The 444,468-nt window shown below is 52.8% G+C and overlaps 17 protein-coding genes and 1 long non-coding RNA gene across 42 annotated transcripts; 11 read left to right on the forward strand and 7 right to left on the reverse strand.

Annotated features, from left to right (window-relative positions):
* Positions 1–81,990: 81,990 nt before the first annotated feature.
* On the reverse strand, positions 81,991–86,182 carry LOC125684036 (green-sensitive opsin). Its single transcript, XM_048925712.1, has 5 exons — positions 85,822–86,182; positions 84,013–84,181; positions 82,671–82,836; positions 82,305–82,544; positions 81,991–82,122 (listed from the first exon to the last, which is right to left on the reverse strand). Exons 1-5 carry the CDS (start codon positions 86,180–86,182, stop codon positions 81,991–81,993), a joined length of 1,068 nt encoding a protein of 355 aa, XP_048781669.1.
* A 12,215-nt stretch (positions 86,183–98,397) lies between these two features.
* MLN (motilin) lies at positions 98,398–103,750 on the forward strand. The gene is made up of 4 exons (XM_048925729.1): positions 98,398–99,572; positions 101,013–101,123; positions 102,528–102,636; positions 103,399–103,750. The coding sequence occupies exons 1-4, from the start codon at positions 99,456–99,458 to the stop codon at positions 103,404–103,406; spliced, it is 345 nt and encodes a 114-aa protein (XP_048781686.1). The 5' UTR covers positions 98,398–99,455; the 3' UTR covers positions 103,407–103,750.
* Positions 103,751–107,868: 4,118 nt separating this feature from the next.
* Positions 107,869–118,346, forward strand: LEMD2 (LEM domain nuclear envelope protein 2). Its single transcript, XM_048925693.1, has 9 exons — positions 107,869–109,324; positions 110,289–110,329; positions 111,044–111,119; positions 112,329–112,405; positions 113,046–113,125; positions 115,424–115,569; positions 116,571–116,672; positions 116,764–116,866; positions 118,013–118,346. Exons 1-9 carry the CDS (start codon positions 107,956–107,958, stop codon positions 118,161–118,163), a joined length of 2,145 nt encoding a protein of 714 aa, XP_048781650.1. The 5' UTR covers positions 107,869–107,955; the 3' UTR covers positions 118,164–118,346.
* LOC125684050 (uncharacterized) lies at positions 118,317–123,933 on the reverse strand. The gene is made up of 2 exons (XR_007373207.1): positions 123,824–123,933; positions 118,317–122,635 (listed from the first exon to the last, which is right to left on the reverse strand). It is a non-coding gene; the product is annotated as an uncharacterized LOC125684050 (long non-coding RNA).
* Positions 123,851–136,481, forward strand: IP6K3 (inositol hexakisphosphate kinase 3). The gene is made up of 6 exons (XM_048925711.1): positions 123,851–123,957; positions 127,476–127,745; positions 131,595–131,799; positions 132,830–133,002; positions 133,582–133,757; positions 134,968–136,481. Exons 2-6 carry the CDS (start codon positions 127,562–127,564, stop codon positions 135,430–135,432), a joined length of 1,203 nt encoding a protein of 400 aa, XP_048781668.1. The 5' UTR covers positions 123,851–123,957; positions 127,476–127,561; the 3' UTR covers positions 135,433–136,481.
* Positions 136,482–138,392: 1,911 nt separating this feature from the next.
* On the forward strand, positions 138,393–143,392 carry LOC125684104 (ubiquinol-cytochrome-c reductase complex assembly factor 2). The gene is made up of 4 exons (XM_048925917.1): positions 138,393–138,568; positions 142,072–142,146; positions 142,489–142,558; positions 143,281–143,392. The coding sequence occupies exons 1-4, from the start codon at positions 138,431–138,433 to the stop codon at positions 143,373–143,375; spliced, it is 378 nt and encodes a 125-aa protein (XP_048781874.1). The 5' UTR covers positions 138,393–138,430; the 3' UTR covers positions 143,376–143,392.
* A 1,134-nt stretch (positions 143,393–144,526) lies between these two features.
* ITPR3 (inositol 1,4,5-trisphosphate receptor type 3) lies at positions 144,527–419,622 on the reverse strand. 3 transcript variants are annotated; one of them, XM_048926316.1, is made up of 58 exons: positions 183,057–183,140; positions 182,025–182,449; positions 175,714–175,784; positions 172,292–172,413; positions 170,483–170,569; positions 170,174–170,332; positions 169,952–170,050; positions 169,748–169,831; positions 168,717–168,863; positions 168,434–168,529; positions 167,244–167,294; positions 166,550–166,692; positions 166,318–166,417; positions 165,883–166,043; positions 165,043–165,184; positions 164,678–164,839; positions 164,365–164,537; positions 164,121–164,240; positions 163,776–163,958; positions 163,437–163,688; positions 163,138–163,282; positions 162,826–162,973; positions 162,332–162,528; positions 162,080–162,209; positions 161,780–161,837; positions 161,404–161,569; positions 161,123–161,287; positions 160,885–160,953; positions 160,338–160,463; positions 160,081–160,203; positions 159,716–159,916; positions 159,123–159,374; positions 158,903–159,028; positions 158,511–158,636; positions 158,274–158,394; positions 157,367–157,551; positions 157,131–157,279; positions 156,831–156,939; positions 156,618–156,708; positions 156,231–156,400; positions 155,110–155,550; positions 154,583–154,783; positions 154,072–154,182; positions 153,707–153,802; positions 153,393–153,494; positions 153,084–153,170; positions 152,372–152,482; positions 151,777–151,969; positions 150,788–150,913; positions 150,119–150,291; positions 149,838–150,002; positions 149,185–149,377; positions 148,176–148,271; positions 147,644–147,768; positions 147,274–147,439; positions 146,387–146,547; positions 145,739–145,900; positions 144,527–145,392 (listed from the first exon to the last, which is right to left on the reverse strand). In XM_048926316.1, exons 2-58 carry the CDS (start codon positions 182,111–182,113, stop codon positions 145,324–145,326), a joined length of 8,076 nt encoding a protein of 2,691 aa, XP_048782273.1. In that variant the 5' UTR covers positions 182,114–182,449; positions 183,057–183,140; the 3' UTR covers positions 144,527–145,323. The 3 variants fall into 3 exon arrangements, with proteins under 3 accessions (XP_048782273.1, XP_048782274.1, XP_048782276.1); XM_048926317.1 differs by lacking the exon at positions 183,057–183,140 and having other exon boundaries at positions 155,110–155,294; positions 155,376–155,550; positions 182,025–182,473; XM_048926319.1 differs by lacking the exons at positions 170,174–170,332; positions 170,483–170,569; positions 172,292–172,413; ... (1 more) ...; positions 182,025–182,449; positions 183,057–183,140 and adding an exon at positions 419,496–419,622 and having other exon boundaries at positions 169,952–170,049.
* On the forward strand, positions 200,013–211,649 carry BAK1 (BCL2 antagonist/killer 1). Its single transcript, XM_048926343.1, has 6 exons — positions 200,013–200,175; positions 203,379–203,492; positions 207,421–207,556; positions 207,639–207,782; positions 209,400–209,580; positions 209,720–211,649. The coding sequence occupies exons 2-6, from the start codon at positions 203,408–203,410 to the stop codon at positions 209,822–209,824; spliced, it is 651 nt and encodes a 216-aa protein (XP_048782300.1). The 5' UTR covers positions 200,013–200,175; positions 203,379–203,407; the 3' UTR covers positions 209,825–211,649.
* TSPO2 (translocator protein 2) lies at positions 220,680–225,880 on the forward strand. 2 transcript variants are annotated; one of them, XM_048926352.1, is made up of 4 exons: positions 220,680–220,845; positions 222,270–222,473; positions 223,139–223,277; positions 224,309–225,880. In XM_048926352.1, the coding sequence occupies exons 2-4, from the start codon at positions 222,301–222,303 to the stop codon at positions 224,489–224,491; spliced, it is 495 nt and encodes a 164-aa protein (XP_048782309.1). In that variant the 5' UTR covers positions 220,680–220,845; positions 222,270–222,300; the 3' UTR covers positions 224,492–225,880. The 2 variants fall into 2 exon arrangements, with proteins under 2 accessions (XP_048782309.1, XP_048782308.1); XM_048926351.1 differs by having other exon boundaries at positions 220,682–220,845; positions 222,261–222,473.
* Positions 232,230–240,895, forward strand: APOBEC2 (apolipoprotein B mRNA editing enzyme catalytic subunit 2). The gene is made up of 3 exons (XM_048926341.1): positions 232,230–232,584; positions 238,235–238,782; positions 239,325–240,895. The coding sequence occupies exons 1-2, from the start codon at positions 232,457–232,459 to the stop codon at positions 238,773–238,775; spliced, it is 669 nt and encodes a 222-aa protein (XP_048782298.1). The 5' UTR covers positions 232,230–232,456; the 3' UTR covers positions 238,776–238,782; positions 239,325–240,895.
* OARD1 (O-acyl-ADP-ribose deacylase 1) lies at positions 241,644–245,368 on the reverse strand. 7 transcript variants are annotated; one of them, XM_048926346.1, is made up of 6 exons: positions 244,054–244,090; positions 243,471–243,535; positions 242,857–243,001; positions 242,666–242,724; positions 242,193–242,305; positions 241,644–241,887 (listed from the first exon to the last, which is right to left on the reverse strand). In XM_048926346.1, exons 2-6 carry the CDS (start codon positions 243,501–243,503, stop codon positions 241,785–241,787), a joined length of 453 nt encoding a protein of 150 aa, XP_048782303.1. In that variant the 5' UTR covers positions 243,504–243,535; positions 244,054–244,090; the 3' UTR covers positions 241,644–241,784. The 7 variants fall into 7 exon arrangements, with proteins under 7 accessions (XP_048782303.1, XP_048782302.1, XP_048782301.1 ...); XM_048926345.1 differs by lacking the exon at positions 244,054–244,090 and adding an exon at positions 243,923–244,047; XM_048926344.1 differs by lacking the exon at positions 244,054–244,090 and adding an exon at positions 243,818–243,926.
* On the forward strand, positions 244,300–258,470 carry NFYA (nuclear transcription factor Y subunit alpha). 12 transcript variants are annotated; one of them, XM_048926333.1, is made up of 10 exons: positions 244,300–244,441; positions 246,911–247,030; positions 248,544–248,630; positions 250,857–251,003; positions 252,186–252,317; positions 252,922–253,027; positions 253,496–253,644; positions 254,428–254,601; positions 254,966–255,067; positions 255,878–258,470. In XM_048926333.1, exons 2-10 carry the CDS (start codon positions 246,956–246,958, stop codon positions 255,929–255,931), a joined length of 1,026 nt encoding a protein of 341 aa, XP_048782290.1. In that variant the 5' UTR covers positions 244,300–244,441; positions 246,911–246,955; the 3' UTR covers positions 255,932–258,470. The 12 variants fall into 12 exon arrangements, with proteins under 12 accessions (XP_048782290.1, XP_048782292.1, XP_048782284.1 ...); XM_048926327.1 differs by having other exon boundaries at positions 244,302–244,441; positions 253,478–253,644; XM_048926330.1 differs by having other exon boundaries at positions 244,302–244,441; positions 248,544–248,627; positions 253,478–253,644.
* On the reverse strand, positions 262,086–268,670 carry LOC125684291 (uncharacterized). Of its 2 annotated transcripts, XM_048926325.1 has the most exons (8): positions 268,123–268,670; positions 267,247–267,600; positions 266,175–266,495; positions 265,720–265,803; positions 265,118–265,172; positions 264,333–264,433; positions 264,039–264,091; positions 262,088–263,446 (listed from the first exon to the last, which is right to left on the reverse strand). In XM_048926325.1, the coding sequence occupies exons 1-8, from the start codon at positions 268,163–268,165 to the stop codon at positions 263,159–263,161; spliced, it is 1,299 nt and encodes a 432-aa protein (XP_048782282.1). In that variant the 5' UTR covers positions 268,166–268,670; the 3' UTR covers positions 262,088–263,158. The 2 variants fall into 2 exon arrangements, with proteins under 2 accessions (XP_048782281.1, XP_048782282.1); XM_048926324.1 differs by having other exon boundaries at positions 262,086–263,446; positions 267,247–268,670.
* Positions 268,822–274,485, reverse strand: LOC125684298 (triggering receptor expressed on myeloid cells 2-like). Its single transcript, XM_048926342.1, has 4 exons — positions 274,352–274,485; positions 271,087–271,431; positions 270,701–270,755; positions 268,822–270,299 (listed from the first exon to the last, which is right to left on the reverse strand). Exons 1-4 carry the CDS (start codon positions 274,389–274,391, stop codon positions 270,074–270,076), a joined length of 666 nt encoding a protein of 221 aa, XP_048782299.1. The 5' UTR covers positions 274,392–274,485; the 3' UTR covers positions 268,822–270,073.
* On the reverse strand, positions 274,872–281,493 carry LOC125684292 (CMRF35-like molecule 8). Its single transcript, XM_048926326.1, has 7 exons — positions 281,367–281,493; positions 280,837–281,172; positions 280,190–280,522; positions 279,172–279,247; positions 277,843–277,946; positions 277,394–277,443; positions 274,872–276,963 (listed from the first exon to the last, which is right to left on the reverse strand). Exons 1-7 carry the CDS (start codon positions 281,407–281,409, stop codon positions 276,757–276,759), a joined length of 1,149 nt encoding a protein of 382 aa, XP_048782283.1. The 5' UTR covers positions 281,410–281,493; the 3' UTR covers positions 274,872–276,756.
* LOC125684265 (uncharacterized) lies at positions 291,075–314,526 on the forward strand. Its single transcript, XM_048926289.1, has 6 exons — positions 291,075–291,142; positions 293,728–293,847; positions 302,677–302,785; positions 305,496–305,602; positions 311,395–311,482; positions 313,031–314,526. The coding sequence occupies exons 1-6, from the start codon at positions 291,075–291,077 to the stop codon at positions 313,274–313,276; spliced, it is 738 nt and encodes a 245-aa protein (XP_048782246.1). The 3' UTR covers positions 313,277–314,526.
* FOXP4 (forkhead box P4) lies at positions 365,266–402,491 on the forward strand. Of its 4 annotated transcripts, none has more exons than XM_048926320.1 (17): positions 365,266–365,458; positions 377,681–377,879; positions 384,487–384,576; positions 389,653–389,775; positions 391,117–391,203; positions 394,126–394,276; positions 394,460–394,664; positions 394,843–394,947; positions 395,847–395,934; positions 397,260–397,343; positions 397,762–397,963; positions 398,054–398,130; positions 398,273–398,374; positions 401,481–401,602; positions 401,691–401,757; positions 401,961–402,127; positions 402,334–402,491. In XM_048926320.1, the coding sequence occupies exons 2-17, from the start codon at positions 377,697–377,699 to the stop codon at positions 402,479–402,481; spliced, it is 2,001 nt and encodes a 666-aa protein (XP_048782277.1). In that variant the 5' UTR covers positions 365,266–365,458; positions 377,681–377,696; the 3' UTR covers positions 402,482–402,491. The 4 variants fall into 4 exon arrangements, with proteins under 4 accessions (XP_048782277.1, XP_048782278.1, XP_048782279.1 ...); XM_048926321.1 differs by having other exon boundaries at positions 394,129–394,276; XM_048926322.1 differs by lacking the exon at positions 384,487–384,576.
* Positions 412,302–425,577, forward strand: MDFI (MyoD family inhibitor). The gene is made up of 5 exons (XM_048926340.1): positions 412,302–412,365; positions 412,791–412,844; positions 421,420–421,560; positions 423,936–424,181; positions 424,555–425,577. The coding sequence occupies exons 2-5, from the start codon at positions 412,796–412,798 to the stop codon at positions 424,809–424,811; spliced, it is 693 nt and encodes a 230-aa protein (XP_048782297.1). The 5' UTR covers positions 412,302–412,365; positions 412,791–412,795; the 3' UTR covers positions 424,812–425,577.
* Positions 425,578–444,468: the final 18,891 nt, after the last annotated feature.

The following is a 444,468-nucleotide window of genomic DNA, read 5'->3' on the forward strand; positions in this document are numbered from 1 at the left end:
AAATGGCTCAGCATCACATCAGGACACGTGCTCATGGCTTGGGGTGGAATCTGGGGCAGAAAGGGATGAAGTCTCCTTGTTTGCCCTTTCCCAAGGATGGCTCTGTGTGCACAAAGGTATTTCCCCTTTTTTTCCCCTTTTCACAGGTGAGATCAGCTGCACCCCCATCAGGACCCAGCTGGGTTAATTAGGACATCTCTGGCTCATTGCAGCCCTGTCCTGATGCTCCCTGTGTGGAGGATGTGGCCCCAGTGCCAGCCTTGGGAGCAGCGCATTGCACCAGACGTGGTGCCCAGCTTTGGAGGGCTTTGGGTTTGTCGCTTCTTGTGCCTTTGTCTGTCTGCTCTGGGAGGGCACTTGGAAAGGCAAGGTAACGAGTGGTTGCTCCAAGCTCCTCTTTGTTGCTGAGATCAGATGGGAAGTGGGAAAATGAGGCATGGACAGATGCTGCTGCCCCAAAAAGTTGCCTCCAGCTTTGGGGCAGGCCGTTGCTTTGGGTGCTCTGCAGCAGCTGGCTGGAGCATCCCACCCTCAGAGGCAGATTGCTGAAGTGTCCTCCCATCCCTTTAGCTGTATTCCTCCCAGTGAAGTTATCCAGTTTGGGGTGTTTTTAGACCTGATTGCAGCCCCTAGCCCCACTCCTGTGCCTGCATCCCCCAGGGGAGGTCTCAGTGCTGCTCTGAGTGCTGCAGGGACCGTCAGCTGTCAGCACTGCACTGCTCCCTGCCAGTGTGGGGAGGGCAGAACACGGCTGGAAGGCAGGAGGTAGGAGAGAAAAAAGGGATATAATGAAAAGCCTGGAACTTTGATAAGATCACACTTGTCAAAAGAGCTCCTCAGGAGGAAAAATTGCTCCGCTCCTGCTACATCCATCACTGTCTGATCGGATGCGAAATGCTGCTTGGTTCAGAGGGCTCCCAGAAAACCTGAGTTGATGTCTCTGACTCTGTTTCTGTTTCTGAGTTACCAATCTGCTGGTTTTACAAGCAGCTTTCCACCCCAAACTCTGCCTGACAGTGACGGGGATGGCTGATCCCACCTTAATTACAGCACCTCCTTGCTCCTATGAGGGTTGCTCTCCTCCTGTGGGATGCTCTGAGTCCTCCAGGGGAGATGTAAATGGAGAATACCTGCTGGCACCCAGCAGATCCTCGTGCTCATTTGGTCTCTGATGATCTGGGGAGGCTCACAGCACAATGCAGAGCTGGAGACAGCTGGGGAGCAGGAGGAAGATCCAAGCCAGCCCTGTGCCCAGGCAGCTGTTGTAGCAGAAAGGGATCTGAGCTGTACTAAGGGCTGGAGGGATGGTGGGCTCTGGGCTCCAAGGGCCAATCCCAAAGCAGTGCTTCTGATGCTTGAGCAAGGAGTCACTCAGCCAATTTTTGAATGTAGTTTCAAGCAGATTCATGTCCCCCTCTTGCTTCAGGCCTTGTTTGGACACAATAGCTACCCTGATTTCTTGATGGATCTGGTGGAGTGTTAAATCAAAAGAGTCCTCATGTGGGCACTTATTTTGGTGTAAGCATGCTTTGCTGCAATTCAGTCTTACTCCTTACAGACTTGCAGCCTAAAAGATGGAAAGATGCTCTTAAGCAGACACGCAAAATATTTGCTCAAGTCCAACCTCGCTGGTCTTGGAACGGAATTTTAACTGGCCCCATTTTTATCCACTCAAAACCCACCCTTGCTGGCACCATTCCTGCACGCCGCTAAACAGACCTGCGTCCCTCCCAGCGCTGGCAGATGCAGTGACCTCCGAACACGGCTGGTTAATTTTGTGTGGCATTTCATGACACAGTGCCGCTTAATTCTAGATGCTTATTTGATTATGAAAGCTAATTAAAAGGGAGCAGTCTATCAGCAATTGAGATGGATATAGAGCGCTGCAGATCTGGGCTGCGGTGCTGCTATCTGCAGAGGCTGCTGGGGCATTTTCGGGAGCTAGCTGGCATCTCTTAGGGTCTGATTTCAGTTTTGCTTAACATATTGGAAGGCAAGATAGATATTGAGTGTTCTGGTGGGGGGAATTCCTGTTTTTTGACGCTTTATGTACGTATTTTTGGTCCCTGTACTGAAATCTGTGCTGCTGTTCTACTTGCCTCTTTCCCATCTTAAAAGCATTGCTCTGATTTTTCTTTTATTCCTGTGAAGGACTGTTGAATTTAAATAGCACTAATTGCTCGAGTTCCCCCTGGGGTTGGCCTGCACGTTTCTTCACTTCTAATGGAAGCTGAGAAATGGAGGAGGAGCCCACGGCAGCGCTGCCTCCCTGGTCTACCTGCTCAAATCTCATCCTCCACCTGAGCTCCCCCTCAATGCTTTTGGGGTCCCTTTCTGTTGTGTGTTAGGTCCTGGAGTTGTGTGTGCATGCTTCGTGCGAGGCAGCAGCGTGGAGCCCATCATTAACACTGTTCTGCAAGAGGCAAATTACAGACTTCAGTGACGCAATTAGGCCAACTCCATAGGAGATGGAAACACAAAATCATTTCTCTGTAGATTTCTCAGCCTCGTCTCTCGGTTGCCCACCAGCCGGGGCTGGAACCCTCCTGTTGAAGCCATAGCAGAACTCATGTGTAAGCAAATCTGGAAGAAGCAGGTGGATTGGGAAGGTGGAGGATGCAACACCAATGGCGTATCCCTTGCTCCAGGACAGGTCTCCAGTCATCTCCTCTCCCACTGGGAGAACTGCACAGTCCCAGTTGGAGCTCTGAGCTTGGAACAAGGCACAGCTTGCGCTGGGAGCAGAAAGCAGCAGAGTCTGTGTTTGTGCTCTGTTGTGAGCAGGTTGGGCTGATCTCAGCAGCAGGGAGCTTCACTCCCAACGAGAGCCATGCCAACCAAAACCTTTGCCGCAGAGCATCAGGCTCTTGTAGCACCGCTGGGAGCTTTGAAGGCACCAGAAGATAGTCTGAGCACAACTTTCCTTGGCTATGGGAAGGCAGGGAGGAGGCAGGAGAGCTGTGACAAATGCATCGGTGATACTGAGGGGGTGGGCAACGCCTTGGAACCATCAGCAGATGGAAGATGCACAGTGCTGGGAGCAATGGGGCCACAAAGGGAGGTGGGAGCACCCCAGTGCCAATGCTTTGGGTTGCCCTCAGCACAGCATCCATGGCCACGGATGGAGGGTCAGCCCCAGCAGTGATGTTCTCTGTATGGCCAAGAGAGTCAATGGCAGATTGTGTTGAAATCTCACTTCAGCGGCAAAAGCTGCAATTAGCATTTAATGAAGCTTCTTGCTTTTATTTTTAGGTAACCTCCGATTCCCTGACTGTGTAATTTAGTCCTTCATTGCTTGGAGATAATTAAAGTATGTCACTATAATTTGCTTTTTTTAAAAGCCTGTAATTATGTTTTTATTGAGAGTAAAAAAGGAGAGGGGGAGGGGGAGATGAAAACAATGTCGGAGGAGGAGAAGGCTTTGGATGGGCAGAGGGGGTTTCATCTGGCTTCAAGCCTTAGGAGAGCTTTTCAGGGTGCTGGGTAGATCAGTCACAGAGGAAGATCTTCTGTATGAGCATAGGTAACAGCAGATGGGTAAAGGCAAGATGTGGAGTCTCAGGTGGAGATATGAGAGTTCTGGGTGCCTGCAAGACCTGAGTGTTCATGCATTATGTTCATCAGCAGCATAACCACAGCATGTGCAAGGGCTGTGTGTGCAGGACCAGCTGCCTGGTCCTTGGTGCCATTCTCCTTGCAGCACCCTTCTGTCCTGCACTCCAGGCATTGCTCTGCAGGACATGCTCAGCCTGGAGCAGAACAGCTGAGGTCTCACCCTTGCAGCCTCCCAGCCCTGCCAAGCCCAGCAAACATCTGCACACGCTGGGTGCCCACCATTGCAATCTGGTGACAGCAATGCTTTGCTGAGTGCTGACTATATCTAGGGATAGCTGGGTTTGGATTTCAGGTTTTCCCATTCCTTTTGCACCCTTGTGATTAAGGGCAGTAATAAATGCAGCTCCAGGAGGACCATCTACACAAGCTGATTCCTCCCAGCCCTGCTGCCACATCACCAGAACTTCCCCAGCTCCGTCCATGACCTGGGAGGTGCTTTGCTGAAGGGAAAGTCTGCTTCTGCACAATGCAGGGTGGTGTGGCTCACACATTAAGTACTCCCTGCACAATGACCAATGAACAAAGAGGAATTAAATCAATCTTCCCAGGCCTGCCAGGACTGCACAGGCTTTGTTAGATGCTCCTTGCAGTTTGGGCTGTGTTGGCATCTGTAGCTGCTGCTGCTGGATGTCAAACATCCTATGTCCATCCAAACCCTTTGGCACTAGTGCAGAATGTGCCAGCTAGAGCATCCTGCCTTGCTCCAGCCCACGTAATGCTGTGCGTGGCCTTGGGGTGAGCACTTTTCCAGCAAAGCTGCTCCCCTGCAAAGAGCCCTGACAAGAGAGCTTGGCTATAGCAGGGGGAACTACTCACTGACAATTCACAGCCTGCAAATTGGCAGGTGGAAGGGTGTTGAATATGGGAAAAAAATCAGGCTAATTGATTGGCCTGTGGCCAGTTCACAGCCAGAGAGAGATGGAATGAGTGGGATTGTTGGATTTTTTTTTTTTCCTAAGTTATTCTTGCTCAGATTTTTGAGCACTAAGAGGTTACATTTGGTTTAGAATATATTTGATTCATTAAAACGTTGATCTTTTCTGCTGCAGAGTTCAGATCTGATCCCAGGCTTTACTCCTTATCTAAATGCAAAGGTTTCTTGCCAAATATACAAAGCAGGAAAAGCCTTGGTGCTTAGGAAAAATGACATGATGAAGAGAGAATGGTGCTACACTGCATTCCAGTGCAGGAACCCACTGCTACTTCAAGCAACATCCGCACCGGTGCGTGCTCAGCTTCCTTTTGCCCATGCTGTGCTGAAGTTTTTAGGATGCCTTGCCCATTCCCACCACTTGACATGTCTTGGTTCTGCAAACAGCAGCCTGAGGCCCTGCAGCCAGCTCAGGTGTGAGGTGCTGTGTGCTGGGATGCTGTGAAATGTGCTGTGGTGCTCTGAAGGAGGTCCACAGGAAGGAGGTGGCTCTTTGAAGCCATCTGCTCCTCAGGGATGTGGGCTCATGGGATGCTCTGTGGTGGAGCAGCAGCAGCTCAGGGACTTGTGCTATTGTCTACCCTCAGGATGTGCACTCACTGCTCTCCAGGGGTCTGAATGGAGCACAGTGATGGTGATCACCCCCTCCCCACTTTGCTTGCAGAGTGCATTTGCTTCCCTCCTCACTGTGCAGAAATCCCCCTCCCAAGCTCTGTGTCTCACCACCTTCCTCGCAGAGCCTTTGTTATCTGCTGGGGATAACAAAGGGAAGGAACAGCACTTAAAACCCAATAAAACCCACACACCATCATCAGCTTTTGTACTGGTTGCTATGGGAACCCCATACATGCACCGGAAACGCTGGAGTATGCAGATGAGCTTCTTAATTAGTTCTCCTCAGTCTTTCATGCTCCTGGTGCAGCAATTTGATCATTAGATGAACATGCCACTTAATTATCCCTGGCTTAACCAAACACGAGCCAGGGTGACCTTTGGGGAGAACAGAGAGCCTTGGGAGCTGTGGGAGGGGTGATGAAGCTGGGGGCTTCTCCAGCAGCTTTTGGGCTGGGGAGGGGCTGTGCTACTGCCCCCACTGCCCCCACAGTCCAGTTATTTGGGGTTCAGCAGCATGCCAGGGGCTGAATTTGTCTTGAGGAAAAGGACAGAGCTCCTTCCCTTCCTCTGGGGCAGCAATGAGAAGGGTTGGCTGGAAAACCCAAGCCTTGATCCCCTCTGTACCCCAGGGTGGGCTGCAGCTTTATCCTGACACTGCTGGTCCCCAGGGGTTGGGGTTGGACCTGTTGCCTCCAGCTTAGTGTGCCAGTTCTGCTGAACCAGATTCCAGCCCTGTGCATGCGTGAGCTCTGGCTGTAAATGCTATGAGTTTTTCACCAAACAAGCTTCATTAATCGTCTAATAACCGGATTAATTAAGGACACTGAAAGTAAACAGCAAGAGTGTAATTTGCCTCTGATTGCCATGTAATTGCATGAGTATGGTCCTATTTGCATATGCAGAAAGTGGTGTTGACAGAGGTGTTAGGATCAAGAATAACAATTTATGGAGAGCATCCATGTCCTTCTGGTGTCCAGAACCCTTTACCCACTCCCTTCATTGATTTCGGTGCTGGTTCTCAGACTCCTTCCCAATTAGCCATCTCTCCTGCTGTTGGTGGAGTTTTCCAAGCTATTTGCTCTGGCAAACATTGATGCTCCAAGCAGATCTGCTTGGGTACATTCGCCTGTGTTCTGCAAGGAGGTGCAAGGTCTCTTTTTCACCTCTCTTTCTTGGGACTCTGACGAATGGCCATGCTTGGAAGAATTTGCCCTTGCAAGCCTCATAGAGATTCCAGTGCCCCTATGAGAAGACAGAAAAAGAAATGAAATGGGGACACATGGTGAGGAAATCAGATGCTGTGTGGACTGGAAGCAGAGCCAGGGACTGAATAGCAGAGTCTGAGTCCCACACCATCTCTGCCTCTCACGTCCTCCACCCCTCATCAGCTGGTCTTCTTTTTTTCCGGCGCTTCTCTCTTTCCCTGTGAATGCAGACATCTGGATGGTGACTAATCTTCCAATTCTCTGCCTCCCATTAGCCTCGGGTGAGTTTTCTTCTTGTCTTTGACCTTGTCTATGCTGGATCTGGGCTGCTTGAGGAATGGGAGCGCGTGGTGCTTTGCAGAGATGCTTGCACGCTTCTACCATGCATACAGGCATGGACACAAAGGGAGAAGCTCAGAGGACAAATCCCAGCGTGGAGAACCCCCAGGGTAACACAACTTGGTGGAGACCTACGCAGGGCTGTGACCCACATCTGGCAGGATTTCTGGTGTCCCCATTTCCTTTTGCTCAAGGCAGATGCAGCATCTCTGCTCCCCAGGAATTTCAGAGCGCTCTTTGTGCGCTGATGGGCTTGGACCACATCCGTGTGCATTGTTTGCTTGAGAAAGGCACCTGCTGCTCACTTGTGTGCCTCAACACGCAATGAGGATAAGAGGCAGCAAATCGGAGCCTTTGGAGCCATTGTTTTAGAAGAGGGCTTGCTGGCAAAATGGATGGGGGCGAGTTTGCCAGCAGAACACTGCCGACAAAGAGCTGTAAGTGCAAATGGGGACCTGGGACCCCCCTGCCTGCCTGTGGGCATCTTTCCCATCAGCTGTTTGTTTCCTTGCAGCATCTGAAGGTTTTGGGCCAGTTTCCCACAGCTCTAAGTGCCATACCTGTCCCCAACAGCTGCCAAGCTCCATTCATCACAAGACAGCGTTTTGTTTTCCTCTTCTGGAAACTCGGAACATTTAGAAAGAAATCAGGTTTTCCCTTGAAATTCAGTGGGGAGAGAGGTGGAAGGAAGGCAGCCTTCTGTTTGTTTTGCACAGCCTTTCTGTAAGCTGCTATAAACAACCTGTCATCATATCTCCAGCGAGGCAGCTGAACAGGCTCCCCAGGTGCCTGCGCTTGGTTCCTCGCCATGCGAGGTCTTGTTAAAGGTGCTGTTTGTTCGTGGTTCAGCACGGGCTCCCTTCGAGCTTGAAGAGCAAGATGAGGAAATAGCAGCAATTTTGATTAGGGCATTATTGTGAACTTCTGCAGTCTCTGTTTCCTGCGGTGCACGAGGAGCTGCTCCTCCTAGAGCAGCTGGAGGCCGCACCTTGCAAAAGCTCTGCGGTGAAAGTTTCAAAGCAAGAAGCAAAGGAGGCAATGAGCGCCTCCTGAATCCTAAGGGGCTGTGGGTGTTGGCACCTGCTGTGCCTTTGAGACCCGTCCCATTGTCAGCCTGCTCTCTTCAGGGAGGGAGGCCGAGGTGAGGGCGCTGCCATGGCCCACGTTGAGCTGTGTTTGAACGCCTTCAGCCCTTCCCCGAAGCAACGTGGGGTTCCTTCTGGAGTGGAACTATCACTGCCTCTGTTTAGAGTGTTTCTCACCCTTTGCTCCCTCTGCTTGCTGGCTCCTGAAGGGGAAGTATTTGGCCGATCTCTCGAAACCTATGGACGTGAACCCACCACTGAGGTCTGATGTTTTGAAGGCAGCTTCCTCCTCCCCCTTCCTTTCCTGCCCTGTTGCAGTCGATGCGAGGGGTCTGCGGGAATTCAACTTGGTGAACCCAAAGGTTTGGGCATACAGGCTCATACAATATCTTGACTTGAGCAATCTTGGCTTTGAGGATACTGAGGTCTTAATTCAATATCTGCATGCCCTTGGCATGTGCAATTAATCTTTCCCTGATCTCACTCTTGAGTTCCCTCTCCTTCCTAGTGGGCTTTGCATTCTGGTGCCATCTGCCTTTCAAGGCTGATGAGGAAGCTGCCTCCGGTCTGATTATCAGTGCTGCTTCATTTCTATTATATCTCAGATGCCTTGTTGTCTTTTTTTTTGTTGTTGCCTTTTTTTTTTGTTTTTTTTTTTTTGAAGGGGGGGGGGGGGGAAGGAACCCTATTTTGTGATTTTTTTTTCCTCTTCTTCTCTGTAATTAGATGTAGCAGTGATCAAAATATGTTGCATTGCACTGCAAACTTCTCCAGGCAGATGTTTCATGACCGGAGGAGAGATGACTTCATCATCCTCTGCATTTGGGGAAAATTAAAAGAGGGGAAAAAAAAAGAAAAAAAAAAAAAGAAAAAGAAAAAGGAGAGCAATGGATTTCCTGTTGTGTGAATACAGCTCTCCAGGCTTCAGGGGAGGGATGCACACAAAAGGAAGCAGGAATGGGAAAGGGAGGGAGTGCAGCCTGTTTTACAGCAGGGCTTGCAGCACAATGCAGGCTGGCATCTCTGCATTCTGAATTTATGGGCAGCACTGAGCCCCTCAGCTGCTGCCTCACCCCTGCAGCACTTCAATATGGGCTTCCAGAGCAGCGAGGGACAGTGCAAACATCCACTCTACTTCCCTTTGGCATTTGGATGTCTTGGTGTGTTGCATCGTACTGATGGAAAGAATGGGGGAATTCCCCACATTTGACCAGCAGAGGAAGGAAGGCCAAAGGAAGAAATGTGGAAAGGCTGCAAATGGCCTTGAGTTGGGGAATGCTGACATGAACTACCAGCAGCCCTGGAGCAGAGGCGTGGGTTTGGCTGGGGAGTGTGCAGGGATAATACATCCATCTCCAGTACTGGGGACACCCAGCACGATTCCTCAAGTGCAGCTCAATAAGTGAGCCATCAAAAGCAAAAATGACAGCAATTCTGCAGTCAATATAATGTGTCTGCAGGTTAAATAAATAATATTTCAGTGATAATCATTCCAAATGACACTATTTCATCCACCACAAACATGTGGTTAAGCTCTCATTAGTGGAGACTACAAGCTTTGCAGGAAGCACAGGGCTTTTGAAAGCAAGTCTCTTTGGATTGTGCTGCTATAGAAATTCCTAGACTGCTCTTGCAAGTGTTTAATAATGCCTGAGACAATTGGAAAGGCTGGAACCCTGAAACATACCTTTATTTTATTTCTTTTTCTTTTTTATTTTGAGTTCTGTCTTTTTCAGGTTCTTGATTCTAAAACTTGCTCATATTTAATGGTCTATATTATGGCCCTTGGTCTCGGCAGAAAAATCCACATGGCATTTATTTTCAAGGGTTTTTATATCTATACATAGAAATACGTGTATAAAGATCACTTCAGCCACAGATGTTGTAGTTTATGCTGACTTCAGGCTTTCCCAAAATGCTGCTTTTCCCATCCCACCACCTTTCTCCATTGCCACCTCTTAGCCCTTCCAAAGCTGTCCTGGAGCAAGGCTGCCTGTGCCCACCATGCAGGATGCTGTGCTCCCCAACTTGGGAAGTTTGGTGTGCTCAGCACCTCATCAGACTGGGCTGATTTTCAGACTTGGCTGCAATATTGATCCTCGCTTAGCATAGTAATGAGACTCTGCTTCCCTAATCAGTGAAGGAAAACTCTTATTTTCCAGCTGCTAGGAGGACATGAGCTTCAGTGCAGGATATGGGGTGGTGTGGATGTGGGTGATGCTGGTATGGCTTCGCTTTGGTGGTCTCCTTGGTGTGGACAGGAGTGCAATGTCCCATCCCTGGGGGTCCCCAAGGTCGGGGGATCCTGAGCTGGTGGCAGGCATCCAGCCCACAACAGGGGGTTGATGCTTGATGATCATTAATGCCCCTTCCAACCCAAGCCATACTATGTTTTTATGGTACCCTCACACTGTATGGTACCCCTTGTCCTTCTCACATATGTCCTTGTGTTTGGGAAGAACCTCTGCCTTGCTCATCCCAAAGCCAAGAGTGAGGTTGAACATCCACATCACCATCCTTTGAACCTTCCTGGGCCAGGGGGAAAACATCTGAGCCCCATATTGTTACAGAGATGTGGGATCTTCTCTAAGACAGCTCCTCAAGGCCTACCATCTTTCTCACTGAATGAGTTATCGAGGGGGGCAGCCTTATTTCCTCTCAATTTGTGGGTAGGTCCACCCAAAATGTGGCTGAATGGAGCTGCTCCATCCAATGTTGCACAGGCTCACCTCCCCTCTTGGCTCTCCCCAGGCCGGGTGCCTTGATGGACCGTCTGGCTGACGGCAAATTGTTTTTTGATGGCTGACTCGGTATAACTGAACTCAATTTGCCTTTCAAAAGCAGCTAATAGTCGCATTAAAAAATCCATTTTCACTTGTGATTGAATTTGACGGAGGCTCAATCAATAAGCGAATGGAGTGTTTCACACGCTGTACCGAGCGGCGTTACCACGGTAACGGTGTAAAGTGAGCACAGCCCAACAAATCCCCCCTCGAGAGAGAAACATTGGCCCCATCACCCCACAAGGGGCTGCCCTGGCTGGGCACACAGTTGGCAGGGAGCCTTCCTGGTCCTGGTGGTGGTGATGGTGTCAAAATCTTCATTCTTTTCTCCCTTTCTTCCTCATCATGAAGAGGGTTCTATTTCTACTTGACCAGCCTGATGGTGAGTTGGCCATGGCCTCGTGATGGGATGGCAGATGTTGGGTGCTGGTGCTGAGGTGTTCATAGAATCGTGGAATGGTGAGTTGGAAGGGACCTCTGAAGGCCATCAGGTCCCTGCAGGGCACAGGGACGCCCACAGCTCCATCAGTGCTCAGAGCTCCATCCAGCCTGACTCGGTGTGTCACCAGGGATGGGACACCATCACATCTCTAACAGAGGCTTTGCAACACTCCTCAGGGTTGGAATGTGCCTGTTTCTGCAACCTTTTTTTCCCTTATCTCCCCACTCAACATTGCTTGGGAGTGGAGGACTGGAGGAGAGCAGCTCTGGGGCCACGACAGAACTGGCTCTGAGCTTTCCTGAAAATGTGGGTCTTCCATGAGAGGAAATGCAAGTATGTTGCATAGATATATTAAAATAAGGCTCGTTAGCATTTGATGAAAAATGAACATGGCACTTTGATTCATGACAATCAGAATGTTTCCTTTCAGCTATTGTTTGCTTTACTCCTGTTGTAGTATAAGATGAAAATGAAATGGCTCAGTCAGGAGTTTCTCAATTGTTTTCTTCTTCTTTTTTTTTTCTCCTCCTTTTCTTCCCTGTCCAAAACACTTTTCTGGGGGACTTTAATTAGATCCTCTCCCCCTGTTTGCTCCGCAGCAGCTCTGCTCCTTGCTGTGGGTGCAGGGAATCCTACATGATGCTACAGCCGTTCTGTCAGTGTGGGGCAGGTCCCCCACTGGTGTGGTGCCTCCTACAGACCATGTCCATCTCCACTGCTTTCCTACAGCCCTTCTGGATTGCAAAATGAATAAGCCATACAGCACATCTGTGTTTTCTCTGCAGGAAGCTTGCCTGAGGCTCCAGGATGCCTTTATTTGCCTTATATTGCAACTCCAAAGTGCAGGCAAACAATGCAGTGCTGTCTTTGAGTTCATTTCCATAGTTTGATCTGCACTAGAGGAAGAGGGGGTTGGGGAAAGAAGTCTGTGCCAAGTATGAGATAAAAGAAGAGGAAAGCCAGCCACCCTGGGCTCAACTGGAGCAACTGGTGCTTGCTGGGGGCTTAACAGAGCTGAAATATTATGCCCACCTGAGCTGAATCTATGTTTTCCCAGCTCTCTCCTTTGCTGCTACACAAGTTGGTTTCTTAGAGCTGCCCTGACCCAGGGAGGGCTCTTGGCCCACTACAGCACTGCATTTCTCTCCTTTGTGTTGTGCACCATGTCCCACGGGGACCTGCAGAGCTGGAGGTGAAGATGTGGTGCTGGTGTTATCACCACATCTGTCACCTCACCTGGCACGGTGGAGGTCACAGTGCTCTTGCTGAAGGAAGCAGAAGGCTTTCCATATTCCCAGCCTTCCTGCTGATGGCTCCTCTGCTCCTCGCGTGTGAAAGCAGCCACTGCCATTCGTTTCATAAGCTGCTTCCATCATGCCTAAATTTGCTGCTGCTGGTGGTTAGGGATGATTCCTCATTCCCACGTATGCAAGGAGAAACAAAACCTGTAACAGCGGTGCCTGAGCAATCTGCAGAGCTCTGGAGACAGCCTGGAGGGTCAGGCCTTTGTTTCCTGACAGGTATGGGGCTACTTTAAGCTGTAATTTAATTGTCACTGGGAGCTGGCATCTCTTTGTTTCACATTCTGGAAGGAATTTGCAACAGAGCCAGTTTCAGTGTGTGAAGGGGAGCTGCAGCCTCTTCCACCTGAGTGAGCACAGTGCTGCTGCACAGAGGTGATGCTGTGGATGTAACAGGATGGGCTTTGCTCCCAGTGGGCATCGGAGGGACCCAGTCCTGCTTATGTGCCCTCTGCTGAGCTGCCCAACTCAGAATGCTGTGTCTCAGCTTTGCTCTCTGCTCCCCACTGTGGGCACCTCATGCTTGCACCTTCCCAAAGCAGAGTGACCCAAAAGTGTCCGAAAGCAGTTAGGGGAACTGGCAGCAGTTAAAAACAGCAGTTAAAACAGGACTCCCTGTCTGTGCTGCCCTGGGTGAGTGGGATGTGGGCTCCTTTCCTGGGGAGCGTTTGCATGGCCCCCCAAATGCTGCCCGACCTTTCTGCTGTTAATTGGAAATCTCTCAAAGGCACTGTGTTCTCCCTGGGAAAAGTCTAACTGGATGGACCACGGGCAGCACTGGTGAGATGTGTGTAGGGCTCCTGCACTGCTGTCACCTGCACAGACCTCCTGGGGGACACAAAGCAGCCACCCAATCCAGAGCAGTCTGTGATTGTACCTATATGGGATTCTTCTTTCCAAGCCATGCTGAGCCCTGTCAGAGAGCTCAGAGTGAGATGGGTTCTTGGTGCTCCTTTCTCCCAGCTACAAACTGTTGAGGTGTAACAATGCAGAGGAAGGATGTAAGCTATTCGGTCGGCTCCGCATGCTGCAGCAGCACATGTGCTGTCCTTAACCTTGGGAAGACGTTTGTCACGTAAAAGCCACTTGGGAATGAATTGGCTGCTGGTGGTGGAGCTCCTGTGGGGAGGTACTGTTGCATCTTTGGGCTTAGGAGCAGGGGGAGCATCTGCATCACCACAGCAGCAGGACCCTCTCTGCATGGCCAGGGAGCCTCCACGCTTGGCCTAATTAACCTAGGATTAACCTAGGAATGGGATAAATGAGAGAAAGATTCCCCTATAGGAAAGGAAGTACTGAGATGAAATGCCTTCCCTGAGTCGTGCAGAAGATGCAGCAAGGCTTGGGCAGCGTGCTTGAGGCGGTGATGGGAGTCTGGGTTGAGGTTTATAATTTGTGATGAGATTAACAAGCGTTGGCTGGAAGAGTTCAGAGGGAGAAAGCAGCATCACAGAGGGTGCGAGTGCAGAGCCCTGAACTAAATCTAGTCAGACTGGGCAGTGCCACGTTTTGGGCCAGGCCAGAGGCTGTTAAAGCTGAGAACTTAGGCCAGTTTTGCCGAATCCACGTAGGGTAGCTTTGCTCCTGGGGGTTGGTGTTCCCAGCTATGTGCAGAGGATGGGTTTGTGTGACAGGGGATAAATCTTCCCCTGGCGCTTCCTCCATTCAAGTCAGTGGGGAGGAGGGACCGATTCCTCAGTATGGAGCCTCCAGGGACCGTGGCTGTGGGTCCTGACAGCTCCTGCCTATGGTGTCAATAGCACAGCCGACTGATTGGCCTTCTTTTCCATGAGCAGGCTGGCTCAAAGGGGGCTTTAAGACTTGTGAAATGATTTCCTGTCTTACAAGGCTGTGCAATTGCTTCCAGATCCTTCCCCTTCACAATTACGTGGGGGGCAATTCAAGTCGTGAGGCGGAAGTAAAGAAACGAACGTGGATGGGGAGAAAGTTCAGGGCTGAGTTGGCAGTATGATTAATTACAGATCAGCTGTGTGACGGGGAAGTTGCTCTCATTGCAGAGAGCTGTGTGCATGCAGGGAGACCTGGAGAAGGCCTGGCACAAGCCACGAGTGCAATAGGGAGGCACTGACCCTGCAAAGCATTTTCCTTCTGTCTCCCTCACTGCTACCCTTGATTTGGGCTTATTTGTGTGTAGAAGGGCTTCCTGACCACTTACAGAGCTGCTGAGAAAAATGAGGTGTTTCAATTGCATCCTGTCCATCTCCCCCACCCTTTCTACTCCAGTAATTTTTTAACATATTAGCCAGTTTGAACTGCAGTTGAGAAGAGATTTGAGGCCTGGGAGATGCACTGTTCTATAATTTAACTCAGACTTTCTGTTGATTTTTGTTCTTTTTTTTTTCTTTTTTTCAGTGTGTGCTCCACTTGCTCTTTCTTTAGCCCTGGAAAAAAAAATGAAAAAAAAGCAATAGAATAAAAGAGTTGGGCACAGAGGTCACTGGGACAGGGATAGTTGTCCTATTCTGGTGTTGCCCTGCAGTCAGTATGAACGAGTGCTCACTGTGCTGAAATCCACGGCAATATCTCAAAGCAATTGATAACAAGGGATCTAAGAAATAAGATAATCTAGAAATAAGTGTACATCCTTTTCATCCCTTTCCCCTTCTCCTCAGAGAGCCCTTACCTTGAGAATCACCACCATCATCTTTCCAACTAAAAACTGCTGACAATTCCCACTCGAGCAGCCCTTGGCTTCTGCCCTCTTGTTTGTAGGACAAATGCCTCCTTCCCTGGAGCTGCAGCCTGTCCTTCCACCAGCTGGGCCCTCACAAAACCTGGAGAAAAGCACATTTTAGGAACCCCCTTGCAAGGAGGAAGGTGCTCAGGGTGTCCTATTCCTTCCTAGAATGTAATCCTTCAGCAAGAGGTTGGCCAGCCCAGCTATATCTGCCACAGCATCCCTGTTACAGGTAGCAGTGCCAGGAAAGCTCCTGCCTGCTGCTTGTTCTGTTAGGGCTTTTTGCAGGTTTTGTCCCTGGGGGTTTTGTGAGAGCAGAAATGATTCCTTGGGGCAGGGCTGGCTGATGTTCCTGGGCTGATGGGTAGATCACGTTGTCCATCTTCTCTGTTACCAAACTGCCAGCAAACTCAGAGACCTTTACTTCCTCCAATGACGTCTTCCACTGATGGGAGGCTTGCATGCATACGCTTACCAGCTGCATTAAATGAGCACCATAGTGGCTTAACACACAGCCCATTGCAGGGCTGTGCTTTGTGCTGGAGCTTGCTCCATTCGTGCCTTCTGTTTTCCTCCTTTATCACCAGAAGAGAAGCTGAGGGTGTCCTGCCATGTCAGAAGAGGGGGATGGAGGCAGTTTTTGCGTGGGAGACTGGCTGCAGCATGGCTCAGCTCAGCCTCACAGCTCTAACCGTGCAGCTAATGGTAAGTTAAAGCAAACAGAGCTAGAAACCTTTCCATCAAACCAAATATGAGAACTCACCACCACTACGAAATGCATTGGAACACGTCTGGAGGAAGGGTGCTTCCGAGTGGAGGTGCTGGCATGCCACTAACCCCACTGCTTGCTGCTGGCTGGGGGCTGAGCCACCGCTTCAAGACGTTGTTTTGCATTGCAGCCCTGGTTGTGGGAGCTGAATAGCTCAGAGCAACTCATGAAACACCGTAACTGCACATCTTGTAGTGTATAAGCTCTCCCCAGGGGGAGAAGCGTGTATTTGAATGTCTTGTTTTGATAGGGCATCGCTGCTGGTTCTTAGTATGCATGGAGCCACAGTCTGTGGCTGGGATCTGCCTTTATATGGTGATCAACAGAGATGAACCACCCTCTTCTGTGAGCTTCAGAAAAACAGCCTCGTTTCTTCTTTGCCTCTTCTGTATGTGTGGCAGGGGGAGAAATTGCTGTTGTTTTTGTTTACTATCTGGTTAAGCACCAGTCAAAGACCTCGCTCTCTTTTCGTGCATCTAGTCCTAATTACAGCATGGGTACGTCTGCTTTCTTGGAGAGGCCAAGCTCCAAAGCAATTTTAATTTGTGCCTTTGTTTTCATCCCTGCAATGAAACAGATCTGAGCGGCTGTCGTGGGCGCTTTGCTCAAAGTGGAGAACGAGCCCTCATGAGAAGGGTGGCTGGAGGGAGAGATTAATTAACCTGGCCTTCATTGGCTTTGCAAACAGGGGGAGAGAGCTCTCTCTCAAACTGCTTGTTCCTTATTTAGCTTGTAGAAAGCTGCCCAATCTCAACTCAGTCTTAATCGAATCCCACAAGGCTCAATGCCAGTAATTTGCTTCTACATCTGAGAGGCCATCTCTTCCTGGATTGTACTGTGCACCAAGAGATGGAGAAATTCACTCTTCTTCTCAATGGCTGCTGTTGCTTAAATCCAGTTATGTTCACAACCGTAGGAAGCTACTTCCTAAAAGCAGAGAGAGGAATACAGGGCAGAGGTGGTGGTGAAGAGCATCTCTTCTCCTCTCCCAGCGTGTATTTACGATGCGAACTAATTAAATGAAGGCTGGGTAGCTCAACTCCATTGATTTTTGTCAGTGGCAACCTTGATATGTTATCAAAAGTGAGTAATCCCTTCCCTGTAAAGCAGACTTTGATAGATCAATAAGGAGAGAACACGCTGTACCTCCTGGCAGCTCCATCAACCTTTGAGAGAAAGCTCTCAAGGGCACAGACTTTCCTGCTTCCCTGCTTCCAAAGCTCTGTCACCTCTTTCCCCACTCCTGCTGCATTCTGTCTGCACCACCACTGCCTCTCATCACCCTCAGTGTGGGATCTCCCTGGAAGAACTCCTTATACCAAACAGCACACAGCTGCAGTAGTGCAAGTAGAAGGGGCCTGGACAGAAGGCAAAGGCATTGGGGTGGGAATTAAAGAAGAATTAAAGAAGAATTAAAGAAGAATTAAAGAAGAATTAAAAACTATCACTGCTGCCACAACCCCAGTCAGAGCTCTGCTGTTGAGACTTCTGATAACACATTTGGTTGTGCAGATTTACTGCAGTGCTGCTCCTGGTTGGGGAGCAAGAAGATGCTTATGTTGCCTTGATGGAAAGCAGTGGTGCTTTGGCCATGAGCTTCATGAGCAACCGCTTTGTTTTGCTCTGTGATTGCTTTGCCTACACATCATTTGGTGCCCAGCACACCACTACAATACAGTGATTATTCTTAACAGTCAAATACAGCTCGTGTAATTGGAGGGTGAGTGTGGGAGCTGTCAGAAGGAAATGTCTGGCCTGTGAATAGCTGAAGGTCACGTCACTGCACTGGCAACTCTTCCTGATGTTTGCAGTCGGGAACTTGAAAGTGAGTTCACTCTGCCAGGAGGTCTTGATCAGTAGGCAGGAAAAGGGAGAGCTTGCATAGCAGGAGCCCTCACCCATGTTGTGAGTGCTTCCACCAGGCTCTGCTTTGGAGGAGCATGGAGCCTGGTTTCTCCTAGAGGACTTTGGCTGTTGCTTTCTATGGGGTGCTGTTGATCCGTTCGTGCAAGCAGGGATGAAGATGGTGGCTGATGATGAGGTTCTGGCAGAGCAGCTCTCTCTGCAGCATGGCAGCATGTCACGAGTGTGTTGTACCCAAAGCCCTAACTTTGCTGTGGAGGCAGAGAAGCAGTTGTGTGAAGTTCATCTGGATAAATAGCTTTGCCCTCATCTTGGCGTTACAGAGGACAGAGTGTCTCATCATCTGTATGACAATGTGCCTCTCTGTCTCTATTCCCCAGTCTGTATTTTTCTAACTAATTTCTTTTCCTCTGTTCTTGGAGGAGATCAATGAAACGCTGCAATCCAGGGGGTAAAGTCCTCGGAAGCATAAAAAAAGCCAAACCCACAAACCAACAACCCCAAGCGCTTTAACAAATAGCTCATGAGTGGTTCTTGTTTCACACATCTTATCTCCCTGAATTAGACACAGAGTGGCAATCAAAGTCAATGCCACGCTTACTGTAAAGCCCTCGCAGTGTCTGTGTGGCGGTTCCAAGGCGGACATTGAGTCGTTCCCTGGCAAAGCGGATTTTTTCCCTGTCGCTTTGAAGCTTTGAGCCCAGGGCTCTGCAGCCAGGAAGGATCACGGTGCTACCCAAGCAGGGGAAGTGCTGGTTGTGCTCATGTTGCCATCCCAGCATTTCGCTCCTGGCTTCTGTCTCTGAGACATTTGGGAGGGGCAAACCCTTACTAGAAAGCCCGGATTGAAAGGCAGCCTTTTTGCCTTGGTTCAGCCATCGCAGAGCTGTGGTGTGACTGAACCTTCAAAGCGTTTCCCACGACGTGTGCAGGGCGATGAGGAGCAGGAAGCATGGCTGCAGGTTTGCACGTCCTCCCTCCTGCTGTCCCCTCTCCCACATGCGCTCTCTGTGCTGGGTGCTGCTGGGTGCTGCCCCCCTGTGCACCCTCCAGCACCTCGGGATGAGGCAGTGCTCCATCAGCATCAGGAGCACCCAGCCAAGGTGAGATAAGGAAGGATGTATATGGAGACTGAGTAATTGGAGGCCAAGAGGCAAAAGTGTCTGACAGGGCAGGATTGATCTGAAGCTTTTCATTGGAACACTTGCCAAAAAAAAAAAAAAAAAAAATCAATGCTTATTCCCTGGACTCAGGAGTGTGTTTACTGTATTCAGCAGCTAGCATTAGAAGTGAATTCCAGCAATTGCAATTACAGCTTTCTCCTTCTTTGCCATTCCCCTTCTCCCTCCCCCATTCCCACTTCCCCTCTTTCTGGCTGCCTTTTGTCATGTTTTGGAGCCTAAGGCAAAGCTAATGCAGTCAAACTGAAAGTGGTTTTATAAATTGTAAAGCCCACCTTCCCCCTTCCTCTCCTTTCCCTTGGGATTTTCTCTTTTCCTGAGCACTGTCAAACTCGATTCAGCTCAGAGACATGGAGGTGCCTCTCTGAAGTGATGGGAGGCTCCGAGCCCGGCTGGAGCATGGCTCAGCAGCTGGGCAGTGGGCCAGGATGTGTTCATCTTAATGTCCTCTGATAGCACCGTTTGATTTCCTACTGCCTGATGGCAGGAGTCTTAAATGCAGCTTGGGGAGACGTGGGGAGGCGGTGGGTGGGAGACGTGATGCAGTGGTGGGGATGGGAGAGGAAGGAGCCTGGGCAGTGCTTGGGGCGGGTGTGCTGCAGTGGGTTTTGCACCTCTGCTGCTCCAGCCCAGATGCTTCGAGTGCCCGTGAATCCATCCCACCTGCTGGGAGCTGCACAGGGCCCAGCAGCCCCTGTAAGCCCTGTGGACTGATCCCAGCAGAGGGCACTGGTGCCTGCACTCTGCTCCTCATCATTAATCTCTAATTAACGTGCAGTGCCAGAGGCTGTGCCTGCGAGTAAAGCATTGGGTTTTGGGGTCATTCTCACGGTCCCCAGGATTTGCTTCACAGAATCACAGAGTGGCTCAGGTTGGAGGGGACCTTAAAGACCATCCAGTTCCAACCCCCTGCCATGGGCTGGGTGCCACCCACCAGATCAGGCTGCTCCCCATCCGACCCAACCTTGGGCACCTCCAGGAATGGAGCACCCACAACTTACTTCAGGAATCATCCTGCCCAAAGAAGACTGTTTCTCCCCCATCTGCATCACAGACTGCAGCTGTAGAAGAGGGAGACAGAGCCTCTCCAGCACCGTGCTCTAATGAAGTAGCTGCAAACATGGCTTTGATGTGAGGATCTCGTGCTGGTGGGGCTGTGGTGTGTGAAGTGGAAAGAGCTCAGCTTGACTCGCAGACCCCAGCCAGAGCTGCAGGCACAAAGCGCACTTACTGCCGCTGTAGAGTGAGTGGTTTTGATTTGGAGCTTGCTGGTGGGGAAAATAAAGTGTGCAAAATCAAGAATTCATTGTTCCTGCTTTGCTTTTCTGACAGGAATGTTTTCCTTTGCATGTGAACCTGTGTGGAATAAAACAAGGGACTATTGAATGCATTTCACTCATGCTTTCTCTGTGTATTGATCTAGTCTCTTCTGCAGGAGAAGTGCCTCCAAAAGTGCCCAAACCTGCTGCTGTTGGGTGAAACAGAAATGCTCTCTCTTTTTTTTTTTTTTGTTTTTTTTTTTGGATGCTTCTACTCACTTAATCCAAAGCATCAACTGCTCCCAGATACAGCAGTTTCCTGGATGTGCAGCCAAAACCCTGCTCAGCCCTTCATGCCCAGAGTGACGGTCTGCAGCCCTAATCCTGCTGCTGCATGGGATGCTTCTCTCTCCTCTCTGGGCAACGGGGGCTCATCCGTTTCCCAGGGACTGGTGGTGCCTGGCTGCAGTGCTGGGCTCAGGATTTGCTCTGCTCATTGCTTTGGACCTGGCAAAGCCTCTGAAATGGATTTGCCTCTTGTCTGTGACTCCCATCATGAACTCCAGGCAGTACTCAGTGCTTTCTCAGTGCATGCTGTCTCTCACATTGAGTGCCTGGGTTGTTAAGTGCCTATGAGAGGCCCGCTGAACAGTGGCAGTGTTTATCCAACTCGCCTTGATAAACACACTTTAGAAGCTTCCTCCATGCACTCTGGCTGCTCAGCACAGGGCTGACCTCAGCCTTTCAGGTCTGGACCAGGGACAAAGCTGTGGCTCTGCTCCCTTCTTGCTGTGGGCTGCCTGCACCCAGCTGCAATGTTTTGGCTCTGTCTTCCCCCAGCTCCATCTACTGCATGTTTTGGGGAGAGGATTTGTTGCTGTTTGGGCTCAGGTGCACAGAAGTGCAGGGAGGACAAAGTGTGCAGTGGTTTGATGTCTGTAGGCTTTGTCACCCTTTGCTCCTCTCCTGTGCAGCAGTTATGAGAGCAGCATCCTGCCTTCATGGGGGATTGCTGTGAGTCCCGAGTGCTTTGCAAATCTGGCTCCAAAGCCCAAACCCAGAGCCTGAGGGAATAATAGAGTGGCTTGGGTTGGAAGGAACCTTAAAGATTATGGAGCTCCAACCCCCTGCCCTGGGCCAGTTGCTGCCCACTGGATCAGGCTGCCCTGGGTCCCATCTAACCTGGCCTTGAGCACCTGCACGGATTGGGCATCCACAGCTTCTCATGATTTTCCCTTTAATTTTGGGGGACATCAGATTGGGCACTAAGAAATCAAAAAGCTCTGACAGCCTGCTGTGGATGAATTCTGTACTTGTTTTTTTCCGGGTAGCTCTGGAGAAGAAAAATTAATGCTGAGCTTTCAGATGAAGCCATAGTGCCAATTTGCATGTCTAAAGCATTGGGAGGAGTGCTCTAGGGTTGCTGGCTGCAGACCCTTTTGCTCAATCTAAACTGCTGGGGCTGTGCACAGAAACAAACATGATGTTGATCTTACTGACTAAAGTCAATAGAATGCAATTCCCTGGGTTGCTAGTGAGAGCAGCACGTGCTCCAGACCTTTCCACAGCAAGTCAGTGGAGACACTGCTAAGTCAAAACCTCCTTTTTCCAGACAGAACGGTGCACAAGTGTTTGTTTTCTTGAGTACCTAACTAAAGTTGCCACACACAGCAAATGAATATTGACTTAAGCACAGTTGCCAAGGCAAGAGCCGTATGAAGCTGCGGAATTCCTTTTCCAACTGTTCTCAGGAACAGGTGATGAATACAAGGACAGAGGGGCTGCTGGCGCTGCTGTGTGTGCTTTCCTTGTTCCCTGGTATTTTTGGCTGGGGATGCAAGTGACCTCCTGGCTTGTCTGGCTCTTAGGCTATGACTTTCCAACCACCACCTCTTCCCCTCTCCTTCTCCTTCTCCTTCTCCTTCTCCTTCTCCTTCTCCTTCTCCTTCTCCTTCTCCTTCTCCTTCTCCTTCTCCTTCTCCTTCTCCTTCTCCTTCTCCTTCTCCTTCTCCTTCTCCTTCTCCTTCTCCTTCTCCTTCTCCTTCTCTTTCTCCTTCTCCTTCTCCTGCCCCTGCCCTTTCCTCTTTCCTCTCCCCTCCCTTTTACCCTTTCCCTACTCTCTTCCCTTCCCCCTTCCCCCTTCCCCCTTCCCCCTTCCTTCCTTCCTTCCTTCCTTCCTTCCTTCCTTCCTTCCTTCCTTCCTTCCTTCCTTCCTTCCTTCCTTCCTTCCTTCCTTCCTTCCTTCCTTCCTTCCTTCCTTCCTTCCTTCCTTCCTTCCTTCCTTCCTTCCTTCCTTCCTTCCTTCCTTCCTTCCTTCCTTCCTTCCTTCCTTCCTTCCTTCCTTCCTTCCTTCCTTCCTTCCTTCCTTCCTCCCTTCCTCCCTTCCTCCCTTCCTCCCTTCCTCCCTTCCTCCCTCCCTCCCTCCCTCCCTCCCTCCCTCCCTTCCTCCCTCCCTCCCTCCCTCCCTTCCTCCCTCCCTTCCTTCCTCCCTCCCTTCCTTCCTCCCTCCCTTCCTCCCTTCCTCCCTTCCTCCCTTCCTCCCTTCCTTCCTTCCTTCCTTCCTTCCTTCCTTCCTTCCTTCCTTCCTTCCTTCCTTCCTTCCTTCCTTCCTTCCTTCCTTCCTTCCTTCCTTCCTTCCTTCCTTCCTTCCTTCCTTCCTTCCTTCCTTCCTTCCTTCCTACCTTCCTACCTTCCTTCCTTCCTTCCTTCCTACCTTCCTACCTTCCTTCCTTCCTTCCTTCCTTCCTTCCTACCTACCTTCCTACCTACCTTCCTTCCTACCTTCCTTCCTACCTTCCTTCCTACCTTTTCCCTTCCCCTCCCTGTTGGTGCCAGACAGCACGCAGCAGATGATCCCCAGAGGCGTACGCTCAGCACACACAAACATGATGTTTACTGGCTCTGGGATGGATCAAGGAGGGATTTAGAGACTCTGAGCTTGGCTGCACAGCTCAGAGATCGCCCTGCAAGTAAGTTATCCTCTTTGCTGACACTGGCTTTCTCTTCAGGTCATGCTTCTAAACCTCTGGACCCCAAGATAAATCACTTCCTGCTGTAATTACAGAAACTCATTTATGGTGATTAAGTGGTTTGGTGGAAGGTGTTGGAAAGGTGGTAGCTGAGCTCTGCTGGGCTGTGCTGTAATTAGGATAAAAGGGCTTCCTTCTCCTCCTGCAAACCTCCCAGCACCTCCTTCCCTCTCCCTGCAGGTCTGACGAAGGCAGGTCACTGTCGGTCTGACCCATCCCTGACATGAAATGAGTTTGCTCAACGCAGTGTGAGCTTTAGGATGTAAATATGCTTTAATTATCCAGCTCAGTGTTTGCACTGGCGTGACTCCCCTGTCTGTGGGGGCAGCAGCTCTCTGCAGGTCACCTCTCTGAGAATAGAGGAGGGTGTGAAGCAGCAGATGGAAGTGAGGAGATGTCTTCTGAAATGGAGTAAACCCTTCTGCAGGAGCCCTCCGTGGCCTTCCCTGCAAACTGCGAGCAAACAGCTTCACAGGCAAGGAGCAAAACTCTCATTTCCTGCTATCTACAAACCAATCTGAATCAAAGAAGCAATCTGAGTTCCTGTGCTTGCACAGAGCACGTTCCTTTTAATATCCCACACCCCCCGATGGGAGCCCGCAGACGCTAATTGCTTGCGAAGGCTCTCTGAAGTGTTTCACTTGGTGGATGTATTTCATGATCTCCAAGCAGCACTTGTGAGAAGCAGCAACGCGCGTCGCTGACAGACCGCCTGATTCCTCCCCAGCTGCTTTCTGTCACTGCAGCCCCTGATTTTGTCAGAACGGGGAGAGGAGAGCTGTGAGGAGTTGAGACAGAGGGCAAAGCTCTCAGAAATCAATGCTCGAAGAGCTGGGAGAAAGTGTGGCATCACAGCAATCCCTCTGGGACAGCTGACCTTTGTTTCTCTCTTTCCCCTCTCTTTGATGGATGCGACGGCTTGATGCACAAAAGGGCCACCAACCTTGATTTACTATTTATTTTTTTCCAGCAGATCTTCATGAGACTTCTTGGTGGGAAGAGTTCTGTGCAGGCTGGAGGAACTCCAGCTTGGGTAAAACAACACCTGTTCTTTGTGACCTGCTCAGCCATTTCGCAAGGATGTTAGCAGGGGTAGATGGGGTTTGGGTAAGAGCACAGCCCCAGCGCAAATGTCCACAGGACATAGAATCATTAAGGTTGGAAAAGACCTCTAAGATCATCCAGTCCAACTATCAACCCATCTCCACCATGCTCAGTAAGCCGTGCCCCCAAGCACCAAGGTTTGGGCACTAAGTTGGGTAATCTGAACTGAAAGAAGCCACTGGGATGAGCAAAGTAGTGATCCTGTGGCTCCAAGCACCAATAAGTCCCCTTTTCCCCTCTTTCTGATTCTTTTGCATTCAGTACTTCTGTCTGCCAGGACTGAAGTCAGGGCTGAACGTGGCAATGGCTCCTCTTGGTGATCTCTTGAGGTCCCTTCCAACCCTTGCGATTCTATGATTCCACGATACCAGCTTGCATCTGGTCAGTGTGGGCAGATTTCCCTCAACTTCATTCTCCTGCACAACCATTCAATTTTTCCAGCTGCTAAAATCTGTGTGTTTTATTACGCACAGAAGGCAGCATGTCTTACCTCTTCCTGACTCCATCCTTCCCTTCCTCCCTATGCACTGGACAGCAGTGCTTTGCCAACCCACAGGGGTGACCCTACCACCAAGCTCCGTCTGTAACCCAGATGGGGAGGGCTGAAGAGTTTGGGTTTGTACAGGGCTGTGAGCTGCTCCCCTGGTACATCCTCTTCAGCCTGTCATAGGAAGCTACAGCCCTGGGATGTAAAGATGGGAGAGCAGGAGATTGGATGAGCCTCGATCAGCATACCAGGGCAAGGTCTTGTTTGTTGGCACCCAGGGTAATGCTTTAACCTCATTTCTCTTATATTTTCTTTGTCCTACGCACTATATATGAACAGTGCTGCGTGTTAGGGACGGATTCATCCAGCACTTGAAAAGCCCTTGGGACTGCATTCTCTTCTTCTGGGGACAAGAAGGTGACTGTATAAAAACAGACCCTCGTCACTTTGTCAGCTCCCCTGTCCCCGTGCCAGCAGGTCTGGTGCTTCTCTCCCCATGTCCCCACAGCCCCGCTGAGCAGCCCCTGCTGCCTGCTGCAAGCAGCAGAGTGCCTTGGCTTCTCTTGGCAGGATACCCCTTGCAGGCAGTTGATGGAAGCCAGCAGGATCAGCGCTTGGCTGTCAGATCCCAGCAGGAGTGCAGGGCTTGGGCAGCGGGGTTTACAAATGCAGGAGGGGTCTAAAGCAAATCTGATTTGGAATTGCCAAGGCAGAAATGCCCACGGTGGCTCTTGCAAAACCTATCCCCAAGGTTGGGCTGCCTTTGAACACAAATTAGTCAGGACTGAAGTTGCTTACATCCCCTGATGTGGTTTTAACATTTTGTGATTTGCTCCTAATTCATCTAAAGCCAGAAATGCTTCCTGGTGTGCCCTCTGAGTTTTCATCTGAGTCGAGCTGGATTGCCTTGGGCTGTTTCTTCAGGATTGGGAACTTTCTGTTCTCTCCTGGCTGATCACACAGGGTAAAAATCTCTGCAGGAGAGCATGAACTGTGAGCTACTGCACGGGCTGCACGGCTGCTGTGGGTGCGGGGCTCTTGAGGATGGCCAGAAAGCCAGTAGGAACATTGCTCCCCTTCCTCTAAATGTATTTTCTTTTTTATCAGTACTCACAGTTTAAATCCAGCAGCCTCAACAGCAGTGAGTCTTTCTGAACTGGAGCTAGCCATGCAGTGGGAGTGCATTCTTGGTAGATATGTGAGAGGCTCCATTTCATGTGGTCAGGGTGGGGAGGAGATGAGTAGAAGGGAACAACAGATCACTGACAGTCAGAAGGTGACCCCAGGATGTTTCGGACCAGTTCTGCTTCCCCCTACCTGCAGGTGGAATGCAGGATGGCATTCTGCTAATGCCATCCAGATGCCAGGGTGGAGATCTCTTCCTTGCAAGCTCAATCTGATGCTAAGCTTTATTTTCTGCCTGCAATTCTGGCCTCATTCAATCTTGCCCAGAAGAAAAACCCTTTGAATAGTGCATGTGCCTGTGCTGCTGTGGTGTGTTCATGCTGTCAGCGAGGCGAGAGTCCCTTTGGCTCTGGAGTGGAAACAGACCTCATTTTGTGTGGCTGCGTCACTGCTGTCACCCTGAGCACCCTCCTGCCCTGCTGCTGACCCAACCCAAGCAGCTGCTGGGTGAGCAATGGGGCACAGACCTGCCTGGGGGTGTGGGTGCTGGTGCTGCTGCCCTGAGGGTCATTGCTCAGCCAGGGAGACAACAGATAGACACACATTTTCCTGCTGTTCCCTGAGGCTGACTTCATTTACCATCAGAATTTTTCCAAAAACAAAGCTGAACCCTGAAACAAGTGAGCAGCAGAGTAACACAGGACATATGAGGCACTCATAAACCTCCACGCTATGTTTTAATGGTGCAGGATTCTTTTCTGACCCTTCTTTTTCTCCAGTAAGGATTATATCACAGCAGATGGGCAGCATTCAATGGAACATCAGTCATCAGCCACTGGAGAAAGGCAGGGCTGTGATGCATACCTCCAAGTTGAAGTCTGTATCCGAGTAGGTCTGTATTTGCACATTTGCTCATTTTACTTAGGACTTCCTAAGCCAATCCTGGCAGGTTCAAGGGGTTGGAAGAGGAAATCTGCAGTAGGCAAAAGCTCTTGCTGAGGCTGTGGCTGGACCTGGGGCAGTAGGATCCTTGCAGGACTGTGTAGCACTCTCCTGAAGCAGCAGCCTGGTTCATGCGTGCTGCACGCCTGGTTCGTGCTTCCATGTCAGCGTGGTAGGATCTGGGGCAACAAAGATGGGGGGTTTGTCTCTGCTTTTTGGAGATGGCAGCTTTTGGCCAGTCCTGCTGGGTTGGGATGAGCAGAAAGGCTGCAGGAGGTGGAGGTGGTATTCCCTCCCCTGCGTATCCATCACTGCCTCTTTTGCAGGTTCAGCCGCAGGACACAACTGGTGTGAAAGCACACAGCAAATCCCCAGGCCTGGGGCTCTTGTTCCTGTCAGCCCCTTGCCTCTGGCTTCATTTTCCCTTGCAGCTCTTTGGCACTTGCATTGCAGCAGAGGGGAAGATGCTTTGGCAGCCAGGATCCAAGCTCATCCCTGAAACCGCAGGGAGCCACAGCCACAGATTGAAACCACAGCTCGCCAGCAAATGCAAAACAATGTGCAAACATGTTTTAATGTCAGGTTTTTATTAAAAGTGGACTAAGAGATTAAGATGTTCATCTGCCTTGCAGGGAGCAACTTTATAAATCTCAGCTTGCATGCTCTCGCCGAGCGTTGCTAATCACCAGGCTGGATCCACATCACGTGCGCACGGACTGCTTGCTCGTGGAAGGCTCTCTTTATCCAGGCAATGGGAGCTGGAGCTCAGTGAGACCTCCTGGGGCTTAATGAGGTTCCTGCTGACACAGAGTTATTGGGTTCCTTTCCCCCTTTAAGCATTCCGCTCTTCAGGCCTGCTGCGTGTTGGTGACTCTGTGCTTTGAGGACTCTGTGTGGAGCATCATGGCATCAGCAGGGACCCATGGCTGGCATGAGATGCCCTACTGGACACGTTAGAAGGTACTTTGAATGCCACAGAGGTGGCTCTTGTGAGTGACTGGAGGTGTTAAACTCTCTGACACAGCGAGCTGCAGTGGTGGAAGTGATGTAGGAGCACTGGAGCATCTTGTCCTTGACCTCTTCAGCTTGTCACAGCTACAGGATTGGAGCAGCTTTGGCAAGAAATGATTTGGTTCCTGGCTTTTTTTCCTTCCTCTCTGCTTGTTTTATTCTCCTAGAAGCATTCATCCAGAAATTCCCCTTTTCTGTGCTGGATTGATGGCTCTGGGACAATCAGCAGTATTCTGCTGCTGTTAGGAGTTCTAAAGGCAGTAAAGTTGGGTCCTTGAAGTGCTGTCAGTAATCATTTTTATGGTGGTCAGATTGCTCATTAGCACACTTGTTTTCAGATATTTAAGCTGGAAAGAAATCTATAGTCCTTGCATTTTTAACTTGATAACCACTCAATAGAACAAATAGAGTTGGAAATTAGAGCAGAACTGGGCTGGAAGAAATAGTCCTGAATGCTCACCTTTTACCCCAAAGGTCTATGGAGACAATTGCTTTCAGAACACAGCTTGGGGGAGCACATACATTCCCAGCCTACCGAGAGGTAATAACAGCTCAGGTTTACAGCTGTGATTAGCTGGTAGGATGGGACCTGGAGGTAGCCCTAAAATAGGTATATTGAAAGCTTCTGCTCTGAGTCTGGGTGAAAAACAAGGACTGGCTTGGAGCATTTGTTTGCAGGACACAAAGCAAAAGAAACAGCTCAAGAAATCCTTAACGATGGTTCCCAGAACCTGGATGCAACTGGGTGGATTTAGAGCAGTGCTGGCTGGAGGGGCTTTTATTGAAGTCCCATTTCTCCAGGCAGGGCTGAGAATGGCTCTTGTGCACATGATGGGATCTGGGGTCTGGGCAGCTGGTTGAGAACTGCTCTGAGTCCTGGTGCACAATGTGGGAGGTGTCCTGGGGGGGTCTGCATTTCCTGCTGGCAGAAAGAGGGAGGAAAGCCATAGGGAAGAGGAAGAGTTGAAGTAAGCAGCTGTAGTGGGAAAATAATGCTGCCTTCCTGAAACAGTGACCCATTCCTGGACCATGGCCTTTCTGCCCTGGACTACCAGTGATGTGTTTGGGGACATCCATCAGAGAAGCAGCAGCCTGGCACCTGGTGCTCACCTCCATCTCCCAGAGTGTTCCCTTCTGTGCAGAGCACAGATCAGCAGCTGTATCCCCCACCACAACTTTAGTTTAGGAAATAAAGCAGCAAAAGTTTGGAGGGTTGGTTGGGATTTTTTTGTTTTTGTAAAGCATTTTGGGATTCAGTCAAAGGCAAGGTGCTGTGCAGATGTAAGCTCATTAGAAGGTCATTATCATTATTCACCTGCTGTGTCTGTCTGTCTCTCTAAATCGCTTTAGCCATCAGCCTATTAATCCACATTCGCCTCTTACTATTATATGGTAAAACACCAGCTTGCCCCTGCTCCTAGCTGCCCTACACCCCTCCTTCCCCATTTCCCATGCCAGCAGCACTGTGCTTTGTCTGATGGGAGTTCAAGGAGCCCAAAGCCAGACTGCCCCGTGCTCCATCCATCCTGTGCTGCTGGGGAAACTGGAGGTGTTCTTGCAGCCCTGGATGCAAAGCAGGTGCCCAGAGTGTGCTCCCCCCACAGCCAGCCCTCATCTGTCCTGCGTGATCCGGTGCTGCTGTGTAGCAGCGTTGATCAGTGGAGATAATTAATATGAGGAAGTAGAAAATTTTGTCTTGGGCTTATTACAGACTCTAACCCTATTAGGCGGGCCATTTGGAGTCCAGGGAGGGCTGTTTCTTTCCAGAAGAGATTGCAAGTGGATTGAGTTCCATTATGTTCCTAATTAAAAGGAATGAAATAAAAAAAAAAAAAAAGAAGAAATAAAGAAGGGGAGGAAAAGAAGCGGTGGAGCTCTGTGACAGTTTGGAAGGAAATTAAAGCCTCTCAGGTGTTTTCCACTGACGCACTCACGTGCATTGCCTTGGTGCTTTCTGCTTCCCTCTTCCATCGCCACTCCATATGCAGTTAATGTGGCCCAAGAGTCGAGGGCCAGCATAGGGGCTGAGAGTCGGGATGACGCGATTGGAGCTGGGCAGGGATGGATGCTGGGCAGAGGCAGCGAGCTGCAGGCTGGGAGAGCCGTGGTGCACAGCGGGGTGCTGGGTGCATGGCTCTGCAAGGGATTCTACATCAAGGAGAGATCCTACATCAAGGCACTGCCGTCAGGCTCCCATGAGCGCTATCGCTTGCCCAAAGCGCTCGGAGCACTTACTTATTTTGTAACGCGGCCCCGCAGCCTGTGATGTGCCAGACGTGGCGTGTCTAAGAAGCCGAGCTGCTCCTTATCAGCCTCTCGCACTGTCTCAGAACCCTTCTGCTAAGTGTCTTTTGTCCCCCTAATAAACTGATAAGCTGCTGGTAATCCGCTGATCGCTGATAGGCGGGGCGGCCCTGCTCTCCCTCCCTGCACAGATAAGGCAGCTCTTTGCCAGCGGGCAGTGGGTGATGCAGCTCAGCCCACAGCAAGGAGCAGGTGGGCTTTGGGAGTGTGTGCCCCCCACCCCTGGCTCGTGTGAGGAGAGAAAACAGGACAAGGTTGGACTCTCCTGGGGTTTCTGCATCTCTTGGGTGGGCAGATCCCGCATCCATCCTGCAGAGCATGGACACGTCCTGACCCTGCTGTTGGCTGCACACCTGTGCCAGGCTGGGGCAGGGAGTCCAGTGGCTGCCTGTGCTCCCTGAGAGAGACTGGAAAGAAAGGGAAGGTGGGAGGGAAGAGGAAAAAAACATGTGTTTCTTTCTTTTCCCTCTTTGTTGCAGCTCTCTAGCTCTCTGCTGTCAGGAGATGGGCAGGAGGGAGCAGCGTGTCAGGCATTTGGTGTTAATTATCTATGAGGCCATGCAGTTGTGGTGCACACAGCTCCAGTGCCAGGGCTGCTGGCCACCTCTGCATCTGTCCTGTGCTGCGTAGGAGCAAAGCCCTCTCCCACCCCCCTGTATTTAAAGCAGCACAGGGCTGCAATGCAGCACCGCTTCCCTTGGGCTCCCCTTTCCAGCAAACAGCTGTGAGCCTGCAAGAGCCGTGGGTCTGTGGACAGCCCAGCTCCAGAGGAGGATCACTTCTTTCCCAGCACTCACATCACTGCTATTTAATTTGCCAAGTGATACGGTGGAAGGGAATGAAGTGCTGCATTTTGTATTTTTACCTCCTCATCAACGTTCTACCTGGGGGAAGCTGATCTTTGGCCTGTTGCGGCCACAGCCCTTGTTTAGCAAAGTTTGGTTTTGTTCTAACTGTTTCTTGCTGTGGAAAACAACTCATTAGCACGAGGAATGCCAGAGCTCGGGAGACTCTCCTATTTTCCTGCTATTTTTTGCACAGCACAAGGACGGTGTGAGCATCTCCCTCCTGGCTCCAGGCAGCATTTTGGGCTCGCCCCTGTGTCCTTCTCCCCTGATCACGTGTTCTAGTGCTAATACTGCCTACTCTGTAACATAAACTATTGAGCTGGGGGCATAAAATCCAAAGCAGGATCCATTTCTCCTCCCCGTCTTCTCCCCCTAATTGCGTGCATTTATGTATCTGTTTGCTGCTGCTGGAGCAAGCGGGCTCAGCCCAGCAACCTGCTGTGTGTGGGGACTGGAAATGAAGGATCGGGAAGATGCTGACAGCCTGCTCGCGAAGGCTTGATCAATCAGTATGTAATAGAAAAACGGCTCTGGCTCTACAGGGAGAAGGAAGCAAAGGATTTGATTAAAAAGTCAGACTGTGGCTGGTTGGAAAGGACATCTCTTGGAGGCGGATGAATCATCAGGTAGTTACAGCACAGGAGTTTGGCTTGAGAGCAAAGTGGGGGTAACTGCCTTCCTCCCTCTGCTCAGCATCCTGAATTGATACGGAGTGGCCATGGGGTTCTGCTGCTGCCCGTGGGCTGTGTGGGATGGAGCAGTGCCAGGTTCCTTGCTCAGGCAGCACTGTGCCTGCCCCGCTGGCATTTGACATGGGTGAACATGCACTAAATAATCGGCAGCCTATCGATCTGAGGTCACCCATGCCAAAGCGTGATCGATGGAAACAGACAGCTGAGTGGTTCTGTAATGAAGTGCCTTCACCTTAGTGGATTTGGGAGAGAGAAAGGGTATGGGAGATTAAATCCTCCTGCCATCGACAGCTCATCAAGCAAAAGATGTATTAGTGAAGAGAAGTCATGCTTCCTGAGCCCTGATGGGAGGAATGGAACTGCTGGGAGTTGTTTGTGCTCTTTAGGGGAACATCAGCCAGGAGTGCAGCCCTGCTGCCTCCCAGCACCCTGCTCATGGCTGCAGCTGGCAGGGGGTGTCCCAGGCAGCAGTAAAGCTTTGAGGGCTTTGGAGGAATTAGGGAATCGAGCGATGCACTCAGAATACAGTTGGCTTTCTGTGCTGTGAGGGCACAGTGCTGGCTCATGCCCAGCTGCTGCCCGCCAGAACCCCCAGGTCCTTTTCAGCAGGGCTGTGCTCCACCCTTACACCCCCAGCTTGTACTGACAGTGTGGTTGCCACGATCCAGGTGCAGACCTTGCACTTGACTCTGATGAACCTCATGAAGTTCTCCTCACTGCTGTGCCTGTCTAGGTCTCTCTGGATGGTATCCAGAATTTGCCTTGGCTGCTGCAGCCCTGCTGGCTGAAGGGCCGATGTGGATCTGACAACCAGCAGCCACCGGTGGGCTGTGGCTGGCAATGAGGGGCATCAGCTGTGACCTGATGGCACTGAGGAGCCCTGGAGCTGCTGGGAGTTTTGCCATGCTCCCAGACACCATAGCCCTATGTGCAGAGGAAGGCGATGGGAGCTCAGGTGGGACCTATCTGCTGCCACGTGAAGTGTACTGAAGCTGTGGAGTGGAGAAAAGAAAGGCAGGGGCTTGGATCCTGCATCTCCAGCCAACCCCATTGCCTGGCAAGCAGCACAGAAAGTGAATAACACTTAAACCCATGCAGGCCTGGGGTGACAGCAGTGCTCCGACATCCCCTCCACCCATTTTTCAAGACAAACTTTCCTCTGTGATCCACACGCAGCTTTATTGAGCTCTATTTCCTCCAGTCTAACTACAGAAAGAAATTGGCAGCAAGCGCTCTCACGGGCAGCATGGAACGGCAGCAGCGGCTGTCAGGGCTCCGGGGGCTTTATTGCCCTGCCAAACACCTACATCATGGTGACACTTACATAATTACATATCGGACCGGCGAGGATGAAGCGCCCGGCACCTCCTAAACGTGTCAACATGATTTGAGAGGTTTGGGTTCGGCTGGACTTCGTAGGCATTAGATTTCAGACTCCAATCACACGGGCATCCGGAGGATCAATAGCTGAGCACCGCGTGGCAGCTGGCTGCAAGGTGAGGGGGAGCAGCTCCGCGCGTCAGCGTGGCCGGTTAAGATGATGGATGAGTTGGGTTTGGGTTTGGTCTCTCCGCCTCCTGCTGGGTCTTGTTCTGCCCTGCTGCAAAAAGGAAATCTCACGGGCAGACTCTGCATCCTTGCTCCGTGCTGGTGGTGCAGTTTGATCGTGGATGCTCCATGGCCTTCATTATGCAGCAGAGCACTTCCCAGCTTTACCAGTAATCCCACTCTCGGCTCCAGCCACGTCACTCCGTGCTGACAGCAAATAGGTTTTGGGAGGAGAAAGCCGCTGTGACGCAGGTGTCTGCGGGCTGAGCTCCCTCTGACAGCACACGTGGAGGCTCTGACGGTGCTGCACCACTGTTGGTGTGGGAATGGGATTTGGGGCCCTTCTGTGGGTTCTCACTGACATTGCATGGGATGGAGATGCTCTGCTCTGGGCAAATCTGCCCTTGCTACGTTCTGTATGAGTGCCCTTGAAAAATGTGGGGGAAATCACAGCAATTTGGACGATTGAGGTTGGGTGGGTCAGGAAAGAACATCGGAATGCCTCAGACCAAAGCAGAAATTGGGGATTTTCTTGCAGACTCATTGATTTGAACTCCTCCTGTGAAGAGCTGAGGTTGCTGCACTTGTTGGCACCCTCAGCTCTATCCAGTGCCATGTGACGCATGGGACTTTCTAGTAACTGCATTTAATTAAGTCAATTTAATTTAGTTAATTAAAACATCCACCGGTTCTTATTAACCCTGCACACTCAGCTCCTGGACAGCCCTGCTGCCAGCTCCTTTGGCCCTGTCTGTCATTGGAGCTTTGTCCTCTCCTGTCCCTCAGATGATGACATCCAGCCCTGACTTTGCCATCATGAGTCTCCTCCTTGCAGCCTCCAAAGGGCCGTGGTCCCTTTTTCCATTGGGAAAGCAGTGTGTGCACACAGGTGACCCAGCTCTGTCCTAGCCACATCTCACCCAGCTCTTTCAAATTAATTTCCATGATGGAGAAGCTCATCATCACGCTGTCATGTCTTTCAATTCACACTCATATCAGCACAGTGCTGGACCCACTTTGCAGCACCAGCCCGCATTACCCAGTGTAACTTAAGGGGAAAACACCTGCAAACAAATTGAACGTTCCTAAGTGCAAATTGGTTTTACAATTGCTCGAGATTTAAAGTGCCACTGCAGCAAAATAATGTTATTTTTTTTCGGGCGGGTGTTTTTGGAATACAGATTGGTTGGATTTGTCCTGTTGGAAGAGTTGGGTTCACTCCACGTCTTGGTGGGTTGGGTTCATTAGGATGTGCTGGGCTGCGGCACATGGGCTGACCCCAGAACTGACCCCAGTGGAGATAATCTGATGGCAGCGACGCTGCAGCTCTGTGCGAGGCTCTGTGCAGAGTTCAGCACTGCTCCAAACTTCCCCTTCTACTCCGCCTGCTCTCTGCAGTCTTCATTTCCACTAAATCACCTCAATTGGTTTCACTCAGCGGTCGGAAAGCCATGCTTGGAATATAATGGTTGATCTTTTATGACATTTACCGCCACTCATGTCAGCACACGCGCCTGTTTAATTCACTTGTTGCTGTGCCATCCATCAATCACCGTAAATGTTATAACAGCAACCTGTCACCGGGGGGGCACGCGTGGGGAGGTGTGCGGGGTGCATTGGATGGGGCTTGGGAAATGAGTGACCCTTCCATCTACTGGGGGGGAGTTGCCTGGATCTGAGCAATGCTGCGTGCTGCCTGCCCCAGTGCTGGGGCGGTGGGTTTGTGCTGCAGCACAGAGCTCTTGCAGCTCATTTTGCTGCTTGTCCCCTCACCCAATAAGCTGTCCCTCTTTTTTGGGGGGCAGGGGCTTTGTATGAGACTTCAGATGGTGAAAGTCAACGTGGCTTAGTGGCAGTTTGCATTCCCAACAGCCCATGTAACAGCAGCCATCAACAGCTACGAGCCCGGCAGCAAAGCAGATGAAGACAAAGTAGCCTCAGGTCTCACTTGTTGCCCTTTGCAAGTAATTATATTAATTCACCTGTGAGCTCATGTAATAACAGAGATGAGATCTCCTGTTTGGGTGAAGGCGGGCTTGCGGGAGATGTCTGAGATTGCTTTCCCTGTGAAGAAACAGCATTTTGATTGATCTCTCAGCAAAGATATGAAAACGCCCCGACTCGGTGCCACGTTTCGCTGTGACATTTTGCAGGAAGGAACGAATGGCACGCAGCCATTCCCACGGTCAGGGTGACATTACCAAGAGCTGTGTGCAGCTCAGCATCTCCTGCAGCACCAGCCGTGCTGGAGGGCAGATCCCCAATGGATGCTGGGCAGGGATGGACCTGGCTGTGGGTGATGGCAGGTGAGCTGCTGGAGATGGGTCAAAGCTTGCGTCAGAGCACAGCATGGCAGGTAACCCCCTGTGTCTGCTCCTCGTGACTTCAACACGGAAAGTGTTTTAGATGCTCCCTGCATGGAGTGGATGGCAACTCTGGTTAAAAGCTGAGATGCTCATGAAATACTTATTGCCCCAAAGCTGTGTCTGCACTGCAGGTGAAGGGATGGGATCTCTTTGGGCGCTGTGCTCTGGGAGTCAGCAGGCGCTCTCCTTCCTCCACCAACCCATGCGTGTGATTTTGGCCTCAATGGATCCCAAATTCCACGTCTGTAAAATGGAGTGACATTTTCCTCCCATGTGCTGAGGCTGTGCTTGCCCCTCTGGTCCCACTTGGCTTTTGTTCTCCTCCCTATAGAAGTGCTCAAAGGTGCTGGCCCACATCAGGAGCTAATGGGCAGCATGTTCTTCCTTTTAAACCACAACCATGTAGGCAGCTCTCCACTCCCCCATTCCTCCCCCATAATCCCTCCTCCTCACTTCCCTGTCTGCCATCCCAAGTAATGCTCAGCTCCAAACACCATCACAGCTGTGAGCAAAAGAAGCAGCAGTGCTGGGAATCCCAGATCCCACGAGAGCTCAGCCCCATGTTCCCACTCTGCACCCCTACACTGCCTTCGCAAGCTGGGCAGCTGGGATTTGAGCATTGCCCTGGGAGATACTGGTTGGGCCCTAAGTATAGACATGCAGCTTTGGGGCAGGATGAGGTGCTGTGTGCACTGCAGGTGTTCAAAGCAAATCTGCAGCGCTCGCATCTGAGCAATTGTCATCTGGTGAGAGAGAGGTGGTGGTGGGCTCCAATCTGGGGACTCCATCTGGGGCTGGTTGCCCAAAGCCCCCACCATGAAGATTTGTAGCAGAAAGGCTGCTGGAGCAGGAGCCTAGAGCAGAGTGAATGGAGCTGCTCTAATGGATATTAAGTGATTTGCGAGCCGCTGCCTGCAAACACAGCCGTAAATAGAACAAAGGGAGGGGGTAGCAGATGAAAGAGGCTCAGGCTCTTTAGCGGAGCAGTGTGAAAAATGGGGAAAGGTTCCCGTGCAGGGCTCGGGCAGCGAGAGAAACAAAAGCCCCGGCATCTATTTTCATATCTTTTATGTCTTCCTTGCACTTAATCTTGTTTAGCTCTGCAATTAAATTTTAAGACGCATAAGAGTGTTCGCTTACACACTTGGATTCTTCGCAGATTGAATTATTTAATAGAGTGTGGAGCGGCTCCATGATCTCGGAGCTATGGCACCAAAGGCAGCCAAGCAGAAAATTAATAAACACTGACTGCCGTCTCCGCGCCTCCCGCGTTCCCTTCTCCATCCTCCCTCTTCCTCTCCTGCTGCAGCCACCCCTCTGCTCCCATCCCTCTCTGTTGGGGTTTCCTCTTTCCATCCCACTGCCGTCTCCTCCATCAGTTTTGCCACCCGCCCTCCCGCTGCTGTGGGATCAATGCTGTGTGCATCTCATCCATGCAGCTCAATTCCTGTGCACATGTTCACTGTGATTTGGGTCACGTTGGGGAACACCCCTTGCCAGCACGGGGTTGGGTGGGACTGGGTTGTGCCATTTTGTAATTGCATCCCTCGGCCCAGAATGAATTGCATCTCAAATGCTGCTGAAATTCTCTCTATCCTCCTTCATTCTCCAGCCACCAAAGTTGATCTTCTTTCCCCTCCTTTTTTTTTTTTCTTCTTTTTTTTTTTCTTTTTTTTTTTCTTCTTTTTTTCTGGTAACCTTTCCAGGCAACAAATCGCAGGGGGCAACTACACTGTTTGCTAAAGAGAGCATTAAGCCAGCCACAATTTCCATAGAGGATATTGTGCAGCAAACAGCGATACAAAGGCAGTCTATGAAATTCATCAAATTGCCTGTTGGATAAAGGCATGCATTTACAATGCACTCGGAGCCCTTGTGAATTATCTGAAGAGAAATCCGTTTGTTATTTTTCTTCCTCTAAAGAATCCCCATTTTAAGGGGAACCAAATAAAAAGGCTGGAAAATTACTGCTAAAGGAAAAGATCGGCCACTCCTTTGTGGGAGGTGATGGTGGTTTTCCCCCGTTGATTATTGGAGGTAATGTGCTTTGAGTTTGATGGTTTTCAGTGCAAGTCTCCATTGGTATCTGTGTAGACTCATAGAATCATAGAATGTTTGGGTTGGAAGGGTCCTTAAAGATCATAGCTGCATGGAGTGGTTGGGTTGGAAAGGGAGATCACAGACCTTAGAGATCACAGAACCATGGGATGGTTGGGTTGGAAGTGACCTTAAAGATCATAGAACCATGGGATGGTTGGGTTGGAAGGGACCTTAAAGATCATAGAACCATGGGATGGTTGGGTTGGAAGGGACCTTAAAGATCACAGAACCATGGGATGGTTGGGTTGGAAGGGACCTTAAAGCCCAACCAGCCCCACCTCTGCTGTAAAATGGGTGCCCTCCCAACCAATCAGGCTGTCCAGGGTCCGACCCAGCCTGGCCTCAGGTACCTCCAGGGATGGGACACCCACAGCTTCTCTGGGTAATCTGTTCCACAGAGGCTCCTCTCCTGGTTGCTGCTCTTCATGCTGTGTGGGACGGCTGTTGATATGGCACTTATGGGGCAAACCAAAGCTCTGGCTGTTAAACACTGTGAATTGAGCAGACTCCTACATCCACCTCCTCCTGCCTCAAATCAAGATTATTTTTCATCCTTTTCAGGGTTTTCTATTTTTTCCAAATCTGGACCCCCGCTCCACCCCAAAGCTTTTAGCAGCAGAGAGTGTTTGGAGCTGTGGGGTTGGGCAATGATTCTCGCCTGGCTCCGCTGCAGGATGGAAATAGTACTCATGGAATTGAAATTCTGGAGGGAATGACAGGGACACAGCAGAGAAGCAGCTAAAACACCTCTCTAATTGCTAATCAATACCTTAAAGAAATGTTGCCCTAGCTGAAACCTGCTCCCAGGGAAAAAAATAAAAATCTACACGATTTGTTCCGTGATTGGAATGAGATATTATTTGTCTGGTTTCTGCTGATTTTTTTGGGCTCTTTTTTTTTTCTTCTTCTTTTTTTGTTTGTTTTTCTTGTCCCTCCACCCCACTATGCTCAGGTTTTATGAAGTCGTCACCCATTCCTCGGTTCAAAACCTCCATGAGAAACTTTTGGCTCCGCACACAGACCAACACTAATCTTCTGTGTAATTGAATCATCATTGTGGATATTATTTGGCTGCTTCGAAACAGTTCTGTTTCTCGAGTAATGCTTTTATTAGCTTTTGGTGCTGTTGTGTGTTGTGTTTTTTTTTTTTTCTTTCCTGTAGTAATATTATTTTCTTGCTTTCAAATGCTGTCTACAGCGTGGCTCTTTATTGATGTGTTATGAGGATTTCTGTCTCACTTTAAAAAAGAAAACAAAAAATCCAGCACAGGCGCACAGAGCAGAGGTTGCTGTCTCTCCAAGGATGAACAATTAAGGAACATGACCAAAGGGAATTTTCTTGGGCTTGGCTGTTCTCAATCTCTTCAACCACACATTTGCAGTTCAGCTGGTCGATGACCATTCCTTGGGCTTCACCCCTCCGTGATGGGAAGGAGAACACATGGCTGCCCTCTTGTGAAGGGTCTTTGACGTGGTCTGACACCTCACCTTGAGTTGGAGAGACATGGATTTGAAGGCTGGACTCTTGACTGGAGAAGGAGTTGGTTGGATGGTCATAACCAGAGAGTTGTTGTCAGTTGTTCTATGTGTGGATGGAGGTTGTTGAGCAGAGGTGTCCCCCAGGGGTCCATCCTGGGACTTGTGCTCTTCAATGACATAACAGGGGGATCAAGTCCACCCACAGCAACTTTCTGATGACACCAAGCTGAGTGGTGCAGTTGATACAACAGAGGGAAGGGATGCCATCCAAAAGGACCTGGACAGGCTTGAGAAGTGGGTCTTGGAAAGAGTCCAGCGGAGGGCCACAAAGATGATGAAGGGCCTGGAGCATCTCTGCTATGAGGAAAGGCTGAGTGAACTGGGTCTGTTCAGCCTGGAGAAAAGACAACTAAGAGGGGACCTGATCCAGGTCTATAAATATCTGAGGTGTGGGAGCCATAGTGGTGAGGCCAGTCTCTTTTAAGTGGTACGTGGAAACAGGACAAGGGGGAACGGACACAAGCTGCAGCATAGGAAGTTTTGCATGAATGTGTGTAAGAACTTCTTTACAGTGAGGTGACGGAGCACTGGAACAGGCTGCCCAGGGAGGTGGTGGAGTCTCCTTCTCTGGAGATGTTCCAGACCTGCCTGGATGCCGACCTGTGCGACCTGCTGTAGGGAACTGCTTTGGCAGGGGGTTGGACTCAATGATCTCTGGAGGTTCCTTCCAACCCCTACAATTCTGTGATTCTGTGAAGGTGTTGCACTGGGTTGGGGCAATCCCAGATGTCTTTAGGTGCTAGGAAAAAAAATCTTTACTCAGAGGGGTTGAGGTGCTGGCACTGCTGCCCAGAGAAGCTGTGGGTTCCCCATCCCTGGAAGTGCACAAGGGCATCCGTGGGCTGATGTTGTGAGGGGCATCCAGCAGGGGCTTGAAACTCAATGGTTGTAGAGGTTCCTTCCAACCCACACCATTCCACGATTCTACGATTCCCACCCCTGTGATTCCCATAAACCTCTGCTAAAACACAGCTGCAACCCAAAGCAGGGCTTGTCCAGGACTGGGTGATGCCAACACCAATGCTCCTGCTGCTGGGACAGCTTCTGTGTGAGAAGGAAGCCAAGATCCCTGTGATGTGCTGGGGCACACAGATGGTTTGTGACGGCTTGGAGAGAAGAGTGAGGAAAGGGCAGGGGGGTCGGGCTGAGCTGGGGCCCCAGGAGGTATTTGTGGGATCCTGCAATTGCCTGAATTCATTTCAATTATTGTCGCTGCTTCTCTACAGCACTAAATAAAGTAAAATAAATACAGAAAGCAGAAGGCAATATAAAGCAGTTAGAGAGGATCAGTGGTGAATTGAATAATTCATTCAGGAGAGAAAAAGAGCTATTTGCTATGTCAGTCTTATCTTGATTGTATTTATAGACAAGAACTTTTGACAAGGAAATTACCTGTAAATTCTCCTTCTTTTATTTATTTTTTTATCCATCTATCCATCCATCCCAGCAAATAACCAGTGGTGAGACTTATTGCAGGTTTTATTCTTTTTTCTTCCCAAGGCGGTTTGATGGATTTCTGTGAAGAACACAAAATCTCGTGACCTCACTGTGAGCCCAGGGGAAGCTGCTGCTCTGATAGAAAGCGAGATAACATTGGATGGAAACTCAGCAGGGAGAGCAGCAGCGTTCCTCAGTGCCTCCAAGCGGGGATGGAAGACACGCATTTGTGTTTCCTAAGCTGTTGTGTACTGTGTTCAGAGCAAAGGTTGAAACTACGATGCTGCTCTGAGCTTCTGCCTCTCACCAGTGTTGATTTTGGGTCTGTCCTTGCAAATGGGTGTTCTGCAGCTTTGGGGATGATGAGCGACAGGAGGAGGACACACTGACTGCCCCTGTAAGCACGGCTTCAGCGCCTGCCAGAAGTGTCACTTTATTCCTCAAGACTTTATTTGGAGTGAAAGATGGCTCAAGAAAAATATATCCCTACTGAGTTTATTTGGCAGAGGGACACCCGGGGGCTATAGAAGTTTATTTACTGCTCTCACGCTGCCTATTTGCTCTTTGTTCTATTGATGGGGAGAGAGAGGGGGCCGCAGGAGAGGGCTTTGCCCCCCAGTCCTTCCCAGAGCGGGGTAAGGGGAGTCAGCCCCCCAAGAACTGCCCACGTGCTGAGATCTGCTCCTGCTGCTGGTGCTTCAATAGCATCCATCAAACCCACGGTGCAGTGGGCTGAGTTCTGTGTGGAGCAGCAGGGTTGGCTCCGCTGTCCTGGAGACTCTTTGGGGTCACTCTCTGCTTTCTCACCCTACAGCACAACCCTGGAGAGAGCTCAGAGAAATCCACCCTGGGGCAGCCACTGTTCCTACAGAAGCCCTGCTTCTGCTTCCTAATAGACATCGATGTAATTTGTTTTCGAGCAGCACTGGGGAAATGTGCGCTGCTCGCCGAACCTCCCATTTGCATTGAAGGAAGTCATAATTTGAGCGAAGCGTGAAATACTCACGGCAAACTTCTTGTCTCTGTGAGCGCACTGGAGCTCAGCCTCGTGTATAATTGAGTTGTTATAATGAAGTCTGGGTTTGGTTCTTCAAGAAGGAATTTGTTTAGAAAAGAGACTCTCAACTTAATTTAGATTTCACGCTGTTTCTGAGCTGTTGCTATCAGCTCTGTAGGTCTGGTGGGCCAATTTGTCCCTGGGGTAATTTTGGGCATGTTGAGTGGTGCTGGGTTGGGATGTGGCTCTCTGAGGAGCTTTAATATCCAGAATTGGTCCCTGTGCAGCAATCACAGTGCTGCGGATGATCCAAGTGGAGATGGCATCAGCCCCGAGCAGCGGTACACCGGGCTCTGACCCTGCCAAGCGCCAGGACCTTGGTGATCTGCTGCAAACACCGCACAGCAACAGCCCTGGGGCTGTTCTGCATGATGGACACAGGGCTGGGGAAGGGCAAATCCATCCCTGTTGGGCTAATTCTGAGGTTCATGGGAGAAATATAGGGGCAGAAGACTCTATCTCATCACCTTCATCCTATCACATCAGTCCCATTATATCTATCTATCTATCTATCTATCTATCTATCTATCTATCTATCTATCTATCTATCCCATCACCACCATCTCAACATCTCCATCCCATCATGTGCATCCCAACACCTTCATCCTATCACCTCCATCCCAACACCTTCATCCTATCACCTCCATCCCAACACCTCCATCCCATCACCTTCATCCCATCACCTTCATCCTATCACCTCCATCCCATCACCTTCATCCTATCACCTCCATCCCATCACCTTCATCCTATCACCTCCATCCCAACACCTCCATCCCATCACCTTCATCCCATCACCTTCATCCTATCACCTCCATCCCATCACCTTCATCCTATCACCTTCATCCCATCACATGCATCCCAACATCTCCATCCCACCACCTCTGTCCCAACTCGTCCATCTCATCACCTGCATCCCATCACCTCCATCCCATCATCTCCAATCCATCACCTCCGCTCTACCGCATCAGTCCCATCATCTCTGTCCCATCCTCTCTGTCCCATCGCCTCCATCCCATCATCTCCATCCTATCACCTTTTTTTGCTTTTTTTGCTCTGCTCCATTCTAAGGCAGTCTCCACTCCCCACCCCCCTGAAGAGCTGCTGGTAAATACCTTATGGGCTCCAGAACTCATTAACATCTCTGAGCAAATATAAGAGCAACAAGCAAACAAGATCCTTTTCCTTCGTCTGTGCGTTTTGGTTTTAAATATTACGTTTCCAGGGATAAACGTTGGCAACACTTGAAATAAGACGTATTAATTAATGAACGAAGCACTTAATTTAATAGGATAATCCTTTGCTGCATGTAACATAAATAGTAATTGAATATTAAGAATGCATTGAGTGAGAATTAACAACAGTGGGAGAGAGAGCTGTGTTTCATTGCGCTCTTGTTAAACGCGTGGCCCAGCCTGGGTCCCTGGTGTAGGAGAGCTGGATTCAAAGGCTCTGAAAGTCAATGGAGAAACTGCTCTGAAATGGGTTTGCAAAGCAGGGTGAGAAAATCAGGATTAGGCTTTTGTTCTTGACATATCCACTGCCTGACCTGGAGCTCAGCTGAACAGAGGGACCTGCTTGCATCGACTTCCAGAGCAGCTGGATCATTCAGCAGCTGAAATCTAGCCATCATCCTAAACACAGCTTTAGGAGAAATATAATAATCACCAGTGTGGGGAACTGGCAGGTCGGGAGGCAAGGGGCTGCTTTGTTCCTTACCCAGGCAGCGCTGAGTATTCTGTTCCCTCTCTGCTGCTGGGAGATAGCAGAGCTCTGGCTGGCTGCAGGACGTGGACAGCCAGGCAGGGAGGTGCTGGGGGCTGTGCTGCAAAAAGGAAAAATAAAGAAAAAAGAGTGAGAAAAAGTGGACTTTTAACCCATCTGGAGTCTTTGCAACAAGCTATGGGGCTCTCTGTTATGCTAGGTTTGGAGAGCAGCAGACCAAGCAAGGAGCCACCAGCACTGCGCAGGAGGGGATGCTGGCATCTCAGCTGTGCAGCGGAGCTGGAGTAGCACTCCCTGGGCTGTAAGTCCCCCCAGACCACCCCTTCTCCTGTACCCCTGGCTGTGACAGCTGCAAGCAGTGCAGTCTTGCACCCTGGCTCATGCTCTGAGTTGAATCTGCCACCTTTCTTTCATTCTGGGATTTATTTGTTGCTGCTCGCTCAATTACATTATTGCAAATTGTGAGTGATAAAACCCTTAAATTACTTATAGCTCATCCTTGTTTAAGAGAATAATTAGTGTATTTCTAAACAGGGAGCAATTCTTCTCAATGGGAAACTTAGACTTAAAGGATGCTTTCCCTGTAACTTACGCTACATAAATAATTGATCATTGATTACACAAGAGCTTTATGCTGTCTAGCCCAAAGACTCTCCCTCCTTCTCACGCTAAGCTGCAGCTCTCCTCGTGCTGAGGATCTCTGCAGGCTGGAATTGCTGCAGATTCCATCTGGGGGTCTGCTCAGGGCTGTCCCCATGGCAGGGCAGAGAGCAACATAGTGTCCTCTACATTCTGGTTCCTAAACGCTGGCAGCAAACCTGGGATGCTCCCACCATGTTCCTGTGCTGTGACCCACCTGCATGGAAACCCTGAGCCCATGTTCCCCCAACCAAATCCCAGCCTGGCAGCCTCATTGGAATTCTGGAGTTGATCACAGAGTTTCTCTAGCTCTTATTTTAATTATTTTTTCCCCTGGCCAGAAAAACTGCCTCAAACCTCCACCGTTTGCCCGTGTCACTGAAACCCATACGAGTGATTTATGCAGCCGGCAGCAGGGAGGTTATTTAGCTATTGTTTTAAAAGCAGGTGCAAGGGAGCAGGAATGGAGACATATTTCATCCGTGCATCAGCCCCTGCCACCTGGGAGAGGCTGGGAGACACGTAGGGAGAGCTGCTCCCATCCATCTCCTGGGCTGGGAAGAGCTGACAGCAAATCTCATGGCAGGGTTTGGACCATCTCTGTGGCACTGGGGATGATGTGCTGCACAAGGGTTTGGGTGGGAGGGAGCTGAGGGCCCCACAGCTGTGGGTCCCAGCAGGAGGAGCCTCTGCCCCTACCCTCGCAGGAAACCCAAGGCTGCTTTCCATGCTGTGTTGTGAGGCAGAGAGCTGTGATTTCCAGCGCAACCCAGTTCTCCCTCTATGTTAATTAAACAGGACAGGAACATGGACCTGGCTTCTCTAAACAAGAAATCAACTGGAAGGTGGCTCCTTTCCCAAGCACTGCTGCTTCAGCAACCCGAGCGGGGGAGACAGGAGGAGGAGAAGATCCCTGGATTAAATATAATGAAAATAAATACATCAGCTCTGCTGGCAGCAGACGGGGCCCTGTTTAGGGGACAGCGAGTCCGGCTCATTCTTCAGGAGCTGTAACTCCGTGCTGGCTCAGAGCCCGATCAGTGGCTTTGCACAAAGTGCTTCTGGAGGTTTGGGGAAGATGCCCGGGAGGTGAGACAGCCCACAGGACAGTGATAGATGGAGTAATGCTTCACCAAGCTGGCATGTCGTGCTGGATGTTAAATACCAAATGGAGATTAAACGGTGGTGGTACGGTAGGGCGGAGGGTGGAGAGTTCGACCTCTCTGCTCCCGAAGGTTTTGCTCAGCAGAACTTGCTTCAGAGTTACACAGAGGTGTGGGGGCTTCGGGGGGTCAGTTTGTTCTTTGGTTTTTCTATAAGTGTATTTTTGAACTGCCCCCTCCCCCACTGCTGCCCCAAACCAGGTGTTTCCACTAGTAAGTGATGTGCTCCCCTGCTGAGCTCTCACAGGTTTGGTTTCCTTTGCATCCCGTAGCACTTCTGGCACAGATTCCTGCCCGTGGTGTGGATATCAGCTTGTATCTGCCTTCTTCCTCCAAAAACTGCTTCTACACAACACAATCATGGAGTATCTCGGAGCCTCTTGCCACACATGCTTAAAATCAGCCCGCAGCTCCTGGAGTCCCCAGGAAGACGGGGACCCAACAGAGGGGCAGGCAGCAAAGAGAGCTGCATAACTGCATTCAGTCCCATTTCCTTGGGAAATCGGGCTGGAAAGGGTGAGCCAGCACCTCAGCAGCAGGGAAGGACGGGGTGGGATGTGGGAAGAGGAATGGCTGCTGTCAGAGGCAGAGCTGTGAGAGGGGCTGGGGGCTGATGATCACCCCCAGCATGGAGTGAGCTGTGCCCAGCTCCCAGGGCTGTCCCTTCTTGGCAATGTTAATGAGAGGTTTGCTTGTGTCCTGTAGTGATCTGCAGGGCTTTGTTTGCTTAGCTGAGCTTCTCCAAAGCTCTGGGCTGTTTGTGTTCAGGGATTAGATTTCAGGTCCATCTCGAACCCTCGCCGTGCCTTGTGGTGACATTTCACTTGCTAAAATATCAGAATGAGGATATCTGAAAGCCAGAGCGAGGAAGGGCAGAGCGAGAGATGCGGGATGAAGGACAGCAAAGGGCTGGAGGAGAGGATTAGGGCTACAGTAATAGGAAGTGAAAGGCAAACAAAGTCCAAATCAGGCCCCGTGGAGGAGTAAACACCAGGATGGTTGGGTGGGCAGGCATGGCTCCTGCAGAGGCTGTGGGATCATTCAAAAAGCAATTAAATGCTTTCCTGGGGGAACCAGCTTATGGGAAAGAAGGAGACAGCTTGGACCTTCTCCAGTCCCTGCTATCTTTAATAATCTTCCAGCAACTCGAGCCAGCTGGTGGCTAAAGGCAACAGCCAGGAGTCTGTAGGGGAGGTGGACCAAGGTGAAGTGTGGGGCTGCAGCCGAGCAGTTTGGTTGCATTGCTCTGCAGTGCCGTGGTGCTGCATGGGAGGAGTCCTTTGTAGTCCTCTGCTCCGGTTCTCAAGTGCCCCAAACCCCTGACACTGCAAGGCCTCGGGGAAAGCGATGGGCTTTCCCACTGCTCTACAGCCCCAGTGAGCCAAATCCACAAGATCCTGGTCCTGAAGGCTTTGTTGCAACCCTGCTGTGGCACGTCAGTGTGTCTACTATTCCATGGCACCTGCCTTGGTCATTTTTCTCTTGAATTTAATTGTTTTGTTCCTATTGGAAGAAAATAATCATCTTTTCAAATGTCACCCTGCTATGGCTGCACCCCGAGGCTCCTCTGGGTGCTTCTCCCCCCCCACCCCAGCAGTGGGGTGATGGCACAAGGCCATCAGAATGTGGGATTCTCAGGGCTGCAATGCAGCCGACGACGTGCGGGAGGCAGCCGGCTTGACATGCAATTTGCATTTTAATCAAGAAAGTCGTATTTTTCCATCATTTGCATTTAAATCAAGCGTGTTTCATAACTGAGCATCCCTCTTAAAGGCGTGCTCAGTGCTTTGGCTAAATCTGAGGAGGTCAGGGGAGGCTCTGCTCTGCTCCTGGGGCAGACGGTGCCATGCTTTTCTCACAGGTGGTTCCTGCTGTCCCCTGGGTCAGCTGCTGGAGCATCCCAGAGCCTTGCACGGTGCATGGCACCAGCAGGCAGAGGGGAGGCAGAGGTGTGCACAGGCATAAGGGAGGGTGTAAACATTTGTAAGTGCAGAGATGCAAGGCAGTTATACTTTTTTCAAACTGTTTGGGATAAACTCAAGTGCTGCTTTTTTGAATGTGCTTTTTTCCTGTTTGGTTTTTATTTTTTTATTTTTTAAACAAATATGAAGCTTTTCTGCTTTTGACTCCTTTTTGTCCTAAAACCATTCATGCTCCAGCACAAAGTGCAGCATCTTGATGAGAAATGCCACCAACAAGATGCTGTATTTCGAGCAGCATGCCGATAAGCTCCTCCCCTTCCCAGTGCAATCAACATTTGTTGCTATTGAGAGCTTCCTATAAGAAAGGTCATTTTCTAAGGGGAAAAACCTTTGCTTTAATGGGGCTGTTTGATGGGCTCTCCAGGCACTGGGGCTGGGATGCCCAGCTGCTGCCTGCTCTGCCTGCAGGATCACTCCCCTTCTCCATAGCAGATGAAGATGGGCTGCACACACATCTCACTTCAGGGTCAAGCCTGCCTGGGACTAAATCCCATCCAATAACTCCCATACATAGCCCTGCATCCCTTCAGGAGCCCAAAGAGCTGCGGATCTCTGTCCCAGAGCCACCACCCTGCTGTCCCCAACCCATTGCTGAGCATTTGGCACCCAGATGCCAACACAGGGCTGTGCCACTGCTGCTCCTTTGGGGAAGCATCAGAGGGGGACGAGGCGGAGGCTGAGTAACAGTGGGAATAATTCAGGTTGATTTCTTCCCAGACTCCTCATTTGCTGAACGTGTCACCAGCCGTGTTGTATGCAGGGAGTTTCGTATCAATTTTCTGCGATGCCAGGCCATAAATAAAGAAAACAAATGTCGTGTTGTTAATCAGCGGCTGCTCACCCAAATGAGTTCCCTGCACATTTCCCTGTTCTATAATTACTTGTCTCCTGCTGCTAGTTTGTAACTTCTCAGGCTGTGGCTCAGTTCCGTGGCTTTTCCCCTTTCCTTTGACAGGATTAATCTGTTGGTTGTTGGGTTGGTTGTAGGTTTGCTTTTTTTTCTTCCCTATTTATTCCAGGCAGGGGGAAGTTAAGAACCTATTGATTTGTGGTGGAGGTTTCTCACAGGGAAAACACTCCCCAGTCTGAGCGTGGTTCACAGTGCTGTAAGGCCCTGGGTGGATTTCAGCCATCGCTGGGAGGGGGCTGCAGTGGGGTTAGGAAATGCAGGGCTGAGTGCTGTCTCCTTATTCTGCTTCCTGCAGTTCTCAGAGCACTGTCAGTTCTCTCTGTCAGTTCTCCTTCTCCTCCGAGCCCAGCTGGATTTGGGGTTGGTTGCCTCATTTTTCAGGTGGGGAAACTGAGACAAGGAGCTGTGCAGCAATTCATTCTCCAGGAGCAGAACCTGAGCTCACCACCCAGCACAGCAGGGCAGGAGCTGGAAGAAATACTCCTTTTATTTCTAGGGAGGAAAGCTTCAAGAAGATAAGATTAGCAGACGAGGAACAGCTGCGAAAACACAATGTAATTTCCCAGCCCAGCCCTCCAAACTGATCTAACTTCATCTTCCTTCCCCTTGCACTGAAAATAATTGTAATTTACACACCGAGGGGACAGACAACACTCATGGCAGGAAAAGCATTCACTGCAGCCATCATGTGGATCTGCTCCTGGGGAATGGTGCATGAGGAGGGAGGCTGAGAGATGGGTTTTTTGGGAGCAGCAGAAAAAATGCATCCCTCGTGCCTCCCTGGGCTGCCTGCTGCACGCAGCAATGCTGTGTGCTTAATGTCCATTGAAGCTTTCCTGGATGCTCATTTCCCCGGCAGCCTCTGCTTTGAAGGAAGAATAAAGGACTTGCTTTCTAATGCAGCAAAAGAGAAAGCACACTGGGGAAGCTGGTCTGCTCTATGGGAGGAATAATAGGTCTATTAGGTGAATACATTTGCCGTGCACCCAGCCAAAACGTTTCATTAAAACAACGGGGCTCCTCCCTCCCCTGCTAATAAATTAACCTCTGCACAGGGGATGGAGCTGCAGAAAGGAGTTATTTATTGGAGCCAAGCTCTGCAGCTCCTGCTGGAGCCCCATAGCCAACAACAGGTGATGGAAGAGATTCCTTCTTGGCCTCCTGGCACCACCCAGGGGGCTGCAGGCCCCCCTGAGCCTGCCAGCTCACCTCATGGGGATGTCAGCCTTCCTCTGCCACTTTATAACCTCACAGGGTTTGGGGATGACAGCGTGGATTTGGGGCCTCCCGTGAGGTTTGGGAGGACAGAGGCCAACGTCCATCTGGCTGTGAGCTCAGTGCCGTCACACAGCCCTCTGAACGCCTCTGGGCCTTGGCACCTCTGAAAGGACAGCATGCTGTGTTGGGTGAGAAGTGGTTGTTTGCGTTGTTGTGTGCTGCAGATCAGATGCTCTGAGCCATGAAGCTGCCTCAGTGCATGGGCACTGCAGAAGCATCTGCTGAAAGCACCCAGAAAGCTCTCGTGGCCGTGGAGCTTCGTGGTGGGTATGGCAGGGCTACACCAAGCAGCTCACCCGACCCCAGAGGAACCAATAAAGGAGGGCTGTGCTAACACTCCAAGCTCCCTGCACTCACGTGTCCCTTTTGGGGGGCATGAGGGACCGAGTGCTTCAGCATCACACGTCAGTCAGAGACCTTGTGTTCCTCCCCAGGTTATTTATTGGGATAAATAATGGTAGGTTAGGAGCGTGGTGGATGCAAATGATATAATTAATAATATGCCCTTCAAGAGTAATTTGCAATTTAAAGTGCTGTATGAAAGCCTGGTATTAGCAATACTTATTTTTATTTATTAATTGCTGTCTCTCAAAACCTCCACGGTGAATAATTTCCCATCTTTTCCATTTTTTCATCTATTTCTGTGGCTTTGGGAGAGAAAAGGTGGTGACCTGTTCAGGAGGGAGAGGCCCTGGCACATCCTTGGCTGTAGCTTTGGTGTTTGATCTTTGTTTCTGAACACTACTGCTTCTGTGGGTTGGGGTCTGTGATCACATTTGTAGGTTCTGTTCTCTTTTTTGGCTTGTATCTGTCACCTGGGGGCACCTTGCTGCTTTTTGGAGCTGAGCATTTGGCCAATGCTTGGTGAAAAGTGTTTCCAAAAGAGGTATGTGGTTCTTGTGCTAATTCCTTCAGCACAACAAAACTGACCCCTGCATGGGATTTATGGACTCCTGATGTCTCACAAGAAGAAAAACATCTCTGCTTTTCCCTTAAGTGAATGTCTCCAAGACACAGAGACCACAAACCTAAACTCCAAACTTTCCTGCTCTGGGAAGTTCACCCTTCTCCCAGTATTACATCTCCCTTTGCAACTGAAAAGGGCTGAACTGGTTTCCTTACGGAAGAACAGAGGGATGACAGTTCCCTTTGCAACACAGGCAAGGCTGTGCTGAGCATTCAAATGCTCATCAAATAGCTCAGGGGAAAATCCATGGTGAAATATTTTCCTTTTGCTCACCGCTTCCCTACAAACCCTTGGGCAATGCAATGGAGATGCATCCCTGCCCTCATTCCTGCAGCGCTGAGTGCCTGAAATGAAGTTATCCCCATCCGCCTTCCCCTGGGTGAGAAATACAGCACACTGCAGCCTCAGAAATGTGAGCAGATCTCCTCCTGCCTGTCAAAGTGTGAACCCAGCGAGCAGAGCAGATGAGGAGGAGGAGGGGAGGAAGGAGAGCGTGGCCATGTGCATGCAGGAAGCCGGCACCGTGCACCCCAAGGAGACGCGCGCCGGCTTCGCCCACTCTCTGCTGTCGAAGCACTCGGTGCAATGTGTTCATCCTGACACTTCGCTGCCTGTTTCTCGAAACCCGTCAGAACCGGGTGGGTGCTCAGATGGGTGGCATATGGTCTGAGTCGCTCTGAGCTCACCCAGCGAAAACAGGAGCGGGAAATGGGTCGGGGAGAGTGGGAGGGAGGAAGCGCTGCCATTGAGGAGCCGTCCTGCTGGCAGCTGCCTCGAAGTGAGCGTAGCGGTGATCCGGCTGCGCGGGGAGGCTGTGGGGAGCTGCTCAGTGAGGCTGTCCTGCGGGGTGGAACAGCCTGTCTGTGCTGTTCTGTGAGTTTCAGGTGTGGGAATGCACACTGGGTGCCATCCTGATGCTGGTGGGGCTCTGCAGTTAGCACCTGGGGTTGAGGATGAGTCTGCACATCCTGCCCCAGTGTGAGCTGACATTGCAAGCAGAGCGGTGAGCATGCAACTGAAAGCCAAAAAAAGCCAGATCTGGGCACTTGCTGTGCCTCCAAGCCCTATGGGCTCTGAGCAGCCATCTCTGCAGGAGCTGTAGCTGCAGTGGTGCTGAGGTTTGGTGCTGAGGGAGCCCAGCAGGACAGGGACACCAGCGGGTCCGTGCTGAGTGTGGCGGGGACACATCTGCCGGCCCATCTGGCACAGCAGCTGCTGGTGGGAGCTGGGGCTGTGTGTGCTGAGTGCGGGCAGCTGGAAATAACTACTGGGAGAGAGGAGCAACCTGCAGCGTGAGGTTGGTGTGGGAGCAGCGGAACAGAGGGCTGCATCTGGGTTGAATGCTGATGTGCGCTGGTGGGAGCTGTGTGACACCAAGGAAAGCAATAGCGAAACTCTCCTAGGGTTTGGCAGAGCACAGTGCAACCCATTTGTTGGCTTTGTGGTCCCCCTTTGCATCCCATAGCACTGTGGTCTCTGGTGCAGTGTGGGAGGGGACAATGCTCTGTGCAGGATCATGAGAAGTGGGTGGTGTGGACCTGGGGCACAACTCCATTTGGCACGGGGTTTGGGGGGGAGCTGGACCATGCAAGGAGGACATGGAGGGCTTAATGAACCTGATCTGTGGGCAAGGGCATCAGCACCTGAAGCATGGTGTTGTCTTGCACATGATGTTTGGTCTTGTTGATGGAGCCCATAGGGACAGGTTGGTCCGAAACCCACTGAGAGCTCCAAGAATCCTGAGTCCATCCCCAGCCACCTGTGGTACAACGCAGAACATGATTCACCTCCAGGTGCTCTACGGAAGCTGGAGATCGAGAAGAGTTTCTCTTTAAAAGCAAGCTGGCTTTGCCCATCCCACTTTTTCAAAGCCAGATTTCTGCAGAGATTTGTCTTCTGGGCTCTGGGTTCTCCTGGTTGGATCCTTCTGGCAATTCATCATCACGAGTATCACCCTCCAACGTCATGTTTTGCTTTTAATCAGCCTCCACCATTCAGGCACGCTGCAGCTCCCTCGACAGCAAGGCATTATCCTTCATAATGAACAGGACTTGGGGGACACGGGGGAGCAGAGAGCCCATTGCTCTTCATCAGTGCCAATGGATCAGAGCAGATCACTTTTGCAACAACTTTAATAAATTGATTCAATTTGGCAAGCATAAAAAGATAAAAATAAGAGAGAGAGATTAAAAAGTAAAGGAGGGAATAATGCAAGATGCTCTCAGCAATTGTGGTGGATGGTAAATCTCTTTTTTATTACTCCTTTATTATTTCCAGAATCTGAAGTTTAAATAATTAAGCAGAATAAATGGTGGATGAATATTATTTTCAAGTTTTATTTATTGATTCTCAAAGGACAGATGTGCACAGAGACCCAGGCATAGAGGAAACTAATTTCTCCACTGGTGTAAATCAGCATAGCATCATTAGCATGAATGCCATTTAAAGGAGATTTACACAAGCTGAGAATCCAGCCTCCTAATTTTGGAAAGAAAATATGAAAGACTACGTAGGGTTTAATATTTTTTTTTGTTCTGTCCCCTGTGTGATTCATTTATTTTCCAATTTAAAAGCACACTGGGTATATTTCCTTGTGTAATTTAAACACGCTTCTTGACAGCGCTGCTCACTCCAAAGGTCCTTTTTGGAGCTGGAGATGGGTGCATTGTGTGCTCACAGCTTGCTGAGGCCGCTGGTAGCTGGGAGGGGATGGTGTGAATGGTGGAAACGCTGAGGCTGCTGCAGGGAGGTCTGGGCTGGGAGCACTGTGGGCATTCACAGCCCCTGGGTGAGGGTGTCCCAGTGCCAAAGGCTGAGCTCCCGCCGTGCACCCTGCCCTCGGTCATAGCCCCCTGAGCAGCAGGTTTAGAACACGTGCAAGCTGTTGGGAGTGCGCCCTCTGAGCGCCCCGGGTGCCTGGCTCTCCCCACACCGCGTTGCGATATGGGATGGACACCTCAATCCTTGGCTGCTCCTCGTGGCAGCTCTCATCTCCCGCCGGCGCCCCAGGGCTCCCATCTTCCAGAGGAAAACTCCAGTGCTGTGATATTTTCGGCACTGCGGAGGAGAGCGAAGCGGCGGCTGCTGCAATGAGGGCAACAGAGGCCATGGAAAAGGAGAGGAATGCGATCTGATATTAGCAGTGGGGCCAATTAAGGACGCCAGGAATTAAGGACATCCGACACCTGTAAGTAAATTAACCCAAAGGCAGTGCACTGGTAGACGAATTTCTGCTACACAGGGAGTGACATACAGAGGAAGCAGCCCTGTGAACAGACAAAGAGGTGGTTCCCTTTGTTATACAACCTTGCCTGTGTGCTAAAACCAATTAGGGCACATCATCCGTGCTGCCGGAGCTGATGGTGATGGCACGGGGGCTGGAAGCACTGACAGGTTTCAGGAGTCCTGAACTCCGCTCGTCATGCAAAGACAAAGCGAAAAGGAGTCATAAGGAGGAGTTTCTGGTACTTGAGTCGATCCTGAAATGCAAATATGGGGAACACGGGGCTGGGTGGGAGATTCTGACTTGTACGGTGTCATTCTGCACTGATGAGCTTGGATGTGGCTGCGGGAAATTGGTCTGATGTGAAGTCTGGGGCGGCGGGAGCTTGCGTCCCTCTTATCCATTACCAACCTGGAAATGAGAAATCTGACTGAGATTTGTAGCGGTTGTGGGTGTGCAGAAAAGCTGTTGACGCCTCAGATCCATCAAAATCTCTTTTTTTCTGTGCTCCATGATAGGATGGCAATTGGTGATTGGGAAGAGAGCTGTGCTGGTGTCACTCCCAGCTCTCCAGCAGCACTCCCGCCGTGGCATTCCATGATGTTTGCAAGGACTTCGTGCAGCCTGAAGGAAAATTGGGGAATTTCAAAGGTGTTCCACTGGAAAAAGCACAATGACACCAAATACCCCCGTGGGCTCCTGCCTTAGCAGGGTGATCCTTACAGCTATCCTGGCTCTGTCGGGGCAGAAGGCCCAGAATTGTCCTTGGAGATCTTATCTCGCTCTTGGAAAGCCATGAGGCTGGGCTGTGTTCCTGCCTCTGCCAAAATGCGTTGTGCTCCTCCACTTATCCAGCATCTTTCCCACAAAGCACGTCTGCCTGGCTCTGACAATGGGGCAGCCATCACCTGCCTGTGCATGTGCCTGGGAGGAACCATGCGTGGGACTGAGCTCTGGCTCCCACGCTCTCAGCAGGAGCGAGATTTGGTCCTTCAAAATGTCATTTGCTAAACAACAAGTAATGATAAACACTTATTGTTATTCTCCTATTTTTTTTTCTCCCTCCTCTGTGGGAGTAGATGCTATTGCTAAGTGACCGAACACTCACTTGACCCTTGAAAATGCAAGAGTCATGTTTAATTCATGTCTTTTATTTATAGGTTTGGGGCTCCTCTGGTTGCTGTCCTGATCTGTGCTCTCTCCAGGAACAGCCAACAGGACTGCGCTGCAGCAGCGCTGGGCTCAGCCGCTGTGTCAGCTCCATTCACGCTGATGAGAGCTTGGGAAGAAAAAAAAATACAAAAATCGAGGGGAAAAAAAAAAAAAAAAGGAAGTTTTGCAGTCAGAGCACATGGATGGATGTTTTCAGAGCAGCTGCAGCTCACTGCCCACCTGCCCGCCATCACATCAAGGGTTTTCCAGTGGTATCAGCATCAAGCAAGCTCCTGCAAGAGAGCAGCCTGGCAGAGTAGGGGAGGAGGAAGCTATGTCTGTGTGTTGCTTGTCCCCAGCCCCACCGTGCCCCCTGAGCCCCAGGGTTGGAGCGGGCAGTGTTGGGAGGAAGCTCTGCCCCATGGCACGGTGCAGCCATGCATTATATGAACAAGGGTATGACCCAGGATTGAGTGAGTGGTGCTGGGTAAAAAGAATGCAGTAACATGACCTCCAGGATGAACTCCTGTTTGCAGGTAAGTGCAGTCCTGGGATGTGTGACCAAACGGAAGGACAGGGACATCATCCTTTGTCCCGGTGCAGGGCTGGTTAAACCACTTGTAACACAGAATGCTTTGGGCAAAGCATCACAGAAAGGAAACCGAGGAGCAGCAAAGGGATGGAATTGCAGTCTGGAGTAAGATAAAGGTTTTAGAGAGGATGGCTGTGAAGAAAGCAATTAGAGGAAATTAAACATGGGCAGGCTGGAGATGGAGGCTGGGGAGGGAGGGAGCATCTGGTGCTGCTGGTGTGAGGGTACTTTGCAGAGCAGGGAAACTGTGCTCAGCACTGAGCGGTGCTGGAGAGGGGAAGAAAGAGTGGCCTCAACCACAGCAGGAGGTTTATGTGCATCGATGGCCAGCCAGGCAGTCCTGGTGCCAAGGCCAGTTCTGGACTGCAACCAAGCAGCACAAAACGGGAGGGTTGGATGTGGCAGGAAGATGTTCATTCCCACCCAGTGAATCCCTCATGCAGAGTTTGCGAACCCAAAGGAGCTTTTGGTAGAATTCTGCCTTTGTTTTTATCAATCTAGTGATCAAATGGCCAGCATGGGGATGGCCCTTCTCTTGCCCCTTGCAAGGGTCAGACAACCAGAGGTTGAGCTTGTTGGCTTCTGCTGGGAGGTGCCATGGCAGATGGACGTGCTGTCCCTGGGATTTTGGTGCATTGGCTTTTGAAGATGCTGGAGAACAATCCTTGTGGTGCAAGCACTGAGGGCAAGACCAGGATCTGGGAATACATGTCTCAGTGCTGCTGTCAAATGCACTGATGTTGAGAAGCTCTCCATGAGCCTTATCCAAAAAGGATGCTGCTGGGTCATGGTTTGGACCCGCGGTTTTCCTCTCCCACTGCCCCTTTTCTTCTTAAAGAATAGGAAGGAATTATATCCCATCAGTGGCTTTTAAAAGCCAACTGAAAATGTCCTTTATTAAATTACCACCCTATTGATCTAGCAGTCATCCGAAAGGGGATTGATTGAGGACTTAAACAGACGCGCAGCCGGGCCAGACGCTCAATTAATGTGCATAAACGGGCAGTGAAGAAGCAATTTTCAGAGTAAGTCAAGCAAAAGATCAATCCTGTTTTGCCTCCTATGCCAAAGTTGCTTGTGTATTTATTTTTACATTATTCCATCTTGGGGGTTTTTGGTCCCTCTTAAGATGAGCACGCTGTTGAGAGGCGGCACTCAGAGCCATCGCTCCTTTCCTGCAGGCCTTGGAGTGCACACCTTCCCAGGAGGGCTGGGGAAAGCCTTGTCATCTCAGTGAACCCACACCTGAGGGTGCTTTTAGCAGTGCAATTCCTGGGTTCTGCACTGAAGTTCCCTGCGTCTGTTGAGCCTTGGGTTGCTCTTCCAAGCTTGGGGAAGATTTGGGGGAATAAAACATCCTCTTTTCTGGCTCTACTCCGTGATGATAACTCCAGGTGATAAAGCAGCCATGATAGCCCTGCAGCTGTTTAGCTTTGCTCTAGATTTTCTTACAGATGCAGACCCTGTGAAAATGGCTGAAAAATGAGCCAGAGGAAAGCATTTGAAGGCAAATCACCACTGCATGTCTGCTTGTTCTGCTTGTGAGCAAACTGCATGAAACACTGTTTTCCTTCTTTTTCCTTCTTCATTTTTCTTTAGACATAAAAAGAATCCTGGTAAGAAATTCTGGTCTCTGAAGGCTGCCAGCCCAGCTCTACTGGCTTGGAGGCTTTCCTCTCAGTCTCTCTGAAGCCAGATGTAGGTGGCTTCATCCTATTCATGTAAAGGGGTCACTCATGGTTTGCAGTGGCTGGAGAAGAGTGCAGAGACAGGCTGCTGAGCTAAGGGGGAGGGCTGAGCTAAGTAATGTGTTGGCACAGTCTGCCAAGGGAGGTGGTGGGGTCACTGTCCCTGGAGGTGTTCAAAACAGTGGAGATGAGGCACTTAGGGACCATGGGCAGTGGGCATGGTGGGTTGGGGTTGGTCTTGAGGATCTCAGAGGTCTTTTCCAGCCTGAATGTTTCTATGACTCAATGATTCGGTGTCATTTCACGGCCTCAGGCAGCTCAGCCACAGAGCCAGTGAGCTGGAGAAGCCATACCCACCTCTGGTGCAAATCCACCAGGTCTTTACTGAGGGGCCGACATGACTGCACAGCAGAGACACTGCGGGCTCTGTGCTCCTGAGTATGCACAACTGGACCCAACTCCCTGATTTTCTCCTCATTCAGCATCTTCTAAACAACAGCCAAATCCCCTTCACCTCCTCCAAGGGGTAAAATGAGAATTTTCTGAGGTGAAGGACCCCTGTTCTGCCACGCTTATGGAATATGGGCTCAAAAACACCCGTTTGAGCTCTTCCATCTCCCCTTCTGTCTTGTTGTCCTTGTGGGTGTAAGATCCATTTTGGGGCACATGGAGAAGAACTCCTGCCCAATGCTTAGCCACCTCCTTCTGTCCCACCAACCTCAGGCGTCCCTTCATGCTGCTGCTTCGTGGACAAACATGGATTTGTGCATCTCCTGCCTGAACACGGAGCCCACATTCTGACCTGGCATCACTGCTGAGTCACTGCAGCAGGCAGCCTCTTCTTCTCACAACAGCAGGCAGGAGGCAACATGCTTGGAGCTACAGCAATAATTAGCAGGAGATCATTGCAAAGGCTGAGGCTGAGGGCTTTCCCTGCCTGTTACATCTCAAGAAACCTGTCATTATGTGGATGGAGAAGCTTTATTCCTCTTTCACTTTGCACAGCAAGGGAGTTCCTCTCCCATATAGGCTGTGCTGCTAGGAGGGCTGGGATGTGCTGGGGGTGAGGGTGGCCTGGGTTTAGCTGGGAAAAAGGGGCTGGAGCTGCTTGGGGAGGGGGACAGGAGGAAGGGATGAGAGGAATCGTGGGATGGGGGAGAGCTGGAGGGGTTTGTTCAATTTGCAGTTGTTCAGTCCAGTGCCTTAGGAGACAAAGCCAGGGATGTTGGGAGGGAGGAGTGCAGCCCCTCTCACAGATTTTGGGAGTAGGGTCTTGGGGGGTCCTGACCCACCTCCTCTCTGAGCCCATTAAATCCATTGGGAGTGACAGAGAAGAACAGAAGCCAGAGGCTCCTTTCCCCTCTCTCATCTTTGTGATGCAGTCGCTTTTAAGGAGAATAAATTATTGAATGGGTGAAATCTTCTGTGCAGAGTAATAAAAATGAATCTTCAATTAGAATGGGCTGAGGCTTTTTTTTTTTACAGCACCTGAATGGGGGCTGCTCCTGCAGCAGATAGAGACCTCTCACCTCTTTTCCTTTGTTTTTTTAACCTGAGGTCGTTGTTTCTTCCCTGCCCAAGGTTGGCTGTGCTGGAAAGGGTGTGCAGCCCAGCAGCAGGGTCGTGTCAGCAGGAGGGATCTCGTGATCTCCTCTAGTCCAAGAGCTGGTCAACAATGAAAGGGAATCTTTGTTTGTTTGTTTGTAAATTTTTAATAGCGCTGCTCTTTGAGTTTCAGAGACAATATTTCATTTCTGCACGTTCCTTTGCCCCTGGTAGTACAAGCTGTAATTTAATGTGGTCTGTGTTAATAAAGGAACGTTCCTTCTTTTCTCTCTCGTTCCTCCTTGAGTTGCAGTCGAATAAGTGGTGCATGGCATTAATGGGCTGTGAGCATCAGGGTGTGCCTGGGTGCAATGGGGTGCATGGGGCAGGGGGGGAAGGGAGCCCCATAGCATTAGGGCAATTGGGACAAAGGCAGAGGAGCACCAAGCAAAGCCACTGCCATGAGCAAACCCCTCTGGTGGGTCTCCCTGGGGTGCTGAGATCTCCCAGCTGCTCCTACAGTGGAAAACAACCAAAGTGCTTTTGCCTTTCCTGAGGGCAAGTCACTGAAACTCATATAGAGCATCGCCACAGCTGTAAATGGCTGTAAATTTGGGGGGCTGGGGGAAGGAGTGATTTATATGTATAGTTGGGATTTTATTTGCATTTTAAATCACATTTTTCGGCTAAACTAATGGACCCCCTATTTATAGATGACTTCAACATAAAGTGACTGCTAATTACTACAATTAATATAGCGTTAAAGGCTTGCCAGCCAACTCCGCTGCAACTTGTATCGCCTACTCATTTTCAATTAAGGCACATTGACAAGTAAAATACGCAGTTATTAAGAGCAGAGCCCTGTTGTGTAATTACATTTTTCTAAGGTCATTTATCTCCTGCAATATACAGCTGTGTGCCCAGTGGCTGCAGTGGGGCAGTTTGGAGGGACAGCCCATGGGAGGGACGGTGGCAGCGCTCAGGGAAGGCGAGTGAGATGAGATTCTTCCCATTGTGCCCCCAGTCTGTGGATGCACTTCCCATGCACTCCCATCCAAGGGCATGCTCACTGTCACATAAAAACTCTGTGTTTACCTTAATCAAGTTTTCATCGTTCATCTGACAGTCCTTATGGGTCCCTTCCTACCTGGAATATTACATGATTCTATCCCTAGATTTATTATTATTTCTCAAGCTCTTTGAGCACATCCAGGCTGGGCTGCCCACTGAACAGGGCTTTTTCCTCCCCCATGACCAAAAGAGGGCAGAAAATGGAAAGGGCTCTGGGCTGTGCACTTTTTGGGACCAGAGGGAGAGCAGAAGATCTGGGGAGATGAAGACCCCCTCTGCTTCCCACACTGAGTTAATGGAGCAGGGATGGAAACAGCCCCTGCATACCAAGGCTGGGGAGGGGATTATGGACAGTGCTAATAACAAGGCTGAAAACTCTCACTACGCCTGTGCACGTTAACTCAGCAGAACCCTGAGTCATCCTCTCCCTGGGCCCAAGCTTTGCTTGTCTGATGCTCTGAGCATTTTTTGGTTGAGTGTTGGTGAAGGTGCTCCCAGGCATGGAGGGAAGGGGGGACAGCCGCTCTGTAAAGCAGAAGGAAATAAAGAGAAGCAAGTGTAAAGAGAGGCTCAACTGCAAGCAAGCACACAAACACCTGGAGCAGAGAAAGAGCATCAGCTCCCTAATGCCTGTAGCAGCAGCTGGTGAAATCATGCGCAAAACATTGCAGCGTTAGGGCACGCGTGGTGACAAGGTGTAGTGCTGTGATTATAATAAAGACAGACACGGGCCTTTAACACGTTCAAGCTGATGCTTTGATTGACTGCCTGAGCGCTGGTGCTGGCAAAGGGGCTGAAGCCTGTCCACTCCTCCAGGGCTTGAGCACCCAGCGTGGCCCTAAGCACTGAGCTGTGCTAAATCTGCAGGTCCTTGATGCCTACTGACCAGGTGCAAGGGCTGAAGGAGTTTGAGGAGCTCTGTGCAGAGGGATGGCCACCAATACATGCTTTGCTGCTCCGTGGGACACCCTCCACAGAAAGGAACGGCTTTTGCCTCTGGACCACGGCTGCAGGAGGAAGGCCTCACTCAGCCCTGGCACGTAGATGGGTGGTCTGGGTTTGGATTTGCAGTTTAAGGGCTGATCCCTGCCAAAGAACGCAGCACACTGCTCCCAGCCACTGTCACTCTGACCACTGGGAGCTGTTGTGAGTTATGGATGAGCAGAATTGAGGAGCAGGCGTTCATCATGGCTGGTCAGGCTCCTGGCTTGTTGATTCCCTTGGCAGTAATCCCCTTGATGCCCTGTACTGTGCCTTCACACATCAGCAATCCATGCTCTTCCCCAGGTGAGAGCAGAGTCCCTGTACAGGCAGCAGCACCTGCACAGGGTGTAGCAGCCCATGGGTTCTATCACCCTGCACCAGCAGCCAGCAGTACCCTGATGGCAGTGGCAATGCAGAGTGAGGTGTGATGAGGTGCCCCATCCATCTCCTCCCTCCTGTCTCCTTCCTTTCTCCTTGCTTTGTGGTTATGAATTAGGTTTACTCAGATTTAAGGTGCTTCTGAGGAGGTTTCTAGGAAGAGATGCCTTCTGCCCACTAAATTACCAGCACTGTTCTCTCTGCTCACCCCAGAGATCAGATCCGTGCCTTGACTGCCATGAAAACTTCCCAGCATTGGCGACTGAAAGAGACAAATGAGCAATTTGCCAAGAAATTATCCTCTGGGTTTCCTCCTCCCTGCGCTCTGTTTAATTGGGTGAGCTCAGGGTGGCTTTAATTGCCATATGCAGTGCACAGCTTCAGTCCCTCCTCTGAATTTCTGGCTCCAGCCTTCCTCCTTTCCTCCTCCTCCTCGTCTTTCCCAGCACCATTTATCTTCCCCTTCTTACAACATCTCCCCTTAATTTTTCCCCTGTCTCTTTTGGAAACAGTGACAAGCCAAAGCACAAAGCCTGGAGGATGCTCCCTTATCCCTGCTCCTGCTTCTCATTTCCAAAAGGTTGGAGACCACACTGGGTTCGTGGTCATTGCATTTGCATACGGCAGCTGTGGTGCAAACCTTACTCCCACCTCATTTCTTTTGTCTTTTGCTCGGCCTTATCCCAGAGTTAGCATTTCTGAGTTATGTCATCAGTGCTGTGAATCACAAGCAGGGTGTTGTGCTCCCAGAGAGGTGCCTGGTACCCAGGGGTGGTCCCACAAATGGCTCTGAGAGGCTCTCAGAGGGCTACAAGAAATGAGGGATGTTCAAAGCCCACCTCCACCTGGCTTGGGTTACTCCATCCTTATAATGTCTCCTTCCTCTCTCCCCCTTTCCAGAAGAGCTCTGTGGTGTATTTCATGCTGAATTTTATTTCCATGTCTCATGAAAACATGAGAGAATGCATAAGTCCTCTCCTTGGCCGGCAATGACAGATTTGTGGCTTGGTTGTGGTCCCCAAGGACACAGCACAGGCACGTGCAGAGCTGTGATGAATGAGGGATAATTTAAAATGGCACCCGCCGTCCAAATTCTGTTTGTAATAAATACATGAACCAGTTAAAAATAAATTGATTAGCCAAGGATATCCTCTTAACACTCTTTAAACTCTAACATCTGTTTGTAATAAATAATTCAGGCGGTAGGTATTAATGAGGAGGCCAGGCACGCTGGGAGGGGAGGCTGTTCAGAAGCTCTGCAGAGATGCAGCCTGCCAAGAAGCAAGAGATGGAGAAGCATGGCAGTTACCTTGAGCCCACTCCTGCACACAGACCACTGCACAGTGGAGAAGCTTCAAAATGACGTGCATGCAAGCGGGGTGCACCAGTCAGCTGCACGCTCACAGCCTGTGCGTGGTGGAACCTGCAGCCTTGCTGTGTGCCTGTAAGTATAACTGCATGTACAGCCACACATCATTACACTATGGAACCTGTTGCATTTGCTGCATGCACACTGTGACCTCATGCAGACACTATGCAACAGAATATGCTGCATTTGCTGTATACACACCGCGGCCACATGCAGGCTCTATGCAATAGAACCTGTTGCATTTGCTGCATGCACACTGTGATCACATGCATGAAGGGTGGAGTGCCATCCATGCACATGTGTTCTGTGTATTGGCATCCCAGGGAGGAAGCAGGAGGATGGAGGTGGGTGCACAGCCTGGGCTTGGGCAGCAGATCTGGCTGTCACAGACTGATAATTGTTGGGTTTCTCCTTTTTTAATCAGCGCTAACAGCTGCTGTGCCCAATCCACGAGGGGCTGCTTCTGGCACTTGTACTGAGCCATGAAGCCCAGGATTTTCTCCCTGCTCAGATGCCAGAGCCAGCTGGAATCAGACCAAAGTTGAGGGTGAGTAATGAGCCATGGGGATGTGGGGGCCACCCAGCAGCTCCAGGCGGGGAATGGGGACAAGGGATGTGTCTGCTGGTACCCAGCCAGGCTGCTTGCAGTCCTCCAGCATCATCACTCTGTCTGAATCACAGAATCACAGGATGGCCCAGGTTGGAAGGGACCTCAAGGATCACAAAGCTCCAACCCCCTGCCACAGGCAGGGCCACCAACCTCCCCATTTCATAGCAGCCAAGGCTGCCCAGGGCCCCATGCAACCTGGCCTTCAACACCTCCAGGGATGCACGGGGCATCCACAGCTCTCTGGGCAGCTGTTCCAGCACCTCACCACTTTCATAGCAAAGAACTTCCCCCTGACATCCAACCTCAATCTTCCCTCCCTCAACTTCAAACCATTTCCCCTTGTCCTGCTGTTATGTCTCCTTTCAAAGAGCTGACTCCCCTCCTGTCTGTAGGCTCCCTTTAGGTACCAAAAGGCTGCAATGAGGTCACCCCGCAGCCTTCTTTTCTCCATGCTGAACAAGCCCAGCTCCCTCAGCCTGTCTCTGCAGGGAGGTGCTGTAGCCCCCTGATCATCTCTGTGGCTCCTCTGGACCCTCTCCAACAGCTCCCTGTCTTTCTTGTACTGGGGGCTCCAGACCTGGACTCAGCACTGCAGATGGGGCCTCACAAGAGCAGAGTAGAGGGGGACGATCACCTCCCTGTCCCTGCTGGCCACCTCTCTGCTGATGGAGCCCAGGATCCCATTTGCTTTCCAAGCTGCAAAAGCAGACTGCTAAATAGCACAGCATCAGCCCAGGTGAGGAGTCATGCATGAGAGGGCAGTGATAGGGTGTCTGGCACAACCCATCCTGCTGCAGCTTTGTCAGGGAGGTGGTCAGAGGGACTGAGAGTTCAGGAGGGGTTTGGATGTGTGTGGCTGTCATCTTGTGTCCCCAGCTGCAAGGACAGGCCCTAACTCAGCTCCAAGTCTGCACCTGCGAGCACCGCTCCCTGCTGCTTCATCCTGTGCCAAAACAGCTCACTGTGCACCCGAGGCCACGCCGAGGTGCTCTTCCCATTAATCACCCCCTCCGATTGGTGTCTGCTGAGGAATTAAATCCATTTGTCATTTCTGCTCTGTTCCCACCCACCCCTATCCTACTGCTCTTGCCTTGCAGAACTGGCAGCTCGTGGCTGCCCCAACACTGTGCCTCCATGGCTTCGGGCACCACAGGGCTGGTCCTGTATTCATCAGTTTGCAAAGATCCCAGGTGTGCCTGGGTGAACCCTCTGGCCCTCCTCTCTGCAGCCCCATCACAAGTTGGGACCCCTCTGACATGGCTGCAAGTGGGGCTCAATGGTGCCAGAGCCCCAGAGAAACGTCCCCACTGGGACCCATTTACTCCACCAAAAAGCAAAGCATCTACCATCCTCCCTTTCCCCCAGCGACCAGCAGCAATTTGGCTGAGTTGCTCTGGGCAACTCAGCTCCTTGCAGCACCAGGAACACTGCTGGTAGAGCAACAGGTTCATCCCAACCCTCCTCCATCCCCAGTGCTGCGCTGCCTCGACACGCTTCCTAAAACCCGCTCTGGCTGCCAGCACAGCCCCTGGGATCATTCCCCTGGCAGCAAGCAGGAGCTGCTCATTAATTAGCCTCCCGTTCCTCCCAAGCATCCCCTGCAATAACATGCAGCTCCTGCTTTTTAACTACCTACAAGTAATCGCTCAGCCTCCAATAAAGAAAGAAGGAACAAGCCCCTGGTTGTGCTGTTAGCAATCGTTTTCCTGGCTGTTAACCTGCTCCTGTACTCTCGTTTTTCCCTGAGTAGCCCCAGTTGTGGTGGGGAAGGACAGCAGCACCAACCCTACCACCCTCAGCCCCACACTTACAGGGTGTTGTGCCTCTCCCAACCTCTCCTGCTTGCCCCCTGTGCTGGTTTAATGAATGGGGGATGCACCCTTATGGTTCAAGCCTTCCCCTGCTGGGTGCTTATCTGTCTTCTGGCAGTTAGCTTGGAGAACTGTAAATTGTTGTGGCACTTCATGGCTGTAGGAAGTTTGAGATTTAAGTCAGGGCAGCTGCAGGAATGGTTGCAGGGAAAGGCATAGGGGGCAGGATAGGGAAAGGGAGGTAGGGGGATTGGGGAAAGGCTACAGATCTGCGAGAAAACAGGCTAAAAATGTGAAGGACTGTAACTGGGGGGGTTTGCATTCATCCCAGCAGCCCTGTGTCAGCCTTGGGAAGGCAGCCTGCCCCTCAGCACCTTCCAGCAGCAGTGAAATACGGCCCTGTCTGAGACGCCAGCCTTGCAGGGCTATTCCCAAGGAGCCGCCTGTTTTCTTCTCTTGTTGCCCGTAAATCCCCGACACACTTAAAGCCTTTGTGCTGATAGGGAGCCTAACGCTGAGCCCTGAATAAACCTGCTGAAACTCTCTGGCTTAGCATGCTGAATGTAATGTTCTTAGCCAGCCTCATCATGGCAAATCTCCATATTTCTCAGGGATAAACACTCACCTCTCCTCCCTCTGTCTTTTGCTTTATGACCGAGTTCCCACTGTAATTGCTACAGGGATGCCCCCTGTTCCCTGCTCCTTGCCAGGACAGTGGTGCTTTCTGCTCCCCAGCCCCTTTCTCAGTGCAGTGCATGAGTGGATGAGGGAGGAAAGAGGTTGGGGAGCTGATGGGAGGAGGAGAGAGTCAGTCAGGGATGGCTCCTACGGCACTGGGGGGAAATGAGGATGTAGATCACCAGAATTGGCCGGGGACAGGCTATAAAACAAAAATAAAAAGGTATTATAATTTATGATGCACAGTAAAAATATCCTAGGAACTGGGTTATGAAGAATAATTCATTCTCTCGCCAACTCCACGTATTTTTAAAGATGATAAATGACATTATGTGGCTTGTTGGTATCTGCGAGGGCTGGAACATTCAGCCCTGTCCACGTCCCCCAACAGCACGCATTAGCCCCCACCATGCAACACTGCAGGAACCCAGCATCATCTTGGCTCTGCTCTGCTGGCGCAGATCCTCCTGCCCATCTCGAGCAGCTTTTGTCCTCTGCATGGTGCCTGAGCACCTCAGGATGCTGCGGCAGAGCTGGAGGGATGAACCCCTGGATTGCAGCTCCAGGCAGGGTGTGTGGTTCGTTGGAATGGCAGAAATTCCTGAGGGATGGAATTTCTTGGGTGCATGCTGGGCTGACCCCTCGTGCTGGCGCTGCTGGAGGAGCTGGGCTTCACCCAGCTGAGTGCTGCAGAGCGCTGTATAAATGGGGATTAGTTGTTCACAAGGTGGATTTGAAGCGTTAGGAAAGGAGAATGGAGCCAAAACTTTCTTTAAACCTGCACGGAGCCTTGGCATCTTTTCCCTCCCCTCTGCACAAAGCCAGCCCGCTGGGTTTCTTCTTTGATGAGAGTCCTTGATGCCTTCGTGCCTTCAGGCGCCGAATAAAAGGCTTTAATTACCCACTGCCAGGCACGGCAGTGCTGTTGACAACAGGGAGATGCCTCCTGCCCGCACCTCGGGGAGGAAAAGCTTCCTGCAGGAACAGCCGCTCCCTGTTTGTGTGCTCCTCCAGCCCATGGGCAGAGTGCAGGACTTGTTCCCAGGGAGGGGCGCTTACCTTCGTGCTGCATTGCTTCCTGCATCTGCGTGGATGATTTTGGGGCAGGATGAAGTGTGATGGAGCCTGCACCCAGGGATTGCATCACCCCAATGCTCCCAATGCCCAGGCTTAGGGAACAGAGAGTTGTGCGTGGCAGTGAATATACCAGAGCTTGGGGACTCCCATCTTTCACCAACATTTGCATTAAGAATGAGATAACAAGCCTGAATTTTGTTACTTCAGCCAACCGCTGCAAAGGGCACGAGCTGCGAGCTGCCAGCCGGCCAATTGCACCCATTGCACGGGCAGCACGGTGGGTGTTGGTGCCTGGAAGCTTCCAGCACAGTAAGCTCTCCTGGGAGCTCCAGCTCCAGTTGTGCTGCTGCTGCGGTCCCATCCTCACAGGGTGAGGCATCTGCTCCAAGCAGCAAATCCTACAGGGAACCGGCTGCTTCCCAGCACCTGCTCCCTGCCCGGTCCCCTCCTCTGCATATACAAAACCTATTAAGCACAGACAAGCCTCAAGTATTCCCCAAATGAGTCATTAACCAGGTCCTGGTAACAGGTGTTCCTTTAAAAAGCCCTCTGAAGCCTTCAGAAACAAGGGAAGCGGGAGTGCTTGGCTTTCATCATGCACCAAAAGCAGATTTATTTTCGCAGCAGGATGGCAGGCTGCCGCGTCCGATAAAAGCACGCGGTGCCGCCGGGAGAGGCGCGCAGCCCCAGCTGCAGGGGGACCGCGCCGTGCCCAGCGCTGCCTTCCACACTTGTAATTTCTTAATCTGGTTTGGAATATTTTATTACTCCCGGCTCTCATCTGCTTTTTGTTCGGCGCGGCGCTCCTCGTTGCCTCCTCCCTTCTTGCTCCAATTAAATTATGCGCTGCAACCGATTGCTTTCACCCGGGGCTGCTCCACCTTCTGCTCCGCTGTTTGCCGTCTCGGCACGCGATGCTGAGCGGTGCGGCTGAGTGCTCAGAACAAGAGGCGGTGCTGTTCCCTCCGGGCCGTGGTCCCTTACAGGGATGCTCTTTGCATGCGTTTAAAGCCAGGAGCGCTGCGGTGCTGCGCATGCATCCCTGTATCCCAGTGCCTGCTCTGCTGGGTGCCTGCACAAACCTCTGTGCTCCCTGTGCCTGAGCTCAGCCCTTACAAAGGAGAAATGTGGGACTCCAAGAGTAGAATTGGTGTTTTCTAAGAGGATCTGCTCTTTCTTTGTGTTTTCCACTGAAGAAGCCTTGCATTCCAGGCAAGTGATGGATGTGACAGCAGGGTGCCCCCTCCTCGCTGCCCAGCTCTGCCTTCCCTGCCCCAAGGCTTCTGTGTGCCTTTTGTCCATCTGTTCTCCCGAGGACACTGCTGGGGAAGCCCATGATGCTGCAGTGCTGGGGCTTGGCTGTGCATCCAGAGCTCAGGACTGTGGCACACAGAGCACCGTGGGCCGAGCTGTGCCGGCACTGAATGCACATCGCAGAAACGCCTGAGAAACCAGTGCTGTGAGGACAGGTTTAGGAAGAGCAGGTGGAGAAGGGAGTGAGTCGCTTGGGCAGATTTGAGGGATTCATCCCTCTGCAAGGAGCTGGTGGAACCGAGCTGTGCCCTGAGCCATTTGGGGCTGTGCTGGACCCATGGGAGCTGCCCCCTCCTGCCCCCTGCCAGCCCCATTGCTCTCGGCTCAGCTTTGTTTCCACTTGGCTTCTCTCTTTGTTTACGTGCATGTCGATGTAGCCATCGATTTATTGACGGCCGTGCATCACTCACAGCCCTGCTCGCTCCAGCTGCAAGGAGCGCAGTGTTCCCATGCAGCTGAGGTGGAGGAGCCCTTGTGAGCACCTCTGCGATCCCCTGCCTCCCTTTGCTGCCCTGGGGTGCAACTCATGGGGGCTGATTTAAAAACCCCGGGGCTGGAAGCTATGGAAGTTATGAAGGAGCTGCCCAAAGCCACACATCTGCAGCACGCCAGCTGGTGCCTGTCCCAGATTTGGGTGCCCCATTCCAGGGGCGGTGGAGGATCTCAGGAGCATGGAGGGCAGCTGAAATCCATGTTTATGGCAGCACAACAGCAGAGGGAGGGAGGAGGGGGAGGATTTTGTGCTGCACTGGTTGGTTTGGGGAATAGGTTGCATTTCTGCAACCATGCGGTCCTGGGCAGCAACAAAAGGGATGTGGCTGCTATCTAAAAACAAACACAGTGAAACCTGAGAGAATTTAGGGGAAAATTGTATGGTTTTACAAAATTGAATGTTAACTTAAGGAATGAGAGGAGGGCAGGCAGTGAGGATGCTTGGCAGCTGAGCGTCCACCCCTTCCCACCTCCTGATGGCTTCGCAGCCACGGGGATGTGAGTGCATGATTTCATGTTGCTGCCACCAATAGAACTGGTGTCAAAGGGATGGAGAGAGGGAGGGGATCATCTCGGGATGGGAACAGGTGTGAAAAGAAGGGGGGGATCAGGTCCTATCAGTGATGGTTAAAGGGGGAGTGAATAGCAAACAGAGGTGGTGTGTATTTGGCAAGATAAACGGCACCCAGAAAATATGCTCCTTGCAAACTTTGTGGGGATAAAAATGATTTAAAGAGGCACTGTCAAGATAAAAATCATATCTATTCAAGGAAAACTCCTCACAAGTGTTATTAATAGTACCCAAGATTGTTACGCTTGGAAGTGCCTTGAAATATTACATTTGCTTTTCGCTGTTGATGCTGCCCAGTTTAATTTCTGCAGGGTGCTCAGCCAAAGGGCACAAAAGGAGTCAAGCCTCAGAGCTGCACAAAGCCTGGCTGCTCTCACTCTGGCTCCTCAGCATCCATGGGGACAGAATTTTGGGGTGTGTTTCTCCACCACATGCCCAGAATGGGAGCATCACCCTGCATTGCTGTTGTGCTGAAGGCAGGAGGGAGCAGTTGGTGCTGCTGGATGCCTGCACTGAGCTCATGTTTGTGCCCCATAACCAGAGGCATGATCAGGTGAGGCTTCAGCAATGCTGCCTTGCCTGTGTCCCTTGGGAAGCTTTGACTGCAAGATTAAAGGCTTCTGTGGCATCACAGACCTCCTCCCTGGGTGTTTAATTACAGGCTGTAATCCACTTGTCTCCTAATCTTCTCTTCGCTCACATCAAGGCACCACTGGTCCCCATGGATGGGGCTATTTCCATGGAGAGATATCACTTCCCTCTCCAGGCTCATTGTTGGGAATGAAGTTTCCCAGTTTTCCTTTCCCATTTCTTTTTCCTCTCCCTTCCCTTCCCTTCCCTTCCCTTCCCTTCCCTTCCCTTCCCTTCCCTTCCCTTCCCTTCCCTTCCCTTCCCTTCCCTTCCCTTCCCTTCCCTTCCCTTCCCTTCCCTTCCCTTCCCTTCCCTTCCCTTCCCTTCCCTTCCCTTCCCTTCCCTTCCCTTCCCTTCCCTTCCCTTCCCTTCCCTTCCCTTCCCTTCCCTTCCCTTCCCCCCTTTCCTCTTTCCTCCTCTCTCAACCCAATCTCAGGGTTAGGAGCAAGCATCCATCTCATCATGCTCAGTCCCTCTGCCACCCTCAATGGCCACAGCTTTGCTATTTCTTTCCTTCCCTCTCACTTTCCAGCCCCTAACCACCTCTCTTGCTCTCTCTGGGCTCTTTCCAAGCACTTGACATCTTTCAGCCTCATGAAGATTCATTTTGCTGCCTGGCCTGCAGGTACATTGGGAAGAACGGGGCTGCTGCTGTATTTTAAGCCGCCTGGTTTGAAAGCTGTGAAAGCAGAACGGAGGATTTAATGGCACGTTAAATATACGGCTGATTGTTAGGTCCAATTCTGATTCCAAGGCAAATATGGCTCTGGGAATTAAGGATGAAGATGAGTTTCACTATGAGGTAAATAAAAATTAACTGATGTTGGTATAAACATACCTGCATATTAGAAATGGGAACGCATCTTTGAAATACGCTCAATTAGAGAAGTGAGAGATGTTTGGTGATTTTTTTATTATTAAAACCTTCATAAACATGGCAGAATTTCAGTGCCTTACAAACAATAAAACGACCCCCATCTCCAGCTCTGCCTCCAGAGCTTTACAGCTGCTGAGTGCTCCTCGCCTACCACAAAAGCACCACCACAAATTACAGCATTTCCTCCACATTGGGTGTCCAGGACCCGTGTCCATGGGGTGGTGGCAAGGAGTGACGTCCCCAGGGCTGGTGGCTGGTTCCACTGGATCATTTTCCCTTTGGTTTTGGGAATGTTGGCTCTTGGAGGTGATGGAGGGAGACCTGCCTCAGCTTTCGGTACCACAGTGGGAGTTGAGTCCTCCAAACGTGGCCCCAGCGGTTTGGTTTGAGGCTCATGGGGTGTTGTTGAAAGCCCTCTCCAGAAGAAATCCCTAATGTGAAGCAGGAGAGAAGGAGAGAAAAAGAAAAACCCCTGTTTCAGGCAGGGGTTGCCTCCAATGGTTACAAAACTTTTTGCAAACACAGAACAACAAAGAAGCGAAACGCGGGAATAATTAAGGATGTAATTGTACACAGGCAACTGCTTAATTAAGCTTTTCCACTTTAAACCTGACAGGATCCACGTGCAAAGGGCGGCTGCCCATCTGTAGGGCCATCTGTGGAGCCAGCGGGGCGAATGATGGAGCAGGCACTGAGCCTGGAGGAGGAGGACAACCTGCACTGGATTTGGGGGTGGGACAGACGGAGGAGAGGAGCTCAGAGAAGCATGGAGCCATGCCCATGGGTGATGGTTGGACCATGGAACTGCCCCAGCTCCCAGCCCTGCAGCATCCTTCATGGGAGGTGGGTGGTGAGAACAAGCAGAGAGCAAATGCTGCCAAGTGGAAGAAAACAGGAGGGGGACACCCAACACAAACCCCTTCTTTATTCAAATTAAGTCGTAATGTTGCTAAGGATGTGATTCAGCTTGCGAGCACATTGTTTGTGTTTATTTATCCCCACAGCCATCAAGACTTCTTGAAAACAATAAGCATTGACACTGCCAAAGCTGGAGCTCAGTTTTGATGCTACATAACGAAAATCGCACGCGTTGGCTCTGCTTCACCGACGAGTTGCACTGAAGCAAGCAGCCTGCAGCTTGCACAGCACCTTCAGGTCACCCTGCAGCCAGCACAGCGTGTGGCCGTGGCACAGGGTGGCTGAAACCTCAACCCATGCTCATGCTACCCCAGCCCCACTCAGTGCAGGATCTGGCTGTGGCTGTGCCAGACGCTGCTGCCTTTTCTTTCTCTCGTATAGTAGTTATATTAACTCTTTTCTTTATCCTTAACACGGCCTATAACACAACAGAACGCTTTTATAGGTCTAGGAAAATTTATTATGTCCAGGGCCAGGTTACATGGCTCCTGTGCACACACTCTCCTCACTGGGGTGATTTCTGCTGGAAGTGGCCCCCCAGGGACAGCCCCTCTGCCCCTCAGGATGGAGAGGGGCTGAGCTGCTTTCTCCAGCACAGGATACTCTCAATCAAGCTGCTCAGTTTTTATAAAACACCATCCATCAGCAGGGCAAATAGCATTTTTCCAGCTTAGGGCTATCAGTTTCTTTCATCACAGCTTTTAGAAGTGTGCCTCTTGCCACAGCTCAGCCCCTGTGCCTTGTCCCCATGCTTGAGAAGCCCGGCAGAGTGCCCAGGAATGATGCCAGGAGCCAACCTGGGTACCGCAGGGACAGAGCATCACGCGTCACCATGCTGTGCGTGGAGAAGTCGGAGGCATCCAGGGAGAAATTCAATCAGGTGTCCAACAAGGCAAGTATTTCTACTTGACAGGCTGAGGCTGCACTGGGGACACGTTCAGAGAGGCAGAGCCTCTCACAATGGAGCCCAAATCCTGGGAATGGGCATCTTGAGCATTGGTAAGTGACAGTGGAGTGACATGCCTCCATAACTGCATGGAAATGCAGCGTGAAGCTGCCAGGTGGTGGGAAAGAGAGCTGGAAAGGGAATGAGACCCAGCTGGGGATGTGTGCAGCCTCCTTGCCTTTAATAAAGGGCTGCTTGGGCCACGGCAAGGCTCTGTAGGAGTCCTGTGGCTGGTGGGATGTACTCTGGGCTTTAGCAGAGCCAGTTTGGTATCTGTGCTGATCTCTAAGCCGGGGTAGGCACCCAAGCAGCAATGAGGAGTGATCTCAGCTTAAAAGCCACCATCAAAATTTGCAAAGCCAGCATTGGGACAGGCCGTTGTGTTGGATGTTCTGGCGCAAGGTTTTGGGGTGGTATTTTGGAGCTGAGCTCTGCTCCAGAAGTCGGCTTAATTACACGCCCCGCTCGGTGCCATCCCTGCGCACAGCGCTGTCGGCAGAGCCATCGCTCATCTCGCCCAGGTTCGCTGCGTCCCCCTCTTGCTCTGGCTCTTATCTCCCTGTTTATTGCTGTAAATTATTGAAGTCAGAAAGGCTGACTCAGCAACGGAGGCTGGAGGAAATTTCTACCCATCTATCAAAGTGACGAGTCCCACTCCCGTCTGCGCTCAGCGTGAGCTGTGTCACCTTGCGGCACGCTCGCCTTTGGGCTGGCACTGGTGGCAGCACACGCGCCTTGTGCCTGTCTCACCTGCTCAAAACAGACCGTGAGCATGGCACAGAGCTGGTGTCAGGTGCCAGATCCCAGTGTGCTGTGTAGGAGGCTGGGTGTGATGGATCTGGGCAGGTGGTGGTCCCCTGCTGTGCCAGGGGCTACAAGCAGTGATGGGATGGTGAGCTGGGGTCACTGATAAATGCGTTATCTAAACAAGAATGCATCCGTATGCACAGGGAGCTCTGCTGGAGCAACCTGCATGACTTGCTTTGGGGCTGCCCAATTCTTGGAGGTACCCACTGACCTGGGGAGATGGGGCTTGTCCCCTGCCCCATAGTGCCACTCTGTCACCCACCCCAGTGGCCTTCCCATCCCCATGGTGAAAGTGCCATGGTAGCTGAGCACTCAGGGAGGAGAAAGCTTTGTTTGTATGTTTATCCCTCATTAATTTATTGAAGTGGCACAAGGACCTGCTAATGAAGTCTCAAAGATGGATCATGGCTGGGTTGTGTTACGTGGGGCTCGTAGGATAGTTAATTACCTTGGGAAGCTAGAATGCAATGAATACTTCATAAAGCCAAAGCCAACAGTGAATTATTCATTATCCATTTATCAGGGGTGGCTATGATAAACCCTCTGGGGCCAGGGGCTGCACGTGGGCTCTCCTTTCTGGCTCTCAGCAGACGCAGACACCGAATTTCTCCCTGGCTGAGATCCATCCTGATCTCTGAGTCATGCTGATGGAGTGAACCCTGGGGGAAAGGAGCCACGAGATGGAAAACTCACCAGACCGTGGGCAGAACGAAGGACTGGACTGCCGTTAAATACCGCTGCAGTGCGTGGCTCGATGGTGATGGAGCAGCGACGGGGCTGTCACATCCTGGCTGCCGCAAGAAACAGGCTTTGCTGCCATCTACCTCTGCTGGGCTCCCCCGCAGCTGGCTCAGCTCTGTGGGGATGCTGTGTTCTGGGGGCTGCCCCACAGCTCCTGGGAGCCCCAGCACCTCCTGACTGGGGACTGAAGTCTGGATGGAGTCTTGTAATGGCAGCACTTGGGCTTCTTGGTCATCCCCTCTGTTTCTGTTCTTCTGCTCTCCTTTGGTCACCTGGCAGTGGCTCTTGCACCATGGTCATCAGGCAGCACCACCCCAAAGGCTGCCTGCTCCTCTCCAGTGCATGAGGTTGATGCACTCTAACTTCTGTGCCTCAGGGGGGTAAACCATCCCCCAGACATCCTGCTTTACCCAGCATCTGCCACCAAACCAGGTGTTGTTCCAGCAGGGCATCCAAGGGCAGCAGGTTGTTCCCTCTGTGCTCCCCATTTCACTGTTTTTTGGCTGGCAGACCTGGCAGAGCACATCTAGGTTGGTTTTTCTCCTATACCTGCAACCAAACCAGCTCCCAGCTCTCAATCCTGCCCATGGCACAGGGGTTAGAAGTCCTTTAAGATCCCTTCCAACCCAAGCCATTCCCCGGTCCCTGCTGGGTGGCAATACAGCAGCAGTGGGGTGGCCCTGCCCTTTCCCTCCCACAGCTCTGCCCTCCTGCTGCCCCTATCCTACTGCTGTTTTGCAGCCACCAGCTGACAGCAACGCTGAGTTCAGGCCACTTCCCTCCCACCTCATCTGCCCAATTTGCAGTTTTGTGTTATCCCCTGAAATCCGTGCTCCCACCGATGTTCTCTGCACCTTAAGGAATATTTAACCACCTGTTAAATTATTTATCCCTCCGAGGTTCCGTGCACCCAAGGCGGCTCGCAGGGCTCCTGGAGAATTAAAGAGAGCCATAAATCAAAGAGACATTTGAGAAATTTCCCATTGCTCGTGCTGATGGCAACCTGGCCCCCGAAATGCCACTTGCAGGTTGGGAGCTGGGCGCTGCCACTTGCTGCTATTACTTGTTTAGGAGCTTGTTAGATTTAGAAGTTAAATACACTCCAGGAAAAGGATGCAATACGCCAAGGGCTGGAATTGGGTGGCTGCCACCCCCTAATGCTGCTGCTCACAGTGAGGGTTATCAGGCTTTGCAAAGCACTGACATTGATTCAGTCTGAGGGTGACAGCAGCTGAGAGCAGCTCGTGGGTGGCTGTGCTGTGGGACAAGGGGACAGCAGCATTCCTGGCTGCAATGTACTTGGGTCTGAATGGATCTGGAGGTCGATGCTTGCTCCTGCAGCTCCCAAACCACAGTTGGGGCCAGAAGTGATGGTGAGCTCTCCTGCTCCTTTTCCAGTGCATGGGTGAAGAAGAGCGCAGAGCGGGTGATGGTGCTCCCCTGATGTTCCCCAAAGGAGGCTCTGTCCTATGCTGAAAAGACCCGAATAAAGCACAGCAAGCTTGCATCAGAGAACTCGAAGCACCATTTCCTGCTTGCACTTTTCATCTGCATTAGGGTGGCACAAGGAGCAGTGCCAGTAATGAGGATGTGTATTGATCTCTGAGGTCACAGCCAGCCCGAAGCAGTGCTTTACTAAAATCCCCTCTGCAGCCCATGGGCAGCAGCAGCAGCTTTGCCTGGTGTTTGCTGCTCTGACCACATTTGCCTGTTCCCTACAGACCAGCAGGGACAGGGACGGGGTGAGGTGAGGTCTCTGTTCTGCTGCAGTGCTCAGGTCTGCGATGGCAGCAGCTCTCCTGACTTCTCCCCCTGCAGAAGTGGGATCTGTGGGAGCTCGAGGCAGCCCAGCATGGGAGGAGGGTTGCAGAGTGACAAATCCCTGTGCCCTGCACAGTCCAGTGGAGCTGGACATGGCTGCTCCAGTGCAGATCCAGCTCATCATTTGCAGCCCCTATACCAAGAATGCCTCTCCTTTGGGTCCCCCAGTTTTTCCTCATGCTGGGAGCCTTCTGCAGGGGTGGCAGAGGATTCCATCTATCTCAACACACCACGATTTTCTGCCATCAGCCCCTTTTCCAGCAGGAGCCACCCGCACCATGTCTGCTCCCGAGCAGAGAGGCAGCACCAGAAGCCTGCTGCTCGCTGCTGACCGAAGAGCAAATCACTTCAGCGAGGGGTTTCCCACTGCTGCCCAACCTTTCTGCTCCCACTGCAACATCTTGGTGAGGCTGTGCATGGTTTGATTCCCTCCATTAGCTCTTATACCTGCCATAAGGTGTATGGGGTGCTTGGGACAAGAACTACAGCATCAGGGCACCCTCAGACCCAGGTGGATTTCTGGAGAAAGGACAAATCCCAGTCCCATTTTCCATACACATTGAACCACTGGGCTCCCTGCGCTGCAGACACCCAAGGGAAGGGTTTCCTCCTGCCCTGAGCCTTTTGCATCCTTCCTGCTTCCCACCATAGAAATTTGAGTTTCAGTGCATCACGTCTGCCTGGCGGGCAGTGAGCCCATAGCAGCCAGCAGAGAGCTGGGGAAAGCACGAAGTAATAGAGGTATTTATTAAAGGAGGGAGGAAATTTATATGCCATTTTTGCTTCTTCAGCTCTCAGTCATTGCCGAGGGGAGAGGAGGAGTGGGCAGCCTGCTCAGGAAATAGCCAGGAGTCTGTTTTCTGCCCATTTGTCAGTCTGATGAACAAGAAAAATATAGGCGGCCTTGATAAAGGGGAAATAAAGAGTCTGGAGGAGGCTGGCGTGTGTCTGCAGGGCTGCTCAAAGCTGAGAACAGCCCTGGATCCATGGGGAAGGCATTCTGCAGAGGGGCTGGTGCCATCCCATGGGGTCAGGCAGAAGGAGAGCCCAGGGTGGGGATGTGGATGATGATGAGGATGGAGAAGAGGAAAGGGGATGGGGATGAAGAAGGGGATGAGGATGGAGATGGGAATGAAGAAAGGTATAGGGATGGGGATGAGATTGGAGATGACAATGAGGATGAGGACAGGGATGGGGATGAGAAAGGGGATGGGGATGGGGATGGTGAAGGCAATGGGGATAGGGATGAGGATGAGGATGGAGATGGGGATTGTGTTGGTGCCTGGAGCTGTCACTGTGAAGCTGCCACTGCCTCTTTGCAGAGCTGAGCCAGCCTCCCTGCCTGTTAGCTTATCTGAAGTGCCTGGCATCTACCAGAGAAAAGCACTAGGGAGTAAAAAACCCACCAAGTATTAAGTGCTAATAATTCCCTGCTTTTATTTGCGGTTATCCACCTACATGAAAGAGGCTGGATTTTTGCTGACACTTTCTTGCTGGCAATTGAATGCTGCCTGAATCATCCATCCAGGGCCATTTGTTCATAAAAGTAAGGAATTGCTGCTCGAATCCTTTTATTGCTGCTAACGTGACACATGCAGCAGCGATGGATCTGGAGAGGCTTCGTGCAGGCAGGGATGTCCATGCAGGCATGCAGCAGCAATGTGGGTGCTCATGCACCTCCTTTGGGCTCAGCCTTGGGAAGGAGAGGCTGCAGGGCCGTACACAAGCAGAGGGGAATCTGGACCTTACCAAGCTCCACTATCTGCAGCTATTCCAAAAACGCTGTTGGAAGTGGTGTGGCTCCAACTTCTCCCCATGGGGATTGGGGTCTGTGCCACCAGGAGTGGGGTGGGGGTGCGATCTGAACCCCTCTGAATGGGACAGTGCAGAGGGAAGGAGGGATTCTTATTCTTGCAGCCCCCAGAGCTGCTGGCTCATCTGGACAAGGAGATGCTTTCCTCTGGCAGAGACAAATGGATGAGGCCATACCCTCTGACATCCCAGCTTCTGCTTCTGCACTCCGATGTGATAAATCCATCCTGGGAGGAGCCCAAGTCAGCCCTAGGGTAGGATGGGACCTGGATGGGTCCTGCTCTCACACCCCACAGCCTCACGTCTGTCCTCACTGCTGCTGGAACCTCCCTCAGCCATGAGGATGCCTCCAAATTAGGGATGTTATTAACTACAAGCTGCTTCTCCCCTGGCTGCTGCTTGCACAAACGATAACCGATTTCAAATGAATTGAGCCAATTACTGCAGTTTTCCTAAAACAGATGACGGCAATACTCTGGTAAGGAGGAGCAATCCCAGCTGCAGCGTGGATAAGAGTTAAGATGCTGAAATGCCCTTTGGGCCCAAATTTCCAGCTGTCACAGTTTTCTGGTCTGTGTCTGGCTGCTTTTCTCAATTGCGTGTGGATTCAGGCAGCAGTAGCCAGGGGCTGAGCCACCGCGGGCTGCAGGAGGTGCCTGCTCCACAAGCGATTATTTGCTGTCAGTGAGGGAGACTACAACAATCCTTGCTGTTTGCAAGCAAGCAGGGCCTGAAAGTATAGATGAATTTATGGAAAAGGAGAAAGAAATAAATAGTGAGTGATTTTTTGGGGGTTGGGGCTGGCAGCTCCCTGGGACGTGTGGGGAGGAGGCAGCTCCTGCCCCAGCTGTTTAACCACGTGCTGATTCCATGGCTACGCCAGCCCAGTGTGCTGGTTTCAGATACGATCTGCACATGAGCTTCATCAGACTTCAAAGGACAAAAAGTCTGCCACTGGATGCCTTGTCCTTGCAATGGGAGGCACTTCAGTGAAAAGGAAACCTAATGAAGATGAATTAAGCTGAGCTGCGTGAAAATGAGTTAAGGAATCTTGAAATCAGCTTCCCATTTGTCTGCCTTCCCAAATACTCAGAAATACTCATGTACTTACGTCAGTAAACCACAGTTCCAGCATGAGAAGCTCCCATCCAGAGGAATGGGGCCATCCTGCACTGCTGTTCTGCCCCATGCTTGGAGCTGCCTCCAGTTCTCTGGGGCTTTTGCTGGACTCTCAGACCCCAGGATGGTCCCCATCCATGCAACCCATGCACAGCCTCTGGAATTCAGGCTGGAGCTGCTGCACCATCAGTTAGTGACAACCCCCTCAGGGCAATGCATGCAAGTGCACCATTTTGTCATGCTGCCACCTGAGCAGCAAAAATACATAGATACACATCCGAACCAATCTGAAACACGGGGTCAGGAATGTGGGCTACTGCTGCTTCTCCTTATAATCTCCTCTTAAGTGTTACACCTTCTGATTGCTTTTGTCAGCTCTCTAAATTTAATAAGTGAACTAACCATCTTCTCCTATTGTTCACATATAAATAAGTGCTGGATCAATAAAGAACATCTCTAAGAGCCCCTGGATCTGATGAATGAGAGGAGCGTGGCTGCAGGAAAATTATGAGTTCACACCTCCAATGGTGTTTAAAACAAAGTGTGGGGAAGGAGAAATGGAGACCTGCTCTCATTTGGATGCTTTCAGACACTGAGATTGGATCCACGAAGGCTATAGGGGAGGCCTTGCTTTCTTGGGGCAGGCTGTGTGGTTGCTGCACTCCGAGCCAAATTGCCATGCCCTGTGAAAGCAGAGCTGCAGGTTGGATGCTTGGAGTGTTTGCAGGGATTTTCTGAGGGAGAGCTGAGCAGTGAGCTGGGTGCACTAAGGAGGCACAGCTATTGCTAAGGAGATCTGCCACTGCCAAGCACCTCTTTGGTTGCAGGGATGGGCCACGTGCTTGTGACCTCTGCTGGCTTTGCAGGGTTTGAAAACAAAACAGAACTACAAAGTGAAAACCTAACTTTTTGCAAAGCTTTTGCCCATCTGGCAAAGCAGCTGGCGAGAGGAGGCATTGCTGCAAGCATCTGCTGCTGCCCGGCCAGCTGCAGCACCGTGAGCAGAGCCACTGCAGGGTGATCTGTTCTTCCCTTTCTGCACACCCTCAGACCACCACAGCAGTGTCCCTGCTCCATGGGCTGCTCTCCCTCCCCAGTTCCCATCCTCCCAGCATCACTGCACAAAGAAACAGTCACCGATAGATGCAATGTTTTATACAAAGCAAGACATGAGAGCCCAGGAGCAAAGGGCTGTGTGCCTACAGAGGGCTGTGTTACCAAGCACGTTGCTTGCAGAAATCCACAGGTGGGATGATGCCAAGTGGGCTTCCTTTGCATGCCACGTGTAAAACAGTTGCCGTGCTTCTACCCCTCCTCCCTCACCTCACAGAAGAAAATGGCGCTCTGGTGGCGCAATGAAAGAGGGTCCCTGCAGCCAGGACAGAGAGATGAGCCATTCAGCACAGCTATCAGTGCTGAGACCCACTGCTGCAGCGTTTCCTGTGCTGCGTCCTGGATGCTGGGCTGATGCAGACAGGGTCCTGCTGGGTGCAGGGGGAGCTGGGGCTGGGGGCACGGCTGTGCTCAGAGCTTCTATTCCTGCCCAGGGGACAAGCTTTGGGCTTCCCACGGGTTTGGGTTAATTTGGACCAAAGGAATAGGAAAAACACATGGGAAGGGGCATGATGAAAGGAGGGGGTGGATGTGGGCAGCGGGTGCAGTTGGCATCACCCGTGGTTACAAATTCCCTGACAAAGGGAACACTTTCTCCCTGTCTGCCCATATGTTAATGCTGCTGACTCTAAGAGCCCTGAGGAGAGGGGAACTCGAACTCTGCAGAAAGCACCCCAATGAGGCTTTATTTAAAGGCTATGTGGGGGATGCTTAAACACGAAAGGGAAAAAAATGATGGCTGTTGCTGGACTGGGCAGTGAGCAGCTCTGCCCCTAGCTGTGATACAGCTGCTCTCTGTCCTCCCCACACCCCTCATTGCCTTCAACCCTTTTGGTGCTAATAGAACCACTACATTAGTGGGGATGATCACTGGTCTCAGCTCTGTGACCTGGGCTCAGTACCCCACAGATCCCCATTTCCTGGCTTTTGGGAGAGCTCCAGGCTCATCTCCAGCAGCAGCACAGCGACTTGCTGGCCAGACATCAACATCTCATCAGTGCAGCCCAAAGAGAAAAGACGAGGACTGAGCATCTTTATTTTTCTCCGTGCTGCTTCTGTTTATTTCCTATTTTTTTTAATCCCTACTTCTCAGCTGTAGAAGTCCTTGTGCTGACACGATGTTATTTATTTATAAAATATGTACAGGAAAGCAGTTGGGGATTGGTGCCACCCTCCAAGGCTGGCGGTGCGTGTCCAGCTGCAGCCAAGGTGAGAGACAGTTTCTGTGCCTCAGAGCTGGGAGAAGGAAAGGGCCAAGAAAGATAGAGACTTCAAAGGATGCGAGCAAATATTTACAGGTTCCAAGACAAAAATATATATATCTACAGTGTTGTCTTGGGGATACAGGGAGTCGGGCTTGAAGCAGAGCCCTCTCACAGCTCCATTTGTTATATTGATTTATAAAGACCGCGGGTATCGATCGCTGCCGGCGGTGCCGTCAGTGGGATGTGCAGCCCCGCAGGGATGGATCCTCTGGTGCTGGGATGGGGCAGCTGGGAGCACTGTGGGCACAGAGTCGTGCTGCTGGGGTTTGAGGTGGTGCTGTCTTTGTATGCTTTGTATTTTTTGGAAATGAGACTCTCCCTTGGGCACCAGGGGGAGGGGGACGCTAACAGGGGAGCAGGGGGGAGAACATTCAAGTTCAGGTTTTCCCACTGCTGTTGCAGTGTGATGTGAACAAGCAGGGATCTCTGCTGGCACTTGGGGTGGGTAGGGACTATTCTCAAATGCAGAGCAGCTCCCAGGAGCTAGAGAAGGGATCTGGCTGGGTTTTGGTGCTGCAGAGATGTTATAGAGGGTGAAGAACATGGGATGGATGTGGCGCCCTGGTGGGAGAAGTATTGCTCCTCCTTGCTGCCCACCCTGCAGCTCTGCATGTGCGAGTGGGAACCCTGGGAGAGGTGTTTGCATACACAGCCTGGGCCAGAGACTCAGTTCTCCCCTCTGGACCAGCAGGTGCTACAAAGGCACTCCCCGTTCTCCCCATAACAACCTGGGATTTCTCTTTCCCCCCTTCCCATGTTCTTGTGCCAGGATGGGTTTAGCACAGTGTCAATGAGCAGGGTGTGCAGTGCTCAGAGGAAGGGCTGTGGGAGAGCTCAAAGGGCCATGTTTGCACCAGGGGGACAACACAGGTGGGGACAAGAGATGTAGCAGCAGCAGCACATGCACAGCTGCTTTGCCAGGCAGGAGCATGCAGGACAGCGGGGGAGGGCTGCAGCATACAGGGGAGAGACTGAGTGGGACGTGGTTGTGGGTGTGGGGATGTCTCGGTCCCCGAGCTCGGCCGTCACCCAGTTCAAACTGTCCATGGTCTATGCAGGTGAAACTTGGCTGGAGGAGACGGAGGAGACCTCAGTCTTGCTCTGGGATACAGTGGAGGAGACATCTTCGTCACCAAAAGGGTTCTTGCCACAGCAGATGGTGGTGATCATGCAATTACGGAACTGGGAAGATAGAAGGAGAATGTCAGCACTCGAGGATTGTGAGGGTGTGCTGTGGGGCTGAGAACTGCCAGCGGCCCTGAGCTCTGCTGCTCCCCAGGCTGCGATGCAGCTGGTGGGGATCGAGGTGCCCATGGGCACAAGAGCCCAGGGCAGGGGAGGGGCCGTGCCCCAGCACATCTTACCTGCTTGTTCATGAGGACGTAGATGATGGGGTTGTAGAGAGAGGAGCTCTTGGAGAAGAAGGCAGGCACTGCCATCAGCGTGGCGGTGAAGTCTGCTCCCTTGTTGGTGAAGATCCAAAATGCCACTACAGCATAGGGCGTCCAGGCCAGCATGAAGCCCAGCACCATCAGGATCACCATCCGCGTCACCTCCTTCTCTGCCTTCTGGGTGGTGGCTGACTCCTGCTGCTGTGCAGCTGCCTGCAGGTGTGGGGCAGAGAGGGACAGCCCTCCAGTTTACTCCCCCATGGCTCCACACAACCATCCCTGCTCGCTCTGCCCACCCTTTCCCCATCCACCTCTCTGCCCCCCGGCTCCGGGTTTTACCTCTCGGACTTTGCAAATGAGGCGCCCATAGGAGAAGAAGATGACCACGACTGGGATGATGAAGTGGATGACAAACATGTAGATGACGTAGGACTCGTTGTGGTAGTCAGGGTTGTGGGTGTAATAGTCGGGGCCACAGGAGCACTGCATCCCCTCCGGCATGTACCTGCCACCAAGAAATGTTCAGACCATCACCAGGATCCTCCCTGGGGACAACAAAAGGTTTCTACCCTGGGACCACCTGCCCCAGGGATGAGGTTGCTCCCAGAATGGCGCATGTGGGAGCTGCTCCCTGGCTTCTTCTCTGCACCCTGCTCGTTGTCCCATGCTCCTGCCCTTGCTGGCTTTGCAGCACAGATCCCATGGCTTGAACCACGCTGACACACTGCGCTTGGGTGCGCAGCATCGTTTTGTTGTGACACTGCTTCCTCCCACAGGCAGCAGGCTATTTATTTCCTTCCTACGTGGCTGAGCAGTTGCCTGCCAGGAGCCACCTGCTCGCTCCCTCTGCAGATGGAGGGATGCTGAGCAGGGATGGGAGCTGCTGGCTCACTGGGGTGAGCTCTCAGGAGCTCAATCCCTGCAGTTGTGCTGGGCTCATGTCATTGTAGCCCTGGCTTAAGGGTACACTGCAATTCAGCCAAGGACCTGCCTGGCCAGGGATGCCGACCCAAGGCTGGATAGCAGCTGTCTGCCTCTGTCCCATCATAGGCCTGTGGTGGCCGGACTTTGCTGCCCCAAAGCTACCTCCTGACCGTGCCCAAGGAAGTAGAAGGGGCTCACTATGTCCCACAGGGAGCTCTGCTGTAGAGTACTGGTTGGGGCTGGAGCTGCAGCATTAGAGTAATCACCTCCAACTTATTCCTCCCCTGTGCACTGAGTGATACATCCTGGCAGGGGATGTGGGGGCCTGAAGGAGCCAGGTGTGTGCAAGTGTGAGTGAAATTCACTGCAATGCTGGGAGAAGGATGGATGGGATGCAGGGAAAGCACAGCAGAAATAATGAGAAAAGTCCTGTGGAGCTCCCAGCAGCAATGCTGGGGCAGCAGGATGAATCAGGTTTGCTCAGAGCTGTCTTGTCCACTGGGCTGGTCACTCAAACACCCTTTAGGATCCGCATGGAGAAATGGACACTTCATAGCATGGGTGGGATGAGCAGTGCCTAGAGAAGCCCTTCAGGGCAGGGCATGGGGGGCTGCTGCAGCTGGAGATTCCGAGCCCTCATGAGTCTTACATCTGAGCTCACACTTCCCTGTCACACTCCATTGCCGCTTGGGTGAAGCCTGGGGAGTCCATAAGCACACCTCCTGTCCCACCAAGGTGGTTGTGTACCCCGACTCACCTGGACCAGCCAAAGAGGGGTGGAGCAGCACAGGAGAAGGCCATGACCCAGGTGAAAGCGATGCCCATCATGGCATGGGTGGCAGAGAAGCGGAAGTTTCCCATGGGCTTGCAGACAACGATGTAACGCTCTATGGCCAAGACCACCAGGGACCAGAGGGCAACCTGGCCTGCAGGAGAGGTGGAAAGAGAGAGGGCTTGGTGATGGTGAGAGCTCCTCCAGCCTTGGTCTTCCCTTCGCAGGCACAGCAAAGAGAGGAGGAGATTGGGATCAGATAACCAGCATCCTATTAGATAACTGAGAATCTATTGCAAGCGTGCAGAAGGTTGGGAGCTGAGAGGAGTATCTGCTCCTCAGTGGGATGCTGGTGATGGAGGAGGGGATCACTGTGGTGTTTTAATCATTTAAAAAAATCAACAGAGAGAATTCCACCTGGGTGTAAGGAAGTGTAATTTCCGGTAAAGGCACCAGATGTGTCCAAACCTGTTGGTGCCTTTCAATGTGTATTTCATGAGTCTTCCACCAGTGCTGAACCGGGGGGTGGTTGTGTGGGTGGGCATGCATGCACATGTATTTATAAGGGATAATTAAACTTCAGGGGATTGGAAGCGTTTAGTCGGTGCTGTAAGCCTGCTAATGCCCCCAGCTGTGATAATCTGCTGATAACTACACCCTGTGCTAGGATTCGCTGGAGACCTGCTGCTCAGCGACTGCTTCCCATCAAGCTTTCCTCCCTGTGCTCAGGAGCCTCCTCTTTACTAGCTAGGAAAATTGGAAGTGTAAGTAATGCAGGATTTCACAACTGGAGATGGTGCAGACCCATATGGTCTCCTGCATCCAAGACAAACCACTCCCTGGTCCTTGGCTTTGATCTGGATGCCTTGCTTTGTTTTGCCTAACAGAATATCCATCTTTTGTTCAGACCAGCATCGTTGCAGGAAATATCCCATTTAGGGGAAAAAAATGTTAAGTTAAGGCTGTGAGTCTCTGCACAAAGATTTGCAGCTGTCAGATAAATTAGAAGGTGTTGTGTGGGCCCGGATGGCTGTGTGGGCTGGGGGTGCAAAGTGAATCTTTTCTGTTTTGCAGAGGGGCTTTCTGAAGGAAGAAGCTGTAGCTACACTCGTGTCCCTGAGGGAACAAGGAAGCTCCCAAGAGCAACTAAATCAAATGCAAGTGGGGCTGAGCTGAGCAGCTGTTGCTAAACCTGGAATCCTCCTTGCCCTCCGTGCTGCTGCTCTCCTCTTCTGGTAGGGGCTGCCTCAGCTTCTTTTTGCCCTGAGATGAACTGTCACCACTCTCCTTGTCCTGCAGTCCTGCTCTCCACACCCATTCCCTTGTGGTCCCTTTCCCACTCTGGGATATCTCTTTCCCCTTGGAATCCTACCACATGCTTCGCCTTGGAACAAGGCGGTAAAGGTGCACGATGTTGACTCCAGGACATTGGCTGGTCATCCCCAGCAGGTCTTTGCTAGCAACTTAGATCCAAGACCCCTGGATTCATGCTGGGCAGCTTGGCCAAACAACCCCAGGTTTAATCCTGCAAACCAGGACCCCTGCCATTTCCTTGCAGTGATCGTGCCATAGTGGTGAGATGGGTGCTTCTCGACATCAAGATCAAGCTTGCATGAATCTTTTCCATCTTCTAGCCATAGGGAAGAAGCACCTTGCATGAGGAGCTCTGCCCCATGCAGCCAAGGCCATCTCATCAGCCCCACGAGGTACGGGATTGGGTTTCTAAAGCCCTATAAAGAAGCAAGACCACCCTTTGCCCAGCCTCACTCCCACATCCCACTCTGCAGCCATTACCTCCCAGCGTGGCGAAGAAGCCTTCCACAGCACAGCCAATGGGACCGAAGACAAAATATCCATTCCAGGCTGTGTAGAAAGTGACGGTGAAGCCAAAGCAGGCCATGAAGAGGTCGGCCACCGCCAGGTTGACCAGGATGTAGTTGAGAGGCTGCCGGAGCTTCTTGTGTTTGAAGGTGACCAGGAGGGTGAGGAGGTTGATGGGCAGACCGGTGGAGATGAGGAAGAAGATGTAGCAACACACAAGGCGGTATTTCCAGGGCTCGGCAAGGTAATACTGGGGGTACTCAAAGGGGCTTCGCACCACCCCTGTCTTGTTGGACATAGGCACGTAAAAATTGATACCTTCTGTCCCATTCATCCTGCCAGTATTATGGCAGCTGCTTTGCTTTTAAGGGTATTTTTTTAATCAGGTGCTCTATGGTAATGAATTTTGTTTCAACCCCAATTACTGAAAAAAGAAAAAAAGAAAAAAAAAAAGGGAGGGAATCCCCAAACTAATGGTAACAAATAAATAAATAAACGCCCCACCAAAAGATCCCTCCCCGAGCTCCGAAATTTAATTAATGACTAAGAACACCAGTAAATCCCAGGGGAAGGAGAGGTGGTGCGTTGGCCCCGCGCCGTGCTGAGGGTCGTTGGTGCCGCGTGCCCAGGGAGGTTTTATACCTTTGGGCCTCCTCAAGGGAGGAGGGGGGAGGCCGGATTAGGGGCTAGGCTAAGTTTGTATGACAAGGGCAACGGGATTGAGAGGGGCTGATGGTTTAAGCACCCTCTAAGTAGCCAGTTGGCCCCAAAACCTGCATTAAAGCGTATTAATTGGCAATAAGTGTTTAACGTTGTTTAAGGAGTTGTGGGGAGGAAGGGAAGGGCTTGGGGAGACCTTTGGAAGAGGGGCAATGTCAGGAGGAGAGGTGGCGAGTTGGGGAGCAGGTCCTTTGGATGACTGATGGGAGAAATGGATCTCTGCTTGAGTCCATGTTGGATCACAGCCTTTGGGGCATCCCTGGGTGGCTGAAGGACTCCATAGAAGTGTTTGGGGCCTGAGGGGTACCCAGCTCTGCTTCACTGCCCTTGGGAAAGTTGCTGGGGGGAAGAGCAGAGAGAGATTGGCCACACTGTGCTTCAGGTGCCTGGTACAGTGTGAGCACGACGTGGTTTAGGTACGTGTCTCCATCACAACTGGGCTCTGCCTATGTGGGTAAGGGCTCCCTACATGCAAGCAGTGGGCAAAGGCAGGAGGGGAAGCTGTGCCAGCCCAAGGGCTGCCATCTTGGTTAACAGAACATCTGGGGGGCAGTTCAGCTGTGCTGCACCCTGATTGCAATAGAGTGCAAAGGGCTGGATATCCTCTTCTTTCTTCCTCCTCGTCCTGAGGAGGTGGTAATGATCATCTCCCACCTGCACCTCCTCCCCACCCCAGGTAGCTGGGCAGCTGTCTTACTTGGATTGGCAGAGCTTGGGAAGGGTTGGCCACAACACTAGAAGCAGCCTGGCAAGGTACTGCAGTTTGCTGGAGAAGCAGAGTATGAATGCAGTGGAGGAAGGAAAGGAAACCTTGGCGATGTCCTGAATTCCTTCCAGAGATGGTGCAGAGAGAGCAGCACCAGCTTGTAGGCGCATTGGGGTGGAAATAAACTTCTCCTGGTCTCTAAGCACTCATCTTATAGTGTGGGATTCCCATTCCAGAGCACACAGGATCATGAAACCTTCTCAGCAGGGTCAGCCGTAGCTTAGAGCACCAATGCTCCATCCTGCCCAAGCTCTTCCCCATTTCTTCCTTCTGGGTCATGGGTGCTCCTTCTCCAAGAGACCTGCCTAAGGCGCCTTAGTGAAGCTCTGCCATTAATCTCTGACATCTGGTGGCGTTAATGGCCCTGATCTGTTAATGCGGTAAGCTGCTAGCCTCCTTCCCACTGCTGCCCTCCACCAAGGCAACGTCGATGGAAAAAGTCAACAGTGTCTTGCTGGAGGAATGAGATCTGCAAGACTGGAATGGCTTGGAACCAGAGGGCAGGAGCAGAAGGCTGAGGGGTGTGGGTAGGATGGATGATGCCCTAATCGCTGGCCCACTGATCCATCTGCACGGGTCAGAGGAGCAGAAGTAGGACATGGCAAGAGTAAGTGGGTCACAGCAGCCTCAGGTGCCCTGAGAAAAGTGATCCCATGGGATGTCTGTGCCTCTCAGGAGCATTTCCCTGCTCATCCCATGGAACTGCCAGCCGTGAAATTCCCAGTCTGGGTCTCTTTTAGACTTTCCATGAGATCATCCCCGAGGGAAAGAGGTTTGTGTGGAGCAGTCCTGTGGCTCTACTTCTCAAAGCTTTCACCTCTTTCATGCCTTTCCTGACTCCAGTCAGGATTCTGACTCAGTTGAGCATGTTTTTGCATATAAAAAAGCACGTGCAGATGTGAATCTCAATTCCAGTGCGCCACTCCCAACTTCTATGCTAGAAGGCAACTCTTCAGATAGAAAATATCAGTGATTGTTCATCTTCAAAAGACGTGGACTTTGCTGTCTGTGCCAGGAGCACATGAAAGATCTGTTTTTTTCTCCAAAGCTTTATATAAAAACATGGTTATCTCACAGGGGAGTTCGTTTTCACCTCCCAATGTTTCTTTGTGAGACTTTCTGCCACATTTTATAGTGCCTCATATTCTTCTAAAGGGTAATATAGTTGTACAAAGGAAGCAGGTCTGAGGGAGGAGGAGGTAAAATGAAAGTCTATTTTGGATTGTGAACTGATGCTGTGGGAAAAGATCAGTAGGATTATTATGGGTATAATCGCCATCACCATCATTTATTGATTTCTTTATTTTTTAAGTTCTTTGACCAGAACAAACCTTCTTTCTGCATTCCAGCTAATGCATGGTACGACTTTGGCTTCATGCTTGGCACCCAGACACCGTCCACATGCAGGATTGCCTACAGTGGGACCAAGAGGACTTTTGCTTGGACTTCTCCCACTTTGGGGAGCTGAACACGGAGCAGGTAAGGAGCCACACGTGTCCTGCTGGAGGGTCTGAACGTGGCTCTGTCCCTTCTCAGCCGTCCTCGAGGACCCAGCTTTCTCCCTCACAAGCTGAGGTTGGTGTTTTGGCTGATCCCCCGAGGTCGGTGTCGATGTGGATTTAGAGCTCTCTGCAGGTCAGCGGCCAGCGCAGCAATGCTGAAGGCCTCGAATCAACTCTGCAGAAGAAAATGACACCAGGGAGGTTAGCTGGTTCCTCCAGGACGTGTCCTGAATGCAACCTCGCTTCCTTCGGTGTCCCTGTCACAGAAATGGAAAGTGATGGCTTTAATTTGGTGTCTCTTAGCAGGGAAACTTTACGGGCTGTCTCCCAGAGAGCTCTCAATTGCTTTCTGTGCCGAAATCTATGATAAAGAAAGCAACAGCAAAATCCAGGCCCTGTTTAATGCAGGAGGAGAGGCTTGTTTCTTTGTGTTTGTCCTTAAGAAAAGGAAGGGTTTTCTTCCCTCATGCAGGCTTTTCTGCTTTGCTAAGCTCTTTGAGATGAGATTCTCTTATTCATTGTTTGTCAGCACATTGCGTGAAGGAGCCCTGAGCTTCTCTGGGCTTTCATGTCCCGTGTAAAGCAAGAAATGATAATTATAATCAAATAACTGAGCTGATACGGTTGGTTCATCGGGTTTCAGTAACACAGCCGTGGGAGGGGGTGGCTGGGAGCCCTCTGCTGTCTCTGTCCTTGTGCAAGGCAGCACGCTGCTCGCTGCTGCTTGGGCAAAAGCAAAGGAGCAACTTGCCCAGGGAAACATGCAATGATCTGCAGAGCAAGGGGAATGTGAAAGCAACAGAAGTCAGTCCTGAGGCAAGCAGTTGGGCTTAAATTCCATTGATAAACTAATGCACAGCACTTTAAACCTTGGCCAAGAGCACCAGATACAAACACTGAATACAAAATGATGTGTTTGCTTGTGTGCTTTTGGATGGTTCTGCAGTGCACTGCTCTGCATCGCTCCACTGGAGGGGCTTCTTCCTCCTCATGGGCATTTGCCCCTGGAAGACCTCACCTCCCCATATCAGATAGCAGCCACGTGCAGCCGCTGAGCTGAGCTGCTTACGCCAGGCTGTGAGCTCCCTTACCAGGAAAGGGGTTAAAGCGAGATAAAGCCAGAGTGTTATGGAGACCATATGGAGGGGAAGAAAACCCTTTATCCTGTAATTGGATTCATTCCCAGCAGCTCCTGGTGGAGGTGAGGCTGAGTGGAGCTGACAGGACGTGATGGGTGAGGCGCTGCCAGCTGCCCCGTCCAAAGCAGGATGTGTGCATACAAACTTGGAGATCAATCCAGGAGATCAAATAGATTTAGATGTGTGGCAGAGAGAAGGAGGACAGAGATGCGTTTGCAGTGTGGCTTGGTCGGCTGCTCCTTGCCCAGCATGGGTTAAATCAGCTGTGGCTGCTTGCTGCTCCTTTGGACTTGCACAGCTGCATCCACCCAGGACAAGGACCTAGTGGTGCAGAGAGGCTCTGTGCCATGCCCTCGCTTCCTTCCTCAAAATTAAGAATGCACAGAAGCCTGTCTCTTGCGTTGCTTTCTGCACCAGGAGCTTTGTGCAGAAGGACCCCATCTGCAGGGTTCCATGCAGGTTCCTTTCACACCCCATCTCCAGGCTCTCACCAGTACAGCTGTACAGGGAATGGATGCACCAGGGCTAGAAGACAGCTAGAAAGCAGGGAGAGCTTCATCACAGCCACCCATACCTCATGTGTGCAGTGCTGGCAAGCGAGCAGGGCGCCATCACCTCCCCCTCTTTTCCTCCTGCTGCTGATCCAGGTAACATCCCTGCAAGAACCACAGGATTTCCTTGGAGAGATGGGAATTCCTTGGGCACTGACATTTCCTTGCCAAGGAGCTGAGCAATCCCGGTTCAATTGCAAACCTGCACTACTCAGCATGGTGCTGTCGACACCTTTAACTAAGTGCTAAACAAGGGCTGTAGCAGAGTGGGCAGGTTTTCAAGACAGCCTCACCAGCCCTGCAGCACCAGGATGGGCAGCCAGCACTGCCCAGCAAACCAAAGCAGCACCACCACTGCTCTGCATGTCAGCAGCTGTGCCAGGGAGCAAGCTGCACGCTGATAAGGGTGATGAGCAATGCAAGTGAGAAGTTGCTGCCTGCTGCTGTGAGATCCTTGCCTTGCAAACTGAAAAATAAAAATCAAATCCTTGCTTGGTTTTGTTCTGTTTTATGGGCTCTTCACCACAAGCAGGAGTTAGAGAGGGGTTGCAGGGAAAGCGAGGGCTCTGCTCTTCAGGCTGTTCCAGGGGCAGACACTGAACTGCAATGTCTGAGAGGCAACAGGAAGGTTTTCCGTTTAACACCGAAGGTTTGCAGGAGTGCAGCTCCACCACCTTTGTTCTGCAGCACTTTTCCACGGCTTTGAGAAGGGCTGAGCAGTCAGAAAAATGGGGCTTAGGCAAACAGGAATAATCTTTTATTTTTTAATTTGTAAATCCCATTCGAAGTTGAACTCTGTTATTCCTCGGGGCCTTATTGTGGATGCTTGCAGCCCTCTGCAGCGATGCTTTATACACGCTGTTTTGTTTTGTCATAACTGGGTCATTTTTTATTTTTTTTTCCATTTCCAGTGCACAGCCCTTGGTTCTCTCTGCGGAAACTTGGAGACTGCCGTGAGAGGGCCAGATGGGAGTAATCTTTTGGGGAAAAAGCATGGAGGAAATGTGTGCAGATGGCTAACTTGCTGCTTTTGGAGGAGCCGTTCCTGGTGCTCGGTGGGGCCACCTCTGTGCTCCATCAGCTCTATGGATCCGTGGGCAGCCAGGTGGGTGCACCCAGAAAAGACACTTTAGGTCTTCTGAGGAGAAGCCCTTACACGGCTGCCTTGGCCACCAGCAGAGCCCTATTCCCTGCCTTATGCCCTACTTTGGGGCTCTTATTTCTCTTGGCTGCGATTGAGGCTGGGCACCTCGCACTAGAATTCATTTTTGTCCTCTTCTTGCTTTAAAGCCTTCTAGAGATTTGCTCCAGTCCAAATGTGTCCCTTCCCTCCCTTTGCCCTTCATCCCATAATTGGATTCATCGCTCCCATCCAGCCCAGCCCAGCTCTCCCCATCCCTTTACATAACAGTGCTGGCTCTGGGCTGTGCCTGGCTGAGCTAAGCCTGGTGCTGTGCTTGGCCTCAGGCCATCAAAACCAGCGGAGGGTTTGCACCAATTCCTGTTGCAGGCTGAATCCTGTGCTAGTAAAGCAGCTCTTTTCTTTTACAGTTCCTATTCCCTTCCCATTTATTGCCTCATTTTCCTTCCCACATGCAATCTGTGGTCTCGTGCTGTGGCACATCCCAGTGCTCCCACCAGGACCCAGGGCACGTGCTCAAGAAAGGAGGTGAATGCAGCAGCCCTGCACAGCTGAGCAATGTAACGGCAAGATCACCTGGAAAAAATGATTAATTTCCCACTCCTTTCATTAATATTTATTCTCCTTAATTCTCAATCTTTACTGTTCAGCTCTCTAAAGCTTTTGTGGTTGAGAGGCTTTCACTGAGGTTGCTATTCATCACCTAAGCAAAAGATGCACAGATTAAGCAGGCGGTTCATCAAATCTGAGTCCTGTGCTGGAACCATCACCTGCCCCTGCAGATCATTCTGCTTCTGCCTGACTTTTGCAGAGGGTGTTCCCATGGCCTGCAGTGTTTTGCTAGGCTCTGGGTTTCTCTCAGTGTGCTCAGTGTGCACATTATCTTGCCATGTGCAGCCTTTTTCACCCTGAAGACATCTGACCCTGTTTCCTTGCTGCCTTGCAGAATGAATTGCTGTCGTGAACGTCTGAAAGGAGATAAAGCAGCAGCAAACTCTTCTCCCCTGTTGCAGATAAACCACTATTAACAGCCGAGGGTTTCTGGAATGAAAAGGGTGACTCTCCATTGAAAGCAGCGATAAATCCTGGCCATCCAGCATAATCCAGTCCACCGTATCGGGAAATCTCATGGGAGCTGGCAGCACTGAGAGCAGCAAGGTCTTTTCATGCTACAGTTCTCCCGTGGATGGATAATCTCCATGGCCTACAACTGCAAATGCTGGAGGTTGGATCCTGAATGCCGTTACCTTTGCTTTTACTCCCCTTCCCTCCTCAGCAAAACCACTGCTGCCTTCTGCAGGAAGACAGGGTGTACCTGCAAACTTTGCCTGCAAAGGGGATCACAGGGCTGCATTCTGTATCCTGCGTGAGCAAGAAAATCATACATCATCTTCCTGCTGATCTGGCAGTGCGAGCAGCCCTGCAAAGCAGCGATTTAATGCACTTCTCAGTGCTTGAGCTTTTCGTCTTGCTATGCTTAACCTGATATACTGTTATTTGATGCAGAACAGTAGGGGGAGGTACAAAGAGGTAGCATGAAAATAAAAGGTCAGCGGGTGCCTGGTGCATGTAAAGGCTAAATTGGTCTTTCATCAAATCTAATAAATATTCCTTGCGAGTGGGGTGGGAAACTCCTTTCCTGAAATGCTGAACGGCTTCCCTTCCTCCAGAGCCTCAGGGCTGCTGGATGAATCCAGGATGGGGCTGCTCAGCACAAGGGGACTGCAGAGACAGCCAAGGGAAGAGCCAGGCTCAGCCCCCACTGCGCATGAGGCTGCATTTTCCAATGTTCCTAAAAATATTCCTGAGCCTTTAAGTGCAAAACTGGTGGTTTGGATTTGGAAACCCAAAATGGAAACAGATGAGCTGCATCCCATCTTGTTTTCTCACCTCCTCTCTTTGCTCTCTTCACTCGTTCCAGATTGGGGAGAGGAAGGCAAAGGAATGACCAAAAATGAAGAAAAACAAAACAAGGAATCATTCCCCCCCCCCCCCCCCCCCCCTTTTTTTTTTCCCTGTGTGAGAGGCTATGATGTTTTTATAAGCATAGAAATCTGGGTGTGCTTTATTTCTTTTTCTTAAATGAAATGTAATGATTAGGAAATGGGGTACTTCGGCCCCTGATTCTCCTCTACCTCTCGTGGAGAAGTGAAATCCATCCAGGCTGTGTCCAGAAGCATTTCATGTTATAACCTTTGCAGGTCTGGAGAAGTGGAGGCAGCAGGCAGAACTTCCAGATGCCTCCACTTCTGGGATGTCCATTTCTGATCAGCACAGGCTTGGTTTGCAGAGAGGCTTTGCAGCACAGATGTGCCAGGCTCCAAACGATGGATGAAGGCCCTCAGGGTTGTCTGCGTGTCCAGAGGAACTCAGCAAGGCGCAGGGATGTAAGCCAGGGCCACCCGTGGCTCTGCTGTGGTGGCGCTGCTCCATCTGGAGATGCTGGTGTTGAGCTTTGTGCTTGCAGGTACACGAGTTTGTCACCTCTGGGAGGTGGTGTTGGGATGCTCCTCGTCTGCCACACATCCAAAGCCTCCACTTCCTCCCCTATATCTGCACCTGGCAGCACAAGGAACCTCTGGCCATAGGAACCAGGCAGCAGAGTGAGAGGAGAGAGGAACAACACGAGACAAATTCCCCATTAATTCAAGAGATTATTATTAGCTGCTAGAACCAGGAGGGTGAGCTGTTCTGGGGCATCAGCAGGAGTTAAATCCTTGCTATTGATTCTTTCCCTGCATTACCATGAATTAGGCCACTGAGGAGAAATGGAAGTGGACATGAAGCAAAAGTGGGGACGGGAGGGGAATGTTTGCATGCTTAAAATATTTATGCTGCAAATTAACATGTGTTTTAAGCCTGTGATCCTTCAGACATTTATCCAGCATGAATATTTTGAAAACTGCATTAAAATTTGCCACTGGTGCTTTATTCATTAGGAGTGTTCAGCAGCCACAGACAGCAGTGCCTGCTAAATCTGTAATGCATCCATGCAGAGACAGCAGCTGGAGGATGTTGCCTGGGCTGTGAGAAAGCTTTCTGCTCCTACTTCCAAAGCGGGGAGCCTGGAATGAGTTCCTTACCCACATCGACTTCAGTCGTGACTGCAGATGTCACATTCAGCAGCACATGAGCCTGGTTTTTGACCCAAGCAAAAATAATTTGATGGGAGTGGGGTGAGACCAGCGCTCCCATGGGGAAAGGAGAGTTAGGGATTGGGGGAGGCAGACCCACGCAATCCTGCTGTGGGTCTGGTGGAACTGTGGGAGCAAACCAGGCTCTGCTGAGCACGAAGGTAAGATGTTCCCTCTTGTATATGCCAGCCCCACGCACAGAGGTTCTATAGTGGGGAACAGGGGGCAGCTCACCCCATAGCAGCTATCAGGGCTATTGCTATGGCTTGATATCCAACATTACGGCCTTCATTGGGGGGCACCAAAATCCCTGCCCAGGTGCAGGGCAGAGCAGAATGTGGGATTTCAGCTGCTCACTGCTCTGTGCCCGCTGCTGTTGCCTGGGACTGGAGCTCAGTGCTGGCTCCTAGAGCTGCTTTTCATGCAGCCTCCTTGCCAAAAAACCCCGAGCACACTGCGACTTGGAGGGAAAAGTGCAGGACATGGAGACAAATGCTCGCTGCTGCTGGCACAGGGAACTCACTTTCCCCGGATTCCTTGACATTGCTACTGATACATGGCTTTACAGACTTCGCTGCCACTGCCCGGTTCCTGTTAAATTACTCCCAATTATGGCAGACGTTTAACTTCACAGAACTGCGAGCAACTCCATTTTGCACATCCATTTTTTGTGAAGCTTCTCACCTCTGCTGCAATATTGCTTCATAAAACCGGGAGAGCTTCCAGGAGCCTGAAGACTGCAAGTCGTTAATGGGGCTGCAGTAGGACAGACTTCTCCCGTTACGATGCTGGGGGTCAGAATTCCTGCTGTGACTTTTATTTTCATGTATCCTCGTTCTGCGTCTGCAATGATGTGCCAAGCCTGTCCTTATGGGCAAATGTAAAGGGAAAATGTGGAGGGTGGGAGTCAGGCCCTTATTTTCAGTTCTGTTTCCTTTCCCTTTTGAGCACGCTCGCATAATGAAGAGGCAAACCTGGCCGACAGCACCCAGCTAATTCAGATATAATTAATTCCCATTTTCTCTTTTTATTTTAAAGGCTGCTCTCTCCGATGAAGTGGAGAGCTTCATCACAGATGGGTGGGAAAGCTGCCAGCCAGACACATTTTTGAGGTAAAAGGGGAAAAGACATGGGAAAGTTTAGTGCTTTGCAGAAGTGACCTTTCCTGGTGATTTGTCACTTCCCAACACCATCTGCTGACTCGTCAGCTGCATCCATCATGACTATAAAAGAGATACTGAAAAAAGTCAATTAAAACAGGGACTGGTGTCAAATGGGCATTGCACAAAATCTGTAGCAAAGGTGGGTAAGGAACAAACCGAGTCAACAACTACTGGTCATCCCCTTTTCATCAGCACACATAGCCACGGTCCCAGGGAGAAAAACTATGCTCACCACTCCAGAAGTTTTATCTCCAAGCCTGCTTTGCTGCGATAAGCTGCAATAAATGCACGGGGATCTTAGTGACTGCCATGTGTCTTAAGGAAGAATTTGGCCCAAATTGAGCAGTATTGATTGCAGTGGCAGTTGCAGAGGTCATTGCAAGGCCCAGCGCTTGGTGTGTGTGTACACATCATATCAACCAGCTGCAACCGAAATGGGTGAGAAAAGACATTTTAGAGGCCTGGGCCATAGCTCTTTTCCTCTTGTCTCCAGCAAATGTTGCTCACAGCTCAAGCATCCATGCAGAGCACCGCTGTGCTCCCCTGCCACATGGAGCTGTTTGATGCAGGAGGCTTTCATTGCTTCCCCAGCTCATTTTTTCCTCTTGCATCTCCCCCACTTGAGGCTGTTGGCTCTTGGGATTCCTCATGCAGAGCCGCCGATTTGCAAGCAGCACCTGGACCTGATCCCAAATCCTCCAGCATCAGCATCTGCCTGATGGTTTTGTGGGACCAAAGGCAACCCTATGAGATCTTAGACAAATCTCTGTGCCTCATCTGTACCGAGAGAGGTGCTGGTGGACAGTTGTGTCCCTGAGGGGTGCTGTTGTGTTCAGGACTGTGAGATGCTGTTATTAAGGGAATGGGCCACAGGAGGACTCAGAATGGACAGATAAATCCCTCATACTGCCTTGGCATCTCCCCACTGTTCCACTCATTTTATAAAGCTTTTAGTATAGCTTTAGCATGGATAGCTTTCTTTATTATGTTAATATTTAGATCCTGCAAGGGTGGTTATTCACTGCCTTTAATCAGTGCTTTTGCAATGCCAGGGAGTCAGGCATCATTCTGCCTTGTGCTGATTTTAGTGGCTTTGTTGTTACCTTGATTTGTTAACATTACAGGACAAAGACCATTAAGAATGACATCACTGGACTGCTGACATACCCACACAACAAAAGCTTTATCCTGGGGGGCTCACAATCTAAACAGACAAGTTAGGGGAGGGGAAGTTCTCCAGCTTATAGATGGGGAAACTGAGGCAGAGTGTGATCTGCTCTCAGGGCCTTTTGTGGCTGTGGGCCATACAGAGAATAGATGCCACCAAAAGACAGCAGCCTGGGGAGGCAGGGATGGGGATCACCCTGGAAACTAGAAACCCTTAAAAGCCTGATGCAGATAAAGGTGCTGCCCATCTGGTGCACCCGTTTCCATGCATGCCAGGCAGCTGCTCCGTAGTGCTGGGGAGTGTGGGCGCTGTGCAGGCATGTGATTGTGTGTGGGTATATAAGGGCAGGATCCCAGCCCGTGTGACACGGAACAAGAAGAGGTCTGAGCCGGGCAGCGCTCTCCAGGTGGGTGTTTGTGTCTGTGCTCCATTTCCAGGCTCAGCGGGGTGAGCTGTGTGCTCTCACATAGGTGCTGGTGTTGGTGTTGGCTTCAGCAGCTGCTGCTGAACATGAGAGAGCTCTGACAAGGAGAGGAAACGAAATCAATGTTTAAGCAAGGGGAAAGGTGCCTTCTGCTCTTCTCCCACGGTGGGAGCATTGATTCCATCAACTCCTGCTCACTGTGAGCACCCATCAGGCACAGTGAGACCTGGGTGCCCTCTTGGGAAGCTGCTTTGAACAGTTCGAACTGAAGTCACAGAGTTCCTACAGACAGCAACAGTTCGAATTTTTGGAAGGCATTGCATCAGCTGAGCTCCATCTTGTCACTGTTCTCACACCAGAACCAGGCGGATGTTCACCATCCTGCCTCCCAATAGGCATTTCACCCCAAGTTATGCAGCCATAAGGAGAGCTGGGCACTGGTTCACCCAGCCTCATGTGACAGCAGCACTTTGTTGTGCTGATTCTGAACTTGGGATCCTTCTGCTTTGTGCTTTCTCTTTGTAGCTGTGAAGCAAATTCACAAACAACAAGGTACGTATCTGCCTGGAGAGGCACTGAGCTGATGATCTCAGGTCTGGAAGACATGTCCTGCTTACAAACTAAGGAAGGGACATGCATAAAAGATATTTTTTTGACTAGAGTAATGTGCGGGGGTGTTTCTCTGGGGGAAGAGTGAGAATCAATTCGCAGAGGGCTAGTCAATAAGAGATGAAGGAGGTGACTGAGTTTATCTCTTTGTATATGGCAGTATTTTATTGCAATCTTGGAATAAATGAAGCCACACAAGAGATTGATGACACTGAGATAACACCGTGTTATCAGCACATATGCATATCAACATGTTGTATTACAAGGGGGAGAGCCTGAGAAAATCCCCTTTTGATCACTGCAGCAACTCCTGGTTTGACAGCTGGGATGTTGCAGGCAGGGAGGAGCTGCCCTTGCCTGGTTGCTGCATCCAAACCTGCTCCCATCACCCTCCCTGGCCTGGCACGCAGCGATGGATGGGACTGGGAAGTGAGGCAGAGGGGAATACTTATTAACTTCCACTGCCTTCAGTTCAATACTAGCTGATATTTATGTGAAATCTAATTTAGGGGTCAAATTTGACCTAACGATGTCTTTTTAATGGTGTCCAAACAGAGAGGTTTTTGAAACTAATTAAGGATCAGGTTCCAATCAGGTAGAGTGGTTAAGCTGCAGGACCAGACTTCATTAAATGCATCCAGAGAGAATATTTTAATATTTAAAGAGAGCATTTAATGTTTATATAAGTTCTCTTCCCATCTGAAGTCACTGTTAAATCACTTCAGAAGGTAGCTTTTAAAGCCCTTTATACTTGTCTTTTATGGAGCAAGGCTGGCAAACGCCCTTCGCAGCTCTCTTGGACCCAATGAGGCTTATTAAAAGATTGAGCCCATCAATGCAGGTTTTCAGGGGTGAGAGATACGAAAACAAAATTTAACAACGCAGCTGTAGTACGTTCTTTCTCTCCTGCAGCATCACTCTCTGCCTTGCTGTCAGAGGGATTGACGGGAGTGTTTTGCTCTGGATGTATGCAGGTCTTAAACCACTACAGCTGGAGGGCTAAAGCTTGCAGAACAGAGGAGTCTTTAACAGTACTGAAGGGCTGGGCTTTCAGTCTCTGGAGATATTGCTCAAGAACAAATCTGTTTACAAGAAACGGTTTGAGAGAGAATTGTCAGTCAAGATGCTTCTATTCTCAGCTCAGGAGCATCTGGAAGAGTAAATATACCTTTAGTTAGCCGGTGGCTAAATTAGATTGCAACTGATGAAAAGCCAAAGGGATTTCTCATTAAATGGCCCTCTCTATTATTACCCTGGCATCCTCCTTCCCGTGTTGTGCAGACTCTCGCAATGGTTTCGAAGAAGGCGGCGGCCGCTTTGCTCCTGGTGTACGTGATGTCAGTGCTGGCAGAACAGGCTGAAGGCTTTGTGCCCTTCTTCACCCAGAGCGACATCCAGAAAATGCAGGTAATCCATGAGACAGGCACTGGAGAATGACACAGAGGTTTCTTCCTCCTCAGCTGTGCCACGTGTACCTTGCCACTGCCATTCCCTTCATCCCCCCTTCTGTTGGAACAGGAGATGAGACTTCGGCAGTCCCTCACTTGTTCCAAAGCTGAGGGCTATGGGAGATAGAAGAGACAATTTGTAAGGTGTGAGAGTAGAAAGGAAAATCCGGGACTCCTTTACATAAGAAATAGAAAACCTGTGTAGGATATCATCTGCTGGTAGCAGGTCTCGTTTTTCTTTCTTCTGTGCTAGTGGCTGTAATTTCTGTAAAGGAGCTGCAGCCTCCCATCACCACGTTGATGGGTCTTTTTGTTGTAACAAATAATTAACCATCCTCCAGATGGTTGTCACCTCTGGGATGTGCAGAGAGAATGTTTTCCTTTTGATGTGAAACTAATACTGTTGAAAGCTATCAGGCAGGCAGCCTCAGAGACTGCATCTTCTCCTTAAACACAGCCAAAGGGAGCTTCCCCCGCACTCTGCAATCCATTGATACAGGGCTGAAATCTTTTTTCCAATACCTATTTGCTTGCTGGATAGTGATTTCTTCTCGTGGGAAGCGCAAACATCCTTCAGCCTCCTTGAAGGAGAGGACACGGACCCACGCACAGTCCCCAGATGGTTCATACATCGTTACCCTTTTAGCTATGAGTCTGCTGGTGATTGAGGGGCTTCCAGAGGTACGTGGGTGAAATCAGTCTTAGCTTTCTGAGCACACGTTCGAAACAAAGCGAGAGCACAGCAAGCAGTCATGGCACTGAGCACAGACAGTGATGCATTTTTCGTGTCCTGTCGTGTTGGTCTTATCCCAAAGCAACTTTATTTTGTTCTGTTTGGGTTAGGAAGAAAGGGAGGGTCCTGAAGCAAAGCTTAGCCCCATAAATGTGATAGACCTTGCAGACTTCTAAGAAAGGCTGGCAATATGTAATGTATCCACAGAACTCTCCATTTGCAATGAGGGTGTGCAGGCTTTCATTAAACTTCATGCCACTGCGACAGAAGAGAACCAGAAGTGGGCCAGCGGAATAGCTCTGTAAGATCAGTAAATCTCTTCCTGCTGGCAGCGTTGTCCTGCACAGATCAAAGCAGTCATCCAGTACTGTCATGTTTGCTACAGATCACTGCCTGCAATCCTGTAACTCATTCTTTGAGTACTGCAGCCCTTCCTGCATAACAGAATTACGGTCCCCAAAGCTGTGATGACTGCAGCTGATGGGTCTGTTCCCAGACACCCACCCAGGGAACCACGCTGCTCCAGGCAGCAGCTCGACCACCAGCTGTTTGGGTTTTGTGTCCTGTTCAAGGCACACGGCATCACTGGGATGCCATAGAGCGTGCTTGGTGCTCCCACGATGCTGTGTATCACTGCCTTGTTTGCTCTCTGCTGTGGGGTTGCAGGAAAAGGAGAGGAACAAAGGGCAGAAGAAATCCCTGACCTCTCTGCAGCAGCTGGAAGAGGAAGGCTTCTCTGAGCAATCTGCAGATATTGAAGGAATGAAGACTATCCAGGTATGTCGAATCGTGTGGCTCTAAGGATCCTTTGAGGACATGCAGTGGGGACAAACAGCCCAAGAGATGTCCTGTGGGTCCTGGTTGCAATGAGCACTTGGAGGTGCCACATGAGAAGACAGTGGGTGGTGTTATGGAGCTCACAGTCATGGAAAGCAATATCACCCATTTCCTACCAGTTCTGCCAGGCAACCCAGCAAGATTTCATCAAAGAAGAACTTTACCTCCATACCATAAATTATCTTAGACACTGAGCAGCCTGGACACCCCTCAGACCCACCTAGCCTCTACCTTCGCACAGGAAGATGGAAACAACATGAGGTCTTTCTTTGCCATTCAGGGAATGCCAGCCAACTGCAAGGCAGTAATTTGTAGCTCAGCAGGTCTGATTTTAACTTGTCACTCTTTCAGGCAGCTCTGCATCAGCTGTCTGGTGTCGCTCACCTCCTATCTCACAGCCCTCTGCACTGGCAGGATCTTACTTATAAACTGGGGCTCATACAGCTGCACCCCCCAAAGGCTGTATACAGAGCAGAAAATTGCCAATTTTAGGGATTTAAGTGCCAGTCTAAGCCCTGAAAGGCATGCTTACTTGGTTAGCTAAGTCTGAAAATTGTGCTTTTCCACTTGAATGCAGGGAGCTCTTTGTCCGGTCAGTGCAGCCGTTCCTGTGGTCAGCACAACTGGCCTCTGCCAACAAAAGGAGTGTGAAGGTCCAGCCCAAACCACAGGACAGGCAGAGAGGCCACGGAATTCAGCCAACATGCAGGTCAATGTGCAACTGCTCTCCCAAACATGGTGCACCAGCAGTCAATAATAGGATTTAAACAGCAAGGATTCACAGCTCAAAGCATTAAATAACTGGCACTTCCCAGTACCCAGCGCTCATGCAGCCACGAGCCCTCCTGTGCCTCCAGCCATGACTGGAACAACTCTATTTACTGTGGGTACATCTGAGCCATGGCTCACAGCTGGTCAGGCTGCAGGCAGGGAGATGTCTCATCCTACACCTTTTCTTATGCAGGGTGCTTCACCAGCATCAGTAAAGCTGATGTTTTGAAGGGTCAAAATGTGAGATAGTGGAGGATTATAAGGTGTAGAAATGATTTTTCTTCTTTACAGTCTCTGTTGCCAGTAGTGCCTTTATCTGTATTTCTGAGTCAGACTAGAGATGATCCAACACACGAAAACTCTGGCACTTTGAACAGAACACAATTGCATCAGCAGTAGATGGGGCTGAGTCCAAAACACTGTTTTTTTTCCCCTGATAAAATGATCATCCTATTCCTCTCACACCAACCCCAAACCCTCAGCTGACGTGAGCAAAGTGGGGTTGAAGCACCCTGACCTGCCTGCCCATGCTCTGCTCTGCTCCTCCTTCTGATGCTCTTCTTTCCTCTGCAGCTAGCTGTTCCTGTCAGAGCTGGGATGCGGCTCATACTGAGGCAGCTGGAAAAATACCAAGGTGTCCTGGAGAAACTGCTCACAGAGGTGTTACAGGACACCCCAAACGGTACTGGCAGGGGGTTGATTTCTGCCTTGGGAATTCTGCCTTTCTCTCCTCTCACCAGCTCATCATCATGGAGATATTTATATTCCTTAGAAGGGCTTTTGTGTCATGTTTGCTCACTTTACAGAGTCCTCAGATACCCCACTCTCATGCACACACTTCTCTTCTGGGAAGGTTATATGCTCTCTTAGAGAGCTGTCTGTGTCCTAGAGCTGATGTTGGCTGTTGGCAGCATTGCAACAATTTCTAGCAGCACCGCTTCCTACCTCCCCACTCCTCCTTCTCAAAAGTCCTCAGTATTTAGGGTGCAATTTCCAGCTGAGCTTATAAGGAAACCTGCACAGGTGAGGCACCTCAGCACCTGCAGCTGTCTATGAGCACCTTGATCCCTACACAGGGGCTTATCATGAGTGAATTAGCTGCAACTAAAGGTGTTGAGTGCTAACAACTCCAGCCCTGGAATCTGCTCCTAGCATATGGGAATTGCAAAAAGAAAAATCCAGGGGCATGATGGATGCAGCTATTCCAGATTTGGAGGGTAATGGGAGCGTTCTTACCTGTGTTCTCTCCAGACCTTGGTCTGATCTGGGCTTAAACGCCCCAGCAAGAAGGTCCTTTCATCTCTGTGGGAGCTGCTGTTCTGCTTTGTGCTGAGTTCAGTTTGCCTCCTTGCTCTTTAGGTGAGGAGCTGAGGAGGAGGAAATGATATATAAAGCATAATGACAAATTTTAAGGACACTTGTTCTTTCCTCTCTTCTCTTTCAGCTGACTGATACCAGCAGCGTCAGAAGAGAAAACGATGCAGCTTGCTGAAACTAAAAGGCTCCACTTATATACACGAAATCTGTAAAAGAGATTAACAACAAAATCTGAGGTGAGATAATAAAATGCGCAGTGTAATTAAACGAAGGATTTGTGCCTTTTTTCAGCCAGATGGCAAGCAGCAAGTGTGGGAAAGATAAGAAGGAGGGTTTCCAATTCTAGAGAAATCATCGTCCTTCTGACAAAGCATGCTGAAGAGCCTGAGTAATTAACCTTTGCAAACTAATAGGTTTTAGGCCTCCCTTTTGGCAAGGAAAGAAACTGAGGCACGGTTACAGGGCTACCAAGGCACACTGGTGCCAGGTTAGGACTGGGAGTGCTGGGAGCCTGGTGGGAGTCCTTACCCGGCTCTGCTCACAGGTCACCCCCACACAGCCAGCAGAAAGCAGCTGTGCTCTTCCTACCTGCAGTCTTAACCCCGTCTTGCTCATCCAGGCTACATGAATCTGAACAGCATCACCAGGAACGTTCATAGCCATGATGTGATCGAGACACAGTGTGAAGCAACACGGAGCTCCAACATGATTTCTGGCTCTCACACAAATCTAGATGTGACATCGTAATTCCGCTTGAACATATTGCTCTCCGTTTAACATACCTTTGGCTTATTTTAGAGCTGCTTCTCTATACTGGCAGCAGGAAATCTAACATATGTAAAGTAAGGACTGATGAGATCAATGGCATGTACTTGAATATATCCAATTTCAATCCAATTTTATCCTCCTGATCTAACACAAATTCTGTTCTTACTGCGGCTCGTTCGAATAGCTGTGTTTGTGCTAGAACAACACAGACACACTTCTACTTCCTCAGTGTGCTCTCTGCTGCAAGCCATCCCTTGGAGAAATGAAATGTCTCAATGTATAATGCAACATCCAGCACAGAATGGATTCCAGTTTTAATATTTGATTCGAAGGCATACTCCTATTGCACAGATAGATCAGCTCAGTGTAACTGGAAGTTTGCAGGGATTACTGCTGAGGCAGGTGGAGCTATGAAATCACTGTAAAAGACTCAGAGCGGGTGGAAAATAATACATTCCATTAGGGTAAAAATGAAAGCAACTGCACGTCCTGCTGGGCTAGGAGCTCAGCCAGTGCAAATCAATCTGTGGTAGACTGATACCCAAGGGAGGTCTGGCAGGGAAAGCGCAGGCAGAGTTGTACCATGCTTACCTTGTCCAGCAAGATCAGAGAGCAAGCTGTTGGCTTCCAAGGGGCACTTAGTATTTCTGAAAGACCCAGGTCCTTACCCCAGGCTTAATGTTGCCTTGCCATAGGAAAACAAGAAGAGTTTCCACCCGCAGTGCAAACTGCAGAAGCTTCACTACAGGCCAGAGCCTTCTCTACTGCATCCCATTTTGCCCTTCGCTTTCACTGAAGAGGATTCTTGGCTGACCTGTGGCATTGAGGAAGGAATACTGCCTAGTGACAGTAAATAGGAAAGTAAACATGAGCCTTTGGGATTTGCTTCTTGGACCATTTCCCACAAGAATGATGTTACAGAACACTTCTATAAGCAGATCCATTAACGTGACTTTACTGAGATGTCTGCCTTTGCTCCCTCACTCCGACCCAGACAAGCCACTCCTGGACTGCAGCAGCACTGTCTGCTTTCAACTCAGTCCTTGGTTGTGTGCTCTTCCCAGTTGGCCCAGCTCTAAATGAACCATGGGATGCATGGCTGGTTGTGACAGCAACCATATGAAGCCCCTTTCTGGAACAGTAACTGAACAGCCCAAATATGCACCAAGTACAAAGGAACCTTCAGCCTTTGGAAGAAAACCCTCTCCAACCTCAGACGTTTGAGTAAAGGGAATGAAGCAGATATTCACCCAATCATCTCATCTCAGGCATGACTGCTGCAGTCAGGGCAACTTCTTTGGTTAACAAGCAGAAAGGACTCTGAGTTACAGGATGCATGTGTACACCCAGTGCTCTAGCAGGCTGCTTTGGTGCAGCTTGTTCAGCAGTACTGAAGTCCATGGCTGCAAGCAGGTGAGGAAGATCTTGCTTGCTCCAAAAACAGATAAATGGTTTCATGGTAGAATGAGCTACTGAACAACTGAGGGAGAGAGGCAGGAAAGGAGGAGGAGGAGGAAGAAAACAGATAGAAAAGACTGAAAGTGGCACCAACTTTCTAACCTAATAAGAGGCTCAGCAGGCTGAGGATATGACATATGATCAAGGGATAAGAATTGGTGTTCTTGGGTCACACCTGTGCAGCGGCTGTGAGTGACAGGGTGTTAAATCAGCACAGTCGGCTCTCAAGAAAGATTTGACACTTCCCCCAGTGACATATGCAGGACTGTCGGCCAAATGCCAGGGGGTAAGCAATGGGGGTGGGATGGTAGTTTCTCTAGCAGCTCTCTGTCAGGGATGGGAAGGTGCATCTGCTGCCATGCTTTTTGGAGGATGCAGCATGCTCCCCTCTTCAGGCACCTTGTGCAGAGCTATTTCTACCCCTCTGCTTATACCAGTCCTGCCTTAGACTTTAGGAAGGAGAAGCAGGCGGCACTGCACGCCTGCTCTTCCCATATGACAGCTGAGTCACTGCCAGCAGGCCTAAGGCAGCTTCCGGGCTAGCAGAAAAGGTGGAGGCTGTCCCCTCTTTGCTGTCCCATCTTCCCACAGCCATCTCAGGGTATTTACAGCCAAGATATTCCAGCCGTGGGCTGGAAACTGGCTTTCCACAGCCAAGGATCTCTGAGCATCACAGCCCATCTGTGGCATCGGCAGGGCTGTGCTCGCCTGGCAGCCTTTGCTGCTGCCCAGGGCTGCGTGGATGATGCCCCTTCTTCTGCACAAAGCAGAAGCTCTGCCATCGGCTTCAACATCAGCACTGTTGGCAAGCTAATGGGAGCAAAAAGATGCTTTTCCATGGGGCTACTGGGCTCTGTCATCTCTGAGAGGCTTTCTGCTTTCTTCTCCATGATAATCAGGTACCTTCAGGGTAGTGATGCTCCCTAAGCTTGTCTTGCTAGGGAGGAAGTGAGAGAGGCAGTAGATTTCTCTCCACAATCTGTTCCAGCTGCCAATCTCCCTCCTGTAAAGGAATCACAGCTTTTCTGCAGTCCTCCAGCCCTCAAATCCCACTCCCATGTTCATCGCAATAAAGGTCATGCAATGGTGCTGCTGGGACAAACTCTGTTTTGGTGCAGCTTCCCTGACCTCCACAAGCAAAAGAAGTTGAAAAGAATCCTTTTTATTTATCCATTCCTTTTTCTTTCTTTCTTTTTTCCCTTTTCGTTGTTACTCGTTTTCTCCTAAGCAAGAAGAGCCGAGGCAGAGCTTCTCCAAACTGTCTGAAAGCCGCGAGTTTACAGAAACTTCTACTAAGAGCACATTTTATGTCTGTATTTACATTCAACACCACTCCAAACTATTAGCTGTCTGTTGTGCCTCCCAGACAGCAAGCAGGGCAGGCTCAGCTTTGCACGTTCACACCTCCATCGGAGCTGAGCATGCCTGGCCTCTCCACAGCGTACATTTGTTGTTGCTAACCAGATTAACAAATCTCGGTATCTGGTCACTCAGGAAGAGTGAGGTGAGCCCTGTCTGCTGCCCTGAATGAAAAGGCCGTGACAGCAAAGCAAGCATGAAAAGAAGGAAAGGTGGAACGAAGCCTGGGTGATTTGCCTTGCGTTAAAGGCAATCTGTCCCTAAGGATGCTGCTGCTCTGGGGGACCAGGCGGAGCTCTGGCACAGCCCCACGGGTCGGCATCGTCCGTCCATCACGGAGATGGCAATGCACGGGCAGCCTGCATGCATCCATCACCACTTTCTCAATTATCTTTAATTAAAGTCTGATACTAAGCCACAGTATTCCAGCCACTTTCATTACTTTCTTTACAGGTGGGAGAAGGGGGGGAAAAAAAGCAATTACTGTACATCACAGCCGTGCCAAAATAAATTTTCTAGTTGACATTTGGTTTTGCCTTTTGAAGCTGCGGGTCTGTAAGGAAGATCCTTCCCCAGATCCCCCCCAGGCCCAGCTCAGTCCTGCCCAGCCCGCAGTGCCACTCACTGGGCAGCGAGGGGGGGATGAGGAAAAGGCCTGCAGCAGGCAGGGAAAGACACTTCCCCAGAAGCGTCAAAAATCTCTTTAGCTTGGAATGAGAGCAGCTCGGCTCCTCGCTTGCTTCTGAGTGCTGTGGCTCCCTGCTGAGGCTGCTTTCGCACTTCGCTTTCTACATTTCTCTCTCTCCTGAGGTGGGCAGCAGCTTGTGCTCGGAGCCCTACCCGCTCTGAGGAGGTTCTCGACCTCCCCAACATGGCGGAGCCACCGACCTGCCTTCACAAGATGTCGGCGCATTCACTCGCCCTTCCCAATATGGCGCCCACTCCGCACTTCCCGTATAAACATGGCACCGGGCGGGGGCAGCGTGCGCCCTTCTCAAGATGGCCGCGAGAAGGTTGCTGCTGGCCCTCCTCAAGATGGCGGCCGCCCTTCCTTGCTGACAGAGTGCTTCCGGTTAGGCCTGGCGTCAGCGCCGCGGCCATGGCGGAGCTGACAGACGCGGAGCTCCGGAAGGAGCTGCTGGCGCTGGGCTACCGACCCGGGCCCATCACCGAGACCACCCGCAAGGTCTACATCAAGAAGCTAAGCTGCCTGCGGGCTGAGGTGGCGGCGGCGAAGCGCAGGGGCCGCGGCGCTCCGCCCAGCCCGGGCCGCAGCTCAGGCAGGCCTCAGCAGGCCTCACCCTCGCGGCCGCGCCTCGGCTTCAGCCTCAGCCCCGGCAGGGCCGGCCGCGACGGAGAGGAGGAGGATGAGGAGGATGAGGAGGACGGGATGGAGGAGGACGAAGAGGAGGAAAGAGGACGAGCGTCCGTGTCCCGCTGGGAGGCCGCTGAGGGAGGCAGGCTGTCCTGGGGAGACCCACGAGGGTCACCGCCCGGGCGCAGCGTGGGGCTCGGCGGTAGGAACGAGGGTGGGACATCCCGGGATGGGCTCCGGGGGCTGAGCGCACCCTCCTCGTGGAGCTCCTCCCTGGAGAGGAGCGGGGGGCTCAGGGCTGGGATGGGCTCGTCTCTGGATGATGGCTATCGGGCCTCGAGCTCCTTTCAGTGGAGCACATCTGCAGAGGGGAGCGAGGGGCTCAGCGGCGGGCCGAGGGCGTCCCTGGATGGGTTTGGGGGGCCGAGCCCGTCCCAGTGGAACACGTCTATAAGTAGAGGTGAGGGGCTCAGTGCAAGGGCTGGGATAGGGTCGTCCGTGGATGGGGTGGGAGGGCTGAGCTCTGTGTCCTCCTGGGGTGCATCTGCGGGCAGAAGTGGAAGGCTCAGCTCCATGCCCTTTTCCAGTGATGAAAGCGAAGGTCTGACATCCAGGGGCCATTGGGACACATCAGTAGGACGGACTGCAGGGCAGAACTCCCCAGCGCAGTGGGAGACAGCAGGGGGAAGGAAGACAGAAAGGAAGGGGCTTTTCTCCAACAGCTGGTGGGGACGGGAGAGCAGGGTGGCACCCAGCACTCATTGGGAAACCTCAGCAGGATGTAGTGGCTTGAGTTACCCATTCGAGAGGAGAGAGGAGAGCTTGGCGCCCAGCATTCGAAGGGAGGCAGACAGAGAGCCAAAAACCAGCAGCTGGGGAGAAGGATTGAGCCGACGGCTGCCGTGGAGGGCTGTGAGTGGCACAGGGCTGGGCTCGGGCAGCCGGTGGGATGCATCTGCTGCAGTGGTGACACCCCGCACTCAGCTCCTGCGGTCAGCCCCCAGGCAGCAGATGGAAGGAAAGCGCAAAGGCCTCGAGTTCTACCTCTCCCAGTTCCTTTTCCTCGCCAGCTTGGTGCTGCTGCTGATTTTTCTGGGTATCCTCATGGTGAAGATGATTGGGTCAGGCTGGCTTGAACAGACAGAGGAGAGCTGTACGTGTACCGGTTTAATTGTGCTTTTTTAACTTTATTTGCTTTTATTTTCTGATTTCCCTCTATTACTTCCATTGCTATCAGATACATCATTCTCTCACTTGGCATCTCCGTCTCCCTCTCCCATTACCTTTGGGAAGTCTCATTCATCACTGAAAATAAGTCAAGTGTGTGTTCTTTTTTATTTTTACTTTTGCCTTCAGTTCTTCAAAACCCTGTTGGGTTTTGCCCATAAAAGGAAGCCAGACCAAGGAGGTGTTTTATGGTTATTGGCTGTGTAGTATAACACCTGTGTAGGTGTCCTGTGTTTTAACATTAGCCTCTGCAAAGCACAGCCCTGCGATGGTCTCTGTGTTGCATTTAAAGCAGATATCCCAGCTAGATGGAATTAATGCCACTTCAGGACTTGGAACTGAAAGAAGAGGTTTGGGTTGGAAGGTACTGGTCCTTAATTTGGGCACACTGCACGTAGATGTATGACCTGTGGCCAGCCTGTATCCAATTGCTGGGACAGGAGTCAGCTCTTAAACCAGAGGCCACAATCTTTGGAACTAACTGTTCATGCTGAAGTATATCCCCTGTGTTTGCCTTCAGAGACTTGATTTAAACTCTTGTTATTGCCATGGTATTTCAGGTGACCATGGTATGCAGCACTTGAGAATGATCAGTGGAAATTTCCATCTCCTGCTGTCTACTTCAGCTGTTAAAACATTCTGGCCACAATTTTTACTTTCCAGCAGAACAGAGTTCATCATTTGCAGCCTGGTACAAAACTAGTTTTGTTTCTTTTGCTGCCTTCCAAGGCAGTGCTTTGAATGTGCTGTTTGTGTAGCAAGGTACCGTGTAGAGTAAGATTAAAAACAGCAGAATCAGACTTGATGGTAGAGTCTTTAAAAAAAAAAAAGTTATTTTCTTGATAAGAGCTCTTGTTTTGCAGCCAGCTAACTCTCTTTCTCTCCCATAGTTAATCTCTTGCCTGTGGATTGTGACAAAAGAACAGATGATGTAAGCATATATTTATTTATCTTTAAATATTGTGGATGGGATTCTCATAGAAGAGTAATTATTCTGGGAAGCTTCCACCAGTATCACATCACTGTGAAATTATTAGTTTTATCTTCGTGATTTGATGAGTTGGAATTAATGAGCTCGATTAAGTTAGGATTGTGTGCAAGACTCCAAAAGATAAAACTTCAAATTCCCATTTATGTGAATCAATTTCTTTAATAGTGGTAACAGAAGTGATAAGGATTTGCTGAAGAGGCTGTACCTGCGTTCAGCTTTAGCAATGCAGGATTTAATCCAGCTCGTTCCCTCAACTCCATTGTAAAGTGTTTGCACAGCCCTGTTATTATTATTATTTTTTAATCATGGTGCATCACTTGGAAAAAGAAAATTTTGGATTTGGAGTTATGGTTGGTCCCTTGTGACACCTGGGACACACAGAGGTGATGGATGCAGCCTGTCTGAGGGGATGGCTGGTGGTGCAGTGTGAGCTGGGCTCTCAGTGGCACTTTCACGTGATGTGCCAGCTCCACTCGGCCTCAGAACCTGTAGCTGTGTTGCAGCTTTGCTGCAGGTGTGTTCAGTTTGAACTGGTGATGCATAGCTGAGCTAAAACCCCTCTGCTGGCATTTTGCTGTGATGGTGTTGGCTAGTCTGACTGCTGCCCCGTAGCTGCTGGGCTGTTCATGTGTGTTACCTGTTTCTGACTTTCAGTTCTGCAAAGCCAAAGAGAAGGACATTGTGATGAACATGCTGCACGAGTTGTATAACTACTTGTCTGTACAAGCTGGTGAGTTCCATTTGTTGTTGTAAAACACTCTCTCAGCTATCTGGACATTTTCAACCTTAATTTGAAGAGAGGGATTTATGGAACAGTCAGTTCCACTCATAGAGCTCTGAGAAAGTCAGGTAACAGCAAAACAGAACGAGGTGTGTTTATTTTTGATCTCAGTAGTGCTTAGCTAATGCTATCACCGTGCTCTTGTGGAGTGGTCCTTCTTTGCACTTGATATATTGGGAACTTGAGGTGCAAATCTTCAGCTTTGTGGTTCTTTTGTAACAGCATCTTGAAATTGTCTTCAAGATGCTCAGAGGCAGGTAAGTGTAAATCAGGACGTCCTTACACATGGAGTCGGAGTGACTTAAGAAGTTGTCATCTCTCTGCTGAAATGTGACAGCGGATTATGGGATTTCTTTTAAGTTTTCTGTGCTGAGCAAGGCAGGCTTACTTGGCTAAGGAGCCAACTGACTGCAGGAGTTGAACGCTCTGTACTACGTGTGTGCCAATCCGATCCATAACAAGTGCTGTTTGACAGAGAAAGCTGCTCTAGCAGCAGTTCAGCAGACAAGTGAGAACTTTTCTTTCAGCAAGATGCATAATAATGTTAATCATAACAGTGCCTAAGTTCCATTTTCAAGATTTCAGACCCCAATGCTTTTGAATCCTTTGGATTCTTGAGTTTCACACGATTTCTGAAGCTTCAGAACCAATTTTGCCTGGTCTCTCAGCACACTTGTGTGGCCAGCTTTGTGAAGGATGACTTAGAAGCCCAAGTTCCTGGCCAGTATTCCTCTGCCTGGGCGAAGGGTAGAGCTGGGATATAGGCTTCTTAGAAGCATTTTGTGTTGATCACACTTCAGCACTGCAGTCTCTGTTGCATAGTGGAAAGCCCCTCTGCCTGCCGTTATGTCAGAGAGGTGGTTATGTATTCTGTGGAAGAGAAATAGTATCTTCCCTCCCTGTCTTTGCTGAGTAGCTCATGCTCTCAAGCATGAGGTTTTCTTGCCCTTCCCCAACCTCTGTCCAGTGGCTGAGCACTTTATTAATAGTCACAATCTTAACCTGCCTACCATATGAATCTCACCTTGCAGTCGTTTTGCCCAGAGCTGTAGCTGCGTTTAAAGGATGTTGTTTCTGGACAGCTGAGTGTATTTCTGAACTGTCAGGGGTTGTTTTTTTCTAAACATTATTTCTGTTTGACTTTCCTTTTTTTACCAGGTAATTTTGAATGCGGAAACCCTGAGAATCTAAAAAGCAAATGCATTTGGGTTAGTGAAGCAAGGGACCACGTGGTGGTGAGTAGGCTGTGAGCAGCTGTTGTTGTAACGTGGTGCTATGCCTCTTACAAGGCAATAAATAATAGATACTAAAGCAATTTGCCATTTGTTTTACTTCCCCATCCTGTTCTGATTCTTTCCCATACCTCTGGTTTCCCCTTTGGTTCTCAGCAGTTCGTTTGAAAATAATCTTCCCCTACATCTCTGATTCAAGCCCTGTAAATCTAACTTAATGGTTTGTTTTTTTGCCATGGCCATCAGTCTTTTGTAACCAGAAATTTCCCAGGATTGAGGCCTGGGCAGAAGAAAAATCTTTCTATACCCCAAAGTGTCAGAAGACAGACTGCCTTGATCCAGCATTCCATTTCTTTCATGGTAAACTGTCAGTAAGATTATGTTGTATTTAGTGGTTAGCCTTAACAGTCTGGGAGAGTGTTATTTTACAGAGTGCTTCACGCATCATCTACCAGAGTCAGAAGATTTCAGTCCAGACTGACTTTCAGATTTAGTTTTCCTCCCTCCAGTTTGCAGAATTACGATAAGAATTAACCTAGGGACAGACTGCTTAGAATAAATTCTCTCATAACTGTTATGAAATAACGTTATTCAGTATTTTAAATGAATGGGAGACTGACATTCTAATGGATTCTTCTCACAGAACATAACTGGTGGTTCCCCACAGAAGTTTGAAGCTGCCCTGAAGTGGATACTGAACAGTAACAAGGATTTAGGAATATGGTAAGTGGAAGCCTGCTGTTCCAAAATGATCTTTCTCGGCGTCGGCTGATGTGTAATTTGACATCCTGTGTGCTGTGCACAAAAAGCTCCATTAGATTTCAAAGATAATCAGAGACACGCTTTGTCAGTGCTTCCAAATAAAACGTATGGTCCTAGAACAGATTGGCAGCTGCAGACGTTCCTTCTCAGTGTGTTTCCCAACCCTTGCAGTGGGGGACATCGTGTTCATGAACACACTGCTCTGCAATGAAGTTCAAGCCTGATGTTGTGCCTGTTCACTGTGACGTTGTGCTTACAGCAGGGCTTAGAAGTGGTCGTTCTGGTGTCTTGGGAGGGCAGCTCGCTTGTTGAACTTGCCTGTTCCCCAGACAACTCTTATTCAGTACTCTTAGCAAAAACAGAGCTTTGGTATTTTGTGGGCACCCTTTCAGCAAAGGGGTTGGGTTGTACAGGTCAGCAGAGCATTGTCTTCAGGAGGTAACAACCCACGTGCCCTGGGATCTCTTGGGGCAAGTAAGTCTGTGAGGAGGGGAGGGAAACAGACTGTTGAATGGTATCTTTTCTTTAGTGTCAGTTCTCTTTCCGGCAGAATGCACAGTAGATGTCAAAACCAACAGACTGTGACTGCATAGCAGCTTGGTCAGTCACCAGTGGGGCTTTTTGTCTTGGGTTTCTTGGCTGCCACTTGTTTCTGTACATGTGGAACGGCACAAGTGCTGGTTTCTTCAGCTGAGAAATACAATGTTCGGGCCGTAATCTGATGAGAGGCTGTTATGCAGTTTCCACAGACATAATTATCTGCCTCTGGGAAGTGTCAGCTGCCTCCACTCCATGTTAACTCTGAAGCCTAACATTTGTTTGCATTTTAATATTGCATAAATTGTATAATATTGCATAATACTGCATAAATAAAATGTATCTCTGATTAAATGAATTGCAACGGTAGTAATACTAGAGCTTCATGGGTATAGTTTGTGTTGATTTCCACTGCTTGATTTCTTGTCCTAAAAAGAATTCTGCAGCTGCTGCTGTGGCTGAATGATCAGACAGTGCCTGCTGCTTTATTCTTGGCGTGTGGCAAATTCCCAGGACAAGACATTGTTTTCTTATTGGCAGGTTTGGATTTGCTTTTTGGGCCGTATTTTTGTACAGGGGCAGTGCTTGTGTCAGGAGCCTTGTAGTGTAATATATTCTCTTTTAATTTTCATAATTAGCAGTTTTCTGGGCTGTTTGCCAAGTGGATCTACTTTCACCAAGTCTGCATGGTGTGCAGAGTGAGTGTTCAGTATGCTTACCAACCTGAGGGTGGCATTTCTACGTGAGATTGGCGTTCTGGGTGCCAATCTGAGAGGCAGAACTGGAAATGAGCTCTGCTCAGTGATTCTGCTGCATGTTTAAAGTATGGAGTGTGGATTGTCAGTAAGATGAGGGGTGGGAAACAGCTGTGTCTGCTGCTGCTGCTGTAGAATCCAGCAACCAAACACAGGCTGTCAGCACTTGGTGAGATCTGCACTAATAAACTGAGAGAATGACATTGTCTAGTAAGTCATTCATTGCAAACCTGGAATGAATTAGCTTGAAAAAAAATGAAATCCTCTTTGGTCTCATTGCTCTGAATCTGATGGCTCTCACTAGGATTGCTTGATGCCTGTTGGCTTAGAGGATCTAACAAGGAAACCACATCAGCGTAGGTCTGTATAGAAAGAAGTGAGCTAAAAGCATCTCGGCTGGCACAGCAGGTGTGTGCAAGTGATTTTGCAGGAGGCTGTGTTATCGATTTTGCTGTGAATGCTTTTGAGGGTGTGTCCATTTCTCACTGCAGACACAGCTGATGTGTTGTCACTTTCCTAGCTAAACTGTTTATGCTCATCAGCACTGAGGGAAACGGCGCAACCTCTACGGACATTTGCAGTCTCCCTCAACTGCTCTCTCTGCAATTGCTGATGAGTGACTCAGTAAACATTTCCATTTCTCTGTGCTGGGAGGTGGGAATCCAATTTAAAGTTTAATCTTCTGCTCGCTGAGAGGTACTGTCAGAGAGTCTGCAGAGGGAGATTTCAGTTTAGCAGTGGGAGTTCCAGCCCTGCTGCCTTTTCTGAAGCCATATCCAGTCCTTGCTAAGCAGCCGGTCCCAAAATGTTCTGGAAAGAGGAGGTGCAAAGATGTTGGTGCATTTTCTGTGTGGCGCATAGAACGAGTTACTGCATCTGCAGTCTGCTTCCTCTCCCTCTTTTGATTAAAGACTGCAGTTGGAGCGTTTGCGTTCTTCAGTGAAGGTTTTCTGCCTCTTCCCATCAGGTTGAAAGGCGGAGACCCCTCCGAACCCGTCAGCAGAGTGGAGGAGGTGGTCTGTCTGGAATCGGCCCACCCTCAGATGGGGCTCAGCTGCCGTTTCCGTCGGGCGGTGATCACTGCTGTCATGAACCTGTTCCTGTTTTTCTGGTGTAAGTTGTCAGTGTTTCTGATCGACTTCTCCCCTTGCTGGCTGTAGAGATGAACACGCGTGCACCCATGTATTTTTCCAGCCATATGAAACTACTGGCAGAGGTGAAATAAATCTGCCAACGAGTTAATTTCTAATTAACCTTTTTCTGGCAGCAGAAAGAGACCTGTAGCCCTGCTCTTGTGCTGAGTGCTTAACACTTACTTTAAATCAGCAAGCTGATTAGCTCCCCGAGTATTCCTCAAGTACCCATTACTGCGGTCTGCAAAATAAGTATGTTAACCTACCTAAAAGATTCATTTGTTCTTTCTTTTCTTGCACTAAACTACAAAATCTTCTGGACTCTCCTGTAATGACTTGTAGCATTTCAAGTATTATAGGTTTTATGGGAAGAGTCTGTCACGCCCCAGCTGAGACAGAGGTCTTACTGAGCGAGGTGATAATGAGCAATGAGTGCTGGCTGGAGGACTTTATAATCTGGCCAGATGAGGTGAGGGTGAAAGGGGATAGTTATGTTTATTGTAGAGACTGAGATGCTAAAGTTAGCTCCTGTCGTAACGGGGACATTTGTCAGTGCTAAACCTTCAATTTAGATCTCCTGAATTTTAGGCTGGCACTGGAGCCCCGGGCTTTATCTCCTTATCAAGTAGCTATCTGCAGAGCAGTGGAGCTTGACAGTCTTCCTAAGTGATTATTGTAGGGGAGGCTTCTAGCAAAGAGGTAGCTCTGGGATTTAGAGAATTAGAGCCCCGTGGTCATGCTGATGTTTTGGGGGGGGGAGGAGGAAGGTCTGTGATGAGGCCTTCTGGCCATCTCTGCTCACATGCACACCTGCTCTTCTGCTGCAGGAACAAAATGTACTCTTTGGATGCAGTTCCAAGCAGGCCTGGGAAACAGGGAGGAGGAAAGCTGCCTCCAGAGAGTTGTAAAAAAAGAAACCTGCTGGCACTGAGGAAGTACATGTATGTCCCTACTGAATTCTGTTTGTTTTTATCCCTCTAGGTCTGGTAACTCTGTGGGGGATCCTGATCTTCCTTCGGTATCGCTGGCGGAAGATGGAGGAAGAGGAGCAAGCCATGTATGATATGGTGAAGAAGATCATAGGTAGTGTCCAGTATCTCTGTAAACCCAATTAACGCTCTCCTGCTCTGTGCAGTGTTGAACTCTCTCCTTGTTTTTCCCTTCTGCCCTGCAGCTGTTGTCCAGGACCACTACAAGGAATGGGAACGGAACCTGGAGCGCTACCCCTACGTGGGCATTCTCCACGTTCGGGACAGCCTCATCCCTCCTCAGAGCAGGTGAGCTTTGCTCTTTTAGAGGGATGTCAGCATGGCATGACTCAACTCAACTCAAAACCGTAGTTACTGGATGACAGACCACGACCAGACAATTGATGGAAAGCAAGCAGAGTCTGTCTGGCCTTTCACTTCATAAAGGATGTTGATAAAACCCAGGCTATATATTAACCTGCTGCAGATTAATGTGACAGTCCAGGGGGCTGATATTTTTTGCAGTCACACTGGTGTATTGTCATTGTTCTATCACACAGTAATTGGATTTTGTTTTTCCTGGGCCTGGAGCATCTTCTTTTTTTTTTTTTTTTCTCCTTTGTCTAATCTATGTAGGATGCCATCCTGTTTCTCAGCCATCGTGCCTTGTTCTCCAGGCAGGTGCTGCAATCTCACAGAACAAACCTTCCCATGAGCTGAATGGGGCTTTGGGGAGGCTCTTCTGAAGGGATTTTATACACTGTCTGCCTGCAAAGTTTCCTGTTCAGATGAGGCAGCTCTGAACGGGAGGCAGAGCGAGCTGTCTGATTCTGATGCCTTTTCAGAACGGAAGCACAGTTGGTTACGCCGCAGTTGGTGGGGCAGGAGGAGCAGCCTGGGTTGTGATGCTTCATCTTTGCAAAACGTTTTTTGTTTTTTTAACATTTTGCTTAGACTCAGCTGCTTTGTTCTCCAGACAGCACAGAACGCTGCACGTGCTGCAAAGTCTTTAACATCCTCCCTCTTTATCAGTCGTGATACAACCAGGAGTTATTTCAGCTGGCTTTGATTGATAGCTGTGTAGTACCTAGAATTACTAGACTGGTGCAAAACTGGATGGAGCTCCAGTTTGTGCTCCCTTGTCTGAGAGTTCCCTGTGCTTTGAAGGTGGGGGCAGTTTGCTGATGGAATCCCTCTGCAATGTGAATTGAGCTTGACATTCAGGGCAGTCATCAATTGTTTGTGCTGCCAGAGGGTCTCCTCTTCCCCACTGCTAGGATTTGTGCTTTCATGTCCTGGGCTTGAAATCACCTCTCAACTTGAATTCTGGTTTAATCTCCTTTACTGTCTGCACGGGAAGCTGGCAGTGGCTTGATCAACAGCTACAATTACTGTAAGCAGGAAGGCACTTTGAGAATATAATTATTTTTCTTTTTCATTGCTGTTTTTTTGCAGGAAAAAAATGAAGCGTGTCTGGAACAGAGCTGTGGAGTTTCTGGCCTCAAATGAGTCACGGATTCAGACAGAGTCACACAGAGTAGCAGGAGAGGACATGCTCGTATGGAGATGGACTCAGCCATCTTATGTCTCAGATTCAGAGCACTAAAGAGGAGCAGAAGCAGAACAACTGTTGAAAAGGACCTCTGCAAGGGAGCAGTCCCTTCTCTGGTGGTGGGAAAGAGCAGGTCACAGTCCCAACCTCCTTGGGTTGGGGATTGCACGCATCTGTTTGCTCTTCTTTCTTAAAATCTTCACGTACAAACAAAAAAAAAAACAACCAGGGCAATAATGTTGGCTTAGAAAGAAGATGGGCTTGAGCTGGTGGGAAGCTAGAATCACACCAAAGTTAACCTTCCAGCAGATATCTGGCTTCTGTAGGCAAGCAAGCCTAAAGCAGCGTGTTAAAATAACGCGTCCTTAAATGTTGAAGGACCTGAGATCTCTCTGACAATGGTTCTTAAAATTTGACCTCAATTCTGCAAAAGCCAACTGGAGGCAGCATCCAGCATGGAACGTGTTTAAAGGAGGTTGGCATTTCCCATGGAAACTTTAGGGTGGCAGCTGAGATGTATTTTGTTAGCGTTTGTTTTTTAGCAGTGCAGAGACAGCAATGAAAGCACTTGCTGCTCCCCAACAGGGAGAATGTTTGTGTCTGTTTCACCCTTCAAAAGTGGGGGGGGAAAAATAATAGGAAAAAAATAAGATAAAATGAGGCAAAGGTAGTCATAGAGGGAGGGCAGTCTGACGTGCCTTGATGGTTTGGGCTGGGCTGGGGGTGTGGAGGGAAACATTTGTGATCCTGTTCCACTTTTTAAGTCTGCAAATTCTGTGCTTTATGTTTTCTTGGGGGGCGGGGGGAATTTGGGTGGGAAGTGAAGGATATAGGAAGCTTCAGGAAGCGCTTTCTTGTGGCTACAAGGGGTTGCTTCGTGGGCTATTGAATAGCAGCTTTGGAATGTCTATTGGGGCTGAATGTACTTGTTTATCTTGGGCAGCTGCAATGTGTGTGCTGTGGGTCAGAGCAGAGGCGTACAATGCATGGGGTCGTGCATTGTCAGGGGGTGCCAAATCCGTGTTCCTGCAGCCTCACGACAGGTGGAAGGAGCAGCAGCCCGTCCTCTGTTGGTGCTGCAGGCGTTGTGTTTTGTATCTGCAGTCATCTAGCTAGTTAAGTTTGTTTCTGTGTCCTGTGTAGGACTGTTGTTGTTTTGGGGGGTGTTGATTTCTTTTGTTTTCTTCAAAGAAAATATCTCCAGAGTGTGGCAGCTTAGACTGGGCAAAAATACTGTTAATCTGTTCTTCCCTGTGTCATCAAACCGCTGACAGGACACTGCTGGGACAGCGAGGACCAAATTCATTTCTGGCCTAAGCTAACAAAACCTGCAGAGAGAAGCCAGTGGCAGCGTGTGTCGGCAGTGGGTTTAGCAGCTCCATGAGCAGAATGTGGATTTTTGCATTCAGCTCTGATGCTGAGTGCATGGAGAGCTTCCCTTCCAGGCTCTGCTGGGCAGCTGGGCTCAGGATGGCAGCCAGAGCCCTCCTGCAAGGTTTGCAGATTGTTGATGCCACCCGCAGGGTGGGCGCCCTGCCCGCATCCCAGGATGAAGTCTGCATCTCCTCCCTCCCCCCCCCCCAGGGTGTTTGGTGGCGCATTCCACCTGTGCCTCCTGCTGCAGAAGGGTGGCAGGGGCTCCTGGCAATACCTGGTGCTGCTCATCAGACAGGGGGAGTGGGGAGAGCAGCTTTCTGCAGGGAGGCCTGATGGGTCACACGAGAGCTGTGCTGTGGGGGGTTCACTCCTAGCCCATAGGTTGCTTTTGGTCGCACATGTAAGGTGTTTGAACAAGAGAGGAGACTCAGGAACGGCCTTCTAGTCGTTTACCACTAAATAGGGAATCAGCTGAAGGCAGCCTTGATTCTTCTAAAACATTGTGGTGAGATCTCCACTGTTGTTACAGAAGCTTTCCCAAACACCAGTGCCTATGTAATTAAGCCTTTTTTAACTGTTTGCAGGTTTTGAGTTACGATTGTTTTTAACCATCCAAACACAGAGTGAGGAGTTAAGCATTGCAGTCATGTTTTTTGTATTAAACTTGTTTTGTAGAACAAATCTCACTGGCTTGGTGCTGTTTATTATCCGTTCAGTTTAGCTCTGTAAACCAATATATAAAATAAATTTATTACGAATGATTTGTTACCTTTTATTTCTGTGGAAGAGTTGCAGGCTGTTCCAATTGCTTTTGCTCACGCAGATCAAATAGATCCTGCTCCAAGGAGACGGTGGGTTCTAAGTATAACCCTGAAAATGGCATGGGACTGCATGACAGCCTAATGAGACAGCATGGATCCTTGTGACGCTCGCTGATCTCAATAGCCAGCAGGCTCAAGTGTTGAGTTGCAAATTCAATCTGTGTTCTGGGAATAGGTGGCATTAAGGAGTGCGTGGAAGGCAGTTGTCTCGTTTAGCTGCATTTTGAAGAGATTGACAGCTTTGAGGATTGGGGTACTGCAATTATTAGCTCAGTGGGTTGGTGGGTTTTCATGTGGTCCTTCGTAAAGCGTTGGTTCAAGATGGGGAATGGCACAGAGCTGTAAGGCTGTGGGAACGGGGAGCATCATGAGTTTCCCACGTTTTTTGCAGGCAGATCTCTTGTGCATTGGCTGTGCAACATCAGCAGCCTCTGCATGAAGTTTGGTTCTCCTCGAAGTTGCTGCAGGTCCTGAGCACTGCTGCATCCTTGGGTCGTGGTCCTGAGGATCCTGAGGTCCTTTTCTGGGGATGTGATGTGAAGTAGCAGGTGTCATATAGGAGAGGTGGAGTGGACACACATCCCTTCCTGCCCTGAGCCCCGGGCTGGTGCCTGTCCCTGGGCACAGCACTTCCCTCCTGGTGTCCCAAGGGCTAAGGCTCTTCAAGCAAAGCCATCACACAGTGCTGTGAAAGGGAGGATTTTGATATCGAGGATGAAGGCTAGAAGTCGTTTCAGATAATTCACCAGATACCCAAGGTTTCCAAGGTTGCCTGGTGAGTGGAGCACACGTGGGCAAACCTTGGCGAGTCCTTGGAGTTGTCCTTGGGCTCTGCTTTCGATTCCTCTCTCACCTGAGTGTCACTGACTCACAATACATGCACTGTGAGCCTCCACTTCTTCAAAGTCCGCCTGTGAGACAGCGACAGAGCTCTGAATCATCACTGTGTGACGGGCAGGGCTGACTCACTGCTGTTGGGTGGAAGAAACGTTAATTAATCTCACCGTGTAGCTCTGGATGATGGAGGGGCAGTTTCCCAGCAGTGAGAGGTGCTGGCTGTGCGACGGCCCTGCTCGTCCAACCTCCTTGCTGGTACTGAGCTGTTGCTAAGGTATGGGACTAAAGGGAGCGTGGGGCTCCAGCTCTCCTCAGTACCTGCTTTCCTCCTTGGTGCTTTCACCCAACACGGGTTGCTAAGTTACAACTGAAACATATTTGAGGTTAGGAAAGAATCTTCTGTTTGGTGTGATGGCACGTGCTGGGGGCTGTTTGCTGTGGCAGCCCACCTCGTGTCCATGGGCAGCAAGGAAGGTGGCTTCGTGCTGCTCTCACTGCCGCATTCCTGCCCGCTCCTTGCAGCCTGTGCTGATAGTTTCTATGGCACCAGCAATTTTCTCAGCCTCCCAATCCACTCAGGGAAGAGGGGACAGTGGGTTCATCCCTTCCCTGCTCTGCTTCCAACCTGCATTCGCTCCCACTTTCTTGCAAAGCGTGAGGGTTCCATAAATAGGTTCTCGAGCAGTGGGCCGATAAAGCCATCGCATCCCCTCACTGTCAGGAAGGAAAATATGTACCAACAAGGAATCTAAAATAAAATTTGCCCTTTATCTTTTCATTTCCTGCTTCCATTTAAAGCCTTTCACATTAAATGTTTTGTCTCCCGCTGACATGACAGCTGATGCTGAGCCTTATTTATGGGATGCAGAGTCGGGGCGCTGTGCCAGTTCTCCTGGAAAGATCAGTGTGGACTGGAGAAGCAGAAGCACAGACAGGGAGCTCTGCCCCAGGGCGCCTCCCTCCAGCCCTGCCCCCATCTCAGGCAATCTCTCCTAGGGCTTGTGCTGGAATCTCCACCGTGGTTTTGTTCAACTTCTCAAGAGCAGCCCTCGTGCTTGGGCTGGATCCAGGTAGCTGTGTGCTCTGCACCTCTGCTGCCCCTGTGTTCCCCGGCTCCTGCAGGCAGGACAACCCCCGGTCTCTGTGACCTCCCCTCTGATGGAGAAGAGCACCTGCCCTGCATTTCTTCACAGCACTCCCTTAAGGCTGGGCTCGTGCTGTTTACGTCGCTGCTCCAAAACAGTTCCAAGTGTCCAAGCTGAAGCAACACAGGAAAACATTCAGCGGGTGGCCGGGTCACGTTGGGCCGAGGTCCTTCTGCAGTGTGGACGTTACCAAGGAACCCACTCCTACGTGAAGCCTGGAATGCATGAGGTTCAGCTGTAGTGGCATCCCAGTGTGAGCTGGGGGGCATTCACTCTTAGGATCACGTCTCCATCTGATGGAGGCTGCAGCTTTCAAGCTGGCCGGGGTAATAATATCCTTGTGTGCCTGTAATTAGTTCCTAATTAGCATAGTTTTAATATGAGGTGGGCTTGCTTTCCCCTTAGAGTGCTCTGTGTTGTACAAGGGGCTGAGTAATTGCCTCTGCAGCTGTGGTGGGGGCACCTCCTGGGATGCAGTAGCCTCGAGCTGTGCTGGTTTGAACAGAGCAGCCACTGCAGTGCTCCTGACATCAAAATGAGATCACTGCAATTAATATAACCATTAAAAATACATATGGCATCCAGCAGGGCAGGCTCTGTACAGGGGAGGTGTGTGTGCCAGCACCATGCAGGGCTCCCAGGGCGAAGTTGGGCTCGGTCCTGTCTGCTCCCCTCCAATTAGCAGCAATTACTGCATCCACTGATTGGTTCCTCAGCAGCAGAGTTCCTTCCCACCCTTCCCAGTGCCATCCCTGTTGCAGGCACTGATTTGTTGATGCCCTTGAATTATCACTGGGACTGATGGGGGACGGGGTGGGGGTGAGCATGGGGTGCTCAGACTGCATGTACCCCAAAATAGCGGTGGGTCTTGTCAGGATGTGCCAGGTTGGCCGCAGCATGCGAGGATCCCACAGGGCTGTTTGGGTTCCTGGCAGGTGCACAGCGTGGGGCACGCGCTGTCCCCGCAGAGCTGGCAGGAAATACTCTGGGACTTTTCCACTCTGCTCCCAGCCTTGGTTTCCTGCATGAGGCTGCTGGCAGGGCCGGGCGCTGTGCCTCAATTCTCTCAGCTGCTGCATTGCATTGGACACAGCACGGCTCACCCCTTCCCAAAAATACCTCTTCCATTCTCAGCCCTATTAGCTCATCGACTCATTTGATCCCCAGCATCCCCGCTCATTCTGCTGCCTCTTCCCTGCGCTCACAGCTCCTTTGCTCCATCGTTCCCTGCACCATCCCAACCCATTTCCCACAGCAAGCAGCTGCAGGTTTGGTTTGCACCTATCCTCATCCCAGCTGCACAGCAGGCTCCAGCCTGCTCCCTTACACCACCATCGCTTCTTTGCATGCACCAGAATAAAGCTGCAGTTATTTCCCTCTGGAGCCATTGCACAAGGGAGGCAGAGTGTGGCCATGCTTCATACAGCCCCACACGTGGCTTTCTCAGCCCCAACCTCACCCCACGGCTTTGTTTTCCTTTAACACCAGGGGCTGTTTTCTCCCCCTCCCAACCTCAGCTGTCAGCTGGACATACCGGAGTGCTGCCAGAAATGTTGCAGTGTCAGCTGATGGCCCAAATGTCTGCAGGCTCCCCCTGCTCCTTCATTTCCCATCCTCGAGCGACACCGAGCAGCACTGAGATCCCAGAGCCAGCGGCTGAGCCAGCAGGTGAGGGATGGGGACGGGGGATGGCGGAACACTTGGAGGCACCAGGAGCGGTGTTAGAAGTGCTCCAAGCATGGCCACAGCTTGTGGGAAGGGATGAGGGAGCGAGGGGAAGGCAGCAAGCTGGGGTGTGTGCAAAGTGAGCGTTGTGGCTTCAGGTTTGGCTGCATTGCATTGCTTTGCTTTGGGTTAGCTACAGGGTTGAGTTAAGGTTTAAGGTTGGCTTTGAGTTCTCCGAAGGGTTCGTGGCATTGCTGGAAAGCACAGGGTGGGTTGGTGGGGGGCAGAAGGGGGTTGGGTGCAAGGCTGAGGCTGGACGGGGCTGTGCTGGAATGGGCTCAACAGTACTGTGGGGCTAAGGAGTGTGGAGGAGTGGAGGGAGGTTCTGAGCCAAGTCTGTGTGCACAGATCGCAGAATTAATGGCTGGAAGGTCAGAGGGGGACAGGCAGGTCAGAGCCCAGAGCTAGGATAGAGTTTGGGTGCTTATGTAGCTCTGATTTGTGCCCGAGCAATTGATTGGTGCAGAATTGTTTCTTGGAAACAACTGATGGTGGTGGAAAGGCTGATTATTTTCAGGGCTCAGGAGCAGCTCGGTGCGTGCATCCCAGAGCTGAGCGGATGTGGGGAGGTGATGTCCCCATCCCACTGCCCATTTGTGGGTACAGTGGGTGCTGCAGACCATGGGGCACTGTGCATCCCCACGCCCAGATCCCAGCATGGGGTTGGGTGCTTTTGCAGCCATTCCATCCAGGATAATTCTGCTCTCATCCCCCCTACCCATGACCCTGCGCTTGGCAGAGCCGCCAAATAAATCCTTTGGTGCAGCAAACTGCATCTTTGCATCTTATTCATGAGGGACGCAGGGATTGGTCATAAAGTTTATGAACGTCATTTTCTTTCAAGGAAGGAAATACAAGATAAAAGAGCTCAGGGTTTCTGCACATCAGGATTTATGGGGTGCTTAGAGCTGGGTTTCATGCCAAGAGCCGAACATTTCGCTGCCGGCACAGTGCTGACTTTGGCTGTGGTTGAGGAGCCCATTGCTGTGAGCCCTGTTTGGGAACACACAGAGCTGGGAGCACTCGGATGTTCCTTGTAGCCAATGCTTCGAGGTGCTCAGAGGCACAAGGCCAGAAACTGGGCAGAAATGGGGTAATTGGGCTTCGCAAAGCGCTCCTGCAGGCTGTGCTGGTGTTGGGTGCAGGAGCTGGACAGGAATCCTGGTCAACCTGAGAGCTGCAGGCATGAGGATCTCCACAAATTAACAGCCAAGTTCATTTCTTGCCTTTTAATTAAAGCAAAATAAAACAAAATAAAAACCATCAACCCAACCCAGCAGCACCGTGCAGTGCACAGAGCCTGACTGTGCAGCACAGCGCCTCGAGGTGCCCTGGAGTGCCGGCACTGAGCTGGGGCTGTGCTGATGGGCACTTGTTTTCATGGTGATTTTCTTCTTTTTTAATATTCCAAAGCCTTTCTGGCAATGGGACCCTGGGGCAGAGCTGCTCCCAGGACCAGGCTGTGCTTCACCCCGTTGTGAGTAGGGTGGGATGGGGCGGACGCTTGGAGAACGCCATCTGCTTGGTTCCATCGGGCTGCATTAAAGCTGTGCTGTAAGTAGAGTTCTTTGCACGGCGCCTTCTGATACCAGGCCCCAGAACAGAGCCTGGCATGCTGTGTCCCCAGGAGCTCTGCCCAGTGAGCACTGCAGACCCCCAAATATTCAGCCCCATCTCCACCCACAACGCCTGCGCGGCTGTCTCGCTTTTGCTAGAGGACAAAATCACCCAGGATTTTGGGTTTTATTGTCAGGGACACAGATTAATCTGCAATTCAGTGTATTTTTAGGGCTGTGGATATCTGTTGGCATTCACGATCACTCGAGCTGTAGATGGGAGCTACTCCCAGTGTCCCATTTCAGCTGGAGGTCTGTGAGGAGCGAGCTGCTTGCTTTCTGCTTTTCTCAACAACAACAACAGAAATCCAGCAAACCTTCATCTTTGAAGGGAGAATCTTCCTTAAAAGCTGCTTCAACTGAACGCAACGCTAAATGCTTTTATTTACTTCTAGAAAGTCTATGAAGTGCTGCTTTCTTCCTGGGCTGCAAAGCATTCATCTGAGCGGGTCGGCTTTGTTCCCTGAGCTGGTGCTGCTAATTGTAGAGCAGAGATTCCACTCTGAGGTGTGCAGTGATGAAAGAATAGAGAAGAGAGGGTGAAAAACCACCTCGGGGGGTGTTGAAGGAGTGAGCTGTGCTGGGAGGAGCGTTCCTTCTCCCCTTGTGCCACCAGCCCACTGCATCCAACTCCTCCAGGTGCAGAACCTTTGCTGTCTGTTAGCTACTGAACTTGGCTATGGAAGGTGGTGATGCTCACGGACAGCCCTGTGAGCTCTGGTGCACGGAAACAAGCTTTCAGAGGTGTCGCATTTACTGCACAGGGCTCCTTCAAGCACAAATAGGATGCCAAGCTCCCCAGGCTGGAGGAGTGGGGGGAAAGCCTCCCATGTCAGCACTCTGCCTTGGGAGGGCTGCAGGAACGCTGAGCTGCCCTCAAAGGAAGGATAATGCACAGTCTTTTTTTTTCCCCATCAGTTACATTTTGGGATCTGGAATGTCTTATTCTGATTTTAGAACATTGATGGCATGGAACCCTCACAAATGTTAGCTCTGCCATCTTTCTGTCTGTCTCAGTGGCTACAGGAGTCCTCTGCAGAGCAAGAGCATCCTCAGCCCCTTGCAAAGAGTAAAGCAAAGAGGGGAGAGGGTTTGCTGGGTGCAAAGCAAAGCTGAGGTGCTGCTGCTCTGCTTCTGTGCCTTTCCCATCTTACTTCTCCCCCTCTTATACCAGCTCCTTTCTCCTGCCACAGCCACGGGAGGATTCCTCCCTGGGGATGAAATTGGGACCCAAATCCATGTGTTCAGATGGGAGCTGTGGGTGCTGCTGTGATGCATCCTCACACCATGCTTGTGCAGGAAGCATTCCCAGTGCAACGGTGTTAATTGGTTGGGAACATCCCCTCCTGATGGTGCTCTCGAAGGTGTAGAGAATGTTGCTGCCCCCCTGGTAGCGTCGAGAGGTGGGGAGCTGTGCAAGGATGGGGGTTTTGCAGAGGCTTTATTAAGAAACCTCATTCACAGGGAATGTTCTGGCTTGGGGAAAGGCTAAGACCATCATTAGCACTGTCTCATCAGGCAAACTGAGGCTGTTTCACAGCAGGGCTGTTATTAATACAGTATATTAATACCCCAGCATTGCTGGCCCAAGGAACGCCCTGATCCAAGCTGGTTTCACAAGGCTGCCGTGTTAATTTGATAGCTCTTCTCAGTCATCCCCTTCTGTTTCCTTTGCCCCCAACGGGACTAAATCGGGGCATTTGGGGACATGTCACACCAGGGCTCCCTGCCAGCACCGTGTTGTACACGAGGCCAGGCTGCTCCCAGCCCACTGCAGGCGGTGGCTTTGCAGTGGTTCATCCCCCCACCCCTGCCTTCACGCTCTCCCATATCCTCTGCTTGCAGACACCACGTCGAGGAGCTGCACGGGCACGGAATGACCCACACTGCGACCTCCCCACACTGCTGACCCACAGCCTTGGCCGAGCAGCATGGTGGGGCAGAGCGAAGGCAGGAGGGCAGTGCTCCTGGAGCCCTTCGTGCACCAGGTGGGCGGCCACATGAGCATGATGAAGTACGACGAGCACACGGTCTGCAAACCCCTGGTCTCACAGGAGCTGAGCTTCTACGAGTCGCTGCCCCTGGCCATGAGGCAGTTCACCCCTCAGTACAAAGGTACGGTGGGGAACAGCTTGGTTGGGCTGGGTCTGAGCTGGGAGCCCCTCGAGGAGAGCAGAGCAGGTTGTGCTTGGTGAGGCTGCTGGCAGGGCGCACAGTGGCTGCCTCCTCCAGCAGGGCTTGCTTTGGGGACCTTGCTGGATGATGCCGCGGGTTTGGGAAGGCTGAAAAGCAACGACACAGAGCGTGGCCAACGCCAAACTGCCCCGTGCTGCTCTGCCAACTCCAAGGGCTGCAGCCAGGCAGACGTGCTGCCTATTTCTGTTATGGCGGGTCAAAGCAGGCTGCATGTGCAGGATACCTTTCATTCCTTTGTGGGTGCTAGCCCTCAAATAGACCTCTTTTTCCATGCCGTTAACATTCCATTAACCCCAATTAGGAAGCCTGCTCCCGCTCAGCACTGTGATGACCTTTTCCTAAGGAGATGCTGTGGGTTCCAGCTCAGGAGCTGCCCGTGCACTTGGGACCACACAGTACAGAGCAGAGCTGCTCTGAAATCGTGGCGTGTGAGAAGGAAGGGCCGGCAGCTGGAGCAGGGCTCAGGGGTGCCTCTGCTTCGTGGCCTTTGGTGTTAGAGGAGGTGAAGGTTTGCGTCAGAAATGAGGAGAGCAAGGGAAGGGGCAGGGCTCACAGCCGGGGTAGAGCCGCTCCTCTGAGCCGGGGTGACATACCAAGGCAAAAATAGCCCGGGGGGACGGAGCATCTCTTAGACGGCTGCTCCACCAGGTGCTGCTTGTGCTCCTGGAAGCACTGATCCTGGAAAAGCAGAGACAAAACTCAAGTCCGTGTGTCTCAGATTTAGCTGCTGAAAAGCAGCGCTTGATGCAAGTGCAGTGCAAGTGGGTCCAAGCGCATTCCTCCTAATTCTTTTTCTTTTAAGATGCCCCCCCTTCCTTCCTCCCTCCCTTTTGCTGCTCCTGACCCTGGGTTTGGTGAGAGTCGAGAAGCTCAGCTGTCACATAAAAGCTTAAAATATCTCTTGGTCCTTCAGCAGTACAGAAAGGAGCTTCGAGTGTTAGCTGAGGTCTCCCATCCAATCTCTCCCTTCCCCACCAAGTCAGGGGCCTCCGTAGATTTATGGGGCAATATTAAAAAGATGCTTAAGAAAGAAAACCAGGCTTCCTCTGAGCGATTTCCTATAGCAGGTGCTGGGGTTCAGTGCCAGAGAGCTGAGTCCTGCTCCGTTCCTGTTATAAAGACATTAAGCAATCCCAGCTTATCAGTTCAGAGCTTATTAATACCTTTTTATCCTCTCTTTCTATTGCAAGTCCCAGCACAATAGGGGTAATTAAACACCAATTCTCCTCCAATTTGGCATCAGGGAGACACACGTTGTTCCCTGCTTCCAGCCGTCCCAGCCCTGAACGCCCGGCACATGAAAGAGGTGGAACGTCTGCCAAGGGCCAACATTTTCCCATGGGGGTGATGAGCATCAGAGGGAACAACCCCGAGGTCTCCACCCCCACCCATAGGCATCCACACTCCTCACCTCTATTCTTAGGCTGGGGGATTGCTCAGGGCTCATTGTGTGATGCTGATGTGACGCACGGCGTTGATCAAATGTCACCATTCAAACCTCACACCCGAGCTGCCCTTGACCCCTTCCAACCCAATGGGATTGCACTGTGGGTGACAATGCAAGCCAAGGACCTACGGACATCTTTGCTCCCAGATAGGTGTTTTCTCCTTGCAACAGAAGAGAAAGTGTTGAGCGTTCATATGCAAAACTGCTCACCCCTTAAGGAAGCACACGGGGAAACAAAGGTCATTTTAAGGCAGAGATGTGGGTTTACAAAGGCAGTTTCCAGGTGGAAGGAGGTGATCGCATTCCCTTGCCTTTGACAACATCCCCATTAATTTTCATGTTAATGTGAGGTATTTAAGAACTTGTTTCATGCTGTATAGAACGTTTTTAGGGCCAGACTGTCAGCACTGCATAAATGAGCACAGCTCCGTTGACTTGCAGGCATGGAACTGGGGCAGATTTTAAGGTTACACACTGCTGTAGTGCACAGTGCTGTGCTTGGAATTGAGGGCTCCGTTCGCTTTTATTCAGGCAAAAAATATATTTCTTCTCTTCATGTCCACCTCCCCTGAAATCCCAAAGCAAGCATCGGAGCGGGCAGGACTTCTGTTTGCTCTTTTAATCTGCAATACGGATTCCTATGAGCAGGGCGCTGCTAGAGACCATGTGGGTGATGCTGGGAGTTGGGAGCACAGCTCCTGAACTCATGATAACTGTGAGCAAAGGACCGAGAGAACTGAAAACATTACTCACCCTCTAATTAAGCTTTCCAGCCCTATAGCTCACGGGCAGAGCAGCCTGCGTGTATTCCTCACTCATTTCAGCTCAGATCTGACCCAACCTCTATGGCACGCCAGTTGGAGTGATGCTGATTTTTACAGTGAGGGAAAGGAATGGCTGTGGGCTGCATGTGGGCTGTGGGGCAGAGGGACCTGCAGGTCTGTGAGGTGTGGGGCTGGGGAAGGAATGGGCGCCCCAAAGAATCTTCCCTCAGTCAGCAAAACCCAGCAGCCATGGCCCTGCAAATCCTCCCATCTGTGTTTGCTCACTGTAATCTCGCTTCAAACGGAGAGAAGGCAGTTTGTGTATTTATTTGCTTTGGCAAATTGGCTCGGGCAAAGAGAGCTGCCTTGTTTGTAAGCTGCAGAGACGCATTTCCCCGCAATGACTAACAGACTGCACGAGGGTACCCTGGGGACAGCTGGACCCAACCCAGCTCCATGTGCTGCAAACGGGGCCTCCTTCCAGCGCTGAGTTCTGTTGGTCCAACATCCCTGACCGTCCTGTCTGGATCTGCCTTGCTGCAGCCAGACCTGAAAGCATTGGGGCGGGATGATTCACGTGGCTGCATCCCCTCTGCGAGCGAAAGGGCGATGTTCTAAAAGTGCCTGCACTGCCTTGAGAGGCTCAGACAGCCCTGACAGAGGCTGCGGGAGCAGCACTGCCCCGAGCAAAGGACTGCTGTTATCAGCCTTTCCCAGAAAGGTCAGAGCCGTCTGTTGCGCCAGACACGGCCATTCCTGTGCTGTCATTTGACACGCGGAGGCAGCGCTTCTGATGCCAGGGATGGGCTGAGATGGGCTAAATACGTGATGGGCTGAGTGGCATTTGTGCCCTGTGATCCTCATTAGAGTCAGGGAAAATCGCGTGGCTAAAATACACAATGGTGTTTTTGAGCACGGAGAGTGGAAATTAATAATCACCAGTCTTGGTCAAGTTCTTCCACGTGCAGATCCAGTCCCTGCCAGCATCCTGGTCTTTGGTGCTGGGGGAAGGACGCATCCATGACAACATATGGCATTGCCTTCATTTGCAGCTTTGCCAGCCCACATGCATACCTCTGCCCTTGCTCCTGTGGGCTCTGCCATTAAGTGAAGCAGTTGGCATGCTGGTTGTCTGTAAAATTCCTGTTCCCCAGCTCTCCCTTTGCTTTCTACTAATGCAAAGCATTTCCAACCTTGCCCTGTGCTCAAAAGTGCAACTTAAATCCCTCGTCATAAATAAGGCAGGAGCTCCTGGTCCAAGGCAGGGGGTCTGTGCTGGGTCAGCTGCTGCATAACGGAGCCTGAAGGAATGGAGAATGAAGGAACACGGTGTTCAGAGCAGGCAGGCTTCACAGAAAGAGGGGAGGGAACATTAGAAAAGCTCATGGCTGTTTTCCAGAGCCTCAGACTGATAGTGTTTATTGGGTCTCAAATCAGCCTGGGCTCAGCGTGAGGCCACTAAAGTACGAGGCAACAGCTGAGCCCAGGAGGACTCATAGCACCCATGGTGTCACAGTGTTAACCCCGTTCCGGTTTGCTTTGCCTCCTTCCCTTCAGGAGTCGTTTCAGTGCACCTCAAGAAGGACAGCTTTGGCAACCTGACCCTGCTCGCCAGCCCCAACCTGCAGCCCGAGGGCTGCGGCCGCCTGGACAACACCAGCAGTGACATATGGCACAAATACAAGTGGGCTGCCAGCACCAGCAGTGGCACCGAGCTCGTCAAGAGGTGCCACACGCAGCTCACCAAGACCTTCAAGGACAGGTGAGGGTGTGCCGAGGGCAGGACGCTCCCTGCTGATCTTCTCCCAGTCCTTGCGTGGAACCGTCCCGGTCCCGGTAGGGTGTGAGCAGGAGGAGTTTGGTGGCACAACTGGTTTAAAGCAAAGTCCAGCCTCGGAGAGCAAAAAGTTGCATCCAGCACGTTGGCCTCATGGCTCACCTCCCCCCTATGGGTAGAGCAGAGAAGATTCAGCTATGGCTGAGATGCTGTCGCTCAAATTTATGTTTCAAACTGCTTTAAAGCTGCTGCCTCCAAACCCAGCAAGCTCCAAAATGAGAGGAGGCCCCATGAGATGAGATGCTGAGCACAGTGGGCACATTGCTGCCAAGCAGGCAGAGCTCAGCCACACAACTGCACATCGAGGGGGATTCCATCCTGTCCCCATCCCTGGCTGGCTCTGATGGGCATCGCAGTGCTTGCAAGCACAGCCCAACCTCAGGCCCTGCGGAGGCTTTCCAGCAGACATCTTTCATCTCAAATTGGTTCAGGAAAAGCTTAGGTCAGCTGTGACTGAAGGGTGCAATATTACTCCTGCGAAAGCACAGCCCCCAGCGTGAGCACTTAGGGATTGTGGATGGGCAAGGCCGACAGATGACCCTGCAAGGAGAGCAGATATCCTGCTTACTCCCCCCCTTCCTTCCCCAAAGCCAGCCCCTCCAAACTGGGAAGCATTCCCATTGTTGGACAATTGCCTGTGTTGTGCCTGTTCGGTAGATAGAGATCCCTGGGCACTGATGCTATGAATGGTGCTTTTCATAGGAGCCAAGCGCACTTTGAAATTATAATGAAAGAAAATATTGGCATCCAGCAATAGCTGCCTTTCCAAAAATTACTTTTACGGAGTAACAAAAGATCTCCGCAGGTTGGACATGATGAATAAGTTCCCTCTGAGAGCCCCAGAAAATTTACCTCGTCAAGTTTGAGGTTCTACAAAAGGGAGGAGGGGGAAGAGAGGGACTATTCTCTTCTGGGGCTCATAAACCAAACACATTCCTTTGTGTGTTCTGCCTAGCTGCCCGGGCAGGATGCGACTGAGGACAGACCTTCAGTACTGCACAGATTCACTTTTGGAAGATGCAAACAGAAACCAGACAGAAAAAAACAGCTCCAACCCCTGGGGACTGCACTGTCACAGACAGCACCTGAACCGCATGTCCTCCAAGTATAATGAGAACAAACTGCATCGTATCCTTTTTCCCCTCTCTCCTCCAGCATTGCCTTGGCTGCAGATAAGAGCTCATAATCGAGGTCTGGTTTATTGCAGCAGCACGCACCCCTCTTTCCCACTGTCTGAATAAGAAGGGGGAAAAAAAGCATTTCCCATAAGAGAGCATCCAAGCTTAAGTCAAAGATACCTTTGGCATACGTTTAAAAAACACAACTATATGGGAATTAGCAGCTGCCTCGCCTTTTATTTTCCTATTACACTTCATTACCCACCAGTCATGTGAGTAATAGTTCAACAACTTCCCCCACACCCATTGGAGTAAGTGCAGTGCTGAGGAGAGGTGCTGGATCGACAGCCCGGGGCTGCGGTGTCACTGGAGAATGGAGCTGTTGCTGCTTTAATTGGTAGGACTGTACTACAGTAAATTAACTGCAATCGGCAGCAAGGGGCCCATAGCAATGACATGTTGGTAAAATTGGCTCAGAAAGTCTCATTACAGTTGTGAGCTATTATGGAGAGCGTCAGCAGTTGCTCTGATTTAAGACCTCTTTCAATTAGAATTTAAAAGTATTGGGTTTCCCTTAACTCATGTTTAGAGTTTCTATTGCTTGAAAACGTGGTGTCGAAATACAGCTACCCCTGCATCCTGGACTTAAAGATGGGAACCCGGCAGCATGGGGACGACGCCTCGGAGGAGAAGAAAGCACGGCACATCAAGAAGTGTGAACAGAGCACCTCTGCATCGCTGGGCGTCCGCATCTGTGGGATGCAGGTGAGGGCAGCCCTGCTCCTCCGGCTGTTCGCACAACGCACAGCTCGAAACCACACTGCAGATCTGAAGGGATTCTCCCCTTTGTTGGTGTAAATTGAACTCGTTTCATTGGTTTCTGCCAACAAACACAGAGTGCGAGAGCCACCCACGTGGTTGTGCATCCCATCCTTAAACAGGATGCTTCAGGGACAGCATAGGATACGGCACAGGGAGGGCAAACCTTTCCCCGCGCTCTGTTTGACTTCTGGAGATGGGATTACTTACACAGGTGGTGGTTGTCTGTAGGAGCAGCTGAGGATCAGCTTGTACACAGCAGCAGCATCTGCTATTGTGTGCTCAGCTCGTGACACGAGGAAAAGCAGCAGGCATCCCTTGCCCCGCACATGCCTTCACTGAGCTGCCTCATCCTATTGCTGCAAGAAGGAAGGGTTTCTTTCCTGCTAAATATTATGGTTCCTCTCGATTAAAATCGCTGCCCTCCCTCCCAGAAACTGAAACCAGAAACTGAAACCACACATTTTTTCCATTCAACAGTTTTCAAACGGGTTTCACAATGTTCTGCTGTGCCTGAAGGATAATTATGACAATGATGATTACAAAGAACATGCACAGCAATGTAAACAGCGTTGAATGCTGTGTCCCTTCCTGGCCTCTGCCATCCTTCTGTTGAGCAGATTATCCTTTAAAATACAACTGGTGTGTGAGCTAATTCTGAATTCATTCTTCCAGTTCTAACTCAGGATTACCAATGCCTCACATACATACAAATTTCTGTCTACATCTTCTTGTCTCTCTGTTTAAGAGAACAGCATTATTGCTGCTTGTACTGAGAGCAGGAACACGGCTGGGGCACTGCTGTACTACTGCAGGCTCCTAACGTAGCCAGAGGGAAAATGCCATAAATCAGTAACGACACGGCAGTGACTTACAGCTCTACAGGTTTCACAGAGGGGTAATTTATTGGAATGCAAAAAGAATCTGCACCAGTGGCTTAAACTGAATAGTTTAAATCTCCAGAAAAGACAGGGGGTGGGATACAGTAAGGAAGGAGCCTGCAGTGCGCTGCCAGCATTGCTCCATCGCAGGGGATCCGTGCCCCATTTCTCAGCCTGGGTCCCAAATGTTTAAATTAGGATGAAATCCAGAGCACGTGAAAAAACTGAACAGCAAGGCAGCCACTGAATCTGCATTGTTGCTCTCTTTCCCCAAGGTTTACCAAGCGGATGCTGGCCATTTTCTCTGCAAGGATAAATACTATGGAAGGAAACTCTCACCCGAGGGATTCAGGCAAACCCTGCAGCAGTTCCTGTGCAATGGAAACCATCTCAGAACGGACGTCCTGGAGCCCCTCATCCAGAAGCTGAAAGCTCTGCTCTCCGTCATTAAGAAGCAGAGCTCCTACAGGTTCTACTCCAGCTCACTTCTCATCATTTACGATGGACTGGAGCACAAGGAGAGCACGGCGCCTTTGGATAATCACCTCCAGGGGCACTTCCAAAAAACAAACTGCATCACGTCGCACTCCAGAGTCGACGTCCGCATGATAGACTTTGCCCACACCACTTTTAAAGGCTCCAAATGTAACCACACCACTTACGACGGGCCGGACCACGGCTATATTTTCGGTTTAGAGAACCTCATCAAAATCCTGCAGAACATTTCAGAAGGAAAATGACACGTCCTGTGAGTTGGCCCTGAGAAGCACCACACTGGGTCCGTAGGATCCTCCCAGCTGCAGAATGTCACGTGCATGGTTTGGAATGAGAGCACGGACAGCTTGCTAGGAAAGTGCAAAAACTGCTACGTGCCATTACTGAACTCAACCGTAAAAAGCAAAGAGCTGAAAGAATCTGTTCTGTCTGCAATCAATCAGAAGATTTATTTTCCTTTCTTGTTTTACTGCTGTCCTTGATTTATTTGTAAGCCAAAAGAAAGCATTACTTGAAAGAGTCTTAATGATAAAATAGGACCTGCTCACCTCCACCACGCTCACAAAGCCGAGCGAGCTGAGAAGATATTGTGCATTTAAGTGAGACTATTAAAATGAGCTGGCAGGTCTTAACAGATGGCAGCATTACTTTCAACTCATGCTCAGCGCTATAGGCTGAGCACAAAGACAGAAGTGGAAGAAAAATGCACACCCTGACATTCACGCTCCACCTGCACAGAGCTGTTCTTGCAAAGCACTTCTCCACACAGCGCAGGTGCACGGTGCTTTGTTCAAGCACAGATATGCCAGATGCTGCAGAGCTCCTGGTTCTGTCCTGCTGAAGGTGTACAAGCAGGTAGATCTCCGACCAAAAGTGGACCCTGCAAAGGGTTTAATACCCCCCGTGGGTCATAACAGAGCATGTTTCCAGAACTTTCTCAGCAAGAAGCTCCTGAGGGGCTGAAGTATGATTCTGTCAGTAGTCAAAAAGTCATTCGCATCAAGGTATTTATGCTTCGAATTCAAGAAAAAAAAATGTCAGGGGCTGGATATTAAAGGTTACCTAAAAATTCTTTGGTACCAATATAATGTGTGTGTTTGGAGGAAACGGTAACAAAAAAAAACCTGATTCAATGTTTACAGCTTTTGTTGACAGACTTTATTATGGAACAAACATAATTCCTTCCTGCATGGTGTGGGAAGCTTGAAGGGGAAGTCCTTACACAAGGAACAGGGGTACAGAACCCAGTTACTGGGGAGTGGGAATACAAATAAAGTTGTCTAAGCAACTCTCACCTGTTGTCCATCTCGTTTTCACTCCCAGAGCATCCTCAAATCATGCTATCTCTTCTTTAGGGCTGCATGTTTTCAAAAGAGCCATTATTCCCACAAGTTTAAATACCAGATCTGAAGGCAGAGCCCTTCACTTGTATTTTACTGCATACAGCTGGAGAATTGCTGCAATTTATAGCTGGAAAATTTAAGTCATCTGGCCCAGCTGCATATTTTACTTGGCCTGAAGTGCATCTGGGAATATCTCATTATTTACTGAATATTTCATAGTATTGCATATTTCTTGCCCACAAGCACTGCTGACTATTAAAAAAGCCACAAACATTGCTTCAGCAGTGAAAAGCCTGCATCACCCACTGCCTTGGCTCACACTCACGTGCTGTGGTCAGTGCTGGTTGTGGCCCACACCTCACAGCTTTTGTGCTCATGCAGACCTACCTCAGCCCTTACACTGCTGCTGAGCCTCTGGGGACATGGGATCTGCAAGCAGGGAAGGATGAGGAAGGCTCTAAGCAAGGTGCCAGCAGCTGGGCTGTGTGTGATCCCCAGCCATCCCTCATTTCTCCTGCAGAAATGGAGGCATCCCAGCTGCTTGCACAGGCATCACCCCACTCCCTTTTTCCTCCCTTACATACCAGCACAGTTTCTGAGTATTTAACCACTGTGAGCAAAACCTCGTGTGCTCCGTGGAGATGGCAGAAAAAGGAATTCCTTACTGTGAGGTGGTGGGGCACTGCACACACTGCCCAGTGAGCCTGTGGGTCACTCAGGGCCAGGCTGGGTTAGGCTGTGAGCAGCCTGGGCAGGAGGAAAACGTCCCTGCCTATAATAAGGAATGGAATGAGGTGACCTAAAAGGTCCCTTCCCCCCCCCCAACCCTAACTCCAACCATCCCATGGCTCTGTGAACACCAGCCAGGTCTCCCTAGGTTGTGAAGCAGGCAGAAACTGTTGGAAATACCCAAATAATGTATCAGGACGGTATCTCTGATAAAGCAGGTTTTATTCACAATTGCAGTGGTGGGCCTCCTGCAGGCAGGAATGCACCCAGAAAACAGCATTCCATCTTTTATGCCCTATTACTCGACGCTTATCTCCTTCTCCCCTGCTTCCTCATTGGTCGAGTGCTTCAGGATCACGATCTTCCTGATGCTCAGCTGAACACACAGATACTGGCAGATTCTACAGATACATCAATTGTTGCAGCTGAGCATGTATTGCTAATTAGTAACTTCTCACATTTGCTCACTCAACACTCGGTCGCTGTTTCTGCACATCTGCTCGTCCTTGCATACAGATAAGCTTGGAAGGAGGACAGAGGGCCTTGATGCCTGCCTGCTGCACCCCAACCTGCCCAGAGCAAGGCAAGCCAGCCAGTGTGCAGCCCTGCCTGCTTTGATGTTTGCTAAGTCTGTTTTTCTTTTGCTGAGGGTCTCTTACCCAAACAGAACAGCCCTACAACATGTTCTCTAGTCCATCACACCATACCTACACTATTTGCAACATTTAGAAACTACTGCATTTTGCAAGCAAGAATTAATCACGTAATCCAGCAGCTGTATTCCTAAAGCATGTTACCAACATAGATGGCATTTCTACCTTTTCACATCACATTTCTAAGGACAAGTTACAAAATACAAACACACTGTGCTCTACTTCAGATCAATCTCCCCCCTTTTTTTATATCTAACGCAGAAACAACATTCCATTCCATTCCATTCCATTCCTACAAAACCAAGCATCAAAGCAGCTATCTCACGCCACGCTGCTGGCCAACGGGCTCCGCGCAGCCCAGCAGCGAGGCGCCTTTTCCGGCCCAATATCGCACACAGACACCGCCGACCCGCACAACACCCACAAACGAACCACGCTGTGCGGCACTGCGCGCACCCATCCTTGGGCGGCACTGCGCATGCGCGGCTCCGCCCCGCCGCCCCGGTCACGTGACCGTCATGGCGGCCACCAGGTACCGGCGCTTCCTGAGGCTCTGCGAGGAGTGGCCGGTGGAGGAGACGAAGCGGCAGCGCGATTTGGGAGTCTTCATTCGGCAACGCGTGGCTCAAGCCTTCCGCGAGGGGGAGAACACGCAGGTGAGAGCGGAGAGATGCGCCGGGAGGGCGGCGAAGGCCTAAGCGGGAACGGGAAGGGGGGAAGCAGAAGGGCGGGGCCGCGCATGCGCATTGCGGCGCTCCTCGCGGTGGGGGCGGGGCGGGGCGTGGTGCAGAACTGGAACTGAAATGAATGGAAATGGAGAGTGGGGCTGCAGTGCTTTACAGCGTGGGAGGTGGTGCTGGGGAACGGCAGGATCGTGGGGCATCCTGAGTTGGAAGGGGACCGGGGGGAATCATAGAGTCCTTAGTGATGGAAAGGGCCTTTAATGAGCACTGCTCTTGTGAGGCCCCATCTGCAGTGCTGTGTCCAGGTCTGGAGCCCCCAGTACCAGAAGGACAGAGGGCTGTTGGAGGGGGTCCAGAGGTGCTGGAACAGCTGCCTAGAGAGGCTGTGGATGCCCCATGCATCCCTGGAGGTGTTCAAGGCCAGGTTGGATGGGGCCCTGGGCAGCCTTGGCTGCTATGAAATGGGGAGGTTGGTGCCCTGCGTGTGGCAGGGGGTTGGAGCTTCGTGATCCTTGAGGTCTCTTTAAAGCTGGGCCATTCTGTGATTCTGTCACCTTACACTGAACAGGGGCATCTACAGCTTGATCAGGCTTCTCTTTGCCAGGTCCATCCTGACGATAAATGTCTCCAGGGATGGGCTTCCACCATCTCTCTGGGCAATCTGTGCCAGTGCTTCACCACCTTCATTCACTGTAAAAGACTTTTTCTTTATATCTACTCTAAATCTTCCCTCTTTGAGTTTGAAGTCATTTCCCCTTGTCTTATCTTCAGTGTCTGCTAAAGAGTCTGTCCCGTTCTTACAGCCCTGCTTTAGTTTCTGAAAGGCTGTTATCACATCTCCCACAAAGCCATCTCTCCTCCACGCTGAATAGCCTCAGCTCTCTCAGTCCACGCTCATAACATCAAGTCCAGATCCACCCAAAAATCAGGGCATGTGCATGTTGTCCAGATGCTACTTGAGCTCTGGCAGGCTCAGAACCATGAACACTGCCCTGGGGAACCTGTGCCATGCCCACCACCCTCTGGTGCAAAACCTTCACCTCACACCCCCTGACCTCCCCCATCACAGCTCCAAGCCGTTCCCTCATGTTCTGATCAGCAGAGCTCAGCACTGTCCATCTGCTCTCTCTGAGGTGTTGCAGGGCTGTGAGGCCTCCCCCCCTCAGCTCATCTGTTGGATAACTCAGGAGACCTCAGCTGCTCCTTATACATCTTTCCTTCCAGACCCTTCACCTTTTGTAGACCTCCTTTGAACGCTCTCTGGTAGCTTTATGTCTTTTTTTGTACTGTGGAGCACACGACAGCCCTCAGTGCTCAAGGTGAGGCCGTATTGATGCAGTGCATGGTGGGGCAGTCCCTTCCCTCAACCAGCTAGCAGTGCTGTGCTCAGTGCACCCAGGGTAGAGTTGACCTTCCTGACCATCTGGCCACACTTCTGGCTCACATTTAACCTGCTTTCAACCAAGACTCCCACGTCCCTTTCAGTAGGGCTGCTCTCCAGAGTCTCATCCCCCTGTGTATGTACAGCCAGGGTTGCCTCTTACCAGGTGCAGAATCCAGCACTTGTCCTCGGTGAACTTCATTTGGTTTTTGATTGCCCACCTCTCTAATTTGCCTGAATCTCTCTGGAAGTCACCTTCAGCTGTGTCATCAGATCCTCCCAGCTCAGTATCATCAGCAAACTTATTCAAAATACCTTCTAGTCCTACATCCAAATCATTTATGAAGGCACTGAAGAGAACTAAACCAAACTAAACTGAAGAGAACCAACTAAAAATGGAGCCCTGGGGGAGTGCCAGTGACCAACCAGCCTGATGTGTCCCCTTTGGGCCCGACCCATCAGCCAAATGCTCACCCACCGCAGGTTGTTCTTGTCTAGCTTTGTGCTGGACATTTTGTCCAGAAGGATACTGTGAGAAACAGTATCAAAAGCTTTACCAAAATCCAAAAAGACAGCATCAGCTGGCTTTCCTTCCTCAACTGGATGGGTGACCTTGTCATAAAAGGAAATGAAGTCAGTTAAACAGAACCTTCCCCTCACGTATCTGATGTGCCCTTTCTTAGCATAAAAGCGCTGTTCCAGATGTGCTGCTTCTACTACAGTGTGCCATTACAGGCTCCTAATTCCATATTGGTCACCAGGATAATCTGCAGCAGACACTGCAGGAAGTGCTTATTGCTTTTCCACACGCTCAGGACAGCTGAATGAGCTGCACCGATTGGTCAAAAGATCCCCAAGCTGCCACCGGTCTTGAAAACCTAAATTGATGCCTGCAGCAGTGATGTCAATTTGTATGTATAAAGACTTAATACAGCGAAAGGAAATGTACTGGCAGTCAGCAGGAGGAATGTATGAGAGAAGCGCTCGAGCCTTACAGGATACTCTGTCAGCCAAATGTCTGTTTTATTCACGTGGAGGAAGACTTGCTGATTTTTTTTTCAGGCAGTACTATTTAATGGCTATTTCTGCTGTCATTACGAAAACATCAGCAGGGTCACTTGAAAAGTGGCTGTAAAATATGCGAAGCTGAAAATCACCTGCAGTTTGGTGGTGCTTGGCAGCCCGTCTGGCCCTTATCCCCTCTTCTCCAGTAGCCATTGCGTGCTATAGCAGGAGAGCCTTTTCCTGGGTTCCAAGCTGGTACAGAGGAGGCATTACCCTTCTTGTGTTGAACCCATGCCAGCACCCCAAGGACAGACGAGCTGTGTCATTTTATCCCGCCTTGTTATGGCTGATGCTATTCTTATTCATGTATCCATTTTAATCGTTGGCGTTTGATGTCATTGGCCAGCAGTGCAGAGTTCTGGTCAAGTTGGTCCCCACTATAAATTAGAAAAACAAGACGACCTGCCATACATGGTGCTGAACAGACTCTGTGAGGCAGAGGCACCTGTCGGATGCACCGAGGAGTGTTTTAGGTATTAGCAAAATCTTTCCAACTTACTGGACCAAAATAGAAATCCTTTTACCCTACGCAAGCTGCTCAGTGCTGCTTTTCCCTAATCAATTATAAACTATTTTTAGCCTGCACCAGGATTTTCTCTACCTTCCATCCTGGTACCTCATCCCGTTTGATCCTCAGAATGAAACAGGAGGCAAAACCTGCCTCTGAGCAGAGAAAGCTCAGATTTTACAATGCTGGCCAATAATCACGAGAGGAAAACCATCCAGCTATCTTCACATTCACTGTGCGCTCGCAGTTGAGCTGCCATATCTTTGTGAGCAGAACTCAAGGTCCCTTCTAGAGCTTACGTGCCTCATTATTCTTGTAGGCCAAGCTGGCCAGAAGTGGAGGAGAAAGAAAATGCTCTGCCTTCGGGAGCAGCATAACAGGGGTCACCAGCATCCAGCATTGCACTGGGAGCTCGCTGAGCTTCTCTTCTGCTGTCCTTCTCACAGACTTTCAGCTCAAATGACATCTTTTGCTCTGCAGGTTTTAAAATAAGACTTGTGTGATATTTCTGTCGCTTTCCAGATTGCTGATCCTGAGACCTGTGACCAAATGTATGAGAGCTTAGTCAGAATCCACAACAACTACTACAAAAACAAGGTAAGGTTTGTTGTTAGCCATTGCCAGCCCTTTAGTGAGCCAGTCACCACCTGCTGCAGTGCATTGCCTCTTCCCAGCAGGGGCTCTGAGCATACAGCAGGCGAATGAGAAGTCAGATGGATGCTGCACTGCCTGTGCCTTTGGTCTCCCTGGTTTTACTGCTGGCCTTCATGGCATGTCTGAACAGTGCTGATGGTTTTTGCTATGGATGAACACAATTCTTAGTTCTTGGCCGAAAATGAGTAGGGCTCTGTTATTTGGTGGCATATTACCTCTTTTGTGCACTGCAAGTAACGCCTTGTTCTGTCTCTCCTTCTCACACCTACTTGCTTGTTTGTGAAGTATCCACGCCTGAAAGACACAAGCTTCACTGGAGTGACAGTGCAAGATTGCAAGATGATCCTAGCAACAGGTACTAATACTGTGACTTGGGAGTAAATCAGGGCAGGAGATAAATTACATTCTGTTCTTTGTGGTGTTCACTTCATCACTTCTACTAAACACTTGTGACTAAAGAACTGATTGGGACTGCCATGCAGGTATATTAGGATGGTTAAAAAGGTGCTAAGTTCAGGCATAATTGAGGAGAGTCTCAGTAATCGATTGGGACAAAAAGTCAATTGTGTTTTTTGCAGTGGGCAGGAATGGCAGAGGGTTTGTGAGGCTCTTTGAGACAGAATGGCAGGAGCTGCATGAAAGCAATCCACGTTTGCTACATGGCTCAAAAAATTCTTGGCTTCCATTTCATCATGTTCAAATTCCCTTCAGTGCTTCTTATCTCGTGTTAGACTTAGAGAAAGCAGGGTACCACAATGCAGAAAGACTCTCAGCCAAATCATTTATTAAGCACGGTGCAGGAAGCCAATGCCGTTTTGTTCTGCTCCACTTCCTAACTTTGACTGTGGTGCGTGGCAACTGAATATTAGTTGTTGGAGATAAGGGACTCCCTGCACAATTGATTGAAAGGGAAAACAAACTTGCCTCAGGCCCTGAAATAGAAATTCATTAAGACAAAAAGTCAAAAAAAGAAAACGTTTGTAAGGCAAAGCTCTTATAAGAGGGCCGTCAGCCCTTTGCTTTCCTGCCTTTCTTCCTCTCTCCCCATCTCTCTCTCTCCCCCTTCTCCTTTTGCAGACATTCTGAAACAGATGGAAGACATGAAAAAAGGGACGTGGAGAAAATTGCGAGAAAGGTTTTACGCCAAGAAATCTGAAGAGGACTCGAAGTGATAGGCTGGCTCCCAGATTCTCCTCTGTATATATTCCTATAGCTCTGTGTTGCCATGATGAATAAAACCATTCATTCCTCTTAGCAACAGCGTTGGTTTTTTTTTTGTTCAGACTTTATACCCTTCATTTGTAATGTCTGCTCTTTTCTTTTTGGAAATGTAGGACCTACCGTAACACATCTGCAATGAAGGCATATGGGATCGGTGTAAAGTTTGAAAGGAAAGAGCTCTGTGTTGTTAGACCAGATCATTTGTATTATAAGACACAGACCATCAGGAAGTGCACAGCAAGGAGGTACAACCATGTAAGCTTTACATCTGCTCGTGAAGACAGCACACAGTAGTGCTGGCAGGTAGCTGTGCTTATCTGTGTTTGCACTGGTAACAGTGAAATGGAGGGAGAGAGAACTTAATGATCACGTTTGTGGTGCTTTTGAGAAGTAGCCTGGGAAGGCACAAGAAAGCACTGAGGTGACTGTTTACCATGGTGACAGCAGAGCAGTGTAAGAAGAGTGCAGATGAGATCTCAGCTCACACCTTGTCTGCAGTGCTGCATTGCTGTGGTGCTGGCTCAGCTAACGATGCAGATTGCCCCCAGCGGGAAGAGGAGGCTCTGTGTCGGTTACTGCAGATCTGAGGGATGAAGATAGGTTGTCATGATGTGTTGCTCTATAGGGCCCTAAATTAATTTCAGGTGTGATTAGTCCATCGCTGTGGCCTATTTTTATTGCTTTTTGAATCTTTGATGCTTGCCTCAACCTCTGTTCTTGGGAGGCAGAGGCGCAGGATTGTAGCTGGGATGGCTGCAGCACTGCTTGGCTGGGGAATGATGAGTGTCTAGAACACAGCTATGCCAGGACTCTGCTTGGCTCCAGGCAGCACGAACAGCTGCTCCTTTCTGTATGTTCAAACTCTGTTTTCCTGGCAAGTAGTGAAAGAATTGGAAACTTTGCAGGATGCTCTGATCGAACGCTTCAGAATGCAAGGCTGGTGTTCCAGGTAGTTCTTCACAGTAATGTTGTTGGCAGTGGGCTGTGGAGTGACTACCTTTGGTAATACAGCCCTGCATTGGTTCACGTATCTGAATTGCTCTTTATTTCTATTCACAACAGCCCCCCTGCGTCCCAGAGGAAGGGAGGTTTCTTTACCATGTTTAAGTTTTTATTATAACTTCATTTTGTCTTTAATTTAGTTAAGGCAATTTACACTTTAGTTCTTAAGTAACAACAACAACAACAAAAGTAAAACATTACACCAGAGATGAATCTAAACCACAGGACACCCCTTCACAGTGAACTCCTGTAAACCTGCAGTTTCCCACTACTACTCCCCAGATATTCTTTGTCCACAGAAGGCAAAAGGCCAGTTCTCACAGTACTACCTTAGATTCTCATCCTCATTTGGTGAGCTAAATTATCAAATCCATCTCCTGAGGTTAGCTCCTCTTTTACTGCACCAAAGTGATGAACAGAATTCTTTAAATGGACAGGAAGCAGCATGGAGCAGGTACAGCAAATATGGCTGGTCTGCAAAGTTCCACATTTACTAGCGATGCTCCTGGAATAAGTTAAATACTGCAGCCCTACAGCTAGTTACACTACACCTGGGTGGAGGCCACCAGATGTAGCACATGGAGATAAAGATACAACCCCCCACATTTGCAAAATAAAGAGTTATTGCAATGAGGAATAAAAGTCTTGTATAATTTATCTTCCTCTAAGGGCATGGAGTAACATCTGGGTCCAGGAATCGTGAGGAATCCTCACCAGCCATTGGTTCCTGAATTGCTTACAAGCCATCTAAGGAGAATATTGACTTGGAAGCCCCTCCACGTGGTCCTGCTTTCTCTGACAGTGATGTCCATGCGTGGGACCCAGGGATAAGCAGCCTCATCATCTGATAGGTGTGTTTAGTCCTTCAGGGGGTGAAGCCGATCCTTTTTCTGTGTCTTAGTGGTTCATGGTATTCTGGACATCCACAAACCCCATCCTTTGTCTGCGCTTCCTCTGCTCTGTCATCTGGAGTTCAAACAAGGACACAAGTGAGGTAGGAAACCAGGCTGTTATTCTGTTCATTAGTGTGCTTCTCGGGTGTGTGACTGACTGGGCTGCTCTAAGCATCTGCCAGAACACGCCATGAGTCGGGCTCCAGCTGATGAGGAGGTATCAAAAAGCACATGACCCGAGTATTCTTATCTCCCTGCAGAAGAGCTAAAAGAGCCCTCTGAATTGTATCCATAGTTAAATAGGAGTGGGCTGGTTCTGCCTCCTGCTCTTGTTGGGTGTCTATTCTGGTAAGGGCAGAGGGTTTTTTGATACAGTGGGGTGTTAATTGGAGCGTTCCTGTTTTTATAACATTTAGTACCTGTTCCTTCAGCTCATTCAGCTGGGAGGTGAGATGGGACACCAGCTTCATCGTTGAGTTGAGTTTGTCTTGAAGATTTCGGATCTCGTTCTGTTCCCCTTCCCCTTCATTGCTGACCAGAGACATGGCTCGCATCCGGGGGAACCAGTCTAGGTTCTTGTTCTGGGACCGTGGAGAATGGGAGAGGGTGAGAAGGAGACAAAAGACCCAGTGGGATTTCCATGGAGATCTGCCTATGCTTAGGGACTAAAGGAATTCTCAAAGGCTTCTCTGCATCTCTGCACATTTCCCACCACCTACCCCTTTAACCTTTTTCCCCCCAGTCTGGGTCCAGGTTCAGAAGGTTTTTTTTCCTAAATTTCCTTGCCTTCCCTTTTTGCCTCGAAATCACCTTGCAGTTCACAGTCCGTACTGCCTGGCACAATCCTTCTATCCACAGCACACAACATCAAACAGACAGCACGTCGTTGGCTGAGGTTGCACAGGGGAATTAACCAGCTAAGAACGAACTACAGAACAGCAACTTTCTTAAATATTTTCCAAAAGTTCCTTCTCAAAACTCGTTGGGTTTTTTTAGCAAACCCAGTGTTCTCTAACATCCCTCTGGGGCAGGCAGGGTGCAACAGGGCTGCTCAGAAAGGACGCTACCTTTATCATCTGAGCCACGTAGCTCTCAGGACCTGTGTAGTCTGTCTTGTTCTTCACTCGCACCAGCACTATGAAGTACAAGTAGTTCCACATGTTGTGCTCGTACTTAATATGCTCCTCAAAGGACACTGTCTTGTTGTCAAACTTGTCCCGTTCGAGTCCTGGGAAAGGCAGTCAAGTGTGGAGAAGGTGGAGAAAGGAGAAAAGGAGGGGAGGCCAAGGTAAGAAGTGAGCAAGCAAACAAATGTGAAAGGAAGTACAGATAATTGCCTCCTGTCCCAGGTGTGACTTTCAAGAAGTGCTTTTAATAATTAGTTGGCATTTAGCACACTACAAGAATCCAAAGCAGAGGGAAAATAACCCAGTTGTGTATTCAGGAGGCTTCTATTTAAAGTTCTACTAGCTATGCTTCCTGCCTATATAATCTAAAAGAACAAAATGCACCCACTGGATCTTACAAGAAAAAAAGAAGCTATATTTATGGTTGGGTTGGTTTTTTGGATGCCTTCCTATGACCGAAAGCATTCTGGAACATTTTCCTCTATTCTATTTCCTTAGCAATATGCTTTTTTTCCAGTTGATAAATGCTGGTCCCAGGAGTGATGCACGGCGACAAGAACACCACAATGCAGCATTCAGTGTAACACCTCATTAACAGAAGGCCAGGAGGAACAGGGATAATTTCCCCCCTCGGTTTGTGTCCTTGTTTAAGCCTCCTCACGCTGTAGTGACCCACTGGTGAACAGACTTCAGTTGTGCTGTTAACCAAATGAAAACTAAAAACTGGTTGAAGTTTCACTTCTTCCCTCGTGTCACAGGCTGACCTTAAAGAGGGGAACAACGTGGGGGCAATTCCTGCACACGCAGAGCCAAGGATCTGCACTCACCACATATGAAACAAGTGGTCTTCAGTATCTCTTCTTTCTTTTGCTTCTCGCTCCTCAGGTCAGCAAAGGTGTCAATAATGACCCCAAAGATGAGGTTCAGGACGATGATAATGACAATGAAGAAAAAGAGGAGGTCGTAGACAACCCGAGCAGGAAACAAGGACTCCTGAGGCGGACAGAAGGAAAAAACACATCTTGCAAACCTCCCCTCCATCCTGCAAGGACCATAGGCTGAGGGTACAAGGTGAGGAGAGGCGTGGGGGTGCGATGGGCAAAAGCACTGAAGGACGGCAGTGGGGGAAAGAGCTGGAAGTGATTTTGAGGGAGGAAGGGCAGCTCTGCAGTGGCAGAAGGAAGGGACCCCACTCACGTCCTTCGATGGCTTGCGCAGAATGTCCCCCACACCCCCTCCATTCCTCAGGCCGTGGTTCAGGACAGTGACAATGCACATGAGCAGCGTGTCACAGGCTCGTTCCCACTGGTCAGTGTCTGCTTCTACAACACCAGAGGGAAGAATAAAAGCACAAAGCCAGAGCACAGAAGGGCAGAAGAACCCCCAGCCCATCCCAAAGAACCCAGAGCTCTGGGATGAGCTGCAGTGATGCAGTGCCCCAGATGGGAGCTCCCAAGCACCCCAGCATCTCCTCCATCTTCCTCCTCGCAATGGAGGTGTTTGGCTGAGCATCCCCAAAGCACTCGATTTCCTTAATTAAACTAAACTAAATCAATATTTCAACATTTTTATGTAAAGGAGTGCAAAATTTTGCTTAATAAGTGCCAAAAAGTGGGCAATTTTTTCCATCTTTCAGTCCTTTGTAGGATTTTTCAGAGCTCGCTGACAAACAAGGCTGTAAGGCTACCCTGCTGCTAACAGCACTGACCTTTCTGATGAGCTCACTTACCTTGCAAAGCAGTGGGCTCAGCGGAGCAGCTAATTTTGTCACCACTGCAGGACTCCATGAAGGTCTCCATGTTCCTATGCATCCCCAAGGGGTCATCTGCAAGTAAAAGAGCCCACAGCCTTGTCAGAGCGTCAGCTCTTTGCTCCTGTCACAAGTGTTCTTCACCTGCATCTCATTGCAGCTTTCTAACAGCTCAAAAAAAATATCTTGATCCCCATTCTCGTAGCCTTTTCTAGGTTTTGAATCATAGAATGGCTTGGATTGAAAGGGACCTTAAAGATTATCTAGTTCCAACCCCCCTGTCATGGGCTGGGTAATCATCGCACTGACATCCCAACTTTGTTCAGAAAGAGCTGCCAGTTTTCCAGGCTAAGATGCATAAAAACCACATTCTCATCCTTTGAAGTTAAGAGTCTTGGATGCAACAACCAACCAGCTGCTTTTTCAAGGGTATTCTCTCTTTAAAACATCCAGATTTTTTGACTCTAATCTCCAAACTACTGTATTGTAGTCCAAGTATATTAAAAACCTGTACTTTATTCAAATAATCTGAGCATATTTTTTCCATGCTAACTTATCTCTGTGATTGTAAAAGCATACCAAAAAGACTTCAGATGCAAAGAGGAGTAAAAGCCTACCCCAAAACCCTGTGTTATGATTGACACACAAGCTGCTTGTTTTTTTAACATCCAGAGCAACAGTTTCATCAGTGCCATCCATCTTCTGCTCGAGTTTCAGTAAGACTTCTGCAGTGCTACAGAACTCATTCCTATCTGCTCACTTCCTTCTCTGCAGTCCCTCCAGCCCCTAGGCCTTGTTTTCTGCAGTGTGAGATCTCTATGTCAGTGCAGGCAGACTCTTCCCTGCCAGCCCCAAAGCCAGCTCTCCCAAGAGTGTGTGACCACCCATCAACAACTGCACCCAGCGATGCAGCCACAGCGAAGGACCCGTGCTCTGCCGGTCCCCTCCAGCCCAAGCACCACAGACACCAGTCCATGGTTTGGCTCACCTTGGGCTTTGCTATCCGGCAGCCGGTCCACCTCCAGGATGAAGTCATCCTTCAGGAACAAGAAGCCCACGATGGAGAAGAGGTAGACAAGGATGAGCGCCAGGAGGGCAGTCAGCAGGATGGAGCGCCCGTTGCGCGTCACGCTCTTGATGACATTAAACAAGGTCTCCTCGCGGTAGATCAAGTCAAACAGCTGAAAGGACCCAGGAGCAAAGAAATGCTGCAGGGTGCTTTTCTGTAACAATGCCTGGCCTACCTACGTCCCTTTTATCCCGAGATCTAGGATCGCTCAGTAGGCACGGACTAACTTTCACATAAAGCACTCAAGTTTTCCATCTTACTGCAGAAGAATGAAATGAACTTAAGCTCAGCAGGAGAGCCAAGAATAGGACGCATGCCCCCTGCCTCTGCCCTCACGTTGTCTCCCTGCTGACCCAGATAAAGTACGCAGCAGAGATTAGAAAAAGAGCGATAGCAAAAGGCTGGGAGAGAGACAGTAATAGATGCTGTCGGAAGGCAGAAAGATCAGCCTACGCAAATATTGAAGCACGGGGCATTGTTCTCACTGCTGTTATCGATCAAGGTGTCACAGGAAACTTCTAGCTCCTAACAGCTCAGCCTGGCTGTGTCTGTGCCCCCAACATTTACTGTACCAGGATGCTGTAGAAGAGTTCGTGCACAAAGAGCCCCAGGACGCTCGTCAGGATGTAGCCAACATGGTAAAGAAACTCCACGTCCATGATCATGGCCTTGTAGCCTCGGATGAAGGTCCCACGGTTACCCACGAAGCTCACCACAAACACAATCTTGTTGGTCAGCTGGAGAGCAAGCAGAAACGGGAGGGAGTGAGGTTTGCTGTGCTTTGTGAGTGCAGAACAGCCTCCTGTGCCATCGGACGCTATGCTGTTTTTCTAGCAGCGCTCTGAGAACTTACATTGAGAGCTCCCAGGATGTTCAGTGTGAGTCCAATCCCCAAGTAATAAATTGATCGCAAGATCAGGGCCACCAGCAGCGGTCTGACACCGTACCGCTTGGTGAACAGGGCCATGATGGAGAAGCAGATCAGAATCCAGAAGAGCAGTGAGATCAATGGGGAATCCAGCACTCCTGGGAAGAGATGATCCACAGCAATTAAATGGCATGAGGTTAAATGCATGTTGCCAATTAGACACCATGTTACTGTCCAAAGCATCCAGAAACCCAATATGCTGATTATCTGAGGGAAGGAAGAAAGAAATTGTGCTTGACTGCAGAGAGATGGTCCTTGCTGATATGCTTTTCTAACATCTTTTATCTGAGATCTCAAAACCACGGTAGATCATTAAGACTTCCAGACAGCTGGTACGTATTCTGTCCTTACTTCCCCCATTTTCCAAATAGGGAAAGTACAGCCCAGGGAGAAGAGCCTGTTCCCTAAGAAGGAAGTCGTGGGAGGGCTGGCAACTGAAACCTCGATTCAGTCCCTTGCCAGGACCAACAGAAAAGGCTTTAGGAGTCAAGAGGAGAAAAAGGCAAGGAGACACAAGCGAGGGGACAGTGCTCCCTGCACACAGGATCCCCTTTTTCCTCTACTTCAAGGAGCAGAAGCTACTGGGGCACTTACCCATGGAAGTGGCTTCAACATAAGGGTAGAAGAAAGCAATGATTATGTTGATGAAGACAGCCAGGTTGAAGGAAATGCTTCCCCAGAGAGTCATTCTGCGGGAGAACCAGTACATCAGCGGCATGCCTGCGGGGAGAGGAGGCAGACACACATCTCAGCCAACCTCGTGCCAGCAGGGAAGGCTGTGACCTCCCAGACACCCAAACTGAGCTCAGCACAGCCAGTGAGGCCCTCGCTTCACGCCATTGATAAAAGCTTCCTCCTCATCTCTTTAACAGGAACACAAGTTCAAAATGTCTCTGCTCACATTTTGTGCTTTCTGGGCCCTTTGACCTCCCTTGGCACCTTGGAATCAGATTGGCTTCACTCATCACTGCACCTTCCTCCCTGTCTCCCACATCTTATATCCTCACGCCTTTCCAAACAACAGTGCCTTTGTGTTTGCAACCTGATTCTCTGTCCCAGAGGAGACACAGCCAGTAATTTCCCATCCATACTGGAAACTTGTTTCCTGCTGAATTCCTAAGATAGTTTTGACTGGATCTGCAAGTGTTTTCAGTGCTGCCATGCTACCTCTGAGCCACAGCACAGTATTTATAGTGTGCCTTCTTACTGTTGACTGAGCTGCTGTTATTTTAAGCCAGGAAGTCCGTCCTGGTGCAGCCCTGAAAGCACCTAAGGAGATCTACATCGTGCAAAGAAAGCACCTTTATCAACAAAACGTAGCTGCTAGATGCTGGCTTGGGAGAAGCCAATTGAAAGCAAACAAAGAGAGGGCTGTCTAGGTGAGCACAGCTGCAGGTGTGGAATGTGTTGGAAGATGCTCTCAGGCTATGAGGAATTACACTAACAGGTGTGGGGGAAATACACCTCCCAAGGGCACAAGGAGATCTCCAGTCTGCCACGGGGGGTCACAGCCCCCTCAAAGCACGGCTGCCCCCCGGCTCACAGCTGCTCTGCTGCAAAGGGAAGGTCTGGCTCGCTCTTACTGCGCAGTTTCTTCTGCCATTCCATCTCATTGTGGAGGAAGGACGACTGGTCGAAGAAATCACTGACTTTGCTGCCCTGCTCGTCCTGCTCCGTCGTGGTGAAGAGTCGGTACTTGGTCTCCTTGGTGAGGAACTCACAGATGCCAGGCACTGGGAAGATTATCTGCTCCATGCTGCGGTCCAGGCGCACAATCTGCAGGAGGAAAGTGCCTTTACATCCTGCCTGTATCACGCTGGGCTTCCTGCTTTTCTACACCCAGCCGTACCTCCCCAAATCCAAATGTCACCACCGCTCATCTAATGCTACGACTCAACCCAGCAAACTTGCATGGCTATGCTGGGAGGAGCAACCAAGGACTGGGCTGCCCCACTGCCTGCATCCCATCTGCTCTGGGGAGAGGGAGGAAGGGCCTGGGGGGGTCCATGCGTACCCCCATCTCCCTATGGGTTCTGCTAATGTCTCCAGCTCTTTGCAGCTGCTTCCTATGGGCAGCGGGCTGGGAAGGTTCCTGGTGCAGAATAACGGGGCACGAGGCAGCCAGAGCACACGTGGGATCCATCAGCTGTGTGTACTAGCAACCCAAACAGGTCTTGCCTCAATCTGGGACGTGTGCTTCTCGTAGTACGCCAGCGGGTCCTCCTCCTCCTCCTGGACTGGGGCCGTCGACTTCAGCATCTGCGTCAGCTGCTTGTTATTGAGGCTGAGCTGGGAGAGGAGAGAGGGTGAGAGCAGGGACAGCCGGGGGGGTTCAAGTCTAACTGCACTGACAACATCGTTCCTCAAATTGTACCGAACCTGATGAGGTTTCAGGAGAAAGCAAATGAATTAAAGCTTCCCAAAGGGGTATGAGTGCTCCCTGAGGTGACAGACATTCGATTCCCTGCAATAATTACATCCAAAAGCTGCTAATCCACAAATTACAAATCAATGCTCCTAAACCCCAGGGAAATCATATTACTGCTGAATCTTGTTCAGGAGCTGAGGTACAGTAGGAAGAAATGTCAGCAGAGGGACTCAGCCCTTCCTTTTCTGAAGGGAAGGGCAGGACAAGGGGAGCAGGGGAAAACCTGGCAAGGCACAGCCCGTCCCTGAAGCACACAGGATGTCAGCTAGTGCTGAGCCTTCCCCAGGGAGCTGTACAAACACAGCTGAGCTAAACAGATGCACGTGCCATTGGGCTTGCTGATTTGGCTACATGGGCATTTATAAACCTCTATTTCTCCAGTTCACCCTGGGAATACCAAAAGCCACCAAATCTTGGCTGATGAGCAGCGGGGCAGCCTCCATGCCCGAGGACTTTCTGTACCATGGATGAGATGCCCTCCTCCTCTTCCTCCTGGATTCGCTTCACCGGCTTCAGGAGCTGCTGCAGAGACTTGTTGTGTCGGGACAGCTGGAAAGGAACAACAAGAGCTGCATTAGCATGGGATGGAGCAGCCTTTGCAGCACTGGAGTGGGATGGCCAATAAGCCACAATGCCAGGTTTTCACGGAAGGCAAAAAGCACATCTCCCAGCCTGGCTGGAGGAAATGTAGATAAATAAGATGTGCAAATGGATGAGTGGGAGCCCAGCCTGGTGGGTCACTGCTGTCACAGCAGATTGCAGCATCAGTACCTGCAGTGCCAGTATATAAATGTTGTGGCCAACTTCCCGAGGGGAGACCTCGGCATTTTCACACTCTTCCTCCTGCAGATAGGCCTTCTTAATCACGTCGACCTGGAAGGCAGCAGAGGGTGGGTGAGCTTGTCCTGGTCCCCTCACCCTGTTTTCCTCCTCAGGAGGGATGCTGGTGCAGAATGGTGTGTGACTGCTAGTAGGGCAGCAGCCAACGTGGGTTTGGGTTGAAACTCCACCAGGACCTGAAAGTGCAGAGGTCCAGCAGCAAGTTCACGGGGGTCCTTCACCCTTCCACCCCGCTCAGCCCTTACCAGTTCCTGCGGGCGGAGGCTGATGAGGATCCGCTCGGCGTTCTCACTGTCATGCCTGCTCTCCATGAGGGCCAAGAGGAGCTTGGAGGCGTTGTCCTGTGGGGACACAGTCCTTGATGAGAGGAGCTATGCATTGCTCTGCCCAGGACCTCAGGATGGGCAGAAATCCCTTGCATTGCAGTCGGTCATAAAAGCCCCTGTGCTAAAGGCATCCAAACCTTCTGTGGTGAGGATGCATTAGCCCTATCCCAGCTCATGTATGTAAGACCTGATGCATGCCCAGTGCCCGCCTCACTCCACAGCTCAGCCCAGCAAGCAGGGAGCTCACACATGTGCCACCCACCCCAGCCCCAGGCTCTGCCCACCTTCAGCTGCAGGACCAGGTCCATCCGGTACTTGCAGAGGGGACTGATGTCGTTGAGGATGAGGGCTGTGATGATGTCAATCCCATTGGACTCATGGGTCACGATGCAGCTCTAGGGAAACAATGCAATGCTTTGTCTCATGGACGCTGCCATCCTTCCCAGCTTCACCATCCAACACAGCCCAGCTCCAAAATGGTGCCTTGCCTACAGCACTGAAACCAGGAGCCCTAAACCCCTTCTCTCTCCAGCAATGGCACCGTTTCCATCATAGCATTATTTAAGCATTATATGCAATGTTATACTGCCCAGCAGTCACTGAAAACCCATGCACCATCCCTGTGCACCATGGTACCCCTTCTCCCCACGCTCTGCTCTCCTTCATGCCCCGAATCCCAAAACTGGCCTTATCCCTGCTGCTGTCCATGCATTACCCCAAAAAACCCCCCTTGGGTACCCCAATGGATGGTGAAATGCTGCAGGAACAATGCAGACCCACAACAACATCACAGACCTGGTTCTCATGGCAGGGCCCTTGGCAATACTCAGTCAGGGTCTCCAGGGTCTGGGTGATGAGGGCCACGTTGTACTCATTGATGTAGAGGCCCAGCAGCCCCAGCCCACCCGTGGTGCTGCCACACATGATGTCAAGGAACTGCAGTGTCTCACACACCAGGTTGTAGTTGGTCTTGTTGTTTTGGCACCGCAGGAAATTCTGTTGTGCAAAGCCTGCAGTTATGAGCCTGAAGCAGGTCCTGACCCCCCTTTCCAGCATCCCCTCCACAGATGGAGAATCAGGCCCAGGGCCGTTCCTATAGTGTGTGCAGACCCTTCAAGGGCAGCACCTGCTCCCATGGACACAGGAGTGCCCCGATTGGCTCCTTCCAGCATACCGAGCAGAGGGAATGGTGGTTATATCCATAGGAAGCTGAGGCACAGAGTGGCCAGTGCCTGTTTGGACCCAATGGAGGCAGAACCCATCCAACCCGCACCCCAGCCGTATGGCTTCTGCCCCAGCCCCTAGCAGCCCCCAGCACCGACCTGAAGGTCTCGGTTGTGGTTCTCACACAGCAGTTGGAGGAATCGCAGGATAGGCTCCATAATCAGGACCGTCACCCCCATCTCATTGTTCTGCCCCTGCTCCCCGGCGTCGTGGCCCTTCCGAAACCCTAAGGCCAGCGGGTATCGGGAGGGGGTGCCAGGCATCATGAAGGTCTCTCCTCGTCCTAGGGGCAAGCCAACCCCATTAGCATCAGGCTGTCCAACGAGGCAGGCATTGGCCTTGCTGGGAGGACACGGCCCCATACCTTTGGTGCCAGGGTCAGGCTCGTCCTTGTCCTCACGAGGTTTGTTCCCAATGTCACTCATGTTCACGGACACCGTCGACTTGGTCTCTTGCTGAGCCTTCTTCATCCGGTCGTGTAAAACTTTGAAGAACTTCTCGGATTTCTTGTCGCTCGTCATCAGGTTGTAAAAGGATTTCTGGGTGGAGGAAGCACAGTTGGAGTCTCCACCCCAGCCCACCCTTCTGGTTTGGTAGCCTGTGGCACTTCAGACCTTGGGATAGCCTACCAGGAAAGTAACCAGGCAACTACCAGCCTCTCCCTAAATCTTACTTTCTATGCCTTTGGTGTTGCAATCTCTTGGATTTACGGGGGTGTAGCATGCCCTGTGCCTATTCTTCTCCTTTACCCACAGCAGGGCTAGGGACAGAGCAAGCAGCAGTTACAGCACCTGCAATCTTGGAACCCCACAGGTTTTTGCACATACAATTTATTGGCTTCCCTATGATAAAGAATTCAAGATAACCTACAAGTTATCAACAGAGAGCTGCAACTCTGAGTCATTTTTGTGATACCCAGCAGAGGGCATCAGCATTACTCCAGAAGCAGTCAGCAACAACCTGCCCCTTTCAGCATCCAGCCCTGAGCTTTAGCCAGTTACCAAGCTGGAAAACTCCAAAACAGAGAAATGTCTGTAGTTCCTCCCCCAGATGGTGAGCAAACATATGCAGTCCAAATGTTGGCAAAGTCGGCTATCCAGAGGCCAACCAGGGACCAGGGACTGCTCTGCACCCGTCCTCCCCATACTGCATATGTCCCCATATGTGCTTCACAATGCACACATAAACCATCCCATGGACTCATGGCCACCACAGGCACCTGGATCTCGGTGTTGCCCCCATCCAGCAGCCGAATGGCAAGCAGGATGCTCTCCTGGAAGATCTTCTCGTTCTTGGTGTTCATGATGAGGTCAGCCACCAGCTTGGTGGCTCCTTCTCGGTCCAGCCGGCACTGGACAGCAGCAATAGCAGACCAGTCCTGGTCCTGGCCTGCAGGAGAGGACACAGATGGATGTGATGCTGCAGTGATGAAGGAAAATAAGCACAGCCAACTCACTACCAGGCCCATCCTTTCTTCTGTCTCCCATGGAGGTGGGAGCACAGAGATCATACACAGGTGTGATCCTACCATGGTTTGGAACCAGGCATTCAAGGTGTGTACGAGCAGCACAGAAAGACACGGAAGGTGCAGGAGAGGGGCACTCACCTCCCCCAGTGGCATCCACGATTTCCCCTTTGGAGCTGGACTTCTTGTTCTGCAGGTAATTGTTCAGGAGCATTTTCCGCAGCAGGTTGCCCTGCCAAGACAAATAAACGTCACAAGGCTCCCAACGCCAGTGTTGGAACAGAACTGCAGTGGGCAGGAAGCTGCCAGCTGAGCAGTGGAGCTGGGGATGTGCCGTAGGGCCGCGATGCTCACCCTCTCACCATACTTGTTCCTCTTCACCAGCATCTGCTGCAGCGTCCGTAACACCTTGATGCACAGCTTCTCCTCCGTCTCCATCAGGTCCTTGGTGTGCTGCACCAACCTGGCCACACACAGCAGAGTCACCATCACGCAGCCAAGAGGACAAGGAGGTCCCCAGGGGCACCATCCCACCGCCCCTCCCCTCTGCAGATGCACATCAGGATGCACAACCCACCAGGACGCACAACCCACAGAGGATGCAGGTCCCCAACCCATCACAAAAACCCCACGGCAAGTGCAAAGCATCCTCACTTGGACAGGAAACCTCCACTCTCGCATCGCTGATACGCCTCCGTGCCCTCCATGAAGAGCAGCTCTGGCCGGTGGAGGACATCCACCAGCACAGAGAGCTCAGCCTCCACAAGCGGTTTCAGGCGGTCCTCCAAGGCATTAATGATGTCCTACAAACCACAGTGCACACCTTTAGGTCGGCGCACGACAGGGACTTTGCAATGCCCACACCTTCCTGCTATCACGCAGCCCCCTACCTGCAGCTTCTCTATGATGTTCTTGTAATCCCACTGGTTGGGGGTGGTGGAGACGCGGGGGAAGGTCCGCGTGGCCGTCTTGTAGCTGGACGTGTTCCTCTGCACGGTGCTGGTGGAGCTGCTGTTGAGCAGGGAGCTGACGTGGGCATCCAGGTCCATGGGCAGCGCGATGGAGCGGCTCTTGGCTGCAGGACAGGGGGAAGGGTTTGGGGAGAGCCATGAATCATCAGCTGCCACATCGGCTACCGCACAGCCCCAGGCTGGGCACCCTTTCACCTGCTCTTCATTTGCAGTAAGGAAGATATGAATAAAATACAAGAGAAAAGCCCTCCAGACTGGTGGCGCCTGTGCTACTTCCACCCTCCACTCCCCAGTGCAGCACCCATTGCCTACAGCCTACTGCCCAGCACGGGGTGGGAAGAGGCACCGCCTCTGGTTTTCAGTTGGAAAAGCCCAGTGCAGAGAGACTGCAATTACAAAGGGGAATCCTACATCTCCGGCCAGTGTCTCCACCCAGCATCTAAGCAATGCTTTCCACATGGTGACTCAGTGCTAACAGCCCTTGTCCTGAGTCAGGCAGCTGCAGGCAGGCTGAGGGCAAAGTCTTGGCGAGAGAAAGCTGCCACATTCTTTCTGGGCTCTGCACCAGCAAGGACACACCAGGAATTCCCCAACCAAGCCCAAGCTTCAGCTCTCCTCTGGCCACACCAGACACAAAACACGGAGCTCAAAAGGCACATCCCAGAGCCACAGCTCCCTGCTCCCAGCAGACAGCCTCCCCAGGGCATCCTGCCATGGCTGCAGTAGGGATGATGGCTGTTGCCTGCTGCTGGAGCAGAAGCAGTTGGAACAGCTGCATCCCTCTAGCAGGCAGGGAGCAGGGCATCCCTCCAGCACAGCTCCTTACCGACCATTGCCAGCGTTCGGATGCAGGCCTCCACTGAGCTCTTGTGCTGCTGCTGCAGCCAGGGGCACTCCAGCAGCCTCATGGTGGACTGGAGAAGCTGCACCACAATGGTCTGGTGGGTCTGAAAGAGAGAATGGGCAGCTCTGTATCAGTACAAGGTGCTCGCAGAGTCCTTTTCCCAAAGGGTGAGCCCTCTGCTCACTCCATGCATGGCCTGGCTATGCAACACCCCGTTACCTGCAGTGAGGTGCTGTTCTCTGAGAAGGGAGAGCTGAAGAATGCATTGATGGTGTCCAGCACCACTGTCAGCACGTACTTCTCCAGAGTGGGGTCTGGCAGGCGCTTCTCTCGCTTTTTGCACATCTGTGAAGAGAAGGGAGGATGCTGACGGCATCGGAACCAGGTGAACAAGCACAGCTGGACACTGCTGGCACCTTGCTGAGCTGGGGACATGGGTGGTGACACAGCTTCTGGGTCTATGCCAGAGTGCTGCCCATAATGTGGCTGAAGAAGCCTCTGTCGTGCCCATGCCCCTTGTTTGTCAAGGGGCTTTGGTGACACCAAGCTCTCCCCATAGAGCGCAGCAGCCATTGCTGCTGTGTCCCTCCTTCCCAGCCTGACCCACGCACCTGGGCCATGTCCAGGGTGAAGTTCTCAAAGAGAGTCCAGATGTGGTTGCTGGTGTAGATCTCTTTCATCTCCACCTCTGTGTCCACGTAGCAGTGATTGACAAAGTTCACATAGGCCATCTTCACCTGCCAGGGAGGGAGGGAGTGGGGTGCAGGCACCGTCAGAGGAATAGAAAACAGAACAAAGCCACCAACACCCTCCTCACTGGGCAGCCCGTACCTCCGTGATGCAGTCCTCATGGGTCACCACCCTCACCACGTCCTCCAAGGGCAGCAGGGATGTACACTTGATCTCAGTGTAGACGTTCTTGCCTTCAGCACACGCAGCCAGGAGGTCCACCAACGAGATGTGGTACATCAGTGGGCTGTTCTCCTCCACCCCATCCCTGGCTGCTGTCATCATCTCCAGCAAGGTGGCCAGCGATGCCTTGTCATTGTAGAAAACAACCACGTCGTCCCCAGCATTGGTGAGCTATTGGGAAGAGTCACCAGTCACTGCTCCAGAGAAGGATGAAAAACCTCACCATGACATCTTCTGCACTGGGGCGATGAGATGGAGCACCCAGGGTGAGGTTAAAGGGTTGTGTATTCGTGGGGAAAATCGGGTGTTTGCAGTGCAATCAAAAATCACAACCTGTAGGATGCCAAAGTGTTTATTGGCTCTCAGACCTTGCATCTCTTAGAGGTATTTCTTCCAACTCCAGGGAGAAATCAACATGTGGTTGGGAAGACTAGTGCCCAAAGGAGAAAATAACCACGCTCCCCCCAGGAGCCCTGTGTTTACAACCCATGGGCAGGAGAAGAGGTGCTCACCTCGGTCATGATCATGTCCTGACACTTCTTGACGTACTTGCCCTCGGCCTTGATGATGGTGTGCAGGAAGTCCAGGTACTGCACATGGCGGCCGTGGGTGGCCACGCAGTGGATGAAGTGCTGTGGCACTGTCTCGTTGATCTCTGAGCAGAGCTGGTAGTTGTTGAGGAAGATGTGCTGCATTGTCTCAGCCTCCAGGAGCTGTGGGACCAGATAGAGGGAGATAGAGTGAGGCTGGGGGCTGCGAGGCACAGCCTCCCCTCCTGTCCTGGTCCTGCCTCCTCTGCGTGTCTTCTTCTGGTTTTTCTATCTCCTGCTCTCAATCCCAGGACTGATACTAAAGTCCTTTGGTCTCCTCTCCTTACCCCCGGGGTCAGGAACAGGTTGAGGTGTTTGTGCAGCAGAGCCTGGTTTTCCTGATTGCCAGCACAAAACTTCTGCAGGAACTGATGGGTGAACTTGAGGATCTCCATCATCTTGGCATCACCCTGAGGAAGGGCAGAGAGGACAAACACTTGGGGTTGGTAATAAACAGAGAGCAGGACCCAGCTATGCAGGATGTCCCCATGTTCCCACCCCTTGCTCCATGCACTTTGAAACCAGCTGGCTCCTGTCCCCCCACCTTCTCATAAGGGATCTGCAGCAGATCCAGCATCACTTTGTGGGCATCCATGTTCTTCAGCAGGCGCTGCTGCTTCTTGCGCACTTGCTCTCCAACTCCGCACATCTTATTCAGCCGCTCCAGGATCTGGGGACAGAAGGACAGTGGCCAAAGGGGAACTGAGCCTGAGAGCCCCAGGCCACCAGCCCTGGGGACCTGCTTGAAACCCAGATGTGCCCATCATTTGCCCAGATGGTTCCTTCAAGCCCAGCTTTGGGTATCGCTCACAGATCGCAGCATTCCACTCAGAAATCTTTCTTGAAGTGTAAAGCAGAGAGTGTTTGTACTCATCACCAACCCCCTACCCTCCACTGTCACCAGGGTGAGCCTCATTTGCAAACCCAGGGACTTAATGGGCTCCTTGTGTGCTGAGCTGGCAGGAATGAGCCCTGGCTTGGATTCATTTCTACTGAACCGCTGAGGAGATCTGAAGTTCCCCTCAGTTTCCCTCTCTCCCTTCTCACTGGTGCACCAGCCAGCTCTGGGGTTAGCTTGTGGTCTTTCTTACCCCCTTGACTATCTGATAGTTCTCGCTGCTCTTCTCTCCTGGAGCAATGACCTCTTCATCAGCAGTGTGCTGCAAGGGACAGAAATGGCTTCAGGGTCCCACCACACCTCCCCAAAGCCTGGAGAGTGACAGGACACTCTCTGCCCTCCTCTTCCCAGAGCACTGGGCATGCTCCATCGAGAGGTCTGTCCCCAGCTCCTCACCCACCCTGGTTCCACATATTGCTCACAGCTCTCACCTCTTTCTTCTCCTTCTTGTTCCCATCCACATTGCTGTCTCCTTTGACACTGCCTTTCTTGTCCACCCACAGCTCCGATTTCTCTACCATGGTGCGCAGTTTGTCCAGCTCTGACTTGATCACCTTGTAGTTCTCCACATCCTGGGCTGAGATCAGGAGCTGAACCTGCAGTGACATTCGCAGGGACTTCCCTGTGCAGCTGCTTGCAGAATGAGCCCCACTCCCCTCCTCACCCAGATGTCCCCCAAAGGGGCCATCAGATGCAGCCTCTCCAGGGTTACCTGCTTGAAGGTGTGCAAGACCTCCTGCCTCTGGCTGAAATGTTTGAAGAGGAGCTGCAAGGAGCCGGAGATGAGCGGTGGGTAGTCGTGCATTGTCAGGTGGATCAGCACCCGCAGGAACATCCTCCCTCCTTCGTCATCCACCTCCAGCATGCTGCTCGTCTTCCTGGAGCCAGGACAAAAATGCTTGTGTTAGCAAGCCACGTGGGAGCTGGCATGCACTCTGTCACCTCTCAGGACAGATGGGACAGCTGCATGGGCCTTCAGAGTTTCATCTTCCTCATCACCTGCAGCTCTGAGCCCCAGCAGCAAGTATGGGCAGGAGAGGGAAGAGCCCTCCAGCCAGGCTAACTGTGCACCAGGGGCAGGGACTCACCCCACACCAAACATGGCCTCTGCATGCTCGCCGATCCGGTCCAAGTTCATTGCAGCAGCTGAAGGGAGAGGAAAGGGAGATAAATGGGGAGACCAACGTGACACCCGTGCACCAACAGAATTCCTGCAGGAGCCAGCCCAGCTCCCTGCAGACCATGGTCCAAGCACTCATGATGGACACAAAACCCCTCATCCACTCTGCACAAACTTCAATCCCCCAATTCCCTGCCAGTGTATGGATTGCTGCTGGAGCTACCCCCTCCATGTCCCTGGCTGTGCCAGGAGCAAAGGGAAGAGTTACTTGTGGAGTCAAAGGCTGGAGCCGTCCCATCAGCCGCACTGTCCTGCATGGGGTAGACTTCCACAAATTCTTTCTTGAAGACAGAAAGCAGGTAGGAAATCCTGTAGTCCAGCCGCACATTCAGGATGAACTGGCAGAAGCAGAGAGAGAAGAAAGCAAAAGTGAGTCCTCTCATCACGCCACCTGCTTCTTTGCATCAGAAAACCATGTCTCCCTGATCCTCTTGCAACTTCACGATGCTTCTCCTCCCACCTGCAAGATCTCCAGGATCTTCAGCTTGGTCTCCATCACCACAATGTTCTCATTTTCAACGCTCCTCCCCCTGTCCACGGGCTCTGGGGCAGAGCCAGCACTGAGGCTCGGAGGGCTGAAGATAGACTGTTTCCTGCTCAGCACCATCGTGGACATCATCTGTCCAACGCCCTGGATTGACCTCCTCACATTCTTCCCTGTAGAGTTAAGGCAGACAGAAAGAGAGGCGGGAGAGGACCAACAGAAAGACCCACTTAGACTGGAAAACACTATGGGTGTTAACCAGAAAATGAGCAGGAAGGACTCGCTTCTTCTCAGCCATGGCCAAGGGCTTGACAGGACTTGCCAATGGGTGACAAAGACTCATTTCAGCCCCAGCCCAAGTTTCCATGTGATCAAATGGGTGGCTTGTTTTCCTGCAGCCCAAACTGGATAGCACTGGGCAGAAACCATTTTGCCCTGGGACCATGCCTGCCTACAGAGCACGGACTCACCTGTCACCTCATCACTGTAGACTGCCTGCATCATCAGCTGGGGGTTTTGGACACAGTCGATGATGCCCAACAGCGTGCGTGTCAGGCGCAGCAGCTCACTGAAGCTGTAGAAGCCAAAGTAGATGAGGTTGTGGGCAAGGCTGACGACCTGGGGAAGGACAAGGCAACTCCAGACCTTGCTGTGCTCAGGGACGAGCGGGAGGAACAAACATGGGATGTCACAGAGGCAGCCACAAGGTCTGGATGAGGCTGATGGCCGCCCCTGCCAACGCCACATCCCACAACACGCCGTGACACCAGCAGCTCTCGCACCTCGAAGGTGAGCTTGTTCTTCTCCTCGTTGGCAAAGGGCACTGCCTCGCTCACCACGTTGTTGAGGTAGTCCTCCACAAACTCCATGGTGCTGGCAAACTTGTTTTTCTTGTCGTCACGTGAGGCGTTGAGGTTGGAGTCGTAGCTGCGTGGGGAGACAGCAGGGTGAGCACAGGGCAGCGAGCAGACAGGAAGGTGCCCCCCTCCCGGTCCCTGCTGGTGCCTATCCAGTCCCTACAGAGGATGGCACCTGCCATCCCATATCCCTCAAAGCTGCAGCGAGACCCGGCGTGTCTCACTCTTTGATAGTGATGGCGGTGGGGATCTCAGTCCAGAGCCGTGCAAACTTCACGGGCATCACCAGCTCCTGAGGGTCCCTGTCCACGTGCACGTGCAGCATGAGGTGGCAGAAGGACGCTCGGAGATCGAAGGGCAGCATTTCATCTGCCATGCAGAGGAAGATCAGGTCCACACCCAGCTGCTGGGAGATCTCCTTGATGGCCAAGTACTGGCGGTCCAGACACATGCGAGCAAAGAGCTTCAGCTGGTACCTGCATGGGGACGAGGAGGAGAGAGTGAGGCTATGCAACTCTTATGTCCTCACCCTGTCTGGGGAGAAGATACCATGGGATTGCCACCTGTAGTAGCTGAGGACATTCTCATCATGGGCATTGCCAGCCCGGGCTTCCTGCGCCAGCTGCCGGATGCTTTTCTCATGGTGGTCGTTGTTTTTGTCTGTCCAGGTGAGCCAGACCTCCTCCTCTGAGTACTCGATGCTCAGGTACTCGTGGGTCTGGGACATCTCCTTCACCGGCCTCAGCCTGCGGTGGGAAAGGAGTAAACCTGGAGGTGTTCCTATGGATGCAGCATCTCAAGAGGTGACGGGGGTACTATGGGATTTATGGGGCCACTGTGAGAGCTGGCAGCAGGCAGGGGCAGGCACTAAACCTCAGCCAAGGAAACCTCTCTGCTGGGCTACTCACTCTGTTTTGATGAGGATGTCACTGTTCTTCGGGTCCAGCACACACTTGCAGATCAGCTCCTGGGTGACGGGGATGGCAATGTGGTTGGACACGCACAGGTCTGAGAGGTAGTCCAAAAACCTGGGAATGAGAGCAAGGCAGAGACAGCTTGCTGTGAAAGGGGGGGGTCCACTTCCAGCCTGCTGCAGCACACCCCACCACCATGCTGCACAAAGCCCTCTGGGCTGGGGCGCAGGACACGCACCGTGGCTCTCGGTTCTTGCGCACCAGGCTGACGAAGGTCTCCACCTCGGTCTTGGTGATGTGCTTCTCCAGCAGCTTGCGGTTGTTGTGCAGCAGGGCTGTGATGGTGTCCTCGGCCAGGATGTCGTAGCCAATCTGGGACTGCATCATGCCGAACTGCTTGGCTATGTGCTCCTGGAGTGAGCAGAGGAGCGGTGAGCACTCAAAGCTGTACATCAGGATCTGTCCATGCCCTCTCCGCCCCAACAAGACCTCTTCAGCTCCCTGGAGCTGTGCAACACATAGGTGGGCTCTTGTTGACAGCCCCAACCCACCTGGTTCTTGCGATAGTCATCCTGGGAGTGCCGGAGCACACGGTAGCACAGCCGGAACATGTACTGGTAGGGAGCATTCTTCTGGTCTGACAGCTCCTCCAGCCGCACCAGGGGCCCTTCCCCACCCTTGTCCTTGAAGGGGGCTTTCAGGATCCCAAAGATCTGTCCAAAAGAAATAAATGCTGCATGCCTTCCACACAGCCTCCCAAGATGGCTTGGCAGAACTCAAGGGCGTGAACTGGAGACCAGTGCCACTTCCTCCATGAGCTTTTTTGGAAATACAGTCTCTATTGTGGTTCAGGGCAGGGCAGCAGACCTCTGAGGACATCAGCCTTCCTTGGGTGCACAGCCCCAGGGCCACTCACCTGCTTCAGGATGTTCTGCTCCCGCATGAGCTTCTGCCTTTCCCGGTTGGGTTTGGTCACCACAATGTCCAGCACGTTCTGGCCGTTGTTTGGGACATCACTGACAAAAAACACCAAGTCCTCCAGCAGCTGGATCACAAACCTGCAAAGGGGCACAGCGTGGTGGTGGGACCCTCCAGCCACTTGCACACCCCACCCACACTCAGCTCCCCACAATGCTGCTGGCACATTGTGTAGGGCCAAAAAGCTCAGGGCCCAGGACGCTGCTGGTTGATCCTCCCCATCTGCGAAAGGCCCACAGCTGCCCTCAACCATGAGATTTTGCAGCCCCTGCGCTTCCTAAGGAAATTATTGTTGTGAGTCAGGTGCCAGGCTAAACACCACAGGCTTCTGCTTGTGATTCACGGCTGGAGTTTTGTGTGCAAGTCTTCTGCCCCTTGAGTCACAATCACAGCAAGCACTGCAAAGCAGTGGGCTGGCAGGGCGGCAGCGGCTCGCTCCGTCCCACAGAGTATCTCTGTTTGTGCAGGAAACACCAAGAACCCACCCACCTAAAAATAACACCGTGACTAACTGGGCTGCCCCTATCACGAGGCCATCTCCCAGCCCCTCGCTTATTTTTCTAGCAGCAAAGGAGGGGCTGGAGTGGGTCTGTGGTGTTATCTGATTTCCTCGCCAGACCCCTGGGAGAAGCAGGCGTGGATTTGGGTTGCAGGCAGGAAAGCAAAGCAGCGCTGGCACCAAGACCCAACCAGGGGCCCCATCCCACAGCAACACTGGAAGACCCTGGCATGGCCCCATTTCCACGGGAAAATGACTTTTATTTTATTTTTTTTTTACCTCCGGTCGTTCTGGCTGAGAAAACCTTCGTTCATCTTCTCCACCACGTTGGCCAGCATTGAGCTGGCATCATTGGCAAAGTCCAGGTCCCGGATCTCAGACACAGGCACAGAGACAATGGCAAATGCTTCTTTGTCTTCTTTGGTGGGACATGTGCCCAGCTGGGAAGGAACAGAGAAGCAGTGTCACACAGGTAGGGCTGCGCTGAGTGTCTCCATCAGCTGCCAACCACACAGATGACATCAGGAACACAGTTTGTCCCTCCTGAAAGGAGGAGGATGGGCTCGAGGTACTGGGGGAGGCTGTGGACTTGGTGCCCATCAGGGTACCTCAGTCCCCAGGTGAAGCCAGGGGAGCCACTGGGTAAAGCCAGGAGGGAAGGAGGATGGAGCAGGGGGATAAATCTGTGCAAGGAAGGAGGGCACAGGGCCGCACCATGAGGCGGATGGGTCTCTCCTCGTCAATGTCAATGGGCACGTTGGTGCTTTGGATCCAGGTGTTGGTGCAGAGGTGGCGAAGCCTCACGTAAGAGTTCCTGCAAACGGCACCACGGCTCGGTGAGCGCACCCAGCAAAGCCCCTCCAGGAGCAGACTGGGCCCCAGCGCAGCACACGATCAACCCTCCCTCTCTATTTCAACCCCTCCATGCTGGCACATGCTCACGTACCGTGGGACAAAGGAATCTGTCTTCTGCAGCGTGGTGGGGTCCAGCTCGAAGAGGGAGGCAATGTCGTTCCCGTGGGGCACGGCCACCAGCCGGTACTTGATCTTCTCCCCTGTGTTCCTGCGGCTGGAGCGGCTGCTCCCCCCCTGCAGCAGGGAAACGGCTCTGAGCCAGGTGTGGGGTGACCACCCCACTGAGCCCGGCCTCCCTGCACACATGGCATTGGAGGACACACAGCAGCAACGCTCAGGGCAGAAGCTTTTGCTCAGATGCTGGGCTGAGCCTTGCAGCGCGGAGACGGAGGGGCTGCAAGAGCACAAGCACGGCAGAAGGCCACCCCTTCTCCAAACCTCACTAAGGGCAATGAGAAAAAACCCCTGCAAGTCCAAATCACTCTTCTACCAGCGCTTCACTTGCACACCCCCGTGGTCTGGTGATCCAACATGCACTGGGACCCCTCCAACAGATGTGGGTGGGGTCCCCTCGCAAGCGGGACATGGGGATGCTACTCTGCGGTGCGGGATGTGGGGTGCTCTGCTGGGCAGCCCTGCGGTGGGGCAGCCACCAAGCAGGACTCGGCAGCATGGCACAGGCTCTCTTTTGGAGCATTTCCCTGTTTTCAGGCAGAATCTAAGAGGCAGCGTGGTTTCAGGCAGCGGCAGCAGCATTTCTGCTAGCGAGGCTGCACACAGCTCACCGTGGGCGCTGCTTTGGGCTCAGCCACGTCTCCTTTATAACTTGGGTTTTCCTGAAAAGTTAAAGAGGGAGATGAAAGACAGCTATCAGCCCTCCCCCTCGGCCCCTCCAAAGCCCCGAGTGTGGGGTGTAGGCCCTGTTCCTGCCTTGCTTCATCACAGTGCGGAGAGGAAACCTGCCCAGATGGGGCTGGAGGACAGGACCCATCCCCAGTGCAGAGTGCTCCAGCCCCATGAGAGAAGAGAGGGAGAGGCTGAGCCCTGGTTCACAGTTGGGGCTCTGCACTGCAGCAGGATGAGCTCCTGCTGGGAATCCCTTGAGGCCCCAGGCTGGGGTCTCGCTGAGCAATGCAAGCCAGGCAGCAGCAGCCTGAGAGGAGATCTTCTTTCCTCCTCCGATGCCACCTGCATGCCTTATGGTTGAAAGTACACCAGTTCAGCAGCCATTTTGGAGGCAGACCTGCCAGTGGCAGAAGGGGCCCTGGGTGACTGCCTTTGGTCATCTTTTGCAGTGCTGGAACACCTTTGGCATGGGATGCACCCAGCACCCTCAGGCACAGCCTTGCTCCCCTGGCAGCAGTCATATAAACCACATTCTTCAAGTGCAGAAACCCCTTTGCATCTTTATCAGGAGGCCTTGAGACAATTAAATGGGAGCAAAAACCACCTGGCAGATGGTGTTTCCAGGCTCAGATTTTGTCCGTGCCTCCTCTAGCATCCCGGCTAGGATACCAGAGGATGAGGAAGGGTAAAACTTGGTCAGGAAGAGTTAAACACAGCCGGATGAGTTATCTCCTGCTTCCATCTCACAAGGTTGTGCTGGGACAGCTTGGCCCAGGGTGAGCAAACAGAGGAAAATCCCAGCCACCCCCCCACATCCCAGTTCTGTGTGCCAGGGTCAGAGGGAGCGGTGATGTTGGCAGTGCATGTAGCACTGCAGGGCAGGGGATTGTGGAGGGGACAAACGGGCAAATCCCAACATCGCTCATGGCCTCGGTGTCAGCATCTCTACCTGCAAGGGCAGAATGCTGCAAAAGCAAATGGGAGCAGAGCCAGGTGCTGTCCTGCAAATGCCCCCATGTCGTGGCATGAGGGGACAAGGCAAGACAGGACATCACTGCTCTAAGGGACGGTGCTTTTGCAGCCTCTCAAGACAGGCCATCTTTCTACACCTCTCTGCTTGCCCCCTTACCTCTGCTGCCAGGTAGTTGCCCGTGGCGAGGTGCTTGAAGCGGTACAAGCCATTCCAGTGCCCAGCCCCTCCTCGGCACGGGTCGTGGTGAACCACCTGGAAGGAGCAGAGGAGGGTTCAGAGTGGGGCTGCCCAAGCAAACACCCCAGCAACGCAGATCTGTCCTACCTCAAAAGTGCCCACAAGTCAATAAACTTGGGCATGGACCCGAGACAGCCACCGAGAGGCTGGAGGGGGGCAGCCTGCACTATGAAATCTGCCCAGATCCCTCAGCCCCACTCACCTCCACCTCCCAGAGGGCATTGGAGCTGGTGGCTGAGGTGGCCGACTGCCGCAGGGTGGTGCGCAGGAAGACGTGCAGCTTGCCCTTGTACTCATCACAGGTCAGGAACTTCTCCTGCTCGGCGTGGAAGAGCCTCACCACGTCCCCCTGGCACCGGGATGTGACAGTGAGGACACAGAGGCAGCATTTGCTCCGTGCCCCAGGGCTGTGGTTCATCTCCTGCAAGCCAGCTCCTCCTCTGGCCCCACAGCCCTGCGAAGGGGCTGGGATCACCCACATGTGGCCCAGAGCAGGGTGCAGCTCCTGGCTGCAGGGCATTGCCAACTCTTGTAGTCCTACCCATCCTATACCCTCTGAACTGAGGGAAAGCACCTTGCACATGTACAGAGTGGTGGGGACATGGGATATCCTTACTCTGCAATGCCATCACTCTGCTTACTTGTGTAAACTGCTTCTCTCTGTTCCTACTCCCCACTTTGCACCTCTGGAGCGGGCAGAGGCTCCGCTCACCAATGCTGTCATGGCATTCATGCCCCAGCAGGAGGATGCAGAGGAAGCCAGGGATAAGCAGGCGCCTGGGGATGGGGATCTGCAAGGTCCTCACAATCAATATCCATCCAGCTGCTTCCTGGAGGACCTGAACAATAGCTCTGCAGGGAAAATTCCTTTCCCAGGCAGCAGCCAGCCCTGCTGCATGGCTTAACAGCTGAAAGCTGTCCCTGTGGCTAGAAACACTGCTGGCACCATGTGTGCCTCAAATTGTCCTCAAGAGACAACTTAATACAAGAAGGCAGATGGAAACCTGATGCCCTCTGGGGTACCTGCTGACAGTGGGTACTAAAATCCCCAATTCCAGCACACTGTTAGGTGCTCCAAGTGATGAATTCTCCTGCAAATCAAGATCCTCGAGGCATCCTGCCTTTGTCTCACTGCCAAGCAGCTATTTGCATGTCCTGCCTGACAAGGGACCAGCGTGGGGTCCTCTGACCCCCTGGTGTCCCCATGGCCGGTGGCCAACCCTCCTTCCTTACCCCCTTCAACACTTCCTCCATGTGGTCACGGAACTGCATGAAGAGGTTGATTTTCCAGCTGGTGTTACAATTGACCGAGTTCACCTAAGGAGCAAGAGAATGAGGTCATGATCCCAGAGAGGGAAATGAAAAAGAAAGAAGAAAAGGGAAAAGGAAAAAGCAGGCAAGCTCTCCAAGCCAGGCCCTTTGCAGGCAGCCCCATACCTCCTTGCAGCCTGCATTATCAGCGAGCTCATAGTTGCTGGCGTGCAGCGGCTGCCCAGCATTCACGGGGTTCAGGATGACTTTGTCTCCCACAACTACCTGGGAAGCAAAATGGGAACAGGGCACAGAGAATGAGATGGGCACCCGACAGGGAGGTGAGCCCTGGCAGGGCCAACACCAAGAACTCATCTGCTTTGGGGGAATTTCCAGCCCTGCGCTCACATTATCTCCATTGCTCCTCAGCTTCCAGAAGGGTTGGATGAAGAGCCAGGAGCCCTCATTGCCGGTGGCATCCAGCGTCACCCGCATGGCGTTCTTCTCCAGCAGGGCTGGCAGCCGCTTGTTCACCGTCAGGTATTTGTTGCTCTTCATGTGCAGGAGCTGAGGAGGCAACCACCAGCATGAGATCCCAGGCCTGGACCCCAGCAGGGACACGATGAGCCCCTTCCCAGCAGCCACCCAACTTGCAGTCGCTGGTCTGAGTGTTTTCCCACCAAAGCACCGACCAGCACAGCCCAGGGCCACCCATACCTGTATGACGCTGCCATATTTCACCACGTCCCCGTGCACCTTCTTGTTCTCCGTCTCGTTCTGCTTCTGCTCCATCTGGGCTGCATGCTGAATGCCAAAAGGAGAAGAGCTCATCATGGTCACAGCCTCCTGTCCCTGGTGTGAACCCTGGGGAACCACCTGCACCCCGAGATATAGGAAGTGCAGGGGACACCTCCTGCTGTCCCCCAGGACCACCATCCAGAGCCATAAGATGGTTCTCAGCATCTGAGGGCTGAGCCCAGCACCTTGCTGTGGCCCTGCACAGCCACATGAAGCCTATGCAAGCTTTAAAATTTGGACAAGCTTCTCCAGAATTCCCCAATATGGGGCAGCATCCCAAAGGGACCTGGGGATGAGCGATGCTTCCACCCAGCAGGGCTGCTGGTACCAGAGACTCCTGGCAGCACCCCAACAAGCATGCAAAAAAAGAAAGCTCCAAGTAGGCAGAGCCATTCCTGGAGCTGGTGGCAGGTCTGTGCCTGCCTTGGTGGATGTGGAGGGGTCCATGCTGGCCAAAACACCCAAGAACTATTGTAATTGCTTGGCCCTGCTTGCAGCAGGCTGAGCCCACCAGCCACTCTCCAAACCACAGGTATTTTCCATGGCAGCTTTGGCAGTGGAAGGGGAGCTGTCAGCATGCACAGAGCAAGGCAGGAATCTGTTTCTGGGGACACAAGGGTGCAGCATCAGCCCTATGCACCTGGGATGGGAAACCACAGTGAGGGATGGGGCTGGGGAAGCATCCATTCCTGTCCATCCTGCTGCAGTCTGCACCCTGCAGGAGGATGGGGTGGGTGTTCTACAAGGACAAATTCTTTTCTCACTGAGTGGGAATGAGCTGCCCTGAGTCTGTAAGGCAGTCTGTCCATGTGGGGACAGAGGCATCAGGGATACGCACTGGGGTTGGCAGCCCCAGAAGCGTCAGGAGAAGGACAAAAGCCTCCATGGAGCTCAAGCCTGCACAGCAGCACAGGTAGCACCTTGCTGAGCCCAAAGCGCAGCACCAGGAGCAGTGGGATGGAGCGAGGAAATCACAGGACCTCTTGAAGACAAATCCAAAGCAAGGTTCAATCAATCAAGCTCAGAAATGAGCCTCTCCGTCCAGCCATGGCCAGTGCAGCTGCCAACATGACAGGCCCAGCAGAGCAGGGATCTGTGTAGCTGTGTGCATGGCAGTGCTGACCCTGTCTTGGTGCCTCCAGCCCTGGCCGGATGCTGCCTCAGCCCTCACTCAGCAAAGGCAAAACTGGGGGAGCACAGAGGCCCGGCTCGGAGCCCAACGAGATGACTTAATGAATCCTGCCTGAGCTTTACTTCTATGAATCATCCTCAGGGCCTCGCCAGCTGTCTGAGGAGATTATGCAATGTTTAAAATGGGCCTTTTCCAAACCTTATGGAAGTCAACAGGAGCCTTTCGCTTCCCCAGCCCTTTGGAGCAGGTCCTGCTCGTAGCAGCTCCCCCCTGTTCCTCTGCTATGGGGCTGAGACAGCACAGGGCTGGGCATGGCCAGACAGATGCCATCCCTCAGCCCAGCATCTCCTCCTCCCCACAGCTCAGTCCCTCTGTGCAGCTCTGCCCTGGGACAAAGATCCACAGCAAGAAGAGGGCAGTGGGACAGCAGACGGACATCTGAATACAGCAAAACCCAGATGGTCCTGGCTGGCCATGCAGCTTTCCAGGAAGCAAAACACCAGGGGGTTTGCACGGTGAGAGGTTTGGAGGCCGACCTCTGCCCAGGGACTGCTCACAACTGGATCCCAATGCTGGTAGCCATGAGCTCCGCTCACCTGGAGCTTCTGCAGCAGCACCACGTCTGCGATCTTCTCCTTATCCTGCTTGGTCTGCTTGGCCTTCCAGTACTGCTTCTGGGCGGAGTAGCGGTTCATGGGGCACACTTTGAAGAGGCAATCTGGGAGGAGAGGAAGGCGAGCATCAGCTGCATGGCCTCACAGGGTCCTCCATGGGACCAGGGAGGAGCAGCACTGCTCCAGGCACTGCTCCCATCCCTGCAGTGCTCTCCATTCCCCCAGCAACAAGGCAGGCTGGCAGAGGGTCACACTGCCCACACATGAGCTGCAGATCAGAGAAAAGTGAAATTCAGCAGTGACTCCACTTCTTGGAGCAGCAATAAAAGCGTTCCCATCGGAAACAGCCTTGTAATTCGGGGAGGAAAGCTTCATGGGGAGAAAATGTATTGATGAGGCACAGCTGGGCTGCACAAGGAGCAGATCCTGCTGGGAGGAGGAGCGCAGGCTGCAGGACTGGGATAGGAGCAGGCCATCCCACAGCCCTGATGTCCCACGTCCCTGCAGGATGCTGTTCCCATGGTGAAGGGCCACCAGGACACACCAGCTCCACAACAGTCCTGTGACTGCTCACAGCTCAGTGGGCAGTGCTGGAAGCTCCAACCAAGGGCTTCACAAATTGGTGCTGCAAACAGCTGCAGGCCCACCCTAAAAGAGACGGTTGGGTGATGCAGAGACACGGGTCTGGGTCCTCCCAAACGCTGGCAGTGTGGATGGAACCTGCAGAGTGCTCCAGTTTGGATGCTTTTCCCCACCATGCTGTGGTCAGGACAGACGTCCAGGACCAGGCTTTGTGAATCAAAGCACAGAGCAGCTCTCTGTGGAAATCAGGAGACTGCAGCTGCACTGTGAGCCCCGATTCGGGTTGGAAGCTGTGTGGGGATGGGGGCAGGAAGGGACCCTCAGCCTGGGTCATCCGAATTACGCCTGAAATAGCAGTGCAGAAACTTCAGACACAAAAGGAAAAATCACTTCCATCTCTGGCCCCGCTCCCGGCCTGCTGGCAAGCACGTATTTATTTACCTGGGAGTGACGAACAAACAAGCCCAGAGCACAGTTCTCACCGGCTCGGGATGCTGGTGAGAAGCCAAGTTTCACATTTCATTTTACAGGTCTGTTTGCTAATGGCATGTCCTGTGCCAAGGAGGCTTTGTGATGCTGGGCTTCTAATCGGGGACTCAGCACAGCTGCTGCAATGCCTGGCTGCATTCTCCCACTGCCTCCCAGCAGCACCACAGGGCCACCTGCAGCACCTTGAGTTGTTTTCATTAAATTGCTAATTAGGTTGCAAAAGGACCTGGTGCAAAAGAGAAACTGAGCAGGGAGGGAAGAGATCTAACGTAGCTATTAAGAGATAGAAGCAAATCAAACCCCTGGCTGCTTGCACTCCCTGCCTGCGGAGCTGCTCGACCTCCCTGTCCCTTAGCAATGTGTTGCAAGGAGGGAAACTGAGGCACGGAGTTGGCTGCACAGAGGAAAGCTCCAAAGAAATTCTTGTTGGAATTTGGAGTTTTGGGACCCTGAAACTGAGTGCCAAGGATCTTTTTCAAGATGGATGGTGGGCTTAAATCCTGCTGAGTGCAGGACTGAGACATGCTATTTGCTTCTTCCTGATGTACCAGAATGTAAGGCTGGGGAAGAAAACAGCAATGAAAGGCTCCTCAGCGGGCTTGGACATTTCCAAAAACCGTGTAGGTCTGTAGGAGAAAGGCCCCATGCCCTTCACCATGCCCCAAACCCACTGAGCAGCGTGGGAGCTGAGCTGGGAAGGGCAGGGTCCAGCCGCAGGACATGGGGACGGCAACAGCCCATTGCAGCCCTCTTAAACCTCTTGCTGCTGCAGCAGGGAAACTGCACCAGCCAGTTGTTTTTACCTCCCTCGCAGTGATAGCTATTGAGAAGGCAAACCGCTCGCTTTCCGGCCATTAAAACAAGCAGCTGGATATCCTGATAGGGTTTGCATGGAGCAGGGCTGAACCCAGAGCAGACCTGAGTCTGGAAAAGAGATTCAGCACCCACCCACATCCAGGAAGGGAGACGCTGTGGCTGCTGGGACCAGGGGAAGGACTGGGGGTTTGTCATGGCTCCCGGCTCTTCCCAGGTGAAAGTCCATCAAGAACAGAGAAGCTGTGGGGCGTGTCAGGGCTGTGGGGCTGGCAGATGTCCTGGGAGCTGGCTCCATGCACAGAGGAGGGGCAAATAGTCCTATGGAGAGGGAGGTCACTGCTCGGCAGAGGGGACAGCACCGGCAGGGCGCTCCGCTGTAGGAAGGTAAAGACGCCCGCGGAAGGGGCTGGGGCAGGATGCAGGGTGGGTAACCAATATTTAAAGAGCTGCTTCTTTTTGAGAAAGAGGGTCTGAAATTATGGTACCTGGTGTAAAATGAATGGCTGCCATAAACCAAACCCCAATCCAGCAGCGTGAGCACTGGCTTGGGGGGTTTCTCAGTGCACAGCAATGTTTCATCCCCTATCTGCCACGCCATCCGCAGGGCGCTCTGGGCACACAGCTCATCCAAGATGCTCTTTGGGACACAACCTTTCTCCTGTGTTTCGCATGGGGCAGCCAGGCACAAGCATAGCAGTTCCCAGGTAGATGCAGCACTCGGTGCAGCAGTTTGCTCCCTGCACAGCCCCAGGGTCACACTGCATCACCACTCAGCCCCAGGGCTTGCAAAGCTGGGGAGGCAGGAGCTGCTCCCTCCAGCAGCCTGTCTTAGCTTCCCATCTGTCCCAGCCCTCCACTGACTCATTCCTTTTCCACCTGGACTGGCCATCACAGCCCACTCCTGCTCAGGGTTGCCAGCACAGGAAGCAGTGAGCACAGCCCCAAGGAGACAGCCCAAAACGTGACCACTGAGGATGGGGAGGGATTCACCATCTCGCCTTGCATGCCTTGTAAAAGAGCGGCTTAATCCCTTGGCTCACTCTGAGGTGCAGCCAAGCACAGCAGATATAATTAGTACTGAGTGAGAACAGACCTGCCTTGCAATAGTTTGTCTGTTTCAACTGCAACTCTCTCTGTTCCCTCCTGGGCCCTTTCTTCCCTCTCTGTCCCCTGCTCGCAGCCAGGTGATGCTGCCAACATCCTTAAGGATGTGTTTAGGCACAGTCAAACCCACCTTTGCAGAGGACAGCCTCCAGCCACCTCTGCTCTTTAGGGCTGTGGGGTCCCAACGACCATCCTACTTGGGAGCAGCTCCAAGAGAAGCATAAACGCTCCCAGAAGCAAAGAGAGGATGGTTAGTGGTTTGGCCAAGTGGTGGCCTACAGAAGCTGCCTGAAGTCCTTTGCAAGCAGCACCTCCCAGCTTTGGCAAGCTGGGGCTGCAGTCCCCATCCCTGGCATGGATGCTCAGTTGTTCCCAAGCAGTGACAGGACTGCCCCAACCTGGCCCCATCTCACCTCGAAACTTCTTGGGAGGGTTGTCCAGGTCCCCAGCTGCCGGCTCCACCACACACCGGTCATCCACCAGCCTGCAGGACAGAGCATGGAGCAGAGCTTGAGAAGAGGCAGCAGCAAGGTTCGAGCAAGCAAAGCAGCAAACACGCATTGGCTCCAAAGCATCCAAACTCATGTCTTCTGTGTTCTACCCCTTTGCACTCTACCAATATTCAGCACGATGCTCAGCTCCAGCAGCCATTCCTCGGCGCCTGCCTTGAATGCATCTCATTGCTCCTTGTTCACCACTGCCCCCCAGGTGATACTGATGGGTTTTTCCTTATGGCCCCTTTGGGCAAACACAGCAGCACAGCACTGAGCTGCGTCCTGGGGCCTTTGCTCAGCGATCCATACTGGAGGCTCTGACACCCTCACTCTGCAGGAGTGGGTCCTGCTGTGCCCAGCAGAGCCAAATTTGCCTTGGGGTGAGGGCACTGTGCACAAGCAGGCTGCTGCCTGGGCCAGGGGTGGGGATGCTGCCCACAGCTTCGTGCTGCCATCAGTCTGGAAATCTGTGATGAGTTCAGCTTTCAGATAATGGTTCTCCTTTCTCAGCTGGGAGCTAACCCTATGGATGCACACGCTGCAAACTGCTGCAGGAGGTGGCACAGCCCCTGAAATTATTATTATCTGATTGGAGGTGCTGGCTCTACCCATCAGACACAAAGAGCTCTGTGCTTCCTCCCTGCCACCCTCCTCATTTCCCCAGACTCCTGCAGGCTCAGCTTTGCACACTGAGGACCTTCCCTGTAACTTCAGGACATCGCTGCAACATCACTGAGACCAGCAAAGCCCAGGCAGACACCAGGCATCCCTCTGCTTGGCCCCAGAGGCCCGAGGGCCAGCAGACGTCGGGTTCTGCAGGAGGTTGAGGCTTTCAAGGGAGCACACTGCAGTGGTGGGACAGGCTGGACCCGCTCGTCTGCTTTCTGCCAACCCCTGGGAAGTAAGGCAAGGAGAGAAACCGCGCTGTGCCTGGGGTGAGGAAATGAGCAGCGTGCCCCCACCTGAGTCTGGGCTGCTGGGAAGGGTGCAGGAATGCAGCAACTACGCAATCAGGGGGGAATGCAGAGCTGGGGACAGGACAGGTGCAGTGGGCATGTGGCACCGCACTGCCCTGGGGACTTGATGCAGCCAACAAACACAGCAAAGTGCAGCTGGAGCTGAGCATGTCGTGCTGCAGAGGGCTTGCAACAAGAAAAATCCCACTTGCAGCTCCAGCTGCTCTCTGGAGGAGGGGAAAATTCCTCTCCTTCGCTCGGCAGAGAGGAATTTGGCCTCAGCGCTGATGGATTGGGACCCCAGGGACCCTGGTGCTGCTGCGTCCTTGGCAGTGGAGCTGGAGAAGCAGCCAATGTCCCAATGCACGGCCCAGAGCACAGCGGGACCTCTGCTTTCACCTTCTATTAGGACCCCAAAATGCAGCCAGGCCTTGTGCTGCAGCACTGGGCGTCGTGGGGCTGCCAGGAGAGAGGTTTGATGAAGCTGCAGCTTCTGGGGCTCGTGGGGGATTCAATTTAGCTTTCAAGTAAAGAAAGAAAATCAATCTCTCGAATATTTTTGGTGGCAGCAGCAGTTTAATAACTATGAGAAAAGATCCAGATTTTGGACAATCAAAACGCATGAGGTTTTGATAAGCGGACATGGGGTGTTTTGCTAGGCAGGGTTTGGCTCACACTTGTGGTGGGGCGCTGGGCTCCCCAGCTGGCCCCTTGCTTCCACAACAACTGGGAAGGAGCTGGGACTGTCCCCATGCTGCTGTGGGCATCTGGGACAGCGAGAAGGGTGGCAAAGAGGGGACAAACCCTCTCACGTATCTCACTGCGCAGGAGATATGCAAAGCCTCAGCCCAGCCCGATGCCAGCTGCAGGCTCTTTTGGTTTCTATTACTCTGCAGTGCTGCCTGGCACACATACTGCCTGAGTCAAATGAGAGCTACGTAGTGCAGCAACAGCTCTCAGTGAGTGCCTGATTCAATTCCACCACCCCCTACAGGAGCAGAAGGGTGCCTTCATTTTTGCTCTTTAAAAAAACATTCAATATCTAAGTTCTCCACCATGTCTAAAGGTCTCCAAGGAAGCATCTGACCCACGCAGCCCATTTTCAACACAGGAGCTTTCTACAGGTGCCAGCTCCATCTCCTGCAGCTTCTGCACCAAGTGCCACCACTGTGCCACGCAGCAGTGCAGACAGCGACCTGCCAAGCTGCAAGTCTTAATTAGTCAATGACCTCAGAGCAGTTTCTGTGTCTTTAATGCTGCAATTACACACTCTGCAGGAATGCAAAGTATTATTTTTCTTTAAGTGATACTCCGGACTAGCATTATTCAGTTAAGAATTGCTGAAAGCAGAAAGGATCCTGACACGGTGGACATGAGTCACCTGGGTTGCTGCTGGGGCTGGGACGTGCTTCCCCCAGCGCCACGCAGAGCTCCCTGTGCTATCAGAACAGTGGGGCTGCTGGCTTTCATTTCCCAGGTGCTAATGAGAGAATGCCATCGGTGTCTGATCCCCTGGAGGAAGACATTGTAGGCTGAGGGCACTGCTGCAAACCTTGTGCTTTGCAGCTTCGAGGCACCCTGGGATGTGATCCTGCAGCCCTGCATGCTGCTGCCCGCAGCGCGTGCGAGCATCTGGTTAGCTTTAAGCCCTGCAGCAGTTCCAGCAGGGCTTTCTGCATGCTTCCAAACCGAGCACAAAGTGATTCCTTGGCCTCCAGCCAGCACGAGGCAGAGCCTTTTGCTGGAGGTCAGGGGAAGCAGCTCTTCCAGCACTGCAATCTGCGGCTGCTGGACACTCCTGACACCCCCGGGGACAGCGGCCGGCTGGGGCTGTCCTGGAGGAGAGGAAGAGGAGGAGAGCAGAGCTTGCCACCAGGCACAGGGCTGGGTCAGCCTCTCAGGCTTGGGATGGGCACAATGCCCACGGGGCAGCCATCCTGGCAGTGCAAATGAAGCAAAAGTAAAGCAAGTGAGCCACAAAAATGCAGCCTTGCCCCCGCTGTCCCAGCACCACAAGGATGCTGCTGTTGGCTTGGCGAGTGTCTCCTCCCCATGTCCTGACCCAGTGTGGCTGCAGTTGCCCTTTCACCAGCTGTGTTTCCCTCAGCTGCTCCACCCTGTACATCCACCTGCAATTGCAATTACAGCTATCAAAGGTGTTGTTTTATGCTAAACAGCCAACTGCCATCCGGGCGGGTTTGCCACCTCTGCCAGTCCCTGAGCTCCTGGGATGGCAGGGACAGGGCAGCTCAATCCTGAGCAGCATCTCACTGCTCCTGGTTGGCTCCTGCCATTCAGTGCTGGCCCAGCAGGGACACAAACCGAGATGGGGACATTGCTGGCTGTGGTTTTCCCAGGGCACACAGCATCACCACATCCACCAATGGAGCAGGAACCAAAGCAAGGTCTCCCAGCCCTCCCCCCTGCATGGCACTGGTTTGCTTGGTATAGATGATGCCCACAGAGCACTCCACCACAGCAGCTGCATCCCCATTCCAGACCCAGTTCCAAAACTTCCTGCTCCCTTAGCACAAAGTCCCCAGGAGGTACCTGTGATTTCCTCTGAGCACAAAGCTGTTGTTTCCTCAGACACGCTCAACCTGCAGCAGCGAAGCCTGGGCAGCCCTGCAGAGCCCTTCCCTGCCTCAAAGCAAGCTGTCCCACTGCCCCCAGCTCTGCAAAACGAACGTGTTGCTCCCAGGGCACTGAACCAAGGGATGCAACCTCAATCAGCTCCTGCCCCGTGCTTCTCAAATAGCCTCCTCCTGTTTGTTCCGTCTTCAACATCTGAGCATGTTTGGGTATTTTGGCTCTGCGTTCCCCCATCTTGCTGTGAGCACACAAGCACTCCCCACCCTGCAGTGTGATGTTTTTCCTCCTTCAGAGCAAACACCCACTGCGGGTGCGGGAGGAGTGCTTTGTGCCCCCACTGTGAGTGGGGCTGGGAGCAGAGGTGAAGGTCAGCCGGGGAGCTGCTCCTGCCCCAACCACTCCAGCAAGTCCCCCTGGATGCGTGGAGAAAGGAAACCACTTCAACAAAACTTAAGGCTTAGTGTTGATAAGCAGCCTGGTTCTGCTTCCCTGCTGCTTTCCAGAGCATCCCACTGACAATGAGAAGCAGGGCTGCTGGCTCCCAATATCCCCCCCTGCCAGGGTACCATCATGGCTCAAAAGGCTGCTAAGAGCCTGGTGAGATCCCACAGATGGTGGGACTGAGTAGTGAGCAGCCTCATGTGCTGGCTGGTCCCATTCTGCAGCAGGGCATTGCCCTGGACTGGTGACAAAAGACTCTCCCACTCACTGCTTCTGACCAGAACCAGCAAAACACTGGGCTTACTGGCCTTAATGCAAGGCACGGGCTGCAGAGATAGATACTGCTTCAGACCGAGTGTTTTGCAGCCATATCCATCCAAGAAGAGCTTGTGGTGGCTCCAAACACTGCTGCATCCCAAACGCAGACAGAGCCCTGTGCATCCTGTAGCAGCACCTGCAAGCACCACTGGGTTTGTATTTAGGTGCCATTTAGACCCACATCATCCAAGAAACCCCAAAGAAATGCACTTGGGAAGAGTTCACCTCCCCACCAGGCTGCTGGCACAGGGAAGCCCCAGCACCAGAACATTGGGTGCACGCCCTAACAAAGCACCTGGAAACTCTACATCATCCCATAAAGATCCCACTACAGACTCCCCCACCCCAAAACCTCTGCCATAGGGGAGGAAAGATGGAGGGAGCCCTTCTGGCAGGATGCTCAGCCGGGCACGCAGCACCCAGCTGGGGCTGGCAGAGCTATTTGCCTTGCAAATGAACCAAATAAGGTCCCAAGCAGGCAGCAGCAGGGTTGGGGAGAAGCACTCTCAGTGAGTCACCCAGTCCATTATCGCAGGAGTGATTTAAGGTGCGGTTGGGTCTCCCAAGTCATGGGGCAAACAGGAAAACAGAGGGTGGGAAATAAACCAGAGAAAACAGAGCCCTGGGAAAAGCGGGTCCAGCACAAGCCACAGAGGGGCCTGGGAGCACAGCCTGCCTTCCAGATGTGTGTAAGCAGGACTAGAGAAGCACCCTGCAGAAAAGTGAGCCAGAGCTACAAAGGGATTGGAGCCTGAAAGTATCTCAACATCTCTTTGTTTGGCTCCTTGCAAGCCATTGGGACATGCTGCGTGGGCTAATAACCAGTGCTGGCTCTGCTGGAGCTCCTCCACCTCCAATCTCACCACCAGGATGGGAAGGCGCTGAGCACCGAGCACACAGACCCCACCACAGAGACCAACCCCAACAGGACCCCGGGCTGAGGGCTGAGCACAGCGCTGCTGCATCCCACACCCGACGTCAGCACCGCACACAGCTGCACGCACAGGGTTTTGTGCCTGCGCCCACCAGCACAGCTTTGGGCAGCCTCCTGCTGCTGGCCAGGGCATGGCTCCAACGGGCATCATCCGAGAGGCTGTGTGTGCCCCACAGTGGGTGTGTGTACACGTGTAGGCGACGTATGAACGTCTCCAGTTCTACACAGGCATGTGGGAGCAAGTGCATTCAGCACAGATTATAGAGCCGGGCAGCTCCTGCCCCAGGAATCCCATCCAAGTCAGCATTCCTGCCTGATCTCAGCCTCTCCTACATGTACTGTGGGGCAAGTACTAGCACAGACTCACGTCCTAGAAGCAGCATCAGGCTTGGTGCTCAGGGATGCAGGAGAGGTTTGGGTCCCTGCTATGTGCAGCCCAGGGGTTTTGCCCCAGTGTTATTTTAACACGAAAGCAGCAGGGACAAGGGACAGGTCCCTGAGGTCGGGTTGCAAGATCCCCTTCTGTTCTAGCGTGCCTGGGGGCTGCAAGGAGACAGCTCTGCCGTGCTCTGCTCCCCCCAGCCCCCAGCCCTCGAGATGAGCAGCAAATTCATCATTGCCTGGTGCCAGGACGGCAGCCTGTGGCCACACAAGGCCAGGCTGGGAACCCTCCTTCTGCCATCCGCACCAAACCATCCCGATCAGCCTTATGCACAGCCCCACGGACCCTCCTGCTGTTCGAGCCCACCTTAACCCTCTAAAGATGGGAAAACAACTTCTGCCAACGGCTGCTGTGAGCTGCAGGGCCAAATCACGCCCTAACAGCAACCAACAAAGGCAAAGGGGATTCCATATCCTGCCCTCCCCTCGTCCAACACCGGTAAAGGGGTTTCAATCCCTTCTTCCCACCCAGTCCAGCCTCGGCACTGCCTTCCCTTCCCCGTTCCCCCCAGAAGCAAACCCACAGTGCCGGGACAGGGCTCACTCACCCCAAAGTGCTGATGAAACCATTGACGGAGCCCTCGGCGTACAGGGAGACGATGTCCCCGATGTGCAGGAAACTCGACATCTCATTCATGGTTGCCCTCGAGTCGGCACCGCGTCTCTTCTTCCCGACGTCACCTCCCCGGGCACGAATGCACCATGGAGCAAGCGGGGCTCAGGATCGTGCCCGGGGGCTCTCCCAGCCCGGCTCTCGCCCTCTGCCCCTCGCCCGTTCCCTGCGAGCAGCGGAGGGGAGCGGGACGCTCTCGCTCAACTTTTACATGTGCCGCGCAGGACTCGAGCCAAAGGAGCCGGGCAGCGGAGGGAGGAGGAGGAGGAGGAAGAGGAGTGTGGGAGGAAGAGGCTCAAGAAGAGCACTGCATAAGATCTGTCCGGCTGTCCGTGCCTCCGTCTCCCCACAGCTTTCTACCTGCAGCCAATAGAGAGCAATCAGGAAGTCCTGCTCGAAAAAGCATGCAAATATTTTTGGCCTGGGAGGAGAACCGGAGCGGCACGGCGAGGGGGGGGGGGGGGCGTTGGTACCCAAAATGAGGCCCCACCCTCTGCTCCCCGCCTCCCAGCTTAGGGGAGCGTGGGCTTGGAGGGGATGGAGGGGGTCGGCACCCCACTGCCGCCGGTCTCCGTGTCGCCGAGCTGGGGACGTGGGGCTCTCGGCAGCCAGGCGGAAGCGCTCTGAGCGTTGCCCGCACCCACCCTGTGCTCACCCCGCCGTGCCGCTCCCGGGGTGCAGAGTTCCCCCCCCCCCTCCTCCCCCTCCGCTCAGCCCCGCTACGGGCTGCGGTTCTCCATCCCGGGCCGGGCTGGGGGGCTGTTTGGAGATGGGGGCCCGCGGGGTGTTGCACAAAAGCGGAGAAAGGCAGCAATGCTCAGGGGAGGAGGCGGCTGCACTTTGCATCCACCGTCGAACTAAGCGCCTGGTGTAGCTGGGATGCGCCCGCTGCCCCCCGACCCATCGTGCCCTCCTGCCCCGCTGCTGTGACCGCCCAGCCCCCCCCCCTCCCAGCCCCATTTCTGACCCCCAGGACCAGCACACGCAGCCTCCAGCCTCGCTCCTAAGGCACAAAGCCGCCTTTGGGGCAGCGCTCCCCCCGAGGTGCAGCACAGCTGTCCCGCACCACCAGCGGAGCCAGGGAAAGCCTCAGGTGAGGACAGGCCGGCTCTGGCTGGATTTTTCTCCCCCAGGCAAGTGCTTGTGGCAGGAAAATCCCTGAAGCCCAGCTGCCAGCAAGCCAGCCCCGTGCTGGAGCAGCTGCACCTCCTGCCACCTCTCCATCCCCCTTCCACCATCAACAAAACCTCCCCTTGTGCAATGCACGAGCTTTCCCCCTTCACCCCCAACTACCAGCCCCGTTCATTATGCCCACCCCCCTCATCTCCACCGGTAGCTGAGAGCAGGAAGGACCATCCCTCCCCCTCGGTCCCCAAAGCCCCCCTTGGTGCCTGCAGCCCATCACCCAATGCACCAGGCTGGGTGAGCAGCTCTGGGCTCCCCGTATAACATCAGTGGAAAAGGAGCATGTCCTCAGAACATCTTCTGGACAGCACAGCTGCCCTAGTTCTACACTTTAATTAAAACTTGACTGCTGTAAAAACAATATTGGAAGGAGAAGGAAAAAAGAACATGATGCATTTTCCTCGTTTATTTCTCTTGTCCTCTTTTTTTTTTTTTTTTTTTCCACAAACAAGCACGCAGGTTTCAGGAGCCTAAACCTTGCCCTAAATAGTGGATTTTATTTTTTTCCACAAGGAAACGGACAGGTCCCCTGGCAGAACAAAGGGGAAAAAAAATTAGTGCAATTCCTCTGGGGGAGATGCGAATCCAGGTCCATCAGGATTAGCTGCGTTTTCAGCACAGGACAAATTTAGAAGCCTTTATCTCAGGGCAACAGAGGGGGAAAAAAGAAGATCATAAGAAAAAAAAAGTGCCGCTGCTAAAAGCAAATGAAGGTTTCAAAACAGGAGCTCAAAGAAAGCCCCAGTGGAATCAGAGGCCCAAACTGTGCACAAATCAGCCGCTCTGATCAAAGGCACAACACACAGCATCTCGGCCAGCAGCGCTGTGCACCCATCCGTGCACACCACATCCTCGCTGGGCACCTCCTCTGCAGGCTCCCGGTGCGCTCATCCTTCCCAGGGGGCTGCTTGTGTTTGTTGAGCACCAAGCGATGAAATCACTAGGAGACGCCAAAAGCTCCTTTGCACTGAACACAAGTTGTGCCTGGCCTGCTTTCTCCTGTCCAGAAGAACACGAGCAGCAAGTCGCAGCCTCTTGCGTTCTCCTTTGCATCTCCTGCTCTGGACCAAACATCTCCAACCAACTCCACCGAGGACAGAGAATAGAAAGCATTTTAGTGGTGCGTCCCTGCCCCGCCACGCAGCCACAACCGCAATGCTGACAAGCTCCTGTGTCCCCTCAGCCCGGTCCCTGGGCTGCTCCCAGCCCGTGCGATGCTCTGCACAGCACAGCCTCAGGTGAGCGGCGCAGCCCCGGCCTTGGGGATGCTCGCAGGCACACACACACTGGGTGGCCGCCTCGCTCCCCACACAGCCCAGGTCCCGGGGAGATAGAGGAGTTAAAAATAAGAGCGTTTCCTTCCTTACCCCCTACTTTAGGCCAAGCGATAAATAAAAACTGGGAGTTTCTGCCTCCCGGAGAGGAAGCGGCTGCGGAGAGGCGGCCGGTGAGTCAGTGCTGCAGCAGCCACCCCTCTCCCAGGCACAGCCTTCATCCCTGGCGGGGCTGAAACCACATTCCTTTCCCATGCTGAAATTGTTCCTTTTGCAGGCAGCTGCTCCAATTGAGGGGCCACATCCCTCCCCCGGCCCTCACTGTCCTGTCCACACGATGCTCCTTTGGCAGAGGTTCCCCTGCAACTACATCTCCTGCTACTCTCCCTGTGATGGCCCTGGGCTGCCGGGCTCCACAGTGAGTGCTCCCAACACTGCAGTGCACTGTGGAGTGGGATTGGCTACACAAACATCCAAAAAGCCCTCCAGAGCCCAACTGGAACTCTTGGCTGGGCAGGGGCTGAGGGAGCAGGTACAGCACTGAGAGTGGGATGGGGATGCTGGGCATTTGGAGCTGGGGAGTCTGATGGGTTGTGGTATCCAAACAGCATCCCCATGCCCTGCCGGGTCCCCAGCTAGTGTTGGCACTGGGAGTCCCAGATCAAGGTTGGGAGTGCAAGGGTGAAGCTGCATGCAGATGGGAGGAGAAAAATATCTGTAGCCTCCTTTGTTCATGGAGGAGGAAGGGAGACACTCGGGCCCTTGTGTGCATTGCAGGAAGGCTCTGCTGGCAGCCATAGAGAACAGGGGAACTCTTTGCCTAGGAGGAGGGTTTGCCCCCCGTGTCAGCGTGCTCTGGGCACACTCTGACCCCAGTGCTGCCCGTGGATGCAGCACAGAGGCTGCCTGGGCTCTGCCTGCCCTCCACACCCCTGTGTGCTCCTCCTGATTCAGCACCCTGCAGTGAGCAGGCAGGACAGCACTGACTGCTCAAATCCCAAGTGCAAATCCCAAACCTCCCCACCAGCAGCCGTCTGAAAGGCAACCCAAGGTCTTCGGGGCTGGGATGAGCCCCCCGTGGGTGACTTAATTAATGGGAGCAGATGAAAGACAGCCCCCTCCCGCCCGTCCCATCTGTACCTCCCCAGCAGCCCCACAGGAGCAGCCACGCTCCCCCAGAATAGCTCTCAGACATCATGACTTTGGCCCACATCCTCAAAGGTGTCAAGGCTTTAGGTTATGCTCACAAACCCCACACACTGCACATGCCATGCCCCTCACACAACCCTGTGCATGCTGGGTTTACGCCAGCAAGGAACAGAGAAGCCGTCAGAAAATAGGACAAAACTGAGCCATACCTCCCAACCCACCTTTGCTCCTTGCCCATCTTCTGTTCCCCGTGTCTGAGGGCACAGATGGGCACACTCTGCCCCAGGGGGAGAAGCAGGAGCTGAGTGGAGGGGAAGGAGCCCCTGCAGCCCCCCAACCTCCCCAGGAAGAGTTAAGCCAAGCTGGTATTGAAGACACTTTGTACTTGGTTTTAAAAATACAGCCAATCCCCCCGTGGCACAGCGCCATGCAAGTCGCAGGTATATTTCCACCGCTGAGCCAATAACCTTCCCCAAGGGAAATTTAGGCTTCTTATGATTAAAAGGGGAAAAAATAATAACGGGGAATTAAATATAGTACGGAGCGAGAGAACAATTAGTAGTTGCCATTAGCGACACCAGGCCGAGTTTGGGACAAATGCTGCTGTTGTCTGGAGAGCAGCAGGGATGGTGACATTGGGGACTGGGGACACCCAGGGCTGAGCTGAACCCCAGCAGCCTGACCCCAAGCACGCAGCAGCCCGCCGGCACCAGCCACACCTCGTGGGCATGATTTTTCTGCCTTCACTTTATCAAGAACAAATGGAAGTGTTTGCACAGGCTTGCAACTTCCCTAATAAGCAAATACGGGTTAATAGTGGGTGGAGCAGGGGCTGGGGCTGGGGCTGTACCCTTGCTGTGGGCACGGAGGGCAGAGGGCAGCAGGGACGGAGCACGCGAGGCAAGAGCCCTCCTCCTTGTTCCCCATTCTGACCCATTTGTTGCCCAAGACCCACAGCGTTGCACAACCCTCCCTTGCAGTGCTGCCTGGTCACTGCCCTGCATGGTGCCTGTCACCTTTTTGTGGCTTCCATGCAAACTTCTGCACAGTTACACAGCAGATTTTTGCTGCACATCAGCTGACTTGTAGCCCACTCCAGTCATGCCCATGTGAGAACAGCACTAGCAGCTCTGCAGGCTCATCCCAAGGGCACACACTGCTTTACCTCCTGACCTCTCCTCCCTGCTCTCCGTGGCCTCAGCGACAGGAGCGTTTTCAAGAGAAACCCCAGGAATATGTGAAACCAGATCAGCTCTGCTCACACGAGCTGAGCAGCCTTTCTGCCTCTCCTTTCTCACACCGGTGTGTGCCATCCAATGGAGAAGCCTGGAGGGATCTGCTGCAAGCTGCTCCAGCCCAGCAGCAGCTGCAGCACAGCCTCCCCTTTCAATCGCTCTTTTGGAGATGGATTGCTGCACCAAGCAGCATTTCCTCTGCCTCCAAGCAGGCCGTGCAGGCCCTGTTCCTGGCCCGTGGTCAGCACACAGCAATGAATGAATGACGTCTTATCGGAGCGTGGAAATGCACTCTGCAGGCACAGTGCCACCCATGTGCAGCACCAGAGGTGGGACAGACTACAGCTCCATCCCCACTGGGATGGGGATGCACAGCCCAGTTGGGATGCACTGCAGCACCAGTCCCTGCTGTGGGACGCTGAGATGTCATAAGGGAGAGGGACACAGCAGAGAAAGACCTGGCATGGCCTGTCCTCCCCCAGCTTCCATTTCCCCCTGTGAAGTTTCGTGTAAAATGGCTGAGCTGAGGTTCTTCCCTCCTGCTTGGCGTTTTGAGACAAGTTGGTGCCGAGAAGCCTAATTACAGTCTTTGCTGAGATAACTACACGCTTCGCTGCTGAAGGAGAGGTTGGGTTACAGCAGGCATGGGGCCAGAGGCAGCTGAACCCAGCTGTGCCACCACCTCCCCATGCTCTGCTCCATCCCACCAAGGGACAGGCAGACACTGCTCCCTTACAGTGAGGCACACCGAGCAGGGGAGCAGTGCTGGAAGGAAGTGTGCTGTGAGGGCACACAGCCACGCTAGTGGCACAGCTCCAGATGGAGGGCGATGCTCAGGGCTGTGCCTCTATCCCAGCGCATGGGGACATGGGTACTCAATGGGGTGAGGTCCCATACACAAATCCCAAAAGTTCCACGCTCATCAGCAGAGGGACAGCAGACAAAAGTATTCACAAGGAGAAAGGATCTGCTGTGCCTCAAGCACGGCATGCAGTCAGATCTAACTCATCCCTGGGCAGCAGAAATCCCTCAGCAATTGGGATGCTGGGAGCAGGCACCCCAGGAGGTGTCCAGCACACCACTTACCATCCTGGGCAGTACAAAGCATCTTTGCTTTTGTTCCAGCAGGACGACATCCCCATATGCATCAGGATTGGGATGCAAATCTGGGAGCAGAGGGCAGCTGTGCAGAGCAGTGCTGCACCCGTGAGCACCTTGCACTGGCTCAGGAGCCCAGCTGTTCCCATGGCTGCAGCTCAGGGTCTGTTCTCAGACCACCTGCACAGAGGTGGGGAAGATTTCCAGGTTCATATCCCAACCTCACGTGCCATAGTACAGCAGATCCCAAGGGCACAAACTGCTTAGGGAAGAGCAGACCCCGCAGGGTGGGTGCTCACAGTTTGGGACCCATGATGTCTTTGTTTGGGGTCAGGCACTCTGGATCACATCACAGAATCACAGAATCACAAAATGGTGCAGGTTGGAAGGGACCTCAAGGATCACGAAGCTCCAACCCCCTGCTGCATGCAGAGCCACCAACCTCCCCATTTCATAGCAGCCCAGGCTGCCCAGGGCCCCATCCAGTCTGGCCTTGAACACCTCCAGAGATGGACGGGGCATCACAGCCTCTCTGGGCAGCTGTTCCAGCACCTCACCACTCTCATAGCAAAGAACTTACTGCATCCCCTGCAGCCCCATAGGAAATGCCCCCACCAGCTCACTCCCCTGTCAAGGCTCCCCATCCATTGCTTAGAGGGCTTGGAGTGGATTCTCTCTCCCCACATCCAGAGTTTGCTGGACCAAAGAAGTTCTCAGCTTCTTCCTGCCCAAAGCTCGTTCAGCAAAGAGAGAGGGGAGGTTCAGGTGTACAGAAATTGTGCCCTATTGGACACGTTTCCACGCTCACTCCCAAATCCATCTCGTCACACTGGGGTGGGTCAAAAAGAGTCCAGAAGCAACTTCCACCAACAGCAGGGAATGCACTGAACAAAGACCTGCCACCCCTGTTTGCAGAAGGGAAGAGTTAGTCACACTGTGCTGAGTGCTGCTGAGTCACCCACAGGCACTGAGCTGTGGGATATGGGATGGGAGAGGCTGCTTGCTGCCTCTCCATGTGAATCAATCGGGGCTGCAAAGCAAGTCAGTGGCAAGCTGAGAGGGAAGAGGAATAGCTGGCAATAGTTTATAAATGCTAACGAGAAGAAAAGGGAACCATAGAGGTGCTTTATTTGCAAGACTGGAACTGGCTTTAAAAATTATAGGTAACATTATATTGGGTTTTATATAGCACTGAGAGCCCCAAAAGCTATTTCACACGCTGCAGCAATGCAGCTCCTGCTTTCCTGGCTCATAGCAGCATCTAGGCTGGGATTTTTGAGAGCGTTGGCCCCTCGGTGGGGCTCACAGTGGGCACACAGTGCCTGGGGAGCTGATGGCTTGAAAACATGCTGTCCCAGCAGCACAGCTGGCTCCGTGTGGATCATTGGAAGCCCATCCAGAGGCAGGACATGATTGCCTCATTGGACTTTCAAACTGGAACACAACGTGTGTTTGTGTTGGTGAAGCAGAGTGTTATTTATTGTGGATCAAGAACACTTCCCATCTGGCATTTTGTTTTAACACCAAATGTTTGGCTCACCAGTAATGAACATTTCCTCTGATCAAAATCACGGCTCTCAGTGAGCAAAATGCTCCAATGCTCTGGGAGGGAACGGCCCAGCCGACAGCACAGCCGTGGGTTCCTCTGATGGGGCCACTTTTTGTTCCTTTTCCCAGCCAGGTGCATCTCCAGCTCAGCTTTCCATACTGGGACATCCCTGGTTCGTGTGTCCCACTGCACAAAGCCAACATGTCCCTATGGGAGGGCTGTGGTTGGGGCAAGCAGGGATAGATGCCCCCACATCCTACATTTGCAAAGGGATTCAAGTCTGCGTGTAAAGCAGCAATTATATCTGCATATAAAAGTGGACATTGCTCCGTCCCGGAGGAGGGAGGGGAGGATTCAGCCCATGAGAAATTCCTGCCCACGGGTGTTACCCCCAGGGCTTGAATCACTTCTCTCATCGGACGCACAAGATGGACGATGTCCTCGAAAATGGGCTCTTTGTTTCTCCAACATTTCTCCCGTCTGGGCCGGGGCTCTGAGCCCTCTTTGTTGGTTAAATGACAATTGCTTTCACAGCGATTCCAGTGGTTGAGAGGGGACTTTTGAGGCTCATCTGAAAGAGCTCAGCAGATGCCCCGTGCAGAGGAAGCGCTGCGCATGCTGGAGCAGCTTTGTTTTTGAAAAATACCAGGCTACATCCTTAGTGGTTTCAGATTTGGGGCACAGATTGTCTACTTGCTCTGTGATTTTAGAGCACCTGAAATAATGGGATCTTAGGCTGGAGGCGATCTCTAGAACCTCTCAGCTGCCATCATCATACAAATGGGTCGTAATAAAAAATAAATTAGTGTGAGTCCACAGCTGCCAGCAGAGCTCCATTCCTTCCTCAGGCTGAGGATCCAGATGAATATTTCATTGAAAATATCCTATTATGTTGGCTCATATCGTTGGAATATCTGCGCATCTCTTGTTCTTAGCTCAACTTTACAACAGCTTTGTGAGACCGGGAAACCTCAGACAGGAAGTTATTTCAGGCACAGGGCCGCCTAATTCACCTCGTGTCGGTGCAGCATCCCATGCAAAGCAGAGCAGGGCTGGGGAGTAAGCAGTGAGAGCACACAGCTCACAGCAGGGCTGCACTGACACACGGGAAGGAGCAGGAAATTGGATGGAGCGCCGGAGTGCTCCCATGGCACATCCATGTCTGCAGCAGCGATAGAACCGCCGCGTTGCAGCAGCTCCCATCAGCGTGAGGAAAGCAGAGAGGCTTGCAGAGGCTCCTGCACGCCGTGCAGGTTGCAGCACTTGCTCTAGCACCGTGTTGGTGTTTGTAAACAGCACCTCTTGAAATACGCTGTGCAGGATGTGGGAGCACCACGTGAGCGTGCAGCTGCTCACCGTGGCGGTGGGCCCAGCTCTGCCCTCATAGAGGAGAGCAGCACGCACCCTGCCCGCTCCCAACACCTCCACACGCAGTGCCAAGCGTGGCTCCATGCAGACCCCTCCAATTCCCACCCACACAGTGGGAATGGCACGGGGATGAGAGCTGCGCTACCCAGGGATGCTTGAACACTGTGGAAATGACTTGGTCAGCTCTAGCAGCCCTCATTTAGCATATGACAGCAGCTGCTTCCCAGGGCAGTGTGTGTAACCCAAGTGACTCAGCAGAGGCAAACCCTTCCTCCTGGCATCTCCTCGCCCGGTGCTGGTGTGTGACACACGACCTGGCAGAGGGGCACCGCTAAGAATACCCACATTTTATACAGTGCTTTTCTACAGGAAATCCCGCAGAAGTTTATTTGGAGCTCAAGGTTTCTAAGGACACATCAAGGACGCAGAGTTCTGCTACCCAGAGAGGTGATGTGGGATGTTTCTATTGACGCAATAGCTCGGCTCAACCCAGAGAAAGTAACAATGGCCCTGGTTAATTTGCCATCGTTAGGGTCCAAAGCAAACACCTGCACGACGAGCAGGGAGGGGATCCCCCTCTCACCACTGTTATTTCAGGTCGGCCAGGAGAGTTTAGATGGCACAGCCCCATTTTGCAGAAGGAGAGCATGTGAGCCATGCTGGGAGCAATGCGCTCCAACCCCGCAGCCAACGCAGGTGGAAGTCTGGGCAGGGAACCCATGCTGGGATAACTCTGAAATAACCCCAAGGCGTGCAGGGAACGCCTGGAGAGCCGGTGCGGACACGGCAGGCTTTGTCTGGGGCAGGTCGGCTGGGTGTGTGCTTCCTGGCATACAATTCCCAGATTAGCAGGAGCCGGGCTGCCAGCAGCTCCTCCAGCCCTGCTCGCATGGTTTCTCCCATGTGCTCAAACAGAAGATGAAGAGCAGAGGGTCTTCTCCTCTACGGGGGTCCTCCAACCCCACTCCAAAACTGCCTGCAAGATTGTCACCTTTAACAGTCAGGGGACCATCGTGGGCCGAAGGATCACACCTCTCCTTTGCCTTTTCTAACCCCCAAATTAAAAAATTAATCCATAAAACACCTTAAAAACTGCAGAGAGGAAATTGGAAGACATGAAAAAATCTGGAAGGTGGAAGGAAAGAAAGAAAGGAGAAAAACGAATTCAGCAGAGAACTGTTTAATAAGGGAACATGAGAGCAAAGAGGGAGAAGCAAGAAGAGCTCATTCACACAAAATGTTCAATTGAAACCAACTCAGGCCAAACTTGTCCACCCCATGGGTGTGGTGAGACACACAGGCCTTCTCCAAGGAACAGGAAAGGGAGAAAGCAGAAAGGAAACGTGTTGTGCACATGAATGATGAACACAAAGGAAAGAAGAGGAGGAAGGCGAAGCACGGGGCTCCTGGGCAGGTTGGGCACAGCAGAGGGGAAGCACTGATGCAGGACAGTGGCGGTGTGGCTCCATGGGGCTGCTCCCACCTCTGCAGGTGCTGCATCTGGGGACAGAGGGAGGATACAGCTGAGCAGCTCTGGGCACCTCCAGCATCTCCCACTGAGAGCCATGGGGTGCTGGAGCTGTGCTGCAATCATCAGCATGAAACCAAGCCTCTTGAAGCCTCCAACACCATTTGGAGACACCAGAAGCATCCCAGCTGACCTCAGGCCTCCAGGCATCCCCCCACCTCACCTGCCCATGGATCGTGTTTGTGCATGGGAACCTGTCTGCAGAGACTCCTTGGAGCTGCTGAGGGCTTGGGGATCAGCCTCACACCCCAGAGCTCCCAGGGGATAGGAGAGGGACAGAGAGAACCTGGCACCCCATAAAACTCCGGGTGCCTTCCTACACACTGAAAACGTGTGCCTGCCCACACACTGCAGCGAGGAGAGGAAGAAAAAGAAAAAAAACAGCAGAGCAAACAACTCGATGAAACTCGCACGGCGTGAAACAAAGAATCCGCCTCTGCACTCAGATCTCCAACAATATTTGGGATTTCCCATCCCCCCAGTGTGGCTGCTGAGGACAAGGACAGAACTTTGGGGGGGGGGGGGGGAGGTGGGAGGCTGCCCCAGGACGGAGTGGAGGAAGCTGTGTTTTTCTCTCTCTCTCTGCCTGTCCAATTGGCACCAACACTCGGGTGATGGGAGAAAAAGCAGCATCTGGGGTTGGAGCGCTGGTACTGCCCTGAGCCCTTATCAGCTCTGTATCAGGGGTATTTAGGAACGTGGCATTGGTCCCTGCAGGGCTGTAGGGAGCAGGAGGTGGCATGCAACCCCTCGTGGAGAGAGGAAACTGAGGCAGGGAGTGCAGAGCCAGGCTGCTCAGAGGCACAGCCTTAAAACCAGGCCCATCTAATACAAAACCTCACCGAAAGGCGCTGCTGTTTCTGCAGAAATGAACAGCTTTATCTAAACAGATCTGTGCTGCTGGCACTGTGCAGCTTTCAGCACACTGGCCTTGACTTGTTGGAGGAGGTGGCGCACAGCCTGACCCCCTCTGACCAGGTGACAACAAGCAATGAGCACAGAGCACCACAGTGGCTCTCAGCTCCCACACCAGGGCACCAATCGTGTTTTTCCCTTCCAGACTGACCTCAGCCTTCTCCAGGCATTCCTGCTCTGTTTGCTCCCAGCTCTGTCTGGCTTCTCCCAAAGCCACCAACAGCTGCTCTGCTTTTGGAAAACCTTGGCAGAAGAAAGAAATGTGTCAAAGATGTGGTCACTGTGCCTGCAAAGCCCTGCCACTCAGGAGGCGATGAGCTTGGCTTTCCCGGGAGATTAGGAAAAAGACAGGAGACCACAGTATGGGAAAGGATGGCAACTCTGTACTGAAATATTCTGGATCTACAGGGAAAATTTGAAGGGATTGTTCTGGGAGCAACAGTTCTGCACTGGGACGAAGATGAGGAGGAGAACGGTTTGGGTCTCACTTCCCATAGGCAGGGGTCTGAGGTGATGATCTCAGCCTGCACACCCCACCATCAGCCCTCTGGTAGGGACACGCAGAACTGCCCTTCCCAGGAGGTGTGTAAAGCAGAAGGTGTATTTTTGAGTTGTTTTGTCCTAAACAAATCACAGCTTGACAGCCCTTCCAACTCCAGAAAGAGACAAGCTGGCATATACCAGGCTTTCTGGACCCAGCTGTCTGATGAGCATAAAACAGCTCCAGTAGCTGCTGTAAGAACAAGGCCTGGATCTTTGTAAAATAATAATAATAATAATAATAATAACTGGATAAATCTGGTGCACACGACAGGTGCTTTGCCTGAATCCTCCAATTCTCTCCATCCAGAGTGCAGTGCCAGCCCAGCTGTGCCGGACCCGCCGTCAGCACATCGGCTGTGTGCTGCATGAGCACCACGGCTCCGTATCCCCCCGCCTTTGGGGGTCGCTGTTCCCATCCTTCCATCCCCGCCGCCCCCCAGCCGGGCGCGGAGACCCGGCGCGGCCCCGCACGCTCCCACGCGCGTCTGCGGCGTTCGGCTGCGTTGTCCCGGCTCGGTTTGAAGTCCGAGAGTGCCACCTGGTGCTGCGAGGGGATCCCTCCGCACGGCTCTGAGGACCCGCAGACCCAGACGGGACGGACCGACGCGGCCCCGGCGGAAAGATGCTCCCATCGCAGGGGGAGGAGCCCACCTGGACACCGGCAGCGCTGCAGAAGGTTCTGCGGGCAGGACGGGGAGCTCGGGGCTCGTAGGGCTGCTCTCATCCGCCCGCAGGAGCGGCTGCTCCTCGCTTTCCAGCTCTATCGAGCTCCTCGAGGCACGAGCCTGCAGCAAAAGGATTAAAGAAAAAAGACATTAGAGTGGGCAAAACGTCTCCGTGCAATTGGATTCTGATGTAATGCTATTTCCAGTGGCTGATCTTGACAAAACAATGCTACGTCTGCCCTCTGCCACCGCCCCAGTTTGCCATCCATAGGTCTCAGAAGTGCTGTGTGCAATGCAGAGGATGTCTTCTGGTCTGGATGGGAAACTGAGGCAGGCAGGGCAGAGGCTGGGCCTGCTCACACAGGGAGTGAATGACAAAGCCCAGCAGGACTGTGGTCTCTGGACTCCCAGAACTGCTCCCTTAGTTCTCATCCCCTCGGTTTTCCCACGCAGAGGTGTGCAGTACAGTTATGCTGGTTGTTGATCTGCTTTAAAAACTTACAAACAGGCTCAGGCAGCTCCTCGAACTGCTGTTAAAACACTGACCCAGAGTCCATCTCTGCTGTCTGGAACAAAGTATCGACCGTTTCTCCAGGAGCTGATTTGGTGCACTGCACCCGCTAGCAGAGAGGGGGCCGGGTTTGCCCGATATCCACACGGTGCTGCTCACAGCCCACACCCATCCTCCAGCTGCATTAAACCACGAACCCTCCCACCACCCCGGCTCCTTCCTGCAGCTCTACCAGGCCCTGCTGCTTTCTCAGCACCTCGCAGAACCCTGGCAGAGCAGCTGGAGGCTCTGCTCACTTCAGGTTCATTGCTCTGCTGCAAACTCGCCCAGGTTTTGTTGTCCGGATTGCAGACACCCATCCCTCTCCTGCTATGGCCTCCTCTGGGCTTGCTCCTTTGGTGCAGATTTTATGGGTAATCATTAGCATCCCTGCTCAGACCCCATTTCACACGAGGATCCACTCTGTGGGGTCATCTCTTGCTTTACTTTGGCTCAGTGTGTCGGGGAAGCCCAGGAGCTATTGCAGTGGGATTGGCAGACAGCAAGCTAACTTTGCACATGCAACTTTCTCCGGAGCTGCTGGGTGACCCCTGGCCCCAGTTAAACAGCCATGGTCACAGTAGGGTCTGTAAGACCAAGAAGGGAACCCCAAAGGCCTGGCTTTTGCCACTGTCTCTACTTCTGTGGGAACATCCATCTCTTCTCAGCAAATACCCCAACACCCCTCCATGTGCTGCCCATCACAGCCCTGAGATCATTGCTTGCTCAGCCAGGAAGGATACAGGGGTAGAAAGGAACCTCAGAAACAACCCCGAAAGCCCCCACCTCTGATGCATTTGTGCCTTGGCAATGCCAGTGGTCATCGTTAGCATCCCCTACACCGATCCATCCCTACACCTTTTCTCAGACCTGAGGGCACTGCACAGCAGTCCTTCCCTTAGCCCCACACTCTGTCTTCTCACCAACCTTACGCAAAGTCCACTGGTGTCTGTTCACACTGATGAACCTGTTCCACAGGGACAGCGCAGCTTTCGGGGATCCTGCACCCTGCTTTGCTGTTTGAAACAAATCCAAAGAAAGCAGTGACTCCCCAGGGCTGCCACCTCCCTTCCTCCGTGCTGTCTGTGGCACAGCAAGCAAACGTCTGACAGAGGACACAGTGCCAGGTCCAGGCCCTCCAGGGATGGGAGAGCAGCCACGTGCCACACGTGGCTCTGGGACTGTGGGAAACAGTCTGCAGTGCCCCATCCCTCCCATTGCTGGATGAGAGGGATGCTCTGTGCTCTCTGCCATGGCCTTTGGGTACCACCCCAGTGAGCTGACTCCCAGGGCAATCCCCTGGCTGATGTCCTCTGACACGCAGCCTCAATGCCAGCATTCAGCCAGCAGCCCCAAGGCTCAGACCCCCGAAAGCAGCATACAGGCAGGTACCATTGCCTGGGCAATCCCGGCAGCCAGGGGTGGGGGAGAAGGGAGTCCTCTCTCTCTCTGAGCCTCTCACCTTTCAAGAGATGCTCTTTCTCCCATTCAGTGTCAAGATCCATTGAAAACATCAGCTCAGGGCTTGCAGAGCAGGTGTCTTTATCAGCAGCACTCAGACCTTGAAGGAACTCATCCCTGGAGGCAAAGCAATTAGGACAATTGAAGGAAGGCAGGAGCAGCACTGCTGTCTGTGACCCAGAATCCAACTGCAACCCTTGTCAGCAGCCTGGAGAGGCCAAGGACTGCAAAGGGCTGCAGTACAGGTTCCTTGGTGCTGCACAGGTTGCTGCTCGATGCTGCAGTCTGCATGGAGCAACCTGGGGAGCTTCAGGGAACACCTGCCTGCTGGGCACAGCCGAAATGCTGCACATTTCCTGGGAATGTTGGACTCATTTCAACGTGCTGCTGGCTGTTCATAGTACCCAAACAGGCAGCCCTCTGCAGAGCACCGCCTGTATGGCACTGAAATGAGTGTAACCCCATGCCATCCCCCCACTCTTACATCACCAGAGCTCTGCCAACGACGGCATCATCTGCAGCCCCTCTCTCCTCTCCAGCCGCCCCATCGCTCTGCAGGACCACGGTGCCACCAGGAGCCTCCATCCCATCGCCCTCCACTGCCATTTCCACATCACTGGTGCCGGTGGTCAGGCAGCTCCTGCTGGTGCTGCTGCCCAGCGATCCCTGCAGGCTGACCTCCCGCAGCTCCCCCAGCAGCATCTCCATGCTGTCCCCCTCCTCATCCTCGCAGTGCTCCTGGATCCCCCCATGGCTGGGTTCAACCTGCTCAGTCTGCCAGCTGCGGGGCCCTACAGCAGCACCCTGCTCCTGCTGCTCTGCTCTGGGCTCCTGTGCCCCCAGCAAGCTCCGTGAGTACCCAAAGAGGCTTCTGAAGAACTGGAGCAGGGAGGGATGGCTGGAGGGCCGGGCAGCCTGAGGGGCATCCATTGGTGCTATGAGTGGGGCTGCAGGGCAGCCAGTGGCCCAACGGCTCAGACTAGGTTCAAATTCAACGGTCCCCAACGGCTCAGAGCACAGAGCTGAGCAGGGCCAGGGCTCTTTCACCCAGTGGGGTGAAACCTGCACACCAAGGGCGGGGATGGGGCCCAAAAAGGGAGGGCTCCCCTCTACCCACAGCCACTCATCTTTGCAGCATCCTCAGCTCTGCCGTGGTTTGGCCTAATCCTGAATGCTTGCACTGCTCGTGGAGCTGGGAGGAAGGTTCACAAAAGGCTCACACACTCTCCAGCTCCATGGCCAACACCAGAAAGCTGCAACACTCTTGCAGGCAGCAGCAGGGTGAAAGGCTTTGAAAGCAGCAGCTGTGTTTGCCATCGCAGTGCCACACATCCATGACAACGGTGGCAGCAAACTGCAGCAAACCCAACTGCCCATCTCACCTTGTCCAGCCCGCCCGTGGGGAGCAGGATGTGGTTCTGATGGGTGTTTTCCTGGGATGGGGTGTTTTCCTGGGGCTGCCATCCGAGGCAGAGCATGGCATCCCTACCACGTCCCTGTGCCCAGCATGGCCGAGCTGCTGCTGCACTGCTGCTGGCACAAAGCTGCTCTCATGGATCACAGAATCACAGAATTGTAGGGGTTGGAAGGGACCTCCAGAGATCACTGAGTCCAACCCCCCCTGTAGGGTGTAGGGCATCACTTGGAGACAAACTGGTAGCAGCTCATTTTTGCTTCTGCACTTGGAGCTTCTCCTGGCTGGCTCAGTCAGTGTCTGCTTGGCTATAGCCCATAAGCTGCTGGCTGCAAGAATGGTTTTCCCCCCCCAAAAAAAAACTCATCTAAAACTGCCATGTCACTGTGACATGTTGAAAGTGAGGCCCTCCCACACCCCAGCTGCATCCTCTTGCTTCCTTCCCTCTTGTTACCTGGGCAGGCAGCACAGGACACTGTTCCCAAAGCACAGGCTGCACCCCTCCTTGCCCCCAAAAAAGCATCTTTGTGCCATAGAAGCAGCTCTTTGCACTTGTAGGAGGAGGGCTGGTAGCGCACAGCTGGCTCAGCCCCTTACCAACAGCAGCACAGGGTTAGACTACATCAAACAAGTGGTGAAACCACTTCCTAAAATGCCAGTGAATCCTGTCACCAAAGGTTCCCTTCTGCGGCTGCTGTTCTATGGCTCTGCACCCACACCAACAACAGGGGCTACTTGTTTCATTTCCATATCCACAACTGCAAAGCTGGATTGGAATTTCTTCCTCATTGCCTCAAGGTCTTAAAAACAAAGTCTTACAAACCAGGCTGTCCATGCAGCAGCACAGCCATGTGTAGGGTCTCTCAAATGCTTACCACCACCATTTCTCTAAGTCACATTTGCCATTGCTATCCAAGGGCTGGAGCTTTCCATCCAGCTCCCCTCTTCTCCCCATTATGGGCCCTGTCTTGAACACTCTCCAGCAGCCGTTGGCAGACATGTGGCAGTTCCTGCATCCCAGCCTGAGCTCAGCCCTGTCTTTGCTGTGGACACAAAGGAGGTGTCCTGTCCCCTACCCCTCCATCACTGCAGGCATCCACTGCTTTGCCCTCCACAGCTCTCCTCTGTTGTCCAGGACACCCCTGGAGCCAGGGCTGTGCCCTCTGCAGTCATTCTGCCAGCAAAGCCTGGCCAGACACATCCGGGATTCAACGAATCTTCCAGCTCAGCTCCCCGAGCATCCCACAGGGCACGCCGTCCCAGGGCACGGGGCAGACAGCTGAATTGATCACAAGCAGTCAAGCGTTCATAGAGGCCCCAAACTTCTTCTCTGGCATTTGCCAGCAAAGGCTCTGGCAGCGTCGCGGATGAGGGCAGCTGGGGCAGCTTGGTGCCAAGCCAACGCCAGCCCTGCTGAGCTATCTCGTTCTCCAGCATGAATCACACCCTCTCCCCCTCTGGCCGCCCGGGTTTTTTCCCAATCTAGGTGGATTTCAGATCTCCTCAGTCACTCTGTGAATCACCACCGCCGCCAACCCTTCTTTACCTGGCGGCTCCACGGGGATGTTCCCCACTGGAAATGGTCCAATGACTCCACGAGGGCACTTTGCCCTCCCGAGGATGCCTGGCAGAGGGGAAACCAACCGCTCTCAAAAGCTGCAGCCTTCCCAGACCGAAGCAGCTCAGGACGCCCCATGAAGAGGCAGGGCGACTCTCAGGGACACGCAGAATCGGGATGCAGAGGTGCGTTGCTCTCCCTTCGCCCGTGCAGGCTCTGCAGAGCGGCGTGCCCCCTGTCGCGCAGCCCGGGGGACCTCGATCCCTCGGACACCCCCGAGCATCCCACGCTCTCGAGCCGCGACGCGCAGCCCCGCAGCCCCTTTCCCACGCTCGGGTCGTGCAAGGCGCCTCTAGAGGGAGCTGAGCCCCGCCCGGCTCCCTTCTACATCTATGGTCTGGGGTTGGGTTTCTGTTTTTTTTTTTTTTTCTCTCTCCTTTTCCCTCCTCCTCCCCGGCCCTGCTCGCTTCCTTCCCCCGCGCCGCGCCGGGAGGAGGCAGGAAGGGAGGCGGCGGGGATGGAGCAGCTCCCCGGGGGGATGCAGTAGCTCGCCGGGATCCCCCCCCCGGCCCGCCTGGTCCCCGCCGGGACACGGTGAGTAGCGGGGAACCCCCGGTGCCCCCCACCCCGAGGTGATGCGCTTTTCCACGCCGCAGGGCCGGGCCGGGCGGTGCCGATCGCTCCGTGAGCCGGAGGAGGGGGAGGTGCGGAGGGGGTCCGGGGGTACAGCGGCATCGGGGGGGGGGGGGTGGGGGGGGGGGGAGGGCAGAGCCGCGGGGGTTACAGCGCACAGAGCTCCGCAGAGAGAGCCGGGCCGGGGGGTATCGCTCCGCGCTGAGTTTTGCCCCGAAGAGCAAATATTGCCCATTTTCGTGATATTTCCTCCAGGTTTTGGGGGTCGTTCTTGTTTTTTCTCCTTCCCTCGTGAGGCCGCAGAGGTGACAGCCCCCCTTCCCTATCCCCCCTTCCCCCCCCCCCCCCCCCACGGCATCCCCGCGGTTGGGGCCGGGCGGCCCGGTGGGGAGAAGGGCACAGCCGTACTGAGCATCGTGGCGATGTCCGTCTGTCCGTCCCCACGTCTGTCCCCGCTCCGGGCCGTGACCACAGCGCGGACATCGCACGTGGGGCTGCGCGCTTCCTGCCCGCAGTGCCGGGACGTCGGAGGCGGGGGGGCGGCTCGAGGGCCGAACCCTGAACCGGGGGAGGGGGGGGGAGGCACAAATCGGGACAAACTCATCTGTTTCGCTCGTCTGGGTCAGGCGGGAGGAGCAGGGTCAGCTCTGGCCGTGCAGGGCCAGTTGGTGGGGCACAGGGGTCCCGTGTGTGCATGCTTTGCATCCCCTGTGTGGCTCCGTGCATGGGCTGGGGACCAGGCCTGTGAAATGCTTCTCCCAGAGGATGCTCCGTGCGTTTCCTCGAACAGGATCTTCCTAGCACATCAAGGCTGGAGGGGGAGTGCTGTGCCCATAACCAGGCCTGTTCACAGGGCCCAGCCCGTTATCCACATTCCCCCCCCCCCCCCCCAGGCTGTTCCCAGCATCTTCCTGGCGCCCAGGAATTCTCCTTTGGAGAAAAGCTGGGAGAAGTTGAGTGATGAGTATGTCATGGGGGCACGCAGGATGTGGAGCACGCAGGATGGGGGCACGCAGCAAAGGGAACGAGGGTAAAATGAGAAACAGTTGAGGCAAAGGTCTTTTTTATGAGGGAAGCCTGCAGGAAGGTTGATTCTTCGCCTGCTATGTGCATGTTAATAAAGATAAGATTCTCGTGCCATGGCAGAAGGATTTCTAAATCCACAGCCTAGGTGCTAGCTGTGTCTTTTAACTCTTTTAACCCTACAAGTGCAAAAAGCTGGGGTGGAGATGAGTCTCTGAGCAGCTGCTGACTTGCATACTGCTGGTAGTGATCTGCAGCTCCCAGCCCTGCATTGCCTTCATTTTGGGCAGCCTTGGGTGTCGTATCCTCCTATACATCCCTTCTGGCATGGCATTCCAATAACAAAAAAGGGAATGGGGCAAACCAAAGGGATGTTGGACCGGGATGCAGGCAAAATAAAAGCTGCAGTGCCTTTGGTACTGGAAGGGCCGAGCTGTGCCCCCAGCAGATGCACAGTGAACTGCCATGGGCATTCCTGTGCTTTGCAAGAGTGCTGGGGATGAGTTTTGGGGATGGGGACACATGGATACGTACAAAAGGGCCCACGGTGCCCCACGGTGCAAGAGAGGAAAGTGCTGCAAGGACCTATCTTGAGAAGGAAACTGAAAATGAAAGTTCCTCTGAAGTGATGGCCTAGTTGCAGCTTGCCACATTTGCTTCCTAAGGGTTTGGCAGACAGCAAGTGAGGAATCACATGAGTCAGCTGCTCACAGGCACTGCATGCCAGCGCTCACCAGACCTCATGCAGGTTGAGCTGTCAGAGGCACCCAGAAATTCCATGCTGGGGAATTCCCCACATTGATGCTGAGCTCTGGGCTGGGGGCAGTGCGCTGAGGTGAAACACATCCAGCTGCATCAATAGGCTGTGCTGTAGGTGTGCTGGGGCAGTTGGGCTCTATGCTGGATGTGTCCACAGCCAGCACTGTGCTCCATGCAGCCTTGGGCTGCGGCAGTGTGAGGCACGGAAGGAATTCATCCCCCTTCGGTTATCCACAAGCTAACAGAACTGCTCCCAGGCTGTTCCTTGCAGCCTTCAGACGAAAGGTGAGCTGTGATTTTAGCCTTGCTGGGCATTGCATCTCGTGGAGCTGCCCTACACAGCCCTTCCCTGAGCAGGGAGCAGCAGGAGAGGGGCGGCCCCAGGACCCAGCTCTGCTCCCACCCCACGGACCCCACTGCTGATCCTCAGCGTGCCCTCAGCTTTTCCTTGGATGGGGATGTTTGAGGTTGGGGAGGAAAAGGGAAATCCTGTCCCTGTAGGCGTGTAGGAAAAAACAGCCCCTCCATCTGTGTGTCAGCAGGGCTCAGAGTCCCTGAATGCAGCAATATGTGAGAGCTTGCTGAGCCGGTTTGCATTTCCAGGCCCCCATCCCCACCCTGGATGCACTTCACACTCTGGTTTATGATCTCAATTTGTTTTTTTGTTTTTTTTTTTTCCTTCTGCATAATCTTTATCTGCGAGCTTGGACTGGGTGTTGCACCTCTGACCTTGCCATAGTTGGTTGTTTTCCTGTAACCAGCACTTAAATTTTGCCAGGGTTTGTTTTGAACTGGGTGCCAATGGGTCTCTGTGAATTTCAAGCTGGTGCAAAGCAGAAAACCCACCAGCTCGGCCCTGTCTGAGCTCTGGCCTCAGAACATGTACTGGCATGCTGAACAAAAGGCGAGCAGCCGCAGGGATCCAGCCCTGACTTAGGCAGGTGGCCCCACTTCCTTCCCTGCAGAAAGCAGGGCTGACGTCAGAGCGAGCAGCGGGCAGCAGAGCAGCAGATGAGCGTTTTGCAGAGCCCTCAGCACAGGTACAGTTTGGGATGGCTGGGGGCAGCTGGAGCCCTGCACTCCGTTTAATTTTCTTGTTCAGAGGGGAGCTCGGAAGGCATAATGACATGGGAAGTTGGAGCCTCTGGATGTAGGGAAGGAGAGACCTCGTTTTTTGTAGGAGCTGTGGAAAGGCAGGCAGAGCTGCCTGCAAGGAGCGATTGCTGCAGCCGCGGGTTGGTTTGCTGTGGAGGAGCAGAGCTCCGCTGCTGAGCTCCGGGTGCCCTGCAGAGCTGCTGCCCCCTGTGCTGGGCTGTGCCTTCATCCCAGCGCGATGCTGGGTGCTGCTGTGCCCTCCTCACGTCCTGCCTCTACCCCTGCAGGTCCCGCTGAGTCCCACAGCATCTCTGCAATGGAAGGGAATGAGGGGGACCCACCCGGGGCCCACGGACGCCAGGGCAGCAATGGGCGCAGGCCGTCACGAGAGACCAATTCAGGTAAAAAAGGGGGACGTGACATTCGTGGGGAGGGAGCGCGCTGAAACCTTCTTGGCACGTGCTTCTTTGTAAAAGGCAGCATTCCGTACCTCCAGGGCTTTTTGTAAGGCTGGCGTGATCAATCAGCTTATGAAGGTCTGCAGAATGGAACACTGAGCTCACGTGCTGGTGGGAGATGCTGGGTGTCATGGATTTGTGCAGGGGGGAGCACAGAGCATGGAGCAAACAGCTTGGGGAGCTGCTGGGAGCTGTGCTGGGAGCTCAGTGCAGCCACACAGGGCTCTCTGTGCCACAGATGCCAGCTGCAATTTACTTTCCCTTCCATGAACACAAGTGAGGGAAAGGTGTTTGAGGGTTCGAGCACGCAGGGGACGTGCGGTGCTGCCTCCAGCAGCTGCTTTCAGTCGTGTTGCATTGGCTGCAGGGTGCAGGAGGTGTGCTGTGCCTTGGGAAGCACTGCAGTGCTGCTGCCCGCCGATGGGTGAAACTGGGAGCAGGGCTGAAAGGAACCAGGCACAAACCTCAGCTCCTTTTTCGTCCCCCGGTGATAAAATGCTGCTGCACAGAGCGCTTTTCGATACGAGTGACTTCTTAACCTGTTCTGCAGGTGGACCTGTAAATAACGTGAGTCACTGCAGCTCTGTCAATAGCAGAGATTAGAAGCCCTCCCTCACTGTTTATGTATCTGAGCTCAGACCTTGCTCAGGGCTGCTTTATTGCCTGATGGGGCTGTTTGTACCCTGGCATGGCCCTCTCCATCGGTAGCTCTGGATCCCACATGAGCACAGTGCAGGAGACAAAGCCGTCCTTCCCTTACCAAGGTCTACGAGGCATAAAAACAAATAAATGAGCAGAGCTGTTTACGTATGCGATTTCCTGTTTGAGGCCAATGAGATGCTGTTGTTAAAACCAGTGAGAGGATCGGGCCCTGAACTCTAACCACACTGCTATGAGCTGTGCTTCCTGTACAGCCCGCTGCCCAAAACGGGGCTGCCAGGACCTGCGGTGGGATCCTGTGCTTGGGCTGCTGTGCACTGGGAATGTGCAGCTCCCACCAGTGCTGTGGGCTTTGGGTGCAAGAAGGCTTTTGTCACCTGGGTGATGCCTTTGGGCTCGCCTGCTTGCCTTGTTTTGTTTGCCTGCGGATGCACGGGGTTTTGTCTGTATGCTGTGTGAGTGTTGTCCTGAGCCCTTGCTGTGCTGGGTGTTGCTGGTAGCAGGACGAAGTGCTGCTGTTTCCAGGCTGGGTGGCAATCTGCACTTCTTGGGGCTGTGAGTGCTGCAGGTGAAGGCAGGGTTTCTGTGCTCCCAGCAGGATGTGATGGAGAGGAGGAGCTCGGCTCATGGGCAGCCCGGTCAAGGGAAGGGAACTCTGCAGAAGGGGATCCAGAACAGTGCTGAGCTGAGCTGGGGAGGTTGGCTTCTGCTTCCGAGAAGCACTCATTCACCTCACCCTGCTTCATTTCCCAGCTGTGAGCTGGGGCTGGCAGTGCTTCCCTGTTCAGCACAGCTCTGGGAATGCTTTGCGTACCAACGCTGAGGCTCAGACCAATGGCACAGCCCATGGGCATGGCTACCCCACATGCAATGCAGTGTGCCTCCCTGCAGGGAGGAAGAATGAGTCCATGTGGTCTCATTTAATATCTCCCTGTGGACCACCTCAGCCAGAATGGCTCAGGGCTTTGTTAAGAGAGGTGGATGTGTTGCTGTGTCTGTTAGTGTTGTGGGATGGAGAAAGATGTGCTGCACATCTCTGCAGGGCTGGCAGGGCTGTGCTTGGAAAGCCCATCCATCCAACACAGCCTGCGGTGCTCAGCTCGTCCTGACATTAACCTGGGCTGTCTCACTGCCTGTGTCTGATGCTCACATACATAGCTGGAGGGCTGTAAGGCTTGGTCCTTCGCTGTTTATCTTTGCTGTGGACTTGGCACTGCGCGTGAAGTCAGTCAGCAGTTGATAAATCCTTGCTCAGGGGGTGTTAGTCACACATCTGTGAGTAATCCGTGTCTTCATCTCCAAAACCACCTGCAAATGGAGCGGGGGAAGGGGGGTCCTGGCTGCTTCGGTTGGGGCTCTCAGATCCACAGAGTGGCTTAAACCACCTGCAGTGCCCATCTGCAGCACCAATAGATGAAGAGCTGTCCTCTCCCCTCGGAGCTGATGTTTCCAGGTTGGGGTACCAATCATTGTGCAAACAGCCGCACCTCTTGCTGCAGTCATGTATCCAAGGTGTCCTTGTACCACTAAAAATAGTGCCCGGGGTGGTTAGAGCAGGGATTTTTGGGTACGCTTATTTCCTCTTTTGCTCCTGCAGGCTGTTTGCTCTGCCTCTCATGAAACTGTGACTCAGTCGGTTTCATTTTCTGCTCACTGCCCTGTGCTGCACTCCTCCGTAAGGTGGGATTCGTTTATCGCCAAACAAACCCTGTCTGAAAACACAGCCACCAGTGCTCGTCATTTCCCTTCACCTTTATTTACACAGCCTAAGCTTGTGCAACCCGAGCTTTGCACGGCAGTCCTCTCCTGTCCCTGCACCCACCCAGGTAGGTCTGTCCCCATGGAGCTGCACATGGGGCAGGACAGTGTCACACTGCAGTGACCAGCATGGCGTGGGCAGGCTGCGGGGTTTGATGGGGCTGCCAGGATGCTGTGCCCCAGTGCTGGGATGTGGCTCAGGAAGGAGCATCTCTATGCTGGAAGCGAAAGCAGACAGAGAACTGTGTGTGCAGCATGGCAGGTGGCTGTGCCGGGTGCTGGGGCAGGGTTCTACTGGGTTTGCTGCTGAGCAGCAGTGCTGGTGCTGGTCTGCTGTGTGCTCCTGGAGAAAGAAAATGGGAAAAGCGTGTTCATGAGACCTGAGAGGTGATTCCTCCAAACCCTGGGCTTATGGCTGCCGGGGATGCAGTGCTGTGAGCACTTTATTTCTCAGTTCAGAGCACATGGCTCTGATCAGAGCCATGCCATGACTCCAGGTACTTTCTGTGTGCTGTGTGAGCACCGCATCCCTTTGGACTCAGACAGCCCTTGGAGCTTCAGCTCCTTCCCACCCCTATGCGGATTGAGTGCTGCCCACAAGATGTGCCCCCCAGCATGCTGGCATCAGCAGCTCAGCTTTCGGTCACCGTGTCACTGCTGGTGCCATGCAGGGGTACTTTTAAATGGTGGCATTTAAAAAGAAGCAGCCCCGTGCTGTTTGCTGAGGGATGCTGCATGCAGCTCTGGCTCCTGGTTGGGGATGGATCTGGGATTCCTGCACTGTGCTGAGCCGTTCTGCACTGAGAAATGCTGGCGTGTGGACAGAGCTCCAAGTACAGCACTGAAGGTCAGCTTTGTGTGGTAACAGTCCTGTTGTCTTGCCAAAAAAAGCATTCAAAATGTGGGTACGTGCCCTCAAGGGTGACTTCAAAATCACCTTTCTGAGAACGAATGTATGTCAGGTTGCTTTTGTTTTACCTTCTGCTTTCCAAACATTTACAGCCATGAACCCAAACCATTTCCTGCAACTGCCAAGGGTAGAAGTGGCATTGAATCGTGGGGTGGTTTGGAGTTGGGAGGGACCATTAAAGGCCATCTGGTCCCACTCCCTACAACAAACAGAGACACCCACGGTTCAATTGGGTGCACAGAGCCCTGAGTTGGGTGTCTCTAGGGATGGGGCACCACTACATCTCATAAACTGATAGGGTTGTAAAACGTAGAACTGTTTGAGTTGGAATTACTGATGTGTGTGGGTGCTCTTGTCACTTGTCCTTGGCTTCTGAGGTGCAGGCTGAATGGGAGAGCCACCAAGGGTGCTTGAGAGATTTAGAGAGAGATTTAGACACGCTGGCACAAATTTAGGCTGGAAAAGCCTGCGTGGCCTCTTTTCAACCTGGGGAAAGCAGCAGCCGAGCTGCCTCTTGACTTCTCTCCCCCTTGCCTCTCTCAGAGGACCAGGTGGCCCAGCAGACCGAGGAGGTGTTCCGGAGCTACACCTTCTACCGCTACCAGCAGGAGAGAGAGGAGGGAGGGGAGGAGGTGCCCATGGACCCGGAGATCATGGAGATCCAGCAGGAGCTGGGCAGGTAAAATCTGCACCCCCAGCCCCGACCCGAGCCCAGCTGCTCAGCAGTCTGTGCCCATGACAGCCCGTCTTCCCTCCGGCAGCACCGGGAGCCAGGTGGGCAGGCGCCTGGCCATCATCGGGGACGACATCAACAAGCGGTACGACGCGGAGTTCCGCCATATGCTGAAGTCATTGCAGCCCACCAAGGAGAATGCCTACGAGTACTTCACCACCATAGCCTCCAGGTGAGACAGCAGGCAGCATACCTCCGGGAGGGAAGGTGGCACTGATGCACTGCGGCTCATTAAAACCTTAAAGCCAGCCCGGAGCAGCTGCCCCCCGCAATGCGTGGGCTCCATCTGTTCCAACTTCATCCACATCGCCACCCTGAGCTCTGACTGAGCTCACCGTTACGGTTCCTGTGTTCTCTGCCTGTCTGCTCTTGTTCCTATTGCACTTTCTTCACTCACCGTCCCCTTGGCAGCCCTTGCATGAGCTGCCTGGGGGCAGAAAGTTCGGGTTGGGAAGCATGGCCAAGTGTGGATGTCCCAGCAACAGTGTGAAGACTGGAGGCAACACCCAGACGACGTTTTGCCCGTACTGCACAAGGCACAGCCTCAGTCTGTGTCCTGGGCTGCTTTGCTCTGCAGCCTCAAAGGCCTCATGCTGGCCCCATCAAGTGGCCTGTGGAAGCTCCAGTTGTGCTTTGAGGGGCTCAGCCCTCGCCCCTCTCCCTGCATTTTGCCCATAGGGCCACCTGGCTCACCCAGGGTCCTGCAGAAGACCCCTGCAGGGGTCCCTGGGTCTGGCACAGCCCCATCCCCGCGCCCCTCTGCTCGGTGTGTGTTGTCTAACTGCCTCTCTTCTGTCCTTTTCCTGCTCCCCTCTCCCTGGGAAGCCATGCTGCGCTGTTTGCCACCCTGAGGCGGTTAACGCACCGCAAACAGGTAAATTAACCTCTGTCCCTTGGTGCTCCTGTGTCCTCGTGCTCCATCCAAGGCTCTGAACTCCCTTTCCCCCTGCGACCGGCGCAGCCCTGCAGGGACAGCCATGACAACACCAGGTTACAACACAGGGCCGGAGCCTCCTATTACTTTTCTTCTTTTTTCCCTTTTATTTTTCTTTTCTTTTCCTTCTTGCTAACCTAGCTGGAAACCAGAAACTCCCAGGTCAGTGCCAAACCTGCACACAGTGATGCAGTTTGTGCACGGCAGCTGACACTGGGAGCAGTAGGCACTGAGTGTATTGTGAACCCCCAGCCCTTGGGAGCATCACTGCAAGTCAGATCAGTTGGTCTTGGAGAGATTTGTCTGTGCAGGAAAAGGGAAAATCCTGCTCTAATACACCTCTGCCCTAGATCTATATAAACGTTCTTGCCTCTGGGTATGGCTGCACAAGCAAGAGATGCTGTGTGCACATGGGTTGCAAACCTGATCCTGGCTGCATGTGTAGCACACTGCAGCCTACAGACTGATGGCTTAAACTGGCACCGGGTGCAGCTCACCCTGTGTAACACAATCCCAAGCACCTCCACAGCTCTGCCCTGTGCTGGGATGCAGCCCTGGGGAAAAGGGCAGGACGTGTGTGTGGGGTGTGCAGAACCCCAGGTTTTCACCTGAGCGTTTCAGAGACCTGGCCAAGCCAAGCAGTGCTGGCCCAGACTTTGGTGGCTGTGCTCCTGAAGCACGTGAGGTGATCAGTGGCCATGCAGTGCATAGCCACAAAACCACTGCTTTCCCTGTGCTGTTGGGATGCTCCTCCAGCAGCGCAGCACTCTCAGCTCTGGGCAGCGCAGGGATGGAGCCAAGCAGGGCGTCCTCCTCTAAGGAGCGGTTGTAACCCGACCATTGGCTTCATTTCAGCTTGTTCGAGAGCGGCATTAACTGGGGCCGGGTGATCGCACTGCTGGGCTTCGGTTACTGCATGGCCATCCACGTCTACCAGCACGGCATCACGGGGTTCCTGCGCCGCATCGCCCGCTACGTCACCGACTTCATGCTGCGCAACCGCATTGCGCGGTGGATCGCCCAGCAGGGAGGATGGGTGAGGAGAGGGCGCTGCGCCCAGGGGACGGGGCCAAGGGGGGTGGGTGGGATCCAGCAGGAGATGGGAGCAGAGCGCAGTGTGGTCCAGGCAGGACGCAGGCACTTCTCACGCGCTCTGCTCTGTTTCCCTCTGTCAGGTGGCTGCACTCGATCTGGACAATGTTTACATGAAGTACATGCTGGCGGTGCTGGCCCTGGTGATGGTGGGGCATTTAGTGGTACGACGCTTCTTCAGGCCCTGATCGCCGTGGGGTGGAGGCGGGGGTCCCGCCGAGCTCTCTCTCAAACCTCTGCTCCACGGTGACATCTCACAGGAGAGGGGCATTCAAGGGACCTCTGAGAGAGAGAGCAGCGCGGACCCTTGAGCCTCCCACTGCAGGACACGGGGCCGTGCCGCCCAGGAGACGCCACTGGGAGCTACAGAGAGGGGCAGCGGGGAGGAGAGGGATCGGCTCTGCTGTCTGCTTGGTGCCTTGCTGGGCTGCTGAGGGCAGAGCGGCGCTGAGACCTCGTGGCACACAGCAGTGAGGCAGCAGATCAGGCTTCTCTGCAGGAACCGACGCGTTGCCGTGAGAGCACCTGTCTGTGTGTGCTGTGTCTGCTCTGTGCTGTTCTTAAGGCGCTCCTGGGGTGGGCGCAAAGCTCCCCGTGGCTGATGGCTCCATCCCACACTGTGCCTGTATTTGAAGAGGGATTCCAACCTCGGTTGTGTTGTCTGCAAATCACTGGAGGGGCGAGCCAGCATTAGAAAGTGTGGGGTTTGCTTTCGTCTTCCCTCTGCTCCTGAGCCCAAGTACTTGAGCCTTCTCTTTCTTTATAACAAGCATCCCTTACCTTCTTTAAGAACCACACTGGGTACCTGATGGTGGGAACATGCCTGGCACCAGCAGGCTGCCCATGCTCAACCCACACTGTAGCTCCCCAGGGCAGGCACAGGTCCTGGGGTGCAGCTGTGCCTCATTGCCTGCTCCCCAGCCCCACTGTGACCCCCAGAGCTGTGTGCCAGCAGGCCTGGGGAGCATCAGTGGTTTTCCAAACACTAAAAAGCTGTGGGGCAGCGTGCAGTGGGTGCAAGCAGCCTGCCCTCCTCCCATTCTGCTGGCTATTTCTATCCAGCACATTTGCATGCTGCCCATTGGGACCAGTGGGTGTCCCTCGCTGCCAGTAGGAGGCACTGGGGTTGCACCACTGTGTCCCTGCTCCCACTGTAGGAGCTGGGCTGGAGGTGCAGGGAGCCCAGGGCACATCTGAGCTGGGCGCAGCACGCAGCCCTGTGCATGCATGGCTTCTTTGGCGAGTTGCCCGACCTTGTTCTGTTCATGGCTGATGCTTGAAGATGAGCTTTAGGGGGGGAGGGCAGCTGGCCCCTCTCGCCCATCTCAGATCTTTCTGACTTATGCAAAATAGGGAGAGCATCCCAGCACATCCCAGCATTGACTGCCTTGCTCAGCTCTGTTCCTTTTACTCCAGGTGACTCTTTAAGGTGTGAAACTGTGATGGCCTTCTCTGAGCCAAACCCACCCTGTACCAGCATCACACACTCCCAGGGCAGCTCAGCAGGAGCCCTATGATGAGCAGTGGGGCTGTGCTGGGGCTCCTCCTGCTGCAGGGGGATCCCTGTGGGGCTGCACCCTTACAGACAGCAGCAGCACACCCTGAGCAGCCTTCATGGGAGCCAGGGGAGAATGGTGAGCCCAGGGCAGCCCTCCTGTCCCCCCAGCAGAGGCATTTCCTAATGGATGCCTGTCTGTCCTGTTTGTAAAACCTTTCATATCACCTCCCTGCATTGATTCCTACCCTTGTCTTCAGATTTGTCCTCAATGTCTTGGGACTGCTCTGCCCCAGCACAGAGGACACCTGGCGGCCTTGCAGGACTGGCCATAATTTTATACCACTGATATTCCTCAGGTTTCTGTGTTTTAATGAAACTTTTCAGCCTCTTTCTGTATCAGGGTCTTCCTGTGCTCATCCCTCCAACCCCATATCTGCAGTATCCCTGCCCCTGGCGGAGTGCCCTGAACTGCACTCACTGGAAGGACATTAAAATATTTGCTATATTCCTCTTTATCTATCGGTCTTGGTTGCTTTCCTTGTAATCCTGAAGTGCTGAGTGTCTGCAGTGCACTGTGCCCAGGTTTTGCAGCCGTGCAGATGCTCTGCAATCGATTTGTCCCCTTTGCAAGTGCACTTCTTTGCATTTAACCATGCAGCTTCATCTGCCAACCTGTCACTGCTTCACTGCCTCGAGCAGAACTTGATATTCCCTGACTGGTGGGAGCACAGACAGCCTGCAGGTCCCCATCCTCACCCTCATTTGTGGGTGAGAGCACCGCCAGATGGAGCTTCTCTGCCGCTGTGAACCACTAATTGCTATTTTCCTTTTCTCTCAATCAGCCCCGTTATCTGCATGCCCCACTGCTCTCGCTGGCTGCTTTGCTTTGGTTCCAGCAGGACTTTTTGCAGAGGACCTCGGGAAGAAAACAGTACATGATCTGCTCATTACGTTGTTCACTACTTTACCAACACACTCTGGGAACTCTAAGGGAGCACATAAACAGCCCTAAGTTATCTTCATCTTCCTAAAGGGCTTCACCTTCTGAACCCAATTCAGTGTAAGGCCAGGGGACGTTAAATAAAGGAGACTTTTCAGCTCTGTGGTAGATGATCAAGCGTTGATGCAGTCTGTGATACCAGAACTGAGAAGGGAGTTTTTAACCTCGGTGCTGAACGAAGGGAAGTTTCCATTCCTAGCCATATATTCTTTTCTCAGGGGATTAAAGGGAGGACTGCCTCACGATGTCAGCACGTTGCCTCCCTCTGCTCTCATCTCTCCTTGCCTTCCTCACCCCTGGCACCCAGCAGGCTTGGACTGGGAGCACTGCTGGGTGCTGCCCTGTAGCCCTGTGTCCTATTGCTGGGTGACAGCAGCGCTGCTGGGTGCTGAGCTGGGAGTCTGACATGCAGCAAAGGCACTGCTGGGCTCCTGCAGGTTCTCAGGATAAGTCCAGGTTCTCCCTGAAAGTCTGGGTCAGCACGTTTAGTGCTGCAGAATTATGGTTTTAGGCAGCATAAGCTGTGTTTAACCAGCCACAGGTGGCATTGTGGACAGTGGATGCTCCTCCTGTCACCTTCCCAGCTGCTGTGGTGCTATGGGGTATGGCTGCCACATTTTGCCTTCCTCCCCTGGTGGGAAACTCTCAGCTGGGAAATGAAAGCAGAAGGTGAGAAGGCTTTGCTGTGGCCTTTCATAAGGAGAAGGTTGTTCACGTGGGCACAGCAGTTGGAAGGAAAGAGTGAGCAAAGTGACTGAATCACTTTGGGGTTTGGTGGGCAGGGATGCTGCTTGTCAACAGCCCATGGTGGGCCTGCATTTCAGGAAGGAGCAGCTCTGATGCTCAGCACTCAGCAGTGCCAATGCATGGTTTGCTTGCCCTGCACTGTGCAGGGGGGGAAGCCAAGTGCTGCATCCCCTCTGCAGACAGACCCTGATCTGTGGGGTCGGATGGCTGCAGTCACTGCAGGAGGAGCTGCACCCCAGGGCTTGCAGAGAGGGGTGCTGAGTCCCTGCATGGGAAGGATTTAGGGAGGAAAAGGAGTTCTTCTGGTGAGGGGCTCTTTGTGCCTAGAAGAGGTGCTAAGGGAGCACAGCCCAGACAGAAGACTGGGTTCAAGCAGAAGGGTGTGTTTGGGGCTGGGATTTCATCCAGATTATAACGGGTCTGTAACAAGGGGGTGAGAGGCTGGAGGAAGAGCTGGAGGAAGAGCTCTGACTGAGCACCTGGAGGCATGGCAGGCTGCCCACCACCCTGGCTTTCCCTGCTGGATGGAGGAGGCTGATTTCAGCTTTGCTGGTCAGCACCCCCCTGCCCTGCACTGAGCCACAACCCCCACCCACCCTCCCACCCCAGAGAGCATCCTTGGTGCTCGTGCCCAGTTCAGCCTCCTGCAGAGCACACCACATACTTGAAGCACACGGTGCTCCTCACAGCTCGCTCCCCAGCTCCTTTCCCCATCCCTGCAGAAAGCCCTGCTCTCTCCCAGCACAGCAGGGCACACCATGGACCAATGAAGCGTGCCTTGCACTGCAGGCATCCCCTCTGGCAGCAGGAGGGGAGGAAGGAGCAGGCAGAGTCTGTGGTGAGCTGGGGAAGGAGCTGCCTGCAGACACAGGGACACGGCGGGTTTGCTTTTACCACAAAATCCTTTCCTTTCACAAATATTCTGTTTTAAAGTGATGTAATATATATATATATATTTGAAAATAAAATGGTACACACAGTGCAAACTCCTTCTGGTGTTCTTTGCTGGGTGCTTGAGGTACCAGTGGGTGCATTGCAGGTTCCCTTGCACAGATCTGCATGAGATGCTCAGCTTCCCCATTGGTTTAGGGAGAGCAAAGCTGCCTCCTCACAGCTTTGCCAGCATGAGGGAAGAAGGATCTGCTGCTGAATCCCGCTTTACCATCCCTGAGAGCTGGTGCTGTAGGGATGCAGGGTGCAGCATGCTGTTGTCTGATCAGCAGCTCTTGTCCTGCCTCAAAATTTAGGACCTGTCCACGCCTCAGGAAACAAGGAGGGCTGGAAATCACGAAAGAGAGATCTGTTGCAGAGGAGGGTGGCGGGGTTCTCAGCTCTCAGTTACAACAGGTCTGTAACACACTCCAGCAAGTAAAGAGGATACGTGTGTTGCTGCCAGAAACATCCAACAGGACGGAGGTGCTGCCCCTGCCCTGTGCTGGGAGGGCTGGCAGACAGCACTGCCTGCTGCTGCTGTGAGGAGAAACCACACTGCTCGTGGTGATGGGATGCATGGCTGCTGTAGCACTGCATGGCGATGGCTTTGCTGTGTCAGCAGGCAGAGCAGCGTGGCTGTTATCTTCCAGCCGGCTTAGCAATGAATCCAAGAGGCTCAGCAGCTCCCATCCGCTGCTCTGCCCCATCCCACATTGCTGTGAATGAGTGTCCATCAGGCAGAGCAGTGACAGTTCCTTTACCCTTGGTACGCCTGGCCTTGCAATCTGTGCCTCTGACCGGTGGTGAGTTACACTGAGAGCTGGGGATGGGGACAGGACGTCTGCCAAGAGGACATGGGACCAGAAGGGGTGCAGGGCCTGAGCCCCAGCCATGCTCATTTCTGCAGAATTAATCCTGGGGAATGCATATGTGAGCACAGGGAGGAGACAAGGGCTTTGGTCATGCACCGCTGCAAAAGGAGTAGGGCTCAGCCTGCGCAGCCAGCCAGCAGCAGGTGAGGCATTGCAGTGTAAATAAACATTTACCCTCCAGTTCCTGCTCTCTGTACATAGCCATATCACACAGTTGCTGCTTGGTGCTTTGCAGTGGGATTCAAGCAGGGCCGGAGCATCCCCGGCCACGCAGCAGGACCTGGCGGCCCTGCAGGCAAAGGTTATACTTTAACAAAGGGTAAATGACCCCAATTAAAGAGCAAACTGCTCCCATAATCCACTTTGTGTCCTGCCCCAAAACCGGATCAAGCTCCTAATTAAATTAGCAGGAAAAAAAATAATAAGGCCACAATATTACTGAGGGATTTGCCTTTGGCCATTCAAATAGAATTGACCAGAATTTGAGCGCTGGTGGCAACCTAAACCCAGATCTGGCATTTGAGGCAGTCCTTGCCTCTAGAATCAGGTCAGGCTCTGGGCAGCCCTGAGCTGTGTCACTGTGCTGACAGGGATGCCCTCCTTCCCTGGGCCTTGTCCCCATCCACTCACCTCCTGTGTTGGTTCATCACCCATCTCTGGCATTGCACACAGGGGGAAGGAAGCAGCTTGGAGCTCCCAGCTGGAACGAGAGCAGGCGATGCACCAAAATGCTGTGATTGAGAAGAACTGGCAGCTCTGACAGCAGCAGTGCAAACTGCTAAGCCAGTATCTATTTTTTCATGCTATCAATTGGCAGCAAGAGAGCTGGGCTCTTCTCATGCTCACTCCTTGTTCCCATATCCTCCCAACTTTCCCTGTGGGTGACCTGAAGTGAGGACAGCTCGAGAGCATGGCAGCGCTTATGGCAGGGCAGAGGTGGGACCGCTCCAGCAGCTGGGATGGTTCTGGCACGGATGTGCTCTGCTCTGCTGGTGCTTGCAGGCTCAGAGCTGGAAATCTGGCACAGTGACTTCACATCTGTGATATACCTCGTCATCATGGGGATTCTGCAGGAACTCAGCTCTCTGGGATGGATATCTGCTGCAGAAGGAGGAATCTCTTCTGTCAAAGTTAGAACTGGTTCAGCACAAAGGGAGCAGGGATTTCAGTTTTTACCTATTCCAGTCATTGGAGGAGAGCGTACCACAGCACTGTGTTCATACAGGTCACTTTCCAAACTCAAAGCTCCCTCTACCCTAAAACACTCTTACGTTTGCTCAAACCTCTCTGCATCATTTTGGCCTCCCAAATTGTCAGGGGAAGGACCCTGGCATGTGAGCTGATTGCACTTGGCTGGGGGTATTTACACCAGAGGGGTTGGTGGGCTGTTATTGCCAAAGGGAGACTGAGGTCAGAAAGCTGAGAGAGGACAGAGCCTGCTGGCCCAGATAACTGCCTTTGAGCTGTGCAGCAGCACGTGAGTAGCACAAGACACTGATAAACTCCTCTTCTTTGCAATCATCTTGCAAGAATTACACACCTGGGGAGGAACAGCCTCACATATCAGTGCAGGTACAGGGCTGAGCTGCTGGAAAGGAGCTCTGCAGAGAAGGACCTGGGGGTCCTGGCGGCGAACCATCGGCTGCCCTGGTGGTTCCTTAGGGCACACGGCACAGAGCGCAGCCAGCAGGGTGAGGAGGCGCTGCTCCCCTCTGCTCTGCCCTGGGCTCCCCAATAAAGGGCAGACGTGGAGTTGGAGGGGCTGCAGGGATGATCAGGTGCTGGTGATCTCCATTGGCTCCGTGCTGCTCCTCCATTCTGTGGTTCTGTGGCACACACGGAGCATTGCCCCCAGCCAAAGCACTGCGCTCCATCCCAGCCCAGCTGGCACCTCACTGCTGCCTGGGATAAGCACAGCTGATGCTGCAGGTTGGTAGGGGCCATCATGCAAGGGAAGAAATGCTCCAGCTGCTCAGGAAGCCACTGAAAAGCCATCAGAGGAGCGGCTCAGGAGAAGTTCTGCCTTTCTCCCACTCTCCAGCTGCCATCCCTCCTATCTTCCAAATGTTTTGATTTCTCTTTCTTAGCAAAGTTTTCTCTTTCTTTACTTGCTGCAGAATCCGTCTCTCTCTTTTCCCTTTGCTATGAGTTCCCTGGGGTCTCTGTGTTCTTTCACCTTTTCTCTTTCTATTTCTGTGAAAGACCGAAGTAATAAAGAGAATAAAGCAGTTGTTCTCCCAAACAAAAGTCTTCTCAAAGCACTGTTTGGATGCATTTTGACGGGTTCATAACGCTCAGCCAAATCATTTTGATCAAGAAGAAGCAGTTGCTGAAGTTTTCTGGCTGGAAACGGCATTTCTGTTAAAACAAGAGATGCTTGGATGCAGTGACTCAGCCAGCTGGATCTTGGCCTTAAGTGAAAAAAAACAAAAACACAAAGCCAATAAATGCAGATTTAGAGGCAGCGCTTCTTCCCAGGTCATGTGGAAGCCTCGAATTAATAAATCAGGATGGAAAATGGCTTCAACTGAAAATTCCAGGCAGCTGTTGCCTTTCCTCTTCATGCATAACCACCAGCAATAAACACTCTGCAGGCTGATTAATGCCCCCAGCAGCTCAGCAGACGCTGCCCCTGGGTTGGTGTTTCTGGCCCGCCGGGCTGCTGCTGCCCTCCCCCAGCTCACTGCTGCTGCTCCCAGCCCTCAGGAAGGTCCCACAAGGAAACCCCCTCCCCAAACTTCTCAGGGGCACAGCAGCACGTGGAGGTGAATTTGATTTAAGTGAGAGCATTGCTCCCAACTGCAGTAGGTTTTCTCAATTAACCCCACGTGCAGGAAGGACCTTGAGATGGGTGTCAAAGTGCATTTCTGGGGCATTACAAAACCCTCTGGATGGGCTTCAAACCCGATATCCGCGACCTGATGCTAATCCCAGGGCTGAGATCATGGCTTAGCGAGATAGAAGGAAGCAGCTGAGTTTGGGAGCTGCTAACCCAGCACCACACAGCAGCCTGCAGTGACTTTGCTGCAGATTCCTGCGGCTTTATTCTTGAGGCTGAGCCCTGGGGGTCTGCACCCCATCCCACCCGCACGCATCGAGGTGGCACCAGGGGTCTGGGGCTGAGCTGTGCAGGTCTCTGCTCTGCAGAGCAGGAATGGCAGCTCAGGGAGGTGAAGGCAGGACGCTGCACGTCGCATTGGTGCTGGGCTCGGCCTGCGGCACGTGGTTAATTAACAAGGCTCAGCTAGAGCGCGCTAATTTGTTAAGCTGCATAGCTTAATTGCTTGCAGTCCTGTGCCTATCCCCACGTTAAGCTCCTCGTAAAACAGACAGGGGCTGAGCTGCGTTTGCTTTTTTGACTGCCGGGTGCAACTTCTGCACGCAGATAAGGCAGAGCCGTTCCCCCGGGGTTATCGCTGTGATGCAGCCCCGTCCAGCAGTTCACTGCCACCACGCTGATGGGTGAGCAGTGCTGAGCCCCCCACCATGGAGAGCCTACCCTGGAACTCGCTCTGGCCTTCTGGCCCACAGGCTGAGAGCCGTTGGGTTTTACACTGCACAAAGCGGCTCCCAGGATGAGCTGTGGGCAGGCACCAGGAGCAGGCAGTGCCCGTGGGCACACAGTGCTTTATGGCACGCTGAAAACCACGCTTCAATGCTAAGAAAACTAGTGGATTATCGCTGTTACCGCTGCTATTTCTAATAGAATATCATTTCAATGTACAAACAGGCACAGAATCAGAGAACGGCTTGGGCTGGCAGGGACCTCGAGCATCATCACGTTCCAACTCCCATGTTTTACTCTGCAGTGCCAGAGCCAGCAGCTCTGAGCTGTTCACAGTGTGGCAATTGTCACAGATGTCCCTGCCCCACTCCGTCCCCACAGTGGCTCTCAGTCTCAGCACAGCAGGCACAGCAGCCCGGCTTTATTGCTGGTGTAAATCAGAGGAGCTCTGCCGACCTGGTGGAGCATTGCAGATTTATGCCAGGAGCTGACCTGGCATCTCTATTTTCAAAACTAGGGCAGATTGAAATATGCTGCTTTTCGATAATATATTCAGGTTAACGGGGCTTTTGTATTTGAGCAATTAATCTTGTGTGGAACGGAAACCTCTTGGGACAACGTGAGAAGGTTGCTAAGAAGAGGAAAACAAATATGGTTGTGTAACTCTGCTCTCCTATGTCCCCTCTCTCATGAAAACATATTGCAGTGATACAACAGTGATCTAAAATCCAATAATAATATTACTTTAATATACAGAAGCATAGCGAGATGTAATATAGCAATGATTTTACTAAGAGGTAATTTTACAGTAATACAGGATGAGGTAATGTGACTCAAAGCAGAATTATTGGGACGTAAATCTGGGTAAGAAAAGAGAAACTCTTCTGTGCCAAAGGAAGGAAGGCTGCCCAGTTCACAGCCAGGCTTGTTCCTCCTGCAGTGCTGTGCACTCATGCTGGGGTCTGTGTGTGCCCAGGCTGCACCAGGTTGCCCAAGGAGGCTGTGGATCCCCCGTGCCTGCAGGCATTCAAGGCCAGGCTGGATGTGGCTCTGGGCAGCCTGGGCTGCTGGTTGGCGACCTGCACACAGCAGGGGGTTGGGACTGGATGAGCACTGTGCTCCTTTGCAACCCAGGCCATTCTATGATCTGAAACCATTGACTTCATCAGCTGATTCACTCCATAGCAGACACTGTTTAGAAGCCCAGAGCAGTGGTACCCCCACCCCAGGCTGTGACATCTCTGCCATGAGCCAGTCTGCCGTGATCCAGGGCAAATCTGTTCATTACCATTACCCTCTTCTTTGCTCTGAAGTTCAGGTAAGGCTGATACATCGCTCACAGGGCTATATTTTCCCTCTTTGCATTTGCTCTTCTACTGTCATAACCTATCATCCCCCAACCTCACAAATTACCAAGACCTTCGTGATTTGTCGCCTAGCTTTTAATAATGCTTTCAGCATAATATACTCCAAAATAACCAGGGGATTCCACTGCCTTGTGCCAAGCAGAAAGGCAATGGAGATCCGTGCTCCAGCCCAGGGAAGGAGAGATGCTTCCAGCTACCAACTGCTCCAGTGTTTGCTGTGACTGTGCTGTCACCACCTCACACCAGCACTGGGAGCACTGGGAGCACTGGGAGCACTGGGGCTGCTCAGGGCTGTGCTGTGGCACACCTGCCTTGCAGCATGGCCTGAGCTCCCACATGAGGTAGCAGCAGCCTGTTGGGATGTGCAGCAGACTTCTGCTTGATGAACGCGTGTTGCATCTGTTCTTTCAGAGCAGTAATGATGCTGTACAAACACTGCCTCAGTAGCACCGGGTTGATTTATGCTGGCTGAAAATCTATCCCCCTACCATGTGGGTTGTTGGGTTTTTTTGTCTTTTCTCCTTCCCTCCCCCTGAAAAAATTCTCTTCGGAGCCCAATAAAACAGCAGCTCTCGGTGGTTCTGTTACAGCAGTAATACTGCATTCTGCCAGTAACCAGCAAAGCTGCTCCTGGCCATGGAATTCAGGTAATGACCCATAACTGAAGTAAATTAGTGTTTAATTCCCCATCTCTCGCAGACAGCTTACTAATGGAAATTGATTTCCAGCTTTTTCCTTTTCCATTTAACATGCTCCTCTCACATCTTTATTTCAGATCCAAGTGTTTCTCGGTGACTTTCAGCCCAAGGGTGACCAGCGAGCTGTGCAGCAGCACCCAGCAGTGGCAAGGGCAGAGGTTCCCTGCAGGCACAGCAGCTCCTCCTGCCCACAGGAGCCCAACCTGAGATCCCCAGTTGAAATACATCGGCGTAGCTCATACCCCTGCAACACCCCCAGACTTCATGCTACCCCAGGCCTGATCCTCATCCTGTCTCTCACGCAGCTCATCAGCACCGCACGCCTTACGCCTTGGCACTGTGCTCTGCCCGCACATCACCCCGAGCATCGCTGCAGCGTCAGCCCAGGGCCAGGCGGTGCACGCAGGGCCCCTCTGGGCTCTGTGTAATCTGACCCACGCAGCGATGCGCACACACCCCTTTTCTCTGCTATTTGGGCAAAACTCAACGGCCGTCCCCCTCCTCGCACAGCAGCAGCAGCGCAGGCAGAAGCTGGCCTCGGATGCCCGACCTTTCTCCTTCGCACGGCACAGACGGGCGGTGAGAGACGGTAAGGCTTTACAGCTCAAGCCCCACGGAGGCAAACTGAGATATCCAAGCAAGGCCGTGCTGCCCGCAGCCCTTCTGCAGCGTGTCGGGCAGCCTGGCTGGTGCTGGTTTACACTCCAAAAGCAGGAGCGACAGCTTGCTTCTGCCTGCTCGGTTCTCTCCCTCCAGAGACACATTAATAGTGCTATAAATTGTCTGGTGAAGGAATTGTTGGTGGCAGACGGCGTCGGGGGCATTTGTTCCTTATTGACATACAGACTGGCTGATGTGAGCTTCTAAAGAGGAAAGCTCTGCAGCGTGATGATGATAATAATAACCATTAGCACAGGCAATAGCAAAGCTTTGGTTGTGAGTTAGAATGCTGCACAGATGAGCAGATCGGTCCTGCCCTTCTGCTCCCTGCATCCCCAGCCTGTGCTCTGAGCACCAGGGCTGTTTGTGTGCCTCCTTCTCTCTCCTTGCACTGCTAAAAGCAATCTCCCCAAGTGCATCTGCTCAGGTGCATTACATGCTTCTGCTGACAGCACCGAGCTGCTGTGCTCCTGGAGAATCCTTTATCTCCAACAAATGCTAATTCAGCTTCAGTTCCTTAATGGAGCAAAGTGGAGGCGAACACAGACAGATGGAGGAAGGGCACGAGGCTGTCGGGTTCACAGCCCTCCTGAGGATAACAGCAGGGGAATGAAATGTTGGATGCCATCCTTCCCAGAGCTGTTTTGTGTTGGAAAGGTAATTGTTAAATATATGTTCCTTTCATGCAAACAGGTCGTGGTTAGACTGGGAGCAAACTAAGAAACCTGTGCCTCAGCTTACCTGTTAATGGAGGCAAGAATTCTGCTTCTGTCTGCTAGGGCTGCAGGGAGGATTAAAAGAGGTTCATTGACAATTTAATTTACTGTTAGGACACTGTCTTGTTGCAGACCTCAATTAAAATACAAATCCATGGCAAAAAGTGAGATGAAGTCAGAATGGATGGGGTTTTCTAGGCATGATCTGTCTGGGTTTTCATATTCAGAATGGCATGCAGAGGAGAGATAACAGCTCTGCTGAGACGTGTAGGCTCCGTGAGCACACACAGTTGTGCGCTGTCTGACTTCAGCATTCAGAGGAGGAATGATAAAAGTAACTGAAGCCTTGTCTGCTAAGAATATAAGCACCTCAGGTGAACCCTGCCACACAGAGCTTGTAAGAGCCCGGAAAATAATGCGGGAGCCACTTTACTCAGCAGATCAAGGGGAAAATGTAACCACGGCAGAAATAATTACCCCTACTTCACAGCCTGGCAGAGGGAAGTCAGTAGCAGTGCTGAATACAAATTAAACACTTACCCACTAAAGCGGAGGGTAGGCAAGGAGCGGAAAAGATCAAAGCAAGAAAAAGCGATTTCCAAACTGATGATCAATTGCTGTTTTTAAGCCCCAATAGGCAAAAGAGCACTGCACGTCGCCAGGGAAGGATGTGGGCTTACACCGTAGGTTTTACCGTCCTGCCGCACGTCGGGGGTTTCCTCGGCTGGTTCATCAATAGGAAAGAAACTCCTGTTTGGTACGAGAAGCTGAAAAAGCCCTCATGGTGCCCACCCCGCAAAATGTTCCCGGTTGCTTGGACCGTCCTGTACACCGGAATGGGGTAAGTGCTGCATTGCCCCCCTGGCTCATCACGCTTCTTCTGGTGCAATATTGCAAACTCTTCAGTTTGCCTTAATGTTCCTTTTCCCTGGGTCAGCAGGGCAGGGCAGGTATGCTGATTCCCAGCAATGGGAATTCCCAGCTGTTAGCCTTGCACTCACGCTGGGGTCTGTGTGCGCCCAGGCTGCACCAAGTTCCCCAGGAGGCTGTGGATGCCCCATCCCTGAGGGATTCAAGGCCAGGCTGGATGTGGCTCTGGGCAGCCTGGGCTGCTGGTTGGTGACCTGCACACAGCAGGGGGTTGAAAGGAGATGATCGTTGTGGTCCTTTTCAACCCAGGCCATTCTGTGATTCTATGAAGCTGAGCTGCCTTCTGAGCTGAGCTCCTCAGCTTTTGCTCCAGGCTGTGCTTCAGGCTGCTCACAGCCCACCCTCAGCACTGTGATAGGACACCAAGAAAAACCGCTGCTCTGGGGAAATCCTGTGAGCCACGCAGGTGTGGGAGATGAGAGGACTGAGAGCAGCGAGGGGCGCAGACGCAGCAGCTGTGCAGATACAGCAGTCGTGCAAACCTCTGCTGCAAATCTTCCGTGTGAGGAGTTTGTCTACATGATGGATTTACTCACTGTGGGACAGCAAAGCACTGACAAGTTTCCCTCTTCACAGCTACGCCTCCTACCTGATTTGGAACGACCTGGGTGGCTGCAGCAGCAAAGCTATCATCCCGCTTGGCCTCTATGGGGCTCAGCTGGCCTTGAACTGGGCTTGGCCTCCCTTCTTCTTTGGTGCTCGTAACCTGAAGATGGTAATGTATCCTGGACACCCTACTGGGTGTTTGGGGCCTCTTTGGAGAGTTTCTACCTGGCATTACGCAACTGTAAAGAAAGCTGCAGGAAGAGTTTTTGCTCTGTTATAATTAATGCTGCACCTGGCTCTAGGCAATGGTATCAGCCCCCTCCACTCCTCACCCTGCTCCTGTCCCTCTGATAGCGGATCCTACCAGAGCAGGGCGGGAGATTCAAAAGTCAATAGCCCAGCTGTTGCATCTCCCTGTTAAGGACTCGGGGTGGCAGATAAGTCCTTCTGAGAGACACACCCTGCCCAGGCAAGCAGCAAAGCAGCATCCCTGGGGGAGGGAACAGCAGCTGTGCTTATCGAGCAGTACAACACAACACAGTGTGCATAGCAGAGCCTTTAGGAGGATATGCGTGAAGGTATGGCAGCGTGGCAGAGCTGGGCACGTGCTGGACTCAAGAAACATTTATCTGAACATCAGAGGCACAGATTGGCATGTTTCCATCTCAGCTTTGTCACCCTGTTGATGAAATGTACATTTAGAAAGTGATAGCAGCCATTGGTACTGATGAGCATGTTTCTGATGCACCCACATAGGCATTATCAGTAGAAGGGCCACTGAGCAGTGTATTAATCTGTGAAACCCAATAACAAACAAAGCAATGGCACTGCTCTCACTCCCGGTTTGGTCTCACTCATTTGAGTCCAGAGCCGAGGTCTTAGGGCTCAGGATCAGCCTAGCTGAATCCACAGCATGAAGTCTCCCTGATTTCTATTCCTTCTCCCAACCTCCATGGCTGTGGATGCTCCCGTTCCTGGAGGTTTTCAAGGCCGGGTTGGATGGGGCCCTGGGCAGCCTGGGCTGCTATGAAATGGGGAGGTTGGTGGCCCTGCATGTGGCAGGGGGTTGGAGCTTCACGATCCTTGAGGTCCATCCCAACCCGGGCCATCCTGTGATGACCTGTAGCAGGAGGGTTTTTCGTCTTGCTGTGTGTTCCCAAGAGGAAGAACAACAATAATGTTCCTCTGTCTGCTCTGCAGGCGCTGATCGACATCCTGTGCTTGGACAGCCTGGCCATCGGCACCGTGTGCTCCTGGTACCGCATCAACAAGGTGGCAGCGCTGCTGATGCTGCCCTACCTGGGCTGGCTGGCCATGGCAACCTGCCTGACCATCCGTATCTGGAAGGACAACCCTGAGCAAAAGACAGGAAAGAGCGAATAAGAGCAGGAGCGAAATGAAGGCGTTTGTGAAACTACGCCAAGATCTGATAATTCCTGGGGTTTACTTTTGGATAGGCAGAACACACCTCCTCCTCCCATCTTCATCGTGGTTGTGCAAGGGAGAGGTGTCCACAGACACCTGTGTGCTTTTGCACAGCAGTCGTGCAGCTTTGGGAGCTTTCTTTCCAGCACTGCTGAGGTTTTGGGGCTGCAGCAGTATGGAGATCTTACTGCTATCAGGCCAAAGTGCACGAGCCAAATTAGGATCTCTTGATACCAGTGAAGTTCAGGGTAGCAGCCCAGGGCCTCCTTCTGTCCTGCTACCATTCCCTCCAAACAGGAACTGTTCACACGTGGTAAATCCCATCTCTTCTGGACCAAATAAAAATGCCCTCCACTGATGCACACCCATTTTTAAGAGCCTGTATTTTTGCTATTCTTGCTGTTGCTTCATTTTCACGTGTCACCTGGTTTGTGCTTTATACCATTAACTTCTTATATATCAGCTCTTGAGCAGGCAGTAATCTGTCTTGCTCTGCTGCAGAAAGAAACTGGGCACTTTGACTTCTATTTGTGGAGCACTGCATTGCTGAGTGTGTTGCTCCAAGATAAAGAAGCAATGATTAGAATGCAAGTGCTTGTCCCAAGAGAAAATACCTCTATTCCACCTCTGTGTGCTATTCCTTACTGAAAGGCTGACATCAGTGCCTTGGGTGGGTGAGAGGACACAAAAACAGACAGAAAGCCCTTAAAATGTTGGTTTGTTCAAGTACAGAAACACAGGATTTTTCTTTAAAATGTAAAAACTTGCTGACAGCGCTCTGAAAGGTGTAATTACAGGTATCTCATCTCACAGAATTTCCATTCCCTGAATATTATTGCTCAGGAAAGGCTAAAATAAGAGCATCCCTAGAGAAACAGCACCAAGCCATGCCACAGAGCCAGGCATGAAAGGAGAACGAACAAGCCCTTGTCCATCCTTTATTCTGGCTCTTGCACTGATCTTCTTCAATCTGAACCTCAAAAATGTTGTGTTCTACACAAAATATTTACTACTATTTTTTCAATCAATAGAAGTAATTTATGGGAAGAAAAGTGTCAGGGAATCTTCTTTCTGGCAGCTGACTGTAGGTTCAGGTGTGTGGGTTTATTTGCAAAGGTTTGGGAATGTAAAATAAATCGTGTTTGCTTGCAATAAAATGGAGAATAAATAAACACAAGTTATTCTTGTTTCACCAGTTTGGCATTAGGTTTGCAAAAGGGATCTGAAAAACTCAAAGGATCCCATCTGGAGCCCATAGGCTGCGCCCAGGCCCTCAAAAGAAGGGGATCAGCAGCAGAGCTGAAGGCAGCCTCATTCCTGAGCGTGTTTTAAGGGCAAATGGGCTGAATGTTCTTGTGCCCAACAACTGCAAGAGGAAGAGCTGGTGCTCAGCATGGCAGGAAGATAAGCCCCAGAGGAACAACAGACAACATTTGTGCTGCTTTTTGGAAATCTGGCCACGGATCTTGTTCTGACAATTTGATCCCATCCATTTCCTCCATTGCAGCTGAAGGACACCTTCATTCAGGGCTGCTGCTGTGAGCGTTCTGCTGTAACCCCTGGAGTAAAAGCTGCGTGAGAGCAGGGCATTGAGCAGATGTGATTGTCAGCAAAAGTAGGGCCATAAAGCACAAAGCAAGCAGCAGCAGAAAGATCATAAGCCAATTACAAACAAACAAGCAAAACAATACCATGCGCTTCTGGGCTTTACCTAACTGCATGCTACTCATCTTATTTACAGCAGTGCATCCTCCACATGCCAAAGGACAGGAGGGCATGCATTATTTCTCCCTAAGAAGAAAGTAATATCTGGGCTGGAGATTCAATTCGGTGGAGTTAGGAACGATTGGGGGCATCTGAGCACCGTTACGCCTCTGCTCTCCTGGTTAGCACGGAGCAGCCTCGAGGAGCAGAGCAGAGCCATCTAGCGCAGCAGGAAGGATAAGGCAAGTCCTCGCGGCGCTCCGGCCCCTGCAGACAGGAGGAACATCACTTAAATTACATGTAAGCTGGTGAATTGCTCTTGAATCGGTACAAAACTGCAATGCTTAATAACACGTCCAAATTCAATACCTGGACACCTATTTGGACACTCTTCAGAATTCCCCCTCTTTTCCCTTCTCCCTAATTTTTATTTCCTGTTAAGGTAAAGCAATACTTTGAATTAAATAGGATGGACTTTTATGAATTTTCATATTTGCCCTCCCCATCTTCACCGCTGGCTTCTTGTCTTTATTGCAGTTCTCCCTTCCAGCCCACCTATACATGCACCAGTAGCTTCTCTGATGATTGCAGTTTCTTGCAGGCAGAAAAGCCAGCAAGTGCTCCTATGTGTAATGCATACGATTACAAGAAATCAATTGACAATCTTAAATTCAGCAAAGCACCCTCTTGTATTAATATTTAAAGCATCATTTAGTGTATTTACCACTTAAACAACTATGCTAAAACCCTCTGCATTAGAATAATGTTAATGATGTTTCAAAGTCAGCCATCCAGAAAATCTCTTCTGTTGTGCAGTGCAGAGCAAAACCAGCCTGTCCTCATGGCCTGGTTTTCTATTACTGCTACCCAGTGGATCTCATGCTGCTGACCACGCGACGGCAGGAAGAAGCACGTGGCAACACAGCATCCTCCTGCAGACCTGGGCTACAGTCAAATCAAAGGGAAGAGGAAAGAGAACCCAGAAAGATGCAAGAAATCCAAACCGTGCCTTGGAGCCTGGCCTGCCAAAACTTGTCAAATTTTGCCTCTAAGAGGGGATTTCACTGGAGGTGCCATGGCGGAGCTCAGGGCCCTCCTCCCTGCCATTCTCTGTCTGAGGGGCTTTTTTTCCCCAGCCCATCTGCAAGGAGCATGGAGGAATTTTGCCTGAGCCAAAACAAACCAAGGCAGCCGGCAGGCTGGATCCATATCGCCTTGGTGGCTATGCAAGGTGCTCATCCAGCCCCTTAAATTAGCCTATGGAACGGATACCATATCCCACCCCAGTGTCAGGGAACATTCATAGCACACCACAGGACATGTCGTGGTCTACATGGCTCAAGCAGTGACTCAGACAAAGGCCATGCATTCGTGGCAGTTTTCACAGGGTCGTGGCATTTAGAGAAGAGCCACCTCTCAGATCTCCATGTCCAGGGATGATCCCCTCTCTCCAGGCTTCAGCCAGTCTGTCCAGAAAGACATTTTCAACAGGAAACCGATTGTACACTTGATCTGAGCCCACAGGGCTCATCCTCTGCCTGCTGGATACACAGTATTTGGCCATAAATAAAATCTTGCTGCGCCTTTCCATCCAGCCCCTTTCTCCAACCCTTCCTCATTCAATAATTTACTAGCTGTTCCAGAAAACACTCTGACTTCAGCAGGGAGGAACTTAAATTGACTTGCTGGTGTCTGGAGCTACGTTAAAATAGAGAGTGAAATGTTAGAAAGAATTTGCTGCTGTGTGTAAACTTCAGTGAGCTGATGACAGGCCAGCAGCCCTCCCACAGCCTCTCGTTAGCGCTGGGAGGAGCAGAGCATCAATTCCCCGGGCTCTGAGCAGCCACGGCTGGGGCTGCTCCCAGGAAAACTGCACCCAGCAGCAAGGAGGTTGTGCTGCCTGGAGTTGGCATTAACTTCCAGTTGGACTTTGAGTTAATTGGGCAGCCAGCAGCGCCTGCCCAGTAACACTCCTCAGCTCTACAGGAGAGCAGTAATAGCTGTGTGTGCTGGGGATCGTAGGCCAGGGACGTCCAGGGTTCGGATGTGAAGAGAAAGTGGGCGAGGAGGTGAGAGCATCCCTTCTCTCTGCTTGCACCACGGCTCGTTTCAGCTGAGGTATTGCTCTTTTCACAGCACTGCCCAGAGGGGCACTGCTCAGGTTGAACCTTGTGGGATTCTGCAGCAGCTGACGTCTGTGTTTTCCTGTCCCTTCTCTTAAAACTTGGCAGTGCAGCCCTGCAGTGCAATGAAAGGGACAGGTGAGGGCCTCCAGGGGCTGAAGGAAGGAAAGCTGCCTCCGCACATCACTGTCAGCGAGTGTTTATTTATTTATCACGTAACGGTAGTTACAGCCGGAAAAAGCAGGAGGGGGATGGCTGCCAGACAATGTATCTAGGGAGATGTTTTGTTACTGCCACCAGCTGTCCCTTTGGAATAGAGAGCACATCTCAGCCATGACTCACACAGCCAGTGTCTTATTTCACTCTCACATCTACCCAGAAACGTTCCTCCAGCCCAAGAATGCAATAAAAGCCTCCTTTTCCTGGCAGGGACTTCTACTGCCAGGTCTCTTCCACTGCCCCTTTGTGATCAGCACAGAGCAGCCATTTCAACAGCAGTAAAGCTGGTCAGGCTGCAATTAAGAGGACAAGCAGATAACCTGCTGGGCAGACAGGTCAAGGGATTACAATACTCTCCTTGTCAGATACTCGTTCAAGATGAGAAAGGGGGAAAAAAAACCCATCAGATTGTTCCCACATGTCTCTAAAATCAGTGGGAAAAGTGCTCTGTATTTGGAGGGACCCATGATCAGATCTTAATACCTGAGACATGAGCCAAGCCAGAGCGCAGCCTCCAGAACAGAGCTCAGCCTTCTCTTGCTGGCTGTCCCCTGCCGGCAGCTTTCCCAGCTCTTCAAGTCCTACTGCAGGGTTGGTGACTTTGAGGTCTATTCCTCCTCTTTATTCACAGCTCTGATCGGGCATTCTGGCCTCGATGCCCCAACATGGGGAAGCACAGGGGGACGGGCTGCCAGATGTTGTAGGACACATCTTTCACAGGATGGAGAATGGGCTGAGGCAGGAAACCACAGCCTGGGTTTGTGCCGCTGAGAGGGAAGCAGCTGAAGGGCCCATCCAGTTCTGCAGGGTCGGGTCCCTCCGCGGGAGCTTTCCCCACAAGCGAAGTGCAGCTGCTGAAGATTTACTGAAGAGGGAACAGCCCTCCCCTACCGGCTGCATCCAGCAGGGAGAGGCACAGGGTTCTGCTGGTGGTGAGCAGGATTTGGCCTCTGCTCTCAGCCTGCCTGTGAGCTTTGAGGTGCATGCAGACCTCCTGCGCTTTGCGGCCACGTAGCCGTTCTGCTGCGCAGGGTTTCTCAGAGCAGCACGAACTTCACAGGCAACAAAATAAAGCATGGAATCAGTGAGGAGAGGAAGGGTGAAGGAAGCCTGGGTAACAACGCCTGTTGGGAAGCGCAGTGATTTGAGCTGAGTGCTGCTGGGAGGTCCTGGAGTGAGGATGGCTGCAACCCGGACCCCCAGCACTCCTGTTCCATAACATCTGATGGGGAAAGAATTCCATCAGTGGCTCCAGCCATCAGCTCCATGCACGGATGCTCCTGAACACACGCACAACTTCAGGGGAATTAGGGTCATTTAAAAACAACCGAATACAACCGATCAAAGCTTTCATTCCTAAGGCTCTAATGCAAAATGTCAGCTCGACAGCAACTCGGTGGTGTCCCTTTATATTTTTGGCACAGGCAGACTCTGCAGGGGGGTGGATCGTGACTATTTAGTGCACTGCCCTAGATGGAGCTGTGAAGCAGCTGGGGAAGGGCTGGATAGAGGTAGAGTCTCGGTGCCACATTCCAGAGATTAGATAGGAGCTCTGCCCTGAGCTCTGCGGAGGGGCCAGGCCAGTGAAAGCTAAGGCTGCAGGAAAGATGGGACCTTAACAGTCAAGAGCTTCCAGAAATAAAAAAAGAAAAGTGGGTCAGAGTGAAGAAGGGTGCGTTTAACATACAGGGGGAAGACAGAGACAAGCTGTCAGTCATTAAGAGAGGATCCCCATCCCCAAAAACACTCCCAAAATGTCAGAGGTGAGAGTAACTGGACAGGGGAGCTGGAATCTGAGCGTAGTTACCAGGCAGAGGAAAAACACTACACTTGCTCTCCAGGAAAGTATTTCCAGCTTAAAAATAAATAAAATTTTGCACCAGGAAAATATATGTTCCACGGATAGGATGTCTTGGAACGTCTCAAATCCTTCACTGCGCTGCTGTCACAAAACTCCATGCCAGCCATCACATAAACAACTTTCTCATCACTAGCAAACAGAGAAGGAGTGAAGGGGTGGGTGGTGTGCCCTGTCCCCAGAACACATTCCAGTGATGCTATTAATGAAGAACTACAAAAGGTATTGTGATTCTCACAGTGCAGAAAGCCAAGCTAGCAAGGGGCTTGATAAAGCAGCCAGAAGGCAAACTATCTGCCCAGCAGCACAAGTTCATCCCTTCGTGGTGGTGCACAGCCTCTAAAGCTGTAGGAGAGCTGGCTATGGGGGAACCACGGGTGTGAGATGAAAGCAGGTGCTCACATCTCTGATTCCTACACAGAGCAGCCTGTCCTCCTCAAAGCAGTTTCCCACTAACGTAGCCTGAACATTCAATCAGATACAGCACAACATTTCATCTTCATCCAAATCATGACAATGGGCTCCTGGGTGCAGAACCCAGGATGCTGGAGCTTTGATTTCCAATGTGCTTTGGCTAAAACTTGAGTTCTGCATCACTACACGCCTCCCATTCACCCCACTTCATGTCACAGAAAAGTTTCCCTGAGAAAGGCATGCTCAGGTTTTCACCAGGCTTGGCTCACATGGGATTGATACAAACTTTGATTAAACCGTGAGAAGAATTTCACATCATTCTGCACTTCTGAAGAGAATCCTCCCAAACTGAACATGCAAACCCCTTTTCACAGCTCACGGGAAGCCCAGACAAACCCTGAGTATTCTTCCAAGCCACCGCAGCCTCTTTGAGAGATCTGCTTGACACACTGCTGAGCAAAGCAAACTCCCGAAGCTTGTGTCAATAAAATCTCTGTAGTCCTTCTCATTTCTTTTATGAAGGACGGGTTCCACACCCACAATAGTTCAGAGCAATCACAATAAGCACTTCACCAGAATGCCTCCAAGTGCTCTGTCCTTGGCACGCAGCTCACACCAGTCCCACTAAGTGCTGCCTCACCTCCAGGTCTGCACACACCTTTATCATCACGGCTCACAGTCTGTCTGATTCTTTGGCTCCTTGCAATCACTCATCCGACATCTGCATCCCCTGCAGAAGCAAAGGGGAAAGAAACAGAGGAACCCTGCAAGAATCTCTAAGGCAACAGACTTTCAAAATCCGTACTCTTATCTAGCAGTGTTATCACTCTTAGAGCACTAAGCATTTTTTAAATATTCAGCCAAAGAAGAGAAAAAATAGAGAACAATGTGCTCAGCACGTGGAATTGGAACTGTCCTGCACCTCAGATACCCACTGTGAATTATCAGCCTGACTTCACAACATCTGGAACAAACTTCTGGCTTCAATTCCCACCGACACCATCTGTAACACTAACTTCAACAAGCTCCAATTTGGGATTTCATTCTCCTGGAAGAGCAGGGGGAAGGAAAGGCAATCTCTTGCTCTGGGCGCTCCAGGTGGCTCTCAGGGACAAATCCACAACAATGGGGATTTTCCAGCAAACCAAAGGGGGTTGCCACTCTCCCCTCTGAGCCAAAACAGTGGTCCTTCAAGGTCAGCAAAATAATAAACTGGCAAATGGAAGGTGAATGGAGAACCTGCCAGCTCTGCACCTTGCCAGCGATCCGTCACAGTCATGGATAAACAGATCCTTACGCTTCCAGGATTTTCCACCCATCTCTTGTCCCGCCCACCACCAAGTCGTCACTTAATTTTAAATTAAAAAGGAGCGCGGGGGATCGTTAAAAAGACGTAGCAAAAGCTGGGGAGGGAAAGCTGAGAGCCTGGGACACCCAACCCCATCCAGCCCCTATCGCTGCTTTGTTCCATATTTAGCCCCCGACAACTGTCTCCAGCGCAGGGACTCCCAGCTCTGTTTTCTCCCTGCCCCCTGCACTCCCCGAGCTCTCAGAAATTGCTCTTTTTCCCGGTGGCTGTAACTGACTGCCCCTACAGCCGAGAAGATGGCAGAAAAGCAGGAGGAGCCCAGCAACACCCAGAATGGTGAACCCGACAACGCAGAGGAGGGCGAGGGGAAGAAGAAGAAGAAGGTGAAGAGGGAAGACCTGCCTCCGTTTGAGATCGTGACAGGGTAAGGGGGTTCACCACGCAGGGGAGCAGGAGACTGACGTGGGCACCTTCAGAGGTTTCTGCCTCAGCTCTGATGTCGGGTAACTGAAGGCAGCATCTGAAGTCGTGCGTTTCTCGGTGTTCTTAAAGGCTTTAAGTCTGGCTTTCATTGCCGCGGGATTTTGTTAAGTTTCGACGTGTTTTGGAGCACAGATTCAGGCCAGGCAGGCAGTCAAATCTATTTGTTTTTATACAAGTAGGGCTGCTTCCCTAGAATTCAGCAGACTTTTGCTTTGCATGGAGTCCTGCTGAGTGCACCGGGATCGCTGCCCGATGGGAGGCACGGCCTTGGTGAGCAGAGATCGATTTCTTGGCGTAATCAATGGCTCTTGTCTGAAAGTTTCTCTATCTGTGCATTAGGAAAAATAGCCCTGCTATGGCTGATTTGCTTTACGTACCTAAGGGACAGATCTTCCAAGAGCTCCACGCTCACATCTGGAATTGGGCACTTGGAGAAGTCCTGCTCGTGGATGGGCACCAAAACAAGAGGTGGCCAGCAAAGCAGCAGGGAGCTTCTTTTGTTGCAGAGAGCCTGGCCCTTGAAAGAGGAGATACAACAGATCTGCTAGGAAGCTGAACTCTTGTCAGACATTGCTGACAACCGCTAAAAAAGCGTAATCTGTTCTCTCTAAGCACTCAGAATTGGTCAGAGCTCTGGTGTAAAGATGCCCTCTGTAGTTCTTCCCTCTGGTCTCCCCTGAAGTCACCAAGGCTCCCAGTGCATAAACCAAACCCGTGATTTCTTCCAGCTGCTGCAATGCAAACCTCAGAGCAGACTGCAGAGCCCCACTAGGAAGGCTGCTGCCTGGGACGTGGCCACCAGTAAGAGATGCTGCAAACTGTGTTGGGTTGGCACTGCTGAAAGCCACGCATGAGGTTTCATCTCACACAGCTGGGTTAAGCAGGGATGAATGCACAGGCTCTGAAAATCGTCGATTGGATTACCTTGGGTAAAGCTTTTTTGGGAATGAGTTTAAATCCACGCTCTGCTATCTGCGTACACGAAGCTGGGAGCAGCCCGTTTTCTTTCTGTATGTTGATACCAAGCAAGACAAGAGCTGAAATCCCTGAAGGACTCAGCTCTTTGGTGAGGGAGCACAGAGCTGTCACTAGGGGTATTCATGCTGTGCTCATTACGATACTATTTGGAAACTGTTTAAAGCTATCTGGAGAATTCCTGCATCGCTCATGGCCCGCTATCCCCTGATTATTAGTTTATGACTGATACACTGGGTGCTAAAGGTGAGGATGAGGAAGCGAAGCAGAAATCCCAGAGGACCCAGAAAGATGTGCAGGAAAATCCAGCAATTTTTGCTCTCGTTCTGGGAAGGACCCTGTCACTGCAGGCTGTGCCTCCACCTGCTCTCATCACTGCTCAGATTTCCCAATTACTTACAATTTTTCAGCCAATAAAGCCAGCTATGCAAGTTATGAGAAAGCAACTGCCACTGTGCAAGCACTTAAATTCAATTACACTGCCTACTATTCAAGAACTTCAGTTTCAGCCCTTGGATGAGGGGCATCTTCTGACACACAGCCAAGTTTTCAAGCTGAGGCTCATAGCAGAGCCTGGCATACACAAAACATGTTGGGAAACTGATCAGTCTGTTTGAGAACATTAACTTCCCCCACCCTCACTTTTTGTCAGCATTTGGCTCAACACAGCCCTGGATAAATGTAAGCTCCTGCTGTGTGTTTTTCATGACATTTAAGTGGATGTATTTATTCACACATTACCTAGAGTGTAAATGAGGCTCCTTCTATCAGGAGGTGATAAATCCTTGGTTTCTGTTACAGCTGGTCATTACAGACTTTCTATCATCAATGAGCATGAGTGTTAATTTGGGAATAGTTGGCAAAAAGCAGCAAAAACTTCAGATCCCACCCCTCCCCTCACCCCTTCCACACACACAGAGCTCACATGCAGCTCCTAAACACCGTGCCCTTATTGGAGATGGACATGGTGAGAAGATGGCTTCTCTATTTGCAAAAATGAAAGAAAGCAGAGCAGCTGTCAGCCCAGTCACCACAATAGTTGGCTCTTGTCTATTTTAATAAATTCACAGTTATAGGCCAGACAACACCATGTTTGCATTTAGCACCTACAGCAATACAGGGTCTGGTGTAAGAAATAGGAGAACTCATCTTGGTACATTCTGTTGGCATTCTGCTTTCCTGATCTTAGAAAACCAAAAAGGGTGAAATAGGGATAATGTTAACGTTTGTACACCACCTGCCATGCGATCCTGGGAAAGCAGGCTTGCCAAGACTTGGTGATTTACTCAGGAACAGACACGAAGCTGGACCTCAGCGTCCAAAGAAGTAGGCTTTGCTTTCACAGCACATGGCAAAGCTTTCTTACGGATGTATTTTGGTTATCAGTCACATGTGGAGCATTTAAACCTATCCAAACAATCATGATACCTTGCTTCATCTCGGGTCATCTGCCAAGCATGCTGTAACTCAGAGGGGAGAGAAAGCAGCAGACAGCATCCAAGCACGCATGCAATCCTATGGCACACGTGGGTGCTCTTCCTGCTCTTTCACTGCTGCACCCCTTGCTGTAGGACTTCCCAGTTGCTCAGGGGACCAGAGACACCTTGCCCAAGTCCCAGCTGCTGGGAAGTCACAGCAAGGACGCAGCTGAGCCTCCTGAGGACTGTTGTTTACAATTCACACTTGTGCTGAAGTGCCCTCCCTCCTCTAGTTTACATGGGATTAAGGAGATTCTTGCTAACTAGCAAACAATCTCCTGGTTGCCTCCGAATCAACCATCAAGTTTTCCAAGCTCTCAGCCAATTACTTAGGCTTGGAAAAAGCCCTTAGCTTTGTTTACATTCTTTATTGGAAACCTATTCATTAAGCAAACGCACATTCCATGCTGCCAGGACAGATTGAGGTGAACATCCCAGATAATCTCAGATGGATGCCAGGATGATAAGCACACAGATCTGTCTAGAAGGTCTGATTAAACACACAGTGAGTCAACGCATCCTGGAACAGATCACTGCTGTTCAAACTGCTCATCACAACATACATGCTTAATTTCATCTCTGATGTCACCACTTTGCAGTCAAGGAGTTAAATCAGGAATTAACTCACACCTGCGACTCCGATGCGACACATCTGAACACACGACGTTACTTCAGAACAGCTTCTTGCACCCACACAAACTTGCCTTTGACACGAGGTGGCCGGCAGCTCGTGGCACTCAGCAGGCTGGGCTTCCAAAGAAAACCTCAATTAAGGAATCATTAAATCGTTATCTGAAGAGTCGTTTATTATTACTAGGACTGAAAGCAGCAGAAGTGCTGTTCTCAGAAGGATGTAAACTTTTCTTAGCTCAAAGACAACAAATGGAGTTTGTGGAATGAGAGGAGCTTTGCTGAAATAGCCTGATGATGCTGTTCAGCGACACCAGAGGAGTCTTATAACACAAAGAAAATGAGACTGGCTCTAACAGGTAACCTTAGCTTCCATTTCTTAATGTTTTCCCTCTGTTCCCTTAATTTAGAGGACTCCAGAAGCTTTTCTAGGTAGTTTAGAACTTGTGCACAAACCAGAGAGCCACAGACCAAATCACAGCAGACCAGCATGATCTGTTTGCTCAGTAACCAAAACAAAAGCCTGTATCCACACTACTGCTGGCCATCCCTCATGAGCACACCTCCAGCTAAGACAATGCTAACACAGAAGGCCCCAGACAGGCTTTGCTATTAAATCCCAGCTTGGATAGACCTCATCTAAACAGCACTGAATAACGTAAGCGTTTAATAATACAGTTCAGAAAGCAGCAGAAAATCTGCTTCTAATAAAACTTCTGAAGCCAGCCTTGCACTCTAACCATGCATTGTTATATAAATCAATGACATGCAAAAAGAATTAGGGTACTCTTTGAGCGACAGCACCAACAGACATTCCTGGTGTGGCTGCTGTTCCACACACGATGCTGTTTCGACTCATCCATCTCACTGCATTCTGAACAATAACAGTCTTCTCCTCCGAGCACAAAGCACTCTGCCAACCTAACCGTATCAACTCTCACACGACTTGGCTTGTGCAGCACACTGCTATTCCAAGGGAAGTCACTCATCTGTAAAATCACACTGTTGGGAAACCCACACCAGAAGTGTGAGCTGTAACTCCAGGCCTTTCGCTGCAAATGTGCACTGCAGGACCAACCAGAGCCTTCACCTGCTGGAGCAGCAGCAAACGTTCTGCAGGGACAGTGCTGTTATGCTCCTGCTTTCTGTAAAGCCAAAAACACCACAGGACTTTGGCAGCAGGGAAACCTCTGGCTGTGTGAGGACAAGTGTGGATATGTGCGTAGCAATGAGAAGTTTCTGGAAGTTTCTAAGTGGAATTAAACAGAGACAGAAAAATGTATTTAAACATTTAGGGTGACGTGGCTAAAGCTTGATAGCAGCTATAATTTACTGTTATGTATTTAGACAGCAGCAATTGCAATCCTTTTCCACACAGAAGTCCTGCAGCCCATGCTCTTGCATCCAGGTATGACGTGATGGACTCTGTTTGCTACACCCTGCTTTCTGTTGAGCTGTTCCCATTCCAACCTGACAAGCAGAGCATCACGCTACTTGGGGCATTTCATGCAGTCCTACCCTCAAAGCGAGGCCTTTTCCATTACAGTCCATAGGAAGACACCTGCTGATTATATATATCAAATTCCAGCCCTTCACAGAACAGTCCTTATTCCTGGATTGCAACCATCCCACATTCTCAGCACGGCCCAGGCCAGGATTCCCCACTAGCAACCTGACAGCGATTCACTTCCTACACACTGAGCACAGCATACTGATTTTGAGGCCATTCATTCTTTTCCATGCCATTTGTTTCCACCATCTCTGGAGATATCTTGTGCCACGATGCATCACAGATTCTTTCCTCTCAGCAGAACAACATTCTGTCGCTGCTCCTGCAGCCTCACTGCTCTCCCCAATTAATATTTCTAGGAGTTTGAGAAGCTGTCCTGACCTTTTCACATTGCACCCCCTGGAGAGATCTGACATTATAACGTAACTGTAGACAAGAGATGAATAAGACACTTAGTGTTTTACAAAGATTGATTATAGCTTCAGTGGGAACAGCAAGGTTACAGGTGCACCTGAAGCTCAGATGAGAGGAGTACAAGACTCTGGAAGATTACTAGCATCTAAGCACTAAAATGTTGTTCTGCTTTTTGTTATTCTGCTTTGGCTACTCCATGCAGCCACCACTCCCACCCTCGCAGGTCGCAGGGCACGTTGTCAGCAGTATCCTTCATCTTTCCAACATTCTTCAAGCACTAATGCTTGTACTACACACTCCAGTTAGGTGTACAGGGAGCAAGCAGGAAAGCTCCGTACTGCCATTTATCAAAGTGAAAAAGACTAAGTGTTGAAAACGGGAAGCCTCACCACACAGTAATTGATCACCCAATGGTGTTTAATGCGTTTTTAGCCTTTCTTGGCAGGGATCTCCTTTTAACAGATAGCAAAAGAGAATCATGGTGGACAGTGCGACCGGTCCACGATCACACAGGATCTAAGCCAACGCTGTAACCTTTCACCACCTGCTTCCTGAGATGCTTCTCTCCTCTCTACTTCCCACAGGGAACGCCTCCCAGCCATATTTTTCAAGTTCCAGTTCAGGAACGTGGAATACAGCTCAGGCAGGAACAAAACCTTCCTGTGTTACGTTGTAGAGACCCAAGGCAAAGAGTCGACGACTTCCCGGGGTTACCTGGAAGATGAGCACGCAGCCTCCCATGCAGAAATCGCTTTCTTTAACACCATTTTGCCAAAGTGTGAATCGAGCCTCCGCTACAACATCACCTGGTACGTCTCCTCCAGCCCCTGCGTGGCCTGCGCCGATCGGATCAGCGAGACCCTGAGGAAGAACAAGAACCTGCGCCTGACCATCATGGTGGGACGCCTCTTCATGTGGGAGGAGCCAGACATGCAGGCTGCCCTGAAAAAAATGAAGTCTGCTGGCTGCAAGCTGAGGATCATGAAGCCTCAAGACTTTGAGTACGTCTGGCAGAACTTTGTGGAACAGGAAGAAGGAGAGGAAGCAAAGGCTTTCGTGCCATGGGAGGACATTCAAGAGAACTTCCAGTACTACGAGGAGAAGTTGGCTGAGATTCTGCAGTGAAGCTCACGTGAGTGAGGACTTCTATTTGTTCACCTGGCTCCCTGTATTACTACCAGACTTCTCTTTTTCTTCAGGTTGTTAAAAACATAGCATGCAATCATTTTCATTTACTATTCCCTATGTGCCCAGCTGCACCTGGCAGTACCCAAATATTATCCTAGGCAGCACCTTCCCCCTCCAGAGGCAGTAAGGACACAATTGTCTCCTTCACAGCAGATGCTGAAGGGACTTAGAGATATTTTTTCCCTCGCAGTGAACACCTCCCAGGGGAAAAAGAATTACAAGGTAGGATCGCAAGATGGAACAAGAACACCTCACTATTCCCTGCCATGTGTGATATTCAAACACATGTGAAAGAAACCAAAGAACATACAGAAAAATGGACTTCCCCCCACAGCCAGAACAAAAACCAAAATAACAACACACCACTAAAAGCAACCAGTTGTGACAGCATGCTCCTTTTTATGGGGTGCAGAAGACTCACCTATTTAAGCAGTAAAACACAAAAGCATTTGAAGCTTCTAACACGTTCCTCTCCCTTCCCTCCAGGCCCATCTCAGGAAAGATCCACACAGAGACACAACTGACTTGGACATTGGGACACCCCTGCCTCCCAGAGCTTTGAATCCAGCAGATGCAGTGCCAGCTTCTGGAATTTTAGGCCCTGATGGATGACAAATATGCGTACAACAGCTATTTAGTGTTTGGAATCTTATGGTACTTTGTTTTGTTGTTCTTCTCCACTCAGCCCGCTCCCCCGAAACAAAACTGTGCTGTCACTGCTGCCAGGAACAGGCACTGAGCTGTGTGGTTAAAGCCTTGAATGAAATGCATTGCAGTGGAGCAACAGGAATGAGCGTAGGCCTCACATACCAGGATTACTTGGAGATAAAAGACTGCAGAACAAAGCTGCCGATGTGATAAACTTACTGACAAACAGCATGCTTCATCAACATCAAAAAGATAAATAAAATTCTATTCCTCTGTCCTCCTCAATAACAGTACCTGCAATTTAAGTTACAGTTAATTTCTTAATTCTACAGTTATGGTGGAGCCCTAAATACTTGATTTTGAATGCATCAGATACAATTTTCCCCTTGTTCAGTATGTCTGTGATATAAACCTGGGCTAAGCAAACGAAATAAAACTGGAGCCCGCTGAAAAAAAGCAGTGTTATCTGTTCTCTATTTCAAAGAGGGCCCCAAATTAACCTGACAGGTAGATGCTGTGGGACACCCACACACGATACGAAATTCGTATCTGGAGCACAGCATGATCAGAAGGGAGAGTTAGCAGTACAGGGAGTTTCAGGAGAATGCACAATCACAGAGATGCACAGACAGAAAACATGGGATTGTACTTTGCATACACAAGGCACAGAACAGATGGAGGCGACAGAGCAGCACACCAACTAGGAAACTGAGTCAGAAAGGCCTCCTTCTTCCAACTGCTGGATGTGGGATGTTGATTGCTGCACTGTCACAAATTTGAAAGGCACTAAACATGCACAAGCACACAAAAAATGCTGCATTACCTTCCAGTGAAAAAAAAAGAAAAGAAACAAAAGCTCCAAGCAGCAGTAAGAGCACCTTTGGGTGCTGCGGCTTTCATTTCTTTGCCACTGGATTTAGAAAACAGATAAAAGCCCAAGGGCCAAATGAAGGAACAGTCCTGATGTTCACCCTTGATCAGCTCAATACTCCGAGTTCCTTTGTCTTGCTCAAGTTTATTTCTCACAGTTCTGTATTTGGCTACAGCAATTATCCACCAAAACCAAGCAGCAGAGGAGTCAAATGGGAAGGAAAACACTGTGCAGTTCTTAAAGACACAAAACAGAATCTGCAGAACTCCACCAAAGAAAACACATAATACAGATTCACCCATAAAGTCAGAACAGGAACGGCTCCATACATTCAATAAGCAGCAAGGAGCAACTCAAAACCTTTCTTTCCACTATCAACTTCTCAGCTGTCCCATCTATTCGGTTTAATCAATATTTCTGGCATTTCTGTGAGCATTCGATGTGACAGAAGTAGAAAGATTTGGTATTACAGGGCAGAGGGTAAAAATCAAACACAAAGGAAATACTTGATGTTAGCTGTTCAGTACCGGAACCAAACTTCCCAAAATCAAGTGTTCAGCAATGGCCCAACAAGCTGGCACTGATTTTCACATTTGGTGACGCCAAACAACGCGTACCAGCCAAACCACAAACACAGTAAAGCAAAACAAACACAGAAAAACCTTAGCTTCCGTGTATTTTTAACACCATGTCAATCATTCATATGCAAGGACTCAGAAAACGGAGGGCTGCATGTGACACCAATCACATCCACAGAACACACAGAACGCACCAGCAGGCGTCTTTGTAAGCCTCCAGCATTCCCTTCCAGAACTCTGCTTTCCTCCCACTGCCTACAGCCACCACACACACAGACATTTGCAAGGACTCTGACCTGACAGCAGAGTACTGAACAGCTGTTACATGCATGTTGACAGCACAATTCTTCTTGTGTACAATTCCATTTTTAAAAAGTGCTCGTGTCCAAAAGATACAAAAACTACTTTTTAATCCTGCAGAGAATACATATGCTATATATGAACACTGCAAATCCTGGAAAATAAAAATAGACGGGGCTCCACAGGTCATCATTATGAACCAGAACAACAAATATCTAAGCATTAGACAGCTCCAATTTCACTGCACAGGAACTGCCAGCTGTAGGAGCTCCAGTGCAGGCAGGTGCTCTGTGGAGGACGAGTGACATCTGGTGGCTTGCTGGGACAGAGTGGGAAACTCCCTGAGAGTCACAATACCCCTGCTTTCAACACAGGTTCCCTGAATACTACATCCCAAATCAGCTGCTCTGAGACTTTTGAGCTTTTTATTTTCTTTTAGAGCCACGGCCACCACCAACACACGAGTGAGCTGTGCTCAGCATGCAGTTTTCCCCCTCCTCAGTTAAGAAGTTGCTGCTGTTGAAAGCCAGGGAAATGAGACTCTTTTGTTCAGAGAGTATAAACAGTGATCTTTATATCTGTGTTTTCGAACACTTCCCCAAGTATTGCTGAAACTTTATCCCAATCCAGGCCGTCCAGTCCACACCCAATTCTGGAAAATAAAACATCAAAATAACTATAATGAGCTCTTTTGGAGTATGCAGTGAACAACAGGCCCTTCAGGCAGTAACCCAACTCACCCTAAGTCAATATAATGCAGTTAGAATACAGAAATAACCAAACCTGAGTGTACTTTTATCACTTAAACCCACAGGGGAACACAAGCTTCATTTATACAACAGATCAGAAGAGTTACAGTCAAGATGATACTGAACTCTCAGAGTAGGAGATCACTTCTCAAAACCATCCTCCTACCCAAGTAACACTGAGTTATTTACACAGTACTAATTTGCTTACTTAGGCATGGAAATATCAGTAACTCCATTGTTTAGACAGTGAGTTTTCATGGCTTCTAAACTCTTCCGCATGTCCTCGTATGTTGGTTTGTGAGAAACTTTCTTCTTCGTAATCTGAATATAAAAGTAAAAAAAGTTATAAATCTGTCGTTATCACTGCAAACTCCCCCCCTCCTCCCTCCAACACTCCTCTACACCCTGAGTCGCTACACCCAGAGTCACCACTGTGAAGGGAAAGAGACTTGGAAAAATAACTGTTTCATAGCTTGAAATAGTATAATTTGGCAGCTAGTGCTGTGAACTTATAAGTATAAATAAACACACACAAGAGAGCTTGGCTTCTCCTCAGTAGGAAGACTTGAGTAATACATCTCACTTACTTAGGAGAAAGTACTCAAAATTATTAAAGCTGTCATCGTAATATTGAATACAATTTTGTTACAGGGGAGCACTTGAGTCATTCTCTACTCTTACCAGGTAGTAAATATACCGGTCATCTCGTTGGAGAACTGCCACCTCCCCAGTCTTCTTTTCTAAAGGGAAGAAGGTGGTATTTTAGGAAGACTTACAGTCTACTATGCAATTGACCCTGGACCCCTGGTAGCAACCTTCAAGCTGGAAATCCATCAGTCCTTAAATTCCCATGATCATGCAGAATTACTCACGTTGCCCTAACAGTTCTTCGACGCCTCCAAACTTTTTCTTAAAAAGAACAGCTATCCCTGCACCCATGCGACAGTCCTCACTGATGCAATGAGCCAACGCGTCCGTCGGGGGGCAGGAAAACAGGTCTCCCTTAACACACTTCATCTAAAAAGCAAGCACAAATGTGAAATCTTGGAGTGCTGGCCACGATAACAGAACACTCTGCACAAACCTGTACAACGGTATCTATATGGTAGCTCGTTTCAGACTTAGATTATAAAGTCAATATGACAATAACATATTTTCTACAGGATCAGATATGAGAAACACGCACCAGCTCATCAGTTCATTTTACACAACCAAAACTCAGAAAGCTAGGATACGTAACACAAAGTACCTTCAGACCAGTGCACATCTACAGCACACCGAGTGCCAGAGCTCCACACTCCCAGGCACTTAACACCCGAGCTCTGTGCTGATGCAAAATAACTGCATCACTAATACAAGCACAGAAGTAGTGAGAAGTAGCTTTATTATCAGCCAATAAAGTCCCAAAGCTGTATGGTGCAATCGGCTGCTGTTATCAGGCAGGAACGCACCGCAAAGCAGCCCACATAACCCGTTTCCTACGCACCCACTCGCCCTGCTCCGGGCCGTGGGTGGCCATGGCAAGGCGGGCTGCGGTGAAGGCTTCAGTGGCTGGAAAGATGACAGAAAGAAGAACAGCGTTAATAGCAACCTCAGAAGGAAACAGGGCAGCGTGGCTGAGGGCCCAAGGCTGAGCCTTCACCCAGCGTGCTTCTGGAGCACAAAGCACCCGCTACGGGGAAAGAACGACAAAGGGCAGCAACGGCCCTGAGCAGAGCGGGGCCGTCCCACAGCAACAGCTGGGCCAGCGCAAGGCGAGCCAGAACCCACAGGCCTCGTGTTCTCCTCCAGGCCACCCCTGCCCGCTTCAGGACACCCCTCAGCAGAGCCCACCCGCGGGCACGACGTGAAGAACGGACTGCCGGGCCCGGACCGGCAACGCTGCGAGTGTAGCGAGCCTGCCCAGCACAGCCCACATCGCTCGGCCCGCTCCGTCACCTCCACTATGGCACTCCCAGCATCACGTGAAAATGGCCGCCGCCGCCCGCTCGCTGGCCAGCCCCTCTAGGCGGGCTGGAGGAACGCCGCCTCTATGGTACCCGCCGAGAACATTCCGAAGGCCGACCTACCGCAGAGAAAGCGCGTGCGCGAGACGCTCAGAGGCGGGACCTACAGAGCACGTGACGGGATGAGGGCGGAACCGCAGCTGCGCGTGCGCATCGCCGGCGTCGGCGGCCCGGCGAGGCGCGCGCGCTCCCTAGGGCGCAGGCGCAGTCGCTGCAGCCGGGCAGGCCGCGGGTGGGCGGTGCCTGGCGCCGAGGGCCGCGCCGAGGCAGGCGGGGACATCCGGAGCGAGAGCCGCCGTGCGCACGCGCCGCCTGCGCCCGCCCACTCTCCTGTCTTTGTTCGGGGTTGGGCGCCATTTTGCGCGGCGGCCGAGTAGAGGCGCTGATTGGGTTTCGGGGGCCGGTAGCGGAGCCAATCAGCGCGGGACCCGAACCGGGGGAGCGAGGCACGGTGAGTGCGAGCAGCCAATATGGAGCCCCCGAGCGCCGGCCCCAGCGCCGGGATTGGCGGGGCCGAGTGACCAGTCAGGAGGCCGATCGCAGGGCCGGGGCCGGCCGGCCGCAGCCGGGGGAGCCGAGGGGACGGGGAGCCGAAGGGACGGGGCGCGGGGGGCGGCCTCGAGAGAAGAGAGGGCCCGGGGCGAGCGGGCCGCGGGAGGAGAGGAGCTTCGGTGGGCGCGCCGGGAAGCGCGAAGCCGAGGGCGGCAGCGATGGAGGGGAAGCTGCGCCGGCCCGAACGCGGCGGGGACGCGGCGCTGCCGGCACGGGGCTGCGGGAACGGCGGCCGGCAGCGCCCCGCCCTCGAGCGGGGGGAGCGGGGCGGGCGAGCGAGCGAGCGAGCGAACCTCCTGCCGCCTCCCCGCCGCCCCGCTGACAGATGGGCCGCGGGCAGCGCTGCCCCTCCTCCTCTCCACCTCCCCCTCCTCCTCCCGCCGCCGCCGCCGCCCCCCCGCCGGCCTCGGGCAGCGGGGCCACAACGCACCTGGACGCCAAATGGCGGCGGCCTCGCGCCGCTGTGCTGCACTTTGAGCCCCGCTGAGGCCGCTGCTGGAGCGCCGAGCTCCCCTGACACGTGGCCGGGCGATGCCGGTGCGTCCCGCCTGGGGCTCCGTGCTGTGCCCGTGCCCCGAGGGCTGCCGGCTCGGGTTGAACGTCAGCGTGCAGCACGCTTTAAAATGGTGCTTTGGAGCTAAGTGGTTCTTGGTGCAGGTAATTGGCTGAGGGAGCAGTTGCTGTAGGTTCAGTACCCTCGTATATGTGTGCACATACCTGGAGGCATTCAGGGCCGGGCTGGATGTGGTTCTGGGCAGCCTGGTCTGGTGGTTGGTGACCCTGCACATAGCAGGGAGTTGAAACTTGATGATCATCGTGGTCCTTTTCAAGTCAGCGCATTCTATGATTCTGTACATGAATGCACGTTAACACTGAGCTCTTAAATCATTTTCTGTGCAGGCAGTTGCTGAGCAGGAGCTGACAAGTGAGATCAGCTGTGGGAGGAGCACCTACTGAAGGCGAAGGCTGAGCTTTAAAATTCAGCTTTGATACAGTAACACTGGTGCTGTTTTGTTTCAATGAAGGAAATGAAGTAATCCCTTGGAGGGCTGTGATCCTGCACGTGGGAAACTTCAGCTCAGGGCCACAGCCTGTGCACCTGAAATAGAACTGCGGTGCTATCTTATGTTATAGAGACAGGCCTGACAGAAGAGATCTGATAGAAAGCATTTTTAAATACACATATCCTTTAATTTCTGATTTGGTGTTAGAAAGCCTGAGATCTTCTTGCAAATAGAACTCAGTGGTGTCCTGTGCTCGTTACTGAGCAGCTTCCCTGCAGAGTGAGCTGCTTCCTGGTAGGCGCACAGGCAGCGAGGGCAGAAATTAAATGTACTGTGCAGAATTCAGATGGAAACTTTGATAGGCAGCGTCATCTGCAGGGGAAAAAAAAAAGGAAAGCATCTTCTCTTCTGGAAGGCAGTGAGAAGCTATTGCTAAACGAGCCACGGATGGAGCTGATATTGCATCAGAGCGCAGGGCCTTTCTGTGCTGTGACTCAGGTTATCGCTGTGATCTCCAGGGTTCGTATCACTGCGTCAAGGTTCTGAACCAAAGTCCCGGTCCTGACATTATTATGGCTGAGTATCAAGTCTCTGGTAATAAGACTTGCCTGTGGCCCATCTTGCTGCACAGTGATGTTAATGCTAAAACAAATCGGTGATAAATGTGGTAAATAATTGTGTGTTTTCTTAGCTTACAGGGATAAGGGGAGCTGCTGGATAAATGACACTGAAGCAGAAAGGGTGTTGTAAAGTGAAAGGGCAGGAAGGTTGAGCAGTGTTGCAGCCATAAGCACAGCAACTCTTCCAGGTAGTGGAAATTGGGACTACAGTCTGTATACATTTTTTTCTTGAAAACTGTTTTGTTTTTTGTTGCTTGTGAAAGTTATGTGCTGCCTTTTCAGCAGTGTAACAATCACGGGTAAATCAGATATCTCATTAAAAGTAAGAGTAAGAATTCCTTTGTGGATGATGTGAGGGAGAAGGAGGTAATGGAACAAAGTATTTTGTTTCAGTGTTCTTCATGTGTCCAGGCAAGGCTCCAAGAAATGAGATCTGCTGTCTTTTCAAAATACACATAAGAAAGAGAGATAAGGAGGGACTGTTGTGTAGCTGGGGAAGGAGAGGCTGTTTCACTTGGTTTTAAGTCTCAATGTCTGGGTCAGTTTTACACCCAGGCCTTGTTTTCTGTTCCAAAGTAAGGCAACATTATGAAAGAGGAAGGTGTGCAGTTAAACCATGGCCTGACTGTGCACAAGGCACCACCTCCACATCAGCAGGTGCTTTGCCGTTCAGCTGCTGTAGGACACAACAACCTTCCAACTTTGGGACAATGATCACCTGTTTTTTTTCTCTTTTCTTGCCAGTTACGCAGACTGCGCTGTGCCTTGGTCGTGTTGAGCTGAAGCACCATGGAGCAGTACACAGCCAACAGCAACAGCTCCACGGAGCAGATCGTGGTGCAGGCGGGGCAGATTCAGCAGCAGGTATGGGGAGCTGGTGTGGTGGGTTACAGACCTTCACAGTTGCACAGAACCAGCGAGATGCTCTGTGGTGCCTGCTGAGTTACCGGGGTTCTGTCACTACGCTGCGGTGTCGTCTTGTTGGAATCACAGTAAATAGGTTTACAAAAAATACCTTTGTTAATGGAATACTAGTTTTAATTCCAGTACAACAGGGAGTTTGAAGTCTGGTGGTGATTTGAGGAAACTAACATCCTCAAAATGGAGGAAACAATATCAAAGAAATATGTATTGAAATCCTTTAGATTTTTACCTCAGATGCATCAAAATGAGCATAAGAATGGTGAAAGAAAAAAAACCAAACCAAGCAACCATGTAACTTTGGTTGAGTTCATCCATTCCAGAAAGAAGATTGTAGTTTATGGATTAGAACATGCAGGCTCTTGGGCTGGTTTTGGTTTGGCTTTAAGGCTTATAGGTTTTCAGTGTTAAGGTTCATCCACGCACATTGAGCAGTGCTCTTACAGAGGAGCTGTGCTGCTGCTGAACTGCTTTGGTTGTGTCTTTGTTCAAGGCAAGAAGTGTGTCTTAGTTTGTCACGTACATGATTGAGATGCTGGATGATGTTTGCAGTGGGACGCACTGCTTTGCCTTCAGCCTGCTGGAGTGCTTGATGGCTGGGAGCAGCTCCTTCCACTGAATTTAGTGGAGTTTGATTTTTTTTTTTCAGTAAGAATAAAATAGGAATTAGAAGATGACAAATTAAGAATTATCAAAAAATACCTGATTCCAGCAGGTAACCAAAGACATATTTGATTTGACTGGTATCTTCTAAGTAATAGAGGTAAAAACATTCACTGACCTCTTTCGTTTTCAGTACATGCTCACCAACACAGTGATTTGCTGCACATGAAATGTTTTTCTAAGTGATTTTTTCTCTTGAAGAAGCCAGTTTCAGCTTTCAGGAGAGAGACTGTCCTTCGTCTCTCAAAATGCTAACGCAGTTAACATTGATTATTTTGGGACTCTTACTAAGGAGGCTAAAGATAGATGAGGCTTTTAGGTTTAACTGCTCTTGCAACATCTCGAGATCATCCTTCAAGGTCAGTGGTGGGAAGGCGCTGATGCAGGGACGACACGGATGAACTCCTAGGCTGCTGTGCTGCTCTTCTGTGCAGAAAGGAATGTATGGCCTTTATTGTAGCTAACAAATCATAATTTTGGAAGCCTTTCACAGGAAGTTTGAGTAGTGGAAGGAAACATTTAGCAGATAGGCAGCAGCCGACAGCAACGATTTTGATTTCTGTAAAATGACCTCTCGTATTCTTTGTGACTGACCTTTGTTTGGAATGTTGAAGCTTACCAGTATGATGCACAGGTTTGCCAGTATTCCATTCTTGGATGTGTTAAATCACATTCCATATGTTCCGAGAGCAGCGTATGTGAATTTTAAAATTCATCCTCTTCAGCAAAGCGTGGTTGTCTCGTGTGAGCTGTGCATTTCCGTGTTTCAAGCTCTTCCTGTTCCTGTTCCCAGCAGCAGGGTGGTGTCACTGCTGTCCAGCTGCAGACTGAGGCCCAGGTGGCATCCGCCTCAGGCCAGCAAGTCCAGACCCTCCAGGTAGTGGTGACCTCTCTAATTGTGTTTGTGAGCACTGCATGACTCTCCCCATCACCACATATCTAATGCTGTGTTTTTTACAGGATTTGGAATAGGCACAGGAAAATTGTTGGCTGATACTGTGTGCTTTATGTGAGGTTTCCCACAAAGAGTGAGGTTGTAGCTTTTCATTGCATCACAGGCGTGTTGATGAATTCCAGCTGTAGTAATTCAGAAAGCAAATAGCGGATGAAATGGGAGTCAAAAGGGAAGAAACCCACCCAGATAATGAAGTCAAGAGACACGACTTAAAAGAGATAAAGCTTAAAGATTTTCTGTACTTCCACGATTACATTTGTGATACTCACTGTGAGTAGTTTGCAGGTTTTTTTCCTACATGAGAGAGAGACACAGAGGTAGGGGGTGACCCACCAGCAAGAAGAGAGAAACTTTTTGTATCTGTAATTGGAAAAGCTGCCTGGAAACAGTATTAGCTGCTGCAACAGTATTAGCTCCTGATCGCTCATTTCCTGCCTGTATTACACATTGCAGGGGAGCTCAGATGTGTGCTTCCTAACAGCACACCTAGCAGAAATTGGAAAGAAGCACATGGTCATTTCAAGCCCTGATTTACTTCAGTGTGAAGTACTGTGGGCCATGCAAATGCATTTGCCATCTCGTTAGCTCACATAGGAAACTTGTGGAGGAGCCCTGGGCAGCTGTAGCAGTTTAGCAGTGCGTTGCTCACTTAGTATTTTGGTTTTGCTTCAGGTCTGAATGGTCTTGCCAGGTGTCAAGTTGAACACAGCATTTTTTATGTTTGGAGTTCAAGTATGAAAAGCTGGCTGACTTGAATTGCTTGGATCACTGTGACCTCCTCCTTCTCCCCACTTTTTTTTTTTCTTTTTCTTTTATTTTTTTTTCCTTTGCTTGCCTTAATGCATTAACAAGAATCCTGGAATGCCCACTTTACTTTCTGCCTGCTGGATGTAGTACTGCTGCTGTGCTTCTCTGGCTGACACGAGCATGCTTTTCTCTCTGGTAACTCAGAACACACACTGCCCATTTTGTCAGCGACTGCTGTGTGATAGCGGCGAGGCTGAGGAAGGAACGGATCAATGTGGCAAGGGGATCAGGTGACCTTTAGAGCTACAGTGTCCTATTTAAGGTGTTGATCCCTGGGATGCAACTGTGGTTGAGTCTGTTTGTGTGTTAACACGTAGTTCAGCAGGGTATTTGAACTATGCAGAGGGAAGTTGGTGGGTTTTTGAAGTGAAATGCGATGGAAATCTGTGCCGATCTCAGTCTGGTGCTCTACAGTGGAAGTGCTTGAAGAGTGAATGTTTGGCACTGCCTACCCTTGAATTTTACTGCTAGGAAACCCAAGAACTCTGATTTTTGTCACGTTGTTCTGGTTTGTAAACAACTCCCAGCTGATTAGGAGTCATTACCCAGTTCAAAAGGCTCCTCTCACATTCCAGCTGAGGCGGTGTGGCTTTCTGTAGGCTTCTCAAAGATACTTAGAAGGTAATAATAAAGTTTATATGGGGAGTTTCTCTCCTTGCCTTTTCTTTCATCAAGTTTTTTCCTAGTGACCAATTGCAGTGACCTTTATGTGCTATTTGGAAATCTGCATTAAGTTTTTTATCCAAGAGATGTCTGCAGCTCATTTGCTGTCACTCTTCCTTACTGAGCTGCGTTTTGTGCTGTTACATTAATAACTTCACTTAATAGCCGTGAAAAAATTCTCTGAGAATATCACAGGCTGTGTATTGGTTAGGAAATGGAAATGTTGTAAGCATGTAATTGGAGAGAGTGAAGCTGCTGCAGAATCTCTCTGCCAGAATGGCTTACTTTGAGCTTTTTCTCATTAGAAGCCTCAGTAAAAGATTAGCAGTGATGTAGTTAATGAAGGTTCTTTTATTACACTTTGCTCTTGGGCTGTGCATGAACATAGTCATAGTGTCTAGAAAACTTCTCCAGCTTTTATGCCTTATTGGATAGAGTGCAGCAGGAAAAGATAATTTACAAAATCCACCAGAGCAGCATGGAGAGTGGTAGAAACCAAAGGTATTTGGTACTGATTACGAGCCCAGCACAGCGACTCCTGCTGTGACTGAAGTGAGTCAGTTGTCTGGTCGCTCATTGAGATGGGTAAGCAGCTAGCCATGAGAGGTGTCCACTTCTGTTCCTGGCTTCACACCACCAGACTTTTTCATTGTTCTGTTTGTTTTTTCTCCTGTTCCTCAGGTCCAGGGGCAGCCGTTAATGGTGCAGGTGAGCGGAGGGCAGCTGATCACATCGACTGGCCAGCCCATCATGGTGCAGGCTGTGCCTGGGGGCCAGGGCCAGACAATCATGCAAGTCCCTGTTTCTGGAACGCAAGGGCTGCAGCAGGTGAGATAACCCTGATTTCATTAGAGGTGAATTGCAGAGCTGTGTTCCTGCCTTGTCAGATAGAGCGGGTTCACCTCAGCGCTGTTAGAATGGCTGGCAGTGATGGCTGTGATCTGCCACACTGAACTGAGCATTCAGAGTGGATCTAAAATGCACTTCATATCGGGCTTTTGTATGTTGAGGGGTAGTGAAAACCTTCCAAGTTCATTAGAATACACTTGAATTCTTCAAAAAAAGAAATCTTGAAAATAATTCTTGTGCTTGAGTTCATCTTACGTGTGATGGCAGAAGGTGGATTTCAACGTTTCTGTTGCAAATAAAGTAATATTGTGGAAGGGTATGTGATGATTTTATTGGAAGCAATTGCTTTGAATTATTGAAAAGACAGTTTTTAAATTTCAGCAGGCACTCAAAGCGTGTTCCTCAGAAATAAGAGAGGAACTGCTAAGAGCAGCATGTTGGAAGTGTTGCAGTGATTAGAGAATGAGGTTTGGGAACGAAGTTCTGCACCGTCCAGGGAGGTGGTGGTGGTGGTGGTGTCCTGAGAGGTTGGTTTAGTTACTGAATTCAAACTCCTTGGCTGAAAGACAGTATTTTTTGTCTTAGGTTCTTTATGCTGTGGTTGTTGAGGAAGGTCTGTAACTGGGTTCTAAAGCAGAAGCTGCAAACCATATCCCAGTTTCTCTTTTTTTTTTATCTCACAAAAGTGCTCCAAATTGGCGGAAGGATTTCACAAAGCTGATGACATTTTTATTTGTGTCCTGAGTACTGCTGTATGCTGGATAATTAACGCTCTGCAGATATCTTCAATCTTACTCCTCGTTTCTTTGACCTGAGTAGTATTCCTAGTTCTGTGTGAATTTATTTCTTCTGATTGTTTTACTGTGTAAGCAGAGGAGATCTGCTAGAACATGATGACGCTGGCATGTTACGTGTTACGTTTCCTCTATTCTGTACGTTCCTGACTGTTGTTCTATCAGTGACTGCTGCGTCACAAGGAAGAGTAATTTAAAGCTCTTCATTATAAAATAGAAAAAGAGAAGTATCAGTGGTTTTTTTTTTTTGTTTTTGTGTTTTTCTTTGCAGCAATAAATCATCCTCAGATGATCTGGTAATGCTGAGGCCAAGGAGGGGGAAATAAGAGGCATAGTTAATGTTCCTTTCTGACTCTTTCTTCCACAGATTCAGTTGGTCCAGCCAGGTCAGATTCAGATTCAAGGTGGGCAGGCTGTACAGGTACAGGGGCAGCAGGGCCAGACCCAGCAGATCATTATACAGCAGCCACAGACTGCAGTTACTGCTGGCCAGACACAGGTAACTGCACCAGCATGAAAGGGTTTTCTTGAGAGGAACAGGAAGAGAAACTTGGCGAATGACTTAAGATACGGTTAAGTAAAAAGGGAAAAAAATATTAATGTGGAGGAGAACTTGAGAATAAAATTAATATCGTTGTAGTGTTTCATTTACAGAGTAAATAGACTGCATGTTCTTATCCATCGTGTTTCTGTATATTGGTTCATGGCTGTTTTTGTCTATCTGTTGCAATTTGAAAACATAAGTACTGCTAATGCCATCCTCGCGCCATGTTGTGCAGTAGTCCAGTCATACCTGGGTTTTCTGCTGTTTGTTTTTTTTGTTTGTTAGGACCAGAATTTAATGTACTGATAATGAGATAGGACACTGGAACTTGTTTCTCTGACTGTTAAATACTGCAGTATTAGAAAAAGTTTATTATACGTGCTTCAGGTGCTTTACCTTCAGTTCAGTTGGTTTGTACTCCATTCTATTTCTTTATGCTAGTAATAAAGCAAAAGAAATACACGCCTGAAGTGCCGTAAGCACTGTGTATTAATTCAGGAACTGTGAAACTTGAGAAGGAAGCAATTTCTGAAGTTCCTATGTTCTCTGTTTTGTTTAGACTCAGCAGCAAATAGCAGTTCAAGGACAACAAGTAGCACAAACGGCTGAAGGGCAGACCATAGTCTATCAGCCCGTTAACGCGGATGGAACCATTCTCCAACAAGGTACGAGTTCTGGTGCAAAAAGCTGGGACTTCACAAAGCCCATTTTATAGGTTTTCATTGCCTTGCCATGGCTGTCGGTGCAAACCGTGCGTTGCAGTGCTGGTTGGTAGTGCTGTGCCTGCTGTGGTGTGATGGCACAGCAAATGGAAGAAGACATGTTTGTATCGTTACACAGGAAAACTGCAACATCCTTTTTTTCCATGGTAAGAACTGTTAGAGTAGGAATGCTCGTTTCCTTCTGCACTTTCAAATGCCTGCTCTCTTACCTGAGGCTGGGATTACAGTGCAGGTACAGAAAATACAAAGTATGTTTTAGTTGATATCTTGTAATGCATTTCTAAATCTTATGGAAGGGTGAATGAGTGAAAAACAGAAGTGGGACTAATGGTGTTCCCTTCTTTCTGTGTGCGTGTTTTTGTTTGTTTTCTTTTGTGTTTTATTTTCTTAAAGTTACAGTCCCTGTTACAGGCATGATCACCATTCCAGCAGCCAGTCTGGCTGGAGCACAAATTGTGCAAGCAGGAGCCAACACCAATACCACCAGCAGCGGACAAGGGACTGTCACAGTGACACTGCCAGTTGCTGGAAATGTTGTCAATTCAGGTGGAATGGTTATGGTACGTGTTTAAGTTGAAGGTAGAGCTGTAAGGTGTCAGTGCTTAAGTTGTCTGAGATCCACGTCAGCTTAATGAGGTCAGTCTTCTCAGTAGGAACAGGAGTTAGAAGTTTAAAGGATGAAAGCTTTCAGTTTTAATGGCCACTGTCCTGTTGTGATCTGTGTATTCTGTACTTGCTTTCAGCTACAGCAGATTGAGTTAAAAAAATACAGGAGCTGAAACTCAAGATAAGCTGTTAGCTGATAAGCAGGCGTTTAAAAAGATTGAATCGACTATCGCATGTCTCGAGGATTCCTTGGTATTTGTTTTTCTGATTCTTAGGGCTTTTTTCTGCCAGTTCTTATGTCTTTGTAGTTGGATGCCTTTCAACTTGAACTTTATTGTTCATCTCCACTAGATGTCAGCAGCTCTATGAGTAATAATTGCTTAAGAAATGCTCTGAAATTATCATATAAATTAAATAACTCATAGCCTAAAAGAAGGGGAAGTGATGGGCATGTCCTGCATGCAAATTAGACAAGATGCAATAACATAGTCATAGAATTGTGTATTGTATTGAAATTTTAACCATTATCACGAAGAAAGGAAGCACAAATGGTGTCATTGATGTGTTTAAATTTGTCCTGCAGTTTGAGAAGGACTTTATTACTCCTTTCAGTTTAAATTGGCGCATTAACTGCAGAAAAAACAAGCCCATTCCATTGCAAACACTTCCAAAAGTGTATCTCTGCATTCCTTTTTCATTCCAAACTAAAAGTTGTAAAACCATTCTTCTCTGTACAGATGGTGCCTGGAGCTGGATCAGTACCAGCTATCCAGCGGATACCTTTGCCCGGAGCAGAGATGCTTGAAGAAGAGCCCCTCTACGTAAATGCTAAGCAGTACCATCGGATCCTGAAGAGGAGGCAGGCACGTGCAAAGCTTGAAGCGGAGGGGAAAATTCCCAAAGAAAGAAGGGTGAGAATATAACACAAATCCAATACAGGGCTGCTGCGTGAGGAAGGCACAGAAAATCATCTCTGCCAGAAAAATGATGGTTGGAATCTTAGTATTTTTTCCTTTTTTTTTCGCTTGTTCATAAACTACTTCTGAGTAATCTCCAAGTCCCTTGGTGGTAGTAAGTCCTCCCTTTCCAAACGTTTAATAGTTCATTTAATGTCTCTATTTCAAACAGGTCTTTACCATAAACGTCTTAGTTCAGGGGTGGGGGGAAAGAATGGAGTCTGCATCAGGTTTTTCTGCCGAGTTCTCAATTACTGTAAGTACTGAACTGAGGAGGAATAGGCCGCTCTCATTGCTCTTCTCTTCTGTGTTGTGACAGAAATACTTGCATGAGTCTCGGCATCGTCACGCCATGGCCAGGAAGAGAGGGGAAGGGGGGCGTTTCTTCTCACCAAAGGAGAAAGACAGTCCCCATATGCAGGTAAGTAGAATTTTGTCTGTTCTTTGAGCAGCGCAGGCTTTGAGTTCTCCAGGTTACAGTTTAGAGGAGTGTTGCTACTGTTTCCTGTTCTTTTTTTGGGTTAGGCTGCTGACCTTTGGCTCTTCCTGCCTACAGATTTTTGTTTGGAGCTTTGTAAAGAAATCCTCCCTCTCACGCTGTTCACTTTGGAGAGCAAGCACTCATTTACCTTGAGTAATTAATTCATAGTAATGTTGATAGAAATGTATTCATTTGTTTTACAAACAGAGAATGCCTGTATTTATTGTTCTAAGAAATGCAATCTGTGCAGCTGTTGTGATTGCATACCAGAAGTTTCCTTATTAGGACGTGTATTAAGGGACATGCTTTGTCTCACACGTGTTGGAAAGTTCAAAAATGTTTGTCTGATTCTTAGTTGTCCACTAAGATACGTAAATAAAATGCAAGAGAGGTTTCAAGGGAGGGAATATCGTAGGGTAGAAGTAGCAAATTCTGTTGTTGACCAGCGCTTTAAAGTCGTCGTGTGACTTCAGTGGAATGATATTTCTCATTCTAAAGTGGAATCCTGTCCAAACGCTAGACCTGTACCTTCCATTAATACCAGAAACAATCTGTTGCTAGGAGTTATTAATAGATGTGTATCACAGTTACCCTGAGGTGGCTTGTAAAACCCAGTAGAAATGTGGTATGTCTGAAGATCGTGGGCAGAGGGGGGTAGAGGAGTATCTGCTCCTGAAAAAGGCAGTTGTGAGTGACTCTGTTATGGAAAATTTTTGAAATTACAATATGACATTTATTTTGTATCTCTAGGATCCACCTCAGAACAATGAAGAAGCAATGACACAGATGATCAGAGTCTCCTAATCACTGCTAACATAAAAATGTAACTGAATTCCTGTCCCTTCTGCAAGTCTGTCCTACCTTACCAGTGTATCAAGCAAGTCTTTCAATGGGACAATCACCACATCACAGCCTATCCTTTTCTACAGACAAACACCACTTTTTCAGCGTGTGGTAAAGATTTTAACTGCAGTTGACTCAACTAATAGAAACTGAATGACTGTCTTGGTATACTCTTCTGATTCAGTGCAGGGATTTCAGTCTGACAGCTCATGCCTTTTTTTTTTTTTTCCTTTTTTTCTCCTTTATAACATCTCTCGCATTAAGATTGGCCATGGTGAGTGTACCACTGACTGACCAGCAATAACTGGCGTGCTGAAGGAGGGCCAGTAGAGGCTTCTTGGAGTTATGACCCTTCTGCGCAGCGACATAATCCAGTTGATAGCAACCAGCACTGATGTGGCTATACCACAGTACTTCGTTTTCCCAGTAGAGAACTGTTAGTTACATCCACTATTTGCATCTTTGGATTTACTGTCTACTGAACTGTTCTCTGCTGTTGCATTTGCACCTGCAAAGCTGACAGAAACTGAAGGGGGTTCTCTTAAGCTCCACTCTGTAAAATATGTAAACAGCAAACTCTTCTCTGGGAAAAGTTCAGCCATCAAGTCAAAGTGATCAAAACAGTTCAAGATTATTACAGGACTTGATTTATTGTGTATCTCTTCCAGGAAGTAAGAGTGGAGAGGGTTATTGATGTGAGGATAAGGATTTAGTTAGTAAATGCAATTTGTTGGTGTTTTTTGGTATGCTTACTGCCAGCAGTTAGTGCTTTGGAAGAAGAGTGGATGCCAATATTAAAGTATTGAAGCTTCTAAGTGAGTCTCTTCCAAAGGATTACTTTTAAAATCTTTATTTCCAACCTAACCAGTCCGATGCATGGTTCTCCAAAAGAAATACAATCTGCAACATCTGAGTGATAACACTTGACCATCTTTTTGACAGTATTTCTTGATGTGTGCTGTAAATCAGTTCTACAGTTCTCATTCTACATAGAGTGAGGGACGTTTTATGATGGCAGAAGCGCAGGGCCACTCAACCAGGTGCATACTGATGTTTTGAAGGACTGTTGAATGAAGGCATGTACTGGTTAACTGTTCAGGCTTCTAACAGACTATCCACTTAAAAAAGAAGAGTTTTTAAAATGTGGCACTCAAGAAGTAGCTGCATTCAAAAAGTAATAATAACAATGTCGTGGATTTTTCATTATTACAACTGGTTTCTGGCTGCATACCTTAACAACACAACTTCTTGTTCGTTATGGGTTTTTAAACTTGTCCCATTTTTACTGATGTAAAATATGATGGAATTCATGAACAAGCAACCTGTGATGCAGAGTGCCTACCTAGGTACTAACACAAGTGTCCAGATCAGCCACCTGCAAAAACACTTAGCCAGTATAGGTACAAAGAGGAGGAGCAGATTTGGCATTCGCAGTAAGGCAGCTGGATTTTCTAAATGAAGTTCCATTTATTCTCTTCTGAGCTTCTAGCTCTGCATTCTTACCCTTACACAGCTGACGTGGTGAGCTGAAGCAAAGCTGACAAACAGTTCTGCAAGGCAGGCCTGCAGCCACAGAGAAAGGTAAAAGCCAAGTTCCAAATAGATCTTTGGATTCAGTTGTCAAAAATTATATTAGTAATCTAGTATTCTGCTCACAAACTTTACATGAGGGTTTTTTCCAGCTATTCAAAAGGCATTGATAGCATTTTTGGTGCCTTTGGTTGCTTCTGCCTTAAAATACTTGGCCAGTTAGAGCGTGGTGCTGCTGCTTTTTTTTTCTTCAGTCAGTAACTATAAGATCCTCACCTGGCATTTCTCGTGAGGTCACCCATTTCAGGAAACCCATAGCTCTCGTTTAGTGAAGGAATAACAAAACCTTTTCCTTAGTTGAATTTGCCGCACTATTGTAAATACTTTTTTATGCATCTGTACATGTTGTCGATAGGGTGTTCATGTGCTGGAGGAACATCTCTGTGCTGCAGTAAGACGGCCTCCATAACGTTTCTGCTCTTCAACTGACAGCTAATCTCTGTCTCAGAGAACCCCCTCAGACAGTTGGAAGTTATGGAAGCAGAGATTGTTGCTCTGACGTAGGTTTTTGTTCATTTCTTTTAAACTAGTAATTCTTGTTTTTCTTAGAGAAGTTGTCAACTTCTTCCAAACGACTAGAACTTTTTTCCCCAGTGAGCCCTTCATATATAGGTTCTCTGATCTGTTGTTGTAGAACGTGTACTAAGGCCTATGGATTCGTGTTACTTAGGAAGCTTTACTGTTAATACTTCAAATAAGGATGTGAAAAGCTGAGTGCAGCTGTTACGTTTTTCACCTGCATTTGGTTATTTGTGTTGGCCTCTGAAAGCAGCGTTTGCTTGGTGGCAGGGCGACACTTGGAGAATGGTCCTGGAGTGATGCTGGAGTGCTTCAAGGCTTTGCATGTTAAAAACGGGAGAGAGGAGAAAAAATTCTTTGTGACTGGATGTGGGGGGGGGGGGTGGGAGGGGACACTGAAATTTAAATCATGTAAGGCGAAGTTTGTATATAGTTAAAAAGTTTATAATTTTTTTTATATAATGCATTTTTTCAAGTGTATTTTGGTCTTTAATAGATGCAATTGTAAGTACTGTGTACACTATCCAGCTAATAAAAATTTATAAACCAAGCAGCGGCTTTGGCTCTGCTTTAAAGTCCTCCTTTCAGTCAGAAGGAAGAAGCCTTTTCCACACCTGGCATTGCTCTGCCTGAAGGAACCGCCGGTGGAGGCCTGGCGCCTGCGAGCGCTGGAACCCGATTGGCTGAGGGAAGCTGTGGCGTCCCGCCACGCGTGCTTATTGGTGGGTGCTGAGGTGGGATGCCTCTGATTGGCTGGTGGTGCCCTGCTAGTTTCCCGCCTGGCATGGGGCAGTGTCTCAAGATGGCGGCTGAGGGAGTTGGGGGGAGGGCGTAGCTCAGCTCTGAGGCTGAGGAAGATGCTGTCGCCCTCCTGGAGTTGGGAATGGCCTCTCAGCTGCTGGAGGGAAGAAAGGAAGGCTGCTGTCACCGGGTCAGTGTTCCTTTTGTGTGTCCTTTTGAGTGTGGAAGAGTTGTTGGGGGAGTCTCTGGGCTGTGGCTAAAGGAGGTGCATAGTGATTAGCTTGGTAGTTTTTTGTTTCAGACAATAATTATTTGGGGAAATATGCCCAGAAGTCACGCTGTCTCTTCTCCCTTGCCAATCCAGCTCCTGGCTACCCATTGGCATTATGCTCCATGTGCCTGAGGGCCATCTTCTGTGTGCATGCTGCAGGAGTCATTGCACGCCTCGGGTAATTATTCCAGAGAAGTCTTCCAGAAAAGTCGAATGATGACACAAACAGCCCTGGAGCACAGGGAGTGCCCTATGGGTGCAGTGCTGGAATCTGCTCGGGGTTGTGCAAGCATAAAAGAGGTCACTACCTTCACGTTACCCAAGTGCTGTGCTTCCCAAAACATTTACTTCTTTGTGTTGCTGGGTGTCTTCCAGAAGGGTGGTTTATTCTTGTCCCCAAACTCCCTAGTATCATGTCATTATCTTTATTTGCTCAAATATGGCAGAATGGAGACTGTTAGAGCTTATTTTTTGTGTTTTGGTACAAAAGGAAGTTTTCCTCTTAAGAGGATTGGGCAGGCTTTGGAAGGCTTTAGAAATGCTCAGCTTCCATGTCCGCCTGCTAATCCCTCTCAGGCGTGCTGTTCCTTCCATGCATGCTGCTCAGGATCTCTCAGCAGTGTTGTAACTTCAGCAATGATAACATAAATACTTTTATCAGGACTGCTGTTAGGCTGTCTGTTTGTACGGTATCAAGTGGTTGTATGCTACTGTATTGCTGTATGTTTGTTGTTTGCAAAGCTCTTAGGATTAATAATTGCCATATATATATTTATATAAACAAAATACTGCGTTAAGCCTGTTCATTTGTTCCTGTGTTCTTGGGATATGCTTTATTTTAGAAGGGATACACTAAACTTTGCAGGCACTTGTGGCCATACGAGTTCTTGAAAGAACTAGAATCAGTAGAGCTCTTGGGGCTTGGTTCTGCCCTTGCTGGTGCAAAAGCAACTGCTTTGCTAGCAGAGGTGTTGAGCTTGCATGAGTGTCACCTGCTGCCCACAAGCAGAACAAGAACAAAAAGGGCAGCTTTACTCCAAGCACTGTTGTGTTTCTTTTTCCTGCACGGGATGCCTTAACAGTGCTTTCCGTGCTATCTATAAAACAGCTTGGAAATACTGGCTAAAAGCTCTAAGTGAAAATAGGTGAGTTCTTCTAATACCAGTTCTGATAGAGCACAGTCATACTGCCTGTGGTCAGTGCCCAAATTAGAGGGATGGTTTCCCCTTAGATGAGGTGGGCTAGGAGTGCCTCCAGCAGGCAGTTCTGAGCATCCAGTCAGGTACTGCTGTTAGGGGTTATCTTCTGAAAAAAATATTTTTCTCTCTGCACCAGGCTTCAAGCTCGGACACTGGTTTGTGCTGCAGCGCCGAAGGCTGGCAGTCAGTGTGGGTCCTGACAGATGCTGGCCTGCCCTTTTGACACAGTGTTGCTGGCAGCTCTGAGATCGTGATGAAATGCAGAAATGCTACAAGTGTGACTGTGGGCAAATAGAGCAGAATAAATCCTCAAGGACATCGCAGTTGAGGAGTCATGAATGCAGAAGAGCATGAAGGGCAGTGGCCCAGGGGAATAAGCAGGCATCATAGGCCTGAAGGGAATGCCCACAGCACATAATAGGTTATGTGATTACAAAGCCACTCAGATATTGATTTTCACAGCTTTTTGCTTTATTCTTAATTTGAAATTCTTTTCAGTTCCCTAACGAGCAGGACCAGACTAATTTAAAGCAAGCCCTCGCTTTGGAGAGAAGTTCCTGTATCTGCTAATCTTGGGCTAGTCACGGTTGCCAGGATCTTGTCCTTTATTGCTTAGCTTTCTGCTCCGGGAATCAATATTCTGAGTTGCTGGGAACAGGAGAGAAGTAAGGCAGGAAGTTGAGGACAATTGAACAGATATTCTAAAGCGAACAGAACGGATAAAATTTTGTGCTGCTAATGTGTGAAGTGGACACGGTTGGTAAGTGTTGGGTTTTCTCTGCTCCTTGGTTCCTCATGCAGTAACATGTTGCCAATTCTTTGTATTTCAAGGAGCTGGAAACAAACATTTGTTCCAAAAATATTCGTATGCCCCAGTGGTTTCCAGAGGAAAAGGGAAGGTACGGATGAGCCAACTGTATTTCATCCAGCAGGAGACTCCTTGATCTCTGGTATTGCTCCCAACCAGTATCATCCAAAATTCAATGTACTTTGCCGTTTTGTTTTTTGGGGGGGCTTTTGCTGAGATCTCAATGGCTTCTTTTGCATGCCCAATTTGCAGAGCTGCTGCTGGACGTTCTCAGGATGGCATAATACTGTGGTGATTGGGGTAGAAATCTCTGCAGTGTAATTCACAATCTGTGTGCTTGTTCTGTTCTTATAGTCCACTTAAGGCCAGAGTGCTTTGTGGTGAGCAGACAGGCTGCTCAGCCATGGGGCATTTGGAAATACTTCTACTGCCTGTTAGAGATGCAAACAGTCCTCAGAGAGCCTTTGCTCTAAGGCTGGCGGTTACTTATCTGCATTTTGTGACAGAGGACTGATGCAATCTAAGTGCCAAACTGGCCCTACAAACCCCCTCAGCTTCATCGTGTGATAGTAGATATCTTCAGCTTTCTTGAGAAAAGGAAGTGTGTACCAGAAAGCCTTTCTGTTGTGAGTTATTTCCATTACATTACTTTTAAGATCTACTCTGTGTGCCACTGCAGCTAGATGAGAAATTTGGACATACAAAGTTTAGTTGCTTTCAGAGAATCAAACTGGCTAAATAAGAAGTAGAGATGTGTATTGATGCTTGTTATGACAATTGCTCATCTTTCCAGGTGTGCATATTTTCAGACCTTAATGCAGGGCTGCATGCAAACACGTTTGTTGTTTAAAAAGTGACATGAGCCTCAGTCATTAATTCTTTCCAGTGTGAGCCAGTGCAGCTCTTTAGGAATCAAAAAACACACACATATAGTTAGCAGTTATTTTAATGTTGTTTTTCTGGTACTGTTCTCAGAGAATTTGCAGTAGAGTGGCAAAGTCATCTCAGTTTTAACAGCAAAGGCCCTGATGTCCTGTAGCCACATCAGACTTGGCAAGGGAAGTTTCATCTTCTCTCCCCTCTCCTCTCCCCACGTCTCCTCAGAAATGGAGAAGAACCCACAGGCAAAGTGGAGTTTCTGTGCAGGTGATATGATTAATTGCTGACTGTGCCTCTTCACGTGCCTTTTCTTCCAGTTGTAATATAAAAAAACAAAAGCCATTTCTGTGTCACGTTCAGCAGCTGTGGGTCCAACTCAGAGAGCTGAGGTGAGAGTCTTAGTCAGCTTTATCCTAGGAGTTATCCATCATTCCTAGGGGTGTTGGTGTTGATCACCACGATAACAGGATTCAATAGTTTGATCAGAATGAGTGAAACTTACAACAGAGCCAAGACAGAGTTATACTGTAGCATGGGTGTGGCATTAATAAACAAGCAGAGAAGGCAAGGAAACCCAAAGTTATACATACAGTCTGAATTCTGCAACTGTATGTTCAGACTGAAGACATTTTAAGTGGACAAATACTATTCAGCAAAGCCCTGGTTTGGTGAAACCAGGCATTACTTGTTGTTGTTGAAACAGAGCATTACTTGTCTCCCTGAAGTACGCAAAACAACTTCTGTGCTGAAATTCAGCAGGTACTTTTACCACTTTGCTGTTTTGGTCCTAATCAGTGGGCAGTAATTAACATTTCACATGCAGATATTTAAGTGAGTTGGAAGTCCAAACAGAAGTGCTGTGCTTCCATATCTCGCGGCCCATTGCTGGCTGTGGCACTGGATCTGCTGCTATCACAGCCCGCCTGTTTCCTGAAGTCGGGCTTATAGTTGCTCACTGCTTAAAAATAGAGCCCTGTACAGAAGGCAAATGCGCCACAGCCTTTCACAGTGTTTGTTCATGATAGCTGAATTGTGCTGCTGTGCTATTAGAAAAGTTTGGTTGTTTTTCAGGGAAGATTTGTGCATCCGTGTGTCTCATCCTTTCAGCAGTGCTGTGTGTACGCATCTCCAGCAATTGGTTACGTGCGGGTTGTTTCTAAGCTCAGTTCAGCAGCGTTCCATCAATAAGCTGAAGGCTTTGTGCTGCTTTCTTTCAGTGGGCCTGTTCTTCTCTCTTCGATTTCAGACTGTGGAGTTGTGTCCTTGAAGATAAGGGTAGCATATTCCACAGGCCCTGAGGGATGTGAGCTCCCTGGTGGTTCCTGAAGGAAGGAAACTTTTGGTGAAGGCTGTATGTTGACATACATCACATCTTCAGGTTTGGGTCGAGGTTGGTGCCTTATTGCAGCGTATATCGTACTCTCACTGTGGTCCCCATCTGATATTCTACTTGCTTTTTCTCTTCCTTCCTTTAAAAACATACAGAATGAGAAGCCAAAAAGAAATGCAGCACTTTTTTGATTCTCAATATTAGCCTCGGTTCGATTACGATTACAAACACTTTCTCCACATATTATGAAACTGAGGAGGAGGAGAGAGGGTGCAGGGAAAAGGGGAAAATTCTTGTACACAAAACTCTCTTTTCCAATCCTAAATCATAGATAGAATGGCTCAGCAACAGATAACACTCAATATTTAGAGAGATCGCAAATAACAAAGATTTCCTTTGATGAGAGGCTTTGGTGATATTACTGAAGATCCAAGGCCAGTAAACTTTCTCAATTACCTATTTGTTATTGAATTTATTTTCTGAGTACTGTAAACAAAAGCAGGGATTATGACTTGCTCAGGTTACTGGGGCTGTGTCTGTTTTGCACCCAGATGTGGTCACAAACACAGACAGCTTCAGCCTGCTGGCTTGGCTGGATGGAACACGTTCTCACTGTAGGATGAGTGGCACCGTGTGCTTTGTGATCCTCTTGAGCACTGAGCGCAGAGCCAGCACTGATAGCAGAGATCAAACAGAGCACCAAGAAGAAGGGATTTCAGATGATCTCTTACCTGTAGCACTCCCCTTCTGAAAGCAGGATGTCTGTCAAAGTCCATCTCTTTTCCTGCCACAAAGAACGGAGTCTCTTGAGTGTAAAACCAGACACTTATTTTTTCATTAAAAAAAATGACTGCTTCCACTCTCCCTTCCCTGAAGTTTAGTGCACATGCTGTGTATCGCTCTCAGCTCAGTTGCACTTCCTTCCTGAACAATGATACCTCTGAATAAACCATCCTTAACCTTCAGGGTGCTGGGATACCAGGCTGCAGGGGCAGGAAAAAGACAAGAGGATTAGGGAGCTTTACCTGCTCTTTTCTTCCCCATGCAGCTGGTGATGAGTGTAACAGTAGCGATCAGGGCAGCCGTAGCCAGCAAGGAAATCAGCACCATGACAGCGTAGGGAGTCCTGTAAAGGAAAACCTGGTGTCTCCATCACTATTTACAGCACCACAGTGACTAGGCTAGTTTGGGAGGGGGTTTTGTGTGTCTGAAATTAAATTCAGCATACAACTATTAACCCCGTTGTCTCTCAACAAGTGTGATTCTGTGAGGTCAGTACTGATGTGCAGTCACAGAGGATCCATCCCAACTGTATTTTCTCTGGTTCTTTACAAGCCTGGGGCACATTCAGGAGCTTGAAATCTCTTCCTGCACTCAATTCAGTGCTGGTTAGAGTTCAAAGGCATCCCTTATTGGGATGCAGGAGCCCTTCTCATGGTCTGTCTTTGATCAGGATCATTATGGGTTGCTCTTAGGCTGTTGTGCTTGTACAAGAGCAGAATCATTGTGACATAACATTGCATGGGTTGTATAGTTGTCCCTTTTTAAGCAGGTAGAAAGGAATAACACTGAAACTGAGCATCTTCAGTGGAGTCCCCACCTAGAGCTCCTGAAACCAATAGGAGACTTGTATGGCTTTCATAGGGCCTGAGCAGGTCGACCCAAACTCCGCAGGGAGAAGCCTGTGTGTGTGTGTGTGTGTGTGTGTGTGTGTGTGTGTGTGTGTGCTTGTTTATCACAGCACTGCTCAAATCCTGCAGTGCAGCCAGAATGCCATAATTAGAGTCTGGGTGTCTTTGTTTTTTTTTACCTCTGGTCCTTTCTGCTGTTGTCTGTGGGGCTGCCATCCATATTCCACTTTTCCCCTTGGAAAAAAAAACAGGAGTGAATGATTTTCCCACACTGATCCATCCCTGATGACTCTCTGTCATGCTAGCATGCTCCAGAGATACTGCTTGTTTGTTAACCATAACATTGTGGAATGCACAAGGATATCCAACCTGTGCTATTCATCAGCAAAAGAAAGCTTATCAATGCAGCTGAGTCATGGGAATCATCCAGTTATAGGATCATCCATTTTCTCAGGAAAGAGCTGGGATTTTGTGTATGCTGTTGGCTGGTGTACTGTCAGCAGTGCATGTGCATGACAGCACCAGTGTAGGCTCAGCCAGAGAGCCAGCAGCAAATAGCTATGGGGACAGGAACAGACATCTTGTGATTCCAGGTTTCTTTCCTTCAGGTTATGGGCCTCTGGTGCTTTTTCACTGCTGCCAAATAGGTAAGCCATGAAAATTCATGTCAGTTTAGAGAGCAGCCTGAAAGCTGAGTTGCATTTGAATGCTGCTAGAAAGAAAGTTTCTTAGAAGACAAATCTTGACATCTTTGTCTTAAAGAAGGGATCTCGTTATTTACCTCCCCTCCTGCGTTTTTCAGTCCGGTCAGAAAGATCAGATTGTTTCCACTCAGTGCTTTCTGTTTTGCTGCTTTCTGCACTGGCTGAAAGCAGAAGGAAAGTATTAAATTCAAAAGTTCATTAACAGACAGTGACAAAGAGGTGAACTCAGGTAGAAATTCATGGAAACATTCAGATCTCTTGGAGTCTGTTCCATCTGCTGATGCAAATGTGAAATGTTATCAGTCTAGGAAGCCAAGTCAGACTGCCCCCCTCCCAAGAACTGGCAGCAATTTATACCATTAGTGTGTGTCAGAAAATCTGTTTTAAAAAGGAAATTCAGGAGTTATCTGTGTCTCAGGAAATTTCAAGGCTCAGAAGAGAGCTCTTTAGCACTGACCTGTAATCTTTCTTGTCAAGTATTAAGAAATTGCTGACTTTTAGAAGATCATCATTAATTCTTTGATTAACTCACCCAAAACTTTCAGCACAATCCTCCTCAGTAGTTTGTTTCTCCCCTGGAGATGGCTCTCAAGACGATACTCTCCTGAGTCATTAAGTTGGAGCTTTTTCAGCCACATTCTAATCATTTTCCATGAGAAGTCATTCATCATTTCAGTCCTCTCTGCTTTAACAATACTTTGATCAGCGTTACCTCTGATAATAGGGTGACAAGTAATTTGGGACACCATTTTGCACCAAATAAAATGTTGAAGTTCTCCAGTGTTGATTGGTGCAGAATAGGAGCAGTGGAGGAACAGAGATTTCCCTTTTTTGGCAAACACTGTTACAGGTTCTAAAGAAAATAAAGTGGTGATTCATTAGAAGGATCAAAGAGAAGAAAGAACAGTCCCTGTGGTAGTGTGCATCACCCAGCAAAGGAGAGAGGCCAACAGCAGCACAAAGAGAGCTTGCAGAAGAGGTGGAAGCCTGTATCAGGTAATGTCACATTCTGGGGCTGTCACTGCTGTCACATTGCCCAGGTGCTGTGACAAGGAGCCACCTCAGCACATTTCTAATGCCTAATATCTGTCTTCGAGTTTAAGAGGGTGTTGCTCCCTCTCGTGAGTCTTTTTGAGTTATCAGAGCCTTTCTGCGTGAAAGGTTTCTGTGACTGGAAAACACTTGGAACAAAATGGAAAATTTTCTGCAAAAGAAAGTTGTATTCCTTTAGTTTTCATCAGCTTTTCTGAAATATTCTATCCCAAACCCATTTGGTTTTGATTAGCACAATCCCACAAAATTGTATTCATGGTTTTTCGTGGTGATTTTTAAAATAATGCTTTCTTTCGCTTTGGAACTTCTTCATTTTGTATGGGAAAAAAAAATTATTGGCCATTTCTGCCTCTAGATACATACAGATACGTATTGTGATTTTATATGGAGCTATAGTACGTAGTTTGATCCTGTCCTCAATAACCTCTTGGGGAATTACGATGTCTAGATGTACCATGTTTAGCTATGAAACAAAAAAATGGAATTGACACATCATTCTTGATTTATTTTGGTAGTCTCCCACCCGGCGTGCTGTTGACCACATAGCTCACCCTTAGGTGAAACCACCATCTGTATTCTTTGCAGCAAAACTTGCTTCATTTCAACCCAAACTCCACACTGGTACATGCCAGAATCCTCTTTTCGAAGTGCTGTCATGATTACAGAAAACCAACCGCCTCCAGAGTCTCTCAGCTCAGCTGGAGGATGCAGTACAGGGCTAGGAGCAATCCTTTCTTCTGAAGGGAAGCTCAAGGGTAAGACTGGACAATATTTTTCTGATTGTTCCTTGCACCAGAATTTCTTCTCACGTGAGTGCTTGTGCACGTCGTATGAGCAGTTAGCTCTGAAGGACTCTCCTGGTACTTGCAGAAAGACTTGCGTGTCCTCTGCTGCCATGTGTGATCCTTTGAAAGGAAGAAGAAAATTGATGCCAGAAGTAGTCACCACGTCCTGTGCCGCCTTTTCTTGCCACACTGCTGACACCTCTGGGACTGTGAGAAGAGTTATCTGTCTCTGCAGGTTTGCATAAAGAAACATCCATACCCAGCCTTGGTGCCACTACCCTTTTTCCATTGTTATTCACGTTGTTCCTCTCTGTGGACTCAGTATTCACAGGCTGTAAGTGAGCAAACAGCAGCTAGCCTGTCTCACACTGCTCACAATGCCTCATCCATCATGTTTGAGAAAATAACAAACACAGATTTCCCTCCCCATATGCTAGGTGGTTTCAGACTGAGAAAACCTAAGCTTGTGTAAATAAAATAAACACATTTCAGGCTGAACATCTCCTCTTGTTGACATCTGGCAATCCTATTCCTTGCCTGGCCGTGGATGGCCTGAATAAAAATTGTTCAAGCAAATAACAGCTGCAATGTGTACAGCAGCACTGAGAGCACCCTGCTCCTCAGGGTGATTCAAAGCCTTACCTGGTAGCACCAGCAGGAGCAGCAGGGCTGGAAAACTTCCCATCCTGCAGTAGAAAATGGTGTATGGCACGGGGAGGAGAGTGTATCCTAGAGCTTCGTTACCAGTGAGGAATTCTCTGATACAGAGGAAGCTAAACTTGCTTTGTCATTTACAGTTTCTGCTGCTTGGAGTGATGATAGCAGTTTGGAGTTGCTGAGAACATCTATTAACCACAAACTGTCTTGGGTGGGAAGACTGCTTCATGTTTACTGGCTGCTTTTTTGCTTTAAATATTTAGTTGTGTCGATAGCTCTATTTAGCAATCAGACTGTGGGGCTGGAAAAGAAATAGGCATTTTCAGGCTCTGGTGCCACCTTGGCAGTGCAGCTTTCAGTAGGATAAGTTAATCCTTCCTGCAGTTTTGTGCTTATGTGCAACTTCCATGTTCTTGTTCAGAAGTGCCCAGCATCAACATGAGGCGGTGAGTGGCCCTGCATGAGGTGTCAGGGTTGCCTCCTGGTTAGTGCTGCAGTTCCCTTGCTTTACAGCCCATGCCTATGCTAGGCACTTCAGAGTCGTGAGGGAATGCCAAAATGAAATGAAATTAGTTTGGAGCACAGCTGTGCATAGCCTTGTCTGGATTTGGGATCTCAGCTACTGTTACCACTAGATGCTAAATGGAGCTGGCTGGATCCACCCACCTGCCAGCTTGGAGTACTGCAAAACACAGCAGCTTGTTCTGAGTGGTTTATTGTGAATTGCTGTGCTCCAGCCCTTTGTCATGAATCCACACTATGTAAGATAACAGTTTGTTTTTATTTAGCTTTGTAGGCAATGCGGGAAGCAGTGTGAATGGCATTGGGTTTGGGTTCTTCTTTGGACAGGTAATTGCAGCTTCCTTCTGGGGTATGATGAACAATGAACCCCTTGAGAAAAAGTGCAGGTAAAGTACAGAGAGACAGATCATCTTTGTGTTCATGGAATGATTTGAGAAATGAGGAAACAAGCTCAGAGCTGTGTGCAGATTTCACATGCCTTTGTTATGTTCTGCAGTTCTTTGTTCCTTTCCACACTGACTGCCTGCTAAGGATCCACTCTGTGCAAGGAAATCCTTGGGGTCTTGGAAGAAGAGACTGTGTCACCTAGCAGTAGTGTGAGATGGCACAACACTGACAGATCTCACCTGCACAGGGGATGAGCACTAGGAATAACTGCCTGATCGTGTGGTGCAGTTACTGGCAGTGACTGGAGGTGACAGCAGAGCACTGCATTGCCATAAGCATGGCAAAAATCAGTCTTTATGGACAGGAGTCTTACAAACAAGTCTTAACAAAGCTGATTTCTAGACATCAATACTAGCTTTCAGTAGAACCACATACGTCCATTTGTACTGCGTGCTTTTGGGAGAAGCATTCATGGGTTCTGTAGAGGTGTGTAGGACGTTCTGAATAAAAGCCATGAGCTCTTCAGCACTGTTCTTCAACAAATCAAAACTTCCTTGGAGGTTTGAGATGAAACTGTCATATTATTTTTGCACTGCGTGTGTGTGTGAGTGCACAAAAGCACCAGGTGGTTGAGATGTGTTAACCTGGACTCTTGTTTATGTTCAGTGGTTTTCCTTACAGCAATGCATTATCTGTGCATTACTGTGTCTGGGGAAGCATCTCTGCCACATGAGTAAGGTTTTGCTGGATCTCTTGACGAAAAGATTTCTTCTTCCTCCCTCCTCCCAGCCCTCAGTCCCACCCGCTTCCATCAGTTTCAGGTGTTACTGGCAGCATCATTTCAATTGGGTTGTGTTGGAGAAAGCAATGAGAGAAGGTGGTAGATGGTGACATTCCCTCTCCAGAGTGATAGGTTTGTCAATACCTATGTTTAGTAGGCAGTGCTTTTCTTTCTTGCAGCAGGTGGCAAAGCTTTGCTCAAAAAAGCTTGATGTTCATTTCCCTGTCGATTCCCTTTGGTTCGGCTCTAAGCAGTGCTCTCCCAGGAGGGGCTGATTCCACCATGTGCAGGCTCTACGAGGTCACCAGGGAAACGGAGGACCTGCTGTTCATTCAAGCTTGGCTTGTTCTGCTCTGCCTCTCTGTTTTTCATGCTGTTGCTAATGATAAAGATCAGCACAGCCACCACAAACTTAGTAGCCAGTAATCCAGCAACGATGTAGAGGACCGTGAAATCAGCTTCAGGAGGGATGCTATGGGGAAACATAAACACAACAAATTGAGGCTTAGCAAGGAAGAGGATGATTCAACCTTAAATAAACTCTTGTATTTGGATTGGATAGAAGTGCAAAGGTGGTAACAACTCCTGTGAGTGGTACCCCCTGCCTGGGCACAACAGAGCCTGCGAGGTTAGAGCAACTGTAATAGGTTTTAACTGCAAGATCTCACATATGGATAAATTGCAATCTGCAGGATTTGGCTTGCCTGGCCCTGGAGCACTGCTTTGTGTTCAGAAACCATGCAGCAGCTACAAGGGTTGTCATGCATTAGGAAGGGGCAGAGAATGTGCCTGTGGTGATATTCTTCTCAGCTTCAAATGGGATTACAGGTGCTAATCTAGTTTAGTCTTAGAAGAAGGAATATTATGGTTTACCTGGAGATGCTCTGCACAGCACTGGGCTCCTCTGGGATTTGGGTCTCCAGGACAGCTGGTGACAGAAACAGAACAGTTCAGTCTGCAAATGTTTCCATGTGATATTCAGTGGTGTCACAAAACCAGTGCCCCAGATAGGCATGGGTGACCAAAGTGAGGCTGGGCACTGGTTAGTCTGGGTAGTGACAGATGGCATGTATTAGATGTCCATGTATTAGATGTCCTGTAGCAGTGAGTTTATGTTGCTATAAATTGGGAAATAAAAGCAGGCTTGGGACTTCCTTAGAGACAGACAAAAGTAAATGTTTACTGAAGTACAGTCCTGGCATCTGTAGGGATGTGAAATTTAAGTAGGAACTGGTGAAACTCAGAGCCCCAGGACCTACCTGTCAGCACATCCACTTGCACCCTCCGTAAGGTGTTGGTTTCCCCCAGGTACTCCGTTCTGCACTGGTACAGCCCGGCGTCCTGCTTCCTGAGTCGCCTCATGGTCACGGTCAGGACCCCATCCTGGATGTTGTCGCTGATGGAGGTGGTGCCGTTCCTGTTCTTCAGGAATGGCAGCCAGAAGCGGCGGGCGCTCACCACGTGTTGGCACTTACTCCCATTGATCTGCTTGCACCAGCTCTTCTCTCTCCACCGCTGCTGCCGGGGGTTATAGGTGCAGTTCACAGATATGGTCCCCCCCTCCATTCCGTACACCGTAGTGATGTTCTGTGCAGTGCAGGATGCTAGGAGAGGAGAAAGTGGTGAGCCACAACTTTCATATCTATCCCTTACTGCTATGCTTGTGCCAAACAAATGTCATTTTCCTCTTTTACAGCTCTGATGATGGCTACTGCCAACTGCAGGGCTGGCTCACCTGCCTGCCATGTTGAGAAAAATGCAGTGTGCTGAGGTTCAGTCTTGGCTCAGACTTCCTTGAAACAAGCCTGCAGTGATCCCATTGACTGGTGTGTCATGTGGCTCCTGCTGAGCAGGAGTTTGCAGATCTTCTGAAGCTCAGCAAATTTCGGTCCTCATCTTCCCCCACTGGCCCTGTGGTGACTGCTCTGGATTGCAGTCTGGAGCTCAGTGTTGTCACGCTTGTTGTGGTCACTGTGCTCCTGCCCAGCAAGGGGAGACTGTTTGTCAGCATGACTAGGACACTTAAATAGGAACTTGTGTTTTCCTCTGATCTGGGGGGGCACAAAGCTGGAGGTTGACTTGACACTAGGTAAACTGGCTTGGTTTTTACAAGGTGTTTTTATGAGGCAGATCATCACAGAAGCACAGAACTGTAGGGGTTGGAAGGGACCTCTAGAGATCATTGAGTCCAATGCTCCTGCAAAGCAGCTCCTACAGCAGGCTGCACAGGAAGGCGTCCAGGCAGGTCATCCTGACCCAGTAATGACTCGTTTCTCAGCAGCCTTTAGTTAGTTTCTCCTTGCTGTAACACCCCTTCTTTGAAGCATGCAGCCTGCCTACTTGCAAACAGCTGCAGCAAGGCGGCTTGCTTCAGGCTTTAGCCTTGAGCTCAACCCTTCCACATATGTTCAGAGGTACCGATTTGGCTCTGATGCGAAATAGGTGCTGTGCAGTAAACGCCTATAAAGTTTGTCACAATTTTAGGGCCCTTTACAGAGCCAAAGGAAAGCAGAACAGCCTTGGCAGGTGCTGCAATCAAAGTGAGAGATAGAAACAAGTGAGCAGCTCGCTGTTAGCAGGTTGCTTGTTATTCGCATTCCTGACTTCTGATTCCAGAGTCTTTGCAGATTGTTTCATCCTGTCTTTTTAATAACCTATTAATTTTAATCCTGTTGATAACTGGTCTGCAGCTGCTTGGCTTTTTTTGTTCTAGTTCCTTATTTCTAATTTCCATTTCCTCCTTATAGTGGGCAAAGGCAGAAGGGAAAGTCTATTAATACTTAGAGAGAGAAGTACAGAGTGTTATTTCTGGAAATCTATGTAGATTTTGTGGCAAGATAAATAATGCTAAAACAGGAGTAAATTAAAAAATGGGTTGTTGTGAGGCCTTTGTGTTGGCAGAGCCTTATCATAAAGCATCTTAAAATAATTTTAAACATTCTAAGTGCTTTGTAAGCTGAAAGAAAAAAGAAGCTGAAGGTCTTTCAGGCTTTCCTAGAGGATGGCATAAAAATGGATCTATGCTCTTCAGTCATCCATCACCTACAAACTTTCATCCTGCTGTTTTGTTCCACTCAGTGGTTCCAGTGAAGGCTTTACCTCTCTGCACATCCCATCCCAGGAGAGCCAACTAAACGTTGTAATTCCACCTCTTATTTCTCCTGCAGAATCTTCTCCTCCCTTGTTCAGCTAGGCTTTTCAGTTCCTGGAGTGACTTCTGGTTTTGCGTTTATGGACCAGAAACACTATTGCAAAGCAGTGCCTTGATAGTCATGGCATTTGAAGATTTGCTGATGCCCCAGTGGAAAACTTTGTGTCATTATCTTTTCCGCAGGTTCTGCTGACAGGTCATTTACTGTTTGTGTTCCTCCTCCCTTTTTTGCTACTGAAAAAAGCATTGTGGACTTTTTTTCCAAATTCAGACTTCAGTCAGAATTGAGATTCTGTGTTCCCAAAGCCTGTATGTGTGCCTGCATGTGCAGTGTTCCAGGAATCGGGCATCTCTAGAATTTGCCTGGAAAGAGAAGGCTATCAGCTGAGAATACCAGCTGGATCCTGTGCCTTGTTTCCCATTGCTCTCCAAGCTGAAAATAATCAAAGACTGGGAGTGTTATTCCCTACAGAGATGTGCTCCCTAGCTCACGTATTTCTTTGTGATGCCCAAAGGATGTCTCTACTTCACTGAGTTTTGTTTTCCTCCTGTTGAACCACAGCTGTTGCGATTTACATTCAACCTCCTACGAATGCAAACAAATAGAATTTTGCAGTTTCACTCTGAGAAAGCACACAAGACTTCTGTAAACAGTGTTTCATCTTCTGACTCAAAAGGATCGCTGTGAGGAAAGCTGAGTGCTTGGGTCATAGAATCACTTCAGAATCATTAGAAGTCATCTAATCCGACGCCCCTGCAGTGCACAGGGACACCCACAGCTCTGTCAGTGCTCACAGCCCCGTCCCATGGGGGGTCTCCAGGGAAGGGGCACCACTGCCCCTATGGCAGCCTGTGCAGTGCCTCACCGCTCTCATCACAGTCAGTGTTTTTCTTACATCCTAAATCTTTCCTCTTTTCATGTGAAACCACTTCCCCTTGTCCTATCACACAGACCCTGCTACAGAGTCTGCCCTCTGTTTTCTTACAGCCCCTTTGTTCAATTAAGGGTATAGAGCAAACTCGGAAGAAAGGGTCTGACATCCCTCCAGTATAACAAGGGAGGAAGAGCAGGGTGCAGAATGTACTGCAAAGCTCCAGGTTCCCCCTGCTTGTACTGTGTTGCACCTTGCAATGTGCAGACAGGTGGTAAAGCTATCCATAGCAAATGATTGTACTGTTTTTTCCAAAGAGCTGCATGCTGCAGTGAAGGTACCTTTGCATCCAGAAGGAGCTGCTGCATCTCAAGGCCTGTGCAGTCTTGTTATTTGTTGTAATCTTTGTCTTATAGAGGTCATTACTCTTAAGATAGAGTTCTTGCATCAGTTCTTTACCCTACCTGTTATCATCACCCAAGGCCACGTATGCTTTCTTACCTGAGAAGAAGACCAAGATGAGGTGCATGAGTTTCTCCATGTCTGTCCAGCAGAGAAGGGGAAAGAGAGGAGTCCAGACAGAAGTGAAAAGGGCTGTTGCCCAAGAGCAGTTTGCTTTTCTCTCCTCCTAGCTCTGCCGGAAGGAATGAGCACAGGAACTTGGCATCTTTTTTGTCCTGCATGTTGAGCAATTCACCACGGATGGGCCTTTCTCTCACTGGCTGAAAATTCAGGCATCAGCTTTGCCTGCTCACAGCCACAATTTAGTCTAGACAGCCTGAAAGAGAGCGTCATGTGGTGGCCTCTGGTATCATTAGCAAACTGATGGGCTGCCCTTGTTAATTTGTTGGATTCGCTTACTTGGAGATCTTCCATTCAAATGCTGATAAAACCTTGCTTATCTTACAGAAACAGGCAGATAAATCTGCAGATCTGTCTGTTAGTAAATGTGCCTTGTTTTCTTTAATCAGTGTTTAAAAAGATGGTACCTAGAAGTTCTCTGTGGGTCTTTCTATCTTCCATTTTTTTATTTCTTGCACCAAAAAGCTCAAGCCTGGATTCTCTTTCATGAGAAGCAACTGTGATCCTGAAAATGTATTTCTTGCATTTTATTATTTTTTACCATTACTATTCTACTGTTTGACCCAGTGTAACTGACTGTATGAATAGTTAGGGGAGTCGTAGCCTGAGGTCCTTTTCCAGATTTTTTCCATTTTCTTCCTTTCATTTCAAGTTAAATGGGTCAACTCTGATAGTCTCAAAGAACAAACCTGCATCTTTGCTGCAGCCATAGCAAGACAGGCCTGTGAATAACAGGTGGTCCAGACGTCTTTGATCTGCCACCTATCTGCAGAGCTTGGTGCAGCCTAGGAAGTGTCAGGGCTTTTATTTGGTGCCAGGGTGAGTAGAGCACAGTGCTGTAGGGACACAGAGCTGCATCTCAGTCTGGCTAATGGTTGATTCAGAGGTGTGTGATGGGAGCCTAGAGAGCAAGTCCATTGGGAGTACGTGTCCTGGTTTATGGTGGGGTTATTCAGGACAGCAGGGGGCTGGTCAGGTCCCTGCCAGTCCAGTGTTCTTTGGCAACTCTTGGAAGCCTGCATCAGAGCTGCACCAGGGATTTATAAATGTATTATGTATGCAATTTACTTGGACATTTATATCTGTAAGTAATCTACTCTTGAATTACCAGCATTTCCTTTCTCTTGTATCACCTGCTGTTGAAAACAGCCCTCTTGTGCTCATACTTCTTCCTCTGGTGTCTTTGCAGTACTTCCTGAAACTTTGCTAAGCTTATGGTAGAATCATAGAACAGCTTGGGTTGGAGGGGACCTGAAGGATCATCTAATTGCAACCCCCTGCCGTGGGCAGGATTGCCGATTTCTTCTGTCAGTTTTTTTGCTCTGTGCTGCTGTCTGTATGGACTTTCCTCCTGTCTGGCTCAGGGCTCACTTGTGCAGTTGGCAGATGGCAAATGCTGTTCAAAACACCCAGTGCCCCGTGCATTCCTTGGACGTGGTGCCACGTGCTCCCTTCCTTCCTTTCTCCAGAAACACTCATCTTTTGTTTTCTCTTTTCCATGCTCTTTCATTTGTCTCTGTTCCATGCTGCTTTGGTTCAAGCAGCCAGTTTGTGTCTTCTTGAGGAACAGCTGTAAGAGCAAGCCAGCCACAAGCTTTTGAACAGAATGAAAGCCTCTGATGAGGAGGTCTTTAAAGGAATGTCTGTGCTTGCACTCAGTAGTGCCTCACCTTCTTTCCCTCCTACACCCATACCTAGCACATGTGCCCTTTTTCTTGATTAATGGGTGGGCATTTAGCTTTAGTTTGAAAGCCTCTTTCCATCTTATTTCTTACCTAGGCAGGCTGATAAACGTAGGAATTTGCATAAAGTATCAAAAACGGTATGCACTGTGATGTGCACCACTGTTTGGTTCTTAGAAGACCTCCTGGTGCTCAGATTCTTACAGCAGGACCCTCAGCTTCACAACTCGCAGAGCACTGTTTCAGCTTGGTGCAGTACACTCAAGCCACCTGCCTTCAGGCAGATGCTGGTTCTGCTTATTCCTAGAACCCAGTGCTCATATCTGCCACCCACTACAAACAAACCCAGTGGCAGCAAGGGGAGAGTCCTGCACACCTGCCTCTCCCAGAGAGGCTGCATTTTAATGGAATCAAAAAAGCAAACATGCAGTTGATCCTGAGAGTTACCAAGCACCTCTGACCTAAGAGGATCTGCACACTTATCACAAATTTCTAAAAGGAAAGAAAGAGGTCTTAAAATGCATAGGCAATGTACATGTGGCAGCAAAACCTTAATTCTTTCCCCAGTGTTCGTGTACTGTTCTCCACTCCCACTTTATATTGCAGTTCTCCCATTTCTGGATTGCTTTAGAATTCTGTGCTTCATCCTTTGTCATTCTTAGGTAACTGCTTGTGTGCAATGATGGCATATTCCACATTTTCCTCTGTGGGTTTCCTGGGAGTCTGACTCAGTTCAACATTGCAGTAGAGAGGTTCATCAGAGCTGAGCTGGGATTTAAAGTCCAGAGTAATGTAATTTAGATCTCTGCTGTCATCTGTGGTTCTTCCCATTCTTTCAGTGCTCTCAAGCTATAAAAAGGAAGAGCAAACAGTAGTCAGCATCATTCAGTGCCAAGGCGCAGCTGTTATCAAAGGAACAAGATTCTTCCAGGAGAAGTTGTGTGAAAAGTCACCTCTGGTCATGGCAGAGGAAGAAGTAACAGAAAACCCTTTCTTTAATCTCCTCTCCTTGAGACAGGCTACAGTTTCATCCTCTAACCTTGCTTTCTAGTCTTTCAGTCATTTCTCAGAGATTTCTAGAATTTTCCCCACCTTGGGTTCATTACTGTTTATTTTTTCCAGTGGAATTTTCCTTCCACTGCCCCCACATTCCTTTCTGTGGTGATATTAAACATTACTTCCCCTCGCACTCAGAACCAAAAATGATCATCATGTGGGTCAGCCAGCTCCTCACAGGTGATGGATTCAGGTACCAAATGGAAATGGTCATATTCCTTACCTGTGCTGGGCTCTCTGGTTTGTCATACGTGTCCTCTGCTTGTCTGTTACCTTTGGAAAGAGCCAGAGTCAGAGTTTTGAGAAGCAGACAAGCCCATAGCAATGCCTGGTCATTGGCTGTGCTCCAAGGAGTTTTGGGGAGGCTTTGGGGTTGCCCAGTGATGGAAGTGATGGTTGTGCCAATGGGACCCATCCACCCTGAGTCTGGGGAATGTGTTTCTCCCAGTTTACTTCTCTAAAATGGTAGGAGGTGTTTTGTGCAGGGAAAATGGGTTTGGTTTACTGGGAGATCACAGCAGGGAGCCTGCCTTTGAGGCTTCCCAGCCTGAACCTATGTTATCTTCCCCAGAGTACTGTGAATTGGGAATAATCTTGCTTGAAGAGGAAAAATGATGGTTAGAGAAGGACCCATCTAGAATCAGAGAACAGAAATCACCAATTTCCACATACCTCCTGTCTTCTGCTTCTTGCGCTGCCTGATGCCCAGTGTTGTTGTGATGACCAATGCCAGGATGAGCAGGATGCACAGAGCCACAGAGATTATGATGGTGTTCCTTTGCAGGGAGAGCAAAGAAGTTACCAGTGCTAGTTACCAATAGCTAGCAAGGCCCATTACCAGAAAGGGGGCAGGAGTAGCTTTTATACACTTGGAAGGAGGGGGGTGGAACTATCTGATCTTTAAGGTCCTTTCCAACCTAAGCCATTCTGTAATTCTAGTCTTCATGCTTTTAAAACAAAACACTATTCAAAGTTCATAGCATAATTCTAGGCTCTCAGGAGCAGGTACTGCTTCCTCTTGAGTTTTCCTGCACCTGACACACTGGGAGTTGATGTATATTGGTGCTCTTAAGTGCTGCTGCAGTGTACATGACAGGAAGTCCAAAGGGGAAGAAAATCCCTTAACATTAAAAAAAAAAAACAACAATAGTAAATAGAAGGAAGAAAGAGCAGCTAAGGGGTATTTTGCTGTTAACTATTCACCAGCGCCCTGCATAACCCCCACAAGGGTTGTGAACCGTGTCTGCAGGACAGGGATGGACAAGGCCAGGGGCAAGGAGAGAGAGATGAGCGGCAGCTAAATAGCTGTGAAGTGCTCTTTTGTGTGGGCTTGTCTCAGGATGATGGCCATCTCAGGAGGCACTCAACGACTCTTGCTCAAGGCCCATCACGTAGGCAGGAGAACAAGAAGGATTAAAGAGGAACCGAAAACCATGAGGACAGGTTTTCTGACAACAGATTCCTCATGAAGGAGAACAGAGGATTTCTGATAGATTCCTCAGGAAGTGATCCCTGCAAGGTGAAGTAGAAGAGGGGTCTGACATCAGATTCCTCACACTACAGAATTCCTGCCTGCTGACAAACTCCTGGGCTGCTGCCTGAGCGCTGCTGCTTCCTCCCGCATTGGCTCCGCGGCCGCCTCCTGCTGCCTGCTTGCTGCCCAAGGCTGGCCGCGCTGCCGCTCCCTTCTCTTCCTCCCCCCCCCCCCCCGCTTCTGCCTCGGACCTTCAGACATCGTGCAACGGGACGTTGCTGGAATTCCGGCGGTGACAATCCCCGCTTTATGCAATTCTTGCTTCTTTCCTATGATTTCTATCGCCCTCCTTCCCTTCCCTGTCTCCCTGATTAGGATTTGTAATAAACTGGTTGGACTGACATATGAACCGTTGTTTCTTAATCTCACGCCGGGTGTACAGACTTAAAAGAACCTCATCTCCCTCCTATAAATTGGAGCGAGACACTTGTCTGTGCACAAACTCTGCAAGTTTCTTTAAGCCTTACCGTGGCTGTGTGCTGTTGCCAGAAGAGTTTTTCTGACTTGAGCCTGTAGTAACTGACAAAGTCGTTGCAGCTGGTACTGCAATCACAAACATGAATAGGAGAATAATTACTGGGCTGTTTTGCCATTACCGTCTAAACTTCCCTGCCATTGCTACCACGGACATAAATCTGTGTGCACCAACACGAAGTGCCCAGGGTGTAACCTGTGTCATCAGGACCTGCTGTGAGCAAGCAAAACAGTGTAAGGATGAAAAGGTAGAAGGGAGAGGGAAGGACCCTGCTTTCCATGCCGACACAGTGTGCAGCAGAAGTACTGTAAGTGCAGTTGGAAGTGCTGAGCTGTCCCCTCTGGGCATCTGGGTTGCTATATTCCTGCAGTGATGCTCTGCCAGATTCCTGACAGAGCACAGCATGGCGTTGGTTTGCCAGAATCAAGTGCCTAAATATTATCACTTATTAAGAGAATGCTGAAAGAGATAAAAACATCTGTAAAATATGGCTCTAAATCTGTGTTGCAACCAAATGGGAAAGTCTTAATAGCCTTTGAAAACCAAGGGATGAGTTGCTATAAAGGAACAGAAGTAGTATCATGAGCATGGGTGGTAGGAAAACCTCTGAATATGACTGAAACTTCTCTAAAATACAAGAGAAGCAACACAGTACATCTGTGTAAGGTCAGATTCCTGCTGCTGTTCCGTAACAAAATGTCTGTGAGAAAGTAAAATCATGTAGGGCTTGGGCATAGAAAATCATCCTAATGTACCCCACTGGAAGATGCACTAATTTGGACAGCATAAAAAGTAGAGGGGGAGTAGGAAAGTGAATCTGGAGTCTACAACCAGCCATGTTTTCACACCAGTCAGTAGTTCTCAGTGGTTTTGGGAGCCCCAGTGTTGAGTCTGCAGGGAGTGATGTGGGTCTGTGGTGCACATGGATGGCACTGGGCTCCTTGGTGGGCACAGGGGAGAAGGGAGATGAGCCAGGGAGGTGAGGTCAGAATCTGCCAGCAGGTACTTACTCTTGTCCACAAAGAGCCTGACCTCCATTATCCGGGTGAATGCAGGGCGTTGAAAGGGGCTGTAGAGCGCACACCAGTACACACCAGAGTCCTGTGCCTGCAGCTTGTCCATGGTGATGGTGACAATCCCTCTCTGGGCATCATCCTGGATTGAGCTGCTTCTGTTCCAGACTCTTCCGCTGCTGCCCCATGTGTGAGAGTAACGTGTGCTCACTAGGAGTGAGCACTCAGCCTCACCTCGTTGTTGGCACCAGGCTTTTCTTCCCCCGCTGTGGCCCAGGGCCCCGTATGGGCACTGCACGGACAGACCGTCCAGCTCCTGCCTGTGTAACTCTGCAAAGAGCACATTGAGGGCTGAGCGCGAGTGCTGGGCATGAGGGCATCCTGCTCCCGGCCCGAGCTGGCAGCTGGGCTGGGACAGCCATCAGCCGGGGCGGGGGGCTGTGGGCAGGGCAGAGCTGGATGCCCCCAGGGCTGTGGCTCTGTGGGGCTCCTTGACAGCAGGCGCTGTGAATGGGGCAGGTGCTGGGTGAGGGTGGAGGCTGGGGGCTGAGGGGGTCGAGGGAAGGCAGGAGGATGGAGCGGGGCAGCAGCACTGTTGTCCTCTGAAGGATGTGAGTTTGTGTGGGGAAAGAAACAGTACTCACCCTTGTAAACATTCAGCGAGACGGTCTTCAGTAGAACATAGTTGCTGCTATACACACAGGAATATATGCCTGAGTCCTCTACCTGGAGCTCAGACATGGTGATGGACACGGTCCTGTTGCCATCCTGTATTGTAATGTGGCCCTGCCTGGCCCTGTCTGAGTATCTGTACTGCATTGAGGCAAGTGTCAGCACTACAAGCTCGCATCGTGCGTTCCTCAGGCGGCACCAGGCTTTCAGTTGCTTGTTGTCAGGCTGTGTTGCGTAAGGGCACTCGATAGAGAACGTGCTTCCTTCCCGTTGGCTAATCTCAGCTTCAGGTGTTTGGGCTGGGAGACCTGCAAGTGTGGGACCTGGTGAAGCTACAGCTCTGCACCCACAGAATGGCTTCAGCTGGGAGCATTAGGCAGCTGGTGCGGGATGTTGAGAGCTGCCCCTGCCCTGCACTGCCCTCCCCTGCCCTTCCTCAGCACTGCAGGACTGGGAAGCGCGTCCCACGGGATGCCTCTAACGTGCCCAGCCCTCCTCTTACCTGGGCAGCAGAGCAGCAACAGGAGGAGAACTCTCAGCTCCATGCCGTCCTCAGGCGCGGGGCAGGGGCATTGCTGGGGGCTCCCCACCTGCCCGTTCCAAAGCGTCTGCCCTGTGAGCCTTCCGTCCTCCCACTGACGCTGCTGGAGGAAGTCCTGACGTCTTGTCTTCCCTCAGAAATCTTTCACCACATTTTGCAATGAAACTGATACCAAGATTATTTCAGGGTTCATTTGGGGAAGTGGCTGTGGGCAGAGATCAGCCCGTATTGAAAGGAGAGGCTCTTTGTTGCGCTCGCTCAGCTGTTGTCCCCCCTCTGCTCTAACACTGGTGCCAATGGAGCTCTCTTTTGAATGTTCCAAGGCATAGGAGATGAAGCACGACCTTGGCCTTGGCCCAGCCATGGCCAGAATGTCCCCTCCAAGCCATGGTGGCAGTGAGGGCTGAACTGCATGTGCAGCCTTATAAGCCTTTCTCTTCTTACATGTCAAATAATGATTCCTTTCCCTTCCCTTCCCTCTGCTTACCACTCAGTAGTCTTAAGAAATACTTTTTCTTTGTGGCATAATGTCACAACTTTGAAGTCACTTTTTTTGTGAAAGATTTTCTCATGTTTTACAACAGATAATGTTTCCCTCTTCCTCCCTTCCTGGTAAACAAAGGGGATTCTTTTGTCCCCTGGGGAAGAAGCAGATAGTGCCTGGCAGGACCTGCTGTTTTCTACCCTTGGTGCTCCGGCTGGCCCCCACTGCCCTGTTTACCTGGTGGCTCACCTGTTTTATTTCTGCTTCTTACTGACAGTTGTTTCATTGGAGTTAATGCGAGTCTTTAAAAAAGGAGAATAGAAGGTTGTTTGCCATTCACCTGCAAGTAAAATACATTCAGTAAGGATTGAACTTCTTTGGTGACACGAAACAAAGTGAAACTGTCTGGACAGGCAAGTATGCAGCTCCTGAGGTGGTGTTGGCACTGATGTCTCTATAGGCACAGCTGAAGTGATTTTAAATAGAGTAGAAACAATAGAAATATTGAAATGAGAGGTAGAGCAGCTTGTGACGTGGCTGACTCCTAGCTGACTGTGCAGATGGACAGCTAAACACAGCCTCCTGTCTGTGCATGTCCTTCTGATTCCCAGTGCCATTCAGGAATTGAAGATGAACACACCAGCACTCCCATGCATTGTACAGGATCTCAGACAAATGCAGAAGGAACACTGTGCCCAAGATCCCCTTGCCTCTTGCACTGCTGTACCCCTTACCTGAAAAACACAAGAGCAGAAGCAGGAGGAATCATGACTGTGCCTGTTCTGGAGCCAAGAGGAAAGGCAGTGCAGATCAGAACAGCAGGTATCTGCACCCTTCTGTCCCACACTGGCACTGCTGGAGAAAGTGGCTGAGCTTCGTGGCTGCAGCTTGGCGTAGTGTAGAAATCCCTCTCTGCAGCTGAACAACCAAATTCATGCATGAGTGATTAAATCGTCCATGTCAACAGAATTTGGCCAGTTCAGAAGACACAGAGGCATCAGACAGAACCCAGGGAGCTCCCCTCGAAATCGCTGTGCCTTTCTCTGCCCTTCAAGACAGCAACAATAAAGAAGCAAAGCGGCAGTAAATTCCTCTGCCTTCCCGCTGCCAGCAGATGTGCTCTGCAGTCTCCCCTGGGCCAGTGCCTACCTGCTTTGCTCCATCAGAGCAGTGAGAAAGACTGTTCTGACACCCCGGCTGCAAATAATTTCCAATTATATGAATAAGCAGCTTATTAACAATACATTCCAGCTAATCATTTTGTGCTAAGATATCTTCACGTTGTCTTTTCCCCAAATCCCTCTCTCATCAGGCACTTGATGCTGAATAACAAGAAGGGGGAACGCAGTGGTTCTCTTATGAACAAATCCCAAGAGTCTGCAATTACTTCAGTTTCTACAACTGGTTGCCAACAAACTGAGCAGAGAACTGTGCTGCAGTGCTGCGGGAAAGGAGGAGGCACCACACCTGTGTTTGCTGTGCCTGGTGCAGGCTGAATGCTGGAGCAGAGGAGCTCTCTGGAGCAGGACAGGTCAGGAAGAGGCGTCTGTGTAAGACTCAGTGGATTCCAGGGACAGCTGGGAAGTATTGAAGTCAGTCCCCTTGCTGCATCTCTGTCAGAGGATCAATGTGGATTTTAATTATAGCATTGCAGTAAATGAGGTGAATGCAATCTCTGGAGGTCACTTAGCCTACCCCAGTGACACACGCAATAGGATCAACTCCTCCTGTGTCATTTCAGTTTAACAAGTTGAGGTTGCAGCATTCTTCTGGTGACTTTTTGCAGTGCTGCACCGTCCTGATTTGAAAGCTTTTCTTAAAGCTCCCTGCTATTTGAGTGCCTCTCTGCCTTTTGTATCTGCAGAGAACACAGGGAACAGATGATTCCCTTTCTTTTGCTCTGTGTGTGAGGACTCCTGCCTTGCCTCCCCTCAGTCTGTCACTGCACTAACCATCCCCAATCCCTTTAATTTTCACTCCTGAGCCGTGTTTCCGACAGCTTGGATCATTTTTGTTCTCTGAATTCTCCCATCAATCCGCCTCTTCCCTGCCAATCCGCCTGGCATCCCCGGGGCCCCCTGAAGTTCCTACAGAGCTTTCGCATCCAATCAAGGACTCAGCCTCGTACTTGTTGCCTTCCGCACAAACTCTGCCTTCCTGCTCTCTCGCTCCCTTCGCGACGAAACCCACGGCAGCCCCGAAGATGCAGCAGTGGCGGTGGGGCCGCTAGAGGGCAGAGGGCGATTAGGAATGGGGCACGGGACTCCGGGCGCTGCCCCGAGCCGAGCTGCCGGCCCGCAGCCGGTCTGTGCCGCCGGGAGCGGAATGGGAACGAAGTGCACCGCTCAGCGAGAGGTCTGTGCAGGGCTGGCACAGCGCTGGCAGCGGGCAGGTGCTTGTGCACAAAGAGAGTCCGGGCAGCTATGGAACTATGGAATCGCAGTTAGGAGAGGCTCACAAGGATCAAAGAGATCAGAAGAGGATAGCCAAGGAGCCTCCTAAAACTGTAAGCAGGCCCAGGGCCATTTCTGTGAGACCTGCCCGGCTCTTTCTGGGGACACATCGCCAGCAGGGAAACACAAACACATCCTTGATCCTTGTCTGAGCCTGATGCTCTGCAGGGATGCAAGGCAGCAGGGATTGATGTTGAATAATTCTGGGAAAAGAGGCTGCTGGGATAAGGGAGAAGATAGGCTGCTAGGGGGTGACCCAGGGAAACAGAAGCGGCAGCGATAGCTAGAGCCTGGCTGGGGAGGAAGCAGGCAGAGCCAGGATGGCTGTGTGTGCTGGGGCTGCAGGGTGCAGGACGTGGGCTCAGTGCAGCTCTGAAGGAGAAGAGGCCCCACAGCAGCAGCTTAGCGAGAGGCCTGGTGTTTGGTCTGTTCCACATCAATGGGGCGTCCAGCTGTGGCTGAGGATGAAAGCAAGAGAGAGAGAGAGGATTAAAGGCTCCCAGGGTCTCCTCTAACCCGCCTAAGACTCACTGAGAGGGCAGTGTGCGGCTTCAGGAAGGCTTCTTCATATGGAAAATATTATGTGAGGGAGAGAAAGCGAGGGGGAAGGGAAGAGGGAGAGTTCTGTCCACAGCTCTGGGGGAGAACAGATCACAAAAACACTTTGGAGCCTCCGACCCGGCCCAAGGAGAAAGCAAAGCTCCACTGTAACCTCAGAGTGCAGTGGGGCATGGGTAGTGGGTTTAGGAGACCTGTGGGCAGGAGATAAGTCCAAACGTGCAGGGAGACAGAGAAAAAGGAAAGGATGAAAGAAGAGGAGAACGGGAGAAGGGATACAGAGAAATTGGGGAGGAAAGAGAAGGCTGGACAAAAGGGAGGAGAAAAAAGAGACGTGGGGGGGGAGGTGGTGAAAAGTGGGATGAGGGACATGGAGGAGGGAGGTGGTGAAAGGCCGGCTGTCTGCTCCGCTGTGTTGTTAACCAGGTCGCCAGGTGGAAGCCCCCGCACTCCTGGCCCTTTTCCTTCCCCCACCAAACTTCTCCCAGGAATGCCTGTGATGGGGAACAAATTGCTAACAGAAGTGAGACATTTTGCACCAAACGCAAGCAAGTTTCCAGTGAAAGGTTTCCTGTCAGCGGGTTGGGAGTGGAGGGTGTGGAGCCTTTCTGCCTGCTCTGGCAGAGTAATCCTGCAAGTTAACACCAAGCACTGGTTACAGTGCAGGATAAAGGACCCGAGGCTGGGCTTTCCTGCCTTCTGTTTTGGCTGCTGCCATTTGGCTGCTTTCATCCTCCGTTATTTTCTGCTTCGCCCCTGTGTGGCATTTGAGGCCTCATTAGCTGCTCCTCTACTCCCCCTGACCACCCCCCACCAGTGAGATCTCCCGAGAATTCACAGGCTTCCACTCCACTTTCCTCCTTGATTTATACCGTTGAACTGAATGACCTTCGCTGACCTCATTTTCATGACAGTGTGAGCACACACATCAGCGCCTGGCGAATGGCAGCGATCCTCCCTCCCTCACAGTCCTGCCCTCTGAGCTGCAAGGACACTGGTGCTCCAGGTCGCACATGGGGTAGGTTTGGTGTGTGCTGTGTGCTGCACAGGCATGGTGCCCATTGCCTGAATCTGCAGAGCTGTCTTGCATGCTAAAGCCCAGAAACGTGGAAGGCGCCAGCTGCAAAACGCTGCTCTACCTGTCCTTGCTTTAGCTGAACTGGTGTCCATGCAAAAGCAATATGCAGAAAAATACTTCCATGTATTTTCACTCTCTGTACAGACAACCAGAAGTTTTCCCTCTTCCATTATCTACATGTCAAGGGAGCCCTCAGATATATAAGGCATCTCCCTGTGAGAAATGCACACCAATCATGTCTCTCCTTTTTATCTAGGTTGCTGTGTTCTTGGTCATCGCTGCAGTAGCTGAAAAATTGCTAGATGGGCCAGACAACCCAAAACACACAGCTGAGAGACGTGCATTAACAACCTGTTCTGGACAAGCTTGCAAGGTGAGGGAACTTCTGTTAGAACCAATTTGTGGTGCAGTGACTTTTGCTTGAAGAAGTGGATTTTAACTGGAAGGAGAAGAAGACTGCTTCTCCCTTGGAGATACACCTGAGTCTCTGCTCCTGGTTTTCAGGAAGTTTGCCTCAAGTTCCTGAAAGTAAAAAGAGCAGCTGAGAACTGCTGCTGGGTTTTGGAGCTCCAATCCAGGTAGCCATACCCGAGCTGTACACCACCTAGCTTCCACTCCGGCATCCCAAAGCTGACTGTCTTCCACCCTCTTTCTAAATAGTCACCCCCTTCCCTAGCCCAGCGGTACATAAATCCCTTTGTCCCTTAGCCTGGAAATCTGCCTTCCTGTCCCTCCCTTCCCTGCCTTCCTGGGAAGTCAGCGTGGATATGGTGCTGCTGGCTTGCCTGTCTGAGCTGCTTAGTTAAGAATAATAAACAAACTCCTAAATGGAAGGATATTCTTTAAACCTGCCTTGTGCTGCCTGCCAGGGAATGCAGGCAGCGAAGCCCACCTCCTGTCCCCCTCCAGCCCTAGCTCCAGGCTCTCCTGAAACCTGATCTGCTTTGCTTTGGAGCTGCACCATGGCCTCTGTGTGCACCTTCCCCCCTGACCCTGTCTGGATTCTCCTGTCCTTTTCCTGACACACACCCAACAAGCACATGCTCCTTGCTCAGACACACATAACTGAAGGGCACACAGTGAGGCTGCTGCAGCAAAGGTGCACAGTGCCCAGCACAGAAGGGCATGGGATTGATTTACACACTAGTCCACACATCCATTCAAATAGGTTTGCAAAAACACTACTGAAAGTGATGCAAACACTCGCTGTGCCTTCAACTAGAGGCTGTTCATTGCTTTGGGAAACCCACGTAGGCACTGAATGCAGATCAGAGGCAGGAGGACACTGGAAAGGGCACAGACATGTGCAAGCAGTGCCCCCACAGCTCCACATGTGAAAAGCAGCGTGACACCAGGTGTGCAATGACATGGCAGCCTCAAATCACAACCAAAAACACTGCAAAGCAAATCCTATAGCAGGCATGCTGATAAAACTGGCCAGCATGTGCCCTGATTTCTTCACACTCACTTTGCATGGTGTCTATTTTCTTATTTTTCCCACTTATCTTTCCTGTGTGTGCACTCTACCTTCACTCTTATGCGTCCCAGCTTTCCTATAGACTGCATTCTCCTGTTTCCTGGATGTTTTGCTCTTACAAGGACATGCCACCACTACCACACCCTTTCCATATACCTTTCTATATGCCTTGTCCAGTGGGTTTATACACCTCTGTCCTTGCGCACCTTTGAAATGCAGACCTTCCTGTACATAGCTGTTCTGCTTTGATACCCCTCCTTCTCCAACACAGGTGTCTTTCCCCATCTTACGTTACTCATGTGCCCTGTTTAGGCAGACAGGCATCTTCTGCTGCTTGCTCTCCCACACAGCTTTCCAGTTTTCCTTTGCTGTGGCCCATTTTCCTCATGCCAGCATTCACAGCTAGCAGGAAGAGGATGTCAGTTAGAGGCTAAGCAGTCCCTGGGACCCTCTGGCCCTGCCACACTTTTCAATCCACTTCTAATTTTTCTCCTTCTCTTTTCAGAATTTATTGTTTTCAGCTCTCCTCCTCCTCAGTGCCTGCTAAAGGGAACTCGACTCCTCGCCTCTTCTTGTTGTTTTCATCTTGAGAGAAAAGGAAAAACCCATTTTGCTCTTTCCCCAGCTCCAATTCCCCTTCCACCCCCACACCCTCCAACCCCCCTTCCCAGCCCTGAAACCTTTTCCTGATAGTGTTGCTGTAACTGTTCAATTAAACGAGCAATTACAAAATCAATCAAACCAAAACGTGTGCTGTGCACCGAGGGGGACCGACTGCAGAGTGGGGACGTCGCCTGAGCCTGTCCCAGCCTGAAGGCAGCTCAGCTCGCAGCTCAGCTGAAATTGTCTCGTTTGATGGTGAGACATTGCTCTGAGGACGTGTGCTGTGCTTCTGTGGAGCTGAGCTCTGCTGTGTAAAGCCAGCACCACTGGCTTCACACCACCTGCAAATTTTGCAGGTGTAAGACAGATTCTAGCAAAGCTCTTGCTGCTCACCATGGCCTTTGGTTTCAATTGGCCTGTAAGAGGCGTGCCAGTTGAAGGTGGGCTAAGTTCAGATGGGAATGGCTTCTGCAGCAATAGGAAGGAGGAAAAGTGATGTGGAGAAAATGGGAAACCCAAGCACGGGTCCTGTGCAATTTCATCTGGTTATGCCTGGTGGCTTTCTGTCTTCTTTTGTGCTTACATTGCTGCTCCTGCTACACATCACACATCAGATCTGTGTGTGCCAAGGCTTTTTGCCTGTTTTCTCACTGGGTGACACGCTGTCTTCCTCTCCATTATCTGCATCTCCTCAGAACATCCATGATTTTCACTGCAGGAATTCCCTCTGGACACCTGTGGCACTCTAGGTGCTGTCATCGGCAAGCAACCAGACTTTGCCTGACACAGAGTCACAAATCGTTCCAAAATGAGCACAAACAAGAGAAGATGAATTGGAGAACAGGTTGGGTTAAGGGGAAAATGTGCAAAGCAGATGAGTTTTGGTTCATATGTGGACAGAATCATGGCAGCTTTCCAGTGGCATGAGGAAGCCAGCTTTAGCATACAGTGCTTAGGATGAGATCCTGATCCTGCTCACAGGTACACCAGAGGCACTCCATCACCATCTCACCCTTTATCAGCTGAAGCAAATTTTCAGAGAATTTGGGACCAGAGCTTGGTGGGAAGGACTGGGAAGGCTTTATTTTCTTATGAGCAACGAGCTTGAAAGGAACTCATACTTGAAAGGAAATCATAGTACATATTGGGCTACAGCTTGATACATCCTCACTAGATAAAGAGGAGGGGAAGGGGGGCCCTCTGAAAAAGCCCTTTGTCTTCAGACAGTCCATTTGAGCCATCAGGGGGACATCTCCATCTTGCTGGTGGCTCCTGGTCCTGCTCTTAGAGGAAGACCTCCCTCCAGATTTAAGGGAGGTAGGACTGGAGCTATTTAATGAGGCATTCTTATCCCAGACTTGACCCTGATTTTGCACAGTCAGAAGAGCAGCATCACAAAGACTTATCATTCCTTTAAGAGCAGAAATTTGGCGAGTTTCCTAGGGCAGGAGTCCAGTTTGGCTTAATTTTCAGTGAGTAATACTTAAAGCTTGGTGACCCTGCAGGTCCTATGGAAACACAGGGCTGTGCTGACACATTTCCTAATGCAGTCTACTCCATCAGGTGATACATAAGTCTTAAAATTTGCAAGGATGCTTCAGTAAGGTTCCCCACTCTCATTCTTTTTAGTTGGATCACACCACAATATTCTGGAATTTCATATATACTAAAATATGGAAGATAAGTACCAATACACAACTGCTGCTTTACCCCATTCCAAAGTTCCCTGTGTCTGTTTCAGTATTCAGCGCTGTTGCAAGACTCATCTGTATCACCAGCCATGTGGAAATGACAGGTTGAAGAGGGCTGGAACGGAGAATAAATTGGCAGAGGGAGCAGTGGAGGTGGGCTGACTTTCTTTTGCCACCTATCTTGCTGGCTCTATGTTATGACTCCATTGATTCCACTTGGGGTGTATTTACTGGGTATGCCAAGGATGCCTAGAGTCTGTGGTCCTGGTGTCTGTGTAAATCTTATGAAATAATCTATAACATGCAGCCGCCAGGCTTCCCCTCCTACAAAGTTTTGTATAAAGCACTTCCCCCTACATTTTTCTTGGCATTGTTGCTGCCTTCTGGTCCGTATCAGAGATACAGTGCAGCAATGAAATCATGACCAGAGAAGACCCCAGATGCAGCTTGGAGAGCTGGAATTTCCACAATAGTAGGAAATGCTAAAATTCTCAATAAACAATCAAAAAATGAGAAGGAAAATACTGCTTTTGATATTTCCATCTCAAAAGATGAAGAAAAGATTAGAGCCCTACGGCTCAGGCTCTGAGCTTCCCCAGCTCCAAAATCCCTGGCAAAGGGTACCTGGATGTGCGGAGTTCCTCACTCAGGCTGCTCACCCATCACAGCAATCTACTGCAAGGCAGGAAACCAGGCAGGTCCCTGATGGAGCTCTTCTGGTCAGAAGTTCCTTGGTTCAAGTCAATGAAATCATTCCATTTTGCCCACGTGAAAGTGGCTGCTCCTTATGGGAGCCAGGCACCCACAAGGCTGTGTCTTGGTCTCCCGGAGGACAATCTGATTCTGCTGCTGATTCTGGCTGCAGATTCAAGCTGGCTCTGCCCTTCTCTGGGCTCTCACTGGGTGTTGATATGCATGAAAGAGCCTGGCCTGTGCCCCTGCAGGACTGCTGGCCAAGCTGCATGTGGGCAGCAGTAGGTTGCACAGTGCTGGTGGAGCGAGGGAACCCACGTGGCTCCTCAGAGGACAAACCCCTGTGGGAAATAAGGGCTTCAGCAGCTCCTGTTTGTGCTGATGTTTGCTGGCGGGTTAACGGACCTGAGCACACAGTGGGGAAACTGCAAGGACCCATCTCCTGTCTCTAAGGGCAGGCAAGAGGACCAACAGGGAAATTCAGCCCCTCTCAGGGAACGCATTGCCTGCTCAGAAGCGGCTCTCATGCCTGCAGCTCCCAGTCTGACTTCCCTCGCCCTGTGCAGGTGCTCCTGAGCAGATGCTGCTGCAGCACGGTGCTGGGCTGTGCTTTGGGGTGGCACATCGTGCTCATGCCAGGCGGTGGCACCGTGCAGAAGCCTTTGGTCCCGTCCAGCCGTCTGTTTGCCATCTATATTTGGTAAAAAAATGCTTGGGAGTTGTTTGTTTGTGGCTCCTTGGAAACCCCCCTTAAGAAATGGCTTCTTTTGTTTGGTTACTTGGGAAAAAAATATTTTCCCCTCCTCCTTTCACTATTTTGAAACATTGAAAAAGCAAAGCTTTAAAGAGCCCGGAATATCCAGGCCAGCGGCAGCAGCCTGCAGCTCCCACGCGGCTCACAGCTCGCCTTGGTGCTCCTCTCCTGCAGGCACTTCTGCTCCACCTTCGTGTAAATTCTGACAATGAAAACATGTCTAAATGTCCTCAAAGTTTCTCTTCCCATTGAAAAAGGGGATTTATTCTCTCTCTCTCTTTTTCTTTTTAATCAGAATTAATGTGATTCTAATGTGTTCCTTTTGATCTTCAGGGGATTTTTTTTTATACTGATGATCCCTAATTTTGAAATGATTTTTTTTTTTTTAATTGTTTTAAAAAGCTGCAGTGAAGGGGGGAAAAGAAAAAACCCATCCTACATCTTTGGCACATCTTTAACCTTTAAGTACCTCTGGAAAAAAATATTTAAAATATATGATACATTTTTAAACAGGGTGCTTTTGACAGGTCAGTTTCAAACCTCTCTCTCTTTTCTTGTGCTGTGTTGGAATAAGACAATTTTGCGGCTTGGATTTTTTTGACAGTTAAATTGCAATGTAGGCAGAGGGTGGAATAGGGATCCTGTCTCTTTAACTCTCTAACTAGACAAAGACTTTTCCCCTTTGAGAGCTGAGCCCGGGATCAGAACTGTCAGATGATCTCGTAGCACTTGGGAGAGTTTGCAAAGTCATAATTATATCTTTTAACCTGTCTTGCTCTTTGCAAAAGAAAGGTCCTATTATATTGAAATGAGATTATTAGCCATCAAATACTTTCTTTCTTGGGATTCTTCTTTAAAAAAAATTCAAATACCTTAACTACTTTGCAATTGAATTTTTATAAGATTTACTTTTCACTAAATAAATGTTCTGTAGCAGCTGTTTTTTTTAAGTGTTTTTAAAAGGGTGTTTTCAATATGCAGATGCAAAAAAAAAAAAAAAATCAGAGTCAGTGTCTGAAATGTCACCTGTGTAATTAAAGGAAGGTAAAGTTTCAGAGCTTGGTGCAGTTTTATTCCCTGGCTTAGTTGGTGAGCCGTGCTGTTCAAAAACCCTTCTGCTGATTTCATTGCCAAAAATATTTCTTCCCGAAACCCAACAATTTTCAACCTTCCATCTTCTCTCCTTTTTTTTTTCTTGTGTTTCTCTTCTTCTTCCTCAAAGCAGGAAAAAAAAAAAAAAGAGACCCCAAATAAACGGAGAGGTTTTGTGAACAAAAAAATCCACGCCGTTACAATCACTGCGCTGCTTTGTTCACGTGTGCTTCGTGTTCAAAGGCAACAACTGCATCAAAGCCACGGGTAGCACCAGCAAGGTCAGTAATGTGGCACCACATTGAAGAAAGAGCCTCTCCAACCAGCCCATTTGAGAAGCAATTAGCACAATCGTTCCTCACACCCCAATTTGAAAGTGGGGATTGGTTCCAGGTTGCACAAACCATAAACACTTAGCACATGTTTGAGTATCTAGCTGAGCAGGGGTTGAAAGGAATACAAAGGAGCTACGTGAAGGATCTGGGCCGATCTGCAGAGCTCTGAAGACAGGGGAGGATCCTTGCAGCTGCTGCAGCACCTCCGGATGGCACAGCCCTTTGCTGGCAGCGTTGTGACCGAGATGAGAGCGCCGTCATTCAGGTCGTGTCAGCTTTCCATTATCAGCCCTCCTTCAGAGGAGGGTGAGCTCCTGGCCATAACAGTTCATTCTGAGATTAAATTCAGCGTGTTGCAATCTAACAAAAGGATTATTCTTTGCACGGACAGAACTCCCCATTAAACTCAGGATGCCAAGAGGTCGCAACTGGTTTACATTATTAAGGGTTGTGATGCATTGGAATTTTTCCAAATGCTCTGTGGGGCACACAGGACCAGTCCTGCAGCGCTCCCACCCGTGTCACACAGTCCGCAGTGTGACTGGTCGAAGACAGTGGGGACTGCTGCCACAAATGGAGTTATTTGTAGGTGCTTGTGTCTGCCAGCACCACGGTCTGGTATTCGTTCTGTGCAGACCTGCAGGAACATCCTCGGTCGCGTGCTGCCAGAATGCATGTGCGTTTTCTACTGACTGTACGCCTCGGTTTCTTATTCCAGAAACTAAGAATAAAGGCCAGGCCATTATTTAATACACATTTCCTCAACCTTCCAGAAAAGATGTCTCGGTCATAATGAAAACCAGAAGACTGACAGATCAAAAGAACCTCCCTGATGTTAAATAAGGCCCCAATTCTAAGTAAGACCCATCTGGGGAAACTTTCTTCGTGAAGAACCCCAGGACAGGAAAATAAGGAAATTCACTGAGCTGCTCTTTATATCAACCTGAGCACCTGCTGAATGTTAAGCACGTGTTTTCTATATCTCTAGAACTCCCCCATGCTCCTGTTGCTTTGGTATTGAAACACCTCCTTCTCCTCTCCTACGTGTTTTTACTTCTTGCAACACTACTATGAACTAAAGATGTTTTTTCCCTCCATTTGCAGGACAGACCCAGTGCCTTCAAGAAAACTACCTAGGTCCATACCTGCAGGATCCCCTGTCCATACAGCTCTCAGTTCCTGTATTCACTCTAAAGCTCAACGTGAGCTACCTCAAAATTCAAGGTAGGAGCAAATGTCTGCTCTTTACTGCGTTTGTGTCCTTGTGTTTCATTTCATCAGCACAGGTTAGGGGATGACCTGCTGGAGGGGAGCTCTGTGGAGAAGGACTCGGGTGTCCTGGAGGACAGCAGGTTGGCCATCAGCCAGCAGTGTGCCCTTGTCATCCTCCCCTCTGCTCTGCCCTGGTGAGACCACATTTAGAGTACTGGGTCCAGTTCTGGGTTCCCCAGTTCAAAGAAGACAGGGATCTCCTAAAAGGAGCACGGCGGAGGGCCACAAAGATTATGAAAGGGCACAGAGCATCTCCCATATGAGGAAGGGCTGAGTAACCTGTGTCTGTTCAGCCTGGAGAAAACTGAGGGGGGATATGATAAATGTTTATAAATATCTAAAGGGAGGTGGGAGGTAAATGGATGAATCCAGGCTCTTCTTGGTGTTGTGCAGTGATAGAACAACGAGTAATGGCCTAAAACTTGAACCCAGGGAGTTCTGTACTAACAGGTGGGAGAACTTTATGGTAAGGGTGATGGAGCATTGGAACAGGCTGCCCAGGGAGGTGTGGAATCTCCTTCTATATATTCAAGACCCGTCTGGTCATCTACCTGTGCAACCTGCTGTAGAGAACCTGCTTTAGCAGAGGGGGTGGACTTGGTGATCTCTTGAGGTCCCTTCCAACCCCTGTGATTCTGTGAGTCAGGAGTGGCAGGTTTTCACAGAACTCCCCTGTAAGCTACCTTTAATTGTCCATGGGAGCTGGGGAGCCAGGCAGGTATCACTAGAGCCAGTTCAACCTGTGTAAATTGGCAGTGTCCCCCAGACTCACTGGAGCAGCTCCAGTTTACACCACTGAGGATCTGACTTGGAATTTCATAAATATCTCTTCTTTTTCTTGGCAGTGAAATAATCTATAGAGTAGTTCCAAAAAATTAGAAGAAGTTGTTGGCAGATGTGTCTATTAGTTTGAGCTCGAGACTTTTTGGCTTTTCTGAGATCTGAGCTCAGTCATTGGGTAGCATGGAGGCTTCCTTGTTGTCCACAGTAGCTTTGCCTTGTGCAGTCAGCTGAGCCGTCCCTCAAGGAAAGCACTTTGTTTCCCTTGGTTCATTGCAGAGAGCCACAGGAGAGGCTCATAGGAGACACCCTGGAAATATATAAGAGGGATTCTGTTCAAAAACTCCCCACTATCTCACTGACAAACAACTCTGGTGAGTCCAGACGAAGCCTTCTGAAGTCACGTACTTTGGCTCCAGCTTTTGACAGAGGTGTGTGGCCTGTGGAACATAAGCAGTAGGTGATGTCTCACTGCGTGTTTTGTAACATGGAAAACAGCGCCTTTCTCAACAGCAGATTCCAATGGAAAACGTTCTCAGCCTTCTGAGAGTAAAATTCCTCCTCAGGGCAGGAGGTGTTCAGCCTTTGGAAGGCCTGCGAAGTCAGACCTGTCACTGCAATGGAAGGAGATTGGGGTTGGCGCCTCGGTGGGTGTGAGTGTAAACATGCAGCTGGGTGTGCCAGCTGGAACGTGCCCTGGCTTTGTTATTCCTAGCGCCCAGCTCCACTTCGGCTTTCTCCTGAGTGATTATTGACGTGCTTGCAGTTCCGGGGGACGTGGAAATTGGTTTGTTTACACAGATTTGGCAAGAGCAAGTTGTCAGCCCTGTGAGGCACCGGAGCGTTTCCTTGAAATCAGGACTTGCAGCTCAGCAACTTTGCAGAGCCTGCATTTGGGGCAGAAAAATGCCATTTCAATTGGCCTAACTCATCTCAGCTGTAGTCCACGTGCTTCTTCCTGCTGATCCTCCTGTAGCTGCCACCAGCCTGTGCTCAAACTCACAGCGCCAGCACCGACAGAGGCAAAAGGTTGGAGAAATTCCTGCTTGGAGCTGAAAATGCCTTGATTTTTTAATTTGGTCCTGGGACTTGTTCAGGAAAAACGTCAAAGCCTTCTGCTCCGTTATTTGTGCTGAGCTAAAAATAATGCTGGGGGCCCCACCTTCAGTGAATGCACTCCCTTGAAAACAGAGCACTATGCAAATTCCCATGTGCTCCTTCTTTCAGTTTTCTGGAAGCCAGAAACAAAAGTCATCAGAACCTAGAGAAACTATCAGCCTTTGTGGTGTCCCCTTCTGTGTAGAAATCAGTGGGTCTGTTGGAAACCAGCAAGTGGCACTCCAACACACAGAGGAAGGGCTTTATTCTCGGCTCCATGTCCCCAGTCCCTCCGTAAGAGCTGCCGAAGTAGTACCAACACATCCATGCCATAAGACCAGAGCTGCCCCTGTCTTTCTCTTGTAATAGTTGTGCAAAGTCTGAGCGAGGAGGCTGGGCAGCTTCAGAGCTCATCTGCCTGCTGAGCGGGCAGACTTCCACACTGGCAGACAGGGCGATGCTCTTGCTCTCCAGATCCTTCATCTGTTGGCACACATCCTTGAGAACTGCAGTGTGCTTTGGTCCAAGAAGTGTATTTGCAACGCGTTCTCCCCATCAGGTCTCTATCATGACCTGGTAGAGATTTTTGTGGGCTGTCCAGATAACACCAGAGATGACTGCAGACAGGATTTCTGTCAAACCAACTTCTCAAGTTCTGTTAGGTGAACGATTTCTCCCAAAGCAGCTCCACCTCTCCTTTCTGGTGAGATGGTCCTGTCACCCTCAGATACTCAGTGGTTTTCAGGTTGGATAAATGTCCATTTTTCCAGAAACACACTGAACTTCTGTAGTCTGGTTTATTATTATTATTCTTTTTAGCATTTAACAAAACCCCTGAAGATTTGAGCAAAAAATATTGTAAGAAAACAAAAGTTACATCATAATTTCTGTTAAGGGCAGAGAAATGATTTCCCAGCTTGCTCTGCTCCTTTGCGGACCCAGGAAAGTTTAATGGGCTGAAACAGTCTCTCAGGAGGTGCTTGAGAGGAAAAGGGAGAATACAACACCGCACCACGTTTGGGGAAAGCCAGCAGTGGCACAGCTGGGGATGGCTGAGCGCTGCCCCATGGATGTGCTGGCTGACCCAGAGTGGGGCAGAGCTCTTACATCAGCGGCAGGGAGCCGACACCTGGCTCCTCTCTGTGCTGACCATTGCTGACGGCCGACTACAGCTTGATTTCATATTTTGATTTTACTGGCCCTGCACAATAATCACCTCTTAATTCACCCTCCCTCCCCCCCTCTTCTCTTCTCTTTCTGCTGAAGAACAGCAGACGGGAGATTTCATGTGCCATAAATATTTAGATTGTGCCTGTGTGTTTATAACACTTGCCGAGAGTGTAACTGGAGCAGCTCACACTCAGCAGCAACACCTGATGCTAGGAAAGTTTTCCATCACCTCATATGGACCAGGAAGAGCAGAACACGCACAGGGGACCAGTAGCTGCGTTGTCCCCCTGCCATGCTGGTGAACAATAATAACAATAACAATATGAAAGTGCCTTCGTGTCCCTGAGCAGCTCCTGCTCTAAAGGATGATGGAACAAGAGCCATGTGACCGAATCGCTGTGATTGAAAGCTGTGATTGAATCGAACATTCTTGCAGCACTGCCCTGACTATAGAGCACGGGAGAAACATGTCTCCAATAGGACCTATAAGTTCTAGAGCACTTGTTACAGGAGATCCACAGTGCCAGTAATGGATCTCAGCCTCTCCTGTACAGCTCACGTGTCTCAGTTAAGCATGCCACACTCGCATGCAGCCCAGCTGAGGTCCGGGCCCCTTTCCACAGCACCTGAGGCAGTTCAGGCAGTGCTGGCAGCTCTCCCCATGTCAGCCTGCTGAGCAGAGCCCTGCTGGGCACGCGGCCGTGGCCCCGCAGCCTTGCTGGCTCGCACACAGCGGTCAGCCCCGTGCTTTCCAGAGCATCGGCTCTCTTAAGTGTTATGGAATTTTTTGTGCTTTAATAAATGTGTTTTTGCTAATGTTTCTTTAGGGGAAAATATTTTTCTTTTGTTTCTCTGCGTAACCTCTTTAGGACTTTCTGGAGAAGTGAAGCCAACAGCACTAGGTTTGGCTCCTTTTCTTGCCTGTCCTCTGCTTTTTTTTTCTCTCTCTTTTTTTGGAGAGGAAATAAATCTCTGTTTTTAGTCCCTTCCCTTGCTCCTATTCCACTTACCTGCTGGGTTTTCTCTTCTGTGGCTTTGGAAACAGCAGTAATGACTCACTCACCAACTTAGGAGGGATTTTCCTCTCCAGGCAGGCGATTTGTTTCTTGTCTACTGTGTGCATTGCTCAAAGCTTTTTTCCTGTAGGCTTTGATTCTTGCCACGGTCACAGGTAAGACACTACAGAAGATGGATCGTAGGCTGTGCCTGGTTTTGTTGGGTTCTTTAAAGATGAGGCTTTACTGCCAATGGCAAATTTTGAATTTGGTGCAGCAAGGATTGGAATTGTGAAGGAAAAACTAGAAAGAGAGAGAAAACCCTTCCTCATCTTGTTTTAGAATCAGTGGATGGAAAGGAAACATAAACTCAATTTTATGTGGATTATAAGGCACCTATAAAGAGAGTCATATGAACTGAGACTCTTGGCTCTGTTACTCTAATGATACCTATGGAACAATATGTGAAACCTATTACACTATTCTGGATATATGTGTATATATATATTTATATATATGTGCAGAGAATGAGAGAGAGAGAGACGAAATATGGGGCCTTTATTTTTATTGGCTTCTGCAAAGAATAAATTACACAGCAAGGGCAAGGTTAAATTATTGTAAATGTCTGTATGAAAGGCATCACTTAATTATTAACAGTCTGCTACAAATAAAAGGTACATATGCTAAAATGGCCTGACCTGCTGGATTGTGGGTTTTTGTTTAAAATTGTTGGTGAGGCCCACAGCTGACTTGTTCTCTGTCAGGCAGGCTGGAAAAAGAGGCAGGGTAAGATTTCATTGCAGAGTGGCTTATATCCCTCTGTACCAGATGTCAAGTGAACGTCTAGAAAATGGGCAAGGGCAAGGTGGGGGCTTTCTGAAAGCAGGGAGAAAGCACTGAGGACGTGTAAAAACACCTGAATGGATGTGGAAAGAGGGGAAGTCCAAGCACAGACTAGCATTGCTCTCTCTTAGGACGTATCCTTCATGGATATGCCCACAAAGGCTACGAGTTCCTATGGCTGAGCTCTGCACTTACCCCAGTTGGGAAAAGTTTAGAGCCCTTCAAAGAGCAGGTGAGCCCCCGTGCCCTGCGGACCTGCTGTGCTTGTTGCCAGGACTGCAGGCTGCACGATATGAGCATTGGACCCTGGTGCAGCCTGTGTGCAGAAAGAGAAGGTGAGACATTGGCCTGAGCTGTCTCTCATGTCTGTATTGCTGAAGGCTCACAGGTTGGCTGCCATTGACGGAGGCTGCTGTTGAGGAAGCCTAACAAGAGGACTGGGGCTGATGCTGCTGTATTGCTGACACTTGCTGGAGTTGGCCGTGCCTCTGGAGAAGAATACTAGGGCTGTTGGCCCCAACTTCCCGACTCTGTCAGTTCCTGTGTTAATAGGAGAGGGAGGGCGAGGCTTTTAGGACCCTTGGGCAATACTTATGAGTTTGGATGCCTACAGTACTGCTTTACTCTTAGTTCTTATTTCAACAGTATCTCTGAGAACAAATATCACCACAGGGCAGAGCCATCTCTCCTCCCATCCACAGCCCAGCCGCACTGACTCAGGTCCAGGTGAATCCTGTCAAATACAGTCCAGATGCGTGAGCAAGGCATCATCCTATTTGCAGTCACCAAATTTGCAGAGCTTTCCAATCCCAGCCCCTGGAGGCAAAAGGCAAAGAGAAAACCATCTCAGGATGGGATTTCCAGAGGGAAACTTGGAGGCTTCAACAGGTTGGGAAGGAAAAAAAAAAAAAAAAAAAAAGCACAAATCTGTCAGTCTATATGAATGAAAGAACCGAGTGGAAAGCTCTCCCTTTCACTCCCTTGCAAAATTAAAACTGCTTTTGGCAAATAGGAGATGCCTCTGTGATTTCACATTCTGCTCCAAGGCCAGACGGAATCCCTCGGCGCTGGGCTGACCTCCTGCCTGCGGCCGGTCAGGGATTCCCACCCGCTGCTGCAGCGAGCTCCAGGCTGTCCCTGTGGAGCTGGGGCATCACCTCTCAGCGAGAGCCACCCTGCCTGGCTTTAAGGATCCCAACAACTGGGAATTCGCTGCCTCTCCCCACCTCGGTAAGCTCTTCCAAGGGCTAGATGTGCCAACACCATTTGTTCATATGGAAAAGCAGGGTGACTGAGAAAACAGCGTTAGCTGAGCCCTGATGGGTTTTAGTGCTATTTGGCACCTGAGGAGAAGGGAAGAAAAGGAGGAGCCTAAACCACCACTATTCAATGGTCCCTGTACCCGTCTGTAAGTGCACTGCAAAGCTTCCCTGCCCTTGTCTTCAGTTAGCATTTAGATTTACTGAAGCCACGTCACCAGTTGCTATACTATGCTTTTTCATCTTCTGTAAGTTCCCAAAAGGTCCATCTCTTCTTCCATATGACTTCCCATCAGTGGCTGCATCTCTGCTGGAGCACACGTGAAGGCTGCACAGCATTTGCCGTTCTTGTTTCCAGGCTGTAGAGAAGATGTTGGAGAAATTGCTCCAGAAAAGCTGAATTTTTGGTGCACTTTCTCATGGTATCAGACTCCACTTTTGCAAGGTTTGCGAACACAAGCTTTGAGTGCCTAGGGGAAATGCAAGTGTAGGTGAGACTGTTTGGGTGGGATCAGTGACAGGTAGAGTCTCTGTGCTTTGTGAGGTTCTGCCTCTCTATTTTACCTCTGTGAGAGTCTGATATTTTCCCTGGAAGCCTTTGATGGCATTGTGAGCATGAGACCACTTAACCCGATTCTCTCTTTTATTTTTTTGGTCAAATATGAAAGAAGAGCAGAGCGCTTTCACTGCAGTTCCAGGCAGGAACAGAAATCCTCACTGAGAAAACCTGACTCCCCAGGAGGCATGTCTCAGAACAAGGGAAAAAGCGTGTCGTGGCCGTGCAAGCCAACAGTAGCACAGCCTGCTACAGACCCCATGGGCTGCTGAGAATCTCTATCATTCACATCTTATGAACTGGTTTGGCGCCTCTCCAAAGGACATTGGCAGCTGTTCAAGGCCTTGCAAGGTGCTGAACACGCTCAAGTTCCCATTGTCTCCAACATGTGTGTGTGCAGGATTACCCGATTCGCCTGCGTGAGTGCGGCTGGGATTTGCCTGGGCCCGCGTGTGTCGATGGCGAGGGGCTTGTCAGATGGCTTTCCCACAGCTGCATCTCCAAGTGCAAAGGCTCCGTGTGGACTCCAGCTGCCACTTGTCACTGCAGGGGGACGGCTGCAGGTAGGGCTGCAGTCCGAGGGTCAGATGGGCACGTGTGAGGACAGGACTGCAGCCGCGTCAGAGCCATCGTGGTGCTGTGACAGCAGGCAGGGCGGCTGCTGGGTGGGAGGTGGCGATGCTTCTGGCTGGGAATGTGGCTGCAAAGGGCCAGCGCTGCGGGTGTGAGCTGTGCACGCTGTCAGGGGGTGTGTGGTGTTTTGTGGGGCTGAGCCACAGCGTGCTGTTATGTGGGAAGGGCGGAGTGGTGGTCAGGAGCAGCAGAACTGAGCTGTGGGCAGGCAGCGGGCAGAGCTGAGGGCAGGGGGTCTTTTCTGAGGGGTGAGAATGGGGAAGGGGAGCACAGTGCGGCGAGAGCGCTGGTCCACGAGCATGCTCTGAGCACGTGTGTTCACACATTGCTCACACAGTTGGTCCTGAAGGGAGCTGCGAGTGGGGATAAAATGTCATGGCAGCAGCCAGTGGCTATAAAATCCGGGGTCTAAACGAGAGGGAAAAAGTGACAAGGGGAAAAGCAAGGTCGGCCCCACCTTGCAGGGTCTGCTCTGGAATGTGTTTGCACTCCAGGGTGTGCAGTGCCTGAAAGTGCGTTAGCAGCAGTGTTGAGTTAGTAATATGAACCCTATACAAATACCTCCGGGGCAGACAGGTCCATTTCAGGCTGTGTTTATTTAATAAAGAGCCAGTGAAGTAACTGCAATTTCATTGTCAATTTACTAATGCGTTACAGTTATGTTTCTTAACCTCATTGTTTGGGCTCAGGAGCTTGCAGTGCCTGGCCAAAACTTTCCTTTTTTCTCTCCCTTATTCCCCCCCTCAAGTGTAAAACACGTTTTATTATGACTAGAATGTCTTCTATTTATCAAAAGCTGGGATTAAAACCCTCAACTCCCCCCTTCCATGCACATATCCAACTTGGCAACAGGTTGGTTTATTAACCTCCTAAAAGCCTCACTCACTCACTTGCCTTTTTTTTCTATTCTTTTTTTTTTTTTTTTAAGAGAAGAAAAAACATGCAGCCATGCACACTCACGCCTATTCACACACATATATTTTTAAAGTTCATCTGGGAAGAGTACAATGGAAACTCTGGCTGGAATGAGATTGAGCCGTGCGTCTTTGTGGTCTGGGAAGTCTGACTTCGGCCTCCTACTCTTTTGGATGGAAATCTGGGTTTCAAACACGCTTGCACGTTCTCAGTAAAAAAACAAAAATAAAGCAAGCAAGCAAGCAACCCCTCCCAGGTGCTGAATTGGAAAGAGAAATGAGCTTTTGGAGGAAGGGGGGGGAGTGGCTGCTGCGTGGTTTGGGCTCAAGCCTCAGCAGCTCCTTCTGTAGGAAGGGAGATGGGCTGCAGCGGGGGGAAGCTCCTGCTCAGCTGGTAGATGCCCTGCTCCCATCCAGGCTCATTTCCCCATAGGGGAGGACTTTCCACCTCTCAAAGCTTTTAGAAGAACCTTAGTCCTTCAGGTCTGACTTCGGGATAAAGAAGCTAAGCGTTGTTTGTTTTCTTTCCACAGCAGCTCCAATTGCAGCCAGTTTCATGGCCGGGCTGCAGGTAGGAAGGATCGAAGTCGTCAGCTGGAACAGCTGAGCTGGGCTCTGCTGGAGGCTCCACCGCACCTCCAGGTGACCTCAGACACCAGATAGCCACCGGTTTGTTGGAGGCAGGAGGGTGGTTTGTCACCAAGAGGTTTAGGCAGCGTTATGCTGGAAAGAAACAGAGGGTTGGATCCTGTGGATGTGGTTGGAGAGCTTGAGATGAACAAGAAGCCTGGGTTCTGTCCCACGGGACAGGTGCACCTTTGGGCAGTTCTCCAGCGCAGCCCCTGGTCTGGGATCTTCCTGTCCTGCCCTGAGGGCAGTTCTGCTCCGCCACAGGCCAGAGCGACAGAGTGAAGGTGGGAGGAGGAAGAGAGGGGATGCAGGGCGCTGGTGCTGCTGCAGTTCCTGCCCAGGCAGCGCTTGTTGTCTGCAGTACTGAAGTCCGTGTTGGCAGGAACTGGGCTGTTCTGGGAGCAGCTGTATCCAAGGGTAATCTGTGTGTGCGTGCTCCCTGTCTGTGTATAGGATGGGTGGCACTCTGCAGGTGATGCTCAGCCTGTCTGCTCTCTGTCTGTTCACTTACCTTGATGTTGCCCCAGAGCAGCAACTCAGACTTGGGGTTTTCACGCTCAGCCCAGAATGCTCTACACTTATTTCAGTGAAGGCTCCCAGTGCAGACAGCTCTGTGTCAGCTCCTTGGCTGCCGCTGTTACCAGCTTTATCTCCTGCTCTCAGGGCAGCATTTTAGAGCAGGGCTTTGAACCTCTCCGAAGGCCAAAGGCTCTGCAGGCAGCTGGAGCACCCTGCCCTGCCCTAACCTCTGCCGTGACCTCGCAGAACCGCGCTGTCTGCTCCGTGAAAGGATTTGATTCAGCCCTTCATGCCCGATCAGCAGCCAGGCCCCGCACAACACAAGCTACCGGTCGTGACAAATTACATGGGCTGGCTTCAGGGGGGGCTGAGCGCTGACCCCGCTCACAGCAGCCCTGAGCTGCACCTCGGGCCGAGGTGCTCCGTGCCCAGCGCCCCGTCCGGCAGCTCCCAAGCGCAGCGATGGCCGGGCTTGTTCTGCAATTAGAAGGAAGATTTCCGCTAATCTCCCTCTAAATGAGGGTCTAATTCCTCGAGCAGAAACTTGTCAGCTGCTTGTTAACAGCCTCTCGGACCCGCGCTCACGTGGACTTCATTATTTTTAGGAGCGTTTTCAGTTGTGCCTTTTTAGTTTGGAACAGAAGCGTAAACTGTGCCTGGCTGCAGGCTGGTGTCTGTCCGCGCTGGCCGTGCTAATAACACACTGCTTAAATCAGAGGGCTGGGGAAAGAAATACAGCACTGAGGAGGGGGACATTTAATATTGAATTTGCTTTTTTTTTTTTTTTTTTTAATGTGGAAACTTTTAGACACAATCCGGGCCCTGTGTTTAAGTCATTAAAACATCTTTAAGCATTTTCTGGTTTTAGTTTTCTTAGCAGCAGTCCTTTTCCTGGAATGTATTTTATTTTTCTTTTTAAGTTGGTGAAGAAAAAAAAAAAGAAAAAAAAAAGAAAAAAAAAACCTTCCCCTTGCATTTCCAGGCGATTTTTAAAGGGGAGAGGGGAGGGAGGGCTCAGGGAGGTGGGGAGATGAGGAAAGTGAGAGAACAGGGCCCTTTCTGTGTTTTATTTCTAATCCGCAGGAATCCATTTTAGCCTTTTATGGCTGTTGCACTTGCTGACAGGATTTACATTCTCCGTATGTTATCTGAAACATCACAATCTGTGGCTGTGGGATTGTTTCATGCCTGGGTTAAAAACACGCCAGCGCTTCTGGGAGGCTGCGGGGAGGCAGACAGGGAGCGGGGGAACGAGAAAGCACTGCAAAAAGGGAGAGAAGGGGAAAGAAGGAGCCGAGCGCTTTGCAGGAGCTGCTGCTGGCAGAGTTCATGCCCCAGACAAACTGATGGTTAAGCAGAGCAGGCAGGGTATTATGAGCCCTTTGATTCCAGCAATGCTGCAGCGCAGTTCTGCTCCACGAAAGCAGCTGCGGAAAAAAGACGGCGCTGTTGTGAGTGTCCACAGCCCCTCTGTGACTGGCCTTGGAGCCAAAGGACAGGGACACCGTGCACCCATCACAGCTCATGGGACGTGGGGCTGTGCCGGGGTGACACTTCCGATACACAAGTTTCCTTCTTCGAGTGTTCCTTGAGAATATCTTCATTTTCAAGGGTCTCTTTGGAAGAAACCGAAGATGATGCCATTAAAACGCTGGCTTTGTCAGTCATTGGTTGAGAGGGCCTGATGGTTGGACATAGGATCTTAGCGGTCTTTTCCATAACGATTCCATGATTCTATAACATAATGCTGCTTTCCAGTAGCTGCAAGTACTGTGGTGCCTATCAGGGGGAGCCATGAAAGGACACTGGTTGTCCATTGCCATCATCCCATACGACGAGCAGAGCCCAGACTCCCAAAAATCACGGATCTCGTTTTAGTGTCTGGGCTGATCTCCTTTAGCTCTTCTGGGTCTGCAGTTCTCTCTGATATCCCCTGCTCAGTCAGTAGACGTGTCTCTGAATGCACAAGAAGGTGCCATTCTACATAGTTGGTTTTCTGATCATGACCAGACTCTAAGCTCTTAAGGTAGAGACTTCAGTTTTTTAATAACTCACGGGAGAACCCAGGGAAAATGTAAGTTTTATGGAGTCTAGAGAATATTTTTAAAGGATTTAGATGTCTGGAAAAAGTGTCTTAGGAGGTTTAACTGCTTTTCAGTGGAAAAAAAAAGTACATTAACAAATATTCTTGTTTCTTTGTTAGTCCCTTCCGGAGCAGAACAGCTGCCACGTGCTCTGTGATCTGGGATCAGGAGGCTGTGGGCCATCTCCAAACTGGTGCAGGCAGCGCAGCATCGCATGCCATGCAGGGTGAGTGTTCTGCAATCACTTGAGCTTTGAGAGATTATTATTTTTGGGGTGGCCTCAAACTCCCTGGGCTGTAAAAAGCTCCATGTTTGAGAATCAGCGACATTATCTCAGATCCCAACCCAAACAAAGGGGGATTTAGGCTCGCTAGTCTCCTGCTTCCAGCCCCCGCTGTGCTCCGTGCCATTTTATCCAGTTAGCTGCAATCAGGTCCTGCGGCCCAGAAGACATCAGTGGTGTTTCGTTGCTGTGCATTGGCCAGCACATCCTGCAGGAGGGGATGCCAGGTTGGTTGTGATTTCTGTGCTCTGAAAGGGCAGCTGGCTGCAGCGCTCTGCACACACATCGCAGAGCATCCCATGTTCCGTCCAGCAGGCAGCTTGTGCCTCCCTGCATGTGCCTGCAGGGCCGTGTGCCCACTGCCCCACATGGGAGTAGTGCTTGGGCCGTGCTTGCATGCCTGCCTCATGCAGATCCCTGCCTCACTGCTTGCTCTGGAGCTCCCCTATGGTCTCGTTGCCAGCTTGAATCCCTGCAAAAATGGCTGTGCCCAGACACGGAGGGGCTACTGCATCTCCCAGCAGAGCCCCACAGCTCTGCCACACACAGCCCTGCCCCACAGCCCTGCCACACACAGCCCTGCCCCACAGCCCTGCCCCGCAGCGGACCCCCACAGCAGAGCCTCTGCCCCATCAGCCTCCGTCTCCCTTTGGCCAGAGGGAGTCAGGTTACGCTCCCCATCCCTGCGAGTGAAAGAACCCACCTGTGTCTGCGGGGCCTGTTTGGGATTCCTGGGAAACTTTAACCTCTATTAATACCACTAAATTATTTCTTCATATGGCAAAGTACTTATGTAAACCGATCCCTCCCGCCTTCCCCTCCTGGCTCGGAGGAGGCAGCGCTCGCTCAGATGGATCTACCTGCTCTCGGGGGGCTTCCAAACCCTCCACATTCCTCTGTGGCACTGCTTTTTGTTGCAGGAGGACGCGGCGCGCTTGCTGGAAGCGAGCACGTGATGGGAAAAGGGGGAGAGAAAGGAGAAGGAAGGGAGGACTGAGATCACCAAAGTAATTGGCTCAGAGGCCTGTGGAGCAGCAGCAGGTTGGGCTGCACTTTGGTCTGTCTCTCCATCATGTTGTCCAGAGCCCGTGTCTGCCTCGGACTTCCCCAGAGCTGGAGTAAATTAGGAGTAGGCTCAGAGGGGTCAAGTGGGCTCAGTTGTCATTTACACCAACACCTCTTTATGCATTACGCCAGCTTCCAGCGCTGCCAGACTGGTGTGAAGGGACCTTCGTGGAAATGAGAACCAGGCCCTGGAGGCTGTTTCACCAGGGCAGCACCCGCTTCCCCCTCCACGAGCATTCAGGTCATGGGACAACCCTGCAGTAATGCAGCTTGAAACCTCTTTTTTTTGTGGGGGGTTTTTGTTGGGGTTTGGTTTTTTTTTTCGGTCTTTATGTCTCCTGTCCTCGGCTGCAAAGCCTGAAAATGTTCCTTTTTTTAAATGTGAACAAACGAATGAATGATAACGTGTCATGAAATCACGGGACTCCAGCAGATGGGGCTCAAAGAAAGGAATGCCAAAAAAGCAGCAAACTGACGGTGCTGCTGGGTGCCACTCCGGGCAGGATCACACCTTTCCTGTGGGCAGGACATGGCGCTGCATTTTGCCTTTCTCCTGGCTGCCACCTGGGTGACACTTCTTGGTTTCCAGGCACGTACTGCCTGACTGAAGCTGAGTCCTGAGACCCAAAAATGGGTGCTGGCTCCACTGCAGGGAGGCCAGAGTTGGCCTTCAAGCTGGTGGAAGCCCGCAGCCACCAGTAGTGCAGTACCCTCACACAGGGCATGGGCTTTTCAAACCCAAGAGCAAAAGAAGATGGAAAAAGGAGTGAAAAATTCGGCAAGGTTTTAACCCTGTGCTCTCCCAACAGGTGTTTTTTTTGGCTCGGTTTTACTGCCAGAGCTGAGATTTGAAATTCCACCCAAACTTGGAAATTCAAAGCCCATTTTCCACTTCTGCAATCGCTCGTTCTGCAAAGCAGAGGAGAAGGGACTTGCAAAAACTTTTGACTGGAGGTTTGCAGCAGGCCAGAAGTCAGCCTTTGGGCAGCTCACAGTTGGTCCAAGGAGAGGAAAATGTCTGTGCCCCACAGTCCAGCTGTGCAGGCTCCTCACTGAATTACCCTTGTGTAAAACATCCGACGCAGCCTGTGTTAGAGCCATGCCAGAAAGAAGGCTTTTCTTAGCCTCCACAATGTGTGGTCACATGTGGTAATGCAAAATTAGTGCGAGAATATGGGACTTTAGGAAAGCCAGCTGTGTTGTCAGGGCTTGGCCTGCTGGTTGGCTTCAGCCCGAAGAAAGAGTTCATTGCCAGCATCCGCAGGCTGGAGGGCGACAGGGAAAGTCTGATCTGCCTGCTGCATTTCAGCCATGCAAAAAGCTGGATGGATACATTTGTTTCGATTTATGTGCCTTATTTAAAGAGAATGAAAAAGGCCACTCAAACCAGAGCCACTCTGGTGTTTTTTCTTTAAGTCTGACTGAATCTGTGTTCCCACGCAGCTCCACCTCCTACCAACAGCAGTGCGGTCAGCGGAGAGGAAAGATGCTGAAAGTGAGCCCTGCGTTATCCACATGGGTGCAGCTCGTGCTGCCCTGCACTGCGGGCAGAGCACTGCAGGGAGCAGGATGGGGAAAAGCGAGGGATGTCCCACAGGTGGGGAAGGAGCACCAGCAGGTCCAAGGGACCGCAGTGCCCTGCAGCTCCCCAGGTCTCCACCTGCGATGGGTGAGCGTGGGCTGGAGCGGCCGCCTGGGCACCACAAGCTGCTTTGGGACTGCAGCTTTGAGGCCAGGGCTTTCTGGAATGGGTATTTACCCAACGCAGGGCATCGGGTTAAGTCTGGACAAATGGAGACACTGGAATTACTGAGTAAAATGTCCTGGCCTGTCTTCTGCAGGAGGTCATCTAGATGATCTGTTCGTCCCATCTGGCCTTTAAATCTACTAATCTATTTTCCCTTCCAGGAAATATAACTACATTCTGAGAACAACAGCCCCTTAGAAAGGAGAAAAAATAAGGAAAGAAAGCACGCCTTTGAAAAACAACAGCAAAGAAAAAACCCCTTCAAGTATAAAATAAACTAAGGTACAAGATGCAATTAACAATGCACAAACAGCAGAGCCCAGAATGTAAATTGTATTTAAATAGGGCTGTGAAGAATGTTTCAGTCCCCTAAATGGCTTCTCTCTCCTGCTGCCTTGAACCTCCAATCAAGCCCTGCCTGGGAGTAATTTGGTGCTGGAAATTGTTGCCACACGAACAGCTGAAGGCTGGCAGGGTCACCGGCCCCCCGTGTCACACCCTGTCATTTTAGATTAAGATATGCAAAGGCGACACGGCTGCGAACTTTCCCTTTGCTGCTGTGGCTGCGTCCATCCCCTCGACTGTAATGAGAGGAAGGCGTAATTGGAGTCAACTGCTTGATTATGATAATTGCTACTGTCTGGGGGAAGAAACATTTGAGTCCCAGAGCCTGATCCGCGCTGCACCTTTGGGGTGATTGCTGTCTGTGTGCCGGCAGATGGGCCCTGCACAGCGCATCCTCGCCCCGCGCGGCCCCTGACCCCAGCCCACCACTTGTTGGCTCCTCAGCCCGCGGGGTCACGGGGCGCTGGGCTGCTCTCTGCCTCCCACCGGAGCGTCGCTCCTGAAGGATTTATCCCCTCGGAGGGAAAGAGCCTTTTGGAAATTTATCCCCGGCTCTTCACAGCAGCACAAGTGGGAGATGAGGCGCCGTATATTTTCCGCTGGGATATTTATGGCTTTCGTCGTACATCCCAGCAACGGTGTGTGGGAAATGCCTCCTGGGAGCTCGGCGGTCAGTCCATCAGCAGGGATGCTCCTGGGCTCAGGGCGGAGGGATGGCAGCTTGTGGTGCTCAGAGCACCCGGCACAGCTCTGTGCCACCTCCCAGCAGCTCCGTCTGTGCATTGGTGCCAGTAACCTGCCCAGCAGTGGTGTGAGCGCAGAGGCACATAAAGCCCGTGTATGTAATTAAGGTGGCAAGAGGCATTTCGTTAATTAACGGCTATTATTTGTTAACATCAAGCCTTAAGTGCAAAGCTCAACTCTAGCTGTGAAGCAATAAGCACAGCCTGAGCAACAACAGTAACTAGCCAACAAAGTAATTGGGTCGTTATTTCCACGATATCTTAAAAGTTTAACAAGATTTTCTTGTTTTAAACATTCACATTCCAGAGCGTGGAAGGGAAAGCACTGCCTGCACAGAGGGAACGATGTAAAAATCATTGGAAACAGAGCAGGGCTGCAGGTGATGGGGAAGGTTTTCTGCTGAGCACGGAGCTGAGCCCCACTCACAGCCAGGTGTGGGTCGGGGCTGCAGCGTGCCATGCTGGTTGTGCACAGGGATGGTGGGCAGGGGAGGCACGGGCTGCTAGCTCTTGTTCTGCTACGTTTAGGAGGTGAGCTCGTTTGAGTGAGGATGGTTTTCCTCTTTGTTACTAATGAGGTGCATTTCTGCAGGGTCCTGGTGGGCTCTGTGTTAGCAGAGGGATCGTGTCGAGCACCAGGAGGGGGTCCCAGCACCAGGGTCAGGCACGGATGGATCCCCGTGCAGTTTGATAAGAGAGGAAGACGTTTAATCTGCTTTCCAGGGTAGATTAAGAGCCCCCGTAGACTGTAGCTATGCAACAGCGTGCGTCTGACAGTGCAGAGCTCTGAGCAAAGGTGTAGCTGTTGTGATAAAACAACTGCCTGCATTTCATTAACAGTGCCAAAGTGTCATTAAACAATGGAGGGCTCTAAATAAATAACCCTGTGACTGCTTGCCGTGCAGCGTGAGTCAGGAGGAGACCGCTGCAGCTGTGCCTGTGTACCCACACAGCTCAGGACAGAGGGAAAGTGCAGGGGGGTCGCACACCCACCTGAAGGGCCGGACCTGCAGCTCAGATTGCTGTTTCCACGAGAAGGAATCAGGCCACTTTGCAAGCAGGTGTGTTAACTCAGATCTGCAGGAGAGGAGCATTTGCTGTGAACACAGCTCGTATCTGTGCAGATAGTGTTGGCAGGAGCTCTGCCTGGCTGCCCGCCTGGCTGGAGGCTTGTGTGTACCTAGGAAATGGCTTGCCAGCTCTAACCTATTCATTCAAAGTCAGCCTTCAGTTAGAGCTCACACCCTTTCCTCCAGAAAAGATTCATGTGCTGTTACTCATTTACTACTATGGCCTTTTTTTGGCATCGCCCTGGAACGCGGGCCGGCCGGCTGGAGGGGCAGGCAGCCCCAGCTGCTGAGGGAGGAGCCCTGGTGGCACTCAGTGTGATGAGTTGGGACCCTGCAGCTCGGGTCCGTGACACTGCTGACTCTATTAATTTATGGGATAACTCGTCCTTTGGGAGAGTTCCTGCCTAATCTCCATTAGTTAGAGATTGCTTTATCCTTTGCAGCAAGGAATTTTCATCCATTTACTCTCTAAGCTTTCTTAAAGTTTATCCGTGTGATTCTGGATATCGTTTATTTCAATTTGTCTTTCTTTACTCCTTGTTCCAAACCCACTGCACCTCGGCCTCAGGAATGTCCTGGGGAGTAAGCAGAGTCGGGTCTGCAGGTGAATTCTCCCTCCACCTATAAATACAGATTCTTTTGACAGTTTTGTTTTATTCCACCCAAAATTGCCAAAGTACACTCAGAGCCTGTTCCCTCACTGTATTTTCTTTTTACATAGGAAATGCCGAAGGCAGCTGACAAAAACTTCTCGTATAATTGCAGCTTTATTTTGCCAAATTCTGAGCCGTCATTTGCTGCCAGCAGTCCCACCTCTTCCATCCAGGAGCTGGTGACATTGATGGAGCTGCAGGTGTGGGGTTGGGTGGAGGAGGGGTTTGGGTTGGGATTGGGGTTGGGGATGGGGATGGGGTTGGGGTTGAGGTTAGGACATTATGGTTGGGGTTGGGTTAGGATGTTATGGTTGGGGTTGGGCTTTTGGAATTAGGGTTATCTTTAGGGCTAGGGTTGGGTTAGGGTGAGGGTTAGAATGGTAGTGTGGGGATGGATGCAGAAATCCTTGATTTCTCCCAGGGAATGGGAGGCTGAAAAATGTCACCTGAGACTTACTAAAGGATTTACTTTTCCTGAACCTGTGGTCTGAGTGCTAAAGCAAACCTTGGGCTTTGTTCCTTCTCTTCCTTTTCTTCTCACAAGTCAATTGGAAGGAAAGGTTCACATGAACCCTTTCCCCTCGGAGACATTGCCTCCCTCTGGTGCCACTGAAGGAGGACCCTGCTTGTGGGTCGGCCCCAGCCCAGCTCCACAGGACAGGAGCAGCACGGTGTGTGGCAGCTGCTGGGATACAGTGGGTTTGGGGCAAACCAGCTCAGTGCCCATTTCCTCTGGTGAGGAGGTGAAGAACATCCATAGAACACTTGGATCTCTGTGAATGCAAGGTGCTGCGTAAAGGCAGGGTTTTACTGCTGCCCCGGGATAAACTGGGATGGCAACCATTTCTTTCTTTGCAGCTAACAAAGTCTCAATGCAGGGGGGACGTGGCAACTCTCCATCAGTTAAAACGGCGGTGCAGGAGGTGGAAGCTGGCTGTGGTTTATCTCAGCAGTTGGTGGCTGAGTTCTGGGCATGCTGCTGTGGGGTGGCACCGCTCCTAGAGGGGTTCTGGGGATGCTCTGCCCTACTCCTGTGTGCCGTGCGCTCTGAACAGGCAGCAAAGTGGGGAACGTGGACGGGGCTCAGCTCTCGTGGGGCTTTGTCTGCAGCCCACCACGTCCCAGAGCAGCACAGCCTCCATCTCCCTGATGCTCAGCACAAGGGGACGGCGCTGGGGGTCGTTTGTCTTCTGAGAATCAGATAAAAAAGGAGTTGGGAGGAGGATGCAAAAAAAAAAAAAAAGGAAAAAAAGAAAAAAAAAAGCCAACAAAAACCAACAGTAAACGCATCAAATAATAATAAAAACCCACCCTTTTCTTTGAGCCTGAATGTATGCTGGTGCAGTGCTTAGGGGATTAATCTCTTAAAAAATAAGTGCCATGTGAGTAGACAGGCAGTGATTAAGGTTTTAACTGATCAGTCTGCGTCTGACAGTGAACCAGCTATTATCTTAACGGAATCAAACGAACATTCAGAGCCTCCGCTCAGCCCCAAACATGAAAGGAGATGTCATCTGCTGGCAGTTGGCAAGCCGCAGGGGAAGGGAGAGAGAAAGGAGGGAAGGAAAGCGAAATGGGTGAGAAAAGGAGGAGAGGCAGGGGCAGAGCACGGAGCGGAGGGGACGGAGGGGAAGGGTAGGGGTAAATAAAGGGAAACTGCGGGGAGAAAAAGGAGAGGGGAGCAGAGCGGAGGCCCGAAGCAATGCTAATTCCACTCTCCCATTTCTGTCCTTCCCACTCCTGCACAGGTCGGAAGCTGTTCCCTGGATGAGCTGGGCAGCCTGCAGCCCTCGCCACGCTTTTCCCACCGCGCTGCTGCCCGCCCTGAGGTCTGCTCCAGCACAGGGAGGTCTGGCACTCTTGAACCTGAGGTCAAAAACAAGAGGGAGGAAAAGAATGGCCTTCAGGCCAGAGGAAGAAACCAGGGCAACCAGGCTCTTAACGTGATAAAAGGGCTTTATCTCAAAGCACTTAAACAAAACACACAAGCCTGAGAGAAGAGGCTCTGTCAAGTATCCGCCGGGGACACGGGGAAATTGCAAATCCCCGCAGGACAGAGGGGCTCTTTCTTCACAGTGTGCAGAGCCAGGAGCTGGGGCTGGGCAGGTGATGGGTGCTGGGGAAGGGATGCGTGGGGATTTCCCATTTGCAGTGGTGCACGGGCACGGGTCAGACTGTGAGCTGTTGGAGAATAGATCAAGGGCACGGGGAGCGGGCAGCAGTGCTGGAGAGGGGCAGGAGGGAACGGCAGGTGGGACGTCCAGCAGCAGGTGGACACGGTGCCATCCCCTGTGTTTGGGGTGTCAGTGTAAATCAGTGCCACCTCTGTGCTTGGTGGGTGGTTGGGCGCAGTTTGCAGGAGTTGGATGGGTGCAGTTTGCAGGGTTTGGAGGGGAGGCTTGGTGCTTGCTGGCCCCTTACAGGATGCTACAGGGAGGATCGTGCCGTGGAGAGTACTGGGTTTTTCCCAGGTGCCTGGGCAGGGAGCTGCACCATCCCGGGGTCTCTGGGCTGCAGGTCCCAGCTCCTCCCCAGCCGATCTGCTTTCCCCAGGGGCTGAGGCAGCTTTGCTTGTGGTGCCTGCTCTGAAGGGTTGGGCTCTTTGCTCCGGCTCATCTTGTCCCTCATCCCTTTGGGGCTCAGCCCCGTCCCTCCCCATTTCTCCCTCACACACCATGCTTTGTGCCAGCAGTCCCCACCTTTGAAGAGAAGCCCTGCCCTGGCTGTATGCTGCTCTCCCTCTGGCTCCGTGTTCTTCAGCCTTTCTTTGGGGCACATCCTCATCCCTTATGGGTGTCCACGGTGTCCTTTCCCTGCCGCGGCTCAGTGAGGACCGTGTGGAGCTGCCAGCCATGAATTTCCCCCACACTGCTGCCAGGCTGTTATTGCTGTGTGCTCCCTCCCGACTCCATCTGTCTGCATGGTGCTACTGCTCCGTGCCAAGAGGGCTCTGGGACCGCTGGGGTCACGGCTGCCCCATTACGGGGCGAGATTTATCATTGGCAGGTGTGCTGCGGGATGGTATATTATCCAGGATTATGAACTGTAACAGGATAATCTCTCTAATGTAATTCAAGCTCTCGACATGGCTTATGGCTCCTTAATGTACCTCAGACTGAAGAATTACAAGAACATTTTCCCCCCTCCCTACCTTGTCAGCTCCTAAATGATTTAGGCAATCGCCTGAAGCCAGATCTTGGCCTCCAGTCATAACTCAGAGCAGTTCAGTAAATATGATGGGGAAGGAGTTTTCCTGCCTTGGCTCTTTCTTCCTTCCGCCCTTGTGGTGCTGCTGCTCTGCTCCCTGCGGAGCGTTCAGGAGGGACCTGAAGCTGGGCTGTTGGGCACAGAGCTGCTGTGGGGGGATTGTGCCGTGGTTTCAGACCACGGGGTTGTGCCCATTTCAGCAGCACCTCCCTTTTTGAGCCTTTAGTGGGTTGGTAACACATCAACCAACGTGTGTCCAGCTTCGCTCTGTGCCCCTGCTAAGCCAAAGGAACATTTCCTATCTTCATCTAATTGGCTTTTAATTCTAGTTGTTGCTTTGACCTTAAAGGTGGAGTTTGTGAGGCTGATTTTGGGGCAGGTTCATCCCCACCCAGGCATCAAAAAGGTGAGCAGCATGACCAGCACCCCAGGGTCCCACAGCCACCAACTGGCCTCAGTCCGGCCCCCATGAGCTCAGTGACAAATAAACCTTGTAAAAAGAGAGGAAAAAGGGGGAGAAAAGCAGAGATTAAGAACAGGAACTGCAGGGATATGGCTTCCACTTGGTGACTGACTTAAAATAAACATCAGATATGCAGAGCAGGGCTGGGAGCCTGCCACGGCACGGGGAAAAAATTAACGCAGGGAAATGTGTGTCCTTTAGCATGGCTGGTTATGGGCCTGGCTGCCTGGTGCTAATGTGAGCGTGGCAGAGGTGTGACGTACCGAGCGGTGGCTGCAGGGGAAGGAAAAGGGGAATGTGTGGGAACGAGGAAGGGTGCTGGGGATTGTGGAGCAGCTGGGAGCGCTCATCTGTGCCCCAACTCCAGCTCTGAGGGGATGGAAAGCAAAGGGATGGAAAGCAAAGGGATGGAGAGGGGGAGATGGGCTCAAGGAGCACCCGGCTGTGGTGGGCACAGAGCTCCCAGAGATGCAGGTGCCCCAGCAGGGCCCACAGCAGAGGCAGCAGCAGAGCATCCCCATCCCTGGAAGCGCAGTGCAGAGCGGAGCTGGAGCGTGACGGCTGCCCATGGCAGGGCTGCGGCCGGCCCCAGGCAGCTGTATTTACTGTTGCTATTTGTTGTCACCCTGGCAGCCTCTGCAATGTGAATTTTCTGTGTCACTGGCTGAGAGGATTCCAGGCAGGTTTTTGATAATGCGGGGTTGGTTTTGTGAAGCGGGGAGGGAGAGGGGGAAAAGGAGCCATGGGCTACAAACTGCTCGGCCCGGAGCTTTTAACTCTTTTGCCGCCGAGTGCCTGGCTGCTGCGGTCTGAGCAGAACTGTGCTGCTTTTCCCTTCCCCACCACAGCTCAGGGCCACGCACTGATCCCCCCGTGCCTCAGTTTCCCTTCCTGCAAAAAGGCAGGAATGCGTGGGAACGGTGCGGTGCCCGCAGTGCCACGTCCATGGGGCGGCTGAAGTGTCCACCCTGCAGGGCCCCGTGCTTGGCTTCCTCCACCTGGGAGCCTCAGGGTTTGATCTCTCCATCAGCAAACCTGGAATCCACACGTGATCGAGGTCTCCTCTTTTGTTTTTGGGCAGATAGAGCAGCAGTGTCTGTTCCCTCCCTGCGCTGCTGCTGGGAGCACCAACATCAGGATCCGCTGTTTCTTCCTTCCTCTCTTTCTTCTTTCCTTTCTGTCTGGCTGTGTGCTTTGGGTAATTAGTGTATCACGGAGAGGTGGTGTGGTGGGACAGGAAGGAAAAGCTGTTTGCACAGCGAAATAACTGGCAGAGCATCTTCAGACCTGTCTGTGCTTCCCAGGTGGCACCTCCGGCTTAACCGCTTCCTTGCTGTGACACAGGGGGGGTCTGCCAACCTCGTCTCCTCCCCACATTAACCCTTCCCTCACCCCCCAGAGGAGGAACAGGGACTTCCCTCCTGTGACAGCTGAACACGCATTGCCCGAGGAACAAAGAATGAAGCTTTAAATCTGTGTTGCTGGGCACACCCGGGGCTCTCCAGCCTGGTGGGATCGGTTTTGCAGCCAGCAGTGCTCCTCTGGGTCAGCCCTGGTGGTCCCTTAGGAGTGGGGAAACTGAGGCACGCAGCACCCATCCCCACCAGCCCTGAGCACCACGCCGTGCCGCTCACCCAACGCAGCCCCCGGAGCGAAGCTTCTGGCACCCGGGCAGCAGCCGACCTGATTGACACATGATTGACAGAGCCAATTAGCCAAACGGAGCCAGCTGCACTCAGCCCAGTCCTGCGGAGGGCCGGGGGAGGAGGGGGGCCGCGAGGGGAGCCCGGGATCCAACGCTCTCCCATTAGACGTGATTGCTGGTTTTGTCTCGTTCTCAGCCTTTGTACAGATGCCCCGCAGAAGCTGCGTCTCCCCTCCCGGTGCCATTCACACAGCGCTCTCCGTCTCCCACAGCGCTGTCAGCGAAGGGCTGCCATCCCCCGGGCACTCCTCGCAGCTCCGGGTTTCCCCACGCGCACGGTGACGTGCCGGGGTCGCAGCCCGAGGGCGCAGGGATGGCGGCGGGGCGGGCAGGGTGGGGGCGCGCGGCCACGCAGGGACGGGCGGAGCGCGGAGTTCGTCTCTCCGGAGATCTGCGTTTCTTCTTTCTCAATGTTTTTTGACTCATTTCCTCAGCTCGCAGTCAGATATTTACTTAACCTCGCGACTGCGCTGCGCTGGGAGCGCCAAGTTTGGGGGCTGTGGGGGCTCCGCTGCCGCCGTGTCTACGCGCGGGGGCTGCGCGCTCCCTCACCCGCTCGCACGCTCGGCGCACGTGTTCGTGCACTGCGACCCGCCGGGGCGGCTCCTGCTCCCAGCTCTCGGTGTCGGCTGCCCCGAAGGGCTGAGTTTTGTGTGTGCCGCTGCTCCTGTCCCCCAGTCCTTGCACAGCCACCGGCTGCCCTGTGCACGCAGTGGCTGCACGTGGTTCCGTCCAACACAAAGCACCCCGTGCATGGATTGATGTCACCTCCCCGGGGCCGTGCACGCTGCGCAGGGACGGAGCCCTGCAAGGTCCCGCTTCTGCCAGCGGCCGTACTGGGGTGGGCTGGGCAGCCTGCGGCCTCATGCCCCAACCCTCTTCCTCCCCAGATGTTTTTCCCAGCCCGCTCGGATGCTGCCCCGCTCCCTGAAAGGCCGCTTTGTGCCGAGCATCCGGACCCAAAACCTCTTTTATGGGAGGGGATTCTGCCCTGGGTGACCACCATCGGGGTCTGGACGCATCCCAAAGCCTTTAGCAATTGTGACCACTGCTGAAAGGGTTCATTTCTCCCCCTAACGAGACACAGCCCTCGTTGGGGGCATGCAGCATCTGTCTGGCAGTGTACAGCAAGCAGGCACAGTAATGGGGCTGAGGAAAGCAGAGGGCTCATGGGGCTCTCCCTGCAGCACTGCTCTGCCCGATGCCACGGCCGCAGCCGGAGCTCACACCATGAGCAGCACCCAGAGACCCGTGAGAGCAGCCTGGTGCCTGCTGTGGGTCTGCTAGGAGCGGTCTGGGCAGCGTTGGATGGATGGAAAGAATCCGTCTGACTTGGTGTGCTCAGAATCCATCCCAGAGCTGTTAGGAAGTGGCCATCAAACCCCGAAGAGAAGCGAAACCCTACCCAGGTGTTAAAGATCCCGGCAGAGGGAAGGAATTTTTCTTCCCCTTGGCCCTGGAACAACAACAACAACGCTTTTTTTCCCTTAAGCCTATTTCTGTACAAGGCAGGCAGCTCGCTGCCATCACCATCCCTGTTATCTGAAGCGGTCGCTCTGTCCAGGGATGGCACCTCCAGGGCCGCACAGCGCCAGGACCTCGGGGATGTGGGGGGGAAGAAGCTGGCAGAGGGTCTGGAAACTTACAGCTCTTTGTGCCCGGCGCTTGAAAATAAAACGGATTTGTGACAAATGAATGAAATAATCTTGTCCTGCCTCCTGAAGGGGTAGAGTCCACGGGAGAGCCGCGGTGACGCACGCAGCGCCCAGCCCAGCTGGCAATGCCCCTCGGGCCAGCGCAGCTTCCCCAGCTCCGGTCCCGTAACGACGCCGCGGCTCTGGGAGGTTCCTGCACCGCGCTGCTGTGTGCGGGTCTTTCCCGGAACCCGCCTTCCTGCTCGGGCGTTTCTGGGAACGAGGTCCCGGGGCTGTTGGTTTGGGGCGGCTGCCAGCCGGGGGGGTTTGGGGAAGCGCGCGGGGCCCCGGCTCGGTTAACCCTTTCCACGCCGGCGGCGGGTTCTGAGGGCGACGGCGCCGAGCGCTCAGCGCGTTCCGCTTCCCCGCTCCGCGTCTGCTCGGGGTCCGGCGGAAAAAGGGAGGGGAGAAGTTTCCAGCAGGGAGAGCCAAGCGGAGCCTCGCACACCTCCGGCCCATTGCGCACGGGTTAAGCGCGCCGAGGGCTGCGCGCTAAGGTCAACACGGGCTGCACCTGCCCACGGGCTCCTGTGCGCGGCAGCACAATTGATGGCTTGTTCCTTTCATAAGTGCCGTTGGAGCGCGGTGCCCAGGCCGCGAGCCAGCCCGCTGATCACATAAAATATTATTTGTGTTTAAAAATTCCAGTAATTGACTATGCGCCGTTTTTTTTCCAAACCTTTTGCCAAGGGCAGTAAAAAATCAAAATCCGTCCTGGGTTATTTTCATCATGCAAATTCCCATTTCTGTAAACAGGAGCGCAGCGGCAGAACCCCTCTGCCTGCAGCTGCCAGCGTGGGGCCGGTGAACACGGGGAGGGGATGGGGCTGTGGTTGCGGTGGCCCTGCAAGGTGCTGCGCCGAATGGAGCTGGGCTGGGGGTGCTGCTCACTGCTGCTCACAGGGATATGGACCCAACCCGGCCACCAGCCTGAAACCCATGGAGATGGGTTGAGGTTGGGGTGAGGAATCGTTCTGTTTGCATCATTATGGCAGCCAGAGGCGGCGATGCCCCATCCCTGGAGACCCCCGAGGACGGGGAATGGGGCTCTGAGCACCTGATGGAGCTGCGGGTGTCCCTGTGTCCCTGTGCATCGCAGGGAGTGGGACCTGATGGCCTTTGAGCTCCCTTCCAACTCCAACTCAATGACTCTGTGGTTATGTGTCCACTTTGTGCCCATTTTGGAAATGTGGAAACATCTGGGGCTGGGTGGGACGTCGGGCCACAACCCCTGACCTGTGAGGCCGTGGCAGCTTCGGGCTCTGTGGGCTCTGCTTTTGCATCATCAGCAAAGATGACCTGATGTCCTTTGCAAGGAGAGGGGCAAAGGGCTCACATCTGTTTTGGAAACCATTCAGCGCAGGAAAACGACCCACATGCAGCAGTAATGTGGTTTTGATTGTACTGCACTCTATAGAAAGTAGTGCACACATATTAAACTATATTAGACAGTATAATAATAGCTTGCAGTTTGTCTGCCTTTCATCTGGACGTGCCTTAAGGATGTCACGTGGATGCAGAGCCCTCTTTCACTGCTGCTGAGATGCAGCTGCCCCGTGCATCCCTGCAGTGCGTCCCAGAGGTGCTGCCCAGGACACAGGATGCTCTGGGATCCAAAGGTCCCCATCCTGAGGTGCCCCAGGTCTGAGATGTGAGGGACAGGAAGATCTGAACAAGAGTGGGGCAATGAGGAGTGCAAGAGCACCGGCACGACGCAAGATTTTAAGGTGATCCCTGCAGTCTGACTCCTGGCTAATTACTTCAGCTCCATCTTAAATGTTGCATGATTAATAGATACGGATGTGTGTTTAACTAAAACCTGCCGTGTTTGAAGGGAATAATAACAATAATAAGTTTTTCCATCCATTGAGATCCAGACCACTTATGGTAATTAAAATTACACGACGCTACCGGAGAGGGTCCTGAGCTCCTTTCCAGTTACCCTAATCCTGCTCTGCCTCCCGCTATGGCTCCGGGGACCTGCAGAGGATGTCGGCTCTGCTTTTGCTCTCCGCTTTCCTCCCGAGCCGCTGTAGCGCTGCGTTCGGAGCCGTTTCAACGCACTGGGTGCGACGGGCACCGGCAAGGCAGGGAATGCCTCTCCAGGAGCACGTCCAGCACGGGCAGCTTTGTACAAACAAGGAGATGAGAGGCAGAGGGAGGGCTGGGGGCCGGAACACCGCTGTAAACACAGCGTGCTTTGGCTCGGAGTCGGGTGAGCCCCTCCGACGGCGGCGGAGCTGCAGGGAGGTGTGCGCCCGCGTGCCGGCGCCGAGCGGAGCTTTCACAATAAATGATTAAAGCATGGTTCAGATCCCGTCAAATGGAACGGTGCTAATCTAATCACAATCCATCTGGCACTGCCACATCTGTCCCAACACCTCCACCTCTTCATTTTCAATCAGCCTTAAATAGTACATAATTATTAATGTCTACCCGGCTGTCAGGCGGCGCGGGGGATTCACTTATCTCTCCCATCGGCTCAGGAAGGGATCGGGGATCGGGGATGGAGGGCTGGGAGCCCTCAGCTCACGTGCTGGGGACGGGAGGGGACGGAGCACGGAGCTCAGGGCACGGCCGTGGCACCGCGCTTCTGGCTGAGCCCGGAGCTTTGGGATCGAATCAGCATCGAATGCTGCCTGCAAACGTCCCACCCCAAGCCAGCACGTGGCAGCAGTCCTGCTGGGGTCCTCAGGAGAGCAGCTCCCGACCCATCCCGTGCCATGGCAGAACGTGGGCTCTGCCCTCTGCGCGTGGCTCTGAGCGGCCCAACGGGGCTGCGCTGCTTTCTGAGCTTCTCCCAACATTTGGAGGATTTTAAAGCCTGGGGAGTCGTGTGGCGAAGCGAAACTCTCAGCTCTTTCCTTTCTAACTTAAGAAGGGGTATTTTCTTGTCCTCACGGCTGAGACAACACAAAACCCAGCAGGGCAGTGGTGGTTTTTCCTTGCTGGCATTAAGCTTTGGGTCAGAGGCAGAGCCGTGGGTTCTGATGGCTGGGATTAAAGCCCCATCACACAGACACGGCCACCGAGCTCGGAACGGAGTTCAGAAAGGTGAGCTGAGAGCAAATACCTTGTGAAAGTGGAGTGATCCTCCCCGGGCTGTTTACAGAACACCTTACCCAATAACCAAAGGCTGGGGGATGTCTGTGAGCTCCTGCAACATTCGGGGTTTTGATCAGAGCCATCGATCTGTGCTGGCGCCCAGTGCTCAGGTGGATTTGGAGGTTGAAAGGCACTCGGGTGCAGTTCACTGTTTGTTCCCAGGCAGGAACACTGGTTGGTGCTTTGCTGCCTTTCTTCTTGGAAAGAGCCCTCCCAGCTCAGGCAGGTGAGAGCAGCTGGAACAGAACTGACGGGGAAGAGCTGAGTGGGGCACGAGGTGTCTTCCTCTCCTCTCCTCTCCTCTCCTCTCCTCTCCTCTCCTCTCCTCTCCTCTCCTCTCCTCTCCTCTCCTCTCCTCTCCTCTCCTCTCCTCTCCTCTCCTCTCCTCTCCTCTCCTCTCCTCTCCTCTCCTCTCCTCTCCTCTCCTCTCCTCTCCTCTCCTCTCCTCTCCTCTCCTCTCCTCTCCTCTCCTCTCCTCTCCTCTCCTCTCTCTTCATTTTATTGCCTCAATCTTCTCTGGACACTGCTTTCACTTTGATCTCCGGAAACTTTGGCATCACTCCTAAAAAATATGTGTATATATTAGGGAAAAAGGGGGGTGAGGAGGGGGGAAGAAGAAGAGCAAAGCAGAGCCTTTGTTCCCCACAGCTGTTGTCATGCTGTGGCAGATCTCTGTGCAGGTATAAATGCTCTCATTGATCAAGCAGTGGTGGGCTGGCGCTGTGGGCACAGCCCTGCTGCAGTCGGGTTATTGGCACAGGGAGCAATCTGCTTCCTGAGGTCTGAGGTAAAGAGAAAAACATAAATAAGCACCCAGCATGGAAGGAGCAGAAGTGGGAGAGCTGATGTCCCCCAGTGACACAGAGAGGGGTGTGTGGGCATGGGGCTGTGCCATGGGGCACTGGGATGGGGCTGTGCTTACACCGTGCATCCACATTGCCATGGGGCATCACAGCTGTGCCACAGGGCATCACAGCTGTGCCATGGGCATCACTGCTGTGCCATGGGGCATCACTGCTGTGCCATGGGCATCACAGCTGTGCCATGGGGCATCACTGCTGTGCCATGGGCATCACAGCTGTGCCATGGGGCATCACTGCTGTGCCATGGGCATCACTGGGTAGTGGCATCCTGCAGAGCACTGAGGGATGACTGTGCCACCACTGAGTGGTGGCTGGAGAGGTGAAATCACCCTTCCTCCTTCTCCTCTTCCTTCCAAGCATTGGGCAAGGAGCAGATGCTGGACAGCAGGGGCAGCAGGAGAAGGAGCCTGGTGCAGCACGGGGTCGCGGCGATGAGTCGGAGCGCAGCGGGTACGGGAGCGGAGCCGGGGCATCGTCTGGCTCCCACATGTGCTGAAGTTGTTAGGGAGATTTATAGGGCAGAATGCGAGGCTTTTTCTTCTGGGCTTTATAATCGTACATTAGGCTTTTAACCTCTGACCGGGAGCGCTGGGAAGGGCCGATGCAGGCGGCACCGCGCGGCTCCCGGCCCTGCAGGGAAGGGGATCGCGGGGGAAGGGACCCCCAGCAGGACCCCGACACAGCCCCGTGGGGCCGGAGGGGTTAAGGCAGCACGGAGGAATGCAGAGCTGAGCCGAGGCGTCGGCTGTCTTGAGGTCACCTGTGAGGGATTAGGCGCGGGCAGACAGTTGTTGTTTGAGGACTGTCTGAGGCCGGGGAAGGGGCCGGGAAAGGGGGGGCTTGGGGCATGCACCACTATGGGGGCATTTGGGAAAGATGGCTGCAGCCACGCCGTCCTTCCCCTGAGGGAACGAATGGGGCAGGAGGAGAGGAGCTGGGGGTAGGACAGGTGCCCCCAGAGCCTGAATGGGACGCTGAACCCAGGTGGGCACAGGGGCACTGGGGAGATGTTGGAGAAACGCAGGACCAGCAGAGCTGCTCCTCCGTGGGGGCCATGAGATCCACTGATCTGTGAGCTCCAAGCCAAAGCCCCTCTGTGCTGCACTGGGCTACGCCTTGCCCACCCCATGCTGGGCTGGCTGGGTACCCACAGATGGACCCACTGGGAACACAGCACAGTGAGGGCAATGATGGACCTACTGGGGGCACAGCAATGGAGTTGATGGACCCAACTGGGACACGGCATGATGAGCGATGGTGGATGCATTGGGCGCTCAGTGCGATGAGGGTGATGTGGACCAAGTGGGGACACAACAGGAGGGCACTGGGCAGGGCAAGGTGCGAGCGCAGCTCCAAGCTGACTCTTAGTTCTCCTCGAAAGATGGACCCATGATGGAGCTGCCCCACTTGCCCCATTCTGCCCCACGCCTCGCTCCCTGGCGCTGTGCTGATGTGGGCACTGTGCTGATGCTGCATGCTGTGTCATTGGAATCAACCCAGAGGTTCTTCCCATCCCTCCGGCTGTAATATCGGTGCGCCTCCGCAGATGAAAGGTATTATATGAGGATAAATTCTTAATCATCACAATAATCAATCATTCTTTCCCCATAATTTAGTTGAAATTAATCCAGCAGATGATCAGAGGGCCAAATGGCAATCTGTGTCCCGGATATCTTTATTGACTCAAAGGGAGAGCATCTTCTATTAAAGCAGAGGAAAGCTGGAGGAAGTTCATCCAAAAGTTCCCCTTTTTAAAAAGAAAATTAAAAAAAAAAAAGAAAAACTCACAAAGTAAACACTGTGTGCTTACAAGAAGGCCCTTCCCCTCCTGCAGAGCACCCTGCAGCTCTGCAGCTGAACCCGAACTCTGCACCTTGCCCAAAAGGAGCAAGAAACTGCCCAGTGCAGAGGCGCTCCCTGGGGCCAATGGGTGCTTTTATCAGTAATAAAACATAAAATAAAGTGATTTTATTGAAACTAAAATGTAAAACATGAACTGTGTGCCTCGTGCCCCATCCCCACGGCCAGCTGATCCCGTTCCGGAGCTCCAGCCCTGGCCCTGCTGCTGCTCCCTGCGTGTCCCAGCTCTGCTCATGGGATTTGCAGCCAGTACCAGGGAAGGGTGAGGAACTGAAAGGCAGAGGGAAGAGATGAACAGCCACAGCTCCTGCTGGGGGAAAGCCGTGGCTCTCCTCTCTAATCTGCTCACACTCCTTGTGCAGCCATGGAGGCAACGCAGGGTGCACAGGGGACAGGGATGGGGACATCCTGGCTGTGCCAGCGGTGGGTGTGCACCTGGCTGATCCTCTTCTGCTGTGTGCAGGGGCACATGGGGGACCTTCAGGGTGGCACTGCTCTGCCGATGGGGTGTGCAGAGCCCCAAGCAGAGGGCATCTCACTGGGCCGTGCTCTGGCTCAGAATGGCAGGGAGATCCCTGCTCACAGAGGAGCTCGTGTGACCACCCCTGGGATGTGCTGTGCTCCGTGCTGGTGGTGCCATTCCACCAGTGCCACCCCGTCAAATGTCACCCTACTGAGTGCCACCCAACCAGTACCATCCTCCCAAGTGCCACTTCACTGAATGCCACCTCCCTGAGTGCCACCCTACCAGCTCCCCTCCACCAGTGCCATCCCATCAGGTTCCAGCCCAATGAGTGCCACCACACCAGTGCCGTCCCACCCATTGCCATCCCACCAGTGCCAACCTACTGAATGTCACCCCACCAAGTGCCACCGCACTGTCACCCCACTGAGCGCTGCCCAACCCGTACCATCCTACCAAGTGCCACCTCCCTGAGTGCCACCCTACCAGCGCCACCCCATCGGCACCACTTTACCAGTGCCACCACACCAATACCCACCCCACCAAGAGCCACCCCACTGAGTGCCATCTCCCTGAGCGCCACCCCCCTAAATGCCACCCCACTGAGTGCCACCACAGCGGCAGCACCAGGGCAGTCCCTGCCCAGAGGTGTCCCAGCTACAGGAAACTTTCCCAGAGCCGACACGGGGATTCTGGTAGCGGGAGAGAGATGGGATAATAAAACAGGAAAAAATTAACATGTAGGAAAACATAGCTGCACCTGAAGCAACAGAGGCGAGGAGCGCCGACGCGGCCCCCCCACCGCCAGCAAGGAGCTGTGAGTCAGTGCCTCCCGCTCCTCCTATTTCAAAGGCAGACAAACAACGCGCTGCACTGTGCGGCATCCCTGCTCCTAAATCTTCCTGTCCTCACGCTCCGTAAGGCGAGCTGCGGGGCAGGACCCGGCCCTGCTGCTGGGGGCACAGCCCGGTCAGGAGTTCTTGCGGCACCCTGAGCCCCAAACCCGGCACCTACAGACCTGGGTCTGAGCAGGGACCCCCCCACGCATCAATCGCCACCATCTCCGGGCTTATTGCACCCACAGAGAGGGGGGATGGGGTGGGGAGAAGCCTGGGAGCGCAGCCTGGATCGGGGCACCCCTATGACACGGGGCGGCTCCCCCTGCCCCCCATGGCCGTTGTTCCATGGGCTGTTCTCTGCTCTGCCAATGGACGGAGCTGGACTGGGGCTGCAGCCTGCCATGGGCTCACTGGGGCTGCTGGCACTGATCGCCTGCTTGATTTCTCTCTTCCTTTTTCTCTCTTCCTTCTCTTTCTTTCAGGAAAAGACACCATCTCTCCCACTCTTGCTCTCGTCGTGAAAGCTGATGCAGTTAATTGGAGCTTCTTGTGAGCGCACATTAACACAGGCAGAGCCAAGAAGACGTCTTGGCAGCGAAATATCATTATCAGCTCTTGAGCTCCAGCCAAAATCCCCTTGCGGTCAAAACACAATTCTTTAAACTAAACAATTAAAGATTTGTGCAAGTGTTGCTGCCATGAGTTATCAGGGCCGGGGGGGCAGCGGGGATGCAGGTGATGGCTGAGCCCCGGTGTGGGGCGCGGGGGGGGGGCCCTGTGAGCAAGGCCCAGTGTCCTCACGGGGCTCAGCCCAGTGGCACTGGGATGGAAGGGGACGGCGTGGGGACCCTTCAGATGGAGCTCGTGGTGCCGGGAGCTGCAGTCCCACCTCGGCCCTCCGTATGGGACCAGAGCACATCACACCCTGAGGGATGCTGTGGGCTCAGGTGCCGGGTGGGAGCAGCGTTGTACCTATGGCTGCAGTGAACAAAGCTGCAGAGTTATGGGGAGAATGCTGCTAATTGTCATAGGGTGTGTGTGAGGGGGAGGTTTGGGAGGGATGTGGAAATAATCCCGGAGTATACAATATCTCTTTTCCAGAGAGGTTAGTGTCTTTTCCATCCTTGCCACTCATTTCCATCACGCTGAATGTTCTTTTATCCACATCATTGTCCAAACAGCACTTTAATCCTGCCAAGCCAAAGAGCTGGTGGCAGGGAGCTCCAGGCTGGGACAGCTCTGGGAACGGGTCGTTGGCTGCTGACACTCTCATCTGTATCTCTCCTCCCATCCCTTCTCCCTGCTCATGGACCCATAGCCATGGGGTATCCATCCTGCGGGGACACCCATGTGCAGGGCCATCTATCCTATGGGGAAACTCAACCCACAGGGGCACCCGAACCATGGGGCATCCACCCTATGGGGACATCACAGCCATGGGGCCACTCAAACCATGGGGCATCCACCCTATGGGGACATCACAGCCATGGGGTCACTCAAACCATGGGGCATCCATCCCATGGGGACACCGTAGCCATGAGGACGCCAAGCCGTGGGGCATTCATTCTACTGGGGACACCCCCAATATGGGGCATTCATTTTATGGGGGCACTGTAACCATGGGTCCCCCATGCCATGGGGCATCTATCCTATGGGGACACCTGTGCCATGGGGACACCCACTCCAAAGCTGCAGCAGAACTTTGCAGAGGCTGCAGTGCTGCCCTTTCCCTGGGTTCTGCCCACCCTCGATGAATCCTCTGCCTGCCCTGTGGATTTTCTAGGAACAGGCACTGTGTGTGGGCACACAATGGACACACACCGCTCCTCAAGCTCTCTGAGATCAGTACCAGACAACCAGCCATTTGTGGGATGAAGCCTCGAGATGAGACTCTTCTAAAGAACGGTTTGGAAGTCGGGCTGAATCACACTTCCACGGCCTGCACTCAGCCGTGAGCTGTGGCAGAGGCCCCTGCAGGCGCTGCCTGGGGACGGCCCCGCTGTCACCTGTTCCTATGGAGAAGGATTTTGATCACAAACGCTTTGGCAAACAGCTGTGCCAGAGCCCCTTTCTGCTGCCTGACGTTTATTTGGAGAATGTCAATAAGGAAAGACAAACATTCCCCGTCCTTGTGCACACACCTCCCTGGGCTCAGAGCTGGCAGAATGGGATCCCAGGTGGTGCCCAGAGCTGGGCACAGCCCCAGGTCCTCCGTTAGGGCCACCAGGAGGCTGCAGGGCCGTGTCACCTCTACAAAGGGGTTTTCTCTTTTCCCTTCTCCAGCTTGAAGCCACGTCCCTCATAGTGAGTGATGGGGTCATAAAACATTAAAGTTCAAAAAGACTTCAGTGATGGCTGTGTTCAGCCATTGACCCGTCACCAACATGGAACAATTAGGGTTGGAAAAGACCTCTCAAGTGCACTGAGTTCAACCGTGGACCTGTCACCACTGTGCCCACTCATAGCAGTGTTAGGTTTAGGAAAGACATCCAAGATCCCCCATCCAACTGCTGACCCATCGCACCATGCCCACTAAGCCATGCCCCCAAACAGAACCACAGAATCGTTAGGGTTGGAAAAGACTCTCCAAGACCATCCAGTCCAACTGCTGACCCATTGCACCGTGCCCACTAAGCCATGTCCCTAAAGCCATGTCCATTGGGTCGGATGTGACAATCACAGAACCACGGAATGGCGCTTGGGATAGAAGGAGCCACAAAACCCATCCAGTCCCAACCCCAAACTGGAGCAACTCATTTCCACAGGGACCCTTCCATCAGGATGTTCTGGAGCACAGCTCTGAACCCAGTCCCACACAGCCGTCCCCACACAGGGGGAGGCAGGCAGGCGGGATCCCACTCCGACAGGCGCTTGCGGAGCTGATGGGCGAATGAACACGCTCAGGCTGTAATTAGGGCTTCAGCACCGTGACACCTTTACAAGAGTCTTTATTTAAAAGCAGGTAAATTGGAGGCTTCCAGGTTGGGTACGGCGCGGGGGGAGGCGGTGGGGAAAGGAGCAAACTGCTCTCAGCGGCATCGTGGCACTGCAGTGGGGCGACCGCAGCGTGGGTGATGGGTGGGAGATGTGGGGCTGTGGGGAAGTTTGTTGGGCTCAGTAGGGAGAAGGGCTGACTGGGAAGGCCCTGTCCATGTCTGTACGTGGGGGCAGGAGCCATGTGATGCCACGTGGCTGCCAACCCCCTCCTTGTGCCCAAAGCTGTGCTTTTCCTATTGCTTTCCCCACACAACGCAGCTCAGCGCATCCCTCCTCCCCTCCTCCCGACCCCGGACCGAGGTGATAACACCTCAAAGTTTGGGGATTTCAGATCTGGAGCAATCTGGGCTTTTTTTTTTTTTTCTCTTTTTTTGACAGCTGCTGCCTCTACTTTAGGCAAGGACATTAGCGCCGGGAGGAAAAAAATTTGATTTTAATGCAAGCCCCAGTAATCAGCTATTTGTGATGGAATTTTATCTGTCCTGGTCTCTAAGGGATGAGAAGCAAGCAGAGAGGAAAGAAGGGTCAGAAATTAGTATGCAGAAATATCTGATCAGCCAAAGTAATTTTCTTTAATAATCGTATTCATACTGGCTGCTCTCCGCTCACTAGAAGAATTAAGTATTTAATAGTAATATATTTCATCTGGCAGCAGTTCCGTTTCGTTAGGAGCTGTGATGCCGCGCCGGGGTGGGGGTGGGCACAGGGAGGTGGGAGGGCCGTGGGGAGGGGGGGCAGCACTGCTGCTCCGACCCGGGGGGCACAGCCTGACAGCCCTCTGTGGGGTGTGGGGAGAGCTCCGTGTGGGGCTGGGGTTACTGGGAGCTTTGGGTTAACGGGACGTGAGGTTTAATGGAGCTGGGGTTAACTGGGAGCTGAGGATAACTGGGGGCGTGGGTTAAAGGGAGCTGAGGTTATTGAAAGCAGGATCAACTGGGAGATGGGGGTGGCAGGGAAATGGGGTAACTGGGAGCTGAGAATAACTTGGAGCTGTGGGAGTTGGGTTTAATAGGAGCTGGGGATACTGGGAGCAGGTAACTGGGAGCTGGGGATACTGGGTGCTGACAATAAGTAGGAGCTGTGGATTAACAGGAGCTGGGTTTAATAGGAGCTAGGTTTAATAGGAGCTGGGGATACTGGGAGCTGAGGTTAATGTGAGCTGAGGATAACTGGGAGCTGATGTTAATGGGAGCTGGGTTACTGAGTGCAGGGTTATCTGGGAGCTGGGTTCACTGGGTGCTGAGAATAACTGGGAGCTGAGGATAACTGGGAGCTGGGGTTAATAGGAGCTGAGATTACTGAGAGCAGGGTTAAGTGGGAGATGGGGTTAGCTGGGAGATGGGGTTTCTGGGTGCTGAGAATAACTGGGATCTGTGGATTAATAGGAGCTGGTGCTACTGGGAGCTGAGGTTACTGGGAAGGCAGACACAGGAGGAAGGATCTGGGTGTTTCCCCCTGGGTCCCTGTCCCCCAAGTCCTGCGTTGCTGCTCTGGGCTGTGCAGGGCAGGAGGTCGCACTGGTTACGACCCTAGAACCTGCACTTCTGTAATTGCCAGGAGCTGTGCTAATTACCATGGTTGGCATCTATGCATGGAAGTGTTCATGTGCATCCTCAGCTTCACTGCATCCCTGCATCCTGCTGACCAGTGGCACTGAGCTGCAAGCCAAATCAGCGCCCTGAGAAGCAGCCCCCAGCCAGAGGGGGAACCCCCAGCACCCCCCAGCATGCAGTGGAGCCCCACATGAGATGTGCCACCATGCTGGCTGTCCCCTGGGGACATCGGAGGTCCCCAGGGTGTTGGGGATGGGGGGGGGATCCTGCAATGCAGTGTGTGGCATCATGTAAGGGGGGGTCCTGCTTCCAGGGGCTGAGGGGAGGCTGAGGGCACAGGGGTTACTGGGAGCTGGGGTTACTGTGGGCTGTGGGGTAATGGGAGATAGGTGAGCTGGGAGCTGAGGATAACTGGGAGCTGGCATTAATGGGAGCTGTGGTAGGAGGAAAAGCAGCACACCTACCTGCCCATCCCTCAGTGCCTGCACCCCGCTGGGCTCTGCTCCCTGCAGCCCCACCTCCAGCACTCGCCAGGTTCTGTGTGTGCAGCAGTGAAGTACAGCAGAGAAACAAATCCCTGTTTACTCAGAAAAGAGAAATTGAGAGCTGAGTTCAGTGCCTCTCTGCTCTCTCACAAACACGCGGTGCAAACAGGTGGACGTGGCTCCTTATTCAGGCTGGGGTGTGCTGTGCTGTGGGGGAAGGGGCAGAGAGGGGTTTTGGGGGCACCCCGGCACCAAGTGCTGTGGGATGAACTGCCTTAAGGGTGAGGACTGCACTCAGGATCCCAGCTCTCACGGGAAGAGCCGCAGCAATGCTGTGTCCCAACCCCTGGCACCAGTGCTGCTTCCTGGATCAGATGAAATCCCAAAGCACCATCAGGGCACGGGGAGGGGATCCATGCACAACACTGTGTTGGGGGATATCAGGGATGGAATCGTTCTCTTCCTTCTTTCCAAAAGTTTTGTGCTGTTTTCCTGCCAGGCTGAGGGCAGCCCCATGGCCAACACAGTGCTGATGCTGACGGCACCTGCCTGCATCCCATCCCATCCCATCCCATCCCATCCCATCCCATCCCATCCCATCCCATCCCATCCCATCCATCCCATCCCATCCCATCCCATCCCATCCCATCCCATCCCATCCCATCCCATCCCATCCCATCCCATCCCATCCCACCACATCCCATCCCATCCCATCCCATCCCATCCCATCCCATCCCATCCCACCACATCCCATCCCATCCCATCCCATCCCATCCCATCCCATCCCATCCCATCCCATTCATCCCATCCCATCCCATCCCATCCCATCCCATCCATCCCATCCCATCCCATCCCATCCATCCCATCCCATCCCATCCCATCCCATCCCATCCCATCCCATCCCATCCCATCCCACTCATCCCATCCCATCCCATCCCATTCATCCCATCCCATCCCATCCCATCCCATCCCATCCCATCCCATCCCATCCCATCCCATCCCATCCCATCCCACCACATCCCATCCCATTCATCCCATCCCATCCCATCCCATCCCATCCCATTCATCCCATCCCATCCCATCCCATCCCATCCCACCACATCCCATCCCATCCCATCCCATCCCATCCCATCCCATCCCATCCCATCCCATCCCATCCCATTCATCCCATCCCATTCATCCCATCCCATCCCATCCCATCCCATCCCATCCCATCCCATCCCATCCCATCCCATCCCATCCCATCCATCCCATCCCATCCCATCCCATCCCATCCATCCCATCCCATCCCATCCCATCCCATCCCATCCCATTCATCCCATCCCATCCCATCCCATCCCATCCCATCCCATCCCATCCCATCCCACCACATCCCATCCCATTCATCCCATCCCATCCCATCCCATTCATCCCATCCCATCCCATCCCATCCCATCCCATCCCATCCCATCCCATCCCATCCCATTCATCCCATCCCATCCCATCCCATCCCATCTCATCCCATCCCATCCCACCCCACCCCACCCCAACCACCCCATCCCATCCATCCCATCCCACCCCATCCCATCCATCCCATCCCATCCATCCCATCCCATCCCACCCATCCCATCCCATCCCATCCATCCCATCCCATCCCATCCCATCCATCCCATCCCATCCCATCCCATCCCATCCCATCCCATCCCACTCATCCCATCCCATCCCATCCCATTCATCCCATCCCATCCCATCCCATCCCATCCCATCCCATCCCATCCCATCCCACCACATCCCATCCCATTCATCCCATCCCATCCCATCCCATCCCATCCCATCCCATCCCATCCCATCCCATCCCATTCATCCCATCCCATCCCATCCCATCCCACCACATCCCATCCCATCCCATCCCATCCCATCCCATCCCATCCCATCCCATCCCATCCCATCCCATCCCATCCCATTCATCCCATCCCATCCCATCCCATCCCATCCCATCCCATCCCATCCCATCCCATCCCATCCATCCCATCCCATCCCATCCCATCCCATCCATCCCATCCCATCCCATCCCATCCCATCCCATCCCATCCCATCCCACTCATCCCATCCCATCCCATCCCATTCATCCCATCCCATCCCATCCCATCCCATCCCATCCCATCCCATCCCATCCCACCACATCCCATCCCATTCATCCCATCCCATCCCATCCCATTCATCCCATCCCATCCCATCCCATCCCATCCCATCCCATCCCATTCATCCCATCCCATCCCATCCCATCCCATCCCATCCCATCCCATCCCATCCCATCCCATCCCATCCCATTCATCCCATCCCATCCCATCCCATCCCACCACATCCCATCCCATCCCATCTCATCCCACCCCACCCCACTCCATCCCATCCCATCCCACTGACCCCATCCCGTCCCTCTGCCCCCCATCCCCCTCCCGCCGTGTTTGTGAGCTCACGGGGAACGGCGGGACACGGGGCCTTTCTCCCGGCTCTAATGAAACCCTTTAATCATATTCAAATAGGTTACTGTTCAGGGGGAAAATAGAAATATGGATTTGATAGCAATAAATTTCCCTGGCTGGCTAAGCCCAGTTCTTAATTGTCCTGTCCCAGGGCTCGCACATTTCATTGTTCGTTAGGTGCTTAAGTCCCTGCTCTCATTTTGTGGCGGTGACATTACCGCTGATGGCTCTAATACTCTCATAATTTGAAAGGGGATTTGCATGATAGAACGCAGAGTATTAAAAGAAAGAGAAAAAAGGAGAGTTAAAAAAAAAAAAAAAAGAAAAAAAAAGGAGGGAGGGGGCGAGGAAAGAGTGGGGGGGGGGCAGGGGAGAGGATTCAGCTTTCACTTTAAAAAAAAGTCACTTTCTTCAAAGTCAAATCATTGTTTTCATTAAAGTGGAGGGGAAAAAAAAAAAAAGTGTCTCTTCTGCACAGTCAGTCCGGCCTGGTGCTGGTATTATCCTTATTGTTGCTAATGGTTATTAATTATTATTATCCTGCTACACAGAGCACTGCGGACGTGATGTCCCCAACGTCCTTGGGACAAAGGGAAAAAAAGCAGCGGGTGCCCAGGGCGGGCAGTGAGGTGCCATGGGGCTCTGCCCCCTCCGGCACAATGGGGTCCGGGCAGGAGAGGGACCCCAGGCAGTGCTGTGTGCGCCTCGGGCTGTGCTGCAGCCCACGCTGTGGGTCAGAGGGGGTTTGTGGGGTGGGCAATGTGTCATAGCCCGTGGGTCTCCCCGGCTGCTTCTAAGCTGGCTGCTTCTATCCCACAACTTTGGCTCGTGGTTAGAGAGGAGATGAATGCGTCGTGATTCCTAAATCGCTGTTCCTAAATGCCCATGGGGACACGGAACCACACGTGGGTCCCTTTGGAGCTGGGCCAGGTGCTGCACTGCTGTTAAATCCTGCAGGATGCCATTGCTGCTGCCTCTCAGGTCCGGGAAGAGCCGTAATGACCAGCTGAGCTGTGAGCACAGAGCGTCCGGCACCTGGGGTGCCACAAGTCCCAGTGTGCCTTTGGAGTGGCACTGCCATCTCAGCAGGAGGATGTCAGTCCCCAGGCAGCCGTTTGTGGCACACAGGCTGGGGAAGCATTGCCCTGTGCCCGTGAGACAGCACTGCTGGCGCCTCTGCCTGGATCCCAAAAACTGACTGTGGTGTTCTGAATGAAATCCGGTCTCAAATCTCTCTGGAGGGATTTCTCTTTCCCCGTGCTGTCTGTGTTAGGGGAGAAGGAACGTACCTGGCTCACAGCAGAAGGGCTTCCCCTGAGCGGGCCAACAGCTGCCTGCCCAGGGGCCCAAGGGGAGCACAGCACCCACCCCAATCACAGCACAGCACAGAATCAGCCTTTGGACGTCACCACCCCTCAGCCCCCACCTCCTTGCTGGGACTCTGCTGCCTGCACGTCTCCCATCCACCTGAGAGTCTGCAACAAGGAAGAGCCCAGGGGTTCAATCCCTTTCTTCACACCTTTGTATGGGGATGGCACTGCGGAGCTCAGCGCAGCCCCAGCAGAGCCCATCTGTGCCCTCAGCATCAGCACATGGCTCTCCTGGCCCAGTTCTGTGCGTTCCCCACCAACCACAGAGCCCCAGAACATCTTCCACCCCTGGGTGAGCACTGAGCATCCCCTGCTTACCCACAGCGGGGCTGCGATGGGACGGGGCTCCCAGGGAAGGCTGCCCAGGGAAGGGCACTGCCTTGCTTCCCATTCCTGAGCCTGTTCACCATCCATTTCTGCGACTTTTACCCCTCTGAATGGAAACTGACAGGCTCACAAAGAGCAGACATTCGCATTTTTCATGGCTGCAGCCTGCAGGCCCCCTGTGCTCAGCACCCAGCCCTGCGCCCACGAGGAACGCACAGATCCCCAAACCCAGCGCTGGGTGCCCCGCTCCTCCTGGGCAACGTCAGGCACAGATGGAGCCCCTGTGCAGGATGGGGCTGGAGCTCCTGCGGATCCCAAACCCTGCAAGACCATCAAGGGCACAAAGGAGCAGCAGAGGTGCATAGAAGGAGAGATCCTGGTCAGAGCAGGATCAGCGCATCTCTCGCAATCCATCTTCATCCCCGCAGCGCTGGACCACTTTCCGCTCAGATATTTACCCAGCGAGGTGACTGCCATCTGTCTCCTCTTTATTAAAACACTCCAGGATTTTCCCCCACGAGTCCTCGTCCTTGGGAACAGGCAGAAGGATGTCAGCGACTGGCAGGGAAGTGGGTCAGACCCTCCAGGAGCGCTCGGCCCCTCAAAGTGGGGCACACAGCAGTGATGCTCGGACCTCACCGCCGCCACGTCCCAGGGCTCTTTTTTTTCCCTGTTGCTCAAATTGGCCGTTTCCAAGAGTGCTACATTCGCTGCCAGCGCCCCCCAACCCCCAGCCCTGAGGAGCAGCTCGTTCCTCGCTTACGTCACCCCGCAGAGAAGGGAATTATTCAGGGCCTTCGTTTCAGCTGAAACAATACTGCAAATGAGCAAAACGTGCGCCGCGCTCCCACTCGCATGGTGCAGGCAGGGAGAAACAGGACCTGCGCCCAGAGCTGGGGGATTAACAAGCTGGAGGAATTTTGTGGAGTTTAGGAAAAACACCCATTTCCTCTGGAAAGGGGAAAAAAGGGGGCCTTGCTGCAGGCCCTCTGCCAGGGCTGGGTGCACAGCTCTGCTACCAAGGTGTTGGCTTTGCTCTGCTGCACTCAAGGGAGTTCCCAGCACCCCAAAATTGTATTTGTCCTCGGGTTGCTCTTGGGTTGGTGCTGGTGGGATGTGGGAGATGGGATGCGGGACATGGGATGCAGGGTGTGGGATGTTGGACATCGAACGTAGGATGTAGGATGCTGAACGTGGTATTTGAGGTGTGGGATGTAGGACATGGGATGCTGAACACGGGATGTGTGGTTTGGGACATGGAATATGGAACGTAGGACACAGGATATGGGATGTGTGATGTGGGACATGGAACATGGATGTTGAACACTGTATTTGGAACGTTGCTCACAGGACATGGGATGTTGGATGTGGCATGTGGGTTATGGGATGCAGGACACGGGATGCTGGACATGGGATGTGGGATGTGGCATGCTGAGTGTGGTATCTGGGGACGTGGGACGTAGGATGCGATGCTGAACGTGGTGTGTGGGATGTGAGCCACGGCATGTAGGACATGGAACGTGCAGAACTGAATGCAGAATGTGGGACCTGAGATGTGGAATGTGGGAGATACGGGACATGGAACATAGGACAAGGGGTATGGGATGTGCAATGTGGGATGTGGAATGTGCAGTGTAGGACATGGGGTGTTGAACATGGAATGTGGGACCTGGGGCATGGGACATGGGATGTTGAACGAGGGACATGAAACATGGGACACAGGACATGGGATGTGAAAACTGGGAGGTGGGACACGTGACATAGGATGTGGGATGCTGGACACATGACATGGAACATAGAACATGAAATGTTGGACACGGGCCACAGGATGTGGAATGGGAGACGTAGGACATGAAATGTGGAACATAGAACAAAGGATGTGAGATGTAGGACACGGGATGTCGGTCATGGGACATAGGACATGGGATGTGGAATGTGGGACATGGAACACGGGATGTGGGACATGGAACATGGGATGCAGGACATCGGATGCTGGAGATGGGACTTGGGATGCGGAACATGGAACGTGGGACACAGGGCATGAAGTGTTGGATGTGAGATGTGGGATGCAGGACATCTCCTATCCTATCCACCGTCCCCAGCCCTGCTCACCTGAAGTAGCACCAGAGCCAAAGTGAAGCTTAAATATTTTTGTTCTCTCGTTCACTTAGGGATGGGGGGGAGGAAAGAAGGGGAGAGAAGGGAGAAGAAGGGGAGGGGGACAAAGGGGGTTTAATAGGCTCCAGTGACAGCACAATGTCCACATTGGGAAAAGATTAATGACGAAAATTAATCGCATGACCTTTCTTTCGAGGAGCTGGAGGTGAGGCGAGCCATTAAAGCCTCTTATGTTGTAATTAACGTTTGAGGGGAGAAAAGACTGGCTTTAGAATGGATGTGATCATTTAATTAGGGTTATGCGTCAGTGCCACAACAGGTTCAGAGAAGTCATAATTTAACTATAGCTTTAAATTACGCAGTCAGAGCGCGGATGGCAGGGTTTAATGGCGGGGAAGCGCTGCCACCGAGGAGTGGGGAAAACAATTAGATAAACACCTCGGATGGGAGAAGGAGCGGAGATGGGCCGGGGTGAGGAGGGCAGGTGGGGCTTTGTGTGGGGAATCCCATCAGAGAGGGCAGGGTGGGATCCTGCATCCCCCCATTGGGCCCCCCAGCAATGGGGCTCAGCTCAGCCCCAGCCCAAGGTGCTGGATTTCGGTGTGAGAGAGAGGAGGTGAAGGTGTCCGTGCAGAGTCTTGGAAAATTATATGTGAGAAATGAGTGTCATGATCAAGTGCTGCATATTGGATGGATTATTAAGGTTCAAAATTAAAACATATACAATATTGCCGATGCCAAGAGCTCTCTAATCATAAATCAGTTCCCCTGACCCCTTCATAATCATGAGATTGCCCTAAAGAGCATCGGATTTTACATAATAATAAATGCAAAAGGGTTTTTTTTTTTTAATTGGCCTTCTGCTTTTGGAGCCTGAGGTGGTGGCGTGCTCAAACCTCCCCTGGCAATCAGCGGGACGCTCTGTTTGTTTCTTAGTGAAGGAGGGGGTCTTTCTATGAGCCTCTATTTGGTAACATTATGCTTAGGAGAAAAGGAACATTTTTCATCAGACCCTTCAGTGGCATCACAGCGAGGAGAGGTGGAGGTGCTGCAGGGCTGGGAGCTGGTGTGACACAGCCTTGTGCTGCATGGGTTGGGTTAAGTTTAGCTGGGGAGCAGCTGAGGACATGGCTGAAACGTGTGGGGGCTGCTGGACGTGGGGTAAATCACACACTGGTTTCCATAGGGGCAGAAAGCTGGTGCTATGAGTCTACCCAGCTGCTTAAAATTATCCTTGTGAGCAGCATTAGCAGCGATACTCTTGCTTAAGAGGGAAGAAATTTTCACCTTCTCCGTTCCTTTCATTCTTGGTTTTGGTTTTCCTCTTGCTTTTGCTCACCAAGGAGCTGTTATTACTGATGTGTGAGAGTGGCTCTGCTGCTTATTTGCTTCTCCCTCCAGTGCAGATCTCCCTGCTGCAGGCTGTGGGCTGCCTTCACTTCTCCAACAGCACAGGAGAAGGGAACCCCCAGATCCTGTGAACCAAAAGCTCTGCAGAACCATCCCTCCTGGCACGGATGATCCAAGTGCTGTTGCTGAGCCCGTGCTCAGGAGCCGGCGGGTGGCACAGCAGCTGATGGCCATGGGTGGCACACAGCACCACCCTGCAGCCCCTGGGGGTGCTGTGCCTTTGTTCCCAAGAAGCTTTGGAGTCTGCGTGCTTGAGCCCCTTCTGCATGGAGCTCTGCAGAAAGCAGGCATCCTCCCAGCTCCACCTGTCTGCAGTCTTCCCACGTGCACCAGGGAAGCACCATGCCCTTCCAAACGTGCCCTTCCTGAGCACACAGCTTTGCCCGGCCCTGCAGGGCTTGGTGTGAGCAGGGCACACACAGTCTGCATTGTCCCAGGACACAGAAATGGAAACTTCACCACTTTTCTGCCTACTGCTAGAAGACTCAGAATAAATAACATAAATCTCTGCTCTGGAGCACAGCTTTCCTCATTTTGCGACTACGTTGTGCTCAGTGGGGATATTGGGATGCTCAGATGTGCAGAAGGACAGCAGAGCGTGAGAGGATCGCCCTCCTGCTTCATCCCAGATCCTCATACCACTGAAGGTCAAAGCATCGCCTCGTTTTCTCCTGGACATCTGCACCTGTGAGAAAACATGGGATTTGGGAAGAGCCAGGCACAAAAAATGGTTCAGCTGCTCCATGCCCCTGCCAAGGCCGGGTCCCCATCCCTGCGACGCCCCACGTGCTGCCCTGTCAATCCCACCCAACGACTGCCCCATAAACCCAGCGCCCTCAGAAGAGAGAAAAAATGGAAATGACTTCTCTCCTTCATGGAGGTCTCGTGGCCTTAAAACTTAATAGTCTCTCAAATGCCGTAATGCAAGACGGGACTTTTATGGACTCGACAAGGGATAATATTATTAAGATGTGTTATGATATTAATTCCAATATTTCATGAGATGGGGAGGGGAGGGAGAGGGTGAAGAATAAAACTTCCCTCTGGGGAGTTCTGGGCTGTCTTATCCCTGCTGGGAGGCACAGAGGGGTCAATGCCGACTGCCATGGCTCCTTGGTGGCACTGCCACTGTCACCAAATGCATCTGAGCAGAGATATCAAGGGTCCTGGTGGGAGCCATCCATTAGGAGCCTTCCATCCAACTAAACCTCCCAGGGCCTTCCTTCCTAATCCCATCTCCTCCTGTCCGTCTTTCCCTCTTCCCTTCTCTTCCCCAATTTCTCCTTACCTTGCCAAACCAAGGCGCCTGCTGGGATGTTGGAGCCCGGCCACTGCCCAGCTGTCACCGTGTGTGGGCAGCACCAAACAAACAGGCTGTAAATAAAATACCCTCTCTCACACACACACATATTTTCTCCATTACCTCCGCTAATACTGTCTTTCTTCCATCGTGAGTTCAGTGTTGTTTTTTGTCTCTGCTGAACCCCTCCTCCTCCTCCTCCTTGCAATTTATTCCAGCTGTGAAAACCTTCCTGCCATCCCCTCTGCCACACGGGCGGATAGGTGAGTGGCAGCAAGAGAAGCCCCTCTAAGCCACTGTGCCTAATCTATCCCACATGTGCAGCTTGGCGTGCGGCCCATGGCCAGGCAGTGTGGCTCCTGCAAAGTCAGCCCAGCCTTATGGGACCAGCATGGGTGCTTCCTGCCCTGTGCTGGTGGGGAGCATGGATGGGATGGGATGGGATGGGATGGGATGGGATGGGATGGGATGGGATGGGATGGGATGGGATGGGATGGGGTGGGATGAGATGAGATGGGATGAGATGGGATGGGATGGTACAGGATGGGATGAGATGGGATGGGGTGGGGTGGGGTGGATGGGATGGGATGGAATGGATGGTACAGGATGGGATGAAATGGGATGGGATGGTACAGGATGCAACGGTATGGGTTGGAATGGGATGGGATTGTTTGGGGTTTTGAAAGGGATGGGGTGGGATGGGATGGGATGGATTGAGGTGGGATGGGATGAGTTGGGATGGGTTGGAATAGGGCAGGATGGGATGAGGTGAGATGGGATGCGGCGGGATGGGGTGGAGTGGGGCAGGATGGAATAAGGTAGAGAGGTTTTGTGTACTGCATCCTTGTGTGCTCAGTTTTTGGTCTCATCATAGAATCATTGAATCGTTAGAATTGGAAGGGCCATCTGATCCAACTCTCTGCAATGAACAGGGACACCCACAGCTCCATCAGCTCTGTCCCCCTTACCTCGGGTGTCTCCAAGGACAGTGCACCCCCACCTCTCTGGGCAACCTGTGCCACTGCCTCACCACCCTGACTGAAAGACTTTGTTCTTATATCCAGGTCCTCCTGGGCCCACTGTTCAGCCTGTCTGGGTCTCTGTGGATGGCATCCCATCTTTTGGGCATATTGACTGCACAGCTTGATGTCATTCTCCACTGCTGGGTTTGATGGGACAGTCTGGCCCAAAGGCACAAGAAGGCTCTGGCCATCTCAGGTGCCTCTGCTGACCTATGGGATGCTGTTGAGGCCAATGTTTGCTCATCTCAGTGCCTTTAGATGGCACTTTCCATCAGCCTGTTGGGAAACTGGCACTGCCCTCCCTGATTTCTGCTGGGAAACCTCATCCCAGCTGCTACCTGGAGCCGCCTGTGGTGCCAAGGGATGAGATGGGTTTCTGAGTGCTTTGTGAGCTCATGCAGTACCTCATGCAGGAGCTGGGAAAGGAGCCCAGGAGTCCTGCTGGGTGCACGAACCTGCTCCACTCTACCCTGCTCAGATCCCAGAGAGAGAAATGGAGTGAACACCACACATTATCAGTCCCACGGTGCTGTATTGTCTATAACAATCCTCAGCCATAAGCGTGGGCCTGCAGAGAAAGATCAGATCATCAAATCCTTCCATATCTCTATGATATTTTTTTAAAACGTGATTATTATTATTAATAAATACCTGTCGAGATTTTTGCAAATCAGGAATGAGAAAACACTGTGCCACGCAGAGCTGCTGCTCCACAGCAGCGCAGGGACGGCCACAGCAAGCCCTGGGGATGCAGGGAAGAGCCCCACTAAACCTTTAAAGACCACTTCATTTAACGGGCAGCTTTAGCTGAGCTCCAGCTGTTTTCCTGGCTTCCCTGTGGTCTCAGCACCAAGCACATAAATGGGAATTTCCCGTTGCAGCCCAGGGGTTCAGCTAGAGGCATAATCCTCTCGGTAGGGCGGGTTTCAGGATGTGCCCATCGGTGCAAACTCAGTGCTCAGTGTGGCCTTGAGGAAGCTGTGTCTGTCTGACCAGGTGACGTGGCCTGAATCGGCCAGGAAGGGTTTTTGCATCCCACTGTTCTCCATCCCAGGAAGGTTTTCTTGCCCAAAGGGAGCTCCAATCCACTTGGGGGTGGGTAAAGGATGGGATGTGACAGTAAGACCTGGGTCTGCTGTGTTCTCCCACTGACAGCAGAAGATACCAAATCCAAGAGACTTTGCACTGATCTTCCACCAGTGGGATGGAGCCTCCAACACAAACTGCATCCTTAGGAATTGACCATCAGCACCTGCATGGTTTGTTCCTTGTCACCTCCAGGTGGCAATTTGAGAGCCCAGAGGCAGAGCCTGGTGGGCTCTGACCTCCCCTTCCCCTTTTATCAGGGCTGTAAGTGCAAAACGAAACCATTCTGGGGGGAAGGGATCAGGGGGTGAACTTGCTGCATGGCAAGAAATGTGTTGTCTGCAACATGTGCTTTTAAGGATTTAAAAACAGGTAGGAGTTTGTACAACATATAAACGGCTGCTCTCCTGAGTGGAGGTGTTGGAGGCAGGGCAGGAGATTGCTCTTCTCTAGGAAAGCAGCTTGCTCCATGAAGTGCATGCAGGGCTGTGTGCACGCAGACACACCAGCGAGGTCCCCGGTCTGCTCTGAAAATGCCATCTCCATCTGATGGAAGCAGCTGAGCAGCGGGGTGGATTTGCTCCAGGTGGGAGCACGGGTGACATCAGCTGAATTCAAACCAAGAACACAATGTGGAGCCCCTCTGCACAGCCAAGGGGTGCTGAGGTCCCTGCCCGGCTGTGATGGGTCCTCCCTGTTTCAAGGAGCAACAAATTCGACTGCAAAGAAGGAAATCCCATTGCCCAGAAGAAGGCAGGTCGTGCCGCATGCAATGGCCTCGCAGCGCTGGGCACGACTTTGGCCTCGGTGGTGGGGAGCTGCAAAAAGCCCAGGGACGGAGCACAGCAATCCTGGGAGGGAACTTCTGCACAGCACCAGGGATAAGAGCTGCTGGGCCACAAAGGTGGGGAGAAGAAAGGAAAGTCGTGGCCCTGGATTTCCCCCAGATGTGTGGCGGGCCCACATGATTGATGGCATCTGTCTTTTGCTTTATTAAACTTGTGCAGCCATGTTCAGCCGGGGATTTGCAAGCGGCTTAATGAGCATTAGGGAGGAATCTCCTGGCAGGACGGGGAGATTTCAGGGGTTTGCTGAGCCACCGGCAGGAAATGTCCCGCGCAGGCGGTGCGTCCTGCGGGGCGGAGGGGCGGCACGGGGCTCAGAGCTGCTGTTCAGAGGTGGTGCCCCTGGAAATGGCACGCAGCCATGGGTGGGATGATGGCGGCTTTGGTTTGCTTCCCAGGTCCTGTGTACAAAGTCAGTTAGGGAACAGCTTAAGAGAGAATTCACTGGTGTGTTTGGGGGTGGGATGTTGGGACAGTGCCTGTTCTGAGGGGCTCAAAAGGCCTTTGGAGAGCTGGCTTAGCCCAGAAGCTGTGGTCAGGGCTCATCCCTGGTGCCTGCTCAGTGCTGGGTGCTGTGGGTGCCCCTCTGCTCCCCATGAGGGGCTCAGGCTGCCCAATTCCATGTGGTACACCTTTCCTGCTAGATGTGTGCATGCTTATAGATCTCTCTGTAAGTGACATCTGCGTGTGTCTATGTGGGATGGGGAAGCCTGGCACGGCACTGCTCCTCTTCAAGCACTTGCCACCTTAAAATCCTGAATCACTCCGACATTTCAGGGCTGTGGCTGCCACCCCGAGCACCACTCCAGGATGTTCCAAGCTGGTTCTCTGCACTATGCCCTGTGCAAAGCCCTGGGGTAGCACCAGGCCCTGTTGGGGGCATGGCAGCAGCTGCCCCATCCCTCCTCAATCAGAGCGCATGGTGCCGCAGGTGCCTCCATCCCTCCTGAGAACCACAGATCCCTTCTCCCCCTTCCAGTCCCGCATCGCCCCAAAGTCTCACTGGCAGAAAGCAGTGAGGCCACGTGCTTTCTCTCTGCCACCTCCCTGTGTTAATCCCTCACCTACATCACGCCGGCTCCATCTCCACCCTGGCACGTCGCACCACGTGCTGTGCAGGGCTCAGGCCACCGACTGGAAGCGAGATCAGTTTGGATCCTTTCCCTTTGGGATCTGTTTTTTGTTTCCATTCAAACCAACCACCTCAGCCGCAGCAGCTCAGTGTCTCATTTTGCCGTTTAAAACATCCCACGAGGACTTTTGCAAAAAGACTCTGGGGAGCCCAGAGCAGAGCAGAGCCATAGGAGTCCGTACACCGCGGGGCTGAGCTCGGCGCGATACTCGGTGCCCCCACCCCCCCACCTCCCCTCCAGCCCGCTTGTTTTTCTTATTTTAATTTTTTTTTCTTCTTCTTTTTTTTTTTTCGGTGCCTCTCTTTGTCAGAATTAGTCAGGGCTGAGCTGCCTCCACTCCCCGAGGAGACCCCATTTCACCCCGCCTAAAGTTCACCGCCTTGTCAAACCGAGCTAATCTCCTGCCGAGGAGGAAAAAGGCTCATTTCAAATTGCGGCGCATTCGGGGAGCGGCTGGGGGAGGAGGAGGTCTTCCTGGCTCCAGCCTGAAAAGACCCCGGACAATAATACCCTTTTTGTTCTAGGACGGTGGGAGGGGGCTCGGCGGTAGGAATGAAAGATGGGGGATATTAAAGGAGCAGGTGAAAGACATGCGTCTTCAGCCGGCGCAGATAAGAGCCGACCCCCTTCTAATCTGACTGAAGCTTATTATCTTACTGCCACAGTCATTACTATTAATATTAAGGATGGAAAAAAAGAAAACTGCGTGAGACAACAACCTGTCTCTGAAGACCCCGTGCTCAGAGGTGCGGTGGTGGCCAGAGGGACGCTCAGCCCGACATCGTCCCCCTTGACCCAACGCAGCAGAGCTGCCCGGGCCATGGGCTCTCATTGCTCCCTGCAGCAGAAAGCAGCACAGTGGGTCTCCGGGGTGTGGGGCAGCAGTGCCCAGGGATGTGCTCACAGCACCTGGCGATGCGCACAGAGGAACCCGCAGCATGCGGCCACTGCTTGGGGAAGCTGATCCCTCTGTCCCTGCCACGGATGGTGGCCTCAGGACATGGCAGCTCTTTCTCTCCTCTGCCCCTCATCCAAGATTCCATCTGTTCTGGGGGGATCCCAGCAGCTGTTTGTGCTGCACTGAGTTCTCCTGCAGCCCTGCACTGCTGTCACTGGGCAGCCCCTGCGTCTGCAGCGCAGATGCATTTGATACACGGAAGGTGGACTTTGGGAACCAGGTTTTCTCTGTGGCTTTAACCCCAAACCCAGCATAGATGCCCAGCACACCCTGCGTACGAGGATGCAAAAAGACCACAGCTGAGCCCAGGGTGCATTATCCAAAGTCTCCCAGCTCTGAGCTCCCCCAGAGGGGCTTTGGGGAGGTCCCCAACGGTGGCACCTGCAGCTGCACAGCACCGCTCCCAGCATCAGCCTGTATTTCCCAGGGCGGTGGGAGCACTCCAGGGTGAGGCACCAGGGAGGAATGTTTGCTGCCTCCTCCTTCCCCTACAGTAAACATGCACGGGTGACCCCGCAGCGACATGCGAGGGTTGGGAGAGTTTGTCTGCACGGCAGAGCCGTGGGAATGCAGCAGCCACAGTGGCACTCTGTGGTCACAGTGCTGCTGGGCTGGGGGCCCTGGGGGGCTGAGTGGCCCCAAATGCGTGCAAACAGCCAGGTCTTGGAGAGGGGGACATATAACCACAGCGTGGTTATTGATCATCAGCATTTGGCCAAAGGGTGGAGTTGGTGATGGCCATGCTTGCAGCAGGGTGCTGAGATGCGGTGGTGGAGTTGGGTGGATGGAACTCCTTTCAGTATCTGAAGGGGTTGTAAGAAAAGGGGACAGACTCTATAGCCAGAGCTGTGTGACAGCACAAGGGGAAATGGTTTCAAACTGAAAGAGGGGAGGTTTAGGTTGGATATAAGAGCAAAGCCTTCTGCAGTCAGGGCGGTGAGGCGCTGCACGGGCTGCCCATGGTGATGTCCCATCCCCAGAGACCCCCCAGGGGCAGGGATGGGGCTGTGAGCACTGATGGAGCTGTGGGTGTCCCTGTGCACTGGAGGGACTGCAATCAAGGCCATCTGATCCCACTCTCTGCAGCGCACATTCGCTGCGGTGACAGGGAACCAAACAGCCCCAAAATAAACCTGGAGTGAGGCAGGCGAGGCACAGCGCCCTCCTCCCCCAGCTCCTCTGTGTCCTTCGGGCACACGGCTGAATGATGTCCCGGCTCAAAGCTCGCACGTGGGGCTGCAGCTTTGCACGGAGGCTCCCGGCGCTGCGCTGCGGTCGGTGCCGCAATCGCTGCTATCATCGCCGAGCCCAGAACGCGGTGTTGGGGCCGGGACGGCTGCTGGGAAGGGAGAGAGGTTCATCCCCGCTTACAGCACGACGGCCACAAATTGCTGTCGGGAGCGGGGTGAGAGGCAGATGTGTGCGCCGGGCGGGAAGAGGGGCTTTTCCTCCCCTGGAAACGCGGTGCGTTGGGCTTTTGTGATGGGAAAAAGAACAAACAGAGCTGAGAGCCGCCCTGAAGCGCAGCGATGAGGACAGCAGGGAGGGGGCAATGAGGCCGCGTCGCCGCATGGCGCACGTGGAGGAGCACGGAGACATGGAACAGAGCCGCGCTGTGGCTCCGTCCGGCACAAGGGGAGCTGCGGGGGGCGTTTCCCATCGTGAGGCTGCGCTCCCAGCCCAGTTTGGAGTTCGGAGGGGCTGTGGGTTCCCCGGCGTGGCTCTGGGAACAGAACTTGCCCCGCATCTCCTACCAGTCCCAGCAACCACAAGCAGGGAGGTGCGAACCGTCACAGCGAAGCAAAGAGCAGGGAAGGAAGTTTGGTGAAAAAAAAAAGAAAGAGAGAAGAAGAGGAGAAAAAGGAGAAGCAGCCCCACAAAGTGACACTGAAATCAGGGCTTCGGCTTTGGCTTTTCCACCTCGGAAGCATGAAAGCAGCTAAATTAGCAAAACAGAAGTAAACTGTTGACTGCTTCATTGCAGGATCAAGTGTGATAAATGGAGGTTTTGTTCTGCCTCTGTCCAGATGTTGTGTCTACGCTGGGTGGTTTTTTTTTCCATTTTTTCCCTTTTTCTATTTTTTTTTAATTTTTTTTTTTTTACATTCTTGGCCCGAGGCCCATATATATTTTGGATACTGCAGGGAGTATATAATATCATTGGAAAATGATGTGGTCTGGTAACCTTTTAAATAACATTTCCTCCCTCCTCTCTTTTCTAATAGTTTGTTTTTCTTTCCATGTTTTCCTTTTATTGGGGGGGGAATTTTTTTATTTTTATTTTTTTAATTTTTGTTTTTCGGGCAACCAAGGAGGCCGAAATTTTAAAGCAAACCAAGCAAACAACCGCAACCCCACCCCCCCCAAAAAAGAATAAAATAACGTGAGAAAACACCGCTCCCCCCCCCCCAAGATTGGAGGGACTCACAAGGGCGCGGGCTGAGGATGTGTTTGGGACTCTTTTTTTTCCTGTCTAGAAAACCTTCCTGGTTGTGTTTCAGCATTCCCGGCGTGTTGGCTCAGCAGCCAGCCTGGCTGTGGGGCAGCACCTTCAGCTCTTTGCTCTGTGGGCATTGCTGCAGCCCCAGTGCGTGCGGTGGCCCCGTGGGTCGGCAGCACCTGCAGGGCTGCTTTGAGGAGCACAGAGTTCAGGTGCAGTGCTTGCGGTGGTGCAGCGTTACGGCAGCAGGGAGGTGCTGACCTCTCCCCACGGCCCCAATTTTAGCATCCCCACCCCATAAAGACAAGCCTTATTGCTGCCTCTTGGCAGTGCTGTGCATCCTGCAAGCAGCAGGGTGCTGCACGAGCTGCTCTGCCCCACGGCACGGCTCCAGCTCCATGCATCCCTCCAGCACCCCGTGCTGCCAGGGCTCCCATCTTGATTTTTCCTTAAAATCCCACTCTGGGTGGCTGCGTCTCGGTTGGCAGAGCTCAGCCTGGCTGCAGAGAGAGGCAGGGCACAGGCTGAACCTGTGGGATCAGCTCAGCCACTGTGGACACACACGCTCTGACAGGAGCACTTTGGGGTCCCAGCAACACAAGGGAGACAGAGCCCAAGGCTTGGCTATGTTGCAGGCAAAGGGCAATAAGCAGAGGGGTGCTGAGCACCAAAATGTGTTGGTTTCACCCCCTGTGCCAGCAGGGTAGGCTGGGAGCAGTGGGGCTCAGGGCAGGTTGAGGTGGGGTGCTCCCCACTGGAGCTGGTCTGGATGCCCACCAGTCTGGATGCCCACAGCCGGGGTTCAGTGGTGCCCTCAGCCCAGGTACCCCATCCCATAGCTGCTGGATGCTGTGCTTTGGGCATTCCCCATTTCCCAGCACAGTGCTTTGTACGTTTGTTTTCCTTTTCCAAGGTGATGCTGAGCAACTCCTCCCCCCCAGCCTTTCTCCCCCCCTCTCCCCCCCCCCCCAAAAAAAATAAAAAATTGAAAAAGGTGAGAATTTCAGCAGATAAATTTCGGCCACTCATAGCAGTAAACACCTCCCGGAGTCGCTCCCAATTTTTCTCCCCACCACCACCACCTCCCCCCCTTAAGGTAGCTGTGCGGGAGCTCTGCCAAAACGCTGCGGTCCCAGGGGGAAGCTTTCCTCTCACTGAAAGAGCCCTCGCGCCTGCCAGCCCAATTAAAACAACGTGAAAGGAAAGCAGCATCTGGAATTGCGCTGCCTCTCACAGCCAAGTCACAATTGTTTAGTCTGAAAGTCGGCTCAGGCAGAGCGGGGCTGGCTGCCCCCACATCTGGATCTGCGGCGAGACGGCCTCCTTGGCTGCGGGCCTGTGTGCATGTGCATTTTTAACTTTAGGATATGCTGACAAGTTAAGAAGTCAGAAAGTCACTCACAGCAACAGCCTCCGCGGCCCCTTCCTCCCTCCGCCCCTTTCTAACACACACACGCAGTTGACTAAATACAATTTTCTGACATCCTTTCATCTGGAGAGAGTTTCTTCCCCTTCCAGCCTGCAGCCCCGGTCCCCGAAGAGTTATTTGAGCTGAGCCAACACATGTGAACAAAAAGGCTTCTCTTTGCCTAATGCTCAAGGGCCGTCTGTGCTACCCACATTGCGCCGGCAGCGGGGCCGCCCTGCGTAGGGACTGTCCCTGCCACCTGGCAGGGGTGGATGCCTCTGGGATGGGGTGCCAACTGGGATGGGGTACCATTGGGATGGGGCCACCAGGATGGGGTGCTACCAGGATGGTTGCCAGTGGAACAGGGTGCCACCGGAATGTGGCCACTGTGATGGGTGGCACAAGGATGGGGTACCACCAGGATGGGGACACTGGGATGGATGGCAGTGGGATGAGATGCCACCAGAATGGGGTCGTTGTGATGGGCTGCCACTGGGATGGGATACTGCCAGGATGAGTGCCATGGGATGGGAACACTGGGATGGGGTGCCATCAGGATGAGGCCACCGGGACGGATGTCACTGGGATGGGGTGCCATCAGGACAGGATAGCCATCCACGAGGATGAGTGCCACCATCATGGGGCCTCTGCTATGGGGTAGCACCAGGATGGGGCTACTGGGATGGGATGCCACCAGGATGGGTTGTCACAGGGATGGGCTGCCACTGGGATAGAACAGCCACAGGGACAGGGCTGCCAGTGGGACAGGGTGCCACAGGATGGGCTGCCGTGGGGACAGGGCTGCCACTGTCACTGTGGCAGATGCCAAAATGGGGCTGGGGGTGATGCAGCTTCCTTTGTGCCAGCTCAGCGGCGTGGTGAGAGAGTGAACTCAGCCTCGTGTGCCCCTCACCTGGCATTGAGATGGGGTCGACCAGCCCCCGTGGGGGGGGGCCCTGCAGCACAAACGGGTTCCATGCAGGACAGCCCTGTGGCCCCACACACGCTTTGGGGTGAGCTGTGGGATTTCTTTGCAGGTTCCCACCCCCCCGTGCTGCATCCTGAGTGCTGCAGGAGCGTCGCCACCAAACTGGTTGAGCAGCTCTGCGGGTGAGTTATGTTGTTTCGAAAGGCTCCCAAACACATGTTGTTCGCAAAGCTCTCCTGGATAAATAAATACCAGCATTTCTCTCCTGACCTTTACTCTTTGCCGGGTTTCTCCTAAGCGCAGAGCACACGAAATAGCTGCTGTGCAGCCCGCAGCACCCTGCTCCAGGTGGTTGGGTGCGTGGTGCTGCGGGGCACATCTGGAGCCTCCTGCACATCTGGAGCTGCATCCTCCTCCCTCCTGCAGCCCCAAGAGCTGGGAGCATCGATGCTCACCCTGCCCTGGGCTGAGCAGAAATGGGAGAGCAGTGCTGCCATGCCTGCACTCACACATCGCATGGGAAGCCTCCAGCTGGTGCCATCCCACAGTACTGATAACAGCCAGCCCTGATATGTCAGTTGGGTTCCATTTATTTGCTTTCTGGTTTCCAGGCCCACCAGGCAGAGGGCTGTGCCTCGCGGGGGCTGGGTGCTCAGGGCTGTGCAGTCTATCCAAGCCTCCTGGTAGGCAGTGTTTGCTCTGAAACCTGTCGTGTGGCTTTGTTCTGCCCAGCACGCTGAAATGCTGTGAGATCAGGGGAGAACATGCTTTCCTACAGCTATAAAAGAAATAAACCCTTTACGAGCACGGCCTTGCTGCAGCCCTATCCCTGCAGAGCCCTGAGCTGTGTCAGAGCAGCCCCTGCCCTCTGCACAGCCCCAAGGGTACGGGCGGCCGTGAGCTCCCACCCTCAGTTGTGTTGGCAGAGCTGTGCCTGCATCGATAGCGGCCTGATGGATGGCTGGGTAAACGAGCCTTGTGTACCGACGTGGGTGTCATGCTGACAACAAACAGGGCTTCACCTGAGTGTGTCATACGTTTGGGAGGACGGTAAATAAGCAATGACACGTAATGCCGCTGGAAACAAAGGACTGGGTGCCTCCTCTGCAGGGCACGTTGCAGCAGAAGCAATCGAATGCCCGGTCATCTCCTTGGAAAGCACCGTGGAAAATAAGATCAGCTGCTTGGGGAAGGAGAAAGGGGCACTTTGCTTCGCCCCAAGGTCCATGGGGCAGGGGCTGTCTGTACCCCAGTCTGCGCAATTCAATAGGGCCCCATGGGCAGCACAGCTCCGTGGGACGGAGAGCCCACAGCTGTCCCCATGCCACAGCCCACAGCGGTGGCCCAGACACACACGCTGGTGTCCCCCAGCCCCTCGTGCCATGCCACATCCTTTGGGTGGTAATTACAGCCCTGCCGCCATCAGTGTTGAAGCTCAGGTCCAATTCCTCCCACTCACTGCACACCCCCACGCACGTCCTTTCTCTCAGCTTCAGGTTCCTCACCTGTGACACTGGGCTGGAAATGCCCATAGGAGAGGAGTTCTGCTGGGCCCTGGCTCCCATCTCTCCCCCTTTTCACCTCGCAGGGAGCCAGCGATTCCAGGAGGTGCTGAGCCACAAACCCACGGGCTGAGGGCAAATCCCAGTGCCACGAGGAGCAACCCCATGGGGAGAGCAGCCCTGGGGTGCCAGGTGCAGCCGGGAGGGGAAGGGACCATCGCACCACGACGAGCACATTTTTGCTCAGCCCCCACAGCCCGTGCCACACGCGCACATGTGCACACACAGCGTCGCTGGGTTTATTTTATATTTTCCCTCGTAAAGATTTGTGTCCGTGCTGCTCTCCTATCAAAGCCAGCAGCGGCCCCTCGGATAAACATGCGGTCAGGAGACAGAAAACTCCAGGCTGAAACACCATTCGTTTCACCCATAGCAGCATAAACTGAGAGGCTTTTAAGAAGGGCGAATGGTTTTCAGTAAATCTCTCATATCAGCAGAAACCTTTGAAAGAGTTTGTTTAAAGGCTGTGGAGATAAACAGCCCAGCCAAGTGTTTGTTTAAGATGTATGTACTCTGTGTCGACTGGCAGGCTGGTATTTGTGTGTGTGGGGGGGGTGACCCTTTGCATGCTGGGGCTGTGCGGGGGCTCTGGGGGTGGGGGTTGTGGGGAGGGGGGCTGGCATTGAGCTGGCACTGGGGCAAGGAGCTTCCCTCAGGAAACAGAGCAGAATGGGGCTGATCAGAGCATCCCACACAGCTGCCGGATGGGGAGCTGGGAAAGGCAAATGGTGACCCACTGCCCCAAACCAGCATCTCGGCACCAGTGCCAGTGGGGCAGCACCGGTGACACTGCAGGTTTGGTTCAGAAGGGACTGAGGTCCACTGAGCGCTCACTTTTTCCATCTGGAAGCACCTGGATCTCGGGGCTCCATCCTGGAGCTGTGGTGTCCCAGGGGGACGGAGCCTGGGGCACGATGTGGGCACCGCTGTTTGTGGCTCCTCAGGCCATGAAAACAGAAACACTTAGAAGTATGAAATGGAATTTGGAAGAAACAAAAATCCAGAGCAGAGCGTTTTGTTTACAGAAAATCAGATAACCCCGTTTGGAGCTTTTGGAACTGCTGCCGTATTTCCAAATGTTTGAGGCACTGCTTGTTCTCCAAACAAACCCTTTCAGAACGCATCCTGAGCTGCTCAGCCAGGTGCTGCCCACCTGCTCCCACTCCCTCCATTGCACCCTGATGTGCTGCTGCAGTTCTCTTTGAAAAGTTCTGATTTGGCCCAGCCTGGTGATCCCTGCAGTGTGATCTCTGCGGATTATCATTGCTGTGCTTTGCACACCGTTTTCCCCAGCCCAAAACAGCCGCTCCCCCCTCACCAGGGACACAGCACGGCCATCCCGGTCCCTTTGCAGTGACCCCTCATCCCATGGGGCCGTTATCAGACCCTCCACAGCCTTTCCCAGCACAGACTAAACAACGCAGCTCCTCCAACCCTCCCTTCGGGTTCTGTTTCCCAAACCCTTATCAGGACCCCCCGCTCGCCTTTGAACTCCCCCCGTGTGCCGCCCTCCCCCCGCAGCCCTGCATCCCCGTGAGCCTCCTGCAGCCCCTCCTGCAGTGCTGGTCAAATGCAGCTTGTGGGCTCCAGCTCAGATATCCGTCCCATCACATCACTCGTTCCCAAAGCTGTTTCCCAGCTTTTTGCTCGTTGGAAAGTTCCTGGAGCTGCACAGCAGTGCTTCCATTGGATTCCAGCCCTTAAGGGGGGAGGTGGGGTCTTCCCAGTCCATCCCTGTGCAGTGCAGGGTCAGGGGGCAAATCCCAAATCCCACCTTCCTCATTCTATGGGATTTGGGTCTCCTTGGTTTCTTCCCAGCCCACGAAGCGCTCCTTCCCCCCTGACCCCATCCCTGCTCCCAGTCCCTGCGCGGAGGAAAGCCCCACGCAGACGCTGCCGCGGAGCCCCCAAGCCCACACTTTTCTCTTCAAACCTCAGCACTTCATCCTCGCTCCCAGAAGGAAGGAAGGAAGCCCCTTTGTTGAGCACACAGCCTGTAATTTCCCTGTCAGCTCCTAGCAGCGGGTCAGTGTTGTGACTGACTGAGCGAGGATCGCTGCCTTCAGGGTAATTACACCAAATTTCCCCCCGAAGGACGGACAGCTTTCCCGGGACGCCATACGAGGAACCCACATCTTTCCATTCGCTCACAGCCACCGCTTTGTGGCTGTCACACTGGGAAGGGCCGCGTGTCCCCACATGGGGACGGAGCTCACGGGCGGATCTGGGATCGGTGCCACCTCCTCTCCCCCATCCCTTCCCTCCGCACGGGTGGCACAGCGCAGCCCATCCATCACCGCCGGCCCCGCGCTCACCCACCGCGCGTCCAGGAGTCACTCATCAACAACAAACAGTTAAAAGGAAGAAAATAGGCTGGAAATATCAATGCACTTTGGTAACAATAAACCCTGCTTTTAATTTATGCTAATATGTAGGGTTGTGGTGACAGTAAGAACAAAATTACAGAGTGGCTTTCTAGCTGGTAATTATCCCTCCATTTTCGTTGCTCGGGAAGATGGACACACAATTATGCTCTCTTGCTGTATATTAATACGGATTCTTGACATCTTCAGCAGACCTGGAGCTGTCATCGGGCTTTTTGTCTACTTTAATTGAAAATTAATGGTTACTGTGTTACCACGGAAACCGTGGCAATGGACGCCAATAGCGCTCACATATCAAACAGGCACTGGTGGCATTGTCTGTCCGTGTTGACCTTGAAAGTTAAAAGAAAAACTTAAATTAAAAAAAAATAATAATAATAAAAGGGGAGAGGGGTAGGAAGGAAGGAAAAACCTCGGGAACAGAGTTGGGTGCTGGGAATCAAAGGGAGGGGAGAAGGAGAGAAAAGAGGGCAGAGAGGGAAAAACTTGGTGTCCTGTGTGCCTTTAGGGAAGGGGAAAAAGGCTGAAGTGAGAGATTCGGAGCAGAGAAGCAGCGTGCAGCTCTGGGATCCTTGTGGGGACATCGGAGCCAGAGTCCCTGCGAGGGGGGGGCTGGGAGGTGATGGGTTGTGTGCGGAGAGAAAGGGCTCTGGGTCAGGAGCTGGGATCCCCTCCTGCTGGGAGCGTGGCTCTGGGCGCTTTGCTTCCCTGCTGTCCTCCTGTGCGCCCTCAGCAGAGCTGTCACCAACCGGGCAGTGAGACCCCAAAGCAGCTTTGCAAAGCAGAGCCCCAGATCGGCCTGCTGGGTGCAACATGTGCTCGGTCTGTGTGGGGGAGCTGCAAGGGAATGCAGGCAGGAGATGCTGGGTGCTCCAACCCATCCTGCTCTGTGCAAGGAGAGGGTTTTTCTGGGGACTGCTGGGTCCCATTCCCATTCTTGCCACAGCCCTGTGTCCATCTGTCCGTCCTCCAGCAGATCCCAATGTTCTGCACCCAAAGGAGCTGCAGGACCAACCTGGCCTTTTCTCCCCCTTCCTCGCTCCCCATCACACTCCCAGCACCCTCAGTCCTGCTCTCAGCAGGGTTGGAGCACGGGGAAGGGCAGCCACTCAGTTTTCCCATGCACCACAAATGTCACCTCGCTGCAGACAGCTTTGTGGGGACATTGCCAGCTGCCAGGAGGAAGGCAGAGACACCCCGAGGTGGGAGGCATTGAATGGGCATGGAACAGGAGCAGTTCCACCACAGTAAGCCAGTGACAGGCTGTGCCCCGTAGCTCTGCTCTATGCACATCCCGCAATCCAGCAGTGGGGTGGTTGTGGTGGAGCTGCCACCCAGCACCCACACCCCCTCCTCATCCTCACTGCTTCCACATCCAACACAGTGCCAACAGGAGGGAGATCCAGGGCCTCTGAATCCCCCGTGCCCTGGGAGCCCGTCCTCTTCCCGAGCAAACAAGAAGGCAAACGTGGCAGAGGCGTGCCTGGAAGCGGAGTCTTTTTTCATTTTCCCTGCATCCCTGATCCCAACCTTAATCCCTGCTCTGAATCCTGTCAGCCCGGCTGTTCTCGTGCTGACATTGCTGCAGGCACCTTCCCCGCTGCCTTCTCTCAGATCTGCCTCCTCCTGGGACACCTAAAGAGGACTCTGAGCTCTCTGTGCCGCTGTGCCGTTCGCTCCGTGCCCTGCAGCAAAGCGATGGGGGTCCCGGGGGATGGAGAGCGTGGAGGGGAAGGGCTGCGTTCTGGAGCAGGGATGGGACCAGGGGCAAAAGCAAGAATGAGGGGTGGGTGGGGATGGGTGCTGCTGCCTCTTCTCGGAGGGGGTCTGCATGAGGGGACCAGGCACAGCTTCTGCTGCAGGGCCCAGCTGGGAATGAGGGCTGCGTGCAGCGGTGGGTGCTGCAGGGAGCTGCTCAGGGCACGGGAACGGGAATAGAGAGACGTTTCCAATGGTCCTTTAAAAAGCAGCAAAGCACGTGGATTTAAATGTCGTGAGCAAGGAGAAAGGTGTATTTTCTTGAACATGCCACTGCCCCACGAACTTAAAGTCCATCATTAACCCCGAAACCCAGCAGAACCACAGCCCAAACGAGGTATTCCTGCTCTGGGGGCTGTGGATGGAGGACGCAGGGGACTCTGAGCACCTGGGGGTCCCGGCTGCATAGTGGCAGCCCCTCTCTGCCCCAGAGCCGACCCGGCTTCTCCTATCTGCTCACTTACTCTCCTCTGAGCATGCACATGGACGTGGAGGGGCTCCGACCCGGCCGAGGGCTGCAGTAACCCGACGCGGGGGCAGAGGGGGAGGGCTGAATTCCTTCAAGAGCCTGAAAATATCTTTCTTTTTTGAAATGTTTGTATAGCATGACTTGGCCGATTTACCTCATAATATCTCACGTTGGCCTAAAGCCGAGGGCATTAGCGAAGCTGTGAGCCAGATAAATGATTCTAGCGCTTTTTCTTCTCCATATCTGCTCTTACAATAAAAAGGGCCCTTTCCATCCAGCCGCTCCCATTAACCCAGGCAGTGCTGGGCGCAGTCGTGGTAACCAGGAGCACTGCTTGCACACAGACAAACGCCAGCACTGAGAGGGGGCTCAGGTGGGCCATGTCTGGGTGCTCTGCCACGCTGGCCAAGGAGGGGAAGGAAGGGATGGGAGACAAGGAAGGGAAGGAACAGGAGCACCCACATCCCCACTGGGCACCGAGCGGTGCAGTGTGGCATATGGAATCTGCTGGTGCTCTGCTGCAAGGTTTGGTTTGCAGAGGCAAAGGGGCTTGAGTGTGAAATAACCTCAATTAACCTGCAGAGAATCCCCAGCCTGTACTTTGTGGTGCTTGCGGGGAGTGGAGAGGACATGGGGGGGCCTCAGGAGCGCGTGGGGGTGCTGACGGATGGCTGCAGAAACAATGGGGGGTCAGCGGGACTCCTCTCCTCCATCAGCTCACGTCCCACAACAGAGCTTGCTGTGACCTGGAGCAAGAAGGTACTGATTTCACTTAGCTCAGCTGCGTTACAGCAAGAACAATTCCACTGGTGCTGGAAGTGCTCAGCGTGTGGCTCCAAGCTGGAGCTGTGCTGGTTTGGCAGGGGATGCGGTGGCTTCTGTGTCGATCACAGCAGCCTCGTGCCACACATTGGGGTGCACATGAATGGGAGTGTACTACTGAGAGTGATGCTTTCCCAGCTGCTTCCCACAGTGAGACCTCACCTCTGCACACCAGGCAAGATGGTGCAGCTGGAGAGACAGCAGCCTTGCTGAAACCTGGGTGGTGCAGTGTCAGAATTGCTGCTGGGTACTGCAAGACAAGCACTGAGCAGTGGGCCCAGCCAAGCAGAGAGCTGTGCAACGCCCGTGTGACACACACGTGTGTGCAGGGCATGGTGGATGCTGCTCCTTTCCAGGTGCTCTGGGATTATTGCGCACCAAACCTCCAGGGAAACAGTTTTCATGCATTTAAAAAAAGTGATCGGCCACACGAGGAGGAAGGTGTGCTGGGCTCATCTGCAGCAAGGCAAACACAGCAGAGGCTTTGGGACCCTGCTTGGAGTGATCAGGGATCAGAAGTGATGCTGTGTTCAAGCTGTGATCCCACTGAAGGTCCAGAACCCAAACCCCACTGAAGGCCCAGAGGTGCACGTTCAGCCCCAGCTCAACTTCCGCAAATGCCACCGCTGTGCATCAGGGATATTGAGCACGTGCTGTGCCCAGGCTCCTGCACCCATCCCATCACTGTCAGGTATCTCGTTTGGCCCGGGGGGAATTATGCCACAGATAATTGCCTGTTTCCTGGGTGCTGCGATTGGGCTCCAGGGTGAGGGTTCGGGACGAGCCAAGCTGGGTGCGTACCTCCCTGCACGGCTGAGCTCATGCTGCAGACACGGATGAGGTCACCGGGATAATTGCTCTCCCGAAGCGCCATATCTTGCTGGAAGAGGCTGTTATGAAGGCGGAGAACTTGCTAAGGCAGAAAGTAGATTGCATGCCCCTGGCCGAGGGGAAACTCAGCAGCACAGCATGCCAGGACCTCCAAAACTCAGCCCTCAGGCTGCAGGGCACGGCAGGGGAGGAGATGCCTGCAGCCGAGCTGGAGCTCTTGAGGATGCAGGGCCCGTGCCTCAGTTTCCCTGCATGCACAGCTCCTTGCACAGCACTCAGAAAGCACTGCAAGAACACCCCAGGAGCGGTGGCATCACCCATCTGACCCTCCTTCCTCCCACCAGGGAAGGCACCGATGTGTTTCATCCCCCAGCACGGCACTGCTGCAGCCTCAGGGTGACCCCGGCGCTGCCCTTCCCGCAGCCCTCGGCGGTTCCCTTCGCTCTGCTCTCAGCTGGTTCTTCTCCCCGTGGCCCCATGACAGGTATTTGAAAAGCTGAGAGCAGCCCTATCGCATCCCGCAGCCACTGGGACAGCCAGACGGCGAGGAGATGGAACCAGAGTGAGTTTTGTGGGGAAACAAACAGAAATACTTTTGTCAGCACACCAGAAGAAAAAAAAAAAAGAAAAAAAAATGAGAGGGGGGGGTGAAAAAAAGAAAATAGCCACTCCATGGAAAAAATCAGCTCTTTCCTGAATAAAGCAGAAAAAAATGCTGCCGTATTGAGCTGTGACATATGGTTACACAAATAGAAACCACAGAGGGGAAAATCATGTTTTCTCTTTCATTATTTATCACTCTCTAACTGTCTCCAGCTGGGTGAGTAAACAGCCTCATTGGGCTGTAATGAGAACAGCCTGCTGCCACTGTGCTCCGGGCTGCCGGATCCATGCGTGTGTGTGCGGGGCTGCGAGCGCTGCGTTCCCAACCCTGTCCCCATCCACATCCACAGCCCCACCTCATCCCCATCCCATCCCCATCCCCATTCCTGTCTCCCTCTCACCCCCACCCCCAACACATCCCCACCCCCATTCCATCCTCATCCCCATCCCCAACACATCCTCATCCCATTCCCATCCCCATCTCATCCCCATCCTATCCCCATTCCCATCTCCATCCCATCCCCACCCTCACCCCCACCCCATCCACACTCCATCCCCATCCCACAGGGACAGGGACACGCAGTCCTAGCACTGTGACATCCTCTGTTCAGCGAGCACTAACTGTGTGCAGGCACAGTGGCTGCTCCCAGCGATTATTCGGGGAGCAATGTGACGTGCCCCATTTCCTCCCCATGAGCCACACTGCAGATTGACTCCTAAGTGTCCCGTGAAACAGCCGAGTCAATGGCACATTGAGAAAGCATCGGTGCAGACGTGGCAGGCGGTGGAGGACAGACTGTGCTGCTTTCTCACTCTGATTTCAGCCGCTGCATCGCCAGCTCTGCACACTGCGGGGTCCCACCACTGTGCCCACGGTCCTGCTGCTCCCCGAAGGCATCACCCATCCCATCCCACTGCTCCCCAAAGGGCAGTTCTGTGGCTCTCAAGGTCCTGAGGACCAGACCACGGCCACACTCCCTTCCCACCAGGACTGCAGTGATGTCCCCTTTGGAAGAGGTGTCCGTCCCCACCAGCCCTGCTGGGGTCCCTGCGGTTGGGTGGCAGCAGCTGGCCCGTGTCCCCCATCCCTCTTTCCTTTCTGGGGAGAGATCAGCCTTTTGGATTCAGATCCCCCCGATTAGGCTGTGGATTAGGCTCTGAAGTAGGTCAGAGTATTGGAGGGTCCCTCCTCGCTGCCTCCTTCTTTCCCCTCGCATCTTTCTTGGCCCCAGCCCATGTGCATAGACTGAGGGCATGAGGCTCCATCAGCCTCCAGCACCCAGTGCCCACCACAGGGACCTCAGGGCCATCGCATCCACCTGAGCGCTTTGGGGGTGGGCAGTTCTGGCTACAAGGCAGCGGGTCCTTAAAAACGAGCAATGGGGATGAGCAGTTTCCCATGGAGACTGACCCACTTCTCTAGCAGAGAGCAGCAGCCGTCCCTGTGCCACGAGCAGCACTCCGAGCAGGACCCCATCCCTCCAACAAATGAAGAGCTATCAGCACTCGGCTGCGTTCCCAATGCAAACTGACCCAGTTTTGAATGCTCTCCTCCCACCTGAGGAACAGTATATGCCACATTTGGAGTGAAACTGGGTCACTGTTGAACAAAGGTCACGAAAGAACAAGAAAAGACTTTTCAGTCGGAAACCCCATTTTCCACGGTCCCAAATAAAGTTATAAATAGAGTGGCACAAATGTGCACGGAGCGCAAGAGCCGCGTGTTTACCCGGCATGGCCAGCTGAAGGATCCAGCTTGAACCAAACACCGGTTTCACCACAACTGCGCTTCCTGCGAGCTCCCAGGGCTGGGGGGAGGGGGGGGGTCAGAAGGAGCAGTGAAGAACCTGGTTAGAAGCTGACCTCCTGCTAAACCTCTGCCCCCTCCCGGTGTGGCCATTGCTGCAGGGTGGGGGCATCGCTGAGCATCCCCAGGGGCAGCCCGGCCCAGCACGCGCTCCGTCCCATTGCCGTAGCACCCAACCGAAGCCCTCTTGCAGTAGCGCTCGCTCAGCTCTCACAATGCCAGCTGATGATCTAATCCTGCCCGCTGCCCTGGGAAGGGATTGCACTCGGGGCTCCTTTCCGCAGAATCCCAGAGATGAGCACCGGATTTGGAGGCATTGAGAAACATTGACAAACAAGCAAATGAAGGGGAAAGCGTGGGGCTGAGCTCGCCGGCAGGCAGCTGCGCAAGGGACGCTTTCCAAAGGGCAGGCAGGGGTGAGCAGGGGCTGGGGGGATCGCAGCCTTCTCAAGCTCCTTACGGCTGATCCCAAAGCGCGAGCAGTGGGCTGGGAAACGTCTGCCTTCACGTGAGGAGGACGCAGCCCTGGTCGTGAGATGGGTGGCTCTGACCCCTTGCTGGGCTTGGTTTGGAAATGTTCTTGTTTGCCGGCAGCTTTGCACACACACACATCTCTGTATCATACAGCCAAACTCTGTGCGTATTTTCTGTTAACATCCTCCTCGTGTGGATTTTAATGACTTGGCACCGTGTGAGCAGGACGCTCATCAGCAGACGTTAATTTTACAAAAGCACAAAAAGAGGCTTCACTCTTCTTGATGGAAAATTGGTGATTCCATGTTATTTCTCCAAGCTCAAGTAGCTCTCGTCCCCAACGCTGTGCCATGAGCCTGGGCTGGATGGGAACGCCCTGTGCCCTACCCACTGCTGTTGGTTATGGGTTGGGCTGTGGGATCCCTGCTCCCATGGAAGCTGTGTGCCGTGCTCCACACACTGGGGCTGCTCAGGCTTTTATGGCAATGCGATAAGGCAGCTCACTGTGATAGGAATCTTCGCCTTCGTTAAAGGGAGGAGAAAAAAAAAAAACACACCACACCACGTTGCATTTTGAAGGCTCACAGGGACAGTTCATTAAGCAATCAGCTCCTTTAATGAAATATTTCTTTGTTAAAATATTCATTGATCTGCTGCAGTTTTGCACGCAGAAAGGGAAGGAGCGCGGCCCAAACACTTTTCTGCAGAGCATTCCTAAGTGGATCGTGCCCCTATCAGGGGTGTGAGAACTCCCCCCTGGGAGGAGCAGAGATGTGGGGCTTTCCCCTCGTTTTTCCCTCCTGTATCTCAGCCCGGTGATGGCAGGCAGCAGGATGAGGAGGAAATTGGGTGAGAATGTGTGGAAATGGGCAACAGCAGTGTGAGCAGAGGTGGGGGGGGGGGTGGAGAGCTCAGTTCTGTTGGTGATGCACGGAGGACCTCTTCCACCGGGGCTGTAGGCTGATGCCATGGGGTGAGGGAGGAGGAGGGAGCACGGGGAGCCAGGCTGAGAGCATTGGCAGAGGAAGAAAGAGAGGAGGGGAAAAATGTATCCTGAAATGAACAACTGCAGACAAAGGGCCAAGTCTGGCTCCCCCCCTTCCTTAAACCTTACACCATGAGTAATCCCGGCTCCGCAGCGCAGTCACCGCGTGCGGGTGAGCATCTCCCCAGGGAAGCAGGGCAGACAAACACGGAGCACAGCCGTCCTGCTCCGGATGAGTAACGTTATTTGAAAAGCAGAGACATGACAGAGAGGGGAGAGGGGAAAGGAAAGGAGTAAAAACAGCGCACATGCAAGGAGAGAGAAGTTGGGGTGCTGTGGCTCTGGGTGCCAGCATGGCACGGCATGGCACAGCATGGCACAACATGGCACAGCATGGCACAGCATGGCACAACATGGCACAACATGGCACAACATGGCACGGCATGGCACGGCATGGCACAACATGGCACAACATGGCACAACATGGCACGGCATGGCACGGCATGGCACAACATGGCACAACATGGCACGGCATGGCACGGCATGGCACAACATGGCACGGCATGGCACAACATGGCACAACATGGCACAACATGGCACGGCATGGCACGGCATGGCACAGCATGGCACGGCATGGCACAACATGGCATGGCATGGCATGGCATGGCACGGCATGGCACAGCATGGCACAGCATGGCACAACATGGCACGGCATGGCACGGCATGGCACAGCATGGCACAGCATGGCACAACATGGCACAACATGGCATAACATGGCACAGCATGGCACGACATGGCACGGCATGGCATGGTATGGCACGGTGTAGTATAGCAAAGCAAGGCACGGCATGGCACAGCAGGACAGCACAGCATGGCACGACATGGCAAGGCATAAGATGGCACGGAGTGGCTCCACTGCAGTGCCGCAGTGCCGGCTCACTGCTGGCGTGCTGCAGCGCACCGATCCACGGCCCTGGGCTCGCTGCCTCCTCCCTCTCTCACGCTGAGGCTTTGCAGGCACGGAGGAAAATTGGTCCCTGTCTGGAGCCCTGCCCCCCTCCCCACTTCCTTTTCTCTCTGTGTGGGAGCAGCACACCCACATCACACCCACAGCTCACTGACGCCTCTGTGCAAGGAGGGGAAACTGAGGCACGGCACTGGGAACCCCATGCTGTGCTGGGGATGCTGCGCCCTCTGTAATATCCCCAATTCGGGAAGGCCGAGCTCCTCTCCCCGGGGGCTTTCTGGGTTGGGGGGGGCCGTGCGGGACACAACGCAGCCTGTCGCTTTAACAGAGAGCCAGGAGCCTCTCATCACTTACAGTAACTCGGTGCATCATTGCTTTGCCTTGCGCAACACGTGCGCTGCTCCAAGAGCCGTGGGCTGCCAGCACATCCCATCCCATCCACCTCCTCCTGCCCCCAGCGCCCGCACAGGACCATGTAAATGGTGGAGCCCCAGAGCGCTGCCAGGCACCGCTGTGCCAAGGGCTGCACGGAAACACAGGCTGTGCTAGACTGAAAATAGGATTTTCTGCTTTGCACCTCGGAAGGGATGGGAATTTGAGGCTAAGCTGTGGAAATGCACCGTGCCCTCCCTACTAAATATTGATCCAAAAGGGAGAAGGTGGCACTCTCCCCATTTTCCGTATTTTCCCATCCCCAGATTTGTTTTCCCTTCTTTCCATCTTTTATTTTTTACTGTCGTTATTTTACTTTTTGTCTTGTGAGGAGTCAGGGAAGAAGCAGAATCCGGGGCTGTTCTCATCCTCATCCTCTCTGATTTTCAAACAAGAATAAACTCAGCTTTTCTTTTTCAAGCTGCTCTGCCACAGCAGAAAAGATTTCAGCTTTCTGTCAACCTGATGGCAAAACGGCATCATTGCCTTCCAGGTAACGGCCTCCGATTGAGAACAGCCGCTCACCAAAGGTTTTCAGTGCTCTGATGGGGGAAGCAGAAGAGGAGAAAAAACCCCAAACCGGTCCATGCACAGCGCTCCTGCAGCTGCCCCACACACCGTGGCCCCACAGCTGTGGGGTTCTGGTGCTGTCGGTGTGTCTGGCAGAGGTGTGCCTGCATCCCACTGCGTCCCACTGCACCCCTCTGCATCCCACATCCCTCTGCCAGGCTCTGCAGCTCCTTCTGAACAAAGAGGGATCTCCGGGCCGCCCTCCATCCACCACCTCCCCTCGGTGGAAGCCTGCCCACATCTTTTTGTGCAAATCCTTCCCTCTCGGATGCTATTTGATGTCTTCAAAGGGGCTATTCTTATGTGGAGAAAAGAGGGTGAGCTCAGGTCTGACAAGGCTCTTTGCTCTCAGCGCAGCTATTTTTTCACTCAGAAGAGTGCCGGTTTGGGATCTCGAGACAAAAAAAAAACCAAAACCAACATATATTCTCTTTTTCACAGGCTGATATTTGGTGAAGAACTTGCAAAGTCGGGACACTGCATCACCGTGGGGATGGGGAGGCAGGAAGGGGAGCGAGCGCATGGCTGTGTGTCCAGGGGGGGAAACAAAGCTCTGTGTGCTGTGCAGACGCCTCAGGATGGTCTGAGCCACTGCGGGCAGAGGCACCCCATGCCTGTCCCCAAATCAGGGGAGCCCCGAACCAAGGAGATCCCTAAATAAAGGGACCACACACCAAGGGGACTCCTAAACAAGGAGACACCAAACCAGAGGATCCTGCACCCAGCGGATCCCAAATCAAAGGACTCTATACCTAGAGGCACCCAAATCAAAGGGCCCCTAAACAAGAAGATCCCAAATCCAGGGGGACCCTCAAACCAAGGGGACCCCAAACTGAGAGGGACCCCAAACCAAGCTCAAATCCAAGGGGGGCCCTCAACAAGCAGACCAAGGGGACCCAAGCCATGCAGACCCTGAAAAAGAGGACCCCACACCCAGGGGATCCCAAATCAAAGGACCCCTAAACAAGGAGACGTCAAACCCAGAGCCCTAAACAAGTGGGCACCAAACCCAGGGGATCCCACATCCAGGGGCCCCCAAATGAAGGGGACCCCTAAACAAGGAGACCTCAAACCCAGGGTGACTCCCCACCAAGGGGACCCAGCGAGCCCCAAAAAAGGGGCCCCAAGCCCGGGGGGGGAGGGCACAGCTGAGGCCCCACATGCTGGGCCTGCTGTTCTGCCCCACGGACATTCCAGGTGCGCAGCTTTTTGGCTGAAGAATAGCTCTGATTTTTGTTCTCGTTTTTCTTTTTTTCTTGTTAAAACGAAATGCTCAAGACAAGAAAAAAAAAAAAAAAAAAAAAAAGTCGTGAAAAAAACCTCCTCATTCCAATTTCTCTTTTAAAACTATTTCATTTCTCCAAAACCCGGCGATGTCCACTGAAGCACAAGCAGTGCTCCCACATCGCTGCTGCTGAAACAAACTTCGGCACTTTGCAGAAAAGTTTCTTTCCCCGATTCCACGTGAGATTTGCTGAGCCGCCCTCAGGGCAGAGATCTCAACCCCCCCCCCTCTCCCCCCAGTCCCGGCTCCAAACAGAGTGGGTTTGGGGTCTCACAGCCATTCTGTGATCTGGGGGGGATGTGGGGAAGGTGAGTCCCCATCACTGCGCTGTGATCTGGGGTCTGGGCCCTCAGTCCAGATGTGGGGCGGCAGATGGATGCCGGCTCGGCCGCATTGACGCGGTGCTCTGATGGCGGTAGGGGCCCCGGTGGGTGAGCGGTGGGGGGCGGAGGGGGGTTCGGGGGTCACCCCGTCGCCTTTCCCCTCCGCACAGCGGATCGCGGCCCCCCCCCCCGCTCCCCGGGCCGCCTCCGGAGCCGCTCCGCCCCGTGCCTCAGTTTCCCTTCCAACGCTTTTCCACCGGGAGACCAAACGCGGCGGCAACCAATTAACGCGGGCACTAATTAACAAAAAAGGGGGAGGTGGGGGGCGGCACCGCGACCGGGAAACGCGGGCGCACACGAGTGGGGACGGCGCTTCCCCCACACAAAGCGGCGGGCGGGCGCTCGCCCCCCTTCCTCCCTCCCTCCCTCCTCTTCCTCGGGGGGTGGGGGGGGCGGGCGGGGAAAGCGGCTGCACCTGCTTTAGAGGAACTATGGTAGGGCGGCCGGCGCCCGCCCCGCGCCGCCGCGCCCGCGCCGCCGCCGCCACCGCCGCCGCGCCGAGCGGAGCCCCGGAGCTGAGCGCGGAGCGAACGGCCCCGGCCCGGCCCCGGGCTGCCCGCGCTCCGCACGGCCCCGGCGCGGCGCCGCCCAGCCCAGCCCAGCAGCCGCCGCGGGGCTCCAGGGGCGGCGGCGGTGCCGGTGCCGCTCGGGCCGCCATGGCGCTCCGCTCCTAAAGCCGTCAGCAGCCCCGGCGCGGCCGCCCCGTCGAAGTTTTTTCGGTGGGGAGGAAGAGGAGGAGAGGAGGAAAAGGAGGAGGCGGTGCGGCCGCATGCCCGCCGCGGGCCCGCGCTCGGCGCGCTCAGGTGGGTGAGAGCGGAGCGAGGGGGCGACGCGGGACCCCCCGCCCCATCGCGGCCGGCAGGTGTGGGGGTCGGGGGGCTCCGCGGCCCCGGAACTCTGCGGGCGCGGCCCCCCCTCGTTCCCCCCCCCCCCACCCCCCCGCCCCACTCCGCGCCGCTCGGAAGTTTGTGCGGCGCTCGGACAAAGGCGGAGAGAGCGGGGTCGGTGAGTGCGGGGCGGAGGGGGGCGGCTCGGGGGGCTCCGCTCGGTGTGTGTGGCGGGGAGTTCGGGTGTGCGGGTGCCGGGGGCTTCTCTCGCCCCTCCCCCCCCCCCCCCTCCTCTTCCACCGAGGCGTTTCCCCGCCGGCAACGGAAGAAGCGGGAGTAGGGTTTGGGAGTGGGGCTCCGAGCTGACCCCATCTCCCCCCCAACCCCCTCCCTCCCCTTCGGCCCGATCCGCTCCGCAGCCCCCACCGCTCCGCGCCGCGCTCCTTTGTTGGGACTTCGCCTTTTCCCCCTTCGTTCCGTTGCTCGCCGCAGTTTTCACGCCGGCCGCTTTGAGGGCTTTTTCTTTTTTTAATTACTATCACTTTATTATTATTATTCATTTCTCCCCTGTCCTCTCCCACCGTTTCCCCCCCCTCCCCCCTACGCCTCCCCTCCTCTCCGCATCCCGCAGCCGTTCCCTCGTTCGGGAGCGAGAACTCCGAGCGGAGCGGCCCCAACTTTTTGTGCCGCACCTCCGGGCCCGACCCGCGGCCGTCGGACCGCTCCGAGGTGAGGGGGGGAGAGGTGGAAAAAATAATTAAACATCATAATAATTAAATTGCGAGAGGCTGTGGGAGAGCCCCGCAGGTTGGGGCCGGCGGGGGTTGAGGGGGGGGGGGGGCGGTGCGGCGGCTTTCGGGGTTCGGTGCCTTTGTTCGTCGGGGCGGTGCGCCGAAGGGGCTGCAGGGTGGGAATGGGGCCGGGGGGGTTACAGCGCATCGTCCCCGAGGTGGGACGGCCCCGCCCGAAGGATCCCGGCGGGGTTTGGGGTGGGATGGGGGGGGTTCGGTCCTTCCCCGCCGGTGTCACACGGCCGCGATTTGGGGACGGCCGCGATTTGGGGACGGCCGCTCAGTGCCGCGTCGGCGGAGCGCTCCGGAGCAGCGCCGGGAGAGAACAAGTGGAGCGCGGTCGGCTTTTCATTTTCCAGCTCAAAATCTTTTTTTTTTTTTTTTTTCTTTTCTTAAAAACCCACCGACCGAACCCAAAGCGCGGTGTTGTCTCCCCTTCTCCCTCCCTCTCTCCCCCTCCGTCACCGTGCGCTTTTAATTCGGGTAAATCAGAACGCTCCGTGCTGTGCTGGGGGGGTAAAGTTGCGTTGGGGCTCCGCTCTGCTTTGCACAGCCCTGAAGGAATCCTCTCCCGTTCTTCCCGGAGCCGCCAGTCGCGTTGTAAAGCAATAAAAAAAAATAATAATAATTAGTTCTTAGTTTCTGTATTAAAAGCTTGGCCGAACCAGAAGTAAGATTTACTTTTTTTGTTTTTTTTTTTAATCATTATTATCATTCTTTTATGTATTTCTTTCTCTGTGTTAAAAATCTCCGCCGTGCGCTGGGAAATCAGTGCGGTGCAGTGGGACTCAGTGGGGTCTGTGTGATGCTCCCCCCCTCAATTCCCAACAAACAGAGCTCTGGAGCTCCTGCAAAACCCGACTCTGAGTTTCTTTCTTTCTTTCTTTTTATGAATTCCCACCTTTCCTTCAAGTCTAAAACCCAACAAGCCCCCGGGGGTGGATGGATGGATGGAGAAATAAGCGGGTTTGTAACATTTCTCGTGTTCCTTTCCCCCGCCTTCTTTTCTTCTTTTCTTTTTATTATATTCTTTCCTCGTTTCAATCTAGAGAACAACGGGAAAAGGCCGTGGGGTGAAATTCTGTGCGTGGTGTGGGGCTGTGAGTGGGGCCGGGTTCGGGGGCTGCTCTGTTTGTGTATGAGCTTGTATTAATGATTGGGGGGGGGGGGTTGCTGTTGGGGCCCCCCGGCTCCGTGTTTCGTCAGCCCGTGCATTGCTGGGCGCAGTGAATTCTGTTGAGCTGCTGCATGGAGCCTGGATTTGGATTTGGGGCAGAGGAGGAATAGGGGAAATCCCCCCCCATCCCAGCCTCAGGAGGTGCCCCCCAGCAGCAAGGTCCTGGCAGCACTGTGTGTGGGGAAGGGGAGTGTTGGGGCTGTGCCTTCATTGAGGGAAGATGCAAGGAGGTGTAAAGGTGCACTTTGGGGTCGTGGCCTTCCCTCCTTCCCTACCTGCCCCCCCTCCCTTCTCACCTGGGAAAGGGTGGCATCGCTCTGACACCCCCCCTACTGTTTTTCTGTCCTCCCTCCCCATCCGTGACTTTTATACAGCCGTGTTTAAAAGTAGCACGCGGCTGTGGCTGTCGGTGCCGGGGGCTCAGGAGGGCTCCTCTCGCTGCGGGATGTTTTCCCTTTGCCGGGCTCCCTTGGAGCCTGGAGCGCTATGGCTGCAGGTTGAGGAGGGGGTCCAGCAGTGCCCCCAGCCCCACTAGCAGTGAGCGCCGGCAATCTCCTGCGCCGCGCTGCGCTGTCCGCTTTGATTTCCATCTCCTGCGGCTGAGCCGTGAGCTGGGAATGGAGCGATGGGGGGAGCGGAGCCGGAACGCGCCCGGGCTGGGACCTGCCGAGCAGCCCGGCGATGGGAGCGAGCGGCCGGGTCCTGCGGACGCTGTGCGGGGCCGCGCCGCTCGCTGCGATGCTGCTCCGGACTGGAATCGCTTTGCAAAGTTCTGCTCCTATGTAAAGCCCGCGGGTTGCAGGAAGCGCTGCCGGGGATCGGAGCGCTGCGGGGAAACGCGTTTGGGAGCGAGGAGGTCGGGGGGGAGTTGGGCCGAGAGGAGATGCTGCGGCTGTGCGCTGTGCTCGGGAGCTGTGAGCTGGGCCCGGGATGTCCGTGCAGGGCTGTGCCGAGTTACAGTGCCGGCAGCGTTGCTGGGCACGGCTTGGCTCAGCCCCGTTTCTTCTATTAAAAAAAAAAAAGAAAAGAAGGATAAAAAAGTGAAATGCAATAAAATAAAAGCTGCTGTTGGCCGCGTGCTCGGAGCCGTCAGCTCAGCCCGGCGCTCCCCGTCCCCGCGTTGGCAGGGAGCAGCGCTGCGCTTCGTGCTCCAGCAGAGCTCCTCCTGTGCTGCAGGAATTGGGTCTGAGCGGCACCAGAAGCTCGGACACAGAAGCACCTCGGGGCGGTGGTGTGGTGGGGTTGGTGTGGTGGTTCTGGATTTTGTTTGTTTGCTTTATGTATTTTATTTCTGAGCAGAGCAGAGCGTGGCTGGGAAGCAGAAGGGGTTTCTTGCGGCTCCTCTGCCTGCATGCGTTTATCAGAAGTGTGGAAGGTGCAGTAATAAAACTTTTTTTAATTTTTGTTTTGTTTTTGAGGAGGGGCAGAAGATTCCTTTCAGGTTCGCAGGCAGCTGTGAAAACAGGCACCAGGAATAAAAATCTTTTTTAACGTACGGGGGGGGGGGGGAGAAAACCCCACCGGGGGCCCCGCTTTGGAGGCGATCTGAAAGCTGTTTATTCTGCCTCATTGGCAAAGCTTCTGCACGTGACTGTGCTGAGAGGTGGCACAGGGACCCCCCCCCCCCCTTTCTCCCTTCCAGTGGTTCTGCTGGGCCGTGAGGCTGTGCTGGGGGCTGAGCAGCTCGGGGCAGCAGGCAGTGAAGCAGCGCGTTGCCGTGCACCTTGCCCAGCTCCTTGCACAGCTGCGTTTATTGGGGCGGGATGGTTTGGCTGTGCTGGGGGGCTCATAGGATGCAGAACAGCCACACGTTGCCCAGCACCGCAGCCCAGCTCTGTCCTGCCTGCCCCTCATTGTGTATGAGCACGGAATCGATCCTGCACACCATAGGGTTCGGTGAGTAACTCTTATTGCTGCTTTGCTGTCAGTTTGTGAGGGGCTCTGCCCTCTGTCCGTGTGTTCGGCATAGGGACCTCCTCTGAGGAGCTGTCATGTTCCATGTCACAGTGTGCTCAGTTTCAGGGACGCAGCCGCCGGGCTGGGTGGGCAGGTGGGTCGTGTAGGGAAGAACAGCAGGGCTGATGCTGGGGTGCACTCTGGCTCCCCCCAGCAGTGGGTCTGTGGCTCCTTGAGGTGTGTGGTGATGGTTTGGGGATGCATTAGGTGCCCTGGGATGGTGCCAGGTAGTCCTGGAGCTGCTATCAGCCCCAGAGGTAGAACAAGGATGGAGATGCGTCCCCAGCCCCGCCGTATGCAAGCAGAGGGCTTTGGGGCTTCAGACTGTTCTTGGGAACCTCTGTGCATAGGCAGCAGCAGAGCTGTGTGTGTTGCACATCAGGAGAGGTTGGCTGCCCCAAAACCTGAGGTTGGCACAGAGGCCTCGTGTCGTTGTCCTGGTGGAGCCCTGCAGCCTCGCCCTGTGCAGGGGCTGTGCTGGCTTCGGGGCTGCAGCGGCACAGAGTGCCATCTGACGCAGAAGCGGAGCAGGGCAGCGGTGCCCAAGCAAACCCCAAACCTGTGGCAGTGTGCGTTCTGCCTGAGGCATCTCCTCCATCTCTGCCCTGGGAACAGCCCCACCTGCAGCCCCGCGTCCCATCCTGTGTGTGCTGGGATGGCAGCTCCCTGCAGCAGTGCGCGGCTCTGAGGTGGGAGATGAGGGCGGTGATGTTCACCTTCCTGGGGATGGGACAGGGAGAGAAAATGAAGCGCGTGGGGGGCAAAGTCCTTTAGCTCCTGCGGCAGGAAACGTGGATTTTGAAAATGCTGTTCAGGGCACAGCTGCAAAAACCACTTCTGCTGAGATGGGTTTGGGTGGGGATGAAGCCACAGCGCTTACGAACACCACGCTGGGAGATGTGCGCACGGGGGCTGCAGCAGAAGCAGGGCTGGGCTGCAGGTGCGAGGTGGGAACCAGGGAAAAAGGGGGGAAAATGGACAATGGGGAGCTGACAGCACACCTCATCCTGCCTTGGGGCCACGTGCTGGGCCAGCAGGGACACATCACACGGAGCCGCCGTGCCCATCAGAACTGCGAAGGGGAAGAGAAATGGGGAAGGAGCCCCGACCCCCCCGCACAGGGTGAGGTGTGTCTGGGCGTTCCCACGCTGGGATTTGGGGCCACGCTTCCCTCCCGCAGCCGCACACGTTCCCCTGTTGTCGTGTCTGCAGGCAGAGGTTGGTGCTTTGGTGCTGCTGGGGTTGGGTGCTGCAGCACTCTGCTCCGTGCGCCGGGTCGCAGCTTGGCTCTGCTGCCCTGGGGTGGGGAGCTCGGGGTCTCTGGATCCTTCCCAAAGGTTGCTCCATTCAGGCTGTTGGCACTTGGCCTTTTCAGCAGATTTTATTGATACTTAACGTGGCGCATTCTGCTTTTAGGATCTCTTTGTGAATCCCTTGAAGCTTTCCCCTTGATGCTGGCAGGCTGCAGCCCGCACAAGCACCTCTGATGGCAGGGAGAGCTGTGGCCTAAATCTGGGTCAGGCTTGAGGCTGTGGGATCAAACAGTGCGTGGGCCCTGCAGGTGGCATGGAGCACAGCCCTATTCTCGCCGTGATGCAAGGGCATTGAAGCAAGTGGCTTCAAAGCAGGGTTAGGGTAAGCAGGTGCCCAGCAGGGCTTGGGGCACGGGGATCACCAGGGGGGTCATCCCTGCTGGAGTCAGTGCTTTGTGCAGTGTCCCTTTGCTGGGACGTGCCCTGAGGAAGGGGGATGTGCCCTGCCCTGCTGCTCCCCTGCACATCCCAGCAGTGCAGCTCAGTGCCTGGCACACACGAGTGGCTTCAGAGGGGAAACCATTTCTAAGGGGGGCCATCTTTCACCCTGCCTATGCTTCAGGGATGGATGCATCTTTGGAGCAGGTGGGGGCTGCAGCCCTGCCCCATCTGTGCAGTGCTGGCAGTGATGCCACAGCACTGTACTGCGGCCGCCTGCTCTCACTCACCCCAGGGTGGGCAGTGGGGTCCCGCGTGCAGTGATCCCACTGCACCCCCTCACTCTGGTGCACCCCTGATGCCCCATGGCAGTGCATGGTGGCACTGTGCGGAGCTCTGTGCCTGCACACCCCAACACCGAGCAGTTTGGGGTTCTCCCCGTTGTCAGGAGCACGGCCTGCACTGTGCAGCACTCAGGCAGTGCAGTCCCTCAGCACAGCTTCCTGTGCTCTGCCCGACCCACTGTGCTGCCATGACTGGGGCACCAGAGCTGTGCTGCAGAGCAGGAGGCGCCCAGGGAAAGTTGTGCCCCACTGCTGCCTTTTTCCTTCTCTCTCCTCGTGAGCAGCAGAATTTCTGGATGGGAACCACACGGAGATGGGACTTGAAGTGGAAAGCATCGGCGTGCAGCAGGCGCTGTGCTGGGGAGAGCGCTCCCCAGGTGAATTTTTGCACAACCATCACCAAGTCTGGGACAAAGATTGCAGCATCCATGTTCTTCCCACCACAGAAATAATCGCCGTGTAGTCTTTGCAGCTCCAGGACTGCGGTGATGTGTTTCTCCTGGGTCTCACCTGGGACACCTCCCTGCTGCTCTCCTCTGCCTCACTGCAGCTGGGCACTGCGCTGGGGCACCCGTGGGCATTTTCCCTCTCAGGTGCAGAGGGAGGGCAGGGATTTGCACGTTGTGTGTGTGTGCACGGCGTGCTGCGTGCAGGTGCTGCTGCATGTCCCCGCTACACACGTGTGTTGGTGATGGGGAGCAAAGAGGCACCTGTGTGGTGTGTGAAGGAAGACGCTTACGCCCCAGGCTGCATTTGCAGGTCAACGCTGAGCAAGATGCTGGTGTCACAGCAATGCGTCCTGACAGCGTGGGGACACAGCTGGGGCCGCAGTGCCGTGCACATGAGCAGGGCTGTGTGCACCTGTGCATGTGAGGGGAAGCGTTGATGTGCACACGTGAGCACAGGTGTGCGTGCAGTGCTGCGCCCCTGCACTTGAGCAGAAGTCCTTTCCCCACGCGTGTGAGCACAGATGTGTGTGCAGCCCTGTGTCCGTGCACAGCTGCACAGCTGCACGCAGCCGGGTCCCGTTGGGGAGCAGCGCTGGAGGTGCCGTTAATTATTTCAATGGGGTTTTGCAGCAGAGGTGCCCCGCTGCTGAGCTCTGCGCGGCCCCCATCCCGTGTGGCACGCGCGCCTTTTCCTCCCGTTGCTTTTCTTTAATTCCTTTCCCCCCCCCAGGAGTTTGGAGTGGGGTTTTTTTGTTGTTGTTCCCTGCAGTTGTGTTTTGTTGTTTTTTTTTCTTTCCCCCCCACCCGCTTCGTTATGGTTTTTGTTAATTAGATTGTGACGGGGATGGTCTCTATTCAAACGGAGAACCTCGGGGATGTGCGCTCACAAGTGCGCGTGTTGCGGTGCTGGGGGGTTGTGGGGCCTTGAAAGAAACCATTTTACAAATAATTTCTTCATAAAGCTCCTTAAAAGCGAAGCCCCCCCTAATTAACCCATTTGAATTTCCCCGTTCGCCGCTCGGTGCTTCCTCGGGTGATTAGAAAGGGATATTCATTTATGCCTTTTAAACGCCGCCCCGATTAAAATCAGAGAGGTTTTTTTTTTTTTTTCTTTTTTTTTTTTTTGCCTTCATCAAAATCTAACATCCTTGAGAAATTAATTTGATGCCTCTTGTTATCAATTAATTGAATCTCGTTGGGAGAGAGCCTGGTGCGGCGGGCGCTGTGCCGGCCCTTCCCTTCCCCGTTGCTTTCCCCCTCTCTTCCCCTTCTGCCGCCGCTTCCGAGCGCTGTGACATTATAAAAACTCGGCCCTTCTCCTCCTTATTTTCACCCATCTCATAAAATCGATGAATAAAACTTGCTCCCCCCCCTCCCCCCATCCCTCCTCCCCCGTTCTCTGCAGTTCCTCCAGTACAAAATACCCTTTTTTCGTTCTCCCTTTCCTATAACTTACAGTGGGAGAGAAAAGAAACTTGGTGCTTTAGCAATCTCCCGGCGTCGCGGCGCAGCCTTGGTCCGTCTTTCTTCCTTTTCTTTGCTGGATATTGGATATTTCACTTGAATCTCCCTCTTTTCAATTAAAAGCTCCTTCCCCTCGCCCCGCTCCATTCTCCTCCTCTGTCTCGGCGGTGATTTTCCTTTCTTTAATATTTCAGCTCTATCCCTGGGGACGGATCTGCCCGCGTCTTTTTTTTTTTAATAGACTTTTTCTCCCTCTATTAAACTTTTCCAATCTTCGTCCCTTTATTTTATTTTATTTTTTTTTACCTTCCCACCTTTTTAAGCAAAAAAAAAAAAAAGTTATAAGATTTAACTTCCCGAGTGCCCCGGTTCTGTATTTAAATAACTGAGCCAGGCAAACGTCGGCGCCGGCTCCGTTTGAAGTCTCCTCACAGCGACGGCGGTGGGTTTGGGGTTGGGGGCCCACAGTTGGCCCCGCTGTCTGCCTTCGGGGTGCTGTGTGGTGTGGTTCCCTTTGCTGCAGGAGCAGAGGGGTGCAGGTGGTTGTGTTGCAGTTCTGCTCCCCTCCAGCCCTGTTCTGCACCCAACATCAGTGTTGGTTCTGCTGCGTCCCAGCACTGCTGTTTTTGGGCCCCTCTGTCACTCCGGGCTTGAAACCTTCACTCTGGACCTCAGACCTTCTCTCTGTCCGTGAGCATCTGTAGGGAACCCTAAACTCATCCATGATCACCTGCGGGGGATCCCACGTTTCCTCCATGAGTACTTAGAGGGCACCCAGACTCATCCATGAGCATCTGCAAGGGGCCTCAAACCCACCCATGACTGCCTGTATGGGATCCCAAATCCCTCCGTGAGCATTTGCTGGGGATCCCAAGTCCCTCCATGCACAGCCGTTGGGACCCTAAACCCATCCTTAAGCACCTGTGGACCATCCTAAATCTTTCCATGCACATTTGCAGGGGGCTCCAAGTCCTTCCATGAGTACATTTAGGAGATCCCAAACCCATCCATGAGCACCTGTGGGGGATCCCAAACCCATCCATGGATACCTATGGGGGATCCCAAACCCATCCATGAGCACCTGTGGGAGATCCCAAATCCTTCCGTGAGCATTTGTGGAGGATGCTGAATTCCCTCCATGAGCACTGATGGGGCACCCCAGACCCATCCATGAGCACCTGTAGGTTACTCCAAACTCACCCACGAGTGCCTCTGAGGAAGCCCCCACCCATCCACGATCACCTGTAGGGACCCCAAACCTGTCCATGAACGCCTATGGGGTGCCCCAAACCCATCCTGTAGGGGATGCTACGCCCAACCATGAGCACCTGTAGGTTACCCCACACTCACCCACGAGCATCAGTGGGTACCCAGTGTGGGGTGCTCCCACCCCTGCCCCATGGTGGGCGCCCATGGGTGGCACTGGGGTTCCCCTGAGTGGTTGACTGAGGCCCAGGCACCGAGTCACTATTTAATTAGAGGTCCCTGATTAACAAAACTTGGTGTTCGGCTTCCTCCTGCCCTCGTCTTTCCTGGCTCCGAATCAATGGCTTTGATATGCTAATTAGGGAGTAATTTAATTTCAAAAGGCCGCAATTAACAAGGGTGTTGTGGACATGCTGTAGTTAAGCGGCGTAATCTAATTTGCATTAGTAACAAGCAGGGACTAATTAGAAGCTTAATTAGACACTTAGACGGCTCTTGTGTTTACTTTCTTAATGAGATGGAGTGGGGCTCTCTCTCTTTTTTTTAATCTTTTCAAGAGCACAACGGAGGGAAACATGGAATGGAGCCACGTGCCCGGCCCTGACCCTGCTGGGGGGCTTGGGTGGTCCCAAAAAGTGGGGCAGAACCCCCCTATGGAGTCAGAGCATCGTTGGGTGCAGTTGGAGCATCACTGGGTGCAGTTGCAGCATCCTTGCGTCTCCAGGTGCTCCTGGTCCAGGTCGAGCCGGCAGTTGGGTGACCCTGTGGGGACGTTCCCCCTCGGTCCCTGGGGATGGGGAGGCTGCCCCGTCACCCCATGCCCTGATCCTGGGGTGATGCAGTGCTCAGTGCTGCCCGGAGGAGTCGCTGGGAGTGAGATGAAAGTGGGAGATGAAAGTGCCTGGAGGTGTGATCCCATTAAAGCGGTGCCCGGGCTTAGCCAATCCTCGGTCCTTTAAATCTCTTCTAATTTCCAGTAATGCTTTAGATTCATTTTAGCTCCCCCGGACTTTTATTTTTAATCCCCTTTCCACATTTCCATGTGTTTATGTGTTAATTAAAGGGTAAAAAGCCATTCTCCAAGCAATCCCGGCTGCCTCGGATTCGGGGCGGCTGCGGAGCGTTCCCACTGCTGTGCGTGGGGCTGGGGGCAGCCACCCCATAGATGCCACATCCCTCCTCCAGCGCCCACGGCTCCGTCCCCTCCACACTCTGAGTGTCCATCAGGCTGTTAATTGCGTTAATTACAGAGCTCAGAGGTGTTAATTGGAAAAGCCCGGTCCCACGGCTGCGGTGTGTGTTGGGGTGTTGGTGGGAAGGAATGGCGCATGGCGGGTTAGCGGCAAGTCGGGATGTCAGGGAGATGTTGCTGCTCAGATTAAGCAATTGTTAATTAAAAAACGACGGTAATTAATATGCTCTGGTTACCATATGGCGCTGCTGAAGGCCGGGGGAGGCGTTTGTTGCAGAAGGTGCTGCAGAAAAAGGGGAAAGAAAGGCGCAGACCTCGCCGTCATCGTTTTTATTATTGGCTTTTTTTTTTCTATCGGGTTTTGTGAAACTTTTATATGAATGGAAATATTTTCATTACGACGAGCGCCTGCTTTTATGACTTCCTGCACAGTGCTGCTCCGTCCCATCCGGGCTGCAAGCTCTCTGCAATGCAGGGACGGGGCCATCCCCCACCCCACCCCATCCCATCCCATCCCATCCCAATCCACCCCATCCCAATCCACCCCATCCCATCCCATCCCACCCCATCCCATCCCTGCTGCTCCTCACTGCACAGAGATTTCCTCCCATTTCCCAGCAGCTCTCTCCATCGACTCATCCCCGTGGCCAGGAAAGTTGATATCCTTTCCAAAACTCTTTTTTTGGGGGGTTGTTGGTTGTTGTTTTTTTTTTTTACTTTTTCTTTTTTTGGCCTTTCTTTAATGCTTCCTGTCGTAGCTCTGGATGTTGCTGTTCTCCATATAAAAGTCAGATCTCTCTTTTTGAATCCTGCTGAGGGGTTGGCTGTGGTGAGGCCGTGTGACTGCGGGACCTGTGGGTTCCTTGCGGGGCTGCACGTGTCCAACACTGCAGAGTTTTCTGTAGGAAAGTGAGAAAAGCAACCAAAGAATTGAATTTTTCTAAAGACTCTTTGCTTTTGGGGCAAAGCAGGAGGAAATGGAGCTCCAGCTTTCCTGGCTGCTTCGCTCCTAACACAGCACCTGCAGGCAGCATCCCTGGAAGCCGCTCAGCTTGAGCTGTCCCAGGGCTGCTGCTGTGTCCCCACGCACAGCCCCATGCAGTGTCCTCCATGCACACCCCATGCAATGTCCTCCATGCACACCCCATGCAGTGTCCCCATGCAGTGCCCCCATGCTCTTCTCCCCATGCCCCGTCCCTGTGCTCATGGTGCAGGAGAGCCGGCAGCCCCACATGGGAATTAATGTCAGTCATATACCCTGCGGAAATGACTTCTGAAACGCATATCATCTCAAACATGCAAATGAGAAGCTTGCTTCACCCTGTTTAATATGAATGATCAGCTCCTGAATAGCTATTATTACACGCCACATTTCAGCAATTATGTTGTTCGCGGTTTGTCTTGCTGTCTTTTGGGGCGGGGTTGGGGGAAGAAGGGGGAAAAAAGAGAAGAAAAAGGGAAAAATGGTATTTCTTGTCCCCGTCCCTCGTGCTTTATTTCGTCCTCAGCTCTGAGCACTGGTGGTGGGCAACCAGCCCATGGCAGGAGGGGCTTTGGAGCCCCTTCCAACCCAACCATCCCATGGTTCTGTGATCTTTAAGAAGGTTGTTCTGGCTACTGCTGCTGCATCTTCTGCTTTGTGCCCAGCTCCACTTGCTCACACCAGCAACAAACTTCCAGGCTGTGTGCCCTGCAGGAAAGTGCTGTGATGCCCTATGGAAAGGTGCCAGCACTGCTGGGATCTTTAGGGGGAATCACGTAGTGTGGGCTCCTCCAGCCATTCTGAAGGTTTGCACCATCGCCGTCTCCCTCTCCTCAAAATGAAATATTTTGTCATTTCTGAACCTGCGATAAACTCTCACATCCTGGTGCTGGAGGTGGGGGGGTCACGCTGTCTTCTCACCCTCCGCTCTCTCCTCTGTCCTCAGGTCCCTCTAGCACGTCATGATGGTGGAATCCGCCTCGGAGACGATCCGCTCCGCTCCATCTGGCCAGAACGGGGTCAGCAGCCTCAGCAATCAGCCCGACGGGGGCGGCGGCGGCGGCGGGGGCCGGGAAGGGGCTGCCAGCGGGGACAGCAATGGGGAGCTGAGCCCAGTGGAGCTCCTGCACTTCCAGCAGCAGCAGGTAGGAAGGATCTGCGTGGGGTAACCCAGTGTTGGGCACGGGGTCGTGGGGGGGACCTCTGGGTTTGGCCATCCCAAGTCCTGCTCTAATAGGGACACCCAGAACTGGTGTCGTGCTGTAACAGGGATGCCCAGAGCTGGCACCCAGCTCTGCAGCCAGCTGCCTTCTGGATATCCCCAAACGTGGTGACTCCACAACCTCTCTGTGTGCTCTGTCATGAGGTTCTTCAAATATTGGGCTTGGGGCAGCATTTGTGTGCACCCACCCCTCATCCCCAGGGCTGCTCCAGGAGGTGGGTCGCACCAAGCCTGGTTCTTGCACCCATCTTTACAGGGACGGAGCCCTGGCAGCAGCCTGGCTGTGCTCTGCAGGGAAGAGTTGCCTGTGCTGGGGTGGGTTTGCACACTCAGACCCCTTGGGCTCAATGCGCGAGGAGGAGGAGAAAGGCTTTAGGAATAAAATGAAGGCCACAGACAGTAAAGGAGGAGCAGGTTTGCTCTGCTTCAGCCCATCCAGCTGGGTGAGTGCTGGGAGCTCAGAGTGCATTGAGATGAATTAAGCTCACGTGCACAGCTGTGTGTGCACTCCGTCCTGGCACACACATGTGCACCTTGGAGGTGGCACCCGGCATCCCTGTGTTCCTGCAGGTTACCTTTCCAAACAAACTTTGGAGAAAACATAAATTTTCCTCCTTGGATACTAAATAAGGCAATGATCCCTGCCTCGTATGGAGATCGCCTCCCTGAGCCATAAATTCCAGCGTGAAAGCTGTAAAAAATTGCTGTGTCTGATACTTTAGTAGTGAGTGCTGTAAATCCATTACCTGAATAACAGCCGTTTCGCACGCAGTTAAGCCCCCGTTCCCCTGCTCTGAAGGGTAATCATGCGTGTAATGCTCCCGCGAGTCACCCTGCCAGCGCCTCGCTCCCCTCCCCGGCCCCGAGTTGCGTTGGATGGATCGGGGACATGCAGCAAAGTGCTGTGAGCTGCAGGCCGGGCTGCGCTCTGCGGGGAGGGGGAGACGGGGGTCTGCACGGCGCCGTGCTCTTGGCTGCACCCGTGCAGGTGCACGCTGCGTGATGCCTGCTCAGTGCATGGCCTGGGCTGCATCTCACCTCTTTGCCCAAATCTCACCTCGTCCCCGAGTGTCACCCTTCTGCTTCTCTTCCTTTAGGGCTCCCAGTGTCTCTGTGTGTGGAGTTCTGAAGGCGGACGGTTGGGTACAACCGAAACCAAACGCCGTCTGCAGTGCCGCACCTGGGGAGGGGGGTGATGTCCCCACAGCCATCCGTCTTCCTGAGCACCCGCAGGGTCAGGAACGATGTCCCCGGGCAGGAAGCTGTGCACCATTAGGTGCTCTATGAGGGCTTTGAGTCCGGCCCCTGTTGTTGGCTGCTGCTGTCTGACAGCTCCTCCGTGCTGAAATCACCCTTCTCTCAGCTGTGCAAAGCAGTGGGAGGTGGGGGACATGAAAAAGCCAGCACTTGGTGCCCCCACCTAAGCTTGTAGAGCCACCAGTGGCTTTGAACTTGGGCTTGCACTTATGGGACATTTCCCGACAAGGTCTCGTTGTCTGCCCTCATTTTTCAGGCTGGTTTTGGAGCCGTGAGCTGCATCTTTGGGCTCTGCTGCGTTCGATGGAGCCGGAATCCAGATTCCCTCTGTGGGTTTGCACCAGGGCTGCTGAGCAGGGCTCAGAGTTTGGTTTGGTGGTGCTGGGGATCCCTGTACCCCTGAGGGAGGTCTGCGCATCGCAGGGTGGTCAGCACCCTCTGGGGCTGCTCTGTGCCCTCCTGGCTCATGCACCCATCCGTCCCAGTCCATCTCTGTGCCATCCATCCTTCCCATTGGGAGCACCTCCCAGGCTGTGGAGCCTCCCCTCCCTCTCCCCCTGCCCAGCATTGCCCCGAAATCCTCAGCTTTCAATGGAGGGGCCCCGGCTGCAGAGCCTGAATAGCGCATGCCGCTTTGTGCCGGGGCTGGCGGAGGGGAGAGGTCGGCCGGGGGCATGGGAGGGCTGCCCGGCCCCCAGCGTCTCCCCCCGCCGTTGCTGTGGGAACGCTGACAGACCTCCAGCGCGCCGGATCCGCGCCCCAAAGCGCCCACCCGGGGCCATTAAGGAGGGGGTGTTAACCAGGGGTTGGACCTGACCCCATCCAAATGGGGGAAACGGGGCGTGGGGTGGGGGGCACTGCCCAGTGCTGGGGTGTGGGACAGGGCAGCACTGGGGCTTTGGGGTATTCAGGTGCACCCCATCACTGGGGGGGGCTGGGGGTATTGTGCAGAGCAGGGCCCCAAGTGCTGGGGTTGGTTTGGGGCTCACAGGGTTCCCCACGTTGCTCCAGGAATGTCCTCTCGTGAGTTTGTTGCACCTCAACCTTTCCAAATGCTGTGCCTGCATCCTCTGCTGGAACCCCCAATTGAAGGGGGGCAGCTGGAGCCCCTCTGTGTCCCCTGCGCACCACAGAGGCTGCACAAACTGAGGGCACCTCAGGTGGCACTGGGCTGCACAGCACCTGCAGATGCCACAGGGCAGCAGAGCGCCGTGCTTGCCTCAGGTCTCCCCTGAATTTGGGGATGTTTGGGGTTTTTTGTTCTTTTCTTTTTTTTTGTAATTGAAATTCCACCCTAAATTCCACCTCCCCGCTGTGCGGTCCTATGGAAAAGGAGCGTCTGGAGAGCTCTGCTTCTCCCGCGTCAGTCGGGGTTTTATTTTATTACACAAAAATAGAGAGATATTTACAGCTCATTGCAGACGCGTGCAACATGAAGGGCGAGTTATTAGGGGAAATAAGGCTTGCAAAGGAAAGCAGCAACTTGGAGAAGTTGGAGGAAGGGGGGTGGGGGGCAGCGCTCCGCGATAGCGCAGATCCCATCTCCCACTCGCTGCACAACAGAGAGAAGGAAACTCATCCCTCTGCCCGGCGGCCCCAGGGCTGGTGCTGACAGTGCTGAGCACAGACGCGGCGGAGATTCGGTTTCTCCCTCCTCACGGGGTGGATGGAGGAGGGACGCCCCGCCGCGCTCCGTTCGCGGCTCTGAGCGGTGGGATCCGGCGGCGCGGCAAAGGGCCGCCCGGCGCACTTTTTCCTTTCCCCTCTCTGTGTCATTTTGTTCATTCTGCTCTCTTTTGAGCCATTTGGTTCTGGTTAAGCTCGGCCGGGGCTGGGCTGGGTGGAAGTGCTTTTCAATATGGCATCATTTACCGTTAATATCCATCTAAAAATATCTGCGCCTCGCTTAATGGCTCTAATTCTGGAATGTGACGATGTCATTTTTATGAGCTTAGTGTGAAAACTCTCCGTTTTTCTTGTTTTTCTTTTTTCCTTTTTCCATTTTTCCTCTTTCCATTTTTCTTCCTTTTTACCTTTCTTCCCTTTTTTTTCTTTTTTTCTTTTTTCCTTCTTTTTTCTTTTTACTTTTTTACTTTTTTCTCCTTTTTTTTCCTTTGTTCTTTTTTTTCTTTTTATTTTTCCTTTTATTTTTTCCTTTTTCCCTTTTTTTTTTCCTTTTTCCTTTTTTCTTTTTCCCTTTCCTTTTTTCTTTTTTCTTTTTTTCTCTTTTTTCTCTTTTTTTCTTTTTCCCTTTTTGTTCATCCCTTTTTTTTATTCCTTTTTGTTCTTTTTCATCTTCTCGAATTCTTTTCCCTTCTTTTATTTTTTCCTCATTTAAAAAAAACAACAACAACTTTTCATCCCATCCCAACCTCCTTTGATCCTCCAAGAGCACAGAGGGACAGCAGGGGACGCAGCCCACTGATGGATGCACTGTCTGTGCACTCACAGGCAAAATTCAGGGGGGCGATAGCATTTTTATGGCAGTCAACCCAAGACTCTGTGCAGTTTTTCCCCATTCTTTCAGCATCTCGTGGTGCTCAGCGTGCAAATGAGGCTGCGGTTGTGCACACAGCTCTATGGGGATGGGAGCGCTGGGTTTTTTAGGGGGGGCACCTGCACGTGGTGTCCAGGCCCTGCTCAGGTCCTTCCTTCACTTCTTTGCAGTGCTTACGAAAGGAAAGAAAGGAGCTCAAGCGTTAAATGGGCAGAATCCAGCCAGGTTCCAGTGCTGGGGCTCACAGCTGTGCGCTGGGTCTGCCTGCACCTCCCGGCTCTGCACTGCAGCCCTGCAGCATCAGCTCCCAGCTCTCAGTGTCTGAGACGCTGCAAACTTTTTTTATGGGGTAATTTGCTGATCAAAGGGAGCCATCCAGGAGCATGATGAATTTGACACAACCCATTCGTTCCTAATTACGGGTAACATGCTAATGACTCTTGAATAACACCGTGCAGCCGGCTGCGATTTAAGAAGGAAAAAAAAAAAATCATCTTTTTCAGCACTCGATGGAGCCGGGAGGTGAGCACACATCTGTGCTGGGGGAGATCTCCACCCCTCTGCCTCCCCGACCCAGCACAGGGTGGGGGCTGCACCCCTGCATACCCCTGTGCTGGAGGGCTGCATACAGCCAGGGTGCTCTGTAAGCAGGGTGCCCCATAACCGTGGTGATCCATGGCGAGGGTCTGTGTAACCTATAGTGAGGATTCCTATATAAACAGGGTGCCCCATAACCGTGGTGCTCTGTGGTGAGGATGCCCTAGATGGGGAGCGTCCTGTAGAGAGTGCCCTGTAACCATGGTGCCCTTTAGTGAGGCTGTCCTATAGCAAAGATAGGTGCCCTATAACCAGGGTGCACCATAACCATGGTGACCTATGACAAGGGTCCCTATAACCAAGGTGCCCTATAAACAAGGGTGCCCTACAATTAAGCTGCCCTATAACAAAAATGCCCTATAGAGAGGATGCCCTAATGCAAGGATCCCTATAACCACTATGCCCTATAACCAGGGTGCCCTATAGCAAAAGTGTCCTATAACCAGAGTGTCCAATAATGACTGTCCCTAAGATGAGGGTTCCCATAACCAGGATGCCTAATGGCCAAAGATGCCCCATAACCAGGGTGCCCTATAGTGAGAGTCCCTGTGACCACAGTGCCCTATAAGTGGATGCCACAATGTCTTTCCTCTGCCCAGGAAGTTTCACCATTCCCCTCCCACCTGTCAGCTCCTGAGCACCATTTCCCTTTGATCCCATACAGCATTTTTGGGGCTCCGTGCACATCTGCCCCATCCCATGGCTGACCTGAACTGAAGCAGCAATGTGGGGCAGCAGGCACTGGGGGGGAGGAGTGGTGCCCTGTGTGCGGTCCTGAGGCCATGCCATTTTTTTCCTGTAAATCTTGTAATTTCGTGCTTGAGAGCACACCAAAGTGAGGCAGCCAGCAGGGAGTGAATTAAATTCCCCCCTGAGAGGTGGTGGCTCGGCCCCCTGCGGCCCCACTGCTGCCATGGGACACCCGTGGCACTGTGCCCCCCAGTGCCCTGCCTGCCCAGCGCTGCTGCTCACTGTCATTGGTGATGCTCAGCGCAGAGCTTGCAGTGATCCCAGGTCCTCCTGGAGGCCTGCAGCTCCTCACTCCCATTGGTGCACGAAGAGAAAACAGGGCATGGGGGGTTGCAGGGAGGGCTGAGCTGCCAGGGTTTCCTGGGAGGCATTGGGCAGCAGCTCCAGGCAGCCTCCAAAGCTGCAGAGGGATTCCATGCGGTGCGGATGGAGGAAGCAAAGCCCTGCACAGCTCTGGCAAATGGACACGTGGAGAGCTCCGAAAAGCTGCACAGGGGCACAGATGTGCTTGGGGCTGCTCTGCACAGGGCAGCTCTGTGCCTAGGGCAGATCATACATCGAGCAGATCTATGGGGCAGCTCTGTGCACAAGGCTGCAGTCCCACTCCCGTCCCCGACCTGCCCAGCTCCTGAAGCCCCGCAATGCGATGCAGCTTTGCATCAGCTCCCTCCACTCTTTGGCTTTTAACTGGAATTACTGTTTTCATTTTGAAAAGTAATTAAAACATCAGACCTTGAGCTGTCATAACTGTCACATGGCTTTGTGTGCGCATTACCGATGCGCATCCATCGCTGCTAATAGCAGGGAAGCATCGGAGCCCGGGGAGGAGCATGCCCTGCACCAGCTCTGCAGGCCACAGGAGCTGAGATTCTGTTTATTTCCGCAGTGTTTGGGTGAAGTGATGGGTTTCTCCCCTCTTCTTTATCTGGTGAGGATGTATCAAGCTGTAGCCCAATATGTAGTATGAATTCTTAGAGCCTGCTCCTTCTGCTGCCGTGCGACTTCTTGGCACGATGCCGCTAATGCTGGTGTCCTCCTGCACTTCCCACAGCCCCAACCTGGGCAGCAATGGGAAGCTGTGGGGCACGCTGTGAGATGGCACCCGGTGTCTTTGGGCACGTGGCATGGCAGGCGCTGACTGTGTGCGGGGTGCAGTGATGCTGGATGCACGTAGCCATGGGAAGGCGCCGGGTGCTGCAGAGGAGTCTGGCAGAGCAGAGCCAGTGCTTTGCGCCGGGATGCGCTGTTGGTGCAGGAGAGCATCTTGTGCTGCCCTCCTTTGTGCCTCTCTAACCACAGGGAACCACAGTGGGAGGACCCACAGCTGGAGGGTGAGCGAGCCCAGAGGGAGGAGGAGGAGGAGGAGGAGGAAGAGGGGCGAAGGCAGAGGGCCCCTTCCCACCGCCCACCCCATGTGTCTCTTTTGCAGGCTCTCCAGGTGGCACGCCAGTTCCTGCTGCAGCAGGCCACGGGGCTGAGCTCCCCCAGCAGCAATGAGGGCAAGCAGCCGGCGGTGCAGGTGAGCCCCAGGACCTCCCCCTCTCCGGAGCTTTTTGGGAAGGGCTCGGCTGCAAAGCGGCACTGATGCGCAGGGGCAGGGCAGTGCCGTCTGTGGGATGGCTGCAACACAGCAGGAGCCCAGAGAGAGACAGATGCCCTGCAGAGCTCAAGAAAGGTGTTGAGGTTTGATGCATCAGCCCCTGGCTGTGTACGCATCCCATTCCTTTGGCTGCCTCTGTAACAGCAGGATGGGAAGGAAAGGGTTGCTTGGGGGTCAAGGTTGTGTCTGGGAGAAAGGTCCCCCGGGGAGATGTGGAGGGATGGTGGCATGGAGAGAAGGGCACTGGGTGCCACCTCACCTCGGGGCAGCATTTGGATAGGAAGTCTAGAGCTGCCTGATTACAGGGGAGAATTCATGCCCACAGGTGGGCGCTGGGTTAGGGGCAGTCCCTGGAGCCAGTGCCAGTGGGTCCTTGTGCAGGGGACCCATGGGGTGGGTGTTGGTGGCGCTGAGAAATGCGCTTCCAATGCACACAGTGCCATCAGAGAAGGGGGGTCTTCTGCCTCTGTGCCTCGGCCAAAGGAAGAGGCAGAGAGAAGGGAGAAAAGGGACGGGGAAAAACAGGGTGGGGGGGGAGAAGTGAGCCCAGAGAGTGGGGGAGGTAAAAAGAAGCAAAACCCAAGTGAATGGGAAGTGACAATTTAAATAGCTGTGTGGAGGGGCTCTCCCTTTAGGCTAATTAAATTTATCGGAGAACAGCAGGTTACCTTATTAGAGCCACGTGGGCTTAATTAACAAAGGAAAGTAATTAGCACGTGTGCTCCCCAAGCTAGAGGTCCTGCCTGTGCCAGGCGGTGGGGTGGGGGCTGCGTGGGGCTGGGAATGGGCTCCGGTGGGCTCTTCTCCACCCAGCACAGGAGCAGAGCACCGGGATCAGACCATTCCCTGTGCCCTTCCCTTTGCTTTTGCTTATGCTGCCGAATTGCGTTTTGATTGCAAGCAGCTCCTGTCCCCTTGGTGAGGCTTTACGTTTGGGCTGCCCCATGCACCCCTGCTCCTGGCCTCGCCTTGCTCTGTCCTTTGGAGGTTGTATGGCCAGGGCACGGCTAAATTCCAATGTGCATGCAGTGCTGCTGGCATCACGTCCCTGTGGGGCCGGGGGGACCCACACCCCCAACCTCCATGGGGCCGAACAGCAGTGAGTCAACATGAGCTGCAGGCAGGCGGCCTTTTTCCAGCGGTGTTTGCAGGAAGGAAATGCAGTCACCGCATGGAAAATCCCGCGCGGGACAAAGGCAGTAAGAGTGAAGTCACGTTCCGGTAAGCGCTGCGCGCCGCTGTCCGTCTGTCCGGCTGCAGCAGGGTTAACTGCATCTGCCGCCCTCCTCCCTTTGTGTTGCAAAAGAACTTGTGAAAGTTGTAGACGTGAGTCAGAAATAGCTCATAACTCAGCAGCCCGGCCTCTTCCTCCCCTGCCCGGCAGCTGGAGCGGGATCTGCGCGGGGGGAGATGGGGATTAAGCGGGCTGCTTTGAAAGGAAGTTTATCTGACGGCGGTGGTGTGGGTGAGACTGGCCAGGAGGCTGCAGGGCGAGGAGGAAGAGGAGGAGGAGGAGGAAGGCTGCGTGCCAGCGCTGAGCACCCAAGCCTGCAGCGCTGCGGGTTCCCCACTGCTGGGGATGGGATGTTGGCGGGGCGCTGTGCCAGCGGCAATATTAATGGCAGTCGGCGGCGTGCTGCTGAAAGCAAACAGGGAGCCGCTGCTGGGTGCGATAGGGATCGCGGGCGGTGCGTTTCGTGAGTGTGAACCCTCGGTGCCCCCAGATGCCTGGAGGTGTAACTGAGCACGGAGCCACGCAGCTGATGTTGGGCTGCAGCTGCGGCCCCAAAGCCATCGCCCTGAGAAGCATTTCTGCTTCTTCGCAGCCTTAAAGTGATGGTGATTTTGGCATTTTGCAGTGAGGGCTCTGCATCGCTCACAGTGCCCACGTGCTGCAATTTCGGTGCCAGGCTCCGTCCATTGCTGCATCACGGGGTGACCAGAAATCAGCCTCTGGGGCCCCTCGGTGCCTCCGTGCAGCTCGGAGGGGGGACGGAGCGCCGGGGGAAGGGGAGAGGAGTTCAGAGCAAACTGCGGGAAATTGCTTTTCTTTTGTCTGCGGCGGCGGGGAGGGCAGCGGAGCGGAAAAGTGTATTTTGTTGATTTGAAACTTGAGTGAAATGGGTAATGAAGACAGATCAATACCAGCCCTTCTGCAGTCCCTCTCCCAAAGGAAGGCAGCAGCCCGTCCCGCTCGGCTCGCACTGCGCTGCGTTTCCATCTGAACCCCCAGCCCGGCCCTGCCCCTGTGCTGAGCCCTTCTTCCCCTGCACTGCGCTCCCTTTCCCCTGGCCGCAGCCCAATTACACCCCATTAGTGCACCTCTCGCTAACGAGGCACTCGGTGCAGATTGGTCTCCACGTTCTGAGCGGGGTTGGGGCGCAGGTGGGACGAAGGCAGGAGCTCTATCTCCTGCCATTCCGAGCTGACACCCTTGGTTTGTAGCTGTTGCATTTGGGTTTTGTCGTTGCGGAAATGGCGATGCTCCTTCCCCGTGGCTCCATGTGGCTCCGTGTGATGCTGACTGTGGGATTACTCAAAGCTGGGATGGGTGCCCGCTCTGTGCCCCGCTGCTGCTCCCGCTGCAGGGACGGTGCGTTCCCTGCAAGCCATTAAAAAAAAAAGTTTTAAAAAAAACCAAACCAGAATAAGGCAAACAGCGCTGCTCCCCAGCCCGGCCAAATCGGCTTTGGCGCTGAGCTCCCCTTTAATACCTGTCTTGTTTTCCACCCCCGCCCCATCGCTGGCACGGAGGGATTACAATCCTGAGCGCCTGGAAAATCACCCCTGAGAGATCGCGCTGGCCGATCCGCGCTGCAGCGTCGCCGGGGCTTTTTGTGAGGTGGCCAAAGCTGTTAGTAAGCAGTTCTGCGGGGTGGCAGGAGGCCAGCGGTGAGGCAAGCCCTGCTGTGCGCCCAAGGCGGATGCCAGCCCATCACAACGGGACGCAGCTGGGGCCGAGCCTGGGTGCTGGGCAGCCTGAAATGCTCCCATCTTCCACACTGCCCATCCCCAGCTGCAATGCAGCTGCATCCCAAGGGCTGCCCCCCCCCCCCCCAGCTGCCAACATCCCCCCCAGGTTAGCACCTCCCCAGTGTCCCTGTGCCGCAGCAGCTGTCCCATTCCCCATCCCCACACCGGATAAGCGAGCGCAGCGGGAGCAGAGTTTGCTGCAAGTGGGAATTTCCCATTGGACTCCAAGTTCCTGCCCTGCTCAGAGCCATCGCAACATCTGGGCAGGGAGCTGCGCTCCGCCGATGCTCACACCTCACCCCACCACCTCCCCACGTCAGCCCCGCGTCGGAGCGCGGGAGAAAAAAGGCATTTAATGCAGACAAAGGTTGTATGAAAATATAATTCCGCTTTTGTTAGCAGCCATCAAACTCTAAAAAGCGTCGCTTTTGTTTTCTTGTAACGTTGTGAAAACCTCGTGTCGGATCGAGAGCTGGGGCCCTCTCGACTAATCGCCTCTCCTTTGTGTTTTTAGATTATAGGGGCAATTAGTGTTGTCAAAACCTCTGGCAATTCTCTTTGCTCTTGACAGGGTGTCAGTCCGTTGGGCGAGAAATGGAAGGTGTTATAACTCTCTGGTAATTAGGATGCCTCCGATTGGAAAATGCCAGCAACGGCGGACGAGGGGCCGCGGCGAGGGGGTGGGGAGGCAGCCAGGGTTGGGGGGGGAGGAATGCGTGCAGCAATTAATTAGGGGCTCTCATTCCGAGCACGCTGCCAGCTTGATGAATCGGTGTAGGGAAATGAGCAGGATGCTCCTGGCACACGGGCACGGACCCCGCGCGCATCGCTCCTCACCAGATGTGTGCACAGCTGCACGCTGCCACCTGAGCACTGCTGGGGACACCGTGGGCTTGGCTGTGGTTTGAGCTCCTCCTGCGCAGCTCGTTGCTGGGGGTGCTGCTGTTGGATGGGGTGTCAGCCTGTTCGCTGCTTGGCCAGTATCCCTGTGCTGGGACGTCCTCAGGCCCCCGCTGCTGCCCCTGTGAACCAGTGGCAGTTAATAACTAACCCTGACCCGCTGATGCCTGGGGGGGCTCACGGTGACAAACGAGCTCGGCGCTCCTGACACCTCCCTCCAGCCTGGTGCCTGAGCAAACAGATAAGCCTTTGCAATCTCCCTTGAAGGTCAGCGCGCTCCAGTGTGGCCGGGTGCCGGCGGGGGGAGGCAGTGCTGGGGCTCCTCCCTGGGCTTAGGGTGAGCTGCAGCCGCAGAGCCACCAGCCTTGTGGATCTGCCTCTTTGGTTCTGGAGGTCTTCGGACCCAAGTGCTTGGCTTGCGTGGGGAGCTGGCTACTTGCCTAGGAAGAAGCGCCCAGGGAGCTCTGGGGAGCTGTGGCACCATCCTGCAGCCTGGGGCTGGGGCTGGCTGCTGGGATCACGGGGGATATGCTGGGGAAGGCAGTGCCATGCAGGACCTGCTCGCAGCCTTGGACCCAGCACCCTGCTTTGTCCCAGCCTGTATCCATGGTGGGTGGACCAGCAGTTCCCACAGCCCTCCCCCAGCACATGACATGGTTCATGGTGGTCAGTGCTGTCAGCTGGAGGGAGAGCTCTGATGGGGAGCCTCGTCACACTCATGCTATGCTCTGCAAATTTGGGTAACAGCGATCTTCCCTCGACATCCTCCTCCTGCATGCTCTAAGAGCCCTGGAGGGCACAGCAGTGCCCGGTGCTGCTCTGGGGTGTTACCCATGCCCATAGGAGAGCAGAGGCTGTAGTTGGGGCAGTGCTGGTTCTCAGTGCTCTGTTCCTGCAGGCACCTCTCTGCCATCAGCACTGCATCACATCCCCACACTGGGGTCAGGGCGATCCCAGTGTGCCGGAACGGGTGCCTGAAGGCATCCCCAAATGGGATGTGGAGATAGGGGACACAGAGGAGGTGGTTGGCGGCGGGTTTGGGATGGGGGCATGCGGGCTGTCAGCATATGGGGAGGGCTGGGACCAGCAGCGTGGTGATATGTGTGTCCCTCCTTTCCACAGGTCCCCGTGTCCGTGGCCATGATGTCCCCACAGATGATCACACCACAGCAGATGCAGCAGATCCTGTCCCCGCCCCAGCTACAGGCCCTCCTGCAGCAGCAGCAGGCAATAATGCTGCAGCAGGTAACGCTGCTCCCCCTGGGGCTCCCATCTTCCCTCTGCCCTTCTCTGGGGCTCCCCAGCACATCCTGCACTGGGAGAGCTGAGGGTGCAGAAGGCATCTCAGAGCACACAGAGCTGTGCCCTGGGGCCAGCATGGGACTGGCGTGGGGCTGGGGGCCAGGTGGGTGCTACATGGTTCCACCCAGCCCTAGAGCTGCTTCTTGCAGTGTTCCCAAGTGCTCCTTGTATGTAAAAGGAGTAATGAGGGAAGAGGAGGGAGAAGGGGAAAAAAAACAAACCCCAACTGCGGCAGAAAGCGGGGCCGCTCAGTAAACACCTCCGCTGGCAGAGAGAGGGAAGGAGCGATCCCACAAGCATCCTCCCCACCCTTCCTCCTGCCTCCAGTACCTGTTTACTCCAAACAGGCTGATAAGGGCTCAAGGTTGGCCCCAGGGAAAGAACAAAGGGTAAACACTACCCTGGGTGGGTCCTCCCGCAGCCTCTTTGGAGCCGGATAAAGAAACACGTTTGACTGCAAATTAAACAACCCAGGCCGGAATAGCTCGCATTCTCCACCAGAAGAAAACCAAACATCACACCTCTCACCCCTGACCCAATGTTCCCGCAGCCGCGCTCGACCATGCGGCAGAGCCCCGGCTTTGATTGGCTTTCGGGTAAACACCGAGGCCTTCCAAACCTGTTCGCCGACAGAAAAAGCAAAGTTGCTGCTGTCAGCGCTGTCAGCCCTGAGCTGATAAAGGCTTCCCGGCATCCGAAGGGGCATTCCTGAGCCAGAGCCGCCCACCCCTGCTCACCCCCCGCCGCCTCCGGCCCCATCAGCGGTGCTGTGCTGTGGGGCCGTGCTGGTGGCCGTGGGGCTGAGCGCTGCAGGACATCACCCTCACTGTGGCTCAGTAGATGGGATGTGGGTCTGCCTGCTGGAGTGCCCTCCGTGCCCACAGAGCCTGCGCAGGGCGTGGGGCAGCAAGGGACCCCCCCCAGCTCTGCAGCAACATCCATGGGTGTGTGGGGTGGGTGGGAGATTCTCTGCTGCTGGAACGTGGGGTTACTCGTATCAACAGATGCGCTCACGCCTCATTGAGAGCCCTCTCCTGGGTGTGCACTCCGTGCTTGGGATGGGAGCTTAGGGGTTTGCTTGGCTAAGAGCTTGAGAGCTTTCTAGAGCTCTCAGGAAGGTGCTCCCAGGTTTTATGCCACATGGGATGGCCCCGGTGGTGCTGTGCTCAGTGCTGGGTGGCTGCAGGGGCTGCGTGGCTGCAGCACGGGGCTGGCAGTGCAGGGCAGAGGGCCAAGCGGGTGTTGCTGGTGTTGATCCGTCCTCTCTCCTCCCGTCCCTCCCAGTTGCAGGAATACTACAAGAAGCAACAGGAGCAGCTTCACCTGCAGCTATTGACACAACAGCAAGCCGGAAAGCAGCAACCCAAAGAGGTGAGCTCATGCAGATGGGTTCTGGGCCATCAGATCTGGCTGCAAATAAAAGGGGACCAGCAGGAAGAGAACAAGGCGTGTGTGAATCCCAGCACCTGGGGGAGGGGCAGGGCCCGTCAGAGGGGACGTGGGACTCAGTGGCCCCTGGGACAAATCCCCAAATCCTCCCCTCGAGGGGAGGGCAGAGCGGGATCGGTGCAGCCCTGCCCCATTGCATGGCCCCAGTTCACCCATGCAGCAGCAGCGCAGTGGGAACCTAGAGCAAGGCTTAGGAACCCCTCTCTCCTCCCCACTCGCTGTACGTGGTGCTGCCAGGGCTGTTCCATGCTGTGCACATTGCTGCACCCCCAGCACTGCTGCTCTCTGCGGTCCGTGCTGGCACCCACTCGAGTTTCACGAGGCTCTGGCTGTGGCTGTCATTGCTGTGCCCACGTGGTGTGCAGGGGTTGGCCGTCCTGCAGCCATCTCTGGGAGCTGCAGCTGCTGCTCTTGCTCCAAGATCAGAGCTGGCTTAAAGAGAGCGTGGCAACTTGTAATTAAACGCCACAGAGGAAAGGAGAAATGTGTCTGCTGAGAAATGCTGTGGGGGAGAAGGAGCATGGCTGGGATGGAGAAGGGCTGTGGTGTGTCCCAGAGCTGTTTGCTGTGCTGCTTCGCAAAGGAGAACCCTCAGCATCCCTGTGCTGTGGGATGGACATCCCTTCCCACTGTGGCAAAGGGCTGCCGAGCTGCTGCCCTTTGCCATTAATTCCCAGCTCGCTGCTCCCAGAGCCCTGCATGGCATGGGGATCCCTGTGTGCTCCAATGAAGGGGGCTGCCCCTGCTCCCCCCGCAGCCTGTTCCAGCACAGCCCCCTGAGTCCAGCAGGGCTGGGGAGGGGCGGTGGGGGCTGCCTGTGCCTCACCTCGGCATCAGCTTAATGAACTGCTCCTGTCAGTCCCTGGTGTCACACCGAAACTCCTCTTGATGTGCTCATAAATCAAAGTGACGGCGCCTCGCACCCCGTGAGCTGCACCCACTCAGCTGCAGCTAATGTAGGCGGCGCTGGGAAGGTACAGCGGCCCCAGACGGGGGGGGGTCACTGGCATAGGGGTGGGGGGACACTGAGGGATCCAGCTGGGGGATCAGACCCTAGCAGGGAGCCAGGCCAAGGGGTTCAAGCTCTTAAATCACGGTGGGCACTGCTCCTGCCTCCCATCAGGGATCCCCACCAGTGGGTGCCATGGGTCGGACCCCCGCAGGTGCACCCTGTGTGCACGGTGCATTCCAACCCCGAGCAGTTTTTGGCTGTTTGGTGCACATTTGCACTCTGGGGTGGGCAGAGGGGCTCCTCAGGGGGGGATGTGGCCCTTGGTGTGGGTGATGCTTCCCATACTTGTGCTGCGGAGCTGGAGGGACACACGCGTGGGTCGCGGTGTGCGGAGCTGCAGAGCAGGGTGCGCCCACGGGCTCTGGTTCTGCTGCGCTGAGCGCCCCGGGGATCCCGATGACTTCATCCGCTGCCAATCTGCCCCTGCTTCCCGCCGGGAAGTGCCATGAATGAGGCAGTGTTTGGGGAGCCCAGGCATGCCCAGGGCCCCTGGGGAGGGCGGCGGCAGGGATGGAAGAGAGCAGGGAGAACCCGGCTATGGGGCGAGGACAGGGCTTGCCAGGGGCACAGGTGTCCACCCAGGGTGCACAGCCCTGTCACGTTTTCCTCCCTGCATCCCAACCCTGCAGGGCCGCAGCATCCAGGGTTCCTCCTGGCCCAGTGCATCGCATGTGGCTTCTCTGAGCAGCAATGGCTTTATTTCTGCCTCAGTCTCCTTGCATCAGGGAGTAGGGTGGTGGTGGATAGGACCCCTGCATCCCTCTGGGGCTGAGAAACCTGACTGAATGACATCCGCACAGTGCAGGGGCAGTGCTGCCCGGTGGCCAGGGCATGTTGCTGTGGGCTGCACCAATGTGTGCTGACTGCAGGCTGAGCTGCAAGCTGAGCAGGGAGGGAGGTCTGGTCTTGGGGGTCTCTGTGCCCAGTGAATGGGGCTGGGGGTGCAGTGAGACCCCTTGCAAACATGCCTACAGCTCACTGCTCCCAGGGGGCCCCGTTCCACTCTGTGCCCCATGGAGCTGCGTTGCCATGGGGGTCGGCGCACTGCTGCCAGCCTGGCTCCTCGCAGCCTGCAGACAGTGTTGGAGAAAACAGAGAGGTTCACAGGGTTAGCGGGCTGCCTGCCCTGCTAATGAGGCCGGGCAGCCCGGGGCAGCTCCCCTCTCATGGCCCGCTTGGATTAGCAGCTGCCTTTCCCTGTCCCTAATTGAATTCTCTCCCCTTCAGTTAATTCTCATGGATTTCTCAGTGCCTCCCCGGGGACCCATCCTGCCTAACAAGTTTAGGGCCGGTTCCTCTGGTCAGAGTGTGGCAGGGTGATGGGGAGCCCCCCCGGTCTGTGCCCCACGTAGTGACACTGGGGTGGGCACCCATGGACCAGCAGCACAGGTTACCAGCTGCCCTGCAGGCTGCCCTGTGCCCTCACCTAAAGGGACTCATAGCGATCATCTGTGGGGAATGGAGGTCGATGGAGGGTGTGCATGGCCAGTGTTTGTTAGGGTGCATTTCGGGTGCTGGAGACCCCTCTCCATCGGTGATGCTCTGTAGGCAGAGCTGTTTCTCATTCTCATACAAACAACCAGCTCTGCTTGCTCTCTCCCTCTCTTTTCAGTGCTTTTTTTTTTTTTTTTTTCCTCCTTTTTTCTTTTTTTTTCCCACTTTCCTTTTCTTCCCCTCCTCTTCCGATAGATCAAAGCCTGTTCCTGGCGCGGCCGCCAGCCAAGCAGGCCCAGCAGCACGGAGCCCCGGCACGCTGCCCACACCTGCAGCCGTGCCCCTGCCCTCCCCGAGGCCACAATGCCAGCGCTCACCGTCTCCCTTTTGTTTCCCAGCAGCCGTTAGGGAACAAGCAGCTGGCGTTCCAGCAGCAGCTCCTGCAGATGCAGCAGCTCCAGCAGCAGCACCTGTTAAACCTGCAGCGCCAGGGGCTGGTGAGCCTCCCGCCGGGCCAGGGCACCGTGCCCCTGCAGAGCCTCCCCCAAGGTAAGGTGCGGAGCTGGGGGGCTCGGCGGGGGGATCCTGGGGTTGGGGTTTCCCTGCTGGGATGTGCAGGAGGCGGTGATTTGCAGAGTGCAGGAGCAATGCTGAGCGCTGGGTAGGATGGGGGGGTGGGCGGCGGGTGCTGCTGGGCCGTGTCCCCCACTGATGGCCGTGTCCCACCCCCAGCTGTGTGCCCCTCAGACCTGCAGCAGCTCTGGAAGGAGGTCACCGCCGCCCAGCCTGTCGAAGACAGCATCAAACAAGAGGGTCTCGACCTCACCACCAACACCTCCAACTCTACCTCGTTTTCGGCCGCCAAGGTCTCGCCTCCCATTTCCCACCACCCTCTGCCCAATGGGCAGAGCACCATGCACACGCCGAGAAGGGACAGGTAGGGACGGGCTGCAGCCATTCTGCTTTTACCCCTGGAACCAGAGGGTCCTTTCTCCCCCAACTTCTGTTCTGTGATGATTGGGAGCCATGCAGCCATGGCTGGGGAGGTTCTTGGGGCTGACCCCCAGGAGGTGCCCGAGCATCCCCCTTCCATGGGTCTGTGTCCTCCTCTGCAGCTCTTCCCACGAAGAGACCCCTGGCTCTCACCCTCTCTATGGCCACGGAGAGTGCAAGTGGCCTGGCTGCGAAACCCTCTGTGAGGACTTGGGACAGTTTGTCAAGTAAGTGCTGCCCTTCCTGGTGGGAGAGCTAAGCTTTGGGGCACCCCAGCACAGGGAGTGCTGAAATTAGGTATACCCAGACAGTGCAAAAGGGGGAACCTGTGCAGAAGGGGAAAACATGCTAGGCCATGCTTCTGGAGGAGGAAAGACCCCATTCAGGGCTGGGGGGGGTACAGATCCCCCCTGGGGGGAGAGGAGGAGAGGAAGCAGATGGCAGCACAGCAGCCGCTGACACCGCTTGTGGGCTCTGCGCTGACTGATTAACTCCGCTGTCGAAGAGCCCTCTGCTAGCGTCAGGGTCAAACAAATTGTTTTCACGCTTCGTCAGAGGTTTACTTAATTAGTTCATTTGCAATTAGATCTCTTTGTAGCCAGGATTTTTAGCAAAGACATCAGAAGGAACTGACGGGCTCTCTTGCTTGCCGCGTTCCCCCCTCCTCTCAGCTGTCTGCTGGCAGTGGGCATGGTGCTGCTCGGTGAGGGCTGAGCTTCCAAAGCCCTCCTGGGCGCAGCGAGGGCAGCTGGGACCGTGCCACCCTGCCCATCCCCTGGGATGGAGCCGGGCAGTGCCTTTGCTGGGGGAGGATGAGGAGGAGGAGGAGTGCGAAGGCATCTGTTGGGGCCGGGAGTGGTGAGTCAGTGCATCAGGCTGCGTGCCCTCCTGCCTCTGACTCACCAGGTGAAGCCAGATAAGGCGCTGCTGTGGCTCTCCAGGCATGTTTGCACGGGGCAGAAGAGACACCTCCGGTTTGGAAAGCTGTGCTGGGTTGGCAGAGCCACCCCCAGCGTGGAAGGGAGTGGTGGTCTGCATGGTGGGGCTGAACCTGGTTGTGGCCTCGGTGGGTGAGGGGCACGTTTCTGGCACTTCCAAGCGTAAAACCCCGCATTCTCCTCCTCAGACACCTCAATACAGAACACGCACTTGATGACCGAAGCACAGCCCAGTGTCGAGTTCAGATGCAAGTGGTACAGCAGCTGGAGATACAGGTGCGTGCTGCTGCACAGTGGCCTGGTTGGAGCAGCTCCCTCCCAGCTCTGTGTGCTCTGCAGGGTGGAGCACAGGGTCGGGGACTGCTGGCGAGACGGCCTTATTCCCAAATCCTTACAAGCATCCCTCCCACCCTGCAGTGCTGCCCATGTTGTGGTCTGGGTGGGCACTGAGGCGTGGAGCGCTCGTAAACTGCTGCCCCATCCACAACCCACAGCCCTGCGTGAATCTATAGGAAAGGACGAGCCATCCCTCCTGCCCAGGATGCCACAGTTGCCCTCCGTGGGTACAGGGGCTGCTGAGAAGTGGGGTGCTGGGCGAGGAGCCCAAGTGTGGTGTTTGGAGCCTGGCCAAGGGATGCTATTTTTGGACAGCAGCTCTTTAAATAGTCCTGTTCCCACTGCCTCCGGCTCCCCAAAGTGCTGTGCGTAATTCAGTTCATAGAGAAAGGAGGAGATAAAAAGGGGGGAGCGGTGCTTTTTTCGTCTCTCAGGGCTCTGTGTGCTGTCCCTGTCCCCATCCCATTCCCTGATCACCCCTAGCACTGAGGGGCCGCATTTGGGGCACCCGGCAGTGCTGTTGTCACCCTTTCCCCTGGCTGTCCCTGGTCTGTTGGTGCCGGGTGTCACTGCAGGGGATACAGAGCCTGGGAGTGGGAGGGGGGAGATGCACAGCAAACTCGGCCCCCTGCTTCCCCAGTCCAGGGGGGCTGTGCTGCCATTGCCTGCTCTTGGCATAACGCACGGGGTTGAAAGCAATTACCGGGGCTTAAAGAGGGGAGGGAAGGGAGAAGGAAAAAAGCGAATCCTGAAGGGCTCACAGAGCTCTGCGTGTGCGAGTGGGGAGCTGCCACCACAGCCACCAATTATGAAGTTTTCAGTGCGGAGCTCCCGCTGTGTCGGCGGAGAGCGTCTGCATCACGAGGGGGGACCTGTCAGCTCTAATGAGCGCCGCGGCAGCGCGAAGGCAGCCGAGCTGCTCCAAACTTGCACAAACTCCGCACTGGCTCCCACTGTTAACCCCTCCCAGCCCGGGTTTGAGGGGTCGTGGCAGGAAGGGAAGGTGATGGGAGGAGAGCGCGTGTCAGGTCCCATCGGCTGCGCCGAGCTCGACACCTCTCCTGGTGCCACAGTGAATATTTCACCCTTCCCCGCACACCAGGGAGTAAATGGGTGGGGGGCGCAATTACAGTGATGCTGTGTGTCCAGGCAGATGGGTGGGTGGATGGATGGATGGAAGGAAGGACGGAGGGGTGGACATGGGGACAGGGGAACACGTGGGGATGCCCCCATCCCGCCTGACCCGCTCCCTGCTGCTTCCTCAGCTGGCAAAGGAGAGTGAGCGCCTGCAGGCCATGATGGCCCACCTCCACATGAGACCTTCAGAGCCAAAGCCTTTCAGCCAACCTGTAAGCACACGCCTCCCTCCCTGCCCCACTGCTGCCCCACAGACCCCAGTCCTTCCCTTTTTCCCACTCGTGCCCCCCCATGCCTTGCATGTGGTCGCTGCGTGGATGGGCTTTTCAGAATGTGTGTCATATTCTCCAGTTCTGCTCTGTTGTGCCAAGCATCAATGCATGGCATGGAGCAGGAGTGAAATGCTGCTCGTGTTGGCACACGGCGCTGCTTTGGTCATGCATCAGGTGCATCCCCTCCCTATCCCATAACTGCATCCCCATCCCACAGTGCATCCCCTCCCCACCCCATGATGCATCCCACTCCCCACACCGCACCTCCTGCCCAGCACAGTCCCACTCCCACAGCAGTCCCAGCACAGCCAGCCCCATATTTTCCCCACTCCCATCCGCTCTCCCTTCCTCCCCGCAGCTGAACCTGGTCTCGAGTGCTACCCTCTCCAAGAGCACCTCGGACACGTTCCCCGACGGTTTACCTCATCCCCCCACCTCTGCCACGGCCCCCATCACCCCGCTGCGGCAGGGCCCCTCCGTCATCAGCTCTTCCACGTTACACAGCGTGGGGCCCATCCGCAGGAGGAACTCGGAGAAGTTCTGCACCCCGATATCTTCAGGTGAGCGCGGGGACGGCGCTGCGGGGCTGGCAGTGCGGTCCGAGGGTGGGCTGCCGTCACCCCTCCATCCCCTTCTCGTCCTCCCTGCAGAGCTTGCACAGAACCACGAGTTTTACAAGAATGCAGACGTCCGGCCGCCCTTCACGTACGCCTCGCTCATCCGGCAGGTGAGTGGCTCAACCCAAAACCCTGCCCCTGGGTAAAGCAGCTCCCTCCCCTCTCTGCAGCAGAAGGCAGGAGTCTCCGTGGCTCCTTGCACGAAGCTCGGGCTCTTTGCAAATGATGCTCTGTCCCCTCTGGGGTCCCCAGGCCATCCTGGAGACCCCCGACAGGCAGCTGACGCTGAATGAGATCTACAACTGGTTCACCAGGATGTTCGCCTACTTCAGGAGGAACACGGCCACGTGGAAGGTGAGAGCATGGCACAGGGCTCCTGCAGCCCCACATCCAGCCCAGCAGACCCCAGCACTGCTGCAGGAAACACTCCCGTTTTTATGTGCTAGGGTCTGGTTTGTTGCACAGCTTGGGAATGACTTTGTGGCTTAGATCTGAGCATTCTGCCGCCAGGATGCATCCCCAGACTGTGGGGGGAGGTCGGTCCGTGTGGCCCACCAGGGTCTGTAGGAACTCCGTACAGAGTTGTGTAGCTGGGGCACAGCAGAGCCGCACGTCCCTGTGCTGGGAGATGGGTGGAGGGAAGAGCAAGGCACTTGAAATAGCAAAGAAGGTTAATGATAACCTGGGGGCTGGCAGCACGCCGCACACTGGGATGGCAGAACGTGCTGGGGGCTGCAGCCAGCGCTGCCCCATCCCTGTGCAAGGAGCTGCCCCCCCAGCTGAGAGCTCTGCAGGGTGCTGGAGGGCTGTGCAGGCATTCAGCACCAGGGCAGGAAGGTGCTGGGGGGCAGCTGTGGCACGGAGATGTGGTTGCAAAGACTGACGCAGGTGGATTGCATGGCTGCCTGGTTATTTAGAAATCACCCAACGGGAGAGGAGCAAAGGACTGCTTTGCAGATGGAAAGGGCTGCTGTGATGGAAGGAACGGGTTGCTCTGGAGCTGGGTTTCCCCACGCAGTGCTGAAGCAGAGCAGCTGGAGCCCAGCGCCAGGCAGTGCATGTGGGTGATGCAGTGCTGTGCAGCCCGGTGTCCCCCTCATGGCACACGGCTGCACTGCAGCTGGCCGAGCTGCACCGAGCATCGCATGGGGCTGTGTCCATTTCTGCCAGGATGGGGTTTGGTCGTGGGTCCATCTGGGACAGCCTTTTCCCTGCCCTGTGCCTCAGTTCCCCCACTTGTGGAATGAAACAGTGGCTGCTGCTGATGCCTTTCTCCTTCCCTTCTGTGGGCACAGGGGATAAGCATTTGGGTTTTTTTCTCTGCAGCACCCTGTGTGCCCTGGCCCCAAGCTGCTCCCCAGGAGGGGCTGCCCCGACCCCCCGTATTTCCCTTCTTGCTCTGTTTTTTCCTGTTCCACCACCAAAGGGGATCCAGACATGCCCAGTCAGGGCAGATTCCATTTGCAACTCTCCGTGCCCAAGGCCAGGTTTCTTTTAAAGGAGGGAGATGCACAGGAAAAAATCACCTTATTTCCTCCCTCCAGAAAATTAATGTTTCTGAGGTTCCTCCCTCAGCCCCTACTTCCCCACTCCCCCCTCAGGATCCCATCCCCACTCTGGGGCAGAGACATGGAGCAGTGTGGGGGCCCTGGGGTGGGGGGGCATAGAACAAATATCATTAGAAAAGGCAAAGAGGAGAAGCAAACAGAGCAGCCAGGTCTGGCACTAAACAGGCACAGTTCAAATACAAAAGCTGTGTTGGGATGAGGTGTGGACCCCCAGCCCCGGCGTGGGCAGCTCTGCTCCGTGGCACACAGGGTGGCACGTGGGTGACGTCTGTCACCTGCTCAGTGCCACCAGCACAGTGTTCTCTCCAGAGCTGGGGTCCAGCTGGGTGGGAACATTTAGGGACCACTGTAGGGAGGTGCAGAAGGAGGGGTCCCCCGCATTTCCACACCCCAGTATTTCCACAGGGATTTGCTTCTCTTCTGCCCTATGCAGGCGCATCCCTGCCAGCACCTCCCCATCACGGTGCTGTTGGGGGGCACTGGGCTGCCAGGGGGCACTGGGCTGGGATGCTGCCAGCTCAGTCAGGCTCTGACCATACCATGCACCCTGCTTCTAACTGGGGCTTTGTTTGGCCGACCAGCCCCCTGTGTGTGCAGGAAGGAGGAAGGGGAGGAAGTCCTGTGTTTGCTCGCCTGAGGACGGGGGTTCAAGGGCAGCACTGGATCCTGTCCCCCCCCCCCCCGTCTGGGGCTGGGGTTTGCAGTGAAGGCACAAGGACAGGGAGATGGGGAAAGGGGTTTGGGGTTCCCCATGGGGTTCCCAGCTCCCTCCGTTCCTGCTAGACTCAGAGGACAGGGAACACCTTTGGGTGCCTGCAGGGACATGGGCAGCGCTGCCGGGGGCTGCTGAGGGGCAGAGGGGAAGGAGGGAGAGGGGCTTTGTGTCCATCCTACATTAAAAAACAACAAGAAAAGGGGGGGGGGGGGGGGGGGGGCGTGCAATGTGCTGTGAGTTTCCGGGAACTCTCACAGTTGGTGATGGGGGGGGGGCAGTCCTTGCATCTCCTTCTGCCTTGTTGTGCTGGCCGGCTCCTTTGTTTATACAGCCCCCGTTCGACCTTTTAAATTGCTGTTAATGTTTTAGCGTAACGAATTAGTCTCTCATCACGAATCAGGACTCGAAATAAAAAAAAAAAAAATTAAAAAAAAAAAGAAAGAAAAAAAAAAACCCTCCGAGGCCAACTTCCTGAAATTGGGGTCATTCTCATTTGCAAGGCAGAGAATCTGAGAACCTTAATGCAAGGAAATTTATTCAAAGGCAGAGCCCCGGCGTGATTAGGCCCTTTGTAATTATAGCTCGGAGAGATTCCACTCCAGCCTCCTGCCTCCCTCATGGATTAGCAAGTGAGTCGGAAAAATACACAGGATTTAATTAGAGGCAAATTAAAATTGGTAATGAAATAGGGGCAGTAGCAAATGGCAGGGAGTTGGAAGGGGAAAAGGGAGCCGGTATCTCTCGGGGCTGCGCTGTCTGCCTACGTGTGCGTCTCTTTATTTTACATTTAGAGATGTAAAGATGGTCGACGTAAAGAAGAAAGGGAGGGAAAGGGCCCAAAAGGGACTGGGGAGGGGGAAGGAAGGAGGAGAGCTGTGTGTCCGCAGCAGGTGCTCAGGTCTCGCTGGTGTCACTGCCCCTTGTCCTGCTCGGTCCCCATCCCAGTGCCAGCATCGGGCTGAGGGTCACGGCCGTGTCCTGGGCTTGGCTCAGGGCTCAGCTCCCCAAACCTCTGGGCGTCGCAGAGCCTTCACCTCGGGGCAGGCTGTCAGCCCAGGGTGAGCGGTGGCACCGCAGAGGTTGGGGAGGGAGGAGGAGGAGGAGAAGGAAGGCTGCTTTCAGGCTGTGGGCGTCAGGGCACGGCTGTGCTGCTGAGCTGCGTCGTCCCCTCCTACAGAACGCTGTCCGCCACAACCTGAGCCTGCACAAGTGCTTCGTGCGCGTGGAGAACGTCAAGGGCGCCGTGTGGACCGTGGATGAGCACGAGTACCAAAAGCGAAGGCCACCAAAGATGACAGGGTGGGTGCCGCCCCCTCCTCTGCTGGCAGCGCTGCAGCTCTCGGGGCCGGCGGTGCTCAGACTTCTTTCTGCTCTCTGTCTTCTGCAGGAGTCCGACTTTAGTCAAAAACATGATTTCGGGACTCGGTTACGGAGCACTTAATGCAAGCTACCAGGTGAGGATGCTCCGCTTATCCCCATCCCCTGCAGCACGCAGCCAGCCCTGCCCTGCTGTGGGCACGCTCCACTTCCCGTGCTGGCAGCGCACAGCCGTGGTGCCGTGCCATCGTGGCAGCACTGCGGTGGCACTGAGCTGCCCCATGGAAATCCCGCTGCACCGCACAGGCGTTCCCCCATCGCACCCCTTTGCTCGTTGCAGGCAGCGCTGGCAGAGAGCAGCTTCCCTCTGCTCAACAGCCCCACCATGATCAACACGAGCTCTGCCAGTGGGATGCTGCACGTGGGCCATGACGACGTCAGCAGCACAGTGGAGCAAGTCAACAGCAACGGCAGCAGCAGCCCGCGCCTGTCCCCGCAGCAGTACAGGTTGGTGGGGGGACGGGGGGGGCAGCCACATCCCTGCAGGGTGTGGGGTTGGAGGAAGGGTGATGGCGCTGCTCGGTGCCCCCGGTGGCTCATAGCCCTCACTGAGGAGCAGTCCAGTGTTACCTGTGGTGTACAGACCGAAGGCTGAGTGCCAGCAGGGCTGTCCCCACGAGGTGGAGGGCTCAGCCCCTCTCTCCCCCCTGCAGCAGCCACCCCGTGCACGTGAAGGAGGAACCAGCTGAGGCTGAGGACGACAGCCGGCCCGTCTCGCTGCTGGCCACCGCCACCCAGAATGTGACAATTCCTGACGACAGGGACCTGGAGGAGGAGCTGCCGGTGGAAGACTTGTCCTAAGGACCTCGAGCGCTGCCCGCGCTCCGGCTGCAAACAAAGCCCGGCTCCCGGCTCCCCAAGGTGACCTCTGGCGTTAACCCGTTTCTTCAAGGCACTTCCACAAAGCAAAAGGGTTTCCTCGGGGCACCCGTCCTGCTCCCCACTGCCCGGCGACTGGTGGGTCCCCAGCGAGGGGGACATGTGGCAAAACAAGAAACAAACCCCCCTGAGCTGAACGTTGTCCCCCCTCCTCCCTTGGTTAGTAACTGGTGAACGAGGATGGTAGATTGTTTCTGTCCGAAGTCGTCCCTCCTTCCTTCCCCACGCCCACACTCCAAGGAAGGCTCCTCCGTCCCCTCATCCTGCACCCTGTGGCTGTGGGCTCTCTCCAAGACACGGCTCCATGATGTCCCCAGATCCCCAGCGACCGCCCCAGGGAGGCAGGACCCCTCTGCTGAGCCTCCTCCCAGTGGGTTTTGCACTACGAGGACCCGCGGTCCTTTCCCACGTGCTGCCTCCATCCGGCTTTGGGGGAAGAAACCGCAGAAATGGGGCCGAGATCTGTGCTGCAGCCTCACACCACCATCCTGCACCCGCTGGGACCCTGCGTGTCTGCACGGCCCTGACGTCACCACCACTGGTGCTGCCCACCCCCCCCGTGCCGTCCTCCAGTCCCCAATGCCATCGGGCTGGTGGCATCCAGGTGGTGACAACCATCCTGGCCGGGCACTGAGGACGAAGCTCTGGCTGCATCTTGGCACTGGATGCAGCGATGGTGGCTCTCGCGGCCGGACCCATGGAAGGCTGGGATGGAAAGAAGCTCATCGCTATGGCTGGGATGGGCTCTGGGTCTGCAGGAGCCACAGAAAAGGTTGGCAGTGGAGTCCCACCAGCAGAACCCTGCCCAGGGCTCCAACGCTGCCATCCACGCCGGGGGGGACGGGCTCAGCCCCAAGCCGTGCCCGCTGGAGCCGGGCTTTCCATTCCCCATTTTGCCTTCGTTCCGTCCTCCTCTTGTGTGCGTTGCGCGACTGCGTCCAGATGGGAAGATACCAAAAGATGTCTAGAGACAGCAGGTCCGTAGTTCAGGTGGTATTGATGCCAAAAAGAAATATTAATAATAACGAGAACGACACAACCAAACACCCCTCTTCTCCCTGCGCTTTCTTTCTCTGGTGGCAGTGGTGGTACCCAGGCTCCCCATAGCCTGGGCTGCTCTTGGTGGACCAACGCCCCTCCTCCTCTCCTGGGGGATGTATTGGTGTGCAGCATTTCTCTAGGGTGAGAGCTCCTCCTTCCTCTCTGTGGGGTGAGAGCTGGAGTGCAGTGGGGCTGCGTGGGGCACCTTGTGGGTCTGCTGCCCCCAGAGCTGCGTTTTGTGCTGAAAATGGGACGCGTGTTGTGGGGCACAGGCAGGGGATCCCCGGGTGAGCACTGTTTTGTACCCATGCATCACCTCAGCAACGTCCCCAAGGTGCTGGTGACCCTGCAGCGTGTATCCCCTAATTCAGGTCACTGCAACACCTGCATGCGGGGATGGGGCTCCCAGGAGGCCGAGCAAAACCCCCCCGTACTTGAAGGGGCGTCCCCCTGTTGCACCGTCCAGGCGGTGCTGAACCCCAAAGCTCATCCTGGTGGGGGGTCACCTGCATCCCCTGTACACCCCCAAAAAAACCCGCAGCAATAGAAAGCAATGGGTTATTCTACGATGGGAAGATCCCTCGGCCCAGCTCGCCGTGCCGCTCGGAGCACGGAGCGCTGCCGGGCTCTCCTCTCGCTAGGTGTCCCCACTCGCCCCGCGTTCCGCCGCTCCATCGCCGCTGCCACCGCCGCAGACGCACAAGCAGAGCGCAGCGCCGAGCATCCCCGTCACCCCCACCAAAGAATTCCTCCCCCCCCACCCCCCCCCCCACCCCCCCCCTACCCTCCCCCCCCCACGACTTTAATTTTTTTTTTTTTTCGTTTTTTTTAAGTTATTGTTTTAAACAAGTTTACAGCTCCGCGTGGAGGTGTGGATAAAGGTTGGCCGGTGCCGTGCGCTGCTGCTTTCCTGCCCTGCGGAGGGGCGGGGGGGTTTGAGGGGGGAGGGATCTGTCTGCCGTGTTGGTGCCCCCCGCCTCCACCCGCACCCTCTGCAGCTCAGTTTCCCCTCAGCATCCATCCAGGCTTCATTTTTGTCTTTTCGACTTAGGAAGACTTCTTTTTTCTTATCCATACAAACACTGGCAGTGTTCCCCTTCCCCCTTCTCCCTCCCCCCTCCCCACCCCTCCGTGCCCTTTGCTGGAGCTTTCAGCGTCGCTGCTTTGGGGATTGTGGGGAACATTGGGGTCCCAAGCAGGGCAGCCTTCCGTGCCCTCCCAACTCAATGGGGCAGTGTGGCCGTGGGGTGCCAGGCAGGAGTTGTTGTCCCCAACCATGAGGGTCCTTCAGCCAACAGAGCCTGCTTTCCTCACGTGCTTTGGGGTCCTGAGCACCCCGATGGCCCCGGGGAGGGGACGATGTGCCCTCTTGCTGTTCTTCCCACTGAGGGACGCTGCATTCCGGGGGTTGAGGCACAGCTGGTGGCACCTGGTGGCTCTGGTGACACTTTGCTGATGTCGCCAGCCCTGCATCCCTCTGCCTGCGCTCTGCACAGCTCCCACCGCTCCTCTCCTTGGAGCTGCCTGTTTCCATAGCTGCTCTCTTCGCTCTTCTTCTCTTCCCGATTTCCCTCTGGGGATTTCATTTTTTTAGCAGCTCTTCCAGCACTGTTTTCCTTCACTGGGCTGAGCGAAAGCAGGCACAGCGTGGGCACACAGCACGCTGGCACACTGCAGGCCCTCTGTGCTCCCCCTTGGGCTGTGCTTTGTGATGTTTCAGCTGTTCCAGCGGTACAATCGCCCCAAACTCCCCCCAGAACCGCGATGAGGTCCCCCCTGCACCCCCAACCCCTCCTCGCCCTGTGCCCCATAGGTTGTTAGCCGCAATCCCGGCTCGCGAGAGCACCACATATATATATTATATATATATAAGTAAATATATAAATATAAAGGAGTTTTTTTTTAAAAAAAAACAAAAGCAAAAACAAAGACATGCACAGGTTTTTGGGATGCCCCGTGGCTCCGAGCCCTGCCTCCCCCCCAGCCAAAGTGGGACCACGGTGGGGGGGATGTGGGCGCCACGCGTCGCCCTGCTGCTCTCAGGGCCGAGCGGCCCCACGCACAGCCTGCACCCCACCAGGGACGGACGCCCCCGGCCCCGGCACGTGTTTCCTTTTCTGCCGGTTGGGATTTGTACAGAATTCCACGTCTTACCTCAAACGCGTGTCTGGCGCAGGGGAGAAGGGGAGGAAGGATTGAGGACCAAAGGCAGCGCGTGGCGGAGCCCCGTGTCTGTATATACGGAGATATGTACATACTGGTTGGAAACCCACTGCCACGAGCTGCTCTCTTGCGTTGGGATGCTGGCTCTGCTCACAGCGGGGGCGCCTCCCGCGGCTCCTCTCTCACTGATGTCCAGAAGGATGAACTCTGTTTTCAATGTCTTTTTTTTTTTTTTTTTTTAATTATTATTATTATTTTTAACGCTGATTCGTTTTGTGTGGAATCGGTGGAGGGGGGGCGAGGAGGGGCCCAGCGTGGGGGCAGCGCTGGGTGCCGGGGGGGGGGGGGAGGGACAGCAGCAGCCCAAACTGCATTAAACCAAAGGGTTTCTGTGCTTTGTTTACATGACTGTCCCGCATCGCCGCCCAGGAGGAAGCCCCCACGTTTGGGTTTTTGTCCTGGAAACGCTGTGGGAGGCGGGGAACAGGATGGAGCCGGGCAGTGGGGACCCCCCGCACCCCAGCGCTGGGCTGAGAGCCCCTCATGGTGCAGCCCAAGGGGGGGGGGGGGGGGTTGAGGGGGAGCATCGCCCACCAACACTTCTCCTTTATGTCCCCATATTTTTTCCCCCTCGTTGCCAGGTGGGACGGTGACCCTGGGGAGGGGCTGGAGGGAGGTGGCTGGGGGGGACATGTACGAAGCCCCCTCCCCGCCGCCGCATCCCTCATGCTGTATAAAGGAAATAGCGTTGCTGTGTATTTGTACTCTGACCTTCCGTGTGTCTGCTTTGGCAGACGGTAAACCCTTGTACAGTAGGTCTAGCTGCATGTAATCTGTATGGACAACGGCATTATAAAATGCAATAAAAGGAATTACCTATCGTCTGCGGCCTGCTTCGTTGCAGTTATGGGTGAATGCAGCATCTGTGGGCTCTTCCAGCACTGCTGTGGAACCCACGTGTGCCAGAGCTCCCATTCTGCTGGGGCTGCTGGCTGGGGGTCGTATCCTGCTGGCGTTGCAGCAGCCCTCGCATCCCAGGGTGCTGGCAGCTGTGCAATTGCTGTCGGCTGCCAAGAAGGGAGGAATTTTTGGTTCCCAGCACAAGTCGGCACTGGAGAGCTGCGTTGGTAATGGGAGCCAAGAGGAGCTCGGCTTCACTGCAGGTTCAGCCCTCTGCGGTGGGGTTGGATGGGATGGGGTGGCATGGAATGAAATATTGTGGTGTAGATGGGATGGGATGGCACAGTGCAGATTGTAAGGGATGGCATGACATGATGTGGTGAGATGGCAGGGGGTGGGATGGCATGGAGTAGATGGGATGGCAGGAATGGTGAGGGTGGGATGGGATGACATGGATGGCATAGGATGGTGTAATGGGATTGGGTGGCGTGAGAAGCATGTTATGGTGTAGATAGGATGAGAGAGCATGGGATAAAATGGGCTGGGACGGCATGGGAGGAGATGGCATGGCATGGAATGATATGGGATGGCATGGAATTGGGTGGGATGTCATGGCATGGCACAGTGTAGATGGGATGGCATGGCACAGGATGGCGTGGCATGGTGTAATGGGATGGGATGGCATGGAATTGGATGGCATGGGATGGCATCACATGGGGCAGCAGTGGCCCCAAGAAAGGCATAGAAGCAGGAGCTTCCCTCCTCATCCTCACCCCCCACAGCAGCAGCCCCTGCTCCATGCTGCTGCATGGGGTTTTTTCAAAGGCTGGCACAAGGGTGAGTTTCTGGCTGTTGGCTGGAGTTAGCTAGCAGTAGATCTGCCAGTACAAAAACTAGCAATACAAATAATTATAATTAGTTAGAGAGTGTTTGCCTTAGGGACCTTTTCCCCTACCTTAAAAAAAAAAAAAATGGAAAAAAAATCCCACCGTGCAGCATTCTCACCTGTGTGTTCCACAGCCTGGGCCTGGGGATGAGAATGGGGATGGGGATAGGGATGGAGATGGGGATGGAGACACAGGTGTGGATGGAGATGAGGATGGGGATGGGGACAGAGATGGAGCAGATTGCAATTGCTGCAGAGGCCCTCAGCCAGCTCTCAGCCCCCCGTTTCACAGCCCAGCTCAGTGGCTGGCTCCCATCTGTGTCTGGACCCTGCCAATATTCATAGTCTGTTATATCCCCTTTCCCTCTGCTGCTCTGTCTCTGGCCAAACTTTCTTAATCTTTTTTCCAGTGGCCATTTTCCAAGGCTCCCTGACCCACAGCCACTCGCCCGTGAGTTCCTGGGGTGCACTGAGCGCATCTGTGCCAGCTGTGTGCTGCCAGCTGAGCACCCATGGGTGCGAGAGCCACAGGAACCCCCCCACCCCCACCCCCTGCATCACGGGCTGGGGCGGGTCTGGGGGCTGCACGTGCCTCTGATTGATTTAACACTTGGAGATCAGAGCTTTCCAACTAGAGATTGTTTTTCCTTTTTTTGTTGTTGTTTTGTTTTGTTTTTCTTTGCTAGGGACGTGCGAGCTCGCTTTGATTGCTAAACCAGCGCATGGCGACGAGGGGGAGACTGGGATTGGGGGCACCCAGCTCCATCCTCCCTGCATCCCTTCCACCAGGGTGCTGCTGTGCTCCGTGCTCAGCCCTGAAGCGCAGCCCCGTGTGGGGATGTGACGCTGCTTTGGGATGTGACCCCATGCTGGGATGCACCATGGGTGAGCGGTGGCCTCTGGTGCGGGCTGAGCTCCTGCTGCGCTCAGTGCACCCTTATTAGGGCTGCCCTCATCCTTGTGGGCATTCAGCTAAAAGGTTGCACTGCTGGTAAAAAATACAGCAGGGTAAGCACAGCTTTCAAACATTTGTATGGGGGGGGGGAGAGAAAAAAAAAGGGAAAAAAAAAGGATGATTTTGGTTGTTTTATTGTCAGTTTGTGTGTTTGCTTCTATAAACAGCATTAAGGAATTGCAGCAACTGCAGTCGGGGAAAGATGGGACCAAAGGAGCAGCAATGGGTTTCTCTGTGCTTTCCTCTCCCTCGTGCTGTGGTTGGACTCCAGCAGCCCCTTCACGTTGCAGGCCCGTAACCCTGACCCTGACCCTAATAACCCAAACTCTAAACCTAACCCCAATCCTAATAGCCCTAAATGCCCTGACCCTGACCCGTCCCCAGGGCAAGCTGTGATGGAGCAGCCATTGAGCAGCCCATGAGCTCTACCTGCCCGCAGCCCCTTCCTTTTCCTGCCACCCAAGCAGCATCACCACGAGCCCCTGGAGCCAGGGGGGAGAGCAGGGGGCACAGGGCTCTGCTCCAGCACTGCTTTGTGTGGGGTGGGCTGGGCCTGCAGCCCCCCACCCACAGCATGGAGAGCAAAGGGGGTTTGTTGGGGGCGAGGGGTGACCCAGCAAAGCAGGGGCTGCAGGGAGCAGCGAGATCCCCCCCCTTGTCAGCCTCCAACCCCCAGCGCTGCCCCTGGGGGGGGAAGCACAGTGCAGAAGGGAAGTTTTTAATTTTTCCATCTTTGAAAGATGAACATTCATGGGGCCTTTTGCTTTTTTTTTTTTTTTAAAGTTTAAATGTCTGTTTCCTATTTATTTATTATTATTATTATTTTTAATATTATTTACAGAAATAGCTGGTGACTCATCAGAAACCTTGGAGCAGAAAACCTCGAACAGAGGGGTCATTCACTGGGAACTGGAAGCTCCCTCCCCCCGCCCTGCTCTGCTCAGAAGGCTTTCAGGCTGTTATTTTGCTCAGGGATTTTGCGTGCGCCCGGCTCTGTGACCACGCAGACAGATCAGGGGTTATGGACGTGGACCTATGCAAACACAGCTCTGTCTGCACAGCCCGGCTCTGTCGAAATACAGCCCCGTTCATGGCTCTGCAGCCCGGATTTGGGGTTTCTCTGTTGTTTTCGCATTGCGTTTTCTTTTCGGTGTTTATTTTTGCTCTCGAAACTGCAAAGAGTGCAGGGTGGGATGGGCGCCTGCGGTGTTGCAAAACTCACTTTAAACTGCAAAGCTGGGGCTTTGTGCAGAGCCCATGCTGAGCCTGGATCTGGGAGTTGGCTTCCAGACCCTTTAAATCCCCATTGCCCATCCCCACCCCATTGCACCCCACAGCCCATCTGCACTCCGTTGTCCATCCCACCCCACTGGCCATCCCTACCCCATTATCCATTGCACACCACTGGCAGTCTCCACTCTGCTGTCCAACTCACCCCACTGTCCATCCTGCCCCACTGCCCATCCCCACCCCACTTTCCAACCCATCCCATTGCCCATTCCTGTGCCATTGCCAATTCCATCCCATTTCTCACCTCCATCCCATTGCCAATCTTACCCCATTGCCCATCCTGCCCCACTGCCCATCCTGCCCCACTGCCCATCCCCACTCTATTGACCACCCCAACCTCACTGCCCGTCCTGCCCCAGATCTGGGTTCGGGGCCACAAAGCAGTGGGGTCAGGTGGGCACTGCAGGATACGGGGTGTTGGTTTTGGTGATGCGATATGAGCACAGCCGCTGCCTCGAGATCCTGCGAATGTGGGTCAGTGAAGTCCCACACCCACACCAACAGCCCCACTTCCCAAAACACATCGCACTCCCACAGTGCTGTGGAGGGTTCTGCTCACTGTAGGACCCTCTTTGTACAGCACAATACCCACACGCCTCCTCCTGTTGCTGCAGCACAATGCCAGAACTGCTCAGGGGACGCTTTCTTTATAGGACACCGCTTGGTTTTATGGAGAACCTTCCCATCAGTGTGCTGGGTGCTCCGCGTTGCTGAGTAATTGGTAACACAGCACAGAACTGCCCAGACTTGTTTGCACGCCCTCCTGCTCCGCTGCATCTGCTGCAACGAGGACGGCCCCATCCCTCTCTCCGGGGCTCCTCATGTGGGTACTGGGCTCTGGGGCTGCCATACCCAGGGTCACACTGCCCCACAGCCCCACAGCAAGGGAGGGCTTTGGGGGCAATCTGTGCAGGGCCCTTCATGGAGTGTGAGCTGACGGATGCTGGTGGTGACGTTCCGGAGCCATCTCTGCGACACGAAGCCTGCAGGAAGGAAGGCTGGGGCTGGGCTGCTGTGGGCTCATGCTTGCCAAAATCCCCCCTGAATGAACGTGGGCTGCAGTTTCAACATCCCATTGGGAGGAAGAAGTGCGGAGGTACTGGGGCAGCAGAGAGCACAGCAGCTCGGTGCCCACCATCGCTGGGGCAGCGTGGAGATGGGATGCGCCCTGCCAAAGCTCGCAGGGAGCTCTGGGGCACCAGGAACAGGTACTTGTGGCAAAGGGACCTGGGTGGTGGAGGAGGGGAGAGCACGGAGCTGTTTTTCAGGGCTGGATCCTACCTTTGGTTGTGGGGTGACCAGGGGGAGAGGCTCTGTGGGATTCCCATTGGGCAGCAGCACGGCCGCGGTGCTGTGATGGGTAAAGCCCCGTCCCCTGTGCCTTCTCATACCGACCCCTGCCCTGCTGATGGCACAGCGCTGAGCACTGGGCACACGAGCTGCAGTCAGGGCCACGGTTCTGCATCCTCAGAGGACTTTTGAAGCAGTGCTGCTCCCATTCTGCTGCAGATCCTTGCATGGTGGGCCCCAGTGCTGCTCGTCCTTTTCCTCCTGAACCATAGGAGCGCAGTGGGGAGATCTCGGGCCACGGCTCAGCCTTACCAGCACCCATTTATTTCCATGCATTATCAGGCTGAGCTGTCAGCACAGGGCGGGAGGGGAGTGCCTCTCTGCAGCCCCGTGGCTGAGCCCAGCACACGGCACAGCATCACCGCTAAGCTCCTCCTGCCCAGGGCTGCCGCCCCCGGCATCAAACACCTCCACCCAGCGGCCTGCCTTGAGCAGGTGCCAGGTGAGCAGGGAGGAATGTGCGTGGCAATGTGGGGCTGGCGTGGCCGTGATTCACTGACACCCCACAGCCCCACAACGTCATGAGCGCAGCCAGAACCATGCTGGGTGCTGCCCTAAAGTTCATTTTGGCAAGCTTCAGGTGATGGAAAGGCTCTGGCCGCTGCGCCCTGGTGACCATGGGGTGATGGCAGTGGAGGAGGGGCACAGGGGGGTCACCGGCTCCAGCAGTGGGTTCAGACCATGGAGGCCACAGCTCCATACTGCAAAAATGGAGCACCGCAAACAGAATGGAGTGATCCGAGTTTTGTGACCCCCGCCCCCCAGGGCAAGGAGGGCACCCCCAGCTCTTGGCTGACACCCACAGCAGCAGCCGAGCTCCGGAGGGATTACAGCAGAATTATTCCCCTGTTGTGCGTGAGGACGGCTCCCGCAGGGTCGCAGCAGCAAACCCGGCAGGGAAAGGGCTGCTCCCCGCCCCCCACGGGGAACGCGCCCCGGTGCTGCGTGCGGGGCGGTGGGAGGGGGGAACTCTGACCGCTCTTCCCACGTGGGGAAACTGAGGCACGGCGCGGGGGGGCGGGGGCTCTGGGGCCCCTCCTCCGTTCGGCCCTCCCCTCGGCCCAACGCGGAGCCGGAGGCTCAGCGCAGCCCGAGAGACCCCCGGGAGCCGGGAACCCCCCGCCTCTCCCCCCCCCGCCCCCTTCCTCCCCGCTCCGCTCCATCCCCCAAAAGAAACTTTCCTCCCTCCTCCTCGGCGCAGCGCTTCGGCGGACGCGGGCGGTTGTTTGTTTGTTCTCGCGGCTTCTTTTTTTTTTTTTTTTTTTTTTTTAAGGAATTGGGGAAAAAAACAAAGAAAAAAAGTTTAACAAAAAGAAAGAAAGAAAGAAAAAAAAAAAAGCAACCACAGCCCCGGGCGGCCGTCGAGCCGGCAGCGCTGTGCGCGGGGCGATGCGCGGGGGGGACCGCGCGGGGCGGAGGGGGCGGGCGCGGGGCTGAGCGCTGCGCGGAGCTGCGGGGCCCAGGTGAGCCCCGAGGGGGGGGGGAAGGGGGGGACGGTGTCCGTCTGTCTGTCCGCCGGTCTCCGTCTGACTGTCCGGCGGTGTCCGTCCGTCTGCCCGTCGGCTGTCTGCCCCGCGGTGGGCTCTGTCTGTCCGTGTGTCTGCCTGTGTCCGTGTGTCCGCACTGAGCAGTCTGTCCCACCGCAGCGCCGATGTCCCGGCAGAGCCGCCCGGAGCCGCGCCGCCCCGATCCGCCGCCAGGTACCGAAGTGTGGGGGAGAAGGGGGGAGAAATGATCCGAGGGGGGCAATGTATGTGCGTGGTGCTGGGGGTGGGTACGGGTCTTGGGGGTCTGGTGGGGGGGTCGTGTGTGCGTGGCTGTGGGTGTGGGTGCACGTCTGGGGGTGTCGGCGTGTTTGTGCGTGGAGCTGAGTGTGTGAGAATGGCCGGGGAGTCGGGGGGGGGGGGGGGGGGGGTGCTCGGGGGGTGCAGGAGCTGCGTGGCTCAGGGAGGGGCGACACCCTGGGGGCTGCCTGGTTTTGGAGGGGTGTGAAAGAGGTTGGGGGTGGGGGGAGGTGGCGGGGGGTGCTTGGCAGGAAGGGGTGCGTGTGTGCGGGGCAGCGGGGGGGTGCGTGCCCGGCTGTGCGCGCGGCTCTCTGTGCGTGCACGAGCGCTGTGTGCGTGGCTGTGTGTGTGCGCGGCTGTGGGGGGCGGAGGGGGGGGGGGGGTGAGGCTTTTTCCAGGAAGGCCGCAGTGTGTGCGTGCACGGCCGCGTGTTGCGGTGCCTGCGTGCGTGTGTGCGCGCCTGGCGCGGTGTGAGCGCAGCTGATGCCGTGGGCCTCTGGGGAGCGCAGCACGAACTTCGCAGCGATTCCTGTAACTTTGCCAAGCGCACGGGACGGGGCCGGGCTGGGCTGGGGCCAGCGGGAGCCGAAGGGGTTAAAAACATCCCGGAGGCGGGAAGGGGAGGCTGGAAGTGGGGGGGGAGGGCTGGGGCTGTCCTGCAGCCCGGGGGTCTGCGCCAGAACTCGAGAGGAGTGGGGTGCAGCGGCCCCTTCCCCACCCGCAGCAGCTCCCTGGGGTCCTGCAGACACCAGCGGGACAGGATTGGGCTGTGAAGGAGAGGATGGAAAAGTTTGGGGGATCCTCACTTTTCCCATGGGACAAAGCTGGGCCCTCGGGTTGCTGATCCTGCAGAGATCCATGCACTGAAAGTCCCTGCAGTGACAGAAAACTGCCGGGGCAGGACGAGGAGGGGGCTTGGAGGGGAGCTGGGACAGCCCCACTGCGCACACAGAAGGGGCCACGTCCACCTCTGTGTGAGCTCCAGAAGTTGCTGTGCTGCTGTGGGCGCTGGGAGCCGCTCGCTGCCATGCGGGCACAGGGATGCGGAGCCCGGGCTGCGTGCAGCTGGATCACTGCGTGTTGCCTTTGGCCCCCAAGCATGGCTGGGCCCGAGTGCTGCAGAATGCATCCTCTTGTTTCCTCCCCCTGCTTCTCCTGCTCCGTGCTGCGCTTCCTGGCTGAGCTCTTGGTGCTGCTTTGTGCCGTCAGACCCGGGTTGATGCATGGTGCAGCGCTTCCAGGACTCCCCTGCTCCAGGTGGGAGATGGGGAACCGTGCCTGGACCTCGTGCCAAAAGTTCTTGCATAGGTGTCAGCCGGCAGCCTGGATTCAGTGGAGCTCTGTGTGCTGTCAGAGCAAAGGGCTCTTACAAATCCACTCTGTGTTATAAAAACAGCTCTGCAGCTTCACTGTGCTCCCAACCAGCAGAGCGCGGGGCTTTGCTCAGCACTGCTGCACAAAGTGGGTGTCCCTGAGATGGGGGCATGTGGTGGTCGGGGCTGCTGGAGTGGGGGTCTGTGTGGGTGCTCTCAGTCTCAGCGTGGGCACAGCGCTGGGTGCGCGCAGAGCAGCTCCAGGACATCCCCATGTCCACCTCCCCAGGCAGCAGAGATCGCACTTTTCACACCAGCAGGAGCTGTGAATCCTTTGCTCACCCAACACGAAGGGGCTCAGAAGGGCTCTGAAGGGCAGCTTCCCACTGCACAGCACGAGCGTTGGCTTCTTGTGCGCACGGTTTGCTTTTGGTGAGCAATGAATGGACGCGGCCAGCCGGCGCTCAGCGCTGCTGGCTGTGTGACGTTGCAGTGCAGAGGCGTTATCTCCTGGGCACTTTCCAGGGCCCTGTCCTGCTGCACAGAGCCTGGGAATTTTTGCTCATCTCCTTTTCCAGCACTGAGCAGATCGTTTGGTAGCACCGAGCCTGCAGAATAAATGGGAAATAGAGTGTTGTGGCAGAGCTGTGGGCAGAGCTGGGATGACACTGCCGTGCTCGGCCTCATTTCTGTGCTCTGAGTTCATTCCCTGCCATGTCTGGTGCCCACAGCCTCCTCCTGTCCAAGGCTGCCCAGCCCCAACACAGCCACAGGTGGTTTGCAGAGGAGCCTCGGAGAGAAAAGGCGATTGTCTGTTCATGTGAAGCATGTGGGGTGTAACTGTTTTCTGGAGGAATTAGCCAAAAAGAAAAAAAAAAAGGGAGAAAAACAGCCCTCCATTTGGCAATGGGGACTGACTTTGTCCTTGCTTCCCACTGCAGGGCACAGTGATCGTGTGAAAAGGGCTTCCTTAGGGAGCAGGTGGGGCCCCGCAGCCCCCCAGCAGCCAGGCAGGAGCGGGGCTGCGTCCTGCACAGAGAGCTGGGGGAGCAAAGCCCTGAATGGGGGCAATGCAAGGGGGCTCTTTGCTCAACTTAGCTTTAAGTGGAACTGCCCAGTGAGTGCAAAGAAGAAAAACTGAAACCCCCCAAAGAAATACATCTTTGTTTTTCCCCAGTTTAAGCCTCTTTGCTCCAGAAGATCCACTTTAGTTTTCTTTCGTAGTTCCTCATCTGCTCATGAAAACACGTCGTTCTGTTCCTTTCCTTTCCTTACACCAGGAGGTCGCAGCTTTCTGGCTTTTTTTCAGCCGTTCTTCGTTCTGAGCAAAACAAAGCTCCCACCCCATGGCCTCCCGGGGGTCCCCATCGCTCCTCCAGCTCCCAGTTGAATTTCCTCGGACGCGCCGTTTGCTCTGTGAGCTGCACGAACCCAAACTGCCCTCAGGGCATTTTCTGTACTTTTGCTGATTTTTTTTTTCCCAGCGCTCCGCCCCCTCGTGCCATTCCCCATCCAGAGCAGGAGGTTGGGTTGGCAGCACTGGGGCACTGGGTTGGGGCCGGGGGAGGCTCTGTGCGGTCCTTTCCCTGTGCCCCCACTGCAGTTGTGCTGTGGAAATGAGCTGGTGTGTGCAGCAGATGAGCTAACGTGCATTTTTTGCCCCAAATCCCCATCTTCAGGCTTTGCTTTGCCACACATTGCAGGCATTGTGCCCATGGCCATCTCCTCAGACAGGCTTTGGCAGCCTCTTCCCAGCTCAAACGGTGCGTGGTTGACTCTGAGGGCAGTCGTCCCTCACTCCAGTGTTGTCCTGCTGTCTGTCCTGCAGGGCTGTCTGTCCTGCAGGGCTGTCTGTCCTGCTCTGCGATGTGATGCCTTGGGGTCACGCTTTCAGCCCACCCTGTGCTCTTTGTGTCTCTCCCCTGGGTGGAAGAGGCTCCCAGCTCCTTCCCTGGTGCGGGATGTGGTGCAGGATGGGACGGAATGGGGTGGGATGGGACAGTGCTCACCCGGTTTGGCCACTTTTGCTGCCAGGGCTGCGGGAGCAGTGTGCTCTCCCAAAAGGCTCCCCACCAGCAGTGGGTTCGCTGTCTCCTGGAGCGATGATGCCTCCACCCCAGTGGCACATTGTTGGCCATGCTGTGCCATGCCCTGATCTTTGCAGAAGGGTTTGTTGCTTGCCTTCACCTCGCTGCAGCTCCTCCAAAGCTGCTTTGGTGTTGGTGCATAGGAGAAATCCCAACCTTGCAAGCATGCAGCCCAGCAGGAGGAGCTGAGAGGGAAGGCTGAGCAGCAGGACTGCAAGGTTTGGGCTCCATCCCCATACGTTGTTGCTTTGGGCATTGTTGCTTCCCCAACGAACCACCTGGTGACAGAGCTCTGCTTCATGGTGGCTGAGCACCGTGGCTGTGCTGACACAAAATACATCCAGACTGGGGGACGTGTGATGGGCACCAGCTTTGAACTGCGCACTGGTAGATCTCAGGATGAAAGGTGCTGTACGACTGCAAATTATTACTCTTGTTAATAACGATGTCCACCAGCTCACATTTATCTGCTCTTCAATTAACTTTTTTTAAGGACTCTTAGCAGGTTAGAAAGATACAAATTTTCCCTGGCAGAACCTGTGCTGGTTTGACCCCGTAAGGTTGCACAATTACTGTACTGGCACGGTCCTTAATTAGACTCTCCATAATTTTCTCCAGCATGGCGGTGTGGCTCATTGCCCTGTAATTCCCAGAATCTTGGATCTGACAGGCTTTATGGCTTTGTCCACTTTCCAGGCTCCTTGTCCTTAGGAGCACCTGGCATGTTGCAGGGCCTCCTCCCACAGCCTTCCCACCCTATAAGGCTGCAAAGTCCCTTTGGCCAGCAAGGTTGGGTGCTGGCGGCTCCTTGATGTGCTGCTCCTCAGTGTCAGCAGATGTTGGTTCAGCCCCAGACTGCATCTTTGATCCTTTCTTGTTCTCCATCATTTTTCTACACTCCGACACCCCAAGGGATGCTTGGGATGCTACACGTCGCTCTTTGCTTTCCATAGGCAGAGCCTGGAGCAGCGTAGGGCAGGAGCTGGGTCCTTTGAGGCTTGGAGATTGCTTCTGCCATGCAACATGCAGCACCTGAGGAGCCCTGACTGCCACCTGGATGTGTATTTATTTGGTATATTCTTACTGTGTCAGGCACAGCTCCCACAGCTGCTTGCAGTGATGGATGTGCACACTTCTTGCAGTGGTTTTCCCTGAGCTCCCTTGCCACGGGTCACACCGAGCTGTGCTGCCTGCTGCTTTTCCTCTCCTGTGGAGGTGATGGGTCACCCACACCATCCTCATCATCTCCACTGAGAGGTCTGAGCCTTCCGTGAGGGTCTGGGGAGGTCAGTGCATCCTTTGCAGGAGCCGTCGGGTCAGTGAGGACCTCTGGATGCTGGGGTTTGTAGGGACACCCAGCGCAGGGTCTGTGCCCCAAACCTGGAGAGGGATTTGGTGGCTGGAGGAGCTCTGCGGAGTTGTGGTTTCAGCCCCTGCCCTGCATCAGGCTGGATGCAGCTCCGGCCTAGCCAAAATTCCTCTCTCCCTACCCACCCAATGGCTATAAATAACAAATAATAACAACTCCCAGGCTGGCAAGCCATTTGGGGTTTTGTGGGTTTTTTTGCTTTGTTTTGCTTTTTGCATTTAGGAAGTAACTTTTCATAGAAACCAATACTTCTTGTTTGCTTTGGGGTTGGTTTTTTTTTTGACCAGATTCCTCATTGTCCCAGCAGCAAAGTGTTTTCACAGAGCACGGCCCAGGTGAGCAGGGAGGAAATGTTTGCCAGGGCCAAACTGGGACCAGAGCTGGGCTGGGTGCAGCTGGGACTTGCTTGGAAGCAAGGCAGCTCCTGGGCATCGCTCGTCCCTTCCCTCACACCCTCCTCTTCCTTTCTCTGAATATCATTGAAATCCTTTAGTGCATTAATTTCAGACTGAATGTAAATAAGCCATTTGGATTCCTCCCAGTTGAGCAAACTTTCAGACCAGAATTCTGCTTTCCTCTCGTCCAGCCAGGCTCATGGGATTGGAAGGATTTGCTTCAGTGCTGTCTCTCCTGCACTTGAAACCACTTAATCAAGCTCTGCAATATCCCTTGAATAGGTCAGACAGGCACCTGATTGGGCCAGGCAGCCTATATGGGAAAACCAAGCGAGATTACACACTGGTTTTATCCGCATAAAAAAGATTAGGAAGCTCCCCAACTAAATACCGCCGCAAGGCAGCTGTTGGTGGTGGCCTCTGTTTGTGTCTCCATCCAAAGCAGTCCTTCCCCGAGCGACCGCTCCTGGGAGAAGCAAGGAGGAGAAGGAGACGTGGGACTCCTGTGCCAATGGAGACGTGACCCATAGCCCTGGACGTGGATCCAGATGTGTGGATCCAGATGTGGATCCAGATGTGTTGAGCTTCTCTCCTGCCCCCATATTCCTCTCTCTGTGGCCAAAGCACCGCTGGGGGGGAGGAGAACCAGCTCATCCCTCACATCCAGCTCCAGCTGAGGAGTCCAAAGCAGGAGCCATGGGAAAACCTGGGAGGATTTGACCCCAAAGGCCTCCAGCATTGCATCTTCCCACATCCTCCGCGCCTTCCAGCTGAGGGCCGCACGGAGGGGACAATGTGTGGGTCCCTGCAGTCAGCCAGAGCCCCACTGGGTGCAGCAAGGCGTGCTGATGGCAGCAGTGCTCCTGTTTGTGCTGCTGACGCACCGCTATTTCCTCTTGTTTGTGCAGGGCTTTGTGGACGGGTCAGCTCGGTCCTGAAGGCAGCAGGGAGCGCAGCGTGCCTCCTGCCCTGAGCATGCAGGCTTCTGCCCCTCGTCAGCACAAAGCTGGTGGTGCAGTGCAGGGCCCCTCCTGCTGCTCCTTTCCCTGTGATCCCAGCTCCGTTGGCACATTTTGCTTTGCAGCAGTGTTGCAAGACACGCAGTGGAAGGCCATGAGACCATCCAGCTTTCTTGCTTCTTTCAGCTCTTTCCCTTTTTCCCTCCATTCTTCTCAATCCCTGCCATGTTTGGAGCTCCATGCTTTCCTGGGGCTGTTACAGAGGCTAGTTTTGACTTTGCAAAAGGGAAGAAGAGTCAGGAAAGTTGGGAGCGTGCGTCGCTCAGCCTTGGCAGCCAGGAGGCAAAGATGAGGAGCTCCACATCTCTCTGCTCTCCTGATCTCTTGCACCATACAGCAGGGCTGCGATTCACCAAAGCCTGACTTACTGTTCTTCAGACACTTCATTGTCTCCGTCCTCAGCATCACCCCGTGCCGCGTTGCCTTTTGTTTCTCCTTGTGTTTGGCACAGGGCTGTGCAGATGCTCCTGGTGGAGCAGCAGGGCTGTGTGCAGGGCAGGACAGGAGCAGCTTACCCAAATCTCTCTCCCACCTATTTCTGTCTCTCTCCTAGCCAGCTTGTCCCAGTGGGTGTTGATTTAATTGCCATCTTCCTCCCTCCACCGCTGTGGCTGTGTGTGAGAGCTCATGTTGCACTGGGTAACAATTACGGGTGCAGCAGAAAGCTTCACTTTGCAAAGTGATGCTCAGCACCTCGAACCCCTTCCCATGCCCTCCAGCCGCAGCTCCGATTGCTCAGCTCTGGCTCACAGCTCCACGTGGGGCTGCCCATCCATAGAGGTGTCAGCATTTGCTTCCCACAGGCGTTGGCCAAATCCCACGGCTCTGAGTCAGGCTGGCCCAGGTCTGGACACGACAGAGGACGTGGCTGCAGCCCCGTGGGGCGTTACTCACCTTTACACCACGCCTGTGCACAAACACCCAGAGGCGTGGGACAGCCTGCTCTCTTCTCTCTTTTTCACCCTGGACTCTCACAGGAACGTGAGAACCAGTTTTCCGTGCTCCTTTTTGGGTTGTGCTTCCTCCCGCTCCGTTTGGGTTTTGGAGCCAAACTGCAGAACTCAGCTGGAGCTGCTGCATTTCCCCGTGAGTGAGCACCAAAATCACCACTGGACTGGATGCGGAGAGCTTGGTGCCAGGCTCTGCAGGTTTTCTCAGCAGAGGTGGTGGGTCCTCCAGCAGGAGCCCTTCAGAGCAGGGGGCAAATCTGCGCTCTGCAGGGTAGTGCTTAAAACAGCGACCACAGGCAGGTTGTTTCTTCCCATCCCAGTCGATTCCGTGAAGGAACCCAGGGTGCAAAGTGCAAACCAATCTCGGCCACGCTGGGGAGGGCTCAGGCTCCAGGGCACAGCAGTCTTATGGGGAAACCGAGGCAGGGGATGAATGCGTGGGGCTGAGGCAGCATCACTGCCGGCTGCATGCATCCCCTCCTGCCCACCCCAGGCTGTGGGTGTGCCCCCACCTCCCTTGTAGGGCCTCTTGCTGTAGTCCCTGTAATTACTCAGCTGAGGCCTGCCCAGCTCCAGCTTGTAGGACCTCTTGTTACACTGAGTGTAACGCGGTGGCCGAGGGCTCACTGTGAACCCCCCCCCTGCCCCGGCCCTGCCTGCCTGCATGTAGGATCTCTTGTTATAGCCAGGGAAATTACAGCTGTTTGGTCTCCCTCCCTTTGCCCAAGCTATAATTTAGGGTTATATAAAGTGCAGTCCAGCCCCTGTTGTGCAAGCAGCTGCTATTCCTGTGCCGGGGAGGAGGAGGGGGCTCTGCAGCCCCCAGTCACACGCTGGGGAGTGCTCCCCACTGCTGGCTGGGATGCTGCAGGGAGATGTGTGGCACTGGGGTTTGTCCCCACAAGGCAGGTGGGGAGTTGCTCATTTGGGATTTGGCTTGCCACAATCGAGGCAGTTCCACAGGGGCAGCTCCTGTGCCAGGGCAAATGGGATCTGATGGGGGGTGGCTGGCAGAGCTCTTTCATGAGAATGGGGGGAAAGCTTGGCTGGAGGTGCTTGGCTGGGTGTTACTGCATCCCCTCTCTTTTTGGAGAGGGAATCTGAGGCCACAGGAGGGTGGCCTCAAACCTCTGGCATTGCAGGAGAGGAAGCAGTGCCGTGCAACCCTAAATCCCTCAGCCCTCCAGCTGTTCCCCCAGCTGTGCACTGGGTCAAAAAACAACAGCAGCCAGCAGACACAGCTTGCACCCTGAAGCAGAAGCCCAAAGCATGATCCAGGCGTGTGATTGCCCAGGGACTGTGTTGGTGGCTGTGACCCCCCCTCCCGAGGCATTCACCCCATCCTCTTTCTCTTGCAGAGGTGGGTGAGACCTCACACCCTTCACCTGCAGCCCCCAGGATTGAGAAGCCCTCGGATGATGCTGAGTCCTGCACAGCGCTGCCCAATGGCACCACAGCAGCCAGGACGGAGCTCGTGGGCACTCCCGAAGCTGTGACATGTGAGTGCTCCTTGGCACGGCTGCTGCCAATTAATAAGTGATAGTGCTCGTTAACGAGGCAGGCGGTGGTGAGAAGCCATCATCTCCCTGCTCTGTCGGTGTGCCCTCGCTCTGTGCCCCTTTGTGGGGTGGGTGGTTCTGCTCCCAGGCCGCCCCTTAGCACACAGCCACCCCCGTTGGTTGGATGGGGGTGGGTTGGCGCTTCCCCCCCAGGGGAGCAGGGTGGGGATGAGGTTGTGAGCAGTGAAACGCAGGCACTGCTGCCTGGAGCAAGGAGAGCACACGTTTCCCCAGCCCCAGCACGAGCCCTGCGAGCATCTGGGAGCTGGGCCGGCTGCCCACAGACATTCTGCACCTCTGAGTCACACCACAGCCACTGCACCCCGCACGCCGCGGCCCCACGCAGCCCCTTCCCCACCCTGCAGGGACAAGGGGAGCATGGCCAGGCTGGTGGGGGGGCAGGGAGTGGGGCAGCTCCCTCCTTCCCCTCTGGTCCCTCGGCATTACCGCCAGCAGCCCTGTTTGCAGCCCACTACTGCTGCTTTCAGTGCAGGGTCACAGTGCAGCCCAGTCCTGCTGGTGACCCCACCTTGGGCACAGGAAGGAGCGCTGTGGGTCTGACGGTCTGGCACTCATCTGGGGATGCCGGGGAGCCTGAGCTGCTCCATGAAGCATCGCCCCGGTGTGAGGCACAGCGTGCCCATCCCAGAGCTTAGCATTGCATGCAGTCAGTGCAATGGGTTGCGCCTCCCTGCGCTGCCGGCACCCCGCAGAGCATCACACACCGCTCCGGGGCTGCAGGTTGAAGGGCTGTCTCTCCAAAGAGCTCCTGAAAGCAATCCCAAAAGATGGAAGCTATTTTTCTTAACGAGAGGGGGGGATTGCTGGCTGGTCCTCCCTGCTGCTCACTGGAGCTGGAGCAGGATTTTGATTTACAAACAGTTTAATCTGAGGAATGCAGTGAAATGGAGAATGCCAAACCCAGCACACTGCAGGCTGCTGTAAGTTGTGCTGCTTCAGAACAAAACAGCGGGCAAAGCTGGGGGTGCAGGGAGAGCAGTGGGCAGAGGCGGCCGTGCTGGGCTCTGTTGCCCATTCCCCCATGGCTCCAACCAGCCCCGCTGCCTCTGTTCCCGTGGGCTCCATGCATGGTGGTGGAACCTCAGTGTGTGCTCCTGTTCCCTTGGGATACCAAACCCTGGGACTTCAGGGAGTGGTGGGGGCAAAGTGTCCCATTTTATCCATGACCCATTTCCCCTTTACCTTTTTTGCCCTTCTCTCACCCCTCTTGCTTTCAACCCAATGCTTTCAGCTCAGCACTGGTTGTTGTAAGCTCGTCTCACCGAATGCCCGTGCAGACTTCTTTCTGCAGCTCCCATTTTGGAAGCACCACAGGCACACACTTGCGGGTTTCGTGCCTCTGTCTATTTTTGCCGCTGCAAGACAGGCAGTCATTGCCGTGGGGGGGGACTGAGCCGTGCCCCCTCCTCCCATGGGTCCCCCCACAGCCACGCTGTGCAGAAAGCAGCTACTGTTCCCGGCGGCCGGAGGTGCCTTTGCCCTCGAGCCTCCAGGCTGAATCATCCCTTGTTTACTGGCGCAGGAGAGGGAAATCAAAGCTTGGCAAAAGCTCCTCCAGTTCAGGCTGGGCCTGTGGCTTCGATTGGCATCGCTGCAGCGGGAATCAGACATTGCAGCCCCCTCCCTTGAGCTGCGTTTCGAGCTGTGTTTCCAGCCCTCTCCTGACCACGCCGCCTTCGCCACACATGGGGACACGGCGCCAGGCAGGAGCACACAGCTGGAGGCTGATAGAGCAGATCTGCATTCCCTCCTCAGGCCGAGGAGTTCAGCCAGAGGCTGGGGAGCCCTTCATTACGCAGCCGGGGTGATGAGCAGCGCTCCAGTTTCGCCTTATCTGGCTCAGCAGAGGGGGATGGCCGTGCAGCTCATGGCTGCTCTGTGGGATGGCGGCTGTGCCATTGGGTTTCTTTTGGGGGCGGCAGAGGTGGAGGTTTCTCCCCATGCCCTCCGTGCCCCCACTCACCTCCACTCCTCCTGTCTGTGCTGGCAGTGCTGAGCCCCCTACCCAGGTCCTCTGCTGAGGTTTGGCAGTCACACCACATCCCGCACGCCAAGACGTTGTTTCTTGCTCTTTTCTCATCCCTCCCTCTCTTTCTCTGACTGCCTCCTTCCTTCCAGCTGTCTCTTGCATCTCATTCCTCCTCCCCATTCTCCTGGACAGTGCTTTTGTCAGCATCCCTCCTGCAATACCATGCCAGGTTCCCACATGCTGGCAGGGAACGGGGGCCAGGACCTCATTTATCCCTCAGCACAGCACTGCAGGGACCAGCAGTGACCTCCTGCTCTCTCCCCAGGCCAGCCCCAGATGCGAGCAGCCACACAGGCCCCCAGCCCCTGCACCCACCTGCTGCAGAACGGGGCTGGACAAGGGCCGGATCCAGGTGGGAACACGGGGAACGGGGTCTTTCGCCCTCTGCCCAGCTCCCAGAAGCCTCACCGTAAGCTGCAGTCCCACCACTCCATCAACAGCCAGAGCAGCAAGAAGAGCAAGGGCAGCTCCAAGTCAGCTTCATCCCACATCCCTATTGAGGCGCAGGAAGGTACCACTCTCTGCAAGGGGAATTTTCTTTGCTGTGGCCCCATATCCCATGGGGTATCTTATGTAGCATCCTCCCAGCTCACCAGGACCCTGAAGTTGGGCAGCAGCCACGCTCCCCTCACCTCCTGCATCTGCACCACTCACCCTTCCCCAGGGCGGGTACTGATTGGGTGTCATTTCACCTCCTCCAAAATTGGTTTATTTTGAGGCCTGGGCATGTCTCAGGCATTGAGGGAGCAGCGCCTGGCTCCCAGCCCCATCCCACCCCCTCCCCTCATTCCCAGTTTTCATCCTTTGGGGGCCAAGCATCCATTCACCAGCCCAGCACTGGTACCACTCCTCCCTGCCCACTCTCTCTGGCTGTTTCCCTGCAGACTGCTGCGTCCACTGCATCCTATCCTGCCTCTTCTGTGAGTTCCTGACCCTCTGCAACATCGTGCTGGACTGTGCCACCTGCGGCTCCTGCACCTCCGAGGATTCCTGCATCTGCTGCTGCTGCTGCAACTCGGGCGAGTGCGCGGACTGCGACCTGCCCTGCGACATGGACTGCGGCATCATCGACGCCTGCTGCGAGTCGGCCGACTGCCTGGAGATCTGCATGGAGTGCTGCGGGCTCTGCTTCTCCTCCTGAGGGCCAGATCTGGGGAGAGGGGACCGTTCCCATCCCCTCCTGCAGGCTCCCCAGCAGAAATTGTGGAAACCCAGGCGTGAAATGCCAAAAGACGGAGCCCGGTGAGGAAGGAGAGTGCTGCCCCCCCACCCCGCTGCAAGCCTCATCCTCAGAGCTGGTGAGCCTGCTGGATCCTGCCTGGGGAAGGGTGAATCAGCAAGGCTGGGGGCGGCCATAGCACTCTACCTCTTCCCCACGCCCGGGGTTCATGGGAGCATCCTGCCACCTGAGCCGAGCGCAGGAGCTCCCACCCCACACTGTCCCAGGACGCTGCTCCAGGTGCTGTGCCATGCTTTGGGGTGGCCCAGGGCATCCTCACTTCCTGGATCCTCCAAGGCTGGGTGCAGCAGAACCTTCCACCCCACAGAGATGGCCTCTGGAGCCAGGCTGTGTGGGTGGGCGCAGCCCCCAGCCCCTCCTCGGTGCTGACATTGGCAGCCAAGTGCAATAACCAGCCTGCAGGGGGATTCCCCCACAGCCAAGTGCCTTCATCCCCACCCACTCTTCCTGCAGGACTGGAGCAGCCATGCAAGCTGTGACCAACCCCAAGTGCATCCCTCACTGGGCAGCTTGGTGCAAAATGACCCCCAGCAGCTGCTGGCCCCCGTCCCATCACTGCAGGGACAGGGCTGGTGGCTGGAGGGGGGCAGAGAACACCCTGTTGGAGGGCTGGGGAGAAGGGGAGGAAGAAGAAGTGTCATGGTATTATTATTATTATTTTGTCTTTGGTCCCTTTTGTTACTGTAAATAAAGGTCTGTCTTCATTTCTGAATAAGGGCTGCTGTGTCACCTCATGTGCCCAAGGAATGGCAGCTCACAGCCACACTGCATCTCCTGTCCCCACATCCTTCTGCAGCTCAGGGCACGAGGACCTGCAGGGCTTTCTCTTGGCACTGGGGCCATGAGGTGGCTCAGCAGCAGCCCTGGAGCTCTCCTGTCCTCTGCCCCTCACTTCACCTCTGTTGCAGGGGCATAATGTCCCTAAAAGGAGACAGGCGGCCGAGTTTGGTGGCTTGGGTTCTGCTGTGCCACCTCTCAGCCCAACTGAGCAACTGCCAAACATGCCGTGCCATGCTGTGCCATGCTGTGCCAGTAAGGGACCGTGACCCCCCAGGAGATTGGCTTGAGGTCCCAACCACCCCAGCGAGGCTGGAGGCTGGGCTGAAGTTGAGCAAGGAGGGAAAAACACTTAAAAACCAAGGCCAAATGGGTCAGTTGGTCGCAGTGACACGGGCTGGTTCGGGATCTGGGCTGCCTGCCCTCCAAGGCTGCCGCTCAGCCCTTCAACCTATTTTTAGTGGTGAGCGGAAGGCAGTCGCAGCCCGGTGCTGGGCAAGTGTGCAGCAGGGAGGAGATGCGAGCAGCCTTCCTCTATCCTAAGCATGGCGGGGCGGCAGACTGGGGCTTTAACCCATCCTCAAATGCAGCTGAGCCCCAGAGCGAGGAGCGGGGGCTGCGTTTTGGTGTCTGCTCCCGGACAGGCGGCAGCGGGGCCCCAGCACGGAGCAGATGGGAGCATTGCCACGGTTCTCGCTGCAGCTCGGCTCCAAGCCATTCACATCCTTGGCAAGGAGGGATAGAGGCGCCGGCCTTCCCCAGCCCGGCCTCACTCGTGGTGCTAATTAGGGAGGTTGGAGCTGGCAGGCTGCTCTCCCTGTGGTAACGAGCGCTGCTGGAGACGCTTAATGGGGAACAGATTCCCGCGGTGCAGGAGCGCCCTGGGGTTGGTCGGGCCATGCTTGTGTCCCAGTGTGGGAAGGATGGCACGCACCCAGAGAAAAGAATGCAAATAAAATAGCACCCAGTGCAGCTACCCATAAGCACGGCTCTGCCTTGCAAAGCAATGCTCCGTCCTCAAAGAGGGCCAACCTCCTCCACCAGCTCCACGGGCCGGGCATTGGCGCAGCAAGGCCAGGGTTTTTTAAGTCCCTTTCCCAGGCCTGGAGTGCATTTGCTACCCGCAGTGTGCTGGTGTGGGAATGGTGGTGCAGAGCAGCACGAGTGCCTGGAAAGGCCTGGAAGAGCCAAGTACACGCCTGCCTCTGGCTGCAAGTTGCTGCTGGCCGTGCACCTTGCGAAGCACTGGGGAAGGCAGGGGTTAACCCTCCTGCCTGGGAATTAATTAATAGCAGATGTGCACCGTTTTTTAACTAATTGCTCTCCTGCTAGCACTTGGTTTTTGCTCCTGGTGCGGAAGCCTCAGAGCTGGGAGCTGTTGCAATGTGCCCGTGCAGATGCCAGCCCCGAGGCTGTGCTGCACCAATGCCTGGGCTCATCGGTGTCCCATCCCCACCCCACCCCCCTCCCAGCCCAGCTGGGAGGGAATTGAGTTAAATGGGCTAAAGTTCATGAAATGGTCCATTGCTCTGTTCCTGCTGCTTTTAAAGCTGGGTGACCAGGTGATGTGGCTCTGCCTGCCAGGATGGGGGTGTAGTGGGCACACAGCCTCGCCATGGGCAGGGGAGCTGCACCACTCATTGCCTTCAGGGCTTTCTCTTGCATCGCTCTGCTGGCAATTTGTTACAGGCGAGACGTTTGATGTATTAATAATAGAAACTGATCCTCAAATTGCTGCCAGCCTGCGTGTTCCTGGGGCTGCCCACCAAGATGCACAACGCTTGGCAAGGCAGCAGCGTGCAGCAGGGCCCTGACACGCCATGCATGCAGCTGAGCCCCTCCTGCCCCACAGCTGGGGGGTGCTGGGCAGCTCGGCACTGATTGCTTTCAGCAGCCATGGCTATTTCTGTCCACAATGGCAATCAATAAAGCAAGCGAGAAGAGCTTTTTTTTTATTTTCCACTCCAAATACTTTCTCCATCCCATTTCCTCCCTGCTCACAGGGTGTGCTCCAGCCAGGGGGCCCACGGAATCAGCTCCTTCCTCCTCCCCACTGCTCCCACTCCCCATCCCAGCCCTGTGAGATCCCCATTTGATGCACTGTCAGGGCAGGTTTGGCCAGCATTGAGAGAACGGCATCCCACATGTGCGTGCGTGCGTGCACACACTGACACACATACACATGAAAACACTTTCAGAGCCAAACGCCAAAAAAATATATAATATTAGAGCTCGGTCTCTGCAAGCCGTGCAGCTCATGTAATCCCAGTTCTGCCGTGTGAGGGGGGACGGGCCGAGGGGAGATGACTGCAGTCTATTAAACTTCCTTTGAGAACCTGCCAGCCTGACAGCAGCTGGAAGGAATTAGCCGCTCAGGTCCACCAGCTCGGCTCCTCGCTTTCACCCTTCCCCAAAACACAGCCTGGGGCCGCAGCCCCGGCAGCATTGCGTTTTCTCGGCTCTCCGAGAGCCCTGGAGCTGGGCAGGAGCCGGGTGGGGCCGATGTCTTTGATCCCCGATCTGCGATAAACGTGAGCGACCGATGAGGGGAAAGCTGCTGGCTGCCGGCGTCCCGCACGCGTGCAAAGCGCTGGCAAGCGTTCACCGGGCAGCCAAAGCCGCGTCTGCTGCCGCTGCCTGGCGACCTCGTGCTGCGCGCTGCGCTGGGGGACGCGGCGCTGCGTCCTCACATCATCTCACAGGGTGCCGCCGGCCGTGGGATCAGGGCTGCGATTACCCAGAGCCGTGCGATGTCTCCGGGGTGCAGAAGCCGTCTGATCGCTGGAGCAGCGCAGCGTTGGCCAAAGCCGTCGGGTTTCGCTGCCAAGCGGCAATTTGCCTGAAAGCACCGCTCCTCCAGCCGGCCCCGGGGCTGGGACCCAAGCGGAGACCGTATATCTCCACGTTCTGCCTTGCTACCAAGTTGGAGAAGGAAAACACAGAGCGGTTGGTGTTAACCCTCTCCTGGGTGCTGCACAGCAGCCTCTTGCCCTTACTGGGACCCAATGGGGGAGGTGGGGTTGGGCAGAGCAGGGCTTGTCCCCCCCAAACACCGAGATCTCGGAGATACAGAAGGGAATAAAACCAGGAAGTGTGTCCCTGCTGGACCTGTGGTTCCCAGGGGGTCATACACGTATGTGCACCCATGGACACACACACCTGGGGACCTGTGTTCAGTGCAATCCCTTCAGCTCCTGCCTGAAGCACAGCACCATGGTAGAAGACCAGTTTTAAAGAGGGAAGATTTAGGTCAGATGCAAAGGGGAAGTGCTTTACCCAGGAGCAGTGCTGGCCACTGCTGCCCAGAACTGTAGGTGCCCCATCCCTGGAGGTTCCAAAGGCCTTGGATGGGATCTCTGGGCAGCCTGAGCTGAGGGGAGGGGGGGACACCTAGCCCACAGCAGGGGGGGTCTGGAGGGCTGTAAGGGCTTCAACTGAGCTGTGGTTCCAAGAAGCCCACCCATGGGACAGCCTGATGGACACAAGGGTCTCAGCTCCACCAGGCATGGGGCAGGTTACGTGTGTGGGGCCACTGGGGGGCCGGATCCTGCCTGGCCTCCTTACACCTCACATTACCTGGGCTGGTCGCATCCTCTGCCATGGGCCTGAGCTGGGAAACGTGGCCAATAAAATTCAGAGCGAGTTTATTTCTGTTTCACTGACACTCCTTGCACACTCAGCACCTTAATGCACACAGAGTGCTGTGAGCCCATAGGCGCCGCTTGGCCTCTGCCTCCCTTCTTTCATCTCAGCTGCCACCAGCACTGCCAGCAGCTCCAGCAGCCCTCATTGCCCCATTCACAGACATCACAGCCATTGCACGAGGGCCATCCCAGAGCCCCCAGTCCACCCTGCTGCCCGGTTCTGGGGGGATACCCGCCCTGCAGAGCGAGCGGAGACCACAGTGTGCAGCTCGTCAGGAAGAGGTGCCTCATAAAGCCAAATAGTGATTTCCTGCTGCAGGCGGTGGGAGTTGTTTTCTTTACAAACGCGGCTGAAACCGGAGAGGGGATGGAGAGAGCTGAAAAATCTGGGAGCCGCGGTGCCGTGAGACAGCGCCGGCAGCCAACGCACACAGACAGGCAGCACCCGCCGGGGGTGCCAGCATTTGCAAGCCATTAAGGGGAATATTTGCGGAGGAAAATTCAGCCCTACCTTTAACCCCACACAGAAACGCACCGAGCGGCCGCGGTGAGTTATAGGGTGAAAGAAGTGGCACCGTTTTTGTTTTAAGACCAAAGCGCCCGTCCCTCCCAAGCAGGGAAAGTTGGCACGTGCTTCACACACGTGTGGGACAGGGCCAGCAGCCGCCCCTTCCCGAGCATTAATTCACTCCTATTTATGCGCTCAGCCTCATATGGGCTCCTCATACGGCCGTTCCCAAACGTGGGGGTGACGCTTGGGGGTGACCAGAGCCTCCGGTTCCCTCCATCCACGTGTGTGTGAGGGACCCCTCTGTGTGCCACAGCACCTGGCTGTGTGTGTATGAACATACATACGTATATGAAACCCTTCATGCACACTGACCCGCACGTATGGCCGCCTGCTTGCATCGACACAGGCACACAGAGATGCATGCAGACACACAGATGCATACAGACACACGCTGTGCACCCATCTGCTCACCCCCCAGCACTCCTCCCCCCACCATCCCAAGGTGCCAGGCTTCATCCCAGCAGCAGGCTCTGCTCCCTTGGGCTCTGGGTGGCTCCCCCAGCACTGGGATGCCCCACGTTTGCTCTCCATATTACAAAATACCCCCTTCGTTCTCCTTCTCCATGCAATTGCCAGCAATTGGGAGCCACCCCTTGCACTGTCATTTGGTGTTAATTATTTGGAGGGAGGCGGTGCTGATGGCTCCTATTTCTGCACCAGCCCCGTTCATTTCCAAGCTCGTTAGCACCTAAGCCTGTTCCTGGCTATGGGCAACAAAGAATTTTGCGTTCTGGGCTCTGAGTTTCAAAGCGTGCCTGCACACCCAGCACTGCTGGTATCCTCTGCCTGCTGCAAAGGAAGGTAAGCAGCTCGCTTGTGTTTGCCTCAGCTGTTTTACTCAAGATTTTGGCAGCACCGCAGGCCGTGCTGGTGATTACCGGCTGACCTCACACCTCCAAGCCGCCTTTTCTCTCTTCGCAGTAGAGACATCCCAGCTGTCTCCACACCTCCTCTCTTTGTGCTCGGCTCCGCCACAGCCCTGTCTGCACCCCAGCTCCGAGATGGCTTCCAGATGCCGCGAGCTGCATCGCTCCGGGCCGCAGCCCCATAGCACGGGTTACCCTTAGCTCCATAGATGCTGACAGCACAAACCCGGCCTTCTCCATGCCGACCAGACACACCAGACCGCCCGAGGTGTGAAGCGCTTCGGATGCTCCCACCCGCTCCATCCCGCTCCGCGCAGTTCCGAGCTGATCTCACCGGCGTGCGGCTGCCCCCTACCGCAGGGCGTCCCGGCCCCGAGCCGCTCAGCGCCGGGGGAGGGAATGGAGGTGGGTTTTACTGCAGAAGCGCTCAGCAACCGCGTCTCTTAGTGGCATCCATCCGGCCAGCAAAGAGGGTATAGAATTTTGCTCGAAGCAGATTCTGGTTTGAAAGCTCTGTGATGATTTCTCTGGGGGAAGGAAAGAAGGAAAAGAAGAGAGGAAAAGGAAAGAAAAGGGAAAAAGAAAGGGAGGAAAGAGGAGAGGAGAGGGAGGAAAAGGGAAAAAGAAGAGGAAAAGAAAAGGAAAAGGGAAGAAAAGGATGGGAGGAAAAGAAAAAGGAAGGGAGGGAAAGGAAGAAAAAAGAAGAAAGAAAAAAGGAAAAGGCACACTAGGAGAGATGTTGGAAGCTGCCTTGACAGTGGCTGCTCAGCTCTGCCTACCTTGTGGCAACGACACCCCTGAGGGGCTCTGGGGCTGCTGTGGGGGGCTTTGCTGCAGAGCTCTTGGCCCTGCCAGCCATGGGGTGTTGTAGCTGGATGGAGATGGATGCAGAACTGTGCCAGCAGCAGATCTCAGCTGTGATGGGGCTGTATGTGGGCCGGGGTGCCAAGGGCCCTCAGCAAGGCAGGGATCCCTGCACTGGGGTTCCCTATTCTAGGGTCAGTAGGACCAGCTGTGCAGTGAAAGGATGAGATACACGTGTGCTCTGCTTCCCCCATAAAGCAGCTGGTGTAACCCAGGCTGGTGATGGGAGGGAAGGACAGGGGAAGCCCATACAGCTGGCTCCACCTCCCCTTGTGCTGTGCTGAAGTCTTCTGTGACTTTGGGGCTGCATCCTCCTGTTCCTTCCTTAGAGCTCTCTATCCAAAGACCCAGAGCTTTCTTTCTGCATCAAGATTTTCCCTTCCTAGCTGGGTTTTTCTCTCCTCCAAGCCCTAGGGTTTCTCTATAGAATATGAGATGAACTGTTGGTGGCTGTGCTGGGGCTTTCTGCAGCTCAATTTCTGCAACACCTGTTGCCCTTGTTCTTCCTGGAGAGCTTCAGCCTCAGAAAGGCTCCTGGAGGTGCAGATTGGCTCATGGGCTGCTTTGCCAAACCAGATGGATCCCAGGGCTGTTCCCAAGGCAAGAGGCTCTGCTCCCCTGGCTGGGATGAAGGACTGCACCAGGTCTCAGCATCCTCCATCCCCGTGTCTCACACAGGAGGAGCAAACAGCTCTGCAGTGACTGCGCTTTGGAGGATTTGCCTTTATGCCGTGCTTTCCACGCCTGCAGCGTGAGCAGCACAGCGCAGCCTCAGCCACCACCATCCCCATTTTGGGGAGCGCAGAGCAAGCTGGTGTCATGGGCACAGCCCTTAACGGCAGAAAGGAGAGCAGAATGAAAACCTTCCTGCCTTCCCATTCACCCTGCTCTGTGTGCAGATACCTGTGCTGGCACCTCAGAGCCCCAGCACAGCACACAGGGGTGCAGCGATGCCCTAAGCTGTGCCTGCTGACACTGCACACCCCGGTCCTGCATCTGTCTGCCAGCCCAGCTCTGCTCCCCTGCAGCCTCCTAACAGAGAGCCAACGCTCACCTCAGGGAGGAAGGAAGCAAGCAGGAGGCGAACATTTACATCTCAGGCAGTATTTCTTGGCTGCGTATGGGAAGCTGTTGTGACCACAGCACATAAATGGCCCTTTGATTATTTCCTACTTCAAGTTCTGAGCAGCCTGAGCTGCCCAGCAGGGCGCATCGCTGCACAGACCCCCAGGGACAGCTGTGGGGTAAACGCTGCTCTGTGTTGGCTGGGAGCATCCCTGACCCCGGCCTTTTGGGACGAGCAGTGAGAAAATAAAAAAGAAAAGCCCCGTCCCTTTGTCCCCTCACTCGCCCTCTGCAGATGCATATGCAAAATCTAATTAAAATTTAGCAGAAGAATTAAAAAAAAAAAATGCATGGGGTTTTTAGCTTTTAAAAAAGAGAGAGAGAAAGAGAAGATCCTGAACAAAGGCCGTAATATTAACGGGGCCGATTCGTCAGCCGCTACCTGATAATATAGAGTTGAGAGAGCTTTATTAACGTTGGAAGCCTTGGCTCTTTGTTAATTACGGGCTTTGCTAATGATTTGGAATATTGGCCGGTTCTGGGGGATGTTGATGAATAGAGACCTCGCCAAGATTTATTCCTAATTATCTCATTTGTCTCCCTCCATTACTTTTTATGGCTGAAATTTATGGATCCATTACCGGGGACCTCGCCGCAGCTCTGAGATGATTTGGGAGAAGAGAGATGTTTAATAATAATAACAATAATAATAATAATAAAACGCCAGATTAATAGGAAACCGATTACGCAGGGTGGAGGGGGGCGGGGGGGTGACCCTCTGTGACCCTCTGTGACCCCCGAGGTCCCCTCCAGCCCCATTCTCACAAGCCCACGTCCTTGCACAGCCCTGGGGGACACCCAGAGATGCCGATGGAGCCGCTGGGAGCCTTTGGCACCTGTAAGAGCTGCAGGATGCAGAAATCCATCGGGTTTTTCCTCCCCTCTGCTGCTTCCCTGCGCTCAACTCCTCTCGAGCCATCCTGAAGGATTTCCTCTGTGTCCCCATAAGCGATGGCAGCTGCGTGTGCCCACTGTTCCCCCCATGGGCTGCACTGGGACACCGCGCTGCAACGCCTTCCTGCAGCCCAGGGCAGTGAGCAGAGCCCAAACCCTTTAATTATAACACAGGGCAATTATTTTTCTCAGCTGTGCTGGGACTGATTCTCTCCCCAGGTCTCCCAGTAAACATTTTCCCAGTACTATCAAATTTGCCACACAAAGGAGAGCCGGGGCTGCAGCTTATCTCCGCTGAGTATTATTCCCCTATCTGCCAGCATGTAAACCTACTCTGGTCCCGATAAGAGGCCTCACACAAAAGATCAAAGCGAGGAAGGCTCTTACAGAGAGGAGGGTTTTCTTCTTTTCTTTCTCTCTCTCTCTCTCTTTTTCCCCCTCTTTTTAGTGTTATTATGAATTTGCAGATCCAGAAGAAGCTGCATTCCCGCCCAGTAACGCAGATTAAAATAATTACCAGCAGCTGCTTTCAGCTGCCAAGAGGAAAGCAATGCCAAGATCCCCGAATTGCAGCCGCCCTCGTGGGGACTGTGCTGCCCAGCATCCCCAGCCAGCACCAAACCTCCCCTACAGAGCAGGGGACGCTGCTCAGCCACAAAATGCTCCCAGTCAGGAGAGAAGAAGGGATTTCCCATTGGGAAGCTTGGTCCAAGCAGGATCTTCTGTGTTTCTTTGGGATCTGAGGCTGTGCACAGGATCTGTGGGGCACTGACCTCTGCAGGAGCACCACGCCTGGCTCAGCCCCAGGGGACACCCTGCACCCAGCCCCAAACTGCCTGCAGAGATGGGGAGATCTCAGCACACTGATGGCCGCTGGTGGCTGAGCCAGGCTGAACAGCAGGCAGGGGGAATGGGGGGGAGAGGGAATATTGCAGTTGTTTAAGCAAAAATGGTCAGTGCTTTTGGTTGTGTTTTTTTTTTTAAGAAAGAATAAGAAATATTAAAATTCCTTCGTTCTTTGGAAGGAGAACAGGCTGGGTAACTCACCCTGCTTTCTGATAGCCAACGCGATCAGCACAAAACCCTCCAGCTGAATTTAGGCAAAGCACTTGGGCACAGTGCTCTTCTTCCAGCCCAGCTCCTGTTCTCTTCCTCCCTGCCAATTTTGGTTGCCAGATCCCAAACCCATCACACTGCACTCCGGCTGCATCCCTGCCCTTTGAGGGGGGGGAATCTGAGCTGCAAACCCACACCCACATGGAATTGGTGCCAATGGAAACAGGGGCTGCTGGAAAACTACTCAGCTCTTTTCTCCTTTAGATTACAGTGAGTGCAAAGGGGTCACCTGGGTTGTTTGAGCTGGTGGCAGCGGATGGGACAGCGATGGCTCTCATCCCCCCTGTCCCAGTGCAACCCCAGAGATCCCCCATGGCACTGGGGTGATGCTGAGCCCCTGGGTTCCCTGCGATGCCTGGCAGCAGCAGATGATCGAGCCCTGAACAAGGAGTGCCAAGCACCCTCCTTCAACCCATCAACACAGATGGCAAAATCTAAATGTTATGATAAGGTATTTCTCCCAAAATTTCCATCTTAATAGAATTACGAGCCTGTAATTACCCTACAAGCCTGAAAACCTGCCGGAATCCCAATTAGGAATCTGAGGACATAATTGGCCCCTAATTAGAAAGATTTGTCAAATGCGAACAATTTTCTCACCTCTTCATTTTCTTTTCTTTCCCTTTTCCTCTCTTTTCGCCCCGTGCAAACACAGATATTTTCTGTTCCTTCCACCTCTCCCATAACCGGGGGCTGAGCTCTCCCAGCTGCACTGCGCTCCTCCAGGCTCTCATGAAAGATGAACTGGACAGCAGGTGTGAAGATGTTTTTGTATTTCCTGGAAAACTGAGATATTGAAAAGAAAAAAATTGAACAATTTGAAAAAAATAAAGAGAGAGATAAAAAGATATGCAAAATTGCAGCCTTGTGGGTTTTGGTGTCACTCTTTTACCTTAAGGACGGGTGCTGGAAGGCAAAGCTGCTAGCAGAGCAGCTTCTGGTGCTGGGAGATCACAGAACCACAGCATGGTTGGGTTGGAAGGGGCCTTAATATCATAGAGCCATAGAATAGTTGGGCTGTATGAGATCCTAAAGACCATAGAACCATGGGATGGTTGGGTTGGAAGGGATGTCAAAGCCCCCCAGTAACGGGCTCCCCAATTCTGCTACTGGAAGAGAGGTGGAGCAAGGAGGGGGAGTGAGAAAATCCAAGCCAATAAAGGGAGCAAGCAGATGGATTTGCTAAAAGAGAAAAGTTTTCTCCATTGACCACATTGCTGTGGGACAAGGGGTCACAAAGCAGCACCAGCAGCCTGATGGGATCCTTGGGTGGAACAGCAGCACTGCAGGGCCTGGAGCCCAGGCAGGATGCTACATGCAGGCAGCATCCTGAGGAAGCAGCAAAAGTTAGGGCAGTATTTTGGTATGGGGGCTCACCACCACCATCACCACCTCCCTGAGGCCATAGCAGGTTGACCCAGCGATGCTGCATTGCTGAGACCAAAGCACAGGAGAGCACCAGTGTGTGGCTGTCCCCAAGTGCAGGGATGATGCCACTCACCCATCCTTGCCATTAACAATCCCTAACAAGCACTCCGTGCCCACAGTACTTCAATCCAAGGTGTGCACACAGATGCGTGTCCCCATCTCTGCCTAAGCTCACCTGGAGCCACACATCCCTGTTCCAACCTCAGTGTGTTGGGAGCACAGCCACCCCTTCCTCCTCCTCATCCCACCAGAGGCTCTTTAGTTAAAAGTGACAACAAGAGGGGAGGGACTGCGAGGGGGGGTGGGCATAAGGGGAAGCCTGGTTTTCCTAATTAACAATTAGCAGAGAGTGTGCTGCTAATTACGTGGTTCCATGTAATTAAGAAGCTAATTAGTGCAATGTCAATTAAGATTTAATTAGTACCCTTGTCAAAAATACTTGAAAGCGCAGTTTATATGCGAGTACTTCAATATTTCAATGGCCCTGATCTCGGTGGTGTGAGGCAGCAGCCTACTGCCAGCCCTCCCCTCACTGCTCGCAGCTCTCTGCACTTTATTGATGTTGTCCTTCCATGCTGCCACTCAGATCCCTGCTCCTGTCGATGCTCTGATGACGTGGCAGCATTCAGCTGTGCTGGAACCCCCCCCCCCCCCCCCCCCCCCCCGGGCTCTATGGGGCAGGCAGCCCTCTGCCAGCATCACCCAGCAGCTGGGGACCTGGGGACCTGGGGGACAGCCCTGCACAGCTCCCCAGCCCCCCCAGCTCCTTCTGAACCACACAGCCCTGCAGCTGCGGTGTTTGGGGCACTCAGCACTTTTATCCCCATCCCTCCTCCTCTCTGAAGATGACAGCAATGCGCCCATGCCCAGAGCCAGACGTGTGTCTCAGCAGAGCTGCAGAGCCTCCTGTCATTGCTATGGGGTTCCAACAAAGATCTGAACGTGGTGGCAGAGCAGAGTGGAGACTTGGGGCAAATAACTCCTATTCCCAACACCTGCAGCACCCCTGGTAAGGAGTCCTGCAGCCCTGGGACAGGGCTGGGATTGCACAGAATTCCTCACCCTGGGACAAGGCAGGGAGAGGAGAGGCAGAAATGCACACAGGGCTCTCAGGATTTCAGGAGGAGCTCATACAATAATCCCACCTACAGAAAAAAATCTTCCAAGAACGTGCTCAGCAGTGCATAAATCATCCTTCTGCAGCAGCTCAAAGGCTCACAAGTCCCAAAATGCAAGAAGAAGAGCCAGCCTCACTCTACTCTGCAACCCACAGTGTGCCAAAGGCTCACGAGCTCAGCTGTGCCATCACCCCATCCTTGCTGCAGCACTTTCTCCCATCTGCTGTTACCCCCAAGCACACAAACCATGGGGCTGCATGCTCCCCAGTGCTGCTGTATTGAGCCTGGCTGAGGATCTTGCTGCTGCTGTTTGGGTTTCACCCGCTGCTTTCACATACAGTGGCAGTGTGTGGCCTGGTTGTGAATCAAGGTGTTGCAGCAGCACCTGCGTATCTCAAAAAGCACCCAAACAAAAGCACCGCCCAGGGGAAGCGTGCCTGATGGATCCACCAGCAGCCCACAGCCCTTTTCTTGGGGATTGCCGAGGAGAGGTGAGCTGCACTGTGGATATGGAGCTCTGTGACTGCAGGGAGCCTTGAGGTGAGGTGACCCATGGAATGGGCTGCTTTGTCAGACCAAAGCTTTCAGAATGTCTGTGCTTTTGGAAGCAAAGTTCAACCCCTGAGCAGAGCCAGGACATTGTTTTGGGGGCTGGTGGGGACAGACTGTGTGTCGCCCATGGTGCCATGCAGGGCTGTGCTGTGCTCGGGTCCAACAGCTCAGCGCCATCCCCATGGGTGCTGCAGCCCTGATGGGGTGGATGGGGATGTGCAGGGATGGGGACACAAGAGGATGGAGATGTGAAAGGACGTGGATTTGTGGGGATGTGAACATGTGGGAGTGGAGATGAATGCAGATGGGGATGTGATATTTGGGGATTGGGTCTCATGGGTTTGCGACCTTGTTCCAAAGGGGAGACGAAGAGGCAGGAGAGCTCCATCAAAGCTCCGGGTGGGGGCCGAGCCCAGGAAGCACGGGAGGGGCTGGGATTTTTCCCTTCTCTCCCCCCTGCCTTGTACACGCAGAGCCGCCTGCTCTCCCACAACGGCTGCCAAAATACAGTGAGACAGGGTATAATTACAGACACTTACTGCGGCCATTACACCACCAGCACGGGCTGCGCAAAGTGACACACGACCCGTCAACTCCTTATTCACGCCATTAAGGGGACTCATTAGCATCTTCGCTCAGAAGCAAAATTACCCTCACTGCTCATTTCAAGATGTCATAAATTTTAATTTAGGACCCAAAGATAGCACAATGGGAGCAAGGCGGCTCTCGACAGGCGCGGGCTGAGGGAGGTGGTGGGGTTGAGGGGGGAAGGAGGAAAGGAAGGGCTGGTGTGATGGAAGGGGGGGTGAAGGAGAAGAGATGGGAAGGAGAGGGGGGAAAGAGAAGACGTGACCGCGGCCTGGAAGGGCTTTGTCCCATTGGAGACAATGGAGAAGGAGGGAACTGGGCAGGATCCGTATTGGTTTGGATGGGCTTCCTGGGAGGTGTTGCTCCATGGGAGGGCTTTGGAGCACGGAGGTGGGGTGGAACACAGAGCCCCCACACACAGAGTGGACAGAAGCACAGGGACGTGTTGCTGGGGCAGAAGAGACCAAATCCCCCCCAGCGCACAGCGCACATCTTGTTGGATGCCCATGAAGTGTTGGTTCGAGCCATCTTGACTTTCCTCATCACCACCCTCTGCTGGAACCACGTCTGCACAGGGGATGATAGGGATTGCAGAGCAATTAGGCAGCGGTGTTTCTTCCAACCCATCTCCTCAGGGCTGAGCTGTGGGTAATGCCCAAACCCTGCTGGATTTTGGTACCTGCGTGTGCCCACCTGAGCGCACACTGTGCACCCCTTCCCTCCCAGCCCTTCCCTGCAGCTGGGACAGAACACAATTAAAACCTCCTAAACTTTACTGTGATTAACGGCTTCAGAAGTCCACATCTTTAAAAAGTGGGGCGAGGGGGGAGAACAATTAGAAGAAAAGCAGCTCCTTACGCAGGCGGCTGAGGGACTCCGGCCCCACTCCTGTGCTGTAAGAACATATATCCAGAAAGGTTATGTTAATTTTTAATGTACAAGGCCATAATTAATTTCTGGGGCTGGCTGGATTAGCTGAGAGTGTAAATTCCAGCTTCACTCGGGCTGCAGATAACCCAGTGCTGCAGGGGCAGCACCGCAACTCCCAGTGCCTCCAGTGACACAGGGCTGGGACAGCAGCAAGTCTGACTGCCCCTCTCCATGCCCATCATCCAAGCACCCAAAACAGCTCTGGAAAGACAAAAATACAAAATAATCCCTCCAACAGAGAGACAGCAAAGAAAGGTCCGGGCCAGCAGGCGGAATCACGCGGCCTTGGAAATGCAGCAAGTTTTTAAAGGGAAGAAAAGGCTCCATTATCCTCACATTAAACTCTCCCCCTCTCCCTGCCCCTCTGTCAGTCTTCAGCTCACTGACACCCCCCAGCCTCTCCGAAGACAGATCGTTCCCTTAATCACTCTGGAAAAGAACCCCAAGCCGATATAATATTATAATTAATTAATTCACTAAAAAGGTATTAAATTTCTTTTCCCCCCTGTGGATATTATCTGAATTCATTGACCTTTAGAAAAATCACCCTCTAATTGTAACCAGGTTCAAGTGCATTTCCAGCCTGTCCCTTTTACATTAATAATATCTTCCAGGACTCCACTATGCTGCTTAAATATTGTATAAATTTCACTGCCCCCTCAAAAAGGAGAGCGAGAAAGGCATGAAATGAAAACTATGAGCTGATTAAAGCAGCTCAGAAGCGCAGGGGAAGAGGCAGAAGGGCTGCACTGCGGCCTGAGAGATACATGAGCCCAAAACGGGGGCTTGGGATGAGGAATCCCACCTCCCTGAGGTCCCTGAACAAACCGGATTGGGTTTCCTTCCAACGGGGTTCTAAACGTTGGGACAAATTGAGTGCTGTCAATCTCAGCCTGGATCCTGGGATCCCAGCACCCCCATGTGCTCCTCAACTGGTCCACGCTGTGTGTGTTCAGCACCAGGCATGGAACATCCTGCTGCTGCTGCTCCCCAGCCCTCCTGGAGCCATGGGACAGAGGTGCCGGCCTCGGCAGGGCCATGGAGAAGGGCAGGGAGGGCTGCTCGGCTCCAGCTGAGGCCAAAGGCACAAGTTCTGCTGCTCTGCCCCTCACTGGGGCCAAGGAGCACGGCCAGGAGCTGCGCTTTGGCTCTGCAGGGCTCAGACACAGGGAATTTGCCCCCCACCAGCTGCCCTGCATTGAAGTGAGCACTGCTGTGTCTCTTGGGCATCGTCATCCAGGCTGCAGAGAAACAGAGGCACGGACGCTCAGTGTCCTTCTCCAGGAGGGAGCTGCATTCTGCCTGCACTGCCTTTTCCTCTTCCCTGGGCTTTTCCCAGCACAGCCCCTCACAGCGTTCCCCATCCTTCTGTCCCCATTCTCTGCCCCTTGGCTCAGGGCACACAGCCACTCCTGCTGCGGCACCAAACGTCCCAACGGAGATTAAACCGTCCCCATAGCTTTAACAAGCTGCTGGCAGAAAAACAGCAGCCAAAGGCACCCAGGGAGTTACCCTTCAAAGTCAGGGACCCCTTTCTCACTGGAAGCGATGTTTGGACAGACATCACAGGTTTTCCAGTCTCTCCCTCTTTTTTGCACGCTAGGATTTGCTTGCAGAAAGCTGCATTGGGTTCTCGAAGCCAAGGCGGCCGCAGAGCCTGCTCCCCACCTGAAAAAACCATCCCTTCCCTCTGACCTCATCCCAACCGTTGCCACAACAACCCCAGCTGACGTCACCGGCGCAGTGTTGGGGCTTCAGGTGGGGAAGGAGCAGAGCTGTAACCACAGAAGGAGCTCAGTGAGAGCCAGAAAGGAAATGAGGGGAGATGGGGGAAGGAAAACTCAGCAACAGCCTGGCAGCAAGACAGGGGATGGCTTCCAGACTGCAGGCCCGGCTGGTTGTGGGCCAGCAATGCTGCAGAGCCCCACACCCATCCCAAGGTGTGGGGGTGGGGCAGGGGAAGCCCCCAGATCAGTTCCTCCTGTAGGCTCCACACTGCTCCTCTGCTCCCTTCATGGGGCAGGGCTGCCCTGCTTGCTGAGCAGTGCGCTCCTGGGGTGCTGGGCTGGCGTCAGGATAAAGCCCATCTTCTGTTTCATTAAGGTTTCATTAAAGTTTTTCACTCCTTCCAAGGGATCTTCTTGCAGAACATTGTCTGGAATGCCAACAGCGTAAGTCTGTCTGTCTGCATGTGAAGGATGGCACCGAGGGAGTCAGGGAGCTCTTTAGAAGGAAACCCATCCTCAGACAAATGCAGTTTGACCAGCACTGAGCAGACCCCATACCAGGCCTAGCACAGTAGGGCACACGGCCACATCCCAGCCCTGCATGGCAGAGGGCTTTATCCCATCCTGGAGCCCACAGATCTGCTGCGCTGTTTTGCAGCTCAGCCCAGAGGAAGGGGATTCAGAGCTCTCAGAAAGTTGGATTTGCAGTTTTAAGAGACTGGAAGCGCTGGGTGAGCTGACTTGCTGGCAGCACTGAGGGCATCAGAAGAGAGCTGCTCCTGCTGGTTCCCCTCGTGGGCTCACCAAAACCCACTCCAGGAGGGCAGAGAGCAGCACACCAGGCACGGGCTGAGCTCAAGCAGGAGATGACCCTGCTTGCAGGCAGCACAACGGCACTGAGCTCTGGGGCCAGCAAGTCCCAGCAACTGGGATGCAGTTCCTGGCAGTTCCCAAACCTCGAGCCGAAAGCAGCAGCAGCCCCTCAAGAGATATCTGCATTCCCTCTGCTCGGTAGCACAGCAAACCCGTCTGAACCCTACGGACCAGGGGCAGCTGACCGCGAGCGGGGACCCGGCGGCACGGCCGGGCTCGGCACGGAGCGGCTTTCTCCAGCAACAGTCTGGCTCTCTCTGGTGGCTGCTCGGGCCCTGTGCAGCCTCTCTGCTCCTGCCCAGCACTCGGCGCCGCGTCCCCCACCGCAACCCCATCCCGGCCCTGCGGGTCCCCGCGGTGCGCTCGGATGGCGCGGACACAGCCCGACCTCCCCGGGTGAGAGACGTCGGATCGTGGCTGCCCCCAAAGGCCCAGCGTGCAGTCCCTCATCCGGAGGGTGCAGCCACCCCCAGAGCTGCTTAGGATCCACCCGAAAAACAACAACTGCACGCTGCATGGGGTAATGGAAAAATGTGCCAAAGAGTGCGAATGGAACCACTGAGGACTCATAGAACGGTTTGGGTTGGAAGGGACCTTTAAGGCCCATCTGATCCCGCTCCGATGGGACACTTGCAGCTCAGTTGGTGCAGGAGGGGCAGTATGGGACTGAGGACATCCTCTGAGACCCCAGTGTGTGCTGAAGATGCTTTGATGATGACCTGAATGAGGAGCACCTGTGAGCCTGCAGCCCAGCACTATTGCTGTCCACCCACTCCCCCATCCATCCACCCATTTACCTATCCATCCATGCATCTACCCATCTATCCTTCTGTCTGCCCATCTCTCTGTCCATCTACCCACCCACCCATCCACCCATCCATCCATCCGCCTGTCCATTTAACCATCTGTTTATCCATGTGTCCGTCCATCCATCCATCCATCCATCCATCCATCCATCCATCCATCCATCCATCCATCTGTCCAACCATGCACCTACTCATCCTCCCACCCATCTATCCACCTGTCTGTCCATCCATCCACTCACTCACCAACCCATCCAGCCACCCACCTTCCCATTTGTCTGTCCATCTATCCAGCCACCCACCTATCCACCTGTCCAGCCACCCATCTATCCGTCTGTCCATCTGTTCATCCACCCACCCATCCGTCTGTCCATCTATCCATCCACCCACCCATCCAGCCACCTATCTACTCATCTGTCTGTCCATCCATCCATCCATCCACCCATCCACCCACCCACTATCTATCCATCCATCTGTCCATCCATCCATCCACTCACCAACCCATCCACCCACCCATCTCTCCACCTGTCTGTCCATTCATCGATCCACCCATCCACCCGTCCAGCCACCCAGCTATCCATCTGTCTGTCCATCCACTCACTCACCCACCCATCCATCCATCCTCCCTCCCACCCCGGCCCCACAGCAGAGCCCGGTTGCAGCTCATCACAGCCCTGCAGCCCATCTCCCTCCTCCCCTGCACCCACTGGCAGTGCTGGCACTGCTCTGTTTGGTGGGTGGCTCACATGCTGTAATTAAGAGCCCTTCTCTCCCGCCCGCCCGAGCTCCGTCTCCAGCAGCTGTTGTTTCAGCGAAGGAAACCCCCTTTCGTCCTCTCTCTCCTTTATGATGTTCTTTTTTCTCCCTTCTGAACATAAAGGGATGACAGTGCTCCAAGCCGGGGTCTTTTGCATTTCTGAGTTGGTTCTGTTAATTGGAAGGAGGGTTAAGAATCTGCAAGGTCGTTTCAATCTACATCTGACCTTCAGAGTAATCCTCTATGCCAACACCAGAGCATGTCATTAAAATGAGGCCCTCTACCATATCCCAGCATCCCTTTATTCTCTCCTTGTGCACATTAATTGCTCATAAGTTGATTTGATCTCCCTATTCTGCAAGAAGTAAATTGCCCTCTTATTTCGCCATTTTCATCCTGTTTTCTTAATTAGGCCCTTAAAAATCTCTAGGGCCTCAGCCGGGCCGCGGGCCTCATCCTGGGAATAAATTTTGATCTCTGCCTGATAAAGAGTGAGCAAACCCAGAGATGGAACAATGTCACCCCCCCCCCCCCCCATGCTGTTCTCCTGACATGAAAAGGCTATCAGTTTTTCTCTGTGTTAATATAGGAAATCATTCACACTTCAGGCGCTGTTCTCTATTTAGCGCTCACGCTCCCCAGATAAATCAGGGTGGGTTCTTTTTTCCCAGTCTCTGAGCCCCTCCTTCCCCCCCTCCAACTCCTCTCTCGCTTTTCCCCTTTTCCCTTTAATGAAGTTTCCAAGATCAGCCCCTGCGATTTTCCACCCTGGGAAGTCTATTTTAAGGCAGGATTTCTTTATATTTCTCTTTCCCTGTGCGTGTGTGTGCTTAACCCAGCAGCAGTGGGAGCAGAGGGGGCAGCACATCACACCCAGGGGTACCCCCACCCAACGCCGCCCACCACCACACATACCTGCCCTTCC

The sequence above is a fragment of the Lagopus muta genome, chromosome 24, assembly GCF_023343835.1.
Source record: "Lagopus muta isolate bLagMut1 chromosome 24, bLagMut1 primary, whole genome shotgun sequence".
NCBI classification, from domain to species: domain Eukaryota; kingdom Metazoa; phylum Chordata; class Aves; order Galliformes; family Phasianidae; genus Lagopus; species Lagopus muta.

Coding starts and splice junctions, on each gene's coding strand:
- NFYA (XM_048926327.1), top strand. CDS start 246,956: ATGGAGCAGTACACAGCCAACAGCAACAGCTCCACGGAGCAGATCGTG. Junction 253,028..253,477: donor TGGAACCATTCTCCAACAAG/GTACGAGTTCTG, acceptor ATTTTCTTAAAG/TTACAGTCCCTGTTACAGGC. Junction 255,068..255,877: donor AAGACAGTCCCCATATGCAG/GTAAGTAGAATT, acceptor TTGTATCTCTAG/GATCCACCTCAGAACAATGA.
- MDFI (XM_048926340.1), top strand. CDS start 412,796: ATGTCCCGGCAGAGCCGCCCGGAGCCGCGCCGCCCCGATCCGCCGCCA. Junction 412,845..421,419: donor CCGCCCCGATCCGCCGCCAG/GTACCGAAGTGT, acceptor TTTCTCTTGCAG/AGGTGGGTGAGACCTCACAC. Junction 421,561..423,935: donor CACTCCCGAAGCTGTGACAT/GTGAGTGCTCCT, acceptor CTCTCTCCCCAG/GCCAGCCCCAGATGCGAGCA.
- LOC125684104 (XM_048925917.1), top strand. CDS start 138,431: ATGGCGGCCACCAGGTACCGGCGCTTCCTGAGGCTCTGCGAGGAGTGG. Junction 138,569..142,071: donor GCGAGGGGGAGAACACGCAG/GTGAGAGCGGAG, acceptor GTCGCTTTCCAG/ATTGCTGATCCTGAGACCTG. Junction 142,147..142,488: donor ACAACTACTACAAAAACAAG/GTAAGGTTTGTT, acceptor TTGTTTGTGAAG/TATCCACGCCTGAAAGACAC.
- LEMD2 (XM_048925693.1), top strand. CDS start 107,956: ATGGCGGAGCTGACAGACGCGGAGCTCCGGAAGGAGCTGCTGGCGCTG. Junction 113,126..115,423: donor AACAAGGATTTAGGAATATG/GTAAGTGGAAGC, acceptor TCTTCCCATCAG/GTTGAAAGGCGGAGACCCCT. Junction 115,570..116,570: donor CCTGTTCCTGTTTTTCTGGT/GTAAGTTGTCAG, acceptor TTATCCCTCTAG/GTCTGGTAACTCTGTGGGGG.
- FOXP4 (XM_048926320.1), top strand. CDS start 377,697: ATGATGGTGGAATCCGCCTCGGAGACGATCCGCTCCGCTCCATCTGGC. Junction 394,665..394,842: donor CACACGCCGAGAAGGGACAG/GTAGGGACGGGC, acceptor CCTCCTCTGCAG/CTCTTCCCACGAAGAGACCC. Junction 398,131..398,272: donor ACGCCTCGCTCATCCGGCAG/GTGAGTGGCTCA, acceptor TGGGGTCCCCAG/GCCATCCTGGAGACCCCCGA.
- APOBEC2 (XM_048926341.1), top strand. CDS start 232,457: ATGGCAGAAAAGCAGGAGGAGCCCAGCAACACCCAGAATGGTGAACCC. Junction 232,585..238,234: donor CCGTTTGAGATCGTGACAGG/GTAAGGGGGTTC, acceptor TACTTCCCACAG/GGAACGCCTCCCAGCCATAT.
- MLN (XM_048925729.1), top strand. CDS start 99,456: ATGGTTTCGAAGAAGGCGGCGGCCGCTTTGCTCCTGGTGTACGTGATG. Junction 99,573..101,012: donor GCGACATCCAGAAAATGCAG/GTAATCCATGAG, acceptor GTGGGGTTGCAG/GAAAAGGAGAGGAACAAAGG. Junction 101,124..102,527: donor AAGGAATGAAGACTATCCAG/GTATGTCGAATC, acceptor TTTCCTCTGCAG/CTAGCTGTTCCTGTCAGAGC.
- LOC125684036 (XM_048925712.1), bottom strand. CDS start 86,182: ATGAATGGGACAGAAGGTATCAATTTTTACGTGCCTATGTCCAACAAG. Junction 84,182..85,821: donor CTTCTTCGCCACGCTGGGAG/GTAATGGCTGCA, acceptor CCTCTCCTGCAG/GCCAGGTTGCCCTCTGGTCC. Junction 82,123..82,304: donor ACGTCCTCATGAACAAGCAG/GTAAGATGTGCT, acceptor CTATCTTCCCAG/TTCCGTAATTGCATGATCAC.
- ITPR3 (XM_048926316.1), bottom strand. CDS start 182,113: ATGAATGAGATGTCGAGTTTCCTGCACATCGGGGACATCGTCTCCCTG. Junction 172,414..175,713: donor CCCTCCCAAGAAGTTTCGAG/GTGAGATGGGGC, acceptor CTCTCCTCCCAG/ATTGCCTCTTCAAAGTGTGC. Junction 161,570..161,779: donor GAGGCCATGTTTGGTGTGGG/GTGAGTCCCTGC, acceptor TCCTGGCTCCAG/GAAGACGAGCAGCATGCTGG.
- LOC125684291 (XM_048926324.1), bottom strand. CDS start 267,733: ATGTTTCTTTATGCAAACCTGCAGAGACAGATAACTCTTCTCACAGTC. Junction 265,804..266,174: donor GATTGTGCTGAAAGTTTTGG/GTGAGTTAATCA, acceptor TTCTGCTTTCAG/CCAGTGCAGAAAGCAGCAAA. Junction 265,173..265,719: donor TGAAAAACGCAGGAGGGGAG/GTAAATAACGAG, acceptor TTTTTTTCCAAG/GGGAAAAGTGGAATATGGAT.
- IP6K3 (XM_048925711.1), top strand. CDS start 127,562: ATGGTGGGGCAGAGCGAAGGCAGGAGGGCAGTGCTCCTGGAGCCCTTC. Junction 127,746..131,594: donor GTTCACCCCTCAGTACAAAG/GTACGGTGGGGA, acceptor CCTTCCCTTCAG/GAGTCGTTTCAGTGCACCTC. Junction 131,800..132,829: donor ACCAAGACCTTCAAGGACAG/GTGAGGGTGTGC, acceptor TGTTCTGCCTAG/CTGCCCGGGCAGGATGCGAC.
- LOC125684292 (XM_048926326.1), bottom strand. CDS start 281,409: ATGGAGCTGAGAGTTCTCCTCCTGTTGCTGCTCTGCTGCCCAG. Junction 277,444..277,842: donor CAAGAAGCAGAAGACAGGAG/GTATGTGGAAAT, acceptor CTCTTTCCAAAG/GTAACAGACAAGCAGAGGAC. Junction 276,964..277,393: donor AACCAGAGAGCCCAGCACAG/GTAAGGAATATG, acceptor TCCTTTTTATAG/CTTGAGAGCACTGAAAGAAT.
- LOC125684265 (XM_048926289.1), top strand. CDS start 291,075: ATGCCAGGCGGTGGCACCGTGCAGAAGCCTTTGGTCCCGTCCAGCCGT. Junction 293,848..302,676: donor GAGCTACCTCAAAATTCAAG/GTAGGAGCAAAT, acceptor TTCTTTCCACAG/CAGCTCCAATTGCAGCCAGT. Junction 311,483..313,030: donor TGACATTGATGGAGCTGCAG/GTGTGGGGTTGG, acceptor ACTCCTGCACAG/GTCGGAAGCTGTTCCCTGGA.
- LOC125684298 (XM_048926342.1), bottom strand. CDS start 274,391: ATGGAGAAACTCATGCACCTCATCTTGGTCTTCTTCTCAG. Junction 270,756..271,086: donor GCAAGTGGATGTGCTGACAG/GTAGGTCCTGGG, acceptor TTCTGTCACCAG/CTGTCCTGGAGACCCAAATC. Junction 270,300..270,700: donor GCTGTGCAGAGCATCTCCAG/GTAAACCATAAT, acceptor GTTTCCCCATAG/CATCCCTCCTGAAGCTGATT.
- OARD1 (XM_048926344.1), bottom strand. CDS start 243,902: ATGTGGGCTGTGCTGGGCAGGCTCGCTACACTCGCAGCGTTGCCGGTC. Junction 243,536..243,817: donor TCTTCACGTCGTGCCCGCGG/GTGGGCTCTGCT, acceptor TCATCTTTCCAG/CCACTGAAGCCTTCACCGCA. Junction 243,002..243,470: donor GCCCGGAGCAGGGCGAGTGG/GTGCGTAGGAAA, acceptor CTTGCTTTTTAG/ATGAAGTGTGTTAAGGGAGA.
- TSPO2 (XM_048926352.1), top strand. CDS start 222,301: ATGTGGGCTTACACCGTAGGTTTTACCGTCCTGCCGCACGTCGGGGGT. Junction 222,474..223,138: donor GTCCTGTACACCGGAATGGG/GTAAGTGCTGCA, acceptor CCCTCTTCACAG/CTACGCCTCCTACCTGATTT. Junction 223,278..224,308: donor GTGCTCGTAACCTGAAGATG/GTAATGTATCCT, acceptor TCTGCTCTGCAG/GCGCTGATCGACATCCTGTG.
- BAK1 (XM_048926343.1), top strand. CDS start 203,408: ATGGAAGGGAATGAGGGGGACCCACCCGGGGCCCACGGACGCCAGGGC. Junction 203,493..207,420: donor GTCACGAGAGACCAATTCAG/GTAAAAAAGGGG, acceptor TGCCTCTCTCAG/AGGACCAGGTGGCCCAGCAG. Junction 209,581..209,719: donor TCGCCCAGCAGGGAGGATGG/GTGAGGAGAGGG, acceptor TCCCTCTGTCAG/GTGGCTGCACTCGATCTGGA.